The sequence below is a fragment of the Budorcas taxicolor genome, chromosome 4 (genome assembly GCF_023091745.1).
Source record: "Budorcas taxicolor isolate Tak-1 chromosome 4, Takin1.1, whole genome shotgun sequence".
NCBI classification, from domain to species: Eukaryota; Metazoa; Chordata; class Mammalia; order Artiodactyla; family Bovidae; genus Budorcas; species Budorcas taxicolor.
Genome location: NC_068913.1, coordinates 115,670,448 through 116,247,073, shown reverse-complemented (window position 1 = coordinate 116,247,073; position 576,626 = coordinate 115,670,448). Strand labels below are relative to the sequence as shown.

General features: G+C 48.6%; 4 protein-coding genes and 1 non-coding gene across 6 annotated transcripts; 3 read left to right on the top strand and 2 right to left on the bottom strand.

Annotated features, from left to right (window-relative positions):
* Positions 1–3,674: 3,674 nt before the first annotated feature.
* GALNT11 (polypeptide N-acetylgalactosaminyltransferase 11) lies at positions 3,675–58,088 on the bottom strand. Of its 2 annotated transcripts, none has more exons than XM_052638895.1 (12): positions 57,916–58,088; positions 29,720–30,046; positions 25,032–25,155; positions 23,476–23,642; positions 20,757–20,882; positions 18,416–18,665; positions 10,504–10,621; positions 9,127–9,279; positions 8,540–8,758; positions 7,202–7,306; positions 4,393–4,530; positions 3,675–4,167 (listed from the first exon to the last, which is right to left on the bottom strand). In XM_052638895.1, the coding sequence occupies exons 2-12, from the start codon at positions 30,006–30,008 to the stop codon at positions 4,036–4,038; spliced, it is 1,821 nt and encodes a 606-aa protein (XP_052494855.1). In that variant the 5' UTR covers positions 30,009–30,046; positions 57,916–58,088; the 3' UTR covers positions 3,675–4,035. The 2 variants fall into 2 exon arrangements, with proteins under 2 accessions (XP_052494855.1, XP_052494856.1); XM_052638896.1 differs by lacking the exon at positions 57,916–58,088 and adding an exon at positions 34,532–34,629.
* Positions 58,089–64,810: 6,722 nt separating this feature from the next.
* GALNTL5 (polypeptide N-acetylgalactosaminyltransferase like 5) lies at positions 64,811–116,063 on the bottom strand. Its single transcript, XM_052639086.1, has 8 exons — positions 115,802–116,063; positions 108,474–108,594; positions 99,531–99,697; positions 94,370–94,492; positions 82,473–82,722; positions 79,989–80,106; positions 68,276–68,425; positions 64,811–64,966 (listed from the first exon to the last, which is right to left on the bottom strand). Exons 1-8 carry the CDS (start codon positions 116,061–116,063, stop codon positions 64,811–64,813), a joined length of 1,347 nt encoding a protein of 448 aa, XP_052495046.1.
* Positions 116,064–182,705: 66,642 nt separating this feature from the next.
* Positions 182,706–491,059, top strand: PRKAG2 (protein kinase AMP-activated non-catalytic subunit gamma 2). The gene is made up of 17 exons (XM_052638377.1): positions 182,706–182,819; positions 277,968–278,039; positions 284,929–285,208; positions 339,127–339,132; positions 380,464–380,675; positions 429,802–429,871; positions 450,027–450,130; positions 464,488–464,569; positions 465,603–465,661; positions 473,524–473,569; positions 475,268–475,322; positions 476,675–476,801; positions 479,506–479,671; positions 480,175–480,212; positions 481,637–481,783; positions 484,847–484,940; positions 489,885–491,059. The coding sequence occupies exons 1-17, from the start codon at positions 182,706–182,708 to the stop codon at positions 489,914–489,916; spliced, it is 1,704 nt and encodes a 567-aa protein (XP_052494337.1). The 3' UTR covers positions 489,917–491,059.
* TRNAC-GCA (transfer RNA cysteine (anticodon GCA)) lies at positions 185,951–186,022 on the top strand. The gene has a single exon. It is a non-coding gene; the product is annotated as a tRNA-Cys (tRNA).
* A 33,189-nt stretch (positions 491,060–524,248) lies between the features above and the next one.
* RHEB (Ras homolog, mTORC1 binding) lies at positions 524,249–576,209 on the top strand. Its single transcript, XM_052638640.1, has 8 exons — positions 524,249–524,399; positions 556,184–556,255; positions 562,499–562,566; positions 568,802–568,884; positions 569,518–569,574; positions 569,683–569,730; positions 570,397–570,478; positions 575,727–576,209. Exons 1-8 carry the CDS (start codon positions 524,348–524,350, stop codon positions 575,817–575,819), a joined length of 555 nt encoding a protein of 184 aa, XP_052494600.1. The 5' UTR covers positions 524,249–524,347; the 3' UTR covers positions 575,820–576,209.
* Positions 576,210–576,626: the final 417 nt, after the last annotated feature.

Here is a 576,626-nt window from a genome sequence, read left to right as displayed (position 1 = left end):
TTTATTTAGGTTTTCTTTAATTTCTCTTAGCAATGTTTTTTGTATTTCTTACTGAACAAATCTTAAAATTATTTTCATCTTTTTGATGTTGTAAATTAGTTACAATCCCCTGAACCGTCTGTTGCTATAATGTGCTCAGTTGCTTCAGTTGTGTCTGACTCTTTGTGACCCCGTGGACTGTAGCCCGCCAGGCTCCTCTGTCCATGGGATTCTCCAGGCAGGAGTACTGGGGTGGGTTGCCATTTCCTCCTCCAGGGGATCTTCCCGACCCAGGGTTCGAACCCAGGTCTGCCTTCATCTCCTGCACTGCAGGCGGCTTCTTTACCCTCTGAGCCGCCTGGGAGGCTATATAGAGGCACAGTTCACTTTTTCAGTGTGTTTGTGTTTTATATTTTCGGCTGCGCAGCTTGTGGACATAGTTCTCTGACTAGGAGTTGAACTTGGGCCCTTGGCAGCCAGAGTCCCAGCCACCGGACCACCAGAGTTCCCACAATGCATTTCTGTGTTGATATCGTGTGGTCCAGATAAACTCTTCGGGTGTCTTTGTTGCAGCCGATACACCCACCCTGACACGTCATTCTCACCCCACGTCCATAGCTGACGTGCCACTTCACGCTTGGTTTTACTGATTCTGTGGGCTCTGACTGCTGTATGCTGATGTGTGTCCACCTACGTGACAGGCTCATACACAGTAGTAGTTGCCCTGCCTGAAGAATCCTCTGGGCCCTGCCCGTATCTTTCTCCCCACATCTTATCCCTGGCATCAAGTGATTCATTACTGTCTCCATGGTTCTCCCTTTTCCAGAACGTCATGGAGTTGGAATCATATAGTATGTAGACTGTGCAGATGGCTTCTTTCTCTGAGTAACACACATGAAAGGTTCTCCAGGTTTTTTGTGGCTTGGTAGCTCATTTCTTTTTGGCACTAAATATTCCATTGTCTAGATGTAGCAGTTTACCCGTTCACCTATAGAAGGACATCACAGTTGCTTCCATATTTTGGCAATTACAAATGAAGCTGCTGTAAACATCTCATGTGCAGGCTTTTGATCCGTATATGTTTAGTTTTGCAAGAAACCTCCAAACTGTCTTCCAAAGTGGCCATACCCTTTTGCATTCCCAGCAGCAGTGAATGAGAGAGTTCCCATTGCTTATCTGTTTTTAACATCTGCAGAATCTCTAGTCAGGTTGCCACTCAGTATTGGTGTTGGTAGTTTCTTAATAGACAATTTATCAGTAATCTTAATCCAGCTTTGGTTTCATTAACTTTTTGTTGTTTTCTCTTTTCATGTCTGTCTAGTATGTCTTCTTTGCTTTTCTAACTTTTTCTACTTTAAGGTGGAAGCCTGTAATTTTAAACCTTTATCCTTTTCTAATACAGCTCAGTTCTATAAACTTGCCACGTAGTGAGTCAGCTACATCCTATAGTCTTTGATACGTTGTGTTTTCATTTTCAGGCAGCAGAAAATAGCCTTTTGGTTTCTTTGGGGACCCACAGAGTATTGGGAAATACGTTCTTGGTTGATCTTCCAGGTACCCACCCATCTATCTGGCTCGTGGATCTTAGTTCCCTGACCAGGGACTGACCCCTCAGCAGTGAAAACATGGAGTCCTGACCACCGGACAGCCAGGGAATCCCCCAGGTATCTTTATGACTGATTTCTATTAGTTGTTACTGATTGCTACTGTAATTTGCATGAATTGAATTTATATAAATTTTTTTATTTCTTTAATGTCCTGGAATGTGGTCTCTGTCAGTAAATATTTCATGTGCACTTGAAAAGGATGAGTATTCTTTGTCAGGCTGGTTAACAGTGTTGTTCGTTTCAGTTTTCTTTATCCTCCTGTTCCGTCCGCTTGTTTGGTGACATAGTTGAAGTTGTGTTATCAGGTTTATAGATGCTTGAGATTATAAAGGGGTATTATCTCCAGGGGTAGTCTTTGCTCTGAAATCTCCTTTGTCTAATATTAATTTAGCTACTCTAGATATCTTCCAATGGGTGTTCAACATTTATATATTTCCCCATCCTTTCATTTTTAACACTTGTGTCATTTTCTTTGAGTTTCTTACAGGCAGCGTATAGTTGGGTCTTACATTTTTATCCTTCTAACTGGGGACACTTGGACCCATTCACATAGCTAGTGCCAGCCTGTTGGTGGGCAGAGCAAGGTCCTCAAGTCTGCTTCTAGGGCCCAGGGGTCCCAGAGCTGGTATCAGATTGCTAGTGGCTGGTCCGCAGGCTGCAGGGCTGTGGTTTTCTCTTGGCCGGTGGATGAGGCTCGTTGTGAAGCTCAAGCGGGTCTGCTGCCTGTGTGCTGTGTGTGGGGCCAAGCCCTGGGGGTGTGAAGGCACCCTGTCTTAGGTGAGTGGGTGCCTGATTAGATGTCTGGTCTGAGATGTGCCTGCAGGTTGCTGGGCCAGCAGGAGAATTCCAAATTGGTGTTCACCAGCACACCCAGGATAGAACAAGCTCCCAGAAATGGATGCACCAGGGTCTGTTGGGGGGACAGGATGCCTCCTGCCTCTTTGGGAACTCTGCAAGACCTAGTAGATAGGTCTGTCTGCCCCAGGCTCCTTTGCAATTAACTGCTTCTGCCCTGGGTCCCAGAGGGTGTGCAATGGTGTGAGCGTCTTCCCGGGTGAATTCTCTACTTCCGCTGGCTCTCTGTGACTCCTGGAAGTAAACTGGACTTGTCTTCCTGGTGCAAGACCCCAGGGCTGGAGCGCAGTGTGGGGTTTGGACCCCCCCCCCCCCCCATTGTAATTACTCTCCTGTCAGTGGGTCACACACCTGGGGGATGGGACTGAACTAGGCAGCGACTCCACCCTCCTACCTGTCTTGTCGTGTGGATGGAGAGGATCTTTTCTGATAGCTTCTGGTCTTTTTCATCAACGGTTTTTCTGCAAATAGTTGTAATTTTGGTGTGCCCGTGAGAGGAGGCAAGCTTAGGGTCTTTCTGCTTCGCCATCCTGACCACTGTCCTCTTAGCTGCTCCAAGATGTCATGGGAGCTGGACTTGGTTTCCAAGACTTTGGTGAGGCCACAAAGGCATAATCTGGGCTCAGGAGGACCCGTTTATATCTAATTAAATTACATATATAATTATTGATTCTGATTTTGAAGTTAACTGTTTGTTTAGTATGTGTGTGTACATGTATTATCTTGTAACGTGTTTCAAATGTGGTACTTCCACTTTGCTTTTTGCTTCAACATAAGAAAAATTCCCCATGAGATTATCACCTCTCAGATGCACCTTTAGTGAAAAAACTCACTTTATATTTGGATATGTATAGTATATACAGATGATTCCTAAATCCATACCTCTGAGATATATCTTCTGAAATCCTACCTCCTATTTTAACAACTCTACCTGGGTGTTTTCACAGGCAACTTTGAGGCTGAAGGTATGTGAATTTGAATACTTACATAGTTCAAGCTAATAAACAAACACCCCTGACGTCACTTAGGGCTGTGACCTACACCACTTATTGGTCCACTAGCCAAACCTCAGTGAACTTCTTACCGTGTATCACACACACACAGCAGAGGCTCCAATACAAGACGAGAGAGAGAGCAGACACAGAATCCTGGGGTAAAGACTCGAAAGGGTCCTTTAATGTAAATATGGGTAGTACCATATTCATCAAAATAATTTATAATATTAACTGCCTCTTAAATATCTTATAAATGAATGCCTTCTGAAGTTAAAAGTAATGTGGATTCAGTATATTTAAAATTATTCAGAACATGGTAGTAGAAATTTAAAAATTAACCATCACCTATGAAATCTAAGAAGGGAAATCACGACAAGTTCCTGATTAAATAAATCTGAACAGACACATTGATCTCCTAGGCTTTATCCTTCTACACAAACCTGACTCTCGAGTTAACGCTGCATTCTGGTTTCCTACCATAAGGAGGAAATTCCTGACCAGCAGTCCAGAAATGACTTCAGCCTCTTGGGGAAGCACACTTCTTCAGCTCCGTGGTGAGGAGGAGCGTGCCAGTCACCATTCCGGCCACAGCATCCACCTTAAGGTTCCAAACGCCACTGCTGTGAGGGGGAGCCGTCACAGATGGCCATGGCAACAGAGCCTCTGCGACTCAGCGGATCGACTCCTCGGAGGCACTGGCCCACTGTTACCTGGTACAGCCGGTTATTCCTCTGGAAATAAAGTGGAGAAAAAACACCATCAATTACTTGTCTTAAAAAAACTTACTGCCAGAAATATGGTAAAGAGGAGGCAAAAATCTCAACGGGATGTGGAACAGAAGATGACTGACTTATGGGCTGCTGCACACTCAGAACCACCGTCTGCAAGCTAGACTAGGACCCCTCAGCCCTGTCCCTCTCCTCACACCTCCCATCACCACCACGCAAGTTCCTCACCCCAAAGGTCCACTGCTGGGATCCTCCAGACCCATGGCACTTCATGAGTCGGGGGGGGTCAGATGAGCGAGTTTCTGACATATCCAGGCAAAGGAGATTATTTAAGACCAACTCATGTTCTTCATTATAAATCCAAACCTAAGGAAGAAAAAAAAAATGTTAAAACCTCAAATTTTGCTTTAGGTTCTGAAATTCCGATTGCATGACCCTTCGCACATTTCGTGCGGCAGTGGACTGACTTGACTGACTGAAGATCTCATTTCCCACCGCTTTAACTCTCTGCCTGTGTAAGGACAGCAGGAGCCCAGCGAGGCTGCTGGTTTGCCCTGTGCACGCAGAAGACTCGGGGCTGTTATTACGAGTTCCACATTCCTCATCACGTCGGCCTAGAATATTATACTCTAATCCCAGGCCCAGTTTCACTGATGTCTTTATGGTCTCCCAGTCTTTTCAAGAAAAACAGGCCTGATGTGGCTGAAATGGACAAGTGCGATGAATAATTCTTCTCCAACATGCAGCATCGGTAAATCTAAAAGGAAAGCATCTTCTCCTATCCTCTTGACTATTGCTGCTTTGTCATATGGGTCCAAGGCATGTGTGCTGAGTCTGTTAACATGGGGAGAGGGCTCCCCATCACTGCTGTGATAGAACATCGCCTATGTTGTCTGACAAATGAGCCATGGGCCCACGTGTGGCTGATGAGAACTGGAAATGGACTGTTAAAATGTATTTCATTTTAATTAGTTTAAATTTCAACAGTCACATGGCTAGGGTGTCTTAAGTACATTCTGTGCAGTTACAACATAGTATGGATAGGAGAATCACTCCATCTCCTCAAACGTCCTAACATTTTCCTGGAATGAGTTTCGGTCATCTCATCCTCACTACAATTTACCACTTCCCTATCCACAATGCGGACAGCTCTTGCACCCAGATCTGGCACAAAATCCTTTTCCAACCGTGTTTTCCAGTGTGTGAGTGTGCATGGACTCTAGAAATGCCGTTATGAAATTGCATGCTTTGAAATCTATCCCCAAAAGGCCCAGGTGTTCTTTCCATTCCTGAATGACCCTGTCCACCACTCAGAATCACTGAAAGGACACATACAGTGTGAGAATAAATTATGGGAATGACATGAATTGAAATTCTGTTGTGGTTCCCTCTGAACTACTAAAAATGAGGAAAACTCAGTTCCACAGAAAACTCGAAAGAAGGTGTACTTCCTTTGCCATTTAAATAAATCCATATAGCTTTCAATTTATACACTTCAAATTCGTTCTGTATAACTGAGAAGAATGCTCTAAAAATGCTGCAGGAGACAGCAAACTAATGGTCTCTAAAGTCATCCCCACCTAAGCAGCTAGCTTCAGCAAGCAGTGTCTGACATCTCTAAAGTCATCCCCACCTAAACAGTTAGCTTCAGCAAGCAGTGTCTGACATCTCTAAAATCATCCCAACCTAAACAGTTAGCTTCAGCAAGCAGTGTCTGAGAAAGTCTGACAGCCCCGTGTAAATCAAGGAAGTCACAGCATATGCTAAAAGACTCAAGTGTAAGACACGACACCATACAGCTCCTAGAAGAGAACATAGGCAACACATTCTGACCTTTTAATTGCACCAGTGTTTCCTTAGGTCAGCCTTCCAAAATAAAAGAAAGAAAAGCAAGCATAAATGGGACCCACCCAAACTTACAAGGTTTCTACACAACAAAGGAAACCATAAGCGAGATGAATCGACAGCCTACATGTGGACCGGGAGAAAATATTCACAAACGATGCAACCGATGACTTAATTTCCAAAACAGTTAATACAGCTTAACAGCAGCGACAAGCCATCCAATCAAAAAATGGGCAGGAGACTCTAAAGAAGACATACAGATGACCAACAGGCACAGGGGAAGACACTCAACATTGCTAATTACTAGAAAAAAATGCAAGTCAAAACTGCACTGAGCTACTACCTCACAATGGTCAGAAAGGCCATCATTAAAAAGCCTACAAATCACGTGCTGGAGAGGGTCTGGAGCAAAGGGAACTCTCCTGTACTGTTGCTGGGAAAGTAAACTGGTGCAGCGACTGGGAAACAGTATGGAGGGTCCTCAAGAAGCTAAGCAGAGTCGCCACGTGACTCAGCAGCCCCACTCCTGGGCACGCATCTAGACAGACGAACTCAGAGCCGTGCACCCCTGTGCTCACAGCAGCACTGCTCACAATAGCCAAGACGTGACCAAGCCAAATGCCCATCAACAAAGGACGGGCAAGGACGGTGTGGCGCCTGATAACAGGGCACTGCTACCCAGCCCTAAGAGTGGAACAGCGCCATCTGCAGCAACACGCACGGGCCTAGAGATTATCCTACCAAGTGAAGTCAGTCAGAGAAAAATACCGCACGATGCCACTTACGTAGAATCGATGATGTGACAGTAATGAACTGGTCTGTGAAGCAGAAGCACATCACAGAGAACACACTTGTTGCCAGGTGGGGAGAGGGATGGACTAAGAATTAGGGATTAACAGATACAAACTATTAAGGTACAGCATGGTCCTACCGTGTAGCACAGGAACCATATTCAACATCCTGTGATAAACCCTAATGGAGAAGAACATGAAAACCTGTATGTATAATATATATGTATTCTTCTTTCCTGTATGGTAGAAATTAACATCATAAATCAACTATGCCTCATTAAAAATAAACCCAAACTATAGAAGGAAAGCCAGACTAAAACCCTGATGTCTGTTGCCCCGCCCCACCCTCAAGCGTGACTGCAGGCACTTCCTTGAAGGACCCCCCCGCGGGCACTGCTCACCTGGTTTGGGTCACTGTAGTCACACGCCTTCAGCACTACGAGGCCTCCCTTCTCACTCGGGCGGCCCTGGGCCACCAGACACTTGTTGGTCTGAAGGTGACAGAGCTGTAAAAGAAGAGATTGCTCCTAACGTGGTACGTATGGACGGACAGAGAAGAAACATGAAAATACTATTTCAAAGGTGTGGATTTGCAACGTCCTAGGAAGAGAAGGATTTTTTATTACTGAATTCTGCCTTCAGCACATAGGATCATCCCAGCAGACTTCAAGGTTATGGGCAATTCTAACAACACATGCAGGTGGTGTCAAGTAGAAATTCCACCTAAAGATACAAGATTGCTCGCCTGCTCCAGGGGAGGAAGGAAATCAGATTCACCATCTCTGCACTAAAGAACTTGAAGATGGCACTGAGAACCAGACACAGGAAGTGGAAGCAGCCAGCACCTAGTTAGATCAGCACGCACGCCTGCGTGGAGATAAACACAGACTGTACACGCCACAGGAACTGCCAAGATGGTTTACATCAGCGTGTCTCGTCCAGGCAGAGTGATCAGTGCTTGCTTAGTTGCTCAGCCGTGTTCAACTCTTTGCAACCCTATGGACTGTAGCCCACCAGGCTCCTCTGTCCATGGGATTCTCCAGACAAGAATACTGGAGTGGGTTGCCATACCCTTCTCCAGGGGATCTTCCTGACCTAGGGATCGAACCAGGGTCCTCCCTCATTGCAGGCAGATTCTTTACCAGCTGACCTAGCAGGGAAGCCCAAAGTGATCAGTTTGAATGTTAAATGTGATTACATATGCAAGGCAATAACAACAGGGATTTCAACTATACGGTATGCACCCATTTTTACTTAAAGGGAAAGTACATAGTAATAAACTTTTATAAGGTAGAGAGAACAAAATAGGAGAAAGCTCCAGGCTTCATTCCAGCCACTGAAGAGCTGTCGACACTGAGAGAGCCCAGGGCACGGGGCGTGCAGTCTGCCGTCACACCACACCGGGACCCGAGCCACCAGTTTTCACTTCCCGTCTGCAGCGGCCCCATTTCTCCTTTCAGTTTCCTTTCTGGGCTCTGCCAAATGAATTTTACACTCACGTATGATGTCTTTATTTGTGTCTTCACATTTATAGCCTCTTGGAAGCTAGCACATAGCTGAGAGAATGTGCTGTGTTTTCTCTAACACTGGCAGGTAAGGGATCTTAATATAAACATCAAAGATACTAAGTATACCTGAAAAGCAAGCTAAGGCTATCCTTAAATATTCTATGAAGTATACAATGTCGTTTATTTTATTAGACACCATTTACTGAAACACTGATACAATCACTTTCTTACCCTTCCGCGCTGAAGGACTTTGGGGCGTTTTGGCCCCCTGTTGATAAAAATGGGTTGCTGGGGTTTGACATTGGGCCCAGATATCTGCATCTCCGGGTAAATGTTATCCAAATACCATTTAAATGATTTACAATCCAGCTTCTTCCTTAATTCAACACGCTCACTGATGTTTCCATAATTTCTGGTTCTCAGATCAGGTCTTAAGGAAAAATACTGCTCCTGAATTTAAAAAAAAAGAAGAGTAAGTGAATGGGTTTTTTGGTCACCTCAGTAACGTCATTAGAGAGGAAACACTGAAAGCTGTGTGTGGCAGGAGAGGAAGCAGGGGCTGAAACGGAGCCCGGGCAGCAGCAGAGGAGGAGCCTGGCTCTGCAGGAGTCGTACGAGCTCAGAGAGGGGAGCGGGCGTCCTCCAGCACCGGCTCATGACCTCTCACAGACGAGACACTTGGCAAAGTTACAAAGGAGTCACAATAAAAAAAACTGAGTGAAAGCCTGGGTGAAGAGAAGAGAGACCGGAGCGAAGCAGCCGGCGCCCCGTCCCCAGGGTGAGCGGCTGTCTGCAGCCTTCCCGAGGCTGGGCCTCACCTTGTATTCATCCAGCCACACGTGCGCCAGCCGCAGGGAGTTGTGCGTCATGGTGTCCTGGCCCTCGGGGGACCCATAGGGCCGCCTTTTCCGGAAAATGTGTCCAACTCTAGAGCAAGGGATGATGAACAGCTTACCCCCACACATCCAGATCTGGTCAGAAGCAGAACACGTGTTAATAGTGCCCACGGTACTGCGGGGTCAACACACGGCTTTCCTGACATTAATCTCTATTAAACAGGTGTCTGAGACCCTGCAAGGGGTCTTAGCAGAATAAAGTCAGAGTACGTATTTTAAAATTATCTGTCTTTAAACCCTAAAAACACTGTGACATTCTTTTACTCTCCTGTGTCTAAAACTGTCTTCCCAGACATGAGGTTTTGACAGATCAAGGAAGCGGACCTTCAGGACTTAGGGACAGAGAATGCTAGTCAATCCTCTAATCTCAGTTTCACACGTACTTTCTCGTAAATACACACATTTTTAGAAAAACATGATTTTATAAAAAATACAGAGTGAAGAGTCAGAAGATCTTAGTTCTGGTCTAAATTTTGCCCTTGACTGAGTCACTTTAGTTATTTTAATTTTTATGAGATTCAGTTACCTTATCTACAAAGTAAGACTAGTAGTATCTATTACAACTCGCAAATTGTAAAGATTACGTAAGAAAAACTGGGATCAATACACCTGCAAAGATACAAAACGACATAGACAAGGTATAATGGTGTCTGAACGGGGGTCCTGAGACACGCCAGGAGATGGGAGCGAGAGCGAGAGATCCGCGTTCTGTCCCTTGCCCTGTCCGCCTTTTCCAAAGCTCGGGTCCTAAGCACGAGCACAGCTCCCTGAGCCACAGACCCCACCCACGACCGTCATCTTTCCAGCCTCAGCAATGAGCGAAGAGCTTCTGAAAGGCGAATTTCCTCTGCAGGTTGGAGGAATCTGTGTACAAAGGATTCAGCAGTCTATGCAGGGGTGAGTATAATTGATCATGTCAACTGGGCTGCTCCTGCAAGTAAGCGGGAGCTACTAATAAGATTCTCCAGGAGACAGGTGTAAACAAGGGTGATCTCGGGCAGTCGGGAAAATATGATGAGCAGAACTGTATATATACCCTAGGCCATCAAATAAGATTAATGGACAAAGGGAAAACAAAACTCGAGTCAATGCACACAAAGGCCTCTAACTTTATACCCCCTATCACTTTAAAATTCTTGTAAACATAAGGCTTCTCAGAGGCTTTTGCTATATTGAATGGTATTATCTACATCATAAATTATGGTGAAATAGTTAAGATAGAGAATTTACAGAAAACATGGGCTCACAGATGAAAATTACATTTCACTGTAGTTAATTAACACACACAAAAAAATTTACCCGAAATGATATTTCTAAATTTTCTCCTCCCCAGATATCCATGCCACTGTCATACTGTCCAAGTTCATTGAAATAGTTTCTGTTCATGGCGAACAACCCTCCAGCCATTGTAGGTGACCTAGAAAAGGAAGACAGTTACTGTACCAATGCTACAGCCAGTCACCTACTTGTTCCTTTAAAAAATTCGGTGCAGTTTTAGAACATCACTAATAAAAACTCATGTCACCAACTCAATGTACATGAGTTTGAGCCAGCTCCCGGAGATGGTGAAGGACAGGGAAGCCTGGGGGGGTGCAGTCCACGGGGTCACAGTCGGACACAACTGAGTGACTGAAAAACAAGAGAAACGAGATTACTCTGAAATGTCTAATTCATGAGGGAAGAGCTGGGCTTCCTAATTAAGTTCTCTAGATCGTGAGAGCTGGCAAGTGAAGGCTACTTTTCTAAGCTTCACAAGTCCTTTCTTTCTTCACTTATGACTATGGTTGCCAGAAATCCACCTGAACTGTTTTAACTTCTGTTGATAGCCCAGAGCCCCTGGAATAAAAACTGGGCTCCAGGGCCTGACAAGGAGAGACCAGACAACGCCACACTCTGACTCGGACGCATGTGGTAGACCAGCGGTCTCGAGCAGACGCTTCACTAAGTGGGGCATTTTCAGCGGTCACAGCTCAGGGGGAGGGGTGCTGCTAAATATCCTGAGATGCACAAGAGAGCCCCCCCCCTCCCCCCCCCAAGAAGAACCATCTGGCCCTGAAGGTCAATCCTGCCACAGCAGAGAAACCCTGTGTTTGTGAGAATCTGATGCAGACTGGCGCCCACAGCGACTCCAGGCTGGATTTCAGTCACCTCACTTCCTGGAACTCGGCACCAGGAGTCCCGGAGTCTGGACCTGAGTTACTTCTCAGAGACGCGATATTCTCTGCAGGAGAAAACACTGCCCCTGTATGGATGTGTCTCTATCATTTTTCATATACAGTGTCTGCCGTTAGAAATAAACAAGCAAACTAACAAAGAACCAGGCAATCAAGAAGATAAATCACACGGAAGTAAAAAAGAGAAACCATCTAAAACAGAAACACATGGGCAGGGGTTTCAGGTAACAGAGTCCTGTCAGGCAGAGACCAGCAACTGCTCAATACGTGCAAGCATAAAAGACAAGACTGAGAATCTGGCAGATGATTAGATGCTATCAATAAACCAAATTTATGCATATCTGAAAAACAATTTCAGAAAAGTAAGCAGCCGATGAAAAGAGATTGCCCTAAAAAGAAACAAAAATAAGACAGTTGTTGACATCTCACCAGAAACAGTAGAAGCCAGAAAGTTCTTGAACAATACCTTCAAAGCCCCAAGAATGCATCTGCCAATCTAGAACTGGATATCAAGTAAAATTATCTTGCAAAATAATGATGAAACAAAGACATTTTCAGAAAAGGAGTAATCTCACCTGAAGTTTGGGCAAAAACACACACTAAAATGTGTCCTTTAGTCAGAATGGAAATAAATCCTAGGGGGAAGCTCGCAGATGCAGAAAGGATAAAAGGGAACTATATGCTGCTGCTGAGTCGCTCCAGTCGTGTCCGACTCTGTGCGACCCCCTAGACGGCAGCCCACCAGGCTCCCCCGTCCCTGGGATTCTCCAGGCAAGAACACTGGAGTGGGCTGCCATTTCCTTCTCCAATGTATGAAAGTCAAAAGTGAGAGTGAAGTCAGTCATGTCCGACTCCTAGCGACCCCATGGACTGCAGCCCACCAGGCTCCTCCGTCCATGGGACTTTCCAGGCAAGAGTACTGGAGTGGGGACTATATAGCTAAACCTAAATAAATAACACCTGCATAAAAAGTGGCTTGTGGGGTTAAACATACACACCCATGTTCAACACAACCAGAGACGGGTAACCAGGGTAGGAGGAACATTCTTGCTCTGTCTGGAGAAAGTGCCAATTTATATTACACTTTGATAAGTCAAGGATGAAGGTCATATTCTCTAAGGTACTCACTAAGAACAGAGCGTGAGAATGTATACAATGCCTAATAATGGGTGGCCGTTGGGAACAGAATAATAAATCGGAACTCAGACCAAAAGGGCAGAGAGAAAAGAATACAGAACAGGTAGAAAGCAAAGAGTACCACTGTAATCATACACACAAAAATATACGTGATACTACTGAATGGAATCAAGCCCAATGAAAACAAAGTTTCCCACACTGGTTTAGAAACAAAAGTAACTATATCTGCTTCCTGGAACACATAAACATAAGACCATGGGAAGACTGACCACAGAAAGGAAGAGAAGTTGTCTAATTAAATACTAACCGAAACAAAGCTGGGACAGGCATATTAAGGCATATTAATGTCAAGACTATAAAGTGAAAGTTCCACTATTCTACAAGTATACAGTGCAAGACAATTCATGATGATACATCGTTTTCATTCACCAGAAGATACAATAATTCTAAATTGTCACGCATCTATTAACATGGCCTCAAAATCTATGAAGAAAATATATAAAGAACCACCAGGAGAAACACACACACAACTATAATGGGAAGTTAGTACACCGTTTTAAACAACTGATAGAACATATGAATTTTTTAGAAAGAGTATTTTTACAATAAACTTGACCCAACAGATGCTGAATCCCATCTTGACAGCTGCAGAAAATACAGATTCTGACCACAGTGTAAGCTAGGATTAAAAACGACGACTACAAAATGTCTACATGCCTGTAAAATAATAAATGTTCTGCCAAACAAACTACAGGTCATAAAAAACACGGGAAGGAAGACATTTCTAAATAAATGACAATTTAAAATGATATGTCATAATTGGTGGGGTGCAGCTAAGGCTATGATTAGAAGGAAACTTACAATCTTTATATATATATATATATATACATATGAGAAATAAGGCTAAAAATTTAAAAAATCTAAACATACAACTCAAGAAGTTAGCAACCTCACTATCTTGAGAGTGAAAGAGCTTATCCTTACCATTCAGAGAAGGGTGTCATGTGACGCTGTCAAAAGTCAGAACAAAAAACAAATCTTTTTTTTAAGTATCAAAAAGAACCAATACAGAAACAAAACCACCACACTGCAACAGGAAGAGATAGGGAGCACCTGGAGTGATGTAAAATGCACCGAGTCTTCCTTTTCCCGGCAGAGCGGGCCTGAAGTTGGTGTGATGTTGGAAAGAGGACTGCACATACCATTTACAGTTCAGGAAGTAAACAGAAGACCAGAAAATAAAACCGGTTAAAAGGAACTGCCTCTGGGGGGCAGGACTGAGAAAGGGGGCAGGGGCAGAGCTGGTCACTTCTCATCCTAAATTGTTCTACACTGTGATGTGTTACTGTGAATACATGTTTTCGATTAAAAATGATATAAAAAATTAAACACACACACACCGGTGAAGATGATGAAGAAAGTGACCGCTGCACTGAAACGAAGACAGAATACGGAGAGGAGTCTGGGGAGCCTCCTCCTCGCCCTGGCGAAGGAGCGCTCACAGAGGGTCGGCCCTTGCCTGCCTCCAGTCCCAGAACGGGAGGGCGCAGGCGGGGACACACACAGTGCCCACGGGCAGCCCTGCTCTCCGGAGAGGCGCTCGTTACCGGACTCCCATCTGCAGGGCCGGGAGGAGAGGTGGGCAGAGCACCACACTGAATGCCCTGGCAGGAAGAAGGGCTGCCAGCCTGTGGAGACACAAGAGCACTGAGAGCTCGGGGTGGGGGTGGGGGGGTCTCCACGGGCTTCCCAGAAAACTGCCACAAAGTCTAAGAGCAGAGGACACCCCACCCTGCCAGCAACTCAGCTCAGCAACCTGAGCTGGCCGGGCCTCCAGCAGCCTCCCCTCCAAGCCGGCTTTGGCTCAAAGGAAGCTGGCAAGTACCCGAAGGCCAGCTGAGGAGCCAGTGGCATTACAGTGGGAGGTGTGGGCAAAGTGTTCTCGACTACACGCGAAGACAGGCATGCCTATGACTGGGCAGCTTCACTCCTGCAAACCAGAAGCCATGAAGCAGAATGCTGACAACAGCTCTGACAAAATTCAATACCCATTTATGATAAAATTCTCCAGAAAGGAGGCACAGAAGGAACCTACCGCAACATAATAAAGGCATAGCAAACATTATTCTCAGTGGCGAAAAACAAAGTATTTAAGACCAGGTACAGGACAAGGGCGCCCACTCGCCACTATTATTCAACATAGCTTTGGAAGTCCTAGCCACGGCAATCAGAGAAGAAAAAGAAATAAAAGGAATCCTGATTGGAAAAGAAGAAGTAAAATTCTCAGTCTGCAGATGACATGATACTACACATAGAAAACTCTAAAGATTCCACCAGAAAATTATTAGAGCTAATCAATGAATATTGTAAAGTCACAGGATACAAAATCAATACACAGAAATCCCTGCATTATTACATACTAACAATGAAAAATTAGAGAAGTTAAGGAAACAATCCCATTCACCACTGCAACAAAAAGAAAAAAACAGCTAGGGATAAACCTACTTAGACAAGTATATATAGTTTTCTGTATACAGTTCATACAATATACAAGTTTAAACTATTTAGAAGTATATAGTTACAGAAAGCTATAGAACATTGATGAAAGAAACCAAAGACAACAAACAGCTGAAGAAATATACCATGTTCTTGGATTGGAATAATCAGTATTGTGAAAATGACTATACTACCCAAAGCAGTCTACACAGTCAATGCGACTTCTATCAAACTCACCATGGTATTTGTCACAGAACTATTAATAATAGAACAAAAAATTTCACAATTTGTATGGAAACACAAAAGACCCCAAACAGCCAAAGCAATCTTGAGGGAAAAAACAGATCTGGAGGAATCAACCTCCCTGACTTCAGACTACACTACAAAGCTACAGTCACCAAGACAGTATGGTATCTGCACAAAAACAGAAGTATAGCTCAATGGAACAAGACAGAAAGCTCAGAGATAAACCCACGCACCTATGGGCACCTTATCTTTGACAGAGGAGGCAAGAACAATGAAGAAAAGACAGCCTCTTCAATAAGTGGGGCTAGGAAACCTGGACAGCTACACGTAAAAGAATGAAACTAGAACACTTCTAACACCAGACACGAAAGTAAACTAAAAGTGGATTAAAGGCTTAAATGTAAAGTGAAAGTGAAGTCGCTCAGTCATGTCCGACTCTTTGGGACCCCATGGACTGTAGCCAACCAGGCTCCTCCATCCTTGGGATTTTCCAGGCAGTACTGGAGTGCGTTGCCACTTAAGCCAGAAACTATAAAGCTCTTAGAGGAAAACATATGCAGTACAGCTTTGACATAAATGACAGCCAGATCCTCTTTGACCCACCTCCTAGAGTAATGGAAATAAAAACAAAAACAAACAAATGGGGTCTAATTAAACTGAAAAGCTTTTACACAGCAAAGGAAACAAGTAAAAGACAAGCCTCAGTGAAAGGGGAAAAAAGACAACCCTCAGAATGGGAGAAAATAATTGCAAATGAAACAACTGACAAAAGATTAATCTCCAAAATATACAAGCAGCTCGTAACAGCTCAGTATCAGAAAAAGAGCCTAATCAAATAATGCGCAGAAGACCTAAACAGACATTTCTCCAAAGACATACAGATGGCCACTAAATGGAAAGATGCTCAACATCACTAATTATTAGAGAAATGCACATCAAAACTGCAATGAAGTATCACTTCACACCAGTCAGAACGGCCATCATCCAAAAAGCTACAAACAATAAATACTGGGGAGTGTTGAGAAAAGGGAACCATCCTACACTATTGGTAGGAATGTAAACTGATACAGCCATTACGGAGAATGGTATGGCGATTCCTTAAAACACTAGCAATAAATCTACCATATGACCCAGCAATCCCACTCCTGGGCATATACCCTGAGAAAGCTACGACTCTAAAAGACACATGGACCCCAGTGTTCACTGCAGCACTATCCACAATAGCCAGGACAGTGGAAGCAGCCGAGACGCCCATCCACAGACGGGTGGACGGGTGAAGGAGATGGGGTGCACACATACACTGGACCATCACAGCCACGGAAAGAACGGAGCTGAGTCAGTTCCAGTGGCGGATGAAGCTGGAGCCTCTATACAGAGTGAAGTAAGTCAGAAAAGCAAATAGACATCAAAATACACACAAACACATTTATCTACATACAGTGTATATATATATATATATATATATATAGTGGAGGACAGAGGAGCCTACTGTGATGCTGTCCATGGGGTCACAAAGAGCTGGACATGACTTAGTGCCTGAACAACAACATGGAATCAAGAACAATGGTACTGATGGACCCAAGTGCAGGAAAGGAACTGGGGATGCGGTGTAGAGAACGGACTTGCAGATACAGCGGGGCAGGAGAGCGTGAAACGAATGAAGACAGTAGCGTCGACAGGTACTCCATCACGTGTGAAACAGACAGCTGGTGAGAAGCTGCTGCAGGACGCGGCGAGCGCAGCCTGGCACTCTGATGACGTAGAGGGGTGGGACGGGAGGGGGGAGGGTGGATACGTGGATAATGATGGCTGAGCTGCATTGTTGTATGGCAGAAACCAACACAACACTGGAAAGCAACTGTCCTCCAATTAAAAAAAACATTAAAAAGAATGCTGATGACAGTGTGTATGAGGTGGGGAAAAAAAAAAACAATTGAAAACAACCCAACTGCCCCACCAACAGTAACTGGATGTTATGTTAATAGTTATAAAAAGCAATGAAAATGATTCAACTACAGCCATGTAACGCAGCACAGAGGCTTCTACAGCAATGTGACTAAAAGCAAGATGAGCCACAGCTTCATTTTCCTGAAGTCTGAGAGCAGGGAAAACTGCGCTAAATTACCCTGTTTAGTCACACGTCGGTGGTGAAACTAGAGGAGAGCAAGGAAACAGGAGGGTCAGGGCAGTGACGCCTCTGCGGACCAGGCCAGGGGCTGTGGCCAGGAGGAGGTACAGAGGGCATGACCCGGGCGGGAGTTTCACAGGTGTTCATATTATAATCACTTATTATATTGTAGGCATATATATTCACACACACAGATGTGTACTTTTTTACATATGCTATTTTTTACAATAAAAACTTCTTTAAAGAAAGAACAGACCCAAGAACTTAAAAAAGTATAAATACAGATAAACATGAGATTGACATGAGAAATTTAGAAAAAAAATAAGGAGAAATAACATATAGGAGCAAATTTATAATATTCGAGAATACCGATGAAAACTGAAAATAATTCACAGACTATGACTCTGTGGGGCGTCTCTTGTGGCTCAGGCGGTAAAGAATCTGCCTGCAATGCAGGAGACCTGGCTTCGATTCCTGGGTGGGGAAGATCGCCTGGAGAGGAAAGTGGCACCCACTCCAGTATCCTTGCCTGGAGAAGCCCATGGACAGAGGAGCCTGGCGGGTACAGTCCACGGGGTCGCAGGAGTCAGACACGCTGGAGGGACTAACCCACCACCATGGCTTTGTGTACTGCTGGTGGGAGTCCATCCTAAAACCCTAACTGTAGTTACGTACTGAACGCTCTTCACAGCACCACCCACACCAGCAAAGAACTGGAGGTGTGTTACGACCGACGCAGTGACCATGGGGTCTGGTGAAAACAACTCAACACAGGGGGTCCCTCCAGGCGGTCCGACACAATTACCCCAGGATATTGTTGACTTCTGCCTTTCTCACTGAGATATAAATCCTGAGAGCATGGACAATTTCTTATCCATAAATCTTTCCTTAGGTCTTGGCAGAGTACATAAAATTCAGCAAGCACTAAGAAATTTGTCATGGACAAACAAGCCAACACTTGTGCTTTCTGCAAAGCTTTGAGCGTGTTTTCTCTCCGGGGAACTTTTCCAACACACAGGAGAAAGCTTACTTTATGGGTGCAGTTGCTCCCTCCGGTCCCCCGAGCTCGGAAAGCGGGACGAGGTCCCACTTGAAGTGCAGCCCCCAGTTGAAGCCGCCCCGCACCACCGGGGACGAGCTGTAGGCCAGCGTGTCGGCGCTGATGATGTCGATCACCGGGCACACGACGGCCCGCCGGTCCTCCCGGATGGCGGCCAGCAAGGGCTGCAGCCACAGCACGTTCACCTCACAGTGGCTGTCCAGGAACACCAGGACTTCTCCTGCGGAGGCAAGCCACAGAGGCCTGGGGTCAGTGCCACTCGCAATTCAAGAGTGGCCCCCAGCTCCAGAGAGAACACCTGTGCAGCCGGGAAAGCTGACCGCCACCCTTCCAGCCCCAGCTACCAAATCAGTCCTGGGAGTCCGTTAGGCGGGAAATCCTGCTTCAAGGGTGCTGCCACGACTGAAGAACATACACAGACCATAAAAGCAAGTCTTGAGAAAAGTTACAGACAATTAATATTCTCCTCCGTAAAAAAACAAAAGAAGACTCTGACTCTCACAGAACAGTCCAGCTCTCTGACAGACAGGTATGGAGCAGCGCAACAGGAGTGGTCAGCGGTGTCTGTCTTTATTACAGTTATTATTATAATGGATATGTCTGTGAATTTACTATGCAACAGGTCCCTGCCTCAGCAAACCGAGGCTAGAGACCGTAGCTCACTTTCGCTGGTGACTCAAACATGACCTGTTACTGATTATTTCGACAACACAGGATTCTCAGGAGTGAGGGGCATGCAGCCACCGCGTGGCTCCCTGCTCCCGTGGATCCACCCCTCGACAGCCACGTGACCATCTCGCCCTCCATTTCCCACACTTCCTTTCTAATTCCCTCAGTCTCATGGGCTACAGGATACACTTTTCTTCTTGTCAATAAAATAAAAATCGTGAAGATTTTCCACATGCATTTTTAACTCTGCTTGATAAACATGAGCAGGAGTGAGGGTTTCTTTGATAACTGAATGGTTATTCCTGAACACCTGAGAAACTTAGAATCTCGTCATCAGACAGCATTATTATTCCAAAGCTTATCTGTGAAATAAATGTACTGATATAGATTTTACATGGATTTCATAAAGCAACCAAAGCATCCTATTTCAATTAACAGCAGCAAAACCTCCGGCAAGAAAGTCCTCCAGTATGACGGTGACTTGGCCGTGTCCTTCAGCGCCTGTGAACGACCTTCACGAGGTCACCAGGCGTCATTTAATACAGAAAGGCAAACTGTTCAACCTCTTATCAAAGTTCGTTTGAGGGGAAAATTTACTAATAGGTTTTAATTCGAAAAATATTACTTTTTCTATAAAAGTCAGTTTAACTAAATGAAGGAAGATAATACATGGTCACACTGAACCTGAGACCGATTTCCCCAAAACTTATTTTTTTTTGGACAGATCCCAAACTACATTTGAACAAGGACCAAGACGACAAAAAGAAAAAACTAGATGATGACTGTTGCCTGAAAAAGAAAAGCTTGCCGTAACAATGTACTGGGAAAGTGCACTGTTCTGACACGACCTTGCCGTGCCCCACAAACACCCTAGTTTCCTATCTGGTGCCTTCTGTAAGTCAAAACAGCCAAATCAGAGTCTTTCTTTGACTAGAACTCTACAGAAGAAAAACCGTAAGCCTTGAATTCAACCTGTGTGTGACTGTGGACTGGATGGAGGGGAGCTCCGTCTCATTTTTTGTTAACTGCTTCTGTTCACTGCAGGTGTAAGACAAAGGAGGGAAGAAGGAAGACTGTACAAATGAAGTCACAAATAAATCCCGCAAATGGGACAGGGGGTGTTCAGGAGGGCTGGCGGCAGACAGCAGCACTAGCCACCATGAACCCCAGTGACCCGTCATCCTGAGGAGGGCAGTGTATGGGAAGGCAGATTTTCTCACCATGAGGGGATGCCCCACCAAGGTTTCAGAATTCCAAAGTCATCTTCATAATTTTTTTTTTGGAGGCGGGGGCCATATTTCCAGGTACTACATGAAATATTAGATACCTAATATTTTTAAACAAATTCATTTAACTTAAATAAATGTATTTTAAAAAGGAAAAGCTTTTATCCAGATCATAAATGAAAATTACCGGCACCAACCTTCCATAGAGATAAACAAATCTGAACCGATACGACGGAGCTGAAGAGAAGCAGGGAAGCGCACCAGTAAGGACCCCAGGCCTTTCCCAAACCGCACGAGCCTCATCTCTCCTGCCGCCACTGCCCAGCAAGACCCCACCTGCCACAGGCCGCCGCGGGGTCGCGAGCGCAGGAGGACTGGGCTCTCATCTCCCAGGAAGAGCCAGCGGGAGGTTCTACCTGTTGCATGGGCTGCTCCAATCATTCTTCCTCGAATCAAGCCCTCGCGCTTTGGATTTCTTATCACTTTGATTTTTCCAGGGAGGTATTTTTGGATGTATTCATCTAGTTCTCCTTTCAAATCATCTGAAAATTGAAGAGGGTTCAGACCACATGAGACGCAAGCACAGGTAATGTTAAATACTCTAGAGCTGAGTCTGCTGCTCGCAACAAACATTCAAGCAAGCATTACAGAACCTTCTGCTTTACTGTAAAAGGAGAGCATAGCTTATCCTGAAAGGAAGAAAAAGGGAGAGAATGAGGAGTAAGAGTTGGAATACTAGCCTAAAGGAGTAGTTACTTTACTTACAGACTTTTTGTATTTCCATGGCAACTAGCTCAACACTTTGCATAAAGAATGTTTAAAATGAGTATTTTGAGTGAATGAATGTTCAGCTGACTACATACAAATCAGACTTAAAGAAGAAACTGATATGTAAATGCCTTTTTCAAAGTAAAGTCATACTCCATTTCAGAATAGTTGAGAAATAACTTCTTTGCCCTACCAAGAATTATACAGTATCAGCAGTAAATACATTCTTATACTAATTTATAATTTAGCATATTCCATGGGCACTATTTTTTATAAATTCTAGCTCATTTACCCTTAAATTTCATAACTTCAGAGATCAAACAAGATCTAATAAGTAATTCTTTCCATAGTTAGCATATAAACCATTGTAACTGATCACGAGTTTTCTCTTTTAGAAAAAAATACCCACAGAATGAAAGACAAATCACAGGCTGACGTAAAAAAATTAATTCAACACCATAAATTCCAGGATTATATTCCTTAGCCAATCTTCTACTTGGTCCAGACTCAAATTCTTAGGTTTTTTTTTAATCATTTATTTTTTAATTAATTTTTCCCTGTTTCTCCTATGAGGTTTCAACGTTTACCAAGGTTTGAGAATTTTACTCTCGTTGATCTCAACATACATTTACTCATTTGGTATACTTAAGTATACTGGCATACCAGTTCTGTTGTTGACATATAAGGAATGCTTAGTAAAGACTCAAGTTGTGAAAACACATATAACTGGCATATAATTTATCAGTGTGTCTCTGCAGCTTACTGTTAATGAAAAGAGCAGAAAGCTTGAATGGCGGTGGTTTCGTCACTCAGTCGTGTCCAGTTCTTTTGCACTCCCATAGACTGTAGCTCACCAGGCTCCTCTGTCCGTGGGATTTTCCAGGCAACAATACTGAAGTGGGTTGCCATTCCCTTCTCCAGAGGATCTTCCTGACCCAGGGATAGAACCTGAGTCTCCTGCACTGGCAGGTCAATTCCTTGGGTCTAATTTCAACTCTACCAGGTAACATCTTGAGCAAATTACTATTTCCTCCTCTGTAAAATGGGAATATCACCTCTCACAAGGTTGAGGACTGCCCTCCATCCTGCTGTGTACACGAAATCACTCTTAGGAAGAGTCTATGCTGAATTAAAGAAAGGTAAGAAGCATATTAAAAAGAAGAGACATTACTTTGCCAACAAAGGTCCATCTAGTCAAGGCTATGGTTTTTCCAGTGGTCATGTATGGATGTGAGAGTTGGACTGTGAAGAAGGCTGAGCACTGAAGAATTGATGCTTTTGAACTGTGGTATTGGGGAAGACTCTTGAGAGTCCCTTGGACTGCAAGGAGATCCAACCAGTCCATTCTGAAGGAGATCAGCCCTGGGTGTTCTTTGGAAGGAATGATGCTAAAGCTGAAGCTCCAGTACTTTGGCCACCTCATGAGAAGAGTTGACTCACTGGAAAAGTCCCTGATGCTGGGAGGGATTGGGGGCAGGAGGAGAAGGGGACGACTGAGGATGAGATGGCTGGATAGCATCACCAACTCGATGGACGTGAGTCTGAGTGAACTCCGGGAGTTGGTGATGGACAGGGAGGCCTGGCATGCTGCGATTCATGGGGTCGCAAAGAGTCGGACACGACTGAACTGAACGGAAAGAAGTATGTGCTGAAGCATAAAGTACCAGCATTCAGAGGCCATCTAAGGGCCATCACAATGCCATCCACTTTATCTGGAGGCAGCTGACGTTGACAGACTGACAAGGTGAATCTAAGCCAAAGCATTTTGCCAAGTTAAAGCTAATCCTAAAAGGTCACATACTGTGTGATTTTGTTTATATTATATAACAGCCCAATGACAATACCATAGAGATGGAAACAAAATCACAGAGATGAGGGTTGCCAGGAATTAACGATGTGTGGGGAGAAAGGTGCGTGTGAACACAGTGTGGTAGCAGGTAGGAGATTCTTTGGGGTGATGGAGTAGTTGTCTGCACCTTGATTACAGTGGTGGCTACAGAAATATGCTCACGGGTTCAATACTGTGTTTCTATGACGACGCGACCAATGGCAGAAACTGGGTGGAGGGGCAGGGCCCTTTGTAACTCTCTGTAAATCTGTGATTATTCCAAAATAAAAATACTACTTTAAAAAGGTAAGCCAAGGGGAAAATTCAAGAGCCTAATCTGGGTAGCATAGTTTGAAAACATTACACAGATAATGCGGTTTCTTGGAAATCACGCTCTAACCGGGCGTGCGATTGTGGCTGGCTCTGTTGCAAGTGCTTGCATGAGGGCCCTCTGATCTTTCTGGGACTGAACGGCCGATGGGCATCACTACGGTGAACCAAAGCAGAGATCCCACACTGCCAGCTACAGTATTCCTCACCGAAGTCACTGTCATCGTCCACGAGGATAATTTCATGAAGAAGCTGGGCTGGCGTGCGGTCCAGGACACTGTGCACCGTCCGGAGCAAGGCAGACAAAGCTTCATTGTAGAAACAAATAACAACGCTAGCAACTGGCAGATCCGCCGGGTAAGACTTGTCTTTACATCTGTAAAGACGAATATCAGAAAATGCTGACATTTCAAAAAGCTCGAATGTTTTAGGTTATCATTCACTGAACATTAACTGCTCCCTTGTTGAGCCTCTTCTTTACATCATTAACAATTTTTATTAAAAAGCGGCTAAGGAATTAATGTGCTTCTTATTCAAGAGTTTTATAATTGTTAATAATTTCTGCCTCCATTTCCTGCTACTCTGATTATTTTTAAGTCAATTCAAATTTTTAAAACTTGAATTTTTTCTTCTTTGGTACAGACGTTACACAAAAATGTGTTTTTACTGAAATCACTGCAAGTTTTTAATGCAGCACTCAACAGCTGATGTTCAGTTTCTTCTCAATGAAGTTTCAACAGGAAATATGAATATCTGTATTTGAAATTTTTAATTTTTGCTCAATCATATAAAAAGATTTGAGTAAACTATGACATATATCAGGTTAATGGATGAGGTTCCACGTAAGCAACTCTTTGATTTAAAAAAGGTTAGGTGGCTTTAAGTGACCACAATAAAAAAAAAACAAAACCATCACTGACGTAGAAAATAAAATCTGGAGCCCCACGCTCTCCTGCGCAGCACACAATGCCTTACAACTGGGGCCTACCTACTTTCAGCCTCTTGCCGCCTTTCACCAGGCGAACAGAACTGTCTCAGTCCCTTTGACAAATGGTGTATCTCCTGCCTCAGCCTGTTCCCAGTCAGGGGACAACCTTGGGGCACAGCACTGCCCAGTCGTCCCTCTGACGCCGTCCCTGGTCGCTCTGGTGTGGGGGCCCTGGCTCACCCGTCCCTATCGCAGCCTTCATCCTTGTGCTACTGTAGTGACTCACTTCCTTATCAACCTGCCCCGACGGATGCTAAGCCCTGTGAACCGAGGGGCTGTGTCTTATTTTATTTCCAGGGCCTGACAGTGTCCAGCAAACAGAAGGTGCTGACACAGATCTGTAGAGTGAATGACTGACTGACTGTATGAAAAAAAAGCCTTCAAAAATACAAAAAGAATGAAAACAGAAAAGTGAGATCATGAGTAGAATTCTTCACTGACGTGAATTCCTTTTTGTTATGAATCCACTAAACAAACATTTAAAATAAACATATGCTCAGAAGGTTACTTAATTATATGCAATTAGTACCTCCCTCCTTTTCCCCATTATTTTACATTTCAAAAGAAACACAGCAAGCTCTAGAACCCTGTCAGTACAATCTCAGACCATGTGGCTTCAAGCACAGTAAGAGTGGAAATAAATCTGTCTTAAATTTTCTAGTATCCTGAATGACGAAGCCTAATTGCAGATTATTAACACCACCCCCATGACTTATTATACCGCACTAAAAGCGCTGTGTTATTACAATGGCGAGCAGAAACTAAGAAGGAACGTACGCTGCATTCCTTGTATCTGGCACGTCTCTGTGGTAGCCCAAGCGGTTACTGATAAGCATATTGAAGGCATGTTTCTGATACCCCAAGTCTCTCAACTCCTGATCACGTTCATTAAAAATCATACCTGCAAAAGAATGAAGTCACAGTCAGTGAATTAAATCTGGAAATGAATGCTACAATTCCTGTTATGATCTCAAGAACATCTTGGGGATTTCCATAGTGGTGCAGTGGGTAAGAATCCGCCTGCCAATGCAGGCAACACGGGTTCAACCCCTGGTCCAGGAAGATCCCACATGCCTCGGAGCAACTAAGCTGTGCTCCAAAGCACGAGCGTGCACTCCAGAGCTCGTGAGCCCCAGCTACTGAGCACACGTGCTGCAACCTGAAGCCCAGGTGCCTAGGCCTGTGCTCCGCAGCAAGAGGGGCCATCGCCATGAGACGCCCACTCCCCACAACGAGGAGTAGCGCCTGCTCACCACAGCTAGAGGGGGCCCAGCAAAGCGGCAGTGCAGCCCGAAAAGCGAACGAGCACCAGAATCTAAAGAGAGAGAGTCGTGGCTTTAACTTCTTATAAATAGGTGACAGCCATGTTTCTCAAACCTAGTTTGTCTCCATTTTCAAAAAACTATATCAAGGTTTAAGTCAAATTTTCCTCAGTTTAGCTCAGAAAGCAAGCGTACCTTAACCTCATTAGCCATAATTTAAGAATATTTTCAAGGAAAAAAAAAAAACTTACCTATGACCAAGAGAAAAAGACACAATGAGGATTTATACCATAAAAACAACAGATTACAGAACCCCATATGGATCTCAACAACCCCCAATTAACTGGGCAAGGGGGTTTTTTGGTTCTGTTTTCTAGAAAAATTTTTCTACCCCAAGTTTTTATATGGACTCTTCCCCTAGAAAATTATACTGATAACCCTTTCTGTAAAAAGTCTCCAGTTCCAGACTTTAATCAATTTCAGAGTCAAGAAGGTCCACCACAGAGCTAATCAAAATCACTTTAACACCTTTGCTCTCACACTGTCAGAAATCTCACCTTTACCTAGAACAGTAAGCTTCCTTTCACTTTCTCTTCCCCACATCAAACATTTAGCCTCTCCTCACAGAATGACTCCCCTGTAATAGCATTTCCTGAAGTTGAGTCATGGAAAACTAATTCCACTGGACATTCAGTTCAGTTCAGTTGCTCAGTCGTGTCCGACTCTTTGCGACCCCAGGAACCGCAGCATGCCAGGCCTCCCTGTCCATCACCAACTCCCAGAGTTCACTCAGACTCACGTCCACCGAGTTGGTGATGCCATCCAGCCATCTCATCCTCGGTCGTCCCCTTCTCCTCCTGCCCCCAACCCCTCCCAGCATCAGAATCTTTTCCAATGAGTCAACTCTTCTCATGAGGTGGCCAAAGTACTGGAGTTTCAGCTTCAGCATCATTCCTTCCAAAGAAATCCCAGGGCTGATCTCCTTCAGAATGGACTGGTTGGATCTCCTTGCAGTCCAAGGGACTCGCAAGAGTCTTCTCCAACACCACAGTTCAAAAGCATCAATTCTTTGGCGCTCAGCCTTCTTCACAGTCCAACTCTCACATCCATTCGTGACCACTGGAAAAGACCATAGCCTTGACTAGATGGACCTTAGTCGGCAAAGTAATGTCTCTGCTTTTGAATATGCTATCTAGGTTGGTCATAACTTTTCTTCCAAGGAGTAAGCATCTTTTAATTTCATGGCTGCGGTCACCATCTGCAGTGATTTTGGAGCCCCCCAAAATAAAGTCTGACACTGTTTCCCCATCTATTTTCCATGAAGTGATGGGACCGGACGCCATAATCATCGTTTTCTGAATGTTGAGCTTTAAGCCAACTTTTTCACTCTCCTCTTTCACTTTCAAGAGGCTCTTTAGTTCCTCTTCCCTTTCTGCCATAAGGGTGGTGTCATCTGCATATCTGAGGTTAATGATATTTTTCCTGGCAATCTTGATTCCAGCTTGTGCTTCCTCCAGCTCAGCGTTTCTCATGATGTACTCTCCATATAAGTTAAATAAGCGGGGTGACAATATACAGCCTTGATGTACTCCTTTTCCTATTTGGAACCAGTCTGTTGTTCCAGGTCCAGTTCTAACTGTTGCTTCCTGACCTGCATACAGGTTTCTCAAGAGGCAGGTCAGGTGGTCTGGTATTCCCATCTTTTGAAGAATTTTCCACAGTTTATAGTGATCCACAGAACCAAAGGCTTTGGCATCGTCAGTAAAGCAGAAATAGATGTTTTTCTGGAACTCTCTTGCTTTTTCGATGATCCAGAGGATGTTGGCAATTTGATCTCTGGTTCCTCTGCCTTTTCTAAAACCAGCTTGAACATCTGCAAGTTCACGTTCATGTATTGCTGAAGCCTGGCTTGGAGAATTTTGAGCATTACTTTATTAGTAGAAGTTAAAAAGAAGAAAAAGATTTCACGGCCAAATACTCAGGAAAACATTGGATTTTAAAAGTCAAGTAAGGGAGTTCCCTGGTGGTCCAGGGGTTAGGACTGAGCACATTCACTGCCACTTTTTTTTTGTATGGGCAAATAATAACAGGAAAAAATTAAAGTCGAGTAGACTTTTGTTCTTAAGAATGCTGTTTTACAGATACACAGGTGTGAGGGGATGAAATACAGAATGCAGTGTTTTCCCAATTCATTATTTGATCTATCCCAAAGATGTTTTTCTAGGGTTTTATGGTCTTTGATCCACTCTGAGTTAATTTAATACCATATGAGGTAAGGGTTCAACCTCATTCCTTTGCATGGGGATATCTAATTGGCCCAGCACCATTTGCTGAAAAGACCATCCTTTCCACATCAGCTGCTCTAAGCACCCCTTTCTGAAAACCAGCTGCCCACACATGTTACTTGTTCTTGGGCGTTACCATAGATGCTACTTGACCGCAGACGTCGGAGGGTATATTTTTGGATTCTCAGTCTATCCTGAGATGTACCTATCTTTCCTTAACAGTATCACACTGTTAGGAAGTTCTGAAATAAACAAGTGTGTGTTCTCCAACTCTGTTCTTTTTCAAGACTTCAGAGCACCCTGCAATTCCTTATCAACTTTAGACTCGGCTAGTTCATCTTTTCAACAAAGGCCATTGGGATTTTGATAAGGTTTACATTCAATGTGAGCTGCTTTGGGTGGCACTGACATTTTCACAGTATTAAGCATTCCATCCACGAACCTAGGACGTCTTTCTATTTATTTAGGTCTATTTTTATTTCTTTCTGTTGTGTGCAGCACAACTGTTGTACAAATCTTATACCTCCTTGGCTGGGTTTATTCTTAAGTACTTCTTTCTGATTCCACTGTAAATGAGATTATTCTCTTAATTTTACTTTTGGGCTGTTCATCACTAATGTCCAGAAATACAACTAGCTTTTGTGTGTGGATCTTATACCCTGCGACTTTGCTGAATTCATTTATTAGCTCTAATTGTTTTGTGATCTTTAGGATCTTTTATAAAGAATTTAGTGTTTCAGATGGGTAATTTGAGTTTGTCACTTCAAATATCTACAATTCTATGATATTCAAAGGCAAAGTCCATTAAAATGGCAAACCCAATGTTACAACTTTATAAAAATTTTATAAAAATTACTATAAACAAAAAATCAGAAAAATTTCCATTAATGCTTTAAAAAAGGTCCCAATGGCTGTTTGAAAATAAATAGAAGGTATATTTTATGAAAAATAAAGTAAAAGCTTCCTTTTCCTCATATAATTTTCAATACTTTTGACCTCCTGTATTAGGAAATGATTAAATTCTAGAAACTGATGAAATCTGTTTTTACATTTCCTTTATATTCTGTGAATCTTTCAATCTCCCACTATATGCTTTTACTCTTAAATTAATTATTTGATTCTTCAATGAAGATCAAAGTTCTTAAGTTTTAAAGACAACCAAAATGGCTCATATATCCCTTAAAATAAAATTTGCTGAAACCAGGACTCTAGAACTGCACTGTTCAGTCTTGCTTCCAAACTGAACAGAATGTAATTTTTGAGGAATAAAAAAACTCCTATATTTAATAAACATATTCTAGCACCTTAATAATTCTTCTAAGTAGACATCTTTTTAGATATAAGTAGTCCCAAGGCCACAGCACCCCACTCGAGTACTCTTGCCTGGAAAATCCCATGGATGGAGGAGCCTGGTGGGCTGCAGTCCATGGGGTCACACAGAGTCAGACATGACTGAACTGACTTAGCAGTAGCAGTAGCAGTCTCAATTCTAAACACAGTGGTTTATGTCCTGTCTTAACTTTGCCTTTCAAAATATGTTAAAATAGTCACTTTTAAACCACTGCTTTCCCTTATTAAATAATGCTAGCAATTAAAATCTTCCCCCATAGGTTCCATTTTCTTTCCAACCACTTAATTTTTCTTCCTTTCTGCCCTCTCCTCCTCCCTCCAATTCTGGACCTCATAGTTTCTCCGAAGTCTTCATAAAATATTGAAGTCAGGACTGAACAAAATAGAATATAACTCCCTACTGTGTCTGCAAAAATCACAGGACCCCAGCTAGTTCACGAACAAAATACATCAGTACAGAAAAAAGTCACATGTCTGGTCCTCTGAACAATACGTGATTTAAAGAATATTTGCACTTCCCACGATGAAATACTTCGACACATTGCTAGCAAGTATCAGGTACACTCACCCAATTCAGAAGAGAATTTCACGTTGCCTCTTTCTGGATCTTCAGCATGATTATCTATCATATCATCAATTTTGTTCGCTTTGAACTGTGATTCTAGACTTGGCCCTCGAGTGAAACGGGGATAAAATTTTTTGGGGAATGGTCCGTGGGGCCCAGACCCCTTGATGGGCACATTCTTAAGTGGCTGAGTCACTTCACTGAAGTTGAAATAAATAAAAAGCAAAAGCGTCCAGGCTGCAGATGTAAAAAGGCATCCATAGCAGAAATATCGAACTGTGACACTTCCCATTATAGACCTAGCATTGCTGAAGGGCCATTTTCAAGTTCCTAAAAGAGAAGGATAAATATGTTAGACACTTTAAGACACTGAAAAAATCAGACGCCAATTTTATATTCACTGTTTCCCAAACTCCCAAGTAACACTTCTGAACAATTTACTTAGGACCCCATGTGCGTCATTAACAAAGAGTCAAATGTAAGAAGATACAGGGATAGCACTGAATAAAAAAATTAAGGAATTCAACAATTAAAACCACAGACCAGTTGTGTTAGTGCTGAGAAAACCAACAGCAGCAACAGAGTTGACTTATTCACCTGCCCAGGTTAATGGATACCTACTTCTTCACCTTTGATCTGGACCACTTTCACTTTGCTCGTATTTTTGAGGTTCTAACTTTTCATAAGTAAAACGGAAGTACTACACAAATCATGGCAGCACATCTAAGGTCCCCTCTAACTGTCAAATTCTGAGACTACATCTTTTAATCCAAGGACATTAAAATCTGTTATTATAAATAAGCAACTTTTAAAAAGTGTACCCTTCCAATCAAAGATTAAACCTGCCCTAATGCCCACTCTAGATTCAACAGTTTCATTTCAAATTTACTGAAAGAGTTCAAATAATCCCATTTTCCCTCTCCTTACGATGTCCTATAAACAATAGGGCACCGAACAGCAATGTTTTCCTAAGCTTCTTGTAATATCGGGTCTTCATGGAGTCTTCACACAGCCCCCTCAGGAACTGTTTGTAAAGAGCCCACTGCACATATAAAATCGTTTCACTGAGCGTGAGAGCAGAGAAACACTATTTAAGTCATGTACAAACAGAAGAAATCTACAAAGCAATACTACTTATACATTGCTAACTTCTATAGTATAAAATAATTTTTTTCAAAAATTATCATGCCCCCCAAACCAGGACAAAGCAAATCAGCATCAGTAAGCTCCAACTCAAAAATTAAGCTGTTTTGTACAATGTTATGCCAAAAGCCCAAAAGACAGCAAATGGTTCAATTTCTTAACTATCTGCCAACCAAAACCTATTAGTTCTTTCACCACATGTCAATTCAAAAGCTTGAAAGACAAAAGAAAACACCCGTACCCAAACAATCAAAAACATCCCACAACAGTAACACCAGTGGGAAACGACCACCGCACAAAAGGAGAGTCAGATATACCACAGTGCTGCCAGGTCAGCCACAGCACTGTTTAAGCTAGAGACGGGCACAGAAAAAGGTCTTTATTTGCAAGTGGAAGAAAACTTTCTCTAAGCAAAGTGAATGGAGCCATTAAGACAAAGGAAAATATTAAAGTTACAAATTTGTAACTTTGCAACAAAATGTTGCAGACAATACTGAGTAGAAGCATTTAGGTGAAACATTCAGTTGAGTTAGTCCGGTCAGTCACTCAGTCCACTCACTCAGCCATGTCTGACTCTTGACTCTGACCCCATGGACTGCAGCCTCCCTGTCCATCACCAATACCCAGAGCTTGCTCAAACTCATGTGCATCGAGTCAGTGATGCCATCCAACCATCTCATCCTCTGTCATCTCCTCCTCCTGCCCTCTATCTTTCCCAGCATCAGGGTCTTTTCCAATGAGTCAGTTCTTCACATCAGGTGGCCAAAGTATTAGAATTTCAGCTTCAGTATCAGTCCTTCCAATGAATATTCAGGACAGGGACTCACAAGAGTCTTCTCCACCACCACAGTTCAAAAGCATCAATTCTTTGGGCTCAGCTTTCTTTGTAGTCCAACTCTCACATCCATATATGACTACCGGAAAAACCATAGCCTTGACTAGACAGCCCTTTGTTGGCAAAGTACTGTCTCTGCTTTTTAATATTCTGTCTAGGTTGTTCATAATGAGAGAGTCAATTCCTAGGCAGGTTGATAAGAAGTCCAGGATCCCTGAGGAGGAGAAAAGAGTCTGGTGCTCTGGAAGTGGAGATAAGTGTCTAGAATTCTCAAGGAGGAAAAGACAAACATGGTTTGTTTGTTTGTTTGTTTTTTCTCTCTCTCTCTACATTCCTTAGTCACAGTCACAGAAAACTAAAAAGAAACTTTTTTTCTCTAAGCCTGGAACACAACAAACAACTATACTAAGGATTATATAAAAACAATGTATCCTGCTTGAGGACAGTTTCTTCTTCCTGAAAACCTTCTGGCTAATCCTGTTATCTTAAAATGTAAACTGTGGGTCTAGTAAGATCTTTACAATCTTGAGACATTCTTTTGACTTATTGTAGTAACTAATTAAAACAGTATATAAATCCCTTGCTAAGACTAGTGAGGTGGGCATTCTCCATCCCCTTCTGAGGTCTCTGTCAGAACCTTTCTCTGTCCCTTTTCGTACTTTAATAAAACTCTGCTACACAAAAGCGCTTGAGTGATCAAGCCTGGTCCTGAAACTAAATCTTTGGAGATCAAGAATCTGACACCGTTCACCATAAGCTGTCAATAGCTTTTCTTCCAAGGAGCAAGCGTCTTTTAATTTCATGGCTGCAGTCACCAGCTGCAGTGATTTTGGAGCCCCCCAAAATAAAGTCTGTCACTGTTTACCCATCTATTTGCCATGAGGTGATGGGATCGGATGCCATGATCTTCGTTTGCTGAAGTAGAGTTTTAAGCCAACTTATTCACTCTCCTCTCACTTTCATAGAGGATCTCTAGTTCTTCGTTTTCTGCTCTGCACATCTGAGCTTATTGGTATTTCTCCCGGCAGTCTTGATTCCAGCTTGTGCACCATCCAGCTCAGCATTTCACATGATGTACTTGCATAGATGTTAGATAAGCAGGGTGACAGTATACAATCTTGACGTACTCCTTTCCCAATTTGGAACCAGTCCATTGTTCCATGATAAATTCTAACTGTTGCTTCTTGACCTGCACACAGATTTCTCAGGAGGCAGGTAACTGGTCTGGTGGTATTCTCATCTCTTGAAGAATTTTCCACAGTTTGTTGTGATCCAGGAAGTCAAAGCCTTTGGCGTAGTTAATAAAAAGCAAAAGTAGATATTTTTCTGGAACTCTCTTGCTTGTTCTATGATCCAATGGATGTTGGCAATTTGATCTCTGGTTCCTCTGCCTTTTCTAAATCCAGCTTGAACATCTGGAATTTCTCAGTTCACATACTCTTGAAGCCTCACTTGGAGAATTTTGAGCATTACTTTGCTAGCCTGTGAGATGAGTGCAACTGTGTGGTATAGTCTGAGCATTCTTTGGCATCACCTTTCTTTGGGACTGGAATAAAAACTGACTTTTTTAATATAAATTTATTTATTTTAATTGGAGGCTAATTACTTTACAATATTGTATTGGTTTTGCCATACATCAACATGAATCCGCCACGGGTGTACACGTGTTCCCCATCCTGAACCCTCCTCCCATCCCTCTGGGTCATCCCAGTGCACCAGCCCCGAGCATCCTGTATCATGCATTGCACCTGGACTGGCAATTCGTTTCACATATGATATTATACATGTGAAAACTGACTTTTCCAGTCCTCTGAACACAGCTGAGTTTTCCAAATGTGCCGACATACTGAGTGCAGCACTTTCATAGCTTCATCTTTTAGGATCTGAAACAGCTCAGCTGGAACTCCATCACCTTCACTAGCTTTGTTCCTAGTGATGCTTCCTAACGCCCACTTGACTTTGCATTCCAGGATGTCTGGCTCTGGATGAGTGATCAGATCATCATAATTATCTGGGTCATGAAGATCTTTTTTGTACAGTTCTTCTGTGTATTCCTGCCACCTCTTCTTAATATCTTCTGCTTCTGTTAGGTCCACACCATTTCTGTCCTTTATTGTGCCCATCTTTGTATGAAATACTCCCTTGGTATCTCTAATTTTCTTGAAGAGAGCTCCAGTCTTTCCCATTCTATTGTTTTCCTCTATTTCTTTGCACTGATCACTGAGGAAGGCTTTCTTATCTCTCCTTGCTGTTCTCTGGAACTCTGCATTCAGCTGGGTATATCTTTCCTTTTCTCCTTTGCCTTCAGCTTCTCTTCTTTTCTCAGCTATTTGTAAGGCCTCCTCAGACAGCCATTTTGACTTTTGGCATTTGTTTTTCTTGGGGATGGTCTTACCACTGCCTCCTGGACAATGTCACGAACCTCTGTCCACAGTTCTTCAGTGAAACATCAGATTTTAACTAAAACAGGCGTTATAACTTCCTAAAATATTTGCTTGGAGATAGGGAAAAAACAAGCAAATAATAACAAAAATAAAAGCACTAATTCTTCAAAAGGCCATGAAATTCTTTAGTTTAAGACTTAACCTCATGGGACTTCCCTGGTGGTCCAATGGCTAAGAATCAGCGTGTCATTGCAGGGGACATGGGTTCGATCCCTGGTCCAGAAACTAAGATCCCTCATGCCATGAAGCAACTAAGCCCATGTATGACAACTACCCACATGCCTTAGAGCCTGTACTCTGCAACAAGAGAAGTCACTGTACAGCCACACAGAGCCTGTGTCCCCCAACAAAGACCTAGCACGGCCAAAAAATAAATAGTAATAAAAAGACGACCTGTACAGGCTGCTCTGATTCCATAAAGAACTGTGAGTAAGAAGCCAATCTCTTCTTCAACTGTGTTCAGTTCAGTTCAGCTCAGTCGCTCAGTCGTGTCCGACTCTTTGCGACCCCACGAACTGAAGCACACCAGGCCTCCCTGTCCATCACCAAATGAGTCAACTCTCACATCCATACTTCAACTGTGTAAGGAGATTTATATTTAGATTGTTTTCCTCAAACCACTCCAGGCCTTCCCACTTCAACCTTGGCCTCCCTGACAGGGAACACAGAAGGGAGCCACACATAAGGGGCCAGGAGAGGAAGCCAGCCAACATTTCCAATCACAGAGAAGCCAGAGCGTGCTGATCAAGGGCTCTGCCATTAAGCAGCTCAGGACAACAAGGGAAGGTTAGGGTTCAACAAATGTTAACTTTTTCTTCATTAGATCTAATTTTAAAAGATAATATGAAAGGTATTTGTGACCCTCTGTTCCTTACGATGACCTAAAAGTCCCTATGTTACTCTGACTGTTATCTCCCACTATTTTCCCCTCATTCCTTTCATCCTAGATACAGTCTCCTTAGTTCAGTTCAGTCGCTCAGTCGTGTCCGACTCTTTGCGACCCCAGGAATCGCAGCACGCCAGGCCTCCCTGTCCATCACCAACTCCCGGAGTTCACTCAGACTCACGTCCATCGAGTCGGTGATGCCATCCAGCCATCTCATCCTCGGTCATCCCCTTCTGCTCCTGCCCCAAATCCCTCCCAGCATCAGAGTCTTTTCCAATGAGTCAACTCTTCGCATGAGGTGGCCAAAGTACTGGAGTTTCAGCTTTACCATCATTCCCTCCAAAGAAATCCCAGGGCTGATCTCCTTCAGAATGGACTGGTTGGATCTCCTTGCAGTCCAAGGGACTCTCAAGAGTCTTCTCCAACACCACAGTTCAAAAGCATCAATTCTTCAGTGCTCAGCTTTCTTCACAGTCCAACTCTCACATCCATACATGACCACAGGAAAACCATAGCCTTGACGAGACGGACCTTAGTCGGCTAAGTAATGTCTCTGCTCTTGAATATGCTATCTAGGTTGGTCATAACTTTTCTTCAAAGGAGGAAGTGTCTTTTAATTTCATGGCTGCAGTCACCATCTGCAGTGATTTTGGAGCCCCCCAAAATAAAGTCTGACACTGTTTCCACTGTTTCCCCATCTATTTCCCATGAAGTGATGGGACCGGATGCCATGATCTTCGTTTTCTGAATGTTGAGCTTTAAGCCAACTTCTTCACTCTCCTCTTTCACTTTCATCAAGAGGCTCCTTAGCTCCTCTTCACTTTCTGCCATAAGGGTGGTGTCATCTGCATATCTGAGGTTATTGATATTTCTCCCAGCAATCTTGATTCCACCTTGTGTTTCTTCCAGTCCAGCGTTTCTCATGATGTACTCTCCATATAAGTTAAATAAGCGGGGTGACAATACACAGCCTTGACGTACTCCTTTTCCTATTTGGAACCAGTCTGTTGTTCCATGTCCAGTTCTAACTGTTGCTTCCTGACCTGCATACAGATTTCTCAAGAGGCAGGTCAGGTGGTCTGGTATTCCCATCTCTTGAAGAACTTTCCACAGTTTATTGTGATCCACACAGTCAAAGGCTTTGGCATAGTCAGTAAAGCAGAAATAGATGTTTTTCTGAAACTCTCTTGCTTTTTCCATGATCCAGAGGATGTTGACAATTTGATCTCTGGTTTCTCTGCCTTTTCTAAAACCAGCTTGAACATCAGGAAGTTCACGGTTCACATATTGCTGAAGCCTGGCTTGGAGAATTTTGAGCATTACTTTACTAGCGTGTGAGATGAGTGCAATTGTGTGGTAGTTTGAGCATTCTTTGGCATTGCCTTTCTTTGGGATTGGAATGAAAACTGACCTTTTCCAGTCCTGTGGCCACTGCTGCGTTTTCCAAATTTGCTGGCATATTGAGTGCAGCACTTTCACAGCACCATCTTTCAGGATTTGAAACAGCTCAACTGGAATTCCATCACCTCCACTAGCTTTGTTCGTAGTGATGCTTTTTAAGGCCCACTTGACTTCACATTCCAGGATGTCTGGCTCTAAATGTGTGATCACACCATCGTGATTATCTGGGTCGTGAAGATCCTTTTTGTACAGTTCTTCCGTGTATTCTTGCCACCTCTTCTTAATATCTTCTGCTTCTGTTGGGTCCATACCATTTCTGCCCTTTATCGAGCCCATCTTCGCATGAAATGTTCCACTGTATCTCTAATTTTCTTGAAGAGATCTCTAGTCTTTCCCATTCTGTTCTTTTCCTCTATTTCTTTGCATTGATCGCTGAAGAAGGCTTTCTTATCTCTTCTTGCTATTCTTTGGAACTCTGCATTCAGATGTTTATATCTTTCGTTTTCTCCTTTGCTTTTTGCTTCTCTTCTTTTCACAGCTATTTGTAAGGCCTCCCCAGACAGCCATTTTGCTTTTTTGCATTTCTTTTCCATGGGGATGGTCTTGATCCCTGTTTCCTATACAGTGCCACGAACCTCATTCCATAGTTCATCAGGCACTCTATCTATCAGATCTAGGCCCTTAAATCTATTTCTCACTTCCACTGTATAATCATAAGGGATTTGATTTAGGTCATAGCTGAATGGTCTAGCCATTTTCCCTACTTTCTTCAATTTAAGTCTCAATTTGACAATAAGGAATTCATGATCTGAGCCACAGTCAGCTTCTGGCCTTGTTTTTGCTGACTGTATAGAGCTTCTCCATCTTTGGCTGCAAAGAATATAATCAATCTCACTTTGGTGTTGATCATCTGGTGATGTCCATGTGTAGAGTCTTCTCTTGTGTTGTTGGAAGAGGGTGTTTGCTATGACCAGTGCATTTTCTTGGCAAAACTCTATTAGTCTTTGCCCTGCTTCATTCCGCATTTCAAGGCCAAATTCGCCTGTTACTCCAGGTGTTTCTTGACTTCCTACTTTTGCATTCCTGTCCCCTAGAATGAAAATGTGGAAGGGATCATGCATGGGTTCTTCCCTCTGCCTGGAACACTTTCCATCCCAGCCCAGGTGGTGCGAGTGGTAAAGAACCCACCTGCCAATGCAGAAGATGTAAGACACGTGCTCAGTCTCCGGGTCGGGAAGGTCCCCTGGAGGAGGGCTGGGCAACCCACTCCAGTATTCTTGCCTAGAGAATCCCATGGACAGAGGAGCCTGGTGGGCTATAGTCCATGGGGTCGCAAAGAGTCAGACAAGATGAGCGACTTAGCACACAGCTTCACCTCTATTAAATCTTTGCTCAATTATTACCTTCTTAACAAAGTTCTGTCTAGACAAGCAGGTTCAAAACTGCAACTCAACCACCAAACACTAGCCCTTCCCATCCTCCCTACTGGATACAACTTACCACCTTCTTACATACATTAATTTCTTATTCATTATGTTACTTATTGTCTGTCTGCTCCCTGTTAGAATGTATGCGTCATCAGAGCAAGAGTTTTTGTTTGTTCTGTTTCTTGCAGTATCCCCTGAGCTTATAACAAAAGCTAACACAGCAAACATTTAATAAATATTTGTTGACATTAATGAAAAAATTTCTGGGGAAGACTCTTGAGAGTCCCTTGGACATCAAGGAGATCAAACCAGTCAATCCTAAAGGAAATCAATCCTTAATATTCATTGGAAGGACTGAAGCTGAAACTCCAATACTCTGGCCACCTGATGTGAAGAACTGACTCACTGGAAAAGACCCTGATGCTGGGAAAGATTGAAGGCAAGAGGAGAAGGAGGCAACAAAGGATGAGAAGATTAGATAGCATCAACAACTCAATGGACATGAGTTTGAACAAACTGAGAGATACTGAAGGACAGGGAAGCCTGGCGTGCTACAGTCCATGGGGTTGCAAAGAGTCGGACACAACTTAGCGACTGAACCACAACAAATGAAAAAATTACCATAATGTGGTTATCGTGTGCTTGCAAAATGCTGGGATTTCCAAACAAATATACTCTCCTGCTTGAGCCAAGCAGTACCTTAATGCTATGCATGGAGATCTTATCTCAACCTTATTTCAACAACAGTATGGGCCTCCCAGGTGGCTCAGAGGTAAAGAATCCTCCTGCCAATGCAGGTTCAATCCTTGGATGGAGAAGATCCCCTGGAGGGGAAATGGCAACCCGCTCCAGTATTCTTCCATGCAAAATCCCATGGACAGAGGAACCTGGTGGGCTACAGTCCATGCAGACACGACTGAGCAACTGAGCATGACAACTAGGCAGGACAACCGTATTTATTATTGAAATGGTATTTATTATTGGAAATGGTTCCCAAAAAACCCCACCGGACTCCCACTGTCCAATTTCACAAATGAAATTAAGCTCTCTGCTATAAAAAGAGGGGCTACTTTCCACTTTGTTCACTGCATGATTTTCGGCTGCCTCTTGGCTGCCAGCACCTGAGGACAAAATGAAAAAAGTTTTCTCCTCACCCATAAGGTTTGACCCACTCCATCAAGATTTTTCACATAATACCCCCAGCTCACCCTCTCCACAAGAGCACATCAAGATTCCTTGGTCTAAACTACAAAATGTATTAACTCTCAACAATTTTATGGGTAAATAGAATTTTTCAAGCTATATTATGGTAACTTTTTAGAGAAACTTTTTATGTAGTGAATCATTATACTAAATTGAGGAACCTATAAAAATGAGAGGAATTGACAAAACCTGGTCTTTTTTTTTTTTTTTTTACTTTACAGAACCTGGTCATTTTTTAAAAATATAATTCCAAATCTTCAGAAGCAAAACATTTCAGGAGTCTTTTAAACAGGTCAAGAAGTTAACACCCAAATATAAAGAAAGTGGAAACCAATCAGATGCCTGTTATAAATAAAATAACAAGTCCTTAACTGCTTAAGAAATTAAAACATCCAGACAAAATCAAAAGGCTGAAAACTTAATCTATGCTAACAAATAATGAATCCAGCATCTACATGATAAAAAGTTTTTTGCTTCATACTATCTGCCATTCCTTCTATATAGCCATGGCCTCAATATCCGAGGCTTGAAAGCTTTTAAAAGGAGGGTCAAAACAAACATTTAAGGTTAGTTAATGCAAAACAACTCATGACCAAATACTTTCAATCATAAACCTGAATAGTTAATAAAGCAAAAACTTCAGCAGTTAGATACCAAGGTAATATATTCTTCAAAATGTAAATGAATAAAAGGCTATGCTGAGCTTAGTCACCCAGTAGTGTCTGACTCTGTGACCCCATGGACTGTAGCCCGCCAGGCTCCTCTGTCCCTGAGGATTCTCCAGGCAAGAATACTGGAGTGGGCTGCCATGCCCTCCTCCAGGGGATCTTCCCCACCCAGGGATCAAACCCAGGTCTCGCGCAATGCAGACAGATTCTTTACCATCTGAGCCACCAGGGAAGCCCAAATAAAGGGCTAACCACCTGCGACGTGAATTTTCAGTAGACAAGATGGTGTGGTTTCATGCTCCTCTAGTCACGGTCTGGGAGCTGACAGAGAACAGGTGGCTAGTAAGCTGAGAGTCGGTTTTGCCAGGATGGCAGAGAGGAAGAACAGGGAAAGGTATGTGCAATGTGCTGATTAGAACGACAGGCCACAGATTTAAGCCAGACAAGGAGCGGTGAGAGGGTCAGGAAGAATGAAGCAGGATGAAAAAACGCAGATGGGCCAATGAGCCCTGATGTAGCTGAATGGCCATTGGAGTTAGGTTACCAGAGAGAGTGATCTGAAAAGATGCATGTTGTGGTTGGAAAATGAGAGGCTAACACTCAGATTCTGGAGAGGTACAGTGAATCAGAGAAGAAATCCTTTCCAGACACACAAACTGGAGACAGCCCAATGAACAATTTGCCTATAGTATAAGCATTGCTATACTTACTGTAAGCAACCCCCTGAAGACACAAGCATTTCCGCCTTTTCAAACTCATTACGGTTAGCACAGCATCTACGGTGAACGACTAAGGTGCATTCACGTTCCAAAAGAAGTTACAGGACATTGTTTAGGTTGTGCGCAATGGAAAGAGTACAATAATGTAAGCAGGGCTAAACAGTTTCCATAGACAGCTTCATTAGACGTCATCATTTTTTTACTGAACTATAACTGGGGTATGTTTATACCTTACAAAGTGATCACCACGCCAAGTTCAGTGATCATCTGTCACCACAGAGTTATTACATGATCACTGACTAGTATTTCTTATGCTGTACATAACTGGAAGTTTATACCTCTTAATCTCCTTATCTATTTCATGCATCCCCCACCCTCATCCCCTCCGGCAATTACCCGTTTGTTTTCTGTCTCTAGGAGTCTTTTCTCTTTTGCTATCTTTGCTTTGTTTCTTAGATTCCATATGAGTGATTTACTTCACTATTAGTGAAATATAATACCTTCTAGGTCCATCCCTGTTGTCACAAATGGCACAATTTAAGACGATACTAAAATCATTCCACTAATTTTCCATTCATAGCCTACTAAATGTACTGAACGATCTAACATTTTTCTTCTGAAAATCATTAAATAATTCTAGAGAAAAGGCTAACACTGTAAGAGTTTACAGTGGAATCATGTAAGAGTTTACTGGAATCATGTAAGAGTTTTATATGCCAGACACCACTCAAGGTGCTAGGGATTGATACTTTAAGTTTTGCTATTATGTTAAAAAAAAATCAGAAAATAATAGGTTGGTGCAAAAGTACTTGTGATTTTGCACCGCTGAACTGTGCTGTTTGATACTGGAATACAGCCTTAAATAAATATGGTTATGTTATACATCATTTTAATGTGCACTTATCGCTTTGTTTTTTTGCTAATCACTTATTACTCGCTGTTTATTTTATATATTTATTTTAGAGTACGAAAATGATGCTAGACAAAAACCAAATTCACGTGATTTTCTTACTTGAATTCAAAATGGGCTGTAAAGCAGCAGAGAGAACATGCAACATCAACAATGCATTTGGCCCAGGAACTGCTAATGAACATGCAGTGCGGTGGTGGTTCGGGAAGTTCTGCAAAGGAGACGAGAGCCTGGAGGAGAAGATGAGGAGCGCGATGGCCAGCCATCTGAAGTTGACAGCGACCAACTGAGAGGATCATCAGAGCTGACCCTCTTAAAACTACACGAGAAGCTGCCGAATTTGGCATCTGAAGCACACTGCAACGGTGACAAAGCTCAGTACACATGAGCTGACAGCAAATTTAAAAAACTGTCATTTTGAAGTGTCGTCTTCTCTCATGCTACACAACAACAAACCATTTCTCGAATGGACTGTGAGATGAGATAAAAAGTGGAATTTCTATGACAATCTGCGATGACCAACTCAGTGGTTGGATCAAGAAGCTCCAAAGCACTTCCCAAAGCCAAACTTGCACCAAAAAAGGTCCTGGCCACTGTCTGGTGGTCTGCTGCCTTCTGGTCCACTACAGCTTTCTGAATCCCAGTGAAACCATTACATCTGAGAAGCACGCTCAGCAAATCGATGAGAGGCACTGAAAACTGCAAGGCCTGCAGCCTGCACTGGTCAACAGCAAGGGCCCAATTCTTCTCCATGACGATGCCTAACTGCATGTAGCACAACCAATGCCTCAAAATTTGAACAGATTGGGCTACGAAGCTTTGCCTCATCCATCATATTCACCTGATCTCTCACCAATGGACTACCACTTCCTCAAGCCCCAGGACAACTTTTTTCTAGGAAAACCCTTCCACAACCAGCAGGAGGCAGAGAATGCTTTCCAACGGTTTGCTGAATCTCAAAGCGTGGATTTTTACACTACAGGCATAAAGTTACTTCTCATTAGCAAAAATGTGATTATGATGGTTCGTGTTTTGATTAATAAAGACACGTTTGAGCCTAGTTATAATGACTTAAAATTCATGGTCCAAAACCGCAATTATGTTTGGCCCAAAACATGTGCTGCGAAGCTGGAGCTGGGGTACTGAATTAAGAATGCTGAATGCGGGGCCCAAGCCAACCACATGGAGGCCGCATGGAGCTCCTCTCAGCATCCCCGCTCTCACTATAGAGAAGTGAAACCCACCGGGTTGTGTGACTGAAGGCACTCTTTCAGTATACCCTCACAAAGGATGGCGCTCAGGTGTCAACTACAGCTGGGCACTCGCCATCTCACGCTACAAGGCTTAAATCATGTGCTGCTGCAGCTGCTGGTTTTCAGCACCCTCTGAAAGGAGCTCAGGGTAGAAAGCAGGAAAGGAAGCATGCCGTGCTAGGTAGGGGAAAAGCCAGCAAGACAGGCCTTCAGGCGGTTGAGACATCTTCAGGAGCCGGTTTTATGAGCCAGACCCTGTACCTCCTCATATCTAGAAGAGCACTCAAATTCCTCATGGTGACAACGGTCTCGTGACTAGCAGAACGCTTCACCTGACTAGCAGAAACCTTCTGGAAAAATATGTGCTCGACTGCACGTATGCCCCCATCACTAAAGTCACACATACACTGTCCTGCCCCGCTGCCTCTCTGGCACAGTGTCTCAGAGCTCTCGGAGGTGCTGTCTCCCAGGCTGCAGTCCTCATTTTGCCCCAGATGAAACTTAACTCGCGATTCTTGCATTGTGCTTTTTTTTTAAGTTGACATATGAGACGTATTATTACTTATGGATCCCAGAATCGGCGGCGGGGTGGCGGGAGGGGCATTTCTCTGTCTGAGGACATCAGCAGGAGAGAGGGCAGGGTAGCAAGCGCCTCTGACTGACTGGGGTGGTTGTGACTTTCTGCCTGCTTAATGCTAAGCAGCTATTTTAAACGATGCCCTGGGAAAAGCAAAGTGGCAAAGTGCGAGCATCCTGACCAGGAGTTATTATCATGTAAAAGGCCCAGACAGCAACTCAGAAAAACAAAGTTGTTTTCCCCAAAAGTTGTCTTTCTCATCAAAATGTAGATGAACAAGAAGTTAAAAATTTTAAAAACCCTGAAGTCTATCAATGTTTTGCTGCAAATTCTACTGGTTATTTTTAATCTTCCTACTCTAGCCACAAAACATTATATTGCTATTTGTAATTAATGAAAAATAGATGTAATAGATTCAAGTTAGTAGCACTATGGATAATACTCTATCTACTTTTCTTCATTTAAAAAGAAATATGAAGAGTATGTATTTCTTTAATAATAACGGTAAAAATTTTCTTAGGAAAAAACTTCCTAATTTAAAAACAAGAACCAATTTGGAGAGGATTAAATATTTTAAGGCTTCAAATGAAATATATGGCCTTTTAACTTCAGAAGCAAAGAGATTTTAGCATCCTTAAAGGAAGAAATATTTTAAATCCATTAATTTGTCAAAAATTTGACAATAAAATTTGGACACTGAACAAATATTCTAAAAGCCATGATTTGAAAAATTACGTTTTCTCTATAAATCATTATGTAGTCTGAAATTAACATGCCTCTTTCAATAGCCATCTTTGTTTTTTAACTATGAGACCAATGACGCAATTCTGTTTAATCAAGCAGGACAGCCCTCAAAGTTTCTTTCAGCACCAAATAATTATCATAACGTTTATCTCTAAATGTTAAGTATTTACCTTTCAGTAGTTTCCAGCTGTTTTCTCATCAGTATATATTCCAAAGGGTCAAACAGTAAACATTTTGTAGCTTTTTCCATGAGAGAGAGTCATATTTTGCCTCAGCTAGAGTCAGTACTGACTTATAACAGTGCCTTTCCTACATCCCCTGTAAAATCACCAAGTGATGACAACACAAAAATACACTGTTCTTTCCCATTGCTTGTCTACTCTGAAGGCTAGAAAGAAATGTATTTCATAATTACAATTAAGGCGATTATTGAACTAGGAAAGGTTCAGAGCAAATGCCAGACATCACGAGCTCTATGGGAATAATCCTTTGACCTTTTGATATTTATGAATGTCCTCTCTATAAGAAAATCAAGGAGCAGAAACCCATGTAAGTGTCTATATATGATATCTCAAATGCAGAGGAAAACCACATGGTAATGTTGATTGGATGGAGAGAAAAGCAAATTTAAACACTAAAGAAAACCAAAAGGATAGAAAATATGACAAATTACTTAAAATTACCAAGTTTAGGACACCTGCTTTGTCAATGAATAAGGGCTGATAGAAGCTAATGAGGCTAACCATTGTTCTTTAATACTCTCTCCCATCAAATGCTCCAGTAAGGAGCAGCTCTCCCTAGGTTAAGACCTACGGAAGACAGGAAGAAGACAGTGACCACAGGCTCAAAAGGGCCTGCACAGCCAACATCTACTTCATGGAATCATTCATTACTCTCAAGGTCTTTCTAACTCTGTATTCTATTATACATGCTAAAGCTTCTTTATTACAATGGTCATACTCTACCTCATTTCTGACGCCATGGATCTGGTCAAGATTGCCAGGCATCCTCAAGAAATGCCCTAACTGCAGCTGACATTTGGTCTTTTCTTCAGTCCCAGCAGAAACAGCTCATATCATGTCAGCACAGGGATTTAAACTCAAATGTAGTCAGAAGCCAAGCAGATTATGAAGAGGAAAGAGAGAGAAAATAAGTGTGGTTCTAAGTGTCAGGGCTCGTCCCCCAGCTAAAGCAATTCAAATTCAAAACTCCAAAAGCTGCTGAGCTGCTGACCAGCCTCCAGATTGCAACTTTCTCTTTTTTTTTTTTTGGCTGCATCAAATGGCTTGTGGGATCACTTCCCAGACCAAAGACTGAACCCAGGCCACAACAGTGAAAGCACCAAGTCCTAACCATGAGACCACACAGGGTACACCCCAGATTGCAGCTTCTCATGGAGGTGCATAAAATGAACAGTACATAAACACAACCCCCAGAACCACAAGAACTATTGCTGCTTGTTCCCTTTCTGCCCATAAGAAGGAAGATTAAGTCAAAAGTATATCAGATAAAGATGAAATGAATGAAAAAGAAAAAAGAATCGTTGTTAGAAAAAAGTGTTCCGAGATATCCACACAGAGAATACCTACAAGCATACACACATCCATGGTCAGCACGGTCTCTGCAGCCAGCTTTGCCCCAGGGTCCAAAGACAGACTAGTGGAGCTGACAATCCCTAAACTATGGCTACTGACAGTTTTATTCTGCAAGCGTGTCAAGAGTCTCTAGTGGTGTACAGCGCTGACAGAGTGGTTAATGTACATTAGTCAAGTGTGCAAAGATGAACAAAAAACAGAACAGATAATATTCCAGGGTGTAAGACAGACAGGAAGAGAACAATGAATCTTATCTTTTCCCCTCTTAGTTTTAGAGAAATTAAGTAACTTGCTCTAAGGATACACAGCTAGTAAGGGGAAAAACTAGATTTGAATCCCAGTGACCTTATGTCTTTCGTTGCTTTGTAACCATCTGGTAAATAGGAAACCAGTGATTCTCAATTTGCCATTCCTTAAAAAAAAAAAAAATAGAAGTCATCCAGTGATTTTCTTTTTTTAACATAAACTTACATTTCCCACAAGGGTCAAGGTATCAGTAACTCTCCTCCCAAACAAGATGTTCGTTCACCTCTCTGGATTTCTATCATCTCCTAAAATTGGAACCCAGTAATTCTTTACTATTTTTAAATTCTCCGGCTTTTCAGAAGCATCAACTGTCTTGAATGAAGCTACCCAGAGTGCCATTACCAGAAGCACAAGGCCAGGGTTATGTTCTAAACTGTTGCCTTTTGTATTTCAAAGGGAACAGGCTAGGCACTGCTAAAAATAGACATGAGAAAACCATACTGTGACAGAATATTGGGTTTTTTTCAGAAACTCATTTCTGAATGCATTCTACCACCTCAGGAGGTCTAGAAAGCAAATGAATCTAAGTGGCCAACAGCCAGTTTCAGTCCTAGTTGCTCCTGTGACTTAGGCCGCAGGAAATCGATACAGCGGACAGCGTCACCTGCACATCCTCTGGAGCCTCACCATCCTGCACGGGGTTGACTTCCACGCGCCAGCGCCGCATCTCCAGCCTCTGGAGTCCATCTGCCCACCTGCGGGCGGGCCCACACTCTGGGGGAATGGGCCCTCCTAAGCGGCAGCCCCCACAGCGGGCTGCTAGAAGCCGCAGCCCCTCAGAGCCAGAGTGACTGCCCCCCGCATTCTCCACCGGTCCCTGTTCCCAGCACGACTCGGTTCTCACTGCCCACAGTGGCAACTGGCTTCACAACACATCCCTGACTACCTGGCTTTCCTGCCCTCACTTCCTCATTCCCCAGCTGGTGTGTCCTGGATTATTCACCATGTGGATCTGAACTTGTATCTCAGGATTTGCTTCAGGGGGCTTTCCAGATGGTGGTAGTAGTTTAGCCTCTTAAGTCTTGTCCAACTCTTGTGATCCCGTGGACTGTAGCCCGTCAGGCTCCTCTGTCCATGGGATTCTCCAGGCAAGAATACTGGAGTGGGTGGCCATTCCCTTCTCCAGGGGATCTTCCCAGCCCAAGGATCAAACAAGTCTCCTGCACTGAGAAGATGGAGCACCGCAACCAAGGGTAGCCCCTACTCACCACTACTGGAGAAACCCAGAGCAAAAGCAGTGAAGGCCCAGCAGCCAACAACTAAATAAAATTATTTAAGAAGTTCTTCCGAACAGTTGCAAGATATTTTTCCAACTAGCAAAAAAAAAACTCAAAGTGACAAGCTTTTCCAAGGAAATCAAAAGCTCAAAGACAATGTAGCTTGAAACAACTGTTAATTAGCAGGTAAATATGAAGAATCAAATGCAGCCAACACAAGCAACTCTCAGATCCAACACTGCAGTCTTGAACCTATGCATCTGGTTCAATCAAGATGGTAACAAGTCATAATATCTAAGTTAAAAAGCATGCTTTCAGCTCCTATATGAAAAAAAAGGGCTTATAAGCCATCTCTGTACAAAAATAAACCGAAAATCAATGACTTTTGAACCCGTCAGAGAACAAAGGTTACAGGACAAACTACCGCTGAAAACCTGGAGACACACAGCTGAGATCTGCTTACCTGGAGCAGTAGCTGCACCATAAACTGGCCTGAAAGGGAGAGACTAGGAGAATGCAGTGTGCAGCAGGGAGGGGCCGCACCTCGGAGGGCTTTACCTCCAGGAATCCCACCACAGTGTATGTGCAGGCCCCAGACTGATCCCCTCAAGACTAAGGCAGGGAAGGAGAAGAATAATCACTGCAAAACACTAGCCCAGAGTCTAACACAGGCATATCCTCCAGGGACAAAAGACACCAGAGCTTTCTCTAGATTAAGAAAGACATTCCTCCAGCCCCTCCTAGCCCTCCAGTCAAACCTGAGGGGGGAAAGTGTTAGTCATTCAGTTCAGTTCAGTTGCTCAGTCCTGTCCGACTCTGTGACCCCATGAATCACAGCACGCCAGGCCTCCCTGTCCATCACCAACTCCCGGAGTTCACTCAGACTCACGTCCATCGAGTCCATGATGCCATCCAGCCATCTCATCCTCTGTGGTCCCCTTCTCCTCCTGCCCCCAACCCCTCCCAGCATCAGAGTCTTTTCCAATGAGTCAACTCTTCGCACGACGTGGCCAAAGTACTGGAGTTTCAGCTTTAGCATCATTCCTTCCAAAGAACACCCAGGGCTGATCTCCTTCAGAATGGACTGGTTGGATCTCCTTGCAGTCCAAAGGACTCTCAAGAGTCTTCTCCAACACCACAGTGCAAAAGCATCAATTCTTCAGTGCTCAGCTTTCTTCACAGTCCAACTCTCACATCCATACATGACCACAAGAAAAACCAGAGCCTTGACTAGACGGACCTTAGTCGGCAAAGTAATGTCTCTGCTCTTGAATATACTATCTAGGTTGGTCATAACTTTTCTTCCAAGGAGGAAGTGTCTTTTAATTTCATGGCTGCAGTCACCATCTGCAGTGATTTTGGAGCCCAAAAAAATAAAGTCTGACACTGTTTCCACTGTTTCCCCATCTATTTCCCATGAAGTGATGGGACCAGATGCCATGATCTCCGTTTTCTGGATGTTGAGCTTTAAGCCAACTTTTTCACTCTCCTCTTTCACTTTCATCAAGAGGCTTTTTAGCTCCTCTTCACTTTCTGCCATAACGATGGTGTCATCTGCATATCTGAGGTTACTGATATTTCTCCCGGCAATCTTGATTCCAGCTTGTGTTGCTTCCAGTCCAGCGTTTCTCATGATGTACTCTGCATAGAAGTTAAATAAGCAGGGTGACAATATACAGCCTTGACGTACTCCTTTTCCTATTTGGAACCAGTCTGTTCCATGTCCAGTTCTAACTGTTGCTTCCTGACCTGCATACAGATGTCTCAAGAGGCAGGTCAGGTGGTCTGGTATTCCCATCTCTTTCAGAATTTTCCACAGTTTATTGTGATCCACACAGTCAAAGGCTTTGGCATAGTCAATAAAGCAGAAATAGATGTTTTTCTGGAACTCTCTTGCTTTTTCGATGATCCAGCGGATGCTGGCAATTTGATCTCTGGTTCCTCCGCTTTTTCTAAAACCAGCTTGAACATCAGGAAGTTCACGGTTCACGTATTGCTGAAGCCTGGCTTGGAGAATTTTCAGCATACTTTACTAGCATGTGAGACGAGTGCAATTGTGCAGTAGTTTGAGCATTCTTTGGCATTGCCTTTCTTTGGGATTGGAATGAAAACTGACCTTTTCCAGTCCTGTGGCCACTGCTGAGTTTTCCAAATTTGCTGGCATACTGAGTGCAGCACTTTCACAGCATCATCTTTTAGGATTTAAAATAACTCAACTGGAATTCCATCACCTCCACTAGCTTTTTGTAGTGATGCTTTCTAAGGCCCACTTGACTTCACATTCCAGGATGTCCGGCTCTAGATGTGTGATCACACCATCGTGGTTATCTGGGTGGTGAAGATCTTTTTTGTATAGTTCTGTGTATTCTCGCCAGCTCTTCTTAATATCTTCTGCTTCTGTTAGGTCCAGACCATTTCTGTCCTTTATCGAGCCCATCTTTGCATGAAATGTTCCCTTGGTATCTCTAATTTTCTTGAAGAGATCTCTAGTCTTTCCCATTCTGTTTTATTCTCTGTTGTATTCTCTATTTCTTTGCAATGATCTCTGAGGAAGGCTTTCTTATCTCTCCTTGCTATTCAGTCCTGTCCAGTTCTTTGTGACCCCATGGACTGTAGCCCACTAGGCTCCTTTGTCCATGGGATTCTCCAGGCAAGAACACGAGGGGATTCCCTTTAACAGGGGATCTTCCTTTAACAGGGGATCTTCCTGACCCAGGGATCAATCCTAGGTCTCCTGCACTGCAGGCAGATTCTTAACCATCTGAGCCACCACGGGAAGAAGTAACCAACAAAGGTGAAGGCTTCTATAAAACAAACTGGAAACTGCAGCTAGGGGCGGGAGTCGGTGGCAGGGAGGAGCAAAGCTACAGTAACAGAGAACACCTGTGAAGGTCACAGACACAGGCTGAGATTTGATGGGAAGATTACAGAATTCTTACCCTTGCTCACACTTCACCGTAACACCAGCAGGGCCCCAAACAGAATGCTAGTGTGCTGCAGCTGATGCAGGTTTCCCAGGGGGCACTCTGCCAATGCAGGTAGATGTTAAGAGGCACGGGTTTGATCCCTGGGTCAGGCAGATCCCCTGGAGGTGGGGCAAGGCAACCCACTCCAGTATTCTTGCCTGGAGAATCCAATAGACAGAGGAGCCTAGTGGGATACAGTCCATGGCGTTGCAAAAGTAGGACATGATTAAAGTGACTTAGCACTCAGAGCTGACACAGACTCTCTCTGGGGAACAGTGCTTACACGAACAGGGCACTAGAAGAATCCGAAGCCTCTGGAACCTGTAACTACTGCAAACGCTAAACACTGCCAAACCTCTATTAGTTCCCATTACCTGATACAAGACAACAGCCTTTCAAAAACAACAGCAAAATGCAAAGCTGAATAAAAGAGCAAACAGACACCGAAACAAAGCAATCATTAGAACCAGAATTGGATGACACAGATTTGGGGACTGGCAGCCAAGGAATTTAAAATATCTGTCATTAATATGTTAAGGGCTCTAATGGAAAAAGACAACATGCAAGAATAGGAGGATGATGGAAACAGTGAGAAAGAATCAAAAGGAAACGCTAAACACCAACAGCACTGCAAAAGCTATGAGGAACGCCTTCCGTGGGCGCATCAGAGACTCCACACAGCCAGGGAAAGCAGCAGTGAGCTGGAACACAGGTCAACAGACACTCTGCAAACTTAAATGCAAAGAGAAAAAAAGAACGAAATAAACAATATCCAAAAACTGTGCGGCAATTTCAGAAAGTATAACACATACACATTACTGGAATATCAGAAGGAAAAAAGGAAGCAGAAAAAATATTTGAAATAATAATAGCCAAGAACTTTCCAAAATTAACAACAGACCCTAGGAAGCTGAGAGTACAACCAAACACATTAAGTACCCTAAAAAAAAACCACCTCATTTAGGTATATCATATTCAGACAATCGAAGGACAAACACAAAATCTTGAAAGAAGCTACAGGGAGGGAAGAACATTTTATCTACAGAGGAAAGAGAATTACAGTGGACTTCTCATCATGCAAGCAAGAGCAGAGTAAAATATTTAAAGTATGAAACCCCATTACCACCTCAGAATTCTACATTCATTGATATTATTATTCAAAATGAAGGAGAAATAAAGGCTTTATCATTAAAAAAAAAACTGACAAACTCATCACAAGCAGCCCTGTCCTGCCAAAAAATGGAAAAAAAAATCTTCAAGCAGAAGACAAATGATACAGGTCAGAAACCTGGATCTACATAAAGAAAATAAGAGCATCAGAGAAGGGATAAATATACTGAAAATAAAATCCTTTACTTTTCTTATTCTTATCTGACCTAAAAGACAAGCAGAACAAGGGCAGAACAAAGTAACAGAACAAGGACATTCCCACTGGCTCAGCAGTAAAGAATCTGCCTGCAATGCAGGAGACATGGGTTCAATTCCTGGGTCAGGAAGATCCCCTGGAGGAGGAAATGGCAGCTCACTCCAGTATTCTTGCCTGGGAAATCCCAAGGACAGAGGAGACTGGTAGGCTACAGTCCATGGGGGTTGCAAAAACAGTCGGGCACGACTGAAGGACTGAACAACCACACAGCAACTGGGTGATCACAGCACACTGGTAAGTGAATGGCAGCAAGGCCACAGGGCTGGGTGGGAGAAACCTATACACACACCAAGCAATATTATTATTGTTGTTTAGTTGCTAACTCGTGTCTGACTCTTTTATGAACCCGTGGACTGTAGCCCACCAGGCTCCTCTGTCCACTGGATTTTCCAGGCATGAATACTGGAGCGTGTGGCCATTTCCTCCTCCAGGGGATCTTCTCAACCCAGGAATCAAAACCACGTCTCCTGTGTTGGCAGGAAGATTCTTCACCACTGAGACACCAGAATTACATTACTTTAAGGCAAGATTCAGGGGTTAGTTTAAAATGTATATTGTAAACTCTAGGGCAATCACCAAAAAAATTTTTTAAGAAATATAATGACATGCTATGTGGTAGGCACAATAATGGTCCCTCAGAAATATGGTTTTTCCAGTAGTCATGTATGGATGTGAGAGTTGGACCATAAAGAGGGCTGAGAGACGAAGAATTGATGCTTTAGAACTGTGGTGTTAGAGAAGACTCTGGACAGTCCCTTGGACAGCAAGGAGATCAAACCAGTCAATCCTAAAGGAAATCAACCCTGAATATTCATTGAAAGGACTGATGCTCCAATATTTTGGCCACCTGATTCGAAGAGCTGACTCACTGGAAAAGACCCTGATGCTGGGAAAGACTGAAGGCAGGAGAAGGGGGCAACAAAGGATGAGATGGTTGGATGGCATCACTGACTCAATGGACATGAGTTTGAGCAAGCTCCGGGAGATAGTGAAGGACAGGGAAGCCTGGTGTGCTGCAGTCCATGGGGCCGCAAAAAGTCAGGACTTAGTAACTAACAAAAACAACAAAAAGTAAAAGGATGGAAAGCTATATACCATGCCAACAGTAACCAAAAGAAAGCTAAAGTAACCACATTAACTTCAGACAGAGCAGATTTCATTGGATAATTAGGGATTAAAGGCACGCCAGGCCTCCCTGTCCATCACCAACTCCCAGAGTTTACTCAAACTCATGGCCATTGAGTCAGTGATGCCATCCAACCATCTCATCCTCCGTCATCCCCTTCTCCTCCTGCCTTTAATCTTTCCCAGCATCAGGGTCTTTTCAAATGAGTCAGTTCTTCGCATTAGGTGGCCAAAGTTTTAGTTTCAACTTGAACATCAGTCCTTCCAATGAATATTCCAGACAGATTTCCTTTAGGATAGACCTGGGTGTGGCATAAGCCCTCTTGGAGGAGGTCGCCATTAACCCCACCACAGAGCTGCCAGAACTTACACGGGACTGGGAAACAGACTCCTGGAGGGCACAACAGAACCTTGTGCACCAGGACCCAGGAGAAAGAGCAGTGTACCCACAAAAGACTGACCCAGACTTGCCTGGGAGTGTCCAGGAGTCTCCGGTGGAGGCGTGGGTCAGCAGTGGCCTGCTGCAGGGTTGGGGGCAGTGAGTGCAGCAGTGCATCATGGGACCTTTTGGAGGAGGTCGCCATGATCTTCATCACCTCCACCAGTTTCAGTTCAGCCGCTCAGTTGTGTCCGACTCTTTGAGACCGATGAATCATAGCACGCCAGACCTCCCTGTCCATCACCAACTCCTGGAGTCCACCCAAACTCTTGTCCACCATAGTCTGACCCCAGGTAAATAGCAGGTAGGGAACACAGCTCCACCCATCAACAGAAAATTGGAGTAAAGATTTACTGAGCACGGCCCCGCCCATCAGAACAAGACCCAGTCCCCCTCAGTCAGTCTCTCCCACCAGGAGGCTTCCATAAGCCTCTTATCCTTCTCCATCAGAGGGCAGACAGACTAAAAACCACAGTCCCAGAAAACTAACCAATCTGATCACACTGACCACAGCCTTGTCTAACTCAATGAAACTGTGAGCCATGCTGTGTAGAGCCACCCAAGATGCACGGGTCATGATGGAGAGTTCTGACAAAATGTGGCCCACTGGAGAAGGGAATGGCAAATCACTTCAGTATTCTTGCCTTGAGAACCCTATGAACAGTCCATATATGTACACATGTATTCTCCTGCTTATCAGCTGAGAAGGTCTAGAAGAATAACACCCCCATGACAAGAAGCATACCTAGTGCCCAAATCTTGGTTTCTAACAGAATTTTCCAATAAAATGAACCAAAGCTCCTTGAAGAAATGACTGACTCTTGGACTGGGAAAGGAAATATGTAAGATAAGCCTCAAGTACCTTGTAGTGCCATAAAGTAAGAAAATGACACACAAAAAAAGCAGGAAAAAAGAAATCCCAGAATGATGGGGATATGTTAAAGGAACTGATGGAACGAAATGTAAGAGCTTACAAAGGCCATACCTAAAACAATTCAAGCCACAAAATAAAGTGGTACTGCATTATAGCTCAAAGTAAAGATAACTATCCATGAGTCCATAATGACAAAGATAACATTTAAAAAACTGATCATTAATAACTTATGTACAATCACTTTTCTTAATGTCTGAAATTTTGCAAAGTAAAACTTTTATATGTCTTTATACATATATATGTGTGTATTGATATATATATATATATATATCTTACCCAACAACCAAATGCTCCTTTGACTCTGTATGTAAGTTGGTTTCCAGGGGTTATAATGTGCTTACATGATTAAGTCCTCAAATAATTCTTGTCCATGGAATCACAGGACACAGATTCTAGTAGTCTATCCTTATGGGTTGTGTATTCGTATCTATTAACTGTCTTCTCCTCACTTCTGCTTCCTCCAGGAAGATTCACTGGAGACCAACTTTACAAACCAGCCTGCAGAAACAGAATGTCCACATGGAAATGCCTGTTGCAGGTGATGTACAGACACAGAGTAGCAGAAGGGTGAACTGCCCCACTGAAGTTGGGCTCCTGGCTCCAAGTCCACTCTCTACACTCCAGTGGGTCTCAGCCAGAGCCCAAGATATTAGGCAATGTCTGGGGAAACTCAGCACCACCGGAGTCTTTTGGTAATGTCTGGAAACGCTTTTGGTTGCCATGACCAGGGACCCTGCTAACACCTGGTAGGGAGAGGCCAGGGATGTTGCTAAATCCCCTACAATACACAGAACAGCCCCAAACAACGAAAAATTATCTGGCTCAAAATGTCCACAGTGCCAAGTTTGAGAAACTCTATTCTGTAACACTGGGGCTGGGACTCTACATGTAACATTTTTCGAACCCTTGAACAAGAAGGCAGGTAGAAATGCCAGCCTCCCAGGCAGTTGGAAAATCCACTTATACGGTAGGCCCTCCATATCTTCAGTACCTCTGTACTTCAGGGTTCAACCAGTTGCAGATTTTGCTGTACCGTAGTATTTACTGTTGAAAAAAAGTCTGCAAATTAACGGACCTGTGCATACAGTTCAAATCTGTATTGTTCAAGGATCAGCTATACTGATGAATGAAACAACTTGGATGAACAGGGAAACACATATGAAAAAGTCTTCAGTCTCAATAATTACTACAGACATGCAAATAAAAATAAGATACTATTTTCCAACTCTTGAAAAGTTAGTGTTAGTTGCTCAGTGGTGCCCGATTCTTTGTGACCCCATGGGCCCTCCAGATTCCTCTGTCCATGTAATTCTCCAGGCAAGAATACTGGAGTGTGTTGCCATTCCATCTTCTCCAGGTTTTCCCCACCCAGAGATCCAACTTTCGGTCTCCTACACTGCAGGCAGAATTTTCACCGTCTGAGCCACCAGGAAAGCCCTTAAAAACCTTTATACCCTTATGGCCAATAATCATACTTTCTCTAAGAATAAAAATCCTAAAGAAATAATAAATCGGGTGAAAAACTAGGCATTTCCTAAAGCAAACTCCAAAAAATGCTACAATACAGATATAAAACACAGTATATAGAAACAAGCAGAAAGGACAAATTAAATTTGTATATTAAAAAAAAAAACTTAAAGGAAATGCCTTACAGAACTTAAGATTTGACTTTAAAGATTAAGACTTCAATGGCCCAAAAGCTAAAATATCTCAAGCAGAAAGCTGAAGTCTTAAACAAACTGCAACATGTATTTGTTTTCCATTTTTCAAACAGAATAGTAAGTAGGTCTGTTGGTTACAAGGAATACACACATCTGGTTAAGGTTAGTGGAAATGACTAATTCTATGAGGACAGGCTGGGGCTATGACCCTGAGGGTGAGAATTAACTCATTCTACAAGCAAAATGAAGCTAACTAGGGTTTTTAAGCAAAGGTACCTTAGGAAGAAAATCCTAGGAGCAATGTATAAAATGATTTGGGACAGAGGGAAATAAAATCTAGAACCAGGGAGCCAGTTAGAAAAGAAAAATTCCAAAAAGAGGCACGGTTTGCAATAGAGCTGTGAAAGTGAGTGGCAAGGAGAATCAGAGGCGGCACTGCCTGCACTTGTCAGCTTGACCAGATATAGGACCCTGCGGGAGAAAGGAGGACGAAAAGCAACACTCAGTTAAGTCTGTGAGGAGCACTTCCAAACGCAGGGTGTGCGGCTCCAATCCCTGTGGAACTAAGGTTCCACATGCCTCATGGCCAAAAACCCCAAACAGAGAACAATATTGTAACAAATTTAATGAAACTTTTTAAATGGAGGGGAAGAGTTCTTTAAAAATAAAACAAAAACAAGTCAAAAAACACACAGATTTACCATATGACCTAGCAATTCCACGCCAAGGTATGTATATCCCAAAGAATCAAAAACAGAGACTCATACAGACACCTGTAAACACATGTTCACAGCAGCGTTATTCACAGTAGGCAAAAAATGGCAGCAACCTAGTGTCCATCAATGGATAAACAAATTGTTATACAGCCGCTCGGCCATATGTATGTATGTATCCAGCCATACAAAGGAACGAAGTCTGAGATACACTACAGCGTGGATGAACCTTGAAAACTGTCGAGAAATAAGCTGAAAAGGGCAACTATTGTATGATTTCAATTCTGTGAGGCACCTAGAACAAACAAATTCAGAGGCAGAAGGGACTGGGGGAGGGGAAGAGGGGAGTTACTGGACTTTGTGTTTAGAGTAAAAAACTTTTGGAAATAGTGGTTATGGTGACACAATATTGTGAATGTACTTAATACCTGAGTTGTATACTTTAAAAACGGTTAGAACAATAAACTTCAAGTTATGTGTACTTTACCACAATAAAAGACTAAAAAAGAAAAGTGAAGATAGAACTCGAATTGCAAAGAACAGCGCAGAACTGTCAAGAGAAGGCAGGAAAAGCGTGGACTATTTCATGACGTTTAACTTGAAAACCTCAGCTGATATATACTGAGGGTAGAGAGGTTTTCTGGTTTCGATTTTTTGTCAAGGCAGAGTAGAACTTAACATATGGTATTTATCTAGGTAATAGCAAAGAACTGGAAGGAGTTACAGGGGCGGGGGGGCGGGGGAGGTCTAGCTTGTTATTTCGAGGGACAAAACGACCACCACAATATTTTATTGGTATTTTATTGGTGCATGGCAGCGTGAGAAGCATTTCAAAGTTATAATTTCATCTTATATTTGGAAAACCAACCAACCGATTGCTTTCCTAACACAGAGTAAAAAGGCCCGCAGGACGAAATATCTTCGATGAGAAAAATACACGAAGCTCTTCCATCACGAGCGTATTCAAATTCCTTAAAGGGTGAAATCAACCCGAGATGGAGGAGGGTCGGGGCTCGATATTTCTGTATTCAAACCACACGTATGTTAACAGCCTGGCCAACTGTGCAAGGAAGCCAATTTCTTCAACAAGTGCACTTCAAAGAAACAGAAAAGGCAAACTTCAGATGTTCACCCACCGAATGCCCTGCGAGGACCCGGTCAAAGCCTGAGTGGCACCACCCAACCATGAAGAAAGCAAAATTGTTTTTCTTCAAAAATCCTTCAAGGAACGGTCGCACACTGCCCGAATACTGTGGAAACCGAGGGCTGGGCCCCAGGGCGTGCGCTCCTCGAGGCGCTCCGGTGTCTAGACGTTTGCAATTTCCCGCAGTCGTTTCGGGGGCACCGCGTTTCCTCAGACGCGCCGGCGGGGCCGGGGGTGGCTCCCCGCGCCGCCCGCCGCCCCCACAGGGCCCGGCGTCTCCTCAGGCCACCCCCGGCCGCACGCCGGGTCTGCGGCCCCAGACCCCGCGGAGGCAGGCGGCGGCCGAGGCGGAGGAAGCCCCCGGAGCTCGTCCCCTCGGGGCAGCCGGGGCCGCGGCCGCTCGCGCTGAGGACACGGACGGAGGCCGCGCGGCTTCACACGCCGCCGGGCCGCCGCTACTCACCCCGACGCCGTCAGCGCAGCACCCCTGCCTCTCGGGACTCGGGCTGGGACATCCTCCCTCCCGCCGCGGCCCGGCTCCGAGCCGCATTCGCCGCCGCAGCGGGCGGAGCCGCCTGGCAGGAAACGCAGCCCCGGGCACACAGGGGCTTCTCTGCCCCCCGCCCCAACCCCGGGCTCAACCCGCGCCCGCGCCGCAGCCTCGGCCGGAGCGCGCGCCCGCGAGCGCCACGTGACCAGCGGGCCGCGGCCCCCGCGCTGACGTCACCGCCCGCGGCGGGCGCGCCGCGGCCCCGCCCCTGCTGGTGAGCTGGGCGGGGTCAGTTCTGCGGGCTGCGGGTTCCTAGCTCTCGCATACATGGGCTCATCAAGGACAGGTGTCTTAAACATATTAAAAGATGTGCGGTCCCCCACACATGTTATGATGGGTTAAAAATGTCAAGGCTGGGCAGAAGCTTGGGTTAAAATATCAGGAGCTGGTGACGAGAGCAGAAAAGTAGAGCACACCAGCAAGGCACATGGGGAGGCGGGCGGGGAGCTTACTAAAAACGCTGACTCCAGCCACAGAGCGGGGACCCAGGGGTGTTGCAGTCCTCAAGCCATCACGTTGCGGTGAGTCCTGCCGCAGCCCCCAGCCACCTCGCCACGCCCGAACTGTGCACTCCGCCGATGGGAAGCAATAGGATTCTGGCTCTGGTTTTGGCTAGGCTGCATATCAGAGGAATGATCTCAATCAGCCCAGACCCTTGCCTCTTCCCCTGCATAGAAAAGCACTAAATCCCTTTCCTTGCAATATCTGATTTTCTTTAACCTTTTAAGTTCCCACTATCTGACCTTTGTTGCAGAAATTCTTATCTATCCTGGCTCCTCCCTTACTTCCTCAGAGCAGTCCCTCAGAGCTATCTGAGAGACTGCATTCCAGGCTTAAGTCCTTGGTTTTGTCCACTGAATAAACCGCAATACTCAACGTGTAGGTTATGCTTTTTTTTTTTCAGTCAACAGGCCCCACGCCAGACCAACTTAGTAATTAAAATATGCATTTTACCGAGATCTCCAGGTGATTTATGTATAAAAAGTTTGAGATCAGTGTCCCAGGGTACAGGCAGTGCGGGAGACCTGCCAGTGACCTCAGCTCTTGATGGTATTTAAATATTTGTCCTTCTGATGGGTCTGGAGCAGATCTGTTTCTAGCTCTTACTTCAGATGGGTTCATCCTGTCCCATCAAGTTAACATGCAACCATACCATTCCAGAAGTTCAAGTTTTCGTTAACTTCAACAGGTGGTGGTTTTGTTGTTAAGTCATGTACGACTCTTGTGAGCCCATGGGCTGTAGCCCACGCCAGGCTCCTTTGTCCGTGGGATTCTCCACGCAAGAATACTGCAGTAGTTTGCCATTTCCTTCTCCAGGGGATCTTCCCAACCCAGTGATCGAACCCAGGTTTCATGCATTGCAGGCAGATTCTTTACCAACTGAGCTACAGGGAAGCTCCAATTTTTTACCATTAGAATGACATGAAAATACTTTTTACAGTATGGCATTTAAACCCAGGGTCTTTGAGGCTGGGTGAATTAAGCTAGTATATTGGTTGTGTTCATTTGTCCGTATAGTTGCCAGAGGAAATACAGGAGGCCTAAAATTTAAATTTCAGTTAAAAGAAAACAATTCATTGGTATATCCCAAGGAATACATGGGACGTACTTATGCTATTATTATTGTTTATCCAAAATTCAAATTCACCTGGGCATCCTGCACTTTTCTTTTTCTTTTTGCTGTGCAGCCTGGGCTTCCCTGGTGGCTGAGAGGTTAAAGCGTCTGCCTGCAATGCGGGAGACCTGGGTTTGATCCCTGGGTTGGGAAGATCCCCTGGAGAAGGACTGGAGAAGAAAATGGCAACCCATTCCAGTATTCTTGCCTGGAGAATCCCATGGAGGGAGGAGCCTGATGGGCTACAGCCCACAGGGTCCAAAAGAGTCAACTTCACTCACTCATGTATCTTAGGTCCCTGACCAGGAACAGAACCCCTGTACCCCTCACAGTGGGAACCCAGAGTTTTACCCACTGGACCATTGGGGAAGTCCCTATCTTGTACTTTTATTTGCTAAATCTGGCAATGCTAACCCTGGAGAAGTTCTAACATTAGTTTTCTGGTTTATGAAATGGCAATAACTACAGGAACTATTTAATAGCTTATAAAGTTGTATGGATGAAATGAGATAATCTATGCAGAGTACTTACCAAGGGGCATGAAACACAGTGAGCGCTCAGTAAGTGTTGGCTCTTTTTTTATTTCATATCTCTCTGTCTTAGGTGAATTCCTGGAAGTATGCTTTTCTTACAGAATTCTCTGGCTAATTTAAGGCTTAGGAAATGGCTACCCACTCCAGTATTCTGGCCTGGATAATTCCATGGACAGAGGAGCCTGGCAGGCTACAGTCCACGGGGTCACAGAAAGTCAGACACAACCGAGCGACTTTCACTGAACTTTTGGTCATACCCAAAACAGTTCCGTGACAAGCACTGTGCAGGTGAGCAGATTCTTCTCAACTACCTCCAGAATACGAATCAAATTTTAAAATTTCTATACAAAAACCCAAATTGCCACCTACGGGCAAGTATGGATTTCCTTTCAATCACACCAAACACTAGGATGTTGATTCTGATTTGTTTTCTCTTCCAGAGTCAGCTGAAATAATATTCAAGAGGAAACTGTTTAGGCAACCTTCTACATCATTTCTAAGACTCATTCATGTTATCTAGTACCTGAACTAAATTGCATTAAAAAACTGAGACAATGTTAGGCCCATGGCTCTAAAAAGAACATTTCCCCACCTTGGTTCAATGTTGGTATTTACAACAGCTTTCTTTATGCTTACCAAACAAGAAGCTTCTCTGAATTTATACTACAATTCTCTTTTTGCCTTTGGCTGCATAACTTTTATTTTGTATATTACCCTAACTTTAATAGATTCATCAATTTATTACAGTTGATTTTTTATTACTTTCTAGAAGCAGCTAGAAGGCAATGGTACCCCACTCTAGTACTCTTGCCTAGAAAATCCCATGGATGGAGGAGCCTGGTAGGCTGCAGTCCATGGGGTCACTAAGAGTCGGACACGACTGAGTGACTTCACATTCAATTTTCACTTTCATGCATTGAAGAAGGAAATGGCAACCCACTCCGGTATTCTTGCCTGGAGAATCTCAGGGACCTGGGAGCCTGGTGGGCTGCCGTCTATGGGGTCGCACAGAGTTGCACACGACTGAAGCGACTTAGCAGCAGCAGCAGAAGCAGCTAAGGTATAAATATGTGCCAAGAATATAATAATAATGTGGCTATTGCTTTGTTCTGCCAGATTGACTTGTAAAAGCTCAATCAAGTTACCCTAACCACCTATAACAAACATGTGTGCTGTGCGCGCTCAGTCATCTCGCGTTGCGACCCCATGGATTGTAGCCCCCCAGGCTCCTCTGCCCATAGAATTTTCCAGGCAAGAATTCTGGAGTGGGCCGCCATTACCTACCCAGGGGATCTTCCTGACCCAGGAATTGAATCTGCATCTCCTGCATCAGTTCAGTTCAGTCGCTCAGTCGTTTCCGACTCCTTGCGACCCCATGAATCGCAGCACGTCAGGCCTCCCTGTCCATCACCAGCTCCCGGAGTTCACTCAGTCTCACGTCTATCAAGTCCGTGATGCCATCCAGCCATCTCATCCTCTGTCATCCCCTTCTCTTCCTGCCGTCAATCCCTCCTAGCATCAGAGTCTTTTCCAATGAGTCAACTCTTTGCATGAGGAGGCCAAAGTACTGGAGCTTCAGCTTTAGCATCATTCCTTCCAAAGAAATCCCAGGGCTGATCTCCTTCAGAATGGACTGGTTGGATCTCCTTGCAGTCCAGGGGACTCTCAGGAGTCTTCTCCAACACCACAGTTCAAAAGCATCAATTCTTCGGCGCTCAGCCTTCTTCACAGTCCAACTCTCACATCCATACATGACCACAAGAAAAACCAGAGCCTTGACTAGACGGACCTTAGTCAGCAAAGTAATGTCTCTGCTCTTGAATATGCTATCTAGGTTGGTCATAACTTTTTTTCCAGGAGTAAGCGTCTTTTAATTTCATGGCTGCAATCACCATCTGCAGTGATTTTGGAGCCCCCCAAAATAAAGTCTGACACTGTTTCCACTGTTTCCCCATCTATTTCCCATGAAGTGATGGGACCAGATGCCATGATCTTCGTTTTCTGAATGTTGAGCTTTAAGCCAACTTTTTCACTCTCCTCTTTCACTTTCCTCAAGAGGCTTTTTAGCTCCTCTTCACTTTCTGCCATAAGGGTGGTGTCATCTGCATATCTGAGATTATTGATATTTCTCCTGGCAATCTTGATTCCAGCTTGTGTTTCTTCCAGTCCAGCGTTTCTCATGATGTACTCTGCACATAAGTTAAATAAGCAGGGTGACAATATACAGCCTTGACGTACTCCTTTTCCTATTTGGAACCAGTCTGTTCCATGTCCAGTTTTAACTGTTGCTTCCTGACCTGCATACAGATTTCTCAAGAGGCAGGTCAGGTGGTCTGGTATTCCCATCTCTTTCAGAATTTTCCACAATTTATTGTGATCCACACAGTCAAAGGCTTTGGCATAGTCAATAAAGCAGAAACAGATGTTTTTCTGGAACTCTCTTGCTTTTTCGATGATCCAGAGGATGTTGGCAATTTGATCTCTGGTTCCTCTGCCTTTTCTAAAACCAGCTTGAATGTCAGGGAGTTCACGGTTCACATATTGCTGAAGCCTGGCTTGGAGAAATTTGAGCATTACTTTACTAGCATGTGAGATGAGTGCAATTGTGCGGTAGCTTGAGCATTCTTTGGCATTGCCTTTCTTTGGGATTGGAATGAAAACTGACCTTTTCCAGTCCTGTGACCACTGCTGAGTTTTCCAAATTTGCTGGCATATTGAGTGCGGCACCTTCACAGCATCATCTTTCAGGATTTGAAATAGCTCAACTGGAATTCCATCACCTCCACTAGCTTTGTTGGTAGTGATGCTTTCTAAGGCCCACTTGACTTCACATTCCAAGATGTCTGGCTCTAGATTAGTGATCACATCATCGTGATTATCTGGGTCGTGAAGATCTTTTTTGTACAGTTCTTCCGTGTATTCTTGCCAGCTCTTCTTAATATCTTCTGCTTCTGTTAGGTCCATACCATTTCTGTCCTTTATCAAGCCCATCTTTGCATGAAGTGTTCCCTTGGTATCTCTCATTTTCTTGAAGAGGTCTCTAGTCTTTCCCATTCTGTTCTTTTCCTCTATTTCTTTGCATTGATCACTGAAGAAGGCTTTCTTATCTCTTCTTGCTCTTCTTTGACATCAGCAGGTGGATTCCTTACCACTAGCACCACCTGGGAAGCCCTGTACCATATGGGCACAGGTTTTCCCCATCTCTTTCTAGCGATAGATTTTATAGAGTATTTTGCCAAACACCATGGATTTAAAGACATTATAAACTGGTTCTTTTTTTTTTTACATTGTATATATTATTTTAAAGAACACAAGCTCCATGAAGGGACAGATGTTTACCTGCTCCATTGTCCGCTATGTCCCAGCACCTAGACACACACCTGGCCTGAGCTGACGTTCAGTTGCTGATAGAATGAGCTTAAATAGATGAGTTGTTTCCTGTTATATAAAACTATATTTTCTCCAGCAGAAGCTATGTTTACTGATTCTAAGTCTCCTCCTTTCTACTCCTTTCAGTGTGTTCCTGCCCTCACTTTCTCATTCTCTTTGTTTTTGAATTAAATATATTTTCACTTTTCTAGCTGTTTCACCGTGGTAAATGCTACCGCCATTCCCCTAGCCTGACCTAAGTACTTTAATACACCTGGGAGTGTGTCCCCCCGGGATAGATATGGAAGCTCGTTACTTCTTCCCCAATCCCAGCTAAACAGTTCTCAAGTCACGTCAAACAGATTATCAACAAGGTGTGCAGGCCAAGAAGTATCAGGAGAGCTATAGGCCAGAGCTGTAAGGAGGGAAGAGGCAGGAAAAAGGCAAAATCAGAAGCAAGGAAGAGGGAACATCTCCGATTAACTGAAGGGCTGACAGGAACAAATGGGGAGGCTGGGCTGGAGAGCTGGGTCATCCAGGCAAGTGGCTGGACATTAAACACTCAGGAAATCAATCAAGCAAGGCATCAGGGTCAGAAGCTGCACCAGCAGCGAGAAAGGAGCTCAGTACAGTTGAGCCAAAGTTAGTTTGGACCAATCAAGGCTCTCTGAGAGTGTCTTTCTGGGGAGGTCACTGGCCCCGGTCACCTATCTGTGGTAGGAATTGAGTTGACCAAGAGTGGAGCAATCCTTATGGCCTATCAGGGCGAAGCAGGCTTGGCAAATGTGCTGTGTTCAGTCATGTCTGACTCTTTGTGGCCCCATGGACTGTAGGCCCCCAGGCTCTTCTGTCCATGGAATTTTCCAGGCAAGAATAATGGAGTGGGTTGCCATTTCCTACGATCTTCCCTACCCAGGGACTGAACCTGCATCTCTTGAGTCTCCTGCGTTGGCAGGTGGGTTCTTTACCAGTACTGTCATCTGGGGCTTGGCAAATAATTGGAAATGATACACTGTATCTCAATCAATTTTGATAGCCTAAATTGTGTGACAACATGCATTTCCAATGTTCAAGGTCTTGCCGCCCCATAAATTTAGGGGCAGAAGAGAAACAAAGTACCCAGAGCCATCATTAAAGGAAGGAAAAAAGGCAATTCTGGTGTCAACCATTCTGGTTGTATTTATTATTGTATTTCACATAATTTCATAATGGTCCAAACTTGTCCCCTCTCTATGTTGAAGGGCTAGGGGACTTTTTAACCCTTTATTAATGAAAACGACTGGTGTTCCTTTCATGAGATTGTCTCAGATGCCTCCAATTCTGGGAAGATAGTATCCAAATACCACTGAAATGACTTGCAACCCAATCGTTTCCTTAACTCAACACGCTCACTAATGTTTCCATAGGCAGCAGACTTCAGAGCGGGTCTTCGTAGAAAAAACTCTTCCTAAATGGAAAGAGTCATTTCATGAAACCAAACAAATCTTAGTCATATCTAACAGAGCAGTGTCTAATTTTATCATCTAACAGAGCAGTATATATTTTCATCATTTGAACTAAAATAAAACAATCAACAATAAACCTTTTCCTCTGTGTGGGGCGGGCAGACACACACATGAGACCTGGGACTCACTCAGCCCCAGCTGTTCACAGGATGCGCTGTGACCACCGTGAGGAAAGCAGGGTAGAGGGACGAGGAAGTCTAGGTCCTGCTTCTCAAAAGCCCAGAATCATAGCTACCTATGGCAGCGTTCCCCCTTTCTTCTGATCTCCCCAAACCCCTCGCTCCCCAGCCCCCATCAACACTTCCGTGGTTTCAGAAACAGAGGGTGGTGCAGTGGCTAAGAGAACCCTGACTCTAGGGCAGGGCATCCTGGCGCCAGTCTCTCCCTCCGCCACAGTGTAGGTGACAGCGTAGACACTGAAGGACAGTTTGGACATTCATCAAGATTTAAGCAGGCACTTAATTCATGGCCCATGAGTCTATGTTTTCAGATTTAGTCAAGATATATCTCTACAAATGTGCAAAAAGACATGGGAAAAGGATGTTCATTTCAGCAGAGTTAAGGAATAACAAAACGCTGAGATGACCAGAATGTTATCTATGGGGCCTGTTTATTAATGGGATCAGTTTTAGGAAATCTGTTCAAAGGAGATGTTTATAAGAATGACATGTTTATATGTTCTGACTTTAAGACTTTGAAAGTATGTTTTTAAATTATATACATAAATGGAAAATTCTAAAACAAAATACTGATGCTCAAATCTAGTTATGTAAAAGGATATACACTCCTGTGTACGTGCACGTAACAGAAACTAGAGAGTAAGTTAGTGACGACTTCTGAGGGCTATAACTATGGGCTTCAGAAGCTTTTCACTTCATACTTCTTAATACTGTAAGACTTTAAAAAATGCAGATGCTTCACCTTTTAAAAAATAATTTTCAAATATCAGGAAATACAGTAAGCATACAAAAGAAGCACATCAAACATAAATGTGCACCTTAATGAATTATCAAAAGATCAACCTGAACAAACTTGGCTAGGCCAAGACATAGAACAAACCAGTACCTCAGAAGCCACTTGCCTTTTCCTTCATGATCATAATTCTTCCTCTAAGTTTGACTGATTATGACTTCCTCATAATCAGGAGTGCTATCCTGATTATGTGTTCATTTCTTTGCTTGTATTTCTAGCACTGACATCTAATTATTCGTGCATAAATGCTATGGTTTGCTATTGTGGTTTCAACTTTATAGAAACGGGACAATACAGTATGTATGCTGTTGTGTTTGGCTTTTGTTCACCGTCTTGAAGACTTAGCTATACTGCTGTGTGTGCATCTAAAGTTGGTTAATTCTCATTGCTACACAGAAGTATATCGATTAAACATATCATATTTACCCTATTTCATTCCCCTCCTGATAAGCATTAGCGTTGTATTCCGTTTTGGCTAACACAGTCAGTGCTGTTTATAAACATTCCTGTTCATCTGTTCTGGTGCACAGAAGCACCCATTCTGTAGTGTCTACACAGGATGGACTTGCTAGATCACGGGATATTCATTATCTTTTATTATTTTACTCAATAGTGCCAAACTGTTGCCCAAAAGGCGTTTGTAACAATTAACACTCCCACCCACAACGTCTGAGACTGCCTATGCTTGCCCACACATGATCCTGTCAGGCTTCAAAAATGTTTCACCCCTCCGGGTAGCTATGTAAAAATATCTCATTGAGGTTTTAATTCATATTTCCCTGCTTATTAAAGAATGTGAAGTATTATTACTTTTATAATTTAAAATAATAAAGAAATATTAGATGAAGACCAGGGTATATACTATCACAGAGAGAGTCTTCCATATTTCTACCCGTGTATCTGCAATGAGGTCTTGTGGCTACTGTCCACATCAGTTTGAACTTTCAAATTAAAACGAAGCTGTATCTATATGCTCTCTATATGCACATTCTAAAGGTCCTGGCAAGAGGCTGAAAGCATGGGGAGTGCACGCATGAAGGGGCCTGGCTTTGATGTAAAAACCTTTGACCGGGAAGGAAAAGAGGTAGCAAAGACCCTCATGTGTGGTGCTTCAACCGCATCGCCTGGGACTTGGTAGCGAGTCGAGGAAGAGAATCTAAAGACGTATGCACGGGAATGGGGACAGAGAGGTGTCTGCTGCAGAGGGGCAGTCTTGGGAGTGGAAAATAGACCTGGGGAAGAAAAAAAAGACTTCGTGTGTTGGCCGATTCACTTCTGAGAAACCTGAGTTTCCCTAGAGATTAAAGCAATGAATAAGGTGCAAGTGGAGTGGGTTACTCCTTGGAAGAAAAGTTATGACCAACCTAGATAGTATATTCAAAAGCAGAGACATTACTTTGCCGACTAAGGTCCGTCTGGTCAAGGCTATGGTTTTTCCTGTGGTCATGTATGGATGTGAGAGTTGGACTGTGAAGAAGGCTGAGCGCCGAAGAATTGATGCTTTTGAACTGTGGTGTTGGAGAAGACTCTTGAGAGTCCCTTGCACTGCAAGGAGATCCAACCAGTCCATTCTGGAGGAGATCAACCCTGGGATTTCTTTGGAAGGAATGACACTAAAGCTGAAACTCCAGTACTTTGGCCACCTCATGCGAAGAGTTGACTCACCGGAAAAGACTCTGATGCTGGGAGGGACTGGGGGCAGGAGGAGAAGGGGACGACCGAGGATGAGATGGCTGGATGGCATCACAGACTCGATGCACATGAGTCTGAGTGAACTTCGGGAGCTGGTGATGGACAGGGAGGCGTGGCGTGCTGCGATTCATGGGGTCGCAAAGAGTCGGACACGACTGAGCGGCTGAACTGAACTGAACTGAACTGTAGTGGGTTAGAAGGAACTAATCGAGCATAGAGTGTGAAAATGAGTGGGTGAGGAACTGAAAGGGCACTTCTGTGCTGAGTTGCTTCAGTCGTGCCTGACTCTTTGCAATCCTATGGACTGTTGCCCCCCAGGCTCCTCTGTCCATGGGATTCTCCAGGCAAGAATACTGGAGTGGGTGGCCGTGCCCTCCTCCAGGGGGTCTTCCCCACCCGGGGATGGAACCCTTGTCTCTTATGTCAACCTGCTTTGGCAGGCAGGTTCTTTGCCACTCACACCACTTGGACCCTAATTTAAGGAAAAGCACAAAATTTGGTATCTGGAAGGCAGTAGAAGGCTTCTTCAGAGCTAGTCCCTCTCTGTTCCCTGACTCATCTTCCCAAACCAGGGATGTGTCCTTCACCTTGTATTCATCCAGCCAAATGTGTGCCAGTCTGAGATTGTTATATTCCACGACTTTCATAATTTCAGAGTGGTTTGTCATGTGTTGCCTATTGATGTGTCCAACTCGAGAGCAGGGGATTACATAGAGCTGGCCTCCACACATCCAGATCTGTAGACGTAAGGAAAACAGAAAACACAGTAATGATTAGTGTCTGTTTGCTAAAAGGCAACTGCTGAATTAAAACAGAAACAGCAGCAGCCATCATTAAGTATCTTATTTCATTTAACCCTCACAGCAACCTTATACTGTGATCATCCCCGTTCTACAGATGAAGAAACTAATACCTACATTAGTCAAGAAGTTTGCCCAGTAATATAGTGGCAGAGCACAAATTTCAAACTCAAATCTGGCCCCAGAGTCATGGCTCTGAATACTAAGCGGTCCTGCCTTGCCCGTACATGACCAGTTCTGATGCTGATCATAGGAAGACTGACAAGATACTTTGTCTTAGGCTATTCTCAAACAATATGCTGAAAGTAACATTTCCTGAGACTATTGAGTACTACTGGCTGTTGGGTTCAGTCGCTCAGTCGTGTCCAACTCTTTGCAACCCCATGGACTGCAGCCCGCCAGGCTCCTCTGTCCATGGGATTTCTCCAGGCAAGAATAGTGGATTGGGTTGGCTGTTAGTAGGTAACAAAAGAAACATTGATCATGGGTGACTTCAGTTATCCCTCTTTTTTTGTACTTAAAGCACTTTATAATGCTTATTTTTAATAACTTTTTTTACTACACACAAAAAGTATGACCATAGGAAAAACAAGTGTAGAAAAGCAAACAGGAAAAAAGTCACCTTTTAAAGACTTCATCAGTCAATACTAATCTAAACTGTTGTTTGGTTGCTAAGTTGTGTCCCACTCTTTTGCAACTCCATAAACTGTAGCCCACCAGGCTCCTGTGTTCATGGGACTTACAAGGCAAGAATACTGGAGTGGTTGCCATTTCCTTCTCTAGGGGATCTTCCCGACCCAGGGGTTGAACTCATGCCTTCTGCACTGGTAGGGGAATTCTTTACCACTGAGCCACCAGGGGAACCGCCTAATAATCCAAGTGTGTATGCATATATACATAGATACACAACAGTAAGATAACCTGCTTTTTTAATTTAATGTTTTGCAAAGTTATTTTTAAAGTCTTGTATTATTTGGAATAATACAAGAATATTGGATTGTTGGTAGTTTTAATTTTTTTGATTATTATAGATAATACCACAAAGAATGTGCTTGTAATATAAACCTCAGGTAGAGTATACTTACACAACTCTTCCATTTAATTCAGTGACTCGTACATGGTTCCTAGATCAGCAGCATCCGCATCAGTGGGGAACTCACAAATGTAAATCCCTGGGCCTACCCAGACCTACTGACCCGGGAATGCTGGGTCTGGGGGCCCAGTATTTCCGCACTTCAATCAGTTCTTTAGGTGATTCTGATGCATTTTAAAGTGTGAGAACCACTGTTCTAATTAATCAAGGTCATCCATCCCAGATTTATAGGTGTTTTCTTAGGAAATCCACCTAATCATTTAAAATAAGACTCATTAAAACAATATTCAAAAGTATTATGGTGAAAATATCAGACAGTCAGAAAGGATCATGTTAAAGAAAAGGGGAAAGCAGAACTTCTGGCATAAGACCTAATGGCTGGTACAACAAACTTCCAGGGTTCTTTAGAAATACCGGAAATATCCAACCAGTCCCTCCTAAAGGGGATCAGTCCTGGGTGTTCTTTGGAAGGACTGATGTTGAAGCTGAAGTTCCAATGCTTTGGCCACCTCATGCGAAGAGATGACTCATTGGAAAAGACTCTGATGCTGGGAGGGATTGGGGGCAGGAGGAGAAGGGAATGACAGAGGATGAGATGGCTGGATGGCATCACTGACTCGATGGACGTGAGTTTGAGTGAACTCCGGGAGTTGGTGATGGACAGGGAGGCCTGGTGTGCTGTGGTTCATGGGGTCGCAAAGAGTCGGACACGACTGAGCGACTGAACTGAACTGATCCCCATAAAATGTCTACAAAAATACACATTGACTTCCTTCTCCAGAATGCATGCCACAGTATCTTCACCTGGCTCGCTCAGTTGGTAGAACATGAGACTCTTAGGTGAATCACAAGGGATTTCCCTGATGGTCTAGTGGTTGAAAATCCAGCTTGCAGTGGGGAGAACATGTGTTCAATCCCTGGTCAGGGAATTAAGATCCCACATGCTGTGGGGCCATTAAGCCCACACCCCCACACCAAAACTACTGAGTCTGCTCACCACAGGGAGGATCCTACATGCCACAGCTGAGACTCAATGCAACCAAACAAATAAAATTAATTTTAAAAAAATAATAGAATAAAATGAATGACACAGTAGAAAATCCCTTAGACCAGAAGTCCAAAAATTTAGGTTCTTTTTCATCTTTGCTACATGCTGATGACCAGACATACCCTCTCTGAATCTCTTTCTCACCTGCAGTTGAGAACTAAATAGTTGATCATTTAAGCTACTGCTTGGGGGTGCTTTGCTATGCAGCAAAAGCAACCTGATACCAGTCACCTGCAATGTTTTAATCTCTTTTTCAAGAGATCTTAAGGAAATTTGGAAAAATCAGTAATATCCTTTTAATCATTAGGATGAATACAGAAGTATTTAGTATTGTTGGTGCAGTCTTCTATGTGTGAAATGTTTCTTATCAAAAAAGAAATCTGGCTAAGAGCATAGAATAGAAACCAAAAGTCAAGTAACCAAAGTGATCAAGGGGGAGTGAAAGTAAAACGTATATTAAAAGACTTTCTCAAAAAATCAAATTGAGGATGCAATCGCAATTTAGCCCCATTTTCACGGGACCCATGCAGTTGCTCCCTTCCTCTTGATTCATCCTCAAAGGGACACGATCCATCTGGACATGCCTTTTCTGCTGCTCATTGTCCATGTAGGAGACAGTCAGCTTTCTTTCTCAGATATACTGCTGGAAGTAGTCTCTCCAGCTCCCAGTATTACCATTATTATTGGAGGAGGAAGAGGATGGTGAGGAGGGAGAATGTCCCATCAAGAGTGAGTATAGTGGGACTTCTCTGGTGGTCCAGAGGCTAAGACTCCACGCTCCCAAAGCAGGGCGTCTGAGTTCGGTCCCTGGTCCAGGAACTAGACCCCACATGCCACAACTCAGAGTTCACAAGCCACAACTAAAGATCCCACGTGCTGCAATTAAGACCTGGTGCAGCCAAACAGATAGATTAATAATAAAAAAAAGACCATAAAAAAAGAGTTAGTATAGTTTAATACTTCAGAGTCCAAACTCTGAGGCCACTCCATGTGGTTCAAATCCCCCATGAGCCGTGTGATCTGGGGCACGTTACCGAAGTTACTCAATCCATTTGTGTCTCAGTTTCCTCATCTGTAAAGCGAGGATAACAACAGTACCGGTCTTACTACTGAGCCTGCGCACTTCAGAGCCCGCCTGCCACAGCTAGAGAGCTTGTGTGGCAAAACTAGAGAGCCTAGGCCCCTAGAAAGATCGTGCACTGAAAAGAGAGATCCCATGGAAAGCAGCAAAGGCCCTGCGTGCAGCAACTAAGATCCAACACAGCCAAATAAGTAAAAAAAAAAAAAAGAAAAAAGTACCTGCCTCATGGGATTGTTACGAACATCAGACAATCTGACGCTTGTAAAGTGCGTAGGGTTTGTGTTTTGTAAAATGAGAGTGTCTCTGCTGTAGTGAAGTGTGGTAGATCACAAGCATGGCCACACATGCTTTTCATTCCTACCTGCACATCTAACTGCTGTGTAACTCTGTACTCCATTCATCAGGAAATGAGTTTTATTTTTCCATCTCTTGAAACTGGTCTTGGCCTTGTGACTTGCTTTGCCCAACAGGACATTAACAAAGGTGATGCTTGAAAAGTGTGTGCAGCACTTTGGGATCTGCTGCCCTTGGGAACCTGGTGACCACTTCACAGTGAATGAACCTCACTAGCCTGCCTAACCACGAGAGACAAACAGTCTGGTCATCTCCACTGCCCCAACACTGGACACTGGCCAATGTCCAGACATGTAGGTGAGGCCATCCCATGCTAGCCAGCACCAGCTGACCCTCCAGATGAACACAGATGTGTAAGCAGTACCAGTAAAATCAACCCTCCTGGCTGTGACTGAAAGAACCACTTTAGCAACACAACTTTTGAGGAGTAACAGTTGATTATTGTTTCAAGCCACTGTATTTTTGGGACAGTTTGTTACACAGCAAAAACTAACTGATACACTAAGGAAGTAAATGGGACCTCTTATCCCCTTAGCTGTGCTCATTCCAGAAACTTGGTGTGATTGATGAAAATACTGTTCTGCAAACACTGTCTCACTCTCCACCCCTCACCAAGGAGCAGAGTACATTGCTCTGACACACTGACCTTGGGCTTGTCCGTTTGGCATGCTTTGGCCCATGGAACGTGAGCAGACACAGTGCCTCTGGAGACTTTAGATAGGCTGTGTGAGTTGCCCTGACTTTCGCCTTCCTACTGTCAACATAAGAACATGCCCAGGGTTGCTAGTAGAATGACCAGCAAAGCTGAGCAGACTCAGAGACCAGCCCTGCCAGTGTAAATGCCCAGGCAGAGCCATGCTGGCCGACCCACAGACATCTGAAAGAAGAAAGTAGATGCTTCTTGTTCTGAATTGCCTGGTTTTGAGCTGGTCTATAACAAGCATCATCATGGCATTAGCTGACTGGTAACTGGGCTGTCCTTGACACCCCTTTCTCTCAGCACCCACCTAGCTGGTCAGCATACCTATGGGACATTCTTATGATGGTAACGTGTAGGCAACTGGTCACAGAAGCTTATGACTCAGGAGAAGGAACCGGGAAGGGGCAAGAATTGGTATCACTTGCATCTATTAGTCATGCAAACATGACCTGGATAAGGTTATGGAGCAGGTGGAGCGAGCAGAGAGGGACACGGGGAAACCCCTACAGGGTGGCAATTCTGAGCAGTAACTGATCTGAGCAGGGGGCTGGGTGCTGAGCAGGTTGCCTGATCCTCATAGTGTAGACCCTGGAGAACCTGCTTCAGCCCTTCTCTAGCACAAACCCAACGCTTGTGGTTTGCTCTCAAACTACAACCTCCGCGGGCTGCAGCAACCGTGGGCTGAATCTGAGCTGGTGTCCGGGTCTAAGGGCCCAGTCTGGAGGTGAGGCAGGTGGTTCTCCAGGTGTAGAGCAGGGCCTTGGGCCCAAGCAGTGTCCTGACCCTTTGGGGTACAATGGGATGGAGCCCTGGGGCAGGGGAGCCAGCCTGCCCCAGAGTGCAGGGCGCAGGCTGCCTGCTCTCTCAGGGAACCAGAGGTGCCGACTCGGAGCCTGATCTGAGACTTATTCCGAGGTTGGAATTGAAGCTGTAGCTCTGAGGGCACCAGCGAATCATCACTTCCCACGAGCAATGGTAACACCGAGCTTGGGGCGACTAAAGCAAGTTCAGGGCATCAGAGGCATCCAATATATGGCCAGCCTTATTGAGAAGCCTGGGCTCAATAAGGCTGGTAAAGCATCTGTCTGCAATGCGGGAGACCCGTGTTCGATCCCTGGGTTGGGAAGATCCCCTGGCGAAGGAAATGGCAATCCACCCCAGTACTCTTGCCTGGAAAATCCCATGGACAGAGGCACCTGGTAGGCTACAGTCCATGGGGTGGCAAAGAGTCGGACACAACTGAGTGACTTCACATTCATTCATTAGTGAGAAGTGACTTAGAAACTGGGTAAACCAGAGATGGGGGGTCGGCGGGGGGGCCTTAAGACCTGAAGCTGAATAGATCATACAAGCCAGGAAGGGACAGGTTTGGAGCACACTGTTTGTGAGTTCTGTGAATCTGCCAAGTTATACTACCTCTCTGTGCCTCGGTTTCTCCACTCTAAACAGGAGACGATGCGGGTACCTACCTCCCAGATTTATTGTCAGGATGAAGTGAGCTAATATCTGTAATATTTCAGAGTGGTACATGTCACACATGATAACAACTGGAAAACCAAATACATTTGTATCTTCACATCTCACCTTACATGCCACTTCTGCAGGGAAGCAACTGAAGACACTTCCCTCCCCCAAGACAAGGCCAGGTTCCCCTTCTATATGACCTCACAGTACTCTGTATTTCTCCTTCATCGCAGTGATCAGAAATACAACTAAATAACTAATCATCTCACTCTACCCCAAAGAGAATGGAAGCTTTATACCGTTCAAAACCACTTCCACATTAAGGGCTGCTGTACTTTAGCACCCAGTACAGTGCTTGGCACATAACAGTTTCTCAGTAAATATTGTTGAGTGAGTGAGTGAGTGAATGAATGAAAGGGGATTGCGTCTTCTGGATACCCAGCACGTGGCACAGCCTGATGCAAGAGCTACTCCTTAGATGATGGGTGTGTTGAACCTCGAACTTCACTTGAGCTCTCAAGAGAGTCCAAAACTGAGACGACTGTCTTTCGTTTAGTCCGAAGCTAAAATGGGATGTGGGTTTTAGCACCACACGGGTGTCAGTTACAGCCACGGAAGCCGATGCAGGCTCACTAGGAAAAGGATCAACCAGGGGATGGCACAAACACTGGCCAAGGAGAAGAGACTGCTGCAGATCCTGGGGGCCCTGGCTCGCCTTTTGACCCCTTTGGGTCCCTTTTGTTTCTGGGTCATGGGGGGGAAGGCTGAGAGGCGGAGAAGGCTGGCGTGGTGGCTGCAGGTGGCTGGCTCAGGGCATTTGGCTGGCTCAGCGGAGAGCTCTTTCCTAGCAGACAAGGAAACATTGCGCTAGGTTAACAACAGGCGCGGCTTCACAGGTGCGAAAAATGGCTCCATACCAGCCCTGAGCCCTGAAGAGCACGTGGGGTGAGGAGCGAGTGTCATCAAGAAGTGTCTTGGGAACAACCATGTTTGAGAGATACACAGAAGAATAAATTCCTGCAAAGGAGATTGAGCACAGCTGAGCAACACAAGGGGATTTTGTGTTGAACACAGCTCAATGCCTTTTTGTTGGATTTTGCTCTAAAACTCCAAGAACACTTCTGGGAAAGACTGGTCACTATAGGTAATCTGTCTGCCATTGCAGGGGCTTCCCAGGTGGCGCTGGTGGCAAAGAGCCTGCCTGCCAATGCCGGAGACATAAGAGACGCAGGTTTGATCCCTGGGTTGGAGGATCCTTTGGAGGAGGCCATGGCACCCCACTCCAGTATTCTTGCCTGGAGAATCCCATGGACAAGAAGAGCCTGGCAGGCTACAGTCCATGGGGTCACAAAGAGTCGGACACAACTGAAGTTGACTTAGCACACACGCCAGTGCAGGAGACACAAGAAATGCAGGTTCAATCGCTGGGTCAGGAAGACCTCCTGGAGGAGGAAAATGGTAACTCACTCCAGTATACTTGCCTGAAAAATTCCATGGACAAGCGGAGGCTGGTGGGCGACGGTCCATGGAGTCACAAAGGGTCAGACACGACTGTACACACACATATGCATCAATACTACAGTAACCTCAGGCACAGGGAAGACCAGAAGCCGTCCACTGGGGACACCAATAGGGAACTGGTAACAGCGCCAGAAATGGCGCCAGAGGGATGATGCTGAGGGCCTCCGGACAGTGATTCACTGCAATGAGTGAGAAATGAAGTGGATGCAGCTGTAGCTAATCCTTCCTTAGGAAAAATCAGGTTACTTGGGCAGAGGGGGCCACCAGTGTCAAGAGAGTGCCTAGCTATTTATTAATCTACATGTTTGTTTATGAAAAGTGAGACCCAAGCATCCTTGAAACAGATGAAAGCGCCATTAGGAATGAAGTTGCTGACAATATTGAAGCAAAAATTATGAGTGAACTTGAGTAATAAGTTTACCGTTATTTGCTGTCTGGAGGGAAGGTAAAACCAAGGCAAGGGATATACTCAGTTTTCAAAGATGCATCATTCACAAAATCGATTCAGTTCTGAGACACAAGGCTGTGCTTATTAAGTTACTAGGTCCTGAAAAGGGGAGATTTTTCATATGCTTCATTCTCAAAGCCCTCGGTAATAAAATGAGTAATAATCAACAAAGCAATAAAAAGTACCAAAGGCATTGAGGGTCACAAAAATAATGCCTGGATGAGAGTGGAACAAATGAGTAGGAACAAAAGCAATGAAAATAAACTTATAAGATACTGCTAAATAGGGGCTTAGAGGAAGAATCAGTTCAGTTCAGTCACTCAGTCGTGTCCGACTCTTTGCGACCCCATGAATCGCAGCATGCCAGGCCTCCCTGTCCGTCACCAACTCCCGGAGTTCACTCAGACTCACGTCCATCGAGTCGGTGATGCCATCCAGCCATCTCATCCTCTGTCATTCCCTTCTCCTCCTGCCCCCAGTCCCTCCCAGCATCAGAGTCTTTTCCAATGAGTCAACTCTTTGCATGAGGTGGCCAAAGTACTGGAGCTTCAGCTTTAGCATCATTCCTTCCAAAGAACACCCAGGACTGATCTCCTTCAGGATGGACTGGTTGGATCTCCTTGCAGTCCAAGGGACTCTCAAGAGTCTTCTCCAACACCACAGTTCAAAAGCATCAATTCTTTGGCACTCAGCTTTCTTCACAGTTCAACTCTCACATCCATACATGACCACAAGAAAAACCAGAGCCTTGACTAGACGGACCTTTGTTGGCGAAGTAATGTCTCTGCTTTTGAATATGCTATCTAGGTTGGTCATAACTTTTCTTCCAAGGAGTAAGTGTCTTAATTTCATGGCTGCAGTCACCATCTGAAGTGATTTTGGAGCCCCCCAAAATAAAGTCTGACACTGTTTCCACTGCTTCCCCATCTATTTCCCATGAAGTGATGGGACCAGATGCCATGATCTTCGTTTTCTGAATGTTGAGCTTTAAGCCAACTTTTTCACTCTCCTCTTTCACTTTCAAGAGGCTCTTTAGTTCCTCTTCACTTTCTGCCATAAGGGTGGTGTCATCTGCATATCTGAGGTTATTGATATTTCTCCCAGCAATCTTGATTCCAGCTTGTGCTTCTTCCAGCCCAGCGTTTCTCATGATGTACTCTGCATATAAGTTAAATAAGCAGGGTGACAATATACAGCCTTGACGTACTCCTTTTCCTATTTGGAACCAGAATACATTGCTCTAAATATCCCTATAGTCAAAATAAGGTATCCGAAGCATTAGAAAAGATGTCTGGGCTTGAATTTAAAAAAAATATAGAAAGTAGCCAGCCAAAAAAGAAGAGGGAGATAAAAATCTAAAGCAGAAAAAAAAAATTGGAAAAACACAAAAAGCAGATCTGATAACATCTAAGTACATGCTGAGAGAAACACAATTCAAAGTATAATCTCTGCAGGTGATCTCAGAGAATATAAAGGGTGGTTGACAAAATTAAAGTAAGAGCAACATGGCCGTCACTTATGTATCAGCTCCTATCACTATCTTAAGGGCTTTCCCCCAGTGGCTCAGCAGGTAAAGAATTCGCCTGTGGTGGAAAAGATGCAGGAGCCTTGGTTTGATCCTTGTGCCGGGAAGACCCCCTGGAGAAGGAAATGGGAGCCCGCTCCAGTATTCTTGCCTGGAGAATCCCATGGACAGAGGAGCCTGGTGGGCTACAGTCCATGGGGTCGTAAGAATTGGACACGACTGAATGACTAACACACACACACTTCTAGGGAAGCTAAAGCTCAGAGAGGATAGGAATTTTCTTATAAAGGAAGCAGTTTTCTCTACATCTGACTGTCTCTGTTAGAAAAGATGCAAAGCAGAGAAAAGTGAGGAAAAAAACTTGAAGGAAAATGATGATGAGCTGACAGCCCACATTTTTATGCACAGTTCAAAGTAATCATTGTAAAAATCTATTAGAATTCAGTCAAATGCAAAAAATGACCTATAATACACATATGATAAACGTTTGAATTGTCATACCTTAGTATCTTCTTCAGACTCTCCAGGCATATCTACTTTGTACCTTATTCTCCACCCCAATTATTTCATTAAATCTTTTTTTTTTTTTTTTTGGTCATGCCATGCACCTTGCAGGATCTTAGTTCCCTGACTAGCGATTGAACCCAGTCCTTTATCAGTGAAAGCACAGAGTCCTAACCGCAGGACCACCAGGGAATTCCCACATTAAATTGTTATACAGTTCTGAGAATAGAATTTTTATTTATTCCTATTTAACAGGTGTGGGCTTCCCTGGTGGCTCCGTGGCAAAGAATCTGTCTGCCGATGCAGGACACAGGTTCAGTTCCTGGGTTGGGAAGATCCCCTGGAGAAGAAAATGGTAACCCATTCTTGCCTGGGAAATTCCATGGACAGAGGAGCCTTGTGGGCTCTACAGTCCATGGGCTTGCAGAGTTGGATGTGACTTAGCAACTAAATAACAATTTAACAGATGAGAAACTTAGAACTAGAAAAGTGAATCACCTGCCAAGTGTCTTACAGCAAGTGAGGGATAGGGTTGGAACTCACCCTGATGTCTAGTGTTCTCGTATCATAGAATTTTTTTTAAGTTAAATCTATTATTTCTATTGGTATAATTTGTACACCACCAGAAATTCACCCTTCTAAAATATATAACTCAGTGATCTTCAGTATTTTCACAAGTTTACATAATCCTCGCCACCATTGAGTTCCGGGACATTTCACCACCCCAAATAGAAACCTGGTCCCCATCAGCAGTCACTCTCCTCCCCCCACCCCTGGCAACCGCTGATTCACGTTCTGTTCCTGTGGATGCGCTTAGTCTGGGCATTTCATCTGAATGGACTCATAAATACATGGTCATTTGTATCTGGGGCTTCCCTGAGAACTCAGCTGGTAAAGAATCCACCTACAATGCAGGAGACCTGGGTTCGATCCCTGGATTGGGAAGACCCCCTGGAAAAGGGAAAGGTTACTGACTCCATGGACCTGGAGAATTTGATGGACCGTATAGCCCCTGGGGTCACAAAGAGTTGGACACGACTGAGCGACTTTCACTCACTCACCCCATGTGCATCTGGCTTCTTCCACTTAGCAAAATGTCTTCAAGTTTCATCCATGCTGTAGCAGGTATCTCAAGATTCAAGAGTCAGGAGACAATTTAGACATCTTCTATCAAGTCCTCTTATTTTACAGATAGAAAACAGAGGCCTAACTCAGCCTATATATTTAGTGACAAGTCCTCTCCCTCCTAATCCCGTGTTTTTTCTACCATGCTACAACTACCAAGAGATTCCACAAACAGATGAAAAATATCTTATTAATTTAACATATCTGATGTTAGAAAGAAACATAGGTTAGAAAACCTGATGTTTTATGAAAGGCTTTCCATTTCTGTAAGTGAAAGTTGCTCAGTCATGTCTGACTCTTTTCGACCTCATGGACTACATACAATCCATGGGATTGTATATACTCCATGAGATTCTCCAGGCCAGAATACTCGAGTGGGTAGCTGTTCCCTGCTCCAGGGGATCTTCCCAACTCAACGATCGAACCCAGGTCTCCTGCATTGCAGGCGGACTCTTTACCAGCTGAGCCACTAGGGAAGCCCGTTTCTGTAAGGAATCCCATAAATCAATGACTTGATATAGCACCTGATGCTCATGTAGGGAAACAGCGTAGCTGCCAGAGCATATTATGTGACTTAAAGTTAGATTTTACTTTCTATGTATAAAGGTAACTATTGAAAACATAAGGTTGGAATTACCCTTAGTGAAAGTTCCAAGTTTTCTCCTCCCCACAGATTCATGCCTTTGTCGTACTGTCCAATTTCATTAAAATAATGCCTACTAATAGCAAAAATTCCTCCAGCCATTGCAGGTGACCTACAAAGGACACACAGATATTAGATTAATTCCCTATGTGCAGGCATTATGGATTTTAGCCAAAGTTATATTGAATATAGTGATAACAGTTAAAAACTAGAAAAAACCCACGTTAGCTTCAAAATTTTCCTTTGATACATTGAAGTATGTAGTCATTTAATTCTCATGACAGCACGTGACGTTTATTCCCCAGACTTACAGAGAAAGAAATAAGGTTCAGAGAGGTTACGTAACTCGTAGAAGATCACACAACTCTAGCTAAATTAAAATAGAGGCAAAGATGAAGGACCTGCCAGGTTATCGTGTTAGAAAATTGACTCATATAGTTTGTGAAACAAAGAGGGTAACATTAAAGGAGAAGTGAGCCTGCAGTCAAAGTGATTAGAAAATGTGGGAAGTGACCTGGAGAAAGTCTCTTGAGAAACAGCCTCATAAATGCAACTAGAAGCCCTAATAATGAGGTTATTCTCACATTTAGAAATACATTTTCCAAGCCTAATATCCAAGGAAAATGACCTTCTTCTCAAACTATAAAACTATAGACAGAAGCCCTTGGATAAATATTTTATATATGAATTTGGCAGACATTGACTTTTTCTGGGCTATCCACAGTGCTCGTATTCTGATCGTTGATCACATGCAACTCATTCCTGAGAATCATGTCTACATTTTAAAGCTGGACACCTGAAACCCAGGGGTATGCGGTATTCTGCACTGGGATGAGACGCTCAGTTCAGTTCAGGTCAGTCACTGTCGTGTCTGACTCTTTGTGACCTCATGAACCGCAGCACGCCCAGCCTCCCTGTCCATCACCAACTCCCGGAGTCCACCCAAACCCATGTCCATTGAATCTATGATGCCATCCAACCATCTCATCCTCTGTCCTCCCCTTCTCCTCCTGCCCTCAATCTTTCCCAGCATCAGGGTCTTTTCAAATGAGTCAGCTCTCCGCATCAGGTGGCCAAAGTATTGGAGTTTCAGCTTCAACATCAGTCCCTCCAATGAACACCCAGGACTGATCTCCTTTAGGATGGACTGGTTGCATCTCCTTGCAGTCCAAGGGACTCTCAAGAGTCTTCTCCAACACCACAGTTCAAAAGCATCAATTCTTCGGTGCTCAGCTTTCTTTATAGTCCAACTCTCACATCCATTCATGACTACTGGAAAAACCATAGCCTTGACTAGATGGACCTTTGTTGGCAAAGTAATGTTTCTGCTTTTTAATATGCTGTCTAGGTTGGTCATAACTTTCCTTCCAAGGAGTAAGTGTCTTTTAATTTCATGGCTGCAATAACCAACCACAGTGATTTTGGAGCCCAGAAAAATAAAGTCAGCCACTGTTTCCACTGTTTCCCCATCTATTTCCCATGAAGTGATAGGACCAGATGCCATGATCTTCGTTTTCTGAATGTTGAGGTTTAAGCCAACTTTTTCACTCTCCTCTTTCACTTTCATCAAGAGGCTTTTTAGTTCCTCTTCACTTTCTGCCATAAGGGTGGTGTCATCTGCATATCTGAGGTTATTGATATTTCTCCCAGCAATCTTGATTCCACCTTGTGCTTCTTCCAGCCCAGGGTTTCTCATGATGTACTCTGCATAGAAGTTAAATAAGCAGGGTGACAATACACAGCCTTGATGTACTCCTTTTCCTACTTGTAACCAGTCTGTTGTTCCATGTCCACTTCCAACTGTTGCTTCCTGACCTCCATACAGGTTTCTTAAGAGGCAGGTCGGGTGCTCTGATATTTCCATCTCTTTCAGAATTTTCCAGAGTTTATAGTGATCCACACAGCCAAAGGCTTTGGCATAGTCAGTAAAGCAGAAATAGATGTTTTTCTGGAACTCTCTTGCTTTTTCAATGATCCAGCGGATGTTGGCAATTTGATCTCTGGTTCCTCTGCCTTTTCTAAAACCAGCTTGAACATCTGGAAGTTCACGGTTCACATATTGCTCAAGCCTGGCTTGGAGAATTTTGAGCATTACTTTACTAGCATGTGAGATGAGTGCAATTGTGCGGTAGCCTGAGCATCCTTTGGCATTGCCTTTCTTTGGGATTGGAATGAAAACTGACCTTTTCCAGTCCTGTGGCCACTGCTGAGTTTCCCAAATTTGCTGACATATCGAGTGCAGCACTTTCACAGCATCATCTTTTAGGATTTGAAATAGCTCAACTGGAATTCCATCACCTCCTTTCAATTAAAGAAACAAAACCTACCACATTCTATTATTACAGACTTTTAGAAACAAGATAAACAATGAAATATTTCTCTTCATTAAGCTTGAGAAATCAAAGTAATAATCTCTGCAGGCTTCCCCCTCCTCCCAGTACCTCTATGCTATTTTTCCATTACCAGAAGAATTCTCACCGGATAGGTGTAGTGGGTCCTTCGGGTCCCTCTATCTCATAAGAGAGAACATGATCCCATTTAAATTCCAGATGCCAGTTGAAAGCTCCCCTCACAATAGGAGAAGGCTGGTATTCCAGGGTCATGTAATCAATGACATCTATCAGAGGACACACCACCATTTTGGGGTCCTTGGCAATGGCATTCAGCAAGGGTTCCAGCCAGACTTTATTCACTTCACAGTGGCTATCCAGAAACACTAGAACGTCCCCTGGGGAGGCAAAAACAGGCGAGTGTTAGCCCCTGTGTAGGAAACACCCGACAACACGAATCAAGGTTCAGTGCAACAAGTATTGATCCAACATTTATTATGAAAATAAAAGTGAAGTTGCTCAGTCGTGTCTGACTCTTTGCGACCCCATAGACTGTAGCCCACCAGGTTCCTCTGTCCATGGGATTTCCCAAGCAAGAATACTGGAGTGGGTTGCCATTTCCCTCTCCAGGGGATCTTCCCAACCCAGGGATTGAACCCGGGTCCCCCGCATTGTAGGCAGATACTTAACCGTCTGAGCCACCAGAGAAGTTTGACTATTAAGGTGCTTTCAGTGTCCCTGGGAGGAGGCAAGAAATGTATATTTGATACTGTATCAAAAATGCAGGACAGTGTGTGCCATAGATATTCAGAAGGAGCTAGTGACTGCAGGTTAGAGCTGCAATCCCTAACCTCTTTTGGTACCAGGGATCAGTTTTGTGGATTTGGGGAAGACAAAGTTCCCATAGACCAAGGGTGGGGTGAGGATGATTTCAGGACGACTCTCATAAAGAACATACAGCCTGGATCCCTCGCATGCACAGGTAACCGTTCGTGCTTCCGTGAGAATCTAACACGGCCACTGATCTGACAGGGGGAGCAGCCCAGCGATGGCGTGCAGCTGTGAATGCAGGCGAAGCTCCACTCACTCGCCCACCTCCTGCCCAGCAGCCCCGTTCCTAACAGGCCATGGACCACTACCTGTCCACGGCCCAGGGGTTGGGAACCCCTGGTCTGTTTGCTCTCTCACCCAAACACACTGCCTGTGCAAACGCTGCCATCAGAGGAGAGACTAACACAGACGCAGATGTCCTTGGTTCCGCAGCCCTTCTTCCGCCCTTTTGATTCCCTTGTGAGAAGCCAACATCAGCTCTTTTCCCCCCAGGATGTTTCTGGTTTTGCCATACGGATGTCTGAGGATGCACTGAGCCCCCCAACACAGGAAATAATTCATATCAAGTTCCTCTCACCAGGCTTTAGCAAGCAGCTTTATCCAAAAATCCTAATTCTGACAATGTGACTGAAGGTAGCTGAGTTCTCTTCAGCTCAGTTCAGTTCAGTCGCTCCGACTCTTTGCGACCCCATGGATTGCAGCACGCCAGGCCTCCCTGTCCATCACCAACACCCAGAGTTCACTCAGACTCACGTCTATCGAGTCAGTGATGCCATCCATCCATCTCATCCTCTGTCGTCCCCTTCTCCTCCTGCCCCCAATCCCTCCCAGCGTCAGAGTCTTTTCCAATGAGTCAACTCTTCGCATGAGGTGGCCAAAGTACTGGAGCTTCAGCTTTAGCATCATTCCTTCCAAAGAAATCCCAGGGCTGATCTCCTTTAGAATGGACTGGTTGGATCTCCTTGCAGTCCAAGGGACTCTCCAGAGTCTTCTCCAACACCACAGTTCAAAAGCATGAATTCTTCAGTGCTAAGCTTTATTCACAGTCCAACTCTCACATCCATACATGACCACTGGAAAAACCATAGCCTTGACCAGACGGACCTTTGTTGGCGAAGTAATGTCTCTGCTTTTGAATATGCTATCTAGGTTGGTCATAACTTTCCTTCCAAGGAGTAAGCGTCTTTTAATTTCATGGTTGCAGTCACCATCTGCAGTGATTTTGGAGTCCCAAAAAATAGTCTAACACCGTTTCCACTGTTTCCCCATCTATTTCCCGTGAAGTGATGGGACCAGATGCCATGATCTTCGTTTTCTGAATGTTGAGCTTTAAGCCAACTTTTTACTCTCCTCTTTCACTTTCATCAAGAGGCTCTTTAGTTCCTCTTCACTTTCTGCCATAAGGGTGGTGTCATCTGCATATCTGAGATTATTGATATTTCTCCCGGCAATCTTGATTCCACCTTGTGCTTCTTCCAGCCCAGGGTTTCTCATGATGTACTCTGCATAGAAGTTAAATAAGCAGGGTGACAATATACAGCCTTGACGTACTCCTTTTCCTATTTGGAACCAGTCTGTTATTTCATGTCCAGTTCTAACTGTTGCTTCCTGACCTGCATACAGATTTCTCAAGAGGCAGGTCAGGTGGTCTGGTATTCCCATCTCTTTCAGAATTTTCCACAGTTTATTGTGATCCACACAGTCAAAGGCTTTGGCATAGTCAGTAAAGCAGAAACAGATGTTTTTCTGGAACTCTCTTGCTTTTTCCATGATCCAGTGGATGTTGGCAATTTGATCTCTGGTTCCTCTGCCTTTTCTAAAACCAGCTTGAACATCTGGAAGTTCACAGTTCACATATTGCTGAAGCCTGGCTTGGAGAATTTTAAGTATTACTTAAGTATTACTTTACTAGCATGTGAGATGAGTGCAATTGTGCGGTAGCCTGAGCATCCTTTGGCATTGCCTTTCTTTGGGATTGGAATGAAAACTGACCTTTTCCAGTCCTGTGGCCACTGCTGAGCTTCCCAAATTTGCTGGCCTATTGAGTGCAGCACTTTCACAGCATCATCTTTCAGGATTTGAAAGAGCTCAACTGGAATTCCATCACCTCCACTAGCTTTGTTGGTAGTGATGCTTTCGAAGGCCCACTTGACTTCACATTCCTTACTGCTTCTCAGATATCTATTTCAAAATTTCTTTATGGTACTGTGTCAGACCTGGAAGAAGGCATGGCAATCCACCCAGTATTCTTGCCTGGAGAATCCACATGGACAGAGGAACCTGGTGGGTACAGTCCATGGGGTCAGAAAGAGTCAGACACGACTGGGCCACTGAGCACGCTGTATCAGACAACTCACTCTGGAATATAATATCTGTTATATTCATGCCTCGATCAAAACTGAGCTAAAAAGAACCCCGTTTTTAAACATACATAGCTTTTTTTCAGTCAACACTTTGCATTTTTCATTAAAATAGCTTCTATGACATTACATCACACAAACATTTAAAGAATCACACCAGCCAATTTGATAGGTGAAAAATACCATCTGGTTCTCCAAAGAAGATATGCAAATAGCCAACGAGCACATGAAAAGATGTGCGACGCCATTCATCTTGAAGGAAACGCAAGTTAGAACAGTGAGGTACCACTGCACACCAGTTCACATCTACCAGAGTTAAAACAAAAGAGAGAAAATAGGAACTGTTGGGAGGGTGTGGGAAAATCGGAACTCTCATACGTTGCTGTGTGGCGTGGGAAGTCAGTTCAGTCGTGTCCGACTCTCTGCGACCCTACGGGCCGTAGCCCACCAGGCTCCTCTGTCCATGGGATTCTCCAGGCAAGAATACTGGAGTGAGTTGCCATGCCCTCCTCCAGGGGATCTTCCTGACGCAGGGACAAACCTGCACCTCTCACGTCTCCTGTATTGGCAGGTGGGTTCTTCACTACTAATACGCCCTGGGAAGCCCAAAATGGTCCACCCACTGTGCAAAATAGCAGCTCCTCAAAAAGTTAAACAGAATTACCACGTGACCCAGAAATTCCACTCATTGGCACGTTTTAAAAAGAATTCAGGGGACTTCCCCGGCAGCCCAGTGGTTAAGACTCCACGCTTCCAATGCAAGGGGCACAGGTTTGACCCTTGGTTGAGGAACTAAGATCCCATATGCTTTGAGAACAACAACAATTAAAAAATTTAAAAAAATTCAAACATACCCGGGTATATGCATATCTATAGCAGTACTCCTTATATTATCCCAAAGATGGAAATAGCCCAAATGTCCACCAACAGATGAGTGGAGAAACAAACTGCATGTACACACCCCATGGGATATCATCCAGCCGTAAAGATGAAGTACTGGTACATGTCCACGAATCTCAAAAGCATTATGCTGGTGAAAGAGCCAGCCATAAAAGGTCTGACTTCGTTGCTATGAAGTATCCAGAATAAGTAAATCCAGAGACAGATGAAGACTGGTGGTTGCCAGGGGCTGGGAGAAGTGGAAATTAGAAAATTTCCCGATTTGTGGGTCTTGGGGTGATGAAAATATTTTTGAACTAGAGGAGGTGGTGGTTGTACAACATAGTGACTCTGCTAAATGCTATATGCCCAGATTAAGCTAACTTCTCCTTAGATTCTAAAATCACTGAAGGGCCGGAACTCCCCCAGTGGCTCAGCGGTAAAGAATCCAATGTAGGAGACACGGGTTCGATCTCTGGTCTGGGAAGACCCCGCGTGGCGCGGGGCAACTAAGCCCGGGAGCCATAACTATTGAGCCTGTGCTCTAGAGCCCTCAGGTTGAAAGTACTGAAGTCGAAGACTACTGCACTCACGTCTGCAACTTCTGAAGCCTCCACGCCCAGAGCCTGTGCTCGCAACGAGAGAAGCCACAGCGGTGAGAAGCCCGCACGTGGCAACTAGAGTGCAGCCCCCGCTGACCACAGCTAGAGACAAGCCCGCGTGCAGCAACAAAGACCCAGCACAGCCAAAATAATAAGCAGATTAAAAAGCCAAACACTGCAGGACACTAGTTCAATGGACCTGGTAAAGGATCTCTCCCATCCTTCCTCCTTAAAAGATATATCTGGGGAATGTTCAAAACTGAATTGCTCGCTGAGGTTAAAAGTCAGGAGAAATATTCATCTTCCCTGAGTGGAGGCTTGCTTTCTGCTTTTCTGTAGCAACCTTTGTTGCTGTCGTCCAGCCGCTCAGCCGTGTCTCTTTGCGACCCTGTGGACTGCAGCACACCAGGCTTGCCTGTCCTTCACTGACTCCCTGAGTTTGCTCAATTCATGTCCATTGAGTTGATGATGCCATCCAACCATCTCATCCTCTGTTGCCCCCTTCTCCTCATACCCTCAGTCTTTCCCAGCATATCCTATTTACACAACTTATCTAGGGATTGTGTTTTGCAAGCTTTGTTTTCATATTTAAAAAACAAACAAATGCTGTATCAATCTCTCTCAGTATTTTCAGTCTCTTTCTTCCCTTGCTTCACTTTATTTTCTGCTTTTCTTTAGTGTCAACATTTTTACATTTAAACATTAGCTTGTTGTTGTTCATTTGCTAAGTCATGACGGACTCTTTGTGACCCTGTGGACGGCAGCATGCCAGGCTTCCCTGTCCTTCACTGTTTAATCATAGCCCATTATATCTATTTTAAACATTCTCAATTTGGTCTCTAAAGCAATTATTTTTAAGGTATTAAATATTTTAATTTTTATTAACAATAAAAATATTATACAATAATATATTGTATTATGTTATTGCTATCTCTCTTAATTTTTTTGTTTTGGGATTGATGTTTGATAATGTGGTATGCAAAATCTACTTATGGGGGAGTTTACAGAGAATCTCTATATGCTTAAGTGTATGACCAAGTTTTATAAAATATCCAAGCGTTTCTACTTCATTCACACCATAAATCTGTTAAACATTTGGATTTTGTGAAAAAAATTCAAGTGACTCTGCTATTTGAATTTCTCATTTTTGTTCATTTGCTATTTCCATGACCAGCAATGTGGTAATACTATTCACTGCCGTGGAAATCAGAATTGGGGGGTTTGCTTCCTGAATTGTGTGACCTGGAACAGGTCTCTGGTCTATTGGGGAGATTAGTTTCTTTAACCAGAAGATAAGGGTGGTGAGTTCTAAAATCTGAGAGACTTCCCACCATGAATGGTCTGTATTTTCATTAGTTCTCCCTGTATTTCTCCTACTTTTATTTTACAGATTTTATCATTTTGAAGCATATAATTAAATATCTATGTTTTAATTTCTTATTTATCTGTTCTACTCACTGTCTGGGCTTCCCAGGTGGTGCTAAGTGGCAAAGAACCTGCCTGCCAGTGCAGGAGATGTAAGAAATAAAGGGTTGATCCCTGGGTGGGGAAGATTCCCTGGCGGAAGGCGTGGCAACCCACCCCAGTATTCTTGCCTGGAGAATCTCACGGAGAGGGGAGCCTGGTGGGCTACAGTCCATGGGGTCACAAAGAGTGGGACGTGACTAAAGCGACTTAGCGTGCACACACGGAATCACCTGCTAATAAACATTTGTTTAATACTTAATGCTTAAAAAAGAGTGCTCATAATGACTTCATTCAATCATTGCAACAACCACATTAGTTATATATTTTTGTTCTCATATCATGGATTAGGAAGCTGAGGTTCTGAGAAGTGACTTGCCCAAGATCCCGTAACCGGTAATTGGCACATACCAAATTGAAAATGAAGGCTCTGCTTCAAAACCCAGTGCTTTCTGTTCTGTCAGCCATCACCTCCCTTGGATGTTTGTGGCAGAGAGTCAGACACTGCCCTCTGTGCCACATAAGTAAACATATTAACAGGTTCTGGGAATTAGGATGACCTCAAAGGGAAGGGCATTACTCTGTCTCCCGTATGAGACAACAAACCGTCTCTCGTTCTGTGTGACGGTCACAGAGCACCACAAGTTCTCAATGGCGTGTTTGATTTTGCTAACCTGTTGCCTTTAGAATGGCAGTTGAAATCTACACCTCATCAGTGCCCTCTTGGCCACCTGCTCACCATCCAGGCCAGTTCAGTGGAAGATGCTCCATTCTCACCCCCTGATTGCCTTGTATTTATTCCCCCAAACTTCCTGCTCTGCTGTGGACTACCCTTTTACTCTTTCCACAGTTCCCTTATTTAAAGTAAATTTCTGGACTTCCTTAGTGGTCCAGGAAAGAACCTGCCTCTCAGTGCAGGGGACATGGGTTCATCCCTGGTCCGGGAAGATTCCACATGTCACTGGGCAGCTTTAGGGAAAGATGGAGGTGGTCAGGCTCTCCTGCCCCACACCTCTGGCTCTCACCCCACATCCTGTCAATGCGTGCTTTTGTAACAGCTGAGATCACTTGTAGCACCGTGTGTGTGCGTCATGATGTACCTGCTCGGCCACGGGCCATTTCTGCTCTGTAACCTCCTCCTGAAAGGCCTCTGAGGCTGTGTTACGGCTGTGACCACGGGGTCAACCATGAGAGCACACAGCGTGTCTGCTGCTGGAGCTGCTGTGCCAGTCAGGAGAGAATAAATGTGTCTGCAGTTGCTACAGCTCCTTGAGTTTTCTTCCAGCTTCCTTGCTCGCACCTTGCCTATCCTGGCTTCAGTGGACAGTGTGCACTGTGAGATTCAGCAAGACAACAACTAAGCCCCTGAGCTGCTACTACTGAGCCTGCATGTCCCGACACCCCAGAGCCTGTGCCCCACGAGAAGAGAAGCCACCGAAATGAGAAGCCCACCCCTCACAACTAGAGAATACCCCTGCTCGCCGCAACTAGAGAAAAACCCATGCACAGCAATGAGAACCCAGCACAGCCAAAAAGAAAGAAAACGCTTTTAAAAACTAAAATCCTTAAAAAAAATTAAATTTCCCTACACTAAATTCTCCTGCAGACCTCCTTGCCTGATGTAACCCTGACTCTCCCGAGAAGATGCTGTTTCTCTTACAAAGTCCCTCCTTTTCCTCCCTAACCACAAGAATCCTTGGGTTCAGGACAACACCAACGTTTCCTAGATGCTTATGGCTGCTTCCAAACCATAACATTTCTGCTCCCACGCAAAAATGTCCCCTTTCCTTTCAATTCAGGCCATCTAATTAGAGCTTCTCTTTCTCAATTTTTCTCCACTTTGCAAAACTCTAGCCTTCTAATTCTTCCTGATAGAGTTAAACCCACCCAGCAGTGGTCATTTTCCCTCCTGCCAAGGACACACCACAGGCTCATGACAGCTGTCTCCGTTTGAGGGCAACTTCGGTCATTACATAGGCAGCATCACCCACAAGGGCGAGTGGACAGGCAGCCACAAACATTACCAAGAAAACTCCGTCAGAGGCAGGATGCTAGAGAACAGGGCCGCGCTGTTTTGTACAGGGTGATTTTGACCGGCCTCTCTGATAATGTGCCACTGAACCAGAGACCTGGACAAAGTGAAGTAACAGGTCACTCAGGGGGCTGGAGAAGGAACATTCCAGGTGGAAAAATCACATGCAAAGAAAGGCTCTGAGATAGAACAGCTGGTATGTTTGAGGAGCAGCAAGAAGGTCAGTAACACGAGGGGAGAGCGAGGGGGAGGTGAGTGACGAGGGCAGGGCTTCCCTGGTGGTCCAGGGGTTGAGAGTCCGCCTGCCAATGCAGGGGACACGGGTTCAACCCCTGGTCTGGGAGGACTGCACCTGCCACAGAGCAAGCAAGCCTGTGGCCGCAGCTAGTGAAGCCCACGGGCCGAGAGACCATGCTCCGCAACAGGAGAAGCCACTGCAACAAGAAGCCTGCCAACAGCTACGAAAGAGTGCCCCCGCTCACCACGCGGCTAGTGAGAGCCCAGCGACAACAGAGACCCGTGCAGCCAAAAACAAATGAATGAAACTGAAAAACTGCAATGCAAAAAGCATTTTTTTAAAATGTAGAATATCATCAGGATCTTAGAGTAAGAACTTCTCAAACAAGACACAAAAATCATAAAAAAAAATATTGATGAATCTGATTATTTCATTATTAAGTTAAAGCTAGTGGCCGTGACTTTTTAAATGAATTTCACTTTTCTCTCCTTTTCTGCTTTTCCTTTTAGGTGGTGCCATGTGGTGCGTAGGATCTTAGTTCCCCCACCAGGGATGGAACCCATGCTCTCAGTGAGCTCAGAGTCTTAACCAGTGGGCCACGAGGGAAGTCCCAAAGCTATTAGTCCTTAAAATAAACCTCCAAAATGTACAACAGCTCCTATGCGGTCAAAATTTCTTTCTACTCATTTAGCTCTACCCTCGTCAGCCAGAAGGGAACTACAGTGTGGAGGGGGATAAACCAACTTCCTGCAAGCCTTGGTCAGGAAATGTGGCTGAAACATAGTCACGGGCCATTTCTTCTGAAAGGAAGGCAGGAAAGTCCTGCGTGGCTCTGTGCCCAGCAAGAGGAAGTGGATTTTTGGGTAAACTTCTGTTCAACTTCCCTAGTAGCTCAGATGGTAGAAAGTCTTCCTACAATGCAGGAGACCCTGGTTCAATCCCTGGGTAGGGAAGATCCCCTGGAGAAGGAAATGGCAACCCACTCCAGTATTCTTGCCTGGAAAATTCTATGGATGGAGGAGCCTGGCGGGCTTGGCGGGCTACAGTCCATGGGGTCGCAAAGAGTCAGACACGACTGAGCGACTAACACTTCTGTTCAACGCAAGACACCATCAACAAAAATGGGAAGACCAACCACAGACTGGGGAATGATATTCTCAGTGTATCTAACACAGGACTCGTATTATACAGGCACCTTCGAATCAACAACAAAAGGACAAACAACCCAATCAAAAAGCTGACATAGGATATGAATAGACCAAATTCACAGAAAAATCTATAAACAATCTACAAAAATATGAAAAAATACTCCATGTTGCTAGCAGTCAAGAAAATGCCAAGAAAATAAAGGATACAGCTTTTTGACCAAAATTTTGTCAAAGACTAGAATGACTGGGCCTCCCTGGTGGCTCAAATGGTAAAGAAGCCACCTGCAATGAGGGAGACCTGGGTTCGATCCATGGGTCGGGAAGCTTCTCCGGAGGAGGGCAACCCACTCCAGTGTTCTTGCCTGGAGAATCCCCATGGACAGAGAAGCCTGGTGAGTTACGGTCCATGGGGTCACAGAGAGTCTAACACAACTGAAGGACTAAGTGCAGCAGAAAACAACTGGTCATAAACAACCAGTGTCAGCAAGGCTCCAGGGAGAGGGCCCTCTTATACCCTGTGATGGAGCTGTTAATTGGTGCCATCTGTTTAGGACAATTTGGCAGCATCCACCAAAATTTGAAATAAGAATTCCCTTTTGCCCAGCAAGTCCACTTTTAAGAAATTATCCCATAGGTACAAGCATTCATTTCCACAAAGATGTAAGTACAAAAATTGCCAATGCAGCTTTTTTTTTTTCAGTAATTGTAAAAAGTAAAAATCAGGAAATGACAAATGGCTAAACAAATTATGGCAATCCATTATGGAATCCATATGGAATACTATACAAGGCTGCAAACAAAAACTGAGGTAACTGTCAGGCATTGTCACGGGAAAAGTTACAGAACATTAAACTGAAGTGGAAAGAGTAAGTCTCAGAATGGAGACAGTACAATTCCATTTATTTAAAAATCCTTAAATCCATGTGTGTGTCTATGTGTACACGTGTGTATATATACACATACATATGTACACACATATGCATATTAATGCATAAAATCAATGTTCTGAAAAGTCACATGCCATTCAGTTTTAGTGGTTTGTATTGAATTTTGGACAGTTAGTATGTATTATCTGGTAGATGGCTTCCCTGGTGGCTCAGACAGTAAAGAATCCACCTGTAATGCAGGAGACCTGGGTTGATCCCTGGGTCAGGAAGATCCCCTGGAGAAGGAAATTGCAACCACTCCACTTTTCTTGCCTGGAGAATCCCATGGAGAGAGGAGCCTGGCGGGCTGCAATCCATAGAGTTGGACAGGACTGAGCAATGTAGTTAAGTAAGAGAATGTCTCAGTTGATCAGGCCAAAATAGAGAAAAAAAAATAAAGACTCAGATTTTGCTTTTAGTTGGCCTTCTACTCAATAAGGAAATAGCCTTGCTAAGGAACCAAGACATTTCCTCAGATTGCCACATGGCGGGATCCTTAAACACCACCCCGCGCCTTTGGTCCTGGGTTAATTTTCTGAGAGCAACCCTCTGATCACCCGGGCTTCCAGGAAGCTCGATCATCAGGATTCCCCTCGGGACTCATTCCCTTGCTGGTGTCTCGTGTCTCACAGCTCAGGAACTGCCCTTGGCAGAGGACTGGGCTGCCGTCCCAAGGGACGCCGGAGGCCAGATGGGACCCCCGTGCTCCCGGCGGCTGAGACCTCCCTTCACAAGAAGCTGCCCCAGGAGGTCCCCCAGCTTTGGGATCTTCTGGAGTGTTCACACCAAGGCTACGCCCTCCCGGGGGCTCCCAGCCAATCACTGCGCACACTGTGTGGGCCCCCGGGAACCAGGTGAACCCGACCGGCCACAGGGGCCCCACTCAGGACTCCTCCAGTGCCCGGTCTTGGCTCAGGGGCTCCAGACTGGCCCACTCAAGCCCCTTCTGGGAGCCACGCAGCAGACCGAAGGGCTTTCGGCCTTCCCTCCTTCCTTGCCTCCTTCCACCGGGGTCAGATCAGAAGCTTCCAGCCCACATTTCGTCCTCTCCCCTTTATCCTTCGCAGACATTTCTCTGTAAGCACTCCTCCCATGTCATCCGGGCCCCTGCCTCCCAGAGGACCTGGACAGACCCCTTTCTAGCTTCCGAGGTCCCCATGGGGTCTCTGCAGCTACATCACAGCCCTGCTCTCCCTGTAAAGTCTTGCTTTCCTCACCCCTTTACCTGGTTCCCAAGACCACCTGGGGGGGCCCCTGCATGTACAACTCCATCCCAGAGTCTGTACCTGGGGGACGGTCCTGTAACGGGAGGCTGAGCTTATACCCTCTCCCCGCCCCTTCCCTGCGATGAGGATAACTTCTATTTGTCTTCTATTTGAAATAATAAAGTAACATCTTGAAGCACAATACTTTCAGAGTCAGACAAAGATTTAAGACTCATAAGGCTGAAATATATTCCCACTCTTCTGTTTATGCCATGGAGACTCGTGAGGATGGTTTCCGCATGGGCAGGAAGACCTCTGGGACACAGACGTGGGGTCCTGTCTGGAGCAAAACCTTCATACCTGAAGCATGGGATGCTCCGGTCATCCTTGCTCGAATCAGCCCCTCTCTCTTTTTGTTTCTTATTAATTTAATCTTTCCTCGAAAAAATTCCAAGTGATAGTTGAGTTTCTCTTTCAAATCATCTGGAAAAAAGAGTCAGCATTTGACAACTGCAAAGTATATTAACCAGTTTCTCAAAATTTTGATTCTTAAAAACTGCTATTCTGCAGATGTTCTAAACTCAAAAAAGAAAGTTTGATTGAATGAACGTGCACAAAATGTGAACAAAAAGAGATTCAGCATTGAAATCAACTGTGAATATTCTATGTTTCTAGTGAAATACTCCTTTCTCTCTCTCTTTTTTTTAACTTTTTGGCCACACTTTGTGGCATGTGGGCTCTTAATTCCCCGACCAAGGATTAAACCCAGGCCCTCTGGATTGGAAGCACAGAGTCCCAACCACTGGACCACCAGAGAAATCCATGAAATGCCTCTATTTTAATATATCATTATTAAAATTATAATAGGAAAAGCATAAATTATGGGGCTTTGGAGCACTCTGACTTTATTCATAACAGTTGTGCACCTAACTTGGTACTGACCCCCAGGCTGGTTATCAACCACTGAAGTCTCAGCTTTCTCGTCAGTGAGAAGGCAGAGCTAACGTAGTCCTTGCAGGAGTGCAGTGAGAAGAAGAAATGCATCACCAAGCACAGAGCCTGACACTTAACAGTCACTCAGTACTCAGATGTTAATATGATGATGATAAAGGAGGTCCTTTCCTTCTTGGAAGGAAAGCTATGACCAACCTAGACAGCATATTAAAAAGCAGAGACAGCACTTTGCCCACAAAGGTCCTTATAATCAAAGCTATGTTTTTTTTTTTTCAGTAGTCATATATAGATGTGAGAGTTGGTCCATAAAGAAGGCTGAGCACCGAAGAATTGATGCTTTTGAACTGTGGTGTTGGAGAAGACTCTTGAGAGTCCCTTGGACTGCAGGAGATCAACCAGTCAATCCTAAAGGAAATCAACCCTGAATATTCATTGCAAAGACTGATGCTGAAGCTACAGCTCCAATACTTTGGCCACCTGATGTGAAGAGCCTACTCATTGGAAAAGACCCTGATGCTGGGAAAGATTGAAGGCAAGAGGAGAAGGAGGTGGCAGAGGATGAGATGGTTGGGTGGCATCACCGATTCAATGGACGTGAATTTGAGCAAACTCTGGAAATGGTGGAAGACAGGGGAGCCTAATGTGCTGCACCCATGGGGTCAGAAAGAGGCGGACACAAGTAGGGACTGAACAACAACAAGAGGTCAGTCTCTGGTGAGATGGATACAGATGCCTCAGAGGTCAGAGAGTCTGGGGGCTGGGGACCAATAGAGGCACGTTCACTGTAGTCTTGGCAGAAGAATGAAAGAAATCTCTTTCCTTTTCTGTGAAAAGAGTGCCAGGGCCCTGCTCAGAGGTAGATTCCAGGCTGCACAGCTATACTTGAAGGGTAGAGGTAGCATCTCAGATCAGATGTCTACAAACACCCTCCAACATCCAGGACTCAGAGGAACTCTGTGTGGCAGACATGGGAGGAAACAGGCCGTTCTGGCAGCGGTCATCGCTGACATGAAGTGGAGGCTTTGAGTCGTGCAGGAGATGGCCATGCCGCGTGTGTGTAGTCAAGAGGGACCAGGACTATGAGAAAGGTGGACGGTAGCAGGTCAGCCCTGGACATGCCTCTCATGTAACTCAATGGAGGTGGTTGTCTGGGCTCCCGACCCCTGCCATCCCAATCTGAGGGACTCCATCACCAGTACCTACTGGTATGAGCCAGAAAAGACTAGCTGTAGTTCAAGAAAGTTCTCCTAGAGCCCACAGGAAATCACGGTGGATTAAAAGTGGGGGTGCATCAACCCTGAGCACCATCAGGACACAGAACACCCCATTTCCTGCATTTGCTGTGTTTGAGGTTCTGTGTGGGCCCAGGACTAAGCCCGTTGGTGGGGCGGGTGAAATGACCACCCATCGGTGGCTGTGGATCCAGGAGGAGAAGTGGAGCATCTGGTCCACCATCTCTCAGCCATCAGTGGCGAGTCCTCTGATGCCTAAAGGATATCTGGGCAGACCTCCAGGTGTGTCTCTGAACTCCTGGCACAGTTCTGGAAGGCTGGGGCCCCTGGGACTTCCTCGGTCCTCCTGGGACTGCACGTCCATGGCAGGATCTTCATCCTCTGGGTGAGACGTTAGACTTCACAGTCCAGCAAAGATCCCCCTGCCGCCTGCTCCTGGCTTTACTGGGGCCTTTTGCCCCACATGTGGCCAGATGTGTTGCTCAGTCAGATGAGGAACCTAGCCATCCTTCCGCATCCCCTCCCATGCACAAAGTCAGAGATAAACAGTACTGGACTCCTTAGACTAGGGTGGCTCCTACACAGTCCAGTTCAGCTGCTCAGCCGTGTCTGACTCTTTGCGACCCCATGGACTGCAGCATGCCAGGCCTCCCTGTCCATCACCAGCTCCCAGAGCTTACTCAAACTCATGTCCATCAAGTCGGTGATGCCATCCAACCATCTCATCCTCTGTCCTCCTCTTCTCTCCTGCCTTCCATCCTTCCCAGCATCAGGGTCTTTTCAAATGAGACAGTTCTTCGAATCAGGTGGCCAGAGTACTGGAGTTTCAGCCTCAGCATCAGTCCTTCCGATGAATATTCAGGACTGATTTTCTTTAGGATGAACTGGTTGGATCTCCTTGCAGTCCAAGGGACTCTCAACAGTCTTCTCCAACACCACAGTTCAAAAGCATCAATTCTTTGGTGCTCAGCTTTCTTTATAGTCCAACTCTCACATCCATACATGGCTACTGGAAAAACCATAGCTTTGACTAGATGGACCTTTGTTGGCAAAGTAGATGGACCTTTGTTGGCAAAGTAATGTCTCTGCTTTTTAATATGCTCTCTAGGTTGGTCATAGCTTTTCTTCCAAGAAGCAAGCATCTTTTAATGTCATGGCTGCAGTCACCATCTGAGGTGATTTTGGAGCCCAGATAAAAATAAAGTCTGACACTGTTTCCATTGTTTCCCCATCTATTTGTGCGGAAGTGATGGGACTGGATGCCATGATCTTCGTTTTCTGAATGTTGAGTTTTAAGCCAACTTCTTCACTCTCCTCTTTCACTTTCATCAAGAGGCATTTTAGTTCTTCACTTTCTGCCATAAGGGTGGTGTCATCTGCGTATCTGAGGTTATTGATATTTCTCCTGGCAATCTTGATTCCAGCTTGTGTTTCATCCAGCCCAGCATTTCGCGTGATGCACTCTGCATAGAAGTTAAATAAGCAGGGTGATAATATACAGTCTTGACATACTCCTTTCCCGATTTGGAACCAGTCTGTTGTTCCATGTCCAGTTCTAACTGTTGCTTCTTGACCTGCATACAGTGCCTGGCCAATGAGTGAAATTCCGAAATGGAGCCGACACTAGCTCGAGTCCCATTCCACGCTTTTTTTGGCTGCACGGGTCTTTCTGGCTGTGCACAGGCTTTCTCTCTTGTGGGGAGCAGGGGTCTACTCTTTACTTGCAGTGCGTGGGCTTCTCGCTGCGGTGGCTTCTCTTGTTGCAGAACGTGGCCTCTAGGCGTCCAGGCTCAGTAGTTGTGGCGCACAGGCTGGGTTGCCCTGCAGCATGTGGTATCTCCCCAGATCAGGGATCGAACCTGTGTCCCCTGCACTGGCAAGTGAATTCTTAACCGCCGAACCACAAAGGAAGTCCCCATTTCACTTTTGAGTTGGTGCAGCTCAGTTGCTTCTCGAAGGGTGAACCTCCTCTTCTTTTCTTCCCTTGTCTCTTCTTCTTCCTTCCGTTGCTCCTCCTCTTTTTCCTGTCCCAGCCCATGGTGGGTCAGATTCACAGTAGATTAGGTAAACCTTTAGGCAGTATCCAATATGCATGCATTGCTTCCATGAGAAATGGACCCCACAGGCAACCTGCAGACCCCAGAGAGCTTATCCTTCATCTGGGTCCTCCCGGCTTGCCTCAGGTTTGGAATTAAGTTGTAAAACAGACAACTGAGTTCAAATGCTAAATGGAGCTCAGAAGATTTTGTTCTAGCATTCTAGTTCTTTAAAATCAGTGAACATGAAGGAATAAACCCTTGAGTGTAGTTGGTGTGATTAGAATTCTTTAATGTAAAGCACCTGGATTGTGTCATTACCCTACATTAAGTCTTGGAATCATTCCCCATTTTCTCCAAATAAAATTCAAACAATGCCTTCATGAGGGGCTACTTTTTTCATTTCTGGTTTCATGCCCACCCCTCCCTCCTAAAACTATACTCATACATAATTTATGTAAGTCCTTTCCCAGTGAGACAGTGGTAAGGAATCCGCCTGCCAAGGCAGGAGACCTAAGAAACACAGATTTGATTCCTGGGTGGGGAAGATCTCCTGGAGAAGGAAATGGTAACCCACTCCAGTATTCTTGCCTGGAAAATTCCATGGACAGAGGAGCCTGGCAGGCAACAGTCCATGGGGCAGCAAAGAGAAGGACTTGATTGAGCGCATACACACACACATACACACACACACACACACACACACACACACACTACATAAAATAAAAAACTATTCCAAACTCACCATATTTTCTGTTGCCTCTGGGCCATTTTCTCTGCCTAAAATACCTTTTCCTTCCCCTTCATCTATGTAATCTCAACTCATCTCAGTTCAGATGTCACTTTTGAAAAAAATGCTACTTTCTTGAAGTAGAGTTGATTTACAATGTTGTGTTAATTTCTACGGCACAGAACTTTCTACTGTTAATTTCTACTGTAGTGATTCACTTATGTATATTCTTTTTTATATTTTTTTTCCTTTATGGTTTATCACCGGACAGTGAATATAGTTCCTTGTGCTACACAGTAAAAGCTTGTTGTTGATCCATCCTAGACATCACTTCTTCAACATCATCCATGACCTCTAAAGACCGGCTTACCCCTACGTTTATCTGAAGTGCGAGCCACCCCATTAGCCCAACCAGAAGGTCAGGGACCAGACTCTCACATCACCATCAGTGCTCCAAAGTGCCTGCCTTGACACCCACCAAAAATGTTTTTCGTACAAAATAACTCAAGTGCCGCAGAGATAGCCCTACTTCAAAGACGATTAGAAAGATGGTTAGCATTCTCTCTCACCAAAATCACTCATGTCGTCTACCAAAATAATTTCTTCCAGGATATACTGTGAAGTGAGGGCCATGACGCTGGACAGTGTTCGAAACAAGGCACTAAATTCTTCATTGTGGAAACAAATGATGACGCTGGCAGTCGGCAGTTTGGCTGGGTACGTTTTTTTCCGACACCTGCAGACAGAGGAAGAAAATTATTCATCTAAAAGCGTGAGATGTTTTGAGGACTCATTGAAACACTTTATTCACATTTTCCTCTTTATTCCTTTAATTGATGATTATGATGATAAGGGGACAGTACTTTTAAAACACAAAAGTTAAGATGCAAAAATTTCTTCAAGCGTCCTATGTTGTTCTAATACTGTCTAGATCACCCCGCCCTTCTTAATGCCCATCATAATTGCTTTTTCCCGAGACTCTGTTTTGATAAAATTAGTTCTACTTTGGATATAGTGTAAACATAAATTAGACCTATATTTTCATTTCTATTAGAAAATGAATTAACAAGCTTATACACATTAAAAGGTTCAAATTAACTTGATTGTCCTATCTTCAAAGAAAATCCATGTGCTATTCTTAACACTTGTATAGTCTGTTGGAACAAAGAAATGTAATAATGGATATGGTGCAATTAGATTTCTTCCAAGGATCCGGCAAAAAATGTTTTATTATTTTTTTGTGCACTTAAGGGAAATATGGACACTGAATTTTAGTAATATTAATTTTTAGCTATTAAGCATTGTTTGGATTGCTTCCTTATTGGGTTGTGTTTTGAAATATTTTGGTTGTAAATGACAATTGGAACTAGCTTAAGCTTAAGAAAGACGTACATTGAAAAGGGGACCCAAATGTCCCACAGGACCTAGTGACAGGCAGGCTCCTGGAGCATTCAAGAGCAATTCTCACTAGAGGTTTGAAAGTCACTCAGACATGCTCCATTTCTGCTCATCCTCTCTTTCTTAACGTTCATTTATCTGGGTTCACTGGGTCTTAGTCGTGGCGCGCTCGATCTTCAGTCTTCCTTGCAGCACGTGGGTTGTGCAGCTGCAGCGTTCCGGCACGCACACTCTTAGTTGTGATGTGCGGGGTCTAGTTGCCCAGGGCTGGAGGTCGGGCCCCCTGCACTGGCTTCCCAGAAACAGGTAGATCAAAAGGCCGACCCTCCGGTGAGATCACTGCCTTGTGCATGTGTGTGCTCAGTCGTGTCTGACTGTTTGTACCCCCAGGGACTGTAGTCCTCCAGGCTCTTCTGTCCAGGGGGTTTTTCAGGAAGAATACTGGAGTGGATGTCCTCTCCTACTCCAGGGGATCTTCTTGGCCCGGGGATCAAACCCATATCCTCTTGTGTCTCCTGCATTGGCACGCAGATTCTTTATCACTCCTGCCACCTGGGAAGCCTAAGATTAAGATCACTGTCTCATCAGAGTAAGTAGATGAGAGACGGGAATGGGGGAGCAAGGGTATCACCCCAAGAATGAGAGAGACGGTGAACTCAGGCTACTGGATCACAGCGCTAATATTCTATCTAGTCCAAGTTTATCATTTTGAGAAAACTACAAACTGAGCCCCTTCAGAGGAACGAGACAATGATACTGAAGGAGCCTGAATTCACATCACGTGAGTGTAAACCGCTAAGAGAAATCGAACGTGTATGGGTTTCTCCAACTGCTGAATGTTGCTGTGGTCTTTCTGTATAGAAGACCTCTCGGGCCTAAATACGTTTCTTTTCAGGGTGAAGGTAATTTGGACAAGTGCTTGGTTGTCCATGTTTAGCTGATCTTGTGCTTCGCTAACGCGATTCCCAACGGTCTAGTTAAAGCAGGACTGTTATGGGTTGACTTGTGTCCCCCTACTCCACATTCTAACCACCAGGACCCCAGAATACGACCCAATCTGGAAATGGGGTTGCTGTAATAAGCGAGAGGTCATCCGGGGGGCCCATCTAGTAAGGCTGGTGTCCTTACAAAAAGGGGACCTGAGGATACAGGGCGATGTGAAGAGACACAGGAAAAAAAGGGCCATCCCTAAGCCAAGGAGAGGGGCCTGCGCCATCCTCCCCGCAGCCCAGAAAAGAACCCACCCTGCCAACCAAGGTTTCTGACTTCCCAGCCTCCAGAGACCCGTGAGACAACAAATGGCTGCCATTGGAGCGTGCCAGTTTATGGAGGTTTATTATAGCAGCTCTACCAACCCAGCTGAAGAATGTTGCACTTTAATGTGCAGAAACACTCCTGAGCTTCTTTCCAGATGCATATTCTGATTAAGTACGTCTGGGGTCGGGCCTGGTATTCAGTGGGGCTGACACGCTTCTAGGGGCTCCCGGTGCTGCTGGTCCTCAGACCACACTCTGAATCAGAAGGGTCTAGCGGGCAAATACACGAAATGACAGTCCTCTAAGAATGTTAGAAAAAACATCTTGATAAGTGACTGATAAACTATTCTGTAAACAGTTTTTTACTTGTCTAAACTGTTAAATTGGAGAAGGCTTTGGCAACCCATTCCAGTACTTGTGCCTGGAAAATCCCATTGGCAGAGGAGCCTGGTAGGCTGCAGTCCATGGGGTCGCAAAGAGTCAGACATGACTGAGCGACTTCACTCTCACTTTTCACTTTCACGCATTGGAGAAGGAAATGGCAACCCACTCCAGTGTTCTTGCCTGGAGAATCCCAGGGACAGGGGAGCCTGGTGGGCTGCCGTTATGGGGTCGCACAGGGTTGGACACGACTGAAGCAACTTAGCAGCAGCAGCAGCTGCAGCAAACTGTTAAATTATGGCCATGGCGGGGAGGTCAGGGGGAACTTGCCTAAATCCAATCTTAAATAAAACCCACTTTTCTAAATAAGTCTTGGATCAAAGAGAAATAAACTGCAAATTATTTAGGAAGGAGTGCTATGACAAACCTAGACAGCGTATTAAAAAAGCAGACATATCACTTTGCCGACAAAGGTCCATCTAGTCAAAGCTATGGTTCTTCCAGTAATCACGTACAGATGGGAGAGCTGGACCGTAAAGAAGGCTGAGTGCCAAAGAATTGCTGCTTTTTAAACTGGTCCTGGAGAAGATTCTTGAGAGTCCCTTGGACTGCAAGGAGATCAAATCAGTCAATCCTAAAGGAAATCAACCCTGAATAGTATTAGAAGGACTGATGCTGAAGCTGCAGCTCCAATACTTTGGCCACCTGATGTGAAGAGCTGACTCATTGGAAAAGATGCTGAGAAAGACTGAAGGCAAAAGGAGAAGGGGCCAGCAAAGGATGAGATGATTAGATAGCGTCACTGACTCAATGGACATGAATTTGAGCAAACACTGGGGCGTAGGGCCTGGCGTGCTGCAGCCCACGGGGTTGCAGAGAGTTGAACCCAACTTAGTGACCAAACGACAATAACAATTTAGAGATTTGCAAGCCTGAAAACACCGCATGTTAAAACCTAATGTATAGGGCTTCCCTGGTGACTCAGTGGTGAAGAATTTGCCAGCCGTTGCAGGAGACATGGTTCTGATCCTTGGTCTGGGACAATCCCGCATGCTGGGGAGCAACAAAGCCCAGGTGCCTCCACTACTGGGCCTGTGCTGCAGAGCCGGCAAGCCGCAACCACTGGAGGCTGAGCGCCGAGGGCCGTGCTCTGCAACAAGAGAGGCCAGCACAGGGAGGAGCTCGTCCCCCACAACTAGAGAGAAGCCCGTGTTCGCCACAACTAGGGAAAGCCCACGCAGCAACAAAGACCCAGCGCAGCCAAGTATGACTCTCTAAAGAAAGAACTGTTAAAAGAAAACACTGTAATGTACATAGCTAAATCCTAGTCAGAATAAAACGAAGACTTATGAACGTATTATTATCATCTAAGGAAGAGATGAAATAAACTATTTTAACCTTATAGAAGGGCAAAAAGACCACAAAAATGCATCAAGAGAAAGAAGACACAACCCCATAAAGGCAACTGGAAACTAATGAGTTAGAAGACAAAAAAAGTAAAATTGATAAATCAAAGCAAAAGATAGCTTTCTGAAAGATGACTAATGTATATCAATTTCTACCAAGCTTTTGAAATCGAGAAGAAAAATGTACAAAAATAAGAATGAGAATGAACGCAAGGTGCCAGAAAAGGTGAAAGAGAATTACGAAAACAGGACTCGTGAACTTTAAGCCGATAGATGTGAAAGTAAGTGAAGAAGATTTTTATTAAAATAGATAGCTCTGAATAGACCCTAGAAATAGAAAGCCTGAGCAGAACAACCAATAATCTTAGAAAAAAACTAAACTTTTTCCATGTCTGCCAGCAGAAAATGGAGCAGTGATTCATACTTACCAGACAAGTTCCATTTCAAAATAAGAAATACATGATGATGATATTTCAATGACATAGAGCATAGAGATATAGAGAAAACATACAAATTCATTTTATGGAACTAGGAGAAGGCAGTGGCACCCCACTCCAGTACTCTTGCCTGGAAAATCCCATGGACAGAGAAGCCTGATAGGCTGCAGTCCGTGAGGTCGCTAGGAGTCGGACACGACTGAGTGACTTCACTTTCACTTTTCACTTCCTGCATTGGAGAAGGAAATGGCAACCCACTCCAGTGTTCTTGCCTGGAGAATCCCAGGGACTGGGGAGCCTGATGGGCTGCCGTCTATGGGGTTGCACAGAGTCGGACACGACTGAAGCGACTTAGCAGCAGCGGCAGCAGCAGTATAAATTTGATATAAAAATCTGATGACAGTAACTCAAAGAAGAAAAACAAAGCAGAGTTTCTTAAACCTGAGTCTTGCATAGGCTCAGAAGAAAAAAAACTGTCAACCCTCCAGGGCTGATTTCAGTGACTTTAATGTTTCCCAAATATGCATATGCAAACGAAAGTCAATTTCGTGTTCATAAGCTCTTGGAGGTGGTGGTGGTGGTGCATGCTCAGTCATGTCCGACTCTTTGTTATCTGTGGACTGTAGCCCTCCGGGCTCCTTTGTCCATGGAATTCTCCAGGCAAGAATCCTGGAGTGGGTTGCCATTTCCTTCTCCAGGAGATCTTTCTTACCCAGGGATTGAACTTGCATCTCTTGTGTCTCCTCCATTGCAGGTGAATTCTTTACCACTGGCACCACCTGGGGAGCCTCTTATAAGCTCTTACATAACCATAAATAAAGTTGTAAACTATTAGTAAAATACAGCTAAAATTCAGTTAAATTACAATTAAACTAATTTTACTTTTGGGTTGTGTTTTGCTGAAATGAAATTACCACATACAACCCATGTGCTTCCTGTTACAGCAAAGTTTCTTTAAATTAGACAAGTCCGTGCTTGGGTGCTAAGTCACTTCATTCATGTCCAACTCTTTGCTGCCACATGGACTGTAGCTCACCAGGCTCCTCTGTTCACGGGATTCTCCAGGCAAGAATCCTGGAGTGGGTTGCCATGCCCTCCTCCAGGGGCTCTTCTCGACCCAGGGATTGAGCCCTCATCTCTTCCACCTCCTGCACTGGCAGGCGGGTTCTTTACCACGAGCACCACCACAGAAGCCCTGACTAGCCAATGCGACTATGTATTTTATGACTGCTCACATCTCCAAGGACACAAAATTTTAAAATTTTCACAGAGAAATTGTAGACTTCTGAGGAACACTGATACAAACTAATCTAATTTATACAGGTCAAAACAATTAGACAAAATATTAGCAGATCAAATAAAACAGCATTTTAGAAAAATAGTATAACTAAGGTTAGTTTATTTCAGGAATGTAAGGATGGCTCAACATAAGTTATCAATAATTTGATGGGAGAAAGCCATAGTGATCATGCTAAGAAATTATTTGATAGAATTTAGCAGTCATTTCTGATTAGAATAAAATCCTAAGTCAAAATGAACCCACTCTCAATTGCCATAGTTTTGGCCAATCACTGAACATGCCAGAAGTGGACTTTGCTACCAAGAGAGAAATTCTGTTGCTCCTCCAGAATCCTCTGGCATTATTCTGACACACCCATGAGAAGAATTGTTTTTAAAGAAAGGGAAGGAAAATGAATGTTAATAAATAAAGGAGAAAATTTCAAGTGAAGGAACAGAAAGAAATGTCTTTAGTGTAATCAAAGGTATTTAGCAGAAGTCAATCACAAACATTAAAAAATTAATTCCTAAAAAAATAATTCCCAACTCATTCTACAAGGCCAACAACACTCTGATGATAAAACCAGACAAGGATGTTCAATAGCACTCTTTACAAACACTGATATAAAATTCCAAACAAAATTTTGGAATTTCAGCAAAATCAAATGCAATAATATATAAAAAGGATAAGGCATCATAACCAAGTAGGGGATATCCCATAAATGTAACCTCTGTTTAACATTAGAAAATCAACATAATTTACCATCTTTACAAGCTAAAGACACACACACCTCAATGCACAGAAAAGAATGTGACAAAATCCAATTTCCATCTGATGAAAGACTCTCAACAAACTAGGAACAGAAGGGAATTTCTGCCACCTGGAAAAGAGCATCTGTGAGAAGCCTAAAGATAACGTCATAGTCACTGGTGAAAAACGGAGTGTTAAGATCAAGAACACAGCAAGGCAGTCCAATATCACCCCTTCTGTTCAACACTGTACTAGAGATTTTAGCCAGTGTGATAAGTTAAGACAAAGAAAAGCATCCACACTGGAAAGGAAGAAGGAAAAGTGCAGATGTCATGATCATCTTCAGAGAAATTCCAGTGAATAAATTTTTGTGATCCTGGGCTGAAAGCAGAAACAAATTATAAAAAATATTGAACTCCATTAAAACGAAAAAACGTGTGTTTTTCAAAAAGCACTAACTATTGAGAGAATGAAAAAACAAACCGTGGACTAGGAGGAAATATTTGCAATTATATATATGATAAAGGTCTTACACTTAAATATATAAAAATTTCCCAAAACTCAATAATAAGAAAAGAAATAATCCAATTTCAAAACAGGCAAAATATTTGAAGTTTAAATTTAAAATGGGCAAACTATAAAGAAGATACACAGATAGCAAGTAAACACATAAATAGATGCACATTAGATATCAGGAAAATGCAAATTGAACCTCAGTGAGATCCCACTACACACTCATTCGACTGGCCAAAATAAAAAAGACTGTTCACACCAAGAGTTGGCAAAAAGGTGGAGGAATTGGAAACTTCATAGATTGCTATAGTGATCAAAACAGTATGGTACTGGCATGAAAAACAAACACACAGATCAATGGAACAGAGTAGAAAGTCCAGAAATAAACCCACACATATGGTCAATTAATTTACATTACAATGAGCTCAAACAAATGAGCCAAGAATATAAAATGTGGGAAAAAGTCTCTTCAATAATTGGAAAAACTGAACAGCCACATGCAAAGAAGGAAATTGGATCTCTATCTTATACCATATTCTCAAGTTAATTAGAAATGAATGAAATGAATATAAGACCTAAAACTATTAATCTCCTAGAAGAAAAGATAGGCAGTAAGCTCTTTGACATCAGTCTTGAATTTTTCTGGATATGACACCAAAAGCAAAGTAACAAAAGCAATAATAAACAAGTGGGACTGTATCAAACCAAAAAGCTTCTGCACAGCGAAGGAAACCTTCAAGGAAACAAAAAGGCAACCTACTGAACAGGGGAAAATACTTGCAAATCATATATCTGATAGGGTGTTAATATCTAACATATGTAAAGAAGTCACACAACTTAATAGCGAAAAAACAAACCAATCAGATTTGAAAATGGGCAGAGGATCGGAAGAGACATTTTTTTTCCCCAAAGAAGACATATAAATGGGCAACAGGCACATGAAAAGATGCTCAAAATCACAAATCATCAGGAAAACGTAAATCAAAACCGCAATGACATACCACGTCACACCTGTCTGAAAAAGGCTCTTATCAAACATCCAAGAAGTAACAAATGTTGGGGGGACGTGGAGAAAAGGGAATCCTTGTGCATCATTGGTGGGAATGTAAATTGGTTCAACTACTATAGAAAACCAGTATTGGAAGTTCCTCAAAAAATTAAAAATAGAACTGAGCCAGAAATTTCTCCTTTGGGTATTTATCTGAAGAAAACAAAAGCACTAACTCAAAAAGATATATGCACCCACCTTGTTCATTACAGCATTATTTACAAGAGCCAAGAGATGGAATCAACCTAAGTGTTAATGAGTGGTGAAGGGATAGAGAAAATATGATCTATATCTATCTATAAAGTTCATCCATTAAAAAGGAGGAAATCTCGCCATTTGCAAGAACATGAATGGATCTTGAGGGCATTTTGCTAAGTGAAACAAGTCAGAGAAAGACAATTACCACAAGATCTCACCTATGCGTAGAATCTACAACAAAGGAACAAGAAACAGTACCTCTCCCCCCAAAAAACAAGTTCATAGATACAAAGAACAGATTGGTGGTTGCCAGAGGCAGGTGAAGGAGACAAGAAAGCTACAAAATTCCAGCTGTAAAATAAATGTCACGGGGATGTAAGGTACAAGATGGCAACTGCAGCTGAAAACACTGTATGGCATATTTGAAAGTTACTAGAAAAGAGGATCTTAAAAGCTCTCATCACAAGGAAAAAAAAAAATTGTATTATGTATGGTGCTCCCATGCTGGGTTCAGTCCCTTCAGTCTGGTCTGACTCTTTTGGACTCTATGGACTGTAGCCCACCAGGCTCCTCTGGCCATGGAATTTTCCAGGCAAGAGTACTGGAGAGGGTTGTCGTGCCTTTCTCCAGGGGATCTTCCTGACCCAGGGATCAAACCAGTGTCTCCTGCACTGCAGGTGGGTTCTTTATCACTGAGCCACTGGGGAAGCCCCTGTGTATGGTGATCAGTGTTACTTAGACTTACTGTGGTGATCATTTTGCAATAAATACAAATATCAAATCATTATGTTGTCTATCTGAAATGAATATGTAATACGTAAAAAAAAAAAATCAGAGGGAACATACATGACATTCCTCGTATCTGGCACGCTTCTGTAGTGGCCCAAGTTTTTACTGATAATGTGATTAAATCCATATGTTGAATATCCATGAATAAGTTCTGGGATTGAATAGTTAAAATTCTCACCTGAAAGAAAAGGTGTTAAGTCACATAAGTATAGGTTTACCACCGTCACATTGATAAAGGACAATAACAAAGATATCCTGTATTCACTCCCTGTATAACATGTCAGAGTAGTTTTTGTGGAACCTAAACTATGCCCAGACAACAAGGTTAAAATCAAAGGATTCACACACATCAAAGCAGCTGCTGCTGCTAAGTCGCTTCAGTCGTGTCCGACCCTGTGCGACCCCATAGATGGCAGCCCACCAGGCTCCCCCATCCCTGAGATTCTCCAGGCAAGAACACTGGAGTACGTTGCCATTTCCTTCTCCAGTCCATAAAAGTGAAAAAGTGAAGTCGCTCAGTCATGTCTGACTCTAAGCGACCCCATGGACTGCAGCCCACCAGGCTCCGCCGTCCATGGGATTTTCCAGGCAAGAGTACTGGAGTGGGGTGCCATCGTCTTCTCCGCAGAGCCCTTAGCAAAACCTGAACAATGAGTTACCCTCAGTCATTCAGTCTTTCCCGAGAAGTATATGCTCGGCCTCCTTGGTCACATCATGATTCACAACTGTCCTGTGAAGCTATATTGACTGAGGGGTTTTAGGGAAGGTGAGAGCTAGTCCCTCTTCCAAAACTGTTTGAGAGAATACAACAAGACGGCCGAGGACAGCCAACACATCAGTGTGCGGCACTGTTAGTCACTCGGTCGAGTCTGACTCTTAGTGACCCCACAGACTGCAGTCCAACAGGCTGCTCTGTCCATGGAATTCTCCAGGCAAGAATCCTGGAGTGGGATGCCACTGCCTTCTCCAGGGGATCTTCCCAACACAGGGATGGAACCTGGGTCTTGCCCATTGCAGGAAGACTCTTTACCAACTGAGTCACCAGGGAAGCCCATTAGTCATAACAATAAATAAAGCTGGCATAAAGTGAAAGAAAGTGAAGTCGCTCAGTCATGTCTGACTCTTTGTGACCCCATGGACTGTAGCCCACCAGGCTTCTCCATCCATGGAATTTTCTAGGCAAGAGTACTGGGGTGGGTTGCCATTTCCTTCTCCAGGGGAATTTTCCATTAAAAGATAAAAAAAAAAAAAAGAAAAACTCTTAGATGGTAATAAAAACCAAAATGAAACCATAAAAGATAAATAAGATGAACTAATATGGTTAAAAGTGGAAGAATGGTCAAAGAATACAGGAGTCAAAATATTTTTTAAAGTATAGAATTCACTGGAAGGACAACCCAGAAAGTCATTTTATACTTACAATAAGTTACAATAAAGATTCAATAGTCATGAGCTTGTAGACATCAAATAATGCTGCAACAAAATGCTTAAAGAAAACACTTTAAATATATCAATATATACTGCCACAAATAAACAGAAACAGAATTTTTTAAGAACACCTGCGAATCAGAGAAAAAGTCAGAAACTGGAATGATGCAATTAGTTAAGTGTCCTTGGTAGATTTATATTGTGCTGTTTATGGGAGAATGAACTGTCTTTTCCATTGCCCGAGGAATGTTTTCCAAAACTGATATAAATTCTATGTTGCTTTTAAAGCGGGTTCCCATCAAAAAGCAGTAAACCTATTTCTTTTAGGTCCTCTTTCTTACACCTAAAAAAATCCTTGGCATGACACAGCAGACAAGCGTGGGGGTTCCCTGAAACATGAGGTAAGGGGCCAGATTGGCTAGGGGTCTCAGGACTGGAGGAAGGACACAGTGGGCTGCTGATTTCTTTGTTGCCTCCCGTAAATCCCAGACTTCAGGTCAGTGCAGTTCAGTTCAGTCGCTCAGTCGTCCCCGACTCTTTGCGACCCATGGACCGCTGCACGCCAGACCTCCCTGTCCATCACCATCTCCCAGAGTTTACTCAAACTCATGTCCACTGGGTCGGTGATGCCGGCCAACCATCTCATCCTCCGTCGTCCCCTTCTCACACAGGGCGCAGTCAGAACCTGCAAGAGGAACCACTAATAGGCGCAGGCAAAACAAGCTCCCGGCTAAGCCTGTTCCACCTAGCCCCGGGGCCAGGAAAGGGGACGAACAGAACCACGGAAAACTTCCGGCAACAGCCGCTCTAGGCCAACCGGCACCAACGGGAGAACCACAGCGCCCCCTGTGGCTCCCAGGAATACACACGCGTGCTCAGCTGCTCAACAGTATCCAACTCTCTTTGACCCCGTGGACTGCAGCCCGCCAGGCTCTTCCGTCCGTGGAATTTCCAGGCAAGAGTACTGGAGTGGGTTGCCATTTCCTTCTCCAGGGACTAATACATGATGATCCTAAATAGAAGCATGCCAAAAACCAGCCGCAAAAATACATGAAACAAAGCCCAATAGAGTTGAAAGTAGAAACAGACAAACCCACAATTATAATCCGGGTCTTCAACACCCACTCTTAACAACTGTCAGAACTACCAGCCAAAAATGCAGCAAGGATACAGAAGAACCGAACAATACAATCAGCCAACCAGATCTAATTGAGATTATATTTATATATGAAGCACTTCACCTAACAATATCAGAATACAATTTTTTTTTCAAGTATCCATAGAGCATTCACCAAGATAGACCATATCCTGGATGATAAAACAAACCTCAAAGAAACCGAAAAGAATTGAAATCAGGCTCTCCTCCTCACTAGGGAGTAGTAAATTTTGCTTCTGGAATATGTGCTGTGTTCAATCATGTCAAACTCTTTGTGACCCCATGGACTGTGGCCCACCAGGCTCCTCTGTCCTGGTACTTTTTGAGGCAAGAAGCCTGGAGTGCGTTGCCATTTCCTACTCCAGGGGATCCTCCTGACCCAGGGATTGAACCCGCGTCTTTTGTATCTCCTGTTTTGGCAGACGAATTCTTTCCCACTGTGCCACCTGGCTTATTTTATAAAAGGCACCTTTTATTTTATAATACTTCTTGAATAAAACCCTTCAAAAGAGAATAAAACTGTACAGCATGGTGACTACAGTTAACATACTCTATTATATACTGTATTGTACACTTGAAAGTTGCTGAGAGAGTAGATCTTAAAAGTTATCATCACATGAAAAAAATTTAACTATGTGTGATGATGGATGTTAATGAAATTTATTGTGGTAACTAAGTTATGACCAACCTAGACAGCATATCAAAAAGCAGAGACATTACTTTGCCAACAAAAGTCCATCTAGTCAAGGCTATGGTTTTTCCAGTAGTCATGAATGGATGTGAGAGTTGGACTGTAAAGAAAGGTGAGCACCGAAGAATGGATGCTTTTGAACTGTGGCATTGGAGAAGACTCCTGAGAGTTCCTTGGACTGCAAGGAAATACAACCAGTCCATCCTAAAGGAGATCAGTCCTGGGTGTTCATTGGAAGGACTGATGTTGAAGCTGAAACTCCAGTACTTTGGCCACCTGATGTGAAGAGCTGACTCATTTGAAAAGACCCTAATGCTGGGAAAGATTGAGGGCAGGAGGAGAAGGGGAGGACAGAGGATGAGATGGTTGGATGGCATCATCGACTTGATGCACATGGGTTTGGGTGGACTCTGGGGGTTGCTGATGGACAGGGAGGCCTGGCATGCTGCGATTCATGGGGTCGCAACGAGTCGGACACGACTGAGTGACTGAACTGAACTGAACTGTTTGGCAATATATGCGTGCATACGTGCCTGCTCAGTCCCTTCAGTCCTGTCTAATCTTTGTGACCCTATGGACTGTATGTAGCCCACCAGGCTCCTCTGTCCATGGGATTCTCCAGGTAAGAATACCGGAGTAGGTTTCATGCCCTCCTCCAGGGGATCTTCCCAACTCAGGGATAGAACCCACCTCTCTTGCATTGCAGGCGGATTCATTACTGCTAACCTCCTGGGGAAGCGCTTGTAATGTATACATATATAAAATCATCGTTGTACACTTAAAACAAGCTCAATATTATATACCAATTACATCTCAATTTTAAAAAGAATGAAAAGAGAAGGCACAGACTTGTGCAAAATATTTGCAACTCATATATCAAAGGATTTGAAACTAGCATATATAAAGTCTTAGAAATCCCAATCTTTAAAGTCTTAGAAATCAGGAGACAAACATCCCAATTTGAAAATGGACAGGGGCTTCCCTGGTGGTTCAGTGGTAAAGAATCCGCCTGCCAATGCATTAGACACAGGTTTGATCCCTGATCAGGGAAGATACCACATGGCTCCGAGCAGCTAAGCCCAAGTGCCCAGACTACTGAAGTTCCAGCTCCTAGAGCCTGAGCTCTGAGATAAAGAAGCTCACACACCACAGCTAGAGAGTGACCCCCACTCGCTTCAGCCAGAGAAAAGCCCACGTGGCCACAAGGACCCTGCACAGCCAGAAATGAATGAAAAGATGGACAGAAGACTTGGAGAAGCCCCTTATAAAAGATGATGTGTGGCCATCAACCACATGAAAAGGTGCTCAAAAACCCTTAGTCGTAGGACAACGCAAATTAAGGCTACACTGATACCTGCCATTTCTCACCCATCATAATGGCTAAACTCTAAATATCCGACCATGTAAGGTGTTGACCAATCTGGAGAAGATGGATTCTCCTCCACTGCTGAAGGGAATAGGCACTGGCACCCTTACTTTGGAACACAGTTTGTCATTTTCTTTAAAGTTGAGCATTTTGTTGTGGTTCAGTTGCTAAGTCATGTACGACTCTTTGCAACCCCACAGACTGCAGCAGCCAGGCTTCCCTGTCCTTCATTAACTCCCGGAGCTTGCTCAAACTCATGTCCATTGAGTCAATGATGCCATCCAACTATCTCAACCTCTGTCGTCCGCTTCTCTTCCTGCCTTCAATCTTTCCCAGCATCAGGGCCTTTTCCAATGAGTCAGTCCTTCACATCGGCTGGGCCAAGTATGGGAGCCCTACCTTCAGCATCAGTCCTTCCAATGACTATTCAGGACTGATATCTTTTACGATTGACTGGTTTGATCTCCTTGCAGTCCAAAGGACTCTCAAGAGTCTTCTCCAGCACCACAGTTTGAAAGCATCAGTTCTTTGTCCCCCAGCCTTCTTTATGGTCCAACTCTGACATCTGTACATGACTACTGGAAAAAGCATAGCTTTAACTATATGGACCTTTGTTGGCAAAGTGATGTCTCTGCTTTTTAATACACTGTCCAGGTTTGTCATAGTTTTTCTTCCAAGGAGCAAGTGTCTTTTAATTTCGTGGCTGTAGTCAACCGTCCGCACTGATTTTGGAGTTCAAGAAAACAAAATCTGTCGCTGCTTCTACTTTTTCCCTTTCTCTTTGCCATGAAGTGATGGGACCAGATGCCATGATCTTAGGTTTTTGACTGTTGAGTTTTAAGCCAGCTTTTTCGCTCTCCTCTTTCACCCTCATCAAGAGCCCTTTAGTCCCTCTTTGCTTTCTGCCATTGGAATGGTATCATCTGCATATCTGAGGTTGTTGATATTTCTTCTGGCAATCTTGATTCCAGCTATAAGTCATCCAGACCAGCATTTCTCATGATGTACTTTGCACATAAGTTAAATAAGTAGAGTGACAATATACAGCCTTGACATACTCCTTTCACAATTTTGAACCAGTCCGTTGTTCCGTGTCCAGTCCTAACTGTTGCTTCTTGACTTGCATACATTGAATTGCATAAGAATTTTCCACAGTTTCTTGTGATCCATACAGTCAGTCTTTAGTGTAGTCAATGAAGTATAAGTTTCTCTTGAATTCCCTTGCTTTCTCTATGATCCAATGAATGACAGGGGTTCAGATCATGACAAGACCTGGAGCTGACTGTGGCACAGATCATGAGCTCCTTATTACAAAGTTCAGGCTTAAGTTGAAGAAAGTAGGGAAAACCACTAGGCCATTCAGGTATGATCTAAATCAAGTCCCTTGTAATTATAGTGGAAGTGACAAATAGATTCCAGGGATTAGATATGGTAGAGTGCCTGAAGAACTGTGGACTGAGGTTTGTAACATTGTACAGGAGGTATTGACCAAAACCATCCCAAAGAAATGCAAGAAGGCAAAGCGGTTGTCTGAGAAGGCTTTACAAATTTAGCTGAGAAAAGAAGAGAAGTGAAAGGCAAGGGAGACAGGGAAAGATACACCCAACCGAATGCAGAGTTCCAGAGAATAGCAAGGAGAGATAAAAAAGTCTTCTTAAGTGAACAATGCAAAGAAATAGAGAACAATAGAATGGGAAAGACTAGAGATCTCGTCTAGAAAATTGGAGATACCAAGGTAACATTTCATGCAAAGATGGACACAATAAAGGACAGAAATGCTAAGGACCTAACTGAAGCAGATGAGATTAAGAAGAGGTGGCAGGAATACACAGAAAAACTATACAAAATCGGTCTTAAAGATTGGACAACCACTATCCTGTGGTCACTCACCCAGAGCCAGACAACCTGAAGTGTGAAGTCAAGTGGGCCTTAAGAAGCATTACTACGAACAAAGCTAGTGGAGGTGATGGAATTCCAGTTGAGCTATTTCAAATCCTAAAAGATGATGCTGTGAAAGTGCTGCACTCAATTTGTCAGCAAATTTGGAAAACTCAGCTGTGTTCACAGGACTGGAAAAGGTCAGTTTTCATTCCAATCCCAAAGAAGGGCAATGCCAAAGAATGCTCAAACTACTGTACAATTGCCCTTACTTCACATGCTAGCAAGGTAATGCTCAAAATCCTTCAAGCTAGGCTTCAACAGTATGGGAACTGAGAATTTCCAGATGTATAAGCCAGATTTAGAAAAAGTTAAGCATACAGCTTCCATATGAACCATCTATCCTATACCGAGGTATTTACCTAAGAGAAACAGAATATTTTTATACAAAGACTTATATGTGAATATTCATAGTGGCACTGCAGTTCATTCTAGAACAGCCACAAATACACCTCAAATACATGCTATACTTTGCTTAAAGAAAATGAGGAAGATATACACGGAGGAGGAAGAATGGGGGTGATGTTTTTACTGTACCTATTAAAATTTATTTCTTAGAAACACAGAAAGCTATCTGAAGCAAATATAGCAAATTACTTTAAAATTCTCACATTTATGAGGCAAATACATACAAGCCTGTTTGTGTTATTTTCTCTCTGTGGTTATATATATATGAACATATATGAAATACTTCGTAATTCAAAATTGCATTGCTCTAAAAAGGGCAGTCTCTTCCTCTTCCCAGTCTTCAACTTATGGTATATTTTTCCCTTACTGTGGCTAACAGGGGAAATCAAAATACTTACCTAATCTTAACAATGACTTCGGATCTGCAGGTTCATCTTCACTAGCTCTTTGCACCCTCACGTTGTAAGCTCTCGGTATGTGCACTGAGTCAGCTTTGCTTCGCAGTTTTTCTCCAAGGGACCAAATTAATGGATTTCCTTTCTCCTGGGTCTCCTCTTGCTTCTTCACATGATTGTAGTGAAGATAAATACTTAAGACGGCTATCCAGATGCCGAATGTCAAGGAGGCACAGAGTAAGCTCTGAATTATAACATTTCTCATTGTAAACCTAGCATTTTTGAAGGTCCATTTTAACAGTTCCTAAACCAGAAGGATTTACGAGAAGCTGTATTAGATATTTTCATCGTTTGAGATCATCTACTTGGCTTAAATTCAGTTTACAGTGTTTTTAAAAACAGGATCATTTTGACATCAGTGCTTATCTCCTACTTTGATAAGATAAAGTGTACCCTTAGGAAAAAACCTCTTAAAACTCCATATTCCTAAGATTTCTGCTGGGCTGTAGTTGTGCCATGCAGGATCTTCATGTCGAGTGTGGGCTGTTAGTAACAGCGTGTGGGATCTAGTTCCCTGACCAGGGATCAAACCCAGGCCCCCTGCATTGGGAGTGCGGATCCCCAGGGAAGTCCCCTTATAAGATTTTTTAAAGTCAAAATGTATAACATGCTTATAAAACACACAATATCACTTAAAGTCATTGACCCAAACTCCTGAGATAAAACTAAAGGAAAAAAATGTGAAAGAAGGGTTTTTCATCCCTATACATGCTCAGCCCATGTCGAAGTGATAGCACCGGTCTTTGTTTTTAAAAAGCAGATCTGACGCTAGTCAGACTGTTGCTTGCTGTTGCTTAGTCGCTTAGTCTGTGCGACCCCGTGGACCGTCACCCACCAGGCTCCTCTGTCCATGGGGATTCTCCAGGCAAGGATACTGGAGTGGGTTGGCATGCCCTTCTCCAGGCGATATTCCTGACCCAGGGATTGAACCCAGGTCTCCCGAATTGCCGGCAGATTCTTTACCATCTGAGCCACCAGGGAAGCCGAAGAATACTGGAGTGGGTAGCCTATCCCTTCTCCAGGAGATCTTCTCAACCCAGGAATCAAACCAAGGTCTCCTGCATTGCAGGTGGATTCTTTACCAGCTGAGCTACCAGGGAAGCCCCAATCAGACCGTTAGAAATGTATTAATGAAAACACACAACGTCCCATGGTGGAAAAAAAGTGGGCAAGGAGCAGTGTGGACCCCACTGATGGGACTGTGGAATGCTGCAGCCACTTTAAATCTTGGTCTCAAGTTCACTCCTGGCCACCGGGTCAGTAACGTGGGCCAAGTCACATCATAGCTTGGCCGGGAAAGTGCAAGACCCACCCCCAGGGAGGAGAGTCTGTTCCTGAGATCTGCAGGGCCCAGGCATCACCACCAGTGGAGTCAGGGCCTGTGTCTGGGTGGAGTCCTGAGGATGCCGGGTAAAGGGAGCGGGCGTGTAAAGCTGGATTCGGTAGTTTACTAACACAGGAGCATTCTCTCAGGACAGAGGACCTAATACCCTCACCAAGATCTTGGTCGCACAATAAAGGTTTGCTGATTGAATGAATAATCCCTTCAAAAATGAAATACTCGATTAAGGAGAGAAAAAATGAAATACTCGATTAAGGGATTTCCTTGGTGGTACAGTGGATAAGAATCTGCCTGACAATGCAGGGGACACAGGTTCAATCCTTGGTCCTGGAAGATCCCACATGCCAAGGAGCAACTCAGCCTACTAGACACAACTACTGAGCTCACATGTTGCAGCTACTGGAGCCCGTGTGCCTAAAGCCTGTGCTTTGCAACAAGAGAAACCAGCGCAATGAGACGCCTGGGCAATGCGACTAGAGGAAGCTTGCATGTAACCAACAGAGGCCCAGAGCAACCAAATAAGTTACTTACTTATAAAAAGAAGAAATATCCAATGTGTAAGAGAAGAAGATAACTCCTAATGAGGGAAAATGGGCGGGTTAAAGGAACTGGAAAGAGAATGAAGCTTATGACCTATTAAATGTCATTTTAAGAGACTTCTGTTTTGAGGTTCTCCAAAACCTGAAAGCAATTAGAGGCTTTCTCCAGGCAAGAACATTGGAGTAGGTTGCCATTTCCCAGAACAGTCTTAATAGCAACCTCTGCACAAGAGCCTTTCCCTGATGAGGGAAAGATGGAAGGCAGGAGAAAGGGATGACAGAGGATGAGATGGCTGGATGGCATCACTGACTCAACGGAAATGGGTTTGAGGAAGCTTTGGGAGGTGTTGAAAGACAGGGAAGCCTGGCGAGCTGCAGTCCATTGGGTCGCAAAGAGTTGGGCTGCGTAAGTCCATGGGGTCACAAAGAGTCAGACTCGACTGAGTGACTGAACCCCAACGAAAGGTCTTTTCCAGTGAGTCAGCTCTTCTCATCAAGTGGCCAAAGTATTGGAGCTTCAGCTTCAGCATCAGAGTCCTTCCAGTGGGTATTCAGGGTTGATTTCCTTTAGGATTGATTGGTTCTGATACTAGGAAGAGTTTTTTTTTTTTTTTTTCTATTTTGCTTTTTGAATAAGTAGTACATTCATTTTGTATAGATTTTAAGAAGTACAAAAGGTGTACCTTTGTGGTATACAATGAGAACTGGCCCTGATTTTCAAGAACCAAAGTTATTACGATGCCGAATAAGCCTCTTGGGTGGCATAACCCAGCCTGAAAAATCTGACCTTCTTAATCTTGATCCCCAGAGCCAGAGTCCTATTCAAGATTCAGAGATTTGATGCACTGTGCTCACTTTTTCTATGTGGAAGGACACCCCCTCCCCATCTTCCCACTTTTCAGCATATGGACCTCATCCACCTACCACTGAGACAAACACTGGCTGCTGTGGAGTCGATGTATTCTCCAAGCTGGGTCATAGGCAGATTTGGGCAGGACTCTATGCTCAACAAATGATCTCAAAGATGGAATTTCCTCCTGAATGGCTGACTCAGTGGCGCCTGGATTCTGAGCAAATTGCTTGATTGTTCGGGGTACCCTGCCTGCATGGCGGGGCTCAAAACACAGGCTGCCCCAGGCTGCCTCACAAAGCCCTGTGACATCATACAGGAGCTCTCCAGCCCCAGTGGCCCCTGCCTGGGAGCTCCAATCAGTGGGCAGGATCCAGGAATTCCAAAGCTAGAAGGGTCTTTCCAGATAGTCTCAGAACCCTTGCTCCTCTGCTGAGGAAATATGAAAGTCCTTGCTTTGGCCAAGACAAAATCCTAGCCTTCTCTAGGGCAAGCCTCATTTTTGGCTTTTCTGAAATAAACTTTAAAAAAATGAAAAAGCCTTCAGAACATCTCAAGAGACTTAAAGATAAGCCAAAGGGTTACTTGGCTGCCTTTTTATTTCTTATTCTATTGCTCAACTTTAGACATTAGTACATGAGTTCAGCCAAACACTTGTGAAATTTCTTGTCTCTTAAGTCTGGGTAGACCTGACCCTCCCCCGAATTCAGGAGGCTGACTCAGTGTTTTTCCTCAGACCAGACATCTGCTGGTACATGAGAGGAAAAGGGTGAGCTGAGATTTTGATACCTTTCCAGGGGCATATTGCCCCTGGACAACCAATAATGACCTTCAAGCATAACTTCGAATCTCCTTTAGACAGGCTCAAAAAAAAGGTCCTTTTATCATAATATTAAAAAGTAAGCTTTTATTTATAATCGCCCCCAACTGGAAAGGACCCAAACGTCATCAGTAGGAGAATGAACAAGCTGCGCCTCTCCATATAATGGAATGCACAGCTGCGGTGAAATGGCTGAGCCACAGAAGAGGGAGAATCCCACATACATAGCCCTGAGTGATAGGAGACAGTGGGTGCTAAGTCCCTTAGCTTGTGTCCTACTCTTTGCAGCCCTATGGACCGTAGCCCACCAGGCTCCTCTGTCCATGCAATTCTCCAGGCAAGAACACTGGAGTGGGTTGCCATGCCCTCCTCCAGGGGATCTTCCCAACCCAGGGACTGAACCCTTGTCTCTTCCATCTCTGGGCTTTCCAGGCAACACTAGAGATAAAGAACCTGCCTGCCAGTGCAGGAGACGTAAGAGATGAGCGTTCGATCCCTGGGTGGGGAAAATCCCCTGGAGAAGGAGAGGGCAACCCACTCCGGTATTCCTGTGTGTGAAATCCCACGGACAGAGGAGGCTGGCGGGCTACAGTCCATGGAGTCGCAAAGAGTTGAACACGGCTTAGTCACTAAACAACAAGTTTTTGCTTAGCCAATGGCCACCCAGAAAGAGGCTACATTCTGACCCCCTCTGGGTCCACCTGGTACTTTTCCTGGGTGGTGCTTAATCCTGGGAGTGGGTGTGAGTTCCTGGGGTGGACAGCATTCTTTCCTTGACCAGAACATCTATGCCTTTATCTGACTGACATATTCAGCTTACACTTAAGACTTAATTTGAGAAAATAAAAATTCTTCATTTAAGAAACCATCTTCAGAGTCAGTGAACAATTATATGATTCTGTTCAGTTTGAAAAATGCTGATATAATGTCTCTGAGCCTGGCTGTCTGATCTCTAAAGGGGGTGGGTAATGCTAATGGCCTACAAAGTGAAGTATTTGGAGGAGGAGTAGGCACATTGTAATTTGAAGAAAATCCACAAGAGGGGAACCTGTGAACCATCATGGAGAGCCATGGAATAACACTGAAGGACAGTCTTTCCCGGGAAACTTGTTAACGTTCTGACATGAAGTTTGGTTGAGCTGTTATCACGGGGATGATTGCTCTCGGCTTACTGCAAACTAATAGTAACTGCTGGTGGTTCCTTCCTACCATGCTTGTGAGCTCCAGGAGAGGAGGGACTATTTCTTGTTTGTCTTTGATATTTTTTTTTTTCTGGCCACACTGTGGCGCATGTGGGGTCTTAGTTCCCAGACCAGGGATTGGACCCACACCCCTCACATTGGAAGCTTAGAGTCTTAAACACTGGGCTACCAGGGAAGTCACCTCATTTTTGTGTCTTGGACTCTAGCACACAGCTAGGAGTTCTGCTGTGAATCCGAAAAACATCAGTGTGATTTGAAGTGGAAGTGAGGGGCTTCCAGGCGGTACAGTGGTAAAGAGTCCGCCTGCTGGTGCGGGAGACGCAGACTTCATCTCGGGGCCGGGAAGATATCCTGGAGAAGGAAAAGGCAACCCACTCTAGTATTCTGGCCTGAGAAATCCCAGGGACAGAGGAGGCTGGCGGGCTACAGTCCATGGGGTCGCAAGGACTCACATGACTTGGAGACAGAGCGTGCACACACAGTTTGAAGTGGAAGCCACCCACTTCTACACCTGCAGGGAAGGGATGCTAAAGAATCCAAGGTTTACAGCATTTTAAATCGACTACTGTTTTGTCAAGTCCGACTCTTGAGACCCCCTCCCCCAATCAACTATACTTCAATTAGAAATAAATTAGAGGTTGCTGTACAGCAGAAATTAAAGCAACAGTGTAAATCAACTAGACTTTAATAAAAATAATTGAAAAAAAAGAATCCAAGGTGTGAGGTGGCCCTCTTCTTTCCTGGGTTGGGAGGTGCACCCACCTGAGGAATAGTCAGGGTAAATAACACTGTATGCTTTCCTCACACCCCTCCTTTTAAAGCCGATTTAAGTAGGTCTTAAGGACTATCACCGTGGAGGGAACTTTGAGGAGAGTATCAGGAGGGTAAGCAGTAGGTAAAAATACTATAAGGGAGGGGCTTCCCTGCTGGTCCGGTGGCTAAGAGCCTGAGCTCCCGGTGCAGGGGTCCCAGCTTCAATCCTTGCTTGGGGAACTAAGTCCCACATGCCGCAACCAAGACTTGGTAGTTATTAATGCAGCCACATAAATAAATGTTGTTTAAAAAGTAGTACAGGGACCAGAGGGAGAGGAGAGGCCAAGAGTGTTTTCCCTGCTGACCTTAGTTGCTGACATCATTGTCCGCATATCATCTGATCGGATTGTGGGTTGAATTGTGTCCCTGCCTCCCATTCGTATGTTGCAGTCCTAACCCCTTGGACTTCAGAATGTGACTGTGTTTGGAGACTGGGCCTTGAGAGAGGTGAATAAAGTAAAGTGAGGTCTTGTGGGCGGGCCCTAAGAATAAGAGATTAGGACACAGGCACATCGAGAGGTGTCTTCCGTCCTTTGACTCCTGCTAAGAAAACAATGCCTCATCCACTGAGCTCTTCATGTACTTTTTTTAAAAAGGGGTTTTATTTCCACACCACACATTCTGCTTCCTGTCGACTTCCTGTAACACTAACTTTCACTTCTGGTTTGCTTTGATTGCTCTATTTTGGACATCATTTTCTTCTTAAGTAAGCAGTAACGACTCTAATAAAATAGCCCACATATTGTTGTCTTAGTAAAAACAAAAGCAAGGAAACACCCTAGCGCTTTTCTCCTTTAATTCAAGCAGATGTCCAATATGAGGCATGTCAGGCTCTGATGGTTTTTTGGATTACTTAACTCCCACTCTGACTTAAAAATAAAAGGAGGAAGTTTTATTAGAAATGCACAGAGCCACGTGCCCCAAAGGACTGGGTCAGACCTACACAGCACAGGCAGCTCTGTAGGAGCTTAGAAGCAATTCAGAGCTCCTCTGGGGGGTGAGCAGAGAACAGCTAGAACACTCACTTCCTTTTCCTCTTTTCTTCCACCTGACTTTTGTTTCTGTTCTTCTGTTAGTTCCATGCCTTCCCTATTGTAAACAGTGCTGCTATGAATATAGGGGTACATGTATACACATATATATTAATCTATTTATATATATATAACTGAACCACCTTTCCGCACACCTGAAACATTATAAGTCAACTCTACTTCAATTTTAAAAAATCTCAGATGGGAATCAACAAGCAGAAGAGGGCTACTTGGTACCCTGAATATCTGTATTAAAATCTATGGACTCTGTCAAATTCTAAGACTTTCTGCTTCAAAGGCCACCTTCAAGATAGTGAAAAGACAACCCACAGAATGGAAGAAATCATTTGCAAACTGTTTATGATCCTTCACACCCATAAGGATGGCTAGAACAAGAAAGACAGATGAGCTAGTTAATTATTAGAAAAATGCAAATCAGAACTACAAGAAGGTATCACCTCACACCAGTCAGAATGCTGCTAAGTCGCTTCAGTCGTGTCCAACTCTGTGTGACCCCATAGACAGCAGCCCACCAGGCTCCGCCGTCCCTGGGATTCTCCAGGCAAGAACACTGGAGTGGGTTACCATTTCCTTCTCCAATGCATGAAAGTGAAAAGTGAAAGTGAAGTTGCTCAATTGTGTCCGACTCTTCGAAACCCCATGGACTGCAGCCTACCTACCAGGCTCCTCTGCCCATGGGATTTTCCAGGCAAGAGTACTGGAGTGGGTTGCCATTGCCTTCTCCCCGGTCAGAATGGACATCATTAAAAAGTCTACAAATACCAAATGCTGGAGAAGGTGTGGGGAAAAAGGAACCCTCCTACACTGTTGGTGGGAATGTACATTGGTGCTGCCACTGTGGAAAACAGCATGGAGGTTCCTTAAAAAAACTAAAAGTAGAGTTGCCACATGATCCAGAAGTGCCACTTCTGGGCATATCCACAAAAGATGAGACTCTAATTCAGACAGATACATGCATCCCTTTGTTCACAATAGCACTACTCACAACAGCCAAGACGTGGAAGCAGCCCAAGTGTCCATCGACAGATGAGTGGGTAGGGAAGGGGTGGTGCCTGTAAATTAATGCAATGGAACACTGTCCAGGCGTATAAGAGAATGAAATAATGCCATTTTCAGCAACATGGATGGACCTAGAGATTATCACACTATGTGAAGTAAGTCCGACATAAACAGACATATGCTATCTCTTATATGTGGAATCTAACATACAAACAAATGAACTCATCTGTGAAACAGAAACAGATTCACAGACAGAGAGAATAGATTTGTGGCTGTATTGCTGTTGATGTTCAGGCAGTAGGTCGCGTCCAGCTGTTTGCAGCCCCATGGACTGCAGCACGCAGGCTCCTCTGTCCTCCACTGCCTCCCAGAGTTTGCTCAAACTCATGTTCCTTGAGTTAGTGATGGCATCCCACCATTTGTCCTCTGTTGCCTCCTTCTCCTGCCCTCAGTCCTTCCCTGCATCAGGGTCTTTCCCAATGAGTCAGTTCTTCACACAGGTGACCAAAGTGTTGGAGTTTCAGCTTCAGCAAAAATATGTATGGAAGACTCACATACAAATTCAGACTAATGGTTATCTTATTCTGTGTGTGTGTGCAGCAAGGGAAATACACAGCCCTCAGCTACATCTATTTTATTTTTTTAAATATCTAAAATAAATATGGGGTAAAATGGTAAGAATTGATAAAGTTGGTGTGTGGGTGCATGAATATTTTTATATTATTCTCTACACTTTTTATAAGTTTACAATATTTTGAAATAAAATTAGTGAGATGTCCTATTCAGCTCTTAGAGTTCACAGAAATCTATTCTTTATCATCTGTAAGATTCTTCACAGTATTTATTAAAAGTAGTTGGTGTGTTCTATTTCATAGATGGCCCACAAGAGGGAGACCTAGAACAATTCAGTGACTTGATGCATGTGTGTGTGTGTGTGTGTGTGTGTGTGTGTGTGTGTATGTGTGTGTTAGGCACTCAATTGTGTCCAACTCTTTGAGACCCCATGGACTGTAGCCCACTAGGATCCTCTGTTCATGGAATTCTCCAGGCAAGAATACTGGAGTGGGTAGCCATGCCCTTCTCCAGGAGATCTTTCCAACTCAGAGATCAAACCCGGGTCTCCTGCATAGCAGATTTCTTTATTCTACATTTATTTACTGTCTTTATCTGCCTACAAAGGTCCATATACTCAAAGCTATGGTTTTTCCAGGAGTCATGTATGGATGTGAGAGCTGGACCATAAAGAAGGCTGAGCCTCAAAGAATTGGTGCTTTTGAATTGTGGTGCTGGAGAAGACTCTTCAGAATTTCTTGGATTGCAAGGAGCTCAAACCAGTCCATCCTAAAGGAAACCAACTCTGAATAATCTTTGGAAGGACTGATACTAAAGCCAAACCTCCAATACTTTGGCCACATGATGCAAAGAGTGGACTCACTGAAAAAGACCCTGATGCTGGGAAAGATTGAGGGCAGGAGGAGAAGGGGAGGACCAAAGACAAGATGGTTGGATGGCATCACCGACTCAGTTGACAGGAGTCTGCGCTAATTCTGGGAGATAGTGAAGGACAGGGAAGCCTGGTGTGCTGCAGTCCATGGGGTCATGAAGAGTTCGACGTGACTTAGCCATTGAACAACAACAAAGACCAGATGTATCAATGAATATAATGACAACCGGCACCCAAGGACACATGGCCAGGACAGAACAGGGACTGTTGAGGTTCCTGTCTGCCCTCTGTCTAAGTCAGGACAGACATGTTCAGAAATCTGCAGAGCAACCAGTCATGGTTAAGGAGACACATCAGAGGATGCAGGGCTAAACCAAACGGTGTTTTAAAACTGCAATTTAAGGAGATGTCTGCAGAGTGAAGCATACATGGCAGCAAGGGGACAATGGGTTCACAGAGCGCCGGGGACATGGGGACCCATAGGGTCCTCTGCAGCCTGCAGCCGGATGCTGGGGATCTGTTCCCTGGCACAGCAGAGGAAACCAGAAACTGCTTCTGCTTAACCGGTGAACATGGAAAAAGCTGATCTAGCTAGTTCTACTGCTGCAGCTAGAAACTACAGCCAGCGATGAGCAGGGCTGTTTGTCGATGTAATTTAATTCATCATTAGGAGGACCCTTCACAGATTTAGACTGTGTGTGATGATTTGCAGGCTTTTCCATTTATATTTCTGGTATTTATTTTACTCTTTGGAAAAAAATTTTTTTAATTTTTTGTCCATGCTGTGCAGCATGTGGGATCCTAGTTTCCCAACCAGGGATCAAACACATGCCCCTTACAGTGGAAGCATGGAGTCTTAGCCACAGGACTGCCAGGGAAGTCCCTCATTTCATTCATTTTTAATCAGGTGCCCAGAGGTTTTAGTAAAAATTGTGGAGGATACATGAATTAAGAATAGTCTCTTCATCAGTATCTTTGTAAACCATTTCTTCTAGCCACTCAGTTCAGTTCAGTTCAGTCGCTCAGTCGTGTCCGACTCTTTGCGACCCCAGGAATCGCAGCACGCCAGGCCTCCCTGTCCATCACCAGCTCCCAGAGTTCACTCAGACTCACGTCCATCGAGTCAGTGATGCCATCCAGCCATCTCATCCTCGGTCATCCCCTTCTGCTCCTGCCCCCAATCCCTCCCAGCATCAGAGTCTTTTCCAGTGAGTCAACTCTTCGCATCAGGAGGCCAAAGTACTGGAGCTTCAGCTTTAGCATCAGTCCTTCCAAAGAAATCCCAGGGCTGATCTCCTTCAGAATGGTCTGGTTGGATCTCCTTGCAGTCCAAGGGACTCTCAAGAGTCTCCTCCAACACCACAGTTCAAAAGCATCAATTCCAATTTAGTATCTTCACCACTAGGGTTTCCCTGGTGGCTCAGAGGGTAAAGCATCTGTTTGCAATGCAGGAGACCCAGGTTTGATCCCTGGGTCAGGAAGATCCCCCGGAGAAGGAAATGGCAACCCACTCGAGTATTTTTGCCTGGAGAATCCCATGGATGGAGGAGTCTGGTATGCTACAACCACAGGGTAGCAAAGAGTTGGACACGACTGAGTGACTTCACTTTCACTTTCACCTCTGGGAAGGCAGGGACTCCCTAGTTACCTCAACAGCAATCTTATCTCCAGCAGCAAACCTCATGCCTGCTACATCAGTGGCACTCAAAAGATGTTTGCTAAGTTAATGCTAGAGCCAAGTGTCCATCGACAGATGGATGGATAAGTAAACTGCAGTCTATATAGAAAAGGAATCTTTTTTCAGACTCTAAAAGGAAGGTATCTCTGTTACCTGCTACAACATGGATGAACCTTGAAAGCATGAAATAAGTCAGTCACGAAAAGAAAAATACTCTGTAATTCCGCTTCCGTGTGCTAGGAGAGTCATCAAATTCGTATAGACAGGAAGAAGAATGGAGGGTGCCCAGGCGATGGTTGTGGGAGGGAAGAAGGAATGGGGAGTTAGGAGTCTACTGGGGACAGAGTTTCAGTTTAGGGAAAGGAAAAAGCTCTGGAGATGATGGTGGTGATGGCTGCATACCATGACTGTGAATCTGCTCAACACTATGGAACGGTACGGCTTCTCTGATGGTGCAGTGGATAAGAATCCACCCACCAAGGCAGGGGATGTGGGTTTGACCACTGGTCCTGGAAGATCTCTCATACCACGGAGCAACTAAGCCCGTGCCCACAGCTACTGAGCTTGCACTCTAGAGCTCGAAAGCCGCAACAACCAGAACTTATGCTGCTAAAGCCCACGGGCCTACAGCCTGTGCTCCGAGACAGGAGGAGCCACAGCAACGAAACAGAAACACGTGCACTGCAAGGAAGGGTAGCCCCTGCTCACCCCAGCCAGAGAAAGCCCGGCAACAGAGACCCGTGCTGCCAAAAGCAAGGGAGTTTAAACACCCAGAAAACACTGTTGAACCATACACTTAAAAATGGTCAACATGGTAAATTTCACGTTCTGTATATTTTGAAAGTGAAAGTGTTAGTCACTCAGTTGTCTCGGACTCCTTGCAACCCCATGGATTGTAGCTGGCCAGGCTCCTCTGTCCAGGGGATTCTCCAGGCAAGAATTACTGGAGTGGGTCGCCATTCCATTCCCCAGGGGATCTTCCTGACCCAGGGATCAAACCCGGGGTCTCCTGCATTGCAGGCAGATTCTTTCCTGCCTGAGCCACCAGGGAAGCCCCCATGTATATTTTCAGTTCAGTCGCTCAGTCGTGTCCGACTCTTGCAGCCCCATGGACTGCAGCATGCCAGGCCTCCCTGTCCATCACCAACTCCTGGAGTTTACTCAAACTCATGTTCATTGAGTCAGTGACACCATCCAACCATCTCATCCTCTGTCGTCCCTTCTCCTGCCTTCAATCTTTCCCAACATCAGGGTCTTTTCAAATGAGTCAGTTCTTTGCATCAGGTGGCCAAAGTATTGGAGTTTCAGCCTCAGCAACAGTCCAATGTATATTTTACCACAAGGAATGAGGAAAGAAAATCAGTGCAACAGAAACAACACTGGAGAGAGTGAAACTCCCTGTTTAGGTGGCGAGCCTCTGGGATGGTTCTAAACTCGATCAGTGGGTCAGCCTGGCTCCCACGGTGAGATCTGGGGCACATGGCCTCCTTACATGGGCACGGTACTTCCAGGGGGAGGAAGAGATGACCTGGATCTCGCCCAGGTCCCAAGCTCAGGAACCTGGGGGGAGGCATGAGAAACTGCCTCGTGAGCAGCGCTGTCGCAGGTGAGCGGGGTCACAGGTGCCACCAAGCAGCCTGAGGGGGAGAGCGGGAAGAACAGAAAGGCCTTTGTGCTGGAAGCCGCTGTGCAACAGTTTCCTTCCCGTCAGCCTCCTCGGCCAGGGCACAGAATCATGGTCGCACCTGAGGAAGGATGGGGGAAAAGGAGGAGAGAAGAAATAGAGAAAGAGAACGCTGGAGGAACAGTGAACACCTAGCATGTCTTCATCCTCACAGAGGCTGGATTCTGCCACTTGCACACCCGTGACTCAGATGTCTCCCTCCCGGGTGAGGTCCTGGATCCGAGGACTCAGAACAGAGTACTTCTTCCAAGGAAGATTATCTCAGGGAGAAATCACAGCCCTCCAGAATTCTCAGAAAATAGCTGCCACCACCCAGTTCCCTAGGAAAGGGCTTATTATTACACAATCATGTAATAAGTAGGACCAGAGAGCTGGATTTTGTCCCACAGGTCAGGCTATGCCCCTGGGAGGTGATAGAAAATACGTTTCTCTCTCGGTCTCTTGGAGAAGGAAATGGCAACCCACTCCAGTATTCTTGCCTGGAGAATCCCAGGGACAGAGGAGCCTGGTGGGCTGCCGTCTATGGGGTTGCACAGAGTCAGACACGACTGAAGCAACTTAGCAGCAGCAGCTCAGTCTCTGCCCCAGGTTCCTGGCACAGACCTCCTGAATCCTGTGGGATTCCCTGGGTGATTCAGGGAGTTTGGAATACTCAGCCCCTGCTCCCCCCACCCATTCTCCTGGGAGGGAGACCAGCTGGAAGTGGAGTTAGTGATCTATCAGGCCTCTGTGATGATGAAACCTCCATAAACCTCTGCAAAATGTAGGGTCTGGAGAGCTTCTGGGTTGGGGAATACATGGCATTTCGGTGGGGATGGCAGCTCTGCAGCCCCGTCTATAAACCTGTCCTGTGCACCTCTTCCACCTGGCTGTTCCTGACTTGTACACTTCCAACACAAATTGCTAATCTAGTAAGCAGAATGTTTTTCTGAGTTCTGTGAGCCGCTCTAGCGGAATAATTGAACTTGAGGAGGTGAGGGCGGGGCCGGGGTTATAGAACTCTCCGACGTGTGGCTGATGGGCCAGAAATGAAGCGACAGCCTAGGTGGTTGTCTGAAGTAGCAACGATCCTGTGGGACTGAGCCTTTAACCTGTGGGTTCTGACTTGATCTCCAAGTCGGTAGTGTCAGAATTGAGTTCAACGATTTCCGGTTCAAGACGGCGAAATAGAAGGACAGGGGCTCATCTCCACCTGCAGGAGCATCACAGTTGCAGCTTGCTGTTGAACAACCATTGACAGGAGGATGCTGGAACCACCAAAAAAAGATAGTGGAAGTCGCTCCCTCGTGTTTGACCCTTTGCAACCCCATGGACTATACAGTCCCTGGAATTCTCCAGGCCAGAATACTGGAGTGGATAGCCTTCCCCTCTCCAGGGGATCTTCCCAACCCAGGAATCAAACCCAGGTCTCCCACATCCAAAGACAAAGATATCCCACGTCCCAAGACAAAGAAACCTCAATGGGATGGTAGGAGGGGCACCAATCAAGATAAAATCGAATCTCATACCTGCCGGGAGGGTGGCCCACGGACTAGGGAACAAGAATACCAAAGAAGCTCTTGCGCTCTTGTGAAGGTTCCGAGCCCCACGTCAGGCTTCCCAGCCTGGGGACCCGGCAAAGGGACTGGGACTCCTCAGGGAATCTGGCCTTAAGGGATTTGGTTATAGGCCTTCCAGAGGCCTGGGAGAAACAGAGACTACAGTCTTGGGGGGCACAAACAAAATTTTGCCTTCACCAAGACCCAGAGGAGAGGAACAGGGACGCCACAGGTTGCTGAGCTAAAACCTAGTGTGCTAGTGTTGGAAGGCCTCCTGTGGAGGCGTGGGTTGGCAGGCGCTCACCACAGGGATGGGGTCACCCTGGGCATAAACCCTCTTGGAGTTCGCCACTGACCCTGCTATAGAACCATAGACTTCAGGGCTGGGCTGCCTCAGGCCAAATAACTACCACGGAGGCAGTGCAACCCCATCCATCAGCAGATAATTAGATTAAAGCTTTGCTGAGGAAGGTCCTGCCCAGAGTAAGACCCAGTTTTTCCCATCACCAGTCCCTCCCATCAGGAAGCTTACACAAGCTTCTTAGCCTCCTCCATCAGAGGCCAGACAGAAGAAGCAAGAAAAACACAGTCTCAGAGAGGCTAAAACAAAAACTATATTACAGAAAGTTAATCACGGTGAAAAAGCAGAAAGTTGTGTCTCAGATGAAGGGACAAGATAAAACCCCAGAAAAGCAATGAAATGAGGTGAAGACAGGCAACCTTCCAGAAAAAGAATTCAGAATAATAATAGTGAAGATGATCCAGGATCTTGGGAAAAGAATGGAGGCAGAGATTGAGAAGACACAAGAAATGTTCACCAAAGACCTAGAAGAACTAAAGGACAAACAAACAGATGAATAATACATTGGAAGGAATCAGTGGCACAAGAACTGAGGCAGAAAAATGCATAAATGACCTGGAGGACAGAATGGCGGAAATCAATGCCACAGGAGGGAATATAGAGAAAAGAATGAAAAGAAATGAAGGCAGCCTAAGAGACCTCTGGGACAACATTAAACACCCAACATTCGCATTATCGGCATCCCAGAAGGAGAAGGGAGAGAGAAAGGACCCTGAGAAAAATATTTGAAGAGATAATAGCTGAAAATTTCCCAAACATGGGAAAGGATAGTCAACCAAGTCCAGGGAGCACAGAGAGGCCCAGGCAGGAGAAACCCAAGGAGGAACACACCCAGACAGTAATCAAACTGACAAAAACTAAAGACAGATAAAATATTAAAAGCAACAAGGGAAAAATGACAAATAATATACCAGGGAACTCCCATCAGGCTATCAGCTGATTTCTCAACAGAAACTCTACAAGCCAGAAGGGCATGGCGTGATATATTTAAAGTGATGAAAGGGAGGAATCTATAACCAAGAATACTCTACCCAGCAAGACTCTCCAGATTTGATGGAGAAATCAAAAGCTTTTCAGACAAGCAAAAGTTAAGAGAATTTAGCACCACCAAATCAGCTTTACAACAAATGCTAAAGGAACTTCTCTAGGCAGGGAACACAAGAGAAGGAAAAGACCTACAGAAAATAAACCCAAAACAATTAAGAAAATGGCAATAGGGTCATACATATTGATAATTACCTTAAATGTAAGAGAATTAAATGCACCAACCAAAAGACAGACCGGTTGGGTGGATGAAAACATGTGGATGTGTGCACTTCCACTGATCACATCACTCTGGTTGACCCCCCAGATTGTATGCAATTACTTTATATTGTTAGGTTAATCACGTTCCCATTATGGCTTGCAATTGTAATTATCTTTTATTTTTTGTCTGGCTATTGATTGTGAAAACTGATAAACGTCTTTTACTATTGTGATTGTGTAACTACTCAATACCATTGTATTACGATTGGTCAACAGAAAAATAATAGAGTTCTGTATCACCAAAGCTAGGATCTAACAGAAAAACCTGTAATCACTTTTTAAAATCCAGATGCATATCAGAACTATCTGGAAAATTTTTGAGAAATACAAATGCCCAGGTATTGCTTTTTTCTCCAGAGCTCCAGATGTGTTTCTAATGAGCAGTCATGTTTAAAAACAACTGGACTATACGATGATCTTTTATCTAGTCTGTTTCACTTTTTCTATTTCATATTCAGCGCTCCCATTTCATTTAGTATATGTTCTCCAATTTCTCCGTCTTTTTTTTGTTCTTTCTCAAGCCTTTATCAAGTGTAGTAGAAAAATTTTTGCACACACACACATATATAATATATATATTTTAGAAAACTCATGAGTTTTTGCCTAACTAAAAAAATTATGACATTTTTATTCTACTTGTTTGACTTAGTATGAATAGAATGCCAGATTTCTAATTTAAAAATAGATAATGCAACAAGCCACAAAGGTTTACTGTATATACCACAGGGAACTATAATCAATATCTTATAATACCCTATGCTAGAAAAACAATTTCAAAAATAATATATGTATTATTCAAAAATAATATATGTATATATGTGTTTGTATAACTGAACCACCTTGCTGTGCACATGAAACACTGCAAGTCAACTATGCTTCAACAAAATATATATTTTTTTAAATAAATTAATTAATTAAAAAACAAAGAGTTGAGCTCAGGTGTAGGCCACTTTGCTGGTGTGACAGAGAACTGCTCAGCGGGACAAGCACCCCCCGCATCTGGGGTCATAAGCGCTGTGAGTGTATTATGAGTGTGGTGGGGCTCTGAGAGCAAAGGAGAGACACAGAAGGCAGGCTGAGGTTTTCTAAAACACGCCCAGAAAGAGGAGGGGGCAGTGTCTGGCTGCCTCTGGAGGATGGGCTTCCTACGGGATGTCCAGAGTCTTTACCCAAGACAGGAGCAGCAAGCAGGAGCAGCCTTAGAAAAGAGCAAGCTTCTCTCCTCCCTTAAAGGAGACAGCCTCGAATGGCCAAGTTCTAAAGGAATGGAGGCTGGTTCTCTCTCTCTGTAAGGCAGTTCACAGAAAAGAAAGCACAGACTTTCAACTAAGATAGGCAGTGCGTGTGAATCCTGGTTTCACCATTTCTTATATGGTCTTGAAAGTGAAAGTTAGTCATGTCTGACTCTTTGTGACCCCCTGGACTATACAGTCCATGGAATTCTCCAGGCCAGAATACTGGAGTAGGTAGCCTTTCCCCTCTCCAGGGGATCTTCCCAACCCAGGGATTGAACCCAGGTCCTCTGCATTGCAGGCGGATTCTTTACCAACTGAGCTATCAGGGAAGCCGAACGTGGTCTTGGGAAAGTTAATTAACCTCACTAAGACTCAGTTTTCTCCCTTCGTAAAATTAGGATAATATCACTTGGATCATGTACTGGTTGCCCTAAGAATGAAATGAGTACTAGCGGAGTGTTTCACTCACTGACTCATCTATAAGAACCCACAGTCTTCTAGGGCAATGATCTGCCTCCTAGATGTCAGTTTCTTTTCCCCTTCCTCTAAATTAGCAAGAGAGGAATTCGTTTCATTACCACCATCCTGTAGAAGACACGATAAAAAATTTTTGCATTTACATTGGTGCTCAGATTATTAAGATTATTTGGAAAAAGATATTTGTATGCATGTGTATATAAACATATGTATATATTTATATATCATATTTCATATAATATTTTAATCTGGTTTCTAAAAAGGATTTGCATCTGTTTAAGGAAAAAACAGGGCTTCACAGGTGGCGCTAGTGGTAAAGGACCTGCCTGCCGATGTAGGAGACAGAAGAGACACGCATTTGATCCCTGGGTTGGAAGGATCCCCTGGAGAAGGGAATGGCAACCCAATCCAGTATTCTTGCCTGGAGAATCCCATAGACAGAGGAGTCTGGCAGGATGCGGTCCATGGGGTCGCAAACAGTCAGAAGCAACTTAGCATTCAAGAAAAAAACAAGCGAGTTGAAAATTGTGCAGTCATTTAAATATTTTTTTTCTGCTAGTGGGAGTGCCAGTTAGTAAAATGTTTTTGAAATGCATTTTATTATATCAGGAATCTTAAACTCTTCTAATATTTTGACCATTTCTAGAAATATATCCCACATAAGTATCAGAACTTAAATGAAGATTATGTTTTACAGGCATTTATCACAGCCATTACTCACGAGAGCAAAATCTGGAAAATGTCCACATGTTTAACAATAAAAAGAGAAGGTAAATAATTTAAAATGACATAACATTAAGTGAAAAATCAGGATACACACTGTGTGCACAGTATGACTGCAACTATGTAATAATATATAGTTACTGTAGTCTGCTCAGTCCTGTCTCTTTGTGACCCCATGGACTGTACCTGCCAGGCTTCTTTGTCTATGAGATTTCCCAGGCAAGAATATTGGAGTGGGTTGCTATTTCCTTCTCCAGGGGATCTTCTCAACCCAACGATCAAACCCCCGTATCCTGTGTCTCCTGCATTGGCAGTTGGATTCTTTACTACTGAGCCACTGGGGAACCCCGATTTATAGTTACATATGTGTAGAAAGTCTCTTATATCCGTCCATCAGAGGGCAGACAGAAGGAAAACCATGTTCACAGAAAACTAACCCAAATGATAACGGACTGTGTTACCGAAAGTGGGGTCTGGCTGCTTGCCGCTCAACGGCCAATAAAGAGACAAGGTTGGTGGAAAGAGAAGCTTGCTTAATTTTAAAAGTTTTTTAAAATTTATTATTTATGCTTATTACTTTTGCTATGCATGGCCTTGCTCTAACTGCCATGAGTGCAGGCTTCTCGCTGCGGCGGCTTCTCTCGGGGCAGAATGGGCTATAGGACGCGTGGGCTTCAGTAGCTCTGTGCTGCATGGGTTTAGCAGCCCTGTGGCATGCAGCATCTTCCTGGACCAGGGAGCGAACTCGTGTCCTCTGGGTTGGCAGGTGAATTCTTAACCACAGGACAACCAGGGAAGTTCCAGTGTGCTTATTTGGGATGCTGGGAACTGGGTCGGGGGGAAGGGTGCATGCCTGTCCAAAGGCCAACTCCCCCCAGTGACAATCAGGGGGCAAGAGCTCTTATAGGCGGAGGGAGGGGGCTGTGTGCAGGAACAGCACAGGCCGCTCTGACAGTCACCTTGAAATTGATCTTTGGTGCTCTCATCCGTGTCATCTTGATCGTCTTCAGTACAGTCACACCTTCAGTGCCGGGGCCGTTTGTTCCCATCTCCTCGAGGCTAATTCTCAGGACTGGTGGCTTCTGCCACAGCTACAGTCTCGTAATTAACTTCTTCCACCTGGTGGGGGCTTCAGTATCTAAGACAGCTCACAGGACATGGCTCAGGATATTATCTACAGCCTTTGAGGAGGAAATAAAGATCCTTGACTTTGCTTAGTCTCTAAACTACTATTGTTTTGTTCCGTGTGTTTTCCTTTGTTTCTGTATTTTCTCACTTCTTGGATTAGACTTGTCCTCTGGCTAAAGTTTTTCCATAGACAAGAGGCAGGCAGAGGACATAGGCCACGGGGAAGGACCATAGCATCCTGCTCTGTTTCTTTTTTTTGTTCCCCCCAGATTCACATGTTGAAACTGAGTCTGAAATATTAGAGACTTTTCGGACACTGCTGTTATTGCTATTTAGTTGCTAAGCGGTGTCCAACTCTCTGCAACCCCATGGACCGAAGCATGCCAGGCTCCTCCACGCTCCACTCTCTCCCTGCGTTTGCTCAGATCCATGTCCATTGACTCAGTGATGCTGTCTAACCATCCCGTCCTCTGCTGCCCCCTTTTCCTTTTGCCTTCAGTCTTTCCCAGCATCAGTGTTTTTTCCCCAACAAGTCAGCTCTTTGCATCACATGGCCAAAGTACTGGAGCTTCAGCATCAGTTCTTACAACGAAGGTCTATCTGGACGTAGATTCCAATGTCATTTGGTACTAACTTTGAGAGTCCCTTGGTCTGCAAGGAGATCAAACCAGTCCATCCTAAAGGAAATCAACCCTGAATATTCATTGGAAGGACTGATGCTGAAGCTGAAACTCCAATACTTTGGCCACCTGACGTGAAGAGCTGACTCATTTGAAGAGACCCTGATGCTGGGAAAGATTGAAGGCAGGAGGAGAAGGGGAGGACAGAGGATGAGATGGTTGGATGGCATCACCGACTTCAAGGACATGAGTTTGAGCAAGCTCCGGGAGTTGGTGATGGACAGGGAAGCCTGGCGTGCTGCAGTTCATGTGGTCACAAAGAGTTGGACACGACTGAGTGACTGAACTGAACTGAACTTCATAACCACTGTGATGACATTTGGATGGGGGAGGGATGGGAGGTGACTAGGTCACAAGGGTGGAGCCTCAGGCGTGGGCTTGAAGTCCTTGTAAAGAGACCCCAGAGAACTCCCCCTCCCTCTCTGCTGCATGGGGACACGGCGAGAAGATGGCTGTCTGTGAGCCAGGAAGTGGGCTCTCACCAGACAGCAAGTCTTCCGGCCCCTCAATCAGGAGGAGCACAAGGCCTCCAGAGCTGGGTGGCGTAGGGGTCTGCGGTTGAAAAGCCCCCTCCCCTCATCTCTGCATCTGGTTAGAGTAGCTGAGGGGACTAAGACAAGGGGGTCTCTTTTCCTCTCACTTCTCCTCAAATGACCCTGGCCAGGCCAGGTCTGGCACCTCCATCATCTCGTGCGCCCAGACCTGCAGGGTTCACAGGTGGCGCTAGTGGTAAAGAACCTGTCTGCAAATGCAGGAGACATAAGAGACGCAGGTTCAATCGCTGGGTCAGGAAGATCCCTTGGAGAAGGGCATAGCAACTTACTCCAGTATCATTGCCTGGAGAAACCCATGGACAGGGGAGCCTGGCGGCTACAGTCCCTGGGGGTGCAAAGAGTCAGACATGACTGAAGTGACTTAGCAGGGGCACACCTGCACACAGGGTGTGAAAGGATTAACATCTCTGATGGAGGCAGGCATGCCTTGTGAGGCCAAGGGACAGGCTGAACAGGGCGGAGCCTCCCCCTCAGCCTTCCTGCACAGATAAAGCAACGTGCCTCTACAGAGGGCCCTGCAGAGAAGGATTGCATGTTCAACAAGAGAGGGTAGCCTTCCCAGTGGCTCAGAGCCTACAGGAAGCTCCCAGCTCCGGGACACTGGACTTATATAACCACCTCCACCGCCCTGCTCCAGTTGACAACATTTTCAGGCTGTGTGCTTTGTACAAACTATCCAGCTCTCAGGGGATTAAAGCAACCGCCGGTGTGATTCTGCGGATTGAATAGACTGGACTGGGCGTCCTCTTCCACTCAATGTCCATCAAGACTGTAGCCACCTCGGGGCTGGCCTGCACTGGAGCCTCCAGAGGCCAGTGGGTCACCTGGAGGGCGGGCAGACCTGGGGTTTGGGGTGGTTCTTCTCCAGGTCTCTGTATGTGGCCTCTTCCTGTGGGTTTGCTCATGGGCAACAGATTTCTTCCAGGATGGCCCAGAGCATCCCCGAGCTCATAGGAGAAGGAGGAGGCTCTTGGTCTCTGATGGCTGAGTGTTGGGACCGCAGCATCACTACTCGGAGGTCACAGGAGCCTCCCAGGTGTGGGATGGACGAGGCCACACGGGCATGGAACACGGGAGGGGTGGAGACCCAGGCCCAGGGAGAGGACTGTCACTTAAGCTCATAGCTGGTGAGAGCTGGTATCTTTGCCAAAATTTGAGATTCAGACTCAGGTACCCCACTAACTTCAAACCCATGTTCTCAATGCCTACTAGGCTGGTCATAACCCAGGACCTAACAGAGGAGGGGCAGGGGCTAAGCCCAGGTCCAGAGAGCTATCGGCCCCCACTCCCCCTGCACGAGGGCTCATAGCTGGTGCTGGGTCAGCCTCCACAGCAGATTTTAGTCATGCTCACAGAGCGGGAGGTCCCCCTGCTTGGGACAGATGGTGACATTTACATGTAACAGATGAAAACACCAGAGCTGCTGAAGTCTTCCTTCGCTTCCCTTCGTTCAGGGACCGTGGTCTTCAGACCAGCCCGAGGGAGGCCACGTGAGGCATCCGACATTGAGTCGGAAGACGCGGGATTTGCCAAGCTCTTCCCTGACCAGCTGCTCTAATGGGAGCGAAACACATCCACCCTCTGAGACTCTGCCCTGGTCCCTGACAGGAGGTGAGAAAGAAAAAAAAAAAGCACACAGGGTGTTCTGAAGGTTCCACAAGATGATGTGAGCGTTAACAGGGATAGACAGCCTGGATCTATCAACAGCACAGAGCTAGGCTTGACCCACCTGAGGAAATCTTATCCTGTGACTCACTGTCATATTGCAAGCTTAACGATCAAGTAAGGCAAGGGAACGGAGAAGGCGATGGTGCCCCACTCCAGTACTCTTGCCTGGAAAATCCCATGGACGGAGGAGCCTGGTGGGCTGCCGTCTATGGGGTCGCACAGAGTTGGACACGACTGAAGCGACTTAGCAGCAGTAGCAGCAGCAGAAAGGCAAGGGAAAATTTTGCTCCCAGCTTAAAATTAAGAGCTGGCAGGGCCTCAGAGTTTTTAAGCTGGGTTCAAGTTCTCATGTAGTTCAGTCGATTAGGCATCTGCCTGCAATGCAGGAGACCTGGGTTCAATTCCTGGGTTGGGAAGATCCCCTGGAGAAGGGAATGGCAACCCACTCCAGTATTCTTGCCTGGAGAATCCCATGGACAGAGGAGCCTGGCGGACTATGGTCTGTGGGATCACAAGAATCAGACAGGACTTAGCACTATCTTTCTTTCTTTTCAAATCCTCACTTGTTATATTAGGACATTGAGGAGATGAGTAGAACCCCTGCTTCTCTTACCATTTCCTTCTCTTAACATCTGACTTCTTCAAAGCTAGTCTCATTCTCATCTCAAACTGCAGTTCAGACTTTCAGAGGGGTGGTCTATTTCCATTGGCCCGTCCTCCCAAATCACTGATTGCCCCCCACTGCCCCAGGCTTGGCTGTACCTCATCTTCACACAAACGCCCTGCAACCTCACACATGCTTTCAACCACCCCTGACCGCCATCTCTGCACCCCACTTCCAAGTTTCAGAAAAAGATGTCTCTACTTTCTGGTTTTATTTTTTCACTGTCCCCGCTGTGACTTCAACCCAATCTAATCATGCTTTTGCCCGACAATTTCATTGAAGAGAGTCTTAAGTCAAGTTGCCCATTACTTCCATGTGTCCAAAGCCAAGCGATGAGGTGTGTCTCAGCAGCATGTGGTCAGCGGGGCTGGTCACTCCCTCATTCCGTGGAGCAGAGCCCCCCTTCCCGGCCTCGTGGGACCACCCTGACATGCCCTCCCCCTACCCCCGTCCCAGGAAGCCCCTTCTCCTCTCCATCCCTGCAGAGTCGAGACTCAAAGCTCTGTGCCCATCAGGTCTCCCCTCTGTCTACCCTCTGTTCCTGGGTAACCGTCCAGGGTTGAACAGCGGAAACAGGGTCTTTGGAGAGTCCCCAAGTTCAGATGAGGTCACGCTGGGGGCGGGTGGCGGGAATCCAGTGATGGGGAGGGAGACGTGTGCACAGACACACATGCAGGATGCCAGCGATGACCGGGCAGGAGCTGGCAGCAAGGCAGCTGCCGGCCAAAGAACACCCATGACACAAATGACCGACTGGAAGCTAGAAGGCGCCAGGGGGACCCTCCTCTATAGCTTACAGCGGAGCAACTTTTCTATTGTTCTGAGCCAGGCAGTTTGAGCGGCACTTTGTTCTGGAAGCCACAGGCAACCCAAGCAGTAACCCAAGCCAGTCCTGTGTCTCCACCCACCATCTCTGCTCTGATTCTGAAATATCCAACTCCAGTCCTGACCTGGGATCTGAGTCCTACACAGGACGACCTGACCATCTGCTCGGAGTCACTTCTTAGATGTCAAAAGCACACTGAACTTAACATGGCTAAAAGAGAATTACTGAATGCCCCTCAGCCTGCTCCCTAAGTGTCCCTCTACCCCACAAATGAGATCCATGCAGTTTCCCAGTCTAAACTCACAAGGTTTTCTCGTTTAACTCCACCATCTTTAATGATAAAAGATAAATACAGGTCACAGCTGTCACTCAAGTGAATCACCGTGCCACCCCTGGGCCCTCCCCCTCCCCTGGACCCTCCCCCTTCCCTGGACCCTTACCCCTCCTCTGGAGCATCATTCATCCCCTGGACCACTTCCTGCATCTCAGCTTCTGCTCTTAGCCTGCACACACAGGGCATCCCATATACAGCTGCACAGGTGATTGTTGGACAGAGAAAATCAGATTTGGCTGCTCTCAACACCTCAGATATAAGGATGATATCACTCTAATCACAGAAAGCAAAAAGGGACTAAAGAGTCTCTTGATGAAAGTGAAAGAGGAGAGTGAAAAGCTGGCTTAAAACTCAACATTTAAAAAACTAAGATCATGAAATGAAGTCCCATCACTTCATGGAAAACAGAAGTGGAAAAAGCAGAAGCAGTGACAGATTTTATTTTCATGGGCTCCAAGATTACTGTGGATGGAGACTGCAGCCATGACATTAAAAGATGCTTGCTCCTTGAAAGAAAAACTATGACAAACCTAGACAGAGTGTTAAAAAGCAGAGACATCACTTTGCTGACAAAGGTGTGTATAGTCAAAGCTATGGTTTTTCCAGTGGTCATGTATGATGTGAGAGTTGAACCATAAAGAAGGCTGAGCATTGAAGAATGGGTACTTTTGAACTATGGTGTTGGAGAAGACTCCTGAGAGTCCCTTGGACAACAAGGAGATCCAACCAGTCCATCCTAAAGGAAATCAGTCCTGAATATTCATTGGAAGGACTGATGCTGAAGCTGAAGCTCCAATACTTTGGCTATCTGATGCGAAGAGTCAACTCATTGGAAAAGACCCTGATGCTGGGAAAGACAGAGGTGGGAGGAGAAGGGGATGACAGAGGATGAGATGGTTGGATGGCATCACAGACTCAATGGCCACGAATTTGAGCAAACTCTGGGAGGTAGTGAAGGACAGGGAAGCCTGGTGTGCTACAGTTCATGGGGTTGCAAAGAGTCGGACACAACTTAGTGACTGAACAACCACCAGCCCCTAGACAGGCCTGGGTTTTGCTGGACAGAAGGTCTCCCACATCCGTTTGTTCATTGCTGGAAAAAGCCCATTTTGAACAGACACTATGGAATCAGACATACCTTTGAATATACTGCTCCATTTGAAGAACAAGAAGAAAAACTCTGCTAGTACAGTGGTTTCCCGGACTTTGACCTCCAGAGGAAGTGCTTCCTCTAAAAGTCTCCAGAACTAACCAGATAAAACCCAGGCTGTCCACAGTCAAGGGTGTGAACGCCCTGTCTGGTGGGCAGCGCGTGCAGCCTACACCTTGTCTACAGCATCAGCGACGGGGTAGAAAACAAGGGGGACCCTCTCCCATGAATGAACCCTTTCTCCTGGGTCACTTCCCAGTATTTACAGGGCTCTCAATGTGTACACAATACTTGGTTCTATTTTATTGACGGCAGCAAGGTCCTCAGCAAACACACACACTTAAAGTACAAATGTTGAATCAGGAAACCTTGGATTTATTTCCAGGTTTGCGTCTGACTTTTGTGATTTTTATTAAGGTCGTTTGATTTCTCAATGCACCTAGAGTAAAGCTTGCCCTTGCTTTTCTACACAGAGAGGTTGCAAAACCAATGAGGCTGTTTGTGAGTTGTCCCCGGTACTGACAATCACAGGATGTAGTTTCAGTCTCCTGTAAAGCATCACCAAAGATGTCAGTGTCGATGAAACCACTTTATAGAAGAGGAAACTATGGCAACCATAATGTGAATTCAGCCTGGAGAGGCCTTGGGTGCTTTCTTTTGCAGTGATGGAGAAGGCCGGGGGCGATAAATAGGACCCCAAGAGTCCTGTACTCTGCAGCGCGGCTTCAGCCGTCCACACCCACATTTTGGATACAGTCTTGACACATTCCTCTTTCTTGACCATGTCCTGCTTGTTTCTGTTTCTGTACCAGTTTCCCTTTGTCCCTTCCTTTTCACTCCACATGGTTACTCTCTTCTCTTTGCTGCATTCCAGGCCTTCTTTTTGTAAAAAAAAAAAAAAAAAAAAAATTATTTATTTGGTGAGCCAGGTCTTAGTTGCATCACGCGGGATCTTGCATTGAGGCTCTAGTTGCGGCATACTAGTGGCACGTGGGATCTTAGTTCCTCCACCAGAGATCAAGCTGGCGTCCCTTGCATCCCAAGGTGGATTCTTAACCACTGGACCACCAGGGAAGTCCCTCCTGGACTTCTAATGTCTCTGAAACAGGATACATGGAAGCAAGAGGTCCCTGCCTGCGACCATTGCTTCCATACATCCCGCCTGATACCACTAAATATTAATTTTGTAGTGATGGAGAATACTGCCTGTTGAGCTCCTCCTCCACTCTAAAACTTTCTATGGCTCCCCAGGGCTTCAAGGATAAACTCCACACTCCTGAGGGATGACGGTAACCTGGACATGAACCTGCCTTTCCTGCCTGATCCTATTTCTCCATTTTCCTATCTTTATACACCTGCTCTGCCTGTGTTTACCTCTCTCCTCTCAGTAGGCCTCCGCAGCTCCACCCAGATGGTATCCATCCAGCCTGTACTTCAAGATCCAGCCAGTAACAACCCTTCCAGCCTCTTAAGCACCCAACCCCTGCAACTCCTCTGAGAGTCAAGTAAGCACCACCTCCTGCTGTGAGCGTGTGTGTTTTCTCCCCAGGAAGATTACAGCTCTTTAAAAGGAGCCATGGTGCCTTGCATGTCATCAAACCTCAGACATACCTCTTTTGACATCTGTGTGCTCAGCCGCTCAGTTGTGTCTGACTCTTTGTGACCCCATGGGCTGTAGCCCACCAGGCTCCTCTGTCCATGGGGTTTCCCAGGCAGGAATACCGAAGTGGGTTGCCGCTTCCTTCTCCAAGGCATTTTAACAGCTGTGAAATCAGGATGCATCTTACAATCGATACATGTCACAGACATTTCTTTCTCGACGGTAAGTAAAACAATGGTCTGCCATCCAAACCACCGTGTCCTGGGTTCCATGCTTCTCCGCATCGCCTGCAGCTCCTACACGGGTCCCAGATGGTGATTTTTACGAGTCTCACTGGTTGTCTGATGAGTGGATGTATCAGTAGCTTCAGGTGAGCTGCATAGGCACAGGTTCTGGACACGTGAGAGCTACACACCGACCGCTACAAAGCACCTGTGCTTCAAACCGGAGACGCAAATGAGAGCAGAAGGGAGCAGGGATTTGGGGTTGTGGCCGCTCTGTCAGCCCCGCACGTTCATTACAGCCCTCGGACCAGGCGCCTGCCACAGAGGGAGTCACAGAAGGGCAGGGACACCTGGGGACTGTGTGAACCAGGCAGGAAAACAGATCCGATATGGCTGAGATGCTGCCTGAGAAACCCTGGGCTGGGGCTGGGCCAACGCCATGCAGATTCACGTCGGTCCAGGAGGCGGGAGGAGTATGCTGGCAAGACCCGGCAGGTGGGCGCTGAGTGCCGACCGCGCTCCACACCTCAGCGCTGGTTAGCGAAGCTCCAGCCTGGCCAGGCTAATACATGAAAGAAAGTAAAGTCGCTCAGTCGTGTCTGACTCTTTGCGACCCTGTGGACTGTAGCCCACCAGGCTCCTCTGTCCATGAGATTCTCCAGGCAAGAATACTGGAGTGGGTTGCCATTTCCTTCTCCAGGGGATCTTCCCAACCCAAGGATCGAACCCAGGTCTCCTGCATTGCAGGCAGACACTTTAACCTCTGAGCCACCAGGAAGGCAGGGCAAGTTCAAGGCCATTAGATGAATTCCTGCTGTCATGAAAGGGGACTTAGTGATCGAGGGTTTAGGAGAGACACAGGCTTCAGAAGGAAGGATCCTCTGACAGGGATGTGTGTTGGACCATCGTCTCCACAGGGGGAGGGTGCTCCGAGTCCCGCCAGGAGTCCCCAAGCCATCTGATGGAGAGCAGCTGTCCTATTGAGAGGACTTTTATTTATTTACTTCTAACTTGGACTTCCCCGGTGGCGTTAGTGGTAAAGAACCCGCCTACCGATGCTGGAGATACAAGAGATACAAGTTCAATCCCTGGGTTGGGAAGGTCCCCTGGGGAAGGGCATGCCAACTCACTTCAGTATTCATGCCTGGGGAATTCTGCAGTCCATAGTGTCTCGAAGAGTCAGACACAACTGAAGCGACTTTGGACGCACAACCTAGACAGCGTACTAAAGAGCAGAGAAATCACTTTGCTGCCAAAGATCTTATACTCAAAGCTATGGTTTTCCCAGTAGTCATCTATAGATGTGAGTTGGACCATAAAGGAGGCTGAGTATCGAAGAACTGATACTTTCAAACTGTGGTGTTGGAGAAGACTCTTGAGAATCCCTTGGACAGAAAGGAGGTCAAACCAGACAATCCTAAAGAAATCAACCCTGAATATTCATTGGAAGGACTGATGCTGAAGCTGAAACTCCAGTACTTTGGCCACTTGATGCGAAGAACTGACTCATTAGAAAAGACCCTGATGCTGGGAAAGATTGAAGGCAGGAGGAGAAGGGGACGATGAGGATAAGATGGCTGGATGGTATCACCGACTCAATGGACTTGAGTTTGAGCAAACTCCGGGAGATAATGAAGGACTGGGAAGCCCGGCATGCTGCAATTTATAGGGTTACAGAGTTGGCATTACTTAGCGACTGAACACCAACAAGTTGACTTACTCATCTGGCTGTGCTGGGTGTTAGCTGCAGCAGGATCTTTGTTGCATCAGGTGGGATCTTTCTTTGTAGCACATACTCTCTAGTTGTGTGTGGCACGTGGACTCCAGAGTGGGTGGGCTCAGTAGTCACAGTGCAAAGCGCTTAGCTGGTCCACAGCATGTGGGACCTTAGTTTCCTGACCAGGGATCGAACCTGCGTCCCCTGCATTGCAAGGCAGACTCTTAACCACTGGACCACCAGGGAAGTCTCTTAATGAGGTCTTTAGTAGGTGCTGCTAATGGTAAAAATTCCTTGTGCAATTTCCTTGAATAATAACAGCTATTATTCATGAAAGTGAAAGCGAAGTCGCTCAGCCGTATCCCACTCTTTGCAACCTCATGGACTGTAGCCCGCCAGGCTCCTCCGTCCATGGGATTTTCCAGGCAAGGATACTGGAGTGGGTTGCCATTTCCTTCTTCAGGAAATCTTCCCACCTCAGGGATTGAACTTGGGTCTCCCACATTTCGGGCAGACTCTTTACCATCTGAGCCACCAGGGAATGCCTCTATTATTCATAGTACTTTATAATTTACAGATTATTTTCACATGCAGTGTTTTCTTTCAAATCTTAAAACAATGCTTTATGTGTCTCAGCTGGTAAAGAATCCACCTGCAACGAGGGAGGCCTAGGTTCAATCCCTGGGTTGGGAAGATCCCCTAGTGAAGGGAACGGCTACCCACTCCAATATTCTGGCCTGGAGAATTCCATGGACTGTATAGTCCACAGGGTTGCAAAGGGTTGGACACGACTGAGCGACTTTCACTTTCACTTTCTGCAGTATTAGCTTTGGCGTGGGGCTCCCTAAATTCCATCCTTCAGCCATCCCCAACCTTCACCCCGAAACTGGCCCCAGCAGACTTGGAGCTCAGGATCTCCCTGGCTTCCTGCCTTCCAAGGCCCACACACCACCAAGGAGACAGACAGCAGGTCCTTACCACACCTAAATAAATAATAAAGCCAGCAGGCTGTCTTGGAAGGCAGGTGTCCCCTGGAACCAGAACGATGATGAGGGAAGCACCGTGATGGCCTGCTTCTGTGGAAGAGAAGGAGGTGCCCTGACTGTTCCCAGCTGCAAAGTCAGGTGGGCAGTGTTCCATGTGCTAGGACCAGCCAAAGAACAGCTGGGTCTACACCCCGGGTTCTGCACAGGGGCCCATCCTTTGTCCTGCTAAGGAGTGACCCTGCTAATCCTTCTAGTTAATTCAGTGGGGGAGTTCTGACGGGCTCCTTCCTCCTGCGTGCATGCTAAGTTGCTTTAGTCGTGTCCGACTCTTTGCCGGACTGTAACCTACCAGGCTCCTCTGTCCATGGCAATACTGGAGTGGGTTGCCACGCTCTTCTCCAGGGGATCTTCCCAACCCAGGACCAAACCCACATCTCTTATACCTCCTGCCTTGGCAGGCGGGTGATGGCTCAATTGGTAAAGAATCTGCCTGCAATGCAGCAGGCCCGGATTCAATCCCTCCCAGAAAAGGGAATGGCAACACACTCCACGATTCTTGCCTGGAGAATTCTATGGAGAGAGGAGCCTGGTGAGTTAACTACTGTCCATGGGGTCTCAAAGAGTCAGACACGACCGAGTGACCAACACTAGCTCAGAAAATGCATTTAGAAAGGTACAGAAAACTTTTGAATTGTGTTGGGGAAGACTCTTGAGAGTCCCCTGGACTTGCAAGGAGATCAAACCAGTTAATCCTAAAGGAAATCAACCCTGAATCTTCACTGGAAGGACTGATGCTGAAGCTGAAGCTCCAGTACTTTGGCCACCTGACACTAAAAGCTGACTCACTGGAAAAGACCCTGATGCTGGGAAAGACGGAGGGCAGGAGGAGAAGGGGGTGGCAGAGGATGAGATGGCTGGATGGCATCACTGACCCAGTGGACATGGGTTTGAGCAAACCCTCGGAGATGGTGAAGGGCAGGGAAACCTGGCGTGCTGCAGTCCACGGGATCACAAAGAGTCAGACACAACTGGGCCACTGAATAACGATAGGAAAGCACAGGTTAATTCCTCCAAATACCTCCCCTCCCTCTAAATTCATGAATGAAAACCCAACAACTATTAGAGTTTCTAGCAATCGATTAGAGAGGCACCTGATCTGGGCTTGGAAGAAGAGATGAAGGGGGAGTAGAAGCGGGATCACAGATCAGGGAGGGGGTAGGGAGGGCTTTTGGGGCCAGAGGCGGGGCTGAACTTTAGGAAGCAGAGATGAGGAGGCTGGACCGGCAGGGTGGAGCCTCAAGTGCTGGAGGTCTCTCTTTACACTGGGTGCTTTAGGTAGTGGGAAACCAAGCTAGGTTTTAAAGCTGGGAATTCCTACAGTAATAGCAGTTTTTTAAACAAAATGTAGTGGGGAAAAAATAAGGGCTCTGAAATCAGAACCAGGTTCAAATGCTGGCTTTCCCACTCGCCAGCTGTGTGACTTAGGGGAAATTGGTTAACTGCTCTGGGAATTAGGTTTTCTCGGGCTATAAAAAGGACATCTCGGGGGAGTCCCTGGGAGAAACACGTCTTTGAATATATAATACTTTTGTGTAGGTGTGTTAAATTGCTTCAGTTGTGTTCGACTTTCTGTGACCCTATGGACTACAGCCCGCCAGGGTCCTCTGTCCATGAGATTCTCTAGGCAAGAATACTGGAGTGGGTTGCAATGCCCTCCTTCAGGGAATTTCCCAACCTAAGGATTGAACTCACATCTCTTAAATCTCCTGCACTGCCAGGTGGGTTCTTTACCACTAGCTTCACCTGGGAAGCCTTGAATAAACTTTTGGATCTTCCCAAATTCCCCAGTAACAACAGGCAGAGCAACCCAATAGAAAAAAAAACAAACAAACCTGGTGGTCCAGTGGTTAAGACTTCACCTTCCAATGCAGGGGGTGCTGGGGTTCAATCCCTGGTTGAGGAGCGAAGATCCCACATGCTTCCTGGCCAAAAACAGCAAAACATAGGACAGGAGCAATATTATAACAAATTCAATAAAGACTTCAAATATGGTCCACATGAAAAAAAAAATCTTTAAAAACAGCAACAAAAACCCTTTGCCTGACATTTACCAGCTAATTAGATGCCAGAGTGTCTTCAGAAACTCCAAAACACAAGCAGGTATGACAAGCCACTGGAGCACCAAGGCCTGCACGGTGCTAGCATCCTCGTGGGCGGACGCAAAGAAGCGAGGGCATGCAACAGGATGACGGGTAGAAGCTGGCAGACCGATCTGCACACGTGGTTTGGCCCATTTCAGCAGAGAGAAAGCTTGAGGGTCCTGCAGTAAAACCTTGAAGAGTTGGATCGGCCCCACTCTGTGAACTCCTGAAACCGCTCCCCTACCCACAACCCCCCAGGCTCCCTTCCTGGACAGGAAGAAGGAGAAACAGCTTGGAGTAAAATCAAGATGGAGGCGCACAGGGCCGACAGAAGCGTAGCAGAGAGAACGTTCAGATAACCGAGGGCCAAGCCAATACATGTCCTTAGCAGGCTGCTCACTGAAAACAACAGAAGGATCTCAGTTAAGTTAAAAATAAAACAAACCCAGCTATTAGCACTAAGCCTTCTCATAAAAGTTCGGGGAAATGAATTTCGTATAAAAATCCACAGCAGAGAAATATCAAGGTTGAATCTCATACAAAGATACTGCCTAGAAAAGGAAAGGGGTAGAATAACAGCCTGTGCAAGGAAAGACATGCTCACGAAACAGGACGACTCTGCAAGGCACTCTGTTTTCTGCTGGTGCAGAACCAATCTCCACACACTGAGCAGCTTAGAACGAATGTTTTCCTGCAGTTTCTGAGGGTCACGGTCCCAAACACAAGTCAGCTAGTCCTCAGTGAGGGTCTCAGGAGGCTGGAATCAAGGTGTGGGCTGGCGCTGTGGTCTTCTCTGAGGCTCAGGTCCTTCTCTAATCCCACTGGTTGCTGGGAGGATTCAGTTCCTTGTGGTTGTAAAACTAAGACCTCCGGTGGGTAGAGGCCGCCCACTGGTCACAGCTCCAGGCCCTCTCCACCACGTGGCAGTGTGCCTTCTCAAGGCCAAGAAAGAGAGTCTCTGCAGCTTTGAATCTCTCTCCTGGATTCCCATTTAAACGGTCCCCTGATTAGGCCAGGCCCACTCAGGACTCTCTCTCTTGTTTACCTTAGAGCCGTCTGATTAGGGATCTTAATTATATCTGATAAACACTCCCACGTTTGCCAGGGAATGTAGCCTATTCATGGGGACTGTACCCCTTCCTGGTCCCAAGTCCTACCACACTCAGGGGAAAGGGGATCATGGCAAATAGATGGGGAACCTGTGGAAGCAGTGACAGACTTTATTTTCTTGGGCTCCAAAATCACTGTGGACAGTGACTGCAGCCACGAAATTAAAACGTGTTTGCTCCTTGGAAAGAAAGCTATGACCAGCCTAGACAGCATATTAAAAAGAACTAAATAGACATTTCTCCAAAGAAGACATACGGATGGCTAACAAACACATGAAAAGATGCTCAACATCACTCATTATCAGAGAAATGCAAATCAAAACCACAATGAGGTACCACTTCACACCAGTCAGAATGGCTGCGACCCAAAAATCTGCAAGCAATAAATGCTGGAGAGGGTGTGGAGAAAAGGGAACCCTCCTACACTGTTGGTGGGAATGCAAACTAGTACAGCCACTATGGAGAACAGTGTGGAGATTCCTTAAAAAATTGCAAATAGAACTCCCTTATGACCTAGCAATCCCACTGCTGGGCATACACACCGAGGAAACCAGAATTGAAAGAGACACATGTACCCCAATGTTCATCGCAGCACTGTTTATAATAGCCAGGACATGGAAACAACCTAGATGTCCATCAGCAGATGAATGGATAAGAAAGCTGTGGTACATATACACAATGGAGTATTACTCAGCCGTTAAAAAGAATCCATTTGAATCAGTTCTGATGAGATGGATGAAACTGGAGCCGATTATACAGAGTGAAGTAAGCCAGAAAGAAAAACACCAATACAGTATACTAACACATATATATGGAATTTAGAAAGATGGCAATGACGACCCTGTATGCAAGACAGGAAAAAAGACGCAGCTGTGTATAACGGACTTTTGGACTCAGAGGGAGAGGGAGAGGGTGGGATGATATGGAAGAATGGCATTCTATCATGTATACTATCATGTAAGAATTGAATCGCTAGTCTATGTCTGACGCAGGATACAGCATGCTTGGGGCTGGTGCATGGGGATGACCCACAGAGATGTTATGGGGAGGGAGGTGGGAGGGGGGTTCATGTTTGGGAACACATGTAAGAATTAAAGAGTTTAAAATTAAAAAAATAAAAAACTTAATACTAAAAAAAAAAAGAAAGAAAAAAAAAAAAGCAGAGACATTTTGCTGACAAAGGTCCGTCTAGTCGAAGCTGTGGTTTTTCCAGTAGTCATGTATGGGTGTGAGAGTTGGACCATAAAGAAGGCTGAGCACCGAAGAACTGATGCTTTTGAACTGTGGTATTGGAGAAGAGCCTGTACTTTGCAATAAGAAGTTATTACAATAAGAGGCCCGGGACCACAGCTAGAGAGCAGCTCCTGCTTGCCACATCTAGGGAAAGCCCTCACACAGCAACGAAGACTCAGAACAGCCAAAAATAAATCAATAAACAAATTTTAATAGAATAAAGAAAAAGGTAAAAAGATTAGAGATTGTGCCAAATATTGAAGGCAGAAAAAGAATATCCAACACATGGCTAATAGGAGTCCCTGAAGAAGCAAAACAGAGCAAGGGGTCAGACCAAATGGGCCTCATCTCGCCTGGAGGGGAGAACCTCCTGGATTTTCTTGAGTTGCGGCAGGTGCTCTCGAGTTACGACAGGGACCTCAGGGACCCGCTCTGGTGGCCTCAGGAAAGGCCACTCCCCATGCGAGTTGCTAGGGGCCCATAATTCAAGAAAACGTGTATAAAATAAACGTTTAAAACTATGTACTGCAAGAGAATGGAGCTTCCCTGGTGGCTCAGGTAAAGAACCTGCCTGCAATGCAGGAGACCTGGGTTCGATCCCTGGGTCGGGAAGATCCCCTGGAAGAGGGCATGGCAACCCACTCCAGTGTTCTTGCCTGGAGAATCCCATGGACAGAGGGCCCTGGTGGGCTGCAGTCCAGGGGGTCACAGAGAGTCGGACAGGACTGAGTGAGCAGCAGCAACAGCATGAGAGAGAACACCATGCACCTGAGAACAATGACCCGCAGAAATCAACACCAAAGCGTATCCTAGTGAAATTACAGACTTTCAGGAAAAAGAAAAGATAAACCTGGGGTGTCCAGAAAAAAGAGAAAGTGACTTATAAATAATACTGAATTATCGCAAGACTTTTCAATAGTGACCCTTTATAAAATGATAGTAATATATTTCAGGTATTCAACAAAAGATGGCAGCCATGGATATTATATTATATCGAGCAAAAAATACTCTTAAGGATAATGAGGACACATTCTTATCAGCATCCAGACTAACAGAGGATCTGCATCACCTGGCAGAGGTGACCCCCCAGTAAGATACCACACAGTGTCTCCTACCACCCAGAGCGAGCTCACTGCCAGTGCGCATGCAGTTCAATCCAGTTCAGTCGCTCAGTCGTGTCCGACTCTTCGTGACTGCAATGCAGCACGCCAGGCTTCCCTGTCCATCACCAACTCCCGGAGTCCACCCAAACCCATGTCCATTGAGTCGGTGATGCCATCCAACCATCCTCTGTCATCCCCTTCTCCTTCTGCCTTCAATCTTTCCCAGCATCAGGGTCTTTTCCAATGAGTTCAGCTCTTTGCATCAGGTGGCCAAAGTATTGGAGTTTCAGCTTCAGCATCAGTCCTTCCAATATTCATGACTGATCTCCTTTAGGATGGACTGGTTGGATTTCCATGCTGTCCAAGGGACTCTCAAGAGTCTTTCCCAGCACCATAGTTCAAAAGCATCAATTCTTCAGCGCTCAGCTTTCTTTATGAGCCAACTCTCACATCCTTACATGACCACTGGAAAAACCATAGCCTTGACTAGATGGAAAGGTCAGTGCACATTATAAAACGTTATTTGCGAAGATGGTCTGGGGCTATATGTAGCATGGGTTTCTCTCTGCCCTGCTTCCCACGTTCCGTTTTCCAAGAGTGGGAGCTACGTCAGGCTCAGGCGTGGGCCAAGTCTTGATTTCCCAGCAGGTGGGCACAGCCGTGGGGGAGCCCCGTATCTGCTCGCTATTCCTCAAGAACAACTGAAAGGTTAGACAGTTCCTGATCCTGCTGAGAACAAACATTTTCCCCAGCGACCTAGTGTCAACTTTGGAACATCACAAATAAGCCTGTCCCCTTCTCCATCACGTAGGTGCCCAGGTAACTGGCAGTTCCTAGATTTTTCTCTATTCACCACCTTGCTTTTGCCAAAAGAAGTGCAGTAACAACCAGACTTTTCAAAATGTAGAACAGGTGGTGAGCGGTGTTGCTAGGCAACAGAAGCCCTGCCTGGTACAACCCTCCTCCTCCCCCCCCCCCCCCTTTTCCCTTTCGTCCTGCTACAGACTAGCACTAATATAACGATGTTCTTAGGTGTTTTCCATCACTGAATTAATTCATTCCCCACCCCAGCCCTGTGAGGTAGGCACAATTACTATCATGAGACATCAGGAAATCAAGTTAAATGGTCAAGCTAAGATTCGAGCCCAGGTTTGACAAGTTTCACTCCAAAGCCTGTGTGTTTCACTACTATCCACAGCTGCCCCCAGTCCTGGTACCACTGAGATTCAGGGCTGGGCTTCAGAGAGGTGAAACAGACCAGGCCTCATGGCCCACTTGAGTCAGAAACCTAAATAGCCAGGAAAAAGGAATGCTTTTTCCATCCCAGCTACAGAAGTCCTCCACAAGGGATTAGAAAGCAAGGCAAGGGCACCACTGGCCATGTCATTTCCTTTCTCTCTGGGTGTAAATTTGCTGTTGTTTACTTGCTCTTTTCGACCCCATGGACTGTAGCCCACCAGACTCCTCCGTCCATGGGATTTCCCAGGTAAGAATACTGGAGTGGGTATTTCCATCTCAAGGAGATCTTCCCGACCCAGGGATGGAACCCACTTTTATAACTGCTCCAGTTCCCAAGGTGGGATCTGCAGTGTCTGTTGACAGAGAGAAGGATCTGGTGCCACAATTTTGAAAGCACTGGACATGGGCACCCGTGATCGCAGATGAGCAAAGCACTCGACAGTTAGCTAAATGATGGCAGCTCATTCCTCAAAGCTGTCATTGCAGGTTTCCCTGGAGCAGGCCTGAAATATTAGAGGCAATTCATGGGAAAGGATATATCTAAAAGTTCTTTGTGAAAATGTTGGTTTTGTTTTAGCAGTAGCATTTGTGGCATCTGGCCTGGGAATACCCCTGGGAGACAGTCTTTGACATATTATGGCAAAGCAAAGTGGATGGCCTGCAGTGAGGGGCGGAGACCCTCTCCAGGAAGTGTTCTGCTTCCTTTAACACAGGCCCTCCACACGGCAGATTCAGGCTTATGAAAACACAGACCCTTCTAGGAGGCAGGAACGCTGTTGTCCCAGAGCTGATAATGACTGCCCAGCAGTCCTTCCACAGATTAACTTTGGTGGAAGAGAAGCATAAGCTGCCGCCAGGGTGTCTGTTTCACCTTCTGGGATCCAGAGGGTTCCTGTCCTCTCCCTCGTTCCCAATCCCATGACCCACTTTGGAAGGAACTGGAGAAGAACTTAGCCTGTGGAAGTCGTTGAGTGACAGCAGCCGGTGTAACCTTCCTGACCTCACTGTTACAAAAACTATATGAATAATTGCCCACCATAGAAAATGTCACAGTCATCTTCTCTTACCTGATTGTTTGGGGTCTCAGGGACCTGCCTGCTTCCTACGGGCCTGTTAATGCACTGTTTTTATTTTTTACTAAAACACTGTGTAACTGGGTACCATTCCATCTGCTAAAGGAAGTTTCCTCCCCTCATCACACGTTTTGTCCTCTCAAACCACGAATGGCTCTTCTCCCATGCGTATTCTTCCGGAGGAATTTTAAAAGGACGCACCCCAATGTTCGGAAATCCTGCGAGGGGTGATGAGATTAGATTCTGCCCACAGTACTCCAGGAGGTGATGGGGGCTTTGCTATCAACACGTGGCGTCTCCCTTTCTACCAAGGGGCCACCATTCGGCGCACCTTTCTTTCTCTATTTTCGGCCGTGCGGGGTGTTTGCTGCTGCTTGAGCTTTTCTCGAGTTGCGGCGAGGGACTGGGTGGGGTCGGGGGTTACTCTCTGGTTGTCACCGTCAGATTCCTCATCGCGGCGGCTTCTCTTGTTTCAGAGGACGGGGTCTAGGGCACATGGGCTCAGCAGTTTCGGCTCCCGGCTCCAGAGCGCAGGCTCAGCAGTTTCGCCTCACGGGTTTAGCTGCTCTGCAGCACGTGGGATCTTCCCGGACCGGGGATCGAACTGGTGTCTCCTGCACTGGCCAGTAGATTCTTCACCACTGAGCCATCAGGGAAGTCCTGTACACTGATTTTTTTGTGAACCACGTCTTCCTTCCCTATAGTTTTCTAAATGGCTTCTTATTACATAAGAAAAGCATTAAGTCTTGAATACTTTCCAGCCACTCAGGTCAGGAATCGCCTTACCTGTTCTAAGCATTTTCAGTCGATTTTAATTTGTTAATCTAGGTAGGTGATTATATTATCAAACAAATTCGTGTCTCCTTTTCAACGTTTATAATTCTTAGTCGGTTTAGAATTGATTGAGAATACTTCTCTTGTTCCAAGGATTTTGTTAGGGATTTTTCATCATGTTAAGGAAAAACATAATAAAAGTAAAGTGACGCTTGATGACTCTTTTACTACCAGTTCAGTTCAGTCGCTCAGTCATGTTCGACTCTGCGACCCCATGGAGTGCAGCACGCCAGGCCTCCCTGTCCTTCACCAACTCCTGGAGTTTACTCAAACTCATGTCCATCGAGTCAGTGATGCCATCCAACCATCTCATCCTCTGTCATCCCCTTCTCCTCCTGCCCTCAATCCCTCCCAGCATCAGGGTCTTTTCCAATGAGTCACTTCTTCGCATCAGGTGGCAAAAGTATTGGAGTTTCAGCTTCAGCATCAGTCCTTCCAATGAATATTCTCCAACTCTCACATCCACACATGACTACTGGAAAAACCATAGCTTTGACTAAACGGACCTTTGTTGTCAAAGTAATGTCTCTGCTTTTTAATATGCTTTTACTACGGAAAAGAATTCTGAATAGTTGTTCAGATGAAGACTCCGTAGCCAGACTTTGGTGTCAGGTCTCACTGAGCAAGCGGAACACAAAATGCTGTGTGTCGGGAAGACAAACCCATCAACAAGTAAGAAGAACTGATGTTTAAACTTCTAGGAAATTTCAATTATTATGAAAATTTAGATTATCCCAGGTAACCCAGGACGATTCCAAGGTGGGATTAATGACTTGCTCCTCAGCCACCACTTGCCCAGCAGTCATCCTTGCCCTTCCTCTTCAAGCCCAGCCATGGGGCATGCATTCCCATGTTCCCTGGAGCGCTAGCTGGCTAATGGAAGCACTGGAGGAGAAGAGGCTGGAGGCTAGGGGAGGCCAGAGTCTTTCTCCTCCTCATTCTCTGTCTCCCGGGGTGTCCCTGGAAGAAGCTGGATGGCCTTCTTCTCTCCACAGTCATTGATCCGTCCACCTCTGATGGCCGAGCGACAGTCAGATTGCCCTGGTTTGGGGGGCTTTTGGTAGAACCACCTCAAACTGCCCCCCGCTCCTGCCATGGAAGCCCAACCCTAAGGGTGGCAGCAGGCAGGGCTGCTGCTTGAGAGTTGGAGCCACCAGGCTCCTCTGTCCATGGGATTTTCCAGGCAATAGTACTGGAGTGGATTGCCATTTCCTTCTCCAGCGGATCTTCCTGACCCAGGGATCAAACCTGGGTCTCCTGCATTGTAGACAGATGCTTTACCCTCTGAGCCACCAGGGAAGTCCTCTTACCTCAAACCGCCCCCGCCCCTCCTGCCATGGAAGCCCAACCCTAAGGGAGGCAGCAGGCAGGGTGGGCTTCCTGGGCCCTCTGGCAGTGTGGTTGCGCGAAGACCATGCTGGGTTTGAAGATCTGTATTAAATTCTCTCTGGCTGAAACTGTGCAGCGGGTGCTGACCAGGCTGGTCACCCAGGTCCACGCAGTTGCTGAGGATGTCCCCCTCCAGCCCGGGTCCCTGACATCTGCAGTCAGCTTCCTGAGTATACCTCTCCATTGTCGGTGTGTGAGTGGGCAGCCTCAAGTCCTGATGCCGGGACCACTCCTTTCCAGATCTACCTGCTTCTCTGTGCTAAGAGGACTGGGAAGAGCTGCTGTGAACCCACCCTGCCTCCTCAAGCTCCACACCCTCAGGGCGCACGACCAGCGGGCTCTAGATGGGCCTTTCCACGGAGCACCTGGGACAGGAAGAGGCCCGGGCTTTGGAGCGGGCCATGGGCTCTTCTTGTCACAGAACTCGTGTTGATGAATATGCCGATTGCTTAGGTTTTCTTGCCAGCAGCCTGACCACTATGCTGGAAGCAAAGCCAAGCCCAGTTTTAATCTGGTCATCAGTCAATTCTTTTCCATGACCCCTGACATTGCCTCTGTCTTATAGGCCGTTCCCCTTCCACTCTATTCAGCTGGAGGAAGAATAACCGCTACAGTGGTTAAGAGCTTGGTTTTAACTCCAGCTCTGCTGCTGGCTGACTGTGACCTTGGGCAAATTGCTTAGTCCCTCTCTACCTTAGTTGTCATGTACGGATGTGAGAGCTGGACCATGGAGAAGGCAGAGCACCCAAGAATTGATGCTTTTGAACTGTGGTGTTGGAGAAAACTCTTGAGAGTCCCTTGGACTGCAAGGAGAGCAAACCAGTCAATCTTGAGGGAGATGAACCCTATTCACCGGAAGTTCTGATGCTGAAGCTGAAGCTCCAATACTTTGGCCATCTCATGTGAAGAGCTGGATCATTGGAAAAGACCCTGACGCTGGGAGAGATTGAAAGCAGGAGGAGAACAGGACGACAGAGGATGAGATGGTTGGATGGCATCACCGACTCAATGGACATGAGTTTGAGCAAGCTCTGGGAGCTGGTGAAGGACAGGGAGGCCTGGCGTGCTGCAGTCCACGGGGTCCCAAGTAGTCAGAAACAATTTGGCGACTGAACAACAAAATGACAAAGTGGGATTAGCAGCAGCAGGCGCTCTTTCCCAGCTTCAAATCTCTCTCTGACGCCTCGCCAGCCACCAGGCAAAACCCAGCGCCTTGGTGTAAAGCATATGGAGCCCCCGCCCCCCTGCCCCCTGCGCCGCCCCACTGTCTGCTTCTGTGCAAGACCTTGCACACATCTGACCTCGGTTCTCAGCACAGATTTGCAAGGCAGTATTACAGCCTCTATTTACAGACGAGGAAAGCAGCTTAAGATGGTTAAGGAGCCTGTCCCCCCTACCCCGCCCCCACATGGGAGAAAGAGCCGCGTCAGCCGTGTCTGCAGGACAGAGTCCTCCCCCCTGGGCCCGCACCCTGAGGTCTCCACGTGCTCCAGTCTGAACCGAACTTGCTACGGTTTCCTGAACAGGCTGTATCCTTCCTGCTTCTTTGCCTACACACCGTTCTCTCCGGTGCATTTTGAGAATTATGAGTAACTGAATTAGGCAAAGCCAAGTGGCGTGGACTTGCAGGAGTAGGGAGAGTAGACGGGAGCAGGTGGACGCCAGGGATGGAGAGAGGAATCCAAGTTGCAGTTCGATTTCTGAGCGGGTGTGGGATTACACACCCCGTGCCCTGCCGCTCCTGAAGGGGGCGCTGTGGCTTTCTGCTTGGGAGGCAGACACCAACACCTGTGAGTCGGCATTTCAGGCTGAGGTTGAAAACGGCTTGTCTGATTGACTTAAGCCAAGCTTAGCCTGGAACGGGGGAGCAGTTTTCATGGCGATGCATAATTACCGCGGCACTACTGGAGACGGGGGCTTCCCCGAGGCCGCAGTGGTAAAGAGGTAAAGAATCCATCTGCCAGTGCAGGAGACACAGGAGACAGATTTGATCTCTGGGTCAGGAAGGTCCCCTGGAGGAGGAGATGGCAACCTGCTCCAGTCAGCTTGCCTGGAGAATCCCATGGACACAGGAGCCTGGCGGGCTGTAGTCCATGGGGTCTCAGAGAGCCAGACGCGACTGAGCGGCTGAGCACGCACGCGCTGGAAATGGGAATAAGCACCCCGACGCTGACCACCCATCTGACCGCAGATCTGCACAGCCGTCGTTTCTTCCCCGACACGACAGTCCCTCCAGGACAAGCCCATCCATGAGAAACCCCTTTAGGCTGACCAGAGTCAGAATCCTCAGTGTGTACCTCTCTCCATCTTCTTGGCTGGGGCCAAGGGGAGGAAATGGGGAGAGTGGCCTCCAAAGGCGGCCTATGACGGGGGCCTGACAACTTGCAGCAGCGCCTGGACATCCCAGGGCCCCCAACCCCTGACCCTTGGGATCGATTTCAAATCCCACTCATGGACGTTCCCGCTTCGAATCCCAACTTCCTGACGCTCCTTCGGGCTTGACTTCTCCCAGCTCTGTCCTCACCCTAGCTGAGAGTCGAGCTCTGCAGGAATAGTTGCTAAGGTCTTGCAAGTCTTACAGTTTATCCCAACTATATTATTATTTCTATTAAATTTTACCCTTCTTTCAAGGCTCAGCTTAGGTCTTCATAAAGCAATCCTATCACCAAAACTTAGAAATAATTCTTGTGGAACCTAACTGTGGTATTCCATTCCCCTTCTGATTCCCCATAGCTTTTGATCTGTATTACATTTATTCATTCAATAAACACTTATTGACCATCTAAGTGACAGTGTCCTTTTCATTATAGGGAACTGGAATGCAAAAATAGAAAGTCAAGAAACACCTGGAGTAACAGGCAAATTTGGTCTTGGAGTACAGAATGAAGCAGGGCAAAGACTAAGAGTTTCGCCAAGAGAACGCACTGGTCATAGCAAACACCCTCTTCCAACAACACAAGAGAAGACTCTACACATGGACATCACCAGATGGTCAACACCGAAATCAGATTGATTATATTCTTTGCAGCCAAAGATGGAGAAGCTCTATGCAGTCAGCAAAAACAAGACCGGGAGCTGACTGTTGCTCAGATCATGAAGTCCTTATGGCCAAATTCAGACTTAAATTGAAGAAAGTAGGGAAAACCACTAGACCATTCAGATATGACCTAAATCAAATCCCTTATGATTATACAGTGGAATTCAGAAATAGATTTAAGGGACTAAATCTGATAGACAGAGTGCCTGATGAACTGTGGACCGAGGTTCCTGACATTGTACAGGAGACAGGGATCAAGACCATCCCCAAGAAAAAGAAATGCAAAAAAGCAAAATGGCTGTCTGCGGAGGCCTTACAAATAGCTGTGAAAAGAAAAGAAGTGAAAAATAGGAGAAAAGGAAAGATATAAGCATCTGAATGCAGAGTTCCAAAGAATAGCAAGGAGAGATAAGAAAGCCTTCCTCAGTGATCAGTGTAAAGAAATAGAGGAAAACAACAGAATGAGAAAGACTAGGGATCTCGTCAAGAAAATGAGAGATACCAAGGGAACATTTCATGCAAATATGGGCACAAGAAAGGATGGAAATGGTCTGGACCTAACAGAAGCAGAAGATATTAAGAAGAGGTGGCAAGAATACACAGAAGAACTGTACAAAAAAGATCTTCATGACCCAGATAATCATGATGATGTGATCACTCACCTAGAGCCAGACATCCTGGAATGTGAAGTCACGTGGGCCTTAGAAAGCATCACTACAAACAAAGCTAGTGGAGGTGATGGAATTCCAGCTGAGCTGTTTCAAATCCTGAAAGATGATGCTATGTAAGTGCTGCACTCAATATGCCAGCAAATTTGGAAAACTCAGCAGTGGCCACAGGACTGGAAAAAGTCAGTTTTCATTCCAGTTCCAAAGAAAGGCAATGCCAAAGAATGCTCAAACTACCGCACAACTGCACTCATCTCACATGCTAGTAAAGTAATGCTCAAAATTCTCCAAGCCAGGCTTCAACAATACGTGAACTGTGAACGTTCAGATGTTCAAGCTGGATTTAGAAAATGCCAAGGAACCAGAGATCAAATTGCCAACATCCACTGGATCATTGAAAAAGCCAGAGAGTTCCAGAAAAACATCTATTTCTGCTTTATTGACTATGCCAAAGCCTTTGACTGTGTGGATCACAATAAACTATGGAAAATTCTGAAAGAGATGGGAATACCAGACCACCTGACCTGCCTCTTGAGAAACCTATATGCAGGTCAGGAAGCAACAGTTAGAACTGGACATGGAACAACAGACTGGTTCCAAATAGGAAAAGGAGTGCGTCAGGGCTGTATATTGTCACCCTGCTTATTTAACTTATATGTAGAGTACACCATGAGAAATGCTGGGCTGGATGAAACACAAGCTGGAATCAAGATTGCTGGGAGAAATATCAATAACCTCAGATATGCAGTTGACACCACCCTTATGGCAGAAAGTGAAGAGGAACTAAAAAGCCTCTTGATGAAAGTAAAAGAGGAGAGTAAAAAAGTTGGCTTAAAGCTCAACATTCAGAAAACTAAGATCATGGCATTCAGCCCTATCACTTCATGGCAAATAGATGGGGAAACAGTGGCTGACTTGTTTTTTGGGCTCCAGAATCACTGCAGATGGTGACTGCAGCCATGAAATTAAAAGACGCTTGCTCCTTGGAAGGAAAGTTATGACCAACCTAGACAGCATATTCAAAAGCAGAGACATTACTTTGCCAACAAAGGTCCGTCTAGTCAAGGCTATGGTTTTTGCAATAGTCATGTATCGATGTGAGAGTTGGACTATAAAGAAAGCTGAGCACCAAAGAATTGATGCTTTTGAACTGTGGTATTGGAGAAGACTCCTGAGAGTCACTTGGACTGCAAAGAGACCAACCAGTTCATCTTAAAGGAAATCAGTCCTGAGTGTTCATTGGAAGGACTGATGTTGAAGCTGAAACTCCAATACTTTGGCCACCTGATGAGAAGAGCTGACTCACTGGAAAAGACCCTGATGCTGGGAAAGATGGAAGGCAGGAGGAGAAGAGGAGGACAGAGGATGAGATGGTTGGATGGCATCACCAACTCAATGGATGTGAGTTTGAGTAAACTTCAGGAGTTGGTGATGGACAGGGAGGCCTGGTGTGCTGCAGTCCATAGCGTTGCAGAGAGTCAGAGACGACTGAGGGATTGAACTGAACTGAAGTGCCAGGCACTGTACTAGGCCCTGGACACGGGACAAGACAGGTGGACATCTGTTTGTATACAATAAACACAATATATATAAGTTATGCAGTGAATTAGGAGGCGACATGTGCCAAGGAGAAAAATAAGCCAAGAAGGTAGATGGGGAGTGTCCAGAAAGGGGATTTTGACGTAAAAGCAGTGGACTGGGAGGCACTCACTGGGTCCCTTGGGGTGGAGGTCCCCGCAGGAACGGGGAGAGTAGATCACTGGGACCCTGCAGGCGGAGAGCAGCCAGTGCAAAGACCGTGAGGCAGGAGGACACGTGGCCTGCTGGAGCACAGCTGGGCGCATGGCTGGCTGCACCAGGGCAAGGCGTGGACAAGGGGTGGGGGACGAGGCCAGGAGGAACGGAGGCAGGTCACTGGGGGTCCGTGGGCTTTTGCTGAGTGAGATTGGAGCCTTTGGGGGGTTTTGGCAGAGGATCACTCTGTTGTTTTGAGACTCGACCACAGGGACCGGGGGTGGAAGCAGAAAGCCGTTACCAGGTGACAGATGATCCACGCTGGAGCAGACTGGCACTGAGGGGGTGGTGAAATGCGGTGGTTCAGGCTGTGCTCTGGCGTTAGGGCCACCTGGATTTGATGATGGGATTGGCCATGTGTATGGGAAAACCAGGCAAAGACAGCTCCATTTCTGGCTTGAGTAGCAGGAAGGCTGGCAGGGCTGTGGTGAGAATGGAGGATGGTGAGAAAGAACAGCTCTGGAAGGGAGAGGAAGGGCAGAGCTTCAGCTCAGGGAGCTGTTCAGTTTGAAACCTGCATCTGTGGCCACGCAGAAGAGATGCAAGTAGGTATTTGGATCTGCACATCTGGAGTTTGGAAAGAGGTGTAGACCAGAGGCATCTACTTGTGACTCACTGGGGAACAGATGAGTTCTAAAGCCACAGGACAGGGTGAGCACACGAGGGAGTGAGAAGAGATCCCAGGACAGAGCCCTGTGCCACCAGCACAAGTAGATCAGGAGGAACCGGCAGCAGAGACTGAGGATAAATGGCCGGTGATATAGAAGGCAAGCCACGGTGTGATGTCAGCAGGGGAAGGAAGAGACGGACAGTCAGTGCTGCGGAGCTGAGTACAATCGGGCTGGGGTCCCATGTGGTCCAGCAACGCAGCAGCCCAGCGCTGCAGGGTGGTGTTTTCAGCTCCAAAGACAATTGCAGGAGGGTCTGCAAGGAGATCCAACCAGTCCATCCTAAAGAAAATCAGTCCTGAATGTTCATTGGAAGGACTGATGCTGAAGCTGAAGCTCCAATACTTTGGCCACCTGATGCAAAGAAATGACTCCTCGGAAAAGACCCTGATGCTGGGAAAGATCGAAGGCAGGAGGAGAAGGGGATGAGAGAGGATGAGATGGTTGGATGGCATCACTGACTCGAAGGACATGAGTTTTAGCAAGCTCCGAGAGTTGGTGATGGACAGGGAGGCCTGGTGTGCTGCAGTTCATGGGGTCACAAGAGTTGAACATGACTGAACTGAACTGAAGAGGAATATCAGGGGTCAAAGGAGGGACCACAGGGCTAGACAGCTCTTTGGAAGAGCTTGGTTGGAAAGGTGGATGTGGTGGGAAAGAGCAGCTATTTGTGTGTTGGTCTTGATGGTGGGATCAGCAGGGAAAGCTGGCGGGTGGGGTTGCAGGCTCCTGAGAGCTCAGGTCTCCCAATGCCTGGAGGACCCCAGACCACTGAAGTCAGAATCTTGGGGCCCCTTGTGTGTGTGTGTGTGTTTAAAGTTTGGTGATTCCAAACTGTAGCCAAGGTTAGGAACCATTGCACGAGAGAAAGAAACACTGATGCAGCCGGAAAGAGAGGGGAGCATTATTTGAGTAGAGCAGGGGGCATCTGGTGACAAGCAGGGAGTGTCTTTCATGGGGCTGGAGGGGAGTGGGCATGGTGTGCCTCTGTGAGCGTTACTGCTGGTGGGGGGCCATGGTGGGAGTTCCCTTCTGATGGGCCCTTTGCTGGAGAAACAGGTGAGAGGTTATCAGGGGAGGCGGGGAGGGGGGCCTGCTGGAGGCTTGAGGAGGGTGAAGAGAACTTGAAACATCACCCAGTGGGGTGGGAGGGAGAAGGCTCTCTGGAAGGGTCCTGTGGCCCCAGGCAGCACCTGTAAGGGTCTCTTAACTTGTGGCCAGTAATTGAAAGTTGGACCCCTCAGCCTGGAGACCCTCTTCCTGCAGTGCCACAGTCCTGGGCACCTGCTTTGGGGCCAGCGGTCCTGGTTTGAAGTCCTGGCTCTGTCACTTGGTGCTGTGTGTCCGTGACCATCTTAGTTCATCTCCCGAGTCTCCATTTCTTAATAGTGACACTATCTCCACTGAGGACCCAGGCACTCCGGGCTGAACACTCTGCTTGCTCCCACACCGTCCACCCAGCAGCCTTGCTGCTGCCCATGGGCCTCTGACTTGTCCATTCCAGCAGGAACATGGGTCCTTCCTTCCAGGGCCTTCTCTGATAGATGGGACATAACATATTAGGAGAGGGCTTCATGCTTTACCAAGGGCTGTGACATATACACCCTCCTTCAGGTCTCAGAATAATGGTCCAGGTGGGGCGGACACCACTGCCCAGATAAGCAAGCTGAGCAGGCCAGGCCCACCCTGCTGGTGGGAAGGGGTTCAAATCTAGGACTCAAACTGCCATGAGGAGGGTCGAGGCAGTGTCAGCTGACAGAGGAGGCAAGGGTGGGGGCCCCGAGGGTAGCCAGCATCTTCCTCATTGGAAAGGGGTGATGAGAGCAGAGGGCCACTGGGTCTCCCAGTTCTGACACCCCAGGATCCTGTGACAAGGATTATTCTCACACACTCAGGTCACACATCACCGGTCGGGAAAAGTCCTTGGGGCAGCACCACGCAGCCACCGGGTGTCACGAGGCAGAGCTGGTCTCCAGGAGGCCCTGCATCCCCAGCTCTCTCCGCAATCCACTGGATTTCATGGTGTGTCACGAGAACCGATAGTTCTGCGGCCGTGACTGGAGATGAGCCAAGTCTCTTCTTCAGTAAAATGGAAGCTTATGGGGATAAATGCAGCCGCTGCCACACTCCAGGCAAACCGCTTTCATTAGCATTTAAAATAGGTTCCCTGTCCCCCTTTTTTGTGCATTAAATTGCATGTGGCAAGGTCTGGAATCTAATTTTTTTTCCCCTATTGAGAATTACGAAAGGACTTGGGGAGTTTGAGACTTATTGCTGCTCAATTGCTAAGTAATGTCCAACTCTTTGCAACCCCATGGACTGCAGCACTCCAGGCCTCCCTGTCCCTTACTATCTCCTGGAGTTTACCCAAGTTCATGTCCATTGAATCAGTGATGCCATCCAACCATCTCATCCTCTGTCACCCTCTTCTTCTGCCTTCAATCTTTCCCAGCATCACGGTCTTTTTCAGTGAGTTGGCTCTTTCCATCAGCTGTCCAAAGTATTGGAGCTTCAGCTTCAGCATCAGTCCTTCCAAAGAATATTCAGGACTGATTTCCTTTAAGATTGATTGGTGTGATCTCCTTGTAGTCCAAGGGACTCTCAGGAGACTTCTCCAGCACCACAGTTTGAAAGCATCAATTCTTCAGTGCTCAGAGTTCTTTATGGTCCAACTCTCATATCCACACAAGACTACTGGAAAAACCATAGCTTTGACTACACGGGCCTTTGTTGGCAAAATGACATCTTTGGTTTTTAAAACACTGTTTAGGTTTGTCATACCTTTTCTTGCAAGAACAAAGCATTTTCTAGTTTGAGACTTGGGTGAGTTTAAATTCTGCTTGAACCCCCAATTGACTGTCTTCTTGTAGCTTTTGCTGAAGTCTGGCTGATCAGATCATAGATGATCAAGGCCTTCAGAGAGACACTTAGAACTCTTAACAGAATGTAGCAGAGCTGCTGTCCATCAAGAGTGGGGAGATGGACACAGTTGGGGTACAGACACTTTGGTCTATACAAGGCCTGCATCAAGGTATGGCCGCCCTTCCAGGCAGGCCCTGAAGACCTTGTGTTGAGGCCGGCTATGTGCTGGGCTTGGAGGTTGGAGATTGACTCCAAAAGCAGTTCAGTCAGCCTTGAAAAAATAAAACAAGTAAACCTTTCAGCAAACAAGAGGAAGCAGTAGTTGCCTAAAATCTTTGCACAGAGAAAGGTGAGATACACAGGTAAGTCCAGCAAGGCTGTTCATCGTAAATGCTGAGGGGTGTGATATGACACGCAAGAGAGGGTGTGAGCTGAGTGGCTGGGCTGCCACATGTCTCTCTGGGGACATGATCCAACCCACACAGGTGCTTATGGTCACAGAGCCCATGAGAAGAGCCCACGGTGGCCCAAGACCAGCTGCAGCATGGTGGGCTTCCAGCCACCCCACGCCCCTCCGCTTAGTCCCCTCCAGACGAGAGGCCCAGGAACCGTGGAGGAGCTGCCCCCGAAGCAGGCACAGAAAGGCGGGCTGGTGTGGTACAAAGTGGGACGCAGTGGCCGTGGAGGTGACACCCAACTCTCCTTCCAAAGGACCTGCTGTAGACGCACTCTTGATGGACATTCTGGATACCACCCCCTTTGGGGTCTGCGCTGCATTTGCCCTGAGGTCCCACTTTCCCTGGCTGTCCCCATGCAGTCACAGAAGATGCCGGGGCTGGGAGGGCCTAGAGCTGCCCCTTCCTGCCTCTCAGGTTTTCCTCTGATGGCTGACTTCTGCTTGGAGAACTCCTCACTGGTCTGTAAGAGTTTCCCAGAACCGAGTGGTCTGAGGCTTTTCCTACCCAAGCCTGCCTTCCTCAGCTCTGAGCACAGGTGTCAGACACACACTTGGTCTGAGGCTCTCCCCACCTCAGTCCCTCTATCCATCACCGTATTTTCCCCCAAACATCTCCTGCACGTCTAATCCCGGGTTGGCATCTACATCCTCAAGAATCCCCACCATCACAGACACAGTGGGAAACAGCAGCCTCTGAAATTGTACAATTAGGGAGGGAGATACACTGAGTAATCCCTGGGATGCTGGTAGTTCCACCGGAAACAGACCCCAGTTTTCACTGAAGAGGGTCACGGAGAGCAAAAGTCATGAGCTGGTGAGATATGGACAGACTGTGGCAAAGAAATTGTACTTTGACCTAAAGCAGAAATTCCACTGGATTGATTTATTTGGCTGTGCCACATGACATGCAGGATCTTAGTTCCCCGACCAGGAATTGAACCCTCGCCCCCTGCACAGAGTCTTAACCACCGAATGGCCAGGGAAGTTCCCCCCACCCCACTGGATTCTTCATGCACCACTTCCACACTAAGGATTTTGCTTGGTACTTTCACAAATATGCTATCATAAATTTATCGACATGGAGACGTTTTTGTTCTTTGCACCTAACCAATTGGCCTGAAATTATTTTTTGAAAATAGTTTCAAAATATTTCGAGCTGTGGGAAAATCATTAGAACAAATACAGATCTTCCCAATGGAGTATTATAAAAACCGTTATTTTTGTCTGTTATCTCACTCTCGAGGAAAGCAGAATAGTGGTAGAATACAAGGCGGGGTGCTTTGCCATCTCACGTGGCCCTAGGACCCGCCATTTTGTGAATCTGAATTTTAAAATAGAAAGAGATACTAGGACCCAAAGAGAACGAGGATGTGGCAAGAGTAAACCAGAGGAAAGTGGGTTCTTCTGCATCAGATCCGAGTGGTTTTCTGAACTAGCAATCTGACCCTGTATGTGAGCCCAACAACCTTGTTTTCTCCTTACTCAGTCTGTTCCCTAGCCTGGAGGTATCTGGTTACAGTGACACGGGAGTTTAACCAAAAATAAAGAGAACCAAATTATGCCCGTCAGAGCAAATGCCCAGCATATTCCTGATCATGCTGAGCTTTAGCTTCTCAATCACTGCTTTTTTTTCCTGCTCAGGTAACTTGAAAAATTACTAATGGACATCGATAATCCCGTCATTAGTATACTTTAATAGGGCTGTCTCCAATTACAAAGGGGAAAATTCTCTTCTTATAAAAGATTTATGGACTCCAATTCCATAAACACCCATCAGAGACTCTCATCTGAATCTCCAGACTAACAAGAACACCCAGGGCTTTTGCCTGAGCTGAGCCTCTGACAACGGCCCTTGGCAGCCCCCGGGCACTGTTGGGGCGTTACAGCCACCGAGAACTCCGTTCCCACAGATACTCAGAACAGGCTTGGGGATACACATGCTGGGGCTTGCAGACCCTCCTGGGAGATTCCCGGTCATGAGGGCCACCAGGGCTCCCTGACCACAGAGAGGACCATGTCAGGGGTGGCCAAGGGGCAGAGAGGTCAGGCTGTAACTGTTAGATAACGGGTACTGGTAAGAGTTATAAACACTGCTCATATAGCCTTCCTTTTCTTCTCTTCGTCCTTCCTGCCTCCATTTTCCCCCTCCTTGCCTTGTTCTAGATAGAATAATCTAGGTATTATTGTAAATAATAATAATAATCTTGTAAATATAAATAATAGTCTTGTAAAAAATACAAGATTAACTAAAAGTGAGAAGTTTCTTAGAGAGAACTCTCACCTTGCAAGAGACAAAAATCCAGGTCCATCTTAAGAAAAGACACAGGGAGAGGGAGGAGCAGCTTGTTTTGGGGACGATGGGGAGCAAGGCATTAGTGTTCTCCCCCTCCTGTGGGGATGAGAGAGTGCTATGTCCAACCTCTCAGGCCACTGCTCTTCAGTGGGGTCAGCCCCAGTTAGAATTCCAGGGAAGGGCTCTGATTGGCTGCCCAGGACCATGCCCCCAAGAGAAGGGCTTATGATTTGCTGAGCTGGTAGGCAGAGACCAGAACCCAGAGTCAGAAGGGCAGCCTCTACCAGTGCGGGAGGCAAGTCTCCGCAAAGGAGGATAAAGCAATTAATGGACGCCATGTGTGCAGGTGGGTTACAGTTTCCATGCTCTGTGCTCTGGCCAGCCGTGAAGATGACTGTCAGTCCCCAAGTCCAGAAGGAACAAATGAACCAAGGGTTCAGGAGAAAGACAACTGTTCCTGATTTTAAGACCTAACAGGACGTGTATACTGGGGGTCTAAACAGAGGTGTTTTTTATGATTCAAATGATCAGATCCCCAAGTTGGCCAGCTACACGCAGCCCCTGGCCCTCACAGAAATGAGTCCTTGCAGACACAGCTCTGGCTGGAGCAGTTCTGAGTAGAAACAGTTCTTCTCTCAGGCTCCCCCACCCTCCTTCTTGGAAGCTGAACCCCAGATAACTCTCTGACCCCCTCTTCTTCCGGGCTGCCAGTCCAAAGTCCACGACGCCTTCCAAAATCCAGTGCGATCCCTTTTTCACCTTAATAAAAATTCTGCTTTCCACCTGGTCCTTAGACAGTATCCCATTTCCAGGCCTCTAACTCATTCCCCTGTCATTCAATCTAAAAGTCACTCCAGAAAAAGACTTAGAGAATCAGTAACGCTAAGCCCACGTTTGCACCTTCTATGACATAACCTCTTTTCAGCCAGTGTTTGCTGCAGACGCTTTGTACTGTATGTAAAATGCAACGGGGATGCGAGTGGGCATCCCCTCCCGCACCTTCTCCCCCGCTGGGAGCATGAACTTATGGGCTTTCCACCCACACAGCCAGGAAGTCTGCTCCCTGGGAGACAGTGTGCACTCCTGCCTGGTGATCCCGAGGGATGGGGCTGTTCTCCAAGGACATCCCCCAAAGCCACACACCTTCTGGTGACAGGCAGGCATGGCACCTGCCCTTCTCTTGGCAGGAAAGACCACGTGTACAGGCGTTTTGTCTCTGGAAGGAGACCAGGAAACTCCTGAGCCATTCTGAAGCAAGCGCAGGAGGACCGTTCTGTGAGAAAGAGGAAGGTGGCTCCATCTCCGAGGTGTCAGGCCCCGGGACCCACGGCAACTCTGGAGCAGTGCTTTTGGGAAACGGGCTCTCCTCCAGGGTGGACATCACCTCTGAGTGTGGGCCAGATAGACCTCAGATGGCAACAAGACGGGTACCCAGGAAATGATGAACTTTTTGCAATTTTCCAGAGGAATTCAGGGAGGCAAACAGCATTGACGGTGCCACTGCCACGCGCCTGCTTTGGGGACTGACGCGGGGAAAAGAAGGGAGCTAACTTTTTTTTTTTTTTTTTTTTTGAGGCTTTACTTTTTTATTTAGGAAAAGATTGAGTCTGCAGCTATGATGGTTCAATCTAAGGCATCACTCTTTCAACAGTGGAGTCAATTTAGGCAAAACATTTTTTCTCAAGTATGAAAGGCACATTGAACAGCATTTTGATGATAAGGAAATAAAAATATAAAAATATGAAATACAAATATGTACTTTAAACTGGTCAATCTGCTCCACCATAAAAGAAATAGGATGTTTTTTCCCTTTCCTTCTTGCATCTTCCATGCCAAGTACACTCTCCCAGGCACTTCAAGATGGTTACAAAGTTGACCGAAGGCATTCCTTGGTGGTGGGGTGGTGGTGGGTACTTCCCAGGTGGTGCTAGTGGTAAAGAAGCCACCTGCCAGTGCAGAGGACCTAAGAGACACAGTTCAGTCCCTGGACTGGGAGGATCCCTGGAGGAGGAAATAGCACCCTACTCTAGTATTCCCATGGATAGAGGAGCCTGGCAGGCTACAGTCCACGGGGTCGCAAAGAGTTGGACACGACTGAGCATCTGAGCACGCACTCCGCCAGGGAGTGGTAGAGACAGGTCTGACTTCTCTCATCGCCCTTCTGTAAACAGGATTGAAAATGCCAGGAGCCACACAGAACTAATCAATAGAACAAACTAGACAAAAAGGGCACAATCCTGAATGAAAAAAGGGCAAGATAAACAAAGCCGAAACACAAACAGACTGGGAAGAAATGTTTGCAACCCACAGTTGACAAGGGGCTAATTTTTTCCACATATATTAAAAGCTCCTATATATAGATAAGACAGGCGAAGGGGCAAAGAGTAGAGACAGATGATCACAGAAAGGGAACCATAAAGGAAATACAACTGCACAAAAAGGTGTTCACCCTCATTCATAACAAGAAAGACACAGAAAAAATACAGACACTACTGTTCCCTAACAGATTGGGAAATATCGGAGCGAGAAACTACACTGTACTGGAGAGGGCCTGGGGAGACGGGCCGTGTGCATGCTGCGGGTGGAAGTGAAGAGCGGTGGGCCTCTGAGAAGGACCAATTTCCTATCTGTGGAAACGAACCAGGTGCACACGCACGCTCGGCCCCGGCAACCCCCATCTGAGAACGAGCCCTCACACCAACTGCCAAACGTGCAATAAGACGGGTGTGCGAGCATTCCAGCCCCGGAAGCAGCCTACGTTTTCATCAGGAGGGGATGGTTTAAATGCACATACCGTGATAAACCATAATCACGACAAATACGTTTTGTACTGATGCCATGCGGCCGTTCCCAAGGATGGCGCAGGGCTCTATAAGGGACGTTTTCCTGAGTTAAAAGCAGCACAGCTCTCTCCCTCCCACTTGTGGGGGGATCGTCTGCAAGAGCCGCCCTGCCACTCCCCACCTTTTGTCTCTCGGCATCCCCCACGCCACCCACACCTCAGCTCTCCCTCTGTCCAGCAGCGGCATCACTTCCTAGCCCCGAGGAAACTAGAGGCGCTCAGGAAGACCTCCCCCCGCCCTCCGGTCTCATGGTGGGCTGTCTTCTTGTCAGCACTCAGCACCCTTCCTGCCTGCCCCAGCCTTTCACTCCTGACATTTCTCCTCCTCTTTTCTGCATCCTCGATTCCCGCCCCTCCCCACTCCCGACAGTGACAGTCGTAACACTGGCAGACGAGCACGCTGTGACATCCCTCTCCTTAAGACAAGACAGGCCCTCTCCTGACCCCATTCCTCTCTCCCCACCGCCCATCTCTCTGCTCCCCGGGAAGGGAAGCTCCAGGAACAGCCTTCCACTCTGTGCCGTGTCCACTAACTGGTCCCTCTCGAACCCACTCCACGGGGCTGCAGCCCCGGCCAGCCTGAGCTCTTGTCCAGGCTGCCAGTGGCCTCTGTGTCACCAAACGCTACGGTCATCTTTTTTTTCCCTTAACTTAAAAAAAAAGTTAAGTATGGATGACTTACAACGTTGTTAGTTTCAGGGGTACAGAAAGTGATTCGGTGATACACAGAGATATATCTGGGTTCCCCCGTGGAGCGAGTGGTAAAGAACCTGCCTGTCAATGCAGGAGATGTTAAGAGAGGCTGGTTTGATCCCTGAGTCAGGAAGATTCCCCTGGAGGAGGAAATGGCAACCCTCTCCAAGATTCTTGCCTATAAAATTCCACAGACAGAGGAGCCTGTCAGGGTACAGTCCACAGGGTCGCAAAGAGTCGGACACCCCTGAAGTGACTTAGCACACACACAGACATGCATCTGTTTTTTTCAGATTCTTTTCCCATTAGGTTGTTACAGAATGTTGAGCAGAGTTCCCTGAGCTACACAGGAGGCCCTTGTTGGTGACCTATTTTATGCACAGCGGTGTGTACCCACGGTCATCTTGCATCCCCTTGTCACTCACCAAGCACTGACCGCTCCTCCCCTCCCCAGACGCTCTGTCTGGTGGTCTCTGGATCCACCTCTCCTGGTCGTCTTCCTAATTCTTGACTGCTCCCTCGTGGGCCCTTTGCTGGTTCCTCCGTATCTCCCCAAACCTCTCCCCGGGGAGGGCCACCCATGAAATCCTCACCCCTTCTCTCTGCTGTCTACACTCTTGCCTAAGTGTCTTTCTGCTTCCTGGCTTGAAATGCCAGCCTTTGGTCGATGACTTTTCAACGTGCGTCCCCAGCCAGATGTCGCCCTGGTGTTTTCCCTCCGTTTTTTCCCTGGGTTTCCTACAGGCATCTCAGACACTGCAGCTAAAACAGGCTCTCCACTTCCCAGCCCCTCCTCCCGGGAGACGGGATCGTTCCACTCGCTCAGGCCAAAAACTTCAGAGCCACAGAGCACGCTTTCTCTGCTAGACCTCACATCCAACCTGTCTGCAAATCCTGGGGATTCTGCCTCCAAAAATCTATTTGGAAGCGACAACTCACCACCCTGCCGCTCCCATCCTGGCCTGAGCCATGAATATCTCTGGTTTGAAGGTCAGTGACAGTTCCTCACTGTGCCGCCCAGGTCCCTTCTGCCGCTTGGTACGTTCATGCGACGGCCGGGCTGGTCCATCAAAACTCAGGCTCAGTCTGGTCCTTCTAGTTGGCACCATCTCGTCTCAGATACAAGTCTCCGAGCACCAGCCCGCCTGTCCTCTTTCCCACACTGGCCCCACTGCCCTCTGGAGCCCTCCTAGCATCTTCCACCCCAGATGCCCACTTCATTCACCCCCACGGCTGCCAGATTTCTGCTCAGAGGTTCAAGGTCAGAGCTGTAGCTGGGGCTGCCCAGTGGCAGCTGGACCTGGTGGAGTGGGAACCACGGAGGACAGACACACTATGCAAGACGCCACCCGAGGCAAAACAGGGGGGAAGACGAAATCCCTGGGGTCCCTCCTTCTACCCTCTACCCTCCTCCACTGCCTCCTACTGGCCGAGTCTGGCCAGACACCGGTTGGCCAAAGATCCAGGGCGTGCCCTTCCTGGAAACACAGAGGCGGGAGAGGGAACCTCTAAAAGCAGAGGCAGTGACACTCCCCACCGCCCCCACCGCCAAACACACCCCCTGGAAAAGAGCAAGTCTCCAGGCAGGCTGCAGCATCAGAAGGAAGGAGCGGTTAAAAGATACAGCGCTCTAGATGCATCGGTTCTTAAACTTGGAAAGATAAACCAGAGATTTTGGAACCACGGTTCTGTGCTATGGAGACGTAGGCACTCCTTGAAGCTCAGCTGGAAAGAGCTCCTCTTATCGGCCTCCAACCACAAGGGTCATGGACAATGTGTTGGCCTCAGGGTACAAGCCCCAGCGCCTTGGCAGTGAGCCCCGCCCGCCCCCAACCCTGTACCACATGTCAGGACCCTGGGTGCCCAGAGAAGCTGGTGCACCCACCTCCATTCGATGCTGGGAAGCCCTGGGCCATGGGTGAACGAGCTACAACCACAGGAAAAATGTTCTCTCAGGCTGGTCAAAGAACAATGAGCACTATAATTATGCTTTATTTTTTGACCTAGAGGGTAAAGGGCCATAGTGAGTGGGGAGAGGAAAAACAAGCCAGTCCTTTGGCACCAAGATGCTGCTGGGAGTGTGTGTTGCAATGATCTAACAGGAGCTGACGCAAGCCCTCAGTCGGCATGGAGTTTTACTCGGAAAATCGCTCTCTCCCATCCTCTCCCAAGACCTCATGCAACTCTTGGGAGTTATATTTTGGAACATTCTTACAAAATGCCGCTCTGACCCACAGGCACAAGAAGGGCTGTGAAAACCCCTGTGTCCTTGGGAGTCTCCCTGTCGGTCAGTCCAGAGCCCTTGGACCAAGCCTCCTGTGGGCTCTGTCTGGACACCAAAGGGGTACTTATTGATTATGGAATAAAGTGCTAAGGGACAGGGACAGGGGTAGAGGCTGGCAAGGTGGAGCATGGGTTTGCCTCTGGGTGTGGCTGGGCCCTCATAGGAGGAAAATGTCTAAGAACTGGATGATAACTGTGGATCTGCAGTGGGGTTCAGAGGTCAGCAGGTCTGAACACACCTGGAAATCCAGGCTCCAATCTGGTGCTCTCTTCCCCAAATGTGACCAAGGCTAAAAAACTGCAAATACACTTGTTCTAGAATCTTGTTGAAAAGCTGTAACTGGCACTCTCTTTCTTTTTTTAAGTGTACCTTCCAGCATCTTTTCTTTGGCCGAGCCATGCAGCATGCAGGATCTTAGTTCGCCATTCAGGGATCGAAACTGTGCCTCCGGCAGTGGGAGCTCAGATTCTTAACCACAGGACCACAAGGGAAGTCCCTGTAACTGGCATTCTGGAGGCCAGGTCTGGGCACCAGCTGCATGTCACATGAAGCGATGGTACCAGTGGTGCTGGGAAGTGTCCCCCTGTACAAGTTCACGTTCAGATTTGAACCTGCAGTATACGAGCTTTGGAGCCAGTCTAATTCCTCAAGTAATTTCATCTGCTTGGGAAATTATTACAATTGATTTGCAGTATTTAATCATGTCCGAAATAGATGGGTGAGTTAGAGGTCAGGAGGTCAGTCGTGAGCCACAGTCAGATATTAGTGGTAAACTGATGTTTTTGACCGGTGGTGCTGGAGGAGAAGACTCTAGAGAGTCCCTTGGACAGCAAGCGGATCCAACCAGTTCATCCTAAAGGAAATCAATCCTGAATATTCACTGGAAGGACTGACGCTGAAGATGAAGCTCCAATACTTTGGCCACCTGATGTGAAGAGTCAACTCATCAGAAAATATCCTGATGCTGGGAAAGATTGAGGGCAAGAGAAAAAGGGGGCAACAGAGGATGAGATGGTTAGACAGCATCACCGACTCAACGGACACAAACCTAAGCAAATTCCGGGAGACAGTGAAGGATGGGGAGCCTGGTGTGCTGCAGTCCATGGGATCGTAAAGAGGACTTAGCGACTGAACGACCACAACAAGCATTTCTCAGGATTAGTCTGTATGCTTACGGCATGTTCAAAGCTCAGTACTAAGTTGAGAACCAACGCACACAGATCTTTAGTCAACTTCTTTGGCCCAGGGAACCCAGATCCACTACGCTGATGGGAAGTAATGCCAGATCACTGGGACAAAAGTCAACAAGAAGCCGTAAAGCAGCATTGGCAGGACCCAAGATCTCATTCCCAATCAACGCTGTTTACGTGTCGATTACCTACAGTCAAGGTAGGGAGCATAATCGCTGGGGTTACCTATCCGTTTATTAAGCAAACAAACCCTTCCCCCTGCACAGCAGTGCATGGGCACACAGACCCTGCTTGTTTATCTGCCTGTGTGCAGGCACAGAGCTGGTCAAGACAGCAGGCAACTCTCCAGAGAAAAGACAGGAACAGCAAGTCTGCCCTTGGGAGAACATTGCTACATGGTCTAGCTTCATCTTAATTCACCGTACTTCTTGGCTTCCAGGATCGGCACAGCCTGATGGTCAGTACATTGCCTTACAATATTGCGTTACAGGTGAAGAGCAATCTGGAGCACAGATAATGGAGTGGCTTGCCTGGGTCCCTCCCCCCCGCCCAGAAAATCGAAAGGGACCTGGGAAAGGGCTGTCAGGAGAGGTGCCGTCCCAAGACTGCCCTGTCCTCGGGTCCTGAGCGCCTGCCTCCTCTTCTCCCCGAAGGAGAGTCACGGTTCCATCTGCACCAGGGAGTGCAATCTGTCACGGGGTCATCCAATCAGTGGCCAGGTTTAAAAGGGAAATAAAAACTGGAATGTGACTCTCAAGTCTGGCTGTCATGATTAGATAACACCCGCCCCCTTCTTGGAATCCCATCAGTGATCAGAGCATTTACACAGTCCTGATTCCAAATCTTAGGGTTTCAACTTTCCCAAGAGTTGCTTTTGCCCAGAATTGAGTCACTGGTGTCCTGGGCTACGTAGACCACCATTCTCCCCACTCCCCACAGCTCTATGTCACAGGAATAGCAGCTGATGCCTGATATCTAGTTAAGATGCTCAATCACTTGTCCAAGGTCATCCTGAAGGAGGTTCCTCAGTAGTACTCAGCCTTGTGCAAAGCTTTTAAAAAGGAGGGGCCACATTTTAAAATATCTTTTCAGAGGACACAGCAAATTAAGACCAATGGACAGAAGTTAAATGGACAGCTAAGCTAAGCTGACAGCTAGTCTCAGTTTCCTTCAGCTGTAAAATTCTGAGAAGAGTTTTCTTGGGAGATTTTAATAGAAATTAGGTAAGATAATTAATATGAACTACCTAATACAATGTCTGCTATGTAATAGGTAATCAGAAAGTCCATTCCGTCCTTCCTCCTGACAGTGGAATGTAACACCTCTGAATACAGAAATCCATCAAACACAGAAGTCCATCTGTCTACACACCCTTGATCACCAATATCCCCTTCACGTTCCAAGTTTACAGGGCAGTCTTTTTCTTTTTTTTTAAATTTATGTATTTGACTGCACCAAATACATAAATATTTGGTGTATTTGGGTCTTAGTTGCAGCATGAGAACTCTTCGCTGGGGCATGTGGGATCTAGTTCCCTGACCAGGGATTGAAGCCAGCCTCCCCGCCTCCAACATTGGGAGCGTGGAGTCTTAGCCACTGAACCCCCAGGGAAGTCCCTACAGGGCAAACTTGAAATCCATGAGTATACCACCGATGCTAAGACTTTCTAAGCTGTCAATGCTTTACCAAGATGACTCATCGTTTCCAGAGTCATTTTCATTCACATGGGATATTAATAGACCACATGGAAAAAAAAAAGCAGGGGGTGAGAGGGTGGGTAGGGAATAGTTAATCTAGAAAACTAGGCTAAGTGAAATTGAACATCTCGTAAACTCTTTATCCAGCGTGTTTTGTGCTGACTTGTACTCTGCGTATTTCATTTCTCAACTAGATCGTCGGTGTCCTCGGGGCAGCATTTACGTGATCTCTGAATGAAATGCTGCCCTGGCTGGGGAAGAGGTGGCACCATCACGGAGCCCAGTGTGATGACCTCGAGCCCTGGGGGTACATCAAATGTTCAGGGGATGTTAGTCTGGGGAGTCAGTGGTGGTACAGCAATTATACCAACACGTGTGTTAAAACAGCCTTAATAACATCCTCTCCCATACATAAAACACCTTAGTAATGGCACCTAATACTAACCAGAGAACCCAGTGAAGTTGCTCAGTCGTGTCCAACTCTTTGCGACCCCATGGACTGTAGCCGGCCAGGCTCCTCCATCCCTGGAATTTTCCAGGCAAGAGTACTGGAGTGGGTTGCCATTTCTTTCTTCAGGGGATCTTCCTGACCCAGGGATCGAACCCAGGTCTCCCGCATTACAGGCAAACACCTTACCGTCTGAGCCACCAGGGAAACCACTAGTATTAACAGGCACCATGTATCTGAAACTCTGACTGTGAGCAGCCCAGACAACTGATGCCCCCGATGGACACATGTTCAAAACATCAGCTTCCCCTGAGAAGCTCTTAAACCTTCTGTGGGGAAGGACCAGAGGTCTACTGCTTGCTCGTCTGTTTTAAATTTTCAGTTCATCACGCAATTCTTCTAAAGAGTTCAGTTAAAAAAGGGACTTCTGCAGACAGAGAGAACAGAACTTGTGGGCACAGCAGGAGAAGGAGAGGGAGGAATGGATCGCAAGAGCAGCACTGAGACATGGGCATTACCATCCGCGAAAGAGACGGCCGCGGGAATTTACTGTAGGAGGCAGGGAGCTCAAACCCGGGGCCCTGTGACAACCTAGAGGGGTGGGACGGGGTGGGAGGGGGGAGGGAGGCTCAGGAGGGAGGGGACATACGCGTACCTATGGCTGACTCATGTTGACGTATGGCAGAAACCAACATAATATTATAAAGCAATTTTTCTCCAATGAAAAAATATATTTAAAGAAGGGATTGCTAGAGCAATAAAATTAACCAAGACATATACAATACAACTGGGACAAAATACACGCCCACATTAAAGAGGCCTTAGTAATCTTCCACGGGCAATCCCACTCCTTACAGAAGAAACGAAGTGCCCTGCTCACAGCCACACCAGGGAGGGCTGGGCCAGGGAGGACTAACTCTTTCTCCTGGGACATGGAAGCTGGTCCCCTGACAGCCCATGGCCCTGGCTAACCTCTGCTTCTGACCCTTGCATCAGTCAAAAGGACAGGACCACACGAAGATGAGGCAAATGAGGCTCTGGCCCTGGGTGTGAAATTTAAGGAGGTGCCCCCAAATCAGTCATGAAGATAAACAATATTTCAATGTAGTAATTTTTTTAATAGGCAAGGCTATGCTGTGATAACCAATAATTAGCAAAATCTCAGTGACCCTATGAACTGTAGCCCACAAGGCCTCTTTTGTCCATGGAATTCTCCAGGCAAGAATACTGGAGTGAATAGCCATTCCCTTCTCTAGGGGATCTTCGCAACCCAGGGGTCGAACCTGGGTCTCCTGCATTAAAGGCAGATTCTTTACTGTGTGAACCACCAGGAAAGCCTACAACATCTCAGTGGTTTAATCCAATTGACTCAAGTCCAATGTAAGTTGGGTTGCCCTCCTCTATCTTACACGGAACACGTGGCCTCCAAGATCATGGCAGGAGGGAAAAGGGAAATGGGGGAGACATACCAACTGTTCACTGCTTGACCCAGTAGTAACACTACTAACTCCACTTATATTTCTTTGGCCAGAATTAATTACATACTCCTACCCTAACTGCTAGTGCATTAGAAAATGTAGATAATCACATCTATTATATAGATAATTATAGATATTTGGTGACCACGAAGAGCCTCTCCTTGATTTTGGGGAAAATTATATCTATGAACTTCATGTTATACCTCCCCCCAAGTCATAATTTTACATAAAGACAGGATGGATCATTAACAGTGCTCAGCTGAGCAATACTGGACTCTATGGCAAAAGGTAAAATCAGTAATGCTGCCTTTATATAAAATGTTTCTCTTTGGTTCAGCATACATTTGATTGCATTAATTCTGCAAAGGGAGTCATAGGTCAGGGTGTTCAGAAACAGCTGATGTCAGGGTCATTACAGAGAGGCTGTGGTTTGGGCATGCCACATTCAGCTACCGGCTAAAACAACTGTGCAGCCAGATGAAGGAGAGAAGGGGCTCCAGGAGGCACCCCAACACAAAGCAACCACTGTGCTCCCTCCATTCTGTGTATGATTGATAGAATTTATGATTGATTATACATTTTCACTGATTGGAAGATATATGATCAATTTATTAATTGCTTTTCAGAAGGAAAAAAAAAAAAACAACAGGTAAGGGACTTTCCGGGTCGTCCAGTGGTTAAGACACCATGTTGCAATGCAGGGTACTTGGGTTTGATCCCTGGTTGGGGAACTAAGATCCAACATGCTGTGTGGCAACTACTGAGGCCATGCGCCTCAAGCGGAGAAGCCCGCAGGCCGCAACGAAAAAAGACCCTGCCTGCCGAAACTGAGACCTGTATAGCCTCAAATAAATGATCACGAGTTTTAAAAATGACTGGTGAGCTTCTCTGACACCATCTATAAGAAACACCCGGGGACATTCCTGGTGGCAGAGTGGGTAAGAACCCACCTGCTAATGCAGGGGACACGGGTTCCATCCCTGGCTGGGGAGATGGCACACGCCCTGAAGCAACTAAGCGGGAGAGCAACAACTACTGAGCCTACACACCCACAGGGGATGCTCTGCAACAAGAGAAGCCACCACAGTGAGAAGCCCTCACACCACAACGAAGAGTGGCCCCCCAATCTGCAACTACAGAAGTGAGAGTTGGACCATAAAGAAAACGGAGTGCCGAAGAACTGATGCTCTTGAACTGTGGTGTTGGAGAAGACTCTTGAGAGTCCCCTGGACTGTGAGGAGATCCAACCAGTCCATCCTAAAGGAGATCAGTCCTGGGTGTTCACTGGAAGGACTGATGCTGAAGCTGAAGCTACAATACTTTGGCCACCTGATATGAAAAACTGACTCACTGGAAAAGACCCTGATGCTGGGAAAGACTGAAGGCAGGAAGAGAAGGGGACAACAGAGGATGAGATGGTTGGATGGCATCACCAACTTAATGGACACAAGTTTGAGTAAGCTCCGGGAGTTGACGGTGGACAGGGAAGCCTGGCATGCTGCAGTCCACGGGGTCGCAAAGAGTCAGACACGACTGAGTAACTGAACTGAACAGAAAGCCCAGGCAAAGCAACCAAGACCCAGTGCAGCCAAAAATAAAGCAAATAAAAAATTCAAAAAAAAAAAGCTCAGATTGAAAAAAAAATTATCATGTGGAACAACAACAAAAAAGTGGGGGGACTCTTCAAATGTAGGCAATACAGTAAAATGTTTTAAGATTCCCAGGCAGAAAAGTCTACGCTCCAACCAAACTCAGAGAGCAAATAAATTTTATTAATGAGTGATGGGGCGAGTCCACGGACTAGCCCAACAGGCTCCTCTGTCCATGGGATTCTTCAGGCAAGGACCCTGGCGTAGGTTGCCATGCCCTCCTCCAGGGGTCTTCCTGACCCAAGGATTGAACCTGCAGCTCCTGCATTGCAGGTGGGTGTTTTTTACCGCTGATCCACCCGGAAGCCCGGAAATGCTGGGGCATATTTACTCAAATCAACAGACAAAAGTACCTATTCTAACAATCCAGGCACAGCCCATTAACCATGACAGGCCTCAGGCAAAATGCTCAGTGTGAGAAATAACAGGGCAGCGTCCTCATTCTGAATGGATCCCTGGAGGGCCCTCCCCAAGGTTCCCTTACTTCCCTCCTGCCCCTCCTTCTCTCCTTCCAAAACCATTTCTCAGCAAATGGAGCCATTCACTTGCCTTGGCCAATTATTATCGTGACAGGGATTAAAATATTAAACTGAAGAGATGGAATTTAAATGACAACTGGAGAGTCACTCTGCGTGGGTCCGGGTGGGCTTTATACCACATCAGGTAGGCTGAAGGCCCACCCCTGTCTCTTTCTAATCAGTGTTTCCAGCGTTCAGTGGAATAAGGCAGTCATCTTCCTGAGTCTCCGGAAATCCTCCCCCTCCTCCCAGCCAGCCAGTCAGTCAGAACAAGGTCAAAGCGAGAAACTCCACACCTGATGGTCAAGTGGCTTTTGGACCCAGGTGCGGTTCGCTCCACATTGCAACCTTCTGTCCAGAAAGCTCCCCAGGTGACGCTAGTGGTAAAGAACCCGCTTCCCAGTACCGGAGATACTAAAGACGCGAGTTCGATCCCTGGGTGGGGAAGATGCCCTGGAGAAGGGAAAGGCAACCCACTCCTGTATTCTTGATTGGAGTGTCCCATGGACAGAGGAGCCTGGGAGGCTTCAGTCCATGAGGTCACAAGGAGTTAGACACGACTGAAACCACGTAGCAGCGGCCGCAGTCCAGAAAGCACGGCTCTGGGACGGGAGGGTCTTCGGCGCCCTCGGTCCACTCTCGACTGGAGAGCCGGGAGGGGAAGGAACCCTCCAGAACCTCTGAACCAGGCACCACCCTGACTGTGGGGGATTTCACACACACGGAGGAACTCGGACTGGAGAGGGAAGCAGGGAAGATAGGCTGGACGAAGGTGTCTTGCGGCCGGGTGGGCGGCACCGCCTGGGGGGCGTCCCTGAAGCGGGCTCACCTTCCTCCCCGCGAGAGACCTCTGCGACCCTCCGCACCTAGACAGGGGGGAAGGCCATCTCCTCACAGCCCCCAGGGCGTCCCCAAAGCGACCTGCGTCCTCACATCACTGATGGCCGGGGAGCAGGAGAGCTGACGTCCGCGTTCAAGGCGCTCGAGTGACTTTGGGGGGCCACCCTGTTCTCAGAGCCGCGAGCGGCAGGGCAGGCGACTCTCTACCGAGGACTCGCCCCCCTTCCAGCCGGGGTGGGGGAAGGGTCTGGGTCGCACCTTGGCTGGGGTGGGAGGGGTCACCCCGCCACCCTCAGAGAACGCCCGGCCGGCGCGGGGCCACGCGCGGAGCTGAGACTGCGGCAGCACGTGGGGGCCTCGCCCTGGGTTTGGAGCCCTCGGCCGCCACCATTTCCTCCGCCGTCTTAGCAACCCCGCGTGCCCCGCGGCGCCTGCCTGCGCACTCCGCGTCCTACCGTTACCGCGGGTCCCTTGGTGAACCTGAAAACAGCCAGGTGGGGTGGGGTACGGGGCGGCGGGTGGTGGCGGTGAAAATCCGCACTCCGCCCGCGACCCCGGGTCGCGCCTGCCGGGTGCGATCTCAGCGCGCACGCCGGCGGGCAGGGCCCCGGGGCCGCGGTTTTCCAGACGCACCTGCGGGTCAACGCGCATCCCACCAAAATTCCCGCGCTTCCGCCGCCGCGAGGTCTGCGGGACGCGGGGCGCGCGTGCGTGTTTCAGCGTGTGTGTGGCGGGGGGGGGGGGGGGAGTCATATTTATGACCGACATTGGGTGGAGGGTCTCCTGGCGTCTGACACCTGTCTCGGAGCTGGTCCCGTGCCGCCGCGGCCGCAGGGGAGCGCAGCCCCCCGGGCGACAGCGCGCGGCGGCGAGGGGAGCGCGCGGCACGCTGTGCACTTCCTGTTCGAGGCGCGCCGCCGTCCACCTCCCCGCGCCGCCCGCCAGCGTCCGGGCCAGGCCCGGCCTTTCGCTTAGCCCCGGGCCCCGGCGCCCTGGAGCGGCGGCGGGGGGACGGGGCGGCCGCCGCGGCCTCCGCTCCCCGCGAGGCTCCCGCGCGCTCTTCGGCCCGCCGCCAGCAGCCGCGCTCGCCGCCGCGCCTCGGTCCAATTGCGCAGAGTCTCCGCGTTTGCACCTCCTCTTCCCCTCCTCCTCCTCCTCCCTCCCTCGCCCAGAAAGGAGGACGGACCTCGCTCCAGGCTGCGGGCTGGTTTATTCTGCGGCCGAGGCTCACGTTAATACACACAGCGTCTCGTTCTTGCCAGATCTTCCGCTCAGACGCAGGCAATAGGAGGGCTGCTTCTCAAAGTGTTTAACTGCACCTGCCTGTCCGATTACCTCTGGGAATCGGGGAGTGGCGGGGAGCCGGGAGGCTGGGAAATGTTGCCTCGCCTTGCCAAAGGAAGAAAACTTTGCTACCCGGAGGGAGCCCGCTGCCACGCGTAGCCCCGAACCAGGACGGCCTCGGGCTTTGGTTCTTCCTCGGACGATCCCGTAGGAGGAAGCGGACACGTGAACCCGGCGCTCCCGCCGACCGCCACCAGCGGCGGGCCCGAGGTCCCTGCCCCACCTCCCTCCCGCGGAAGTCCCCACGCGGTGTCTTCAGGCGGGAGGGGACAGTAAACAGCGCCCGCGGCCGACGGCAGGGGCCGGGCACGGGGAAGGAGAGGACCGAATTCCAGGACCGGGTCACCCGGAATTAACTTCGGCTTAAAGTTATGGGAAGCGCGGCCATGGACACCAAGAAGAAGAAAGATGTTTGCAGCCCCAGCGGGAGCGGCGGCAAGAAAAACAGCAGCCAGAAGCGGCGTTCGCTGCGGGTGCACATTCCGGTGAGTCCGGCCCCGCGGGGCCTCCAGCTCGCCGCCCTCCGCGGCACTCCGAGCCGGCGCGGAAGCGGTTAACGCGGGCCGCCCCGCCGCCGTGCGCGCCCCTCCTGCCATTCCGGGGACTGCTGGCGGCCCTGGGCCGAGCTGCGCCGCCCGACCCGGGCTCTGTCTCCCGCCCCGCCCGCGTGCCGCCGGGGCCCGGCGACCCACCGTCTGCGGCGGGGCGGGCTGGGCGTAGCCCGGGATCCCGCCCGGTGCGGGTGCGGGGGGCGGTGCGTAGGCTTGTTTTTGTTGAAGGAGGACCGTGTGGACTGCGCTCCGGGGAGGTGGAGCAGCGCGCCGCGGCTGGGGACGGACGGGAGGGGCGGTGGGTGGGGACAGCGGGGGATGGGGGCGGCAGCTGTGTGTAGCTGCGCCCTCAAACGGAACCCCCCTGCTCCCCAGCACCCCACTCCTCAGCTTTCCTCGGGTGTCTCTGGGTCCGGGGCGGGAGGCTCCTCTGCAGCCGGCCCCTGGGCCTGACCCTGGGAGCACGTTTCAGGCCATCTGAGGGCTCCGGACCCCCTAAGGCGTGCAGGGCCCTCGCGAACTTCAGCCCTGGCCACGCCGGCCGCTGGGCCGGACTTTGGCGACATCGATCGGTCTGCAGCTTGACTTTGTCCAGCTGGAGGGCGTGGTGGGCAGGGGTCGTGCGTCCACCCTGCAGTTTGCCTGCCCGTGGCCCCCCCGCAGCCTTCCTTAGCCACTCTGTGGGTGGCTGGAGGGGGGGTTGGTCTGATGCTGAGCCCTACAGCCCTTACCTGCACCCGAAGGAAGCCCCCAGCTGGGTCACGCCCCCAGCCTTCACTAACCGAGTACACGTGTGTCCAGACACACACGCAAGAGAACTCCGTGGAGAATGTAATTTTGATGATGGGTGACCGGTCTTGGGCACAGATGCCGATGGTCCCACCCGCCCAGAGCTGCCTCTGACCTCACCTTGTTACAGACACCTCCTGGAAGCTAATCCTTCCTGACAGCCGGCAGCTGGGGGCTGGGGTGGGGGGGGCGGCTGGCTGGCCAAGCATTTTCTGCTGTGAACTCTATTAGAGTTCACTCCGATGTTTATTGACTGCGCTTCCTTCTCAGTTCTCTGTGCAAACACTGGCCAGGAAGGTCAGGTACGGGAGGAGCCCCAGACATCTGATGGGTACTTCAGGGAGCAGCCCCAAGGTGGGACAGGTGGCCAGCCCTCCCTGGCAAGGGAGAGCTCAGGGAGCAGGTGGCTGGGTCCGAGCTTGCAGTGTGACCACCAGGGTGGTGACCCAAGCTTGCGGGAATAAGCATGCCTTTGAATAAATAAACATCCTATTTGAAAATGAGATAGTCCTGTTTACATTCCTAACGTGAGCTATTTTGAGCTATATTTGTAAATGAAAAGTTAGACACCAGTCGCCAAGCCTCCCTCTGGTAGTTTCACTTGACTGAGCCATTTAACCACTCAGCTTCTCCTGTTTGTCAAACAGATAATAACTCTGCTTTGTCCCCCTTTCAAGTCTGTTGATAGAAAAATAAATCATGGGAAAGCTCGTACCAATGCAAACTGTTATATGAATGTATGGCTATTACGCTTACATCAGAGCATCTACTTTAAAAGAGAGAGAAAAGAAAATGACACTGTCTAGTGCCCAGGCCATATCCTATTCAGGGTGATAAGTGAGACTGGTCTCAAATGGGAACACGTGTGTGGAGCACGCTCCGGAGAGGTGGAGGGCAAAAGCCAGAACCCGGAAAAGGACCGAGCGGCCAAGGTGTGAGGGCAGAAAAGCCACGATGTAGTTGAAATCTTCTCACCAGCCCCCCTGCTGCTGGTGATGACTTTGGCTGCTTTAGACATCATTCTTGGCCCGACGCAGCCCTTACAGAAAGTACCGTTCACTCAGTTATTCCACAACACGTGTGCTGCGCTGCTTGATGGTGAGATCCAGGGGGAAAGGAGAGGGCCTCTGTCTCTGCTCTCACAGGGCCTGCATTTACTGTGTGTTTGGGGGCAGGGGGAACCAAGAGGGTGTTGTCACTAACCAACTAGTCATTACCTGTGGGTCCCTGTGCTGGGCTGGGTGAGAGTTACATGCTAGCTGGGAAAGTGTGGCATTCAGACAGATGTTTGCAGACAACCCGAGGGTACAGGTTGACCGGTGCAGGCCGTACCTGCTTTCAGAGGGGAAAGAAGGGAGAGATGGCAGGGCATGGACATGTTCAGAGAGACACTGCACCCAAAGGTGGTAGGCAGGACTGAGACGTGTCAGGGGCATGGCGGGGGATCACTCCTGCCAGGGAACCAGCTTGAGACCCTCTCTGGAGCCGGAGAGTGTGAGGCTGTTTCCAGACCCAGTGAAGGGCCCCTTTTCATGGACGAAAGGGTTTGAGAAATCAGGGTAATCGGAAATACATCAAGGTCAGATCAAGGAGAGCCTTGAATCGGGCTTACAAGATTTAGCAAATAGAAATACTAAGTGCCCAGTTAAATTAGAATTTTAAACAATGAACAATTTCTTAGTATATGAATGTGCCAGGCACCATTTGGGATAAATTACACTAAAAGAAAAACCGTCCTTTGTTACCCAAAATCCCACTTTAACTGGCCTCCTGTCTCTTCTCTGGGAGTCCTTCCTGAGAGTTGGGCCCAGGAATGAGAATGCCCCCCGGAGCCCTTGGGAAGCTGCAGCAGATGCGATGGGTGTCCTTCCTGTTGTGCCCAGAGCCCACCCAGGGCTCCCTGCATCCTTGCTGGACAGCTCCGCTCCACACCACAGCTGCTCACTGTGTCTCTGCTCCTCAAGGCAGCCTCTTGAATAGTGGCAGCTTCCTCAGCCTGAGTACAGGCTGGAGTGGGAGTTCCAGGGTTGGGATTATGCCCGAAAGGGGCAGCCCTCACCAAGGAGGAATGCAGGTGGGGGGAAAGGTTCTACCATGGGTTCTGTGGAGGCCTCCGAGGATCCCAGCAGGACCCAGCCCCAGTGGCCCAGAGTGGTGGACCAGTCATTCACACCCTCTTTCTGTCTGGCCTGACTTCCTTGCCTGCTCCCTGGGATGAACTACTGAATCCAAGTCGTTGTCTCACTGTTTTTAGGGGGAATTTCAAGTCAGAGGCTTCCCTGGTGGCTCAGACGGTAAAGCGTCTGCCTGCAATGCAGGAGACCCAGGTTCGATTCCTGGGTCGGGAAGATCCCCTGGAGAAGGAGATGGGAACCCACTCCAATACTCTTGCCTGAAAAATTCCACGGACAGAGGAGCCTGGCTGGGTACAGGCCATGGGGTCGCAAAGAGCTGGACACGACTGAGCAACTTCACTTTCACTTTAAGAAGCAATTAAAAGTGATGACAACAGCACTTCGTGGCGTAGAGCTGTAGAGACTGGGCTGGTGTCAAGGGAAGTGATCAAATGCTTGGGTAAAAAACCCGGAGACCAGCATTTGAGGGCTTGAACTGTAGTGATGATGAGAGAAAACGGACGGAGGCAAGATGCAACATGGTCAGCTGTGGTGTCTGACGGATGGCAAGGGATTGACCTGGCCTTAGGACTGCAGGACGTTTGGTGTCCGGAGGCGGTTCTTGGGGGAGGATTGTGAGTCTGTCACAGCCCGGGTGGACTTGAGCAGTGGATCGAAGGGCATCACTTCTGCCTCCTCCCCCAACAGCTGGTGGACATCAGTGCTCATTTCGCAGGACACTCGGGATTCTAAAGAGCGGCTCCCTGAAGATACTGTGGCTCGGGCAGTCCAGGGGTGGGCTCATTTGGTGGCGACCAGTGACACTTACCATGATGAAGCCTTCTGGGACCCCTTGTGTCCAAAGCAGCTGGTCTTTTTTATCTGAAATGAACACGACTGGACTCGGTCTCCAGCCCCACGTCTGATGCATAAACGGAACTATGGCCAAGGGTGTTGGGGGAGATCATCGCAAGCCTCCGTCCTAGGCCCTTTAATCTAGATCTTTCTTCTTAATTTTTCACTTTGTAGTATTTTTTTTTTTTGGCTGCACTGGGTCTTCGTTGCTGCACTCAGGCTTTCTCTGGTTATGGTCAGTGGGGGCTTGTCGGGGAGCACCGACTCTCGGGTGCGTGAGCGCAGTCGTTGCAGCTCGTGGGCTCAGTAGCTGTGGCTCCCAGGGTTAGTTGCTCTGAGGCATGTGGGTTCTTCCTGACTCAGGTATTGAACCCGTGTCCCCTGCATTGGCAGGTGGATTCTTAACTACTGGACCACCAGGGAAGTCTTTTAATCTAGATCCTTAACCACCTTTTACCCTGCCCTCCTACCAGCAGCACAGCACCTGCTGTGCCCTGAGATACCAGAAAAGAGGAATCAACTTTAGGGGATATACTAAGGGCTTAGGTGACAGTGGGTAGTGGAGACCCACAGTTACTAACTAAAGTCATTCATTAACTGGATTCTACTGAAGGGAGAATGGCCCTTGGGCCTGATGGAGGGTGTCACCTTGCTTGGTTTCAGGCTCGGGGTGGGTCACCTTTGGGAGACACCCTCTTAGATCTTGTCCGGGGAAAGAGAGGAGGGAGAGCAGAGGAACGCCTGCCTGCAGGCTCCTCTGAGGCTGCCCTAGGCCTTTAAAAGTAGCAAGACAAGTGCACCGTTCAGAGTCGTCGTGCGCTGGCACCTCGCCTGGGTTCTCGTTCCTCCGCCTTCATCCCTAATGGAAGGCAGAGCAGTCATCCAGGTGGTGGGAATGCTTTTAGAAAAGAGCTCATTAGAAGCCTAGCTATGCCTGGCGACCTGCCAGAACCCTCTGCCTGAGCAGCCATTGCTGGGAGTTAGCATGTGCTTTCCGCCTTTCTGTCCGAGAAAAAGAATGTGCCCTGTTAGTGTGCAGTCTTACTGTAAGTGGTGACCGCTGGCTGTCTCTTTGACCATCTTGTGGGACTCTGGGACTGTTCACAAGCCAATGATGGGGCAGGAGGTCGGGGGGGAAGGGAGGACTTTGGAGAGAAGGACCCACGTGGGGGCCCGTGGGGACATGGAGGCAGCTGGGGGAGGTCAGCCTCGGTCCGAGGCAGTGGCCCGATATTTACTGCTGCCAGAGTGCCCAGCCCCGGCGTCTCCTGGGAGAGGGGCAGCAGAAATCCTTGTCAGTCCCCGGAGACAGCCTAGAAATAGAGCCAGGAGCAGCTGGCTGGCCTCAGAGGTCATGGAGACCCAGTGTGGCTTGGGCCGGTTGTTGGGGACGTCTTTGCTTGTGATGTCTCCAGAGGGAAGCCTCACGTTGCCTGAAGCCCCGTGCCCTTCACCCTGTAGATGGGCCTGGGACCAGTAGCCTCCCTCCAGCCAGATCCACTCTGCTGGGCAGGGCGTGAAGGAGGGGGCCCCACCCGGGACAGGGAGCTGCCTTCTGCCCCCGCAGGACCGCTCACTGCCCACCCCACCACTGGAACTTCCTGGACTAAAGCCTCAGTGAAGGGAAAGCGGGTGCCATGAGGCAAGGTGTGGGTGTGTGTGGCATCTTTGGCCTTGACCTTGGTCGACGTGTACCACCTTGAGCAAGATGGGTTAAGGTTTAAGACAGTGTTTTTCAAAGTGCAGCTCACGGACCAGCCTAAGTTGATCCACCCAGCGTTTGCTTAAAATGTACAATCCTAGGTCTCAGTCCAGAACTGCTGAATCAGCATCTCTAGGGTGTGGGACCTGTGGTTCTTTGTTTTTGAGAAGTTTTCTGGGTGACTCTCAGGCCTCCAGGGATTTAACGAAGAATTGCTTTCCAACTTCCTCAGTGTGTGGGCTCTGACTCTTTGTGTGTGCTCCATCGTGTCTGACTTTTTTGCGATCCCGTGAACTGTAGCCAGACTCCTCTGTCCATGGGATTTCCTAGGCAAGAGTCCTGGGGTAGCTTGCCATTTTCTTCTCCAGGCGAGTCTTCCTGACCCAGGGGTTGAACGTCTCCTGCATCTCCTGCACTTGGCGGGCAGATTCTTTACCACTTGAGCCACCGGGGAAGCCCCCTGCCCCTGTGTTATTCTTTCTATCAGTCTGTCCATCGCCCCATCTAAGTATCTGTGTCTCTCTCCATCCTCTCTCTAGCATCTGCGCTCTTCCACCTGCCGTTGAGAAGAGAGACTCTTGGCTGCTGATGGTAGAACAAAGGCAGAGTGGCTCTGGCTCCCAGATAAAGATGAGTGTCCAGACAGGCCCCCAGCCTGTGTAACCGGTGGTGGTCCAGCCCCTTAGACCTCAGTGCACTGTTGCTTGACTCCGCCCTTCAGTGGCTTGATGCATTTTGGGCGCCCTGAACACAGGCTCTTATAGGGCCCAGAGCGTGATACAGGGACGGGAGGAGGCAGAGGAGCCAATAATGGAGTCCCCGGAACTGTTCTGTGGCTCCGGGGTTTATGAACGAGGCCTGGATGTCTCTCTGCAGCTCGCAGGGTATGAGCTGGACTGACTGCGGGGTGGGCTTCATGTAGTACGTTGGCTGAATGCACAGTTAAGCACAGTCCAGCTCTGGGCCTGTGGGGGGGGACAGGTAGGCAGAGAATCGATATAGGGGTACCCTTCCTTGAAGATTCCGCCCTGCAGACTATGCACAGACCTCCGTGATCCGGCTCACCTAGTGACCTAAGCTGAGCATGAAACACGTGGATTTGTAGAATCGCACATCCAGTGACTCACAGGCTGGATTCCCTGTCTCATCTTCTTGTCCCCACTTTACAGCTTGTCCCCAGCTGAGAACAGGGCATCCCCCACCCCATGGTTGGTGACCCTATCGTCAAATCTAGCCTCTGCTGCCCTGGGCCCACTCTTTCCTAGCACCTGTCTGTGGAGGATTCAAGATCCTTGTGTAAACTGGGCTCTGAACACTGCCTCGTGGCCTCATGATAAATGCGATCACTGATATCCTGGGTCATTATTGCACCAAAAGGACATCACTAGTGCCGAGGTTCCAGCAGCAGCAGCAGCCCCGCACATGTGTGTTCAATGTTGTCTTTCCACACATCATAAACTTGATCCTGTTCTCAGCGCTTCACCGGTATCTTTCCCTGCCTGTTTCCTCCTCCAGTAAAAATCTAGCGAAGCTGTCTTCTGTTACTGATCTGCCCCCAGGGGTTTCCCTTTTGACCCAAGTCTGACTCCAGAAAAACTGGAAGCACGTCTTAACTTGCTAAGGGCTTTTCACCTGCTCAGACTTCATTTTCTTTAACTTCAGCGCATCAGCTTGTGTCTTCTGAAACCATCCAGACACGTAAATGTGCTCTTTGATGATGCTGTTTCTTTTTTTTGGTTTTTTGATGTTCATTAATTTGGCTGCCTCGAATCTTTGTTGCGGCACGTGGGATCTCAGTTACAGCAGGCAGGGTCTTTTGATGTGGGGCACAGACTCCAGTTGTGGCCCGGGGCTTCAGTCATTGTCATCTCTTGGGCTTAGTTGCCCCGAGGCACGTGGGATCCTCCTTCCCTGAGCAGGGATCAAACACGCGACCCCTGAGTTGAAAGGCAGATTCTTAAACCACTCGGCCACTAGAGAAGCCCAGGTGGTGCTGTTTCTTGACTGCTTTTCTTCTACTTTTCCCGTCTTGATATATTCAGCTCACTGCCAGCAATGTCTGTTTCTGGGCACTATTTCACTATTATGGGGTTACTCAGGTCACCCAATAGGCCACAGACCCTGGAAGAGCTGGGTTAGAATCTGGCTTTCCTTCCCCATTCTCCCCTACCCACTACCCCTGCTCTGACCCAGAACAGTGGGTATCATCACACGTGAATGCCTGTGACTCCCACCTCTTTCCAGACGGTGGCCAAGCCCATCTTGATATCCCCGGACAGCAAACCAAATGTCAGCCTGTGGTCAAAGGCTTTAAGATAAGGGACAGACAGTGGCCGATGCAGTGCTGAGCACCCGAGGTGAAGAAGTCCTTCATTTGCATGGTCAGTCAACCGTGACCTTGCTGTTAGATGGCGGGGGAGTAACAGGGGAGAGAGAGCCCGGCGTCGGAACGGTTAACCCCAATCTCACTCATCTCTTTCTTCCTCTGCCTGCTTTGAAAATGATTTGATCCGCATCCTTCCCTTCCTGTTGACAGGAAGCCCTTCTCTGCCAGCTCACGGCTTGTCACACACCTATCAGATATCATCTGGGCTTTGGGGCCTCGTGCCAGAGCCTCTGTGTGTTGATATACTCTGACCTGGCAGCGAAGTCACTGATGAATGGACAACAAAGACCACTTTGCTCTGGGTCACCCCAGGGGTCCAGCCTTTTTTCCAGGCGGCTGAGGCCAGGTCCTAGCTGTGGGAGCCATGCAGCCCTGCCCACCTTCTGCGGGGACCCGGCGGGGCCTCAGTGCAGAGCTGGGCAGGTGGCCCTGGGGTCCTCTCTGGTGCTGGGGGCGGGGGACAGGAGGAAGGATATGACAGGGCTGGAATTTTAGGATGAGGGGCCAGCTTCTCATTTTGAAGGAAATGGGGAGCTAGGTTGCTGGGAGCGTGTTTACAGCTGGGCTCCTGTAGAGCTGGAACGGGGAAACCCGTGAGCCCATTTCTGTCTGTTTCACAGGTCCCGTGTTAGGCGTTGAGGATACAGAGCTGAATGGGATCATGGCTGACTTGTGTCTCCCGAAAGATGCTGTAATCCTAACCTCTGGTAGTGGTGACTGTGACCTGATTTGGAAGTAGGGTCTCTGCAAATGGAATGGCCAAGTTAAGCTGAGATCAGTACGACTGGTGTCCTTATAAAAAAGAGGGAAACGTGGATACAGAGGGGCTTGCCCAGGTGGTGCTAGTGGTCAAGCAGGAGACATAAGAGAGGCAGGTTCGACCCCTGGGTCGGGAAGATCCCCTGGAGAAGGAAATGGCAACCCACTCCAGCATTCTTGCCTGGGATAATCCTGTGGACGGAGGAGCCTGGTGGGCTACGGTCCATAGGGTCGCAAGGAGTCGGACTTACACATGGATACATGGACACAGAAGGAAGATCATGGGAAGACAAGGCAGGGGTTACAGAGGTGCTGTCATAAGCCAAGGATCCCTGGGGCTACCAGGGACTGAAGGAGCAAGGGAGGGCCCTCCCCTGGGGTTCCGAGGGGGTGTGGCCCTGCCCACACCTTGATTTCAGGCTCTGGCCTCCGGAACTGAGAGAGAATTTCTGTAGTTTTAAATGCACATTGTTTGGGGATTTCTCTGGTGGTCCAGTGGTTGAGTTTGCCTTCCAGTACAGGGGTGTGGGTTCCATCCCTGGTCGGAGAGGTAAGCTCCCACAAGCCTCATGGCTGAAAAACCAAAACATAAAACAAACAGTATTGTAATAAATTCAGTAAAGACTTAAAAAGTGGTCCACATCCAAAAAAAAAGCAGCTTTTTAAAAAAAAGTTAAATAGGCTTTAAAAAAGATACCCACCGTTTGTTTGTGGTGCATTATGGCACCCTAGGGCCTCACCCAGCAGGGTCCCTGCCTTCACAGCACTGTTGGGGTCAGTGGTCATTGTGTGGTCATCCCCAGACAGTCTTGTCCACAGGAGATTGTATAATGAGCACCCCGAGGCGCTTTCTTCCTCCTAGCAATTCAGATGGTCCTCGATGGGTAGTTCTATTTGTTATCAATGTTACTGACAATCAGATACCCTCTGGGACGACACGTTGTCATCAGATTTAGCAATACTGATGGAGCACTTGCCCAGGATGCCAAGCGTGTGCTTGTGTATAAGCTGACTCTGTTCATCCCTGAAATAACCCCGTGAAATACTATAATCATCATTATCAGTGTTATTATCCTTATCACAGAGAAAGCAGATGAGGCTGTCCACAGCACCCACCTGTTCTAGTACAACCTGCCAAGAAAGCTGTGTTGTGTTTAACTTGAGTTTTTGACGTCCCTGCTTTGCCCTGCCCCCGCCCCACGCTGATGCCCATGAGTGGTCCAGGCAGCCTGGGGTGGGAGGCAAGACTGCCAGGCAGGACAGACACCAGCCCCAGGATGGGCACAGGGAAAATGAAAGATCTGGTCCGCCTTCCGTGGGTTTGCCCTTGGGGTTGACCAGGTGTTTATTTGCTCCGTTTTACAGAAGGGCTTTGAAGCCTGTGATTTACCCATCTCATCTCGAAAATAAATAACCTGCCATTTATAATTTCATAGATCTCATTTTGTAGTTCTTTTTCATTTTGTCTTTTTCTTTGAAATAAGAACTGAATATTAGGATAAACAGCAAAGCAGGAATCAAGACATTCTGTGCTGGGCGTTCTGTCGAACGGCTGCCGGGCTTCTTACCGAGTTACCAAACATTTACCAAAAGCCCTCTGTGTGCCAGGCACTGGGCAGGGCTAAGAGTAAAACTATAACCAGGACGGGCTCACCCCCACCTCACAGGCTTAGCGCCTACATGGGGTGCTCTGGGCACAAGTCCCCACACAGGTTCACGTTCGCTACCAAATACCCCAAATCACAGTGGCTTAAAACAGCAAACATTTATCCTTCTCAAACATATATAAATATAATAATAATGTATGCAATAATCTTAATCTTATTACTATATATTTATATACTATATGTTGTACAGATATAATTACATAATGTGAAAAGTGAAAGTGAAAGTCGCTCAGTCGTGGCCAACTCTTTGTGACCCCATGGACTATACAGTCCGTGGAATTCTCCAGGACAGAATACTGGAGTGGGTAGCCTTTCCCTTCTCCAGGGGATCTCTGCAACCCAGGGATCAAACCCAGGTCTCCCACATTGCAGGTGGATTCTTTACCAGCTGAGGTACCAGGAAAGCCCAATTACATAATTGAATTATAATTATGTGTAATATAGAATAACATATTGCACATATCATACATTATAACAGTAACTTAATTAAATATTACTTTATAATATACTTATTACTATATTAAGATCTTAAAGTGTTAGTTGCTCAATCTTGTCCAACTCTTTGTGACCCCCATGGACTGTCTTCCGCCAGGCTCCTCTGTCCATGGAATTGTCCGGGCAAGAATACTGGAGTAGGTTGCCATTTCCTCCTCCAGGGGATCTTCCCGACCCAGGGATTGAACTCAACTCTCCTGCATGGCAGGCAGATTTTTTTAATTGCATGAGCCACCAGGGAAGCCCAAGATCTTTAAACAGGTTGATGTGTAATAGTATTATTGTTTAATACCATCTTATTAACTGTACGATTGCTAGATAGTATTAACGATATTCTGTGTCATACATACTACTAAGAGGATTGCAGTCTAGGGTCTGCACATGGCTTGGGCGCCAGGATCATATGGAAACTGCTTCATCCTGAGGACAAGTGAGCACTCAGGGGCTGTGAGTGAGGGTGAGGAGCCAGGTCCTCTGGAGGCTGGTATTTGATAGCCGCCCCCCACCCCCAACCTGCTTTCCTCACTAAGGAGAGGTGAGCCTCTGGGGAGCTGCTTTGCCCTTGGGGAGAGGCCAGTGCCAGGAGAGCGGAGAGGTAGCTTTTCGCCACTCTTCTTTGCTCATTAGGTGTATTTTGAGATTTCTGAAATGACCTTGGAGCTCAGGTAATAGAATATTCTCGGCTCCAAGACAGAGGGAAATGCCTGGGCGGCAGTATCCACCTGGGTTAGAGGGGGAGCCGGGTGGGGAGACTACCCCACCAGGCATGGAAGTGGTCCGGAGCCTGCGTGGTGACCCCGGAGTAGAGAGGACAGATCGCTGCTGCAGAGCACGGAGGAGGCAGGCCCCAGGGTCCCATGATGGGCCGCGGTGGCAAAGCAGGCAGCGAAACTCGGGTTTTCTCCTGGAGGAATGTCAGGAAGAGAGGAAGCCCTCCAGGCAGCTGGGCACTCATGGCACAGGTGAGGGTGGGGGTGCTTCTGGGGAGCCCGGTCCCAACTGCCTGGCCTGCGTGGAGCTCTGCAGGGGTGTCTGCACCTTGGGGTAGACAGAAAATGTTTTCAAAGCAGCTCTGTTTTGTGCTGGCTCGAGTCGGGGCTGCGGGCAGGGGTGAGCGACCGTAGAACCCTTTCAGCGCAGACCCAGGCCCCAGGCTTGCGCTGCTGTCTGCTCTCCTTCTCTGGACGTGGTGACCTCAGTTTTCAGGGAAGGCTGAGAGCACAGCTGGGTGTGTGGGGACTGCATTTATGACGGTAATAAAAGATGAAGAAAGAAGGAAGAAAGAAAGCGCCAACTCATGTCCAACTCTCGCGATCGCATGAACTGTAGCCTGCCAGGCTCCTCCGTCCATGGGATTCTCCAGGCCAGAATACTGGAGTGGGTTGCCATTTCCTTCTCCAGGGGACCCTCCCGACCCAGAAATTGAACCCAGGTCTCCCGCGTGGCAGGCAGATGCTTTATTGACTGAGCTACGTGGGAAGCTCCAGTAGAATACGAGTTTAAGTCAAATGGAGGTGTCCGTGGTGGTCCAGTGGTAAAGAATCCACCTGCCAACGCAGGGGACCACGGGTTCGATCCCTGGTCCGGAAAGATTCCACATGCCACGGAGCAACTAAGCCTGTGCACCGCAGCCACTGAGCCTGCGCCCTAGAGTCCGGGAGCCCTAGCCGCTGACGTCCACGCCCTGGAACCCGTGCTCTGCAGTGAGAAGCCCATGCGTTGCAGTGAAGAGCAGCCCCCCACTTTCTGCAAGTAGAGAAAGCCCGGGCGCTGCAGTGAAAATCCAGCACAGCCAGAAATAAAATAATAAACCTTTATAAAAGTGAAATGGACATTTTGGGTTATGTTCCTTGTTGAATGGTGAGCTACCTCTCAGTGATGTCTGTGACCTTCACCTAAAAATTGTCCTCAGCCAGCGCACCTCTGCTGCTTCTCGCTTTGGTCCTTCCATGGCAGGGGAAGGAAAGAAAGCCGATGGGGCAGAGGGAGAAGCTGGACGCTGGAGCCGTCACAGCGGGCTTCAGCTGAGCCCCCTGGGATGGGAGTGGCCCTTCAGGGTGGTCCAGGATCGGGGCCACGTTGGGGCCAGACCCTTGTCTCCTTAGCTGGACCACGTGCTCCTTTGAGAGCGGCGCGCACTTGCGCCTTCGTCTCCCAGCCCCAAGGAAACACCTCGCACAGGGACACCTCTTCCTTGATGTTGGTGATGAGAAACTGCAGATGCCAAACAGCGAAGCCAGAAGACTGCTGGGAGTGGGTGGTGGGCGCAGATACGAGCTCGGCAAGCTCCTCCTGGGGGTCGGGACACCCCCTGGGGGCTCCCGGAGTCTCTCCCACCTCCCCCCGCCGCCCCCAGAGGAGTCGCTGGCCCCAGAGGGTGTGTGCTCCCCTGGGTTGGACTGCGAGAGCCTCGGAGAAGGTGCTGAGCAGCTGGCCTGCTGGGGTGAACGTGTGTCTGTCCTCATCCCCTTGGGCACCCGGCGCTGAGGCTCACCCGGGGATTTTGTGCTTCGATTCCAGAGTGTGTGGAGGGCCTTGTCGGGGGGCTGGGTGCCCCCAGCTCATCCCCGGGTGAGGTGGGATCAGGGGTCTGTGGCCGTGGCCTTGGGTGCCGTTGGGCCCCTCTCGGGTGAAGTCTGTCTGTGCTTCTGCCTGTCACCTCCACTGTTGCAGGCGTGGGCTGGAACCCACTGTGGGAAGGAGGGGAGGAGGCATGCTGGCAATAGAGCCCGGGGGCGGGGGCGGGGTGAGAGGGCTGGGGCTGGGACGAGGAGCCAGGGGGGCGCAGGCAGGAGGTGGAATAGGGGAGGAGAGTGGGTTTCTGCAAGTTCTGGTTATGCTCTGTCACAGAGAAGGAAGGTGAGATGCTTTTTCAGCTTGTTTTTGTTGTGGTTGTTTTTTAAAATTTTTATCAGAGTATGTTGTCTTAGTCCCTCAGTTCAGTCGCTCAGTCACGTCCTACTCTTTGCCACCCCGTGGACTGCAGCACGCCAGGCCTCCCTGTCCATCACCAACTCCCGGAGTTTACCCAAACTCATGTCCATTGAGTCGGTGATGCCATCCAACCATCTCATCCTCTGTCGTCCCCTTCTCCTCCCACCTTCAATCTTTGTCCCTGCTGTATAGCAAAGTAAATCAACTATATGTATACATATATCCCCTCTGTTTTTGGATTTCCTTCCCATTTAGGTCATCACAGAGCATTGATTGAGTTTCCTGAGCTACCCAGTAGGTTCTCATTAGTTACCTACTTTTTATGTCAGGTCAGTTCAGTTCAGTTCAGTCGCTCAGTCGTGTTCAACTCTTTTCAACCCCGTGAATCGCAGCACGCCAGGCCTCCCTGTCCATCACCAACTCCTGGAGCTTACTCAAACTCATGTCCATCGAGTCGGTGATGCCATCCAACCATCTCATCCTCTGTCGTCCCCTTCTCCTCCTGCCTTCAATCTTTTCCCAGCATCAGGGTCTTTTCCAAGGAGTCAGCTCTTCACATCAGGTGGCCAGAGTACTGGAGTTTCCGTTTCAGCATCAGTCCTTCCAGTGAATAGTTTATGTAGCAGTGTGTATATGTCAATCCCAGTCTCCCACCTCATCCCACCCCCCTTTCCCCTCTTGGTCTCCGTGTGTTTGTTCTCTACGTCTGTGTCTGTCTTTCTGCTTTGCAGATAGCCTCCTCGGTCATACAGAGTGAATTAAGTCAGAAAGAGAAAAGCAAATATCGTAGAGTAATGCATATATGTGGAACCTAGAAAAGTGGCTCAGATGAGCCTGTTGGCCCGTTTTTCTGCCTCCTGGTTCCACGGGCCTCTCCTAGAGCTGCTGGGCGTGCCAGCCTCTGCCTCTTGCCTCCCTCTTGAGGCTGGGGTCTCCTCCCAGGCTGTGCGTTGATAGCTCTTCTTTAGGGAGGGGTGAAAGCATCTGATGGGGGAGATGGAGCCTCCTCAGGGGCTGGCAGGGCCCTCCAGGGGCTAGCATCCTGTGATTTTGTGATGCCTGGGGACACTGCAGGTGCCTGACCACCGACTGCCCCTCCCAGCCCTCAATGCCAGCAGCAGGGCTGGGGCCCACGGTGGGAAAAGTCTTGGGCCACGTGACAGACGGGGACGTTCCAGCCCCGACCCCGACATGGAGAGTCCTGTAAGCCCAGAGTCCCTTCTGCTACACGAGACGGCCGCTGTCTAATCAGGCATGTCACTCACACGTGCTGACCCCTGGACCAAGGAGGGGGTGTTCATGCATTCCTGGCGGGTCAGCCCACTGTCCTCACCCAGAGCCGAGGGGGCTCGGACCCCCAGGAGCCCAGAGGTTGCTTCACCAGGTGGCATCTTTCTCCCGCGATCTGAGACGGAGTCTGCCAGCGGGAGGCTGGCACCTCTCACAGATCCGCGCAGCAAAAGGTCGACAGCGTGGTCCCTGAACAAGAGGGGGTCATGGGTTTGGGGACGTGGGTCCACTGAGCTGGTTAGTGGCTGAGCCAGTGTGGCAGAGGAGAAGTGCCAAGTGTCACAGACCCTCAGCTTCTGCCTGAGCGAGGCCAGCTCCGGGCTGGCCACCCTTCTGGGCACGAAGCTGGGGTGCCCCCGGGGTCACCCGCTTCCTGTCCCAGGGCCTCGCCCCGCGAGCCCTGCCAGCAGCTCGAGCGAAGATCCGGAGGAGGGCTTGGCTCCACCTTCAAGGTCAAGGTCGCAGTTCGTTTCCCCTTGTTTTCTTTTCCTTGTCTCTGAGGGGAGCCAGTGGCTTCACACCCGCTCCACATGCAGCCCTTCCCAGGGAGTGGCTGGAGGCCTGGATGGCGGTGGTCTTGGTCTTGCTAGGGGGCCCCCCTCGCCCACCCTCCAATTCAGCTCAGTTCAGGACCAGCTTTGTCCCCGGGTCCCGAGTGAGCGCTCGCTGGTGCCAAGGGAAGTCTGTGCAGAGGTGAAGCAACCCTGCCCCCCTGCAGCGTCCTCCTGACCCTGCTGTAAGCCTCGGGGTCGGCTTTTCCCGAATCTGTTCCGTGACCGACGTGAGACGCTGGCCAGCGTCTGGCCCCTCCTCAGAGCACGCCAGTTCCCTGAGCTTTCTGAGGCCTGTCGCTCGACTGTGTCCCACTCTTTGCGACCCCACGGACTGCAGCACGCCAGGCTTCCCTGTCCATCACAATCTCCCGGAGCTTGCTCAAACTCATGTCCATCAAGTCGGCGATGCCATCCAACCATCTCATCCTCTGTCATCCCCTTCTCCTCCTGCCTTCAATCTTTCCCAGCATCAGGGTCTTTTCTAATGCGTCGACTCTTTGCATCAGGTGGCCAAAGTATTGGAGCTTCAGCTTCAGCATCAGTCCTTCCATTGAGTATCCAGGGTTGATTTCCTCAGCTTCTGAAAACTCCCCTGGACTGGCAGGGGCCAGCAGGGAGAAGGGGGCATTGGATCTGCCGTTTGTGTCCCAGTCTTGCAGGAAGAGGGGTCCTTGAGGGAGATGGAGGCTGGGCTCCTCTCGCACTCCCTCAGGTTCCTCGGGGGGAATTTCTGTTCCATTAGCTGTTTCTCAAAGCACCCAGAGTGTCCCCTACCACAACACTCCCTAAACAGCATTCTGGCTTCTACCAACACACCTTTGGTTTTGTAGGTCAAAGCAAACCCATCTCACCTTTAGAAAACTCTGAAGTCGCAGGACTTCCAGCAGCATCCAAAAGGAATTACAACATCGCCTTGCCTCCAGTCGGTGTTGTTGTGGTCCAGGAGCACCGAGGAGGCAGGACTTTGGTGTCTCTTATCTCCGCTTTCCTCCACACTCACAGGAAAGGAAAGGGCAGAAGAGGAGGGGAGGGGTCACTTAGAATCTGAGTTGGGAGAGACGTGGCTTTTTCAGTGTCCCCCGAGGACCACCTGGTCCAGTCCTGAGAAAGTATCATTAGAATACCTAGACTTTGAAACAGCAGGAGGCACCCGGGCACACGCCCACACAACTGTTGCACCATCCCCATCTTTCTTGAAGCTACAAGCAAGCGTCAGCTTCAACCGCCTGTTCCCCATGTGTCCTGTGTTGGGCTCCTGGGTGAGCGGACTCGGGTGGAGGTGTGCACTGGGGGTGTTGATCACACACAGGGGAGCTTTGGGGTCGACTCCTGGGGAGGGAAGGAGGCAGGGTGAGACAGGGGAGGGGCAGAGGTGTCCCTCAGTCCGCACCCGCAGCTGGTGCTGGGCCGGTCAGTCATGCACCCGATGAGGGCGGTGGGCCTTGGGCAAGGCAGACCTTGAAAGAAGTCCTGCCAGCAGCCGGGAACGAGCCCCTCACCCCTGAAGAGGGGCCCCGGAGGAGCACCCAGCACACCAGACCCTCCTTGGAACGGCCACGGGGCCACCTGCTGCACTTCATCTCTTCCATCCCTTCTGGCCCAGGGACGAGAAACAGAGGTTGGGGTGGTTCTGAAGGTGGAAGAAGGTGCCGTGCCTGCCTCCACGGCCCCATGGAGGTGGCACCTGGTCCACGTGATGCTCAAGGTCAGCCTGGACGGGGAAGGAACAGTGGCTCATACAGACAGCCGATGGTCACTTAGGTAGCCTGCCGGGGCGTCCCACCTGTGAGGCGAGGCTGCTGATGTCCCCATTCTCCAGGTGGGGAAATCTTTGCAGCAGGGACTAGCCTCCCAAGCCCAGGCCATCTGGCACCCGAGTCCCCAGGCTGAACGGCCATGCCCCACAGCCAGCTGACGCCGGGAGCCAAAGCAGGCCCTGAGGACTTGGACGGCAGGGACGGGGGTGTTTACCTCCAGCCTCTGACAGGTGGATCGTGGACACACAAGTCTTGACCACAGCTGCCCCGTGACGGGCGGACCCCCAGCGTGGAGCTCTGGGGACCTCGGTGGTCTGCAAGGAGCCAGCAATGAGAGAAGGATCCTGAATGTCACCGGGCAAGGGAGATGACTTTTCCCTCCTCTGAGTCCTCCTGTGGACGTGCCTGTGACACCCCTCTGCCCAGGCCAGGCCCTGCCTTTCTTACCCTTACAGCCTCTGCTTCTGACCTCCCCTCATCCTCAGCACACGCTCTTTCACAGCCATCATCAGTCTTTGGCTCATTGAGACTTGCTGGGGCTTTGGGTTTTTTTTTTGCCCCCCCCCCCCCGCCCCCCGGGGCTTCCCAGGTGGCGCTAGTTGTAAAGAGCCTGCCTGCCAATGCAAGAGACACAAGAGACATAGGTTCGATCCCTGGGTCGGGAAGATCCCCTGGAGGAGGGCATGGCAACCCACTCCAGTATTCTTGCCTGGAGAATCCCATGGACAGAGGACCCTGGCGGGCTACAGCCCACAGGGTTGCAAAGAGTCAGACACGACTGAAGCATGCACGCACTCATGCAGTGTTTTTTTTCCTAATGTTCTTTTCCAAAAATTCTACTGGTGATTGTCTTTGGATCCCCTAAGAAACCACCTTTCACGAAAGCTGAAGAAAGTGGACCGATGCTCAAGAGCCTTGGCTGCAAAAGTGAGTTTCCCTTGTTTTTTCCCTTTTTCTTGTTTTGTCTCCTCTGTTGCATCTGTTTTTTGCGCCTTGTTTTCTTCGGACTCCCTGCCTCCTGTCTTTCCTCATCCTTTTGTTTCTTTAGATCTGGATTTCACCAGGCTTGAAAAACCTGCTGCCTGACCTAATTCCCTTCCCTGCAGTCGCCGCCCCAGCCGAGAGGCACCAACCGTGTCCCTGCGGGGACGCTGTCCCTCGTGTGTCTTGTTCTCAGACCATTAGGTCACCTTGGGATGGCGTTGTGACGTATACGCTTCCCCAGACAGTGTGTGAGGTGCTCTGCGCCATGACAGTCTCGGTCACGTGCTTTGTCATTTAACTCTTCGTCCGCTCTGCCTGGTTCGAGTGATTGCACCCATTTTCACAGCTGGGAAGGCTGAGGCTCAGATAGGCTGAGCAACTTGCACCAAAGGATGTGGCTGGTGAGGAGGGCAAGGCCAGTGTTTGAAGCAGGCGGAGTTGAATCCCAAATCCATGCTCTTTCTCCTGCAGACTTTTCTTGATCGTGCTCCGAGTCCTTATGAGGTGGAGCAAAGACAGACATACCCTCCCAGAAGCAGCCTAAAGCTCCCCGGCAGATGGACGCACCTGTCCGCCATGCGTGCTCCGAGGACCTGGCCTTGAAATGATGGTGACAAGGAGCTGAGGTTCTGCGACCTCGGTTTCCCACCAGGAGCCTCCTGGCGTCCCTGAACCTAAGTTGCTTTGTTTGTCAAATAGCACCTGAGGCTGGTGAGAGAATTAAATGACCTCAGAGGGCCTGGGGCGTTGCAAACTGAAATGAATCAGTTATTCTGACGTCGTCCTCTCCCTCCTCTGGCTCAGTGTTGGAGAAGCCCTGAGAACAGGCCGGGGGCCGGGCTTGCAGGCCGGGGGGACTGAGCTGGGGGTACAGCTCACGCCAGGCCCGCCCCACTCGTGGCGGCTGGTTTTCCTTCTTGTGTTATTCCTTTCGTCCGACTGCTGGCAGCATCCTTTCGGTAGTGAAGGCACGGTGTGAGTCAGTATCCCTGGAACCTGATACATTCTATTTAAGCAAGCGGACAAGTCTTCTGGGCCCATCTGCTGGGTGGGGGCGTGGGCTGGGCCCGTTCCCAGTCCCCTTCCTTCTGCCTCCAGCCTCTCCCTCCCTCGTCCTGCTCCCGCCCTGATGGCGCAGCCCACGTGCGCCTGGCCATCCTGCTGTTTCCTTGGCGAGCGCATCCGCACCGTGGGCAGTGGTGTGGATGGTGGTGTGTGTGGGTGGTGGGTGTGGACAGAGGTGTGTGTCGATGGTGGTGTGTGTGGGTGGTGGGGTGTGGACAGTGGGGTCTGGACAGATTCTGCTGTGGTTTGGGGGCCGGAAGCCTTGTGGTTTTGCAGAAGAGCCTGGATTGGAAGCGAGACAGTCTTGGTTTGAGTCGCATTCATCCCATCTCATGTTTTTGTTTTAATGAAGCAACATGTGGAATTTTAGCTCCCTGACCAGGGATGGAACCTGTGGGGTGTGGACAGTGGGGTGAGGGCAGTGGGTGTGGACGGTGAGGTGTGGACGGTGAGGTGTGGACAGTGGAGTGTGGACGGTGGGTGTAGATGGTGGGGTGTAGACAGTGGGGTGTGGATGCTGGGGTGTGGATCGTCGGGTGTGGATTATGAGTGTGGACGGCGGGGCGTGGACTGTGAGGTGTGGATATGGTGGGGTGTGGACAGTGGAGTGTGGACGGTGAGTGTGTAGATGGTGGGGTGTGGATGCTGGGGTGTGGATGCTGGGGTGTGGACCGTGGGCTGTGGATGCTGGGTGTGGACCGTGGGGTGTGGATTATGAATGTGGACGGCGGGGCGTGGACCGTGAGGTGTGGACGCTGGGGTGTGGACGGTGAGTGTGTAGATGGTGGGGTGTGGACTGTGGGGTGTGGATTATGAATGTGGACGGCGGGGCGTGGACCGTGAGGCGTGGACCATGAGGTGTGGACAGTGGAGTGTGGACGGTGGGTGTAGATGGTGGGGTGTAGACAGTGGGGTGTGGATGCTGGGGTGTGGATCGTCGGGTGTGGATTATGAGTGTGGACGGCGGGGCGTGGACTGTGAGGTGTGGATATGGTGGGGTGTGGACAGTGGAGTGTGGACGGTGAGTGTGTAGATGGTGGGGTGTGGATGCTGGGTGTGGACCATGGGGTGTGGATTATGAATGTGGACGGCGGGGCGTGGACCGTGAGGCGTGGACCGTGAGGTGTGGATGTTGGGGTGTGGACGGTGAGTGTGTAGATGGTGGGCATGTGGACATTGGGGTGTGGACAGCAGTGTGTGGGGGTGGTGAGGTGTGGATTATGAGTGTGGACGGCAGGGTGTTAACCGTGGGTGGCCTGGTGTTAACTGCCACCCACATGGGTGGCGGCCTCCGTCTGGGGGGAACAGAGTCCTGCGGCCATCACGATCTGGCAGAGAGGCCTTGTCCTGCTGGGACCCTGTCCTTTCTTGCTGAGAGCCCCGTGCATCCCTGGGCTCCATTGTCTCCTGGGCTCTTGGCTGTCCCTTGAGGCAGTGGTTTGGGAACCACAGGTGGCGGGGCAGGGGGACAGACAGTCCTTTTGTACCAAGAGCAGGAGAAAGGGCTCTGGGCGCTGGGAGCTGAGAGAGCTCAGCTGTGCAACCTGAGCCAGGGTCCCCTAACTCCCGCGGGCGGGTCTCACTCCACCTGGAATCACACGTCCGGTCCACGCAGCCCGGGGGCTCACGCAGCCCGGGGGCTCACGCGTTGGGGGCTCCACCTTCATCCTCCACTGACCGAGGCTGGATCCCCCTGCCTGACCCTTGCAGGACTGGCACGTGGCCCTGCCTCCGAAGGCCCCCAGGAGAGAGTCCGGGGTGGGCAAGGGGCCCAGGCGTGGGGGGCAGGGCTGCGCTTCGGGCTTCCTGGGTGCTGCTGGTGGAGGTCGAGGACCACCCCCCCGCCCCCCGCCCAGCCTTACCACCAGCCACCCGGGAGCATGTGTGCTGGGCCTGGGCCTGGCTTCTGCTGTGGTCTGGGGGCTGGCAGCATCGTGGTGTTGTGGGAGAGCCTGGATTGGGAGTGGGACTGTCTTGGTGTGAGTCACACTCGTCCCTTCTCGTGTTTTCCTTTTGACGGAGCCAAGTGTGGAGTTTTTAGCTCCCTGAACCGGGACTGAACCTGTGTCCCTTGCAGTGGACGCTCGGAATCTTAACCCCGGGACCCCCGGAGCCATCCCATCCTCTCTCATTTCTGTATCCTGTTTCCTCTGTGGTAAAAGCAGATGATAACATTAGGTTAAGGTGGAGAAAATAGCCAGTCTTTTACCCTGCCTTTTTTTAACCAAGAAAATGATCGTTTTGCGGAAGTCACCCTAACGTATGACCTGTCCACTGTATAAAATTGTTGAAATTTCCATGTGAAAAATGTATCAAAGAACCGGTTTTAAACGGCTGGTTTCAGAACTGAATTCTTTTCTTGGCAAACCCCATCATTTTGATTTTTTCTCCCTGTTGCTGAAGCAGAGGGTTTCTCTTCCTCTTTCTGCAGCCTGGCCACAGCCTCTTTTTCTCCTTCGCCAAGATGCAGGGTCCGGGCCCAGTGCATGGCAGGCCGGGGCCCTTGTCGGCCTTGGGATGGTCGTCACCTGTTTTTGAGAAGCTGGAGAGAAGAGGTTGTCATGCCCGCATCTCCTGGTGTAAGCTCTGCAGACATGAAGGGCCGACTCCGGAGACGCTCGGTGCTTGGGGAGCCCTTGGAGGCGGCTGCTCCCCCACCTCTGAAGGGTGGAATTCAGTCTAGTTCAGAGTTGGAACAAGTGGTCCAGAGCCCCTGCCTTCCCGGGCCTCTCTCCTCACATTGCATGCCTCCTGGCCGTGATGGATGCTACATGGGGTCCTGAGCTGGAGACCGGGGACCAGCCTGGTGTCCTAGCTTCCTGGGCATGGGGGTCAGGATCTGAGCCGTTTCTCCAATGGCTGATGGCCGAGTGCCTCTCCTGCGCCTGTCCCCATTCTCCTACAAGGCAGGAGCGCTTCTAAGTCATCACAGGGGAGGCCTCGGTCTCCAGGTTGGTGTGTGCACTCCTGGGACACAGTCTTGATCCTCAGCCTGGCTCGGGGCTCCGTGCCATCCCATCGCCTATGATGGAGCGCTCCCCCGCACCCTGGGGGCCGCAGTAGAGGAGGGGGTCCAACCACTGCTACACCCCCAGGGGCTCCAGTCCCCCACCCGTGCCTTTCAGGAGACTTTGCTTAGTCTGCACAGCCCCTCACAGTCTGCAGGCTTCATGTGGGTGCCTGGAGTCTGGGCCATCCGTCCACTCCCCTCCGGGGACAGTTGCTTAGAAGGAGGGGAGGTCCAGGAGACCGATGAGGCCCTTTTCCATCTGGGCCCACGTGGGGCTGAGTGGGAGGCTCCTCTGAGCTGCCTCGTGGTTGTGCCTGCACCCCCCGACCCGCTGCGGGAGAGGGGAGGCTGACCTCTGGCCAGGGCGGATGCAGAGGGGGGCGCGGCCCCAGGTCCCCCATGTACACATCCTTGGGGGAGCTGAGGGGTTCCGGGGTAGAGGCGGCAGATCGGAGTTGCACTCGGTTCATGGAAGAGAACCAGGCAGAGCAAGACGTTTGGATGTGAGCGGGGTGGGGAGCGACCAGTGAGCGGAGGACTTCCCATCCTTTTTTTCCAGAAGCATCCGCACCTGCTAGTGTTTGCCCTGGAGCTCTCAGCGTCCACAGCCCGGCGCTCCAAGCTGTTTCCTCTAGGGCTCCGCAGGACGCCAAGGGTTAATGGTTAATGGCTTGAGAGAGTGATGATGAAACCAAAAGCCTGTAATTTTTGCTGAACAGGGGAATAGGGAAATTTCCATTTGTAGCCGACTCCGCAGAGAAACATAACATCAACTTCAGAGAAAAAAAAAAAAACCAACAACACAACTTGCCCACAGCTGAGCTGTGTGATGGCCCGTCCTGGAGCCGGGCGGGGCGGGACCAAGGCGGGGAGCGGCTGCCATTGGCGGAGGCCGCTGCCGGCCAGGGGCGTGGCGAGCAGCTTCCAGAAAAGGGGAAGCCTCTTGGCCAAAGCAGAAGCGACTTGTTTGCCGAGGCTCCGAGCTCGCCGACCTCAAACAGTGGTGGGGGAAACTCGTTCTTAGCAAAATGCATGCCTGAGCGCTTTGACTGCAGGAAAAGTCACTCGGGCTCCGGAAAGCTGTGGGCTGGCCTTTCACAGGAAGAGGCACCGTGTATTGTCATCACCGAGCCGAACTCTGGCGTTTGCTACGTTTCTGTTTCTTTGCTTTGCCTGTGTGTGTTTTCAGTGTTTTCCAGCAAGGCCATTAGAAACCTGTCAGATGACAGTTGTCTCGGTGGGGGAGGTGGGTGGGTGAGGGTGGTGAGGAGATCTCAGACGCATACGTGCAGGGAAGATAAAGTGTTTGACAGAATGCCTGGCTCTTGTCCCTGGAGGGACCTGAACTGATCTGGCCCTTTCTGGCTTCTTGGGAAGCATGTGGAGGTCACACCCTTTGGGAGGCTGAGCACCTGGCCTGAGGTTGAACAGCGGTGGCTCCCCAGGGATTCTGTAAGGGTGTCAGTGACCTTGAGGGGCAGGGTCAGGCCTTACCACACATCCTCCCTGTTCTCAGCACCAAAGAAGACAGTGACTCAAATTGATGGTCTCTCTGTGCTTTGCCAGAGAAGGCATTGGCAACCCATTCCAGTACTCTTGCTTGGAAAATCCCATGGATGGAGGGGCCTGGTGGGCTGCAGTCCATGGGGTCACTAAGAGTCCAACATGACTGAGCAACTTCGCTTTCACTTTTCACTTTCATGCATTGGAGAAGGCAATGGCACCCCACTCCAGTGCTCTTGCCTGGAGAATCTCAGGGACGGGGGAGCCTGGTGGGCTGCCGTCTATGGGGTTGCACAGAGTCGGACACGACTGAAGCGACTTAGCAGCAGCAGCAGCTGTGCTTCCCTGGGCTTCCCTGGTGGCTCAGTGGTAAAGAATCCACCTGCCAATGCAGGAGATACGGGTTCGATTCCTGAGTCAGGACAATCCCCTGGAGGAGGGCATGGCAAGCCCGCCCAGTATTCTTGCCTGGAGGATCCCATGGACAGAGGAGCCTGGCGGGCTAGTCCATGGGGGTTAGAGAAGAGTTGAACATGACTGAGCAACTTCACTTTCACTTTTCACTTTCATGCATTGGAGAAGGCAATGGCACCCCATTCCAGTACTCTTGCCTGGAGAACCCCATGGACAGAGGAGCCTGGTGGGCTAGTCCACGGGGTTAGAGAAGAGTTGAACATGACTGAGCCACTGACAACAATCACGGTGCTTCGCGGGCCGATAACCAGGCAAGGTGGATGACAGGGCCGGGGTGAAAGGGGCTCTTCAGGGGCAGGACACAGGATGCTGGGGTGGGGGAAGGAGCACAAGACATCTTAAGGGTCTTGGAATCTGACTACCCAAGTTCAAGTCCAGGCTCAGGAGGCCTTTGCTGAGTGCCATACTCGGCAAGACAGTCACTTCCAAGCTTCAGCTTGCTGCCTCCAGGTGGAGGGGTGTCCACTTTAGGCTATCTGAGCTCAGGACAAGTGACCTTTGGCCCTGGATTCCTTCTTCCGTTTCCATGATGAAGTAATACTGTATTTCCTAATCATGTCTTCATGATTTAAATAAATGGGTGCATTTGGTCCGTTCTTCCAGGACAGGCTTTCTGATGGTGACGCGGGTTCTCAGCCTCACTGGCACAGCCTCCCACCAACCCCAGGACCTGCCCTCTGCTCTCCAGAGCCTGGGTTCCCAGTGCCGGCTACCTTGTGGCCCAGCGATGCCCCTCTCTGAGACGGCCACACTGTCCTCTGGGAAACAGCGGGGTGCTGGGGGGTGGGCCTGGAGCAGGTCCCCCAGACCAGAACACACAATAGTAGGTATTAGGGGCTGAAGCCCATGTCCCCCAAGCATGTCCACGTCCTCACTGCCTGTGAATGGGGCCTCGTTTGGAAATAGTTGTTGCAGGTGGCATCAGTTGTGACGAGCTGAGCAGAGGGAGCCCCTGTTCCAAGATGACTGGTGTCCTTACGAGAAGAGGGGAGAGACGCCCGTGGAGGGGAGGCCCCGTGAAGATAGAGGCAGAGGCTGGACTGCTGCGGCCACAAGCCAAGGATGCTGGCAAGGCCGGAAGCTGGAAGAGGGAAGGAAGGACTGTCCCCCAACCCAGGTTTTGGGGGAGCTCTTTGTTGTTGAGTCGTGTCTGACTCTCTGAGACCCTGTGGACTGAAGCCCACCAGGCTCCTCTGTCCCTGGGATTCTCCAGGCAAGAACACTGGAGTGGGTTGCCATTTCCTTCTCCAATGCATGAAAGTGAAAAGTGAAAGTGTTAGTTGCTCAGTCGTGTTGGACTCTTTGCGACCCCATGGACTGTAGCCCACCAGGCTCCTCTGTCCATGGGATTCTCCAGGCAAGAACACTGGACTGTGTTTGCCATTTCCTCCTCCAGCGGATCTTCCTGACCCAGGGATGGAACCCACATGTCCTGCATTGCAGGCAGATACTTTATCACCGAGCCACCTGTGGGACCTGGGGGTGGCATATCCCTGCCGACACCTTGACTGTGGACTTGCAGCCTCCAGAACTGGGAGGACACATTTCTGTTCCTTGAAGCCACCCCGTTTGTGGTGCTTCCTTAGTGCGGCCCCGGAAGGTGAAGCAACAAGGCTTGCTGCTCTCCGCTCATCTGAACAGAGACCTGGAGAAACTGAGGCTCGGGGCCCAGACCACGGCCTCCCCCACCAGGCTTCACAAATCCTGAGATCACTTGGATTCTTGTGGACAGGAGGGGACGAGTTCAAGGAAAATGGTGCATTGCCAAGTGCCCACATGGCGAGCGCTGGGCAGCCAGGAAATGTCCCCAGGAAAGCCCATCCCTGCACAGCTCCGCTCCAGGCCTGGGAGCGGAGACTAGGCCTGCCCATCCCCTCAACGCAGGTGTATCACCTGTCTCCATCACGGATCCCACAGAGCTTCCTAAACAGTAATTAATTGTCATCCAGAACTCCCCCTAAAGAGCTGCTGGGAAGAGGGCCCGTGGGAGCAGGGCACACGGGCCCTGGGCCTGCCTGGACCAGCCATGTGCAGCCGAGGACTCCTGCCCCGCCTCACCTGCCCGCAGGTGAAGATCAAATGGGATGAGGGGTGCAGGATGAATTCAGACTGACCCTTAAAGTCATTTCTAGATCTCGTTTTTAGATGAAAAAAAAAAGGAAGGTGTTTTTCCAAGCTTTCGTCCGGGCAGCCAGCGCGTGGCAGATGTGTCCTTGGCCTCGGCTCCGCAGTGGGGGTGGGAGTCCAGGGCCGTGGGCTGCAGCAGGTGGTCAGCACTGGATCGAGGAGGGCAGCCCTGGCCGGCCTGGGGTGCGAGTGCTCCGCCGCAGCCCATCTTCGCCTCTCTGAGATGCTCACCTGCACCTCCTCGTCGCGTGCCCTGGGACCCAGAGGAAGGAAGCGTTGTGTGGGATGGGGTGGGGCTAGAGAACCTTTGAAACAGCATCCGGGTGCCCAGGGACATCCCCGATGGTAAAGTATCTGCCTCGAATGCGGAGATCCAGGTTTGATCCCTGGGTCAGGAAGATCCCCTGGAGAAGCGAATGGCAACCCACTCCAATATTCTTGACATGGATGGAGGAGCCTGGCGGGCTACAGTCCCTGGGGTCGCAAAGAGTTGGACACGACCTTGCGGCTTGGCTTGCTTTCTCTTTCCCAGTGCCCAGGATGGGGAGAGCCCGGCCAGCCCTCCCAGAGCACTCGGCACTCGGCTGCTGGCGTTGACTGACCTCGTCACTTTGGGAGGAGACGGGGTCTGCGTCGTTAGGAGATGATCGGGCTGGGCCCAGGGGTAGGGAAGGGAGGGGGCCGGTGGAGGCAGAGCCTGAGCAGAGCCCCCTCCACGGGGCCAAAGGGGCCGAACAGGACCGGCCCCTCCCCCACAGAGGCGGGGGGAGCACCCAGAGGCCACAGTCCCCATGAGGATGTGGCTCAGAAACAGGAACAGAGCTGACACGCGGAGGGAAGGTTGCCGAGGACAGACTCACCTAATCCGTGTCTCACCCGGCCGGCCCCTTGCCCTGGCCAGGTAGCTCCAGCTGCCCTTAGCCAGAGGGGGAGCCCCAGGGGCTCGGGGCTCCCATGGATGCCTCTCCAGGAGGAGTGTTCCCGCTAGCCCCAGCTCGGTCAACTGCCTGGTACAGCTGGCATTCCCTGTGGGATGCTGCTATGTGCCCAGCGTGACACCAGACACCCAGGGCCCCCAGCTCAGGGCCCCAGCCTTCCTGCAAGGTCCCTGCGGTTTCCTTTTCCATAACCATTTCAACCCACTTTTTTCCTCGAAGGCATCCCCACCCTGAGCACGGGCTGTGTACCCAGCCGTCCCCTCCCCAACCTTTTACCCCCGTGGCCGCCCACTTTTGCTGTTATGCGCCTTGGTGATTTTGCTGAGAACAATTTTGTTTTTCTGTTGGAGTATGGTTGATTTATAATGTGATGAAAGTTCAGGCGTACAGCAAGGTGATTCAGCCATACACACATGCATGCTTTTTAGATTCTCTTCCCATAGAGGTCATCACAGAGCAAGGAGCCGAGTTCCTTGTGCTACACAGTTCCGTTCAGTCCAGTCTCTCAGTCGTGTCCGACTCTTTGCGACCCCATGGACTGCAGCACGCCAGGCCTCCCTGTCCCTCACCAACTCCCGGAGCTTGCTCAAACTCATGTCCATCAAGTCAGTGGCGCCACCCAGCCACCTCGCCCTCTGTGGTCCTGGTCTCCCCCATCCTGTGCTGCTCAGCAGGCCCTCGTTAGTTGTCTATTGTATCACATACAGTACTGTGTGTGTCTCAGTCCTTATCTCCCAGTTTATTCTTCACACCCGCTCCTTTAACCCGGTAACCATAATTTTTCCCCCACACCTGTGCCTGTGTTCCTGTTTTGTGAGTCTCTAGGTCCATCCACGGTGCTGCAGGGGTCTCATTTCATTGTTTTTATGGCCGAGTGGTATTCCATCAAATATACGTACCCCATCTTCTTCATCCATTTTTTTGTTGATGGACACTTAGGTTGCTTCTATGTCTTGGTTATTGTGAATAGCGCTGCTATGAACACTGGGGTGCCTGTATCTTTTAAAATTATGTTTTTCTTCGGATATATGCCCAGGAGGGGGATTGCTGGTTCATACTGAATGAAGTTATACAGACAAAGACGAATGCCATATGATACCACTTATATGTGGAATCTAAAAAAAATGGTACAAGTGGACTTATTTACAAAACAGAAATAGAATCGCAAATGCCAAGAACAATTAAATAAGCAGCTAAGGACTCACCTTTGTGTCATTAAAACACAAAGACCCTTGAAAACCAACTGGCTCCAGTTCCCAGCTGTGGGCCTCCGTGGGCCCTCCTCATTCAACGACCAGGCTTCACACACCAGTCCTGGAAACATCTTAGGAGCAGAGTTGGGAAAAGTGTGAATGTATAAAGTGCATCAGAACATACTGTTTATTGATACCTGTGGTGATTATAAGAGTAGGATTTATTTTGCAAAGTTAACTAGGAGAATGCTCACTTAGTTACACATACAACCCCCACATGTACATATACAGGCATGTGCACACACGTGTGCTACCATACATGGGCTGAAAGGCCACCTCCCTCCAGTGTCCTGAGTTACTCACCTCTCAGGGAATGAGAGGCAGCTTTGCAGAAAAGGCGTGTTCAAAACTGCAGCAATTTGCACCTGTGCGATTTTTACCCCTGCCAACACAGGAGACACAAGAGGTGCGAGTTTGATCCCTGGATTGGGAAGAGCTCCCGGAGAAGGAAGCGGCAACCCCCTCCAGTGTTCATGCCTGGAGAATTACATGGGGAGAGGAGCCTGGCGGGCTACAGTCTGTGGGGCCACAAAAAGTTGGGCATGACCAAGCACACACATATACCCACCAGTGGTTTGTGACCTACATCTGTTTGTAACAGAAAGACTCCAAGACTGGCAGAAATGGAAAACCATCATGGCAGAAACCGATCTGTAAGCGCGGGAGACCGGTGCCCATCAGGGCGGCACCTGACGTCATCTCGTGGGCATCCCTGCCCTGTGCCTGAGCTGGGGGCCTGTCTCCAGAGACCCCGCTGGCCCTCTGACCAGAGGACAGCTCTCCTCTTTGTTCTGGTGGCCACACGCGTGGCTCTTAGGAGAACCTAGCCCCTGAGTGAAGGGACAGGGTCCTGATCTGAGACGTCAGGGTGCTGCTGGTGGTTCCGAGGAGACAAGCTCAGGGCCCCTGCCACTGGGGCTTTGGAAGGACTCTGACCTCTTAGATGAGCCCTTTTGCCCATCACTGTGTTTTGGTGAGTGCCTCCCCACTGTACCCGCCTCCCTCCCCCGACCTTGGTGACTGGTGGATTGGCCCCCTCCTAGAGCTTGAGCCTCACAATAAGGGAAGCCACCGCAATGAGAAGCTCACGCACTGCCATGAAAAGGAGCCGCTGGTTGCAGCAACTGAAGAAAGCCCATGCACAGTAATGAGGACCCAGTGCAGCCAAAAGGAAAGAAATATTTTAAATCAATTATTTATTTCTGGCTGCCTCGCCCAGCTTGTGGGCTTTTACTTCCCCGACCAGGGGTTGAACCCATACCCTCGGCAGTGAAAGTGCAGGGTCCTAACCCCTGGACCACCAGGAACTTCTCCAACAGTTAGTTATCATGGATTTACCCGCTGCCAGGGACCCTGTTTTCAATGCTCTGGCAGTCAGTGAACAGAACTGTCAGAAACCCCTTAATCAGGAGCTCCCATTCTAGTACAGAAATATAAATCATAGGTAACAAAAACTCGTGCATTTCCAGCTGTAGACCATGGCCTACAATAGAAAAATAATAGCAGCAGCAACAAGAATAACTTACTTAGTGCTTACTTGGCGCCAGGCACTGTAGTATTTTCTCTTCTGTCCTGTTTCATCTTTAAAAAACTGGTGGGTTGTGGCTCACTGTAAATATGATGTAACTTTGTGATCCACTGATACAGACGCCCCTGGGCTGGCCTTTGGAAGCCCCTGAACTCTGGCAGCCTCACCTAGTTGGAGGGCTTCTCTCTGTCATCCGACCTGCCTCTCTGGCCACAGCCCGCGTCTCCTTCAAGTCACAGCTCGTCTCTGATTTCTAGTTATCGATGGCACAGAACAACAGGCAGGGGAGCTGGAGAGGTGTTCAGAGGTGAGATGTTAACTTTGTGCCATCTCCCCATCTTACAGAGAAGTAAACTGAGGCCCAGAGGTCACCGGGAGGCTCTTGGGTTGCTTCCTGAACTCCCAGACCCGCTCTTCTCCCCACCGCCCCCATCCCACCCCTGGGCATGTCCATCCTACAGAGTGTAATTCTTTGGGGAGACCTGGGGAAATGGAGGGGTTGATTTCTGTGCTCAGTCTTCCCTGACCTCCCTCTACCAGCACCCCGCCCCCCGACATCCCCCAACTTTACAGACCCCAGCAACAGTCAGAGGTCCAGGTTCAGGCCTCGGAATCTGAGTTGTTGAGAAGTTTCCCAGTGATCGTGTCCACGGCCAGACGTGGGGTCAAGGCCTCAGGTTGGAGTGCCCCGGTGGTCACTGCCGCCCCTCCACTGGCTCTCCATGGCTACTGTGAGCCTCCTGGGGTTCCTGTCCTCTCCTCGGGATGTCCGGCCCAGCTCTGAGAGCACCCGCGTCTTTGATCCTGGCCTGACAGACGGAGATGTGGCCAGGTGAATTTCCATCTGCTTCTAACCCTGTAGGCTTCCGTCCAGGTGTTTGAATTGGGTCCAGGTCTTCCTGACCTTGACTCCGCTGTCTCCCAGTGAATTTGTTTGTTTGTTTGGTAATAAGTGGTTTCAAGTTCCAGCGTCAGCTTTCTTGGGAGGCCCCACCCCAGTGTGGCTGGAGACAGGCTGCATGATCCCAGGTCTGGAAGAAGGAGACTCTATTCCCTCTCTGTGGATGCACACCAGCGAGATAGCAAACTCTGCCCCAGAAATATTAGTTTTTTGATGACATAATTTAATAAACTTTTGGGGACATGACAACAGGGCCACACAGTTGAAAAACATAGCAACAGCTCAGTCCCCAGATCACTCAGCCTCTGACGACTTCCAGACCATGGTCCCTAGGAATAGCAGGCACCCCGATTCTTCTCAGAAACCCCAGAACTCGAGTGAGGGCCCTGCACAGCCTCTGCTGCCACATAGCAACAAGCAGGCGTCTCTCTGGAGGATAGCAGCCCCCCCATGCTCCGTGACATGCAAGTGTGACAGCGTTCCAGCCAGGGGCGTGGGTCCAGGCGCCCCTCTCTTGGCAGGAGGCAGCGTCTCGCTTACACCCCTGTGCCCTGGTTGAAGGAATACATACAGTAGGTGATGCATTTGGTAAACTGCAAAGCAGGGTTGAAACACAAGGCATGGGTAAGGTATGAAGAAACCTTTTGGAATTGCAAGTGCTGTTATTCTTACACATAACGGACACTGGGGTAGACTTTGCTGAATGAGAAGTGAGAACTAGAAGGTTCGTGGACAATCCTCATTCTCTGGGGAAACTGAGGCCCCGAGAGCTAGGGCAGGGGTCATGCCCAGGGCTGCAGATGGGGCACCTTGGCTGCAAACCAGGGTGAGAACTACCCCCTGCCCATGGCTCCTGCCTCCAGAGGTGTCCTTTGGGTTCTTCTTTCTTTATATTCTCTTTATATTTTCTTTCTCGTCTCTGGTCTGACTCACGCATGAAAAAAAGTCATGACATGTTTGATTCTTTTTAAAAAACAACTTTTTCTAGGTAGATTTTGGTCCTGGGAGCGCTGGGTGGGGCTCAAGCACAACCTGTCCCGCTCCTGGAGGTTTAGGGAATGACCTGATTAATGCGTCTGGCGGCTGCAAAGCTACGGACTTGGCGCTCTTAGAAACACTCTTTTCTTAGTGACCTTGCCTCCAATTAAGTCAAGTGGGACATGTCCAGGGACTGTGCCTGCCCAAGACCAGGGAGACAGCCTACAACTGCTCAGGCCCAGTGTGTGGTGGGGACAGAGTGGGGCTGGTGGGGCTGAGCCTGGCAGAGCGGCTGTGCCCAAGTCCAGGGACCCCGGTGCTGTTTGGCCAAGGAAACTGTGCTGGTTGGGGGTCCGGGGTGCCTTGGCCCTGCCAACCCAGCCCTGGAACACCTTGGAGGCAGAGCTGGACTCCAGCCTGTCCTATGGGTCTGCAGTCAGCGTGTCATGATGATTGTTTCTAGAAGTAGAGGAACACCTTGGCAGAGAGAGGCAGGCAGGTGAAGTTCAGGTTCTAGTGTCTCCTACCACTCATAACCCGCCACCACTAATTAGCCCAGGCTTTCAGAGTCCATCCCGAATTACCATCCTAGTCGTGCCCTCGCCAGCATCTCTCCTGTCTCCACTTTGCCAGGAGATGCACCGTTAGTGCATATTATGTGCTGTGGCGGGGAGGTGGAGGAGAGAACAAGAGCTCCGTTCCTGGGGAAGTCTCCCATTGATCAGCTTTACAGCTTTAGCAACCCCTTCCCCCACCCCGACCCCACGCGTCTAGCCCAGAAGAAAAATGCCTCTCTGCCCTGTCCCTCGAGGTGGGGGCCTTCTGAAGACGGGAGAATCAAGGGACGTTAGCTACAAATAGCTTGCTACATTCAGTTCAGTTCATTCGCTCAGTTGTATCCGACTTTGCAGCCCCATGGACTGCAGCATGCCGGGCCTCCCTGTCCATCACCAACTCCCGGAGTTTACTCAAACTCATGCCCATGGAGTCAGTGATGCCATCCAGCCATTTCATCCTCTGTTGTCCCCTTCTCCTCCTGCCCTCAATCCCTCCCAGCATCAGTGTCTTTTCCATTGAGTCAGTTCTTCGCATCAGGTGGCCAAAGTATTGGAGTTTCAGCTTCAACATCAGTCCTTCCAATGAACATTCAGGACTGATCTCCTTTAGGATGGACTGGTTGGATCTCCTTGCAGTCCAAGGGACTCTCAAGAGTCTTCTCCAACACCGCAGTTCAAAAGCATCAGTTCTTTGGTGCTCAGCTTTCTTCACAGTCCAACTCTCACATCCATACATGACCACTGGAAAAGCCATAGCCTTGACTAGATGGACCTTTGTTGGCAAAGTAATGTCTCTGCTTTTGAATATGCTGTCTAGGTTGGTCATAACTTTTCTTCCAAGGAGCAAGCATCTTTTAATTTAGTAGCTTCATACATTAGCAGCATCTTAAAGGGAAACAATCAAGGTGTTAGCGCTTCCTAGTTCACGGCCAACAGGGTGGAAAAAAGAACAGCATTTAGCTCTTCCCAGAACCCTTCTCAACTCTCCTCTCTCTTCCCTTCTCCCAAGTTTGCAGTTGCCCCTCTTTCCAAAATGGCTCCCGTTGTTAAAAAAAAAATCATTAGATGCTTTCTGTGTGTGTGAATTCCGCGTGGACTGTTTCCATGTGGCTATTATCCATGTCTCCGTGTCAGCCGTGAGCATTGCAGATGCTCTGGGAAGCCTGGCTGCGGGTACCAAGAGCACATTGGGAGCCCCTTCTGGGTACCATCAACCCCTCGCTCCCGGAAGCTGCCTTGTTTTCCTCACCTTTTTCTTCCATAATGATATCTTCCTGCCCACTTTGTTCCTTTCCCCCCATCACCCTGGAATTGGCTCCCACAAGGAACTGGAGGCCATTTAGAAACATTTGTGATACTGTTTGAAAAAATTCAACTCTCTCCTCCATTAAAAAAGCAATTCACATCTCAGCCCCAGTTGGAAGGAGCATGGACCCTCCTGGAACTGTGGGAGGGGAGTGGAGAGGGCTGACCTGAGGCCCCGACCAGCCCTTACGGCGTGTCGTCCGTCTGTCTGTTTATTGCTGTCGTTCGGTCGCTCAGTCGTGTCCTGCTGTTTGCCACCCCGTGGAATGCAGCACACCGGGCTTCCCTGTCCATCACCAACTCCCGGAGCCTGCTCAAACTCGTGTCCATTGAGTCGGGGATGCCGTCCCACCGTCTCCTCCTCTGTCATCGCCTTCTCCTCCTGCCCTCAATCTTTCCCAGCAGTGTTGCAATGAACATTGGCATGCATGTATCTTTTGGAATTTTGGGTTTCTCCAGGTATCGATGCCCCGGAGTGGGATTACTGGACCATATGGCAGCTCCGTGTTCAGTGTTTTGAGGAACGTCATACTGTTTTCCATAGTGGCTGTGCTAATTTACATTCCCACCAACAGTGTAGGGAAGCTTCCCTTTTCTCCACACTCTCTTCAACATTTATTATTTGTAGAAGTTTTGACGATGGCCATGCTGACCAGTGTGCGGTAACACCTCATTGTAGTTTTGATTTGCATTTCTCTAATAATGAGTGATGCTGAGCATCTTTTCATGTGTTTGTTAGCCATCTGTATGTCTTCTTTGGAGAAATGTCTGTTTAGGTCTTCCACATATTTTTTGATGTTGTTTGTTTTATATTGAACTGCATGAGCTGTTTGTATATTTTGGAGATTAATCTCTTGTCAGTTGCTTCATGTGCAAATATTTTCTCTCATTCTGAGGGTTGTCTTCCCATTTTGTTTATGGTTTCCTTTTACTACAAACCTACAGGAATAAAGACAATATGGTATTAGCACAAAAACAGAAAAATAGATCAATGGGACAGGATAGAAAGTTAGGAGATAAACCCACACACCTATGCCCACATGATCTGTGACAAAGGAGGCAAAAATGTACAATAGCGAGAAAGTCTCTTCAATAAGTGGTGCTGGGAAAACTAGACATCTACGTGTAAGAGAATGAAATTGGAACACTCCCTAACACCTACACCAATATAAACTCAAAATGGATTGAAGACCTAACCATCAGGCCAGATACCATAAAACTCTTAGGGGAAAACACAGGCAGAACATTCTTTGACATAAATTACGGCAAGATGTTTTTTGACCCACCGCCTGGAGTAATGAAAATAAAAACAGAAATAAACATAATTAAACATAAAAGCTTTTGTGCAGCAAAGGAGATCATATTTATTTTTGAAAGGACTCTTTCACTCCTGAACCAAAAGTCCTATGTAATTATGAGGTATTGTGGCTGCTGCTGTTGCCAACGGAAGGATCTGGAATTAAATCTATTTTAGCTCCTCTTGTTAGAGTCAGGACGGCCTGATCTCAGGATGTACATGAAGTGCTGTTTTTAACATTTTACAGGCAAGACTTGGGCACTCCAACTAGGGCTGCAGATTTAGAACTAAGTTATTATGATATTAAGTGTCTCTCAGGAAGACAAAGAAGCATGAGAAACTTTCTGAGAGCTGCTGTTCCGGGTTGAATTGAACCATCTGGGGTGTTGGATCCCTGGCCCCCAGCACCTCAGAACTTAGCCTTGTTTGGAAATACGGTCTTTGAGGATGGGATCAGTCAAGGTGAGGTCATGGTGGAGCAGGGCGGGCCCCTAATCCGATATGAGTGTGTCCTTATGAAAGGGGAGATTTGGTCGCCCTGGTGGGTGCTGTGAGGATGGAAGCAGAGATGGGGGTGATGTGTCTGTAAGCCAAGGACCAGGAAAATTGGAGCAGCCTCCAGAGGCTAGGAGGAGGCCCGGACCAGCTCCTCCCTGAGTCTCAGAAGGAAGTGACCCTGCTGACACCTTAGTACTGGGTTCCTGCCTTTAGAGCTGGGACAGCTGTGTTTCTGCTGTTTGAAGCCACCATCACAGTCAGTTCTAGAATATTTTCAACTCCTTGCTTAGAAACCCATTATGTATGTATATATATTTGCTCAGTCGCTCAGTCGTGTCTGACTCTTTGCCTGGTGGACTATAGCCCACCAGGCTCCTCTGTCCATGGATTTCCCAGGCAAGAATATTGGAGTGGGTTGCCATTTCCTCCTGCAGGGGATTTTCCTGACCCAGGGATCAAACACACATCTCTTGTGTCTCCTGGATTGGCGGGCGGATTCTTTACCACTAGCGCCACAGACAGGCCTCGGGGCCTTTGCATGTGCAGTCTCTCTGCTGGAAAACTCATTCCTGAAGGAATCCACACGATGAACTAAGGAACAGATCCAGTCTCTGACTGTAAGGGAAGGAAAATTCTCTCCTTGCTGCTTCCACAATCACAGCTCGTCTCCCTGAACACCTTCATTTTGGTTTCCTGTTTCTCCTTTGCCCTCTGCCTGACAAGGGCTGTGGCTGGCCTGTTCATTCAGGGCCTCCTTGAGTAGCTCCAGGGTCCTCAGCTGGATGGGCGGTGTGTGGACCGCTCTTATCTTGAGCTTGACTGAGCTGTGCACTGGGGGTGGTTATGGGCGAGCACACACAGAGGACACGGCTTCCACGGTGAAGAGCCCTGGGGCAGGCATCCTCCAGTGTGCTCGAGTGCCCAGAAATGTGCTTCTGTTTAGGTGTCCCCAGGTTTCCCTCCGGGAGGGGCGCTCTGATCTGCATGGCCCACAGCAGCGGATGGGAATGCCTGTCTCTCTTAGGCCTGTTGACGCTGTGTGGGTGTGCGTCTTCACTTTTGCCAGTCTGGAAGGTGAGAGATGGTCTCAGCGTTGTTGCTGGTGTTGTAGTTTGGTTGGCCTTAGGAGACCTTCTCTCTCCCTCTTAAAAAAAGCTTTATTGAGATACAACAAAAATTCACCCATTTAAAGTGCACAATTCACAGAGTTGTGCAACTACCACAGTCAATTCTAAAATATTCTCATTTCCCCCAAGAGAAACCCCTTACCCTTCATCTCTTCTCTGTACCCGCCTCCCTGCCCCCTACCCCAAGCCCTGAGCAACTCTGTCTCTGTAGATTTTTCTTTTCTGGACTTTCACATAAATGGAAGCATAGAACACGTGGTCTCTTGTGACTGGTTTCTTTCCCTTACAGTAATGTTTCTGAGCTTCATCCGTGTTCTATTACAGTTGTCCCTCGGTTTCTCTGGGGGGACTAGTTGCAGGACCCCCTTCCAGTACCAGAATCTTTGGATGCTCAAGTCCCTTGTATGAAATGGCATGGTGTTTGCATCCAACCGATGCTCATCTTCTTGGATACTAGAGATGATACTTATGGTACCTAATACGATGTAAATGCAATGTAAATGAAGGTGCAAATTCAGGTTTTGCTTTTTGGAACTTGAATTTTTTTTCAAATAATTTTGAGCCGCCACTGGTTTGATTTGTGAGTGTGTAACTGGTGGATGGGGAGGGCCAGCTGTATTTGTCTGTATTGCTTTCCTTTTATGGCTGATCAGTATTCCAGTGTGTGGATGATTGTACATCATTCTGTTTATCCCTCCATCAGTCGAAGGACATTTGAGTTGTTTCCAGCTTTCGGCCGTTAGGGATGTTGCTGCCATAAACATTCACGTTTAAGTTTCTGTGTGGCTGTGTTCAGTTGCTCAGTCCCGTCCGACTCTTTGCGACCTGCAGCACGCCAGGCTTCCCTGTCCTTCACCATCTCCTGGAGTTTGCTCAAATTCATCTCCATTGAGTCAGTGATGCCATCCAACCATCTCATCCTCTGCTATCCCCTTCTCCTCTTGCCCTCAATCTTTCCCAACATCAGGGTCTTTTCCAGTGAGTCAGCTCTTTGTATAAAGTGGCCAAAGTATTGAAGCTTCAGCATCTGTCCTTCCAATGAATATTCTGTGTGGACTTACATTTTCATTTCTCTTGGATTTATACCCAGGGATGGAATTGCTGTTCATTTAGTCACTGTGGGCTTACCATCCTATATCCCCACCAGCAGTGTGTGAGGCTTGCAACTTCTCCACATCCTCACCAACACTTGTTAGTGTCTGTCTGTCCATCCTAGTGGGTGAGAAGAGATATCTTATTGTAGCTTTAACTTGCATTCCTTTAATGCAAGGAGATCCAACCAGTCCATTCTGAAGGAGATCAACCCTGGGATTTCTTTGGAAGGAATGATGCTGAAGCTGAAACTCCAGGACTTTGGCCACCTCATGCAAAGAGTTGACTCATTGGAAAAGACTCTGATGCTGGGAGGGATTGGGGGCAGTAGGAGAAGGGGACGACCGAGGATGAGATGGCTGGATGGCATCACGGACTCGATGGACATGAGTCTGAGTGAACTCCGGGAGATGGTGATGAACAGGGAGGCCTGGCGTGCTGCAATTCATGGGGTCGCAAAGAGTCGGACACGACTGAGCGACTGAACTGAACTGAACTGAACTGAAAGACTAGTGTTAAGCATCTTGTCATATGTTATTTAGACATTTGTAAATCTTCCTTGGAGAAATGTCGATTCATATCCTTCGCCTTTTTAAAGTTGGGATGTCTGTTTATTATTGAATTTAAGAGTTCTTCATATATTCAGGATACAAGTCTCTTATCAGATTTACGATTTGCAAATATTTTCTTCCATTCTGTAGGTTGTCTCTTCACTTTTTTAGTGATTTTTTTTTGAAGCAGGCAAGTTTTTAATTTTGATGAAGTCCAATTCTGTTTTTTCTTTTGTTACCTATACTTTTGATATCTTATCTAAGAATCCTCAGAACACATCAGAACACCCCAGGTGACTTATATATTGGTAGTTTCGTATTAATATTTTAATTAAGTAAAATAATCTCCCTCCTGAAGGGAGGGAGAAAGAGATGAGATAAGGCCATTGTCAGATGTAAGTTTCCTAGTTCAGTTCAGTCACTCAGTCGTGTCTGACTCTTTGTGACCCCATGAATCGCAGCATGCCAGGCCTCCCTGTCCATCACCAACTCCTGGAGTTCACTCAAACTCATGTCCATCGAGTCGGTGATGCCATCCAGCCATCTCATCCTCTGTCGTCCCCTTCTCCTCCTGCCCCCAATCCCTCCCAGCATCAGGGTTGTTTCCAATGAGTCAACTCTTCGCATGAGGTAGCCAAAGTACTGGAGTTTCAGCTTTAACATCATTCCTTCCAAAGAACACTCAGGACTGATCTCCTTTAGGATGGACTGGTTGGACTTCCTTGCAGTCCAAGGGACTCTCAAGAGTCTTCTCCAGCACCACAGTTCAAAAGCATCAATTCTTCGGCGCTCAGCCTTCTTCACAGTCCAACTCTCACATCCATACATGACCACTAGAAAAACCGTAGCCTCTGCAGAAATTCCTCTTTCCCTCATATTTTCTTTCCTGTATTTTTTAGCATTGTTTCCTCAGAGAGATGGGCTTTTTGGGTCACCTTTTTTTTTTTTTTCATACATTAAACTAGATGAGATGGTTGGATGGCATCACCGACTTGATGGACATGAGTTTGAGCAAACTCCGGGAGACAGTGAAGGACAGGGAAGCCTGGCGTGCTGCAGTCCATGGGATGACAAAGAGTCAGATATGACCGAGCGACTGAACACAAGCTCATTCTTTCAGCAAGCCTTTGCTTAGCATTTCCTGTATATCGGGATCTGGATTAGATGCATCAAGTATCAGCGCCACCTTCCGAGACTTCCACCCACACTTGTCCGGGACTTGATGTTCACCCCAGTGCCTGATCGAGACCCTTGAGATGCAGGTCTTCCTCACAAAAGTGTGGAGACCGTGGATGCGGGCTTGCACTCATTCCCGGCTCAGGCCTCCTCCTGGGCAGCAGGTGCTGGTGGCTCCTTGTTGAATGCGTTGATGATGCCCAGAGCCCTGGGATCCACTGAGATCCCGCCTCTGTTCCAACGTGAGCTTGAATCCTCGACTCACGTCAACCCGCATTGTTACTGCTGCATTTTCTGGGCAGCATGCCCGGAGAGGGAAGAGGGGTGAGGAAGGTCCGTCACATCTGTTGCAGATCTGGAACCCAGCACAGCCCGAGGCACATCTGAGGAACCGCCGCACTGACCTTGTCTGTCTTGGGGTCCCCAGGAACCCCCTGGACACAGGGCCAAGCAGGGGCTGGCGTGACAGCTGCTCTGGAAGAGGTGACAGCCATCCAGGTTCTACTAAGTCCCTCTCAAGACGTTTCTCTTGGATTGTGTGCTCAGAAAAGCTGAGCTTCTATCTAGGAACTGGTTTCTTTTCTATGTAAAATGAACAATCTGTAACCCATTGTGGTTTATTTTTCTCGGTCTACAGCAGTGATTCTCAGCCTTGGCTGCTCCTTAGACTCACCCATTGTTGTTGTTTAACTGCTAAGTCGTGTCCAACTTTTTGCGACCCCACGGACTGTAACCCTCCAGGCTCCTCTGCTCTGTCCATGGGATTCTCCAGGCAAGAATACTGGAGGGGGTTGCCATTTCCTTCTCCAGGGGATCTCCAGCATTGCAGGTGGATTCTTTACTGTCTGAGCTACCAGGGAAGTCCCGGGACATTTAAAACTCCCAGGACCCAGCTGCAGTCGTTTAAATCCATTAAATTAGAAACTCTGAGAGTGGACATTGGGGTTTTGTTGTTTTTTAATTCCCCAGGTGACATGCATCTGAGGTTGAGAGCTAGTGGCTACAGGACGTTTGGAACCAAAAGTCCTACTTTCCTTTAGTTTGCTCCTGCACACCTGCTTTCTCTATTTCTCTGGCGTTAGTTTTCCATCTTGGGTTGTTTCTCATCCTGATGTCTCTTGGCCAGTGGACAAGGAAGGTGGCCTTTGACTGAAATATGGCCTTTCCTGACTGTGGACTCTGCCAAGATGCACATTTGTGATGTTAGGAAAACACTCTGCTAAATGAATGGATGAGTGAATACAGTAATTAAAAAGCAGGAGACTAAATGGAGTTGCAGTGAGGTTTTATCTCCAAAGTGGCATTTTATGAAAAGCAGGTTTGATTAGAGGAAGAGGTGCATGGAGAAAATTTAAGAACATTCACGTTATGAAAACCCTCAAGGGGCTTTTAGATATCCGCGGTATACTCGGGGATGTGACGACTCCTGGTATTTATGTTTAATTTCATCTTAAAAGTCTTATTTTCACTTATATCAGTTACTTTTTCTTTAAAAAATCACCATTTTTTCTTTGAAGTTGAACTGCTTGTTCTTTATTTTTTTTAATGTCTTTTCCTTGTGGGCCTTTTTTATTTTATTTTTTGTCTCTACCGGATTTGTTACAACGTTGCTTCTGTTCTATGTTTTGGTTTTCTGGCCTGAGGTATGTGTGATCTTAGCTCCCTGACGAGGGATTGAACCTACACCTCCTGCAAGTAAGGTGAAGTCTTAACCCCTGGATAAACACAAATCACTGGCTTTCTTCTTATTCAGTGATTGTTGTTGTTCAGTCATGTTGGACTCTTTGAGACCCCATGAACTGTAGCACACCAGGCTTCCCTGTCCTTCACTATCTCACAGAGTTTGCTCAAACTCCTGTCCATTGAGTCAGTGTTGCCATCAAACCATCTCATCCTCTGTTGTCCCCTTCTCCTCCTGCCCTGAATCTTTCCCAGCATCAGGGTCTTTTCCAATGAGTTGGCTCTTATCAAGTGGCTAAAGTACTGGCACTTCACCTTCAGCATCAGTCCTTCCAGATCTCCTTTAGGATGGACTGGTTGGATCTCCTTGCAGTCCAAGGGACTCTCAAGAGTCTTCTCCAACACCACAGTTCAAAAGCATCAATTCTTCAGCGCTCGGCCTTCTTTATAGTCCAACTGTCACACTGATACATGACTGCTGGAAAAATCATAGCCTTGACTAGACGAACCTTTATTGGCCAAGTAATGTCTCTGCTTTTTAATACACTGTGTAGGTTGGTCATAGCTTTTCTTCCAAGGAACACGTGTCTTTTAATTTCATGGCTGCAGTCACTATCCACAGTGATTTTGGAGCCTAAGAAAATAAAGTCTGTCACTGTTTCCATCGTTTCCCCATCTATTTGCCATAAAGTGATGGGACCGGATGCTAGGATCTTAGTTTTTTTTTGAAAGTTGTTTTAAGCCAGCTTTTTCACTTTCCTCTTTCACCTTCATCAAGAGGCTCTTTAATTCCTCTTTGTTTTCTGCTATAAGGGTGGTGTCATTTACGTATTGAAGGTGATTGATATTTCTCCTGGCAATCCTGATTCCAGCTTGGGCTTCATCCAGCCCAGCATTTCTCATGATGTACTCTGCATAGAAGTTAAATAAGCAGGGTGACAATATGCAGCCTTGATGTACTCCTTTCCCAGCTGGGAACCAGTTCATTGTTCCATGTCTGGTTGCTTCCTGACCTGCATCCAGGTTTCTCAGGAGCCAGGTCAGGTGGTCTGGTATTCCCATCTCTTGAAGCATTTTCCACAGTTTGTTGTGATCCACACAGTCAAAGGCTTTAGCCTAGTCAATAAAGCAGAAGTAGATGTTTTTCTGGAATTCTCTTGCTTTTCCGGTGGGGTAAATTTTTACATTAGAAAGGAAACAGAAAGAGAGGAAGGGAAAGTGGGAGGGGATTTCCTTAGCTACCAAACGGCCGGGAAATGGAAAGAGGCAATGGGCGAAACGAGTGGATCTGGGAGAGGGGAGAGACAGAGGGGAGGGCGTGGATGGGTGTGGAGCCGAAGCCAGGGCGGTGGATGCAGCAAGGTGCACAGGACCTCGCAGGGCGGAGGAGGAAGGCGCAGGGCAGCAGGAGAGCTCACCTGCCTTTTAGGGCGGCCAGCCGGCCTGATTTGCCTGGGACCGAGGGGTTTCTAGAGACATGGGACTATCTCTTTTAAAACCAGGACAGTTCTTCTGGGCAAACCAGTCTTGGTTTGCCCAAACCAAGAGCACCTACTGGTTGCCTGATTACTCGTTTTTGTTTGGTGGCATTGGGGACAGGAAGGGGCAGTGCAGGAAGTGTGACCTGGCTTCTACTGACATGGATTTGAAGCTCCAGTGTCTACAGTTCTGGGCATACCTTTACCTAATGCATTGGTTCTCCGAGAAGGATGCACCAGACAAAACTGTAGTGGGGAGTGTGGGGTATGAAGGAATGGGGCTCTGGAGGAAACCCACAGAGAGAGCGGGGCGGGAAGTGTCCTGTTCTGAGGTAGCAGGCTTAGGCCTTTATTTATTTATTTGTTATTTATATTTTCTGTTTTTTTGGCTGTGCTGCATGGCCTGCAGAATCTTAGTTTCCCAACCGGGGATCGAACCCATGCCTCCCACAGTGGAAACACAGAATCTTAACCACTGGACCACCAGGGAAGTCTCAGCTCTTGGGCCTTTTAGATGAACATTCTGTCTCGAACGTGTTTTCCCCCTAGACCAGGCCTTGCTTGAAGGGTGGACTTCGCTTTTTCTCTTTGTGTCCTCCTCACCTGTGTGCCTGGTACACTAGTGCCCAGTGCGTCCTTGTTGAGTTCAACCCAGCCAAGTGAAGGTCTGACATTGACATTAAGGATTATGCTGCTGCTGCTGCTAAGTCACTTCAGTTGTGTCCGACTCTGCGCGACCCCATAGACGGCAGCCCATCAGGCTCCCCAGTCCCTGGGATTCTCCAGGCAAGAACACTGGAGTGGGTTGCCATTTCCTTCTCCAGTGCATGAAAGTGAAAAGCGAAAGTGAAGTTGCTCAGTCGTGTCTGACTCTTTGTGACCCCATGGACTGCAGCCTACCAGGCTCCTCCGTCCATGGGATTTTCCAGGCAAGAGTATTGGAGTGGGTTGCCATTTCCTTCTCCAATGCATGAAAGTGAAAAGTGAAAGTGAAATAGCTCAGTAGTGTCCGACTCTTCGCAACCCCATGGACTGCAGCCTACCAGGATCCTCCATCCATGGGATTTTCCAGGCAAGAGTACTGGAGTGGGGTGCCATCGCCTTCTCCGTTAAGGGTTATGAGTAGTTACAAAAGGATCGGTGTAACCTTACTTAGGATATCATTGAGGGGCTTCCCTGGTGGCTCAGTGGTAAAGAATCTGCCTACCAACGCAGAAGACATGGGTTCAATCCTTGGTCCAGGAAGATCCCGCATGCTATGGAGCAACTAAGCCCTGTGCCACAGCTACTGAGTCTGTGCTCTGGAGCCCAGGACCCGCAACTGCTGAAGCCCGCACTCCCTAGAGTCCTCGCTCTGCAACAAGAAAAGCCACCACAATTGAAACCCTGGCACCACAACCAGAGAGTAGTCCTTGGAAAAATCCTGAGCAGCCACGAAGGCCCCACACAGCCGAAAAGTGAATGATTGTTAAAAAGGTGTCATTGAGGATACAACAAAGTATTAGCACGTGGAGAATAGCATGAAACGAATTTGTTGAAGAAAACCAAAGCAGCATTGTTGTGTTTGGGTTCAGGGCTCGCTCTCAGAGGACCCCTCAGTCCAAGCGGATTCAGATAGCACAGCAGGGCCCGCAAGCCACACGAACCACTTGAAAGTACAGTCATTTCTACTGAGGTTTTATAGGGAGCGAGAGTAGACGCAGAAAAATAGAGTGTGTCGGCCGAATACCCTGGAGTGACACATGACTCCAGCCCCAGCCGTGAGCAACGGCAGACGCGCGTTTCTCTCCCATCTCTGCGTCCAGCAGGGGCAGCCGTGGCTTCCAGTTTGTTCTGGGAACCCAGGCAGAAGACGCGGTTCCTGTCTGAGTCCTTGTCATCAGAGGGATGAGGGGCTGTCAGAACTCAGGACAGCTCCTGCAGCTTCCCTGGGGAGGGGCACGGCAGGATTTCTGGGAAAGGCAAGCTGCGTAGCTGGCCTGCTGTCCCTGGTGGGGGCTGCACAGGAAGGCGGCTGTGATGTTGGCGCGGTCCGGTCACAGTTTCGAAAACACTGGCCATGCGTTATGCGTTAGCACTCTCTGCCCTGGGATTCTGGTCCTCTGATGTCACGCGCTTGTCTGCGATCTGTTTCACACACGTGACGCAACACAACCAGTATAACCCAAGCACATGTGTACCTTCTTAGAATGTGGATGTCGGGATTCAGGCACAGTGACACACAGCGGGAAGGCAGCTAGGACACAGTGTAGCCTGTATTGGGCGCTTTGGCCCTAGCCTGTTAACAAAGCTTCCAGCTCAGAAGTTTTCTCAGTCTTAGAATACTGTAAGGATTCGGGATTGAGGGCCGTTTGCTGCCCTGCCCATGAATAACCAAACTCTAAGGGACTGTTGCTCTGTTGTTGCTGTCCAGTTGCTCAGTGGCGTCCGACTCTTTGTGACCCCACGGACTGCCACACGCCAGACTCCTCTGTCCTCCACTGTCTCCAGGAGTTTGCGCACATTCACGCCCATTGAGTCGGTGATGACGTCCAACCATCTCATCTCATCCTCTGCCACTTAGTTTGCATTCAGTCAAGTGATTGCCGTTTAGTTTGCATTAAATCAACACTGGGTTCCTTCTTACAAGGAAGACTCAGATTTATGATTTCATATTTCCTTTCTTGGGGACTTTGTATTTGTGGCTAGGAGGGCCCCTGAGCAGTCGTCTTCTCCGTGTGCTTGTTTGCCCATCTGATTCAGCGGTTCTAGAGGGGCCCTGGGCAGCCATGTTGTGAGAAGGTGCCCCTTGGTACCCCCATGTGCCCTCTGGGGTAGCAGCTGTTAGACCAGTGACTTAGCTGGGGGTGGGCTGCAGCTCCCACCCACAGGGGAAGGGGTCTCCGGGCTCAACCTGGGGGCGGGGAGGGGGCCGGACCACAGCATCAGGCTGAGGAAGGCTTGAGACCCAGACGGAGGGTGTCATTTCTTCCCAGCCCCTCCCCAGCCTTGCGTGTGGCTGAGGCATGAAGTTTCTGGGGAGACAAGGCCTGTGATGGTCTGGAGGCTGAGGCTCCGTCGCCTTGGACTCTGCTTTCCTATCTACGTGGAGGGGTCTGTGTCCACCACGCACCTGGCACAGGGCGGGGAGGCGATCGCAGACAGAGGCCAGACTGGGCTTCGTGGTTCATGTCACAGAGCCTGCAAGGGCGGCCCCTGCTCTGGCTGCCCGCCCCGTTCCCGCAGCACCCACGTGTCGTTTGGGTGTCCACATCCTGGTCACTGAGCCTGATGATGACATTGGGCCCCCGATATGTGACCTCCCTCCTCATGAGCAGGGCCATCGGGCGGTGGGGAGACTGCCATGGGTTCAGGTCTCACGGCAGCTTGCGGTTGGGTCCCCAGCCCTACATCACAGGGAGTGGACGGTGAGCTGGGTGGTCAGGACCTCGAGGGTGGTGGTTGGGCTCCTTCCTAGAGAAGGTGGAAGATGAGAAGTCTCTGGAAACGAGAGCAGCTTTAGAAGCTAAGTGTGAGGCAGGAGACAGAAGATTCCGACCAAAGCTGTCATTGTTTGTGCTGTTTAATTCACAGAACCCAGCATTAGGCTTCTTCATGTGGAGCCTTTTTCATCAACTACGAGAAAGAGCAGCACTTTGGGGAATTCTGTGAAAGGGTCCCCCCTCCAGGACTTACCTGCCCCCGTATCCCCGACTCCACCTCTGTATAAAATGATGCATCGCCACCCACTCCAGTATTCTTGCCTGTAGAATCCCCGTGGACAGAGGAGCTTGAAGGGCTTCGGTCCACGGGTCACAAAGGGTCGGACACGACTGAGCGACTAAGAACTTAGTAAGTGGTGACTCGTCTTCAAGGCATGAGACGTGGATGGACGGTAAAGCCAGTGGTGCCAGGCCCGTACACGTGTGGTCACTGAGTCATCCCTTGGCTCTGAGGCTGCAATTGTGTCTTTATAAAGGAAGGGACTCTGGGCCAGGTTAAGTAGGAGGTTAAATAACTCACTTAAGGTCACAGAACCAGGGAGTGGGGAACAGATCCGAACTCCGATCCTGAGGCCAGTGGGTCCCCACGCCTCCCCTCCCCTCCCCACCCCCTCTTCCATCCATCCTCCTGACCCCACAGTATAGTGCTGACCTGTTTAAATAGCCGAGTTATATTCTGTTTGAGAAGATAAGGAATTCAGTCAGAAGAGGCCACAGGGTGAATAGTTCCGTTTATAAGAAGTGTTTAGGGATTTCCCCGGTGGTCCAGTGGTTAAGACTCTCCGCTCCCGATGGAGAGTGTTCAGTCCCTGGTCAGGAAACTGGGTCCTGCATGCTGCAACTAAAAAAAGAAAAGAAAAGATACTGAACACGGTGACGAAGATCACACGTGCCACAACTAAGACTTGGCACAGCCAAATAAAAAGGAGGGGTGGCACTTAGGTGCCCAGTAATTGACTATTTAAAATAAAGACGTGTTCACAGGTGGCAAGTCCACAGATGCCCAACGTACATCCGTGGTTGCCGTGGGCTGGGGGAGGAGAGGCGTATGGGGAGTGACCCCTAGTAGACACGAGGCTTCTTTTGGGGGTGATGAAAATGCTTTAAGATTCATTGTGGTGGTGGTTACACAGGTGTGTGAAACACTCAAGACCATTTATTGTGCACGTAATTGGGTGAGTTGTATGCTATGTGAATTCTATCTCAATAAAGCTGTGGAAAAATGAAAGAGCAGGTGGGTGAGTGCCCTGCCGTAACGAAGCATCACAAACTGGGGGCTTGGAACTGCAGACATGTACTGTCTCCCAGATCTGGGGTGGGAAGTCTGAAATCAGGGCGTGGGCCAGCCATGCTGGGGGACCTCAGTCCTAGTTCATGGCTGGTCGTCTTCCCTCTTTACACGTCTGTGTGCTGGCACGCTCAGTCGCTTCAGTCGTGCCCAGCTCTTCTGCAGCCCCATGGACTGTAGCCCGCCTGGCTCCTCTGTCCATGGGGATTCTCCAGGCAGGAATACTGGAGTGGGTAGCCATGCCCTCCTCCAGGGGATCTTCCTGACCCAAGGGTCGAACCTGCAGCTCCTGCAGCTCCTGCGTTGCAGGTGGACTCTTTTTCGCTGAGCCACCGAGGAAGCCACTGCACGTCTGCACCTGTGTTCAAACCTCCCTGCTCGTAAGGGCACCATCACAGTGAGCTCAGGCCCATCCCAGTGCTCGCACTTTGACTTGATTGCTTCTGTAAGGCCCTATTTCCTAATAAGGTCCTGGAGGCCAGGGCTCCCACACATCTTCAAGGAGTATGAGACTCACTTCCATATGATGCATTCTGAGAGACTTCTTTCCAGTTCAGTTCAGTTCAGTCGCTCAGTCGTGTCCAACTCTTTGCGACCCCATGGACTGCAGCACGCCAGGCCTCCCTGTCCATCACCAGCTCCCTGAGTTTACTCAGACTCATGTCCATCGAGTTGATGATGCCATCCAACCATCTCAGCCTCTGTCATCCCCTTCTACCCCCACCTTCAGTCTTTCCCAGCATCGGGGTCTTTTCAAATGAGTCAACTCTTTGCATCAGGTGGCCAAAGGATTGGAGTTTCAGCTTCAACATCAGTCCTTCCAATGAACACCCAGGACTGATCTCCCTTAGGATGGACTGGTTGGATCTCCTTGCAGTCCAGGGGACTCTCAAGTGTCTTCTCCCAACACCACAGTGCAAAAGCATCAATTCTTCAGTGCTCAGCTTTCTTTATAGTCCAACTTTCACATCCATACATGACTACTGGAAAAACCATAGCCTTGACTAGATGGGCCTTTGTTGGCAAAGTGATCTCTTCTTTTTAATATGCTCTCTAGGTTGATCATAACTTTCCTTCCAAGGGGTAGTTCAGTTCAGTTCATTTCAGTCACTCAGTCATGTCTGACTCTTTGCGACCCCATGAATCGCAGCACGTCAGGCCACCCTGTCCATCACCAATTCCTGGAGTTCACTCAGACTCACGTCCATCGAGTCCGTGATGCCATCAAACCATCTTATCCTCGGTCGTCCCCTTCTCCTCCTGCCCCCAATCCCTCCCAGCATCAGAGTCTTTTCCAATGAGTCAACTCTTCACATGAGGTGGCCAAAGTACTGGAGTTTCAGCTTTAGCATCATTCCTTCCAAAGAAATCCCAGGGCTAATCTCCTTCAAAATGGATTGGTTGGATCTCCTTGCAGTCCAAGGGACTCTCCAGAGTCTTCTCCAACACCACAGTTCAAAAGCATCAATTCTTCGGTGCTCAGCCTTCTTCACAGTCCAAATCTCACATCCATACATGACTACTGGAAAAACCATAGCCTTGACTAGACAGACCTTAGTCGACAAAGTAATCTCTCTGCTTTTGAATATGCTATCCAGGTTGGTCATAACTTTTCTTTTGAGGAGTAGGCGTCTTTTAATTTCATGGCTGCAGTCAGCATCTGCAGTGATTTTGGAGCCCCCCAAAATAAAGTCTGACACTGTTTCCACTGTTTCCCCATCTATTTCCCATGAAGTGATGGGACCAGAGGCCATGATCTTCGTTTTCTGAATGTTGAGCTTTAAGCCAACTTTTTCACTCTCCACTTTCACTTTCATCAAGAGGCTTTTTAGTTCCTCTTCACTTTCTGCCATAAGGGTGGTGTCATCTGCATATCTCAGGTTATTGATATTTCTCCCAGCGATCTTGATTCCAGCTTGTGTTCCTTCCAGTCCAGCGTTTCTTATGATGTACTCTGCATATAAGTTAAATAAGAAGGGTGACAATATACAGCCTTGACGTACTCCTTTTCCTATTTGGAACCAGTCTGTTGTTTCATGTCCAGTTCTAACTGTTGCTTCCTGACCTGCATACAGATTTCTCAAGAGGCAGGTCAGGTGGTCTGATATTTCCATCTCTTTCAGAATTTTCCACAGTTTATTGTGATCCACACAGTCAAAGGCTTTGGCATAGTCAATAAAGCAGAAATAGATGTTTTTCTGGAACTCTCTTGCTTTTTCCATGATCCAGCGGATGTTGGCAATTTGATCTCTGGTTCCTCTGCCTTTTCTAAAAGCAGCTTGAACATCAGGAAGTTCATGGTTCACGTATTGCTGAAGCCTGGCTTGGAGAATTTTGAGCATTACTTTACTAGCATGTGAGATAAGTGCAATTGTGCAGTAGTTTGAGCATTCTTTGGCATTGCCTTTCTTTGGGATTGGAATGAAAACTGACCTTTTCCAGTCCTGTGGCCACTGCTGAGTTTTCCAAATTTGCTGGCATATGGAGTGTAGCACTTTCACAGCATCGTCTTTTAAGATTTGCAATAGCTCAACTGGAATTCCATCACCTCCACTAGCTTTGTTCGTAGTGATGCTTTCTAAGGCCCACTTGACTTCACATTCTAGGATATCTGGCTCTAGATGAGTGATCACACCTTCGTGATTATCTGGGTCATGAAGATCTTTTTTGTACAGTTCTTCTGTGTATTCTTGCCACCTCTTCTTAATATCTTCTGCTTCTGTTAGGTCCAGACCATTTCTGTCCTTTATCGAGCCCATCTTTGCATGAAATGTTCCCTTGGTATCTCTAATTTTCTTGAAGAGATCTCTAGTCTTTCTCTTTTCTGTTCTTTTCCTCTATTTCTTTGCAGTGATCACCGAAGAAGGCTTTCTTATCTCTCCTTGCTATTCTTTGGAACTCTGCATTCAGATGCTTATATCTTTCCTTTTCGCCTTTGCTTTTCACCTCATCTTTTCACAGCTATTTGTAAGGCCTCCCCAGACAGCCATTTTGCTTTTTTGCATTTGTTTTCCATGGGGATGGTCTTGATCCCTGTCTCCTGTACAGTGTCACGGACCTCATTCCATAGTTCACCAGGCACTCTATCTATCAGATCTAGGCCCTTAAATCTATTTCTCACTTCCACTGTATAATCATAAGGGATTTGATTTAGGTCATACCTGAATGGTCTAGCGGTTTTCCCTACTTTCTTCAATTTGAGTCTGAATTTGGTAATAAGGAGTTCATGATCTGAGCCTCAGTCAGCTCCCGGTCTTGTTTTTGTTGGCTATATAGAGCTTCTCCATCTTTGGCTGCAAAGAATATAATCAGTCTGATTTCAGTGTTGACCATTTGGTGATGTCATGTGTAGAGTCTTCTCTTGTGTTGTTGGAAGAGGGTGTTTGCTATCACCAGTGCATTTTCTTGGCAAAACTCTATTGGTCTTTGCCCTACTTCATTCCACATTCCAAGGCCAAATTTGCCTGTTACTCCAGGTGTTTCTTGACTTCCTACTTTTGCATTCCAGTCCCCTATAATGAAAAGGACATCTTTTTTGGGTGTTAGTTCTAAAAGGTCTTGTAGGTCTTCATAGAACCGTTCAACTTCAGCTTCTTCAGCATTACTGGCTAGGGCATAGGCTTGGATTACTGTGATATTGAATGGTTTGCCTTGGAAATGAACAGAGATCATTCTGTCATTTTTGAGATTGCATCCAAGTACTGCATTTCAGACTCTTTTGTTGATCATGATGGCTACTCCATTTCTTCTGAGGGATTCCTGCCCGCAGTAGTAGATATAATGGTCATCTGAGTTAAATTCACCCATTCCAGTCCATTTTAGTTTGCTGATTCCTAGAATGTCAGCGTTCACTCTTGCCATCTCCTGTTTGACCACTTCCAATTTGCCTTGATTCATGGACCTGACATTCCAGGTTCCTATGCAGTATTGCTCTTTACAGCATTGGACCTTGCTTCTATCACCAGTCACATCCACAGCTGGGTATTGTTTTTGCTTTGGCTCCATCCCTTCATTCTTTCTAGAGTTATTTCTCCACTGATCTCCAGTAGCGTGTTGGGCACCTACTGACCTGGGGAGTTCCTCTTTCAGTATCCTATCATTTTGCCTTTTCATACTGTTCATGGGGTTCTTAAGGCAAGAATGCTGAAGTGGTTTGCCATTCCCTTCTCCAGTGGACCACATTCCATCAGACCTCTCCACCATGACCCGCCCATCTTGGGTGGCCCCACAGGGCATGGCTTAGTTTCATTGAGTAAGACAAGGCTGTGGTCCTAGTGTGATTAGATTGACTAGTTTTCTGTGAGTATGGTTTCAGTGTGTCTGCCCATGATGCCCTCTTGCAACACCTACCATCTTGCTTGGGTTTCTGTTACCTTGTACATGGGGTATCTCTTCATGGCTGCTCCAGCAACGCGCAGCTGCTGCCCCTTACCTTGGACGAGGGGTATCTCCTCACCACTGCCCTTCCTGACCTTCAATGTGGCATAGCTCCTCTAGGCCCTCCTGTGCCCACGCAGCCACTGCTCCTTGGACGTGGGGTTGCTCCTCCCACCCGCTGCCCCTGGCCTTGGGCGCAGGGTAGCTCCTCTTGGCTGTTCCTGCGCCATCACAGCCTGGCACTCTCGGCTGCTGCCCCTGACCTCAGACGTCGGGTAGCTCCTCTTGGCCGCCACCCTTCGGGCATGGGGTCCTCCCGGCTTCTGCCCCTGACCTCAGACGTTGGGTAGCTCCTCTCGGCTGCGCTTAGTGCGCTGGTCGCAGCCGCCCTCCAAGGGATAAGCATCTTTTAATTTCATGGCTGCAGTCACCATCTGCAGAGGTTTTGGAGCCCCCCAAAAATAAAGTCTGACACTGTTTCCACTGTTTCTCCATCTATTTGCCATGAAGTGATGGGACTGGATACCATGATCTTTGTTTCTGAATGCTGAGCTCTAAGTCAACTTTTTCACTCTCCTCATTCACTTTCATCAAGAGGCTCTTTAGTTCTTCTTCACTTTCTGCCGTAAGGGTGGTGTCATCTGACTTCTTTTAAAAGTGTTAAATGTGTTCTAAGTTTCAGCTCAAGTTTTAGTGTTTATTCCATTTTTAGCAAAATTAATTGACAGGGAATCTTTGTAGCCAACAAATCTGGGTACACGAACCTTCCTGTTCCTACATCTTTCTAGGGACGCCTGCAGGCAGGGACTCGGGGGCGGGGAGATGTAGGATAGCAGCATCTGGTTTAAAAGGATGAGGAAGGACACAGGGAGATGAGCCCAGCTTGTCTAAGGGAAGGCGTGCTTGAGGACCACAATGACAGAGGGCGGCCTAGACAAAAAAAAAAATGTTTTGTGCCCAAGGTGATTTGTGTCGGTTTCAATTAAATTGGGAAGACGGGGGCCTGTTTAGCACCAGCCTGGCCTTCCACCACCACCCGAGAAGCCCAGACCATCTGTTCGGCAGTGCCTTTGAGACAGTTTGAGGTCACAGGCATCCAGAACTGGAGCACCTGCCTGAGTCTAGCCAAGCTCAGCCTGTCAGCCTCTTGACTGTGGATGAGCCAAGTCTGCCTTCTGGCTTCAATGGAAGAGCTAGTTTCTGGAGCCTTCCAGAGCCTTCCAGAGCCTTGGCAGCATGTCAGGGACCAAGACATGTTAGTTGCTCAATTATGTCCTACTCTTTGCAACCCTATGGACTGTAGCCCGCCAGGGCCCTCTGTCCATGGAGATTCTCCAGGCAAGAATACTGGAGTGGGTTGCCGTTTCCTCCTCCAGTCCAGGGACCAAAGAGGGAGCCTGACCAAATGCCAGGACCCTCCAGGGCCTCTGTTCACTTGCTACTTCTTAGCTCTCAGCCTCAACCTTGCTCCTTGCATGATCTTCTTCTGGTACGACTTTCTTCCAAAGCAGCCACTTCCTTCTGGACACTACTGTGGTGGCCACTGTCTACACTGCATGAGGTACTGCAGTGACCCTCAGTCTGCTTATTCCTGGTCTCCATGACCTTCCTCCCAGCCAGGACTGAAGTCCATGAGGTTGGGGAATCTTGTCTTCTAATGTCTTGGGTCCCAGAAACTCAGCCTGAGGCTGACATGTGTTTGAGGGTCCCCTGGATACTCGTTGTGAGGAGGGAGGGCCTCTGACAGATGGAGCTACAGCTGTGGTGGACGGTGGAGACCCCCTGCAGATGGAGGGCCCTTCGCAAGCCCATCCTGTGTGTTTAACTGCAGAGTGAGAGAGGAACACGGGGGCTTCCTTAGTGCCACGCTGCTCCCGTGAAGGTGAGCACTCTGACCTCCCGGATGGCAGGCCCCCCGCGTCTCAGATCTGAGGAGCTTCCTCCTCGGTCGGCAGTGACCTGGATGAAACATTCAGGTGCAGACTTGCTGTGTTCAGAATCACGTGGACTCCTCTGGAGCCTCGGGCTCGGGATGTAGGTGGGAGGAGCCTGGGAGGGAGAGTCTCTGTGGCCAGCGGGGGTGGAGGCGGGCTCCGAGAAGACCCTGTGAGCCCAAGAGGCCCGTGTTGGCTGTGATGGGCAGACGCCTGAGCCTATGTCGCTGTTTACCCCCCAGTCCAGCTGTGCTCCTCTCACGTGCCTCGTCCGTGCTGGCTGCCAGCAGGAATGGCGAATCCTTCCCTGTCCACCCTGCCCTCTGCACCTTGCACACCTGGGCTTGTCTGGACTGAAGTTAGGGGAGAGGCCATTGCGGGGCTTTGTGAACAGACTCAGTGTTTCAGCAGGCGGGGCTGACATCCTCCTCGGCAGGTGCGGGGGGTCAAAGTCCAGAGCACTCGAGTCCTAGGCCTGGGCCTCTGGGCACCCAGCCACGTGGTCTCGGGCAAGTCACTGCCCAGTGGGAGCATGCGATTTGGAGCTTGCATGCTGTGTGCGTGTGGTAGTCTCTCAGTCATGTCTGACTCTGCAACTCCGTGAACTGTGTCCCTCCAGGCTCCTCTGTCCATGGAATTCTCCAGGCAAGAATACTGGAGTGGGTTGCCATGTCCTTCTCCAGGGGATCTTCCTGACCCAGGAATTGAACCTGGGTGTCCTGTTTTGCAGGCAGATTCTTTACCGTCTGAGCCACCAGGGAAGCCCAGAGCTTGCACACGTTATTAGTTATTTGATGGTGGTGACTCCGTGATCTGGCAGGTGACATGCTCCAGACACAAGCACTGTAACGTGTGTGTGTGTGTGGTCAGTGCATTTCCTTGGAGGAGGAACTCAAGCACCCTGCTCCACGTTCATGGCTCAGGGGAGCTTGTGACAGGGAAGCATGTCCCCCTGTGGGGCTCCAGGGGTGAGTCTCTAAAGACCTTCGAGAGTCCAGGATGAGGCTGTGAAAGATGGAGAAACTGTTACCCGTTGGGGTTGGGGTTGGTTTCTTTCTGGTTCCTCTCCATTAAGATCAGGGCATGAGATCCCGCTGATTCCAAATGTCTTTGCAGTTCAGGAGTTCTGGAACTGCTGGTTCTACCTGGATGGAGGTATTGAGGGAGTGGCTGAGTGGCAGAGGGCTCTGAGCCAATTTGACTGCTTAGGAAACACCTGGGGACTTTGATAAATAGTGGAGGTGGGTAGGGCCATGTGTTCCCCCACCGCCTCCATCCTGGCAGCCTCAGTGCTGGGTGATACGTTACCATGAGAGGAAATCTTGGATCCAAGTTTGCTAAACCCTTACAGATGGTTAGGAACAACCTACTGTAGCTCAGAGGCAGTCCGGCTGCCCTTCAGAAGATTCACTCTGAGCAGAACTCAGAGGTGTCCTTGTGGCGGGACTGGCCGACCTAACAGCAGAGTTCAAGCATCCAAGGCTCAGGATGTGGGCATCGTGGCCTCGAGGGCTGCAGTGGGTATGGGTGGGGGTGCTGGCTGGATTCTCTGACAGCTTTTCTCCAGGCTGCTGTAGCCCGTGCCGGCCTCCTGAGCCAGCACTTGCCTTGACACCACTCATTTTGCCAGTGAGAAGGAGCCTTAACCCTCCTTGAGCTGATTAAGGCATCTTCTGCCATAGATGTCAGTAAAGATGTTCCAGGTCCCAAGTGGCCCTCTTCATGTTGATTCCTAATTGGGATATTTTATTTTATTTTTTTTTTTGAAGTAGAATTTATTCACAGTGTTTCAGATGTGCAACAGAGTTGTTGTTGTTCAGTCGCTAAGTCATGTACAACTCTTTGTGACCCCGTGGGCTATATAACCCACCAGGTCCCTCTGCCAGTGGGATTTCCCAGGCAAGAATACTGCAGTAGGTTGCCATTTCTTTCTCCAACAAAGTGATTCAGATATATATAGATATAGATAGATATATGTATTCTTTTTCAAATTCTTTCCATTATAGGTTATTACAAGATAACTGAGTATATTATAGTTCCCTGTGCTATACAGTAGGTCCTTCTTGTTTATCTATTGTGTATATAGTAGTTTTTATCTGTTCATCCCAAAGTCTCAATTTATCCCTCCTCCTGTTCCCCCTTTGGTAACCAGTAAGTTTGTGTTCTGTGTCTGTAGGTCTATTTCTGTTTTGTAAAGAAGTCTATTTCTACTATTTTTTTTTAAAGATTCCACCTATAAATGATATATATTTGTCTTTCTCTGTCTGACTTACTTCACTTCGTAGAATAATCTCTAGGTGCATCCCTTGTAGTTGCAAGTAGCATTATTTCATTCTTTTCATGGCTGAGTAATTCCACTGCATATATATACTGAATCTTCTTTATCCTTTCATCTGGCGATGGACATTTAAGTTATCGCCATGTCTCGGCTATTGTAAATAGTGCTGCAATGAACACTGGGGTGCATGTATATTTTCAAATTAGAGCTTTCATCTTTTCTAGATACATGCCCGGAAGTGGTATTGCTGGATCATATGGTAGCTCTAGTTTTTTGAGAAACCTCCTTGCTGTTCTCCATGATGGCTTCACCAGTTGACATTCCCACTAACAGGGTGGGGGGCTTCCCCGGTGGCTGTCGGGAAGACCCCCTGGAGGAGGGCATGGCAACCCACTCCAGTACTCCTGCCAGGAGAATTCCATGGACAGAGGAGCTGGGGGGCTACAGCCCATAGGGTTGCAAAGAGTCGGACACACCTGAGTGACTTAGCACAAATGCAGCAGTGTGGAGGAGTTCCCTTTCCTCCACACCTTCCCCGGCATTTACTATCTGTAGACATTTTGATGATGGTCAGTCTGATTGGAGTGAGATGGTGCCTCACTGCAGTTTTGACTTGCTTTTCTCAAATGATTAGCGATGTTGAGCATCTTTTCATGTACCTCTTGGCCATCTGTATGTCTTCTTTAGAGAAATATCTCTTTAGGTCTTCTGCCATTTTTAGGTCGGCCAACTGGGAAGCCACCAAACTGCCCTAACGTATTGCATAGTGAGTAGATGCAGGAGCGCTGGCCACAAGCTGTGTGTAGAAAAGGGATTCCAAAGTCAGATGTCACAGCACTCACATCCCTGCTTGATCTAGAACATCTCAGATGTCGTTGCCAGTGGGTGGCCAAGCCAATCCCAAGCCATCACCACGCCAGGCCAGTGGATGGCCAAGCCAGTCCCAAGCCATCACCATGCCAGGCCAGTGGATGCCCAAGCCAACGCCAAGCCATCACCATGCCATGCCAGTGGATGGCCAAGCCAACGCCAAGCCATCACCACGCCAGGCCAGTGGATGCCCAAGCTAATGCATTGTAACACCATGCTATGCCAGTGGATGGCCCAGCCAACACCATGCCTTGCCCCCTCTTCTGGCCCCGCAGCTTCCGAGTGAAATACAAGTGCGGTTAGTGCAGCCAGGAACCGGGCCCTTGGCCAAGGCTGGACCTATTTTTCTCTTTAAGCATTTTGACTGATGGGTTGGCTCTTGGCTGTGCCGGGTCTGTGTGGCTGCACAGGCTTTCTCTGCTCACGGTCATCGGGGCTGCTCTTCACGCGGCGCACAGGCCTCTCCTCGCAGTGGCGTCACCTGCTGTGGGGTGCAAGCGCTTAGGCGCGCGGCTTCAGCAGTTGTGGTCGGCCTTGGCTGCCCCGCGGCATGTGAGATCTTCCTGGAGCAGGGATCGAACTGGTGTCCTCTGCACTGGCTGAGGGCGTGACACGCAGGCTCAGAGCCAGGCAGATCTGGACTTGGGGCTGTGGGTCCCTTTGCTGTTAGGGCAGGGGTTGCCCTCCTGCAGTGGCGCCCGGTCACAGGCCTGAGTTTGCACGCAGCGTCTTGAGTTTCAGACTCACGGCCCGAGATGGAGTGGGGCGCGGCAAAGGGCTTGTGTTAGATTACGGAACGCTCAGACTCTAACCCTGGTCTGTCTCGTCGGGGCTGGGTGGGGGCATACTGACTCGTGTGTGACGTGTGTTTCTAGTCTCCTGTGTCCCTTACACAGTGAGGCGATGCTGTGCCTGGTTTGCTATTCTCCGGCCTCATCGCTTACATTGCTTGCTTCTCGGTGGTTTTCTAACAGCACCATGTGGCCCTGTCAGAGCAGCCTGGACAAGACCCCCTTCCTCTTCTTGTGCACTCACGTGCCATCTGGGCCTCCTCTTTGCTGCAGACTCGCTTTGTGCAGAAACCTTTTTTTTTTTTTGCAGTTCAGATTTTCTTTGGGACGAACCCCTCAAATGGGAATTACCGACTTTGAGAGTGCAAGGCCATTCCGCTTATTTTTAATTACACATGTCATAGACCTGTGCCACAGAAATGCCAGAAGATTCAAATGGCCAAAAGTAAACAGATCAAAACGGGCTGGGATGTGAACCTGTCAGGACTGGGGGGGAAATACAGCAGTCACTGAGTCCCGGTGTTGCCACTGGTCTGTCTGTAACCTTGGCATCTCAGCCTCCCTGAACTGCAGTGTCCTTATTCGTACAATAGGTAGTGTTTTACCCAGTTACCCCTTGTTCAGGTTGAGATAGCTAGCCCTTGAGAAATCAGTCCCAGGAGACAGGCCAGGTCATAACCTACAGATGCCGGTGAAGCCTGTGGGGGGCTGGTGGGCCTGGCCCAGCACCCTGGAGACAGTGGGTTTGTCTGGTAGGTGATACGGAACTTGTGTTTTGGGGGGGTTGCTTTCTTTTGGTTTTGGTTTGTCCTTTTGGATCTGGTGAGGGTGCTGAGAGTAAAGTTTGGAAAGAAGTGTTTAGGGAGATTGATTTGAGGGCAGTGAATCGTGAGGTAGGGGATGGGAGACAGACAAGAATATTCCGGAGACCAGCAGTGGGACTGACTACAGTCTTCCTGGGTCTTCTGGCCTTGCTAACACGGTCCCTTGGGGCTCCTCCTTCCAGAACGCTGACCTCCACCCTCCCAGGAGAGTAGGTGGAAAACCTCAGAGCCTGAAGAAGTGTGAAGGGTCAGTGGAGATTTTGGAAGCGAGAATAAACGCAGGTGAAGACGTTGGCCACGTCTGTTTCGGCAACTTGGCGGCCAGAGCAGAGTGGCCTGTGCTTCTCCATCTCTAAAGAATATTCCAGGTTCCTGAGACTCGGGCTGGCTGGTGATCAGAACTGCAGAGAGTCACCCGCGCCCTGTAAGTCATTCTCAGGCGCTTGCCTCCAAACGTTGCAAACCTTTGGACATTTTTGGATGGGGTAGCCCATTTCCCTGCCATCGCCAGCGATTCCAAGCAAAGCTAATTAGGCGTTCTTGCCTCAAGCTTGTTTGTATGCTTTGGAATAAAGCACACAGAAAATAAAACAAGGCCAGCTCACCCAGCGAGGCTAGTTCCAGAACCAGCTGGAGAAAATATTGTGATTGGCTGGGTCTCCCGGGGACCCCTCGTCCCTGTGCCTGGGGAGGGGTGGCCGCAGGGCTGGCTCTGAAGTGACTGAAATGGCACCAGCTTTTTGCTAAACGGCGAGTTTACACTGCCCTCTGGTTCCAGAAAAAAAAAAAAAATCCCTCCCACCCCAAGCCGATGCTTATTTTTGTCCAAATGCTTGCTCGCCGGTTACCCCCCAGCAGCCCTTGGAGACAGTTTTCTCAGAGGAACGGGGCCTGGGCTGTGGTCGCAGAGTGTCCATGCTCAGGTCTGAGACGGCCTGGATGTCCTTCAGGTGACACCAGTGTGACCGCCATCAGGCAGAAGGCTAGTATACTTGTGATTCCTGGAAACAGGAGCTCCCACGGCATACAGGGGAAGCAAGGGGTGGGTGAGGAGGCAGGAGGAGCCTGGGGAGAATGTGGGCAGGAGCCTCCCCAGTGGTTTCTGTGGGAAGGAGCAGGCGGGGCAGGTGAGCAGGCAAAGGGTTGGTGAGTTTGAATCATTTCAGCTCTGGCGGGGGCCAGCGGGGACCTCTGGGTCCAGCGGCCGCCCCCTTGTTGTCTGGTAGAGGTGAGGGGTGTGGGCTTGGCCTCTTGCAGGTTTTGACATGATAAAGGGGAGCGGTTTGCTGACTCTAGGGATGGGTGGAGCCCTGGGAGGGCCATTCCCTCCAGGGTCAGCGGGGCCCCAGACGTCAGAGCATCAGAATGACAGGGAAGCAGGTAGACTGAGTTGATGCCCAGCAGGGACCACGTGGCCTGCAGGATGTGGCTTTGCAGCTGATCTGGTCAGGGCTGAGGCTCTGGGGTTTCCAGTGGGAATTCCACTCGCAGGGCCTTTGGGAAGGGCCTCCACTCTAGGTAGGGGAAGGAATGTTTGGTTCCGCCTGGAGGTGTTTCATCGACTAAGAGGCTCCTCAGGAACAGAGGGAGGATTCAGCATCCGTCTACTTGCCAGAGAGAAATAAAACTGGCATTGTACGTATCCGGAGGGCAGGGCCCCCAGGGGCCCAGGTTCCTGGAGCCATGGTGGTTACCCCCCACCCGCCTTGAAGGGAGATGAGAACCCTGCAGGGGCTGCGCTGGGAGCCGACTGGGAGCTCAGGGCCACCGACTGCAGCCTCCATCGCAGTCTGCCCCACCTCCCTCCGACCGGCTTCCTGTCTTTTTAAAAGATCTGGCTGAGTCTTCCCTCCCGCTCCCTGGACCAGGGTAGTGAGGAGTCGCCTCTCTGCCCGCCACCCCACCCCCACCTCCATGCGGTGGTCATGACAGTTTGCTGCAGTCCCGTCAATGGGGGCACCTGCCCCGCGCCGCCTGTGCCGTGAGCCGCACCGCGGGCTCCAGCCATCACGCCCGCCGCCCGCGCGGCTCCGGGCACTGGGGACACACCCAGCCCGCTCGGTCCCCATCTGTCGCAGATGTGCGTCCAGCGGAACCCTAGAAATCGCCCGCGCTGAGGGGGCTGGGGAGCCCCCTTCTCTGTCTGCCTCTCTCTCGGGGAACCTTGGGAGCCAGCGAGGCGGCAGGATTTTTTTTTCCCGAGCTGGGGGCGCTGTCTCCCCCATCGCTTGTCAGCCGGCGCGTCTCCCGCCGCCGCCGCCGCCGATGAGCGCCCGGGAAGGCGAGATCTCCTGGACCGCTCGGGGCTGAGTAAGCAGACCTCCGCAGGAGCCGGCTGTCTGAGTGCGTGCTGGTCATTGCGGTGCCTGGGTGTGCGGCTTTTGCTCTCTCGTGATGCTTTGTCTCCTCTGTATGCAAGACGGATGCCGATTCTCGCTTTGTTCCTGGGGAGCCTCTTACTCAATTAAACACCTCCAGGCCGAACCAAATGTTCCCTCCCCTACCTGGAGCTGTGTGTTCCCTCCTTACATAACTTTTTCTTGGAGGTTCAGAGAATAACTCGTGAAGGTGGCGTGTGTGTGTGTGTGTGTGTGTGTGTGTGTGTTGCGGGGTGGGGGGGGAGGGGGGAGGCGAATTCATCTCTTCCTCCTCTGAGTTCGGTCCCTCCTCCCCAACCCACCTGAGTGCGGCGTCTGCCCCTACCCTCACTCCCCTCCCACCCACCTTAAATCTCCCTGGTTGAAATCTCAGCAGGGTCTGACTTCCCTCCCTGCCCTGAATCATCATTTATTGAATCTGCCCCAAAGGGAAAAAGGGTCCGGGATGCTCGGGGACTCCGGGGCACCGCCCCGTGGTCCCTGGGAAGGCTCTTGACCACATAACTGGTGTCGTCGGTCTCCTGCCAGTGGAAGGTGAGCTGTGAAAACAGTACTTGTTGCTTTTAACTTCTGGGAAAGACTCTGAAGAAACGGAAAATAGGAGGTGAGGGGGGTGACCAGGAAGGGGAGGAAGAGAGGGTGGACAGTGTCCTCACCCTGGTCCGAGCTAAGACTGGTCTGTTCTCTGCATGAAGGAGAAGGGGGGAGGCTGAGAACCCGAAGCCTGGACGGCTGAGCGAGTCTGCAAGCCGCCAAGTGGCGCTCTGGGCTGGAAAGGGCTGGGTCCGGAGACATAGCCAGCTGGCCGGGACCTCCGCTCGTACTGAGGTACACTGCTTTGAGCTCGCCGCTGCTGTTTTGGTTTGGGGGTTCCCCTGCCCCCACCACAAGCCCCTTCCATAAGGCAGGGGCTGCATGAGTTATGTGTGGACAGAACTTGAACTTAGGGTCAGTGATGGCTGGTGACTGGAGAGATGGGTGGGGTGGGGTGGGGTGGGGGGTGAAATAGAAAGAAGCTTGAGCCCTTGCTTCTGCGTTTAGTCGAGTGGGGAGAATAGTAGGCTTAGGAGATGACTGGCGACTCCGGGGCTCTGGGGAGTCAAGCCCCAGGTCTCGGTCGAGTCTCGGTGATGAGAGACAGGGCTGAGGGGTGGTCTGCACAGTTGGGAGAGTGACTCGGTAGGTGCCCCCTGGGCCCAGGGGGTGGGTACAAGGGCTGCAGACAGAAGGGTTCGGCCTGGAGGCTTCTGTCTGAGGGCAGGGGAGACCCTGGAACATAAGTGGAGAGGACACTCAGGTGCTGGTAGATGTGACCAGGTGAGAGACTTGCAGGAGCGGAGGGAAGGGATGGCGGGTCAGTGCAGGACGCCTTCTGGGAATGGGAGAGATGTGGGCAGTGAGCTTGAACCAGCCTCCATGGGCTCCGTCCAGCCCCCCTTCAGCAGCCTAGGAGGCATCGTAACCCGGATCCTCAGGACCCACCCCCCTCCCCCCGCCCCCCGCCGACCATTGACCTCTCCAACTGCTTCCTCAGTTCATGTCCAAATGGCCAAGGGCTCCATCAGTCTGAGGGGTGGGGGGAGTGCTCTGTTTTTGTTTTCTGTTTTTTACCCAATATTAGGCCTATGAAACAAGTTATTTAGCTCCTTTTTATAGAAGAGGAAAGGAAAGGTTAAAAGATTAAATTCGTGCAGGGAAGATAATTGAAAGTCTAGGATGTTTAAGGTTCTTAATCTTCTCATCTGAAGTCACAAGGGTGGAACTGGGAAGAGAAACCAGGTATCCTGAGGCTCGCCTCTGTCTTTATTGAGGAGTTGGGGGAGGGGGAGAGGGAGGGGGTCTGGGAGACTGAGGCTGGGTGAGGGGGACCTCATCACAGGCTGTGGGCTCCTCTTCAAGGCTGGTCTCCAGTCTGATATTAAAAGACACTTTAGTGAGACAACCACTTAAGTCCTGCATGACAGGCACTGGCCGTTCCGAAATGAGTAAGGCATGTGGTCGTGACATCATCAGTTCATGGTGCTGGGCAGCCAGGGAGCCCTGGAATGGGGGTGCGAATTTGGGGTTCTCACTTCAGCTCAGCTGTTTTAGTTTTCTGGAGCAAACACACTTTTTAAAATTGAGATATAATGGACATACAATGTTATATTAGTTTCAGGTGCACAGCACAATGATTCAGTTATTTGTCTGTGATATGAAGTGATCATCACGGTAAGTCTAGTTAACATCCATCACCACTCATAGTTGCAAGAAGTTGTTTTTCTTATGATGAGAAATGTCAAGATCTACTCTTAGCAACTTTCAAATATGCAGTGCAGTATTACTCATGTAGAGGCTCCGTTGTTAGCTATTGGAATCCTTCTTGGATTTTTCCAGTCCCTCATTGCTCCCCTTCTAACGACAGACCTTCTTCTTCCTTTAATAGTCTTCCAGTCTCTCCTCCCACCAGACACTCATCCCCTCCTGGGAAGCCCCTTAACACCCCCTCATACTGTGCCCATGGGCTAGTATACATTAATGCCTATACTTTTTGTTTTTTTGCCTTATTTTGTGTTAAGCTGTGTTCATATAGTTCTCCTATAGGTTGACTTAATTGATAACTCCCTTTGGTCAGCTGGAGATTTTATTAGAAGGATTGTCTTCATCAGTCAGTTCAGTTCAGTTGCTTAGTTGTGTCCGACTCTTTGCAACCCCACGGACTGTAGCAGGCCAGGCCTCCCTATCCATCACCAACTCCCAGAGTTTACTCAAACTCATGCCCAGTGAGTTGGTGATGTCGTCCAACCATCTCATCCTCTGTCGTCCCCTTCTCCTCCAGCCCTCAATCTTTCCCAGCATCAGGGTCTTTTCAAATGAGTCAGTTCTTCACGTCAGGTGGCCAAAGTATTGGAGTTTCAGCATCAGTCCCTCCAGTGAACACCCAGGACTGGTCTCCTTTAGGATGGACTGGTTGTCTTCATATCACCTCTTAAACTGCTAATAGCTGTTTACATTTCGGGAAGTGTTTATTGACTATGTATTAGATGAGAGAGATGGGAATACCAGACCACCTGACCTGCCTCTTGAGAAACCTATATGAAAGTCAGGAAGCAACAGTTAGAACTGGACATGGAACAACAGACTGGTTTCAAATAGGAAAAGGAGTACGTCAAGGCTGTATATTGTCACCCTGCTTATTTAACTTATATGCAGAGTACATCATGAGAAACCCTGGGCTGAAAGAAGCACAAGCTGGAATCAAGATTGCCAGGAGAAATATCAATAACCTCAGATATGCAGATGACACCACCCTTATGGCAGAAAGTGAAGAGGAGCTAAAAAGCCTCTTGATGAAAGTGAAAGAGGAGAGTGAAAAAGTTGGCTTAAAGCTCAACATTCAGAAAACTAAGATCATGGCATCTGGTCCCATCACTTCATGGGAAATAGATGGGGAAACAGTGTCGGATTTTATTTTTGGGGGCTCCAAAATCACTGCAGATGGTGATTGTAGCCAGGAAATTAAAAGATGCTTGGAAGGAAAGTTATGAGCAACCTAAACAGCATATTAAACAGCAGAGACATTACTTTGCCAACAAAGGTCCGTCTGGTCAAGGCTATGGTTTTTCCAGTGGTCATGTATGGATGTGAGAGTTGGACTGTGAAGAAAGCTGAGCACCGAAGAATTGATGCTTTTGAACTGTGGTGCTGGAGAAGACTCTTGAGAGTCCCTTGGACTGCAAGGAGGTCCAACCAGTCCATCCTAAAGGAGACCAGTCCTGGGTGTTCATTGGAAGGACTGATGCTGAGGCTGAAACTCCAATATTTTGGCCACCTCATGAGAAGAGTTGACTCATTGGAAAAGACCCTGATGCGGGGAGGGGTTGGGGGCAGGAGGAGAAAGGGACGACCGAGGATGAGATGGCTGGATGGCATCACCGGCTTAATGCACATAAGTTTGGGTGAACTCTGGGAGATGGTGATGGACAGGGAGGCCTGGCGTGCTGCAGTCCATGGGGTCGCAAAGAGTCGGACACGACTCAGCAACTGAACTGAACTGAACTGATTAGGTGCCAGGAACCGTGTTTGACATTTTCTTGGATATATGTGATATTAAATCTCATGACAATTTTGGCCTCATTTTACCCATGAGGAAACTGGAGCTCTGTGAACTTGAATCATTTACTGAGGTTGAATGGCTAGTACGTGGCAAAGCAAGGTCAAACTCAGGCTCTCTGACTCCAGAGTTGCCGCCTCCTCCTTCCGGTGCTATGTGGGCCCTGTCTCCCACTATGGGGTCCTATCTTGGCTCCCATCATGGGCATGACTTAGCAAGAAACTGAGGCAGGACCTACAGGCCAAGGACTTGCTGGAGGAGCCAGCTGCCCCTCCTCCTTCAGCCCTGTGTCTGCCTGGACCAGACTTCTTTCCCATGAACAACTTAAGGCCCCGCAGCCCTCCAGGAGAGGATACTGGAATGAGTTGCCATTTCCTTTTCGAGGGGATCTTCCCCGCCCAGGGATTGAACCCACATCTCTTAGGTCTCCTGCACTGGCAGGTGGGTTCTTTACCACCCGCACCATCTGGGAAGCCCAGGCAGGTAATAACGCTCAATAAGCAGCAGGCCCCTCCCTCTAGGTGGGAGTCAGTCGTGGGTGTCCCGGCTGAGCCTGGCAGAACCTCTCCACGAGAGACCTAGAAATGACCTGGTTTTCTGAGTTCTCTGGGTCTTTTCAGTCTGGTTTTTCATCAGGAAATTGAGGCTGGAGGGCTCTGAGTTCTGTTGTGTTCACGCAGTTCCCCTGCGACTCCCGTCCAGCCCCTTCTCCATCTGTCATTGGTGACAGGGACGCCCAGGCCCTCCCCCTCCCTTCCTGTCCCACGAGGACAGTTGACGCCCTCGGGTGGGTCATCTGGATGTTCGTGCGGCACCCCTGAGGGTCACAGTGGCCTGGTTTTCCTTGAATCTTAATTCCTTCCTTGGGTTCCTTTGGCATCTTTCATCCTAAGATACAGCCCAGTGGGAGGTGGGGAGAAGGCAGGAGAAAAGCAAACCCCGACCTGGCTTTCTGTTCAGATTTTACTCCGCGGGCGAGGTGTGTGCTGGCATTTCACTCTCTCGTGTCTGCTTCTCAGGGCGTCTGCCATCTGCCTGTGATCATGGCTCCAGCTCCTTAGAGCCTTGCTGGGCGGGTCCCAGAAATAAGAGAACAGAGACCCGGGCAGGAGTCCGCAGGCAGCACCTGGAAGGTTAGCGGTCCAGGCCACCCAGGGCCAGGGAATTGGGGGTCAGCGCTGGCCCCCAGCTGGCTCTTCCTTCTCTTCTGGGCCCAGGGCTCCCAGAACAGGGTCTTACCGGCTTGAGAACCAGACACGGAATCAGGGCAACTCAGCAGACTCGTACCCCACACAGCCTACATCCTTCTGGACAGACAGCTGTGTTGACTCAGTCATGTTCAGAGTCACGTTTTCACGACTGGAAGGAAACTTGGGGCTGACGCTTATGGGCATTTGGGGTGTTCTGAGACGCCCACTGTGGAAGGAGGAACAGGGTGGGCTGTGCTCGGGAAAGGGTCATAAAGAAACAGACGGAATGTTCTCCTGACTTAGGGTGTGGCGTGCGTGTGTGCGTGCGTGCTAAGTCACTTCAGTCATCTCTCTTTGCGACCCCGTGGGCTGTAGCCCACCAAGCTCCTGTGTCCATGGGGTTCTCCAGGCAAGAATACTGGAGTGGGTTGCATGTCCTCCTCCAGGAGATCTTCCCCACCCAGGGATCGAACCTGCATCTTCTGCAGCTCCTGCCTTGCAGGCTGGTTCTTTACCTCTGAGCCACCAGGGAAGCCTGGGGACGGTGCACGACCCTCTAAATAACTGGGACCAACAAACGGACTTTTCCACGAACCATATTGGGTATGAGACTCCCTCAGGAGGGGAAAAGGAGGGCAGAACATGAGGGGCGATGCAGCAAGGCCAAAGGCTCCCTTCCACACCGAAGCGGGTCTGGCTCTGGGACGGGTTGCTGAGGCTTGGGCTGTTGGAAGTGGAGGCTCCTTTGCTTTACAGAAACCGTGGGCTTCTGTCAGGTAAATCCTGCCCACCTGTTCTTCTCAAAGATGGGAGATGTGGGAAGACATTTCTAGAAATACTTTCACCAGTAAGGATCAGAAGGGTGATTCCTCCTTATCCAAAAATCAACTATGATTCTTTAACTGCCGTTGACTTAGTACCAAACCCTTTCCTGGCTCAGTGGTAAAGAATCCACCTGCCAGTGCAGGAGCTGCAGGTTCAGCCCCTGGTTGGGGAGGGTCCCTTGGAGAAGGAAATGGCAACCCACTCCAGTATTCTTGCCTGGAGAATCCCATGGACAGAGGAGCCTGGTGGGCTACAGTCCATGGGGTCACAAAGAATTGGACACGACTTAGTGGCTAAACCACAACATCAGCAACATCAAACCCTTTCCTACCCAGCTTTGGCAGGAAACATGCGGTTCTCCAAGGTGAGTTTCTGAATAATGGAAACTCCTTCCCAAATAGAGCACTTGACCAGCCAGGTGAGCCCTCCTGTGTCAGAGTCAGGGCTGAGCTGGGGAAGGGGGGTCTGGAGGTGCCCTTGGAGGGGTGTCTTCATTTTACCAGCAAGCAGGACAGATGTGCTTTGATGGCTGGGAAGATGAACATGGGAGGGAAACTTCTAGAACCTGATGCTGGGGAGAGACCTCCACTGGGGGTGAGGGGCAGGCAGCGGGGAAGGGTGAGGGATAGGAGGCAGACAGGGCTGGGCTGACGGCCGGGAGTGCCAGGGGCTTCCTGATACTACACAGACTTGAGGCTGGGTACAGGCAGGAAGGGGCCAGACAGGGCTGGGGGTTCAGGGGTTTTGAGTGAGCTTTCTGCTCGGATTCCCTGAGCCCCTTGGCCCCTAGTGGGGCTTGGCCCTTCCCGCAGGCCCTGGCCAGGCGTCTCCCCAGCACGCTGCTTGGAGCTCGCTGCAGACATCTGTCACCACCCACTCGCTCTGAGTCATCCACACTTATCTGCTTAAAGCACAGAGCCTTGAAATGCGCTTTCCATGGGGGCCTTTCAGCACAGATCCAGGGAAGAAGGAGAGTCCTAGGGAAGGGGGGAGGGACGTGGGTTAGGGGTCCCAAGAGCCCCTCACTGCTTTCCTTCCGTGGGATGGTGTCCGGTCGCCTCTCCCGGCCCCTCGTGGTCTCTCTAGCGGCCCTCCCCGAAGGACCCGCTCCCCTTCCAGGCTGGCTGCCCGCACAGGGGCCGCTGGGCCTGCCTGGGGTGCTGTCAACTCCACTCCCACCCCTGGGAGAGGCTCTGAGAGAGGCTTCATGGGGCTGGGAGAGGAAGGGGGTGACAGCTGCTGCTTGGTCTGTTTCTCCTCCTCACCTCGTCCCACCTTCACTTCCAGACCCCCAGATTTCAGCCAGAACCCCGAGTGTTTCTCCAAGCGTGCCCCGCCTCCTGCATGGGGTCTCTTGGGGGCTGGCCCCGCCTGCTGAATGGAGGTTCCCCGCAGTGTCGTCTGTGCCCTGAGGACCAGCTTTGCAGAAGAGGAATCTGGGTGCATGAATTGGAATCAGCCTTTCTCCCTCCTGCTCATTTATCTAAAAAAAAAAAAAAAAAAGAAGAAGAAGAAGATTCTAGATATTGCCCAAAGTCCAGCCTGGCAGCAAGCCTAGCAGTTCCCTGCCCCTTCCCCCAACTCCCACCCCCATCAGCCTTCTCTTATTTCACTCAGGGAGAAAGATAAGGAAATCACTGTGGAAGTGCCAGAGCACAAACAGACAAACAAAAGCAAAAGGCCACAGTATTTTCCACTGATTCTAAATGCCTGCGGACTCTGGTTAATCCAGGGTCCCGTCTGAGCTGCCGGCCATGCCTCCGCTGGATCCCAACTGTCAAAAACTGGCGGCTGGCGACGCGCCTTGAGCAGTGACACCAACCTGACATGGCCCAGGCGCTGACCCCAGAGGTCCTTCTGGGCCTCCGTGACCGCCACTCTGACAAAATCTGGAATCCAGTGAGTGGAGATGTCAGGTGGAGATAAGCTGGCTGTGGGCTTCGCTCTTCACCACGTTTAAATAGCTGCGTGTTCTTGGTGCCCGGTGATCCCTACACTTCCTACTTGGCAGGCGGGGAAGGTGTCCTTTAAGGAGGAGGGGGAGTGGGGAGTCATGGCCTCAGTCCCAGAGAGCCGCTGAGCACCCCTCCCCCACTCCTAGGGCTCCCCAGCTAGCCTCACTCAAGCACTTTTCCTGTCTGTCTGTCTCCATCCCATTCAGATTTCTCTCTCTTATCTCCTAGGCCTTCAGGGTTTCCTGCTGAGATTTGTTGTTGTTGTTCAGTTGCTGAGTTGTGTCTGGTCCATGAACTGCAGCATGCCAGGCTCCTTTATCCTCCACTGTCTCTCGGAGCTTGCTCAAATTCATGTGCATTGAGTCGATGATGTCATCCAACCATCTCATCCTCTGTCGTCCCCTGTCGTCCCCTTCCTCTCTTCCTCTCAATCTTTCCCAGCATCAGGGTCTTTTCCAGTGAATCGGGTCTTCCCATCAGGTGGCCAAAGTGTTGGCGCTTCATTATCAGTCCTTCCAGTGACTATTCAGGGTTGATTTCCTTTAGGATTGACTGGTTTGATCTCCTTGCAGTTCAAGGAATTCTCAAAAGTCTTCTCCAACACCACAATTCGAATGCATCAGTTCTTTATGCTCAGCCTTCTTTATGGTCCAGCTCTCACATCCATAGGTGACTCCTGAAAAACCTAGAGATTAGCTAATCTGAGATTATTAGCTAATCCAATAACCTACCAACACAGAGAAGGGAGTAGTTAAGTGAGTTATCTCTCCTGGTTGTTTAAATGCAACCTGAAAAGAAAAAAAAATAAACAAATAAATGCAACCTGGACCCAGATAGGGCTTCCCTGGTGACTCAGACAGTAAAGCGTCTGTCTACAATGTGGGAGACCGGGGTCCAATCCCTGGGTTTGGAAGATCCTCTGGACAAGGAAATGGCAATCCACTCCAGTACTATCGCCTGGAAAATCCCATGGATAGAGGAGCCTGGTAGGCTACAGTCCATGGGGTCGCAAAGAGTCGGACACGACTGAGCGATTTCACTTTCACTTTCATTGGACCCAGATAAGGGTCAGTTTTCTCTAATTTCACTGTTTGAGATCCACAGTTAGGATCCAGCTGAGGCATAGCCAGCAGCTCAGGCAGGACCCTGGATTAAGCAGAGTCCCCAGGCATTTAGAATTAGTGAAAAATACTATGGGTTTTTGTTTGTTTGTTTTCTGGCACTTTCACAATGATCTCCTTATCTTTCTCTCTGAGTGAAATTAGGGAAAACTCATCTTTGAAGCACCTGTTTAGGTTTGGGACGTCTCATGCTTGGGGATTTACCCTTGGGAGAAATGGGCTCTTGGTGTCCAAGGGCTCTTTCCCCCGGCTTTGTTTGTAGCTGCTGTGTGTTTGAGCTGGGTTCTGGAAGGTGGAACGCTGGCCTTTCAGGTCCCAGGTAAGGGAAGAAGGGACAGCCGCACCCTCTCTGATTTGTGTAACCAGGTCTGATTTGTGTAACCAGGTCTGATTTGTGTAACCAGGTGCTTTGGCATCAGGAGGGCCATTGCAATCGGAGACTTCCTGCTGGAAATAATGTAACTGGTCTCTGACACAGAGCACAGTGCTTCCTGGAAGCTCTACTGCCACTGCTTGGAAACGCATATTCCGTATTCCAGGCTTGGCAACGCGGACACCTTACCTAGGTTCTGTTGATTGCTTGTCTTGCTTTTTCTCCCCTGTGGTATAGGCATGGCTGGTGGTTGACCGGTCACTTTTTGACCAGCTTTCATGATCTGTGGTTTACATACAGTGAAAGTCGCCAACTTTAAGTATACAACCAGGTTGGGGGGAGGGGGGTCAGTATGCAGTCACGTGACTACCGGTGCACTTGTGCTACAGGACAATTCCATCAACCCTCAAAGGTCCTTCGGGTCCCTCTGCAACCTGCCCCCTCCCACCCCCACCTTGAGACTGAGGGTGGTTCTGTGTCTTCCCCACGAATGCCTTACCTGTGTTTGCAGAGCCACCCCCGACACACAGGGGCTACTTAATGGATCTAAATGGATAAACACATCAGTGGCTCTAACGTATATTTAATACCCTCCCCTGAGACTCCTTCTGGTTCCTCCGCTTCACCCTCAGTTCTGAAAGACGGTCTAACAGGCTTTTGTTAATAAATAATTTCTGCATTTAGTCATTCCTCATCTCAGCCTTCTGATCAGCATTAGATAATCAGTGCTCCCAGAGCTGCTGAAATTCCAGCTAAAGGTAGAGACACGCTGTTCTCGCGGCTTGTGCCGTCAGGGGCAAGTGTGCGACTCCCTTCCCACTCTCCAGAAGACTGGATGCACTGCAGCAGCATGCGTGGCCGCTTTTCGTCAGCTCCCATCCTAGACCGGAAGTCACCGACCTACCTCACCCCCCACTTTCCTGAGTCTGGGGATTTTGGGGTCGTAAAGAGGAAGCTAGCACTTGAGCAATTTAGAGGCATACCCAGAGAGCATCCCCAAAGACTGCTTCAGTTTACAGGGACTTTCAGTTTCCCTAATTCGTCACCAAGGGGCCAGAGCCCCTTCATCGTGCTTTGCTGAATTCTCCTTTGTCCTGTAAGTTCAGGATGGATCTTGCCGTTGTAAGGGGGCCATTGAATCTGTCCTTTTCCCATAACCGAAGCTGTGAGAAAGACGATTCCATGGTCTACCCTGTGGGTTCAATGTTAAAAACATTTTGCCCCTATTACCTATTATATTACCTATTCAGTTCAGTTCAGTCGCTCAGTCGTGTCCGACTCTTTGTGACCCCATGAATTGCAGCACGCCAGGCCTCCCTGTCCATCACCAACTCCTGGAGTTCACTCAGACTCACGTTCATGAGTTGGTGATGCCATCCAGCCATCTCATCCTCAGTCGTCCCCTTCTTCTCCTGCCCCCAATCCCTCCCAGCATCAGTCTTTTCCAATGAGTCAACTCTTTGCATGAGGTGGCCAAAGTACTGGAGCTTCAGCTTTAGCATCATTCCTCCCAAAGAAATCCCAGGGCTGATCTCCTTCAGAATGGACTGGTTGGATCTCCTTGCAGTCCAAGGGACTCTCAAGAGTCTTCTCCAACACCACAGTTCAAAACCATCAATTCTTCAGCGCTCAGCCTTCTTCACAGTCCAACTTTCTTATATGGGTAACATTACCTATTATATGGGTAAATATAATAGCATTTACCCATAAAATCAGTCATTCATTTTAGAGTAATAGCTAACAGTTTCCAAGCGATTGTCATGCATCATTATAATCTTTTTATTGTTTTGTTGTTTAGTAGCTCAGTCATGTTGATTCTTTCGTGACCCCATGGACTGCACCCCACCAGGCTCCTCTGTCCATAGGATTTTCCAGGCAAGGATACTGGAGTGGGTTGCCATCTCTCCTCCTGGGGATCTTCCCAACCCAGGAACCAACCCCATGTCTCCTGCACTGGCAGGTGGATTCTTTACCACTGCACCACCTGGGAAGCCCCGTAATCCTTTTCTATGTTAATCCAAATGTATTGTGTTTGCCTATTTATGAGTTTGAGTAGGCTCCGGGAGTTGGTGATGGACAGGGAAGCCTGGCGTGCTGCAGTCCATGGGGTCACAAAGAGTTAGACACGACCAAGCAACTGAACTGAACTGATTTATATGCTAACTCATAATCTCACAGGAACCCCATGACTCCCATTTTAGAGATTAGAAAACTGAGAAACTAACTGTCGCAAGATTACATAGTTTTCTGGTTATCTGTTGCTATTTCATAAACCGCCCTGATTCTTAAGGCTGTGGTCTGGGATCGCCCAGGTCCCGGGGCCACCTCATCAGCCCAGCAGTTCTCCTTTGGGGTTCCTCAAACATTTTCAATCCAGTGGCCCCTGGGGCAGAGTTCTCAAGGTTTCTTCACTGCCCCATCTGGTGCCTGGGCCGGTTTCACATTCCTTTCTCCACGCTGCCTCTCCACGTGGCTAGTTCGAACTTCCCCAGAGCACAGTGGTCTCGGCGCAGTGGGGCTTATAACACGGCAGCTGGCTTCCCTCAGGGAAGAGTCCAGGGGATCCAGGGATAAACTTCTTATCACCTAACTCAGAAGCCTAACTGACCCAAGTTGTTCTTCTGTGCTTCCATGTTGCACCAGAAATTGTGTGTACTTAGTCACTCAGTTGTGTCTGACTCTTGGACCCCATAGACTGTAAGCTGCCAGGCTCCTCTGTCCATAGGATTCTGTAGGCAAGAATACTGGAGTGGGTAACCTATCCCTTCTCCAGCGGATCTTCCCAGCCCAAGAATCAAACCGGGGTCTCCTGCACTGCGGGCAGATTCTTTACCAACTGAGTTATCAGGGAAGCCCCAAATAGATGCAAATAGAATGGGTGCAAATGTAGGTTACTCAGATGCAACTTTTCACTGATCCAGCAAAAGTTCAGTGGCCTGAGAGCCTTGGCTGTTGGTGATGAGGTTGTGGGGCAAACAGATGCTGTCCTACACCCCAGTTAGGAGAGCGGAATGGCCCAGCCCTAAGGAGGCCTGTAATGATTTCTGTCAGGAATCAGTGATGCAGTACCCTTTGAGCAGCGGTTATGTGAACCTAGAACCATGAAGAATGTACAGTTTTCCTTGCAGCAGCCTGTGATGTCGACAGGGCCTGGTGAAACTAGAGCGTCCCATGCAGACAGACACACCACAGATACCAGAAAACCCTGCCTGCTGACGTTGAAAGATCCCTAGACAGATACAGGGATGGACAGGGTGTGGAGCAGAATATATAATATGCCAGGGAGCCCCTTGTTTTAGAAAGGGGAACTAGGTATTTGTACCTGCATGAAGAAACCCCGACTGGGTGTGCAGCTGAAAGTGGTCCCTGTGAACGCATGCTATGGATGGGGACAAGGGTGGAAGAGCCCAGCTTTTCAAGACTGTATCACTTTGTTCTGACTCTTCAATCACTGTAATGAGTTTTTTAAATCTATACACAAAGAATCAGTTGGATAACATTGCTGTTGCCCTCAGAGTGCTCACAACCTTGACAGAAAGTTTGTCCCAACAGATGAACAGTCGGTTTTTTCTTTTTTTTTATACTTTTTATCTTGGAGTATAGTTGCGTAATTTCAGGTGTACAACCAAGTGATTCAGAAAAGATACATGTGTCTTTTTCAAATTTCTTTTCCCAGTTAGGTTGTTATGTAACATTGAGCCGAGTTCCCTGGGCAGTCCTTGTTGATTATCCATTTTAAGTATAGCAATGTGTGCGTGTCGGTTGAGTGTATTGATTTTACAACCTTTTCTTTTTTTTAAATAATTTTGTTTGTTTACTTACGGCTGTGCTGGGTCTTCCCTGCTGCCGTGGGCATCCTCTAGTTGTGGTCGGCGGGGACTCTGTCTAGCTGTGGTCCTCTTGGTGCAGAGCACGGGCTCTGTGGCGTGCGGGCTTCAGTAGTTGCAATTCCCGGGCTCTAGAGCGTAGACTCAGTAGCTGGGGCCCACGGGCTTAGCTGCTCTGCAGCATGTAGGATTTTCCGGACCAGGGATCAAACCTGTGTCTCTTGCAGTGACAGGCAGTTTCTCTACCCCTGAGCCACCAGGGAAGCCTGAGTGGGTGGATTTTAAATGCAGTGGGCTGAGAGGTCATTTCCAGCGGACTGGACGCCAAGGCCTTGTGAATCTATCAGACCCGCGTTCGTTCTAAAGGAGGAAGAGGCGATGACTGGGTAGAGAAGGCCGGATCAGCCCCAGCTGGACAGCCTGATGTACCTCTCAAACCCCGGGGTGGAGGAGGCAGGCCAGCCTGCTGGGCCTGGCGGTGGCTCCCTGAACTCCAGTGTGAGAACCGCTGCCTTACAGTTGTATTCCCATCGAAGTATTTGTAATTGCAAATTGTCACCCACCTCCTGTCATTCCTACAGGAGCAGCAGGGAGCCTGCAGTCTAGCTGAGGGTCTGCCCAGGGCTCTGCCAAGAGGCCCGTGGTCATCAGTCCCCGTCGGGACGGGAGCTGGAGCGGTCACTTCACCCTGCGTCCACAGCTCTGAGTCCTTCCTAAATGCCGGGGGCCAGGTGCGTGGCACACACCCAGACTCGGGCCCCTGAGGCCAAGGGGATCTTGGGCAGCGAAGATAAACGAGGCGAGAGAAACCTGGAGAAGGAACTGCTAGCTGAGGTCAGGAAGCAGGAGGGCGGGAGGAAGGTGTGCAGACCCACGTCCCCTCTCCCAGGCCAAGCCGGCTGTGGGGTGCTGGCTTCCTGACTGCTATTTTTTAAAGATGATTTGTGTATAATAACCTTGAAGGGGTCGTGGGCCTGGTTGGAGGTGGGGGAAGGAGAGAGGGGTCCCAGGCCATGTGCAGGCCGCAGAGTAACCAGGAGGAAGCGGATGGAAGTCTGGGCGGTGGCCTCAGTGGCCTGGACACCAGGCGATGAACATGACACCTGTTTCCCCAGGCCGGAGGGGCCACAGAAGGTTTCAGCCAGCAAGGTGCCTGCTCGGGGCTGCTCCTTTCCTGAGGCCAGGCATGCCGCAGGAGAGGACCAGCCCACACGATCTTCCAACTGTGTCCTTTGAACCACGAAAGTGGGACTGCGTGGAAACCAAGAGGGGACCACACAGAGCCTCTGAAAGCCCCTCTGGCTGCTCTGGGTACCCGCCCCCCACCGACCTGTGGGACTTCTCACTCTTTGTGGACCTGCCCAGGGATGGACCGATCAGTTTACAGTAGATCTTTGGGAAGCATCAGCTCCCCACCGTCGTCCTGGAAGGTCAGAGTCTACTTACTTTGGGCCCAAAGACCTGGGACGTGAAGACCTTGTTTTGCAAGCAGAGGGAGGTGTCCACAAAAACTTGTAGGTACAAAAGGCAGAGATACGTCCAGAGGCTTCCAGAACCAAGTGACGAAGAGTGAAAATGGAAGGGCTGGTGATGCCCAGAGACACGCAATCCCAAGGGGTCCTCTGGCTTGAGGAACCTGACCCAGAATCTTCCGTGCCTTTCTCAGTGAGAAGTAAAGATCCCAAACCGTCTAGCGGGGACCAGGGGACAGCCGGATCCCGGCCCCCTGGGTGGCCTGGGGACACATTGCAACACACGAGGACACGCTGGGGCCAGGCCTCCCGAAGAGACCGTGGCTTCTAACCCAGTTCCTAGATGTGGGAAGCAGGCTGTTTTTACCCCCTCCGTTGTTGAAAAAGCAAAGCTGCAAACAACCCCTGTGTTTTGTACCTGACTCCCCGCCGTGGAGGCAGCTGATCTAGAAGTTTCTGCTCCTCTGGTGACTTTGGCCTCACACCCAGCATTTTTCTTCCCTCCCCTCCTTACATAACAAGCCCCCCTCTTGAACAGAGTGGGTTTGTTGGCAGCAGAAACAGAAACCCCAGCAAATCCCTTGCTTGGCTCCATTAGCACCGTGGTCTGTATCCTTGAGTCCCAGGAACCACTAGCTACTCAATGCCCACAGGGTCTCCAGCCCAGCCCTGGGATTTGTACCCCTCACTCCCTGCTCCAGACATCCCAAGGATGCCACCAGCTTCCATCTGGAGCCTGATGGCCAGAGCCCTCGCTCCAGGGTCCACATGGCCGGCTTGGCCTGAGAGAGGGATGTGGGTGTGCACACCTTCCTGCCGCCCTCCTGCTTCCTGACCTCAGCTGGCAGTTCCTTCTCCAGGTTTCTCTTGCCTCTGTTTATCTTCTCTGCCCGAGATCCCTCGGGCTCAGGGCCCTGAGCCTGGGCGTGTGCCAGGTACCTGGCCCCCAGCATTCAGGAAGGACTCAGAGCTGTGGACATGGGATGAAGTGACCGCTCCAGCTCCCATCCCGACGTGGACCAATGACCACGGGCCTCTTGGCAGAGCCCCGGGCAGACCCTCAGCTAGACTGCAGGCTCCCTGCTGCTCCTGCAGGAATGGCAGGAGGTGGGAGATCAAGGCCCAGGGTAATGTGTGGTGGGTTGGCAGGCAGAAATGAGGACATTTCTGCCTGTTCGCTGCCATTAACTTTTTTTTAATTAATAGACTTTTGGGGGGCAGTTTTAAAGTTACAGAACAATTGAGAAGTTCAGAGAGCTCTGTGGACCCCCTTCCCCTCCCTGCCAGCATCCCCTGTTATTAATATTAGTGGTGCATTTGTTACAGTTGATGAGCCTTTGTTAATAGACTATTATTAACTGAACTGGAGAAGGGGATGGTAACCCACTCCAATAATCTTGCCTGGAAAATCCCGCAGACAGAGGAGCCTGGACGGCTATAGTCCATGGGGTTGCAAAGAGTTGGACATGACTGAGCGCACTGGTTTTGTACATTTTATGAGTTTTGATGAATCTGTAGTGACATGGGTTTCCCTGGAGGCTTAGCTGGTAAAGAATCCGCCTGCAGTGCGGGAGACCTGGATTCCATCTCCGGGTTCGGAAGATCCTCTGGAGAAGGGAACAGCTACCCACTCCAGGATTCTGGTCTGGAGAATCCCATGGACTGTATAGTACATGGGGTAGCAAAGAGTCAGACACGACTGAGCGAGGGTTCAGGTGCGAACACGTCCTATCTCGGAGGAAGAAACTGAGGCCAGCGGTGGGAAGTGCCTTTCCAATCAGCACGGCTGGTTGGAACCGAAATCTCTACCCGGGCCTTCCTCAGAGAGGGCGTGGGCTCAGTTCAGCTGCTTTTTTTTTTTTTTTTTAAACAACAGGAGCTCAATTAGTAAAAAGGACCAATAAACACATTTTATGAAAGAGCTAGCTCCTTGGCCATTCTGACTGTTGTCATTAACCTGCCGTGTGTCGGGACTTCCTGGTCGTCCAGCAGCCCAGCCTCCGAGCTCCCCCGAGTAGGGGCCCCAGGTTCGATCCCTGGCCGGGGAACTAGATCCCACAGGCTGCCACTAGGAGTCTGTATGCTGCAACTGCAGACCCCACATGCTGCAATAAAGATCAAAAACCCTGAGTGCTGACGCTGAGAGCCGGTGCAGCCAAATAAATAAATAAGCACCCCCCCAGAACCTGCCCGTTGGCCCAAGGTAGGGTCCTCGGACTCTCTGTGGCCACTGGGCTCCATGTGTCCCCAGTGCCCACAGTTCCACCTGAGAACGCTGGTTTCCCACATGGGGCAGCAGGGGGTGTGCCTGGCACATGCTCAAGGGGGCCGTGGCAGGGCCTGCCCCGGAAGGAAGGTGAAATGGGAAGACATGCTCTGTGGGGCCCGCTGGTGTCCACGTGCCTGCTGTACTAGGCTCTGATGCCCACACCTGGAGCCCTTCTCTGCAGAGCGCCCACCAGCCTTCCGTCGGCGGGAGGACGCCAAGGTTTTGGTGGTTCCTGAAAGTTCCAGGAACAGCTGCTCACCCCAATGGCCGTGACCACAAGTGAGGAGGGAATCCCAGATAGTGGTAAATTCACACGAAGCCAACGGTGACAAAGGACAGCTTGGAACAGGAGCTTGGTTGCTGGATGCCCGGTTGCCCAGAGAGGTTAAGTTAGAGGAGGAAAGCGGAAAGTGAAAGTGTTACTGGTTCAGTCCTGTCTGGCTCGTGACCCCGCCAGACCACTCTGTCCATGGGATTCCCCGTGGACAAGGCAAGAACACTGGAGTGGGTGGCCATTCCCTTCTCCAGAGGATCTTCCTGACCCAGGGATCAAACCCGGGTCTCCTGCATTGCAGGCGGATTCTTTACCACCTGAGGACCTAGGAAGTCGAATCAGAGAATCGACCTGTGTAATAATTATAACTGACACTTACCGTGTGTGCAGAACAGCCACGCCTGTGCCAGGGGGCTCTGTCTGCATGGGGACTCTGCGGGACAGCTGGTACCGTTTTATGTGATGGGAACATACGCTGGAAGGTGAAAGTTCAGCTGGAGAGCATGGTGTGATAGAGAACTCGGCTCAAAGTTGCGCGACCAGGAGGCTGGGTCGTGACTCTACCACGTGGCTTTGAGTAACCCACTCAGCGCTCCCTGGACACCTGTTTCCCCACCTGTAGTGGAAGGGGCCTGATGGGGAAGATTTCTGACCTTGTCCAACAGCAGCGTCCTATGACTGCATTATTTTCTTGGTTTAGTTTTTTTCTTTTAGTAGCTTTAGACCCTCAGGAGACCTGAGGGTCTGCAGCAGGCCTGGGTCAGGAGGGCACAGGTGCTGACGGATACCACTCTGGAAGGGCTTGGTGGGGGGTTGCCCCCGGGGCTGTAACTGCTGTTCTGGGTCCAGGGTAGCCCGAGGGTGCTGGGGTTGGCAGGACCCACGGTGGGTCAGAGCAGCAGTGCCCGCTGCTCAGGGCACCAGGGTAGGGATGGATGGGGCTGGATGAAAGGGGAGGTAGGGAGGTGCCTGCCGCCCATGCCCATCGCCAGATGTGGTTCTCTGTCTCTGTGCTTTGTGCATATTTCTGGGCACAAAGTACAGAGAGAGGCCAGAGGGCTTCAGCCAGGACAGAGGGGGCCAGATGGTGCCACCTTTGAGCATGCTCATGATTCCTAGGAGGACAGGGCTCGGCCACTCCCTGAACTCTGCCCACGCTGCTTCAGAGCTCATGCAGCACCCAGTCGTTCAGACATATTTGGTCCACAGTTCAGTAAGACGTGTGTTTTATCCAGTGTTCACGTGTGCTTTGTATGAATAATTGAAGCAAAAATTTTAACAATAAGATGCACTCTTTATTTTGTTCTGGTTTATATTTTGGCGGTCGTATCATCCACTAAATTGATGTCATGATCCACTGATGGATTGGGACTATTTGTTAGAAAACTGGCTAAATGCTTCTGGAGTGGTCAGTTCCGCTCTGGCTGAAGGTGAGCGTGAACAAATAAAAACTCCCTGCTTGTTATGCTTACTTAGTACGCAAGGATGCTTACTTGCAGTTTTTCTCTCTTTTTTTTGAGTCTCTGGTGTTTGCTGCTTCCTGCGAACTCCTTGTTCTTTTCAGTGTATAGCATGGGGTCATGTGGCAGGTGGGGAGACACAGATAGGAGTGGAAGAACCCTTGGGCACCTGTAGAAATGATCAGGAAGAATCTTTTGATAAACGGTATTTTTATGAATACAGACGTTGGATGTTCTCAAGATTCTGAGCTTAAAAACTGCGCGGACTTTGGCTCCTGGGCCAAGCCCCGGAGCCACACTGGGTAGGTGGCTGAGAGCAGAAATTAGGTCTCTAAACCCTAACTCTTGTGTAAGAGCCCCCTGCATGGGGGAGGATGTGTTTCAGAGCCACCAGCAGCGCTGTGACCTTATAAACACATTCCCTGAGTGCACAGTTATTCTCATCCGAATTTTCCATCTTGGGCTTCCCTGGTGACTCAGCTGGTAAAGAATCCTCCTGCAATGCGGGAGACCTGGGTTTGATCCTGGGTTGGGAAGATCCACTGGAGGAGGGAAAGGCTACCCACACCAGTCTTCTTGGGCTTCCCTAGTGGCTCAGCTGGTAAAGAATCCTCTTGCAATGCGGGAGACCTGGGTTCGATCCTGGGTTGGGAAAATCTCCTGGAGAAGGGAAAGGCTACCCACTCCAGTACTCTGGCCTGGAGAATTCCATGGACTGTCTAGTCCATGGGGTCACAAAGAGTCAGACATGACTGAGTGACTTAAAGAAAAAAAAAGGTTGGTCTTGAAGCACAGACCAAAGCTGGGTGATTTTTCTCCCCTACGGTGTCCACGCTGCCCATGGAGTGCAGGCAGGTGGATGGGAACGTGGCCGTCAGGGACACAGACCCAGAAGCATCTCCCCTTTCCCTCGTGGTTGCTATTTTCCTTCCTGGAGAAGACTTAAGTTGTGGGGGGCCTGATGACCCGAGTCACTCAATTGGCCTTGCAGGGGGTGGCACCCACAGAGGGTTCAACGTTCAAGGCTACCACAGTCTCGGTTGATGATTTGGCATTTTATTTGTGTGTAAAGAAACCCTCCCCAGAAACCCAGCACCAGCCTTTGCAGACCCTGTCTTAAGGTTTGTCCTAGTAAAATCATGGAAATTAGAGTTGAAAACAGCCCTTGAAATTACAGGCCATCTGTCCTCTGAGAGGAGGATTCCCAGCTGGCTCAGTGGTAAAGAACCCGCCTGCCAGTGCAGGAGACACAGGAGATACAGCTGCCATCCCTGGGTTGGGAAGATCCCCTGGAGCAGGGAATGGCAACCCACTCCAGTATTCTTGCCTGGAGAATCCCATGGACAGAGGAGCCTGGCGGGATCTAGTCCATGGGGTCACAAAGAGTCAGACACAAGTGAAGTGACTTAGCACACACACAGTGACCCTGATGCTGGGAACGATTGAGGGCAGGAGGAGAAGGGGATGACAGAGCATGAGATGGTTGGATGGCATCACCGACTCAGTAGACATGAGTTTGAGCAAGCTCTGGGAGCTAGTGAAGGATAGAGGAGCCTGGCATGCTGCAGTCCATGGGGCTGCAAAGAGTCGGACACGACTTAGTGGCTGTGTGACAACAGTAGTGTGTATCTCTTAATCCTAAATTCCTAATTTATCCCTCCTCCGCTTTCTCCTTTGGGAACCGTAGGTTTGTTTTCTATGCCTGTGAATCTGCTTTGTAAATAAGTTCATTTGTATCATTGTTTTGATTCCACATGTAAGTGGATATCATACGATATTTGCCTTTGAGTTACTCCCCTTAGTATAACCTCTAAGTCCATCTGTGTAGCTGCAAATGGCATTATTTCATTGTATGTATATGCGCCACGTCTTTATCCTCTCATCTGTCGATGGACATTTAGATTGCTTCTGTGTCTTGACAGCTGTAAACAGTGCTGCAATGAACATTGGGGTGCATGTATCTGTTTTGTCTTTTCTAGATATGTATCCAGGAGTGGAATTGTTGGATTATATGGTAATTCTATTTTTAGTTTTTTAAGGACCCTCCAGAAGGCAATGGCACCCCACTCCAGCACTCTTGCCTGGAAAATCCCAAGGACGGAGGAGCCTGGTGGGCTGCAGTCCATGGGGTCGCCAAGAGTCGGACACGACTGAGCGACTTCACTTTCACTTTTCACTTTCATGCATTGGAGAAGGAAATGGCAACCCACTCCAGTGTTCTTGCCTGGAGAATCCCAGGGATGGCAGAGCCTGGTGGGCTGCCGTCTATGGGGTCGCACAGAGTCGACTGAAGCGACTTACCAGCAGCAGTGTTTTCCAGGGCTTCCCTGATAGCTCAGTGGTAAAGAATCTACCTGCAATGAGGGAGACCCCGGTTTGATTCCTGGGTTGGGAATATCTGCTGGAGAAGGGATAGGCTACGCACTCCAGTCTTCTTGGGTTTCCCTTGTGGCTCAGCTGGTATAGAATCCGCCTGTAATGTAGGAGACCTGGGTTCAATCCCTGGGTTGGGAAGATCCCCTGGAGAAGGGAAAGGCTACCCACTCCAGTGTTCTGGCCTGGCGAATTCCATGGACTGTGTAGTCCATGGGGTCGCAGAGTTGGACATGACTGAATGACTTTCACCAGTGTTTTCCACAGTGGCTGACCAACAATATCGGAGGGTTCCCTTCTCTCCACACCCTCTCCAGCGGTTATTTGTAGCCTTTTTGCTGATGACCATTCTGACCAGCATGAGGTGGTACATCATTGTAGTTTCAGGACCCTCTGTGACATCATCCGATCTGGTCTTCACAGCACTACCCAGTGATATAGAAGGCCCTGCAGCCTCATTTTACAGATTGAAAAATGAAGGCCCTTGGAGGCTAAAATGATCGCTACACACCAGAAGTTACGGGTAAACTGAAGGGAGAGTGGGGGACTCTTGACCGCTCCGGTCTAGGGCTTCTGAAGCTCCTTGGTGTGGAGAAGAGAGTTTGGTGTCTGCTGCTGCTGTGGAGCTGGAGACAGCAGGGGGCAGGGGTGGGGGTAACTCCCTTGAAGTTGCGGGTCAGGCGGCAGATTTCTGCCTTTCTCATGTCTCCAGGCTTCTTTCTTGGGAGGAAGGCCGCTGCTGCTCCTGCTAAGTCGCTTCAATCATGTCTGACTCTTTGCAACCCCATGGACTGTATCCCACCAGGTTCCTCTGTCCACGGGATTCTCCAGGCAAGAATACTGGAGTGGGTTGCCATTTCTTCCTCCTCCAGGGGATTTTCCCCACCCAGAGATCGAACCCGTGTCTCCCGCGGCTCCTGCATTGCAGGTAGATTCTTTACCAACAAGCCACCAGGAAGCCCTGCCCGCTGTGGGGCCAAAACACGCTCCCTTCCCTTGGCAGGCATCATGTGGACACAAAGACCCAGGGCAGGGGGGAAGGCCCCAGGCAGCTGCATGAGTCTGTGGGGACCACAGGTGAGGGCAGGAAGGAGAGTGTCTGCAGGAGGGAAAGATGGTGGCTTTCTTTTCTGTTTCACATCAGGAGGTCTCTCAGACTGCAGTCAGAAGCCTTGATATCCTCTGTGGAAAATAAAGAGTTCTGGAACTTCTCCCAGAGTCAGATTTAGGCTTTCCCCCTCATTTGACCTCTGATCTGCCCTTGTTAGGGTTGGGGTTAGGGTTAGATGCTGAAGCTGAAACTCCAGTACTTTGGCCACTTGATGCAAAGAGCCGACTCATTGGAAAAGACCCTGATGCTGGGAAAGATTGAAGGCGGGAGGAGAAGGGGATGACAGAGGATGAGATGGTTGGATGGCATCACCGATCTGACAGACATGAGTTTGAGCCAGCTCCGGGAGCTGGCGATGGACAGGGAAGCCTGGAGTGCTGCAGTCCATGGGGTCACAAAGAGTAGGACACGACTGAGTGACTGAACTGAACTACCCTTGTTGCCAAGTTCCGGCGTTTCAGGATTTGCTCCTTGTTTTCTGATAGTTATGTGACTGTTCCCAGAGGCTGCGTGACCCTGGCTCTGGTCACCACCCCTGCATTAGCACCAAGAGATGCCCGTTTGGTGGACCGAGGGATGGAGCAAAGTTAGTCCTTATGGAGACGCATCTCTGGAGCCTCCCACCTGAGGGGCTCACCAAGGCCTTCATCACAGCCGCGACAGCTCGGGTGCAGATGAGGCTGGTGGTGTGAGCACTGCCTCTGTGTGGGTGACACGGGGTTGGGGGGACAGGCTGGGTAGGGGGCGGGGTACCCGTGGTTCTGGGGATGCCACTCAAGCTTTCCAGAGTTATGCTGAACGTCTGCTGGGATGCCCCTGACGTCGGCACTAATAACCCTGATGCTAAAGATTGAGCAACCTGAGAAATGACTGGAGAAAGTAGAGGGCTAGTACTCAGGAAGCAGATAGAGTTAGAGCCTACATAAGGTTAGCAGCCAGAGCCTGGCGTGGAGGGGGGTTTGCAGGAGAATGAAAGTGATGGAGGCATCCTACTCTTTGCGACCCCATGGACTGCAGCCCGCCAGGCTCCTCTGTCCGTGGGATTCTCCAGGCCAGAATACTGGAGTGGGTAGCCATTCCCTTCTCCAGGGGATCTTCCCGACCTGGGCTTGAATCCGGGTCTCCTGCATTGCAGGCAGGCTCTTGACTGCTGAGCCACCAGGCAGTAGGTCCATGTATATATATGGCTGAGTCCCTTTGCTGTCCTCCTGAAATGATCACAACATTGTTAATTGGCTATACGCCAATATAAAATAAAAAGTTCTAAAAAAGATCAAAGCCAGAAATGCATCTGGATTGTAACCCATTCAGCTATGAAGCATCACTGGGGAAGCAAGGGGCACCCCCTCAATACCCACCCCACACACCAAGTCAGCTATGAACCATCACTGGGGAAGCAAGGGGCACCCCCTCAGTCCCCCCCCACACACACCAAGTCAGCTATGAACCATCACTGGGGAAGCAAGGGGCACCCCCTCAATACACCCCCCACACACACTGAGTCTGGGGACCCTGCCCTGAGCTGAGAGGGCAGTGGAGAATGTCCGGTAATTTGAGAAAAGAAGAAAATTATCTTGACGACAAGTCCTGGAAGATGAGGAGCATTTTATTCTCAATCTAGCAGTAGTCCCTTAAAACGCTTCTGATCCCACCAGCTGTTTAGCTCAACAGATACGAGCAGAACATGTCAGCGCTAACAGGCATCTTCTGAAATTATCTCGTTAAACCCTTCATTTGGGAGCTGGAAGACCGGGTTCAGGCGTGCCCAAAATCCCCAGATAGTAAACCACAGGACAGGGCTGGAGCCCCCGAGCTCCACCTCTGTGAACAGGTCGCGCTGTTACGTGCCCGAGGGGTGCGGGCTTGTCGAGCCCACGCAGCCCCCGGGACCCGCTGTCCGCCTGGGTAGCATCAGATGCCAGTGACGCGCTGTGGTTTCTGGTCTGCTCAGCAGGGAAGGAACATGGGACCGTCCTCCACGTGTGCCTTCCCCGGGAGGGGTCAAACCACTGGAAACTGCACGGGAATGTTCGCTGATGACCCTGATGTTTCAGACCCCTGGTTGGCCCTCAGGTGCAGGCCGCGGCCCCTGACCTTGGCGGCCTTTCTGTTTGTCCTGTATGTGCACTTTTATCGGGGCTCTTTCCGGGGGAGCCCAGCTGCAACAACAAAGGAGTTTTGTAAGACAAAGCGTCAGAAATGCTGAAAGGGCAGAACTGCGTCTGATCGATAACACGCCTGCTGTCAAGGCTCTGAGACATCAGATGGTTGTAAACAGTATGGAGGAAGGTTGAGATAAGTGGCTGGGGGGGTGGGCGAGCTGTAAATGAGACCCCAAACTATACAAAACGGGGTGATTGCATCTGGTGGCAGGACGCTTGATACTTTTCAGTCCTTGGCAACATCGGCATGAATTCCTTTTTAAAAATCTGCTATTGACGTACACTTGATTTACAGTGTTGTGTTAGGTGCATTGCTTTATTTTTTTTTTATACAAAATTTTTTATTATGACCTCTGTTCTGGATAAAGATTGTATAAATTCCCATTAGATTAAGACGTAGTAGACCTTGAAGAGGCAATATCACACCCTGCCTTGGGAGTGAACCGTGAACTGTACCAAGTCTCCTCCATCCTTGCTCTTCCCCTAGACCTCACTGTGCACGGAAGAGCCCTGTGTCTTTGTCACTGAAGAGCCCTGGGTACCTTCTGATACCCAGTTGTTTTTGTCACTGGAGCTGAGTCATCGCAAGGAGGTGGGAGGGCGTACTCGGTAGAGCTCTGAGCTGGGAGCTGGTGGACCTGGTTTATAGAGCCTGTTTGCTGTGGTGCACTTGTCTGCCTGGGGCAAATGGCTTCGCCTTTCTGACCCCTTAGTATCTTCATCTGTAGACTGGCGTGAAACCACTTGCCTTTTCTACTTGTCTGGGCTGCTCTGAAGACCATATGAGGCAAAGACTCAAAGTTTTTGAGGACATGAAAACAAATGAAAGTGTTAGTCGCTCAGTCATGTCCAACTCTTTTTGACCCTGTGGACTGTAGCCCGCCAGGCTCCTCTGTCCGTGGTATCTTCCAGGCAGGAATACTGGAGTGGGTTGCCATTTCCTCCTCCAGGAGATCTTCCCGACCCAGGGATCGAACCTGGGGACATACCAGTGGCAAATCAATGACAACCCTGCTGCTGAGATCTTTGACTTTCGCCTGAAATTCTGAAGAGGGGCAGAATTAATAAATAAGCTACTTTTCAGGTCAGCTCGCATCGTGGGAATTTTCTCAAACCTGCGGCCTTCCTCTCTTGTCCTGTGGCTTCCGTGACAGGTGACTTTATCAGCCCGAATCCTGAAAATGCACTTTCCCCAGGGACCCTGCTGGTCCTCTCCAGAGCACGTGGTCAGGGTCTGAAATACGTGTGCAGCCGGGGACCGTCCCCAAGGACAGAGCCGTCTCTTGGTAGCTCAGGGAACTGGCCACCCAGTGCCCAGGGAGGGTCTGAGCGCCTGCCAATGAGGAGAAGAAATTCAGAGATGGCCAGGGGTGGCTACAGCAGTGAGACCCAGAGCTCCAGTAGGCGTTTAAACATTTAGAAGCCCCAGGCAAGCTCCCGGCACCTGGCCTTCTGGAACTTCACCTGAGCTAAGCGAGCAGGTCCCACTCATGCACCGGCCAGCAGGCTTGTGGTCACAGCTGCAGATTTTCCCACACCAGTCTCTGAGGCGTACCCTGTTTCCTGGTAAGCTGGGGGAGGTGAGATTAGAATCGTGGAATGTGGGGTGAGGGAGCCTTCCAGCAAAGCCTGCCACGGGTGCCAAGAGGCTTAGCTACGGGGATGCTTGACCGAGCGAAACACCCTGCGTGCTGCTGTGGTCGCTCTGCGAGCCTCTCCTGAGCTCACTCTGGGGCAGGACGGGTGATGCCCAGCCCGGGGTGGGGATGATACCCTGTCCCGGCCTCAGCTGTCTCAAGACCGTCTTGTCCCAAGTCACTCCACCGCCGGGGCCTCGGTCACTGGCACGTGACGGTTCCCTGAGGAATAGATGGGCATGTGCCCGCCGGGCGTCTGGGGACAGCCGGGCTGAACGAATGTCCCAGAGTGATGATTATTGGAAACCGCAGAGGAATGTACTCATTAAAGGGGGAGGTAAGCGCCCACACCTGGTTCCTCTTCCTCCCCTGTGAGCTGTGACCATGAGGCCCACCAGCCGGCTGGCCCCTTGGCACAGGCCAGGCAAGCCCCCACGCGTGCTGCCCAGGCAGGGGTCCTCCGTCCGGGAGCTGATTCAAAGACGCCTGCCCACCTGCTGCACAGGGCAAACGCAGGGCACGGAATCGCAAGGTGAAGACTCAGCCCTGGCCCTGGACTGGCCCTCAGTCCGGTGAGACACAGACTGATAGATGGTCGTAATACAGCGCCATAAGTCCTGTCGTGAGGTCTGGGGGACAGATAAGAGGAATGGATTCTCCCTGAGGGTGGGTCCTGGCCAGGCCAGAGATGGCGGCTGCATCGGGCTTTGCAGGCTAGTAGGAGTTCACCCTATGAAAACCAGGATCAGGGCTGGGGTCTGAGGGTGGGTGGCCAGGAGGAAAAGGCTTGGAGCTTCAGATGTGGTTGTCAGCTCCACGCTAGAGGCTGGCTGCCGGGGCCCAGGTGACACGGGGTCTGTTGTCCCAGGAAGGGGGTTGGCCATTGGTGAATGGTGACCTTCAGCTGCCACCTTGGAGGAGTTGAGATGGCACTCCGAAGTGTCCATACATACACAGCCTGTTTAAAACACCATAAAGAGCCTGTCTGGGTGCCTGATGAAAAGAGGCAGGGTATAGAGTGCATCAGAAATCAGGCTGTGGAGGTTAGCAAGTCCCGCCAGGCCTGGATTAGAGGCTGTGGGGCCTGGCAAAGGCTCCTGATGGTGAATCACCCATGGGAAGCCGGTGGCTCTTGCCTGGGCGGAATCACCGTGAAGCCTGCCCTGCACCGCAGACCAGTCGGACTCACCTGTGCGGTGGGACCCAGGTTCCAAAGGTGACTCAAACATGCAGCCCGCTTGAGACGCTGAAATGAACCACCCCAGAGCAGGCTGAGTCTGGAATCTGCCTATGTTATTAGAGACCGCCAGCATGTCACAGTGGACTCGCTGTGGGAGCCATTGGCTTGGCCATAGTGGAGTGGAGGCCCTGAGGCTTTAGGGGAGGGGCCCGCATTATGAGGCCACAGTTTTAGGAATCACTGTTCTAGCAGAGGTTTGCAGATGGCTTGAAACTAGCTAAGTTGAAAGATTTGTTGGAGAACAAATAGGAAACCCAAAGGAGGGCTGGGCAAAAGGAGGTGAAGACCTGGACCCCTCAGCAGAGCCTGGGAAGGGTAGGAGGGGTTAAAAAAGCAAGGGTTCTGTGCTTAGTTGCTCAGTCATGTCCGACTCTTTGTGACCCCATGGACTGTAGCCCACTAGGCTCCTCTGTCCGTAGAGATTCTCCAGGTCAGACTACTGTAGTGGGTTGCCATGCCCTCCTCCAGGGGATCTTCTCAATCCAGGGATCAAACCCAGGTCTCCTGCATTGCAGGTAGATTCTTTACTGTCTGAGTCACCAGGGAAGCCCAAGAATACTAGAGTGGGTAGCCTATCCCTTCTCCAGGGGATCCTCCCAACCCAGGAATCAAACTGGGTCTCCTGCATTGCAGGCAGATTCCTTACCAGCTGAGCTATCAGGGAAACCCCAAAACTGAGGGTAGGTCACAGAAAACTACAGAACGTTGCTGAAAGAAATCAGAGAAAATGAATAAATGGAGAGACATCCCACGTCCATTAATTGGTAGACTTAATATTGTTAAGATGTCAGTATTACCCGAAGTCATCTACACATTCAGTGTCATCCCTATCAGAATCCCTACTTCAGATATAGAAAAGCCATCCTTAAATTTATATGAACTCTCAAGGGACCCCAAGAAGCCAAACTATCTTGAGAAAAAGAAAGGAGCAGAATTAGAGGTCTCACATTTCCTGATCTCAGAACTTATTACAAAGCTACAATCATCAGAACAGTGTGGTACGGGCATAAAGACAGACTGATGGAATAGAATAGAGTCCAGAAAGAAACCCTGCCGTATGTATACAGCCATATGATTTTCAACAGGAGTGCCAAGGCCATTGGCTTCCCGGGTGACACAGTGGTAAAGAATCCACCTGCCAATGCAGGAGACACGAGAGATTTGCAGGTTGGATTCCTGCGTCAGGAAGATCCCCTGGAGGAGGAAGTGGCAGCCCACTCCAGTATCCTTCGCCTGGAAAATTCCATGGGCAGAGGAGCCTAGAAGGCTACAGTCCATGGGGTCAGAAAGAGTCAGACACAAGTGAGTACGCATGTGACCGCATGCACGCTAAGACCATCCACTGGAGAAAAAATAATCTTTTCAGTACATGGTGCTGGGAAAATTAGATATCGACATGCGAGATAAAGTTGGGCTTTTACCTTACACCATATACAAAAATTGTGGTAGTTTCCCCTTATCCACCCCACTCCAGTACTCTTGCCTGGAAAATCCCATGGACGGAGGAGCCTGGTGGGCTGCAGTCCATGGGGTCACACAGAGTCGGACACAACTTAAGCGACTTAGCAGCAGCAGGAGCAGCAGCCCCTTATCCACAGGGACTATGTTCGAGACTGGCAGTGGGTACCTAAAACCACAGGTAGTGCTGAGCCCTGTGTGTACATGGTGCTGGGAAAATTAGATATCAACATGTGAGATAAAGTTGGGCTCTCACCTTACACCATATACAAAAATTATGGTAGTTTCCCCTTATCCGCAGGGGCTGTGTTCCAAGACTGGCAGTGGCTGAGGTCGTGCTGAGCCCTGTGTGTACTCTGCTCTTCCTGTACATACATAGCTACGGCAAAATTTAAAATGCGAAGTAGGCACAGTAAGAGAATATCCAGACTGCCAGCATCACGCCTTTAGCACCTCAGGACCATTATTAAGTATAAAAAGCGTCGCTTGAACACAAGCACCAACACCAACAGTTGAGCTGATAACCAAGACGGCTACTGAGTGCTGGGTGGGTGAGTTGCATGTGTGCAGTGAGGGTATGCGGCAGACAAAGGGGTGAGTCACGTCCCGGTCAGGATGGAGCAGGATGGTGCAAGGTTTCATCAGCTTATTCATAGTGGCATGAGATTCAAAATATGGGAATTGCTTATTTCTGGAATTTTCCATTAAATGTTTCTAGACCCCTGCTGCTGCTGCTAAGGTGCTTCAGTCGTGTCCGACTCTGTGCGACCCCATAGACGGCAGCCCACCAGGCTCCCCCATCCCTGGGATTCTCTAAGCAAGAACACTGGAGTGGGTTCCCATTTCCGTCTCCAGTGCATGAAAGTGAAAAGTCAAAGTGAAGTTGCTCAGTCGTGCCCGACTCTTAGCAACCACATGGACTGCAGCCTACCAGGCTCCTCCATCCATGGGATTTTCCAGGCAAGAGTACTGGAGTGGGGTGCCATTGCCTTCTCCTTCTAGACCCCAGTTAACCTCAACTAACTGAAACCTTAGAAGGTGAAACTGCTGATATGGGGGGAGGAGCTTCTGTAACTCAGAGTGGATCAATGACTTAAATATAGGAGCTAAAGCTATAAAACTCTTAAGAAATGGAGAGAGAAATGGAAACCCACTCCAGGATTCTTGCTGGGAAATTCCTTAGACAGAGGTGCCTGGCAGGCTATAGTCCACGGGGTCGCAAAGAGTCGGACATGACTTAGCAACTAAATAAGAAGATGCTAAAAATATTTTCAGGAGTAAAGGATATTTTCTTACCTCCATTGTTGCTTTAAAAGTAACATTTTAAAAAGATGAAACTAGTATGCCCAAACACTGTAAATAAAAGACAAACTAAAATTTATTATATACCTAGGGCTTCTCTGGGAAACAAACATTATATCTTGGCTTCTAATGTAAAATTGTTCATTTTATCAAATATGATTTGACTTTGGTTGGCCTTTTATAGTTTACACAAAACAAAGTTGATTTTCCTCAGTTCTGTGATTTTGATATTTCCCACATTGAGCAAATAAAAAAGTTTGAATTTATTAAAAAAAAACAACAAACCTCTTAGGAAAGAACATAGAGGAAAAGCTTCCTCTATGACATTGGATTTGGTGATTTCTTGGACATGACACCAAAGTGAAAGTGTTAGTTGCTCAGCCGTATCCAACTCTTTGTGACCCCGTGGACTGTCATCCACTAGGCTCCTCTGTCCATGGAATTCTCCAGACAAGGATACTGGAGTGGATTGCCATTTCCTCCTCCAGGGGATCTTCCTGACCCAGGGATCAAACCCAGGTCATGACGCCCAAAGCCCAGGCAGCAAAGTGAAAATAGAAAAATTGTGCTACATCAGAATTAGAAACTTCTGTGCAACAAAGAACACAGTCGACAGAGTGAAAAGACACCGACAGAAGGAGAAGTGCTCACAGATCATACATCTGATAAAAAGTTCATATCTAGATGATGTAAAGAACTATCAACTCGACCAGCCAGCAGCCTGGTGTAAAAATGGCCGAAGGACTTCTTGAATAGAAGAGAAAATGCACAGATGGCCAAGTATGGAAAGGATGCTCAACACCAATAATCATTGCTGCTGCTGCTAAGTCGCTTCAGTTGTGTCTGACTCTGTGCAACCCCGTAGACGGCAGCCCACCAGGCTCCCCCGTCCCTGGGATTCTCCAGGCAAGAATACTGGAGTGGGTTTCCATTTCCTTCTCCAACACATGAAAGTGAAAAGTGAAAGTGAAAGTGAAGTCGTACCCAACTCTTAGCGACCCCATGGACTGCAGCCCACCAGGCTCCTCCATCTGTGGGAGTTTCCAGGCAAGAGTACTGGAGTGGGGTGCCATTGGAAATGCAAATCAAATCCTCATTGAGATACCGTCTCACACCCATTAGGATGGCTAAAACAGCAACAACTAAAACAAAGCAGAAAACAGCAAGTGTCCAGTGAGGATGTGGAGAAACTGGCACCCTCGTGCACTCTTGGTGGGGGTATAAAATGGTGCGGCTGCTATGGAAAAAGTACAGGGGTTCCTCAGGAGTATTAAAAATAGAATTACTGTATAGTCCAGCAACTCCACATCTGAGTCTATACCCAAAAGAACGGAAAGCAGGGTTGCAGAGATACCTGTACACCTGCTGTATTAGTTTGCCAGGGCTGCCATAACACCGAGTCACAGACCGGGTGGCGTAGATAGCAGAAATTTATTTTCTGACAGTTCTCGAGGCTTAGAAGTCCAGGGTTAAGGTTTCAGCAGGGTGAGTGACTTCTGAGACCTCTCTCATTGGGGCTCATAGATGGCCATTCTCTCCGTGTGTTCATATGGTCTTCCTTCTGGGCCTATCCTAATGGTCTCTTCCTCTATGGACACAATCATACTGGATTGAGGTCTTATGGAGGGCCCACCCGTGTAGCTTCATATTGTCATAATTCAAAGACTCTATAAGTACAGTCACATTCTGGGGTATTGGGATAGTGTAACTTCAAACCTATTCATTTTGAGGGGCACATAGTTCAATCCATGGTACCTGTGTTCATAGCAGCATTAGTCACGGTAGCCAAAAGGTGGAACCAACCCACTTCAGTCACTCAGTCGTGTTCGACTCTTTGCGACCCCATGGACTACAGCACGCCAGGCTTCCCTGTCCATCACCAACTCCTGGAGCTTACTCAAACTCATGTCCATCAAGTCAGGGAAGCCATCCAACCATCTCCTCTGTCATCCCCTTCTCCTCCTGCCTTCAATCTTTCCTAGCATCAAGGTCTTTTCCAATTCCTTAATAAATGACTAGATAACCAGAATGTGGTCTATCCATACAGTGGAACATTCAGTTCAGTTCAGTCACTCAGTTGTGTCCAACTCTTTGTGACCCCATGGACCGCAGCACACCAGGCCTCCCTGTCCATTGCCAATTCCTGGAGTTTACCCAAACTCATGTCCACTGAGTCACAGATGCCATCCAGCCATCTCATCCTCTGTTGTCACCTTCTCCTCCTGCCCTCAATCTTTCCCAGCATCAGGGTCTTTTCCAGTGAGTCAGCTTTTTGCATCAGGTGGCCAAAGTACTGGAGCTTCAGCATCAGTCCTTCCAGTGAATATTCAGGGTTGATTTCCTTTCGGATGGACTGGTTGGATCTTCTTGCAGTCCAAGGGACTCTCAAGAGTCTTCTCCAACACCACAGTTCAAAAGCATCAATTCTTCAGCGCTCAGCTTTCTTTATAGTTCAACTCTCACATCCATACGTGACCACTGGAAAAACCATAGCCTTGACTAGACAGACCTGTGTTGGCAAAGTAACATCTCTGCTTTTTAATATGCTGTCTAAGTTGGTCATAACTTTCTTTCCAAGGAGCAAGTGTCTGTTACTTTCATGGCTGCAGTCACAATGTAACGTTACTCAGCCTTTAAAAGGAAGGGAATTTTGCCACATGCTACAGCATGAATGAAGCTGAGGACATGATGTGAAGGGAAATAAGCCAGGAACAAGAAAGACAAATACTGCACGATTCCCCTTCTAGGAGGTCCCCAGAGCTGTCACATTTATAGAGGCAGAAAGTAGAATGTGGGGGAAGGGTTGGCAGAGAGGCACAGTTGTCGAATGCCTGTGGAGTTTCGCTTTGCAGAAAGGAAAGGGCCTTGGAGGCTGTTTGCACAGCAGTGTGAAGGTGCTCAAGTCCACTGAGTTGAAATGACTAAGATGGTAAATCTTGGGGTTGTTGTTGTTTAGTTGCGAAGTCGTGTCCAACTCTTCCAACCCTATGGACTGTAGCCCGCCAGGCTCCTCCAACCATGGTATTTTCCAGGCAAGAATACTGGAGTGGTTTGCCATTTCCTTCTCTAGGGGATCTTCCCAGCCCAGCAATCCAAGCCACATCTCCCGCATTGGCAGGTGGATTCTTTACTACTGAGCTGCGAGGGAAGCCCACATCTTATGTTACACGTATTTTACTGCAGTTAACAAGAATAAAAAAAAAAAAGAAGGTTCGGGATGCAAGCAGTTTCTCCTGGTAGAAGGCTGCCCAGGTGGGGTTTCTGCCTCAAGTGGAGGTGTCCACCAGGCAGGAGACAGGAGACGGTGAGGGTCTCATCATTTCAGACACGATGAGTCTGTGCAGTCTACCACCCCCCACCCCCACCCCCACCCCACCCCACCCCACCCCGCCTCACCGCAAGGCCATCTCTCTGGGCCATGATGTCATCAGGCTTTTCTGAGTGCTTTGCCCTAGTGGCCAGCCGCCAACACACAGCTCTGTCCTCTTCCCAGGAGGACACACATCCTCGGGCCATGTTCTTGCCAGGAGATGGTGTCCGGCCCATCGGCCACTCCCCAGAGCGCCCGGTGGGCTCTCCCTTCCCTCCCCAGCCTTCCTCCTTCACTCTCTCCCTCCTGCCCTGCAGTCCAGGTGCCTTCTTCCTGCTCCTTCCCTGGGGGGTCAAGAGGAAAGGTGGAGAGCAGGTGGGATCCCCGAGGGGGGCCCAGGGCGGGTGTCTCCACTGCCTCCTTCCACCTTCTTGGCCGTCCGCTCCCTCCCTGGTGGCTGGCATTCGAGGAGGACTCAGCAAGGGGCTGGGGATACACTCGGAGACCCACGTGCAGCCCCAGACGTGGCCAGGTGGGCCCCCGAGGGTCCTGGTCACTGACCACGTGCCCTCTTTCCGTCCTAGGACCTGAGTTCCTTTGCCATGCCGCTCCTGGATGGAGACCTGGAGAGTTCAGAAAAGCCTCCGTCTCGTAAGGTAAGGCTCCCTTCCTCCCAGCTTCTCCCAGCTCACCAGAGGTGCCACGGAGGCCAGACTCGCTCAGCTCAAGCCCGAGACAGACTTCTCCGCCCTGTGCCCCTGGCTGCAGCTGAGCCCACCCTCACCCTCCAGGCTGCACCCCTTTTTCTTCTCTCCCCTCGGGGCTCCTCCCTGGTCCCTGGATGCCCCAAAGCGGGCAGAGGTGATGCTGAAGAGCTCGCGTTGATCTCAGCTCCCTGGGTGCCTGAGATGCTCACAGGCAAAGAGAAGAGATTGAAAACCAGGGAGCCTGGGTGTCTCTCCCGGATGAGACAGGAGTCCCTCCTCCTGCCCCGCCCCCTCCTTCCCTTCCCCCACTCCCGCCTCCAGCCCTCAAGTTCTTCTCTCCCTTCCGTTTCGTCTTTTCTTTTCCTCTCATTCACCCACCTTCTCCCCTCTCCCACGGGTCCGTTTTTCCTGCTCAAGGTTGGTGGAGGGCCGGCAGCCCGAGGCGTGCGTGTCCTGGGATGGGTGGAGTGGCCGTGGCAGGAATGGGGAGGTCGAGGCAGCCTGCGGTGGGGGTGAGTGCAGGGCGGAGGGCTGGCGGGAGGCCCAGCGGTCGTGCCCAGCAGGGAGCGCTGCAGGCCATGTCTTGAGAGCAGAGAGTGATCGACAGACTTTCCCCCAGTCCTCGGGCTGCCTCACAGCTGGGCTGGGTCCAGTCTGGGTTGCCTGGTGCTCAGCCCAGTGTGTGCAATGCTGCGTCCAGACCCCCTGCTCTGGGACTGGCGGGGCAGGCCATGCAAGGGAGTGTCCCAGCAGGACAGGTCCTGCACCTCCCAGCTCATCTCTGCATCTTTGTGCCCTGTGACTGAGATCCCCGTCTCCTCAGGGAATTGAACACTTTCCGTGGCTGCCAAGCTGAACGTGGATGGGACCCTGGGTGGCCTCCTCCTCCTCCACGATCTAGAGGCCACGGCTGAGCTCCCCTTTCTGGGAGCTCTGGGCTCAAGAGCCAAGGGCCCAGGCTCCCAAGCATCAGTTGAGATGGGAGTCTGTCCGCTCTCCCCACTAGTCCCCAGTCCTGGTTCCCCTGCCCCCAGAAGGGGCAGCCCTTTGTCACAAAAGACATCTCAGGATACAAGGGCTTCTGGTCACCTCGCCCCCACACAGCTCTCCCAGGCCGGCATCGAGAGGAAGATCAGTGCCTTCGATGTCCCCGGATCATTCAAGAGCGCTGCGGTCACTCCAGGTTGGCCACGGTGGCCGGGGCCTGGGGGAATCTGTGGAATGCCAGGCAGTCCTCCACCCCCCACACGCCCAACGAGTGACCACAGGTTTTTCCTGTCTGTGCCCCTTGATCCTGGGACAAGGAGCCTGGACCCTCTGTTCATCTTTCCTGGCAGCTTCCCTGAGGTGTGACCTGGGACAGGACCTTCTCTGTGAACCTGTCTCCCCGTCAGCAAACCCGGGCTCATGACAGTGCTCACCTCCCTTGTGAGGATGAAACGAGCTCGTCCGTAGAGCAGACACAGATGGGCAGCTGCTCAAGGGCGGTCTGGGAACACAGCTGTGACTCAGGACACCCCCAGTCTGGAGCGTTGTGGAGGGGAGCACCCACGTCCTGTTCATCTGAGCCGTGGGGAGCATTGCACTCAGCCAGGCCCTAGACTCCACTCAGGCACTCCTGTCCATCACTGGCCACGCGTACCACCCCTCTGGCTCCTCTGCTGAGAACACCCGCCCCCTTTCTGTCTGGAGTACACGGCGGCTCCGGCTGGGACACTCCACCATCAGCTTGCTGGATGTGGCCCTTGCCTGCCAGGCCTGACCTCCCTACCTCTCTGGCCTGAGTCAGACTCCAGGGGAGGGTGTTCCTGGCCTACAGATCCTCCCTTTGAGGTTTTGTTTCACTCAGCTCCCCTTTTTCTGGCGCCCCTTGCCTGTGACCTCCTTTATCCTCGCCTGTTTCCCACAAGCTCCCAAGAGGCCCCCGCCAGTCGGCTGTCAGTCACCACCAGGCCAGCCCCGCCCACCCTTCACCTTCACCCCTGCACCTCTCTTCTCCCTTCCCCTTTGTCCTTGGGATGCAGCTGAGACCTGAGAGTCGGGAGGCTAGACCCTGCCCCACGGCGCCCCCTGCAGCCGTGGACAGAGGTGGGCCTGGCAGCCTTACCCACTGTGCCCTGAGTTCCCATCCATAGCTCTGAGGAGCCAGCAGGCACTGGCGTGGCTCTGGGCCCTTTGTTCATCCAAACCCAAGGAAATGTGCCATTGCGTTGGCAAAGTACCATATTAGCTGCGTCCTGCTTGAAGGCATGGGCCCTGTCCCTGGGGCTCCTACCCCTACCCATCCTGCAGAAAGCAGACCCAGAGGCCAGCTCTGTGCCCACCTTCTCGAGGTCATGGCTTGAGACCAGTCCTTACGCTTCCTGTGGACAAGGCTGAGCTGTGGCCACCATTTTTGGCCGTGTTTGGGGGACAGTCTGCTCTCTAGGGGCCCCTCCTCAAGCTGACAGCTGAAGCCTGGTTCCATCAGCCTGGAATTCTGAGCATAGGATGGAATCCCAGTCTGGAGAATCTTCGGGCTCCACTTGCCCTTCAGATAGGGTTCAAGCCGGCACCCCGGGCCCTGTGAGACCGACCATCCAGCGGCAGCTGGCTCCGCTTTCCCCTGTGAGCTGTCCGTGGTGGCCCAAGTGAGTGGCTGTTTGTCTGTCCTCCCAGCTCCACCTCCTCTTTCCCTGGCCCTGGGACGTCTCTGCCCCTCGGCCTGTCCACGGCCTGTCAGCTCTCAGTGCCTTCTCTGGTTTGGGGCCCCGTGACCCACAGTGTCCCTTTTTGCAGACTCTTCCCCGTCTGGCTCACTCTCAGGCCAGCCTCATCTTCCCTGCCATTCTCCACGGCCTCACGGGGACCCCAACCTTCCCCACGTCTTGTTCTCTGCGTGGAAAGAACGTCAGCCTTGCTCAGCCATCCCTCCTCCCCAGGCCGAGCTCACTGTGCAGCGTGGAGGGGACATCCGCGGGGTTAACATGACTCCCTGCCTCTGTCCTCACACTTGACCTTGACTCCTTTTCTGTTTCACGTTGCCAGGCTGCTCCGGGGAGGTATGTGGTGCAAGAGTCAAGGCCGTGGGCCTGATGTCCCACCCACAACTGACCAGCTTTGTGGCCTTCACTGTGTCCCCAGTTGGTGCCTTCTCAGAGCTCTGGGGTCAGGGATACCCGGAGAGTGATGGTGACTGGCCACCAGCATGTCGGCCCTAAATGACTGTGCTAGCCCCGTGCTGCAGAGCCTCCGTGGTGTCCCCTCTAAGGAGGCTTAGGTTCTCACACCCCACATGGATTGACTGAGTGAAAGTCACTCAGTCGTGTCTGACTCTTTGCGCCCCATGGACTGTATAGTCCATGGAATTCTCCAGGCCAGAATCGTGGAGTGGGTAGCCGTTCCCTTCTCCAGGGGATCTTCCCAACCCAGGAATCAAACCCAGGTCTCCCACATTGCAGGTGGATTCTTTACCAGCTGAGCCACCAGGGAAGCCCAAGAATACTGGAGTGGGTAGCCTATCCCTTCTCCAGCGGATCTTTCCAACCCAGGAATTGAACCCAGGTCCTCTGCACTGCAGGTGGATTCTTTACCAGCTGAGCCACCAGGGAAGCCCAAGAATACTGGAGTGGGTAGCCTATCCCTTCTCCAGCGGATCTTTCCAACCCAGGAATTGAACCCAGGTCCTCTGCACTGCAGGTGGATTCTTTACCAGCTGAGCCACCAGGGAAGCCCAAGAATACTGGAGTGGGTAGCCTTTCCCTTCTCCAGCGGATCTTTCCAACCCAGGAATCGAACCCAGGTCCTCTGCACTGCAGGCGGATTCTTTACCAGCTGAGCTATCAGGGAAGCCGCGCCCCCCACGTGGAGCCTCTCCCTAAACCAGCCCTGCCTCCCTGACTCTCCACACCTAACCGAGGATCTATTGGGGCCAAATTCATGGCAGTAAGAGCTGAGTGAAGAGGCCGAGGCACATACCATGGGTCGGGACCTGAGGCGGTGCCAGGTGCCCGGTCGTCCCCTGGCCCTGCAGGGCGGCCTGCTGCCCCCAGTGTACACACGAGGACGCTGACACTAGGTCGCTGGTCACTGCTGGAAGCCGAGCCGGCGTTCAGCTCCTGTGTCTGTGTCCAGAATCCTTGCTCATACCATCCTGCTGTGGGGTGACCCTCCATCCCTGGGCCCATGGTTGTGACCGCCCCTAGCCCATGTCCACAGATACATGCCGCCCACCGCTTGGAAAGCTGCTCCGTGTGAATTATCCATGGGATTCAGAAGAGCTTCGGAACGCCTGAGCCCGTAGGTCAGTGGATAGTGGCTGAACCCAACACTTTAGAGACCTTTGTGCTTCCTGTATCACATGTTTGGAAAAAGAAACCCTTGAACTCAAGCAGAGCTAGAGTCCCATGGTTCGGGTGTAGCTCGGCCTCTGCCTCCGAAGCCCACTGGGCATAAGATTCTGCACTGCCCCCCATGGCCACACTGGTCCTTTATCGCAGGGCAGAGGGTCTCAGGAAGAAGGGGGCGTGTGGTTGAGAGTCCCCACAAGGGCATCTCTTCCTTTAAGGGACCATAAGCCCAGCTGAAGCTCCAGTGCTCTGGCCACCTGATGGGAAGAGCCAACTCATTGGAAAAGACCCTGATGCTGGGAAAGATTGAGAGCAGGGGGAGAAGGGGACGACAGAGGATGAGATGGTTGGATGGCATCACCGACATGATGGATGTCAGTTTGAGCAAGCTCCAGGAGATGGTGAAGGGAAGGCTGGCATGCTGCAGTTCATGGGGTCGCGGAGAAGCAGACATGGCTTAGCGACTGAACATCAAGTGCAGACGGCATATTAAAAAGCAGAGCCATCACTTTGCCAATACAGGTCCGTCTAGTCAAGGCTATGGTTTTTCCAGTGGTCATGTGTGGATGTGAGAGTTGGACCATAAAGAAAGCTGAGCGCTGAAGAATTGATGCTTTTGAACTGTGGTGTTGGAGAAGACTCTTGAGAGTCCCTTGGACTGCAAGGAGATGCAACCAGTCCATCCTAAAGGAGATCAGCCCTGGGTGTTCATTGGAGGGACTGATGTTGAAGCTGAAACTCCAACACTTTGGCCACCTGATGCAGAGAGCTGACTCATTTGAAAAGACCCTGATGCTGGGAAAGATTGAGGGCAGGAGAAGGGGAGGACAGAGGATGAGATGGTTGGATGGCATCATCGACTCGATGCACATGGGTTTGGGTGGACTCCGGGAGTTGGTGATGGACAGGGAGGCCTGGCGTGCTGCAGTCCATAGGGTTGCCGAGAAGCTGACTCACCTGAGCGACTGAACATCAAGCCCAGCTCAGGGCGCCCTCTAGTGGTGGAAGAGCTCACAGGGTCCCGGGACCGGACAGGCACCCCAGGTGGCCAGAGACACAGAGGCTGCTCCCTTACCTCCCTTCTCAGCGCACCTGGGGTCACCTGCCTTGCAGAGCCCGGGGTCTCAGCCTGCTGGCCGACTCCCGCCAGGCTTCGTCCTTGCCCCAGCACCCAGTGGACAAGTGGTTTTCCTTTCCTGCTGCAGAGCTGGGTGGCCCAGGGCCCTCTGGCTCCTGTGTTGCAGGCTTCCCCAGGGGATGACAGCCAGTCGTGTGCAAAGGTGATTCCTGTTGGTCAGGTCTGGCTGGTGCCCCTTCAGACAGCCCTGAGGGGCGAGGCGGGCCCCTCATTCCACCCAGGAGGAGACCCAGGCTTAGGGAGTCTCAGTAACGCCCCCGGTGGTTCAGCAAGGGGTGAGCAGGTCAAGCCCAGGCGCTCAGACGCAAATGAAGTGAAGTGAAGTCACTCAGTTGTGTCTGATTCTTTGCAACCCCATGGACCATACAGTGCATGGAATTCTCCAGGCCAGAATACTGGAGTGGATAGCCTTTCCCTTCTCCAGGGGATCTTCCGAATCCAGGGACCGAATCCAGGTCTCCCGCTTTGCAGGCGGATTCTTAACTGGCTGAGCCACTAGGCAAGCCCAAGAAGACTGGAGTGCGTAGCCTATCCCTTCTCCAGGGGCTCTTCCTGACCCAGGAATCAAACTGGGGTCTCCTGCATTGCAGGCGGATTCTTTACCAACTGAGCTATGAGGGAAGCCATTGAGATGTGAATACCGGTTCCTAAACCCACCAGCAGGGCACCTTAGAAATCCCTCCAGTCTATGAGTTGCGTGCACTGGCTTGAAGACGGAGTCAAGCACTTTTTCAAACCCTAACTGGTGGCGATTTCAAGTCATGACCCAAGTGAGCCTCAGAGGTTTTCAGCCTCATTAACTTTTTTCCCTAACCCTTGTGGTCACTCCAACGTGGACGCTGCTTGGAGATGAAACCTTCGTCCCTTCCCACACCAGGACCCCAGGACGGAGCCCCGGGCCCCCAGACTCTCAGGTCCTGGGGGTCTGTGCTCCCTCCTTCGAGGAAGGGCAACATTATTGCAGGGCGGTCAGACCTCAAGGACAGATGCATGTTCTTGAGAAGTGAAGACCAGGAGATGGGGCTGCAGACAGGCCAGAGGGGAAGAGGCCAGCTTTCGAGGCTTTGTGGTTGCCTTGGCTGTCCTCCCCGCCTCCCGGAAGCCCCCTTGCAGAGAGCTGGATGGAGGCTGGGGTTGGGGGGTGGACGGGGTGGTGCGGCCCAGCCTGTGGATGGGTTGTCTTTGCTCCCATCCTGCACACCCTCTCAGGCCGCCCCTTGTCTGTGTGAGAGCCTGGTGGGGCTGTTTCTCAGTTGGGGTGCCATGGACCCCCAAGCTGGGTGGCAGGGGACAGCGGAGGAGGGCAGGTCCACACAGGTCGCCATCTGGGCTCCAAGGGACCTCACCTGTCTGTCTGTCTTTCTGTCTGCAGGTGGACAGCCCCTTCGGCTCGGGCAGCCCCTCCAAAGGCTTCTTCACCAGAGGCCCCCAGCCCCGGCCCTCCAGCCCCGTGTCTGCCCCCGTGCGCCCCAAGACCAGCCCCGGCTCCCCCAAAACCGTGTTCCCGTTCTCCTACCAGGAGTCCCCACCGCGCTCCCCACGCCGCATGAGCTTCAGTGGGATCTTCCGCTCCTCCTCCAAAGACTCCTCCCCCAGCTCCAACCCGTCCACCTCGCCGGGGGGCATCCGCTTCTTCTCTCGCTCCAGAAAAAGTAAGGCATTGATGCTTTTGTTCCAGGTGGGTGCAGGGCTGCGGGGGGAGCCGCTCTCGGCCTCGGGGGACGCTGCCGCTGGCCGGTGGCTGTAGCGATGGTGCTGAGTGCACGCGTCTGGGTCCGTCCCCCAAGAAAAATTGAGCTCTGGAAAAACGGGTTTCCACCAGGGCCCCTTTCTTCCTGCGCTAACCCATTGGTCGTGGTTTGCGGGGGTTAATGCAAACATCGCCATCCGATAGGGCTGAAAGGACAGCCATGTGGAATGCTGGAAGTCAGGAGTGGTGTGAAGCTAAGATTCGGCCCGGTACCCTGCTGTGGTCTGCCCCAGGGTGGACCACAAGCCAGAGGGATTTGAGTCTTTGGGACTCAAATTTGGGACCACATTTGAGGGATTTGAGGCTTACTTGTTTCTGGCACATCCTGACTTTGTTCTGGGTCCTGGGTAGCTGGGGTTCGTCTGTTAAGAGAAACAGGGGCAGGAAACGTGTGTTTGAGAGAGAGTTCTTTAGGCTCATGAGAATTTGTGATCTAAGGATAAACTGTTCTCCACTGAGCGCCGTTGATCGTAACTGGAAATATTATGGCAAGCCATAAAGCTGTCGTTCTTGTTTAGTTGCCAAGTCGCATCAGACTCCTTGTGATCCCCGTGGACTGGAGCCCGCCAGGCGCCTCTGTCCCTGGGATTCTCCAGGCAGGAATATTGGAGTGGGTTGCCGTGCCCTCCTCCGGGGGGTCATCCTGACCCAGAGGCTGAACCCGTGTCTCCTGCGTCGGCAGGCGGGTTCCTTACCGCGGAGCCCCAGGGAAGCTCAAACCATAAAGCAGACGGTTTCTTTTCGCCTCTCCTGTTTCTCAGTGCGTCTCCCTACTCGTCGCGCCTCTCTCTGATGACAGAGGAAGTTCTTGTTCAGGAAGACGGTGCTTTGGGAAACACGCTTGCCCCGGGCGTCGGGTCTGGAGTGGTCCTCCTTTGTCTCTGGTTGTATCTGCAGGAGGGCCTGTAGGTCGGAGCTGTACGCTGTCCGCCGGGCCAGCACCAGTGTTCAGCCTCTGTGACTTACGAGGGAGGGTGGGGGACTCTGCTTTTGGTGGTTTGGGGTGTTGCTCCTAGCACCCCTCAAGTCCTCCTCGTGATGACTGAACTCACGTGCAAGTGTACAGATGTCCTGTGACGAGGGGGTCCTCAGGCAGATGACGCGGGCCACGTGCGGTTGGGAACTTCCATGTGAGGCCAGAGGGGCAGGTGTGTCCCAGCCCTGGTGCCCCAGCGCCCCAGAGCACATCCCCCGTTTCCTCTACCGGGATCCTAAAACCCTCAACTACTTCCCTCACACACCAGCTCTCGGAGGAGGGTGGTCAGACCAGACCTCACCAGATGTCCTGTTTCTCGCATCGGGCCTGGGTTGGCTACAACAGAATGAGGTTGTGTTAATTTCGTGGGGGCAGCCATGACGAAGTAGCCCAAACCGGGTGGCTTAAACAACAGGAATTTATTCTCTCCCGGCTCCAGAGGCCAGACGTCAGAACCAAGCTCTCAGCGGGGCTGTGGTCCCGCTGAAGGGGCTGGGGAAGAGTCTGGCTTTTCTCTCAGCTCCTGGTGTTGCTGGCCGCCCTTGGTGTTTCTCGGCCCGTGGAGGCAATGCTCGGCGTCTGCCTCCATCGCCGTGGGCGTGTGGCCTGCTCCCGCCGTGTGTCTGTACGTATCCACGGGCCGCTTCCCTTCTGAGGACCACAGTTGCTTAGCGTGAAGGGCCGCCGACCCCAGGATGACCTCCTCCGAATCCCTTACATCTGCTGTGACCTTGTTTCCACTTAAGTTCCCTTTTTGAGTTTCCTGGAAAAGACATGAATTTGGCGGGGGGAGGGGGTAGGGATACCTGGCGGCTCAGACAGTAAAGAATCCACCTGCAGTGCAGGAGACGTGGGTTCGATCCCTGGGCTGGGAAGATCCCCTGGAGGAGGAAAAGGCAACCCCCTCCAGTATTCTTGCCTGGAGAATCCCATGGACAGAGGAGCCTGGCGGGCTACAGTCCACGGGGTCGCAAAGAGTCGGACACGACTGAGCGACTAACACACACGCACAGCCGTCCCACCCAGTGCACCAGTGACATCAGAAAAGCCAGGACCTACAGTTCACGACACTGGCTGGGGAGTGGAGGACTGACCTGTGGGCATAGGATGGTCACCCTGTTAAGACCAGGGTCACTTCTGAAGGCAGAAGGCTGCAGCCAGGATGCAGTCTGAGAGGTCTGGGGGAGCCTGCAGGTGGCCTATGAGTCCTGGAGGCTTGCCCGACCTTCAGCTCCTGGTGCCAGGAGTCCGTGCTGCCCATTTCTGGCCAGTGAGTTTGAAGGCCATTCAGTGTGCTTAGCTAGAAAACGTGCATGCCTGGTGCTAAGCTGTTTCAATCGTGTCCAGTTCTTTGCAACCCCATAGACTGTCACCTGCCAGGCTCCTCCATCCATGAGATTCTCCCAGCAAGAATACTGGAGTGGGTTGCCATTTCCTTCTCCAGGGGATCTTCCCAGCCCAGGGATCGAACCCAGGAGTGGCCGGGGCTGCTGGTAAAAAGACGCTCATTAATTAGGTTGGGTTGGGGCTCAGCTTTCTTAGAGAAGCTCTCTCGGGGGTGGGGGCGGTGGGTGTTCAGACCAGGGACGGTAGCCCGTGCTGTTGCCCTTGAAGCACGGAGCCCACGTCCTTGACCTTCCCCAGCTGGAAACCAGCCGTGCCCAGCCTGCTGATGAAGCGTGAAGGCCCTGGTCTGTATACAGGCAGCGCGTGTCCTGCCTCATGGGGCCCTCCCCTCGGGCCCTGGCCCCCGGGTTTCCCATCGCGTGTGGTGTGAGGCTTGCGTGGGGGGCACACAATCTGTCTACTGTTCCTCCTGCTTGAGTCTACACCCACGTCAAAGTGCCTGGACTATACATCGCTCCCACTGCCCCGGAACTGATTCCGTAACCCTGAACTTGAGAGGAATGCCCTTGGCCTGTGTGAAGGGTCTTATAAGCGGCAGCCCGTGGAACGTGCTGTGAAAAGATGTCGCCGGGATGCTTTGTCACACGAGACCCCTGGGAGAAATTTCCCGTCTCGGTACCAAGAATAGCTGTACTTCTGAGCAACTGGATGGCTTTTGTGTGTCATAGACTGTGATGGTGTAACAACCCCATTTCCCATCTGCATTGTCTGCTGGGAATATTGGAACCAACTCTGTACCTAGGGTGTTAAGAGCATTTCTAGCCTGGTTTCTGAATCCATTTTTGGCCCCCCATCCTTTTACTTCCCGCCCCACAACTCACTTTTTAAAAAAATAAAAACAAAGAAGACAGTTTGATGGAAGGAGTTGGGTGTATTTACAGAATTCAAAGAGGAGCTGAATGCTCGCGACTCAGGAAGGGAAGGAGCCAGGCTGGTTCTGGCAGGCTCAGTGGCCAGAATTCACGGAGATGCAGAGAATCCCTAGTCTTTGCATCTCTCCACCAGCCACTCCAAATGCCTCATCCTAGGATATCTGATCAGCCCAGCTGGGATCTCTGAACCAATGGGGTCCTGTTGAGGGGGCAGCTGGGAGGCAGGGTCAAACAGCTAAAGCACAGTGACCAGGAGCCTGCCCTAGAGATGGGCGGAAAGTTCCAGGAGGAGAGGCCCAGTTGGCAGCCAGGACGCACCCACACCACTCTCTGCATCCACTGCCCGGCCTGTGTGCACACGCAACCTCCCACGTCCACGAAGATGCCCTCATCGAGCTCGGTCCAGTCACTCCACACGCGGCGGTCAGCATTCCCCTGCTTCCCCGATCCTGTCTGAGCGTCACCTCTAAGGATGTGGGTGTGATGGACCAAGCCCTCCGCCTCGGCCTGATGAGACGCCCGTTTCTCCTCCAGTGCTGTCTGCACCCTGTCCTTCCCATCCTGTGACTTCCGGGGGAGAGTTAAGATTCCCCACATTAAGAACTGCAGCAGACTTCCTCTGTTCTCTTTCTCTATCGTCTGCTGACACAGGATCAAAAGGTGCCGCAGATTCCCCAGGTGACCCTCAAGTGTGGCAAACATCGTTGTCTGTTATTCGGAGAAAGGGGGAAGACAGAAATCCTGCAGAGCCATTTTCAAAGGGAAAGAGAGGAAAAGGATTCAGAGCCATTAAGAGCGAGAGAAGATGGCAGGGGTTTCTCTGGGGGTCCAGTGGCTGGGACCCTGTGGGTCCCATGTGGGGGGCCCAGATTCAATCCCCTGGGCGGGGAGCTAGATCGCACGTGCAGCAACTAAGACCCAGTGTAGTCACACAAGTAAATAAAATATATCTTTCTAAAGAGAGAGAGAGGAAATGCAGAGGCTACAGTTCCGAGCGCTCGTCTGCTGCTGGGAGCAGCGAGGACCTCGGTTGGCTGGCGCTCTCTCCCCGGGAGAAGAGCCAGCCCTTTGCTCTGCAAGGACCCTACCCCTTGGAGGGGCTTCTTGAATGCTGTGGCTGTAGCCTTCCCCTGGGCTCCTGGCCCAGTGGCGTGTTGATCCCAGACGTGTCCTGGAGACCCTGGGGTTTTCATCACACTCGTCCTAGCCGCACAGTTAACTAGCAGTAAGCCTAATTCCCTTGGAGGATCAGGGTCAGCCATCCCAAGCAAAGCAATAACCCACTTTTGGGCTCTTCCTCTAAAAACAGACAACAGCCCGGGACAAAATCCAGCTTGAAACTTTTCTTCATTCTTGTACTTTAATCACTGAGATACAGGCACGCCCTTGCTTCTCTCCCCTGTGGCTGTTTGCACTTGGAACGCAGATTCAAGCTGTTGTCTCTGAACCACATGCCCCACAGGGTAGAACACGTTTACATCTCATCTTCAAGTGAAAGTGTCTTCAAGTGAAAGTCGCTCCGTCATGTCCGACTCTTTTGAACCCATGGGCTATACAGTCCATGGAACTCTCCAGGCCAGAATACTGGAGTGGGTAGCCTTTCCCTTCTCCAGGGGATCTTCCCAACCCAGGGATCAAACCCAGGTCTCCCACATTGCAGGTGGATTCTTTACCAGCTTAGCCACCAGGGAAGCCCCACATCTTTTTTTTTTTTTAAGCCCCACATCTTGTCTAGTTCCCAAGGAGTCTTACATGGCCATGAGACGGTAGAAGCTTCCAGAAAATAGCGAAGCTTATCTCCAAAAGGACAACAAAGATTTCCTGCAGTTTGGCTGAGGATGGCCTTGCTTTTGAAGGTAAGGAAAGGGAAATGCGTGTCCATCTGTTTGTGAACTGCAAATAATAAGATGAAAGTCTTAAAAAAAAAACAAAAGTCTGGCTTGGTCAGCAAGGCAGGACCTCAAGAAGGACTGAATCTCATGTTACTCAACTTCGCTCCCTAATCATTGATAGTAATTATCCTTGTCTACTGGGCTTGTTCTCAGTGCATTGTACGTGAGCGCTGGGTTTTGTTCCGACATGTGCATATTTGTTTATTTTACTCATTTGCTTGTTAATACTTCACTGATACGTTAGGTGCATCATAAAACACACACCAAAACCTTAATTGGAGACTTCGGTGTCCCAGGTGTCAACATTCAGGGTTCACTTTCTGGATGTGTAGACAGGAAAAGCAAGATTCTCTGGATTGGGCACTGTAGAGGGTTTTCTCCGGAGAAGGCAATGGCACCCCACTCCAGTACTCTTGCCTGGAAAATCCCATGGATGGGGGAGCCTGGTGGGCTACAGTCCACGGGGTCGCACAGAGTCGGACATGACTGAAGCGACTTAGCAGCAGCAGCAGCGAATTTTCTCGGTTTGCTTTCTCTGTCTTCTGTTGGCCAAAACCTAACAGCATTTCCACATCAGACAGTTCCTCCTAGTTCAACACACGGCAAACACACAGAATCCAGGACAGGACCTGCAGTGGCGCAGAACACGTCGACGGCCTCAGGCTCCCGGGGGACCAAATGACAAGGCTCCAGGGTGGAATTGGTCATAAACGGGGCACGAAAGGAGGGAACAGCAGAGAAAGGACAGGAGGAAGTTCCAGGCAGGCTGCAGGGAGGAGACAGAAAGCAGCTTTCCTGGGCTGCAGTAGAGATGCTGAGCTCTGAGAGCAGAGCAGAGGTGAGAAGGGCAGGCGACCCACGTGGGGCGACCTGGGAAAGACCTACACTGGGTCTACGCTGGGAAAGACCGAAGGCCAAAGGAGAAGCGGGCAGCAGAGGAAGAGACGGTTAGATAGCATCACTAACCAAAGGGACATCAGTCTGAGCAAACTCCAGGAGATAGCCAGGGGCAGGGAAGCCTGGTGTACTGCAGTTCATGGGTTGCAAAGAGTCGGACACAACTTCGCAACTAAACAACAACAACATGTCACCATTAAAAAAAATAATAATAACTTTAGGTTGACCACAGGACAACGAACAACCCTTACAGGCCTCCATAAAGGGAGTACGGACAAAACTGATGCTTGGAGAATATTATTAGGACCGCTTGTGCAGAGAGTGAGAGGGGCTTGTGAGGAAATGAGGCCGCCGCCCTAGTCCAGGGCGGCTTGGGACCCAGACGCGGGGCTCGGAGCAGCGGGAGGGATGGTAGGGACAGAGAGGGATGGAAAAAGGACTAACGGTGGGAATCTCCTGGCAGTCCAGTGGTTAAGACTCTGCCTTCCAATGCAGGGCGTGTGGGTTCGGTCCCTGGTCCGAGAGCTAAGATCCCACGTTCCTCATGGCCGAAACACATAAAATAGGAGCAGTACTGTAACAGATCCAATGAAGACGTAAAAAAAGGAAAATAAATAATGGGGTGTAGAAAGGATAGGGGAGTAAGAAAGAGGGAAATGAAAGGGTGAGAGAACCCAAACCTGTGAGTTCTCGCCACTCAGAGCTTGTCCGGTGATGGTAGTTGTTGGTACCGACGATCCGAGACCAGCGGCTCCTTGTCCAGGGCTCCCCAGAGCCTCCTTTTCAGGGCCTCTCTCAGCTTGGGGCTGCCACACCAAGAAGCCGGAGTGTAGACAGATGCCCGCGTAGGTCAGCACCTCCTGGAGCCTGGCGACGCTCCGAACAGCCACGGCCAGGAAATACGACGCGTAGAAGATGATGAGGAAGAAGGCAAGCGACTGCCGGGCCACGGCGTGAGCCCTGGAGCTGAGGCCACGCAGCGAGAACATGAGCGAGAACGTGGACGCCAGGAGCGGGAGGAGCGGAACCGACCCCCGGAGAACCACGTGGGGCAGAACAAAGAATAGATAGACGGTCTGTAGCCTCTCAGCCACGGTGTGGTTTCCATGGGAACCCTGGGTGGCAACCATCTGCCTGAGAACCGAAGGCCTCGTGGCGGATAAGATGACCTATGAACCAGACAGGATCAGGGCACCCAGCAGAAGCCAGGGCACCTTGTTTCAGAACCCTCTGTTTCAGCCAGAAGAAGACAGGGTACAAGAAGGAGGCGATCTTGGCACAGTGGAAGACTGAAAGTCAGGCGGTCAGCCAGGAATTGAGGCTGTTGAAGCTCCAGGAGATTTCGAAAGAACTTTTGAAACTAACACCAAAGGAATTTGAGAGGTTGTTATGGAGGGCCGCCCTGTGGGAAAGACCCTGATGCTGGGAAAGATTGAAGGCAGGAGGAGAAGGGGACGACAGAGGATGAGATGGCTGGATGGCATCAGTGACTCTATGGACATGAGTTTGGGTAAACCCTGGGAGTTGGTGATGGACAGGGAGGCCTGGCGTGCTGCAGTCCTTGGCATCAGATACGAGTGAGCGACTGAACTGAACTGAACCCCATACAGAAAGAACCAGGAGGCGGCCAGGCAGGCCACGATTGTGTCGCCTGTGGGCAGTGCCTGGCATCGCACAAGTTCCCGGCTCAGCACTGTAACTATGAAGCCATCCTGCAGCGTGGCGGCCAGCGACTCCAGGACAAAGCTGACCTTGAAGATGGGCGTGGGGGAGGGCAGCATCTTCTCCAGGCGCTGGGACTCACCCACAGGGAGACACAGCCTCCCTGGTCAGGCCACGCTGTTGAGACTACAGACCCCAAGGCACTTCCCTGGGATTCAGGCAGACAACGCAGCAAACGCCCCCCCCCCCACCCCCACCGGTCCTCCAGGAGCTGAGAAGGGGACCTCTGTGACTTCTCTGAGCATACAAATCCCCCCCAGCTCAATGACGCCCTGTGTCTGTTTGCATAACCTGTATTTGCCTGCTCTTCATCAGAGCCAGATGTAGGGAAATGTGGCAGGAGAGAGGCCCTGGGGTGATTGGAAATACCCCTATGTTGCCCTTTACTTCTCACCACGCTCGCTCTTTCCTAGTATTAGCCACTCAGGTGTGTCTGACACTTTGCGACCCCATGGACTGTAGCCCACCAGGCTCCTCTGTCCATGGAATTCTCCAAGCAAGAAGACTGTAGTGGGTTGCCATTTCCCTTCTCCAGGGGATCTTCCAGACCCAAGGACCGAACCCAGGTGTCCTGGATTGCAGACAGATTCTTAATCATTTGAGCCACCAGGGAAATCCATTTCTTTGCTAACTTTTTTCTTAAAAGTTCCCCAGGGATGGTGGCCGGGCAGGGAGGCAGCCGTGTGTGCAGCGGGGGGGGCCTGGGGGTGGCCGATGGGAAGGAGGACCAGGCCTGACCCCCACCCTGGGGCCCTCGGCTGCCGCAAGACGGGGAGTGGGGGAGCTAGGCTGTGTGCAAAGTCTGGGCCATCTACGCTTCCTTTCACTTCTGAAAGTCTTCTTTGAGACTGGCCTTCAGAGCCACGTTCGATTTTTTAATATTCTTGGTGATGGGCCGTCTTTGCCTTTGGAAGATGGATTTCCTTTTTGTAAAGAGATCTTTTGGGGCCAGTAATGTTTGGGGTCAGAAGTTGAGATGAAGCTGCACTGATAGAAACCCACAGGCGTGCTGTTGGGTAGGGACAGGACACAGGCTCACCGCGGGGCGTGAGGCTGGGGCTACACCCTCGGCTCTGCTCGCGGCTTTGGCTGCAGCAGCTGCTCATTCCTTCTCCACCCTGGGTGCTCAACGGCGTCCTTCTAACATGACTTCACCATCCAGACGGTGAGGTCCAGGCAGTTAATGCCTTTCCTGCTTTGACTCCTAGTGGAGGGTGGAGGGTAAGGCACTTGGTTGCTGTTCAGTCGCTCAGTCGTGTCCGACTCTGCAGCCCCATGGACTGCAGCATGCCGGGCTTCCCTGTCCTTCACCATCTCCCGGAGCTTGCTCAAACTCATGTCCATTGAGTCTGTGATGCCATCCAGTCATCTCATCCTCTGTCAACCCCTTCTCCTCCTGCCTTCAGTCTTTCCCAGCAACGGCGTCTTTTCCAGTGAGTCGGCTCTTTGCATCAGGTGGCGAAAAGATTATAGCTTCAGCTTCAGCATCAGTCCTTCCAATGAGTATTCAGGGTGGCTTTCCTTTAGAACTGATTGGTTTGATCTCCTTGCTGTCCAAGTGACTCTCAAGAGTCTTCTTCAACACCACAGTTTGAAAGCATCAATTCTTCGGTGCTCAGCCTTCTTTATGGTCCATCTCTAATATGACTACTGAAAAAACCATGGCTTTGACTGTACTATGTATGCAAAGTTAGCTGATGAGAACCCGCTGTATAACACAGGGCGCTCTGCTCAGCGCTCTGCTGTGACGCAGATAGATATACACATACATGTAGACGTGTGCACAGATGTATACTCGCGGCTGATTCACTCTGCTGTGTCACAGCAGAAACTAACACAACACTGGAAAGCAATTAAACTCCAATTTAAAAAAAATTGACTTCAGACACTGTTAGGTGGATTATAAAGACAGAGTTTTATTTAACCCTTGTAGTAACTGTTGTAGGTTGGTGTCCTCTTAACAAAGATACATTGAGGTCCTAACCCCCAGTATTTCTGATTGTAATCTTACCTGGGAATCAAGTCACTTACCTGGGAATCAGGTCACTTACCTGGAAATCAGATCACTTACCTCTAAATCAAGTCAGTTACTTGAGAATCAAGTCACTTACCTGGGAATCAAGTCACTTACTTGGGAAATCAAGTCACTTACCTGGAAATTAAGTCACTTACCTGGGAATCAAGTCACTTACGTGAGAATCAAGTCATTTACCTGGAAATCAAGTCACTGCAGGTGTACTTAGCTGAGGGAGAGCCGTACAGGAGTCGGGAAGACGGTGATGGGAAGACAGACACACGGGGAGGATGCTGCGTGACAACGGAGGTGGGGACTGGAGTGATGTGTCTCCAGGCCAAGGGCTGCCAGCAACCACGGAAGCCAGAAGAGTAAGGAAGGGGCAGAGCCCTGCGGACCCCGCAATTTCTGTCTTCTAGCCTCTGGACTGTGAGGGAACCCTCTTCTGACGACCTGGTTTGGGGCGCTCTGGTGCAGGCAGCCGCAGGAAGCCGATGCAGGGACCAGCCGTGGGCAAGTGATGAGGGTCAGCAGACTGGAGGCTGAGCTCTGTGAATCAAAGCCGGCCCCTGATCTCTGCGTCACGAGACCACCGTCCGTGAGGGCAGGGCTGTGGGGCTCAGACAACCCCCACGTGAGTCAAGGTCGGCCTGATCTCTGCGTCACGAGACCACCGTCCGTGAGGGCAGGGCTGTGGGGCTCAGACGACCCCCACCTTCTCCGGACCTGCTCTCTAGCTCCTGGTGACTTGCGCACAGACTCCTTGGTGATTTTCGAGAGAGCAGTTTGGGTGGCGGGGAAGGAAAGGAAGCTGCTAGGAGCCGAGGACTGAAGACACTGACCTCGTTTCACCGCATTTGGGCCTGAAGGGTAGTCCAGCTCAGGGTAGGGTCTCTGTGTTCACCCACAGTCCCTGGGGGCTCTGGCCCCTCGCTGAGGCCGAATTGGGACCATGCGATGGGGTTTCCATCAGGGGCTGACAGTTTCGGGCAGATGGGAGGTCTTCCATCTGCAGTGCAGGGCTGGAGGCGCAGAAGGTGGAGGTGATGGGGCTGCAGGAGGTAAGAAGCTGGATCTGTGTCCCCTCACCACGTCTTGCCCCAAACCACCCCACCCCACCTCCTCAAGTGTCCTGTTTCCCCTCTTAGCATGGGGAGCAGGGTGGGTGGGGGGGGGGGTGGAATATGGTCAGGCCCACCACCTTGCTTGTATGAGACTGTGATGTGAGCAGGAGAGAAACCCTTCTGAGGTCACACTGCCAAGAACCCCGGGCCCCGATCCTGCTGTGGCATCAAGTGAGGCCACCCTGACCCGGGTGGGGGGACGGAAGCAGATGGGCGCTAAGGGCTGGCTTGTTGGCTTCACGACAGGAGAGACCTGGGTGCACGTCTAGGCGGAGCAGAGGTGCTCAGGCCTGTGAGATGGGCCTCCGTGCTTGAATTGTAGAGGATCTGATAATCCAGTGAGGACATGCTGGCTTCCACGTCCCTGGCCTCAGGGTGAACCAACGGGATGTAAGTGGAACCCTGAAAGGGATCAAAGCAAAGGCGCCTCCTCCCCGCCCACAGAGAGGGATGTCTGCCGGCTGATCCCGCGGACATCTCCCCTCTTCCCCCATGGTGAGAGGCCATGGCTTCCAGCACACCTCGGCGTCTAGGGACCATGGCGGACAGAGAGGGGCCGCCGGGGGGCAAGGTCATGGAGCTGGGTATTTTAGATAATAGATATCCTGGTAGTTTAATCTCTTTTACGTTGTGTGTTTGTTTCGGTTATGATGTCATTGAAGCGCCCTAACTAAGCTGCACATCTCCTTGGTGGCAGAGGTGACATTTGTCCAGATGGCAATTGAGGCAAAACTGGAATATTCCAGACCCAGGGCTGGGTGGGGATGGGGGCGGATTGGCGCTCAGACAAACTTGAATCCCTCACCCACCCACCCTGCTCCCCGTGCTAAGAGGGGAAACGGGACACTTGAGGAGGAGGTGGGGGCGGGGTGGTTTGGGGCAAGACGTGGTGAGGGATGAATACTGCTAAGTGACCACGGCTGGGCCGGAGGAGGGGCCGAGTGCAGGTTAGCAAAAAGCCTCGTTATCCGTGCCAGCACCCTCCCTACCCCACCCACGAGTCTTTTTCCTCCAAAACTCTCCCTTGACCCACTAAGCTAGCAAGCTCATCAGGCCGCCTTTGGGCGATGTCTTAGATCTGAGTTCTGCCTTCTGTAAATTCACTTTTTCTAGGTTTTCTCTGTCCCGTTCCTTCCACATGGTTAGTTTGGTTTTTTTAATCATCTTTTAATGGATACAAATGGACTTCTTTTTGGTGTATTTGTTTGCTTACGGCTTCCTGGGTCTTTGTTGCTGCGCCCGGGGTTTCTCCCTAGCTTTCTGCACTCCCCAGGGGTGGTGTGTGGACGTCTCGTTGTGACGGCTTTTCCTGTTGCAGACCAGCTCTGGGTGTCGGGGCTTCTGCTGCGGTGGCTTGTGGGCTCGGCTGCCCCGAGGTAGGTGGGAACTTCCCTGACTAGTTGAACCGGTGTCCCCTGCATTGGGAGGCAGATTCTTAACCACTGGACCACCAGGGAAGTCCTGCCTTCTTTTTTATTCTTTTTCAAGTTTGCCTTTGAAAAGCTTCGATGACTTGAGGCTCTGATGGGGTGGCTGTCCCCGCTCCTGCAGATTCCCCTGGGGGCAGCCCGTCCACCAGGAAGCACAGAGCAGAGGAAGAAGGTCCGCGTTAAATCTCTTCCACATTCGAGACAAGACAGGGTGAATGTGTATCCGCCTTCCACCTTTCTCTCCTGAATGCCTCTTGGAATCTGATTTCCCACAGAAAAATGGGGCGGGGGGCAGCTCTGGGTCCCAGGGCCAGGGGTAGGCCTGGGAACGGCCCTGCAGGCCTGCAAAACTCCGGGGCTTTTCCGGCTTCGTGTCTGAGTGACCGCTAGAGGGGGATAGAACCCCGTGTGTGAAACCAGGGGATGCAGCTGGACCTGAGGTTCCTGCCTGGGTTTCCCTGAGCTTAGTCACTGTCCTGTCTGATTCTCTGCGACCCCGTGGACTGCAGCCCACCAGGCTTCCCTGTCCATGGGGATTCTCCAGGCAAGAATCCTGGAGTGGGTTGCCATGCCCTCCTCCAGGGGATCTTCCCCACCCAGGGATCAAACCCAGGTCTCCTGCACTGGCAGGTGAATTCTTTACCGTCTGAGCCAGTCCCAGACAGAAAAAAAAAGTGGATGTTACAGAGCAGGAAGCGGATCTCACCCCTGACCAGGCTGACCCGGCCGACCTGGCCTTTTACAGGGGAGCAGTCTCACACTGAATATTCGTTCGGTGCTTATCTGATGAGAGCTTGCTGAGATCCTGGGCACCGGGGTCAGTGCACAGGTGAGGCAGACGCTGAGAGAACTGTTGCTCCAAGAGTGAAACACGGGCAGAGGGATGGCTCTTTCATGCAGGACCTTCAGGAAAGCTGAGACGGGGGCATCTGAGCACAGGCGGGACGGAGCCAGGTGTGGCCGGGCAGGTGCATGAGGCAGGTGTGTGGGGCAGGTGGGGTGGGGACAAGGCGTGCCTGGCCGTGGGGACAGCGGTGGAAGTGTCCAGAAGCTGGGGCAGCCTCTGAGCCTGCTGGGAGCAGGAAGTGTGGCTGGAACCATGTGGGGAGGGACAGGGAGGGGCGGTCAGGGGTTGGGGTTGCAGGCCAGCCCAGGACCCCATGGAGTGGTCCAGGGGGGTGTTGTGGAGGAATGACTTGCTCCATGGAGGGGTTCATCTGGCTGCTGTGCAGAGAGAGATGGTGAACGCAGAGGCGGGGGCTCAGCCAGGCCTGCCGATATAGACCTGGATGTCAATGACCACCTCCTCTGAGACCTCCTCCCACCTGGCCTTCTCCAGAAAGCCTCGCCTGACTGTTCTCGCCTGGAGTGGTCTGCCAGGCTCTCAGATAAAACTTAAGTTATATCTTAACTTTCCCCAACATCCTCAGGCTCAGACTAACTCTGGGGGAAGGTTCTGGCAAAGGTAGTCCCAACTACGATGTGCATCATGGGCGTTCAAGGCTGCGTCCTCTGGGGGTCGCTGGCACATTTAGCGTATAAATGACATGGGGGTGTAGCATCACAGCCAGGGGCAGGGGCGTCCCTGGCGGCCCAGTGGCTAGGGCTTCCCCGGCAGGGACACAGGTTCCCTCCCGGGTCAGGGAGTTAAGATCCCATGTGCTTCCTTGCAGCCAAAAGGAAATGAAAGTTAATAGTGATTCCAAAAAGCAAAAACAAAACAGATGTGACAGATGCTTTTCTTGGAAGCAGTGGGCTTCCCAGAACCCACGATTGATCGAGCTATGTCAGCTGCTGGGGTGAGACTGGAGTGCTTTTGCTAGCTGCCCCCCTCCCCCTCACTGCGCAAGAAATGGCATCGTGTCCCAGCTGGGCAGCTGTCCACCCTGAGGGACCACGGCTGACAGAAGTCGGCCCCACTGGGCACTGGGACACTTATCTTTGTCCCGTGCTGTGCTGTGCTAAGTCGTTCAGTCGTGTCCGACTCTGTGCCCCCGTGGACACACCAGACTCCTCTGTCCATGGAACTCTCCAGGCAAGAATCCTGAAGGGGTTGCCATGCTCTCCTCCGCGGGATCTTCCTGACCCAGGGATCCAGACCTGGGTCTCCTGCATTGGAAGGTGGGTTCTTCACCACTATGCCACCTGGGAAGCCCCGCTAGAGCAAAGGTGTTGAAAGCCGCAGACTTGGACAGCCACCCACTCTGATGACCCCGAGGGCTTCTCTCAGTCCCAACTGCAGGGTCTGTAGGACAGACAGGCCAAGGGGACCCCAGGACCCAGGGACTGCTGCAGCCCAGTGGGGAAGCGGGAAGCCTGGGGTGTTCAACAAGGCCGCGGAGCATCGTCACAACCCTGGTCTGAAGCTGCTTTGTTGCGGCTCTCAGTCAGAAATACATTTTATATCGTAACCCAGCACAGTCACGTGGATAGCTAAAAGCCATATCTCATGAAACAATATGTACCCTGGCCTCTGTGCGCTGTTGTTGACTCGACCCTCGTTGGGTTGGTGGCAGCTGCATGTTGTCTCTGACCCACACGGCGGGGTGCCCGAGGGGGCAGGCGTGGGGCTGCGCTTGCACTTTGGGAAATGCCACCCTAGATGGTCATAAACAGCAGGACGGGCGTGGGTCACCTGCCCGCAGATCGAGGAGGCTGGCTGGGAACTTCGGGGCCCAGAGAACCGGAGGGGTTGGAAGGAAGCGCTGAGGGCTTTGCCGGAGATGCCAGATGCTGGAGGTTTGAACTTGTTTCTCAGGACCAGCTCACAGCCATGACCCTGAATACATTTACTTTTCTGTTCCTAGTTAAAATATTAATGTTCTATTGTGGGTGACTGTGATTCTGGGTTATTTACATTTCGCTTCTTTAAACCCCCGCTCCTGGTGTGTGGGTCTGATCAAAGGATGTAAGGAGAGCCCTTTGAAATGCGAATGAGCTTCCCAGGAGGTTTATTGAACTTGTGAACCTTGTGTCCTTTCTCGCTCCTCTCCATGTTGGATCACAGACTGCTCTTTTCTCTCCCTGCAACTGGAGTTTATTTTTCAAATAAAAGTCTGTTTTCCCATAAAATGCCAAGAGTTTTGTACTGTGTGTGGAGGAACGAACTTGGGCTTTTACGCTTTTAGTTTGGAGCCTCTGAGTCATCGATTCACATGCCAGGGCTCGGGGCCTGTGTGCCCTCTTCTAGAGTAGGGTCAGACATGGGGGATTTCATCCCTGGTACTTGGGTCTGGACATCAAGGCCTCAGAACCTCCATGCCAACACCAGTCCTCTCTTGGAGAGGCTATTTCAGTGACCAGCAGGTTGGAACTGCTCTATCAACCTGGCTTTGATGACACCATCAAGTTTTTACTTAAAGAAAGTTGGTTTGAGTGGGACGCTTAAAACTTGTTAACACAAAACACAGTTCTTTATGGAGGTTTCTTAATTAAATCCTTTTTAAAAAGGCCTATCATATTTATCCAAAATCATCGCAGATGGTGACTGCAGCCATGAAATTAAGATGCTTACTCCTTGGGAGAAAAGTTATGACCAACCTAGACAGCATATTAAAAAGCAGAGACTTTACTTTGCCAACAAAGGTCCATCTAGTCAAAGCTATGGTTTTTCCAGTAGTCATGTATAGATATGAGAGTTGAACTATAAAGAAAGCTGAGAGCCAAAGAATTGGTGCTTTTGAACTGTGGTGTTGGATAGGACTCTTGAGAGTCCCTTGGACTGCAAGGAGATCTAACTAGTCCATCCTAAAGGAAATCAGTCCTGAATATTCATTGGAAGGACGGATGTTGAAGCTGAAAGTCCAATACTTTGGCCACCTGATGCTGACTCATTGGAAAAGACCCTGATGCTGGGAAAGATTGAAGGCTGGAGGAGAAGGGGACGACAGAGAATGAGATGGCTGGATGGCATCACCGACTCAATGGATATGAGTTTGGGTAAACTCCAGGAGTTGGTGATGGACAGGGAGGCCTGGCGTGCTGCAGTCCACAGGGTCGCAAAGAGTTGGACACGACTGAGTGGCTGAACTGAACTGAGTCGGTAAACTCTTCCTATAAAAGGGAAGTGAAAGTTGTTCAGTCCTGTCTGACTCTTTGCGACCCCATGGACTGTAGTCCTCTGTCCAGGCTCCTCTGTCCATGGAATTCTCCAGGCAAAAATTACTGGAGGGGGTAGCTTTTCCCTTCAAGGGGGCTCTTCCCCACCCAGGGATCGAACCCTGGTCTCCCACATTGCAGGCCGATTCTTTACCATCTGAGCCACAAGGGAAGCCCCTTGCTATAACGGCCAGATAGGAAATGTTTTAGGGCTTGTGGATCACCAGGTGTCTGCTGCCATGACTCAGCCACAGACAAAATGTAAGCTGTGTCCCAGTGAATCCCTATTTGCAGAAGCAGGCGGTTAGCAGGGTTGGCCCCTGTTTTAATGGATGGTGGCCATCTCGGCGTCCCCTTTTCGACCCCTCAGTGCCTCCCCGATCCGCTCGAGTGAAAATTTGGTCTTGCTGCGCCCTCCACGCTCTGGCCCTGGGCTGGCTCTGACCGCAGCCTGTACTGCTCACCTGGCCTCCTGCCCGCTGGGTCCTCAAAGGTGCCTGGCTGTCAAGGACCAGCCCCTCAGCCCCCTCTGGGCAGCTCTGAGGGTTGTCCCCGCTCCGAGCTTTCTGGGTGGGGGCCCTGGCTGGGTCTTTGTGGCCTCTGCACTTCGCCCTGGCCCAGTCCTCCTCCTCCTGTTGTGGATGTTGATCCTGAGAGCGTCCCTAAAGCACACCCTGCTGCTGTCCATCTCAGGTGTTGCCCCGCCCTCCGCTCTCGCCCTGTGTCCCACTCGACAGTGGCCGGCGGGGGAAAGACAGGGCAGCCTGGATGCGGAGATGAAGAGGTGCATGGGGCTGGAGGCAGGATCCAGGCTCGGGGTGAGGCTGTACGTGAACTGGGAGAGGAGGCAGGCCCCGGGGCTGCCTGCGGCCACTGGTCCCCACGGCCCTGGCCCCGCTGGTTGGTTGCGATCTGGAGTCACACGAGTCCTACCCTGCGCCCGGCTGAGGGAGATCCTCCCTGCTGCGTCCCAGGGCTCAGGGCCCCATCTTCGGTCCACTGCCCAGGCGGGAGCCCTCTGGATCGGGGCAGCTGCTGAGGTCTGGATCCCGTGGCTCTGCAGACTTCAGAAAAAAACGTGACTCATCCTGCCTGCCCGCAAAGAAAGGAAAAGTATGTGTGGCATCCGAGTTTCCTGAAAATTTCAGCCAGCGCATGGCAGAGCTATGTGGCCGGGCACCCGCGTGGTCCCCGGAGAGAGCGCCCTCTGCTGGCCACCACGCAGAGAAACGCGGACCAGCCCGTTTGGGTCGGGCTGCAGGGAGCGGCCATCAATACTGTCATCTGGGAGAAGCTACGCGACAAAAATCTCCTTTCCCTCGGCAAACTGTAGAGCTCTCTGGGTCTCTCAGCGCTGCTCCGCGATGATTCTGTACCACGCGACACAATAAAAGGAGATGCCATCAAACCCTGGATTTTTTTTTTTTTTAGATAACATTTCTTTAAAATTTTTTATTTCGGCTGCACCAGGCAACATGCAAGTTCTTAGTTCCCCAACCAGGGATGGAGCCAGTCCTCCTTGAACTGGGAGCATGGAGTCTCAACCACTGGACCACCAGGGAGGTCCCTGCATTCTTGCTCTGACCGCTTCTTTTTAAAAAAAAAAAAAAAATTAGTCTGTGTATTTATTTTTGGCCGTGCTGGGTCTTCCTTGCCGTGAGGGTTTTTTCTCTGATTGAGGCAGGCAGGGGCTGCTCGCCAGTTGCGGTGTGCGGGCTTCTCACTGTGGTGGCTTCTGTTGTTGGGGAGCACAGATCGGGGATCAGGGATTGAGCCCATGTTCCCTGGTGGCTCAGCTGGTAAAGAATCCACCTGCAATGCGGGAGACCTGGGTACCCACTCAAGGATTTTGGCCTAAAGAATTCTATGGACCATGCAGTCCATGGGGTCGCAAAGGGTCGGACACTACGGAGAGATTTTCGCTTCACTTTCCTGCATTAGCTGGCGAATTCTTTACCGCTGAGCCACCAGGGCAGCCCATCTCTGACTATTGCTTAATTTCTCTTTAAAAAAATCACGTTTTATTTTGAAAATCTCAAGCTTATATAAAAGTTACAAGAACAGTAGAAAGCGTTCTCCCACCCCTTTCATCTAGATGCCCCAGGGTTAACGTTTTGTGACCACATTTGCTTATATCTGCTCCCACCTCTCAATAAAATATGTATTTGTGTGTGTCTGTATGAAATCTGAACCGTCAAGAGGAAGCTGCAGTTACAATGTCCCCAGCCCCTAAATACTTCGTCTCTTAAAAACAGGGACGTTCTTCCAATTGCAGTTTAATTATCAAAACCAGGAAATTAACATTGATACAACTGTCTTTGCTAAGCTGCAGACTGTATTCTCGGTTCACAGATTGTCTCGGTGACGTTTTCAGAAGAGGAAGCCCATGTCACACCCTGTGTTTGGGTGTCCCTTCTCCTCCGTCCCTCTCGATTTGCTGCCCCCAATCTTTTTTCTTTGTGACATTTTTCAAGACCACACACAGACTGTCCTTCTCTCTGGTTTGTCTGACATCTTTCCCTCTGGTTTGTCTGACGTCCTTCACTGTGGTTTGTCTGACGTTTCCTCGGGATTCAGTTCAGGTTGACTGGTTGGGCATGAGGCCACGTGTCCAGTGTCCTGTGCTGGCCTCACTGCGGGGAGCGTGGGATGTCATGATGACCTCTTCTGGGTGACACTGACCGATCACTTGGTTAGAGGAGGTGTCCACCCCAATTAAGAAAGTTACTCCTTTCCCCTTCGTAAGCAATAAAGATTTCAAGGGGAACTCCTTTAGAATTACGTAAATATTTTCTTTCTCATCCAGCTTTCAATTGCTGATTTTAGCATCAGTCGTTTATTCTGCCTGAATTATTACTGCAGTGGTGGGTGGGGTATTTTCTTACATGGTCGTTAATTCTACGTTGATTGGTTGGAATTCCTACGAAGGAAGAAATTTCCCTTATGTTTGTAGGCACGGATGTGATCACGGGCTCGAGCTTTAGTCAACAGGTTTCAGTTGCCCTTGTCATATTCTGATGTTCAAATTGTCCCGTTGGCCAGCGGGAGCCCCTTCGGGCTGGCCCCTGTGTCCTGGGTCTGTCCCCCACAGCACACGCTTGTTGTTCAGTCACTAAGTTGTGTCTGTGCACACACTTCTTATTTTCTGATGCAACAAAACTATCCAGCCGTACCTGAACTCTCCCTGCTCCAGTCCTGGAATCAGCCATTTCTCCAGACAGCCCTTGTTATTTTCAGGCGGTGAATCAGTTCAGTTCAGTTCAGTTCAGTCGCTCAGTCGTGTCCGACTCTTTGCGACCCCATGAATCACAGCACGCCAGGCCTCCCTGTCCATCACCATCTCCCGGAGTTCACTCAAACTCACGTCCATCGAGTCGGTGATGCCATCCAGCCATCTCATCCTCTGTCGTCCCCTTTTTCTCCTGCCCCCAATCCCTCCCAGCATGGTGAACAGCATTAGAAATAAGGGACGAAGTATGTTTTTTGCAACTGAGCTATCACAGCTTCTAGGCCTTCTCAGCAGACATGCCGGCAATATGCTTAATTTAGGAGAGTGGTTAGATAAGATTAAAAAGGTGCATCCACACGGTATAGTATTATATAGCTGTAAAAATACATAAACGTGGTATCTTTGAGCTGATACAGCAAGAAACATGAATAGAAGATTCTCAAGAGACATGAAGATGGCCCTTCAACAGCACTTAGACATCAGTAGGAAACCTTTCCCTAAACCCAGGTTGTATTGGGTTGTCCAGAAATTCTTTAAGGGATGACACTGAGCACCTTTTCACGTACATGTCTTCTTTGGAAAAATGTCTATCGTTTTTAACTGGGTTGTCTTTTTGTTACAGGAAAACCTGAAGGAGGTTTTTTACCAACCCAATAGAATTTACCGGTATTTTTTTCTAGTATCTACTGTAGTTGAACTCTTTTGTTCTAGAACTTTTTCATCACGCCAGCAGAAACCTCGTATCAATAACCATTGCTCCACACTCACCCTCCACTCAGCTCCTGGCCACACTGATCTGCTTTTTGTCTCTGGATTTGCCTGATCTGGAACTTTCATTTAAATGGAATCATACAAAATACGGCCTTCTGTGTCTGGCTTCTCTCGCTGAGCATATTGTTTTGAAGATTTGTCCATGGTGGAGTGTGTGTCAGTACTTCATTCCTTTTCATGAATAATATTCATGAAACTGAATAATATTCCTTCATCTGGACAGACCGTGTTCTGCCTATCCATTCCTGCATTGGTAGACACCTGGGTGGTTTCCTCCTTTTGGCTGGTGTAACTAGTACGGCTATAAACATTCATGCGTACGTTTTGTTTAGACACCTGTTTTCAGTTCTTTTGCGTGGATACCTAGGAGTGGAATTTCTGGGTCATTTGATTATCCTGTTTAATGTGGTGAGGAATGATGTGACTGTTTTCCACTGTGGCCACCCCATTTTACATTCTCACCAGCAACGGGTGAGGGTTTTCACTTCTCCACATCCCCTCCAACACTTGCCACTTTCCATCTGTTGTTGTTATTAGTACTATTGCCTTCCTAGTCGATTGGAAGTGGCATCTCGTTGTGGTTTTGATTTGCTGTTCTTTAATGACATTGACTATCTTTTCATGTGCATGTCTTCTTTGGGAAAATGTCTTATCATTTTTATCTGGGTTGTCTTTTTTGTTGTTGAATTGTAGGAGTTCTTTATATATTCTGGATACTAGACACTTATCAGATATATGATTTGGAGATATTTTCTTCTTTTCTGTGGGTTTTTTCACTCTCTTAATAGTGTCCTTTGATGTGCATAAAAATGTCTTAGTATTTATTTACTTGACTACATTGTGTACGCGGGATCTCTTATTTATTGATTTGGCTGCACTGGGTCTTATTTCCCACACGCGGGGTCTCTAGATGCGGCCTGGGGACTCTTAGTTGTGACACATGGGATCTAGCTCCCTGAGCAGGGATGAAACCTAGGCCCCTGCATTGGGATTGCGGAGTCATAGCCACTGGACCACCAAGAAGTCCTGAAAATTTTTTAATTTCGATGACAGCAAGCTTTTGATGACCAGAATTACTTAGCGTGCTGCTCCTTGGTGCCTGGCCCCTAGAGACCCTCAGACCTGTTGGCGTGAAGAATGGGGAGCAGGGCCCCGGGAGGTGGCTGCCCCTGACCGCGGGTCGCTGATTCCAGGAATGAGCCTCTCCAGGGAGAATGAGAGGCCAGGCCAGGCCGGTGGACGAGGGCATCGTCGCAGGGTCCCTCACCTCATCAAGAAAGGCTGGCTGAGAGTCTGACGGTCCCTTAAAGCCTTGAGTGAAGGGAGAGAAAAAACAGCAAGCTCTCTGGAGCATCCGTGTCTGAGTTTCGTCTTCCGACCCTCAGGAAGTTTTCCTGCTTGACCGCAGGGAGTCCGGTTTCCTCCGAGTATTTCTGTTTGGTGGTGAGGGCTGGAAGGCCTCCTTCTCTTCCCATGCCGTCCTCCTCACCCTCTGATGCCAGAGGACCCCCAGCCAGCCCCAGGTCCCTAAAGGCCAGGAACCTGGGCTCTAGAACCCTGGTGAATGGCAAGGTCTCTCAGGTTGTCCCCAAAGACAGGTCGGGCTAAAATGAGAGCCAATGGCCCAGGAGAGGTGCTGGTTCCAACAGTGTCCCTCATCTTTTTCTGATAAAACAATTGCCTTAAAAGGTGCTTTGCTGATTTTTTCTTTTCTGCTGAAGACATGAATCGCCGTTTATTCGATTTTTTTGTTGTTTTTCTCTTGTTTTCTCTTCTTTACATTTTACTCTTCAGTGAAGTAGTTCAACTGCATGGTTTTCAAAACAATAAAAAAATCAAGGAATGCAAAATGATCAGTATGGGAAGGTCCCAGCCCCACTCCTCCAAAACCTCATAAAGGACCTCTTTAAATTATGTCCATCTTCAACTATTGTACCGTTTATTGGTGGCAGACCTTGCATGTGGTCTTATCACAGTGGGGGATGAATACTCTCTTCCCCACGTCTTCCTCAATTTCCCTCTGTTCTTCTTTTTTTGTTTTTTCAATTAATCAATCTTTACTTTTTATCACCTCGTCAGGAATCTTTTTAGGCATTTTTAATCACCCTCTTATAATTTTAATAAGACAGATATACTACATATTACTTATGTGTTGCATGAGACTGTGCTTTGCATATAAAAAGAGGCTGTCCCCCTGCGCCTAAGCCAGTTTTCACCCTCTTAGAGACAATATTGCCCCCAAGGAGAATGATGTGATTTGAGGTGAGAAATGTCAGTGATTATGGCAAGATCTGATTCACTGGGGGTAAGGCCCATCTGAATCAACAAACGATCTAAATTATAGGATTTTTAAAATATTTGGTCAACCTAGCGAAATGAACCAGCCATGGAAATGAACTTCCTAGACATCAGAAACGTAAACCTTTGAGCACCCAAACCTGCATTTTCAAGTGTTTGGTGCCTCAGACACTTTGCAGTTTTCTTATTCGAAAGATACTAAATAGCATCTCACTCTTTATTGATGACTTGGGGTCCTGACCAGATTCCCTGGGATGGATGCATCCCGCTGCCCCTGAGGTGTGAAGACTGTGTGTAGACTTACGGACTGAAGGACTTTTTTTGGGTAAATTTTGGCCATGCTGCACGGCACGTGGGATCTCAGTTCCCTGACCAGGGATTGAACCTGCACCCCTGCATTGCAAGCGGAGTCTTAACTGCAGGGGGACGAAGGAAGGGCTGAACTTCCGGCCACCCTGCCCCCGGCCCTTCCTTCCATGTTCCTGCTGCATGCTTTGTGGTGGAGTTTTGCCTTGAACAGCACCCAGGCTCTCCCCGATCGAAACTCGCGGCTAAGAAACTGGGATTCTTTGTGCATGTTGTTTGAAACGAGTAAATGATCAGGAGGAAAGTCCCTTGGCTCCGCATTCGAGAAATGCAGTGCCTTTGGCTCGTGAGCGGGGGTTCTGTCCGAGTACCTCTGACTCAGTTCAGCTGGAAGAGGAACTGCAGACATGTGGTACTCTCAGTTCAAGTTCAAGTGCCCCACACTGTCCCCCATGCAGAGCCCCTGCCCCAGCTGCCGCCGAGTGAGGTGGCCTTGGAGACGGGCTCTCCAGGTGATACCCTGTGAGGCGCATGACAGCCCTCTGGGTTGGGTTAAGGTCCTGACGATGCCGTTTGGTGTTTAAAATGCTTGGGGGCTGACAGGGTATTTTTCCTACTTTAAAACCCTGTGACATGGGCTCAGGCTGTATTGTGATTTTTTTTTTCTTATGGGAGAAATGAGGGAGAAGAAACAGCGGCTCAGAACTGACGCCGGTAATTGTGTTGCTGCGGTGTCTGACTCAAGTCTTATGAACCTTTCTGTGTATCATCTTGTTGGGGAATATATGTCACGATTCAGAAGGGACAGCTCAAAGCAAACCTCCCCCCAGGCCTCGTATTCTGAGCTAGTGGTTTCCAGCTGAAGGAAGTGCCGAAGCAGGAGGGGTTTTCCTACATGCTCAAGTTGCTTCAGTCATGTCCCACTCTTTGTGGCCCCCTGGACTGTAGCCCGGCAGGCTCCTCTGTCCTTGGGATTCCCCAGGCAAGGACACTGGAGTGGGTAGCCATGCCTTCCTGCAGGGGATCTTCCCGACCCAGAGATCGCACCTGCCTCTCTTGTGTCTTGTTTCCTGCATTGGCTGAAGACAGATTCTTTACCACGGTGACACTTTTCAAATTTCTCCTGAAAGCCCTGGATTCCAGAAAATGGAGAGGGTGCCTAGTTGCCTGGGAGACGAGGGGCCAGGTGGACCACAGTCTGGCTTTCTGCCGAGCCTGTGCGTTCATGGGTCTTCACCCTTGCACAAGGGTTTGACACATTCCGGTAGCCCTCTGACCTCCCTAAGACATAACTTAGAGGAAGAAGTAAACACAAAAGCCAGACGCTCGACCTCTAGACCCTATGGAATCTAGTGTTTGCAAGCCTTGCTCTGTGACCTTGAGTCCGGGGTTCACCCTGGGGCCAATTTGAAACCTGGAGTCAGAGCAAATCGCATCAGCTCTTGTCTTTGGTGCCATCAGAGCCTTTGGCCTGATGAGAGACCCCCGGGGAACTACAGGGCCCATGAGAAGGGATTTCAGTGAAGCACACACTGGGTCCTTCCATGGGGCATTAGATTTTAAGAACACCCAGGGACTCCCTACTGTTGGGGTGCTGTACTTTGGCGTGCTGAAAATCATGACTGCCATTGGTGTTTGCTTTTTTCTGTCCTTTTCGGTATTTGTTTAAATCAAGCTACCCCCGATGTCACTGGGCTTAGATGCCACTGGCGTGACTTGAACTATTCCAAGTTGAGGTGGTTTGTCTTTGCCAGAAAAATCACCCTCTTGTCGCTCCGAGCGGAGGAGCCGAGAGGTGTATGTGACGGTAGGCGTGCTGGGCGACACGTGGGCGCCCGGGTCAGGGCGGGGACGGTCGCCTGGGAGCCTCGGCCTCACAAACAGCTCTGGGGACGAGGAAAGGAAGCCCCGGAGAGGTGACACAGTCTCACTCAGAGTCAAGTGCTGCGGTGACCTTTAGAACTTTCCATGAAATCCGACACTGTATTTTGCAACCAGCCGAGAGCGCCAGCAACTCTGTGCTCCGGGCGTGCGGCCCGCGTGCAGCCCGCCCGCCGCTCCGAGGGTCCCCCCCACCCCCGCCCCCGCCCCAGAGCCTCTTACATAACTGGGATTTGGTTTGGCCCGCGGCCTCTGAGGGGTCCAGTGCTTTTCAGGTACCGTCACGTGACCCACAAAGCTTCCGGGTGCATTGGCAGTGGGTCTGTCTTCCTTTCCTTTTCCAACATGGAACCCAGAAGAGGCAGCCTGGCAGGGCGGGGGGTGGGGGGTGGGGGTCCCTACCATGAGATGAGAGTGAAAGAGTGAAGCCGCTCACTCACGTCCGACTCTGCGACCCCATGGACTATACAGCCCATGGAATTCTCCAGGCCAGAATACTGGAGTGGGTAGCCTTTCCCTTCTCCAGGGGATCTTCCCAACCCAGGGGATCGAACCCAGGTCTCGGGGGGGGGGGGGGGGCACGGGGGGGCAAACCGGCAGGGTGCCAGTCCAGCTGAGCCGCTGGTCCCCGGAGGGGGATCTCGGGCAAACTTTCGCTTCTCTGAACCTCCGCGTGTTTTGCTTCTTAAACCGAGTCGTGAGGGCTGGCCTCCCTGCCTCACAGCGTGGCCGAGGAGAACTTTGGGAAGGCCCTGGTCTACACGAGGTGCGCCTGCCTGGCGGCAGCCCTCCTCAGCCCTGCAGGCCTGGACCAGGGGCCCAAGGTGAGGGTGTGTCTGGACACGGGGGTGACAAGCAGGACAGGTCTGCACGGGGTCTCAGCCCCCCAACCCAGCTTCTCATCCGGGCCTCCGGCAACCATCTCGGTGAAACGGAGTAAACGGGCTCTGCCCAGGTGTCGGCTGCTGACCCGGGAGGCCCATTCCTGCAGCACAGGGGACAGAGGCCAAACCAGGAGGCAGCTCTGCCCAGTAAAAGGGTCCACCCTGGGCTTCCTGCCGGAGCCCCGGCAGGACTTGTCAACTGGCCGTGTGGACACTGTGGTGGATGTTCAGCATCCTTTGGCCCCTCCGCTTGCCCATCCCCAGCGTGTGCAGCAGAAGGCCCTGACTGCAGAGACAGTGGCCGTGGAGTCAGGCCCACTGTCCCCAGCCCCATCAGAAGGCCAGGCCAGCCAGGCTCCCCGAGGAGCAGTCCGCCCTCCCCTGGATTCCCAGCTGTCATGCAATAATAACAGTAAGGAGAAATGAGAAATGTTCAAGGCCTGAACCTCCCTCGGCGGTGGAGCCTGCTCTGAGTGCCGAGTGGTGTGCTGCCCTCCTGGAGTTCACTCAAACTCACGTCCATCGAGTCGGTGATGCCGTCCAACCATCTCATCCCCGGTCACCCACTTCTCCTGCCCCCAATCTTCCCCACCATCAGTGTTATTTCCAATGAGTCAGTTCTTCACATCAGGTGGCCGAAGTATTGGAGCTTCAGCTTCAGCAACAGTCCTTCCAGTGAACACCTAGGACTGATCCCCTTTAGGATGGACTGGTTGGATCTCTTTGCAGTCCAAGGGACTCTGAAGAGTCTTGTCCAGCCCCACAGTTTGAAAACTGCCCTCATACATGGTCCTAGTCCAGGCTTCTGGGTATAGCACCAGCCAAAAGAGTGATTTGTATAATATGCTCCAGAAATACATTTTAAACACACTTTTCGGGACTTCCCTGGTGACCCAGTGGTTAAGATCGACACTTCTGCTGCAGGAAGAGTGGGTTCTGTCCCTGGTCAGGAAACAAAGGTATCCAAGTGCCGCGCAGTGGGGCCAAACGAAATAAACACAGTTCCATCTTGGAAGCCACTGGTTCCTTCCTTTTCAGCCCTTCCCTTTAAAAAATCCCCCAAGTGTGGAAAGCATTCCATGAGGAGGTATTCTTGCCGGCTGAATCACGATCTCGTGAAGGGGCTTCACCTCTTGTTCATTTGGGACCATCAGCTGCGGAAACCGTGACAAAGGGGTGTTTGGTCTTCCTGACAGTGGCCACTGCTCCCAGCCCCGAGGTCAGATGTCCTGAAGGACGTGTCCTCGTCACTCCACGTGCAGCCTGGCTGTCGCCTCATCTCAGTTGTGCAAAAGTGTTGTCCCAAGTTAAGGAATTTCAGGCAAATGCAAATCGAACAGGGAGACACAGTGGTAAGAGAGCCGATTGTAAAATGTCTGGGAATGCTGCGAGCCCGTCCGTGCCCATCGGTGCCCTGAAATGGACCAAGGCGGGAGGTTTGCACCACAGCAGGTGGCAGCCCCTACGGCTTAGTCCTCCCTGCCCCCCACCCCACCCCAGTCCCCCCTGAGCCCCCCACCCCACCCCAGCATTTCCCACAGGCCCTGCATCTCCACCCTGGAAGTCCAGTGTCTCCGCAGCCTTCTTCTCTGCTCCTGGGTGAAGCTGGCCCTGGGAAGAGCATTTTGAGTGAGACCAAAGGCACATGTCAGTGGAGTCCGGGGCTCGCTGGGGCCTTGTATCCATAGTCAAGGTCGTCGCGTCTGGCATCATTTGTTTTGTTGTTGTTATTGGCCGCTCAGTTGTGTCTGACTCCTTGCGACCCCATGGACTGCAGCACACCAGGCTTCCCAATCCTTCCTCATCTCCCGGGCTTGTCTTAGAGCTGCATTTAACCCTGCTCCCCAGCTCCGTCCATCCAGAGCTCCCCAGGGTCCGTCCTGTGGGACAGAGAACTGCTCTGGGCCTCAAACGACTTTTTGCTCCATCAGGCCAGATCTACTGTGTCTTTTCAGAATATTCTGTAGCCATCTCAGTAACAGAACCGTGACCCTGAAGGACCCAGGGGTTCTTTCCTCCACCCTGCCTGCACTGCACATCCTGGCTCTCCTCTCCGAAGGCATCAAACGTTCCTACTGGACAAATCCAGAGGGCATGGGGCCCAGAGCTGGGCAGCGGCAGTGGGCTCTGGCGCTGCAGAGACTTGCTCAACTTTACGTATTTATTTTGTTTGTTGGAGTATAATCGCTTTATAGTGTTGTGTTAGTTTCTGCTGCACAGCAAAGTGAATCAGCTCTGTGTATACACGTATCTTCCCTTTTTCGGATTTCCTTCCCATTTAGGTCACCACAGAGCGCTGAGTAGAGTTCCCTGTGCTTACGGTAGTTTCTCATTAGTCATCTATTTTATGTTGCTGTTCGGTCGCTCAGTCGTGTCCGACTCTGAGACCCCATGGACCGCGGCACGCCAGGCTCCTCTGTCCTTCACCAGCTCCCGGAGTTTGCTCAAACTCATGTCCATTGAGTTGGCGATGCCATCCAACCATCTCATCCTCTGCCGCCCCTTCTCCTCCTGCCTTCAGTCTTTCCCAGCATCAGGGTCTTTTCCAATGAGTCAGTTCTTTGCAACAGGTGGGCAAAGTATTGGAGCTTCAGCATCAGTCCTCCCAATGAATATTCAGGACTGATCTCCTTTAGGATGGACTGGTTGGATCTCCTTGCAGTCCAAGGGACTCTCAAGAGTCTTCTCCAACACCACAGCTCAAAAGCATCATTTCTTTGGCACTCAGCTTTCTCTATTATTGATAGTGTATATATGTCCATCACAATCTCCCAGTCCATTCCACGCCCCCTTGCCCCCTTGGTACCCATACGTTTGTTCTCTATATCTGTGTCTCTATTTCTGCTTTGCAAATAAGTTCATCTCTACCATTTTTCTCGATTCCACATGTATCTGTTAATATACAATATGTGTTTTTCTGACTTCACTCTGTATGAGAGTCTCTAGGTCCATCCACGTCTCTGTAGACAGCACAGTAAGAGTTATTCAGCTTTAAGTAAAATGGTGTTAGTAACACTTGCCCCATAGGTTTCTGGGAATGATGAAATAAATTCATATTCAGCACTCCAACTGACATATGGTAGGTACTCCCCAAACAGTATTTATTATCTTACTAATTAAAATATAATTCTTAGGGGATAGGAATGTCTTTGAATTTTTCGTAGCTCTAATCCCCTCCATTAACATCTGTCCTGCTCGTTTGGTAGAGGTTTAATAACTACTTGGTGAGTGAACGGCTGTATAAGCTGTGTACAGAGCCACTGGATGCGCCCGGGTTGCTGTTGATTTCCCACACGAATTTAAACTCATTGTTCCCTTTTAGTCGCTAAACTCTGAAGTGTTTTCTTCTTCTACATAGTCTCTCATATAGTATAAGAATCTTGCATTGGTTTAGACAAAGCCTGTCATTTTTCTTTTAATCAAATATGGCTCTTTCTTACTAGAATTCTTGTTTAGCAATCTTTTCTAAGGAAGCTCTGCTTTGTTTCATTTTTAAACCAGAAGAACATTTCCATTTTTTTTAAGTGCCAAATTGATTTTTTAATTTTTCAAAATATTTATTTATTTGTTTGGCTGCACAGGGTCTTACTTACAACAATGGGATCTTTAGTTGAGGCATATGGGATCTTTAGTTGAGGCATATGGGGTCCAGTTTCCTGACCAGGGATAGAACCTGAGCCCCCTGCATAGGGAGTGCAGAGTCTCAGCCACTGGACCACCAGGGAAGTCCCTGAATTGATACTTTTAAAAAGTGAAAGTTGCTCAGTCATGTCCAACTCTGCAACCCCATGGACTATACAGTCCATGGAATTCTCCAGGCCAGAATACTGGAGTGGGTAGCCTTTCCCATCTCCAGGGGATCTTCCCAACCCAGGGATTGAACCCAGGTCTCCCGTTATGCAGGCGGATTCTTTACCAGCTGAGCTACCAGGGAAAAGTTAGATTTCCTCTTTTAAAAAGAGAAAATCTAAATATGAAACTCTGAAACCTACCTTCTTAGACTTTTTCAGAGCTTAAGTTTGGGCTACCGTATTTAACACAGATAACAACCCACTAGCGCACTGGAGAACCCAAGTGGAGGTGGGTTTTGCGACTTGTTCCATGATTTGTAGGTTCCTCCATAGGTGCAACAGGGGCCTGGCCTCTCCTCTCTTGTGCAGACCCGCCAGCCCTCAAGGCCAACTCAAGCTCTGCTTTCCAAGCAGGGTCATGTGATTGCCCTTCTCTGTCTATCCTTTTGTGCTGATGACACTGTCCATTCTGGCCACTGGCCATTGAGCACATTTTGATGTTTCATGCAGTTAGTATTATAGTTTTTCTTAGTCTCTCCAAGTCGTTTTCACATAGCTTGAGGGCAAAACCTAATTCCTCTGTCCCTTCGATGCATCCTGCTACAAAGATTTGATCACTGGATCTCCGTCCCTCTAAGCAGAAAGAAAAGGCAGGGCAAAGAGCCATTAAATGTTCAGACTTCTGGAAGGAGATGGATTCCTAACATGAGCAGATCTCACCTTGGTTTGAGGAGGAAACTGGGACCAGGGACAAGGAGTGACTTTCTCAAGGTCACAAAGCTAATTAGTGGCAGGTCCCTGCTGTCTAGTGATGGTATCAGCAAAAGGAATTGAACATTTTCCCCTCTCTTTTTAAAAGTTTTATTTTTAGTTGCAAAACACATGCACACTAGAAGTTTTTTGTTTTTATTAGGTCAGGGGTTTGGTTTAGGGGTCAAGGAAGTTGGAATTCTAACCAGTGGTTACAGGACTTGGAGCAAATCATACCCCCTTTTGGAGCCTCGGTTTCCCCTTCGGTCATGGGCGGGGGTTGGATCACATCTCTGAAGTCCCCTTGGGTTCTCTCATTCTGCAGTTCTTAGCCAGTCCCTGGTTCAAACCGACATGAGTCAAGACCCTCCTGGTGAGTCCCTGGGGACCCTGTGTCCCCTCCTCAGAGGCAGTCACTGCTTCTTTCATCTCAGGGAGCCGCGAGCTCGGATTCAGTGACTTCCAGCCCCGGGGACCTGCAGCTTCTTCAGCGAGAAGCAGCCGGAGCCTGCTGACCCCAAGGAGCCCTGGAACACATGAATCAAAATAGTTGTGTGATGTCACGTCATGATGGGAATGCGCTCTGGCCAGCCGGTGCCAGGAATTGTCTGGACTGGGTGGTTTCCTTTTACAGTCTTTTTAAAGGGACCTCCGCAGACCCACACATGACCGACTGGCGTTGCCCTCCTCCCGTTGCCTAGCTCGTCTTCCCTCCCTTTTTTTTTTTTTTTTCATTTTCAGGAGGAAAAAGCCCTGAGTGCCTGAGTGTGTGGCTGACCTTAACTATATAAACAGACCTGCCTGGGCTTCCGGGGCAGCTTCTTGCCTACTTAAGGGCAGCGGCTGCTCCAGCTTTGCCGCGGCCCCGGCGGGAGGGTGCAGAGGTGAGGACCACCCGGCCTGTCCAGCGGCTGCTGGCCCCCCGGGCGACCCCTCCGGCGTTGGCTGGGGGACCCCAGGCTGTGTCCGGCACGCGCAGGTGGCGTCTCTGAGCTCTGGGGCTCCACGCCTGCCAGCCCATGCAGCACCCCTCCTGGCCCCTGGCCGCCCGGGGCTGACGCTGTCCCCTGCAAGTCCTGGCATGCACACCCGGCCCAGCTCCCACGGTGCCCCCAGCTCCCCATGAAGCGGTTTGGCAGCCTCAGGGGCAACAGAAAGCGCAAGGACCCAAGCCGGAGCACCGGGAGGCGGCAGTCGGAGCCCCATGGCCTTTGTGGTAGGACGCTTCCCTTTGCCCAGCCCTCTGCTGGTCCCAGGGCCAGTGTGTGTGTGTGCGTGTGTGAGTGTATGTGTGTGTGCGCGTGTGCTCGTGCACAGCCTCCCAGGTGACAGCTGTGTGCAGATATGGCTGTCAGGCAGAGGGGACAGATGCGGATGTGTGTCCTTACGGACAGTCCTGCCCCTCGCTGTGCCGGACGGCCCAGCAGTGCTTTCCCCCAGGCTGTTTTCTCTAACTGGCCCTGATGAGGTTGAGTGATCAATGGGACTGGCGTTCATTTCGGCAAAAGCAGCAGCCTGGGGACAAGTAAGAATGGACCGGAGCTGTTGTTGGCAGCTATGAAGTACGAGATGTGTGTGTGCAGAGAAAACTAGCGCCGGAGATCACAGAGGATGCCTTTATCTCATCCCCTTGGGCCCACAGCTGTGTCATCGGGTGGTCAAGGGTTAACACGGGAGGGAAGGGTTAACGCCTGCCTTGATTTTTGTCCTGGGGCTGGGGGTGGGGTGGGGGGGAGAAGCTTGCTGTGTGATCTCCCTGGCTTCTGGGACCTTCTTGCAGCCTCTCTGGGTACAGGGGGTCGGGACCAGTGTGCTTGGTTCGTGGGGTGAACCATCTGCAGTTCAGTACTTCAGTGACCTGCGGGTGTGAGGGAGGCACCCTTTCTGGCTGGAGTCAGGCAGGTGGATTTCAAGGCAGCCAGGGCTTCCCAGGGGCCTGGCTAAGCCTGCCCACTTCCTAAGAATTGGGAGTTTGCCTGCCCTGAAGGCTGCTGCTTGCAGAACACGGGCATTCCTGAACACTTACCCCTAAGACAGAATAGCAGCCTCCTCACACAGCCCAGTGGTAGCAAAGAGGGGGAAGCTGACAGGTGCACTAAACTGCGCTCCTTGGGTATAAGGCCACATGGTAAGTGGCCAAAAATAATCGTTTTGTGTAGTAAGGAAATGACTTTGGCAAAACATTTTGGCAGTACATGGAAACTGGAATTTAGGCATGCGTGCGTGTTCAGTCTCTTCAGCCGTGTCCGACTCTGTGTGGCCCCGTGGACTGCAGCCCACCAGGCTCCTCTGTCCGTGGGATTCTCCAGGCAAGAATGCTGGAGTGGGCTGCCTTGCCCTCCTCCAGGGGATCTTCCCAAACCAGGGATCCAAGTCGGGTCTGTCAGCACCTCCTGCACTGCAGGCAGACTCTTTACCGACAGAGCCGACTGGGAAGCCTAGAATACAGGCATGCCTCGTTTCCTTGCATTTCTCTCTCTCTTTTTTTGCAGATTGAAGGTTTGTGGCTCCCCTGTGTTGTCAGATGATGACTAGCCTTATATTTTAGCAGTGAAGCATTTTAATTAAGGGATGTACATTGTTTTCTAGACATAATGCTGTTGCGCACTTAGTAGACTACATTATTGTATGGTCATTACTCATATATGCACTTGGAAACTGAGAAATCCGTGTGGCTCCCTTCACCATTCCGATATTCACTTTTGCAATGGGCTGGAAACTGAACCTGCAGTATCTCCAAGGCAGTGCCTGTAGTAAGAAAAGAAAAAGGTAAACAGAAAACCTGCCGACATCGCTTGCTACACCCAGTTTAGCCAGTTACTTCCGGAAGCTTCTAATGGACCCAGTGTGCCACTGATAACCCCGGGGGTTATGAGCAAAGGAGACAGCAGCTCTGAAATGCAGGGAGCTTTCAGTCTTGTGAAGGAATCAGAGCGGTGTCTGATTGCACCGTGTGCAAAGGTGAATTGCTGGAGGAGAGCAGTGCCTGGCCTGACACGGCGGGGGAGGAGGTGGGGGATGACAGGCGGCAGGGGAGGAGGTGGGGGATGACAGGCAGCAGGGGAGGAGGTGGGGGATGACAGGCGGCAGGGGAGGAGGTGGGGGATGACAGGCGGCAGGGGAGGAGGTGGGGGATGACAGGCACTCTGGACTTCATTGCTGTTGTTCAGTCGCTCAGTCGTGTCCAGCTCCTTACGACCCCATGTAGCACGCCACGCCTCCCTGTCCATCACCAACTCCCGGAGCTTACTCAAACTCATGTCCGTCTAGTTGGTGATGCCATCCAACCATCTCATCCTCTGTCACCCGCTTTCTCCCCCTGCCTTCAATCCTTCCCAGCATCAGGGTCTTTCCAGTGAGTCGGCTCTTCAAATTAGGTGGCCAAAGTACTGGAGCTTCAGCTTCAGGCTAAATTAGACGTGGTTTTAAAAGAAGACTCTTCTTTTAAATAATAAAGTAATAAACATTCATTTACTATAGAGCTAAGTCTAAACCTGTTATTTCACTAAAAGTCTGGTTTTGCTAATGAGCATGGGTGGGCCCATTAGGAAAAAAAAAGCCTGTTCTTTGCCAGACAGTGGTTTCTCCCTTGTGTTTTAAATCTGTCATCCTGTCGGTTCTGCTTCCGAAATCAAAAATAACATTTGCATGTTGACCAGGCTTTACAAGAGCTCACATGCAAATGCCGGCTCTGATTGCAGGGTCAGGAAAATCAGAGTATCTTCTAGATCCTTCCTCTGGGATTTGGGATACAGCCCATGTATCCAGTTTTCCTTTTGTCAGAGTCCCAGTGTGAGAGCTGTTGAGCAAGGGCAGGCAGGCAGCAGGTGCTGGCCCCTCAATCATGTGTGGTGTGGATACATCAGATGCAAAAAAAAAAACCAGAGTGTGCACTGAGCATCCTCCCAGCTCCCTGCCTGCCACCTACCCCTTCCCCAAGACCAGACTGAACCACTTCTATCTGAAATCATCCCAACTGCCTATTCAGTGACCTCCGGGCTTCTTAGGGACAAGGACCACGTCCCCAAGGAAGCTTTCCATCCATCTTCCAACCCTGACACCTTGAAGCATCCCAGGTTCTCCCTAGAGAATTGCTGGTTATGGGGATTGAAATGGGGCCCCTCCACTGTCACTCCTGGTTCTCCAGCAGCACTGTTTCTGGACTTTGCCTTCTTTTAATTCCCTTCCAGCTGATCCCTTTCCTCCCTATGGTTATTCTTATGTGGGTGCTCAGCGGTGTCCGACTGCAGCCGACCCCATGGACTGTGTCTGTCCATGGAATTCTCCAGGCAAGAATCCTGGAGTGAGTTGTCATTTCCTCCCCCAGGGGATTTTCCAGACCCAGGGATTGAACCCATATCTCCAACCCGCGTCTCCTGTGTCTCGGATTCTTTACCTGCTGGGCCACTGGCGAAACCCTGGAGCTTAAGAATTTCAGAGAAGTCTTCTCTGTTCTTTTAAGAAAGCTTCCAGGAGGGTTGGGAGGATGTCTGCCTTTCACCCACCCTCTGTCTTCCCCAGATCAAGTGAACACAGGTGGTCAGCGCGATTCTGTGTGTTCTTGGGCGCTTCTGTGGCCCCATCAGTCTTTTCCGGGAACCACTCACTGTATCCTCTGTTCCGTTTCAAGGTGATGTCGTTCGTCACACACATGCGTCTTCCTTGTTACACACAGTTGCGCGTGCACACATAGCCGTCCCTGTGGCCTCCTTTTTCCTTCTCATTTCAGCTGTGCTGGGTCTCTGTGAGGCACGTGGGCTGTTGTGCAAGCGTGGGCTTAGTTGTCCCGCAACCTATGGGATCTCAGTTTCCTGACCAGGGGATCGAACCCACGTCCCCCTGCATTAGAAGGCAGATTTCTTAACCGCTAGACCACCAGGGAAGTCCCCTCCTAGGCTCTTGAGCAGCCAGAACAACCACAAGAGGGAAATGAAGGCCTGGCAGATCAGCGGTTACTTAATCCATGTATGTTTGCCCCTGGCCGGCATGTTTGTTTGGAAGCCTGTGGCTCTGGTTGAAGTTTTAAACACTTCAAGCCTGGTAACAAAATGCCCTGGAAAGTTCTGATCCACAAGAAGCTTGCCCCTTTTGGCCCAGAGCTTAGGGCCCGCCCAGCCTCCCACTCCCCTACAAAGCTCAGTCGGCACCTCCCGCTGCAGGTGTCGTACTCTGTAGGCAAACACGATGATGGTTTGGACTTAAGCCTTGAGTTTCGGCCTCTTTGGTCAGCAGAGACCCAGATGATGTGGACAAAGAGCGTGTAGCAATAGTAGTAAAAGTGTAAAAGGCGGATTAGGGCAGGATTTTGCTCAGTAGTTCAGAGAACTGACTGTCGCAACTTTTCTACCCTCTGTAGTGAGAGGCGAGTGATTCAACACAAGCTACCTGGAGCCTTAAGAGGCCCCTTCTGAGGGCCAGCATTAGAGCCAGGAAGCCTCTGGGTGCATCAGGAGGCTGTGTCCCCACGCAGCTGGGGTCCAGGGGACACCGGAGACCAGAGCCCCCGACAAGTTTTGTTTTGCACTGAGCCTCCTCCTCCTGTTAGCCCTCCTTGTGATGAATGTGCAACCACTTCTGGAACGAAACTCCCAAGTTCCTCCTGCCCAGGTTCACGCATCACCCGAACGCTGCCTGGCCCAGTCTCTCATCCCCTGTAATGCCAGCGGAGCCTGCAGCGGGCTGTGCCACTGCGGGGACCGTGGGTCATCTTTGCCTCAGCAGCGGGCACGGCTGTTGTCCTGACTCCCCCCAGTATCCTCCCCACCCCGGGACCCTCTGCTCCCTGCCCAGCCCCTTGTTATCTCCGTGGTGCTTCTGGGTGGCTGCCTGCCCACCCAGCTTCCGGTGTCCAGACTGGGGTGGCCTTCGGAGAGCCCAGTATTCATTCGGTCACCCATTCGAATATATGTATTTAGTTATTTATGATGGAACATTTCAAGCATCCAGAGAAGGGGAGAGAATGGAGGAACGGTGTCCATATTCAGGCTCAGTAGTGAGAAGCGCTCTGCCAGTCCCGTGGACAGAGGAGCCTGGCGGGCTACAGTCCACGGGGTGGCAAAGAGTCAGGATGACTAGCGATGAACACTTCCACTTTTGCTTCACTTTCTGCCAGTCCCACCAGTGTCTGAGCTGCTCAGTGCCAACACTGGGGGTACAGGCACCAGGGCGCCCTCCCAGGGCAAGCCACTGAGATGGTTCTTTAAACTGTGGTAAAATAGACAGGGCTTAGGTAGCATCACCAACTCAACGGACGTGAGTTTGAGCCTAACTCTGGGAGATAGTGGAGGACAGAGGAACCTGGTGGGCTACAGTCCCCAGGGTCACAAAGGGTCGGACACAACTTAGCGACCCAACCAGTACAGCAAAATAGATGGGACGTAAGACTTACCACCTTACCCATTTTTACCCATACTCTTCACTGGACTTAAGCTCATTCACACTGTTGAGCAGACCATCGCCCCCGGCATCTCCAGAACTTCCCAGCATGTCCAACTAGACCTCTGTCCCTTTTAACAGCTGGCCGCTCTGTCTGCCCCCCAGTGCTGGCACTCCCCCAGCTTCTCCTCCCGGCCTCTCTCCAGTGACCGCTCCGGGTGCCTCACGAGCGGAATCACACGGCGCTCCTCCCTTGTGACAGCCGAGCGAGTTTTCCTTTGTGATGCCAGGCCGTGGGGAGCACTGTGGGGGAAAGGGCAGGACCAAGGGTCAGAAAAGGAGGCGCCGTGTGGACCCTGAAGCAGGTCCTTCCAGACAGATGGAAGGCCCAGGCCCTGGGGAGGGTGAGCCTTGGGTCCAGGAGCACCGAGGGGCCAGTGTGACTGGACTGCAGGAAGCAGGCCAAAGCCCTTAGGCGGGGGGCCCAGCAGGAGTGAGGACAGAGGCAGGTGAGGGGCGAGGGGGCGTGAGATGAAGCCCCAGGGGTCTTGAGCCAGCACTGCTGGGCTCTGGAGGCTGGGGTCTTGCCCAAGGCCATGGAACGGTAAGGGCAGAGCTGGGGTTATGAGCCTATGTCCCCAGCCCTCTGCAGGCCCGGTGCCCACCCGGAGCGGCTGGCCCTGGCTCCCAGCCTCTCTGTCGAACCTGCGCCCACACAGGAGACCGCAGAGAGCCTGCAGCTCGTCTGCAAGGGGAAGGGGTCGGGGATTCGGACTCTATAATGTCTGGGGGAGGCGTGTGGGATTTGGGATCGGTCAGAGGGGGCTGGCTCACCGCCTCCCGCCCATCCTCCGCACCTCAAACCCCGCTGGGGGGCTCATCTTCCTTTGCCCAGTTTCCCTCCGTGTGGCCGTCACCACGCTGCGTGGCAGCCCTGGCCCAGCATCCAAGGATGACAGGTGGAAGGAAGGGCCCAGGCAAGGGGCTTCCCGGGGAAATCCTTGTTAAGCACTTCCACCTTCATCTGCCCCCAACGGCCACCCTGGATCACCGGCCAGTGGGCCAGTCACCAGCTGACAGGCGGGCACAAGCGGCAGGGCTGTGTGTGTTCTCACTGCACGCCTGCTTCCCAGCGGTGCCCCCTCCAGGGGTGGAGGTGAGGATGGAGGGGACAGCAGCAGCTGGCCTTCACTCTCAGTGCCCCTTCCTTTCCCAGCTCCCAAGGGGGCAGACTAGGAACATTCTAGAAACATGGCCCAAGTGATGATGGAGACAGTGAAGTGAGGGCTCGCGGGCTGCCTGGAGGAGGCATGGCTCCGGGGAGTCCTGCTTCTGGGCAGAGCCTTGACACCGGACATGGTGAGTCTGTGACTCCAGGACTGAGGGTGTGTGTGAAGACAGTGGGACCCGATTGCAGAGCCTGGTGGAGGGAATAGAGGAATAAGGGAGAAAGAAGTAAGGTGGGAGGGGGTGGACCTCACAAAGCAACCCCGCTCGGTGATGGAGACGCCTCGGGGCTGGAAAGCCTGGCCGGGGTCAGACACCTGCTGCTCTGTCCCCCAGACCCTCCCGCTGGGACTTGGTCCAGGGTAAGTCTAAGGGCCCAGGGGGCTCGGCACCCAAGAGAGCAGCATCTGGGGCTTCCAGCATCCAGAGCAGATTGAGAACCTGGGACACTTAAAGAGACGGTGATTTCTGTCCTCAGCTTATTCTGTTGTGGTTCTTCAGTCGCTGAGTCGTGGCCGATTCTTTGCAACCCCAAGGACTGCAGCGCACCAGGCTTCCCTGTCCTTCAGTATCTCCTGGAGTTTGCTCAAACTCATCCCTATTGAATCAGTGATGCTGTCCAACAATTTCATCCTCTGTCATCCCCTTCTCCTCCTGCCCTCAATCTTCCCCAGCATCAGGGTCTTTTCCGATGAGTCAGCTCTTCACATCAGGTGGTCAAAGTATTGGAATTTCAGCCTCAGCATCTGTCCTTCCAATGAATATTCAGGGTTGATTTCCTTTAGGATTGACTGGTTGGATCTCCTTTCAGTCCAAGGGACTCTCAAGAGTCTTCTCCAGCATGACAGTTCAAAAGCATCAATTCTTCAGTATTCAGCTTTCTTTATGGTTCAACTCTCATATCTGTACATGACTACTGGAAAAACCATAGCTTTGACTATATGGACCTTTGTTGGCAAAGTGATATCTTTGCTTTTTAATATGTTGTCTAGGTTTGTCATAGCTTTCCTTTCAAGGAGCAAGCATCTTTTAATTTCAAGGCTGCAGTCACTGTCTGTAGTGATTTTGGAGCCCAAGAAAATAAAATCTGTCACTGCTCCCACTGTTTTCCTCAACTCTTAGTTTGCCTTTAATGATCGAGAAGGAAAACACACGTGGTCCAGACCCTGTCGAGACCCCGAGCACTAGGATGCCTCTGGGGCTGCTGCTGCCCTTGGCCCTGGACTGCTGGCCTCCAGAGGTGTCCTGACCGTGGCGGTGGTCAGGGTGTAATCCCCAGGAGGGAGTGTGTCCCCTCCCAGGGAGGCCCCAGCTCAGACCTGTGTGTGCCCCGTGGAGTCTGGGGTGATTGGTGTCCCCAGAGCTGTGCGGGGAGGTGTGGTGTGGTCCTCCAGCAAACCCAGGCCGGAAGCAGGGACGCGGCACCCACCTGGGGCTCCAGGGCCAAGGGCACTGCTGAGACAGACACGTGGAGGGCTCAGAGGGCGTTTCGGTGACTCAGATGACTACAAGGCTTCGCCGAAAGAGGAAGCACAAACCAGCTAATACTAGTGGCTTCACAGATGCACAGCAGATGAATGATAAAGCTGCCAGGGCTCAGCCTCGCCTGCGTTCAGCTGTCCTGCCGCTTTCATGTCCGTAATCCAAATCCCTGGGCTTTGCTGCTTGGCTCAGTGGTGAAGAATCCACCTGCCAACGCAGGAGATACGGGTTCGATTCCTGATCCAGGAAGATCCCACGTGCGGCGGAGCAGCTAAGCCCGTGGGCCACAGCTACTGAGCCTGTCTTCTGGAGCCTGGGAGCCGTCACTACTGAAGCCTGAGCGCCCTGGAGCCTCTGCTCCAAAACAAGAGAAGCCGCCGCAGTGAGAAGCCCAAGCATCAAAGAATAGGCCCCGCTCACCGCCACTAGAGAAAAGCCCACAGCAGCAAAGACCCAGCACAGCCAAAAACAGAGAAAGAAAGGATTTGTTTAAGGTTCCAGATGCCCCCAACCCAAGCCCCTGCCTCCTAGAGACGCTCGGCTCTGCGGGGAGACGAGGCTGAGAGAAGGAGGACAAGCCCCTGCCCGCTGAGCTCCGAGCCCCAGGCCTCAGGCCTCGGGTCGGTTGCTTCCTTCCTCTGCGCTCGCACCTGGGAAATCAGTCAAGTGCGCAGGTGCTTCTGCCAGGGCTTCTGAGAAAGGCCCCGTTAGTCAGAATCAACTGCACGTTTGTCCTTGCAGCTTTCCTGTTGACAGAAGATTCCGTCTGTGCGGATATGGGGAGTCCTTATGTCTGCCAGTGGAGAGCAAGGAAAGAAACACACCTAGCATAGACAGTGGGGAGCTGTGTTTTTATTTTTTGTTAATTAACTAGTCTACCTTTGGCTGCTCTGGGTCTTGGTTGCTGCCCACGGGCTTCCTCTAGTTGTAATGAGCAGGGGCCACTCTGGTCGTGGTGCCGGGCTTCTCACTGTGGCGTCTTCTCTTGTTGCAGAGCACGGGCTCCAGGGCGCTGGGCTCAGTACTTGTGGCAAGTGGGCTTCGTTGCCCCTTGGCGTGTGGAATCTTCCCGGATCAGGGATTGAACCCATGTCCCCTGCCTTGGCAGGCGGATTCTTAACCACTGGACCACCAGGGAAGTCCCAAGACGATGGGGAGGTGTATGTTAAAATGTCGGTTTCATTGTTATTCTGGTGCCGTGACGCTGACAGGTCAGGAGTGGATGCCACAGAAAGGCCGTTGGTCACTCCCAGTTCCCAAGAGGAGGGGGCACAACCTCCCCCCACCCACGCCCTGCAGGACCGCGCGGGGAAGCTCCAGGGTCAGTGGAGGGTGTAGAAGAAGCCAGCGGAAAGGGTGGGCGGGAGCCTTCATTGTGGTTTCCGCGGGAGAGACAAGGCCAGGCAGAGCAAGCAGGGTTGGGGTGGCCTAGCTGAATCATTTCAGCAGGCGCTGGGGTCTGGGGGCTGTCTGTAGTCTGGGACTTGCCCCTGGGATGATCAGGCAAGGGGTAGTGCCTTCTAGAGCATAAGGACCAGCTGCAGGAGGGTGCCTCCCAGTGGGACTGTGGATTGGCATGTTTGCATATGAAAGACAGGCTCCCTGCAAGGGAGGGGCGGGCTAACCCCGGGCGGGGCAGGCCTCCCCAGTCAGCCAGACGCCAGAGCCAGACCATAGAAAACACAGAAAATAAGGAGATCTAGTCAATGCAGGATGCTGCTACCCCCGTAGTTCTCTCTTGTTCTCTTTGCCCAAGCTTCGAAATGTTTCTGACTTCACTGGGGGAAGACCTGCCTGCCCTGAGACTCCAGCCTCCAGCTCAGAGGGGAGGAGGGGCTGGTGTCCCCAGGTCCAAATGCCCCGGACTCCTAGTCTGACACACCCAGCAGTTCAGGGCCCCGAGGAATAGGGTGAAGGGCTGTCTGTGCCTGGCAGGTCTCCTTCGGGTCTTGCATCCCATCTTCAGGCCTCAGAAAATGCCCGTGAGTGACTGCAGACCAGCTTACGGGTGCCACCTATTCCTCCCTACCCCCCCACCACCGCCACGCTGGTCATCAGGGCTGGCCCATCAAATGACCACGTGCCCACCCTTAGTGTGGCTGATGGACGCACAGCAAGTGGGTTCTGAACACACACGCTGCCAGGGATGCTCTGTGGTCACTTCCGCGTAGAGTCTGGGAGTTCCTAATCGTGGTTGTGTTTCTGGATGAAAGTGACAGGGAGGTGTGGCCAGGCTGGCACAAGGGTGCGCTGGGGACTCAGCATCACCTGTGAGCTCTGGGAGGCCCGCAAGTCGCCCCATGTGGGGGTTGCCCTGGAGCAGAGCTCCACTCACAATCTGACGCCCCGCCCAGGGTCTGCCCCCTCCCAACCCTGCTCTGTGTGTCCTCTCTGCCTGGTTCTGCAACCACCTGGGCCTCAGACATGAGCATCAGACTCTTGGAGCTCCCACCTCCTGCTCTGTGTCTGTGGCTCTCTCTGACGTTAAGGTTGAATCCACCAAACATGTCTATTAAGCTCCTACCTTAGGGTGTGGGTGTAGCTGCTGGGGACCGTGGGGAACAGGATAGGTGCTGAGCAAACATGCGTCCATAGTAATTAAAGTGCATAGTGAAATATTAAAGAGTAAGCTGAGATGTCAGGAGGATGAATTTCGGTGTTCAGGAAGGCTGCTGTGGACAAGAATAGGCTCTAAAGTGTTAGATCGCAGCCAGTAGGGAGGGGAAGGGAGGGAAAAGGGGGACAGAAGGGATCCAGGTGGGAGAAGCAGCATGCAAAGGTCCAGGGCAGGTCTGGTCTGGCACGTGAAGCACCCCAAAGGGGTTCCCAGTGCCCAGTGGGACTCGGGGGGTCTCCAACACCTTGAAGGCCATCTTCAGCAGGTACTCAGCCCAGCATCGCTCTCAGACGTCTGGGAAAGTGGTGGCCGTCACTGCCGGCTGACCACTCTGCTTCTGACGTCCCTGCTGAGCTCAGTGTGGCCATCGCTGAGGCAGGCCCACCTTTGCAGAATCTACCTGACTAGTGACAGTTATTCAGTGAGCTATATGGGCAAGTGTTGTTTTCATTTAGAAAGACTCTTAAAAAGGGGGAGAACGGGGGACTTCCCTGGCTGTCCAATGGTTAAGATTCTTAGGTTCCACTGAAGGGGGCGAAGGTTTGATTCCCTGGTCAGAGAGCTAAGATCTCGCATGCTGCAAGGTAGGGCAAAAAAAAAAAAGGAAGGAGGAGAAGTAAATCCCCTTAGGTTCCTTTTACCTGCCCCCTGCCATGAATGTAGATGTGAGGGTTGGAGCTCCGCAGCCATTTTGGATCATAAGGTGACTGCTTGAAGATGCAAGGAATGAGGTTAGTGGAAAATAAAGATAGAAGCCTGGGTTAACACTGTGAAGCTGCCATACTAGCTATCGACCGCCTGTCTTTCAGACATCTTCTTTATGTGAAACAAGAATAAACCTCTTTCTGGCTGAAGCCACTGCTATTTTGGATTTTGCTGTTAAATAAGGACAAACTTAACAGAAACTGACACAGCCTAAGATGGAACTTGATCCATCCAGGCCTTTGGTAGCTACTTAAGACCAAGCAGGAGATCTGTGTGGATGTGGCTCCTTCAGACCCAAGATCCCGAGGCCCAGGTGGGTGAGGGCTGCCGAGACCAGGAAGAGGACGAGTCTCTAAGGTCATCCCATGGACCTCTGTCCAGCTCCATTTTCCCCAGAGCTGTGTGTTCACTGCACTGCAAGAACACTCTGTGTAAGGAAACTCTGATATTCTAAATTTAGACTAAAAAAATTAGGCCTGTGGGTGCTTTATACAAATGGGCCATTTCTTTAAATTGCTGTGTCCCTTTCTGTGGACATATTTCATATTTTAAAATATGACTTCGTTTGAGACGACCCCACTGCAGACAGAGAGAGATGAGCCATTGCGTCTATGAAGGTGTAAAGGCAAATTCACACCCAGCTTTTGGGCCACCGTGGCGAGCTTGAGAGTAGCCGTGAAGTCTGGACTCTGTACTAACATGGCTCATTAAAAGAAAATTATTACAGTTAACCAGACAATGGCACCCCACTCCAATACTCTTGCCTGGAAAATCCCATGGATGGAGGAGCCTGGTGGGCTGCAGTCCATGAGGTCGCCAAGAGTCGGACACGACTGAGTGACTTCACTTTCACTTTTCATTTTCATACATTAGAGAAGGAAATGGCACCCCACTCCAGTGTTCTTGCCTGAAGAATCCCAGGGACGTGGGAGCCGGGTGGGCTGCCGTCTGTGGGGTCGCACAGAGTCGGACACGATTGAAGTGACTTAGCACAGACTTAAAAAAAAAAATATATATATATATATATTCATTTATTTATTTATTTTTGGCTGTGCTGAATCTTTGTTGCGGTGGGCTTTTCTCTAGTTGTGCTGAGCAGAGGCCGCCTCTCGCCGCGGTTGTGGGGGCTTCTCACTGCAGGGGCTTCTCTTGTTGGAGAGCACAGGCCCGCAGGCTTCAGCAGTTGCAGCACACGGCTTCATTATCTGTGCACGGGCTTCGTTGCTCCGCGGCATGTGGAATCATCCCAGACCAGGGGTCGAACCCATGTCCCTTACATTCGCAAGCAGATTTTTACCCACTAGGGAAATCCAACCCTAAACTTTAAAAAATCAGAATACAGTCTGCAGTCAGCACTGTATATGTTCAGGGTGGACAGCACACACCATGAAATTACCACAGTGAGTTTAATGAACACCCGTCAAACCGCAACATGAGTCAGCCATAGGTATACATGTATCCCCTCCCTCTTGAACCTCCCTCCCATCTCCCTCCATGTCCCACCCCTCTAGGTTGATACAGAGCCCCTGTTTGAATTTCCTGAAATGAATTATATTTTTCTCATACCTTTGTGACCATCTTCATCCAGCTCTCCTCCCTGATTTTCCACCCCCACCTCTGGTAAGCACCACTCTGATCTCTTTTTCTATGAGCTTGTTTGTTGGTTTGGTTGCTGTTTTTTAAGTATTTGTTTATCATTTATTTATTTGACACCTTGAGTCTTAGTTGAGGCGTCTGGGATCTAGTTCCCTGACCAGGGACTGAACCCAGGCACCCTGCGTTGGGAGAGTGGAGCCTTGGCCTCTGGACCACCAGGGAAGTCCTTGATTCTTTGGTTTTGTTGTTGTCCAGTTGCTCAGTCACATCTGACTCCTGGCGACCCCACGGACCTTGGTTGGCAAAGTAATGTCTCTGCTTTTTAATACGCTGTCTAGGTTTGTCATCGCGTTTCTTGCAAGGAGCAAGCGTCTTTTGGTTTTGGTTTGGAAGTATAATTGCCTACAGCGCTGTGTTAAGCCCGATGTAGAGATTCACCGTTTCTGTACATTTTTAAGTGAACCCCCCAGGCCAATCTGGCCTTGGCCTTCCTTGCACTGCTGTGTCTCTGGGGCCCATCAGTGGGTAAGACAGACACCCACAAGTTAACCCATCTGATAAGTGTTATTTATTGTACGTGTATCAGACTGCTCTGAGAACGATGTGAAGATGCCAGAGGAGGCTCAGCGGCTTGCACGTAGGCAGAGGTGAGGGACACTTGCCTGGAGAGGGGCCCTCAGGACGGGCACTGGGGCTAAACACTCAGGGGCTTGGGTGTGAGCGGGGGGTGGAGGTGTCTGCTCTGGACACAGGGGTGATACTGGATTGGTGGAGACCGGGGTGAGGGGTCTTGCCTAGTCAAGGAAACGCCTAGAAAGAGAAGATGGGGCCAGACTTTAGAAAAACCTACAATGCCAGGCTGGAGGGCGAGCTGGGAACAGAGGCCCCTGGGAGGGAGTGTGAGCAGGGGCGTCGTGTCGTGCATGGGGTGGGGGGCTCGGGGAAGGAGCTGGTGAGCTGAGACTCCACTGAGGGGAGCTTGTCCCTAGAGCGTACAGCCCTCTGGGACCTCGGCTGCAGCTCCCCAGGGGCTGCAGGGGTGTTGAGCCCTGAAGCAGCACCCCCCATGCCCCCATGAGCAGCCCCGTGGCTCTGAGCCTGGCCTCTTGCAGGTGGGTGTCTCCTGGTGCCAGCTGGGTGCAGACCCTGGTCGCCCGCCTGGGTGCAGACCCTGGTCGCCCGCCTGGAGAACTGGACCTGAACAGCGTCTAGGGGAGAGCAGAAGGCCACGTGGGAAGGGGCTGCCCTGGCCTGGGGGGCTAGGACGTCCCCGTTGTGAACTATCTGTGTTGGTGTCCCTTGCGTGGCTGCCTTCACATTTCATGTTCAATCACCCTGTTAGGGCAGGAGGTGGAGCCCAGGGAGAGATGGGCGCCTGGCGTCTCAGCCTCCTCCAGGCATCACGCCCCTCATGGGGCCTCCAGCTGCTGACTGTGTGGGGGGACCACACCCTCCCTGCTCCCCTGCAGGGCCAGCAGAGCATCCCCTTCTTCTCCACCCCCCAAGGCTGTCCCCCGCCGCCGGCTGTGACTCCTGGGGGCAACTGAGTCCAGAGTCCCCTCTGTCCTCCCTGCGTCTCATTCCTGGGTGACTCAGCTGCTGACGGAACAGCCAAAGCGGATCAACAGAAGTGGCTGAGCCTCGGGGTGGCCTCTGAGCAGCTGTGGAGAGGGGGGGAAGCACCGTGCCTTCAGTCTGGTGCCGGTGGACCGAGCACCCCGGGGTGTGCTGAGCCTGGGGGGTTACCCTCCCCTCTGCAGTCCTTCCAGGGTCTCCCTTCTGCAGGATCACCCCCAGCGGGGCCCCAGGGGTGGGCGTGCAGCACTTGGGAGTCCACCCGTCCTGATACATACACTCAAATCCCTCCAGCTCCAGAGCCTTTCACACCACCTTGTTGATTCTGGACTAACAGTGCAGCAACCTTGTAAAACCTTGTTCATGTAAATTTTGCTACGTGTATGCCTGCTCAGTCATGTCCAACTCTTTGCAACCCCGTGGACTGCAGCCTGCCAGGCTCCTCTGTCTGTGGGATTCTCCAGGCAAGAATACTGGATTGGGTTGCCATGCACTCCTCCAGGGAATCTTCCCCACCCAGGGATCGAACCTGGTCTCTTGCATCTCTTGCGCTGGCAGGCGGGTCCTTTACCAGCTACCGCAGACGCTTGCAGAATTGTGTCCATCGTAGGTGGTGAATTTGCACAGTCTGCACGTACTCGTGTAACTGACGTTCAGACTAAGAGACAGAACATCACCAGCCCCCCAGAAGCTTCTCCCAGGTCCCGTGGGCACGCCCCACCCCCAAGACGAGCCTTGTCCGGCTTTGACCTTCATGTGATGGGTCCGCACAGGGTTTATCTCTGTCTGGCTTCTTTCACCTGACCGCCAGCGGTGCGGCCCCGCCCACAGTGTGGCTGAAGTTCATTCATTCGTTGCTGGGTCACTGCTCCGTCCTCTGTGTAGACCACGCCCCCTCCACCCCCACCTGCGGGCTGCAGACTCTGGTCTCCATCCTCCGCATAGACCACGCCCCCTGCACCCCGACCTGACCTGCGGGCGGGCGGACCCTGGTCTCCAGTCTGGGGCTCTGATAGTTCCCGCTGCTGCTGTGCCCCTTCTTGTTCGTCTTCCCGCCTTTCCGGTGGACACGCAGCAGGTCTGCGGTAGGAGAGCGCACGTGCCGCCTGGTGCACCCAGCCTCCTCTGCCCATCGCCCAGCTCCACACCCAGGCAGGTGTTCTCCTCACCTGGTAACTGAGCTGTAGCATCCCCGGGGTCCCCTGAAGGCTAGTTCCCGCACTCTGATCCACTCCCCCACCAGCGGGGACTCAGGTCCAGCTTGCTGACTGCAGGGCAGGCCGGGACCCGGTGGATCGGGAGGAGCTGCGGTCTCTGAGGCCCCTTTCTTCCTGGGGCTCAGCGTTCGGGGTTTATTTATGACTGGGAACTGTAGCAGGACCTGGCTTGTAACCACCAGCTGTCGCTATGGCAACTCTTCACTTACACCACTAAAAATAGATCCTCTTCATCCCTGGGACAGAAAAAAAAAAAAATCAAAGAAAATCAAAGTAGGGGAGGGCCTGTTTGCTCAGCTGCAGGCCCCCAGACGGATTTTGAGGTGCAGCGATGTAGCTCTTGGGGTCTCTTTAACTGCCCACCTAAGAGCCAAAAGGGCTGGGGATCGGGGGAGTGGCAGGTCCACCCTGCTGGGCTTCTCCAGCTGGTGGGGACACTGGCGTTGCCCCTGCCCTGACCTTGTCTGTCTTATCCTTTATAGGCTGAACCACAGAAGTTAATCCATAATTATAAAGTCATTTCTCTTGGGCTTTATTCGGTATCTTAATCTTTAATCTCAATTCTTCTGGGATTGTAAATATTTTTCAGGGTCAAGGACTTAATTAGTAGGGTGGTATGAGAACTTGAAATCCTGTCCTATGAGAAACAGTTGAAAGAACTGGACATGTTGGCATGGGCAGAGGGACCTTGGGAGGACCAGGTGGGAACAATCTTCAGGTGTTTGTCCTGGTGTCGAGGGACTTCCTTGTTCCTCTCATGCCCCAGGAAGGCAGAACTCAGCTCCACGGACAGAGAAATATTTCCCCCCCTGAAAAGATGTATCTTTCTTTCTATTGCATTTTTTAAAATCATGAAAGTGAAAGGACTGTTCCAAACGTTTCTGACCTGGGGAAAGCCTCCATAATGACAAGCCTGCACAGCACGCAAGGAGCTTTGTGTATCTCTAAGGCCGAAGACTGGTTCCAAATAGGAAAAGGAGTGCATCAAGGCTGTATATTGTCCCCCTGCTTTTTAACTTATATGCAGAGTACATCATGAGAAACGCTGAGCTGGAAGAAGCACAAGCTGGAATCAAGATTGCCGGGAGAAATATCAATAACCTCAGATATGCAGATGACACCACCCTTATGGCAGAAAGTGAAGAGGGACTAAAAATCCTCTTGATGAGAGTGAAAGAGGAGAGTGAAAAAGTTGGCCTAAAGCTCAACATTCAGAAAATGAAGATCATGGCATCTGGTCCCATCAACTCCATGGGAAATAGATGGGGAAACAGTGGAAACAGTGTCAGACTTTATTTTTTGGGGCTCCAAAATCACTGCAGATGGTGATTGCAGCCATGAAATTAAAAGACGCTTACTCCTTGGAAGAAAAGTTATAACCAATCGAGATAGCATATTGAAAAGCAGAGACATTACTTTGCCAACAAAGGTCCGTCTAGTCAAGGCTATGGTTTTTCCTGTGGTCATGTATGGATGTGAGAGTTGGACTGTGAAGAAGGCTGAGCGCCGAAGAATTGATGCTTTTGAACTGTGGTGTTGGAGAAGACTCTTGAGAGTCCCTTGGACTGCAAGGAGATCCAACCAGTCCATTCTGAAGGAGATCAGCCCTGGGATTTCTTTGGAAGGAATGATGCTAAAGCTGAAACTCCAATACTTTGGCCACCTCATGCGAAGAGTTGACACATTGGAAAAGACCCTGATGCTGGGAGGGGTTGGGGGCAGGAGGAGAAGGGGACAACAGAGGATGAGATGGCTGGATGGCATCACGGACTCGATGGACGTGAGTCTGAGTGAACTCCGCGAGTTGGTGATGGACAGGGAAGCCTGGAGTGCTGCGATTCATGGGGTCGCAAAGAGTCGGACACGACTGAGCGACTGAACTGAAGGGTCACAAGGCTCTGGGGGTGGAGGGGGTGCTGCTCTGGGCGGGGGTACCCAGTGTGGACAGGGAGGGGCCCAAGTCAGCTGCACTCCGTCAGCCTGCTGGGGTGGCCGTCTTCAAAGGGGGCTGTGGACACTCAGGGTGTCTTCCAGGGCTCCCTGCCCTGCACACCGTTGGCACTCAGCCGGGTGCGTCATTACCACTGGGAGCATTCCAGCCGAGGGTGAGATTTCACACGGGATGGGAGGTTTATGGAGACGCTGAGGTCCTAGCTACACGATTCTGGTGGGAGCGGAGCATAGATGTGGGTGAGAATGAGAGATCAGCTGGAAACGTGGAGTGGTGGTGCAGACGGTAACCCCCAGTGCACGGGCTGAGGCCAGGCAGGGGCACTCGGGAGCCTGGGCTTGGGCCACGCTGGGGAGACCCTCCCCCAACTCTGCTCCAGTGGAGCCCTGACTGCCTGGGAGCCACAGACGATGGCAGGCGGTGGTACAGCCACTCCTTTCTCCTCAGTCTTTGATTGTAGTCAAGATAACATAAAATGCACCATCTTAACCACCTTTAAGCATCTGGTACAGTGGAATTCAGCACTTTCACACTGACGCGCGACCAACACCACCCTCCCTCCAGAACCTTGTCACCTTGCAAAACGGAAACTTTGTCCCCAGTTAAACAACAGCTCCCATCTCCTGCCCCACCTCCATTCTGTTTTCTGTCTTCATGAATTTGACTCTTCTTGGAACCTTGTGTGGCCTTCCCCTGTGGCACTAATGGTAAAGAATTGGCTTGTGACGTAGGAGACTCAGGACGCAGGGTCAGGCCCTGGGTGGGGAAGATCCCCTGGAGGAGGGCATGGCAACCCACTCCGGTATTCTTGCCTGGAGAATCCCGTGGACAGAGGAGCCTGGCGGGCTGCAGTCCCTGGGGTCACAGAGTCAGACATGGCTGATCAAGCACAAGCTCAGTATCCTCATACAGCGTTTGTACTCTCGTGACTGGTGGAATAGTGTGCATCAGAGCACCCTTCATTTTTTACGACTGAGTAGTAGTCCATTGTATGTAACTGCTGCACTCGCTGACCCATTCATCTGCTGTGAACGTGGTCTCTCCCCGCCTTGATGGCTAGCCCCCTGAGACACTGATGGGATGCTGCCCTCCCCCTGGACGAGCTCACTTCACGTGCTGGTGGGCCTTCCTGGGCCTGCACATGGGCCCACGCCAAGAGGGCCCCGTGCCTCCCCTGATGGGCAATGAGCAGGTACTGCTGGGAATCAGCCCCCAGCTGACTTTAGGGGCAGCCCCTGCCATGTGATCCAGGGAGAGTGAGCGCCCCCAACACCCCTCATCTGACTTTCTCAAGGTACCAGATTTGGTCCCTTAGGGCTCAAATGGTAAAGAATCTGCCTGTAATGCAGGAGACATTGAATCCAACCCGGGTTCGATCCCTGGGTCAGGAAGATCCCCTGGAGAAGGAAATGGCAACCCACTCCAGTATTCTTGCCTGGTGAATCCCATAAACAGAGGAGCCTGACGGGCTACAGTCCATGAGGTCGCAAAGAGTCGGACACGACTGAGGGACTAAATTTCACTTTTTGCTTTGGCCCCAGCATTGCCCTCTGTCCCACGGACCCTCCCAGAGGCTCTGCCTTGTCAGCCTGGGCACTTTGGCACCAGTACCCATGCAGGAGTTGGCTTACTACAACGAGCGATAGTGATGGGTGAGGACTGGTTATTTGGGCGAGGAGCTGTGCAGCGGTTGGGAATGCTGGGCCGGGGAGCTGGTTTGAGGGCACAGGGCTGTTAGAAAAGATGGCAGAGAGGGCCCAAGAAGCCGGGAGGACTTCCAGGCCTTGGAGACCTGCCTGGTATTGTCACAGGAGAGTGCAAACCAGCTCAGCCTTCTGAGGGGTCTAGAGGGTTTGCCTGGGCCCAGGGAGGGGCTTGGAGTCACCTCTTCCCCAGGTATGATGTCCTCAGGGGCAGGACAGAGCTGACACACCGTGGAAATCCTCAGTCCCGGGCTTAAGAGGAGGAGTGGGAAGACCTCCAAGGCCAGAAAGGTCAACCATATATTTGGTTGGATTGGCTGAACTGTGGTCATTATAGAGGAAGGTCACCGAAGGCTCAGGGAGATTGGAAGGTTTGCCTAGATTCTCAGGGAAGACCTGCTCGCGCGCTCTCTCTCTCTCTCTCTCTCTCTCTCTCTCTCTCTCTCTCTCTCTCTCTCTCCCTTCCTCCCTCTCTCTCTCTCTCTCTCACACACACACACACACACACACACACACACACACACACACACACACACACACACGGGAGGGTCCAGAGGACACGCCTTTCATCAGAGGACACGCCTTTCAGCAGGACCATGACAGATTCTATGTAACACCTGCTCTCTCTCTCTGTCTCTCTCACACACAGACACACACACACAGGAGGGTCCAGAGGACACGCCTTTCAGCAGGACCATGGCACACGGTTTGTAAGGGAAGGCCCACCGCTTTGACATGCTCTGCGGCCGCTCTCCGGGAGATCAGAGTTTACGGGGGACCCGCAGCCACTGCTCTGGAAATCCTGAATGCATTGCCGGTCACGGGACCCCGGGCAGCAGGGCCACGTGGCAACACTGAAGCCCCAAAGACAAGGTGGGCATGGTGACCGTAGAGACAACGGGGTCAAGGGCAGTGAAAACAGTCCGACTCTGGCAGACCCATGGCTGGTTGATCTTGGCGGTCCTAGAAGTGAGACTGATGGGGGCCTCAATCTTACTTGAAAATAAATGACCGGTGAGCTCCAGGTCCAGTGAACAACAGTCTAGCTTGAATCATAAAAAACAGAGCATCGTGGCCTCCTCAGTTAATCCCGAGGCTTGAGCCAGTTTTAACAGACCCAGAGCCAAAAAGGTAGCCTACTGTCCTTTCCCCGGCCTTCCCCGAAGCTGCCTGTGGCTTCTTACCAGGGCGAGTGCGCTGGCAAAAAGGTGAGAATTAGACTCTTCAGAGGTGAGTGGACATTGACTCTGAGCTGATGCGAACCCCAGGAGACCCAGAGCGTTGCTGTGTCCCACCCGGCCCCGGCAGGAGCTTAGGGGAGGAGGAGGGCCTGGTGACTCCAGCAGAGAATTTCTGCCGCTCCCTCGTGGAGGGTGAAAACCTTTCCCCTCAGCAGGCCTCAGTTTCCCCATTTCTGGAGGTGGAGACCTGGGAGAGGTGGGAAGGGAGGCTGTGGGGCTGGGGCTGCTGGAAGCTCAGAAGCAGGAGCTGTTGGAAGGTTCAGAGGCATTTGGGGAAGTGAGGAATGTTCTGTAATCAGAACCAGCGGCCTGCATCTATCTAATCAGCGTGGGTGTGTGTTAGCAGCACATCCAGAATAAGAACGTGCCCGTGACGGGCCAGCCCAGGGGCGGTCCTGGTGTTGAGCTGCTAGCTGACGGGGGACCCGAGGTGCCCGTTCTCCGTCCCCCACCCTCGCTGGCACAGAACCCCGAGAGCATCTGTCTGTCCCCGCCAGAACCTTGCTGGTTTCAAGAGGACAGATGGAATGCCTCTGCCCCCACCCACTTCCTACCTGTCATTCATTTATGAGTCCCCAAGAGGGGCCGCTGGGAGGGAGAGCCTGCAAGTGACTGACAATAGATGCCCGTCCCGGGCAGGTGTGATGCCCAGGGCAGGAAAGGGACCCTGGTGTTTGGGGGAGGAAGAGACGGGTCCGTGCAGGCAGGAGAAGCAACAGTTTTCAAGCAGTCCTACCACTTTGATGGCCCCGCCAAGCGCAGTCCTTTAGGCCCCACCAGCCACAGGTAGGGAGCAGCATTTAGCTTTGCTCAGAGAGGACTCATGCCAAGAACAGTCTCGTGGGCCCCTGGCCAAGATGCACAGCCTTTGTGCTGTGCCCACAGGAAACTGAAAGTGTTAATTTTTCAGTCGTTTCCGACTCTTTGCAACCCCATGGACTGTAGCCCTGCAGGCTCCTCTGTCCATGGGATTCTCCAGGCTCCTCTGTCCATGGGATTCTCCAGGCAAGAATACTGGAGTGGGTTGCCATTTCCTCCTCCAGGGGATCTTCTTGACCCAGGGATAGAACCCAGATCTCCTGCATTTTGGGTATGTTAATAGATCTCAGGGCAGAAGGAATCTAAAAGGCCTTCATCCCAGCCTCCGACTTTCTAGTAGGTGCAAGATCAGTGCACCTGGTTTACAAATGAGGCACCTGGAGCTCAGATTATTTGCCCAAACACCAAGCAACTACATATGCCGGAGTCCCCAGAATAGTTTCAGTCTCTAGAAGAATATTGTTTTGTTTAATACGTATGCAGCTGAATAGTTAATACGTGTGCAAGTTTCGTTGCTGTTCAGTCGCTGTCATGTCTGACTCTTTGTGACCCTCTGGACTGAAGTACACCAAACTGCTCTGTGCTCCACTATCTCCCGGAGCTTGCTCAAACCCGTGTCCACTGAGTCGGTGATGCCATCCAACCATCTCATCCTCTGCTGCCCCCTGCTCCTCCTGCCTTCAATCTTTCCCAGCATCAGGGCCTTTTCCAATGAGTCGGCTCCTTGCATCAGGTAGCCAAAGTACTGGAGCTTCAGCATCAGTCCTTCCAATGAAAATTCAGGGTTGATTTCCTTTAGGATTGACTGGTTTGATCTCCTTGCAGTCCAAGGGACTCTCAAGAGTCTTCTCCAGCACCACAGTTCGAAAGCATCAATTCTTCGGTACTGAGCCTTATTCAGAAAGCACAAAGGCATATGGTAAAAAAAGTAACCATTCTTCCACCCTGAACCCAGTCCCTCTGCCCAGAGCCAACAGTTGCTTCATGCCCTTCAGAGACAGTCTATGCATTGTTGAGTTTTTGTGTTTTTGTTTCATTTCTACACCTTGGTTTTAACCCCTAGGCAGCTCACACTGGCAGTCCTTCCTGGTGGCCCATCAGGAGATGCCCTGTTTGTTTCCATGGTTGTGGAGTGCTCTGTTATGTCCTGAACTGGTCCTCCATCAATGGAGCCGTTCTCAATCCTTTGCAGTAAAAAAGCCTTGCAACAGATATTGTCATAGGTACTTCTCGTGCGTGTGTGTAAATGTATCTGTGATAGAAACTCCTAGGTGTGGGAGTTTCTTCCCTGGTGGTCCAGCAGTTAAGACTCCAAGCTTCCACTGCAGGGGGCTGCAGGTTCGATTCCCTGGTCGGGGAGTCAAGATCTCACATGCTGCCAAAAAAAAAGAGAAAGAAATGCCTAGGAGTTTGTTGGGTCAAGAGTGCATGGATTCCTACTGTGAGAGCTCTTGCTGAATTGCCCTGCGTGGAGGTTGTACCGCGTATGCTCTGCAAGCCCTCCTTCTCCCGACATCCTCCGCACACGCGGAGATGAGTGCTCCTTGACCTTTGTCGTGGTGGTAGTTTCAGAACTGAGCTGTGATAGAGAACCTTGGTGCTGGGACGGGGCAGATGTGACTCAGGGCCAACCCCTCTCCGGGATCATGAGTGTTTCCGGGTGTCACAGCAGAGTTGCCCCTCCCCGTCCTGTGACAGCTCCTAGGACTACTGCCGTATTTCCACACGTGTTGCCCCCACAGATCCTCCCAGCACCCCGCCCCCTTCCCCCCACAAAGGAGGTGGTCCAGGGATTCCATGTCTTGACTTTGACCTGAAACATTGCGGTCCTGGAAACACCGTGAGCTGAAGGCGGCGCCTCCGATGTCAAGGGCAGACGCAGGAGGCTACCCACGGGCCCGTCAACAGTCTGCCACCTGCAGGAAACTTTGCTGCTCCGCCTCCCATTGTGGGTGGCCTGGGATCTTCCCAAAGGCATGGAAGCCTGCTAGAAAACTACAATCCAGCCTCAGGGGCTCAACCCTCCTCTCCAACCTCCAGCATTTTTAACCTGGGCTGTTGGCCGCCTCAAATGCCCTACCCTCCTCTGCGTGCCTGGGGGTTCAGGGACACCCCCACAGGGGATGCTGCCTGAGTCCAACCCAGCCCCCCACTTTGGGACTTTTCCTGGCCCCCGCTCCCGGAAGCCATGCCCCCCCACACTCCACATTCCTCCCGGCCACCTATGGTGCTCCTGAGTGAGGGCTTCCTCTAAGGTGTCCTCACTCGTGTCCTCCTCTGAGCCCCCTACTCACCTGCTGGATCCTTGTCCCCCTCTCTTTAGCCCTGAGGCCCTTGGGCGATTGTTCATGGAGTAAATAAACAAGGGCTCCTTCTGCTCCAGGACTACGTCCTGCTGTGGATCCCAGGTCCCCGTCCTCCTGCTTGGGCTCAAGGAACTTGGAGGACTCTGGAGATTTGAAAGTTTCCTATCTGTTCTGTGAAATGTTGGTCCTGCATCAACACCATCCCCTTTGGTTACATCCTTCATCTCAAGGTCCCCCGAGACCTCGAGCCACTCAGCCCCACCCTGGCCTCCCTGCCACTTGTCCCCACTGGGCAATTGATGCCCATTTCAGTGGTTTTATGTGCATGAATCTTCCTTAACTTATGATGGTGTATGTTCCAATAAACACACCAAAGGTCAAAGTGCATTTAATACTCCTAACCTTCCACACCTCACAGCTTAGCCCAGCTCACCCTACATGTGCTCAGAGCATTCACAGTAGCCAACAGGTGGGCAGAATCCTCTGACACAGAACCTATTTTGTAATACAGTGTTGAATATCTCATGAAATGTATTGGATGCTATACTGAAAAGGAAAAGCAGAATGGCCCTCTGGGTCCAGAAGGGTCCTCCATGTATCATGCTTTCACCTGTTGACCGAGGGGGCTGACTGGGAGCTGCGCTGCCCAGCATCATGAGAGAGGGTCGGACCACACAGCACTGTCCAGGAAAAGGGCAAAATTCAGAACTTGAAGTACAGTTTCTACTGCGTGTGTATCACTTTCACACCAGCATGAAGTCAAAAAATCGTGAATCGAACCAGCGTTAAGTCGGGGATCATCTGTATTCATGGCTATGTATCCAGCACTGCTGGCCGTTTTAGAACGTTTTTCATCCACGCAAAGAAAGCTTGGGCGCCTTAGCCAGCACCCCGCCCCGCAGCGCTCAGCACCACACACCTTACTTCCCATCTCCATGGATTCGCCTCTTCTGGTCATTTCGTGTAAATGGAACCATTCTCCACGTGGCCTCGGCGACTGCCTTCTTTCACACACTTTTCGCACTTCTTCACTCTTTCCCCACAGCCAACCTCTAAGGCAGGGCTGGTCAAGGCTGGGCATAACCAGCCAACGTCCGCCGAATTTAGCTCCCCAGGAGAAGGAGGGGCTCCAGGGAAACCAGAGTTTTCTGCAAGAGCGAAGTGAGAGTTCTCAAGAGCAAAGTGAGAAGGTCCGGTCACATCACTTCATGGCAAATAGATGGGGAAACAGGGGAAACAGTGGCAGACTTTATTTTGGGGGGCTGCAGATGGTGACTGCAGCCATGAAATTAAAAGACACGTACTCCTTGAAAGGAAAGTTATGACCAACCTAGACAGCATATTAAAAAGCAGAGACATTATTTTCCAACAATGGTCCGTCTAGTCAAGGCTATGGTTTTTCCAGTAGTCAAGTATGGATGTCAAAGTTGGACTATAAAGAAAGCTGAGCGCCAAAGAATTGATGCTTTTGAACTGTGGTGTTGGAGAAGACTCTTGAGAGTCCCTTGGACTGCAAGGAGATCCAACCAGTCCATCCTAAAGGAAATCAGTCCTGAGTGTTCATTGGAGGGACTGATGCTGAGGCTGAAACTCCAATACTTTGGCCACCTGATGCAAAGAGCTGACTCATTTGGAAGGACCCTGATGCTGGGAAAGATCGAGGGCAGGAGGAGACGGGGATGACAGAGGATGAGATGGTTGGATGTCACCACTGACTCAATGGACATGAGCTTAGGTAAACTCAGGGAGTTGGTGATGGACAGGGAGGCCTGGCGTGCTGCGTTCCATGGGGTTGCAAAAAGTTGGACGTGACTGAACTGAACTGAAAGTGAGGAGACCTCTCTGCCCTGCTGTCTCAGTTGGGTCTGAGTCCACGCTGGTTATACCAGAATCTAGGGATCCAAAAGATAACCAGCTAGTAAAAATAGGTATTCAAAGTTGCCTGTGCTTCAGCCGCTAGGCCTGACCATAGGAGGCGTGCCAGCAGGGTTTTGTAACGTGGGTGATATTAACAGGCAGCATACACAGCGGCCAGCTCTCCATCAAGCGCTCCTGCCAGCGCTTGAGGAATTCTGTGAGGGCGACAGGTGGGCATGCGTAGTCAAAAGGCGATGCGGGGAGGAAGAGGCAGCCTGAGAGCCAGGCCTTGAAGGGGCAGCAGGACCAGTCGGCAGAGGAGGGGAAGACTTCATGGCCCCGCCATGTGTGGTGTTTCTGCATGGTTGCCATGGAGACCAGGGAGCCAGGGGCCCCAGAGGAGCAGTCGGGCCAGACCACATCTATGAGTGCAACTGAAGCAGACACAGTTGCTTTTCAGTGAGTGATGATGGGCCACCAGCCTGTGGCTGGGAATACTTCACATTCATCCACCCCCAGACAAACTCAGCTTGTTCTTGGATCTTAGAGGTGCCCTCCCCGCTGTGCCCAGGCCCGCCAGGGCAGATCGATGTGGATGCCCACTTCTGGCCACATGCCCTGGAGTGTGCAGCATGGTGGTAGCACCACTTCTGCCGGCACTGGTGGTCTCCCTGGGCCCCCGGACAGGAGGGAGTGCCCTTGGGAGCCAGGTACAAGGTCATCTCCAGCTGCGTGGCCACACGACATCACTCTGCTTGCCCCTGGTGCCAGCCCTGGCTTCAGCTGGTGCTCAGTCCTAAATGGGAAGCCTACCCTGAAAGAGATGAGAGGGTGGAGGGGGCAGGAAGGGGGCATTTCTGAGCCGTGGAGGCGGCGGGGAGGGGGCCAATCAGAGAGATGCCAGCTCTGCAGGGCAGGGGCTGATTGGGTGTGAGGTGGGGGCAGGGCTGAATCTGGGGCTCCATTCCTGTGCCCAGTGGGGTCGAGGCTGAGGCCTGGGGAGGCAGGAGGCCCAGGAGGGGGACTAGGAGTGGGCGGACACCAAGGAGCCAGGACCAGGGGCAGCGAGGGCCCTGAACTGTGGGCACACAGGGACACAGGCCCCCTTGGCTGCCACCCATGCCCGGGACACTGGGCCCTTCCAGATGCTGTGTGAGCTGTTTGTTCTCCGGCTGGTATGTTTCCAACTGTGTCTCTTTAATGATTGGATCCTGTGATGAGAACAATAAAAACCCAATACCACTTCTCTTACTCTGGAAGACAGGGACCAAGAAGACGTGGGGCAGGCTTTTCATTCGAAAGGCGACCTCAGCAAGCAGGGAGGGAGGGGGGCAGGGGGCAGAGAAAGGAGGGGCTCACAAGAGCATCACCGTGGTCTCCAGGTGGGCTTGGAAGACGACCCTGGCGGTGTCACCCCCCATGCTTCAGGGCTGGGCTCAGCTGTGGACTGAGCCGCGCTGGTGGCTTCAGGGGCCCTGTCTGCCTGGGAGACTGTCCACGACAGCTGCTCTGGAGTCAGAGGTGGCCCAGTGGGGGGACACCTGCGTCCACACGCCCCCCTCACCAGGAGAGGCAGCCTGGGGGCCCTCCTCGTCCTCTTCAGCCAGTCTCTGTCCCCCTTCTGTCACTGCTGTCCCCCTCTGGACCGGGTTCCTGGATCTTTCTTACCAGCGCACATTTTCTAGAGCAGGACCCAGCTTTGCTTTAAGAACGGACACTGAATACTTGACTTGAGCATGTCAGGTCTGTTCTGAGTTATCTGTTTTAGGAAAATTGCTTTCCACAAATTGCAGAAAGAACCCAATTTGTATCACACACACACACATGACTGCAGAAAGAACCCAGTTTGTGTCACACACACATAGTTTGGGCTCACTCTGAAGGCCCGCAGCATCCATCAGATAGAACCTCCCGCTTTGGGTCTCGGGGCCTGTTAGCAGCAGAAAGCCTACTCCGCCTGCTTGAACAGCAGCAACGCTTATCTCAGGACAGGAAGGCCTGGGTGCGGCCGTGTTCTTTCTGTGTCCCCTTGGTTGGCGGCTACCTTTCCTGGAGGTCACCGGTGCTGCCAGCAGCTGTGTCGCTGACCTGGGAGGAGGGAAAGGAGAAAAGGGGGGACCCCCCCACCCCCTACCTGGGCATGAGGCCCGGCCTCAGCCACCCTCACCCTGGACCAGGAGGAGTTGCCAGGCCCTCCCCGACTCCCAGTCAGTCAGCCAAGCCGGCCATCCTGGGTAGGTGTTCTGGAGCCCAGAGAGTCAGGGGAAGGGTCAGGGGGGTAGGCAGTGGTTCCTACGTGGCCGTCGGGCAGAGCAAGTCCAGCCAGCCAGGAGCACTCTGAGCCATGGCCCAGGCTGATGCCGTGACCCCCTCCTGGAAGTCATCCCAAGTATGCCAACTGTGTCACAGGCGAGGTGGAGGGCCCCCAGGAGGCCCGTGAAGCCACCCCCGCCGCTTCCGGGTGGAGACAACGTGGAGCCCCAGGGCCCTGGAGGGCCTGGTCTCCAGGACATGGGTAATGGCGCGGACAGCAGACAGAAACCGGCAGGGAAGCGGGGGCCTTGACGTAGTCGAGGAGCAGATAGAATTTAGCATGCCAGGGAGGCCTCGGGTGACCTTCTGGGAAGGATAAATCGAGGGAGCGGGAGCCGGCCAAGAGCCGGGGGTGGTTCATAGGACTGACCTGGGGGCAAGGGGCGGGGACATGGGGTAGCAAGAGCCCCAGAGGGCTGCCTGGTTCCGAGGAGGCTCGGAGCAGAGGGACGGGTGCTGCCGAGTTGAGTCCCGTGTCCCATCCTGCGGGATCAGACCTCCCTCTGCACCTGTTGCGGCCCTGGAGCAGCTGGCGGGAGCTGCAAGGGCTCGGCCTCTGTGTGGAGTGGGGTCCATGGTCCCTGGCAGGAGGCTTGAGCCCCGCATCCTCCTGCCTGTGGTGACAGCCTGTAGGGGAAGCTGGGCCCCGGCTGAGCCTGCAGATGGGGTGCGGAGCCCTCTCCGGGCTGGGGAACTCTGCCGTCTGGCACTGACTCCTCTCTCGAAGACACCCGTGGGCAGGGGCGATGTTCTGGGCATCTCCGTACCCCCCGTTTCCCAAGTTCAGGGCCTTCTGCTTAATAGGCCGTGCGGTCCCTGTGCCTGGAGACAGCAGGAGTCCCCTGTGGATGAGAAACCCCTTGGTCACCCGGTGGGCTGGGAGCTCAGAAGGCGGAGGGGAACAGGGCAGCCCTTTCAGACTCTAGCAGCCGATGCAGAAAAGAGACAGGACGAGAGTTCTTAAACAGAGGGGGTGGGGGAGGGGATGCAGGCCTGTGCTCGCCTCAGTGGGCGAGAACTGGAGAATCCCACTGGGACATCAGCTTTGGACTCCGTGCGAGGGGGTCCCGTTGGGCCTGGCATCAGTTGGCCTTCCTACCAGCCGGCTAGAAATGAGATCTCCCTTGTTGAAATGGACCCCAGAATGTGTTAAAGGGTATTGAGGGACTCCTCTGGCAGTCCAGTGATTAAGACGCCACACTTTCAACACGGGGAGGGGGAGTGCATATTTGATCTCTGGCCAGGGAACTAAGATTCCACATGCCACGAGGCTAAAAATAAAATAAGGTATTGAGTAGTTCACAGAATCCCCAGCATGCAAAGAACAAGGCTAGATCTCCCCAAGAAGTGCCCAGAGTCCAGAGCGGGGACACTGGACTCCCACACAGACCTGAACACAGTGGTGTGCCAGGCCCTGGGCACACCACTGGTGAGGACTGAATTGTGTCCTTCCCCACCCGCCCCTCCAAGTTCATGTGTTAAAGCCCTAACCTTTAATGGAGTGATATTTGAAGACAGGGCTTCCCAGGTGGCTCAGTGGTAAAGAATCTGCCTGCTAATACAGGAGATGGGGTTCAATCCCTGGGTCGGGAAGATCTCCTGGGGAAGGAAATGGCAACCCACTGCAGTATTCTTGCCTGGAAAATCCCACGGACAGAGGAGCCTGGTGGGCTACAGTCCACGGGGTTACAAAGCATCAGACACGACTTAGTGTCTCTTGAAGTCACTCAGTTGTGTCCAACTCTGAAATGTGTCCATTCATAGAAACTATCAAGAGCTAAGGTTTTCTCATCTGCGAGGCACAGATAACAGGTACATATGTGGATCAGCGTGTGTACATCAGCGCTCTACCAGCTGGGCGGCAGGGGGACCCAGTCCCTTAGCTGCAGAGGAATTGCAAGAATGATACAAAACAGGACTGGAGCCCCGCCACCCTCCCCACAGACCGTGGGTGGAAGAGCGTTTGTGCCCTTGCATGAACATTTTCCCTCCATTCTCTTCTGTTGGAGTTTCTCCAAAAAAGTTTCTTCTTACTAAATTAGAGTAAGGTATTATTTCTGTCTCCCTGCAGGTGATTCAGGTCACTTTGAGTGGAGTTATGGGTGCTCCCAAATTCTTGAGCCATATAATCACAGTCTCTTGGTGAGCGCCCATCGGTGGTTGATTACACCTTCTCTTTATGTTTTTCAAAACTTAACTTTATAAGGGCAACCTCGTTCCTTCTCCTGTTTCCCCAGATTCTTATGGGGCAAGTCACTGCTGCTCTAGCTTCCTGCCAACACTTATTTCTAGAAAAGGTTACAGTTGCTGAAGGCGTAGCTACTGTCCTTCCTGCTACCCACCCCCGGGTCACTATATGCCCTTACGTGCCCTATAGACACTCACATCTTTGAATCAGTTGTTTGCCTCAGGTCTACATGTTTTCTGTTTTTCCTTAGGGAAATTAAGACCACTGGCTTATAGAACCTTAGGGCTTCCCTGGTAGCTCAGCTGGTAAAGAATTCGCCTGCAATGCAGGAGACCCTGGTTCACTTCTTGGGTTGGGAAAATCCCCTGGAGAAGGGATAGACTACCCACTCCAGTATTCTTGGGTTTCCCTGGTGGCTCAGCTGGTAAAGAATCTGCCTGCAATGCAGGAGACCCGGGTTCGATCCCTGGGTTGGAAAGATCCCCGGAGAAGGCAAAGGCTACCCACTCCAGGATTCTGGCCTGGAGAATTCCATGGACTGTATTGTCCGTGGGGTCACAGAGAGTCAGACATGACTGAGCTTATTAATCCCTAAACAAATAAAATAAGTAAATGTTAGTCACTCAGTCGTGTGTATAACTCTTTGAGACCCCATGGACTGTATCCCACCAGGCATCTCTGTCCATGGAGTTCTCCAGGCAAGAATACTCAAGTGGGCTGCCATTTCCTTCTCCAGGGAATCTTCCTGACCCTGGGAAGGAACCCCCGTCTCCTGCATTGCAGGCGGATTCTCTACCATCTGAGCCCCCTGCCTTGCAAAATGACTTTCTGTGGAGCCACATTGCAGGCTTGGGTATGTCTAAGCTTCAGTGTCCACATTGCCCCTACTGGGAGCCGGGTCCCCCCGCCTGCCTTTGTAACCGGTATGTGCAGGTCTGGGCTGCGTTCAGGTCGTGCTTGGTGGGCTCTGGTGTTTTGACCCCTGAACTGGTGAGACCAGGGTTGGTGAGTTCAGTCACCATCTGACAAGGGAGGCTTGCTCTCACCAGCCCCTGCTTCTCTAATGAGCGCCCTGGGTCACAAATGGGGCTGGAATGACCGGGCGTTCTTACCAGACCAAGGTCTCTATCCGTTGCCTTGGCAAACGTACTCAATGTGTCCAACAGTAAACATTTCCACTTGTATTCCCCTTTGATCTCTGAGTTAAAGGACAAGAGAACCTTGGGTTTGGTGCCACGTCTGACCACTGGGGGTTAATATCAACCTGCTTGGGTACTGTTTGTCTCTCTGTTGGTCAGTGGCCCTAAACAGAATCATATGGCTCTATGTTCGTACCAAGAGGTGGCTGGGTTCAGATGAAGCCTCTCTCTTGGAAGCCCTTACAAAATCTCTCCTGGAAGCCCTTACAAAATCTCCAGCTTGGTCTCCATTTTTCTTGGGGCTTCGAAACCAAACAGAAGTGAAGGATGTTAATAATAGCATTACATGTTTAATGAGCATTTACTGTGTGTCAGGCACTTTTCTTACACTGTTTTATTTATTCCTCACAACACCACCGTCTTATCTATGTTCAGAGGGAGACATGAGCTGAGAAATGAGAGGCTTGTTCAAGTTACCCAGCTGGTGAATGGCAGAGCAAGGACCAAGGCCAGGGTTCTGTCCCCACACTTGATAAACCCTTCCCTGTCGACAAACATCCTCTAGGGGATGGATGGGGAAACTACAGATTCTTGGATTTGACCCCCTTCAGTGGTGATATACTTGGTCTGGAGTAGGGTCTGGGAGTTTGCCGCCTTTAAATTTTTTATTTATTTATTTTTAGCCGAGCTGGGTCTTGGTTGCCGCGTGGGCTTTCCTCTGGTTGCGGCGAGCGAAGGCTGCTGTCTAGCTTCGGTGCACGGGCTCGCCATTGCGAGGGCTTCTCTCTTGGGGAGCACAGGCTTTAGCACACACAGGCTTCAGTAGTTGCGGCTTCCGGGCTCTAGAGCACAGGCTCGGTACTGGTGAGGCACTGGCTTAGTCGCTCCGAGGCATGTGGGATCTTCCCGGATCAGAGATTGGACCCGTAGCTCCTGCCTTGGCAGGCAGATTCTTAACCACTGAGCCACCAGAGAAGCCCAGGGGTTTGCATTTTTTGACAAGACTTCTAAGTGATTCCAATGTGGGCGTGAGAGTGACGGCACTCATGTACCATCCTCATGAGTTGATAGTTGCGGACAGTGGCTGATGGGAAAATGGAACGTCAGGACTCATGTGTTTAAATTCTTCCTCACCAAAAGGTAAAGAAACAATACTTCAGTACACACATGCAGGAGACAGGCACTGTGGACTTTTAAAAAAAGACCTGCTGATTCACAGCCTGGCTTGCAAGCCAGGGGTGTGTCCTGGAGACCAGCATTAAAGGCTCCAGGCTGCCTCGGTAGAGGGATCAGGGCAAAAGACAGCAAAGTCCACAGTTCCCTCCACTCCCAGGAGAGGGTTAGGGCCTGTAGATTTGCCAGCCAGCCTGTCTGGTTTCTGAACTGTCAGGTTCAGAACTCTTTCTCCACTGACCACCCTCCCCACTCCCCCACGCTCCCCACCCCCCACCCCAACCCTCTTGAGACTTTTGCATTTGAGTCTTCAACACGTTCTATTATCCTGCCTTGATTTAATTATCCAGCCACAGAAAGAAGAAACTGGAAAGCTCTTCAGCTCCACAGGAAGTTTCCCCCAGCAGAGTGAAGAGTGTTTGCAGAGGGCGCACCCAGAGTCAAGCCGCCTGCGCCCCTCCTCCAAGGCGAGAACGCAGGAAGGCCCCATGAATACAACTTGCTTCGGTTGCTGGGAATCCGCTGAAAATACCCTGTACGCAAATGAGTGATGGGACATGTAAATGCAGGCGGAACGAATTTGCAGGGCTAGAGCGTTTTTCTCCTCTGAATCATCAAACTGTACGGAAATTGCCGCAGAAGATGAAAGATTGAGGAGGAGAACGTTGTCGCGTCTGCCATTGGCAGTCGAACCCCAGCTAAGCGTGTGGTTGACTCTAGTTTTAAACAGTCACTGTAAAGCCCGTTTCTAAGGCTTCCCAGATGGCACTGGTGGTAAAGAACCTCCCTGCCAATTCAGGAGACACAGAAGATGCCGATTCGATCCCTGGGTAGAGAAGATCCCCTGGAGAGGGAAATGGCAACCCACTCCAGTATCCTTGCCTGGAGAATCCCCTTAGACAGAGGAGCCTGGTAGGCTACAGTCCATCGGGTCGCAAAGAGGCAGACACGACTGAGCAACTCCACACACACATGAGCCCCTTTTGGGGATAGGAGCCTGATTTTCCCCAGGGCTCCCTCCTACAGCCGGCAGCCCTAGGAACCATCTCCCGTCAGGCCAGCAGCTGTGGATGAAGCCGGGTCCCAGGTAGCTGCCCACCCTGGTCTTCCTAGCTGCCCGTCACCTGAGAGACAGCCGAGCCCCTGGGTGAGGCTGAACGTCACCCTGGGGTGCAGCATCAGGAAGCCTCAAGGCTGCTGCCAGCCCTGGGTCCCTTGGGGAAAGTGGGGATCCTGGGGGCAGGGGGCACCAGACCCAGCCAGTGGCTCTCACTCCACCAACACGTGGCCTGCGTTCCAAGTTCAGAGTCACCACCTGGGTGAGGCAAGGAAGAGTCCTCAGATGGGAAGATTTCTAGAATGCAGACGAGAATCCACAGACAGGCCAGCTGCTCTCATGAAAACTGTGTGTGATGTTTTCATCTCCTCTCAGGCACCTCAACAAGTAGTCTTCCATTTCCGTTTCAACATTTCTTGTGATGGGTGGTTTGTTCATTTAACAAAGATTTATTAACTGTCTGCAGTTGTTTACCCTCCCTGTGCCTCAGTTTCCTCATCTATAAAACGGGTATAACTAGCTCATCAGTTTTGGGGATTCAATGAATTGCTTTAAAGTATTTAAGGTTGCTCCACTGACTATCAATGCAGATATCTTCTGGAGTGCCTATGCTAACATGCTCAATAATTACTGACTGGGAAACGTTTTAAATATCTGTATTTGTTATTTATTTATTTGACTGCATCAGGGCTTAGTTGTGGCATGCAGGAGCTAGCTCCTTGACCAGGGATTGAACCCTGGCCTCCTGCACTGGGAGCAAAGAGTGTTAGCCACTGCACCACCAGGGAAATCCCACTAAGTAGGAAATGGGTGTTAAAATACCATTATTATTTTTATTCTCTGGCTTGGGTTCATCCTTCTAGCCTCATGACTGCTCTTTGGGGCTCCAAGGTAAGCACTCGTCCTCCCCACCCCCACACACACACACATTCATTGTCACTTGTCCTGGTCCCCAGGGCCCAGAACTGAGTGTCTCTTGCCTACCGGGCTCGGCTCAGAGCAGAGGAGTGCTGTTTGCAGATCTCCTGCGGGGCCCTGGGATGAATCGGTGCCCAAGACTCTGATGGCTGCCCTGGTGGCTCACGCGGAACTTGAGCACCTGACATCACCAAGAAGGTCCCAGAGATGTGGTTCTGAGCCATCGCTCTTCCGCACTTGTCCAGTCACTTTTTCATGCCCAGTTTCCTGGTAGAGTTTCCCACAGTATTCAGACATTTCACCTCTCTTCTGCTCACCGCCAGCGTTTCCTGGATAATTCTGATGGTGTTGTTTAGTCACTTAGTCACTGAGTCATGTCTGAATCCTTTTGTGACCCCGTGGACTGTATGTAGCCTGCCGGGCTCCTCTGTCCATGAAATTTCCTAGGCAAGAATACTGGTGCGTGCATGCTAAGTCGCTTCAGTTGTGTCGGACTCTGCGATCTTATGGATCATAACCTGCCAGGCTTCTCTGTCCATGGGATTCTCTAGGCATGAATACTGGAGTGGGTTGCCATGCTCTCCTCCAGGGAATCTTCCTGACCCGGGGATCAAACTTGTGTCTCTAACGTCTCCTGCATTGGCAGGCTGTTTCTTTACCACTGAGCCACCAGGAAAGCCCAGTCTTGGTGTAAAGAGAGGGACATGCATCCAGTGGGAAGAGGGTCTTCTCACAAACTGTTCAGAGGCAGAAATGTGACCCCTGTGCTCCCATACCTGGCCTGGGTTCCTCACCTGGCTAACTCAGTACCTTAAAATCTGTCATTGCAAATGCGCTCCCCTGCTGAAAAGAGATGATCACAGATTGAAAACATTTATGCCCCTCAGAAGATAATTCTCTTCCCCAATTTCTGTTTGCTCAACTCTCCTTAGTGGCAGACAAGGCTCAGATCGACACAGGAGGACCCAGAAGCTATGAAATGCCTCCCTGAGCAGTTTTGCCAAGGGTGAGCCTGGCTCCCAGCAGTTAGTAGAACTCTGAGTACATTAATTAGGCCTCACTGAGCCCTGCTAAAAAAAGCAAGAATAAGAACATTGGTCCTACTTTCCCTTCACAATATTGAATAGTAGTTGGCTCCATGGAGAGTGGATAGAAAAACAAAACAACTCCAATTGAGTTTGGGGCCAGGTAGTCCTGGGTCCAGGCCAGCTCTGCCCAGTGACCTTGAGTAAGCAGTGCCGTCTCTCCCCACTGTGATTTCTCAACTTTACAACACAGGGAACACCGCGCCCGTGACAGGTGATGGCCAGGGTCCCTCCTGGGGCGTGTTCACGGTGCCTTGCCAAGGTCGGAGCTCTGCACGTTGCTCCTCCACGCCCTTACCCCACCCTTTCAGGGCGTGATGAGAGTGTCCTGACTTAGTATGCCCCTGCTGGCTCTTCCCGTGCGCGGAGTCCTGAGCTGCCTGGTGCAGGATGTGGGGGCTTATTAATAGATCTCCAGCAAGGGGGCTGGGCCTGTGTCTGCTGCACTGGGAGCGCAGAGTCTTGGTTGCTGGACCCCCAGGGAAGTCCTGGCCTTGTCCAGCCTGGCTCCTGGGCAGGGGCTTGGTCCTCTGTGTGCCCTGTGTTTCCCAGTGTGGGGCGGGGGCGGGGTATGCGGAAGCCTCTTCCAGAGCCTGACCCATCCCTTGGGCTCCCGGGGGCAGACTGGCGCGATAGGGTGGGGCAATGGAGGGATGTGCTTGTTCTGGTCACTTCTTAGCATCCCCTCCACCGGGCAGAGAACAACTGGCCTTGGCGTGTCTACTGCAGCCTGCAGAGGCAGCAGCCCCACCCTCCTTCCACCTCCGCCTCCCTCACCCCCCTCCATCTCCCCGTACCCCTCTGCCTTCCTCACCCCCGCTCTGTTCTCCCTCACCAGCCCCCCCACCCCATCGCCTCCTCTGTCCCCCCTCCCCCACCCCCGTACCTCTCTCCCTTCCACTCCCCCACTTCCCCTCCCCCTCCCCTCCCCCACTTCCCCTCCCCCTCCCCTGCTCCCCTCCCCCTCCTGCAGCCTTGGGGATCCTTGGGAAGCTGGTATGTGGGCCAGGGAGGGGGCGTGAGTGAGTCTCAGAAAGTCAGTCAGTGGTTCCAGGAAGCAGCGGGGCTTTTCCAGCCACTGGTCTGCAGGAGGGACCCAGGACACGTGGCGGCCGCAGCACCCCTGCTATACCCACCCCTCCCCCGGGCTGCCTGCTGACCACCACCCAGGGTTGGCCCATCAAGGTTGAGTGGACATGCCGTTACCGCCCGGACAAAGCCCCTCCAGTCTGGGGAGCGTCCGAGAGAGGGGGCTGGGTATCAGGGACACGACCCTGTTGTTACCCAGCCTGTGCTGTGACTCCCACTGAGCGTTCTGGGTGACTGAATGGCCCTGGCCACTCCCAGAGTGGCTCCTTGTGAGATGGGGTGACTGGGGGCGGGGGCTCCCGGCTGCCGGTGGGGAGGGGCCCCTCTGGGCATCCTGGGCGGAGGCAGGGCTGGCCTGAGGCCCCACCCTGCCGGGAGGTGGACACCTCGGGGGTGCACTCAGTGCCTGTCCCTTGCTCTCCCAGCTGAGAGGCCGAGAGGCCTCAGGGTCCAGTCTGAGCAGCGGAAGCAATGGCCAGAGCGTGAGTTGGCGGCCGTCCGCGGGAGCGTGGGCTTGAGCTGCTGTTGCTGCCACAGCTAGAGCCCAGGCCGGGCAGGTCCGCGTCTTTCTTGTGAAGGCATTCCCTGGGAGCAAGTGGGGAAGGCTCTGGCCAGTGGCATTATGGGCCTGCAGTTCGCCTTCCAGGGTGGGTCTTAGGGAAGCACATGTTGGGCTGCGGCACATGCTCTGGCCCCCGTCATCCCCGTGGTGGCTTCCTGGACTTGTCTTCACCGTCCACCACTGACCCTGTGGGACAGATGCTCTGGCCCTTTCAGAACCAGCTTCATGGCCTGAGGAGACTAGCGAAGGGGGCATTTTGAGAATCTCACTGGTTAAAAGCAATGGGCTTCTCAGGTGTCTCAGTGGTAAAGAATCCACCTACCAGGGCAGGAGATGTGGGTTCAGTCCCTGGGTGGGGGAGATCCCCTGGAGAAAGGAATGGCTACCCACTCCAGGATTCTTGCCTGGAGAGTCCCATGGACAGAGGAGCCTGGCGGGCTGCAGTCCAGGGGGTCACAAAGAGTCGGACGTGACTGAGCAGGCACACACTGGTCAAACGCAGGGCGAGGTGGGAGCCTGACTTCTGGTCCAGGGCTGTGAACAGCTTTTCCAGCCCCCTCACCTCCGACTAAGAAGGCTTGGTGTCTCCTTCGGTGCCTGAGGACCAGGAACAGGAGAGGCCAGGGACTCGGAGCCTGGACGGGGGGCCAGACAGCATAGGTTGGCTGCGGCTCTGAATACCCCCTACTTGGACCCTCAGGGAAGCCATGAGACCCCCCCTCCACCCTGCCACGCCCTGTTTCCTCATTTCTCAGGGGCCACAAAGCCTCCCTCAAGGGGTGTGGTGAGAATAAATCAAATTAAATCTGTTTGCAGATTGCCCCAAACAATGCCTGGTACACGAGCCGCTGAATACAAGGCTGGGGAGTTATGCTTTCTCGTCAAAGAACTGAAGCTAACCCTTAGAGGACACCATTCTAACAGCATCTTTCTAGAACATGCATCCCTAACCGTCTAGGCAGGAACATCCCCTTCTCACTGTAATAAACCTGGGTTTTTTTTGGGGGGGGGGTGGAGTGGCTTACTGGGTCTTTGCTGGGGTTCAAGAGTTAACGGCATGCAGGATTAATCGGCCCATGGCATGTAGGATCTTATTTCCCTGACCAGGGATTGAACCCACGTCTCCTGCACTGGTAGGCTGTGTCAACTTAAAACATTATCACATCCTAAAAGTTGAGAGTTATGTTTTATTCAGTGGGAAGTTTTAGGACTTCAAGCCCAGGAGAGAGCATCTCAAATCACCCTGAGAGAACTGCTCTGAGGAGGCTAGGGGAGGAGTCAGGTTATATAGAAGTTTTGCAGCGAGGGGCAGGCCGTCTGAACATCACAACAGTATTGTTAACTAAAGGAAGTCAGATATCCCAAGTTAAGCTAGCACTTTGCTCTGTGTGGGAAAGTTCAAGAATCTGGGCTCGCTGAGGTCATGCCTTTCATATGTATATCAGCTACCCTGGACAGGATCCCATAGCTTTTTGTGCCCTGAACTCCCTTGCAGGCCCCTGTAGGGAGTGGCTGCAGCCTGCTGCTGCCTGGTCACTTCCCGAGTGCCCTTGGGGCTGACGAGCTCACCTCGGTGGTGGCGGTGGCGGTGGTTTAGTCGTGTCCAACTCTTGCAACCCCGTGGACAGAGGAGCCTGACGGGCTACAGTCCAAGGAATTCTCCAGGCAAGAATACTGGAGTGGGTTGCCATTTCCTTCTCCGAGCTCACATTGGAGGGCGGCAACTGCTGATGACTGTGGCATCCTTGTTTACTATCGTATCACGGCAGGAAATATTCCATTTCTGTAAAGCGGATTCTCAACCACTGGACCGCAGGCAAGCCCCTATAACGAACCTTCTTCTCATGCCTCAGCAGCACCGCGGTGAGTGGCCGTGGCCGAGCCTGCTCCTGGCCTGGGTCTCCTGCGGGCAGCTCCCCTCCAACCTCCCTGGGCCCCTCTGGTTTCTGCCCCTCATACACCACAGCCAGGACACCAGCTGGAACAGGCCAGGAGGCAGCCAGTATCAAGAGCAAACCCACCGAGGATGCGGCTGCACCGGGCACTCTGTGGCATCGTAGCCTGCCGTCATGGCTGTGGTTGCAGAAAGGCAGGGAGCCCAGGGTGTGGCTGCCAGGGAGGCTGCTAAGTCACACCCTGTCCCTGGGCCCCTACTGATGGCCTGGGTCGCTCTCAGTGGAGTTTGCTCTGTCGGTTGTGTCCCTGGGGGTCATCAGGTAGGCCAGACTTGGCTTGACTGGGCCTTGGTGGCTGGAAGTTGCCGGTTGGCAGGGACTCCCATGGCCGGATCCAAACTCATTTGGGCTGGTTTTCCCTGTGATGGGGAGCTGCAGTATTCACCAGCACTGGGTGATTGCTTTGGAATCTCATCTTCCTCCAGGGAAGATGCCGTCTGTGTCTGACCTACTGACAAGGTGGTTCCTCGGACCTTGTTTCATCTTTACCTTCATCAGTAGGGCTCAGGAGACCCAGACTGTAGGCTTGAAGTTCTATCCTCAGTGACACTGATCTTGGGAATTAGGGGGTGAAGACCTGGGCTTCTCAAGTGGCGCCAGTGGTAAAGAGCCCGTGTGCTAATGCAGGAGATGTAAGAGACGAAGGTCCGATCCCCGGGTTGGGGAGATCCCCTGGAGAAGGGCATGGCAGCCCACTCCAGCATTCTTGCCTGGAGAATCCCACGGACAGAGAAGCCTGGTGGGCTACAGTCCATAGGGTCTCAAAGAGTCAGACCTGACTGAAGCGACTTGGCATGCATGCGTGCTTCCTGAACCTGGTGTGTGGAAGTATCTAGTGAAGAGGCAATAGGGGAGGCGGTGTGTGAGGCCAGCCCAGTCCTGACACCCCTGTGGGCCTGGTGCTGACTTAGAGTGTGCCCTAGGGGAGCAGGCAGACCCTCAGCTCTTGCTGTCATTCTAGACCCGCCCCAGAGCCTGCGCACCCAGAGCCCAAAATTCACTCGGATCCTCAGAAGCTCCAGGAGGACCTCAGAAAGCTGATCTTCTGGTCCATGGGACTGTTTTCTCTCTGGGTCGTTGTAAAAATCGACTGTACCGACTCTCACGTCGCCTGTCTCTGTGAAGTGCCCGCTTCCCTTCCTGTTGCCCGCAGCTGCTCTGTTGGCCGGGCACAGCTGCGTCCCATGGCCCCTTACATAAGATCAGGAGCTGGCCTGGCGGGCGCACATGCCTGCTAAGTCAGGCTCCCAGATAGGCCGAGCTTAGGGGTCACGGACAACTCCCCCACCCTACCGCCATCCCTCCTGGGCAGGGACACCCTGCCTCACCGGCAGGCACAGCACGAGAAAGCCGCAGAGCAACCTCTGGTGCATTCACAAGAGCTCATTAGGTCCCTCTGTGTATCAGCTCAGCAGCCCCCTACCACCTGTCTCCCTAAGGAGTGTCTGCCGCAGACAGCTTGGCTATGGCAGGAACTGCACCCAACGGTCCCCAGGGCCTGTGCCCCATGATGGACGGTCCCCAGGGCCAGCGCCCTGTGAGGGATGGTGCTGGCGGACGATGCCACTGTGTTCAGTCTGCTGGATTAATCCTGCAGGGCTCAGTGCCGGACAGCCAACTTTCCCGGCAGGATCAACTTTGGATTCTTGTTCATCTCCGTGCGTGCGTGCGTGTGTTTTACGACCAGGGTGAGCAAAGGGAACAAATGCAATAATCCTTTGTTTTCTTGGTGTTACTTAAAAGGAAGTGGGCTCTTCTCTTATCAGCGGGAATGAAAAGGGAACCTGCCATGATACCCGAGGGGACTCTGATACCCGAGCTTGATAACAGAGCATTTCATCATGTGTTTCAAGACGCCCAGGCCTCTGGTCAGGGCGGCCAAAAGTTCAGCCCAATCGCTTTTACATCTTATCAGAACCTTGAGAAAGCCTCATTCGCCTGCTCCTCATCAGGCGTTTGGCGTTTGGCTGTCAGTTCACCTGTGTATCTGACAGGAGATAGTGGCTGATACTCAAAAAAAAAAATAAAGCTCTCATTCAGCTCAGGGTTTTCTGTTTCCCTGCGGCTGAGGCTGCCAGGGGAGGCCTGTTGAGCACTAACTTTTGGGGACACGCTCCACCCGCTGGGTCTGAAGTTTGGGATTGTCAGACTTGAGTTCAAAAGCTGGTCTCCACCATGTCCCAGCCCTACTTCTGCCGTGCTTTCCTGCCCGCCAACATCTCTCTCTCTCTCTAGCTCTGTGTCTCTCCTTCTCTCTCTGTCTCTCTCCTCTCTTTTTCTCTCTCTGTCTCTCTCTCTCTCTGTCTCTCTCCTTCTCTCTCTGTCTCTCTCTCTCCAAGTCTTGGCACCCCTGCATACAGAGAGATAACTTCCTCCCTCACAGGTGGTGCTGGGCTCCCTCAGAGGCGACATGTAGCCCAGCACGTTGCCGAAGTTCCACAAAGGCTCCAATGCTAGTCTCCTCCTCATTTCTCTCCGGGGAGATTAATGCGTGTGAATAGAAACCTCAGATTAATGCGAAGGCAAGCAGAACCCCCAGTGAACGTGCGCGTCTTTCGTGAGCACGTGTACGCTGTTCAGATGATGTTATTCGTAATCATCCCAACATAGAGACTCCGTGGGTGCCCACAGCAGTCAGGATGCTGAAGGCGCTGCAGTGAGTTCAAGGATGGAGCATTCTGCGGCCACGTGCAGCGAGTGTGGTGCACACATTGCACAAACAAGGTGAGGAAGAGGAGCCTGGTGTTGAAGAACATGGACGCAACAAGCAGCTCTCCTGGATGATGTTCGAATCAATATGGGGATCGCCTTCTGAGGTGGGGGGCACCTCTGCGGGGCTCCTGGGAGTCAGTACCATTCTGCACCTTGCCTGAGAGCTGCCTCACTTTGTGCCAATTCGTCCAGTCATTTGCTCAAAACTGGTGCGTTTTTCTCTATTGTTGCTCAGTCACCACGTCATGTCCGACTCTTTGCAACCCCATGGACTGCAGCACGCCAGGCTTCCCTGTCCTTCACTGTCTCCCAGAGTTTGCTCAAATTCATGTCCGTTGAGTCAGTGATGCCCTCCGACCATCTCATCCTCTGTCATCCCTTTCTCCTCCTGCCCTCAATCTTTCCCAGCATCAGAGTCTTTTCCCATGAGTCGGCTTTTCGCATCAGGTGGCCAGGGTATTGGAGCTTCAGCGTCAGTCCTTTTCTGTATTCAGTTCAGTTCAGTCGCTCAGTTGTGTCCGACTCTTTGCGACTCCATGAATCGCAGCACGCCAGGCCTCCCTGTTCATCACCATCTCCCAGAGTTCACTCAGACTCACGTCCATTGAGTCCGTGATGCCATCCAGCCATCTCATCCTCAGTCGTCCCCTTCTCCTCCTGCCCCCAATCCCTCCCAGCATCAGAGTTTTTTCCAATGAGTCAACTCTTCTCATGAGGTGGCCAAAGTACTGGAGTTTCAGCTTCAGCATCATTCCTTCCAAAGAAATCCCAGGGCTGATCTCCTTCAGAATGGACTGGTTGGATCTCCTTGCAGTCCAAGGGACTCTCAAGAGTCTTCTCCAACACCACAGTTCAAAAGCATCAATTCTTCAGAGCTCAGCCTTCTTCACCGTCCAACTCTCACATCCATACATGACCACAGGAAAAACCATAGCCTTGACCAGATGGACCTTCGTCGGCAAAGTAATGTCTCTGCTTTTGAATATGCTATCTAGGTTGGTCATAACTTTTCTTCCAAGGAGTAGGTGTCTTTTAATTTCATGGCTGCAGTCACCATCTGCAGTGATTTTGGAGCCCAGAAAAATAAAGTCTGACACTGTTTCCACTGTTTCCCCATCTATTTCCCATGAAGTGATGGGACCGGATGCCATGATCTTTGTTTTCTGAATGTTGAGCTTTAGGCCAACTTTTTCACTCTCCTCTTTCACTTTCATCAAGAGGCTTTTTAGCTCCTCTTCACTTTCTGCCATAAGGGTGGTGTTATCTGCATATCTGAGGTTATTGATATTTCTCCTGGTAATCTTGATTTCAGCTTGCGTTTCTTCCAGTCCAGCGTTTCTCATGATGTACTTTGCATATAAGTTAAATAAGCAGGGTGACAATATACAGCCTTGACGTACTCCTTTTCCTATTTGGAACCAGTCTGTTGTTCCATGTCCAGTTCTAACTGTTGCTTCCTGACCTGCATACAGATTTCTCAAGAGGCAGGTCAGGTGGTCTGGTATTCCCATCTCTTTCAGAATTTTCCAGTTTATTGTGATCCACACAGTCAAAGGCTTTGGCATAGTCAATAAAGCAGAAATAGATGTTTTTCTGGAACTCTCTTGCTTTTTCCATGATCCAGCGGATGTTGGCAATTTGATCTCTGGTTCCTCCAATAAAGCATTTCTCAAACCACAAGCAGCAAGATGCTGGGGGAGGAGGGACACTATCGAGTTCATTTCATTGATAAAACAGACAGAAGAGAGTGGGGGAGCTGTAGAAACTTGGGGTCCGACCCCGGAGCAGAATTGCTGCTGTCCAGGAAGGAGATGCGAGTGGGGTCGGGGCAATGCTGATTCATGTAAGTTTCAAACTCACCAGAAGAGCAGGCGGGAGAGCTCTGTGAATAGACTTTCTTGCTGAGAGCAGCTGCAGAGCGTTATTCATGATGGCAGAAAGAGCCATCTTTTCCCTTCCCCTCTGTGCCTCTGGGCCCTGCTGACGAGTGGGTCAGAGAACTCAAAATGGTGTTAAAGCAGGATGAGTGGCTGGAAGGGAGGGTAGGGTGGGCGGGGTCTTTCTGCCTGGTGTTCCTTTCCTTCATTTCCCTTTCTCTTTCTCTTTGGGCGAAGTGGTGTGTGCTGCCCTGAAAGGAGAGGTGAGCGGTGCTCAGAATGTATGAAAGCTCGGAGGCCGCTTTGTGCTTTTGACAACTGGGCCTCAACCTTACTCTGTCCCAGTTCTCCAGCCTCTGGCCTTGGGGGGCTCACCAGCAGCCCTAAACTTGGGCTCCCAGGATACCTCTGGTCTCTGGTCCTCGCCTCCTTGGCATCTTCCTACTCCCCTGGTCACGCCCCTCAGGCCTTCGCGTGATCGTCTTTCCTTCATTCTGGTGTCTTATCCTGGGCTTCCCTGCTGGCTCAGCTGGTAAAGAACCTGCCTGCAGTGCGGGAACCTGGCTTCCATCCCTGGGTCGGGAAGATCCCCGGGAGAAGGGAAAGGCTACCCCCTCCAGTATTCTTGGGCTTCCCTGCTGGCTCAGCTGGTAAAGAATCTGCCTGCAATGTGGGAACCTGGGTTCCATCCCTGGGTTGGGAAGAACCCCTGGAGAAGGGAAAGGCTACCCATTCCAGTCTTCTGGCCTGGAGAATTCCATGGACTGTATAGTCCATGGGATTGCAAAGAGTCAGACATGACTGAGCAACTTTGGCTTCACTCACTGTCTTATTTATCTGTTTGGCTGCGCTGGGTCTTGGTTGCGGCACGCACACTCTTAGCTGTGGTGTGTGGTCTCTAGTTCCCCAACCCAGGGATCAAACCTGGGCCCTCCCGCATTGGGAGCTCAGAGTCTCAGCCACTGAACCTCCAGGGAAGTCCCGCATGCTGCCATCTTATTAGCCAATGATGTGGATATTTTAACGCGGGGTTCTTGGGACTGTGAATTCTCCATCCTAAGGACTATGTTACTAGGTGATTGATGAACTTGAGAGTTGCATTTGTCTGGGCCCAGAGTGGATATGATGTGCCCTTGGCAGCCTTACTTGCAGATGAGGAGAGACAGCAAACCTACAGGAGAGATAAGTTATTAATAGATGGGGGTGACTCCCTCCGTTTTGAAGGACTTTTTGACTTTTCCTGAAAATCGAACCATTGATCTTTGCTTCTGTCTTAAAAAGGCATGCAGTGGAACAGCACTGTCCAGTAGATCTGTGGGTAGAGACGAAAGTGTCCCGCTATCTGTGCTGTCCAGTGTGATAGCCACCAGCCACGCGTGGCCTGGGAGCACCAGCAATATGGACGGGGTTGCTGTAACAAGACTGCCAACCAGGCGGCTTAAAGCAATAGACGTTTCTCTCTCAGTTCTGGAGGCTGGAAGTCTAAAATCGACGTGTCAGAAGGTGGGCTCCTTCTCATGGGCTCTGCAGGAGACTCAGTCCCAGGTCTGCCCCTGGCCGCTGGCATCGTTGCTGCCCCATGGCTTGTGGCTGCCTCCCTCCCGCCTCTGTCTCCCTCCTCACGTGGCCTTCTCCCCACGTGTCTGTGACCAGAGTTTCCTCTTGGCTTCCCGTGGCTCAGATGGTAAAGAATCTGCCTGCAGTGTAAGAGACTGGGGTTCTATCCCTGGGTTAGAAAGATCCCCTGGAGGAGGGCACGGCAACCCACTCCAGTATTCTTGCCTGGAGAATCCCATGGACAGAGGAACCTGGCGGGCTACAGTCCATGGGGTCGCAAAGAGTCGGACACGGCCGAGCGACTTCACTTCTAATGACCTCGTGTTAACTTGACTATCTCTGTAAAGACCATAGTGTGCAATGTGCTTAGTCGTTTGTGACAGACGGTGGCAGCAGGCCACAGTCCCCCTCCACAAGCCTGTTCCTTCCTTACCCCACCTCCCCCAATGGATCTAACCCTAATCATTCTCAAAGACCAGCCTCATCCAAGAATCAACCCCACCACCACCACCACCGCCATGCCTACAGGTCTTTGCTCTGCTGTGTACCAGGCTCCTTATCTTACTTTCATTTATTTGTGAACACCCTCTGTTTTCCCAAAAAGGGTTTATGCACACTTCATCATGTGCTTCCTTGCACTGGGCCTTAATGGGCTCATACATTTCTGTCTCCTCAGCCTGTTCCATTATATGAAGCACAGGATCTCTGGTTCATACCTTTTTATCCCTGTCCAAACACTTCACTCCCCGATGGCTCAGCCAGTAAAGAATCTGCTTGCAGTGCAAGACACAAAGGAGGTATAGATTCAGTACCTGGGTCAGGAAGATCCCCTGGATGAGGAAATGGCAACCCACTCCAGCATTCTTGCCTGGAGAATTCCGTGGACAGAGGAGCCTGGCAGCCTACTTACAGTCCACAGGGCTAAGCACCCAGGCAAACACTGTGCAGCCAGTGACCAGTAAATGCTTATCATCTCATCAATTGATTATTTCAAAGCAAGAACACTCTGAAAGGGGCCCTTTGCCTTGTCTTAAGTGAAAAGTAAACATCTCCAGCAGGATGGGGAAAGCTCTTTATACCAGTCTCCTCCATGATAAAGGCTGCAAAAGAAATGTTGCTGGCTCGGGAACATTTCTACTCTAGGGAATCAAAGGTACCAGGCTCACCGCGGTAACCCTAGCACCTCCCTCTTGCAGGGGGTTGAGACTGTACCCTTGACCGCATCCACCCAGGCCAATCTCCCTCACATCTGTTGGGAGATCAGCCAGCAGCAGCCTCACCCAAAGGACGAAGGCAGCCTTTGTGGAGGAGGGGGGCACCCAGGCAGAAACTCTGCCCAGAGATCTTAACTGCTCCTGAGCCCTCGTGACAACTGTTCATGTGGCTTCTCAGGCATGTCCTACTAACATGAGGGTGAACTTTTTACAGTTGACACCTCAGCCATCAAGGGGGGACAGTTCCACCCGAGCGGGAAAAGGAGATCAAGGTCAGAGGTAAAGGGGTGGCCTTGAACATCCCCAGGGTGTCTCGGGGTGTTGCTCAGGGTTGCTGGGAAGGCTGCTGGCTTGCCAGCTGTCTCCTTCTAACTGAAACTCTTGTTGCTGTTCAGTCACTCAGTCATGCCCGACTCTTTGTGACCCCACGGACTGCTACACACCAGGCTTCACCATCTCCCGGAGTTTGCTGAAACTCGTGTCCATTGAGTCAGTGATGCCATCCAACCATCTCATCCTCTGTTGTCCCCTTCTCCTCCCGCCTCCAATCTTTCCCAGCATCAGGGTCTTTTCCAATGAGCCAGCTGTTCGCATCAGGTGGCCAAAGTATTAGAGTTTCAGCTTCAGCATCAGTCCTTCCAATGAACACTCAGGACTGATTTCCTTTAGGATGGACTGGTTGGACCTCCTTGCAGTCCAAGGGACTCTGAAGAGTCTTCTCCAGCACCACAGTTCAAAAGCATCAATTCTTCGGCACTCAGCCTTCTGTATGGTCCAACTCTTGTATCCGTACATGACTACTGGAAAAGCCATAGATTTGACTGTATGGACCTTTGTCAGCAAAGGTGATGTGTCTGCTTTTTAACTGAAACTCTACCAATGACCATTTAAGCTTGGTCGTCATTGCACTGGAGTGAGTTTTCACAGGGACATATGCTGCATCTCTGGGTGCCCTGGGACAGGGAGGAGGCCAAGGTCCAGATGTCCATAGGCTCTCAGCTCAGAGATGAGGGCCTGGGGACAGGAATCTGCTCAGGTTCACCTGGACCCTTTGCACTGCCCCAGCCCCTCTATTCTGGGGCCCTTGGCCCTTTGTGTGAAGAAGGTAGGGAGGTCAGGCAGAGAGCAGGTCCCGTTTGGTGCCATTTCAGTAGCTCTGATGTTCCCATCTGTCAGGACTGACACCTGCCTTGGCCTCGTCTACCCCCGGGTCCATTCCTTGCTTTGCTGCGCCCGTGGGAGCGGTGCTCCCTGGTGGGAGGCATCCCATCCAGACGTTCAGGTGTGATCTGCCCATTTCCCTGATGGATAAACTGAGGCTTAGATTACGCGGGCGCAGCCCCGTGGGTGACAGAGCTAGAGTGTGTGCTGAGGTTCCCGTAGAAGGAATTGAAAGAGGGCAGGAGCCGTGTTTCCCACCAGGATGTTTGAAGCCCCCGGCACAGGGGCCAGCTGGACTCCAGTGAACACATGTGTGAGTGAACCCACAGAACCACCCACGCCACCCACGCCCGCCGGGGAAGGCATGTCCTCTCTGGGAGTCTCCCAGATGATCCACGCCGGGCCTCTGCCTCATCCTCCCAGGAAAGTTAGTGGGTGTTTCCTGGAGTGGCGTTCTCGGGGTGGGGGGAGGAAAGGGAGGTGGGGGACCCCCAGAGGGGACAAGCTTAGCGAGTGCGGTCACATTGGAGGGAGCGGGTTGAGCCGGCACACGGGGGGAAGCAGGTGACCAGTGCTCGAATTTACACAACACGGAGTCACCGGACTGTGCTCAGCTGTGGGCTCCGTGCCTGGGGGACACACCCCCCTCCCGCCCTCCCCGGGTTATGTCACCGTGGCTGCCTCCCCGGGTGTCATGTAAATGTCACATTACCCTTGGCAGGGCCACCCAGATAGCACATCGGAAACTTGGCTGCGGGAGGCCAGGGCTGTCTGACGCCGCTCTGGCCTCCCTCCCACTGCCAGCCTGGTGACCCGTTCTGGGTCCTGTGACCACAGCCCTCCCCACCCCACACACACCCAGAGCCCTGGAGGAAGGGACAGGCCCTGGCATGGGCTAATAATGCAGACGGATTCTGACCGGGATGGACAGCTGGGACATCCCCACGGTGTCTTTGGGAGCCGCGTGCACGTCACACGCCCCGAGTCCCTGTTCTGGGCCCTCATGTCCCATGTGCAGGGGCGCGTGGAAGCCGGGCTGTTGGTTCCAAGCGAGCTGCTGACTCCACGGAAAAGGGCTGTCAGAGACCCAGGAGGGAAAGCAGGGCAATAGCAACACTAGGGAGGGGGCGGATTTTAAAGGAAAGCAGGGTGTGGCCTGGCCATGCCCTGGGACACCATGTGTGCTGTGTCCTCAGTCGCGTCCTACTCTTTGCTATCGCACCGACCATAGCCCCCCAGGCTCCCCTGTCCATGAGATTCTCCAGGCAAGAATCCTGGAGTGGGTTGCCATCTCCTTCTCTGCCCTAGAATATTATTCAGCCTTGAAAAGGAATACAATTCTGACACCTGCTGTGACAAGGAGGGACCTTGAGAGCGTTACGCGTGGGACAAGGAGCCGGCAGGAAAGGGCAAACGCTAGACGACCCCACGTGCACGAGGGCCCAGAGGAGACAGATTCATAGACCCAGAAAGTGGGCGGTGGGGGGGCGGCTGGGGGGAGGGAAGCAGGAGACGGTGTCTTGCGGGGATAGAGTCTCAGCTTTGGGAGATGAACAGGTCAGGAGCCTGGGTGGCAATGAGGGCTGTCCAACAGTGTGGGTGTCTTAACCCCGCCGAGCTGAACGATTCAAAAGGGTTTGGATGGCAGACTTTCTGTGTTGTGTATTTTACCACAATTAAATTGTTTTTTTTTAGAAAAGTTCTGATCAACAGGTTAGCTTTTTCAGAAAGTTCTCCTAACGTATCTGTCATCTGTCCGTGAGCATTCGTGTACTTGGCACTTAGGTTTCTAAACAAAGCAAAACCGCAGTCTCTACAAATGGAAGACAGAGAAAAGCGAGCCCCGATGGGATGGGGACACACGGCCCCTCTGCGGGCCTGGAGGGTCTGTGTGGATGGAGCCGGCGAGGGGGCAGCTGGAGGGAGACCTGGGTCTGGGAGGAAAGGTGCGCGTTCTCACTCCCGCAGCAGTGGCTCTGGGCCTGCAGCCACCTGGCAAGCGGGCCTCCCCTGGCCCGTCTGCTCCAGACCCCTGTGCAGTCCTAGGAGAGCCCCGGGCCTCCTGCCCTGACCCTGGACTTTCCTGGGACTCAGTCCTGCCTGGTGCCCCATGAAGAGACATGGCTTGCGGGTCTGCGACGCAGCCTTGGATGAGGCTCATGTCCGCCCGGGGGGCATGGAGTGTGAGGCCTGCCTCTCCCAGCGGCTCTGTGGGCATCTCCTCCCCTTTCATGGCCTGGCCTTCCCAGTGGCCTGGAGGGCGTGGACTGACTTGCAGGGGGCTCCAGGGCCAAGGCCTGGCTCTTTCCCTGCTCAGCAGTAGTGGCTCCAGCCTGTCTCCTGAGATGACCTTCAGGGCAGAGGGATGGGATTCCAGCTGCTGTTTTTAGTTGAGCAGGTCTTGGGCCCCCGGCTGGGGTGGTGCTTCTGTGGGAATGCTTAGGGGTACCCCTCAGAGCCCACCCGTGGCCTGCAGGGCCTGTGGGAAATGGCCCCGTTAGCCCAGGCCAAACTGCTGTTGTTGAGTCGCTCAGTCGTGTCCGACTCTTTGCGACCCCATGGACTGTAGCCCCCAGGCTCCTCTGTCCATGGGGATTCTCCAGGCAAGAGCACTGGAGTGAGTTGCCATTTCCTTCTCCAGGGGATCTTCCGGACCCGGGGATCGAACCGTGTCTCTTGGTTTGGTCTACAGGTTCTTTACCGCTGAGTCACGCCAATTCACGTTCGAGCACTTTTGTGAACCATCAGGTTTGTTGACTTGGAGTTGACATACAGTAAAATTCACCCTTTCTGGTGTACAGTTCTGAGTTTTGTCAAACATATACAATTATATAATCACCACCATCCATAAAGAGAGGTGCCCCCAGTGGCTCAAGTGGTAAAGAACCTGCCTGCAGTGCAGGAGACACAGGAGATGCAGGCTTTATTCCTGGGTCAGGAATATCCCCTGGAGGAGGAAACGGCAATCCACGCCAGTATTCTTGCCTGGGAAATCCCATGGACAGAAGAGCCTGGCGGGCTACAGTCCATGGGGTCACAAAGAATCGGACACGACTGAAGCGACTAAGCATAGCCGATTAACAATGTTGTAATCGTTTTAGGTGGACAGCAAAGGGGTTCAGCCATACATAATACATGTATCCCTTCTCCCCTAAACTTCACTCCCACCCAGGCTGCCACGTAACATTGAGCAGAGTTCCCTGTGCTATACAGTAGGTCCTTGTTGGTTACCCATATTAAACACAGTAGTGTGTACATGTCCATCCCAGACTCCCTAACTATCCTTATCCTCATCCATTCCCCCGGCAACATAAGTTCATTCTCTAAGTCTTACCAGTATCTTCGTAGAAGCTTTAAGTTTTAAATTTTGATGAATCCAATGAATTCATTTGTTCTTACATGGACTGTGCTTGTTGAGCATTTTGTTGAACAAGGCAGGGGTGACACATGGGTCCTGCGAGTATTTATTGAGGAGGGACTATGTGCCGGGTACCCTGCACGCGGGGGGCTGGACGACAAATAAGACTCACTACCGCTCCCACTTAGTGGAGGAGATGGAATCTGTAAAGCTGTAACTGCAGCTTCCTATAACTATATAAGGGTCTTCCCTAGTAGCTCAGTTGGTAAAGAATCCCCCTGCAATGCAGGAGACCCTGGTTTGATCGCTGGGTTGGGAAGATCTGCTGGAGAAGGGGTAGGCTACCCACTCCAGTATTCTTCAGCTTCCCTGGTGGCTCAGCTGGTAAAGAATCTGCCTGCAATGCGAGAGACCTCTACTCTCTGTGGCCTCCTCCTTGTCGCGAGTGTCAGAATTGTGCTCCCGCCAGCCTGCAGCAGGTTGGCCTCGATGGACAGGGATGGCATCTCTCAGGGGAAAACAGCTGGAGAAAGGGGAGCCTGAGGCATCAAAGAGATTGATGGGGCAGGTCCAGCGTGTGGAAGAGGGGGGCCCGAGAGCCCCCCAGGGTCCGGCTGAACTCGGTAGGGGGCCCCGCACACAGGGCTGCCCTCTCCCGTCTGTAAAACAAGCTCTGACAGTGGTGGGTATCGTAGGGCAGACGTAGAAGGCGAGGAATGCTAGGCTCCCTGGAAAAGCCAGCCCCTCTCCTAGCAGGCTCTGGTGGGGTTGTGCCCTCTCTTCTGAAAGCACAGAGGAAGTTGAAGAGTGATGCTGTGACCTTTTACTGCAGCCTGAACTCCCAGAGCTGTTCCCGAGCTGTTGTTGTCTGAGGCTCTGGGTTGTCTTTCTTTATCTATGTGTTTTTTTACGTATTTATTTGGCTGCACCAGGTCTTAGTGGCAGCACGCGGGACCTTTTAGTTGCGTCAGTTGGGATCTCGTTCCCCGACCAGGGATCGAACCAGGGCCCTTGCGTTGGGAGCTCAGAGTCTCAGCCACTGTACCTGCAGGGACGCCCCTGGGGTGTCTTTAGAAGGACGCAGCGGGACGTGTGTTTCCATCTGAGATGCCTGGTTTCCTTCTAGCAGCAGCTTTCTTTCCTCTTCTCTTCCTCCTCCGTGGAGAGCCCCCCGCCCCCTTAGTTAATCCCTGGCCAGGGAGGGGAGTGGGATGCTCTCCGCCTCTCACTCCGGGAGGTGCATGAGGAGGGCAGGGAGCTCAGACCAGCTCCATAGACACAGTGCGGGTGGCAGAGGCTCAGCCTGGGTGCCCGCCCGGCCCGAGGCCACCCTGGCCTGGCACACCCGCCGGCCAGCCTGAGCGGCACCTCACACCCCAAAGGCCCGGCAGGCGGCATCACGTGATGTGTTGAGTCAACAGAGTCGCAGGAGAGCCCTGCTTGGAGTCCTGTGGCCGCGGCCGCCGCCAGCACCCTGGGGAGGGGAGGGGATGCCCCCACTGGCCGGCAGCCACCTGGCCTGCCAGGCGCCCAGCAGAGGGAGGCCAGAGCTGGCGTCACACCCCCCACTAACCCACTCCAGGCCAGGCCCCCGCCTCCTCCGCCTGCTGTGCTGGGCGAGGTTTTCCAGAGAGTTGGTTTGTGAACTGCTCCTGGGCCCACCAGCTACCCAACAGCCTGGCAGGCCAGCACACTCTGGGTGCGTCGAGGGCTGCACGTCTGGACACGACCACAGGCCCCCTGGGGAGGGGATGGGGGCTCGGTGCCCTTCCTAGACCCCACAGCCCACTCCACACCGAGTCCAGCATGTGGAAGAAGGGATCAGATTCTGGCTGAACAGCCCGGGATCCACCAAAAATGGGGCAGCCAAGCGCAGCACAAGGGGCCACGTTCCACGAGCCCTGGGGTCCTGGAGTCCACGCCGGTGTGGGGGAGGGGTGCTGGCATCAAGCGTCCTCAGTGGTTCCTACAGACAGATTGCAGAAAGTACAGGAATAACTCAAGGTACAGTTTCAGATTTTATAGAGTCTGCCCTGGGAGCTTCCACGTGAGTGGCAGGTTTCCCCATTAGCTGGAATAATAAACAAGTGATGGACGATGGACAATCAGGAATTCCGAGGAGGGGCTGGAGGCAGGGCAGGGGACGCCTTGGGGGGTCGGTGTCCCAGGCTCAGAGAGGGGAGGCCTGGCTTGGGGTCCCCGGTCGGCACGGGGTGGGGGGTACCTGCAGGCAGAGGCTCTGCTGGTGGAGACCTCTCTTGGAGAGGCTACTTCCAGGGCGGGAGGTCTTGCCCCTCCCTATACAGTAGGGTGGTCCCGGTTCACAGGGCCAATGCCAAGTGTGCCCCCGTACCAGATCCACCGATTTCCATCACAGCCAGGTCTGCCGGTACCAGGCAGGCTGGCTTTGCCAGGACAATCTGCATGCACGAGGCTGTTATACACAGGCAACTCTGCCAGGTCAAGGTTACAAGCCTTGTCTGAACTGACATAGAAATCTGGTCCTGACCTAAGGCCACACCTGAGCAGGACGGGGCCCTAGGAGGGCTCCTGCCCAGAAATATTCTGGGCCCACCTGTGCCTAGTGTCACAAAGCCTTGCCCCCACCCCCGGGCACCTTGGCACCAGCCGGCGAGTAGGAAACCCCATGGCCTCCTGCCGAGTTAGTGTCCTTCCCTTGCGTGCTCTCAGGACGTGACAGTCACCAGACCAACCCTCCTCCTCTTCCTCTCCCAAACCCGAGTCAGGGCCATCCACTCCACTCTCCACCCTGTGCAGCCTTTGGGGGCGTGTGGCATGGAAGGGGGTACCCCCGTACCCCCCACTCCCACCTCTGAGTCCACGTACCTGCCAGGCCCCCCATGGGACCACCTGCTCCTTCTTCTCACCCACACAGATGGGCCCCTCCCCGGACACTCATGCTGGTGAGTGGCAGCCTGAACCTCTCACAGCTCAGGGAAGGTGCCCCCTGGGGGTCTGAAGACCCCTGTCAATGACATGCCTGGCCCAGCTTGTGACCCAGCCATGGGCCCTGGGCCTCCCCATCACCTCCCAGGGCCTGCCTCTCCTCCACTGTCAAAGGAGGTCATGGCACGTGTGTCCACTCAGGTCATCACGGCCGTGTCCCCTTGGCCCTGATTTCCCCTGTCTCATTCAGCAGAATTCATCTGTGTGGTAGGAGGATGCCAGCTACGTTTGTGATCCCACAAAGATCGTCATCAGAGGGCACTGGGGTAGCTATTCAACCTTTCTCCTATGTTGTCAAATCCTCAGTAAACTGGTTTTCAGAAACCGTCTTATATGGAAACTGGATTGCTGTAGAATCGCTCCCTCCCTCTTTTTTTTTTTTGCTAGTATGTATTTATTTTGGCCACGCTGGATCTTCGTTGCTGTGCAGGCTTTTTCTAGTTGCAGAGACCCAGGGCTGCTCTCTGGTTGCAGAATGTGGGCGTCTCATCTCAGTGGCATCTCTTGTTGCACAGCACCGGCTCTAGGGGGGTCAGGCTTCAGGGGTTGTGGCTCCCGGGCTCTAGAGCTCAGGCCCAGTAGTTGTAGCTCACGGACTTAGCTGCTCCCCGGCATGTGGGATCTTCGCGCACCAGGGATGGAACCTGTGTCTCCTGCACTGGCAGGCAGATTCTTTCCCACTGAGCCCCCAGGGAAGCCCTAGAATGTCTCTCTCTTACAAAGCAGCTGAGGGTTTTTTGTTTTCTTTCACCTCCCTTCTGGGAGAATTGCCTTTGAGCTTCAGCATCAAAAGGCACATAGACTCTTATCTTATTGCTATAGTGAAGTTGCTGGGGGGGCCATGAAGCAGAACACAGGCCTCCAGAGGAGCTTGAAGAGGACACAGCTCCTCTAAAGGCAGACAGATGCCTGAGGTCAGATCACCCTGCTGAGGCCAAGCCAGAACCACCTTTGTGAGTGCCCACGCCCTCCCCCGCCACTGTTTCTATTTTGTTTTCTTTTGCCGGTTCACCCATGCCAAAAGTCAACACGCCAGAGCCAACCACTTAAAAACCAGGTCCAGAATCCTGTCGGGTGTACAAGCCCCTGTGAAACTGCAGCTTTTCCTGCTTTCCTCCTAGGAGAATAAGAACCTTAGAAAATGTCCTAAAAGAGTTGGTTTTCTGAAAGAATTTTTCACCTACTGCTTTATCATCAAAAATGATAAATGGACTCCAGAACAACTTGGGTCTCCAACAGACTTTGAATAGTTTTTGTTATAAAAGATTATAAAACAGGCTCTTCGCGTCTATAAGCAAAACTTGCAGCCCCAAACCTTATTCCAAATTAATATATGAATTGAGAGGAAGCTCAGGCAGGGCCAGAGCCAAAGCCATCAGGTATAAAGTTATCCAGGGCCATTTCTAGAGAGAGTGTGTTAGTCACTCAGTCATGTCCAACTCTTTGTGATCCCACAGACTGTAGTCTGCCAGGCTCCTCTGTCTGTGGGATTCTCCAGGGGATCTTCCATACCCAGGGATCAAAGCTGCGTCTTCTGTGTTGCAGGCAGAGTCTTTACCATCTGAGCCACCAGGGAAAAGAATCCAGAAACTCTTGTCTTCGGCTGCAGGAGGAGTGATCTCCATCGGAGGTCAAGCAGGGAGCCTGGAAGAGAGGAAGCGAGCTTGCTGTCGAGGAAGGGGGCTGTGAAAGAGAGGGCTGAGCCTGCTGCCACGTGGCCACCAAGAATGGGAACTAGAGTTACTTTAGAAGTCTCTTATCTGTAAAATGAGGAAGCTGGTTTGAATGAATGGTTCAAAACTTGTCTGGCCACCTGAATCACCTGGGGAACGTCAGAAATGCAGGTTCCCAAGCTCCACCTTGGACCGTGGTAAAGACCACGCCTCCCAGTGAAGATGTGGGTTCGATCCCTGGGTCAGGAAGATCCCCTGGAGAAGGGAATGGCAACCCACTCCAGTTTTCTTGCCTGGAGAATCCCATGGACAAAGGAGCCTGGCGGGTTACAGGCCACCGGGTTGCAGAGAGTCGGACACGACTGAGTGGCTGAACACACAGGCTTCACCTCGGACGCCCTCAACAGAATCTTTAGGCTCTGGGATGGAGTATTCTGCAAGCTGCTGGGTGATCCTGCTCAGTCCGGTTTGAGAACTGTGGGCTGAAACCATCTCAACTGGCCAGGTGACTCAGACGCGCTGCCCCAGGGTGTTGGGTCAAACTCTGGGGATGGAGACCGAGGACTGCCCAGACCAAGGGTTTTGAGAAAAGCCTTCCCATGGGAAAGGGAGGCAGAAAGGTATCCAGAGTTCAGTGAGAAAGTTATGGGGACTCTTCATGGGTATTCTGCCTAGAGCCTGAGAACAGGTCACCGCCAGGCTGGGACAAACCAGGACCACACACATGCTGGGGCCGGGAGTGGGGGGTGCCTGATCCATCCTCCTGAGCAAAGAGAAGCACCTGCTTCTTCTTCTTTTTTAAAATATGTATTTATTTTGCTGCGGCACCAGATCTTAGAGCCTTAGTTATTGCACACAGGATCTTCCATCTGCAGTCGTGGCGCGAAGGATCTCTAGCTGTGATGTGCGAACTCTGGTTGCAGCACGTGGGCTCTAGTTCCCTGACCAGGAATGGAACCCAGGCCCCCTGCATTGGCCCCACAGAGTCTTAGCCACGGGACCACCAAGGAAGTCCCAAGAGCACCTGCTTCTGCAGAGGGAGACCCCAGCCCACTGAGGCCAGAGAGTCTGGTTTCCCCTCACGGAGCGTTCAAGCCCCAGAAAGTCCAGCTGCCACTGGAAAGGCCATAGATGATCCCTTGAAGTCAAGAAGGACTGAGGACTCTCCCATCAAGGCTCAGACCTCAGGTTGGCCTGTGCCCAGAATGCACTGGGGTCTCATGTTTGGGCCCAGGTTTCCTAATGACCCAGCTTCGTGTTTTGACACGGAGCTCACACACCTTTGTGTTTCCAGGCTCCCGTGGGTTACCCTGGGAGACCTTGCAGGGACGAGAAAGGTGAGATTGCCTTTCCTTCCAGAGTCCCCACCTCAAGGTATACCCCTACCCCTGTAGCTATCCTGCCCTGTTGAGTCAGTTGGTGGCTCTGGGCTATATTTCACCCCATCAGGCACTGGCCATCCTGGACAGCCAGAGTGGAGGCCTGTGATCGGGGATTTGCAGAAGCAGGACAGATACCCACACGCGGGCCTCGGCGCCTCTACCTGGACTGTGAATGCTTGTCTGGAGGGTTGCAGGCTTGCCTCCCAGCAGGACCTGGCTCAGGGTGGCCCCTCCCCTCCATCCCCGCCGGATCCTCTCCGTGCCTGAGTGGTAGATGCTTGGACTGAGGCTGGTGAGGCCTAGAGCAGGACCTGCGGACAAGCTCCAGGGAACTGGCTCTGCTTCTGTGGCCCTTCTGCTTCTGGTGTCTCATGGACGTCAGCCCTGGGTGTGGGGAGTACCCTGATGGATGTGTGTGCCCTGTACGTGAGGACCACTCCCCACAGGGGAGACCGGACCCTGGCCTGTGCTCAGCTTGCTTGTCTTCTTTCCATTACCCTGGGCCTTCTGTCCCCTCTGATGTCCTTATCCGTGGCCTGGCTCCTTAGCCACAGGGGTCCCTGCAGCTCCCTGGCCGGGGCTACTGGTTTGACACATATTGACCGTGTCTTCATCCCCCCATGACCCTCATCACCATCCTCCACCCGTCCTAAGTCAGGAACAACTGGACTTCCCTGGCGGTCCAATGGTAAAGAATCTGCCCACCAGTGCAAGGCACGTGGGTTCGATCCCTGGCCCAGGAAGATCCCCATGTTCTAGTTAAGCCCTTGAGCCGCAACTCGAGAAGCCACTGCAACAGGAAGCCCGTGTTGTGCAACAGAGTCGTCCTGGTTGCCACAGCTGAGAAAACCCACACAGCAACGAAAACCCAGCCCCGCCAACAACAAATAAATACAGGAAAATCGTATTATGATAACTGAATAAAGTTTTTTTTTTAATGTCAGGAAGAACTAACTTTATTGTTGTTATTCCTCATCTCTGTGATGACTCGTTAGTTATTTTAAAGGCCACGTGATAGCAAACCGCCATGCAGGGTAAATTGAAAATTTGTGCTTCTCACCCCAGGCTCTTGGGACGGTGGGCAGCAAGGACATTTAAGATCAGGAAGAAAATGAATTTTTTCATTTTTGTATTGTATGTTTCTGGGTATTTCAGACCATATGCATGAAGAAGATTGGTGCTGCCCTGGGGAAGGGGACACCACATGTCAGGGGCAGGCTCCCACCCCCACCCCACCCCCCCACTCCCCTGCTGCACACCACACAGCCATCTGGTCAACCTGGCTTTTTTTCTTTTTTAACCAAGCAGGGGGTTGGCTAGTGGTGAAACTAGGCCTAGACTCAAGGCTCCGAAACCCAGTGCTCTCCTCTGCACCCTTCTGCTGCTCTTGTTCATTACCTTCCAGCGGCCCCGCCGTTCTCCTCTCTCCCCTCCCCTCCAGGCGCAGCTCCGGCCAGCGTGGCCCGGCCCCTTGAAGTCACCAGCTCGTGGCTCCCTGGTGTCTGGTGTGGCTGCCAGGCGTCGCCTCTGTTCACTCACTGGGCCTATTCACTGGCCCTGGCTGCGGCCCCGGGAGGCGCGGGGGGCATTGTTAAGTCTCGGAGGTGGCGGCAGTGCTGACAAAGTCCTCAGGGGCCGGGGGAGGGCGGGAGCGCCCTCCGGAAGAGCAGAACGGGGGAGCCTGCCCGGGCTTCTCGGTCATGTCGCCTCAGCCCTGTCCCGGCGGGGCCCCTTCGAAAGCCGCCTCACCTGGGGGCAGATCCGGTTCCTTCTCGAGTCGCGCCCTTCCCGGTGTTTCGTGGGGCCTCCCGCCCCTCCAGCCTCCTCTCTGAGCTCCCCCTGCTCTGGGCTTACGGGCACTTGGCTCTTGGCGCTCGCCGCGTGGTGCTGTTGCTGTGCATTTGGGTTTGAGTCCTGTTCCGTTTCCTCCAACCAGACCGGAAGGTGGGACTTGTCCGCTGCACCTTGACCTGGCCCAGAGCCGCTGGCCGTTCAGACACCGGCCGCTCCTGGGAGCCTGAGCTTGGCAGTTTATCTTATGATTAAGAAAATAAATCGGTCTGTTTGATGGTAATGGAGGATTTCTTTATGAATGGTGACGCCAATATTCAAAAAAGGGGATAAAATGGTAGGCATATCATTCTTACCCGCTCCCCCCTTCCTTCCATTAGGCAGTTTTCCCCTCACTGGTGAAAGTGTTAGTTGCTCAGGTGTGTCCAATTCTTTGTGACCCCATGGACTGTAGCCCGCCAGGCTCCTCTGTCCATGGGATTCTCCAAGCAAGAATACTGGAGTGGGTTGCCATTTCCTCCTCCAGGGGATCTTCCCGACCCGGGGATGGTAACCAGGTCTCCTGCATTATAGGTGGATCCTCTACCATCTGAGCCACCAGGGAAAGGGGCATAAATGTGATCGGAAGACCCCTCTCTGTTGAAATTCTCTCTGCTCTTTCTGGCTGGCATGGAAGAGAAACCCTCTTTGAAGATGCCCATCCCCACCCCACAAGGCTGCCCCGCTCCCCTCTGACAGCAACCCCACCTTCCCTCCAGGCACTCAAGCTTCCCAAGCTCCCCCTCCTCTTAGCCTCTGAAACCCCGCTTTCTGGAAGGGTGAGTCACGCACCCAAAAGTGCGAGTCTAAGCCTTTGTGTCCTTTCTCTGGGTGATTTCCCAGCGTCACTGTGGCAGAATGGGCCTCTGCCACCCACTCACACCAGTGAGTGATTTCTCTAGTCCCCACTCTCTTCACCTGGGAAGTAGGGTCGCGCACCCGCCCCCTCTCTCTTGGGGATGGGGGCAAAGGAAGCAAGAGTGTACCCCAGCACTTTGTGACTGGTAAGATGGTATCGTAAGACTCTACCCTGAGAGGAGTGTCAGGCTGCAGTGCAGAGAGGGGGCATGTTTTGGGTTCTAGCAGAGTTCTTGCCCTGTGTCCTAAGCCAAACACGTTCCTAACCCACACATCACATCACCTGTCCCCCGAGGCTCCCCCTCCCGGCTCTGAAGCCCAGGTATCATCCTGTATCCCCCACAGGACTCACCTCCTCTGGGAAGGGAGGAGAGCCCGCAGGAAGGCCAGGTGGAAGGTGGACGAACCTCTTGACATTAGAAAGAGTTCCATGAGAGGAGCTTTCTTGAGGGCCATAGAGTTCCCTTCAGTTCCCCTGTTTCCACCTCCGTATAGCAAATCCACCATCTCCTCCTCAGCGCAGGCGGCTCTGCACAACTGTGTCCTCTGAACGTCCCTCTTGTCCTCCATGGGGACCCAGTCACACTTGTCCCCGTGCTCATGGGATGAGCCCCAGGAGACACAGAAGCCGCCATCTGGGCTTTAAGGAGTGCTTTCTAATACCTTACACTTGAGAAGGGAACACGCTGTCTCAAAGAATTAGCCAGGAGTTCCGCCAGCTCTGAAAGTCCCCCTGCAGCAGAGGAGGGGGCTTATTCTGAGGACTGGATAAGCCCAGTCCAGTCTAAGCGGGACAGCATCTCGTGCAGAGAAGGGGAAGTGGGGGACGTTGGGGGAGGCTGGAGGGAGCGGCCCTGCCCTCCCTCCTTTCCATGGAGAACCCCTGTCAGTTCTCCAGCACACACCCCAGAGTGCAGGGAACACCCCAGAGAGACAGAGGAAGGGCCTTGCGTCCAGGGCCCCCGGCCAGAGTGTAAAGCAGGGACCATGACACTTCTCACTGGACCACCGTGGCCCCGGCAGCCGGTCTGTTCCAGGCCACTGTGCGGCCATCGCTGCAGCCAGTGAAGGACACGCCACCACCCTTGGGGCCCAAGGGCATCCACACAGGACAGCACAGGGGCTTCCTTCTCCCGGTCGGTCCACCTGGACCCAGCCTCACTCCTGCCGGGCTGTGGGTATCACTCACAATCCGCCCCCTCCTGCCCTGTCTGCCCTGCAGAGCTGCTGGACTCAAATCTCTCTCTCCTCAGGGTCCCCACTCTCCACCCTCCCCTCCCCACCCCCCCAACCCCTCCTCCAAGTGGGCCTTGCTTCTAAAACCTTTGGTGTGCACCTTTTTTCAAAAGAGCTTGGGGTCTTGCTCCTAGGGGCCTTTCACATCATAAGCCTGGAGACCTTCAAGGGCACGGTGACAGCAGTCTACCTCCTGCTTTCCCTGGAACTCCTCCCTGCTCACCCTGGGGGCTGAGATCTCTGCTTGGTGTGGTGGCTCCTGGGATAATGGGGTCCCTGGAAAAAGACCTGGTTACTCCCAGTGCTCCCATCTAGGAAATATGGGAGGGAAGGTGCCAGCCCAGCTTGAGCCTTGGCCCCACCCCCTTCTGTCTCCCTGCCTTTTGGGGGGGGGACACTGACCACACACCTGCCCCCCGCCCGGACCAGCGCTGGGCAGACGATGAGTTGGGGCAGGGAGAAGAAACATGCATGCTTCCCAGGTGGCCTGCCTGCCAGTGCAGGAGACACGATTCGATCCCTGGGTTGGGAAGATCCCCTGGAGAAGGAAACGGCAATCTACTCTCCCGTTCTTGCCTGGAGAATCCTATGGACAGAGGAGCCTGGCAGACTGCAGTCCACGAGGTCACAAAGAGCTGGACATGACTGAGCAACTGAGCACACACAAGACAGTCACCTGTTTTCGTCTGGTTTGGTTTGGCCTGAAGCAGCCTGTTGTTCACTGGTAGGCCTGGTGCAGACGAGATGGGCTGAGGCTCATAGGGCTGCAGAGTCAGGAGCGGGGAATGGGATGAATCGGGAGGTAGTCTGGGGGGTGAGGATGGAAGCAGAAGAAGGAGCACCAGTGCACAGGGCTGGCGAGCGGAGGAGTCTGGACGGGGCACAGGGCAGCACAGGGTAGGCGCGTGGCTTGTAGGATGATCAGTCTTTGTCAAGGTCAAAGGGAGCAAGACGGTGGCCCTGGGTCCATGCTCACTGACATCTTTGGCTTGCATGCCTATTGTATTTTTAAATAATTTAAAAATTGTATTCAGTTACCTATAAACGTGAGAGACCAGACCCAAATCCAGAGTCCACCTGTCTTGGAAACAAATCAGTATCAGGCAGCATTATTGTGTTGTTTCCTAGAGCTTCCGTAACAAAGTAGCCCAAACTAGGTAGCGCAAATCCACAGGAGTTTATTCTCTGGTAATTCCACAGGCTGGAAGTCTGAACCAAGGTGTCAGCAGCACCACACCCCCTCTGAGACTGAATAGCCTCCCACTTTGCCGCCTCTAGCTTCCTTTTTCCAGTATTATTGAGAAATAATTGATGTGCGTCACTGTATATGTTTAAGGCATACAGCATGGTACTTTGAATTGCTCGTATTGTGAAATGATGATCACAGTGGGTGAGCTAACATCCCTCATCTCTACAGAAACAAGGAAAAGAAATGAATAGGAAGAACTTTCTCCTTGTGATGAGAGAGCTCTCAGGAGTTAACTGTCCTGTGTGTCATACAGCAGTGTTAACTACAGCCATCATTTTGTACATTGCATCCCCGGGAGTTAGTTATCTGATCATTGGAAATTTGGACCTTTGGACCACCCTCCTCCAGTCTTCTGGCTTCTGATGGTTGCCGGCAGTGCTTGGCATTCCTTGGCTCATCGAGACCTCACCCCAGTGTCTGCCTCCGTCATTACGTGGCCTTCTCCTGTGTGTGTATCTGTGTCTTCTCCCCTTATAAGGACACTACACGTGGGGTTAAGAGTCCAGCCTGTTTCAGTATAATCTCAGCTCGATTCTGTCTGCAAAGATCTATTTCCAAATAAGGTCACATTCACAGGCACTGGGGGTTCGGACTTTAACTTATCTGTTTGGGGGGCTCCATTCAGCCATAACCATGATCAGGCATAATCAGGCAGGTGTGAGTGACAATCACCTGCCTTAGACAGGCCTCCAGGATTGCACAAAGCCTGTGGACTGTGCAGCCTCTCACTCTGGGCAGATTCATGCCCGGGTCTCCTGCCAGTTCTTTGTCCCCCGCATCCCACCCACTTCTTCCTGGTTCCAGTCCCATCCAGGTCTTCACTCCGCAAGGTGCTTCCTTCCCAACGCCACCCCAGCGATCATCTTCACAGTGATTCTAGCTCTTGCACACCCACAGTGGCAGTTTTGAAGTGAAGTCGCTCAGTCCTGTCCGACTCTTTGCGACCCCATGGACTGTAGCCTACCAGGCTTCTCTGTCCATGGGATTCTCCAGGCAAGAGTACTGGAGTGGGTTACCATTTCCTTCTCCAGGGGATCTTCCCAACCCAGGGATCGAACTCGGGTCTCCCGCATTGGAGGCAGATGCTTTAACCTCTGAGCCGGTTTTCGCAGCACACATTTTGACAATAACAGCGTGTCTGGTCTGGTCCTTGGTGTAGTCATGTGACTTCTGACCTTCGTCTCTGCTGGATATGAACTTCCTTATGTCTTATCCCAAGGACTATGGGATCCACTCCACACACTCTCGACACCATGCTTTGTAGGGGAGGGAGGGGAGATCCAATAGTCTTGGACTAAATATGAAAATCATATCCGACAAGTGTGCATAAGTCTTATCACCCGACAACTTCTGAATTGTCCCTGTCATAGCAAGGGGGACTCTGCCCACGACTCAGGTTGGGTGGGGCAGGGATTTCTAGACACAACCAGTTCTAAGGGATTAGAAGTAGTTTACGCAAGCTTGTCCCCAGCATTCAGAATTGAATCATTTAGATTCTTGCCGTGTGAGACTCCCAGCACTCGCAGCTGGGAGCCCTTTTCTCCATGTCAGCAAATCGCTCACACCCTTTGTGGTCCCTCCTCCACCCCAGGCCTCTCTTCCTCTCCGTCGACACCCACCCAAGTGGCCAAGCAGCACACGTTCCCTCTCGAGTCCTACAAGCACGAGCCTGAGCGACTGGAAAATCGCATCGATGCCTCCTCTTCGCCTCCGGACACAGGCCAGAGGTTCAGCCCGTCCTCCTTCCAGAGTGCAGCCAGGCCTCCGTCAGCATCTCCGACACATCCTTCTCCCTCCAAATCTGTAAGTCTGGGCCTCCTCCTGGGGGCCAGGCCACCGGGCGTGGGAGGGAGGGCAGAGTCTGGATATAGCTGAAGCTAAGGCTGGGCACTCCTGACACCTTGGGTGTATTTTATCATAAATCACAGACTAAGAACAAAAGTGGCAAGAGAACAGGTGTTGCTGTTGTTGTTCAGCTGCTAAGTCGTGTTTGACCCTTTGTGACCCCCTGGGCTGTGGCACACCAGGCTTCCCTGTCCTTCACCGTCTCCCGGAGCTTGCTCAGACTTGTCCATTGAGTCACTGATGCCATCCAACCATCTCATCCTCCGTCGTCCCCTTCTCCTTCTGCCTTCAGTCTTTCTTAGCATCAGGGTCTTTTCCAGTGAGTCGGCTCATTGCATCAGGTAACCAAGGTATTGGAGCTTCAGCTTCAGCATCAGTCCTTCCCATGAACATTCAGGGTTGATTTCCTTTAGGATACACTGGTTTGATTTCCTTGCAGTCCAAAGGAATCTCATAAGAGCAAAATGGGCAAGTGGAAATCAAATGGACAGTAGCTTCTGGAACATGGCCAGGAAAATTTTTTCTCTCTTAGCTTCTTTTTAAAAATCAGTTATTAAAAGCTTTATTTGAATTTGTTATGATTGGGATACTAAAGTAAAAATTCATAGGCAAAGCAAAAAAATATTGTTTTTTTAATAGAAATTTTATTCTAGCTTTTTAAGATTTAGAGTCTGACATCATTGACTTGGGAAACGGTCTCAGTATGACCCCTTTAAACATAGATAGGTATATCCTTGGCTATACCAGGTCTTCGTTGCGGGATGTGGGATCTAGTTTCCTGGCCAGGGATTGAACCCAGGCCGCCTGCGTTGGGAGTACGGAGTCTTAGCCACTGAACTGCTGAACCACCAGGGAAGTCCCTGGGTTTTTTTTTTAAGATTTATTTATTTATTTTGGGTGTGCTGGGTCTTTGTTGCTGCACGTGGCTTTCTCTCGTTGCCGTGAGGAGAGGCTGCTCTTTGTCGCGCTGTGTAGGCTCCTCGCCGCGGTGACTTCTCTTGTTGTGGCGTGTGATCTCTAGAGCATGGGCTCTGTAGGTGAAGTTCACAGGCTTTAGTTGCCCCGAGGCACGTGGGATCTTCCTGGACCGGGGATTGAACCCATGTCCTCTGCATCGGCAGGCATGTTCTTAACTGCTGGACCACCAAAGAAGCCTGACTTTTAAAAAAATATTTATTTATTTGGCTGCCCCGAGTCTTAGTTGCAGCATATAGAATCTAGTTTCCTGACCAGGAATTGAACCCAGCCCCCCAACATTGGGAGCACAGGGTCTTAGCCACTGGACCACCAGGGAAATCCCAGGACAACCTCTTTATAACTTAATTACCCCTGCAAAGACCCAATTTCCAAACAAGGTGGCATTCATGGGTGTTAGTGGTCAGGACCTCACAAAGCTTCTGGGAGGACACCATCTAACCATAACACTTGCTGCCTTTGGGAAGAAAGATGTGTTAGTCTGGCAGAGAACCTACCATGAATCTTCTTGTTTGTCCAATGATTACTTTATTAGATGTAAACTTAGCAGAGTATTGTTTTAAGTGCTGAGGGATAAAATGTAAGGTATTGCCTCTGCCCTCTGGGGCTTACAGTCTTACTGGGAACAGAATAACACTCAAATAAAGTCACTGCAGATGGTGACTGCAGCCATGAAATTAAAAGACGCTTACTCCTTGGAAGAAAAGTTATGACCAACCTAGATAGCATATTGAAAAGCAGAGACATTACTTTGCCAACTAAGGTCTGTCTAGTCAAGGCTATGGATTTTCCTGTGGTCATGTATGGATGTGAGAGTTGGACTGTGAAGAAGGCTGAGCCCTAAAGAATTGACGCGTTTGAACTGTGGTGTTGGAGAAGACTCTTGAGAGTCCCTTGGACTGCAAGGAGATCCAACCAGACCATTCTGAAGGAGATCAGCCCTGGGATTTCTTTGGAAAGAATGATGCTAAAGCTGAAACTCCAGTACTTTGGCCACCTCATGAGAAGAGTTGACTCATTGGAAAAGAGTCTGATGCTGGGAGGGATTGGGGGCAGGGGGAGAAGGGGACGACCCAGGATAAGATGGCTGGATGGCATCACTGACTCGATGGACGTGAGTCTGAGTGAACTCCGGGAGTTGGTTGATGGACAGGGAGGCCTGGCGTGCTGTGATTCCTGGGGTCACAAAGAGTCGGACACGACTGAGCGACTGAACTGAACTGAACTAAAGCAGTTAAATCAAAGTGGAAGGTAGGTTGGGTGGGGATCAGGGAGGAAACAAATAGTCCACACTGCAGGGGGGGTGGGACGGGGAAAATACTGGTGTCTGATGAGGGTAAGGAAGGAAGACTCGGGTGACTGTAGGGCTCAGATCAGCAGGAGAGGTGGAGATAGGACCTTCTGGTGGTGGGGCAGGGTGGCGCTGTCTGGGAGTTCCTGGTGATCTGGTAGAGATTAGAGACAGGAAGACCAGGAGGCCCCTTAGCACTCAGGGCCCAGGAGGAAGGTCATCCATGTTCCTGCGTGTGAATGAGAAGAGATCTTGAGGTTTCTGCTGTCCGGCGCATTTAGCACAGAGACTTGGTCATAGAGATACTAGAACAAATGTGTCCAAAAAAAGGGATCATGAGGCAACTGAAGGTTATCAAAAGCAGGGAGCTGCTACTCCCCTTGGGGTGGAGGGATGAGAGGGGACCCCATGAGGTGGCAGGTGGGACCAGTGTGTCTGCCTGGCAGGAAGGAGCTGGGGCCGCAGAGGAGGAGCAGCCACTGGCCTGAGCTGCCGTTGGAGGCAGAGGGATAGGAAGCCTGACATCTCCCCAGCTTCCTGCCCTCCACCATGTGCCCAGCCTGCCGAGAGGCCAGCGGGCCCAGAGACCTGAGAGGGAGCTGGCAGGGGACCGGAGAAGGGAGCCGAGAAGGGAGTGACCGGCAGAGAGGCCGGGATGGAGGAAGTCTATTCAAAGCATCGGCTTCTTCTCCCGGACCCGGGATGACTGACAGGACAGCCCCATGGGAGAAGAGACGCTGGTTTGAATCGGACGTGGTATTTGGGCTTTAGATCATTTGAAGTGATGGTGCAGATGCGGACACGGGGTTTTTCCACGATTTCAGAAGTTCTGTGCATAGACCGAGCCCACAGCCTTCCCCACCTTGAATGAGAGAGCATTCAGAGGACGTTCTGCTTTCAGTACCCCTTCCCCGACCCCTGATTGTGAGTAGACAGTGATATTCTTTTTATTTTTAACCTTTCTTTTTTATTTTTTAAATTATGAAAATATGAAAACATTTACAGAAAACTTGGTAAATACATAACAAAGTTACATATAGTTTCACAATATATTACAATTGTTTGTTAAGTAGATAAATGAAGATGTTTAGTTGCAGTTTAATATCAAACTCTCAGAAATTAATAGAATGAATGTACAAAGAAGTAACAGGGCTTCCGAGGTGGCTCAGATGGCAAAGAGTCTGTCTGCAATGCAGGAGACCCGGGTTCAGTGCCTGGGTTGGGTAGATCCCCTGGAGAAGGGAATGGCCACCCACCCCAGTGTTCTTGCCTGGGAAATCCCATGGACAGAGGAGCCTAGTAATGACTCTTTTAGACCCCATGGACTAGACAGTCCATGGAATTCTCCAGGCCAGTATCCTGGAGTGGGTAGCCTTTCCCTTCTCCAGGGGATCTTCCCAACCCAGGAATCGAACTGGGGTCTCCCGCATTGCAGGCAGATTCTTTACCAGCTGAGCCACAAGGGAAGCCCAAAGAATACTGGAGTGGGTAGCCTATCCCTTCTCTAGCGGATCTTCTCGACCCAGGAATCGAACCAGGGTCTCCTGCATTGCAGGCAGATTCTTTACTGACTGAGCTATGAGGGAAGCCCCGTATGTATATTTTACCACATTAAAAAAAAAAAAAAGATCTAGTCAACAGTACAATGTTTATAAAGTTTGAGCTTCAGAAATTCAGGGTGATCACCCGAGATTCCCCACTTATGTTTTGAAATGGTATGTTTCAGATTGGAAGACAGTGTTCCACTGGCTATGAACATTAAACAGGAGCCTTAATCATGTGTAAGTTTTATCACCCAAGGCCTCCAGGGGCTCCTTCAAGCATACTGGTCACAACCCTGCAGCTGTGTTTGGCCCTGGTCTCTGCTTTCAGCAGCCTTTGGCAGGAGGGCTGGTGATGGATTCGGGTTCATCTAAGTGTTTCTTTATAATTGGATTATGTTGAATGTCCTCATGTGCAAAATTCCTTAAGAACTTGGCTGATTTCATGCATTTGGTTACCGGCAGAATCTTCAGAGAGGAATGTGAGTTGCTTCAAGGCTTCTATCTTCTTGAAAGTATTTAGATATAATTTATCTCTGCCTTTTGGGATAAAAAGATGCTTACTGTAAACATCAACCATGAAGATCACTTTTATAAACTTTGTTCCCATGAATTTTATTCTAAAATTATAAAGGGGATGAGGGCAATGAATTCGTCTTTGTAGAAGTACTCATATAATCGTTTATTTACTCAGCAAATATTTTTTAAGCAACTGTTGGGTGCCAGACACTGGGCTCAGGAAGGTTGATGGGTTGACAAGTGTGTGAGTGGCTCTCATAAGGCAGAGATGGTATTCTCTCATCTATTGCTAAGTCACTTCAATTGTGTCCGACTCTGTGTGACCCCATAGACGGCAGCCCACCAGGCTCCCCCGTCCGTGGGATTTTCCAGGCAAGAGGACTGGAGTGGGGTGCCATTGCCTTCTCCACTTCATCTATTAGCAGCACTTTATGCTTGGGAGGGATTTGATAAATAGCTCGGAACTCACTGAACAAAGGTTTTCCCTGGTAGCTCAGCTGGTAAAGCATCTGCCTGCAATACAGGAGACCTGAGTTCTATCCATGAGTTGGGAAGATGCCCTGGAGAAGGGATAGGCTACCCACTCCAGTATTCTTGGGCTTCCCTGGTGGCTCAGCTGGTACAGAATCCGCCTGCAATGCAGGAGACCTGGGTTCGATCCCTGGGTTGGAAAGATCCCCTGGAGAAGGGGACAGCTACCCACTCCACTATTCTGGCCTGGAGAATTCCATGGACAGAGGAGCCTGGTGGGCTATAGTCCGTGGGGTCACAAAGAGTCAGACATGATTCAGTGACTTTCACTGAACAAAAGGAAGGTGCTTTTCTCTATCTGAGGTGGTGGAGTTGTTTAGTCTCTCCATCATGTCCAACTTTTTGTGACCTCATGGACTGTGACCCTCCAGGCTCCTCTGTCCATGGGACTTCCCAGGCAGGAATACTGGAGCAGGTTGCCGGTTCCTTCTCCAGGGGATCTTCTCAACCCAGGGATCAAACCCATGCCTCCTGCATTGCAGGTGAATTCTTTACCACTGAGCCACCTGGGAGGCCCAACTTGGGGAGGGGGTATAGACAGCTAAATAGTTATAAGAGCATTTGATAGAAACTGTGCATGGGAGAAAATTCCTAGTCCCGTCTTAGGGAGCGGAAAAGCCAATCCCAGAGGAAGAAAGTGGAAACTTTTTTCAGCAGCAGAGAGCAATAATCAACTCTGCATCTTAGGATGATCCCTGTGGTTGGGTGTGGAAATGAGACCAGATGTGGGTACAGCAGGAGTTCAGATGAGATGCCATGTGAAATGATCTGGGCCTGGTGGCAGCTGACAGTGGAAAGAAGGGGAAAGGGACTGGTGTTAAAATGTAAAGAGCTATTTAAGAGGTCAGGTTGAAATGGATTTGTTATGCAGCGATTGATTAGTTGAGTGGACAAAAGAGAAGAATCAAGGATGGGTGCAAAGATTTTGCCTTGGGAAACTGGATGGATGGTGGTTGCATTTTCTGGGATAAAGAACAGAGGAGGAGGCAGGCTGTGTGCAGGTGTGTATGTGTGTATAAGTGCACACACGTGTGTGTTAGCTGGTGGTGGTAGTACAACAAGGTCCCCAGGGGATAATTAAATGAAGGTGTCCAAAGGGCCACTGGATATGTGACTCTGGAGCTAGAAATTAAGATTTTTGCTTATTTGTTTTTATTTATTTATTTGTTGGCTGTACCACACAGCTTGCAAGATCTCAGTTCCCCGACCAGGGATTGAACCTGGGCCTTAGCAGTGAAAGCCCTAAGCATTAGGCAATCAGGGAACTCCCCTGGAAATTAAGATTTTTTTAATCATCAGAATGTAAATGGTAAACCTCACCATGATAGTAGATGAAATAATCCAGAGAGATGTATCGTAAGTGAGAAGAGAGCCAGAAAAACGTGGGTATTTGAAGGACAAACAAAGGAAAGGATTCTGAATTACCTGGAAAACAGACAGAAAACCAGGCAAACGCAGCATCACAGAAGCACAAGGACTGTGTTTTGTGGTGTATCACACATTTGGAGGGCATGGTCAGTGACGTTCCTGGCCGTGGGATGTAAGGACTGAGGTCATCGGTAACCTTGGCAGGAGTACTTCCAATGGCAAGGTCAGGAGCGGAAGCCATGTGATGTGGGTGAACAATTAAGAGCTGAAGACATGGAGGCCTTAGTGTAGAAAACTCTTTCCAGAATCCTGGCTTTGAAGGGGAGGATATGGGGCTGCAGCTGGAACAATGAAGGTGATGGTCTATTCCCATAAAGGGGAATAGATTTAAACACCAACAGGGAAAGAGTTAGTAGGAAGTCAGCAGTTAAAGATAGGAGGGACTTCCCTGGTGGTCCAGTGGTTAAGACTTGCCAATGCAGGAGGCATGGGTTCGATTCCTGGTCAGAGGACTAAGATGTCACACACCAAGCATGGCAAAAAAAGAAGAAGGGGAAAAGCAAGCATGCCGTCTGTGCTTGTAAAGGAAACAGGTGAATTTTCTTAGGAGGCGGGAGCACGTGATGGGGGTATTTGTCTTGAACCGAAGGAAGAATCGGGAATCCCTGGTGGCTCAGTGGTAAAGAACCCACCTGCCAGTGCAGGAAACACAGGTTCGATCCCTGGGTCTGGAAGATCCCCTGGAGGAGGGCATGGCAACCCACTTCAGTATTCTTGCCTGGAAAATCCCATAGACAGAGGAGCCTGGTGGGCCACAGTCCGTGAGGTCGCAAAGAGTCAAACACGACTTAGCGACTAAATCATTCAACAAAGGAAGAAATGTCTTTTAGGGGGTTGAAAGTTTGATATGCAGGTGTTAAAGTGATCAGTACTTATCCAATTTCCTTTCTATGGTCACTCCATGCACCCCCTGTTTTCTTCTATGGAATTTCACCCTTGACTTGTGTCTTGAATCAGAGTGCCTAGAAGCAGAGCCTGAGATGGGGCTTCAGGTGCAAACATGTTTATTCATTACGGAGAGCTCTCGGAAGAAAAATCTAAGGAGTCAGGAAAGCAAGGAGCAAAGCAAGGGTGTGGCTTCAGATGAGGTTGAGCCTCAGCCGTTCAAGAGGGGAGCTCTGCAGTATAAACTGCCCCAGGAGGTGCTCTGCCTTGGGGCGAGGAAGCTGGGCTTTTATATCTTCTTTTTTTTAATATTTATTTTTATTTGGCTGCTTCAGGTCTTAGTTGTGGAACATGGGATCTTAAGTTGCAGCATGTGGGGTCTAGTTCCCTGAACAGGGATTGAACCTAGGCCCTTTTCCCTGGGAGTGTGGAGTCTTAGCCACTGGACCACCAGGGAAGTCCCTGGGCTCTTATTATCTTTCTATGGAATAGTTGCCATCAGCTCTGGGATGCCCTGCATGAAGAAAATGCACCTGCCAGCTGGGATAGCGCTTACAGGGCAGTCCTGTAAGGAGGTTGCAGGTTTGGGCCATTAGCAGCAGCCCCCTGCCGCAGCCCGGAGTCCCAGCCTGCCAGTGACAAGGACCCAAGGACACCTGATGCAGCCTGGAGCCTCTGATCCCTCCTCTCCCGCCTGCTCGATTCCCATAGCCAGCAAGGTTGGGTCCTGCGTCAGTCTTCCCACCGCTGCATAACAAACCTCCCCCACACTTAAGACAACAGCCATTGATTTAGCTCACCATCCTGTGGGTCAGCAGTTTGGGCCGGGCATTCTTCTGGCCCCGACTGTGCTTACTCACCCATCTGTGGTCACTTAGCAGGTCACTTGGGGACTGGCCGGACCAGAGTGGCCTTGGCCAGAACAGCTTGTGTCTGTTCCATGCGGTCTCCTCCTGCAGTCGGGTACACTGGGCGTGCTCTCGTGACGTGATGGGGCTCCCCACAACAGGGAGGTCCATCCAAGGCTTCTTGAGGCCGGACTCAGAATCGGGGCTCTGTAGCCCCTCCCATCCTGGGGTAGAACCTATGTGCTCTCCCCTTGGGTCTGGGCCTGTGGATTCCTTTGGCCGACAGAACACGTCAGAAGTGACCATCGCATGGCAGGGGGCTTGGACACAGGGTGCGAGCCAGTTCTGAAATCTACCTTCTTTCTTATCCCTTGATTCCAGCAGCTGGGTCTGCAAGTGAACATGTGACATGCTTGAGTTTAGAGGCTCATGTATCTATTTTAAGGAGTCTAATTTAGATGCTATACCTCCCTGAGAGTAACTTCCTGTTAAGCAGACTGCTGCAGTTTGTGTTCCTGGAGAAACAGAGACTCTACAGTAGAGATTCCTGTGCAGGATGTTTATCGGGCTGTCCTCTTAGGATCGACACCTGTGGGAGGGAGGAGAGAGGAGGGATGGGCAGAGAGAGAAGCTACAATGCGGTGCCATCTCAACACAGTCCTCCCCAGACCTTGGGGAGCACCTCCCAGTGACCCCAAGTTGGATGAAGAAGCCAGGCCTTTACACCCTCATCACCGGTCATTAGATGGCAGCTGTCCTGGAAGAGGCTCGACCCCAGGCAAGGCAGCCCTCTCCAGCCAAGGGCTGTCCTTGCTGAGAGTTGAGGGTCACCCGTTGGCAGGTTCCCAGCATCCAGGGGAAAATCCTTCATTGTTGCAAGGGGGCCAGAGTGGTAGAGTTGCTGCTGCTGCTGCTAAGTTGCTTCAGTTGTGTCCAACTCTGTGCGACCCCATAGACGGCAGCCCACCAGGTTCCCCCATCCCTGGGATTCTCCAGGCAAGAACACTGGAGTGGGTTGCCATTTCCTTCTCCAATGCATGAAAGTGAAAAATGAAAGTGAAGTCACTCAGTCGTGTCCGACCCTCAGTGACCTCATGGACTGCAGCCTACCAGGCTCCTCCATCCGTGGGATTCTCCAGGCAAGAGTACTGGAGTGGGGTGCCATCGCCTTCTCCAGTGGTAGAGTTGACCCTCGAGTAACACAGGTTTGAACTGCATGGGTCCACTTGGCTGCAGATTGTTGCTGATAGTAAATCCTGAAGTACTGCCTGACCCGAGGTTGGTTGAATCCAATCCTGTGGTTGATGCATGACCACAGATACAGAGGAACCGTGTATAGTGAGAGCTGACAGTAAGTTACACTGGGTTTCCCACCACGTGAAGGCTCAGCACCCCTAACCCTCAACTGTGCGTCACAGCCTCTAGTACGTGGACTTATTCTCTATTTTTCCAGTTTATTTTTACATTCCTTACATAATTTATTTATTTATGGTTGTGCTGGGTTTTCATTGCTGGGCACGGGCTGCCTTCCTGCAGCAAGCAGGGGCTACTCTTCCTTGTGGTGCGGGCTTCTCACCACAATGGTCTCCCCTGTTGCAGATCACAGGCTCACTGACTGTGGCCCACAGGCTCAGCTGTGCATGGCGTGCGGAACCTTCCTGGGCCAGAGATCGAGCCCACATCCCCTGCCCTAGCAGGTGAATTCCTATCCATTGCACCACCAGGGAAGTCCCTATTTTTCCAGTTTATGATACCTGAATTCTGACAGATGAAAGTTGGTGCTGTCATATCTCTCCTTATGATATAGTTAGTATGTAACTAAACTGAAGGAAAGGGTTCAGGATGACTGGTTGGGACTGAATGAAAGAGATTTCCTTAGGCCCAGAGGGAAAGGGACTAAAGGCTCCAGCTGATAACCATCACCAGTAACCATCACCAGCAGCAGGCGTGAGCCACCATGGAAGGGGATATCCAGCCCCGGCCAGGCCTTCAGGTGAGACCACAGCCCCAGCCCATGCCTGCACCAGGACCACCCACTGAGCTGCTCTTGAGCTGGTGACCCACAGAAACCATCAGACATCACGTATCAGTCTGCTAGGGCTGCCGTAGCAAAATATCACCGACTGGGTGACTTAAACTACGGACATTTATTTCTCTGGTTCTGGAGGCTGGAAGTCCAAGTTCAGGGCAGGTTTGGTTTCTCCTGACGGCTCACTCCTTGGATACAGATGACTGCTGTCTTGCTGGGTCCTCACCTGGCCTCTCCTGCATACACGCACATCCCTGGTGTCTCTTCCTTCTTACAGAAACCCCAGTCCTATTGGATCAGGGGCCCACCCTTACAACATCATTTGACCTTAATTACTTCTTTAAAAGTCCTATCTCCAAATAAAAGCCCGTTGAGGGTTAGGGGTTCAACATATGAACAGGGGAGCAGGGGGAAACAATTCAGTCCATAACATATTAAAATATTATTGTTGTTTTAAGCCACTGAGTTTTGGGGTGATTTGTTACATATCAAAAGATAACTAATGCTTATTTGATCATGTTTGTGGGAAGGAAACAACTCAGTAGATTCAGAAAAGATAATAAACTCAGGAACTTTGGGTTCTTTTTAAAAACTGGTCATCTCCCCACAAATTACTCACCAAGGTTCCTTGTTTTTCTAGTGTGACTATTTGGAAAGAAACTGCTAACCAGTTTTCAAGATTGCTATTTGGAATAATTAGCCCCTTTTTAAAAATAGACAGCCCTTTAAACATATGAAACAGTCTCAGATCCCTTGGCATCAAGGAGTAAAGATTTTCTATGTTACTACTTTGTTTTACATTTCTGTCTGCCTTGTAAAATAGCAAGTTATAACCTAATAAGGTCTTGACGTTAAGACTGTCTGCCCAGGAATGGTAAACTAACAGTTTCATCATCTGTTACTCAACAACAGATTAGATAATTTAAAAATAGTTTGAAAAAATTCACATTGGGTCAAGGAGTAGGAGCTGCAGAGAGACCTGCTTCCCGATGGGGCTGGTTATCATGAGAGCTGGAGCTCGGACAAGTGCTGCCTGTGTGTTGAAGAGGCAGGCAGAGGACATCTCTTCTCCCAGCTGTCAGGAAAAGGTATCATAACTGGCATTGCTCCTGGGTTCCTGCCCTGTTGGCATCGTGACTGGATGAGCGGAAAGAAGGCAGGGCCAGAATAAGAGAGACGTACTTGGCTGAGAGCTTGGTGCATTTCCTGAGCTGTGGCCTGAGTCTGTGGGATCCTCATTTACTCTGTCCCCCCCAGGGTAGCTGCAAGGAGAAGGGGATGACAGAGGACAGGATGGTTGGATGGCAGCACCGACTCAACGGACGTAAGTTTGAGCAAACTGCAGGAGATACTGAAGGACAAAGAAGCCTAGCGTGCTGCAGTCCATGGGGTCATAAAGAGTCAGACACGACTGAGCAACTGAACAGCTAGGGTAGCTGAGCCCCAAGGAGAAGATGGTGGATCTTTTTACCTCAACATTTTTTAAAAATGTTTATTTATTTATTTATCTGCCTCGGGTCTTAGTTGCAGCACATGGAAACTTCACTGCGTCTTGCGGGGTCTTTCCTTGTGGTGCACGGACATGGAAACTTCACTGCGTCGTGCGGGGTCTTTCCTTGTGGTGCACGGACTCTCTAGTTGCGGCGAGTGGGCTCAGGAGTCATGCTGCTCTGGCTTAGTGGCTCCATGGCCTGTGGGATCCCAGTTCTCCAATCAGGGATCGAACCCATGTCTCCTGCATTGCAAGGCAAATTCTTAACCACTGGACCACCAGGGAAGTCCCTCAGCACTCTTTTTTTTTACAGCTTGATAAATGCCCTGCCTGTGTCACCTCCCCAGGGACCCAAGAAGGAACTCATTCCTTCACCAGTTATATCCTAAGACCTTACCATGTGCCTGGCACTGAGCACTCAGAGATGGCTGAGATAATTCCTGCTCTTGAGACTCTCCCAGCAAGAAGTAAGTCCTGCAGAATCAGGACCCTGAGCGAAAGCACCGAGGGGCACCTTCCATGTCTTCACTCTTGGGTCACAACCTAGCAGATGGTGGATTGGCTTTGAAAGACTCACAGGTCCCACAACCATGCACGCGGCAGTGTTGTAGTCCCAGAGACACAAGTGTGGGGTAAAAAATGTAAATTTCCAGTGGTGGATTATTAGACTGTGTTGGCTGATGGAGCCAACCCTTCTCATGGTTTAATCTGCCATCAAGACAGCGGCCACCTTAGGTTGCACCCCGGGGGAGCAACCCTGCCTTCAACCTGGCAGGGCAATGGTGAAAATGTTGGGATGTTCACTGGAGTTTATCACAGGGATCTGTACCTGTACCCAGGGCAGAGTCCATCACGGTCATCTTTTTCCCTCACACGGGCTGGTGCAAGGAGCGTCACCTGAATAACAGACTGGACATATCTCTGCTGAAGAAAGGATCTCCCGTCACCGATTTTGCGAAGCCGGGGGCAGACGCCAGCTTGCAGAGGGGGCAGAAGCCAGCTTGCAGAGGGGGCAGAAGCCAGCTTGCAGAGGGGGGCAGAAGCCAGCTTGCAGAGGGTGGCTGAGTGGGTGTGAGACGACAGAGGACGGACAGAGAATGTGGGCCTCTTGGTCAGGAAGTTTAGCGTGAAGAGGCGTCGTGGACAAGGACTGTGACTGGAGGGGCCGTCTAGAAGGGCATTTCTTTTAAACGACAGGTGTGTCTTGAGCATGGACCTACGCTGGTGAAAGGAGTTACAAGTTGCTGAATCTTCAAGGCTTCTCTCCCCATGCTTCTGTTCTAGAGGAACATAGGGCTTACCTCACAGGATTGTAATGAAGATTAACCAAGATAATCTGGGTAAAGTGACCCAAAGGCTCCTGAGCTAGCCTTGACTTGAACTGAACTGAACCAAGGCAACTGGGTTCCAAAACCCACATTCTTACTGTCTTATCACTAAGAAGTCTCAGAATTTGCAGCCTTGTCCACCACACACTGACTCAGCATCTTAGCCCACATCCCTAACTCAGGAGTTGGCACCCTCTGGCCCATGGGCCAAACCTGTTCTTGTCATGAACGTTTTATTAGTATGTGACCATATTTATTCATTTACGCATATTCTCTGCTGTTGTCATCAACAGCAGAGGTGAGTAATTGCAGTGGAGACTGGGTGGCCTGCAAAATATTTACTTCCTGGCCTTTTTTCGGGAAAAATAAAAGCCAGCTTCTGACTAATCTGTGCCAGAGGTTCCCTTTGCTGCCACACAGTTTTTGCTAAGACATCCCATGCAGAGTGGCAGAATGAGGCTGGTCTCCAGAAAGGCAAGAGACAGGCCGTGGAGCTTTGCCCCCACCAGATGCGTGCGGTATGTCCCTCTGAGGAGAGTGGGTGGGTTAATCACCAGTTCCACCCGTAAGAGGCCCGGAAATTAGAGTGGTCGAAAAGATGGCAAACCAGTAAATAGTCCTGTAGAGCTAGGACTGAAGGGCTCACGTTTTCCTGCCCCTCAGATCACTATAACATGATGTGATCTGCTTTTGGACTGAACTGGGGATATTTGGAATAATGTGAGCTAAAGATGGAAGGGCCCTTATTCTTCCCCTTAACCTCCTTGAGTTAAGAAATGATCAAATTTGATGCAAGCAGCACAGGTGAGCATCATCGACTTTTCTTTTTTATGATTTTATTTTTTGGCGGCACGTGGGATCTTAGTTCTCTGACCAGGCATCGAACCCGCACCCCCTGCCTTGGAGGCAGAGTCTCAGCCGCTGGACGGCCAGGGAAGTCCCGAGCACCATAAACTTCTCATTGGCCACCCTGGCAGTGGTTTTCAGAGGAGCGTGTTGGTCAGATTTGCATTTTAATAGAATGATTCCAGTGATGAGCTGGAGGTTGGATTTCATGGGAGAAAGACAAAGTAGGCTGACCCGTCAAGAAAGTCCTACAAGAGTTCAGTGAGAGATGGCAAAGCACTGAATTAAGGCCACAGGAGTGGAAATCTGGAGGAAGGGATTAATTATAAAAGAATCTAAGAGATACATGGCATGTGGAAAGAGGGGTCTAGGGTGACTCCACGTTTTGGCATGAAAGGATGGATGGCTATGTCGTCAAATTAGGAAGGGGAAATAGATGTGGGGATGAAGGACAAGTTCCATCTGGGTCACTCTCTCTTTGATTCTTTTGGAACATCAAATAGAGTTATCAGGGGCCTGGATATAGAGTCTGCGGTGGAGAAGGAGAGGTTAGAAAAATGATCCTCTTTGTTCACTTTATTCGCCATTTATTAAGTCAAAGGACTCAAGACTCTGAACACCTTTACCTGTGTAACTGCTGGTGCCAGGAAGAAAACATGGACTCTTCACCAGCACAGTTGTACAACAATGCATTTTAAGGGCTGAGCATTCAATGGTGGAAAAACTACTCTACCTAATCATGCATTCTCAACGGGCTTGTCTTGATTTGCATTTAGATGGGAATTCCTTTAGCTCAGAACCAAGACTATCCCTAACTCACAATATTTAGAAAAGCATTAACTTTAGCTGGTAAAAGTACCCTTGGTACAACAGTAACACAAACCATAACACCAGTATTAATAGTGTGCCTTTAATGACTCAGTAGAAATTGGCTGCTGGAATGGTGGAAAGGTTTAGCACAAGCCTTCCTTGGCATCTCTCTGAGAACGGAGTGCCTGCCCAGTTAATGAATGACACCTAAATTCTGCAGCAGGCCTAGAGTAAACCTGCTTCAAGGGTGTGTGTGGTTTTTTTTGGCCGCTCCACGTGCATGGTGTGTGGGATCTTAGCTTCCTGACTAGGGATTGAGCCCAGACCCCCTGCAGTGGAAGCACAGAATCTTAACCACTGGACCGTCAGGGAAGTCCCTCCACTGTTTTCCATGAGGCTTCGCATGGAACTCTAAACCAGTGTTGTTTTGAGTCTGGAGTAAGAATAATATCTGCTCATCTTGAGCATGATGAAATCAGAGGATATTTTATTCAGAAAACGGGAAATTGAAGCAAGTAGTTCAATAAAAAGCCCTCCGAGGAACCACAGAGGGTAAGGTTCAAATATGATTTCTACATCTGGTCCAATGCTTTCCTCTCCACATGGTGTCTCAAAAGCAAGTTTAAAGCCCATTGCTTGTGATGTTTTCGTTCGCAAATTGGTAAGACTATTCAGTGATCTTGGTTTGGCCTGATTAAGCCATTCCATGCACTATCTTTGCTTTTAATTTTAAAAATTAGATGCATCTGGAGAATTACTCTCTTAAAATACCATTCCTCTAAGAAGAAGCGTTCTGGAAATTGTTGTATAACAAGATAAATGTACTTGACAGTACAAACTGTGAACTTAGAAATGGTTAAGGTAAATTTTATGTGTATTTTACCACAATTAGGATAATTTTGTATAAAATCATTCCTCTAATGATATAAAGAGAAGCATGAAGAGAACAAAAGCTTCCCGTAGTCCTACCACTTTGAGACAGTTAAATGGTGGCGCAGCAGTCTTTGCTTGCAAGTGTTATTTCTTTACTCCTAGATATAAAAATAGACTGTGTAGCAACTTAGCTTTTCACTTCATATTATATTAATATTAATTAAAATTATGGTCAGACCCCTGTCTTCGGTTGACATAGTTTGGTTGTTAGGATAATGACATTTTAAAAAGTCTCCTGCTTGTAAAACTTGGTGGTTACACAACATTTGTTGTTGTTGTCCAGTTGCTAAGTCACATCTGACTCTTTGCAACCCCATGGACTGCAGCACGCCAGGCTTCCCTGTCCTTCACTATCTCCCAGAGTTTGCTCAGATTCATGTCCATTGAGTCGGTGATGCCACCCAGCCATCTCACGCTCTGTCGTCCCTTGGTCCTCCTGCCTTCAGTCTTTCCCAGCATCAGGGTCTTTTCCAGTGGGTCGGCTCTTCGCATCAGGTGGCCAAAGTACTGGAGCTTCAGCTTCAGCATCAGTCCTTCCAATCAATATTCAGGGTTGATTTCCTTTGGGATGGACTGGTTTGATTTCCTTGGTACCCAAGGGACTCTCAAGAGTCTTCTCCAGAACCACAGTTTGAAAGCATCAATTCCTCAGCACTCAGCCTTCTTTATGGTGCACCCCTCACATCCGTGCATGACTACTGGTGCCCAGCATTAGCACACTTTATATTATTTGAATTATGAAGCACACTGCTGGGTCTGGTACAGTAAACAGCAAATGTCACAGACAGCCTGGAGCATGTGTATAACACACCAAAGCCCTCAGACAGAGACTATATTGATATTTGTATACAAAATAGTGCAATGTCAGTAAGTTACTAGTGATTAGACTTTTTTAAGACACTGAGTGCATGCGTGCTCACTCAGTCGTGTCTGACTCTTTGGTGACCCCATGGACTGTAGCCCGCCAGGCTCCTCTGTCCCTGGGATTTCCCAGGCGAGAATACTGGAGTGGGTTGCCATTTCCTTCTCCAGGGAATCTTCCCGACCCAGGGATCAAACCCAGGTCTCTTGCATCTCCTGTGTTGGCAGGCAGATTCTTTACCACTGTGCCGCCTGGGAAGCCCAAAACACTGAGTATGTATATAGAATACTTCAGTGTCTGGAGGTCAGAAGAGTTTCGAGCTGTTTGCCTGCCTGAGACTCAGCAGCTAGTTTGAGGGTCAGGAGATCAGGGGGATGAAAGGAACACGTTTCTGCCTTAAGAGCTGTCCTCATTCTATGTTCCTGAGTCTGGCCTTCCACGTTTGTTACGTCTAGCAATGAAGACTGGTTTTGGGGATCCCCAAATACCAGTTCATGTGTTTGTTACCCACACTTCATGGCCCTAGAATTGGATCACAATATCAATATGGTTTATCTTTTCAGGATGTAAGAATGAATTGCAGAGATAATTTCTCACTGGTTATGTTTAACGTGGTAGAACATAGCTGGTGGAAAATGTCTGCTTTTCCTAGGAGGCCCCTCCATGAGGCTGTATGCAGCACACCGAGCTGAAATAATCTAGGAAATGGTCTTCAAACTAGAGACCTGGTTTTAGTGGTTCAAGATCTTGTGCTGGGGGAAGGATGGGGGGAAGGGATGGTTAGAGAGTTTGAGATGGACAGGTACACACTGCTATATTTAAAATGGATAACCAACAAGGACCTGCTGTGCAGCACAGGGAACTCTGCTCAATGTTAAGTGGCGGCCTGAATGGAAAAGGAGTTTGGGGGAGAATGGATACATGCGTGCGTGTGTATAGCTGAGCCCCTTTGCTGTGCACCTGAAACTGTTACAACATTGTTAATCGGCTATACCCCAATCCAAAAGAAAAAGTATTTTTAAAAGACCCTGTACTCTTAGGCAGTCAGGACATGGTTCCACAGATGGGACTGTGTTCTCACTCTGCCTGTCCACTCGTTCATCTCACAAATGGGCGATTAAAGAAAATGTCTGTTTCCGACTTGGCCTAAACCATCGAGTGCATTCAGCTGTGTGCCTTAGATCTGAAAACACGGTCAGTGACCGTGCAGGGACCCCTGTGTTAAGGTATCCGAGTGATGCGAGAGGAAAGCCTTAACGTCAGCACAAATCCTCGTCCCCTGCCTTTTAATAAGGTGGTGAGAGCAAACATAAAGGCTTTTAGAGGCAGCAGCCGCAGGACTTAGCGTGTAGTCAGCATTTAGCTTGTCGGCCTGACTTAAATGGAAGGGTGTACACACCACAGCCTCCCCTGAACAAAGCAAAACCAGTTCAAATTTATTTTTCTGAGAAACAGAGGGGGGAGGCAGCAAGAGCAGTAGAGCAGGGACAATCCTGCCTGAACAAAACAAACACAAATCATGAAAGAAGGTCTGTTCGGAACAAAATTAAAGGGAAAGAGCCTGCTTTAAATAAACCACTAAGACCAGCGCGAGAAGATCAACTTGTGCCGATATTTATAAATATGTTTGGCTGAGCTCATACAATCAGGTCAGATTTTATTTCCATTCAAACAGCACTGGAGGGACTTCCCTGGTGGTCCAGTGGCTAAAGAATCCCCCTTCTGATGCAGCAGACACGGGTTCCATCCGCCACAACGCCCGAGCCTGGGCACCACGAGAGAGTCCTTGTATCACAACAAAAGATCCTGCATGATGCAACAGAGATCTCTTGTGCTATAACTAAGATCTGAGACAGCCAAATAAATAAATATTTTTAAAAAAAAAGAAAAAAGCACCGTAACAGGTTGGCTTGGACCCAGGTTGCTTGCTGGGTCACCAAGTCCCTTCACTACTTGAGCCAAAAGTCAAGCAGAGCCTTCATGCAGTTCATTGTGGAACCAGGAATTCTTTAACCATCCATCCCTTCTCGTTCTCTTCCCCTCCAGTCTTACTGAATTAAATTCTGATTGACTTAGATCAGCAGCACCCATTAGGAGATTCTGTGTCTTATTTCCAGCTTGGTCCTTTAATATAGAAGGGCAGCAGTCAAAGTAATATAAACCAGCTCCTTATTCGTCTACACCAGAAAAGACATTGATGGAATGATCAGAGCAATGTTCTAGATGTTTAGTGATGCTAGCTGTAGGTTTGTTAAAAAGCATCTTTCTCAGGGAATTCCCTGGAGGTCCAGTGGACTCTGCACTCTCACTGCCCAGGTTTGATCCTTGATTGGGAAACTAAAATCCCACAAGCTGAGTGGTATGGCCAAAAATATTTTTAAATAAAAATAAATTTAAAAAAAAAAATCACATGTTCCTCATTGATGCTCTCCAAGACATTGGCATGCCTTTACTCAGATCCTTATAAATGGGTCTCTCTTTCAAAGATTTCTGCTCAGCTAAATATATTGTTGGCCTAAGGATACTTGCATAAGAAATAAACTTTTTCTCATTGACATGTATTAATAGCATATTTTGTGTTGTCCTCTGTTTTAATTTTTTTAGTTTTTTTTTTTTTAATATTGATATATTTGGCTGTACCAGGCCTTGGTTGGGGCATGCGTGCTCTTTTAACCGCAGCATGTGGGGTCTTCAGCTGCAGCATGTGGGATCTAGTTCCCTGACCAAGGGTTGAACCTGGGGCCCCCTGCACTGGGACCACACAGTCTTAGCCACCAGACCACCAGAGAAGGCCCTGTCCTCTGTTTAAAACTGCTAGTTAGTTCCAGTCTTTCTTGATTCATCAGACAACACATCGTTTATATTTCTCTGTGGTCATGCTAAACAATGATGTACTTATCATTTTTTAAACTTAACCACAAAAATGAAGCACAAGAGAGTACTACCAAGATTATAGGTTTAGCCTGAGTTTTCAGTCATTATAGTTTATTCACTGAAAAAAAAAAAATCCCAGGATTTAAAAAGCATGTAATCATTGGCAGGTTGCTGTTAACCAGATTTATAAAGTTGGATTTGTCTGTTGGACCATATCACAGAGAACCAGCGGGCTGTATTTTCATCAAATATGGGTAATATGTTGAGATGGTCTGATGACGTGAAGTGTAGGTTGTATGGGGATGTGGTAGTCATTCCTCAAGTTCTTATTAAATGCTGGTGTCAATGCCTTATATGTAGTTAACATGCATATTCCTTGCAGCCCTCTGAGGTAGGTAGGTACAGTTATGAGTCCCATTTTAGAGATGGGGACACTGAGGCACTGATGGGTACATGGTTGTGGGACCCACGCAGTGACACAGGAAAGAGTCGCTCAGTTGTGTCCAGCTCTTTGTGACCCCATAAACAGAAGCCTGCCCAGCTCCTCTGTCCTTGGGATTCTCCAGGCAAGAATACTGGAGTGTGTTGCCATGCCCTTCTCCAGGGGGTCTCCCCACCCAGGGATCGAACCCAGGTCTCCTGCGCTGCAGGCCGATTCTCTGCCGTCTGAGCCCCTGGGACACGGGGCCCTTGCTCAGAAGGGCCCACTCCCGGTGCAGCGCTCTGCAGTGTCACCTTGAAATGCTCGATTCCAGTTGTGCCCTGGGCCGGGCAAACAGTGCAGCCAGTGCTGGAGTTTAACCCATGTTCACATGCGAGAGCCAGGCTTAGGCTCCAGAGTCCGCTCCGGAACTTACCCTCCTGGCTCAGGCTAGCCCGCCTCTCAGGGGACGTTGTGTCTGGCAGACGCTGTCTGGGTGTCTTCTCCACTCTGCACCCCAGCAGTTCTCCGTGGAGCATGTGAGGGCACAGCCATGGGGAGTGAGGGCTTCCAGATGGCGAACGCCTCCCGGGAGGAATCAGCGGGTTGTCTTATCCTCACGGGGCTGATTCCTTCCCGTGGCAAGTCAAGGGTGCACCGAGATGGGGCCTCCAGCTTTGAGCCCTTGATGAGCATAAAACTACAGCTGTTCTTTTCCAAAGAAAGCCCCAGGACACAGCACATAAGGAGAGAAATAAAACATCATGGCCTGCTCACCTGTTTCCTGAGTAATGCCTACAATTTGGGTGGCTCTCCTGAGGTTAAATGTGGGAACAATTTCCTTTTCAAGAGTGGATCAACAGCAGTAACACAGCCCGTGTCTCTGAGCTCCCCCGCCCACCACCACCACCACTGATTTTTCTCAGTTCTCTGTCTATCAGACCAAGGGCAGGGAGAGTTTGGGGGAGAAGCAGTGAGGCACAGCGGGCACCCCCTTCACGCTGCAGATCCGGGAGTGGGTTCCTCTTGGTTCACCTGTGGATCATCCTTCGCTTGGAAACCTAAGATGCTGTGTGTGCCCTCGTGTTCTCGGTGGCAGTCATAGTGGAGCCGTCCTTTCCTCTGCCCTCTCCCAAGCCCGTGTCACCGTGTCTGCAAAGAGCCTTTCCCAGCACCTAGAAGGCACGAGCTTTGACGGATCAAGTTTAGGGAAGGAAGAACTGGGCAAAAAGGTTCTGAGCTGCTGGGGATAATGAAGCTTTTTTTAAAAAATTGTGTAAATTATTGTTTCAGTTCAGTTCAGTTCAGTCACTCAGTCATGTCCGACTCTTTGCAACCCCATGAATCACAGCACGCCAGGCCTCCCTGTCCATCACCATCTATTAAAAAAAACTTTGAACGGTATTTAGGACCACTGAAGGAGAGCAATGCTAATAAAAACTTAATTTTCAACTGGCATGCTTCTTTTACATATATAATTTTTATTGGAGTATAGTTGCCTTACAATGTTGTGTTAGTTTTTGCTGAACAGTGTAGTGGATCAGTTATAGGCATACATATATCCCCTCTTGTTTAGGTTTCCTTCCCATTCAGGCCACCACAGAGCATTGAGCCGAGTTCCCTGTGCCATACAGTAGGTTCTCATTAGTCGTCTATTTTATATACAGTATCAATAGTGTATATATGTCCACTCCAGTCTCCCAGTTCATTCCATCAGCCCCCTTTCCCCTCGTGGTGTCCATACTTAGTTCTCTATGTCTGTGTCTCTATGTCTGGTTTGCAGAAATCTGTGCCACTTTTCTAGAGTCATAAACTGAACAGTATACGAAGACCAAGCCACCCAGGCACCAAAGAGGCTCTGGCAAAGGCCTCGATAAGTAAGCTTGCAACTCCCTGAAGCTCTTGAATGACATTTACAGCCAAGCTGCTCGTCTTTTGTGACCCACTCCGCTTTCCTTTATTGGCTTTCTTTCACTTCCATAAAGCCTTCATGGTGGTGTTTAAAGCCTTCTTCTGATGAATCCTCCTAGTTTTAATTATCACCCTTCTTGAAAAACTTACCTTCAGCTGAAACAGGGGGCCTGGGGACTCTGGCTAAAAGACTCAGGGACCTCTGAAGGCAAGGGTGTGAATTTGTTTGAAAGTTACCATACAGACATGTCCAGTTGTCACCCTCACGAGAAGATAAGTCTGCTTTCTGAATGCCTGCCCAGGAGTACAGGCTCTGAAAACAGAAATTATGTAAAAGCCTATACACAGACTGGTGAGCTCCCCCCAAGCCCCCAACCTAGCTCTTGAGAGCATGCCTATTAGATATGAATCCAAGGAAAACCAGACTTGGAGGAAACTCTCAGCTGTGAAAGAGAAAGACAAAAAGCAAACAGAATAAAAGGAACTTGGACAAAGCAATTAAAGGGAGGAAAAGGTACTACGGCCATGAAGCAAGATCAGGATGCTATAAAAAAAAAAGGAGGGGTTGTATTCCATGATCAAGAGTCCTAGGAAAATAAAAATATGCAGATAGATATGCATGGATATTGATATGGGCTTCCTTGGTGGTCAGATGGTAAAGACTCTGCCTACAGTGCAGGAGACCCAGGTTTGATACCTGCACTGGAAGATAAAGTTGAGCACATCTCCCCGAAAGTAGACGAAAGGCAGACATGAAAAATTATTTTATAAAAAAGAAAACGAGAGCATCTGTCCAGGAGGTTCAACCTCTAAACACTCGCCCGGAGAGGAAGAACCAGGGAGATCGGAAGAGAATCAGAGGAGAAAAAGGTCCTCGCCCATGAGGAAAGAGCCCTACTTTCCAGACTAATGCCCAATACAAAAAGAAACAAAACAGAAGGGGGAAAGGAGGGAAAAGAAAGAAGACCTACACCAAGACACAGCATCATGAAATTTCAGAAACAACAGGGAGGAAGACAGGGTAAACCTTCCAGAGATGAGGTGCAACAAAGTTTCAGTTCAGTTCAGTCGCTCAGTCATGTCCGACTCTTTGCCACCCCATGGACTGCAGCACGCCAAGCTTCCCTGTCCATCACCAACTCCTGGAGCTTGCTCAAACTCATGTCCATTGAGTCAGTGATGCCATCCAGCCATCTCATCCTCTGTCGTCCTCTTCTCCTCCCGCCTTCAGTCTTCCCCAGCATCAGGGTCTTTCCCAGTGAATCAGTTCTTCGCATCAAGTGGCCGAAGTATTGGGAGTTTCAGCTTCAGCATCAGTCCTTCCAGCGAAAAGGAGAACAAAATTTAGTTAAAAAAAAACTGGAATCGTGACTCAGAATGGTTTTAGACTTCAGAACAGCAGAAGCTAGCAGGCAATGGGGTGGTACTTTCAAACTGGAGGTGAAATGATTGCAAATTTGGTAATTTGGCAGGGCATCCAGTTGGAAGCCATCATTAGACATCCAGGTTCCCCTGGAATTGCCTCCCCATGTACCTTTCCTCAGAAAGATACTGCAGCATCTGGTCCCTCATACGTGCGTGCGTGTGCAGTTGTTCAGTCACCTCTGACTCTGCAACCGCATGGACTGTAGCCCGCCAGGCTCCTCTGTCCATGGGATTAACTAGGCAAGAGTACTGGAGTGGGTAGCCATTTCCTACTCCAGGGGATCTATCATCCTTATCAGGTGTAAATTAAGACCCAGACATCAGGAAAGATGCCCAGGCTGATGGGGAAGGGAAGTTGCCACGGGACCACCATGTGGAGATTTTGACAGGGACCTAGAGAGCGTGGGAAGATGCCTCCAAGAAAAGAGCAAAACCCACAGATCACCTAAACGTGTCTGATCACATTAGTAGCCTGAGGTTACGGAGCCTGGTCATATTGGTGGGTGAGAGTAGCTAAATTATGCATGTTCTGTTAATTATCCAGAACTCTTTTTGTAACGACCATTTTGAAACTGAACGTGATTCAAACTATAGCAGTCAACACTAAAATAGCTAAAAATGCTTTACAGTATAAATATACGTATATGTTGAAAAGCTGGAGAAGGAACTCGCAGCCCACTCCAGTATTCTTGCCTGGAAAATCCCATGGACAGAGGAACCTGGCTGGCTACAATCCATGGGATCTCAAAGAGTTGGACATAACTGAGCGACTAACACACACGTGTTAAAAAGCATTTAGGCAAAAACGTATCATTTTTTTTTCTACAAGCAAATTTCATGGTAATTTGTAACATTAAAAAATGATAGGGACTTCCTTGGTGATCCAGCAGTTAAAGAATCTGCCTAGCAATGCAGGGGGCATGGGTTTGATCCCTAGTCGGGGAACTAAGATCCCATATGTTTCAGAGCAGCCAAGCCAGTATACCATGACTATGAGACCGTGTGGTCTGGAGCCTGCGTGTCACAAGTAGAGAGTCTGTGCACCACGAAAGAGCCTGCATGATGCTGCGAATTTCCCACGTGCCCGCAGCTAAGCTCCAACACAGCCAAGTAAATAAACAAATTAATATCTTTTGAAAAAAGAATTTTAAAAACGATGAATGACATGACTGGGAAAAAGAGAACAGGTCGTCTTGGTTTACAAAAGGGAATATAAATTTGGAGGGTTTTTTTTTTTTTTTGCTTTTTAAATTGAAATATAGTTGATTTACTATATTAGTTTCGGGTATACAATGTAGTGATTCAGTATTTTTCAGTTTATACTCCATTAAATGTTATTACAAGATAATGACTATAATTCCCTGTGCTATACAATAAAGAATCCACCTGCAGTGTGAGAAACTCGGGTTCAGCCCTGAGTCAGGCAGATCAGGAGGAGAAAATGGAAACCCACTCCAGAAATGCCTACCCCCAAAATTCAAGGTCATTAACCCCAGAGGGGAGAAGGCGATGGCACCCCACTCCAGTACTCTTGCCTAGAAAATCCGATGGACGGCGGAGCCTGGTAGGCTGCAGTCCATGGAGTCGTGAAGAGTCGGACACGACTGAGCAACTTCCCTTTCACTTTTCACTTTCTCGCATTGGAGAAGGAAATGGCAACCCACTCCAGTGTTCTTGCCTGGAGAATCCCAGGGATGGGGGAGCCTGGTGGGCTGCTGTCTGTGGCGTCGCACAGAGTCGGACACGACTGAAGCGACTTAGCAGCAGCAACCCCAGAGGAGAGGATGAAAGGATGTTTTAACTTGTGCAAGTTGGTGAGTTGTTTCTGAGCTTTTGGGTTTTGCTCCCTTGCAGTTCAGCCGTTTTCAACCTTGTTGGTCTCAGGACCCCTTTATACTCATGATTATTGAGGACCCCAAGGGTTTATTTTTCATGAGCTTCATCTGCTGATTCTTACCATATTAAAAATTAAAGCTGAGCAATTTTAGTTATTAATTTACCAAAAAAAGATCAATAGTAAACTCGTTACGTATTATCATAAATTTTTGTTAATTTTAAAAATAATTTTATTTCTTTCTTTGTGGCTGTGCTGGGTCTTCATTGCTGCGCAGGCTTTTCTGTTGCTGCACTGAGCAGGGGCTACTGTGCAGCTGCAGTACGCAGGCTTGTGGTTGGGGTGGCTTCTCTTGTTGCAGAGCGCGGGCCCTGGAGTGCGCAGGCTTCAGCAGTTGCTGCAGGTGGGCTCAGGAGCTGCGGCTCCCAGGCTCTACAGCACAGGCTATTCATAGTTCTGGAGCATGGACTTAGTTGCTCTGCAGCACGTGGAATCATCCCAGATCAGGGGTCGAACCCATGTCTCCTGCATTGGCAAGTGGATTCTCTACCACTGAGCCAGCAGGGAAGCCCCTCATAAATACATTTTTAATAAAAAAAAAATAGAAGGTGGCTTTGCTTTACCTTATTGTGAATCTGTAATGTCTGGTTCAGAGACAGCGGGAGTCCCATACCTGCTTCTGCATCCGTGCTACTGCCATGTATTGTTTTGGTGGAAGTACACAGGAAAAATCCAGCCTCACACAGATTTATAGTCGGAAAAGAGAGGAGCATATTTTTCTTTCTTTAATTATTTGGCTGCTCCGGGTCTTAGTTGTGGCACGCAAACTCGTACTGGTGGCATGTGGGATCACTTCCTGACCCGGGAGCGAACCCAGTCCCCTGCATTGGGAGAACAGAGTGTTAGCCCTGGACCAGCGGGGACGTCTGAGAGGAGGAAACTGTGAGTAGTCTTCTTGACAAGTAGTCATTTCTTAAAAGTTAGTTACAATGTGAAATCGGAAACCATATTAATGAATTTTCATCGTCTATTTCATAGAATCTGTTCTATCACATTAAAATCTGCCCTTCTGTCTTGCACCTTGAGTGAATCTTTAACCCATGAATGATTTTGTAACATCATTCGTTGGTCATTTGGAAAATATCAGGTCAATGATTTATGCAGATCATCCAAATGTTGGCATGTTTCACTCCACAATACCCCAAAAAGCAAAATCACATTTGTTAATGACACCACCCGTCTTCCCCAGAGTGGTGAGAAGCTGTCAAGCTGATTGTAGCAGATATAGCTTCTCCAGAATGCCCATTTTTCACCTGATAACTCAAATGTGTCTTCGGCAACAAGTCCCGTCAGTTGTTTTCCTTGAAGCGACAGACTCACCTCGTTCGGTTTGGACAAAACATCTTCCAGACACCCAAGTCTGAGAAATCACGGTTTTTCGGGTTTTCAGTGTTTTATTTTAAAAGGCAGCTCAGTCCCACAAGAGCCTTTGCTCGAGAGCACTACCATATGCAGCGTGTGACAGAAGTGTTCTGTGTGTACTTCTTGTTTCATCACTCAGAATACCAAGAAGACATGTACTCAAGGGTCGAGAGTTCATCAGAATACACTTTGCTGCATCAGCAAGGACGTTCTAAGGAGAAAAGGCTTTTGCCCTGGAGTGGAAGTTGGGTTAACTTTGCTACTGCCTTGCTGTGGGCTCGGGGGCTAGGGTCTCCCGGTGACTGACGGGAGGGGGCACACAGAGATAGCGGAAAACCACACGATACCCCAGGGTTACCGTGAGACGGTGTGTCCTTGCAGGCTCTCCGAAAAGACTGCTTGACCCTCAGGAGTCCTCTGACCACACTTTAAGACGGTTGTAGGCTCTGCTGTAATCCACGGGTCCCTAGGATGGCTAAATGACAGACTGCTGAGCCTCAGAGGGTTTATGAGCATAACCTCATCCCCAATTCTGGTCCCAATCTTAACACACAAACCATCCCCTAGAGAGAATGTTCTCTCAACCACCCACTGCCCAGCAGGAAAATAGTGAACCATTACCACTCTTAAGTTCTTGATGTTCAGGGAAAAAGTAGAAGTACCAAGTAGTCATTATTCTTTACTAGTGTCTGTCTGTCTGTCTGTCTGCATTTCCTCCCAGATATGCAGATCTAGCTACCTGAATATACCTTTGAAAAGCACCAGCCAGCATCTCAAGGCAGTTTGGTGTGCACTAGGTTTTCTGTGGGCTTCCCTGGGGGCTCAGATGGTAGAGAATCCTCCTGCAATGCGAGACCCGGGTTCAGTCTCTGGGTTGGGAAGACCCCTTGGAGGAGGGAATGGCAGCCCATTCCAGGATTCTTGCCTGGAGAATCTCATGGACAGAGGAGCCTGGTGGCTACAGTCCACGGGGTCGCAAAGAGTCGGACACAACTGAGTGACTAACACTTCCAATTTTACTTTCCTTTTAGGGTTTCTGTATTACTTTTACTGTATTACTTTCAACTTAGAAATGAATGAGTTGAAAGCATTTTCCCCCTAGTTCTTCCCAACACTGTGCACGTTTCTCTTAGGTGGAAGGAAATTTGACCGTTGTTCAATTCAGTTCAGTTCAGTCGCTCAGTCGTGTCCAACTCCTTGCGACCCCATGGACTGCAGCATGCCAGGCCTCCCTGTCCATCACCAACTCCCGGAGTTTACTCAAACTCATGTTCATTGAGTTGGTCATGCCATCCAACCGTTTCATCCTCTGTCGTCCCCTTCTCCTCTCGCCTTCAATCTTTCCCAGCATCAGGGTCTTTCCAAATGAGTCAGTTCTTTACATCTGGTGGCCAAAGTATGGAGTTTCAGCTTCAACATCAGTCCTTGTAATGAACCCCCAGGACTGATCTCCCTTAGGATGGACTGGTTGGATCTGCTTGCAGTCCAAGGGACTCTCAAGAGTCTTCAACACCACAGTTCAAAAGCATCAATTCTTCGGCACTCAGCTTTCTTTATAGTCCAACTCTCACATCCATACATGACCACTGGAAAAACCATAACTTTAACTAAGTGGACCTTTGTTGGCAAAGTAATGTCTCTGCTTTTTAATATGCTGTCTAGCATAACTTTCCTTCCAAGGAGTAAGCGTCTTTTAATTTCATGGCTGCAGTCACCATCTGCAGTGATTTTGGAGCCCCCAAAATAAAATCTGCCACTGTTTCCATTGTTTCCCCATCTATTTCCCATGAAGTGATGGGACCAGATGCCATGATCTTAGTTTCATGAATGTTGAGTTTTAAACCAGCTTTTTCACTCTCCTCTTTCACTTTCATCAAGAGGCTCTTTAGTTCTTCGCTTTCTGCCATAAGGGTGGTGTCATCTGCATATCTGAGGTTATTGATATTTCTCCCAGCAGTCTTGATTCCAGCTTGTGTTTCTTCCAGTCCAGCGTTTCTCATGATGTACTTTGCATAGAAGTTAAATAAGCAGAGTGACAATATACAGCCTTGACGTACTCCTTTTCCTATTTGGAACAAGTCTGTTGTTCTATGTCCCATTATAACTGTTGCTTCCTGACCTGCATATAGGTTTCTCAAGAGGCAGGTTAGGTGGTCTGGTATTCCCATCTCTTTCAGAGTTTTCCAGAGTTTATTGTGATCCACACAGTCAAAGGCTGTGGCATAGTCAATAAAACAGAAGTAGATGTTTTTCTGTAACTCTTTTGCTTTTTTGATGATCTAAAAAAGCAGTGTTGGCAATTTGATCTCTGGTTCCTTTGCCTTTTCTAAATATAGCTTGAACATCTGGAAGTTCATGGTTCACATACTGTGAACTGGCTTGGAGAATTCTGAGCATCACTTTATTAGCATATGAGATGAGTGCAATTGTGTGGTAGTTTGAGCATTCTTTGGCATTGCCTTTCTTTGGGATTGGAATGAAAACTGACCTTTTCCAGTCCTGTGGCCACTGCTGAGTTTTCCATATTTGCTGGCATATTGAGTACAGCACTTTCACAGCATCGTCTTTCAGGATTTGAAATAGCTCAACTGGAATTCCATCACCTCCACTAGCTTTGTTTGTAGTGATGCTTTCTAAGGCCCACTTGACTTCTTATTCCAGGATGTCTGGCTCTAGGTGAGTGATCACACCATCGTGATTATCTGGGTCATGAAGATCTTTTTTGTATAGTTCTTCTGAGTATTCTTGCCACCTCTTCTTAATATCTTCTGCTTCTGCTCTGTCCATACCATTTCTGTCCTTTATCGAGCCCATCTTGGCATGAAATGTTCCCTTGGTATCTTTAATTTTCTTGAAGAGATCTCTAGTCTTTCCCATTCTGTTGTTTTCCTCTATTTCTTTGCATTGATCACTGAGGAAGGCTTTCTTATCTCTCCTTGCTATTCTTTGGAACTCTGCATTCAAATGGGTATATATTTTCCTGTTCTCCTTTGCCTTTCACTTCTCTTCTTTTCATAGCTATTTGTAAGGCCTCCTCAGGTAGCCATTTTGCCTTTTTACATATCTTTTTGGGGGGTATGGTCTTGATCACTGCCTCCTGTACAATGTCATGAACCTTCATCCATAGTTCTTTAGGCATTCTGTATATCAGATCTAATCCCTTGAATCTATTTGTCACTTCTACTGTGTAATCATAAGGGATTTGATTTAGGTCATACCTGAATGGTCCAGTGGTTTTCCCTGCTTTCTTCTTCAGTCTGAATTTGGCAATCAGGAGTTCATGATCTGAGCAACAGTCAGCTCCCAGTCTTGATTTTGCTGACTGTATAGAGCTTCCCCATCATTGTTAGTGACAAGCTTAACATTCCCTGTAACTACTCTCCCATCCATATGACTGAATCTTTCAAACAAGAGGTGCCAGAAGGTATAAGCATCTTTTTTCATTATCTAGTCTATGGCCTTGCATGCATACATGTCAAGTCACTTCAGTCATGTCTGACTCTGTGTGACCCTATGGACCATAGCCCACCAGGCCCCCCATCCATGGGATTCTCCAGGCAAGAATACTGGAGTGAGTTGCCATGCCTTCCTCCAGGGGATCTTCCCTACCCAGGGATCGAACCCTCATCTCCTACGTCTCCTGCATTGGCAGGCAGGTTCTTTATCACTAGTGCCACCTGGAAACTATGGTAGAAAACCTTGGCCCATTACTCACATAGATATAGATAATTAAGACAGAGTTCTTGAAATGATAACTACTCTCACCAACCTGCAATGCAAAGTGATATTTCTATAGTATTTCATTTTAAACTAATGTAGTCCTGACACCTTAAACTGCCTTCACAAGTCATGAATGGGTCATAGTTTACCATTTTAAAAACTCTAGTTTAGACTTGCATCCTTATCTCACATTCAATAATATTGAAAAAGAGAGGAAAAAGAAAAAAAAAAAAGGCTTGCATTCTCACCACCTGCTTTGGCCTGTTCCAGGTGGAGTAGATGTACTTGTGGGGCTGTTCCCAGGGGCTGCTTCTTTTTGATACTTCGGATTCCTCATATCACTTCAGTAAGAGGACCTCATCTCCCCCACTGAAAGTCTCCTCCCTTTGCGCTGTGAACACCAGCCCTGGGTCTCTGGCTCTCGGTACCAACTCCTTGTCCCCCTGGACCAGTTTTCCCAAAGTGCAGGGTGGGGCACTGAGTTATGCCAGAAGAGTTCAGGGCAGTGTGAGAGTGAACAGTTTTCACAGCAATATATTTGTGAATTGCGGGGGAGGGGTGGGAAATGCCGAGAATATCCAAACTTATGGCTTCATGGAATTTTGGCTAGTTTTTTTTTTTAAGTCAGTTTAAATAATTGTCCAGTGGTTAAGATGCTTCCAGTGCAGGGAGTTCAGGTTTGAACCCTGGTCCGGGTACTAAGAGGCTACATGCCACACAGCCAAGCATAAATAAATAAATGTATAGTTTGTATGGGGACACAACAGAAATCACAAAAGAGTGCTTTGGGGCACACAGCTGATGAATTAAGCCACCCACTCCTCCTTCCCTGCAGAGCCACATACCCACAGCTACCCTACTCACATCCTGAAAGGCACTTCTTGGCCAGGCAATCAACATCTGAGGTTTAACAGCTTCATCCCAGCATTTTCCCTGCTTCTTACCTCAAATAGGCTCATCCTCCCAATTTCCCCTGATATTCTAGTCTCTTTTCTATTTATTCCCTATCCACTGAAATACCAAGCCCAAACTATTTTTATCTCTGTTTTACTCCTCAGACTTGCTGAATTTCTTCATTGTACAGACATCTGAAATTTTCCTGCTGGTTCCCCACCCCTCCCCTATCCAACCCTCTCCACTCCACGCAGATATTAAAATCTTTTCATAGCACCAAGAACAGTTTGAGGAGATTGACATTTACTCCTTAGAGCCTACATTTGATATCTGATTCCACCCCTTAGCTTCTCATGGTCTCTACTGATCTTTCTTTAACTTCTCTGCAAGGTCACCCCACCCTCTACAAAGACCTCCTATACAGTACAGGGAACTATGCACCATGTCTTGTAATAACTTATAATAGAAAAGAATCTAAAGAAGAACTTGTGTGTGTGTGTGTGTGTGTGTGTGTGTGTGTGTACAACTAAATCACTTTGCTGTATACCTGAAACTGACCCCAGATTGTAAATCATCTGTGAAAGTGAAAGTGTTAGTTGCTCAATTGTGTCCGACTCTTTGCGACCCTGTGGACTGTAGCCTGCCAGGCTCCTCTGTCCACGGATTCTCCAGGCAAGAATACTGGAGTGCGTTGCCATGCCCTTTTCCAGGGGATCTTCCCAGCCCAGGGAGCGAACCCAGGTCTCCTGCATTGTAGGCGGATTCTTTACCATCTGAGCAACAGCGAACCCCCTGATAAAAAGGTAAAACACTCTACTCCACTAAATACCGTTGGCCTGCTGTGTCCTGCAGGTGTCTTTTCCTTCAGGGCGCCTGTGCTCTGCTGCAGCCATTCGCTGAGATGCTCTCCTTTCCCTGCTTCCATCAACATCCACCTCAATGCATCTCTTTAGGGTCTTCCCTGGTGACCCAGTGGCTAAGGTTCCAAGTTTCCAATGCAGGGTGCCTGGGTTCGACCCCTAGTTGGGAAAGTAAGGTAGATCTTAGATCCCACATGCCGCATGGCGTGCCCCCTCCCAAATAGCGTCTCTTTAGGAAGACTGCCTCTCAAGTATTTCCTTCCTTCTTAGTATTTGCGTCGACCAAGCAATTGCTAAAGTTTTCTTTTAAGTACTCTGTAAGGTTTTTACACTGTTACATATGCAGAAATGTACAGAGGACAATTAGATATAATCTTTACTGAATTAGAATATCATCTCCTGAGGGCAGGGAGGGCCTGTATCTAATGTAATAACCAAACCAAATATCACCTAGAATGTTTTGGCTGCAAAGGAACAGAATATTCCAACTCACACTGAGTTGGAGGGCAAAGACGTCTATTGCCTCGTGTTACGGATCCAGAGGTAAGACAGGCCCCAGGCAAGGTGGGACACAGGCCAGCTCAGTGATGTTGCCAAGGCCTGAAGCACTTTCTCCCAGCACTGGCTTCCTCTGAAGACTGGTCCTCAATAGCAGTCAGGGTTCCAGGCTGTCTGTGGCAGGAAGAGGGGTGGGTGGGGACGTGAGCAGCTGCATGTGGGCCCTGGCCTCTCCAACCTTAAGTCCTTTCCTTTAGCCCGGGATTGAGTCACCGTCATGACTCGTATACGGAAAGGGTACACTGCAACAAAATCAGTGGGGTGTTCTGGAAAGGAAGGTGGTAGGAGACGAATGGATGCCAAGCAGGCAGCCAGCAGTATCCACTACAGTTTAGTACAACCTGCCACACACTGAGGGCTACACGTTGCCAACAATTGAGGCTATGCTGGGGAATACACACACATACACATAGATCCACATATATCTTCATGCATGTCATTACATATGTAATGCTTCAGTCTTACACGTATACATGTATAGGTTACATACATAATGTCATGCAGAATAACAGAAATGTCTTTTTTGAATAAAGAAACATAAGATGATATATTTAGGTAAGAATCAGAGTGTATGAATAATACACTTTACAAATAAAAACAGTTTACAATGTTCTGCTGTACGGCAAAGTCATTCACTTATATATACATATACACCCCTTCTCGCATTCTTTCCCACTATGGTTTATCACAGGATACTGAATAGAGTTCCATGTGCTATCCGTGGACCTTGTTGTTTCTCCATGCTATGTATAGTAGTTGGCATCTGTTAGTCCCAAACGCCCAGTCCTTCCCTCCCTCCTCTCCCCTCCCCCTGGAAACCGCAGTCTGTTCTCTATGCGTATGAGTCTATTTCTGTTTCATAGACAGGTTCATTTGCGTCATATTTCAGATTTCATATACAAGTGATCGCCATATGATATTTATCTTTCTCTGACTTATTCACTTCGTATGATAGTCTCTAGGTCCATCCATGTTTGCAGCAAATGGCAGTGTTTCATTCTTTCTTTTGGCTGAGAAGTGCATGCATGCATGCTCAGTCACTTCAGTCGTGTCCGACGCTTCGTGACTCCATGAACTGTAGCCTCTCAAGCTCCTCTGTCCATGACATTCTCCAGGCAAGAATAGTGGAATGGGTTGCCATGCCTTCCTCCGGGGATCTTCCCAACCCAGGGATCAAACCCATGTCTCCAGCATCTCCTGCATTGCAGTCAGATTCTTCACCACTGAGCCGCTGAGGAAGCCCATGACTGAGAAGTATTCCATGGTGTATATATACGTGTGTGTGTGTGTGTGTGTGTGTGTGTGTGTGTGTGTGTACTACATCTTCATCCTTTCGTATGTTGATGGGCATTTATATTGTTTCCATGTCTTGGCTACTGTGATGTGGTTAACTGATTTTAGATAAAGGTGCTAAGGCAGTTCAGTGGGGAAAATAAAGTCTTTTCAGTAAGCCTTGTGGAACACCTGGAGATCAGCATGGGAAAAAAGAATTTTAACCTTACCGCACATCATAATACACAATTAAACTAAAACAGATCATTGACCTAATGTCAAAGTCAAAATGTAAAGTTTCAAAAAAAAGATGTAAAGTCTCTAGGAGGAAACACTAGAGAAAATTGTCACGGTGTTGGAGGAGGCAAAGATTTCTTAAATAGGACATGAAAAGCATGAATCATAAAAGGATGGATTGGATCTCATCAAAATTTAAAATTTTGCTCTTTGAAAAATATGGTAGGAAGATGAAAACACAAGCCACAGAATGGAATGAAATGTTCACAATACATGTATCTGACAAAGAACTTGAATCCTAACTATATTTTTAAAAACTTGTTGCATCATCTGTTGGTGCATAACAAATTAGCACCGATTAATCAGTTTAAAGCATGTATTTATGCTCTCACACTTACTGTGGGTCAGAAGTTCAGGCGCAGCTTAGTTGGGTCAACTGCCTCCAGGTCTTTTATGAAACTTCAGTCAAGACGGCAGCCAGGGCTGAGGTGTCATCTGAAGGCTTGCTGGGGAAGGAGCGAGTCTACTAGTACAAGAGAAGCCACAGTCTTATGTAGCCTAATCGTGGAAGTGATAGCCCATCACCTTGCTATGTTCTATGAGAAGCAAGCCACGAGGTCCAGTTCACACTCAAGGGGAAGAAGGACCAGGGTCTTTCCAACAGTTCCAGAAACATTAAGCACTGTGTCATGTGTTATCTTTTTATCTATTCTCAAGAGTCTCCTGTTTTCACTCTTAGTAAATAAGCTTGTAAAATCATATAATTGAACCAGCTTTAAACTATAATTATGCCATTATTTTTTATTATCTGAGTGAAATTATTGAGGCAGGTATTGCATGAACAGTCATTATATAATTAAACAGATGTACTATGCAAAAAAGTGTCTCTATGCCACATTCATACAACCCAACATGGACCCAAAAAATCCAATTTAAAAAATGGGCAAAAGATTTGTATAGTCACTTCACAAAAGAAGATCTATGAATGCCCAATAAACAAGATATAAGTAGTCCTCAAGGAAATGCTGGAGAAGGCAATGGCACCCCACTCCAGTACTCTTGCCTGGAAAATCCCATGGACAGAGGAGCCTGGTAGGCTGCAGTCCATGGGGTCGCGAAGAGTCGGACACGACTGAGCGACTCCACTTTCACTTCTCACTTTCATGCACTGGAGAAGGAAATGGCAACCCACTCCAGTATTCTTGCCTGGAGAATCCCAGGGATGGGGGAGCCTGGTGGGCTGCCGTCTATGGGGTTGCACAGAGTCGGACACGACTGAAGCGACTTAGCAGCAGCAGCAAGGAAATGCAAATTAAAACCACAATGTAAGAAACCATTATACACCCACTAGAATAACTAAAAATAAAAAAATATTTTAAGGCTAACCATTTGCCCAGTCATTCTACTGTTTGCTGTTAGTTTAAGGGACATGAAAATGTGTCCACACAAAGACTTGACCTTGTATCTTCGTAGCATTTTTATTCACAATGGTCAAAATTTAGAAATTTCCCAAATGTCCATCAAACAAGTGAATGGTGATGCAAAATATGGCACATCCGTACATACAACGGAATACTACTCAGCAGTAAAAAAAAACCAAACTACTGATACACTGAACAGTGTGAATGAATCTCAGAATCATCATGCTAAGTGAAATAAGCCAGGCACAAAACAGTGTGTACTGTATGATTCCATGTATATCATATTCTAGAAAATACCCATCGTAACAAAAAGTAGGTTACTAGTTGCCTGAAACTATGGACAAAAATAGGGGTGAACCACAAAGGACCACAAGGAAGCTTTGGTGGGGGGTAATCAAAATGTGTTGTGTCTTGATTGTAGTACTAGTTTCAAGTTGAGACAGTTGTAAATGGGTGCAGTTTACCATAGGTAAAATATATCACAGTAAAAAAGAGATGTACAAATCTTTCTCCAGAGGTTGACACACTGAGGTTCTACACTCGTATTTAGTTGGCTCTGTGTCCCCAGTTCATCCTCATCAGCTACATAGCACCAGAGAGAGTGAAAAAAGAGCACAGAATCCCCCCGGGGTCAAGCAGAGAGGACGTGGCAGGGCAGGAACAGGTCCGCTTAACTCCCTTTCGGTCCCTTAACACACACCAAGATGGAACCAAAATGGAAGCAGTCGCAGTCACTTCTGTAGCTCTCCAGCAGTTTCTGGCCAGAGCTTCCATAAAAAGGGGATACAACGAGCTGGAAAAATGATTAACAGTAGTCTGTTCTCAGAAGGGTTAATAGTTGTAGGGGAGAGAGTAGAGAACAGTGAAGAAAGACTTTATATCATTTGAGGGACTGCTTTATGAGAGGAATATAAATTTCTATTTGTTTTGAAATAGAGATTTCAAAGTTTATGGCTTGATGCAGTAAGAACTGAAAGGTTAATTAAACTGGCTGAGCAATACTTATTTTTTTAATTTGCTAATTATGGGATACTATGGGATAATAAGAGTTGTCAACGTAATAGAAGGTGTTTAGTTCCCCAGTAAGTCCTGTTAAACACAAACTTGATAAGATTTCAATTAGCCAAAAAAAAAGAAATAATTTCTCTGTGAAGAAAGAAATACATATTCTAGACCCTGAGTAAAGAGTTCCACAGATCCAGAATTTGAAGAGTAAACAGATTTAACCTATATATGTTTAGGGTTCTTACTTCATATCTTTGATGTGAATTTCTCATCACACCAGATATTTAACTGACTCACCTTTTGTGGTTCTTGGCACATAGCAGATGGTAAATACTTGCTGAATGACTATCTTCAAAATCTTAGCATTGTCTGTTTTTTGGAAGTTAGAAGAAAATTTAACAGAAGCCAGACAAAAAGGATTTTGTTTTTGTTTTTGCTTAGTCCCTTTTCTTCATCTCTTATCTTTTTTTTGTTGTTAAATATTTACTTTTATTTATTTATTTGGCTGCACCAGGTCTTAGTTGTACCATACGGGGTCTTCATGGCAACATTCGGGGTCTAGTTTCCTGACCATGGTTCCAGCCTGGGCCCTCTGTATTGAGACTGCAGAGTCTTAGCCGCTGGACCACCAGGAAGTCCCTCTTCATCTTTTATTTAATGATACCTCTTTTGAAACAGTTTTGAGCTGACTTGTTGAACTGTAGAAATTGGTTACCATACTCTCCGAAACGATTCTGTGGAATAAATGCTCTTTAAAGGAAATCATAAGTAAATGTTAGGAAGGAACTAACTTTATACTATCTGAAATTGTTATTTAGAAAACTGTCAAAAGGAACAAAACCTTTCTCCCAAATATAATGATTAAAATTGATCAGAAGGATTAATAGTTATGGTGTTAAATATCTTATATTTTAAGATATAAGTAATTTCAATTTGTATTAGTTTTTATTTTATATATCAGTTTTTATTTTTTATTTGCTGTATCAGTTTTTATATTTATTTTATAAGTAAATATCTTATATTTTAAGTTGTAAATAATTTGAGTTTTTACTCAGTTTTTAAAAGTGAAGTAGTTTCAGTTTTTATCAAATTTCTATAGCGCTTTAAAAAATCAATTGTTCTTACTCAACAGAAACTAAAATTGTAGAGCGATGGTAAGAGCTGGCAGAGCTCTCCAGTTCAGTTCAGTTCAGTCGCTCTGTCGTCTCTGACTCTTTGAGACCCCATGAATCGCCGCACGCCAGGCCTCCCTGTTCATCACCATCTCCCAGAGTTCACTCAGACTCGTGTCCATCGAGTCCGTGATGCCATCCAGCCATCTCATCCTCGGTCGTCCCCTTTTCCTCCTGTCCCCAATCCCTCTTCCAATGAGTCAACTCTTCTCATGAGGTGGCCAAAGTACTGGAGTTTCAGCTTTAGCATCATTCCTTCCAAAGAAATCCCAGGGTTGATCTCCTTCAGAATGGACTGGTTGGATCTCCTTGCAGTCCAAGGGACTCTCAAGAGTCTTCTCCAACACCACAGTTCAAAAGCATCAATTCTTCGGTGCTCAGCCTTCTTCACAGTCCAACTCTCACATCCATACATGACCACAGGAAAAACCAGAGCCTTGACTAGATGGACCTTAGTCAGCAAAGTAATGTCTCAGCTCTTGAATATGCTATCTAGGTTGGTCATAATTTTTCTTCCAAGGAGTAAGCGTCTTTTAATTTCATGGCTGCAGTCACCATCTGCAGTGATTTTGGAGCCCAAAAAAATAAAGTCTGACGCTGTTTCCACTGTTTCCCCATCTATTTCCCATGAAGTGATGGGACCGGATGCCATGATCTTTGTTTTCTGAATGTTGAGCTTTAAGCCAACTTTTTCACTCTCCTCTTTCACTTTCATCAAGAGGCTTTTTAGTTCCTCTTCACTTTCTGCCAGAAGGGTGGTGTCATCTGCATATCTGAGGTGATTGATATTTCTCCTGGCAATCTTGATTCCAGCTTGTGTTTCTTCCAGTCCAGCGTTTCTCATGATGTACTCTGCATATAAGTTAAATAAGCAGGGTGACAATATACAGCCTTGACGTACTCCTTTTCCTATTCGGAACCAGTCTGTTGTTCCATGTCCAGTTCTAACTGTTGCTTCCTGACCTGCATACAGGTTTCTCAAGAGGCAGGTCAGGTGGTCTGGTATTCCCATCTCTTTCAGAATTTTCCGCAGTTTATTGTGATTCACACAGTCAAAGGCGGCATCCAAACCAGGACCCGCTGTCCGCAACCTCTAGTCCTCAGACAGAGTCTATTAAAATAAAAATGCTGCTCCTGTTTCTTAGCACAGTCACTTTCTTTTCCTCAAAATACCAGCTCCGATGCTCAAGAGGAAGTGGGTGTAATTATTTCGGAACAGAAATGAGGTCCAAGAGAAGCAAGAGTGAGTGCAAGTAAATCACCTCTGAGCCCATTTATGCTGTTAAAATCATCTGCTCACCCACTGTGTTTTCAATTGATTTGCTAATAACGAACAATTCATTTCACCGAAGTATTTTTGCAATGCCTACTATGTCAGGCACAGGCGATATAATCTAACAGGGTGATTTTTTCCCCTTCAAAGAGTTTATGGAATTTAGGGGAGGACAGAAAAGTGAATCCCAGTCTCACACTATGTGCCTTATAGAAGCCTGTGGGTTCAGAGAAGTAATTTACCAGGTAAGCTGTTAGAAGAGGTCAAGAATCAAGAAGAAAGACTTCTTGGTGAAACCTGAGCCACTTTCTTAAGACTCATTCTTTTTTTTTTTTTTTCAATAGGCAAACCTTAAATTTATTTTAGATTGCTTTTTTTCAAAGAAAAATTCCTAATGGAAATTTTCTTAAATTAAGATCCCAGAGGAAAAAAGAACCAAATGATAAAACCTCTGAGGAGTATGAGGGTTGATATATATATATGATATACATATATGTATATATTTTGGCCCTGCCCCACACCTTGCTCAGTCATGTCCAATGGCAACCCACTCCAGTGTTCTTGCCTGGAGAATCCCAGGGATGGCGGAGCCTGGTTGGCTGCCATCTATGTGGTCGCACAGAGTCAGACATGACTGAAGCAACTTAGCAGTAGCAGCAGCAGGTACACCTTGCAGGGTCTTATTAGTTCCCCAACAAGGGCTCAAACCCTGGGCCCAGGTAGTGAAAGCACAGAGTCTCCTAAGCACTAGACCACTGTTGTCATTTTTTAATATTTATTTATTTGACTGCACTGGGATCTTAGTTGCAGCATGTGGGATCTAGTTCCCTGACCAGGGATTGAACCCCAGCCCTCTGCTTTGGGAATATGGAGTCTTAGCCACTGCACCACCAGGGAAGATCCCAAAAGTATATACTTTTAGCATCTTTTTTTTTTTCCTGGACTAGTTCTTAATGTGACTAAAAAGTTTTTCTCATCGTCAAGACTCATAAAGGAGTGACCAGGAACTAGCCCAGTGGCAAAAGTAGGAAAGGGGGCCAGAAGATTCAAGCCTCAGGGCTCCAGTGTAGGGGACGCAGAGGAGCTTGGCCAGAGAAGGTGAAGAAGTAAAATGACCAGGTCCTGCTCAGGGCTGGGGATTTGCACGACATCCCTAAAAGGTCCTGAGAGTCACTGGGTGGTTCTAAAGAGAGTTACAAGAACAAGTCCGTGTTCAAAAGGAGGCCTGGCTCCAGGGTCGGGAGTGGACTAGAAAAGGATCAGATGGGAGAAACCAGAGCTGTTCCAACAACCAGGCTCGCTAAGGAGCGTGATGGAGTCAGACACCTGGGACCACCTCCAAGGATGCTGAGACAGAGTGAGAGGACCCAGGGACCGTCTGAGATGGATGAGTTTGAACTGCCTGTAGAAGATTAAAATGCAGGTGACCAGGAGGCGGTCTGGAGCTCAGGAGAACTGAGGGCTTGTGGCTGAGGCTTGAAGGCCAGCAGCACAGGAGTGGGGGAGAGGCCTGGCTAGAGAGCGCAGAGTGGGAAGTAGAAGGGGGTGCACGCGCATCTCCTGCCCACACTGTTGGGAGCTTCCCATCCCCCCTTTGCCTCCACATGGAGGACGTCTTTGCAGAAAAGCAGAGCTCATGGAAGACAGCAGGGGAGAAACATCGCAGCTGCTAAATTATTCAAGAGCTCCTTATCCAGTATTTAAGGTTGATTGATTTCTTGCAGTAGCTATTTAGGATTTTTTTTCAAGGCAAAGTGAACTCACATCCGACCTCACTGCATACAGGAAAGCTTTTTTGGCCGTTGTTTTATGATTAAGTTTCCAGGCTGGCGTTTGCCCTTCCGACAATCATTCAAAACACTGGGCGCAGTTATGCAAGACAGTCCTTAATAACTTAGCATTTTGCAGCAACTAAAAAGTCACACTTGTGAGGGCCCCATGTTTCTCAGGCGTTCTTTCAGTAAAGTTCACCTCTGCTCCCTCCCATCGCACTGAAGTCCAGTAAGCCCAGACTGGCCGCAGAAGTGGATGGTGTAACGTAGAAACACCACAGATCCACACGAGGTCTAGGGAGGGAAACCCGACACCTCTCAAGGATGAGAGGCGCCAGGTATGGGGTCGCATCAGTCCAAGCCCCTTTACTTTGCATGCACAACATGGCCCAAGCCCTCCCTCTCTGCTCTGGCTTCCCTGCCAGCCTGAAATAGCTAAAATTAAGTCTGGCGTGTAAGTCTGTTGAGACTTTAAGAAAACATCACCATGGAAAGGGCAGCCGACGACCACCAATTCAGATGATCTGTCCGAACCCATCCATCACTCATTTCAGCCTGTCGACAAGTCCGTGCACATCTGGAAAGCGCCTCGGGCCTTCACGTCCCTGACATGGACCTTGTGTGTCATAAAACAGAGCCATCTGCCTCCTTCTGGTATCCTCTGACTACATGCCCTTCGAAGGAAGAAAGCGTGAGATGTCTTACAAAGTGAGAAAAATAACCTGTGAAAATAAATTCAGCCTCACTCGCGTATGCGATAGAGACATTTCTATTTTCGTCTACTCCTGTACCCCCACTATCAAGCGCAGTAAAAGTAGGAGACTCACATTAATTTGTCTCCACTCCTGATTTGTCTCCATTCTCCACACATGTCAACAGTCATAGGCACGGGACTTTTGGGTCTGAGGACCAGTTTTGCAGAGTTCACAGCATCCAGAAATGCGTACTCCCTCTGGCTACACAGTTCTGCCTCCCAGTAAAGAATTCGTCAGGATTACAGGGAAATTGCTGACGCTCCTACTGAATATCAATGAGGGATTTTTTTTTGTGTGTGTGAAGTATGCCAAACTGACTGCAGGAAATTGAAATGTAGACTTTTCCAAAATTAGGATGATTAACATCTCCACTAGGTATCACCAAACTTTTTAAAATTAAACTTATTTTGAGATCATTGTGGATTCACGTGCAGTTGTAACAGATAATACAGAGATCCTGCGTGCCCTTCACCTAGTGTCCCCCAGTGTAACTTCTTGAAAAAACTACAGGACAGGAGAAATCGGACCTTCGTACATTCCTGATGAAAACGTGAAAAGGTGCAGTCACTGTGGAAAACGGTTTGGTGGTTTCTCAAAATGTTAAATGTAGAGTTGCCACGTGACCCAGAAAGTCCATTCCTGGATCTACACCTAACAGAAATGAACACGTATATCCACACAAACCATGGTACATGAGTGTCTATAGAAGCAACATTCATATTATCACCCAAATATCCAGCAACTGATGAATGGATAAATAAAATGTAGTCTATCCATTCGATGGAATACGATTCAGCAATATAAAGAGATTAAGTGTTGATAAATTTTACAACATGGATGAACCTTGACTGCATTATGCTGAGTGGAAGAAGTCAGAGACAAAAGACTACGTATTATATGATTCCCTTTATGGGAAATGGAATAGGCTAATCTATAGAGTCAGAAAAGAGATTAGTGGTTGCCTAGGACTGGGCGTGGAGGTTAATGAGGTTACAGACAGTGATGGGTACAGGGTTTGCCTTTGGGATAATGAAAGTGTTGTAAACAGAGATGGTTGCACAACCCTGTGCGTGTACTGAATCATATTTTATGGTACGTGAATCATAGCTCAATAAGATTTTTATAACATTTTCTTCCTTTTATACTTATTTATTCATTTAAGTTTTGGTTGCGCTGGGTTTTTGTTGCTGCGCAGGCACTTTCTCTAGTTGTGGCAAGCAGGGGCTACCCTCCACTGTGCTGCTTGGGCTTCTCATGGCAGTGGCATCTCTTGTTGTGGAGCACAGGCTGTAAGCACGTGGGCTCAGTAGTTGCGACTTGCTGGCTCTAGGGTGCTCGGGCTTCCGTAGTTTCACACAGCACGTGGGCTCAGTAATTTGGGCTTGAGAACTTAGTTGCTGCTCCCCGCCATGTGGAATCTTCCTGAACCAGGGATCAAACCCATGTGCCCTGTATTGGCAGGCAGATTCTTATCCACTGTACCACCAGGGAAGTCCTCAACAAAGATTTTTTTCTAAATGAACCCCAATTATCATTTCCTCCACACAATTAAATCAGCTTGGCTTGACTTGTGGGGGAAAATACAGTATGATATCACAAGCAGACCTCAGATATGCAGATAACACCACACTTATGGCAGGAAGTGAAGAACTAAAGAGCCTCTTGAAAGTGAAAGAGGAGAGTGAAAAAGTTGGCTTAAAGCTCAACATTCAAAAAACAAAGATCATGGCATCCGGTCCCATCACTTCATGGCAAATAGATGGAGAAACAGTGGAAACAGTGGCAGACTTTATTTTGGGGGGGCCCCAAAATCACTGCAGATGGAATAACAAGACTGCAGCCATGAGATAACAAGACACTCCTTGGAAGAAAAGTTATGACCAACCTAGACAGCATATTAAAAAGCAAAGACATTACCTTGGCAACAAAGGTCCGTCTAGTCAAGGCTATGGTTTCTCCAGTAGTCATGTATGGATGTGAGAGTTGGACTATAAACAAAGCTGAGCGTCGAAGAATTGATGCTTTTGAACTGTGGTGTTGGAGAAGACTCTTGAGAGTCCCTTGGACCGCAAGGAGATCCAACCAGTCCATCCTAAGGAAATCAGTCCTGAATATTCACTGGAAGGACTGATGTTGAAGCTGAAATTCTAATACTTTGGCCACCTGATGCAAAGAGCTGACTCACTTGAAAAAAACCCGATGCTGGGAAATATTGGAGGCAGGAGGAGAAGGGGACGACAGAGGATGAGATGCCTGGATGGCATCACCAACTCAATGGACAGGAGTTTGAGTAAACTCCGGGAGTTGGTAATGGGCAGAGAGGCCTGGCATGCTGCAGTCGATGGGGTTGCAAAGAGTCGGACATGACTGAGCAACTGAACTGACTGACTGATCGCAAGCAGGATATTGACTTTGATACAGTTAAGAATCAGAACAGTTCTATCATCACTTTTATGGTCAAGGTACCTCTGTTCCCCTACCCCCATCCCTGTCCCCTGACCCCTAGCATTTACTAATCTGTTCTCCATTTCTGTCATTTTGTCATTTCAAGAACATTATACAAATGGAATCATACAGTATATAACCTTTGAAAGTGAAAGTGAAGTCTCTCAGTCATGTCCGACTCTTTGCCACCCCATGTACTGTAGCCTACCACGCTCCTCCGTCCGTGGGATTTTCCAGGCAAGAGTACTGGAGTGGGTTGCCATTTCCTTCTCCAGAGGATCTTCCCGACCCAGGGATCAAACCTGGGTCTCCTGCGTTGTAGGCAGATGCTTTTACCATTTGAGCCACCAGGGAAGCCTTAAAGGACTGGCTTTTTTTCATTGAGATACTTGCCTGGACATTCATGCAAGTGGTTGTATGTATCAATAGTTGATTGCTTTTTATTGCTAAGTAGTACTCCAACCAGTCCATTCTAAAGGAGATCAGTCCTGGGTGTTCTTTGGAAGGGCTGATGCTAAAGCTGAAACTCCAGTACTTTGGCCACCTCATGCGAAGAGTTAACTCATTGGAAAAGAGTCTGATGCTGGGAGGGATTGGGGGCAGGAGGAGAAGGGGACAACCGAGGATGAGATGGCTGGATGGCATCACCGACTCGATGGACGTGAGTTTAAGTGAACTCCGGGAGTTGGTGATGGACAGGGAGGCCTGGTGTGCTGCAATTCATGGGGTCGCAAAGAGTCGGACACGACTGAGCAACTGAACTGAACTGAGTACTCCACTGTATAAATGTAACGTTGTATCACATCTGTTATTTTCAGTTTTGGCTGTGACAAATGATGCTGTTGTGAACATGCATACATAGGTTTTTGTGTAAACATGTTTTGTTTCCCCCAGGATAAATGCCGAAGAATGCCATTGATATATCTATCATATGACATTGGGAGGTTATTTCCTTAAGGAACTGAGAAATTGTTTCCCAGAGTGGTATAATTTTGAATCCCCACAGCAACGAAGAAGAGATTCTGTTTCTCTGAATCCTCACTGACATACGGTGTGACCACCATCCCTGGTGGCTCAGACGGTAAAGCGTCTGTCCACAATGTGGGAGACCCGGGTTCAATCCCTGGGTTGGGAAGATCCCCTAGTGAAGGAAATGGCAATCTGGGACTATTGCCTGGAAAATCCCATGGACAGAGGAGCCTGGTAGGCTACAGTCCATGGGGTCGCAAAGAGTCGGACATGACTGAGCGACCTCACTATATATACTATACACTAACAGAGTGAACTCTGGAAGATGGTGATGGACAGGGAGGCCTGGCATGCTGTGATTCATGGGGTCGCAAAGAGTGGGACACGACTGAGCGACTGAACTGAACTGAACAGGTGTGAGGTGATAGCGTATTGTGGTTTTGATTAGCATTTCCATAATGCTGGGAGGGATTGGGGGCAGGAGGAGAAGGGGACGATCGAGGATGAGATGGCTGGATGGCATCATGGACTTGATGGACGTGAGTCTGAGTGAACTCCGGGAGATGGTGATAAACAGGGAGGCGTGGCGTGCTGCGATTCATGGGGTCGCAAAGAGTCGGACACGGCTGAGCGACTGAACTGAACTGAACTGAACTAATGTCTAATGTGCTGGCCTTACTTTCACGTGCTTATTTGCCATCTATACATCTTTTTCAGTGAAATGTCTCTGTATCTTTTGCCCATGTTCTGACTGTTTTCTTTTTCTGCTATTGAATTTTGAGAGTTCTCTACATAATCCAAATACTAGTCATTTGTTGGCTTTGTGGTCTGCAAATCTTTTTCTCCCACTCTGTAGCTTGTCTTTTTATCCTCTCAACAGGCTCTGTCACAGGGCAAACATTTTAAACTTTAATGAGGTCCAATTCATTAATTTTTTATTTTACGGCTCATGCTTTTGATGTCGGATCTAACTCTTTGTTTATCAATAGGTCCCAAAGGCTTTCTCCTATTTTTTCTCTATAAGTTTCATAGTATTACATATTTATAAGTCCTTGATCCAATTTTAGCTCATTTTTGTATAGGTGTGAGGCTTACATTAGGGTTTTTTGCCTGTTGATGTCCAGCATCATTTTCTTTGCACCTTTATCATACATCGATTTGTAGTATTTATGTGGATCTATTTCTGGATTCTCTACTTGTTTCTACTGATCATTGTGTCTATCTCCCTGCCAAAACCACACAGTCTTGATTACTGTAGCACTGTAGTAAGCTTTATTTTTTGTACTAATAATTATCTTTATCTGTTTGGCTGCACCGGGTCTTTGCTGCACACGTGGGCTCTCTGATCTCTGCTGTGGCATGTGAGATCTTCAGTTGTGGCATGCAAACTCAGTTGCAGCATGTAGGGCCTAGCTCCCTGACCAGGGATTGAACCTGGAACCCCCTGGATTGGAAGCTAAGAGTCTTAGCCACTGGACCACTAGGGAAGACCCTGTAATAATCTTTAATATCCATAGAGTGACTCTTCCCACTTCATTCTTCTTTTTCAGGCCTGTTTTAGCTTTCCCTTTCCGTGTAAATTTTAGAAGCCTGTCTTGTCTATGAAAAACCTGGTTGGGATTTTGATGGGCATTGCATTCAACCTAGAGATCGGTCTGGAGGGAGAAATGATGTCTTTACTATGCTGAGTTTTCCAATCCATGAACACGAAGTACCTCTCTACTTATTTTAGTATTCTTTCATCCACACATTGTAATTTTCAGCATACAGATCTTGTGACATGTTCTCTCAAGTGAATACCTAAGTATTTAATTTTCTTTGTGGTGATCGTAAATAATGTTGGTTTTTCTTTTAATATTTATTTTTTGGCTGTGCTGGGTCCTAGCTGTGGCACAAGGGATCTTCAGTCTCCAATGTGGCAACATGGGGAGTGTTTAGTTGTGACATGTGAACTCTGAGTTGTGGCCTGTGGGATCTAGTTCCCTGACCTGGGATCTAGTTCTGCCTGCATTGGGAGTGCAGAGTCTTAGCTACGGGGCCGCCAGGGAAGTCCCAATAATATTATTTTTAATACCAGTTTCCCCATGTTCATTGTCAGCATACACAAATATGACTGACTCTTATGTATTGATCTTGTATCCTGTAACCTTGCTGAACTTTTTAGTTCCAGTTTTGGTGTTTTGGCTGTTTTGTGGGAGGTTTTTAAATTAGTAGATTCCTTGGGACTTTCTATGCCAACAATGATATCATCTGCAAGTAGGGATGGTTTTATTTCTTCCTTTCCAACTTGTATTTTATTTTTTCTTGCCTTATTGTAGTGGCTGGAACTTCCGATTCTGTTGAAAAAGAGCAGTGGGAAAGCAGACATCCTTGTCTTATTCTGAACTTAGAGAGGAAGCATTCAGTCTTTTGCTGTAACGCATGACACAGCGAAGGGTTTTTACCACCTCATACAAAATTATTTTTATTTTCTCCCCCCCCACCCCCCCCGCCATTTTTTAAGGCAAAGATTAAGACTAATAAGAGATTGGTAGGACATAGGGGGATCCAGTGGTTAAGACATCATGCTTCCAATGCAGGGGGTATAGGTTCAATTCCTGGTCAGGGAACTAAGATCCCACATGCTACAGGGTGTGGCAAAAAAAAAAAAAAAAACACACAAATAAAAAAAAGACTTAAATTGGCCCAACTGAGATGACAGAGCAAAAAGAAGGCATAAAGATGTGAGTACTTCCTCCTCCAGGCTAGGCTTGCAATAATGACAGAACCAAGTTCCTTGGGGGGGCTGGGGGTGGAGCCTTAATCAGCATGGGCGAGCTAATCTCTTTATCACGGTGCTTGCACTCTGCAGTGAGCTAAGGGCCCTGCACCTGGGGTAGTCATTGCCTATAACACAGGAGAGGGGTGCCTGTCGCCTATCTGGCTACCCTGCTCTTCCAGGAAGCTCTCGGCTGCCAGGCCTTGCCGACTGCCAACCTGAGCTGGCGATCGGAGAGTCTCAGATACCCAGATCCAGGTAAGAGAAGTGGCCAGAGCCAGATTTAGAATTGTATGTACTTTTTGGCACTGGCTCCCCAAAGAAGAGAACGAGCTATGAAGAGAGGAAGCAAGAGTTTCTCGGCCGGGTAAAAGTCAGCAACACAGTGCATCTACAATACGTGTATTTCAGGGAACAAAAATTTTAATAGGGGAAAAAGGGATGGGCTTTTTTGTTGTCTCCGACTCCTCGCGACCCCACGGACTGCATGCAGGACGCCGGGCTAAAATTTAAACCAAGCAAGCACGCCCTCATTCACACCGCCCTCCGCCCCCGTCTGCGATGCCGTCTCCCCTGGGGTCTTGCAGCCTCCATCCCCCTCTCCCGGGCACGTCGCCGTGCCCGCCGCACCTCTACCTGGCTCCGCACCCCTCGGGCCCCACCCCCGGCCGGCCGAGACACCTGCACAGGTTAAACCTGCGGGGACGCGCTTCCGTGGGTGGCGGGGGGAAGATGAGCGGGTGTGAGCGAGGCGGGGAGAGGACGGGCAGAGGATGAGAAGACCGGCCTCCGCGAAAGGCGGGTCGGCGGCCCCGGCGGCCGGAGGGGGACGCCCCCGCCGCCCTGGCGCGGACCAGCCCCGGCTCCCCGGGGTCCTCTTCCCACGGTTCCCTCTCGCCGGTCGGTACCAAAGCGCGGGGCCCGGAGGGGGCGGGGAGCCGGAGCAGGCCGTTCCACTCGGGATGCGGGGGCGGCAGGTCAGGCCGCGGCCGGCCTGGAACGGAGAGGGGGGAATGGGCCGCGCCGCCGGTTCCCGGCCGGGCCCCGCGAGCTGGGCCGCGCCGTGCCACCACCGACCCACCACGGTCCTGCCAGCCGCGTGGGAGGCCGCCTCCTCGCGGCGATCCGGCGCCGAGCGAGGCCGGAGCGCCAGGCGGGGCAGCAGAGCCCACCCCCGGCCCCGCCCCCACCCACCCACCCACTCCCGCCAGCCCAGGCCCCGCCCCCGCGGCCCCGCCCCCGCGCCCCCGCCGCAGTACCGCCGTCCTGCGGCCCCCCGCGTCCCACCCCCGCCCCCTGCCTCGCCCCCGCCCCCGCCCCCGCCCCTGCGGTCTAGGCTGCGGACTCCGCGGCTCCAGCCCCCGCGGCTCCGGCCCCGCCCCTTGCACCCCAGCCCCGCCCCGCGCCCCGCCGCCATACCGCGGCCCGGCCCCGCCCTTGGCCCCGCCCCGTGCGGCCCGCCCCCGCTGCCGTACCGCGGCCCTGCGGCCCCCGCGTCCGGGCCTCACGGCCCGGCCCCGCCCCTGCGGCCCCGCCTCCGCGGTACCGCGGCCCGGCGGCCGGGCCCAGCCCCGGGCCCCGCCTCTGCGGCTCCGGCCCCGCCCCCCGCGGCCCCGCCGCCGTACCGCGGCCCTGCGGCCCCCCGCGGCCCCGCCGCGCCCCAGTCTCCCCGCACCCCCGCCCTCCGCCCCCGCGCGCCCCCGCCCGCGCGGCCGGGGACGAGCGCCGCCGAGCGCATGCTGATCCGTGTCGTCCTCCTCCTCCTCAGGCGGCGCTGGCGGCGGCCCCGGGACCCGCGGAAGCCGGCATGCTGGAGAAATTCGAGTTGGAAGAAGAAGGTGAGTGCCCCCCAACCCCCCCGCCCACCACCGCCTGGCGCTGGATCGCGCCTCCTCCGGGGGCCGAGAGAGCCCGGGTCGCGAGGACAGCCGGGTCTCCGCCCCGGAGGCCGCGGGTCCCCGCCGCCCACCGCCCGTCCAGCCGCGGCGGGGGCCAGTGAGGGAGACGCGGGGCCGACGGAGCGCGTCTGCGGCGGCCGCGGTGCCTCTCGGAGGCGTAATCGAGCTGGCTCCAAGGGGAGCCCGCAGCCCGGCCCTCGGCACGGATGGTCGGTCCTTTTGTCCTTACGAGCTGGACTCGGCTGAGAGCAAGGTGACATGCAGTCGTGATTGTTTGTAATGCCACGGTACGTGAGGAAGTCGCCCCCAAATTATGTGTATGGTCCGTACCTTTAAATAACACACACGGCTTCCCTATCTGTACTTGTGAAAATACCACCAGCAGGGTGTGTCTTCTTGTCTTAATAGGGAAAGTTCAATAGGAAAACCGGAGGCGGCTCAGCGAATGGGGTCTGAGTTCAGGTGACCCTGTCATTCCATCGTTTCTGTCGCCTTTTCTCTCACTTTTTCATCTTCCTGGCCCCTTTTCCCCTTTCTTCTTCTTACTTGGATGTTATTTCGAAGCTGTGAAAATGTGAGGGGATGGATTTTTTTTTTCCTTTGGCAATAATGAATGTTTAACATGGAATATGGTTAGTTCTTACCTGAATCTTATTTTGAAACTGAAAATTTGAAGGGGATGCTCTTGTTCTTTGGTAAAATTAGTTTTTAAAATGGAATATGATGAGCTCAGAGTTGCAAAAGAACTTTGTATAGGATGTTGGACAATTTGAGGAATGTAAAAGACCTCCACCCTGCCTTATGTTCTTCCATTATTCATTTAGTGACTTCTCTTTTTTTTCCAAGAGTAAGCTCTGGGAACAAAGCATGTGCCATGTGGATGCTGTGCCTTGTGCCAACTTTAACACTTCCGTTCATTTACAGTCAGGCAATTACTTAAATAAGCATGCTCAGCCAATATGAGAACGTTCAGTCGACAGTATTAGGCCAGGGCCTAATTTTTTAGGCCTACGTTTTTTTTTACCTTTTAGAGTTCCGGCATTTCACAGTCCTGTTAGCCAGAAGGTAATGTATTCATAGTAATTATCATCAAAAGTCTGCAGCCATATTTACTATTAACAAGCAGTTACATGATACATTTCAGAATTTTACTGGGACTTAATTTTCATTCTGTCTTACTGAAAAATAGTCCAGTGTCTTAAGTCAAATCCACCTCAGTATTCCTCAGTTTTATTGCATTGCAGGTCCAATTTTGGGCATTGTCCAAAGGCCCCCCCCCCCCTTCCATTAAGATTTTGAATGTCGAAATCATAAGAGTTTTCTTTGTCCCTGACTTTAGTAACTGGGAATCCATTACGTTTTCATCATTTTGTAATTTACATGGGGGCAAAAGGAAAGGAGAGTAGATGCTATTAGAGAGGTGCTTATAGTTAGGGGCTTCCCAGGTGGTTCGCTGGTAAAGAACCTGCCTGCCAATACAGGATATCTGGGTTCAATCTCTGAGTTGGGATGATCCTCTGGAGGAGGAAATGGCAACCCACTCCAGTATTCTTGCTGAGATAATCCCACAGACAGAGGAGCCTGGTGTGCTGCAGTCCATAGGGGTCTCAAAGAGATTGATCACCTGAGCACACACACACCCCCACATAGTTATTGTTAAGAGCACAGGCCCAGCTTCAGATCCATATCTTAACTTACTAAGCTGTGTGACCTTGGGCAAGTTACTTAACTTCCCTGTATCTTAGTTTTCCCATTCATAAGGAGCTAATATCAGAGTGTTTTGATGATTAAATGAGATAGTCCATATAATGCTATTTAGTACACTGTAAATCCACAGTAAGCACTGTGTAAATGTACCTGTTAATTTTCAGCACCATTTACTATTGTACTGAACTCATGGACTTTGTAAGTTTTTATCAATGAATCTTTCTTAGAGATTCTTCTCAACACAGGTTAGGTTTTTTTCCCTTACTTGAGATTTATTAGTTATGTTACATTTTGCAAAGCAGATATATAAGCCTTTTCTCTTCAGCATTGTTTCTGCCAATGGAGTGAATGTAAAATGTTAAACCTAAGCATCTAAGGAAAGGAATTTCCCATTTTCACCCATCTGCTTTTATCTATATTGCTGTCACTACTTTAAAGCATGCTGAACCCCACAAATAACCCTGTCAAACTTTTCTGGATTCTTAAGGAGGCAAAATGTTAAATAGCAGTTTCTTGGAAGCTGTCAGCCAAGCTGGAAGGGATAGTGTTGGCGTGCTAGTCTCAAATGCTGCTTTGTTTCTTTTGAACTTCAGATTGCTTATTCATCCAAAATACAGAAAAATTGGATATCAAGCAGAATCTTACGTTTATATGGGGGAACAGTGAGTCCTAACAGACATCACACCTTTAAGTATCCTGTGAGCTGACTTGTTAGCAGCCTACATAATACATGGCTGTTGAGTAGATCCTCATTTCATCTTCCAGCTCCCTTCTTATTCACCTAATGTCCTCCTTCGTGCATTGTGATCTGGAGGCTTTGCTTAGATGGAGATACTTTTGGGATACAGCGAGACACTTGATTACTAGTGTTTTTGTTACCAGGTGTTTTTCTCTTTCCTAATAGATTATAACAGATACTCTGTTAGAAACAAAATTGGCAGCATTAGTGAAGCTGGAGTCATCTCTTAAAACATTCTTTGCTTCTGGGAAAAAAGAACAAATTGGACCTCAGTCTCCCCTGTGTTGTTGTTCAGGTCCTCCTTTGCCTGGGTTCTGACCCCAGCTGCCCACCCATTTCTTACTCTCATGCCCTGACAGAGGGACCTTTCCAGAGCATGAATTGACAGCACCATTCCTTTACAGGAAAAATCTTTACCACTTTTCTGTGTCTATATATAGAATACACGCAGACTTTTCATCTGCAGCCTCCCCGCCTCTTCCCAGCCATGCACACGAGAGACTAGAGAGCTTGCTTTCTGTGCATGAGAGAGCTTATCAGAAGGCAGATTCGAGTTCTCTGCTTCAGGGAGTAGGGGGTGGGCCTGGGAGTCTGCATTTCTGCCAAGCTCCCAAGTGCAGCTGTTGCTGCCTCACACATGGAGTCATCAGGCCGTAGAACCAGCCTCAGCAATCTCGTTCTGTCAAAAACTAGATGGTCTCCGTCTTGGTCACAACTCCTCAGCCCGCCTGGACCACCGCAGAGCAGCAACGCGGTCCCACTGGCAGGGCTGGCGTTCCAGCCAAACTTTGTTTACAGAAAGAGGCCAGGTTGGGCCCACCAGCAGAGTTGGCCAGCCCCCTGTTCTGTGACTCCTCTCGGTCCCAGTGACTCAGGGTTTGCATCCTTTGGAGGGTGAGGCCTTCTCTTGCTATGTCCTCCAGCTGCCAGTGTTACCACTGTGTACATCCTGTCTCATGCTGCCACCATCACAGCTCAGCCCAGGTCTCACCCTCTCAGAGTCCCTCCCAGAGCCCTTCTGTGCGTGCGTGCTTAGTCACTCAGTTGTGTCCCAACCCTTTGCAACCCCATGGACTATAACCCACCAGGCTCTTCTGTCCATGGGATTCTCCAGGCAGGAGTATTGGAGAGGGTAGCCATTCGCTTCTCCAGGGGATATTCCCAGCCCAGGGAAATCGAACCCAGGTCTCCTGCATTGCAGGCGGATTCTTCGCTGTCTGAGCCACCAGGGAAAACCAGAGCCCTTCTGTACTTCTCCACAATCCCGCCTCCCCTTCCCAGCTCATGACACAGTGGTGCACCGTCGGTGCTCAGCAGTATTCTGGTGACTACACCCAGGGTTTATGGTTCCTTTATGGGAGCAATGGGAGGATGGGATGATTCAGGATCTGCAAAGTGCTGAGAGCGGTGCTTAGCGCTCAGCAGTTACATTATGTGTTCGCTTTTCAAATGTTTTATTGCATCAGTCATACCTGTTTGTTTTTATCAAGGTTAACTGTCTAGAACTTATTTAACAAGACCAAGCACCGCCATAAGCACCTGAACACAGCCCTCGAATGCTTTCTCCAGTAAATGATGTCGTTGTTCAGTGGCTCAGTTGTGTCCAACTCTTTGCGACCCCATGGACTGCAACACACCAGGCTTCCCTGTCCTTCACCATCTCCCAGAGCTTGCCCAAACTCATGTCCGTTGAGTCGGTGATGCCATCCAACCATCCCATCCTCTGTCATCTCCTCCTCCTGCCTTCAATCTTTCCCATCTTCGGGGTCTTTTCCAATGAATCAGCTCTTCGAATCAGGTGGCCAGAGTATTGGAGCTTCAGCTTCAGCAGCAGTCCTTCCAATGAATATTCAGGGTTGAGATTATCCATGATTAACAAACCTATGATTCTGGCACCGTGTCAAGAATGTTACAGCCCCTGGAAACTATCTGTGTTATCTCCTCGCCCTCTTCTCACCGTTCCAGCTGTCGCGGCCTCTCCAGTTATTTCAGGCTTTGAGTAGCTCACCATGTGGGTTCGTCCCACCGTCTCACTTGTGTCCACTCACCTCTCCCCTGTTCCCTTACTGTCTGCTGCTTCCTTCGCAGTCCTCTCTCTGAGCTATTCTTTCTTCACCTGCAAGGAATTCCTCAAAGGATAGTCTTTTCAGGACTTGCCTCCAAACTCATTTTCCTAGCAAGACTGATCAACATAGTCTGCACGGTGAAAACTAGTTAAGAAGTGGACGGGAAAGTAAAAGCGAGAGGGAAAGTACTATTTTTCAGTCAGGAGTCTGCTAACCTGAGGCCCCATTCTGTAATGAGGCAGCTGTGGTCTTGGATGATCCTAGTCTCTCCAGGTGTCGTTTGTCTTGTTGTTATTGTCGCTGCTGTGGGTTTTCTCTGTAGAATGAAGCCCAGCACTTGGCAAACATGTGCTCTTCCTTCTAGCCTGAAAATATGACCTAGAACGACCAGCAGCTACTCTACAGAAACCAGAAATGTACATTCAGTCAAACTCGCTCATTCTCAACGGAGGATGTTGCTGTGATGAGGATGTTGCTGTGATGTGAGCCGAGATTGGTTCTTGTTGGGGGACAGAAAAATCTTAGATACCATAGTGGTTTCTGGCTCTCCAAAGGGCCCCTGAATGGATATACAGTGTATTTGCAGTATTCAAGTTTCATGGGGGTAGGACAGTAAAGGGGAGGGGCGCCTGTGGATAACGAGAAACACTGCTCTTTCTTAGGAAGAACGTCCTCCTGTGCGTTTATATCCCCTCATCACTTAGCCTTGATAGCAGATCGACCAGGAGGCTCGGCTGTGTCCACTTGGTTCGCTGACTGGTGTGAAGGGTGCTGACCTCTGGTGGTGACAGGCCGATGATCACAGCTCGGTCACTGGCCAATCGCCTCGTAGTATTGGAAGGCTCTGATGACCTGCCATCCAGACTCTGCCCTTCCCTACTGAGACTGCAACTTACCTTCCACAAGAGAGTGACTGTGTCTTGATTATAAAAATAGTTACAGCTGTATGAAATATTCACAGTGAAACATTTTCTTTCCTGGCTGGCCCCATATTTGAAAGTTTGCCATATTTAATAGATTTAGGTGTACATTTTAAAGTCTCTGAAGTCAGGCTATAACTTCACATTTGATGGTATCTTAGATTTGATGAGGTAGAAGAGCAGAGGTTTTGTTATCTGAAATGTTAAGACCCCCCCCCCCAATCCTTTAAACAAGAGGGGAGTTCACAGCAGGGTTTGGGGATCTGAAAGCAGGACCGGCCACTGGGCTTCACAAGTAACCGAGGAGTCACAGGAGCCGAGGTGGGGCTGAGTCATCTCCGGATGAAAGGATCGCCATGACCTTCCCTCTCAGGACTGGCTCTGTCTGCTCCGTGGTGGGCGCCTGGCAGCCCCAGCCAATAGCTGGCCGGAGTCCAGGCGGTGAGTCAGACCGTGTGCTCGCTGGCCGGTGGCTCCATCCTACAGCTCTGCAGTGGGGGCGGAAGAACCCTTGTGAAGTTGTCATACCAGGACCCCGGGGACTTTCCATCTTACCTGTGAAATGAAAAGTGGAAGAACCTTTGTGTCCTTTTTCTGGTTTATAGTAACTGGTGTATACTAAGTATATTAAGACACTGTTGTAAATCTTTTACGTTGATCTCATCTAATCCTCAGAGCAACTCTATGAGTTAAATATTTTTATCATCCCTGTTTTATAGAGGGGGACATTAAGAGGGTTGAGAGGTTAAGTAAGATACCTCAGGGGATGTATCTGAGAAGGTGGGGTCACCAGGTTTCAAACATGGTCGTTAGGCTCACTGCACGGGCTCCGAGCCAGCCTGCATTCCCAACAGGACGTAGTCCCTTATCCAGAAACCCACTTTCCACGCCCTCACCTCCCATCCCTTCTTCAGCCCCTTTCCACCTCTCCACCCGAGCTCCCCAAGGTGATCCTTTGTGGTTCCGTTCTGCAAACTCCAGCGGACACTTAGTCCTCTTCTCATTTTGAGCTCTTAGTAGCCGTCCCCAGAGACAACCTCTGCCCCCTTCTCCCACGGAACACTCCGGGTGCACTCCTCGTCCCTGTCTCCTCAGTGGTTCTCCTCTTTTTCCTTTTTTGGTTCTGTTCTGTTTTGTAGTAGCAGGTGGAGTGAGGTCTGACTCACGCAGACATTAGATACGGGACCCGGCTCTGCCCCAAACCCCCCTTGTCTTCTCCTCCTGTCCTCTCCCCTAGACAGTCCTACTCACTCCCAGGGCTGTAATTACCCCCTGCCTGTTGCCCAGTGTTCTAATCCCGTGTATTTAATTACAGGATGCTTTAATAACCGATGACGCTTCCGCAGTTATCTCCAGCCACATCTCTTCTGAGTATCCGGTTGCCTATTGGATGTCTCCACCTGAGGCACCAGCACCTCTCTCACCCATCCTCCCGCTCCCCTCTTCTGTTTTCTCCTCCAGCCTGATTCAGTAAATGGGCACCGTGTCCCCCTGGTTTTTTGCTTTGTATTTTAACAAGAATGATGTTGAGCCCTGCCTCTCTCACCCCCACATCCAAGCGGTCTGTCCTCTCCCCGTCACCTCTTGAATCCCTCCCGTATGTCACTTGGCCATCGTCACCTCTCTGCTGACTGTTAAACAGCCTGATCACCCAGCATCCACTCTGGCCCCCTTCAGTCAACTCCACATGCTGCAGTTAGCAATACTTTCTGAAAACATGTGTCTGATGGCATCATTTCCACGCTTAAAAGCCTTCTCCGGCTTCCTCTGCCTTTAGGCAGGACTCCAGTCTTCTCCCGGTGTTCTCTGCCCTTCCATTCTGCCTGCCGCACCTCACACCACCCTTCTCCAGGCCTCCTGCACGTTCCTCAGCTTTGTTCTCTGCGCCTTCTGGACTTCAGGTGGGCTGTCCCCACTCCCTGGATGGTTCTTCCCTGTCCTCTGAGCCACCCGCTGGCTTTCTTCAGGTCTCAGCCTAAATGTCACTCCCTCAGGAAGAGCAACTTTCCAGAATCCCCAGACCAGCCTTCACACCTTATGTCATGACCCCACCTGGTTGACGGGGCTGTTCAGGAGAAATGTGTTTGTTCACGTTTCCTTGCCGTTGTAAGCCCTGTGAGGACAGGGCTGAAAACTTGCTATTTGCCAGGTCTCAGAGATACCATGATAAACAAGACCTCGTTTCAGTAAATAGTTGTCACATACGTGAACTCATAGTTTTGGGAGCTTTAACTTTTACTCTGGCACGTGGGCTCAGTGTACTTCAGTGGTTAATGTTATTTCTTACGCGGATATAAAGGCATTTCTATTAAAGGCAGTGAGGAAGCCCCCTTGCCAAGTTGATGTGTGCTAATCTAAGAGCAGTGACAAGGCTGAGGTGAGATGACCTGGGTGTACCTCCCAGGTGTGCCGAGACTCCCGCTCCTGAACGAGATCAGGGTGGACTCTGTCCGGAACAGCTTCAGAGGCAGTCATGGAAACGTGATGACTTACTCACATAAGCTGGTGTCCCAGGAGAAAGTCTCTTAGATCTTTCTTTTGTGGCTGTGACTGCACTTGTGCTGATGTTAGGGGAGAAGTCCAGCTTCACTCAGATGCTCAAAGGAGAAAGTCCTTTGGTTCAGTGCAGTTCAGTCGCTCAGTCGTGTCTGACTCTGCAACCCCATGAATTGCAGCACGCCAGGCCTCCCTGTCCATCACCAACTCCCGGAGTTCACTTAAACTCACGTCCATCGAGTCAGTGATGCCATCCAACCATCTCATCCTCTGTTGTCCCCTTCTCCTCCTGCCCCCAATCCCTCCCAGCATCAGTCTTTTCCAGTGAGTCAACTCTTCGCATGCGGTGGCCAAAGTACTGGAGTTTCAGCTTTAGCATCTATTTGGGAAAGTTTTGGTCAAATTTTAGTCACATCTTAAATCTTTTCACTTGCTCTCTCTGTCCCAGTTAAAGCTGTTTCCTGTGTATCTGAATTTACGTCACATCACTGAGGTTCTGAACTTTGTAGTACCTCATTCATGTTATTTTAGGTTATACTTTGGTCATTTGTTTTTTTGTAAGTTGTTGTTCAGTTTCTCAGTTGTGTCCGACTCTTTGAAACCTCATGGACTGCAGCACGCTAGGCTTCCCAGTCCTTCACTATCTCCCAGAGCTTGTTCAAACTTGGTGGAGCTTGTCCATCAAGTTGGTGATGCCATCCAACCAACTCATCCTCTGTCATCCCCTTCTCCTCCTGCTCTCAATCTTTCCCAGCTTCAGGGTCTTTTCTAATGAGTCAGCTCTTTGCATCAGATGGACAAAGCATTGGAGCTTCAGCATCAGTCCTTCTAATGAATAGTCAGGGTTGATTTCCTTTCGTATTGATTGGTTTGATCTCCTTGCTTTCCAAGGGACTCTCAAGAGTCTTCTCCAACACCACAGTTCGAATGCATCAAGTTGCTACCAGTAGATTGTGTTTCATAGACCACGTATTGTGGAATGTGTACTTGTTTCAGTAAGATCTCAGCAAGACAGACGTCACTTCGTTTGGCTCTTCCTTTCACAATGACTCCTTGAGCTTTGATGCTTACGCATGTGGCCTGTCCCCTCCCCCTTTAAGTTGCATGTGTAATTAGTGCCAAGTAATCAAGAGCATGAGTCAGACCCAGGTTGGAGTCCCACTTCTTCAACTTAAAAGCTGTGAGACCTTAGGCAAGTTATTTCAATCTTCAGTTTCTCTTTGTGAAGCAGGAAGTAGTCATAGCACTCAGCTAAATAGGATTATCCGTGCATTAAATAACCTGAATGTAATGGTACCTTCCCTGTTGTATCGTCTCCACAAATATACTATGGTGATGCCCTTGGAAAGGACCAGAAAGGCAAACAAGCCAAAAGGTAGAATCAGGCCACCATCAGTGCTTCATCCGGTGACTGCGGCTGGCCCAGCGATGGCTTCAGGGTCAGACGTCTCTGCGTGTGACAATCATATGAGTACCGTCCAGTCAGCAGCACCTGTGACCTATCCCATCCCTCAGAATCACTCTGCAGGAAAGATGGTGTCCTCCCCATTTTACAAACGAAGAGATCCAGGCGGAGGGGATGAAGGAACTTGCGGAGCCTCCCGAAGAATGTGATGGCAGTTCTGGCACAGATCTGCTCTAGGCGTGCCCCGTTCGTTCTTCTACACAGACTCCAGCCGCCACCCGGAGTTCCTGTAGCCCCCGCAGGAGAGGCACGTGCTCTCTGACGTACCAACGTACCTGACATACTGACGTGCCTGACGTACTGACGTACTGACGTACGTACCATCGGTACGTCAATACCTGACGTACTGACATACCGGACGTATTGACGTGCCTGACGTACAAACATACGGACTGATGTATCTGACGTACTGACGTACACGTCGTACTGATGTACCCAGGCCTGTGGGCTCAGCAGGGAACCGTTTGTCCTCCCTGCCTGACTCTGCAAATCACTTCTCGGCTTTGGGGTGACATCATGACTCTGGGCAGCACTCCTGCGTGCTGTAGAAGGATGCTGTGCTGTGTTAGAGGCGGCCAAAGGACCCATTGTGTCGCTAAACCCCAGAGACGCGCACACGTTTACAGGCGTGTTGAAGCGCTGATAACTGGAATATGTCAAGGCGCGTCCGAACCGCATTCTAATCCAGATGTCAAACAGAAGAGCACGCTGATCGGGACAGGGTGACAAGCCTGTCTGAGCCGTACCTGACCGGTTCACTGCGCTGGGTCCCACATTGTGGTTCAAGGTGGTTTGTTGAATATGTTCATGTCTTTCTCCTCCCCGACCCAGAAATGCTAGCGAAATGTCAACAATCCATGAAATCGAATACAAAAAATAGCCTTACTCAACAAAAGCTAAAGCTTAATTCTTGGGAAAAGACCAATAAAATGGGGTAAACCTGTGTCAAGTCTGTTCAAGAAAAAAAAAAAAATGAAAATACCCGGTGTTAGAAATAAGGACTAATAATAAATGTAGAGATTTAGAAAATCACATTGAAAGAAATCTGAATATATCAAATTATATCAATACATTCAAGAATCTTTTCAGTCACTTTTGAGTACGTTTCACCAGTTTGTAGTTTCCTGATCGATTATCCCTTTCATCAATCACCATAAAAGAAGTTAAAAGGTAATCAATTGAGTTATACTCTTCAAATGGGTGAACTGTATGGTTGTGAAAGATTTTTTGTTTGTTTCCAGTAATTAAACGGTCTTACCGTTCCTATGGACAGAGGAGCCTGGTGGGCTGCAGTCCATGGGGTCCATGGGGTCACTAAGAGTCGGACACGACTGAGTGACTTCACTTTCACTTTTCACTTTCATGCATTGGAGAAGGAAATGGCAACTCACTCCAGTTTTCTTACCTGGAGAATCCCAGGGACAGGGGAGCCTGGTGGGCTGCCGTCTGTGGGGTTGCACAGAGTCGGACACTAGTGAAGCGACTTAGCAGCAGCACCCTTCCTCTGCCCCTGCAGAAGAGGCCTGGGGTTCAGCCTGTTGATGGGTGAATTCTGTAAAAGCCTCAAAGAACCACTAAGGCCACAGTCACTTTAATTATTTTAGGGCTCAGGAAAGGACAGCAGGGACCATGCTCCTTCTGTGGAGCTCGCTTGATCTGAACATCAGAACCGGTCGGTAGCACACAAAGAAGAAAACAAACGATTCCCCTGGTATTTAAAGTATGGGCAGAGCTCCCACAAAAACATCGGCAGAGTGAGCCATGCAGTCTGTGGTGACCAAACAAGGTCTTGTCCTACAAATGCAAGATTGCAGTTTATTAGGAAGTCCACCAAGGAATTAATGTCAGCAGATAAAAGGAGAGAAACCTCTGCTCATCTCAGTAGATACTGTAATGGCAGCTGATAAAACTCAACCTATGTTGCATTAACAAAATCCTAAAGAAATAAGCTAGAGAAAGCAGGAAACTCCTTCGGGTTGCAGGAGCTGGCTGGGGCAGCCCCAGGTGGTTTGTGGCATCACCTCTGTGATCAAGGGGTTCCTTAATCTCCTGGCCGGCTGCTGCTGGGGGCTGGACCCTTGCGCGCCAACCTCGGTCCTCACTGTTGCTTCAGCTCAGAAGTTGGGCTCTGTTTCCTGAGAAAGAAGAAACGTTGGCTGTGGTAGATGTTTGAGCCATGTAGTTCTGAGAATTTTCAAGTGGATGGGAATCAGTCGTTTCAAGGTCACAGCCTTGTCTGTTTGTGACATTCTTTAGGCATTTATTGCAACTAACCTTTAAATTTTATTTTCTTTTATTATGTATTGTATGTTTGTTTATATTACTGTTTATTTGTTGCAACTAACTAATTCGGGAAACTTGGTGCCTTCACTTACATACGCTTTTCCTACTTTTAGTAACGCTTTGTCCCCTTGTCTGGAAGAGCATCTGTATCTCTGTCTTCAGTGCACCCTTTTGCCCCCAGCACACACGAAGCCAAGCGAATACAGCATGGAAAGGAACAAAAACTAACACACTTCATTTATTCTGCTACCTTTATACGTCCTATAAAATTACGTTTAAACTTTGACTTTGTTGATATCCATGTATCTAAGCACTTTAGGGAAATGTCCCCAAGAGTTTACTCTTTTCCATATACTTTTAACTTTAATATTTCCCTTTCTGCTTATTCTTGCTGAACTATTTTAAATTGTTTTTGCTTTATTTCTCGCTCAGCTATTTTAAATGATTTTTGCTTATTTCTTGCTCAACTATTTTAAATGATGTTCTAAAAAGAAAAGATAGGACTTCCCTGTAGCTCAAACGGTAAAGAATCTGCCTGTGATGTAGGAGACCAGGGTTTGATCCCTGGGTTGGGAAGTTCCTCTGGAGAAGAGAATGGCAATCCATTCCAGTATTTTTGTCTGGAGAATTCCATTGACAGAGAAGCCTGGTGGGCTGAAGTCCATAAGGTTGCAAAAAGTCAGACACAACTGAGCGACTAACACACACAAAAAGAAGATACTGTATGAATATGGTAAACTTATATTTCCGAGTGTGGAATAAAGTATAAAGGACAGATGTTAAAATGACTGACCTATTGATAGTCCTTTTTCTTCGTGAAATTACAATGAAAGATCTTACATTAAGTTAAAATTAATAGGAATTGGAAATTAGCAGTCAGTTTTTTTAATTTGGGGGGTTTTTTAGTGCTGTTTGGGCGATGTGTAAATTTTGTTTTAAAGTGCTTCTAATCCTACACCCTTGGGGCTTCCCTGGTGGCTCAGACGGTAAAGAATCTGCAATGCAGGAGACCCAGGTTCAGTCCCTGGGTTGGAAGATCCCCTGAAGAAGGGAACAGCAACCCACTCCAGTATTCTTGCCTGGGAAATTCCATGGACAGAGGAGCCTGGCAGGCTACAGTCCGTGGGGTCACAAAGAGTCAGACACGACTGAAGTGAACTTGCATCCTTACAGCCTCGGCTCTTGAAGATGGGGGTTGGATCCTAACTGTGACCCCTGCCTTTCCCTGATGTGTCTGTCAGTCCCATACCAGTTAGCAGCTGTGCACTTGTCCTGACACACTTGAAGAACTAGCTGCCTCTGAAGCTGCCATCCGCTGCAGATGTCTAACTTTGGTACAAGACGCATCACGACTGCACAAGGGCGTTACTCGCAAAGCCCCAGTGGGGGCATTGGCGGTGGAGGGGGTGCTTGTGGCTTGAGGGCCTTTGAGGAAGGCGCACTGGGCCTGTGAACTGAACGAGGAAGGCGGAGGAGGCTCCCAAGGCCGCCATGACAGTGCTGCACACCCGGTGGCTGAGAACAGGGGCCTTTCACCTCCCGCAGTCAGGAGGCCAGATACCTGAGAGCAGGAGTCAGCAGGGCCAGCGCCTCCTGGAGGCTCCAGGAGGCTCCGCCGCAAGCCTCCCTCCTCCCTGCTTCTAGTCTCTGCTCGCCCTCCTTGCCGCCTGGCAGTGCCACTCTGACCTCCACCTCCACCCAGCATGGTCTCCTCCTCTGTGTCTGCGTCCTCTCTCCTGTGAGGACATGGGTGGTTGGATTTAGGGTACAACCTAGTAATCCACGGTGGTGGTGGTATCATTGTTGTTCAGTCACTCACTCATGTCCGACTCTTTGCGACCCTGTGGACTGCAGTACACCAGGCTTCCCTGTCTTGCACCATCTCCCAGAGTTTGCTCTAATTCATATCCATTGAGTCAGTGATGCCATCCAACCATCTCATCCTCTGTTGTCCCCTTCTCCTCCTGCCCTCAATCTTTCCCAGCATCAGGATCTTTTCTAGTGAGTCAGCTCTTTGCATCAGGTGGCCAAAGGAAGTTTCAGCTTCAGCATCAGTCCTTCCAGTGAACGTTCAGGACTGATTTCCTTTAGGATTGACTGGTTGGATCTTCTTGCAGTCCAAGGGACTCTCAAAAGTCTTGTCCAACACCACAGTTCAAAAGCATCAATTCTTCGGTGCTCAGCTTTCTTTGTAGTCCACCTCTCACATCCATACATGATTACTAGAAAAACCATAGCTCTCACTAGACGGACCTTTGTCAGCAAAGTGATAATCTGCTTTTGAATATGTTGTCGAGATTTGTCATAGCCTTGGCCTCATCTCAAGATGCTTACCTTAAGTACACCTGCAGAGAGCCTTGTTTCCAGAAAGGTCTTTTTCTGTCATTCCGGATGAACACCATTCAGAAAGGCAGGTAGGATTGCAGTGGCCCCTACCTGAGGCAGTGCACTGGGCATTGCCTTGAGGCAGGCACAAGGCAGGTCCCAGAGCTGAGAAACTGCCTTTGAAAGGAAGTGTGGATGGGATCCTAGGGTGTGAAATTCCTGGGAGACGTACCTGGCGGCTGAGTGCCTGTGCTGAGAAGTGAGGACGCGTCACGGGTGTTGTGTAATCAGATCTGCTTTCAGGGAGGGACCCACTGGTCCGTGTGTAGAATTGTTCCCGTGTTAGCTTAGATGTCGCAGTTTCTAGATTGTTCTGCTAACTGTCATAGGTAAACAGTTCAACATATACTTTTCCTAGGCGGCCGTAGTCTTCAGTCGCTCCCGTGGACAACGGCCTTGGGTTAGCGTGTGATAGAATATGTAATGTCCATCCATCCACGATGGGCAGCTTTCACAGACCACAACATGGGTGCCAGTGAGACACCCTTTGGTTACACTCTTCCCTGGGGACCTTGTGATGCTGTCTTAGCCCGGGCTACCTGTTGAGTAATGAGAGCTTGAACTGGCCTTCTCAGGAATTTTAGTAACGTATTCCAAACAGCCTCTTGTGGTTGAATGGTTTGGGGGGGGTTGGTTGTTTTTTTCTTTCTCTTTGGTGTAACTCCAGTTGACTCTTTATTTCCTGTTTCAGTACATTTGTTCCTTCAGGTAGGATTGGAGACTTCATCATCATGGAAATAAAATAAACAGTACCCTATTCAGAAAGTTCTGCCAGAGGTGGAGAAGCAGTGACGTTTCGTAGTATTATACTTTATTCTCCTAACTTTAAAGGCTAACGCTTTTGTTAGCAATATTATTACATAATTAGTAATCTAGCCTTTGTAACAAACCAAAATTCAATTTACTATTGTCTGTTTTACATATTTAACGTTTTGCTTTGTTTGGTCAAGGTTTTTACATTACTAAACAAATGTTACAGGCCTGCCTCAAAACCCAGAAGTTCAGGCTAAGCATGAGAAGAACATCAGCCGGAGAGCCTCATCCTAAGTACCTTCCCAGCGGCCCTCAGGATTACCAGGGCCGGCAGGTCAGGGTCTGGGGAGACTAAGAAGACAGGGCTGCCTGTGAGGTGCTGGCCCAGAGGGGTGACAGTTCAGGCCGATGAATAATTGAGACAGACGCACCCCACTGATGTGAGACGTTAGTGATTGAAGGCACACCGCCCACCACCAGGGAATTGAGGAGCCCCTCTCACAGCGAGACCCCGAGGGCCCAGCTCCCCACATCCCGCTGGCATGGGGGCTGCAGCTGTGAACAGGGACACCCTGGGGAGGCTGACAGGGAGTCACTGCCCCGGTGGGCTCTGGGAATGTGGGCCGTCCCCCAGGCAGCCCCATCCTCAGGAGGGACCCTGCCACTCCGAGCACCAGTCCTAACAAGGGGTTGGATTGTGACTCAGAGAATGAGAGAGATACAGTGTGTCCACACTGAGGTTAAAGTGTGAGTTTTTAATCATGCGTAAGTCGTCACTGTGATTCGTCGGTCGTGACAAACACGCCAGCGCATCCTTTAGGGGAATGTTATCTCACAAGATTGCTGTTATTCAGTCACTCAGTCCTGTCTGACTCTTTGCAGCCCCGTGGACTGCAGCACACCAGGCTCCGTTGTCCTTCACCATCTCCCGGAGCTTGCTCAAACTCATGTCCATTAAGTCGGTGATGCCATCCAACCATCTCATCCTCTGTCTTCACCTTCTCCTGCCCTCAATCTTTCCCAGCATCAGGGGCTTTTCCAGTGAGTCGGCTTTTTGCATCACGTGGCTAAAGTACTAGAGCTTCAGCATCAGTCCTTCCAATGAATATTCAGGATTGGTTTCCTTTAGGGTGGACTGGTTGGATCTCCTTGCAGTCCAAGGGACTCTCAAGAGTCTTCTCCAACACCACAGTTCAAAAGCATCAATTCTTCAGTGCTCAGCTTTCTTTATGGTCCAACTCTCACATCTATACATGACCACAGGAAAAACCATAGCTTTGACTAGGTGGACCTCAGATGATCCCTGTAGGGGAAACCCAATGTGGAGAATACAAGGAGCTTCTGTGTCTTCACAGCTTTACTATAAATCTAAAGTTATTCAAAATAAAATGTTTATTTAAATATTTTTTTAAATCAGACGAATTAAGATGGTACCCCAAAATATGTTTAGCACACAAAATTCACAGTTTTGGGAGCTGACGCCGTGGGTAACTCCCCTGCATCCAAGTTCTCTTATCTGAACACCTCTACCTGAGGGTATTCTTTGGCAGCTGGACTTGTGGGTTTGAGGCAGGTCACCCCAGGGTGACCCCTAACCAAAGTGGGCAGGGTGGTCCTGATGAGGAGGCATGCACAGCCTCTCCGGGGTCCCCAGCAGCTGTGACTGCATGGAGCTGTGACCTGCCAACTAGAGCTCCCCCTTTTTTTAAATTATTTTATTTTTTAAAAATACTTATTATTTATTGATTTGGCTGCACCAGGACTTCATTGTAGCATGCAGGATTTTCTGTCTCTGTTGCTGCCTGAGAACTCTTAGTTGCAGCAGGTGGGATCTAGTTTCCCGATCGGGGATCAAACCTCGGCCCCCTGCATTTGGGAGCGTGGAGTATTAGCCACTGGACCACCAGGAAGGTCACTAGAGCTCTTTTTTTTTTTTTTAATTAATTAGTTTACTTGTTTTAATTGGAGGCTAATTACTTTACAATATTGTAGTGGTTTCTGCTATACACTGACTTGAATCAGCCATGGGAGTACCTGTGTCCCCATCCTGAACCCTCCCTCCCACCTCTCTCCCCGTCCCATCCCTCAGGGTCATCCCAGTGCACCAGCCCTGAGCACCCTGTCTCATGCATCGAACCTGGACTGGGGATGTTTCACATGTGACAGTGTACATGTTTCAGTGCCATTCTCTCACATCACCCCACCCTCGCCTTCTCCCGCAGAGTCCAAAAGTCTGTTCTTTACTTCTGTGTCTCTTTTGCTGTCTCACATATAGGGTCATCATTACCATCTTTCTAAATTCCGTATGTATGTGTTAATATCCTGTATTGGTGTTTTTCTTTCTGACTCTTTCCTTTCATCTCGCTTCCCCTGGTCTCACAGGTCAGCTGTGGGAGAACCCACACTAAGACCATCTGCAATAAATAGGTATTGATGGACTTGATTAACATAGTAAATGGGTAAGATTCCGACCATTCAAAGAAATTAGCATCCAGGAAGAGAAAGACTACCGGAGCCTTGCGGATCACACCTGGCTCGCCCAGTGAGCAGCCGTGGAAGGTGCAGAGTGGACACAGCCTGCCCTTCCTGACTCGGGGTCGCTTCCGCCTTCAGCCTCGTTCGGTCCAGCACCTCACCCGTCAGGGGACGCACATCCCGGAGCCCTCGCTGCCCCCGCCACCTCACATGCTGGGAGGACACCGCAAGTGTCTGCACAGCGGGTTGGCCAAGCAGACAGCAGCTCCTCGACACGGATTGAAATCCCACTCCTGTCACTTCCTAACTTTCTGAGTCCACCCCAGTTGCTGAGTCGGCTCACCCGTAGAGCAAATCCAGGCACACCCTTCGAGCTTGTCACATAAATTGCATGGGGTCACTTCCTGTAATACCTGGGATTGCAGCACAGAAACAAGCACTCAGGCAGTCAGTGCTCTTGTGGAGAGGATGGCATTTGAAATGGGGCAAGGAAGTGGAGAGCAGGACGTTTCCATTACGACAGGAGGAACGACTGCCAGAACGTGAGATTAAGGACTGCAGGGAGCTTGGCAGACAGCTGTGTGCCTGGACAGAACAGGAAACAGGCAAGCAGGGTCACGGAGGAGCCAAGCCCGGAAGCCTGAATGCCAGCCAGGGTCAGCTGACTTTATTCCACGAGCAGGAGGGGAGATGTGGAAAAAGGCGGCTGTGCCAGAGGTGGTGGGAAAGATGGGAGTTTGAATTCCAAGTTACAGTGCCCCAAAGAGAGGTCAGAATTGGAAATAGAGGTTTGGGAGTAGTTCACTAAACAGCTTTATCATGAAATTGGCAAACCAACCAGCATGGACTCTCTTCATCACAGTCGGAAATGGAATAACGGGCTTCTTGACACAGTCAAGGAAGTTGGTTCCTGTCGTGACGTTTTACACTTTTAACTCTCATCTCGCTAATTCTCTTGTCTGTAATCGCTTAGTCATGTCCGATGCTTTTGTGACCCCATGGACTGTAGACCACCAGGCTCCTCTGTCCATGGAATTTCCCAGGTGAGAATACTGAAGAGAGGTGCCATTTCCTTCTCCAGGGGATCTTCCCGACCCAGGGATCAAACCCATGTCTCCTGCATTGGCAGGGGGGTTCTTTACTGTTGAGCCATGAGGGAAGCTCCATCTTGCTAATTAGTATGTATAATAAAGTGAGATGTTGGGCTGAATGAACTACAAGCTGAAGTCAGGATTGCTGGGAGAAATATCAACAGCCTCAGATAGGCAGATGACACCACCTTAAGGTAGAAATCGAAGAGGAACTGAAGAGCATCTTGATGAAGGTGAAAGAGGAGAGTGAAAAAGCTGGCTTAACACTCAACATTCAAAAAACTAAGATGGCATCCAGTCCCAACATTTCATGGCAAATAAATGGGGGGGAAAATGGAAACATTGACAGATTTTATTCTCTTGGGCTCCAAAATCACTACAAAATCACTATGGATGGTGACTGCAACCATGAAATTAAAAGATGCTTGCTTCCTGGAAGAAAAGCTGTGACAGACCCAGACAGCGTATTAAAAAGCAGAAACATCACTTTGCCAACAAAGCGCCATCTAGTCAAAGCTGTATTTTTTCCAGTAGTCATGTACAGATGTGAGAGTTGGACCATAAAGAAGGCTGAGCACCGAAGAATTGATGCTTTTGAACTGTGGCACTGGAGAAGACACTTGAGAATCCCTTGGACAGTAAGGAGATCCAACCAGTCCATCCAAAGGAAATCAGTCCTGAACATTCATTGGAAGGAATGACGCTAAAGCTGAAGCTCCAATATTTTGGCCATCTGATGGCAAAGAACTGACTCATTGGAAAAGACCCTGATGCTGGGAAAGATTAAAGACAGGAGGAGAAGGGGACAACAGAGGATGAGATGGTTGGATGGCATTATTGACTCAATGGACATGAATTTGAGCAAGCTCTGGGAGAGAGTGAAGGACAGTGAAGCCTGGTGTGCTGCAGTCCGTGGGGTCACAAAGAGTCAGACACGACTTAGCTACCAAACAACAATAATAAAGCAGGTTTTTTTCTCCCTGGATATTTTATCCAGGTAATCTAAATCTTCCCCAAAGGTAGAGGTTGGTGTGGGCTGAGCAGTGTGGAGGTGTGTCCTATGAGTGGACCAGGAGATAGGAGTGAGGTCCTTGCAGGCAGGGCACTGGGCCAGCAGCTAGCCACAGCCACAGCCTTGCAATCCAGCACCTTCTCATTCCTTTTGCCAGTTGTCCATTAACTTCTACAAGAATTGAAATAACAGAGATGATGTTACACAGACTTGTTCATGCAGTTACTGTTTCCAGGTCTCCTTAAGTAGATCCTTATTTCCATTTCATGTTTATATAAATGATGCCTGTAACATTTTCAAGTTTCCAGTTGTTCCTTGCTAGTATGTAGAAATACAGTACATGTGTTTTTTTGTTTTGTTTTTTCACTTTGCTCTCTGTGACCTGCTAAACTTTTTGTTTTTTTTTTCTTTAGATCTGTGAGCTTTCTGTAATTCTTTGGTATTTTCTATGTAGAAAATCATATAGTCCACCAAATACAGTTTTGCTTTTTCTTTTTCGGCCCAGAGGCTTCATTTCTTCCTTTGCCTTCTTGCATCAGCAAGGACAGCTAGTGGCAGGTGCTTCTCGCTCTTACAGGGAAAAACATTTCTTATTTTCCATTAAATGAGTTAGCAATAGGTTTTCCATGCATATTCTTACTCTGATAGAGGAAGTTCTTGTTTACTTACCACTGATACTAGCCTTGTTATTCCTTTTCAGCAGAAGACTCAGAAAGCGGCGTTTACATGCGATTCATGAGGTCTCACAAGTGTTACGACATCGTTCCGACCAGCTCCAAGCTTGTCGTCTTTGACACCACATTACAAGTGAGTGAGCCCGTGTCCCTGAGTTCGGGCTGTGTTATTTCGGTGGCTGTTCTCAGGTAATTTGGGCCCAGTCCTTTCTGCATGTGCTGAGGTTTACCGTCTGAATTCTCAGGCATCACAGCTGTCTTCTAAGGAATGCACTGTTTAACAGATAAGGAAGCTCATTATTTAGAGTTTACTCATATTCTAGAATTTGAGAACTTGGTCCACAGACCCAGGGAGTCATGGGGTGGAATCTGAACTCAGGTCTCCCTGACGTGTGTCCATCCCGTTCCCTCCTCGGCACATCCTGATGCCCTGTGTTAGTTATTTACCAGAATAAAGTTGAAAAAACTTCAGTTACAAAGAAAAAAATTACTCAGGTGGATAATCTCTTAAGAGAAAACTATTGGTCTCTTTCAGCAGAAGATTTGAACCCGATTATTATGGTATTAAAATTGTGCTTACTGCAACTCGTTTTACACCAGTGTGACTTACAATTGTATGTGAAAAGTGCCAGATAACACATTCAATATACTCCAGTTACATCCAGTGTAATAAGATATGTGTGCATACATATGTATTCCTGTGTGCATGTAAATTTATGCGTAAATCTTTACCAAGATGATTACATTTGCTTGGGTTCCCCAGAAGTAGCCGTCAAGGCAGGAATTCACGGGCTGTTGGCACTTTATGAGGGCATCATCCCCCTGGGGAGCCCCCGAGGGGACTGGGGGAGAGCGGGGAGGGGCTGAGGGCCTCCAGGGGCAGCTCTCAGGTGAAGACCACCACTCCTTCCCTCGGTGGGACTCCAGCGGGCGAGCGTGTTCACTCCGGGTCCTCGGCTCCTCGTCCAGCGGGGTCCTGGGAGCCCTGCCCAGCCCTCTGGCCTGTGGGCCCCCCGGGACACCCTGCGGCTCTTCCCCCAGGACGCCTGGGCTCTAGGGGACCACTCTGTCTGCATTTGTCCTCAGTGCCCAGAATTCTCAGGAATGTGAAAATCGCTTTGTCCTTAATTTTATTTTCCAATTGTTTCTGATTTTTGGGTAAATTGACCTGATACCCTGTGACTTTGGCAAATTCACCTGGGCCCAGGCACCCTTCAAGGCCCCTTCTCCAGCTCTTGATTCCTTGACTCAAGGAAGACAGAGCGGTATCCAGAGGCAGGATCTTAGGGAAGCAGACAGTAACTTCAGGAAACCTTCTCTACCCCTAAAACTACAGACTGCAGTAGTGAAGTACCTGGAAATTCCGAATTCCCCAAATAAGTAGATCACCCCGTCTTACCCAAAGACATCTGCCAAAGGCCTGACTGGAGGTTTTCCAGCAACAGAAAAGCAAGTGATCCCAGGTTTCATTCTTACTCAGCTTTTCCCTCGTCGTGAAATGGACTCTTTTCTGAATGTAGCATTTAGCCAGGGCGAGTGATACGTGAAAAATGTGATGCTTTATGGATCTTCAGAGGTCACTAATCCAGTGACTGTCACCCCCCCTGATTAATAGAAGCTGCCTGAGCCTCATCCCATGAAAGTCATGAATCCTGTGGGCTCCATGCTTCCAAGGAGCTAAAACAGGTTGCCATGGAAATGGGGGTGACACGTCGGCACTGGTGACAGCAAAGTTAATTATGTGTCTGAAAGGCTAAGCAGACCGTTGTCTAGACACAGCCTGTAGGGTGACCGTGGACACGTCCCGAGAGCAAGGGAAGCAGGCTGGGGGGCTGCAGTGTGTCCATCCCCAGGACCACATCCTCTTCTCGAGGTGGCAGCCGGGACAGCGCCCGGTGTGCCGGTGGTAGGGCAACACGGAGCCGTTGAGACGGGTAGAAGTTTGTCCAGAATGTGTTTCAGTTAAAAAAAAAAAGAAATGTATTCCACTCAAGTCACTCTGAGGGTGTCAAAGACATTGCTGGTCTGGGGAGCCGGGATCAGCCGTCCACATGTGAACTGAAAACGGGGGTCGCAGAAAACAAGCGACTAGAGAGGCCTGAGGAGGGCAGGGGGGACGGCCCCGCCCCGGTGCCTGCGCCCCCGGCCTCTGAGCCTGCGGGCCTCCTGCGGCTTGGGCTGTGACGCCCCCGTGTGTCGTGTCCGCGGACACGCAGCGCCTGTCTCCTGGTGCCCTGGAAGCCAAGTGCACGTCCCAGACTCCTGCTTCTCGGGCTGACTGGTTCTCCCTCGAGGTCAGCAGTCGTCACAAGCCCCTGACGGTGGTGTGACTAAGGTGGGGGCGCTGCCTGGCTCCCCGCTACTCCCTGGAGGGCAGGAGCCTGCCTTAGATGGTTCCACATCTGGAGATGCTGACAGCCCAGTACTCGGGCTAGACAGGCCCGATGCACCCTCTCGGGGTGGGCTCTGGGCTTGCACGGTCCCTCGGCCTTCAGCTGAGTTATTCTTCCCCTACCAGGCCCTGTAGGAAGTCAGGAGCCATTTCTCAAAAGGAAAATAATGACCTGCAGAAGAAAGTGTGGGGTTTTTTTTGAAATCTTTTTCCCGCCCCAAACCAGTGACTCACTTGTTGGTGCCCGGTGGGCCATTCATCCAGCGGCCCCAGCTCTGCCTCTAGGGGTTGCAGGCCCAGGTGGACAAGGGGCCCACCCTGCTGCAGAGCCATGCCCTGCTCTGGGCCCTCAAGACCGCTGTCGCTGGTCACTCAGTGCACAGGTCAGAGCAGCACTCAGATGGGGGCGTATTCTTCCGAAGGCCCAAGAGGTGGCGGGGAGCAGGAGGCAGGCAGAGTCTCAGGGGGTGGGGGGGGGGGGGTCTCTGACGCTCCAGGCTGCTGCCCACCCCCCGACCCTGGTCCCTCTGGCTTGCGGACATCACTCTGAGACATCTGTAAAGCGTTGCTCCTCCTTGCCCGTCAGAGCAGGCAGCCCGATGTCATCGATGTCACCGTGCGCGACATGAGGCCTGGGGGGCCGGTCAGCATCTCTGTGGACAGTGGAGTCAGAGAGCATGGGAGTGGGCTGTGTTCGCCAAGGCGGCCTGTACCTCGGGGGCCGAGTACCTCGGTCCAGAGAGAACGCGCTTGCAGGTGGAGCTGCAGGGTCCAAGATGCTCGGCTGGAGTTGCAGGAATCCAGCCGCATGGGCAGGTTCCCGCCGGAGTGTGACGGTCAGCACCTCCATCTCTGTGCTTCCCCAGGGACACCGTGCTGCCCCTGGCTCGCCACCCTGTGGTTTCGAGGGGCATCCTGCCCAACCATAGCATCCCATGCGCTGTGTGTCCGAGAGCCAGAGTAGGGACCCCAGTGCTCCATTCGGGAACTCAGGGGTAGCCGGTACGGCCTGCAGACCCCTGAGCTCCGGGGCTTGGCCTTGGCTGAGACTCCGTCTGTCCCCTGGCAGACCATTTGCCCCACTTGACTGCAGCCGCAGTGGTGTTGGGAGCACTCGGAAGTGGCGTCTGTTCAAGGCCAGTGCCTGGTGAGCCTGGAAGCTCTGTGCTCAGCCATCCTGGAGAAGCAGCAGTCCCGGCTGAGGCACCGTCCTCAGGGGACCCTGACCGAGTTTGGGACTCGGGTCTGGAAATGGTGGGAGGATGGGACTGCACGTTGATGACTAAGGCGGGGTTTCAGACCCTGGGCCGAGAGTTTTTCTGGCTGTGTGGATCAAGGAACATTTCAGAGGCCGGGCATCTGCCTCATTCCCAGGGATGCTGTAACTGGTCAGCCATTGCCAAGGGCCCGTGGATCGGACAGAACACTCACCCAAGCCGGGCACCTGCTGCCCCGTCCTTGGCAGCTCAGTGTAGCCCTGCCCTTCCCCGGAGGACCCTCACCCCACGCACATCAGCGAGGTCCACACGGGTGCGCCCCCTGTGGAGCGCCACCAGCACGCAGCTGCTCAGGGTGGAGCGTCCCCGCGCGCAGACCCAGGGAGGGTCTGGTGGGGAAGGGGGCTAGGGACTGGGCGCACAGGCACACGTGCCGAAATCTCCATAAGCCCGTGGGTTCACTCTTCCTCCTCAGAGCACCAGAGTTCTGGCATCTCAGCATTCCGCAATGGCCTACATTCAAGGCCGTCAACTCAGAAGGCTTTTGAGCCTTCCCAGCGGCTGCCCTAGATGTCACGTCCATGCTGTCGGTAACTCCACCAAATCCCATGTTGTCTAGAAGCAGTTCCCACGCTCAGTTTCCAGGTTTCTGCAGATACGAAGTGGCGAAGCCCTGTCCCTGTCCCCAAGTGTGAGGCCCTCACTGGGGCAGGCTGGAGCCTAACTCAGGTCTCGGGGCGGCAGGGGGTGGCTGCGGTTGTCTGGGGAATGAGTGACCCCATGTGTGCAGGGCCTCCACCCAGGAAAACTTGTCCCTTGGCCTCCAAGCCAAGACAGGCGGTTCTGACACCAGCCCTGTCGCTGTGCTGGGTTCTGGGGTTGAGCCAAGTCAGCGCCTCGGGTTTCACATCCAAGACGCGGGGAGGCAGTGACCCCTGGGATGGTGACGCTCCGTCCCCTGTGTGAGGGCCCCATCCCCAGCCTGGCAGGGCTCTGCCCACACCAGAATCCACGTTCCTTTCGCCGCAGTGACTGCATCTCTGGCCCCGGCTCTCCTCTGGCAACTGCAGGCTGGGGCAGGGACACCTGTCACGGGGAACCCTGGTTCCTTCTCAGTGCTCCCTGCCCAGGGCCACGGGGTCTGGGCCCCACTGACCCAGAGCTCAGCACTGTGTTCAGGCCCCAAGACATGAGCCCAGTCCCAAACTCTCAGTCCCAAAAACCCTCCTGGGTGCATTTCTGATCCACTGGGGTCTGGTCAGGACACAGAAACCACAGCAGTCATTGAATAGAAAGGTAACATATATTGGTATAATTGGATGTAAGTTACCTGGGTAACTGACAGGGTAAATGCTGACCTCTAAACTGTCCTTCTTGATGAGGTGAGAGAGGAGAGTGAAAAGCCTGGCTTAAAACTCAGCACTTAAAAAACAAAGATCATGGCATCAAGTTCCATCATTTCATGGCAAATAGATGAGGAAAAAGTGGAAACAGTAACAGACTTTATTTTCAGGGGCTCTGAAATCACTGCAGACAGTGACTGTAGCCACAAAATTAAAAGACGCCTGCTCTTTGGAAGAAAAGCTATGACAAACCTAGACAGCGTATTAAAAAACAGAGACATCACTTTGCCAGCAAAGGTCCATCTAGTCAAAGCTATGGTTTTTCCAGTATTCATGTACAGATGTGAGAGTTGGACCATAAAGAAGGCTGAGCACCAAAGAATTGATGCTTTCGAACTGTGGTGCAGGAGAAGACTCTTGAGAGTCCCTTGGGGAACAAAGAGATCAAACCAGTCCATCCTAAAGGAAATCAACCCTGAGTATTCATTGGAAGAACTGATGCTGAAGCTCCAGTACTCTGGCCACCTGATGTGAAGAGGTGACTCGTTGGAAAAGACCCTGATGCTGGGAAAGATTGAGGGCAGGAAGAGAAGGGGGCGACAGAGGATGAGATGGTTGGACGGCATCTCCGACTCAGTGGACATGGGTTTGAACAGATTCCGGGAGATGGTGAAGGACAGGGAAGCCTGGTGTCCTGCAGTCCCTGGGGTCGCAGAGTCGGACACAACTTAAGGACTGAACAACAGCAACACCAGGAAAGCCCCACTTGCTACTTTAGAGACAGGAAAGATAAGGGTTCAGCCTGTTCCCAAAATTCACGTTTCAGGGGCTAATAAAGAGAAAGAGAGACGTTGCAGCTCATTTTGTGCTTTTTCATCGTCAAGGACAAAGATCTTAAAGATGGAAGAAGTGCAATCAATGGTGATTAGAAGAAGCTAAGTCCAGGGTAGGTGTGGAGACTGTAGGAGGTTGCCTGTTTGCTTCCTGGCCCCAACTTGTGCAGTGGTGTCGGAGGAATTGTGGAGACCAGGTGAGCAGGTCTGAGGCCTGAGGCCCGAGGCCAGAGGTAAGAGGAAAAACAAGATTCCTGGAAAAACAGCGGGGGACGCAGTGTCCATCCCAGGTAAGGTGTTTGAATGAAGCATTAACAAAAGTAGTAGTCTCTAGAAACCTGTCATGGCCTGACCCCAGAAAGTGAGGGCGAGAAACCTGATTTCCTCTTTGGATCATTCGTAGCTGTGGTAATACCGTGAAGGAAAGGCCAGTCTGGGGGCTGACAGAGCCTGGCGCAGCATCCTGATGGATAAGATACAGAAGCGTATTTAGGCAGCTCAGCGAATTAATGGCTCATCGTGGACAGAGGATGAGAGGGTTGGATGTCATCACTGACTCAAAGGACATGAGTTTGAGCAAGCTCCGGGAGTTGGTGATGGACAGGGAGGCCTGGCGTGCTGCAGTCCATGGGGTCGCAAAGAGTCGGACACGACTGAGCGACTCAGCTGAACTGATGGACCTTAAAAGAACGTCAGTGAAATCTCGGTCTCCCTTGAGCGAGGCTCCTGGTGGTTTTGGATTCCTCTCAGGGACCAGGCCACCTGTCACTCCAGCTAGCCCTGCCTCCTGCAGGCTCGGTGGGCAACACCCTGCCTCAGGAACTAGCGGGGGACGAGCAGCTGGGTAAGCGCCCCTGCCTCTCCCCCTCCAGGAGGACAGTCCTCAGAAGACCCCAGGGGAATCAAGCCCCGTCAGGCGGGCTCGACCACCCACCCCCCTCTTCCCTGCAGGCCTGTGTCACTCCTACTCCTGGGTCATCTTCTCAGATAAGCCACGGGCGGGCCAGGCTCTGCTTTCTGGGGTAATCTAGCTAAGAAATTGCTGGATGCCTTAAGGTTCTTTCCCTCTAAGCCCATCAGCATTTGGAGCAGTACCTTGAATATTGATTTTATTGGCGGCATCATCTACTTAACAGATGATTTGAAGCCGAGAGAGAGAAAATAATAACCAAGATCCAGAAGGATTCCTCAATAAGCTGAATGATCCCTGGGTCTAATTAGTAAGTCCCTGCTGTCCAGAACAATGAGAATTAGAGCGTATCGGTATTCCAGAAAAGACTTAAGACTCACATCGTTCAGAGGTGGTGCAAAAAGGCTTGCATACGAACAGCGGTCTCTGTTCCTCCTCGCCCCCTCATCGTATTCCCAGAAACAGCAGTTCAGCTGTTGGGCCTGGCAGTCACTGCCCCCTTAGCTCGAGTCATTCATTTTAAGGCACTTTTCTTCTGCCTAACTTGGCACCTAGGTGCTTTGTTTCTCATGTGGCTTCCTTCCTCCCCTCCTGCCGGCCCCCCCGCCCCCATTAACCATATCTCAGGGGGTGTTTTCATGCATCTGACTGTCTCATGTTGTACCGCAGTGACATTTCCTATTTGTTCAGTTCAGTGTTATTCCTGGAGCTCGGAATCCTTCCATTTTTAATTTTCTTTGATCATCTAAGGCTTTTCCCACCATCTGACCTCTCAGTAGGATGTCCTGTGCAGTCAGGCGGGGCCCGCAGGCTTGCAGCCTCTTGCAGACCCACCCCTGCTGCTTCTGCGTCTCCTCCTCGGTCGTCACCATCACCCGAGACCCTTACTGCTTCACGCCGTCAGTGCCTCCACCCTCTCCTGATAACCTGAATGCAGGCTCTTCTGTGCTCTTGATTTATTCCCTCTGTTTTGGTGGAGCACTTTTCCCCAGAGCTTCCTGCCTCAGTCCACTAGGGCTGTGTGACAAAAGCCTGCAGACCGGCGGGCTTCATTTCTCCCAGCTCCAAGTCCTCTTGGCTGGTGAGGCCTGTCTTCCTGGCTTGCGGGCAGTTGCCTAGGGAGCAAGACCAATCTAAGTCTTTCTCATGAGGACAGTGGTCCCACCCTGGTGACCTCCTCTAACCCTGTTCAGCTCCATCATACTGGGGGTTGCTGTTGTTCAGCAACCCCATCCGACTCTTTGAGACCCCGTGGACTGTAGCCCTCCAGGCTTCTCTGTCCATAGGATTCTCCAGGCAAGAACACTGGAGTGGGCTGTCGTTCCCTTCTCCAGGGGGTCTTCCCAACCCAGGGATTGAATCTGTGTCTCTTATATTGGCAGGTGGATTCTTTACCAGGTGGCTCAGACAGTAAAGTTTCTGCCTGCAGTGCGGGAGACCCGGGTTTGATCCCCGGGTCGGGAAGATCTACTGGAGAAAGAAATGGCAACCCACTCCACTATTCTTGCCTGGAAAATCCCATGGACAGAGGAGCCTGGTAGGCTACAGTCCATGGGGTCACAAAGAGTCGGACACGACTGAGAGACTTCACTTTCACTTTCTTTACCACTGAGCCACCAGGGAATCCAGGTCATGTTGGGGTTCAGTTCAGTCACTCAGTTGTGTCCGATTCTTTGTGACCCCATGAACTGCAGCACGCCAGGCCTCCCTGTCCATCACCAACTCCCGGAGTTTACTCAAACTCATGTCCATTGAGTCAGTGATGCCATCCAACCATCTCATCCTCTGTCATCCCCTTCTCCTGGCCTCAACCTTTCCCAGCATCAGGATCTTTTCAAATAAGTCATATTGGGGTTAGGAGGATTCAAACCTTGGTACACTTCCCAAGAAAAGATACATGAGAAAGCAGTTACTTGAAAAGTTAAACGTTGGTTGCACTCAATCTGTAGACTGTACAGAATTCCATAATGTGTATTTCGAATGTTGAAGCCTTTGTTCCACTACTTCTAGCTGACAGTGTTGCTGAAGAGAAAGCTGTAGTGTTTTTTCCTTCTTTAATCTCCGTCTTTGATGTGTGATTTCTTTTCCCCCTCTGACGCTTTAGAGGTTTGCTCCGTACCTCCGGGGCGCCTCAGTTCTGTTCCTCGTGCCTGGTTGTAGGGTTTTCCTCTTGCGAGCCGGCACCCAGTGGGCCTTGGGGCCTGACCTGTCACTCGGTCTGAGTTCCTCGTGCTGTTTCTCCCGAAGTCATCTTCCTGCTCTTTCCTTTCTTCTGGAACTTCAGCCAGGAGCTCGTGGCCCCTGAACTGCTCTTTAGCATTCTTCTTGCGTCCCCTTTTTGTTCTGTTTTCTTCACCGCCTAAAGCTCGTGCAGCGTCGGTGTTCAGGGCTGTGCCGAGTGGCGCAGTTACACAGAGAGCACCCACGGCTGGAGGAGCACGCTGTTCACGCAGGGCTTCCGCCTGGTGGGTCTCACTCAGGAGTCGGGCCAGCTGTCTTTTCCATTGGAAGCGCCCAAGTGTTCATCTTTGTGCATTTTATTTCTGATGCAGTTTCTCCGGAAAAAGTCCTCTGATGGTGGATGCGGTTATGATCTGATTTGAAACAATCTCCCTGCTTGTTTTCAGAGCTGCCCCCGCCTCCCCCGGGCATTCGGAGCCTCCATTCGTGGGCTTCCCTCCATACCTGACTCTCCCTCCCCACGCCTGACTCTGTCCCCCATGCCTGTTAAAATACAAAATTTTTAAACTTATCCGTTTAAGTAAATTGCTCATCAGGTGAAAAGAAAGAAAATTTTCAAAGGTACTCAGGGACCCTGACGTTTTTCCCTGAAGACTGGAACTCGATTGTGCCCGTCTGCTTTCATCCTGTCTCTGTTTGGTAATTGGTGACACCCTGTGCCTTCTGTAGTTGTGAAGTTTTCTAAGTACAGTTTCAAAGGACTTCGCACATGTGATGCTAAGGAAGCAGGTTTAGAAGGTCCCCTGATGGTGCAGAAACTGCAGCCAAGCCAGAGGAGGGATAGGCAGGGCTGTTGACTGGCGACACCGACACGCACCCCCCTTGGGCTGAGAGCGTGTCCTGTCCACTCCAGGGGGTGCTGTCCCGTCTCTGGAGGGGCGACTTGTGGCCCCCTCCCTCCATGACATGTCGACATGTCAACAGTCTATGTGGCTGAAGTTAAGACAATAAATCTTTCTCTGCTTCTGGTCTGGTTTGTAGAGACTGGAAAATTAAAGGCTTTTTTCCTTTTTAACTCTTACTGCTGAACATCTTCAGAGCAAGTCTGGTTCGTGCAGTCACTTGTGGGAACTCCCTGGTGGCCTAGTGGTCAGGACTCCAGGCTTTCACTGCCAAAGGTCCAGGTTCAGTCTCTGGTAGGGGAACTGAGATTCTGCAAGCCACATGGCATGGCCAAAACAAAAAAAAGTCCACGCAGTTGTGAGGAAAACGTTGTCTGTTAGCCTCTTGTGTGGCTGAGAATGTCGGGGCTCAGAGAGGGCGGAGGGCCTGAGCCAAGGAAAAGCTAAGGTCAGCCTGGTTGGTCCTGCAGCTTCGCCCCTCTGAAGGCCGTGGGAGACGTCTCTGCTTCACTCTCAGCATTTTTCTCAGCATCTGGCTTCCCGGGTGGCTCAGCTGGTAAAGAGTCCACCTAGAATGCAGGAGACCCAGGTTCGATCCCTGGGTCGGGAAGATCTGCTGGAGAAGGGATAGGCTACCCACTCCAGTATTCTTGTGTTTCCCCTCTTCCCTGGTGGCTCAGCTGGTAATGCCTGCAATGTGGGAGACCTGGGTTCAATCCCTGGGTTGGGAAGATCCTCTGGAGAAGGGAAAGGCTACCCACTCCAGTATCCTGGCCTGGAGAATCCCATGGACAGAGAAGCTGGCGGGCTACAGTCCATTGGGTCGCAGAGTCGGACAGGACTGAACGACTGACACCTAATTAATAGCTTGCAAGTAGCAGGTCAGGCAGAGAAGTTATTGTGGAAAAGCAAGATGTTTTCCTGTTTCTGGAGGGACAGTCACCGTCTTCAGTCTTCAGAGTCAGACCCTGCTTCTGCTGGTGTGCCCATCTGTGCACGTGTTGCTTCTTTGAAAGTGAACATCCTTTTCCCCTCTGGTCGATTCAATTTTCTCTTTGCCTTTGATTTCTAGCATCTTACCTGTGATGCGCTGGGTGCGGTTTTCTTTGTGTTTCCTGCCCTCGTTTTATTTGACTCTTTATGATAGATTACAGTTTTCTATTGAAATTCACTTATTTGAAGATGATTGGAAAAATGCGTTTGGAAAAACTTCCAGAAAGATTATGGAGCTCAGTCCATACCTTTTCTCTCAATAGCTGTAGCCCCTTGAATCCGGCCTGTGTGGTGCCTGCCAGCGCTTTCCCATCAGGGTTTGCATACGGTCTGTCCAACTCGTGTAGTTGTCTTCAGCTATTTCACCGTGGCCAAAGCAGAACTTTCACGGCTGTGGTCGCTCAGGCTTACATGAATGACCCTCGTGAATCATTTTTACACTGGTTTTTCTGTGCTAAATCTCTTTTATTTTGGAGAAAACAATGAGCAGTTTGTGGTTTTAAAAGTGCCCCCACTCCTGCCTACTCCAGCCAGTTAGAAAAACAAGCTAAGCAGATATTTAATGTGTTTCAGAATCTATTTGTCCGTGACTTTCCCCGTATCCTTTGATGATATTTTCTAGGCCCACCATCAAGGATTCCCAGATTCCCATGGTCCAGATAGAAACAGACCATTCACCCTCGCTCACCACCCCTGGATGGCGTTTAGTTCCACACACTGTGAATGTTTTGTGATCCTTGATACAAGCTGTGGTTCGAAAACCATCTTAGCAGTTTGTGGATGCCGTTCAGTTCCCGCCTGACCCTCATGCCCTTGGACTGGCTCTTCTCATCGCCTCTCCCCAGTCCCCTGCCCATTTGTCCAGCAGGTTGATGGAGTCCCCGCTGTTCTGAGGACAGTGCCAGGCTCGGCCAGGACAAGTGTGGGAAACGGCCAATGGGAGTCCCCCTCAGCTCCAGCCGTCCTTCGGCTCCTATTCTGATGAGCCAGGCACCTCCATCAGTCACTCTTGTTCCGTAAATAAAGGCAGAAACCAGTGCCGACCCATTACTCTTCCTCTGACATGAAGCTTTCAGTTCCTGTAATCCTCCCATTTGTTTTCGCTGTTATGTTAACAAGGGGTTTGGGAATATAGTGGGTGAGAAAAGAGCCTTTTTCTTTCTTGGTTATAAACATAACTATAACACAGAATTAAAAAAATTTTTAAGAGATACACTTCACTGCTTCAACTCCTTAGTATAGAAGTTTACATTTTTTTGCTTCTCTTTGATCTTTTCTGTTTAAATACATGTTCTATGTAATTATAATGCATAATGTTATAGTCTGCATTTTCACTGCCATAAATCCTCCCTGCCCCCCCTACTTCAACACAGTCTTCACAGTTACACGGTTTGGTACTTTTTTTTCTCATTGGTATGCCAGTATTTAACAAGTTTGCGGGAGGCAGATCTTTTTTCAGTTTTCTGTAGTAGAAATAATGCCACACTGAACATCATCGATTCAAAAATCCTACTCCTGAAATTTTTGTGTAACTAATTCGACAGAGAAAAAACTGGTACACAAACAGTATTTTTGTGATTCTTGATACAAGCTGTGGGTCAGAAACTATTCTAACAATTCGTGATGCCACCGGTGGTTTTACAGCCACGCCTGTATTAGGTGTTGCAACTTAAAAATATTGGCTTATTTAGCAGCTATAAATGATAGTTTTAATTTGCTTGAACTTTCATTTCTTTGATAATCAGTAAAATTGAGCCATTTTCCAGATGCCCTTTGCTCTCTATATTTAGAGGTCATTGTCATCACTGAGCTTAGTAAGTCATCACCTCCACCGCCTTCTTTCCCTGCCATGGTATCTGGGAGGGTGTTTGTCCTGGGGGCTCAGAGAGATTCTGCATGTGAACTACTCTGAACAAAACCCAACCCACGACGGGCATATGGTGGTGGGTGTCTATCTCAGAAATGTATAAAAGTACGTGTATATTATGTCCTTCATTCCTTCTCTTTCTCACCCTCAGGGGAATGAAGGAGTTATGCTTGATGCTTTGTTATTAAACATATGAAAAACAGATTTTCATTTCAAGTACTTTGATACAACTTCAGTGTTTTCAAATGAACTGATAACCACCTATAAAAGGGATTAAACTCTGAAGTTTAATTCTTTTATGCGGTGTTAATTATATGAAGTCTGTATGTAGCCAAGACACTTTAGATACAAGAAAAAAAATTTTGAGGTTAATTGCATTGTTTGTTTCAAAAAATAATCTCCAATCCCTGTATACCTTGCAATATAATACAGAAGCATATTGCTTATATTAATACATTCAGTTATTTTTAACTTATCAAATTACAAAACTCAGTGTTGAAGATAACTGGTAAAATTAGGTTGAATATTTTAATAGGTTGATGCAAACATAAATAGCATTTTCAGTCTATGAATTTTAAATCATTATAAGTGGGCTCAAACACATCTTTATTAATCAAATAGGAACCATTACAATGGACACATTTTTGCCAGTGAGAAGTTTATTTGTGTAGCATAACAACCCATGCTTTGGGATTTGACAAACTCCAGGAAAGCATTTTCTGCCTCCTGCTGATTGAAGAATTGTTTTCCCTGCAAAAAGTTGTTGAGATGCTTGAAGAAGTAGTAATCAGTTGGCGAGAGGTCGGTGAATATGTGGTTTGAGACAAAACTTCGTAGCCCAATTCCTTCAACTTTTGAGGTGTTGGCTGTGTGACATCAGTCGGACTTTGTCGTGGAGAAGAATTGGGCCCTTTCTGTTGACCAGTGCCGGCTGCGGGCCTTGCCGCTTTCAGTGCCTCTCATCGATCTGCTGAGCGTGCTTCTCAGAGGTAATGGTTTCTCCAGGATTCAGAAAGCTTAGTGGACCAGACGGGCAGCAGACCACCAGGCAGTGACCGTGACCTTTTTGGTGCACGTTGGGCTTTGGGATGTGCTTTGGCTGCTCGGTTTAGTCACTGAGCTGGTCACCGCCGGTTGTCGTATGCAATCCACTGTTCGTCGCACATCACAGTCCAGTCGAGAAATGGTTCATTGTTGTTGCGTAGAACAGGAGAAGATGACGCTTCAGAACGACGATTTTTCTGATTTTGGGTTAGCACGTGAGGCACCCACTTAGGGAGCCTTTCACCTTTCCAGTTTGTGTCAAATGCTGCATGACCACAGGATGGCCAGCACTGAGTTCTTTGGTAGCTTCTCGCGTAGTTGTAAGAGGGTCAGCTTTGAGGATTGCTCTAATTGGTCCTTGTCACCTTCCGACGGGCGGCCACTGTGCTCCTCATCCTCAAGGCTCTCGCCTCCTTTGCAAAACTTCTTGAACCACCATTGCGCTGTGCGTTCATCAGCAGTTCCTGGGCAAATGTTGTGTTTGTCTTGTGAGTTGTCTCCGCTACTTTACAACCTGTTTTGAACTCAAGAAATTGCTAGAACTGGCTTTTTGTCTAACATTATTTCCATAGTCTAAAATAAACAAAAATACACAGCAAGTGATAAGTCATTAGCAAAAAAACATAAAGCGAGAAAGGCACATTAAAATGATGTATAACATAACCACATTTAAGAATGGATTCCAATATCAAATGGCAAATTTCAACAATGCAAAACCACAGTTACTTTTGCACCAACCTAATAGCTGAAGGTGCTTTTCTCCCTGCATATGTATGACTAAAAATGTGTGTTGTTTCTCTTGTCTTAGGTTAAAAAGGCCTTCTTTGCCTTAGTCGCCAATGGTGTTCGAGCAGCACCTCTGTGGGAGAGTAAAAAACAAAGTTTTGTAGGTAAGCAGTGCGAGCCTGGGGAGAAATCTGAACACCTGAGGTGCTGGAATCCAGCTCGTAAAACATGACCAAGTTAGAAACCCCGTTACTTTTTATATCCTGTGAGGTGGGGCTGCTAGTAAATTCAAAACATTTATGAACCTTATTGGGTTTCTTTTCATCTAGCACCTTTTGGCTCCAAAGCTTCCTCCGGGCCTTTCCCGGTCCCGAGAGCCCCAGGAACCCAGGGTCCCCGGCCTGAGGCCTGCCCTCTGCTGGTCGGCAACTCTGCTAGGTTCCCACTGCAGGGCACCCCCGTTTCCTCCTGGGTGAACGTCTTTCTGACACAGCAGATGAAATGATGGAAACATGGTTGATGCCTTTGCTACATCATTGTTACGCTATTAGAAATACCGAGGACTCCCAGTATCTAGGCTCCATAATATGTCCCCTTAGGAATCGGGGTGGACTGTGGGTATTGCCCCTTCTCAGCAGGCACTGCATCAGCTTGAGATGACTCCCTGTGTCCGCCTCCCCTCGGGCTGCAGCTTCATCAGGGAAGCGGTCCTTGTCTTCATCCATGTAGTCCTGGTGTCTGGCACACAGTGGGCCCTTCATAAATTGTGCCTGAGGAAGCCATCGTTTTTAGCAGGATTCTCAGAAAACCATCCACGTGCCACCAAAAGTGTCATGTCTCTAGAGCTTATGGTATACTTGATCTTAAAGTATCCGAAATTATTTGCGTGCAGATGCAAGTCTTTCATGAAGTTTTTGTAACATTCAGAAAGTTTTCTCTCAGTGAATTGCCAAATATTGTGATTAATTCCATTAAATACTGTTATGCTTTAACTTTAGTTAAATTTGTATCTCTTAGTTTGGGGTAGATAATTAACAGGTTAATAGTTTTAAATGATATATTAAGCTGTGCTAGTCATCATTATAGTATAATTTAGAAGGTTTTCTAGTAAATAAATATTTCAGGTTTGCTTATCACCTGAAATTTTCCTTGAGTGCTTTTATAGTTTTATATTTAATATGTAATTCTTTCTTCCAGGAATGCTAACAATTACAGATTTCATTAATATACTACATAGATACTATAAATCACCCATGGTAAGTGCCAGAAATCCTTATGTCAAGTAAGTGGAACTGTGTATGTCTATCCATGTATTTCGTGTGTGTGTGTGTTTTAAGATTTTGTGTGTACTGGGCTAGCAGTGCTGGTGGTTGATCTTTCCAAATACACACACACACACACACACACACGGCTTCCCAGATAGCTCAGTACACACACACATACACACATGGCTTCCTAGATAGCTCAGTTGATAAAGAATCCGCCTGCAGTGAAGGAGACCCCAGTTCAAGTCCTGGCTTAGGAAGATCTGCTGGAGAAGGGAAAGGCTACCCACTTCAGTATTCTTGGGTTTCCCTTGTGGCTCAGCTGGTAAAGAATTCCGCCTGCAATGTGGGAGACCTGGGTTCGATCCCTGGGTTGGGAAGATCCCCTGGAGAAGGGAAAGCAACCCCCTCCAGTATTCTGGTCTGAAGAATCCCATGGACTGTACAGTCCTTGAGGTGCCAAAGAGTGGGATACAACTGAGCGACTTTCACTTTCACATATATATGCAGGAAACTTCAGTGTAAATTAGTCTGATATTTGAAGCTTGAAGAAAGTAATCTCAGGAAACAAAAAAAAATGGCCTTTTTATTCAGCTTTCAGAAATCCTCAGATTAGTGGGATTCTGTGTACTTATTTATTGCCTGTATGCTAAGTCACTTCAGTCGCGTCCGACTCTTCGCAATCCCATGGAGTGTAGCCCACCAGTCTCCTCTGTCCATGGAATTCTCCAGGCAAGAATACTGGAGTGGATTGCCATGCCCTCTTCTGGGGGGTCTTCCTGATCCAGGGATCAGGGAACCCTGAACCGGTTCTTCACCATCTGAGCCACCGGGGAAGCCCCCGCTTATTGCCTAGATGGTCTGTTGTTTGTTTAGTTGCTCAGTAGGGTCCAACTCTCTTGTCACCCCACGGACTGTAGCCCGCCAGACTCCCCCGTTCACTGCATTTTCCAGGCAAGGATACCGGAGTAGTTGCCATTTCCTTTTCCATTCCCGACCCAGGGACTGAACCCTGAGTCTCCTGCACTGGCAGGCAGATTCTTTCCCAGTGAGTCACCAGGAAAGCCCCTACTGTAAATGTGACTGAATTTGTGCTTTTAATGGCATTGTGGGCATGCTAGAGCGTTGAGATCTGCCTGGACGCATAAAGGAAGGAGGCCACTCGTGCGTCTTTGGACTGGATGGCTGTGCCCCGTGAAGCCTCGAAGTAGATGACCTGACACGGGGTTTACCTTCCGGGCCTGTGGAGGTTCATGCAGCTTCTTGCAGTTACCCCCGAAATGCTATAACAAGGACTTATACAGACACTGTGATTTTAATGAAGTAAAAACTAAAGTTGGAGAAATCCACTCTTGACATCTTTCTACTGGCTGATTCTAGCGACAGAACTCCCTGGTGCAGCCCTGTCCCATAACAGCGTAGTTGGAAACCCACGTGTGGCCTTAATCTAACCCTGTGATTTCCGAGATTCTACCGGCTTGTTTGGTGTTTGTTGTTTTTCTTGCTTTCTTTCCTTGGCTGAGCCCTCCAGTACAGTGCTGACATCATGAAAGCAGGCCTTACTGCCTCGCGTGCCCTCCTGGAGGGAAAGTGTTCAGCATTTCCCGGTCACTTTTGGCGTCAGCTGTGGTTCTTTCAGAGATGCCCTTTGTCACGTTGAGGATGTGGCTCCGTTTTCAGGTTTTCCAAAAGTGTTTCTCGTGAACGGATGTGGAATTGCGTCAGGTGCATTCTGCAGCTGTTGAGATTATCATATTCTTTTTCTCCATTAGACACCGTTTCTTCAAGTATTTTTCTGTCTCCTCCCCCACTTTCTACGATGCTGGTTCCTCAGCTGACACTGTCCTGTTTTGTAGCATTTTTCCCAGTATTTCCTCTCTGGGCTTCGTTTCAGATATATTTTATTTCTATGTCTTCATTTCCACAGCTCCTTTCCTCCACGATATCTTACCTACTATTTTTTTTTTCCTTTCAGATAGTATGTTTTCTGTCCTAGGAGTTCCATTTGGATCTTTTTTATATTTTCCATTTCTCTCCCTATAATGTTTATATTTTCCTTTAAATCCTTGAACATATGTCAGTTGTTATATATCTGATATATATGTATCATTTCCATCATCTCTCTTCTGGGTCTGATTCTGGTGACAGGTTTTTCTCTTATCATGGGTCACATTTCTGCTTCTTACAAATTAATAATTCCTAATGAATACTGAATACTATATACCATATATTATAATATTGGGAATATTATAATTATAACATTATGTGGTTGAATATCTGTTTTGTCTTCCTTTAAAGAGTATTGGACTTTGGGCACACAATTAAATTACTTGAAGATCCTTCATTAAAAGCAATTTTGTTGAGATATAATTTGCTTCCCTGGTGGCTCAGACGGTAGAGCATCTGCCTGCAACCCGGGTTCGATTCCTGGGTCCGGAACATCCCCTGGAGAAAGAAATGGCAATCCACTCCAGCACTTTTGCCTGGAAAATCCCATGGACGGAGGAGCCTGATAGGCTACAGTCCATGGGGTCGCAAAGAGTTGGACACGACTGAGCGACTTCACTTGCACTTCACTATAATTTGTGTCTCTCATATTTTACCCATTTAGAGTATGCAGTCCAGTGGTTTTTTAGTATATCACAGAGCTGTGCAGTCATCACTACAGTCAATTTTAGAACATTCTCATTACCCCAAAAGAAACTTCATACCTCTTAGCTGTGACATGCCACCAGTCCACCATTACCTCCAAGTCTAGGCAACCACAGAGCTACTTTGTAGATTAGCCTATACTGGACACCTCATATAAATGGAATCACACAGTATGCGGTCCTTTGTGACCGACTTCTTTCACATAACATAATGTTTTCAAGATTCCTCCATGTTGTAGCATATATCAGTACTGCATTTCTTTTTGTTGCCAAATAATATTCCATTTTATGGCTGTATCACATTTTACTTATCCATTCATCAGTTGATAGACATTTAAATGGTTTCCACATTTCAGCTATTAAGAATACCACTGCTATGAACAGTCACATACAGGTTTTTATGTGGATATCTGTTTTCGTTTCCCTTGGGTATAGACCTCAGTTCAGTTCAGTTCAGTTCAATCGCTCAGTCGTGTCCGATTCTTTGCAACCCTATGGACTGCAGCACGCCATGCTTCCCTGTCCATCACCAACTCCCAGAGCTTGCTCAAACTCATGTCCATCGAGTTGGTGATGCCATCTAACTGTCTTATTCTCTGTCATCCCTTCTCCTCCTGCCTTCAATCTTTCCCAACATCAGGGTCTTTTTCAGTGAGTCAGTTCTTCCCATCAGGTGGCCAAATATTGGAGTTTCAGCTTCAGCATCAGTCCTTCCAATGAATTTTCAGGACTGATTTCCTTTAGAATGGGCTGGTTGGATCTCCTTGCAGTGCAAGGGACTCTCAAGAGTCTTCTCTAACACCACAGTTCAAAAGCATCAATTCTTTGGTGCTCAGCTTTCTTTATGGTCCAACTCTCACATCTATATGTGACTACTGGAAAAACCGTAGCTTTGACTAGACAGACCTTTGTTGGCAAAGTAACATCTCTGCTTTTTAATATGCTGTCTAGGTTGGTCATAACTTTTCTTCCAGGGAGCAAGCGTCTTGTAATTGCGTGGCTACAGCCACCATCTTCAGTGATGTTGGAGCCCCAAAAAGGGTATAGACCTAGGAGCAGAATTTCTGGGTCACACTGTAACCTGTGTTTAGCTATTTTGCACAGTGGCTGCAGCACTGTACCTTCCCACCAGCAGTGTGTAGTGTAACCATTTCTGCACACCCCTGCTGACACCTGTGACTGTCTCTCTCTCGGATGACAGCCATTCTAGTGTGTGTGAGTTGATACCCAGTTGTTACTTTGAGTTCTACCTCCCTGATGGCTAATCATGTTGAGTATCTTTTCAAGGACTGCTTTTAAGCTTTGTCAGAGTGTTAATCATTACTCTGGCTGGTTTAGCTCTACTAATACTTCAGGGAGCTCCATGGATGTCCCTGGTTGTTCGGCAAGGACTTTCCAATCTGTGGTCGGAAGGCAAATGTCCTTCAGGGTACGTCTGCCTGGCTCACATAGCATCATCCCGTGCATGCCTGTTTAGCGTTCAGTCAGAAACTCAAGGAGCTCTGTGCAGCCTTCTTTTTCTGGATCCCCAACCCTGCTTTGTCTAATGGTGTGTCCTGCACCACTTGGCTCATTCTGTCTAGACTTTGATTTCTGTCTCCTCAGCTCAGTGTGACGTCATGCTCTGCTAGGGGTCAGCTGCCCGCATCAAGGTCATGATGCCTCTAAAGCAGGACATTGCGGTCACAGAGCTGTTTGCCTCCTTTCTCTCGGGGATGACCAACCTGCCTCGCCTGTTGTCTCATGTCTGAAAGCAGCTCCACATACTTTTTTTCCCATTTCTGGTCATTTGTACCAGGAGACTAAGTGTGATCCCATCTATTGCATCAGGGCCATCAGAGCTCTGTGACTGTTTCAAGCATACCTTTTTGCAGTGTGTGTTGTCTTGTGGGTGCTGTATGCATTTCAGAATCAATTTTAACTTCCCACAGTCCATTTAGAGTTTATATTGGTGTTATGTAGAAAGTATACTTCCATTTAATCAGCCCCTCACATTTCTATTTTAAACAAGATGAATAAAAGGGAAAAAAATCATTTTTTTATATTTACCCACATAGGTACCATTTTCTATTCTTTTCTGTGGATCTGAGTCACCATCTGTTTTTATTGCATTTGAAGGACACCCACCAGCATTTTTGTGGTCCACATCAGTGACAAATTATCTCAGTTTTTGTTTGTCCAACAGTGTCATTATTTCATCTGTTTTTTTTTTATCTTAATTTTGAAAGGACAGCTTTGCTGTTTTATAGAGATTGAGTTAACTGATTTTGCTTGTTTTCTTTAGCTCTTTGAGGATATGGTTTTGTTGTCCTTTGCCCCCCAGTGCTTTTGATAAGAAGTCAGTGGAAATGGCTGTCCTTGTCTCCTCTTTGTAAGGCACCAGTTCTTCCTGACTCGAGGCTCTCTCTTTAACTTTAGATTTCAGCTGTTGACTGCAATGTGTCTTTGTATTCAGCCTGTTCTGGGTATGTTGAGTTTCCATGATCTTCTAAGTTGCTTTTCTACCTGTTTTGGGGGCTGCTCTTTCTTAAAAAAAAAAAATTTTTTTTTAAATCTCATTCTTTCTCTCCTCTCCTTCTGGGGCTTGGATTCCTTGTATGCTAGACCACTTGATGCTATCCCATAGGTCTCAGTCTTTAGCACCAGGGATCTTCAGATAATGTCTGTTGATCCATCTTAAACTACTAATTCTACCTGGGGTGACCTCCAATCTTCCTATCAAACCTTATTTCTCCTGGATGCTTCTTTTCAGTGAGATGGGGCCTGTGACTGTGAACGATTTTGTGGCTTCTCTGGAAGATTTTCCAGGCTGATTTTTCACCAACTGGAAACGGCAATTTTAAATGGTCATTTTTCTGTCTGTTATAGAAAGAACTGTGCCTGACGGGAGAGCCATGGCAGCTAGTTTTCCTATTAACCACTGTATTTACACAAGGGGAGGTACCAGATAGCCTTTTTTTAAAGCCCAGTTTTGTTCTCAAGCAGCTCGCTGGCTTCTTCCCCACTGTCCCCAGAGCCGGCCGGGGTGTTGCTGACGCCGGGCAACCGGCGTCCCGCTTGCTTCTCCTCTCCTGCCCACCTGTCCACTCAGTTCCCCCTCTCTCTTCCTCCCCCGAAATCCCCTGCTCTCCTCCCCTCGTGGCTGCTTTTTTTTTGGAGATCCGAATCCATGCCCTCCATGGGCACTCTTCTTCAGGCACTTGGTCCTTGCCGTTTGACACTGTGGTCTTCCAGAACCCTCCTCAGGCACCCGCTCCACCATGGTGAGCTCCCTGTTGTCCCCCTGGAGTGGATGAATCCCCATTTCAGCACCCCCCAGGAATTACTCAAGCGGCACTTTTCATGTTGTGTTCTGATTCTGCCAAGGGCATGGCCTCTCAGCTGGGAGTGACTTTCCTCCCCCGGGGACGTTACGTCTCCTGGCTGGGGAAAGGGTGGGCTGGTTCAACTGGGGTGGTGTGGGCAGAGGCCGAGGATGCTACGGAGCACAGTTCACAGGACGTCCCAAAGCGTCCACTGTGCCAGGGGCAAGAGGCACTGTCGTCAGGGTATCTGAGGTTCTTGTTAGGTCGTTTTTAGAGGTAGCGACTGTGTCTTACGAGTGTTTATATCTTATACACTATACACACCTTCCCATCGTGCTGGAGCCAACTGCCCCTGGTTCATAATAGACCTCCATGTTAGCCAAGCATGTCCACACTGATGACTGCAGCTAGAGCCCCGAGGGGTTATGCAGGCAGACAGCAGGGAGGCCCCTCCTCTGCTGGGCTCAGGCTCCACCTCAGAACCGCCTGAGACAGACCAGGATATTCTGCTTTCAACTGTGAAAGCCAGAGGCTCATCTTCCTCGTTTAGGAAGCTGACTCCTTCCTCATCCTCCTCTGTGTCCTGGATGCTATCATTCAGTCACCTAGCGTCAACATCAGGAGGTGGGGGAGGGGGGGGCTTCTTATTTATCCATCTGTCTCTATCTCCCCTCCTTCATTCTTCTCTAAACCTTTTTATTCTTCTCCCAGTGGCCCCCTCTGTCCCCACAGTCACCATTTCGAGATCTGACCTCCCTGACACTTGGTCTTGTTGCATCTGACCCTGGTGCTGTCTCGTGGGCCCAATGTTTAAACCATCAGTGCTGCCCTGGCCCCTCCTCCCCAACACGGAGCCCGCCCCGGGTTGTCAGTCCCCTACCCCCCAGCTCCGGGGTGGCAGGGGCGGGCCCCACCCCATCCATCTCCTTTCTGTGTTTCGGAAACGTGGAGAAGTCCTTTTCTTCTCCGGACCCTTACCTGGGTTTGTCTTTTGGGTTGATGTGAAGTCCACCTGGCAGGCAGAGCCTACCTGAAATCTGCCTCCTGAAGGTCTCCAGGTCTGACCTCTGACCTCTGACCTCTGCTCATCCTTGCATCCCCACGATAAGCCTTGTAGAGTCTGCTTCCCCCGCTGGTCAGTGGCGGCTCTGCACAGGACTGTGTCAGTGTTGCCAGGCGGGGTTGGGAGCTCACAAAGAGGCCAGGCGTTCCTGCAGCAGGGCTCCAGAAGCCCCCCTGGGTAGCAAGCGCTGCAGGAGGCGGGGAGGCCCTGTGCCCCAGGCTCCCTCACGTAGACCTCACAGAAGCTAGTGTGGACGGCCTTCCACCCCGTTGTTTAGGGAGGGACTCACATTCAGAGACGTTAAGTTCTTTGACCAAAAGCAGCAGCCAAGATTCAGTGATGCGTGTGCTGACGACTCCAGGTGACTGGCTGCTATCGAACCCTCTCTCCCTTTGCGAAGATGCCCGCCTGGTCCAGGCATAACCTGATCCAGCAACTTAATTAGCACAGTTTAACCAACTTCCCTTTCTAAACTAGAGAGGCTAAAAATCTTATATTTCCTACGAAGGAGTGTGTGTTTATCTATGTTTTAAATTTGTAGTTAGTATAAGTTGTATACTAACTGTATTGTAAAGTTTTTAATTTTAAAGTATATCACAAATTTTCAAATTACTAATATCATGTTAGTTCATGTTTTAAATTTATACATTTGTCTTCAAAGAAATGTAGAGCACACTTTATGTCTCTCATTTATATTTCTACGTTTCTGAACTACCTCACTTGTTTCCATCTGTTGAATTATGGGACTCAGCAGTAGTTATGAAATAGTAATTTCTTTTTTTCCTTGTCTTGTATATGTTAACATTTGCAAATAAAAATTTTCCTTATTTCTAGGTACAGATTTATGAATTAGAGGAACATAAGATTGAAACATGGAGGGGTAAGCAATATTGAGTGTTAAAAAAATCTTTTTAATAACAGGAAAAAAATGTTCTACTCATATGTAAAATGTTTTAATTTCACAGGTCCTCTTCTTTCCACTTTATAATCTACTATGTTAATTAAAACCTTCTTTTCTACCTTAATTTTGACACTACTGTATGCCTTATAACTATAATTGTTACCCATTCTCTTCGGTACACATGTACAGGGAACCTGCAGCAGGTCTTTCTATGAGCCTGGGGTGTAGATGAATAAGGAGCAATGCCCGAGTCTCCGCCCTTCAGTGGGGCCACCATTCACCACTGAGTATTACCTCCCAAATCTTTGTCTTTGGATAGAAAATGCACAAAAGGAATGCCTGAAATTAACTAAAACAAGGATCTGTTCCTACTTAAATTCGACCATTATTTCTTTGCAGATTATGTAGAAACATGGAACAAATGAACCTTAAACTAGATGATTTGATGATTTGAATTAAATCACAAGAAAATAACTTTAAGATTGCATTCTTTTGCAACATTGGATCTCACTCTCTTTGTGTATAATCACAATACCCTTTTCTGAAATGGAGCCATTTTTAAAATTGTAATTTCAGGGCCGTGAAATTGTTGTCTTTAATGAGACCTGTCTTGCTGGGTTTGGTACGGCAAGGGCAAAGGAGCAGTCAGCAGGAATAGCATGGCGAGGAGCCGGGGTGGGCATCATTAAGGAGGGATCCTTTGTAGGTTTTCAGGGAGGCGTGTGGATAGAAACAGAGGGACCCGCTGAAGGTAGTTTTTTAATTTAAATCTGAAATTTAGCTTTGTACTTCCCATTATCTGCTTGGCTTGAAAAGCAGCCTTTAGACTGGCTGCAAAATCTGAACATCTGTTAGAATTCTCTAAAGGGCTGGGCCTCTTTTAATCCTGTATGAAAGTTTCATTGAGTGATATATTTGATTTATGGTGGCTTTATCACGCCAAACCCAAGTAAGTCAACATGGAATCCACATATTAGCCTATTATGCAGTGAATATATATTTTAATACCAAAACAGATACATCTTAATAAATTCTACTGTTTAAGTTATGTTAGACCAAGGTTTAAGTATATTTATGCTTTGTATATTACATGGCACTTGGTAGTAATAATAATGTCAAGATTTTCTTGAATGCCTTCTCTGTAGAAACCTCAGTAAAGCAAATGAATTACAGTTTATCTTTACAAAGATGATTTCTACATACTAGAAAGATCCCCAGATACAGTAGATCTGAGCTTTGGTCTAGAAAATAAAACCTAGTAACATTTAAAGAACAAAGTTTGTTACAGCTTTTATCTTTTAAGTTATAAAAATTAGTTTTAGAGGATATCATACGAAGCTTCATTTCTTGAGGGTGATCATGACTTGGTAATATTCCAGTGACCTCTGCTGGTATTGCTCTTCTGCTAGATTTCTTGACTTTTCTGGTTTTTACAATATCTATGGTGACATGGGTTTTAAATACTTTTCTACAAAGGCACCATCTGAAAAACAGTGTGGAACTTGTTTAAAATAACCATAACTATCATTAACACAATAGTTTTCAGTAAGTTAATTCAGTTTGGGTTTTTAATCCTTCTAATCATTATCTGTAAATGGAAGGCTCTTTTAACTATTAAGTTAAAATTACAAATAGCAACTATGTTACTAATTACATATTTTCTCTCTATAAATACAGAGCTTTATTTACAAGAAACATTTAAGCCTTTAGTGAATATATCTCCAGATGCAAGGTAAACATGTCAAGTTTTTCTCCTTTGAAAACATTCATTTATTCAGATTCATCCGTTTTGTGACCATGGGTGACAGGTTATTTTTGTCTACATGGGGGCCAGCCTTCAGTATTAAATTTGGTAAACTTAAAAAGACAGTGGAAATCACCGCCACTGTCGGTCCACAGGGTTGGTGATGGACTAGAAGGTGGTCGTACTAAGCAGCTCAGGAATCCAGATCGCCTGCAGAAGCCAAGTGTGGGAGCTGTTTAGTTCTTAGAGCTGCCTACCCCTGAGCTGTCCGCCGAGCCTCGCAGACCAGCCTTTGGAGGGTGTTGTGCCCAGGAATGTGCGTTACGCAGCTCCCCCAGGGGTTCTGACGGGCACTGAAGCTGAGCAGTCAGCCTCCTCAGGCACTGGCCCAGAGGTGGTCAGAGGCAGGGCTGCCCTCAGCCGTCCCGCTGGACGTCCCACTGTTCCGGATCCAGGAGCTTCCCAAAATTAAAGACAAACATCAAACCACAGATCCAGGAAGTTGGCCACACGTGTGGAACCAACCAGGCTTCCTAGAAATGGCTCCGAGACATCTCTACATTCGTATAAAAGCAATTCGTAAAACTAGTGCTCCAGTGAGAAAAGGGTGGGCTTCCCTGGCGGCTCAGATGGTAAAGAACCTGCCTGCTGATGCAGGCCACCCAGGTTTGATCCCTAGGTTGGGAAGATCCCCTGGAGAAGGGAATGGCAACCCACTCCAGTATTCTTGGAGAATCCCCATGGACAGAGGAGCCTGGCAGGCTATGGTCCATGGGGTTGAAAAGAGTAGGACACGACTGAGCACGCACGCGCGCGCGCACACACACACACACACACACACACACACACACACACAATGAGAAAAGGTGGAATATTGATTTTTATTTCCAAGACCTAAAAAAGCAGCTCCACCCAGCACCCCCTCCTTGTCTGCAGTCACACGAGAGGCCAGAGCAGGAAGTGGCCAGTGAGTGAAGTCAGGGCAGCCTTGCCAAGCCCACCACAGCGCCCTCTGTTGCCAGAGTTGTCTATTAGCCTCCCTCGGGGTTAGCGTCTGTCATTTCTCGAAAGCATCAACCCTGCTGTTAAAAAAAACCTGCTTTCCTAGAGGTTTGTGGTTTACATTTGGATTTGAGGTTTTATATTAACACCCGATTGTGGAAGATCAAAAATTTTGCTGAAGTCTGCAGTCTAAAACTTTTCCAGAACACTTTAATGTCTGTCAACCTCTTAGTAATTGTTACTGAAAGGCATTGAAGATGCGTTGAAAGCAGGGGTGGTCCACAGGTTTCTGCTTCTTCTTTAAAGCCTCCTAACAACTGTAATGGCTTTTCCCGCAGCCTCTTCGATGCTGTGCACTCGTTGATCAAAAATAAAATCCACAGATTGCCAGTTATTGACCCCATCAGTGGGAATGCACTTTATATACTTACCCACAAAAGAATCCTCAAGTTCCTCCAGCTTTTTGTAAGTAGTTTTTAGTGTTTCTAAAGACGTAGTTGCATCTGCTTTAACTAATTTACTTCAAGTAAATTGGCTCCCTGTTACCCTCATAGAAGAAATTTGTTAGCTTTGAGGTCTCCATTTCTAAACTTCCGTTTCTCATCTCACTGCTATTTGAATTGCACATTCTCAAAGTTGATTCCAATTAAAAAGCAATCCCCTTTTAGCGCAAGTATCAAAATAGTAAAAACACTTGGAGTTCTCTATTTAAATAAGAATATTTTTATCGCCTGAAATGAGGGGACATAAAGCAATTTGCAGGTCAGTCTAATTAAGGAACTGCTATACAAGATAGCGAGCCAGATTGCCTTATGAAGCTTTATTGGTATCATGGTTTTGGAAATATATTCAAAAAGTCCTGTCCCCTGGATTATCTTATTATTATAAGTGCAGCGAAAAACCCAAAGCAAATAAAATTTTGACCAAGAGAATACCATGTTGGTCCAAATGAGGGCTATATTTTCTGTAGGCTTTTTCAACTGTGTTTGAAATAAGATGGCTTCATAATCAGCAAAAACATAGAACCTCTCTGCTTTGCAGTGTTAAAAAGAGGCTCAGAGGACCAGAGTGTTTACAGAAGGGCTTTAATCTTTTTTTCCCCTCTAATTAACATGCACTGAAATTGAGGTTATAAGTAATTGGTCAACTGGAACCAGTAGGCAGCCTCATTCCTGGTTCAGAAGAGATCATATAAAGAATCATTCTTTAAAAGAAGGTAAAATCTGCATGAGGTTAGCTTTGCTGTCTTCCCTCCAGCTTCAGATAAGGAAGTAGTATAGCATCTGGTGTGACATGCAAGAGCTCAGCTGCTGCTCCTGGGACCTGCCTGCCCCCCACAAACCCCTTGCCAGACAGCAGCATGGAGAGTTTAGTTAAGACTGGGAGAAATGCCTTGTCCATCAGACCAGCCCTGTGTTCTAGTAAGTTTGTGTAAGTGCAACCCTCTTGATGCTTAAATGCATAGAAAAAGTAGGAAGGAGAAGAGTTAATTTACCAAAAAAAAAGCATGAAGTTTGGTAGAGACAGTCCAGGGAAGAACTACAGAGTCACGGATTCTGATGGTCAGACTCCCCGTCCGCTGCGGGCTGGATGCAGTCCCCGAGCTCCGGCAGGACCCCGGCAGAGGGTGGGCCAGCCCCTTCGCCCTTGTCCCCCTTAAAGTCATCATTTAAAAAGAATACGAATCATGAGCGCCAAACACCATTAAGCACTGACGCTGTGTCAGGCACTTCACATAAGCCTGATCCCCCCCACCACCCTTCTCAGGTAGGTGTTTTTACTCATCTGATTCGTAAGTGATACAGTTCAGCGAGGTGGTGTGGCTTTGCCACAGTAGCCCTCACTGCCCCTGGCCCCCTCGGGAGGCAGCTCAGGTCCTAGCCCTCAGGGCGCCTGGCTCACAGACCCGGACCCCGGGTGGTGGAGCTCCAGCCTGCTTCCACAGCCGCGCTGTTGAGGAAGAGCCACCCACAGCTGGAGACAGGCCTTGGGCCATTTTTCGCTTCTATACAAAGGAGAGGAGGTTGCCTTTGCCGGTCCTGCTTTCTGTTTGGGCCAATGTGATCATTACAATCATGCTGTTAGAATGTCCAGCTAGGAATTTCCAGATAAAAAATGAAGAATTCTGAAGCCTGATTTTTACTGAATTGAAAGCACTCTCTCAGAAGCAGAACTATTGCCCCTGGAGACGTTTGCCCGTTAGCCCGAGTGGACAGTGTGGATCAGGGGTTAGTGATCCTGCATCGAGATGGGCTAGGTGACCTAATAGGCCTTTCTTTTTTTTTCTCTAAATTTCTAGGATTCTCATGATTTGAATATTGATGAACTCTTTGACTTGAACATTTTGTTTCTTCTAATTGTTCATCTTTTCCTGATAATTATAAGGTACACCAGGAGGACGGAATCAACTGTGCCCTTTATAAAAGGTGGATTTTTGAAACCATAGAACCTTGTTTTGTTTTAGTCAAACGTGACCCTAGGCTTCTCTCTTCTGACTTCTCCCTCCTCCTCTAAAACAGCCCGTGAAAAGAAAAGTTAACTTTTAAATGTTCTAATTCTGTTTGGTTGGCTTGTTCTTGTTCCTCGTAGACAAAAATTGGAGTCCTCCAAAGGAGAATTCGGGATGTTAGAGGTGGGATGGGGTGAGAACTGGCTTAGCCGCTCAGCTAGCCACCATCCAACACTTCGGGTTTGGAAGCGTGTGGCTTCTTAGTAACTGTTACTTAAAGAGGACAGCAGAACCACGAATTTAACAGGATTAATTTTAAAAGATTCTTGGTGGCTGATGGGCCTTAATATCCAAACAGAGCTGTTGTTCCCTTCTGTCCACTTTCCCAGTGAATGAAGCGCAGGAGAAAATGGTAGTGCTCTGCAGCGCTTTACTAAGTACTTAAGCAGAAGCTTAGACATACAGGCTGTGAACAAAAGACACAGTTCTTATATGTGACATTTTCATATTAATTTACTAAGTACTTAAGCAGAAGCTTAGACATCCAGGCTGTTTTGAACAAAAGACACAGTCCTTATATGTAACATTTTCATATTCAGATTTCCGGTAGATTTCTAGAAAAGACTAATTTGTTGCACATAGTTTTTCATCAAGTGTGGACATGTGAACATTAACAAGGAGTGTCTCGGCTCTTGAGCGTCGTATTATCTTCCTGTCTAGATGTCTGATATGCCAAAGCCTGCCTTCATGAAGCAGAACCTGGACGCACTTGGAATCGGGACCTACCATAACATCGCCTTCATACACCCGGACACTCCCATCATTAAAGCCTTGAATGTTTTCGTGGAAAGACGAGTGTCGGCCTTGCCTGTGGTGGACGAGTCAGGTCTGTGTGCCAAGCCATACTTGTTATCTCCTTAGGGTGGAGTGTGTGTGTCAGCCGCTCAGTCGTGTCTGACTCTTTGAGACCCCATGGGCTGTAGCCCACCAGGCTCCTCTGTCCATAGAATTCTCCAGGCAAGAATACTGGAGTGGGGTGCCGTCTCCTCCTTCATGGGATCTTCCTGACCCACAGATCGAACCTGGGTCTCCTGCATTGCAGGCAGATTCTTTACTGTTTGAGCCACTAGGGAAGCCCCGCTTAGGGTAAAATTATTGTTAAATGACCTGGCGTATCAGATACATGGGGAAAAGGAAAACTTAGACCAGGGAGCACTCAGGGTAATAAGAATCATATTTTCCATGAAGATATGATTTCATATCTGTTTTTAAACAGACAAGTTTATTTTGTTTAGCAGTATTTAATTCCCAGTGATTATCTAGTTAAGATTGATATTAAATGCTGTTTCTTGTTTTAAGACTTTTTCTAACATATATTTTTATTTTTAGGAAAAGTTGTAGATATTTATTCCAAATTTGATGTAATTGTAAGTATTTTTAATATTGTTAAACCTGTCATCTAGAATGCCTGTGATGCATATTCATTACTCTGGTTTTGTGATTTTTCCTAACTTAATAATTCTTGGCTTATTTGAGGATGAGGATCCTATCAGAGAATTCCATAGACTCCCCCATAATAACTGTACTTTTATTGGTATTTTGTTCATAGATTTAGCAGTGAACAACACACTAGCAGCATCTTATAATTCTTTGTTTTTCAGATCAGTCATGGCTTATCCGTTACTGTAGCGTGTGTGTGTATTAAGGGGTCGTGTTTCTGTGTGGGAGATAGTGATTCATTCTGCTGACAGGCATGGGCCTGGTACACACGTGGCTCCCTGGGCACACATAGCCCACTACTTGCTGACTGGCAACAGCTGTTCTAAAGAGGACAGGGAACCTATTACATAGCGTTATATAAAGATCTTCTTTACTCCCTGGTTTAAATGTACTAGATGGATTTTGGTGCTACACCCCTCCACTTGGTGCTTCTCTTCCCCACCCCACTCATTTAAATGCATTTCCTTAGAGTTTTACATTAATTCTAAGAAAGGGAACTGAAACTCTGATAGCCCCAAACATGCACATCTTTTTTTTTTGCCACAATATTGACTGCAGCATTTAAGTATTCTTTTGTAGCTGTCTCAAACCCCTATGTTTCATCCTATTCTGTTTAACATAATAGACACCTTAAAACAGGCTTACTGGAATCTGGTTGGGTGGGACCCCTATAAGCTTAATCAGAGCCTTGAGATCCATTCACATCTATAGGACTTCCTCCACGAGTACTTGGTCCTGACGGCTCCCCACCCCCAAGCCTTCCTAGCAGAAACCTTCTTCCCCAGCCTTGGGGACTTCTCACCCTTGGCAAATGTTAGTCCACCTCTCAAAAGACTTTATACATCAAAGAACAACCCTGTAGAGTAAGAGGGAGAGGGATAAATTAGAATTTGGGATTAGCAGATACAAATTACCGTAGAAAATAGATGAAGAATATCCTGCTGTAGAGCAGAGGGAGCTATATTTAAGATCTGGTAATAACCGATATGAAAAAATACACACATATGACTAATTCACTTTTCTGTAGACCAAAGAGTAACACTACCTTGTAAATCAACTATGTTTCAATTAAAAAAAAGAAAAGAACCCTATTGGGTAAGAATGTGGGAATCTTCCATAGGTCACACAGTCAGAATTGAACACAGTTGCTTCATAATAAAGGTATACCTTGCAAGCTTTACTGTTGATAAGACAATGAAATAACAGTACTCAAGGCATGTGTTAAGCCAGTACCATGGTACTAAATTAAGATAAACATTAATGTTTTTAAAAAATCAGGTTGCTCTGAACGTACTCTGGTCATTAACGTGAATGGAAACAAAGGATGTAATTCACTGCTCCTTGATTACAGAACCTTGCTGCTGAAAAGACGTACAACAACCTAGACATCACAGTGACCCAGGCCCTGCAGCACCGGTCGCAGTATTTCGAGGGTGTAGTGAAGTGCAGCAAGCTGGAGATACTAGAGACCATCGTAGACAGAATCGTGAGAGCGGAGGTGAGGCGGCTGCGCGCGCACACACACACACACACACACACACACACACACGTCCCTCCCCCTCCCTCCCTCCGTCCCTCCACCGACACTAACTAGGAAGCAGGGCCCCAGGAATCCCAGTCACAGGAGCAGCCCCTGAGGCAGCCTTCCAGTCCAGTCGCACGGCAGTCTCCTGCTGTAGAGCGTATCGTGTGTCTTGGCACTTAGTAGGTCATCTGTGATGTCTTGCCACCTAGTAGGTCCTCTGTGAATGGCCACTGAATTCAGTTTATAAGGCCTGATGTCATAGCCGAATCAAATAAATGGGTAGGCTACTTTCATGGTTTTAAAACTTAAGAAAACAGAAGTCCCAAGAGCTTTAAGTTTCCTTAGGGTGTTAGTGAATTTAAAGCTATAGATGTAATTATATGGTTTTAACAAAGTCAGTCGGTAAAACTGTGTTCTGATCTTTTACTAAGTTAGAGTAATTGTCTTCCCATCAGTGTGTCTTTTCCTGATTTAAACCGTAAATGGTCAGTCCATCTCCTGACCTTCAGCCTCATGTCCCCTTTTATTTTACTGCCTATAAGTTTTTTTTAATATACTGTGCGTAACACTCTAAATAAAAGACGTGCAGGATCACCCCCATAGTGTATCGAATGCTTTAAACCCATCCTCAGATAATTTCTTTCCTTTCTTGTTAGGGATAGGAAATTACCCTCTTTATCAATCTTTAGGACTGAAGCATCGATATGACTGTGTTCCTCCTAACGCCTAACCGGGCAAAAGCCATTCATAAGTCTGCTCTGATTTTTATTTAAATGCAAGGACTCAGGCCAAAAAGAAAAGTGCCTGAGTATTTTTAGGCTCATGGCGGGTGACCTTGGCCTGCTTTCTGAATCTTACCTGTGAAGTGGTGTGGAGTCTGGAGCCCCTGCCCAGCAGCCAGTGGTGCCCAGGTCCACTGGCCCTGCCCGTGTCACGCGTGTGAAGACCCCCAGTGCCCTGTCCTCGGGGCTGACGCCCAGCTGCAACCACCAGGCTTTTACCCTGTTTCCCTAGCCTTAACACAAAGGCTTTCCTTTTTCTACTTGAACTTAATACCCATTACTAGTTTTCCGAAGGGCTTTAAGTGGCTTAGGAATACATCTAAGCTTTCTATTGTTTTTTTTATGTGCCTTTTGAAGATCATAAGAAATCCCTGTATAATTGTAAGGACCAAGGACCACATCCATCCATTATAAAGGATGGACTCCTTTACAATGATTAAGGGTCATGTTAAAGGAGGATGCTATTGATATGGAAAAACAATATATTGCCAGGAGAAGCCAATATAAAGTGTCATCCTTTGTGTGAAAGTGACTCGCACATGCAAAGCAGAGTCTAGAAAGACTTGCACCCCAGTATTGACATGGCTGTTTCCGGGGACGTGAGGACGTGGGGAGTGCCAACACTCATGCGTGTTCCCACGCCCCTGTTTGAGTGTGTGTTACTGTCACATGAAAGAAGAAAGTGATTGGCTTGTCCTGGAAGTTCATCAGGTGAGCAACACAAATTTCACTGTACTATGAAATAGGTCATTGAGGAAAATAAAGACGTAATTAAAGTTTTCTCAAGTTGCCCATCTTGACTTTTTTCCTCATTAATTATTTTCCACCAAATATGTTGAAGCTGAAAACTGGGGACAAAGACCAGTTTTTAGCTTCAACACATTTTTGTTAGGAGAAGGGTATACATCAGCGATGCATGTGTCAGCTGTGATTTGGCTTATTTATATGACGAATATCACACTAGCTTTTAGAAGAGGAACATCTGTACGTTTAGACTAATCAACAAATAAAATACTTTTGGTGCCACTAATTCTAAGTGAAATGGTTTCCCCTTGACCTTTAGTAGTTCAAAAGAGAGTCATTTATCATTATTAAATATTAACAATCAACTGTGTCTAGTATAGAATATAAAGCATTCTCTGACCCTAGCTGTCAAGCATCAATTTATGATCACAGTTAATAGATAACTATTATATCACAGGATGATTGAAGAACCTAAGTTGTTCTAGAGGAGCTTTTAAAAGAAATGTACAATTAGCATGATTAAGATGACAGAGTAATTTCCTTTTTAACCTAAAAGCAAGCTATGATGTCAGAAGCGTTACCAACACAGTATCATTCAAGACAGACTTTGAAAAGGATTCCCCTCCTCCCTCCCATCTCTTTCCTGTGCGCGCCACCCCCTGATTGTGCACCAGCCAGAGTTTCCATGGTCAGGATGGGGAAGAGAATCTCCAAGCTGACCACCGGCATGTGGTTGCCTCAGGCCTGAATCCTAAAGCGCGTACATCAGAGAAGCTCTATGCTCTCTCTCTCTTTCCTAAGGACACCTTGTTACAGTAATACCTCAAACCCTGTCCACTTATAAAAGGCTTTCAAGTAGAAAACAGGACATAAATGTAATTTATTTCACTGTATTATAGTTGATTATCCTCTGTTATTCTTAATATATGAACTTCATAGAGAAAAGAGAAAAAATAATCTAAGCATAGTGACCTTTTAGTTTTGCTGTTTATTTGGACTTCTCTCCCATGTAAAACAGTTATCTGATAGTTATTAGAAACCAAAGTACAATGGTAAAAAAACCTAAACCGTTCAAGAGATTATAGCTACATGAAATAGCTACTATTACACTTCCTGTTTTGAGTTGTATCTTTCATATATTAATATTTTGAAAATAGAAAACCAAGCCAGACATAGCCAGCCAATGTTTCTTGTGTGCATGGGGCTAAGTTGCTTCAGTCATGTCCAGCTCTTTGCAATGCTTTGGACTGTAGCCCTCCAGGCTCCTCTGTCCATGGGGATTCCCCAGGCAAGAATACTGAAGTGGGTTGCCATGTCCACCTCCAGGGGATCTTCCCGGACCCAGGGATCAAACCCAGGTCTCCTGCGTTGCAGGAGATTCTTTACCATCTGAGCCACTAGTTGTTGTTATTCACTGTATAGTACCTGAAAGATTTTCTTTCTAAGGTTCATTTTAAAAGTTGACTTATTTCAGCTTCCCACGTGGGGCCTCCCCTCCTCTCGTTTGCAGGTCCATCGGCTGGTGGTCGTCAATGAAGCTGATAGCATCGTGGGAATCATTTCCCTGTCCGATATTCTGCAGGCCCTGATACTCACCCCCGCAGGTATAAATGCTAGTGTCTGACCTTCGCTGTAAGTACATGGCAGGGGGTGGGGGTGAGCAGTAAGCCCTTCCCTAGCACCTGCCAGCCACAGCCTTCTCTACAGTACTTCATCAGGCATTTTCATTTTTGTTGTGGTTTTGAAGTTTCACTGTCCTACTTGAGAGAGAAAAGTTTATAGAAAGTATTCTGACCTAAGAGCATCCTATCAACACCCAGAGTGCTTCAGTAATCAAGGACTCATTGCCGTGTTCATCATAACCTTTTCCTTTAAAAAGAGCTCCACAGTTTCACTTTGTTTTCAGGGCTGCTAACTGGAAATCAGGAAGGAAATTCTTTGGGATCTATCTATTAAAACCATCCTTGGGTTCAAGCAGCCCTGGGTTGGGAAGAACACCTGGAGAAGAAAATGGCAACCCACTCCAGTATCGTTGCCTGGAGAATCCCATGGACAGAGGAGCCTGGCAGGCTACAGTCCACAGGGGCACAAAGAATTGAACACAAATGAGTGACTAACACTTTCACTTTCACCCTTCCAAAAGAACTTAGTAGTAGTGAGTATATAAAACAAATGAGCTGCACAAACTTTTCCATTAATAGTGTATTAATAGTTATTTTGGAGAAGGCTGTGGCACCCCACTCCAGTACTCTTGCCTGGAAAATCCCATGGATGGAGGAGCCTGGTGGGCTGCGGTCCATGGGGTCGCTAAGAGTCGGACACGACTGAGCGACTTCACTTTCACGTTTCACTTTAATGCATTGGAGAAGGAAATGGCAGCCCACTCCAGTGTTCTTGCCTGGAGAATCCCAGGGACGGGGGAGCCTGATGGGCTGCCGTCTATGGGGTCCCACAGAGTCGGACACGACTGAAGCGACTTAGCAGCAGCAATAGTTATTTACATTAACTGCCAAATGACATTTGGTGACTAAACTCATTTTCTCCCAGATTCACTCTAACAAACCCTCAGGTCACAATCAGGGAGCCTGCAAGACTTGGGAGGGGTCTTCAGAAGAGAGAAGCTGGTGTTTCTGCCATGCCACATGTTTACTAGATGGGTCCTAAAACAACCACCCCCCCCCACCCGCCCCCCTGCCCATCTACTGTACTAAGCATTTACAGACAGCCCAGCCTCAGGCCTCACAGATCAAGGCCAAGGCCTGAGAGTAAATGATGTGCCCTTTGAACTCTTCCAAGTTAAACATTAAAATTTGCGTTTGCTGGGGTATTGATTTTTCTTTAGTTCAGATATTAATCAGACTAGCTACGACTAGTATTTACAGTTGGCCTGTAAGCTGAAGATACCCGCCCTAAAGGAACCCCCACCACCAGTGGGAAGCAGACCCCACTAAGCCAGGAGGGCGGGGGGCAGGGGCGTGGCCCTGGAGGGTGGGGACATGGCCCCGGGGAGGAGGGGCTCTCAGAGCTGCAGCAGCACCCGGCCGGTGTCGGAGAAGTCCAGGGGCCCAGCCTACGTATGCTGAGTCAGAACCCCTCGAGATGGGGCTTGCCGAAGTCATTTTCAAATCTCAGACATTAGAAAACTTCGTTTTAAAGACAAGTTTGAGTACAGCATTAGAGGTCAACGTCTGCACACACCATGAGCAATCAGCCTATAAGTCCACCCACCATCATGCAGCTGACCCCTCCCCCATGTCAGCCCCCGTCCCCCTCCTTCTGGAAACCAGTCCTCTCTTCTCCATGGGTTTTTGTTGTTGTTTCATTAGTTTTGACTCAGGGTTTTTTAAGATTCCACATATGAATGAAATCATATGGTATTTATCTTTTCCTATCATACTCCATGCTGAAGTAAGTGAACAATCCGTCCACGTTGTCAAAAATGGCAGGATTTCATTTTTTTTATGGCTCATGATAATCTCTATAGTCATGAAATGAGAAAAGAACTAAAAGAGTGTGAGATCGTCCATAGCATTACTTACAGTAACCTAAAACTGGGAATAACCCAGACATCTTTGAGCGCAAGAATGGACAGACTGCATTCTGTCCGTTGAGAGAATGGATGGATGATGAACGCACAGTTGTATCTGACAGTGGACGAACCTCATAGACAAACCATAAAGTGAGGAAGCAGGACCAGTGTGGAGAGTGTGGTTCCACTGGTGTACAGCTGACCCTTAAGCAATATGAGTCCACTTCTACGTGGAGTTTTTTCAGTAGTGAAGACTGCAGTCCCACGTGGCCCATGGCTGGTTGAATCCACAGAGGCAGAACCAAGGATGCAAGGTGTGATCATGGGTACAGAGGCCAAGCTGTATGCAGTGCCCTGGCTCCATATGTTCATGGATCAGCTCTACAGCCCCTCCATGCACATTAGGGAAAGGACTCTCCTCCACTCAGGCTCATCCCCACAGCCACGTCACTTGGCACCTTGAGAAAAAGACACCCCTTTTCTAGCTGGCTGGCCCTGGGCCAAGGCACACAGCTTGCCGGGCAGAGTCAGGCCAAATGTCAGCTCCCCTCTGTCCCCGAGGCCAAGATTCTTGGTGCATCACAAATTCACAGTAAGCAATTCTTTATCCTCTCTGTGCCTTGGTATCACAAACCAAAAGAATGAGAATGTTCATCTGGGCTAGTTTAAATTTCCGTCCAGATTGGATTTTTTCAGAAATTCTAAGTCACTGATGCAAGTCAGTGTTAATGAGAATGCAAGGAGGAAACCTGGGCCACAGCTGGATTTGAAATGTATGTTAACACAGAAATAGCATTATGACGGAGAAGGCAATGGCACCCCACTCCACTACTCTTGCCTAGAAAATCCCATGGACGGAGAACCCTGGTGGGCTGCAGTTCATGGGGTCACTAAGAGTCGGACACGGCTGAGCGACTTCCCTTTCACTTTTCACTTTCATGCATTGGAGAAGGAAACGGCAACCCACTCCAGTGTTCTTGCCTGGAGAATCCCAGGGACGGGGGAGCCTGGTGGGCTGCCGTCTATGGGGTCGCACAGAGTCGGACACGACTGAAGTGACTTAGCAGCAGCATTATGAAGACAGGGACAGTCAAATCAAGAGTTCTTTCTAGTACAGTGGATGTGCTGCTGCTGCTGCTGCTGAGTCGCTTCAGTCGTGTCCGACTCTGTGCGACCCCATAGACGGCAGCCCACCAGGTTCCCCCGTCGCTGGGATTCTCCAGGCAAGAACACTGGAGTGGGTTGCCGTTTCCTTCTCCAATGCATGAAAGTGAAAAGTGAAAGGGAGGTCGCTCAGTCGTGTCCAACTCTTAGCGACCCCATGGACTGCAGCCTCCCAGGCTCCTCCATCCATGGGATTTTCCAGGCAAGAGTACTGGAGTGGGGTGCCACTGCCTTCTCCGAAGTGGATGTAACACTGTTTATTTAAGGACGTGCCCTGTGCTCCCAGTATCTGGATTATCCATGAGCCTTGGGGGCAGAGCTCTCTTGGAATGAAGGGAGCACCTCCTTCAGACCAGACAGTGTGGTGGGAGTGTCAGACCAGAGGTCCCACCTGGGCAACCAAGCCTGCTCTCTGCCCGCTCTCCCCTGGAGCTGTGAGAGTATAGGCCAGTTCGCGGCTCCCCTCTGCAGCCTCCGCCCCTTCTATAGAATGAGCAGCTGACAGGCCTCCTGTCCCTGCCGAGATCTGTACCCTGATTGAAACCGCACAGCGAGGCCCCACGCCCAGGATGAGCAGGGTAGGTGTTTATGGGATAATGAGTAAGAGATGCTTTTGAAATCATCCACTATTATGTGAATAAAAGGGCAGTTCAGTTCAGTCGCCCAGTCGTGTCCAACTCTGCCACCGCATGGACCACAGCACGCCAGGCCTCCCTGTCCATCACCAACTCCCAGAGCTTGCTCAGACTCATGTCCATCAAGTTGGTGATGCCATCCAACCATCTCATCCTCTGTCAGCCCCTTCTCCTCCTGCCTTCCATCTTTCCCAGCGTCAGGGTCTTTTCCAATGAGACAGTTCTTCGCATCAGGTGGCCGAATTATTCAATTTCAGCTTCAGCATCAGTCCTTCCAATGAACATTCAGGACTGATTTTCTTTAGGATGGACTGGTTGGATCTCCTTGCAGTCCAAGGGACTCTCAAGAGTCTTCTCCAACACCACAATTCAAAAGCATCAGTTCTTCGGCACTCTGCTTTCTTTATGGTCCAACTCTCACATGCATACATGACCACTGGGAAAACCATAGCTTTGACTAGACGGACCTTTGTCGGCATAATAATGTCTCTGCTTTTACCAGTAGTTATTCTTTTCACTGGATAATGGACACAATTCCCCATTAAGGATACTGATTTGAGTTTCAGCTCTAGTTCATTGCCCGGCTTATCTCGGATGTTTCAAGTGAACTTAAGTATCTACACACGCAACCAGTGAGTCAACAGCTCAATGGCAGTAGCTACAATCTTTTAACCCCTTATTTTTATAGATTGTTAATCTCTTTCAAAGTGAACTGTCTTCTAGTGTCTGATGAGAAAACAGAGAAGCTGTTGTAATAAAAAAGAAAAAAAAGCAGCTCCCCACTCCCAACCCATTTAGAAATATCCTGGCCAGATGAGAGTAGGTGTTAGGTGCCGGTACTGTAAACATGTTACAACGCTTTTTTTTTTCCACCTTTTTTGTAAGTGTATATAACGGAAGTACTTTGCACCTTCACTAAAACTTAAATGTACATTTCTTTAAAAAATTTTTTAGCAGCAAAACCCTCTTCTTTTCAAATTAAACCTTGCACAGTTAGAGTTACAATATGCAGTATGGAACAAAGGCATGCCGCAGCAATGTCAGGGGCGGAGGGCAGTGGAACCTGGATCCACCTGCTTATCACCCACGACTCGTGAGGCTCTGCAGGTGAGGGTAGGAGCCACGGGGTGGAGAATCACCTCTGTGCTCACCTAGGACCGGTGCGATGGCAACATATTTTTACATTTGCTTTGAAACTTCTATTTCCCGTCTCCTGGCAGGTGCCAAACAGAAGCAAACAGAAGCCGAGTGACCCCCCGTGAGCGGAGGAGCCTTCGCAGGAGAACTTGAACAAAGATGCTGGGTCACGCTTTGCCTCATGAACACGGACCGCGATGAACACAGCAAAGGTGGCTGAGAACGTGTGGCATCAGGGTTTAGCGATGGTTTTTTTTTTCCCCAGTGATGTTGACATGAAGCATAAAAAGAGAAAGCTTGTATGTGTTTGAAGATTTCAAGCTTGCATTAAAAGACTGTTCTCAGACCGTCGTCTGAAAGATTTCAAATGCTGTATGTCATTAAAGTGCACTGTGTCCTGCGTTTTTATTCTTTTTCATGTTAAAGAAGTCACTGGTATCTTAACAGGCAGCATGACATAAGGCAAGTTTGTGGCCTATTGAGAACTAGTGCCTTATGTGGGAACAGCGGCCCGTCATCACCGCTGCCCGTGGCTGCCAGAGCGCGTCCTGGCGAAGCAGCACTGCTGAGTGAGCGTCTCTGAACCTTTACCAAATCAGTTTGTTTTCATTCAGTTTGTTGACTAGCTGTAATCTGAATATAAATAATTTACTTTATAAAATTTTAATGATGGTCTTACGTTTAAGTGTTCCCTTCTGAACCACAGTGTAAAACAAGGCTGACTTACAGCAGCTTTATTTATTTTTTACTTTCATGCAGTTTTTTTACACATCTTTTTGGTGGGTAAATTTCACCATACCCATGAATAAACCATTGGTTGCTACTTTAAAAGGGCAGATTTCTCGTCATTTCACTTAGGGTCTGGAAAGGATAAGACTTCTCAGAGAGCCACTGTTGGGTTTTAAAAGCTGACGTTTCTAACAGCCTGTGTGGGAACCTGCTCTGCAGGGCTGCAAACAAAGTGCCCGGAAGATGTCTATTTTTTTTCTTGTGTTTTGACATGAAAATCATGATGTCTGTATGACTGCTGATGCGATTGTTTTGTAAATTTTACTGTGGCATATACAATGTTGTCATATGGTTGAGGAGAAACAAAATGTTTCCTAGTATAAGTGCTCTGAAAATGTTGACACTGTGTGTGTGTGTGTGTGTGTGTGTGTGTGTGTGTGTGTACACACACGAGTATAGTTTGGTTTTTTGTTTTGGGGTTGTTTTTTTTTTCAGATTGAAAACTTAAAATAAATCTTACTATCTGCCATCTTGTTAAAGAAGTTCTTTAAAATACTTTGTATTTCAGCACACGTTAATTAAAATCCTACATGCAATTGCCCACTTAGATCTTTCTCCCCAAATAAAGGAGAACATGCATTCTCCTATCCTTTTTTTAAATCAACAGGAAATAAAACCTTAATGATTTGATTCATAAACTTTATCTCTCTCCATTATTAAATAAAACATTTCATTTAAAATTTCCATGCATATTTTATCATGCTAGGGGTCAATTTTTTCATCTAATAGGCCAAATATGAAAGAGATTTTGCATGTTTTCCCCATAGAAACAGTAGTGTTTGTGATTTAGGCTAATGGTAAATCTTGGAGAACAATCAAATATCAGAGAAAGTTAAAAAAAACTACCTGGTAATAAACCTGACCAAGGAGGTGGGAGGCTTATACACTATGAACTATAAAACACTGATAAAGGAAATTAAAGATGATTCAAAAAATGGAAATATATCCCATGCTCTTAGACTAGAAGAATTGACATTGTTAAAATGGCCATGTTACCCAAAGCAGTCTATAGATTTAATGCAACCCCTGTCAAGTTACTCATGACATTTTTTTTTACTAGAACAAATATTTTACTAGAACTAAAATAATACTTAAATTTATGGAAACATGAAAGACCCAGAGTTGCCAAAGCAATACCAAGGGAAAACCAAAGCTAGAGGCATAACCCTCCTAGACTTCAGACTCTACTACAAAGCTACAGTAATCAGAATAGTCTGGTATTGGCAAAAAAAAAAAAAAAAAAAAAAAGACATAAATCAGTGGAAGAGAGTAGAGAGTCCAGTAATAAATCCACACACAGTCTTCAACCGAGGAGGCAAGAATATACAACGGAGAAAAGACAGTCTCTTTAAGAAGTGGTAGGGAAAGCTGGACAGCTGCATGTAAATCAATGAAGTTCAAACACACCACACAATACGCAAAAATAAACTCAAAATGACTTAAATACAAGACATGACACCATAAAACTAGAACATGGGCAAAGCATTCTCTGACATAAATAGTACCAATTTTTTTTTTTAGGTCAGTCTCTCAAGACACAAAAATAAATAAATAAAGGGGACCTAGTAGAACATACAAGCTTTTGCATACCAAAGGGAACCATAAATGAAAAGTCTATGGACTGGTAGAAAATATTTGCCAACAATGTGATCAACAAAGGCCTAATTTCCAAAATAAACAAACAGCTCATATAATTCAATAACAATCAAAAAATGGGCAGACAACCTAAGCAGACATTTCTCCAAAGAGGACGTACAGATGGCTTGAAAAGATGCTAACCATCACTAATTATTAGAGGAATGCAAATCAAGACTACGATGAGGTATTGCCTCACCCAAGTCAGAATGGCCATCATCCAAAAGTACAAAAAATGCCTGAGACGGTGTAGAGAAAAAGGAACTCACACTGTCAGTGGGGATGCAAGTGGTGCAGGCACTATGGAGAACGGTATGGAGGAGCAGTAACGAAAAATAGGGTTGCCATATGATCTTGCAATCGCATCCTGGGCATATAGCCAGAAACTCTAATTAGAAAAGACGCATGTGTCCCAGTGTTCATAGCAGCACTATTTCAATAGCCAAGACACTGGAAGCAGCGTAAACATCCATCAACAGATGAATGGGTAAAGAAGATGTGGTACAGCAGAACATCACTCAGTCAAAAAAAATGAAATTACGCTATTTGCAGCAGCATGGATGAACCTAGAGATTATCATAAATCAGACGGACGGACAAATAATAGCATGATACCACTCATATGTGGGATCTTTTAAAAAAGATACGAATGAACTTATTTACAAAACAGAAACAGACTCACAGAAAATAAGTGCATGGTTACCAAAAGGTAAGGGGTGGGGGTGGAATTAGGAGTTGGGGATTAACAGATACACTACTATATATAAAATAGATAAACAACAAGGACCTACTGTATAGCACAGGGAACTATATCCAGTATCTTGTAAGAACCTACAATGCAAAAAAACCTAAACCAAGTATAGGTATGTATGTGTGTATAGACATATATATATATATATATATATATATATATATATATAACTGAATTTCTTTGCTGTATACCTAAAACTAACATTATTAACTATACTTCAACTGGGGCTTCCCCAGTGGCCCAGACGGTAAAGCATCTGCCCGAAATGCAGGAGACCCAGGTTCGATGCCTGGGTCAGGAAGATTCCCTGGAGAAGGCAATGGCAATCCACTCCAGTGCTCTTGCCTGGAAAATCCCATGGACAGAGGAGCCTGGTAGGCTACAGTCCATAGGGTTACAAAGAGTCGGACACAACTGAGCGACTTCACTTTCACTTTTTCATACTTCAATTAAAAAAGGAAAACACTTGGAGAAAGGGAAAAAGTCACAAAGCTGCCAGAACAGTTTTGAAACAAAGTGTGCATCCTCGGTCCAGCCTTGCTCGTGCAGCACAGGCACGTGTGCGCAGACGGCACACAGTGTGAAGGAGGCATGCTCTGCGTCCTCTGCTTCAGAAGACAGTTTGGGTTCTTAAAAGAACCATGCCTCTTCCCACGAGGCACACTCATGTCCTGCAGCTCTCTGACCCACCCCCGAGTGCACTTTTTCTGAGGGTTTTGAGTTGTATAGTCGGGGCCAAGCACATCAGGGTGTGGAGCCTGAGGAAGCAGCCCCGTCTAGTGGTCAGGCTACAAGTAACCAAGTTCCATTATCCTTCGGTTTCCATCTAAGTGTTATTTGTTCCCAGCAAATGACCAAGTAAACATGGATTACAGTAAACATGTTTCTGGGTGCCCTTCTAGAAACGAGGAAAAGTGGCACTTGAAGGATTCCGAGGGGAAACATCTTAACAATTTGAGAGATGGAGCTCACCTTGGAAACCTTTGTACCAAGAGGCTGACAGCACCTCCAGAGACTGGTATGAACAAAGGTGACTAAGGTGAAAGCAAGAGCATGTCGGAAACGCCGCGTCTGTTCCAGAAACAGAGGGCATCTGTTCTACTTTGTCTTCTAATCTCTAAGAAAAACTTACAGATGTGTTGAGCTGATAACATTTCTCATGACTGTCTTAGAGAGACATCTTTGCATGAACAGACAGTCCACTTAGACCACTGGTTCTCAATCCAGAGAGATTTCCATTCTGGAAGACATCTGGCAGAGGGCAGATGTTTTAGCTGTCACCACTGGGAGTAGAGAGAGGGGCTGCGTGTCACAAAACACACCTCACTGCACACGACAGCCCCCATGACAAAGAGTATCTAGCCCAAGATGTCTGTGGTATTGAAGCTAGAAACTCTGCCCTAAAAAATCAGTATTTTCTTGGTATTTTGATGATATTTGTTACTTCCTAACTGAATCCACCTGTCTTTGGAAGAAAAACCCAGCAGGTAGCCTTTCTGGGAGAGGAGACAACCAAAATAATACACAGGTGAATTCCATGGGTCCACATGACCCTCATCACAATTTCCTTCTGAAGCATTTTCACCAAAAAAGTGAATGTTGCTTGCATAATATCAAGCGCTCTAAAGGGGAAAGTGTTACCCATAGGGAAATGCTTGGAAAGTCAATTGTGCTCAGTTATCTTATTTTCATAAAGAAATGTAGAACAGGCTCCAAAATTGTTTTTCACGTAAAAAATTTTACATGTGAAAATGTTAAAAAAAAATTTTTTTTCACCTGTAAAGCTGACAGAATAAGTTCATGTGTGGAGTACAGTTGAAGCAACTTCACCTGAAATTCCATCTCAGTGTGTGTGAGTCACACCATCTCACTTCTTGGACTAAACGCGCTGCATAGAACAATCACTCAGCTCTCAAAGCAAACTGAGGTTCCTACCTGCAGGGAGAAAATCAGACGCCCAGTTCTCTCTAGACATCTCTGCGCCAGAAGGGGGCCGACCTCCACACCTCACAGGTCAGAACCTGAAAACTCACTGAGACGCCAGGACTGACCTTAATTCTGTAGCTCCCTCCCTGGAACACCTGCATCCCCATCGCCAGGTTTCCTTGGTGACCAGAGCCCCAAGGATGCCTGGTTCTGGCACACTGAAGACAAAGGCCTGGGGTCAGGGTCATTCCTACCCGCCAAGGTCCTACCCACTCAAGCATCCTGCCCCTCCCACTTCTCCCCGGCCTTCAGGACGGCAGAGAACCTGGGCCAGCGCTCCTGGGGGCCCAGAACTCATTGGCCACAGGCCGGGGGAAGGGGCCTTGCTCATTCCAGTGACCCACTGGTCCTGGGAGCACGTGAAAGAGAAATGCATTCCACCATCCGGGGGCAAAGCCGCCCCCTCCCAGCTGGGGCCTATTCCCTCCGCCTCCTCCTGGCTCCAGGGCCCAGGGTCCAACACCCAAGGCCTCGGTCTCCCGCATCCACACACCTGAGGCTCTGGCCACCCTCTCAACTCACTGCCCGTGTCCAGGCTGCCCGATTCGTGGGCTCAGTGGCTGGGGATGGGAGATACAGGGCCTCCCTGCAGGGAGCGGCACCCCCCACCCCCAGTCACCGCCTGGACACCCCCACCCACACCCCGACCATTGCGCGAAGACACACTGGAAACCTCTCGCCTCCCATTCCATCCCTCAAAGACGTGACACAACGGCAGCGTTCCTGACAGCTTCCGGGTGCAGTCAGGTCCATAAATTGGAAAAGGTGACCATTCCAACATTCATCCATCACAGTGATCACGCTGCTATCTTCACCCAAACCTCTGATCACCTCATTTCACTGATCAGAAACCATCAGGCCCCTACCCCAACCCCCCACAGCCTGCGGGATCCAGCCGGGCCTCCTCAGTGGGGATGGGGCCCCACCCACACCTGTCCACCTGGAGACGGTCAGCTCTCTCCAGGCTCTCACCAAACGCTGCCTCCTCCGTGAAGCCTCCCAGGACTTTCCGTGCCCACGAACAGCCACCTCCTGCCTCCCTGCCTCACTTGACTCAGGATACACTGAGCGCTTGGTGTCTAAGTTTCTGCAGTGTCCTGCCTCCTTTCCAGAAAGCAGGGAGCAGGCTTGGGCCCACCTGAGGTCCACAGGCTGCTATAAAAATCCCTCAGGGCTCCTAGCCCGGTTCCCCTCTGCAGAGTCACTGAGAGGGATGAATACACGTGTGCACAGGGCTAGGGGGAAGGGCACTCCCAAAAGCTCAGCTCAGTTCAGTTCAGCTGCTCAGTCGTGTCTGACTCTTTGTGACCCCATGAATCGCAGCACGCCACGCCTCCCGGTCCATCAACAACTCCCAGAGTTCACTCAGACTCACGTCCATTGAGTCCGTGATGCCATCCAGTCATCTCATCGTCTGTCGTCCCCTTCTCCTCCTGCCCCCAGTCCCTCCCAGCATCAGAGTTTTTTCCAATGAGTCAACTCTCCACATGAGGTGGCCAAAGTCCTGGAGTTTCAGCTTTAGCATCAGTCCTTCCAAAGAACACCCAGGGTTGATCTCCTTCAGAATGGACTGGTTGGATCTCCTTGCAGTCCAAGGGACCCTCAAGAGTCTTCTCCAACACCACAGTTCAAAAGCATCAATTCTTTGGCACTCAGCCTTCTTCACAGTCCAGCTCTCACATCCATACATGACCACAGGAAAAACCATAGCCTTGACTAGGCGGACCTTAGTCGGCGAAGTATATCTCTGCTTTTCAATATACTATCTAGGTTGGTCATAACTTTTCTTCCAAGGAGTAAGTGTCTTTTAATTTCATGGCTGCAATCACCATCTGCAGTGATTTTGGAGCCCCCCAAAATAAAGTCTGACACTGTTTCCACTGTTTCCCCATCTATTTTCCATGAAGTGATGGGACCAGATGCCATGATCTTCATTTTCTGAATGTTGAGATTTAGGCCAACTTTTTCACTCTCCACTTTCACTTTCATTAAGAGGCTTTTTAGTTCCTCTTCACTTTCTGCCATAAGGGTGATGTCATCTGCATATCTGAGGTTATTGATATTTCTCCCGGCAGTCTTGATTCCAGCTTGTGTTTCTTCCAGTCCAGCGTTTCTCATGATGTACTCTGCATAGAAGTTAAATAAGCAGGGTGACAATATACAGCCTTGACGTACTCCTTTTCCTATTTGGAACCAGTCTGTTGTTCCATGTCCAGTTCTAACTGTTGCTTCCTGACCTGCATACAGATTTCTCAAGAGGCAGGTCAGGTGGTCTGGTATTCCCATCTTTTAAGCTCAAGGACTATGTAAAGTCAGGTGCAGATGCTATCACGGTCGCCTGGGTCCCTGGGAAGGTAACAATACCCTATTTGTCTCTCTGATCGCTTATCCTGGCGAGTCACTGGCACCTAGGAGGTGCTTCCTGAATGTTCCTCCGACGTTTGATGAATGGTTGGTAAAGGCCAATACTCCACTAGGATCATGGGCTGGCTCACAAGAGCTCTTCCCTCTAAACTGCGGGTTTCCTTGGTAAAGTTAGAGAGATACCACAGAAGATGGAGCACCATCCACACAGTCAGAGGCAGCCTCTCCTCTGCCTTGACAGTGAAAGGCAGTTTCAGTCGCTAAGGCGGTTAAGTCGCTAAGTCATGTCCAGCTCCTTGAGACCCCAGGGACTGTAGCCCCCCAGGCTCCTCTGTCCATGGGATTCTCCAGGCAAGAATATTGGAGTGAGTTGCCATTTCCTTCTCAGGAAATGAGTGAGTTGCCTTGGCTCAGTCGTGTCTGACTCTTTGCAACCCCATGGACAATATAGTCCATGGAATTCTCCAGGCCAAGATACTGGAGTGGGTTGCCGTTTCCTTCTCCAGGGGATCTTTCCGACCCAGAGATCAAACCTGGGTCTCCCGCATTGCAGGCGGATTCTTTACCAGCTGAGCCACCAGGGAAGCCCCTCCTCTCCCTTGCTGCTGCTGCTGCTGCTAAGTCGCTTCAGTCGTGTCCGACTGTGGGACCCCATAGACGGCAGCCCACCAGGCTCCCCTTAAGCTGCAGCATTTGAGGGCCGACATGGGCTTCCCTGGTAGCTCAGATGGTAAAGTGTCTGCCTGCAATGCAGGAGACCTGGGTTTGATCCCTGGGTCAGGAAGGATCCCCTGGAGAAGGAAATGGCAACCTACTCCAGTACTCTTGCCTGGAAAATTCCATGGATGGAGGCGCCTGGTAGGATCCATGGGACTGCAAAGAGTCGGACACAACTGAGCAACTTCACATGGAGAAGAAAATGGCAACTCACTCCAATATTCTTGCCTGGAGAATCCCATGGACAGCGGAGCCTGGGGGGCTACAGTCCCTGGGGTCTCAAGGAGCTGGACATGACTTAGCGACTAAACCGCCACCACCACTGTGGGGGTTCCAGAAGAAGCTGTGGAAGGAAGGATCCTGAGGATAAGGGCCTTCCTCCCTTTCCATCACAAAGGGCACTTCCTTATCAGAAGGGCGGATGCGGGTGCTCCTGGACCCCCAGACAGCATCCAAGGTCAGAGGAGAGGGCTGCCCTCCTGGGACAGGGTATCAGAGGGCACAGCAGTCAGGGGAAGGGAACACAATGGACCCAAGTGAGGGAGAATGAGGAAAGGACACCAACACCCACTCAGAGAGGAAAATGGGACTGTCCTCAGGAGCTGGGAGTGGATGGAACAGACCAGAAGAAGGTGAGTTTAGAGCCAGCGCCTCTCCCCTCCAGAGGAGGTGCAGAGGATCCAGTGAGCTTGCTCCTGACCCCCTGATAAACCGGGAGCGGCCACTTGGTGATATTTTGAGAATTCGAGGCACCATCTTTCTTTGCCCCTTTTCTTCCTGGCCAGCTCAATTTCCAGAAACCAAAAGGTACTGTTAAAGGAACAGCCCCAGATGAGTCCCAGTCGGAAGTGTGGAGTGGAAGGAGGGACACGGCAGCAGGGCGGTTTGCAGGTTTCCAGGAAGCCGGCCTGGAAAGAGGGCCATGTCATCCCTGGAACTTTGCAGAGCCACGGTGAAGAGGAGAGGAGTTTAGTCCTGATCGACAGAGCTGCAGTATTAATTCATTTACTTGGCAACAGCTGAGCTGGGCACAGAGCACTTGCCTGGGCCACACGAGTGACCAGCATCCTTCTGGTCCGCTCCATCCACTCCCAGCTCCCGAGGACAGTCTCGTTTTCCTGTCTGAGTGGGTGCTGGCGTCCTTTCCTCATTCTCCTTCACTAGGGTCCATTGTGTTCCCTGCTCCTCACCCGCTGTGCCCTCCAGTACCCTGTCCCGTGAGGGCAACAAATCCCTTGGGCCCTCCTGGGGGGTGGGGGGTGGTGAAAGAGAGCAGCATTAGGAAGGGTCTTAGGGTTCTGGTTCCAGCTGCTTTCTCTCCCTGGAACCCCCACTCCAGATTCCAGCTCAGCCACAGCTTCAGTCTTGCTGACATCTCACCCTCTTTGGCGAGGGTTTTGACCTGTTTTGACCACATTCTATTAACAGTTATGACCAATACAAATAATAACACAAAGCACATCAGTGGGAGGAGAGCCAGCAAGGAGCTCACGTGTTTCTCCTAAGAGCACAGTCCCCACACACCATCGGGAGCTGGTCTGCATCAGCACAGAAAAGTTCACGGGCCCAAGTTCATATGGCTTCAAATTCGAGGATTTTGAGGTTGGATAACAGTCCTGTCTAGTTCCGAAGCCCATGCCCTGAAAGCTGGTTCTCAACGGCTGTTGTGGGGGGAAAAGCTACATCCTCCAGGAGGGTCTGCAGAAGTCCTCACCCTCAGGACCTGCAAATAGGACCTCACTGGGAAGCAGGGTCTTTGCAGATGTCACCGAGCAGAGTAGGGCAGCCCCTAATCCTATCCTATGGCTGGTGACGTCATGAGACAAGGAGAGGGACACAGAGACAGACACGCGGACAGGCCAGGACAGGTGACAGCAGACTGATGCACGTGACAGCTAGTTTAGTTCAGTTCAGTCGCTCAGTCGTGTCTGACTCTTTGCGACCCCATGAATCGCAGCACGCCAGGCCTCCCTGTTCATCACCAACTCCCGGAGTTCACTCAGACTCACGTCCATCGAGTCAATGATGCCATCCAGCCATCTCATCCTCTGTTGTCCCCTTCTCCTCCTGCCCCCAATTTCTCCCAGCATCAGAGTCTTTTCCAATGAGTCAGCTCTTTGCATGAGGTGGCCAAAGTACTGGAGTTTCAGCTTTAGCATCATTCCTTCCAAAGAAATCCCAGGGCTGATCTCCTTCAGTATGGACTGGCTGGATCTCCTTGCAGTCCAAGGGACTCTCAAGAGTCTTCTCCAACACCACAGTTCAAAAGCATCAATTCTTCGGCACTCAGCCTTCTTCTCAGTCCAACTCTCACATCCATACATGACCACAGGAAAAACCATAGCCTTGACTAGACGGATCTTAGTCGGCAAAGTAATGTCTCTGCTTTTGAACATACTATCTAGGTTGGTCATAACTTTTCTTCCAAGGAGTAAGCGTCTTTTAATTTCATGGCTGCAGTCACCATCTGCAGTGGTTTTGGAGCCCAAAAAAATTAAGTCTGACACTGTTTCCACTGTTTCCCCATCTATTTCCCATGAAGTGATGGGACCAGATGCCATGATCTTCGTTTTCTGAATGTTGAGCTTTAGGCCAGCTTTTTCACTCTCCACTTTCACTTTCATCAAGAGGCTCTTAGTTCCTCTTCACTTTCTGCCATAAGGGTGGTGTCATCTGCGTATCTGAGGTGATTGATATTTCTCCTGGCAATTTTGATTCCAGCTTGTGCTTCTTCCAGTCCAGTGTTTCTCATGATGTACTTTGCATAGAAGTTAAATAAGCAGGGTGACAATATACAGCCTTGACGCACTCCTTTTCCTATTTGGAGCCAGTCTGTTGTTCCATGTCCAGTTCTAACTGTTGCTTCCTGGGCTGCATACAGATTTCTCAAGAAGCAGGTTAGGTGGTCTCCCATCTCTTTCAGAATTTTCCACAGTTTATTGTGATCCACATAGTCAAAGGCTTTGGCATAGTCAAGAAAGCAGAAATAGATGTTTTTCTGGAATTCTCTTGCTTTTTCCATGATCCAGCGGATGTTGGCAATTTGATCTCTGGTTCCTCTGCCTTTTCTAAAACCAGCTTGAACATCAGGGAGTTCATGGTTTATGTATTACTGAAGCCTGGCTTGGAGAATTTTGAGCATTACTTTACTAGCATGTGAGATGAGTGCAATTGTGCGGTAGTTTGAGCATTCTTTGGCATTGCCTTTCTTTGGAATTGGAAAGAAAACTGACCTTTTCCAGTCCTGTGCGACAGCTAGGTGCTTAGTTATGTGTTTGAAATGTTCCGTACTAGTTGTTCTTAAAACTTCACAAACGTTTTACAAAGTTAAAGTTATCTTTCCTTTTAAAGTAGTTTTATCTTAACCTAGACATATTAAAAATTACAGTAAGTGATAGGATATATATAGCTGAGAATTAAAAAAGCAGACAAAGCAGACCCTTGCAATTTTTCAGTGACACAGATTCATTTGACTTCCCGGTACTTCGACATGCCTTCATTAGAAGCAGACTATGCATGCTGCTTCGTGTTATTAGTACATTCAAAGTTGTCACTCAAAAGTAACCATGTTATTGATTCCAGACAACTTAACACAACGTGATGAATAATTTAGGTTTGTTCATTATACGCGTGCACTTGAAAGTTCTATTTATTATGCTATAAATTCGTTGATCCCAATGATCTTTTTTGAAATAGCTTTTAAGAAGCAGAAACAGTTTTTAAAAGAGAACAGAACGAACTTTCCTCTATTATTTGCAAATTGTTTTGGAGAAGAATGCTCCCACCTCTGTTTGTGAAACAGAAATGAAGGTGTAAGAACGTGGGGAGCACACCTTGCAAGGAAGTGAAATGATGGGAAATGGCCACCCTGCCCCACCCCCAAGCTCATCAGCCACCTCCAGCCCTCCTCATGGTCTGTGATCATTTTCAGGTGGGGGGTCACTGATGGGGGAAGCAACCCTCCTCCTCCCCCAGCCCCGTGCTAGAGCCCTGTGAGCCCCCCAGGGGGGGCTAGCCCACAGCCTCGCAGCCCCCATGGTCTGACCCTTCTGATTCCCTGCCCTCCTGGTCCAGCCTAGATCCCACCCAGATACCACCAACCCGACGCCCCTCTCCTCCTGAAAGACTCCAGCCCTGGATGGCCACACGCACTGCGTTGGCTGGCCTCACCCATCACTTCTTCATTTGCTTAGATTTCCATCCCCTGTCATTAATTCAGCTCCCAAACTCTCAGCAAGAAGGACTCGTCTCTTCTCACGGAGTTCAGAAACATGCCATAACCCATCTGTTTCCTTGTCCTTAGGGCCAGCTCTCCTCGGCTGGCCATCCTCCTGCTCAGACTGGACCAGTGACTTTTCTAGGCCCACTGTCTGCCCAGATGCCTGTCGGTGGTATTAGTTCTTCCCCAAACCAACATCTTTCTTTGTTGGTAATATTTAATTTTTGCTTTGTATATTGTAATTCCAGCTCTTTATTTTTCCTTCCTTCTGATTTCCTTGAGTTTATTGTGTCCTTATTCTAAGTTCTTATCCTAAACTCATTAATATTCAGCCTTTTTTGCTGTTCTAATGTAAGCATTTAAGGGTAAAATTTTCCCTTTTATGGCTCCCATAAGCCTTGATTTTAGCGTTTTTTGTAGCCCTTTTATTATCATTCAGTTTAAATATTTTCTAATTTCCTTTTTTATTTCTTTTTGACCCATGACTTATATAGAAGTCTGTTCCCTGTTTCCCAAATGAGTGGGGTTCTCTCTGTTTTTGTTGCTGACTTCCAACTTAACTGCACTGTGAGCAAAGCATATGGCCAAGGAGAGAAATTCTAGAACATCTGTTGGCTTGTTTTATGACACAAGACACAGCTTCATAAGTGGCTTGAGTGTATTTCTTTTCGTTTGTTGAGCGTAGTGTCTGATAGATGGGCATTATACAAGTTTGTTAATTCTGCTCCTCAAATCTTTCCTCTCAAAAAAACACCTTTCCTCTCCTGATTTTTAAAAACTATTTTACCTACCAACTACTGAAAGGTATTAAAATATTCCTATATGATTTCTTTCTCTCCTTGTAGTTTTGTCAAGTTTTGCTTAATATATTTTGCATGAATAAAATGTTATTGCTTATATAAGTTTGGAATCATGATATGTTTCTAGGAATTTAAACCTTTTATAATTATTTAGAGACTCTCCATTCACAGTAATGGTTTTGCTTTAAAACCTAATTTTTTTTTAAATCAATACAGCTTCACAAGTTCTCATTTGGTCAATGTTTGGTGTATCCTTTGCAACATTTGCTTTCAATTTTGTGTATGTTCTAGATGTTTCTCTTGCAATCACCACATGGATAGATTTTTTCAAAATCCATTCTGTCAATTTTTGTCTTCAGAACATTTTATATCCATTTGTTGTAATTACTGATATATTTGTATTTGGCTTTATTTTATGTTTTCTATTAGCATGGCCTTATTTTATGTGTATTTTTTCCCTTTTTTTTTTTCATTCCACTCCATTTCTTACCCCATTTTCTCCTTCTACTATTTGGAATTTTTGCATATTTCAGCACTATCTCAAATAGGTAGGGACTTTTTAAGACATCTAATTATCATACGATTATCTCAACTGAACATAATTAACAAAATCCCTTACTATCACATAATACCCTCTGTTCTCAAACATTCCCAAAGCAACATACATTTAGTGTGTTCAAATCAAGATGTAAACAAGATCCATATATTGGAGTTGGCTAATTTCTCTCTCTGCTTTTTTAATCTGTGTGTGCATGTTAAGTCGCTTCAGTCGTGTCCAGCTCTTTGAGACACTATGGACTGTGGTCTGCCAGGCTCCTCTGTCCATGGGATCCTCCAGGCAAGAATACTGGAGTGGGTTGCCATGCCCTCCTCCAGGGGATCCTCCTGACCCAGGAATTGAACCTGTGTCTCCTGCATTGCAGGAGGATTCTTTACCCACTTGAACTACCTGGGAAGCTGGTTTCAATCTGTAAGAGTTTCTCTACCCACCTCCCTTTCTCCAGGTCACTTGGTTATTGAAGGAATCAGGAAGCTTATCCCACAGATTTCTGCACACTCTGGATTGCTAATGCTTCACAGGGCATCACTTAGTATGTTCCTCTAACCTGACTTGGGGCTTCTTCAGTCTCAGGTTTAATTTTTTAGCAAACACATTTCATAGATAGGACTTGTACTTTCTATTACAAGACAATCAGACATTGTATGTTTCCTGACATGATGCAATTCATCATACAAGTCAGAAAGCAAACACCACTCAGAAATAATAGTGTCAAAAAGCCTCAGAAATATTACACGGATGCTCCAGTCTGGCATAAATACAAAAAATTCACATTCCAGAATTTTTAGTCTTATTTTAGACCATCCATTTTTATCTTCCATTTATTTGAAAATAATTAGAATCATATTAATGGGGCTTCCCTGGTGGCTCAGTGGTGAAGAATCCACCTTCCAGTGCAGGAGACATGGGTTTGATCCCTGATCAGGGAAGACCCCACATGGTGTGGAGCAACTAAGCCTGTGAGCCACAACTATCATGCCTGTGCTCTAGAGCCAGGGAGCCGCAACTACTGAGTCCGCGTGCCACAACTCCTGAAGCCTGCACGCCCTAGGGCCCGTGCTCCAAAACAAGAGAAGCACTGCAAACACGTACCGCAATTAGAGTCGCCCCTGCTCACCACTAGGGGAAAGCCCCTACAGCAACAAAGACCCAGTGCAGCCCAAACATCAATAAATAAAATTATTTTTTAATAAAGAATCACATTTAAAAAGAAATGTTTCTTTTGTGAGAAAGGATAAAAATGTTCCTGTGTTTTCTGTGAAAGAGAAAAGTACGACCACATAATGCTAAGACTTACCAGTCCGTCTTATCAAAGGTCCGCCTAGTCAAAGCTATGGTTTTTCCAGGAGTCATCTATGGATGTGACAGTTGGACCATAAAGAAAGCTGAGCACCAAAGAATTGATGGTTTTGAACTGTAATGTTTGAGAAGACTCTTGAGAGTCCCTTGGACTGTAAGGACATCCTACCAGTCCATCCTAAAGGAGATCAGTCCTGAATATACATTGGAAGGACTGATGCTGAAGCTGAAACTCCAATACTTTGGCCACCTGATGCAAAGAACTGACTCATTGGAAAAGACCCTGATGCTGGGAAAGATTGAAGGCAGGAGGAGAAGGGGATGACAGAGGATGAGATAGTTGGATGGTATTGCCGACTCGATGGACATGAGTTTGAGCAAGCTCCAGGCGTTGGTGATGGACAGGGAGGCCTGGCATGCTGCAGGGTCCATGGGGTCGCAAAGAGTCGGACACAACTGAGCAACTGAACTGAACTGATCAGTCCAGCAGCTAGCATAAACTTCTACTTTTTGCTCTTTGGAGGTAGGAAAATTTAAACATTTTAAAAGATGACGATTTTATAATAATACATATATTTTATTACAGTTTGGTAAAATGGGTTTTAAGTGCCATTTTGAACAATGCACACTATTAAAGAAATATCAAGTTTTGCCCTTGAATTTTGTCCAATATATGTTGAAAATTTGGGTGGCTTAAGGAATTTTTTTCAGCTATATTGAATAGAATCAGCTTACCTATCATACTGCTTTGGCTATTTACAGTTTTTTTCTTTCCAGTTAATGAGACAGCTGAGAGATGAGTATCGAGAGCAGTTGAAAAGAGTTCTGTTCTGATAAACTGGTTTTCAAAGCTGGTTTTTACATATATTCTTTCCAATCAATGCTCTCTTTGCTTTGCTCTCATGAAACTCTCCCTCAAAATGGATCTATATTGACAACAACCCAGGGACAGAAGGAAATAAATGAAAGTTGTCATTCTCTCCACCCCTTTCTACTTTATTCCTGAATATCTCAACTGGGGCTGAAACACCTCCCTTCTGACTCCAGGCTTCAACCTTAACATAAATGCGTCTAAGAAGGAAGAATATAGGAAACCCCAGGGGCTTGTGCTGTTTCCATTAGTCACTCAAGGAGTTCTTCCCTTTTTCTGGCGGCCTTTGGTTGTACGGATTTATCCAGTGATGGTGAGTAATCCTGACTGCCTCCACTATTTACCCAATTTACAAAAATTACTTAATGGGGAAGGGAAATCACAAGTGAAAAAACAACTGCAAGGTAAAATTGCAAAGTGACAATTGTCATAATTTGCTGAATGAAATTCTACTTACACAATCTGAAACTTGAAAAGTCACAGGTTAACCATAATTTCTAAGATAAGCCCTCCACTTTTCCAGAATTTATGTACCCCAGCCCCCTGATATTTTTCAAGACCGCATTCCCTGATATTTTTCAAGGACTGAAAAGACATATTTTTCAAGAGCCGGCCCCTCTGCCCCTCCCTCTGTGAGTATTATGATTAAATACTGACAACAGGCAACTCTGTTCCAAGTTCACTCAAGGACACGAGAGCTCCTGAGAACCAGTCAGTTAGGAAGCAAAGGACTTGCCTTGCGTCCTGGGCTCCTCAGAAAAGCTCCAGGCAGGCTGATCACCTTGGTGACAGGTTCCACAGACAGGAGAGACGGAGGGAGGCCTCCACCCCACACAGCCGGCTCTGGGAGACAGCGCCGCTCCTCTCTGACTGAGTGGGACCCTGAGGGGCCTTCCTGGGGCAGGCCGCCCCCATCCCCTCTGATGGAACACCTCTCTGAAGGACTGGCCTAACACGTGATACACATCTCCTAGGTTGTCCCACAGGTGTGAAAACCTCACCAAATGAAGACGTTAACTACTTGAGGACCAGGAGCACCCAGCTCCCAGGTCTGTGGAGCCCAAGGACTGACCCTGTTAACCCTTGCGACACCACCCTGCGTGACCTCCCCGTCAGCCAGTCAGAGGTTTGTGCAAGAGCTGATCCCAGACTATAAGACCCTCCTTCTGCACTAGGCTTTTATTTTTTATTTTTTAATTATTTAGTTGGCTGCACCAGGCCTGAGTTGCAGCATGCAAGACCTTCTGTAGCTGCAGCCTGCAGAAATGCAGACTGTGAACTCTTCCTTGCAGCATGTGGGGTCTAGTTCCCTGACCAGAGATCGAACCTGAGCTCCCTACATTAGGAGTTTCAGTCCTAACTGCTGGACCACCAGGGAAGTCCCTCACTTGGCTTTTTTTTATATATATAAATTTATTTATTTTAATTGGAGGTTAATTACTTTACAATATCATATTGGTTTTGCCATATATCAACATGAATCCGCCACAGGTATACACATATTCCCCATCCTGAACCCCCCTCCCTCCTCTCTCCCCGTACCAGCCCTCTGGGTCATCTCAGTGCACCAGCCCAAAGCATCCAGCATCATGCATCGAACCTGAACTGGCTATTCATTTCATATATGATATTATACATGTTTCAGTGCCATTCTCCCAAATCATCCCACCCTCGCCCTCTCTCATAGAGTCCAAAAGACTGTTCTATACATCTGTGTCTCTTTTGCTGTCTCGCATACAGGGTTATCATTACCATCATTCTAAATTCCATATATATGTGTTAGTATACTGTATTGGTGTTTTTCTTTCTGGCTTGCTTCACTCTGTATAATAGGCTCCAGTTTCATCCACCTCATTAGAACTGATTCAAATGTTTTCTTTTTAATGGCTGAGTAATACTCCATTGTGTATATGTACCACAGCTTTCTTATCCATTCATCTGCCAATGGACATCTAGGTTGCTTCCATGCCCTGGCTATTATAAACAGTGCTGAGATGAACCTTGGGGTACACGTGTCTCTTTCAATTCTGGTTTCCTCAATGTGTATGCCCAGCAGTGGGATTGCTGGGTCATAAGGCAGTTCCTATTTCCAGTTTTTTAAGGAATCTCCACACTGTTCTCCAAAGTGGCTGTACTAGTTTGCCTTCCCACCAACAGTGTAAGAGGGTTCCCTTTTCTCCACACCCTCTCCAGCATTTATTGCTTGTAGACTTTTGGATCGCAGCCATTCTGACTGGCGTCCTCACTTGGCTTTAAAATAAAAAAAATGCTTTGCTGAAAGCTTTCGGGGAGCTTCGGGCTTTTTAGAGCGTGAGCCGCCCGTCTCCTTGCCTGGCCCTACAGTAAACCTATCTCTGCTCCAGCCTGCAATGCTTTGGTGTGTTTGTTCTCACACTCGGGTTCCGCTGCCCCCCAGGTTGCACCCTTTCTGCCTGCGGCACCCGTCTCTGCTGCAGGATCTTCAGCGGCTTATGGCTCCTGTTTCCCTGTGTCTTTCAGCTTCTACCCTGCTTCCAACTTGACACATCTTACATGCAAGCCCTGAGCAGCTGGGACCGCTGAGCCAATCACACAGTACAGTTCACCCTTCGAGCCGGGCTCTGAGCAGGCCACCCTTGGCTCACGTGCTTGTCCTGATCCAGCCACTGCAGGATCAAAACCGTCCCGTCACAGACCATGCCACCCTGTGAAGGAAGAAACCCTCCAGCAGGGCCCTGCGGCCGTGAAAAGCCTTCCAAGGTCTCCCCAGAAAGCAGCTGTGGAATTAAACCGGTGAGCATCCTGGCTGGCCTGCTCAGGAGAGTTGAAAATAAAACTGTCCGTTCAGACTCGATGTTCTAATGTAATGACTTTGATCTAATATTAGTTTAAGTTACTAATGAGTTCCTACATTTCAGCAAATGCTGAGACAAAGCTATACTCCAAATCAGGATGGGCTATTTCAGTTCAGAATTTAGGTGCAGTTAGGTGAAGTTCTGTACGATACACTGTTGTTCAACCGGGGCACAACGCTTATTCCCAAAATTCTCCTGTTGGAATGTTTTTATTGTTTAGTATATGGTATACTAAATGACACATTTGCTTGAACTCTTGACAGCTGGCTAATTTTATGCTTGCATTAATCTTAAAAATTGTAATTCTCATGGAAGGAAATTCACAGCCAAATTTTCTTACACACCATTCAAGCTTCTTTCTTATCGGCACATCACCTTTTTACATTATTTATTTTTTAGCATCCAACCCATTTTGTAAGCTTCCTCTCTGACCCTGACCTTGGTCATGTTCACCATCCCACTAACAATGGAAACTTCTGAACCAAGCCTGGCGCTGCCCAGTTCAGGGAAGACCTCTGTCTAGCACGCTCCAGTCAGATCTCTCTTCCTCCAGCCAAGTGCTGCCTCTAAGGCTTTTCACTGGTTTGTCTCCAGCTGGCTGTTCCCCTCTCCTCTTAACTACTGTAGCTGGTTTTCTTTTCTTCCCAGCCACCATCTTCAAGGTCAAGCAAAAGAGCCCTCCCCACTTTAGAAGTTCTGGGACGGGAACCTTTTCAGCTCATGGAAGCATCTGATACTCCTTTCATGTTTGTTTTGGTTGACTCGCTTTAATTTCAAAAGACTTTGTAGCTAATCTCTCCTCCATCAAAATCAAAGGAAAGTTGGCTTTCCTTGGAGATGAAATCTTTAACAAAAACCACATTAAAGAACAAGTAACACGATATGAACTGATACTATGAAAGAATTCAGAGAAAAGTAGATATCATAGAATAATTTCAAAACCAGACTACGAGGAAAGTTTATATTCAATGCCATCTCATATACTGTATGAGAGAATACACACTGAAGACAGAACCAAGTATTCAATCCAGTCCCAAAAGAGAAAAGAAGGAATGCAAAGTAGAGGGACAAGAAGACAGGCGAAGCCTCCCCAAGCGTTAGTTGGGGAGCCTCACCCAGCCTGTCAGTGGGCTCTGGAGGCACACGGCGGTTGCGTGGCTTGCCAGATTTTATGAGGCAGAGCAGGCGTTCAAACCCTGGGGTATTTACTCAAAACAGAAGTCCTTGCCTTGTTGATAGGCCATTTCTGGAATAAAACTGGCATACCAATTTTGTTTTTTAAAGATGATTTCAGATACAAACATCTCTTGCTAAGGTAGGAGAGTCGGAACCAACTGTATCTTGTCCTCAAGCAAATAAACACCACACTTAATGGTGAAAGGTGCACTGCTTACTCCCCGAGGTCAAGGACGAGACAAGGGTATCTGCTCTCACCACTTCTATTCAGGATCATAGTGCAATAAGACAAGAAAATTATATAAAGCATCCAAAATGAAAAGCAACCAGTAAAAACTGTATGATCATCAACACAGAAAAGCTAATGGACTTCTACAAAAAGATCTACTAAAACCAGTGAGTTTAGCAATGTTTTTGGATAAGAGATCAGTAGTCAAAAGTCAATTGTATTTCTGTATACAAGCAACAGGCAATCAAAAATAGAAAAATTTAAATCCCATCTACGTGGGCCCAGTCACTTAGTCACGTCTGCCTCTTCGCAACCCCGTGGACTGTAGCCTTCCAAGCTGCTCTGTCCATGGAATTTTCCAGGCAAGAATATTGGAGTGGGTTCCATGTGCTCCTCCAGGGGATCTTCCAGATCCAGGGATCAAACCCACATCTCTTGCTTCTCCTACATTGGCAGGCGGGTTCTTTACCACTAGTGCCACCTGGGAAGCCCCCAGTAGGGATGTTCAGTTCAGTTCAGTTCAGTTCAGTTGCTCAGTCGTGTCTGACTCTTTGAGACCCCATGAACCACAGCACGCCAGGCCTCCCTGTCCATCACCAACTCCCGGAGTTCACTCAGACTCACGTCCATCGAGTCAGTGATGCCATCCAGCTATCTCATCCTCTATCGTCCCCTTCTCCTCCTGCCCCCAATCCCTCCCAGCATTAGAGTCTTTTCCAATGAGTCAACTCTTTGCATGAGGTGGCCAAAGTACTGGAGCTCCAGCTTTAGCATCATTCCTTCCAAAGAAATCCCAGGGCTGATCTCCTTCAGAATGGACTGGTTGGATCTCCTTGCAGTCCAAAGGACTCTCAAGAGTCTTCTCCAACACCACAGCTCAAAAGCATCAATTCTTCGGCACTCAGCCTTCTTCACAGTCCAACTCTCACATCCATACATGACCACAGGAAAAACCATAGCCTTGACTAGACGGACCTTAGTCGGCAAAGTAATGTCTCTGCTTTAGAATATGCTATCTAGGTTGGTCATAACTTTTCTTCCAAGGAGTAAGCGTCTTTTAATTTCATGGTTGCAATCACCATTTGCAGTGATCTTGGAGCCCCCAAAAATAAAGTCTGACACTGTTTTCACTGTTTCCCCATCTGTTTCCCATGAAGTGATGGGACCAGATGCCATGATCTTCGTTTTCTGAATGTTGAGCTTTAGGCCAACTTTTTCACTCTCCACTTTCACTTTCATCAAGAGGCTTTTTAGTTCCTCTTCACTTTCTGCCATAAGGGTGGTGTCATCTGCATATCTGAGGTTACTGATATTTCTCCCAGCAGTCTTGATTCCAGCTTGTGTTTCTTCCAGTCCAGCGTTTCTCATGATGTACTCTGCATATAAGTTAAATAAGCGGGGTGACAATATACAGCCTTGACATACTCCTTTTCCTATTTGGAACCAGTCTGTTGTTCCATGTCCAGTTCTAACTGTTGCTTCCTGACCTGCATACAGATTTCTCAAGAGGCAGGTCAGGTGGTCTGGTATTCCCATCTCTCTCAGAATCTTCCACAGTATATTGTGATCCACACAGTCAAAGGCTCTGGCATATGAAGGTTTTAAAAGCTCGATGAGTTAATGCCCATAAAATGCTTAGGCCACAGTCTAACATGTAGTATCTTAAGTACTACCTGTGTGCATGCTCAGTTGTGTCTGACTCTTTGCAACCCTATGGACTACAGTAGCCTGCTAGGATCCTCTGTCCACGGGATTCTCCAGACAAGAATACTGGAGTGGATTGCCATTTCCTACTCCAAATCCCATTTATAACAGCATCAAAATATGAAATACTTAGAATAAATCTGATAAAAGATATATATAGCCCATACATTGAAAAGTACTAAATACTGCTGAGAAATGAATGAAGACTCAAACAAGGGGAGTGATACACTTTGCTGATGGGTCAGAAGACTCAATATTGCTAAAATGTAAGTCCTCCCAAAATTGATTATGGATTCAAAATAATGCAAATCAAAATTCCAGCAGGCTTTTTTGTAGAAATTGACAAACTGAATCTGAAATGCACATGAAAAGACAAAGATCTTAGATCAGTCACAACAACGTTGAAAAATAAGAACAAGGTTAGAGGGATAAAACTACCGTATATCAAGATTCATTTCATCCATAATGGCCACTCAGTTCAGTTCAGTTCAGTCGCTCAGTCGTGTCCGACTCTTTGCGACCCCGTGAATCGCAGCACGCCACGCCTCCTTGTCCATCACCAAATCCCCGTGTTCACTCAGACTCATGTCCACCAAGTCCATGATGCCATCCAGCCATCTCATCCTTGGTTGTCCCCTTCTCCTCTTGCCCCCAATCCCTCCCAGCATCAGAGTCTTTTCCAATGAGTCAACTCTTTGGATGAGGTGGCCAAAGTACTGGAGTTTCAGCTTTAGCATCATTCCTTCCAAAGAAATCCCAGGGCTGATCTCCTTCAGTATGGACTGGCTGGATCTCCTTGCAGTCCAAGGGACTCTCAAGAGTCTTCTCCAATACCACAGTTCAAAAGCATCAATTCTTCGGCACTCAGCCTTCTTCACAGTCCAACTCTCACATCCATACATGACCACAGGAAAAACCATAGCCTTGACTAGACGGACCTTAGTCGGCAAAGTAACGTCTCTGCTTTTGAGAACCCCATGAACAGTATAATGGCCACTATAAAATATAAATTAGTAGATGTGAAAAGAAACAAACCAAAAAATGACCTATAATCAAGAGAAAAGTCACTCAATAAAAGCAGACCTGTGGGACTTCACTGTGGCACAGTGGATAAGAACCCACCTTGCCATGCAGGGGACATGGGCTCGATCCTGGTCCTGGACGATTCCATATGCCTCAGACCAACTAAGCCCATGCACCACAACTACTGAGCCTGCGGTCTAGAGCCCTGGAGCTGCAGCTACTGAGCCAAGGGCTGCAGCTACTAAGGCCAGTATACCTAAGGCCTGTCCTCCACAACAAGAGAAGCCACCGCAATGAGAAGTCCGCACAGTACAATGAAGAGCAGCCCCTGCTCACCGCGACTAGAGAAAGCCCATGCAAAGCAATGAAGACCCAGTACAGCCAAAAATGCATAATTGTTTTTAAAACAGCAGACCTATGGCAAACAGATAGGGAAACAGTGGAAAGAGTGTCAGACTTTATTTTTGGGGGGGGCTCCAAAATCACTGCAGATGGTGACTGCAGCCATGAAATTAAAAGACGATTACTCCTTGGAAGGAAAGTTATGACCAACCGAGACAGCATATTAAAAAGCAGAGACATTACTTTGCCAACAAACGTCCTTCTAGTCAAGGCTATGGTTTTTCCAGTAGTCATGTATGGATGTGAGACTTGGACCATAAAGAAAGCTGAGTGCTTTTGAACTGTGTGTTGGAGAAGACTCTTGAGAGTCTCTTGGACTGCAAGGAGATCCAACCAGTCCATCCTAAAGGAGATCAGTCCTGAGTGTTCATTGGAAGGACTGGTGTTGAAGCTGAAACTCCAATACTTTGGCCATCTGATGCGAAGAGCTGACTCATTGGAAAAGACCCTGATGCTGGGGAAGATTGAAGGCGGGAGGAGAAGGGGACGACAGAGAATGAGATGGCTGGATGGCATCACCGACTCAATGGACATGAGTTTGGGTGGACTCCAGGAGATGATGACGGACAGGGAGGTCTGGCGTGCTGCTGTCCATGGGGTGGCCAAGAGTTGGATATGACTGAGTGACTGAACTGAACTGAACTGATGAATGATTCAGATATTAATTAGCAAAGATTTAAAAATAACTGTGATAAGTATGTTAAAGAACCTACAGAAAACAGGTATATGTTGGGGAGAGATAGGAGAACTTCAGAACAGAGGTGGAAATTATAAAAGGATCAAATGGAAATCCTAGAACTGAAGAATATGTTACCCCCAATATTTTAAATTATTAAATTAAAAATCAGAAAAAAAATAGAGAAAAGAACAAACAGAGGCTTAGTGACTGGTAGAAAACTATCAAATTGCTTAATACGTGTGAAACTGGAGTCCCAGAATAAGAGAAGAGAGTGCATAGGGCAAGAAAATACTTGAAACGTTGGCTGGGAAGTTTTCCAAATCGGATCAGAAATAGTAACTCACAAATCTAAGAAGCTGAGTAAACCTTAAACAGCATTAAAGCGGAGAAAATTACACACAAACATATCACAGTGAAACTCTAAACACCAAAAATAAAGACAAAATCTAAAAAGGAGATGGGTAGCGAGGAACATAGGACATAAAGGAATTAACAAGATGATAGCTGATTTCTCAACAGAAAAAAATGGAGGCTAGCAGAAACTGGAACATCTTTAAATAGTAAAACACACACAGAGACACATAGGCACATACCACTGTCTACCTAAAATTGTCTATCAACCAAAACAACACAAAACTTTCAAAAACGTAGAGGGACAAAATAACATGTGGGAGATCCTTGTAATGATGGGATAGCTCTGTGTTTTGATTGTGGTTTCAGTTACACAAATCCACAAATGCAATAAAATTGAACAGAACCACACACACACACACACACACGTCCACGCACATGTAAAGTTGGTGCACTCTTGAGTTCTGTGGATTGTACAATTTTAATTTCCTGGTTTTGATATCATGCTACATTTATGTAGGATTTACCGTCAGGAGAGCAGTACATAGGACATCTCTGTACTACTTTTTTCAGTTCACTTCAGTTGCTCAGTTGTGTCCAACTCTTTGGAAACCCATGGACTGTAGCACGCCAGGCCTCTCTGTCCATCATCAATTCCTGCAGCTACTCAAACTCATGAACATCGTGTCAGTGATGCCATCCAACCATCTCCTCCTCTGTCGTCCCCTTCTCCTCCCGCTTTCAATCTTTCCCAGCATCAGGGTCTTTTCCAATGAGTCAGTTTTTTTAATCAGGTGACCAAAATATTGGAGTTTCAGCTTCAGCATCAGTCCTTCCAATGAACATTTAGGACTCATTTCCTTTAGGATGGACTGGTTGGATCTCCTTGCAGTCCAAGGGATTCTCAAGAGTCTTCAACACCACCACAGTTCAAAAGCATCAATTCTTCGGCACTCAGCCTTCTTTATGGTCCAACTCTCACATCCATACATGCTGCTGCTGCTGCTGCTGCTACTAGTCACTTCAGTCGTGTCCAACTCTGTGCGACCCCATAGACGGCAGCCCACCAGGCTCCCCCATCCCTGGGATCCTCCAGGCAAGAATGCTGGAGTGGGTTGCCATTTCCTTTTCCAATGCGTGAAAGTGAAAAGTGAAAGTGAAGTCACTCAGTTGTGTCTGACTCCTAGCAACCTCATGGACTGCAGCCCACCAGGCTCCTCTGTCCATGGGATTCTCCAGGCAAGAGTACTGGAGTGGGTTGCCATTGCCTTCTCCCATCCATACATGACTACTGGAAAAACCATAGCTTTGACTAGATGGACCTTTATCAGCAAAGTAACGTTTCTACTTTTTAATATGCTGTCTAGGTTGGTCATAGCTTTTCTTCCAAGGAGCAAGCATCTTTTTATTTCATGGCTGCAGTCACCATTTGCAGTGATTTTGGAGCCCCCCAAAATAAAGCATCTCACTGTTTCCATTGTTTCCCCGTATATTTGCCGTGAAGTGGTGGGACCAGATGGCATGACCTTCGTTTTCTGAATACTGAGTTTTAAGCCAACTTTTTCACTCTCCTCTTTCACTTTCATCAAGAAGCTCTTTAGTTCTTCGCTTTCTGCCATAAGGCTGGTTTTATCTGCATATCTGAGGTTATTGATATTTCTCCCGGTAATCCTGATTCCAGCTTGTGCTTCATCCAGCCCAGCATTTTGCATGATGTACTCTGCATGTAAGTTAAGTAAGCTGTTAATAATCATTTCCAAATAAAAAGTTAAAGAGAGACTGCCCTGGTGGTGCAGTGGGTAAGAATCCGCCTGCCAATCCAGAGGCCATGGGTTTGATCCTGGTCTGGAGAGATACCACATGCTGTGGAGCAACTAAAGCTGCGAGTGCCATCTACTGAGCCTGGGCGCCGCAAGTACCAATGCCTCCCGCCTAGTCAGTGCTCTGCAACCAGAACCACGGCAATGAGAAACGCGGCCCCACTCGCCGCAGAGAAAGCTCTCGAAAAGCAGTGAAGACCCCGGCAGCCAAAAAGTTATTTAATTAAAAATAGGAAAAGAATCCATTTTTTTAAAGTTAAAAGAAATAAAGACAATTTTCAGATAAATGAATGCTGGATTTGTTGCCAGGAGACTACGAGAAATGCTAAAAGAAATTCTTCAGGCAGGAGGCAACTAGGGAAAAGCTTAACTTGACTCGCCAGTCCCTGAGGGCTGCACACAGTGACCCCCTTCCAAAGAGTACAGCATGGAGAGGGAGCAAGAGGACCTCACCTGTGTGGAGGCCGACAGTCGCCACCCCAGACAGGCGATCCAGGACAGCATCCACAGTGGCAGGTCACGTGGGGACGATCCACCTTCCATGAGATGAAAATGGCACTTCGCCTCTGTGGTCTTCCTCCCAAAACCCGCACACCCTGTTCACGTCTGAGACAAACATCAGCCAAATCCCAACTGAGGAACAAGCTACAAAATCATGCCTGAAAGCATACCTCGTACTTTCAAGGTCATCAAAAACAAGAAGAGTCTGAGAAGTGCTCACGTCCAAGGGGAGCCTAAGGAGGCATGACGGGGTGAACTGGGAAAAGTGCATTAGGGTACAACTGGGAAATCTGAATAATGTATGAAATTAAGTAAGAATTAACTAACCTGTATTGATCATTGTAACGAACAGTACCACACTAACGTGGGCTATTGATAATGGGGGAGAGGGAGGAGACCAAGCCCAGGGTATGTGGGAATCCTCACATTACCTTCCCAAACTAAAAGATAGTTTATTATTTTTTTAAAAAAAGACAAGATATAGTAACCAATTGCATCATATGAACTTTATTTAGACTCCGATTTAAACAAACTGTGAAAGAAAATGATAATGGCATTAAGAGACATTGGAATAGTCTGGCTGTTTGGTGGGACTAAGGATTCCTTAATGGGCTTCGTTTTTCAGAGCAAAAACAGCATTGTTTTTTTTTCTTAAAGAGTCATCTTTTAGGGACTTACTTGGTGGTCCAGTGGTTTGAACTCTGCACTTTCACTGTGGGCCTGGATTCAGTCCCCGGTGGAGGAACTAAGATCTCACACACACACACAAAGTCATCTGTCAGAGAAAATACTGAAATAAATGAATTTGAAATGGTATGACATGTAGGATTTACTTCAAAATAATCCACGCGGGTGGAAAATAGTTGGCAGGAAATGGGAGTGTCCACGACTCGGTAAATATGGAATGAAGCAGGGGATGGGTGGTCTGGGGTTCATCACACTAATCTCTCTACTTTTATACATGCTTGAAATTTTCCAAAGGGGGAAAAAAGTTGCAGAAATATTTGTAAAATCTGCCTGTTTTGGATGCTCAGTTTTTTAACATCTCACTATTTGTTAAGGGATATTTACTACTTTATTAGCTAATATCAAGGTGTAATTACGCTGTCATCATTAACAATAGTGGATATGAATTCGTATTTTTAATGCTCTTGTCAATTTTTGTGTGTATTTAGCCGCTAAGTCATGTCTAACCATTTGCGACCTCATGGACTATAGCCCACCAGGCTACTCTGTCCATGGGATTTCCCAGGCAGGAATACTGAAGTGGGTTTCCATTTCCTTCTCCAAGGGAAGTTCCCAACCCAGGGATCGAACCTAGGTCTCCTGCATTGGCAGGCAGATTCTTTACCGCTGAGTCACCAGGGAAGCCCCTTGTCAACTTTTACCTTTTTGGAAAAACGTTTGGTCATTTTTTTGTAAGATATGATTAGATTACCATGTTTACCTTTAACACAGTTGGCAGAGAGCCCACACAAGGAAGAAGTGCAGCCTGTTATTTTTCTTAGTGTATACTTACATTGCATTTTTATTCTCATCAATTCATGGGCTTTTTGAATGGAAAACTTTTATTTTTTTAGGTATTTATTTTAGTTGGAGGCTAATTACTTTACCATATTGTAGTGGTTTTTGCCATAAATTGACATGAATCAGCCATGGGTGTACATGTGTTCTCCTTCTTGAACCCCCTCCCTCCTACCTCCCCATCCCATCCCTCTGGGTCATCCCAGCGCACCAGCCCTGAGCACCCTGTCTCATGCATCGAACCTGGACTGGTGATCTGTTTCATATATGATAATATACATGTTTCAATGCTTTTCTCTCAGATCATCCCACTCTCACCTTCTCTCAGAGTCCAAAAGACTCTTCTATACATCTGTGTCTCTTTTGCTATCTCACATATAGGGTTATCATTACCATCTTTCTAAATTCCATATATGTGTTAGTATACTGTATTGGCAGAGAAGGCAATAGCAGCCCATTCCAGTGTTCTTGTCTGGAAAATCCCATGGACAGAGGAGCCTGGTAGGCTGCAGTCCATGGGATCACTAGGAGTCGGACACGACTGAGCGACTTCACTTTCCCTTTTCATTTTCACGCATTGGAGAAGGAAATGGCAACCCACTCCAGTATTCTTGCCAGGAGAATCCCAGGGACGAGGGAGCCTGTTGGGCTGCCGTCTATGGGGTCGCACAGAGTCAGACAGGACTGAAGCGACTTAGCAGCAGCAGCAGCATACTGTATTGGTGTTTTTCTTTCTGGCTTACTTCACTCTGTATAATAGTCTCCAGTTTCATCCACCTCATTAGAACTGATTCAAATGTATTCTTTTTAATGGCTGAATAATATTCCATTATGTATATGTACCACAGCTTTCTTAACCATTCATCTGCCGATGGACATCTAGGTTGCTTCCATGTCCTGGCTATTATAAACAGTGCTTCGATGAACACTGGGGTACACATGTCTCTTTCAATTCTGGTTTTCTTGGTGTGTATGCCCAGCAGTGGGATTGCTGGGTCATATGGCAGTTCTATTTCCAGTTTTTTAAGGAATCTCCACACTGTTCTCCATAGTGGCTGTACAAGTTTGCATTCCCACGAACAGTGTAAGAGAATTAGAAAACTTTTAAGACCTATGACCATTCTGTGAGATTCAGTTTAGCAGAACTGAGGTAATACGTTCTGTAATTCCTCAGAACCAGACATGTGAAAAGGAATCCATTACAATGTTCTATATACACTGAACAGTGAGGGCCACACTGACGGCCCCTCCCCATTGTGGAAACCCCACTAGGACACCTCTCATCCCAGTCACAACACGTGGCCATGAGTATGCCATGGTCAATCCATATACTACATAGGTTTTTTGGTTTTTTGTCCAGTCACTAAGTCATGTCCCCATGGACTACAGCGCACCAGGGTCCCCTGTCCTTCTCTATCTCCTGGAGTTTGCTCAGATTCATGTCCACTAAGTCAATGATGCTATTTAACCATCTCATCTCTGTCACCCCCTTCTCCTCCTGCCCTCAATCTTGCCCAGCATCTGTCCTTCCAATGAATATTCAGGGTTGTTTCCTTTAGGATTGACTGGTTGGATCTCCTTGCAGTCCAAGGGTCTCTCAAGAGTCTTCTCCAGCAAAATTTGAAACCATCAGTTCTTCCATGCTCAATTATTTTATTTATAAATAAAAACTTTTTTTTTTTAATCTACAAGAAGTTCTTTTTTCTTCCCTGCACAATAATGTTAGAAACGCTCCAGGTCCCAACACACTGGATAAAGCCCAACACTGAGAACACTTCACACAGGAGGAGGAACCAATGGTGAATGGTCCCTCAAACCATAATTATAACTTTCAGTGGCTTATAAGCACTGTGACTAAATTCCACATCTAAGGCACATGTGAAGAGCATACATAGTCATAATCAAAGCCTTGCTGGCCAAGCCATCACGTTTTATTGCAAGGACCTGGCCTGCTGTTCTCCTGGGGCTTCCCTGGGTACTGCTGTGCCAGCTCTTAGGAGCATGGTATTCCCCTTCAGTCATCGTGCCCGATGACCACACATGGACCCTCAGGACTTGCTCTGCAGGGCAGCTAGCACCCCTTAAGGAAACACTCCCAGGAGGTGCACACTGGCTTGGGGTGTTGGGAAGAAGGTCAGTTTCATCCACAGCCTGGCAGAAACTAGAGTCAAACTTGAAATGAAAGTCTACTGACAACTTGAAGACTGGTGATGGGTTCTTTTTTCAGGGCTGCTGTTAACAAAGTACTGTAAACTGAGGCTTCTGTTCTCACATCTCTGATGTCCAGAGGTATAAACGTCCCCCAACTTCAGAGGGAAGCAGGGCTCCCTGCCTCTGAAGTCTCCAGGGAGGGGCATCGCTCCAGCCTCTGCCTCCATCATCACATCGGTGGGTGGGTATGTCTGAGTGTGTGTCTCTCGTCTTCTCTCCTGAGGAAACCAGTCATGTTGCATTAGGGCACCCCTCCTCCAGTCTGCTGCTGCTAAGTTGCTTCAGTGGTGTCTGACTGCCACCCAATGGACTGTAGCCCACCAGAGTTCCTCCGTCCATGGGATTCTCCAGGTAAGAATAGTGGAGTGGGTTGCCATTTCCTGCTCCAGGGGATCTTCCCCACCCAGGGATCACACCTGTGTCTCCTGCGGCTCCTGCACTGCAGGTGGATACTTTACCACTGAGCATCATGGAAGCCCACTCCAGTTTGACCTCATCTTAACTAATTATATCATCAACAGCTCTATCTCCAAATAAGATTACATTTTGAGAGGGTTAGGACTTTGACATATCTTTGTGGGGGACACATTCTGAGACAGGCTGGGACCTTGGACCCTCTCCTGCAGTGCTCGCACCTGGACAGATGTCCTCTCCCACTCCTTGGGCAACAGAACACAGAGAAACTACAAGGGACTAGAGATAGTTGCATATTGAAAAGCAGAGACATTACTTTGCCAACAAAGGTCCGCCTAGTCAAGGCTATGGTTTTTCCAGCAGTCATGTATGGATGTGAGAGTTGGACTGTGAAGAAAGCTGAGCACCAAAGAACTGATGCTTTTGAACTGTGGTGCTGGAGAAGACTCTTGAGAGTCCCTTGGACAGCAAGGAGATCCAACCAGTCCATCCTAAAGGAAATCAGTCCTGAATAGTCATTGGAAGGACTGATGCTGAATCTGAAGCTCCAATACTTTAGCCACCTGATTCGAAGAACCGACTCATTTGAAAAGACCCTGTTGCTGGGAAAGATTGGAGGTGGAAGAAGGGGACCACAAGAGAATGAGATGGTTGGATGGTGTCACCAACTCAATCGACACGAGTTTGAATAAATTCCGGGAGTTGGTGATGGACAGGGGGGCCTGGCATGCTGCAGTCCGTGGGGTCTCAGAGAGTCAGACGCGACTGAGCGGCTGAACTGAACTGAAAGACAGCTGCACACGTGCACTGTAGGGGAGAATTATCAACAGTAAGAGACAAGAAGGCCAAAACCCAATGGTTGCTTCTGAGTGTCAGGAGGAGAAAAGGGTGATCCCTGCACCCAACATCACCAGTGGGATGGGCAGACCACTAAGCCACCCCTCCCTGCTAAGCAAGAGCACTTGTTGCTTTCTCTCTCTCCTTCCTGCTGCAGCATGAGCCCCAATAAGGCCCTGCCTGCATTTCCCACCTGGTCTCTTATCCTACATGGTCTGGCAGCAGTCAGGTATTTCTACGTGAATTTATACATCAATCCCAAATATTTCAGGTCATCTGAGTCATTTCTTAAACCAGGGAAATTCTCCCCATTCTGGAATAAAGGAATCTTCAGAACTCCGGGGTCTGGCCTGAATGGGCTTTAACACAACTGGAATATTTCACGAATGAATTTGTCATTTACAACTGCACTTCTCGGTCTGGACTCCTAAGTCTGGACTTCTCGGGCTACGGCGGTGCTTCCAAACTTTTGGGGGCAACACACAGAAAGAAATACATATTACAATGGAATGCAGGACACAATACATATATACATAGCACATATAAATATATATACATACACAACAAAAGTGTCATGAAACAATACTCACCCTTACTATGCAAGGAACTATTTTCTATTCTGTTCTTCTATAAAAAACAAAACAAAACAAACAAACAAACAAAAAAAAACCACTAAGCTGATTTCACAACCTACTGGGGAGTCTGGTACCATTAGTTCAAAATTCTGTAGTGGGTACTGGCTCAATTGCATCGCACTCTGTGACTCCATGGACAGTAGCCTGCCAGGCTCTTCCGTCCACGGAATTTCCCAGGGAAAAATACTGGAGTGGGTTGACATCTCCTACTCCAGGGACCTTCCTGACCCAGGGACAGAACCCGGTGTCTCTTGCCTCAACAGGCAGATTCTTTACCACTACGCCACCTGGAAAAAATACTGAAGGAGACGGATCCAATTCACAGGACAAAAATTATACATTTCCCCGTGGAGTCCATTTTAAGGCCTGAATTGTTTTAAGTATTTCAACTAATTACAGGGTGGAATGCAAAAATCAATTAACAAAAAAGACAACCTGAAAGGTTTTCTCATGTCCAGCTGGTGGCCTGGGGCTTCAACTGTAACACACCTCCCTCCAGGACCTGAATGTGCATGAGTCCTCTCCAGTGAGCAGGGAGCAGTGGAAGGATTCTGCCCCAGCGTCAGTGTTCTAAACCCAACACCGCGACAGTCCTAGGGACTGTCACCTCTAAATCTTCCTAACCCAAGAATCCTGCCCTTGCCGCTGTTTCCTGGGGGCTTCTCCTCGGTGCTCACTGGGCGAGGCCATGACCAGAGAGCGGTGGTCCCACTTAACCAGGCAGGTCAACACTGCCAGACAGCCCGAGGACGACAGAGGGACTTCAGTACGAGTAGCAGGTATCTGCTTCTTCAGCAACCTCCATGGACAAGAATACCTAGCATGATAGAAAGCTCTGATCGCATCCTGTTTTCTTGGGCCCGGTTTTCACCTTCTTGGCGCATGATCCAGGCCTCCCGAGCTGGCGTCCCTCCCTGCTACTCCCAGACACCCTTCACCAGCACCACTGAAAACGGGGTTGTCAGGGCACCTCTGGAGGGAAATACAGCAGCGTCCCTTCAGCGGAGGTCAGCCCACGCCAGAGCGCCGGCTCTCCGGTCTTAAATCCCCCTGGAAGGACGGTTCTGGAGAGTTCTCAGCCAACAACGGCGGGTGTTTTAAGTCTGCCTTACTCAATTAGCCATGCAGGCGTTGACAGTTAAACCTGCGTCGACCCGGCGCTGTTCCTTTCCTGTGAGGTGTGTGGGATCCGCAAACGCCAGCGTTAAGACCGGAACTGAGGAGATGCATGAGAACTGAGGAGAACGCTTTTTTCATGAAACACGTTCACATTTTCAATGAACGCATACTCCATTCTTCCCATGGTCCTTCACCCATGGCTGATGCTTCGTCATCACCTACATCCTCCAACCTAGACTCACGAAAGCCAATGCAGCAATTTTAAAACAAAAATAAAACACACACAAGGAAGATATCAGCCAACCAACAGCCCAGCAAGGCACCCGCCACCCGCCTCGTGCCTTTTAAGGGCTCAGCGGGCGCGCGTTCAAGGACCGCTCAGCGGCCCACCAATCACCGCACCTCCCACGCGTTGCCCCGCCCCCTCCCCGCGATCTAACCAATCCCTGGGGAGATAGCTTCTCTCCGCCCCTCCCACCCGCCTCCAGCCCCTCCGAAGCTCGAAGCCTCCAAACTTCACCCGCGCCCAGCCGCGCGCTCGTAGTCGGCGTTTATTTTTAGCTGCCGGGCCAAGCAGCCCCCGCCTCCGGGCCCGCCTCTTCACCGCCCGCCCCCCCAATGGGAGAAGGAGTTTCCGTCGCGTCAGCGCGCGGGCGGATGGGAACTGTCCAATCAGCGCTCGGGGAGCGCTGGCGTCATTAAAAAGCGGCGGAAGACAGTGGGCGGGTCATGACGCAGCGAGTTTTAGTCGTGACTTTTCCAGGGGCATCTCGGCGTCCCCTCTTTTTCTCTTTAAAGTAAAACACCTCCCGACGCACACCCCGTGCGTTTGGGGGAAGGGGCCGCGGCCGCGGGAGGGCGGTGCTGACGCGAGCCGCCTGCGGCGTCGCGCGGTCACGTGGGCGTGTTTGGGGGCGGGGCCGCGCGGCGGTTCCGGGCGGTTGGGCGCGCGAGCGAGGAGCTGAGGCAGCCGCGCCCGCCCGCCCCGCCCCGCCCCTGGATGCCGCTGTGCCCCGGCGCGGCCGCCGCCGATCGCAGCGCAGGAGCCGCCGCCGCCGCGGTTGATGTGGTTGACCCGGGGCTGAGGAGGCCGCCAAGATGCCGCAGTCCAAGTCCCGGAAGATCGCGATCCTGGGCTACCGGTCTGTGGGTGAGTGGCGGGCGCCGTGCGGCCTCCTCGCTCCCCGGGCCCCGAGCCTCGCCCGGGGCCCGGCCAAGTTTGGGGCCGGCGCGGCCATGTGGCGGCCGCGCGTTTCGTAACCGGCCGCCCGCCGTCGCCGCCACCTCCATCTTGGAGCGGAGGCCGGCGGCGCGGCCGGGCCCGCGGGGCAGCGCGGGGGACGCGTGTGGGAGGCCGCGGGCGAACGGGCGCTCGGGTCGGGTCGGGCCGGGCCGGGTTGGCCGCCGCGCCGCCCGCCGCAGGGCCCTCCACAGCCCCGGAGTAGCACCTGTCCCCCCTCCCCGCGGGGAGCAGTCCGTGATTGTTGCTGGTGGCCTTTTCCACCCCAAATTAAAGCCCGTGGGGCTTCAACAAAGGACGTGGCTCCTTAGCCGTAATTTTTCTGTCTTGTGAAGTTTGAACATTTTAAAGCAAACCCGGGAGCTCAGAGGACGTTGGCTGCTGAGGGCCCATTTCCTAGGAAGAAACTCGAAAGACCCCCCCCCCGCGCCCCGGCCCCAACCTCCCGCTTCGGAAGCCTCCCGAGATGCTACCAGCCACCGAAGTAGGAGGGCGCAGAAAGGGAAATTTCTGGCCTCTTGATGTCCTGTTTTTTCCTTTGGGGAGGAAAAAATAAGGTCAGATACTTGTAACCAGAATGTCGAAGTAATTCAAAAGTACCCTTCCCCACGCCCCGCCAAAGGTTGACATATATTTGAAACTGAGAGTGGCAGTCGCTTTTTCCACCCCTAACAGAGGTGGTCTGGGGTGGGAGGTGGTGGACGGGATGCCAGAAAACGAGGGAGAAAACAGAACCGTTGAACTTAACCATGCTTCAGGGTGAGGTTTTTATTGTCTTTGACAACCGGAAGTCTGGAAAAATTACTTTTTCTGTGTTGTTTTTAAGAAGTAGCTGTCCAAGGAAAAGGGCGCACTTGACCACAGTGGGGTGGGGGTGGCGAGGGCAGGGGTTCGGAGTCTGTGGTGACTGCAGAAGGAGGTGACACGAACTGCCCTGGGAAAGCTGGTAACTGCCTGCTCATTGGCCGAACTCCCCGACTTCTCTTTCCCTTCTGCTGCTTCACCCCCATTTTCCACGGTCGGTGCCAGGGTCTGTGCTCTTTGACCAAGATCAGCTGCGGCGTGCTTACTCATCCTTTTATTACCTCTCTTTGTCAGAGTGCTGGGGGGGTGGGGTATCAAAATGAGAGGGTGAGAGACTCTTGTGTACAGATAAGGGGCGCCAGGAGCCCTGGGGGTAACTCCTGTGAGATGCGATGATCGTGGGGGGAGGGGGAGGAGAGGTGACAGTCTTAACAACTGCAGCCGTCAAGTCTCCGGGCGTCAGATGGAGGCTTTTCAAGTCTCTTAACAGCCCCGAATGCACATATGGAATCACTGTGTCCCACCTTTATTGACAGTCTGTGTCTCAGAGCCTTTGCTTCTCTGTTCTCTTTTTCTCCTCTGCATTGTGAAGAGTGGGACTCGGACATATCCTGTCTCTTGAATGAGTTCTATCTCCTCAGAGTGCCCATAGTTAAAGGTACCAGTGTCTGAATAATCAAGTTACAGGTGACATGAATTACCTGGGCTGCCTGCTTTCAACTGGAGAGAATGTCCCAAACATCCTGGTTTATTCACCCCTTGAAATTCTTGAGATGGTGATTCCAGTCGCCAGTAATCTAGTCTACCATTTTATCACTGTTTGTTAAAGAAGTTCTTTAGGTCCAGTTGAAACCAATTTTGTCTTACCTGCCTTCTAATGCCATCCTCTTGAAGACCCAGAAGTGACACGTCCCCTGTTTGCCTTCACTTCACGTTTATTTTAAGCCACTGCTCACCAAATGCTACTGTGCTGGATCAGCCTCCAGGGGCACCCAGAGCAGGTCCAGTCCCTGTTTCCTGTGCCTTCCTGTTGCTAAAGCCTGCTCCATTGTCTCCGTGTTTATTTTCATACGTGGTGATGATTAAAATGTGTTTTGCACAGGTTCAGTGACTACCAGTCTTTGCATTTGATTTTACAGTTGTTTACCTTTGTTAGGAACCAGGACTTTTTGTAGTTTGTGGGCTTTTTTTGCTTTGCCAGCATCAGAAACGGAGATAGTTCCCTGATTCCACATCCTAGTCACTCTTCAGAGAATAACTCAGACTTCCGAGTTCACTGACCTGTCTGCTTGCCAATGATGCTAGGGTAGAGAAATCTGAGTACCTGTGTTCCTAGGTTGTGTTACTGTGATGCTAAACTGTAGTGTCATATTGACTGGTGGGAAAAGATGGTGGGAAAAGCCTAAGCCTGAAACTGCATCTTTCTTAGAATATTCTCTTGACTAAATATCATATGCCAGTTTAATTTGTAAAATACTTGTCATTGTGAGTTTATTTTAAAAGTTTGGGCTCCCCTGGTGGCTCAGAGGTTAAAGTGTCTGCCTGCAATGCGGGAGACCCAGGTTCAATCCCTGCGTCGGGAAGATCCCCTGGAGAAGGAAATAGCAACCCACTCCAGGATTCTGCCTGAAGAATCCCATGGACAGAGAGGCCTGGTGGGCTACAGTCCATGGGGTCGCAAAGAGCCGGACATGACGGTTTGCCTTCAGATGAAACTACGAAGTGCAATGACTGTTTCACTATTTGGTGTTCAAATTTTGTACTTTTAAAAACACTGGAAAAACTTAACAGTGAGAAAAACAGAATTCTCAGATAATTTATACAACTTTTTTTTTTGTGTCCTGAAGCACCTTTCCTGTTATTTACAGTGTTAAGCTTTTAAGGACACGTCACCTGTAGTGCAGGCTGGCGTGCAGGGAGTGCTTTGTATGAATTGTTTTGGTGGGAGCCAAATGTGCCAGCTCCCTGAGGTCCATTGTTCTAATACAAATGAGTAGTCCCGTGATAGGAGGTAACTGAATGAGTCGTCCTGTGATAGGAGGTAACTAAACTTAATCTGGCTAAAGTTATAGTGTCAGGTTAACAACTATCTTCAAATAAAATATGGCATATTTTTCGCTGGAATGTTACACAGAGAGGTTTGATAATCGAGTTTACCATTAGACCACAACAATCAAAAGATTGTCATATATTATTCTCGGAGGTTAACAAACAGGATGGGATCAAAGGAATATGAAAGATCTTAAGAGAGAACATGAAAAAATTCTATGGTGTGGTAAAAGGCATTTCAGTAAAAGTATCTCAAATTATTACCCTCCTTGTCAAAATGTTTTAGGTAGTAAAGAACATGCATCCTTTGATTTGGCTACTTCATAGGGAAAGATATCATTAACTTTGTTCCCAATAGAATACCATCCAATTGTATGCTGATTTAGTGTATATTTTTAAATTACCATATCCTTTTCTAACACATGGCATTGAGGACTTATAAAGTTAGAGATTATTTGCCATGTATAAAATGTGTTAGTATGTGAAATTATATGTTCACGTGCTTCATAACATTGCGAAGTTGTGTACTTGTGGGTGGGGATAGTCCTGTGGTGACCACCTTGTGCTGAAGCTTGAAATTAATTTTACTTTCAGTGCCATTCGTTGTTCTGTACAAGAAATATTCAGAGCTTGCATTTGTAATTGTGACTTTCCAGCGCTTAATACAATATTCGTAGACTTTTTCTTTTTTTGGCTGCGCAGGGTCTTTGTCGTTCTGTGTGTGTTTTCTCTAGTTGCAGTGAGCAGGGGCTTCTCTTGGTGTGGACCACAGACTCTAGGTGCTTGGGCTTCAGCAGTTGTGACTTGCGGACGTAGTTGCCCCGTGGCATGTGGAGTCTTCCCCCGCTAGGGATTGAACCTGTGTCCCCTGCGTTGGCCAGGTTGATTCTTACCTCTGTACTACCAGGGAAGCCCCTAGGTTTCTTTTTTCTAAGTAGAGTTGATGTATCATATTTATATAAGTTACAGGTGTACAGTAGAGTGGCTCACAATTTTAAAGGCTATTCTCTGTTTACAGTTGCTATGAAATATTGCCTGTATATTCCTCCTGTTGTACAATGTATTGAGCTTCTTTTGCACATGATAGTTTGCACCTCTTAATCTCCTGCTGCTGTATTGCCTCTCCCTACTTCTAAGCATTAGTTCTGTAAATCTGTGAATCTGCTTTTTTTGTTATATCTAATGTTAATGTGATGTCCCTGCGAGTTACAGCAATCCATGTCTCCCTTTATCCCCCCAGAAGAAACGCTGTACTCAGCAGCAGTCCCCTCCCATCCTCTCCTCACCTCACGCCCTGGCATCACTAATCTTTCTGTTTCTACAGATTTACCTATTCTGGACATTTCATATAAATGGAATCACCTATACATGGCCTTGCATGCCTAGCATTTTTCATTTAACATAAATATTTCCCAGGTTCATCCGTGTTGAAGCAGGTATCAGTAATTCATTCCTTTTGGTTGCCAAATAATCCGTTATTTGAATATACCACATTCTGTTTATACGTTCATTAACTGATGGGCATGTGGGCTGTTTCTACATTTAGGCTAATATAGATAATGCTGTTAGGAGCATTCCTGTTACATATTTTTTGTATGTGAAATTTTTGCGTAGACATGTTTTCCCTTCTTTTGGGAATAGGTCTAGGAGTATAATTGTAATTGCTGGGTCATGTGGTAATTGTACGTTTAAAGTTTTGAAGAACTATCAAACTGTTTTTCAGCCAGTTTACATTCCAGCTAACAATTGAAATCTGTTTCAGTTTCTCCACATCCTCACCAACACTTCTAATCATCTATCTTTTTCTTTAATTTTTATATGTTTATTATCTTAGTTTTTAAAAAAATTTTATTGAAGTATAATTGACTCACAGGGCTTCCCTGGTGGCTTGCAATGCAGGAGACGTGGATTCAGTCCCTGTGTGGGGAAGATCCCCTGGAGAAGGGAATGCCAGCCCACTCCAGGATTCTTGCCTGGAGACTCGCATGGACAGAGCAGCCTGAAGGGCTACAGTCTGTGGGGTCACGCAGAGTCGGACACGACTGGGCGACTTCACTTCTTTCACTTTTCATAGTTGACTTACAATGTTGTGTTTCTGGTGTACAGCATACGTTGAGTTATACATATCTATATATCCATATTCTTTTCCACTGTGTTTTATTACAGGCTCTTGAATATAGGTCCTCGTGCTATATAGTGTGTGTGTGCGCTCTGTTGTGTCCGACTCTTTGACCCCGTGGACCATAGCCCCCCAGGCTCCTCTGTCCATGAGACTTTCAAGGCAAGAATACTGGAGGGGTTTGCCGTTTCCTTCTCCAGAAGTGCTATACAGTGGGAACTGGAGTATTTTATATTCAATATATAATTGTACCTGCTAATCCCAAACTCATGACTTAGCCCTTCCCCCACATACGCTTACCCCTTTTTAATGGTAAGTTTGTCTGTGAGTGTTTCTGTTTCATAAATAACTTCATTTGTGTCATATTTAAGATTCCACATATAGTGATATCCTAGAGTATTTGTATTTCTTTGTCTGGCTTAACTTCACTTAGTATGATAATCTGTAGGTCCATCCGTGTTGCTGCAAATGCTATTGTTTCATTCTTTTATGGCTGAGTAATTTTTCACTGTATATGTGTATCACAACTTCCTCATTCATCTGTCAGTGGACGTTTAGATTGCTTCCATGTTTTCACTGTTGTAAATAGTGCTGCTGTGAACGTTGGAGTGCATGTATCTTTTTGAATTAGAGTTTTTGTCTTTGGGGGTGTATGCCCAGGAGTGCGATTGCAGGATCCTATGGCAGCCCTAGTGCTAGTTTTTTTAAGGAACCTCCATGCTTTTTTCCATAGTAGTTGCACCAGCTTACATTCCTACCAACAGTGTAGGGAGCTTTCGTTTTCTCCACACCTTCTCTAGCATTTGTTATTTGTAGATTTGATGTCCATTCTGACGGGTATGGATGATACCTCATTGTAAATTTGATGTGCTCTTCTCTAATAATTAACTAAATGCAGAGTTCCAGAGAATAGCAAGGTGAGATAAGAAAGCCTTCTTAATGCAAAGAAATAGAGGAAAACAACAGAATGGGAAAGACGAGATCTCTTCGAGAAAATTGGAGATACCAAGGGAACATTTGATGCAAAAATAAAGAACAGAAACATCAAGGACCTAACAGAGGCAGAAAAGATTAAGAAGAGGTAGCAAGAATACACAGAACAACTGTACAAAAAAGGCCTTGATGACCTGGATAACTATGATGGTGTGGTCACTCGCCCAGAGCCAGACATCCTGGAATGTGAAGTCAAGTGGGCCTTAGGAAGCATCACTACAAACAAAGCTAGTGGAGGTGATGAAATTCCCGCTGAGTTATTTCAACTCCTAAAAGATGGTGCTGTTAAAGTGCCAGCAAATTTGGAAAACTCAGCAGTGGCCATAGGATTGGAAAAGGTCAAATTTCATTCCAATCCCAAAGAAGAGCAATCCAAAGAATGTTCAAACTACCCTACAGTTGTGCTCATTTCACATGGTAGCAAGGTAATGCTCAGAATCCTTCAAGCTAGGCTTCAGCATTATGTGGACCAAGAACTTCCAGATGTTGAAGCTGGGTTTGGAAAAGGTAGAGGAACCATTGCCAACATCCGTTGGAGCGTAGAGAAAAACAAGGGGATTCCAGAAAAACATCTGTTTCGTTGACTATGCCCCATGAACATGAATTTGAGCAAACTCTGGGAGATAGTGGAGGACGGGAAAGCTCGGTGTGCTGCAGTCCGTGGGGTTGCAAAGAGTCGGACACTTCTGGTGACTGAACACTAATGAGCTCATCCATCTTTCTTGTACTAGCCATCCTTATGAGTTTGTGAAGGGTCATATACAATGTGCAAATAATTTCTTCCATTCTGTGGGTTCTTTTCATGTTCTTGAAGGTGGCCTTTGAAGCAAAAAGTTCTCAATTTTGATAAAGTCCATTTTATTTATATTTTTATTTTGTCACTTGTACTTTTGGTATCATTTTAGAAACCATTGCCTAGTTCAAAAATATAGATTTACTAATATGTTCTCTTCTAAATGTTTTAAATTTTTATCTCTTATATTTGGGTCTGTTATCTATTCAGAGCTAAATTTTGTGGTGGGAAATAGGAGTAAAACTTGATTCTTTTGTATGTAGATAGCAAATTGTGCCACAACCTTTGTTAAAAGACTGTTCTTTCTTCATTGGATTGTCTAGACGTCCTTGTCAAAAACCAAGTGATTCATCTCAAAATGGAAGTACGTACTGTTTGCAATGGAGAAGAAAGCCCCTCCCCTTCATCCCTCTTCCCTCTGAAAAAAGAGTTACAAGGTGGTAATAGAAACTCACTTCACATTAAATAGTAAATTACAAAAAAGAAAAACCCCAGTGATCGTAAATATATGGTTTTTTTCTGGACTGTTCCTTTGATCTGTGTGTTGGTCCTTGAGCCAGTATCATACTATTTTGATTACTGTTTTTTCATGGTAAGTTTCAAAATAGGGAAGTGTGAACCCTCTAACTTAATCCTTTTTCAAGATTAACTTCTCTGAGTCCCTTGTATTGCCATAGGAATTTTAGGACTGGCTTATCAATTTCTGCAAAAAAAAAAAAAAAGGCAAGTGGGATTTTGTTTTACAAATTTGCAAGTGTCAACGCCTGGTTTAAAAAACACTTGAATTCTCTTATCTACTTCTGAGTTCCTTCCATTGCAACATATAACTGTATATAAAGTATATAAGGGAAATCCAACCTGCCAGATAGGTAGTTGGGAAACAGAGGAATATTTTAATACTGTCACATTAAATTACTAATACAATACTTTTTTGAGTGATTGTGGCTGTTCTCTGATACTCAGGCTTCCCAGGTGGCACGGTGGTAATGAATTCTCCTGCCAATGTGCGAGACACGGGTTCAATCCCTGAGTCGAGTAGATCCCCTGGAGTAGGAAATGGCAACCTGCCTGGAGAGTTCCATGGACTGAGGAGCCTGGTGGGCTTGTGACCCCATGGACTGCAGTACACCAGGCTTCTGTGTTCTTCACCATCTCCCAGAGCTTGCTCAAGCTCATTTCCATTAAGTCAGTGGTGCCATCCAGCCGTCTCATCCTCTGTTGTCCCCTTCTCCTGCTGCCTTCAGTCTTTCCCAGCATCAAGGTCTTTCCCAGTGAGTCAGCTCTTCAAATCAGGTGACGAGAGTATTGGAGCTTCAGCTTCGATATCAATCCTTCCAATGAATCTTCAGCATGGGTTTCCTTTAGGATTGACTGGTAGGATCTCCTTGCAATCTAAAGGGCTCTCAAGAGTCTTCTGCAGCCCCACAGTTCAAAAGCGTCAGTGCTTTGGCTTTCAGCCTTCTTTATGGTCTAACTCTCACACCCATACATGACCACTGGAAAAACCATAGCTTTGACTAGACAGACCTTTGTAGGCAAAGTAGCGTCTCTGCTTTTTAATGTGCTGTCTAGGTTGGTCACAGCTTTTCTTCCCAGGAGCAAGCGTCTTTTAATTTCATGACTGCAGTCAGCATCTGCAGTGATTTGGAGCCCAAGAAAATAAAGTCTCTCTCTGTTTCCATTGTTTCCCCATCTATTTGCCATAAAGTGATGGGACCAGATGCCATGATCTTAGTTTTTTGAATGTTGAGTTTTAAGCCAGCTTTTTTCACTCTCCTTTTACTTTCATCAAGAGGCTCTTTAGTTCCTCTTCGCTTTCTGCCATGAGGGTGGTGTCATCTGCATAAGTTAAGTTAAGTCGCTTAGTCGTGTCTGACTCTTTGCGACCCCATGGACTGTAGCCCACCAGGCTCCTCCATCCATGAGATTCTCCAGGCAAGAATACTGGAGTGGGTTGTCATTTCCTTCTCCAGGGGATCTTCCTGACCCAGGGATCGAACCCAGGTCTCCCATATTAGAGGCAGACGCTTTTAACCTCTGAGCCACCAGGGAGTCATCTGCATATCTGAGGTTATTGATATTTTTCCCAGCAATCTTGATTCCAGCTTGTACTTCATCCAGCCTGGCATTTCTCATGATGTACTCTGCATAGAAGTTAAATAAGCAGGGTGACAATATACAGCTTTGACATACTCCTTTTCTGATTTGGAACCAGTCTGTTGTTCCACGTCTGATTCTAACTGTTGCTTCTTGACCTGTACACAGATTTCCCAGGAGGCAGGTAAGGTGGTCTGGTATTCCCCTCTCTTTAAGAATTTTCCACAGTTTTGATCCACACGTCAAAGGCTTTGGGATAGTCAATAAAGCAGAAGTAGATGTTTTTCTGGAATTCTCCTTTTCCATGATCTAGCAGATGTTGGCAGTTTGATCTCTGGTTCCTCTGCCTTTTCTAAATCCATCTTGAACATCTGGAAGGTCTCAGTTCACATACTGTTGACGACTGGCTTGGAGAATTTTGAGCATTATTTTGGTAGCGTGTGAGATGAGCTCAGTTAGTTGTACAGTAGTTTGAACATTCTTTGGCATTGCCTTTCTTTGGGATTGGATTGAAAACTGACCATTTCCAGTCCTGTGGCCACTGCTGAGTTTTCCAAATTTGCTGGCATGTTGAGAGTAGCGCTTCAACAGCATCGTCTTTCAGGATGTGGAATAGCTCAGCTGGAATTCCATCACCTCCACTAGTTTTGTTCGTAGTGATGCTTGCTAAGGTCCATTTGACTTCGCACTCGAAGATGTCTGGCTCTAGGTGAGTGATCACACCATCATGGTTATCTGGGTCATTAAGATCTAGTCAGTTGGAAATACTGGCTCACTCTTCTGCAGATCTTGCCACATTTCAACATATTCAGTATACAACTATTTCTTTAAATGGCATCTTGTAACATCAGCACCCATCTTCTCAGAAAAATTAAATATTGGGAAGTAGTTAAGGTCACCCTGAGTGATGCAGATTTTCCAGAATTCCTCTTGAAAGTTGAAGTTTGATCACTGGCAAAATGCTACCAGTTTTTCTTGAAATGAGAGTCTCATTTCTTTCATTTCTAAGAAGTCTGCCAGAGACCCGCATCTGGAACAGCAATAGCTTGTTGGTCGTTCTTACAGGTGAAAATGGCATTCCGCGATAAAGCTGTCTGTTTCAGACCACTTCCCACACCCTCACACGAGTGCTTTTTCCCCAGGTGATGCCATGCTTGAGTGTGTAGCAGCCACACTATATGCAAACATCCCATTCTGTGTGCAGAATATTCAAAAGACATGGATTTAAAGGTCAGGATTTAATACAATTAATTATTTTTACTGCTTCCTCAAGGACACTGTTGAGTAAAAGTGGCCTTTTTTTGTTTTCTCCTTTTTTACTGTGCATGCACAGTAGTGAAGGATATGTGACTGTCCTTTACAGTTTGTGACCAGTGTCTTGATTTGTGCTAAGGGGCACCAAGCTAGCAGGTTTACCACCATTGGTTTTGCACCATTAATGCACACAAAAGCATAGTGGAAAAGGCCAATTATACAGTGAGTCCTCTACATAGGAACAGGGTCCATTCTGAGAGCACATTCTTGCGTGCGTGTGAACGTCTCTCAGTCATGTCTGACTCTTTGCAACCCCATGGACTGTGGCCCGCCAGGCTCTTCTGTCCATGGAATTCTCCAGGCCAGAATGCTGGAGGGCGTAGCCGTCCCCTTCTCTAGGGGATCTTCCTGACCCAGGAATTGAACCAGGGTCTCCTGCGTTGCAAGCGAATTCTTTACCAGCTGAGCTGTCAGGGAAGCCCCTTAAGTCTATTCTTAAGTCCAGTTTTTTTCTTAAGTCCAACAGAGTTAGCCTAGGTGCCCAGCTGACACAGTTGGCTATACAGTACTGCTCTGTACTAGGTTTATAATGTTCGTCACACAAATAATACATAAAAAATAAAGCATTTTTACTCTTCAGTACCTTGAAAAGTACGGTAGTAACAGAAGTAAGTACAGTACGACAGCTGGCATTCAGGGGCATGTTCTCATCTTTGAAAGTTTGTATGTAGGGGACTTACTGTGAAATAGTTTGACTTATGAGCCCCCTGAGGGTATCTCCGGGGACCCCCAGCGTTGTGCAGACTGCACTCGGAGAGCCATGGTGCACAGGATCCGGCTAGACTGCTGCTCGCTCCTGTTCAGGGGGCTGCGGTGACCAGTCTTAGAGGATCCTTCCAGAAGAGGCCCTGCAGCATCGGAGGAGACCAGGCTGGTGAGCCGGGAAAGAGCTTGGCATGCTGAGAAGGAAGGATGTGGGGGTGGCTGGGCTTCGCAAAGTGGGAGGGGGAAGCAGGGTTGGAAAGGTAGGCAGGAGCTGGCTATGCAGGGAGCTGGAGGGCAGCTTTCCTGTGTGGTACACAGTGAATTACTGAAGCCTGGGGAGAGTTAGGGTGTCTGAATGCCAGTTGACTTGGCCTCTCATGGTTGTGCAGTTAGGGTGAATGCTTGGTTTTCAACCTGATACCAATGAAGCTCCCAAAAGAGTAATAAGAATTGCCATGGTGGCAGCACCGCCAGGACCTATATGCTAATTACGTGATTTTCAAGTCCAAACACCAGCAACTTTATCACAGAATATGAAATGGCATCTGCGCCTGTGACTATGAAGTCAGAAAGGTGCAACATTTCCCTTAGCTTGGGCCTGGAAGAGAGCTAATAACTCTAATACTGTCCACGAGAGGATTGTACTTGTTCACTTGAATAAATCAGAACTGACCTGGGACGTGATTGTGCAAGATAAAGCATTATGAAATCTTTAGTGCTCACAGTTGAGAGAACCTTTATTCTTAGTTCTAATTTATTTTGAAGTACCAAATTAAATCTTAGAGATCTGTCTTAAACTGATAACTGTCAGAATGCAGACTGTTAAGTACCTTTGACATGAATTGCTGATTGATTTAGAAATATAATTTAATATTTGAAACACAAAGGTCCCAGAATGCTATTTTAGTGTTTTAATAGTTTTAAATATATATTGGGCTTCTGACGAAAGAGAGTTCTACCTAGGGCATCAGAATTTGAAGTCTGAATTGGTGTTGGTTTAGAACAGAAACGCTGAAGATCTTGTACTGTGCTTTGTAGGCGAGTGAGAGCAGGGCAGTCTAAGGATATCAGTATAATTAACTCCTCTGTGTCCTTGGTTGGTTGGTGTCCTGGCCATGATAGAATTGAGTTCCCCCTTACCTCCCTGCTCCCCTCCCCCGTATTTCCTTTTGTTGTGCTTTCATGCTTGCAGAAAGACTCCTCCAGGACTTTTGAAACAGAAATAAATATTTTAACAAGCCGTGTTACGATCCTACTTTTTGCAAGATTCAAAGTTGAATGTTAGCTCCATGATGGCATAGTGAATAATTTGTGAACATGGAGATGAAAATACTGGCTTTTATAGTTCATGGAGTTTTAGGACATGAAAATGCTTTTCTTGGACTAGTATGTCTTGAGTATAAATGCATCTGGGCAGTATTTTGCACGTTCTCAAATCTAAATCACTTTCAGAATTTAAAGAGAAGATATTATAAATACAGGTTCTTTTTAGTCTTGTTCATGATTTAAGTGAGTGAATAAACAACGTAGCTGGCAAAATTCAGCCATGGTGGCTGAATTCAAGATGGAGGAAGATTCAAAATGACCTTGCCAGACTGGACGTGTGTGCTAAGTCGCTTCGGTCATGTGTGACTCCTTGTGACCCCATGGACTTCAGCCTGCCAGGCTTCTCAATCCATGGGATTCTCCAGGCAAGAATACTGGAGTGGGTTGCCGTTTCCTCCCCCGGGGGGGTCTTCCTGACCCAGGATTGAACCCACATCTCTTAGGTCTCCAGCATGGCAGTCAGGTTCTTTACCACGGGTGCCACCTGGCTCTCCATGGCAGGAATGGAAGTGGGAAAGCTCTGGGATTTCTGATCCATCTGTGAGACCCCCTGTAGCCCACCAGGCTCCTGTGTCCGTGGGGATTCTCCAGGCAAGAATACTGGAATGGGTTGCCATTTGCTCCTCCAGGAGATATTCCCAAGCCAGGGATCGAACCCACGTCTCCCACATTGCAGCAGATTCTTGATCGTCTGAGCCACCAGGGAAGTAAGCCCTCTAATCCATCTGCTGACGAGAAATTAGAAGTGAGTATGACCCTGAGTACCCTCAGGAGCAGGAGCGCCTCACTGCAGAGGAGAGCCGTGTAAGAGTTTAGAGCAGAGCATCCCTGGGGTGGCTGCTGAAGGAAAGGTTAAGTCGTGTGTTAACATTTCAGAAGAAATTTGTGCGCATCCAGGCTGAGAGACCTGGATTCATTTTCTGAGCAGTTCAGGTCACCGGTTCTCATCATGAACTCGTGAGACCTAACATTTAGTTGTTCTCGGTTCTGGTGCCCACTTCGAGTGGTGGTCCTTAAACTTGAACTTCAGGAGTTTTGCCTGAGAACATGTGAACATTTTCTGGGGAAAGAGTCCAGGGTTTTATCAGCTCCCCAGAGCACTTCAGTCCCCAAAAGATGGAACCGCTGAAATGACTGGCTGACGAGGACAGTGTGTGGGTTAAGTGCACCACGTTATCCAAGTGCTCATTAAATGTTGGAGTCAACTGTGTCCCTTCCACGGGCCAGGCACTGTGTTCTGAGTCGCCAGGGCTGGGGAAGCCCTGGCCTCTGCTGCCGAGGAACTTCAGTCTAGCGAGGGAGCCGCAGCAGACAGATGGATCACTGCCGCTAATGATCGTTGGCTGGTGTTCTTGAAACATTTACTGGTATGGGATGCCTTAACCTCCAGGAGGTAGCTCAGGAATGAGGACCTAATTGGTGTTAAGACACGGATCGATGCAAATGTTTAAAGAACTTTTGAAGAAATAATCTATATCAATAACCATTTGTGCTGATTGATAAATAGGCTCTATTTCATGTCTTGATTCATTTTCCTAACTTTTTTGTTATTACTAGTTTTAATCAGTCTTAAGCTCCATGTGTTTGTTATATGATTGTGTTATAATTTAGGAATGTCGCTCGTTTGCTTTTCTCCAGCTCTTTCCCACCATGACCCCCAACCTTCTCCCCGGTTTTGGCCCCAGATCTAGCAAAATTCATTCTTCATTGTTGCCAGACATTTAATTGACTGCAGTTTTTTGGTTCTGTTCCTTTGCTTTCCAACTTGGCTTTATCTGTAAATCATTCCATATAGATGAATATCCTGTTGTTGAAATCTTTAGGGAAGCAGTTCCTGGCGTATTTTAGCAGCACTTTGCTTCTTTTTAGTTCAGTAGCCCTGACAGGTAAACAAGATTATTCATTTATGCAACTCAGATCTTCATGTTACAGTATTAAATGCAAGCGTATTTCTTTCCGTTTCCTCAGAGGCATGTGTCTGGTAGCGTGTATGCTCTGTGTGCTCAGGCGTGTCCGACTCTGCGACCCCAGGGACTGTAGCCCTCCAGGCCCCTCTGTCCCTGGGATGCTCCAGGCAAGGATCCTGGAGTGGGTGCCATTTTCTTCTCCAGGGATCTTCCCAACCCAGGAATCAAACCCACGTCTCTTCTGTCTTCTGCACTGACAGGCGGATTCTTTAGCATCAGCTTCTCTTGACAATAGTAAGCACCCAGTGAGCGTTTGAATGAGTAATCATTTTACGAACCAGTCTTACTTATTCTCTTTGTTGTGATCACTGCACCTTAATTTTTTTCTCTCCTAACACCTATTTTTTGAAAATTATTAAGGAAGTGTGAGAAAGAATAAGGTGATGTCAGTCCTGTTTGATTCATAGGAACAAGTGAGATAATGTGAAGATGTTTTGTAAACTCTTTAACATGGTGTCTCACTTGTAGCTTCTGGTGAACAATTAAAATCTGGGTTATCTGCATCACATGCCCTCACGTGACCCTGTGTGTGCTGGAGATGTGGGGATGAGTGTGCCTGTTAGACTCCAGGGAGCACTTGTATAGAACACACCGGAACTCCTTAGACATCCTTTTTAAAATGAGAATGGTGATGTCGGGCTTTGTATTTTTCAAAAGGCTTCCTTGGTGACCCTGATATGTATACATCTCACCCTGCCCCCTCAAAAAAGCAACAATAACCAATGCTACTATTGACAGAACTACACTTTTTTTCCCCCACTAAAATGGGTGTGTACTTTAATAAGCATGTAATTGATATTGTGTGAGGAACACATTGTTAAACAAGCCTTCACACAGTTCATTGTTATTCTAGCCCTTTTAATAGCCATGATACATTCACTCAGGTTGCCATCTCCATTTGCAACCACAGCTGGTTCTGCAGTCTTTCTCTGCCGTTTGCAGACCTGGTCCCCTTATCCCTGTCAGAGAAGCCCCTTCCTGGTACTTCGTCACGTCTTGGCCCTGCAGCACTTGTGGCCAGCAGGGCGCTGCAGAGATGAACATGGGCCAGTGCGAGGCTTCAAGCCATAAAGTAGGCAGCTTCCAGTAGTTTCGGGGGAGACGCTCAGGAGAGGACACGTGGGGAGGGAGAAGCTCGTCCAGCCCTCCCTCTGAGTCGCCCACAGCCACCCACCCGCTGAGGAGCCAGCCAAGCCCTTGTAGAATCCAGAGCAAGTGAAATGGATGTTGGTTTCAGCCACCAAGTTTTGAGGTGTTTGTTGTGCAGTGAGTGATAACTGAAACTAATTTTCTGCAGGTGTGTGTGTGTGTTTATTTATTGATAATTTTTCATGTGAGTTTGAGAATTTAGCTTCAGTAACTATTACTGTATATAATTTTCTTAGCCAAGTTAATATATTAGAGATAATTATTAGAATGTTGGCCAGGATTAAATGAATATCTAGAATATATGGTTAGATAATAAGTCCTCAATAACTGTCATTATTATTACATACCTCTAGATATTCAACATGTATTTTCATTTAATCCTCACAACCATCTCTAAAATAGGTACCATTATTATCTCTGTTTTACAGAGATGAAACAGACCAGGAGAACTGCCTCCTGTCACTTACCTAATAGTCACCGTCCTATCCTGCTTGGTGAAAAAGAGTCAATGTATTGTCTTCCATTTGTTATACATTTTTAAAAATCAGGTTTTGTCTTTCTCTGTCTGACTTCAGTTAGCATAATATCCTCCAAGACAAATACTCTATGATGTATCACTTACATGTGGATTCTTAAAAAATACAACGAAGTAGTAAGTATAACAAAAAAGAAGCCACTCATAGATACAGAGAACAAACTAGTGGTTGCCAGTGGGGAGAGGGAAGTGGGGGGGCCAAGATAGAGGTGGGAGATTAAGAGGTACAAACTAGTAGGTATGAAATGGAAAATATAGTCAGTATTTTATAGTAACTGTAAATGGAGCATTATTTAAAATAGTGAATCACTGTATTATAAATCTCTACCTTCTGTAATATTATATACACCAACTATACATCAATAAAAAAGAAGCTAAATTTTGTTGAGGTTTAATTTATGTATCATAAAGTATCCATTTTAAGTGTAAAGTTAGGTGCTTTGGGCTTTGGTAGATTTATTCACCTGTGTAAAGCCGCTGCTGCAGTCAGAATAAGAACCATTTTCGTCATCCCCCATAGTTCCCTCATACCTCACGCCACTCCCTGGCAAGTGGTGATCTGCTTTCCATTACTCTCAGTTTTTCTTGTTCTGAAATTCACTTAACTAGAATCATGCAATGAATGCTCTTTGTCTGACTTCTTTGAATGAGTATCATGTTTCTGAGAGCCATTCATGTGGTTTCATGTGTAAGCTGCTTCTTCCTGCCAAGTAGTAGTCTGTTGTGTGGACACACCTTGATCTGTTTCTCCAGTCATCTGTTGTCTCCAGTCTTTGACTGCTAAGAATAAAGCTTTGATAAGCGTTCGTTGTGTCTTTGTCAACATGCAGTCACTTCTCTTTGGTGATTATCTTGGACTGAGGTTAGGGCCACATATGTGTTGAGTTTATAGTTTTCTGAGCAACTACCAGTTTCAGCTGCTGTTTTACACGCCCGCCAGCGACAGATGAGACCTGTCCTCATTGCTGCTCACTGTCGTCAACTCTTTTAACTTTGGTCATCCTGATGTGGTTTTGTTGTTAGGCCATGGAAATTTGAATTTCCCAATGACTACTGACTTTGAACATCTTCTCATATACCTCGTGGTTGTTTGTATGTCGTCTTTTGTGAAACGTCTGTTCAAGTGTTTTGCTTTTGTTACTGGGTTCTTTTTATTGAGTTACATATTCTGAACAAAGTCCTTTTTCATATATATATATAATATTTTCTCCTGGTCCATGGCTTCCTTTTCATTTTCTTGTATTTCAAAGAACAGAAATTTGTAATTTTGATAAAGTCCAGTTGATCAGTTTGGTTGTTTATGGTTTAGTCACTTTTTTAAAATCACATGAGGAGTCTTGGCCTACCTGAAGATCATATTTTCTCATTTTCTTATGTTTACTTCTAGAAATTTAATAGTTTTAGCTGAAAAGTGTGGGTCTATGATTCATTTCTAGCTAATTTTTGTGCATAAGGGGAGGCTTAGAATTCTTTTTTAAACTTGAAGTACAGTTACATGCAGTAAAATTTGTCCATTTGGGTGTGTGACCGTGTTAGCAAACACAGTTACGTAGCCGCATGACATGGAACAGTTTTCTCTCAGTCCCCAGAAGGCCCGTATGCCCCTCATAGTCAGCCCTTGCCCCCCGTGTTTGCTGTCCCTGTAGCTTTGTCTTTTCCAGAATGTGATATAAACGGAACCCATTTGAGGTTTATCCGTGTTGTTGTGTCTGTCGGTCATTTAATCCTTCTCTATTGCTGAGTCGTGTTCCTTTGTGTGAATTTCATATAATTGTTTATCCAGTCACCTGTTGAAGGACTTTTGGTGCATTTCCACTTGGGGCAGTTATGAGCAAAGCCGTTAGTGGGTAATGCTTGCAAGTTTTTGCGTGACCTTTTTCATTTATCTTGGATAAATGGCTTAAGAATGGGACTGTTGGGTCATCTTATAAATGTACGTTTTATTTTTTAAAAACTTTTTAAACTGTACCATTTTAACTGTACGTTTTGCATCCCCTCCAAACAGATCAGTTGCTCCACATCCTCTCCAGTACTGGCATTGTCAGTATTTTTTATGGTAGGCGTTTTTAATTAGACATTTCAATCACTGGTTATATTTGCATTTTCCTAATGAAAAATGATAAGCATCTTTTCTTGAGCTCACTTCCCATTTGAACATTTTCTTTGTTAAAGTGTTCAAATCTGTTGTTCATCCACTTAATTGGGCTATTTGTTTTCTCACTGTTAAATCGTGAGGGTTTATTACATACCCTGACTCATGCCCTTTGTCAAATAGTATGTTTTGCACCTGTTTTCTCCAGGTCTGTGGCTTGTCTTTTTCACTCCCTTAACAAGATTTATCACTGACCATTTTTCATTTTGATGAAGTCCACTATATCCTTTTTTATTTATGGAGTACACTTTTGAAATCTTGACTCAGAGTCACAAGGATTTTTCTCCTATGCTTTCTTCTGGAAGTTTCATAGTTCAGGTGTTACAGGTTGGTCTGTGATCTGTTTTCTCATCCTAGATTTGATATGAGGTGCGGCGGGTTCTTTCTGTTTTAATATTGATACCGGTTGTGGCAGCACACTTCTTTGGAAAAGGTTCTTCTCCCTTGAGTTTTCTTGTACCTTTAGCCAAAATCAGCTCATCATTTATGCATCTGGGTTCATTTCCAGGGCCTTCATTTTGTTCCATTCATCTGTGTATTGTCTTTATGCCAGCCAATACCACACTGAAGTTTTTGTTTACCTTACAGATGAATTTTCCCTTTCCCTCCCTTTTTTTTCTTGGTTTTTAATAAATACTTACTTTGAAGCAGATTAAAATCTGCATTTTTCGTTTCTAGTCCATTTTTCAGAATTTCATCCTGACCTTCCTGGTCTTTCATCTTCTCATATCCCTCTTATGACTGGAAATTCTCTGGTTTTGTTTTGTTTTGTTTTAAAATAGGATTAAGTGGAAAACCTTTCGTGGTTCCTTTTTTTAAGGGAAAAAAAAAGCAACAACACTCTGCAGTCCTATGGAGGGTGTGTGTGTACTTTTCACGTGGGTGCTTTTCTCTCCAGGATCCTTGTAGGTGGCAATCAGGGTTATCGCACTGACATCTTTTTTAGATTGTCAGAGTCTTACTGTGGTGGTCGTAATTTGGGAAAAGCTTTATTGACTTTGGAATGCTGTACTGGGATTTAGTAATCATTTATAAGTGATTACTGTAATCACCTATGCTTTGTCTTTGTGATTTCAAGTAGTCATCACACACGTGAGAACTTAGGGCACAGCAGCGTCCTGGGGTTCACACGATCATCTGAATTCGAATCCTGAGCCTTAACCCACAAGTGCTCTTCCTACTGTTTGCTTGGTGCCAGGATGTACTGTGCTTTTCAGTTTCTAGTGCACTCATCAACCCCTGCCCCCGAGACTGGTTAAGAGACGATGTTTCTTAGAGTAAGAGGAGTCCTGGAAGTGGGAAGAGATGATTACGCAGTGGTGAGTGCTTTTTGCCCTGAAGATATAACCACAGTTATTCCACTACTTCCTTGAAATATATTTTATGTGAAATAGAAATGTATTTCAAAAGATGTTACCTAGGGTATTTTTTAACAAGGGGTTTGTGAAAAAGTTTTTTTCATAATCACTTTATTGTGTTTAACCTGTTATTTTCGTAAGTTTTTTGTCTTTTAATTTTATTTACTTATTTCGGCTGTGCTGGGTCTGCATTGCAGCATGGGCTTTCTCTAGCTGCAGCGGGGGCTTCCCACGCACTGGCTTCTCTTGTTGCAGAGCGCAGGCTCTAGGCGAGCAGGTTCCGTAGTTGTGGCGCCTGGGCTTAGTTCCTCCACAGCCTGTGGGGTCTTCCTGGATCAGAGGTCAAACCTGTGTCTTCTACATTGGCAGGAGGATTCTTCACCCCTGGGCCACCAGGGAAGCCCCCTTTTCATAAGTTTTTAAAAGTAGAAGTGATGCCTTGGATGATCTCTGGAAACTCTTGGCATATTTTTGTTACAGTCTTTGGAGTCTTTATAAGATTAATCTCGTCTATTCCAATTGCTCTGATCGCTGTTTTTTCTTAGCAGTGAGGGTTTTGTGTGGTTAGGAATTTGGGATTGCAGGTTGGTTTTAGAGTTGGTCTCCTCTTGCTTCCCCTGCCATCCATCTTTACCACTCCTTTCTTCGGGGTTCTTTCATGAGCCTTCATCTGGCCCCTGTCCAAGACCCTCTTGTGAGGTGCTTGTTTGGTTCCTGGTTCAGTTCAGTTCAGTCACTCAGTCGTGTCCAACTCTTTGCCACTCCATGGACTGCAGCATGCCAGGCTTTCCTGTCCTTCACCAACTCCCAGAGCTTGCTCAAACTCATGTCCATTGCATCAGTGATGCCACCCAACCGCCTTATCCTCAGTCATCCTCTTCTCCTCCCCCCTTCAATCTTTCCCAGCATCAGGGTCTTTTCCGATGAGTTAGTTCTTCACATCAGGTGGCCAAAGCATTGGAATTTCAGCTGTGATGTCAGTCCTTCCAGTGAATATTCAGGACTAGTTTTCTTTAGGATGGACTGGTTTGATCTCCTTGCCGTCCAAGGGACTCTCAAGAGTCTTCTCCAACACCACACTTCAAAAGCATCAATTCTTCGACACTCAGCTTTCTTTATAGTCCGGCGCTCATATCCATACATGACTACTGGAAAAACCATAGCTTTGACTAGGCAGACCTTTATCGGCAAAGTAATGTCTCTGCTTTTCATATGCTGTCTAGGTTGACCATAGCTTTTCTTCCAAGGAGCAAGTGTGTTTTAATTTCATGGCTGCAGCCACCATCTGCAGTGATTTTGGAGCCCAAGCAAATGAAGTCTGCCACTGGTTCCTGGTAGGGAATCTGTGACTGTGTCCTGTCCTGTCCCTTTTGCCACCCCCATCCCAAACAGACAGAAATATGGACCCGCCACTCCCTGCTTGGTGGGCAGCTTTCTTTTAAGTTTCTGGCTCTGGGGTCTTCTGAGGATCATTCAAGACAGTAACTAGAAGGCATCCTGATGTTTGTTTCTTTTACAAAGACCTAAGTCCCTTGAGAAATTCTACTTCCAGGTTATGTCAGTTACAAGTGGGTGTAGAGTCAAGTGATGAGTAATGTTTCTTAAAGCAGAGAAGACTGCTATCACTCTAAAATTCAAATTTATCAAATAGAAGAGGAGTGATCTGAGTGATCTTCAAAAGAAGATACTTAAATTTTCACTTCTAACTGCAGTAATATTGTAATCAGTTAGGATGATTTTGACTGCAAAGTAATTTATCTTGTGCTAGCTTCAAGAATAAGAAAAGGGTGCATGTTCATACTAGGTTGCTTCAGTTGTATCTGCCTCTTTGCAACAGACTGTAGCCTGGTTTAGGCTCCTCTGTCCATGGGATTCTCCAGGTAAGAATACTGGAGTGGGTTGCTCTGCCCTCCTCCAGGGTTTCTTCCTGACCCAGGGATCGAACCTACATTACTTATGTCCCCTGCCTTGACAGGTGGGTTCTTCACCACTAGCGCCACCTGGGAAGTCCAAGGAAAGGGTATTTGTTCTTGTAAATGGAAGACTGGAGGTTGAGTGAGTGGGCCGTCAACTCAAGAACGGAGTTTGTTCCATCTCTTTCTGCCATCCTTGACCTTGATCCAGTGGTTCTCAAACTTGTGGCCCACTAAAATCACTCGGAGAGCTTTTAAAAATCCCCACCCCAACTGCAGCTTTACTAATTTAATGAGAATTGCTTGGGAGTGAGGTCCTGCCAATAGTTTTTGGAATTCCCTACGTAATTCTGGATTGCAGCTAAGTTTGAGAACCAGAGTTCTAAACTTCAGAGCTTGGTTTGGAGATCAGGAATGGCTTCCCTGGTGGCTCAGAGGTTAAAGCGTCTGCCTCCAATGTGGGAGACCTGGGTTCGATCCCTGGGTCGGGAAGATTCCCTGGAGAAGGAAATGGCAACCCACTCCAGTATTCTTGCCTGGAGAATCTCATGGAGGGAGGAGCCTGGTAGGCTGCAGTCCATGGGATTGCAAAGAGTCAGACACGACTGGGCGACTTCATTTTCACTTTTTCACTTTTGGAGATCAGTATCACCAGGGAGCTTGGTAGAAATGGAAAATCCCACACCCCACCCCAGATCAACTAGATTAACAATCTACACTTTAACATGGTCCCTGGGAGAACTCCTTGTTCTTCAGCATTAGGGAAACCCTCCTGATTTTCAAACTTCAAACAAGCTGGAATCCCTGGAGGAGTTAGAAAAATACTGACACGTGGGCCCACCCCAGGAGACTCTGATTCATGGGGGTCCTGATGTGTTCCTTATATCCTGGGTTTAGTTGTTGCATCCCACAGGATTCAGGCATTCATTTGTCCCCTGTTATTTCCTGTAAGTTGGCAGTTACATCTAACAGTTGGGTTAGATTTAAGTGGTTTCTTTTTCTTTTTCCTTCCCCAACCTTCTTAAAATTGCTTCCAGGTTAAAGGTCTCTGTTTGCATCAGGAGACCCATAATATCTGGTTATTTCTCTTTTTGTGGCGTTAATAGCTGCTCCTTATTGTTGCTTAGATCCATTCATTCATTAGTTTAAAAAATCATGGTAATTGTTGATTTTATCCTTTTGTTTACAAGGAACAGATGCATATTTTCTCTAAATATACTGCATTTATTGTGCTTATCTTTTTTTTTTTTTTTTTAATATACTCCTCACTGTTAGAACTTACATGCCAGAGAAAGGTTTCTGTCTGTTTGGTGATAGATCCCAGTGCCTGCAAACACGCCTGGAACGTGTGTGCTCTATGCTCAGCCCTGTCCGACTCTTAAAGCCCGCCAAGAGCTGCTTAATAGATATTTGAGTAGATTAATGAATTAACCCATAGTCAGGGCTTTGAAAACTTGGGCTTCAGAGTAGAATGAAATGTTATCAAGCTTGACATCGTAGAAAATACAACTGTTTGGATGCAGAACTGGGAGGGGGAAAGGTGCTTGGACAGGTTGAGGGGCGCACCTCATTTTACAGAGTGGCTAGCCCAGCGCTTCTGTCTCTAACTCCTGAAACTGGAAGTCAAGGTTTCAATGCCAGTTGTTGCTGCTGGTCGCTCAGTTGTGTTCGACTCTTTGCGACCCCCATGGACTGCAGCACGCCAGGCTCCTCTGTCCTCCACGATCTCCTGGAGTTTACTCAAACGCATGTCCATTGAGTCGGTGATGTCATCCAACCATCTCATTCTCTGTTTCCCCCTTCTCCTCCCACCTTCAATCTTTCCCAACATCAGAGTCTCTTTCCGTTGATTCGGCTCTTCACATCAGATGGCCAAAGTGTTGGAGCTTCACCTTCAGCATCAATCCTTCCAGTGAATATTCAGGGTTGGTTTCCTTTAGGATTGACTGGTTTGCTCTCCTTTCAGTCCAAGGGATCCTCAGGAGTCTTCTCCAGCACCACAGTATGGAAGCTGGGGTAATGTCACCATTTAGCTCTGGGGAGTGGGCGGGGAGAACAGAGCACCTGCAGCTGGGTAGCCGTGCAGCCTCTGGTCCCTGCAGAGATAGACATCCAGAAGTCCCAGCGTGGTGGCTCAGGCCAGGGGTTTCTTGGGATTGTTCTGAGTTGTAGGCTTCACTGTTCCTTGATTTCTTTTGTAAAATGAAAGCACTGCTTCTCTTCTTCATTGCTTCCATAGCTTTAGCCTCTGTTTTCCTGACTTTTAACTAAAAGCTCCTGACACCAGAGGCTGCACACTTTTTGTCAGGTATTGTGGTCATGGAGGACACAGCGGCCACACGCGTCCCCACGGCTGCGTTTCCCTTGGGCTAGCGGGTGGAGCTTTAAGTCACAGGTCCGTTCATGTCTCGCGACTCCTCTCCGGTCCAGCAGGCAGCACCCAACAGCTGCAGCGCCCAGCCAGGGCTCTCTCCAGCCCTGAGAACAGAAGGGGAACGTGAGATAGAATATACTGCCTGAGGTTTTTAAACAGACTTAGTAAGTATTCCAGAGGTGTGTGAAAACCAGATGGATTGGAGAGGGAGAAACGAAGAGGGAGTTCAGAAGTGTCTCAGGGAGACGGCGAGGCGGTGACCAGGAGAAGGTGGGGTCTGGAGCCAGGGGCTGGCACTGTGGGAAGGAGGGTGTGCTGAGCGCACACGTTAGCCTCCAGGCAACGGCGTGGAGAGGGCTGGGCAGGTGAGCTGCTCACTCTGGGGTGAATGGAAGACCCGGGCTCGCGGCTGTGACTTTGAAGGCTCAGCTTCAGCTGGTAATCAGGGTTGTATGCTAGTTCCCGGCCCAGTATGCTGCTGCTAAGTCATTTCAGTCGTGTCCGACTCTGTGCAACCCCATTGACGGCAACCACCAGGCTCCCCCGTCCCTGGGATTCTCCAGGCAAGAACACTGGCGTGGGTTGCCATTTCCTTCTCCAATGCGTGAAAGTGAAAAGTGAAAGGGAAATCGCTGAGTCGTATCCGACTCTTAGCGACCCCATGGACTGCAGCCTTCCAGGCTCCTCCATCCATAGGATTTTCCAGGCAAGAGTACTGGAGTGGGGTGCCATTGTACTTCTGATCTGAGCTGCTTGGAGGAACTGGAGGATTGGGGAAGACCCTTCAGGCTGCAGGAGGTAGTTGATTTGGAATGGTCGGATTTGAACTTGTGGCGGAGGGGGGGGGGGGTGTTGGGTGTTGGGTATTAAACTTCGGGCTGCAGCAAATGAGTTGGGGGGGTGGTTGTTAATATTCCCATCTGGGACTTAACTGCCTGGTGGTCCACTAGTGAAGAATCCACCTTTCAATGCAGGGGATTCAGGTCTGATCTCTAGTCGGGGAGCTAAGTAAGACCGCACATGGCGCGGGGCAGCTAAGCCCCCAAGGCCACAACCAGGATTCCACTTGCAACAACCTGATGCAGCTAAAAATAAATATATTTAAAAAAATAAACTCTTATCCAGGAGGTTTGGATGGGCTCAAGAATTTGCATTTGTAATAAATTACTCTGTGATGCTGCCAGAACCACACTTGACTGCTTTGCTAGGGAAGGGACACCCCTAGAAAGGATTCCTAAAGAGGGGACTGGGGGAGGGGTCGCAGCTGGAGACTTGCCAGCCAACACAGCTACAGCTGAGCTCAGCAGGCTCAGGAAAAGGCCAAAGATTAGATTGAGATCAGAGGGTTTATCAGCAAGCCCAGAGAAAGGAAATCAGCGGGTTCTGATAAAAGAGCATTGCATCTTAGCGCATAGTGATTTATCCTGGGGCTTAAACCATAGGGAAGGAGGTGAGCCGTGGTAGAGATTGGAGATTCAAGAGAATCAGAGAGTCATGTGCCTCTAACTTTTTTTCAACCTGTAGTAAGAAACACATTTTACCCCAGTCATAAGCGTTTATGTAACTGTTAAGTTTCTTGGCGACTTTATTATTTGCAGTCCACTCCGGTGTGCCTGTTTCTTTAAAAACAGTGCTGGTCATAGCTCTGTTGAGTATATTGATTTCATGATCTAGTGAAGTAATGACCCCTAATTGGACAACATTGCTTCCAGAGATGGGCTGGATTAGGTGATGGGAGTCAGAAGGTGAGGGCGCTGGGAAGTGCAGATGTTGGAGGTGGAGTTATCTGGGTGTTTTGTGGTTTGGAGATGGTTATTGGTAGCAGGACCAGTGAGTTTGGACAGCTCATATGCATGGTCATCAAAGTCCTGTGTGCTAAGTTTAAGGACTCGGGGAAAATGAAAGCAGTTCTTGGCATGGGTTGTGTCCCAGATCCATGACTTTGGTCCTGATGGACCCTTCTTCCCAAGGACTTGACAGCCTAGCAGATTGAAACCTACTCCTCCTCATTTTATCCCTGCTCTTTAGGGTCAGGGAAGGGATAGGGAGTGATACATAAGTGTTTTTCTTTTTGGAGAATAAACATGAAAAGTCATTCAAAACTAATCTGAAAGCTACTAAAACATTTGTATAAATAGTGCCCATTTTGTAACAGTCTTGAAGTGCGAGACTCAGTTAACAGCCTTGAAGGTTTGTCTTCTGTTGTGAAAATACTGGGTGAAAAAATTTAGTATGCTGAATCACCATTGCAAAATACATATAAATATGGCAATGCTATTTTTGATCTGGTAAAAAAGTTCAGAAGAAACTTTTTGAAAATAATTTTTATGATTTTTAAAACTGAGGTGGTTCTTAGTTTGGAGGGAGGCTATTTGGAAGATAGTTGTGGGGCACTGAAATATGTTATTTTCAAACCTATTTTAAAGATAGTACTGTTATAAAGTGAATGATTTATGTCTCTATTGGTAAACCCTCATCTCTTCACGCGCTGCTTTTCCTTTTCTCTCAGATCACTCCTGTATTGTTTTCATACAACGTCTCTCCAAAGAGTTGATCTGGAGTTGAGATTCTCTTCAGATTTGAAACTTAATGCACCTTCTGAGAGCATGACCATTGTTGAACCATCTTCAGGAAATAACTAGTGTTTCAGAATCCAGATTGGATTAGGGCAAAAGCCAAAGTCAGTGTGTGAACTTACTATGAGGCCAGACTTTGAAAGGTGCTCAAGTAAAGAGCACAATTTGCAATAGGTTAGCAAAGACTCCTGTAGCTGCTGCAGGCAGACTGCATGTGGACTTGACCAGGGAGCTGAATGGCCAGTTTGGAGGAGGAGGTTGGTGAGGGCACCTCTCAAAGCCAGGAGTGACTAGAACCAGGACTGAGAGCACTGTGAGTACTGGCGTTTGCTTACTGAGAACAGGTATCGTTTAGTGCTGACTTGTAAAGATTTTAGCCCTGGTTAGCTTATAGTTCTACTTTGGAATGGAAACAGTAGACCACTGTGTCAGGTCTGCAAATAGAACCTTCCTGTTCCTTCTTAAGTATTTAATGATCTCCCCTTAGGGGGAGAGTCCAAGGATGAAAGACCCTAAGGAGACCTAGCTTTTCCTCAGTCCCACTTCTGCTCATTCTGAGTGGAGTCCAGCTTGCTCCCTGGGGAGCTGGGGTTTCAGCTCTCGCGCCCCAATTGCTCCCGAAGAGGAGAGCTTGGCGTCAGCCTGCCGGTGGCCTGAGCTGAACTGCGTTGTCTGCTTTTGTCAGAGTAGTTACTTGTGTTTTCCAGTTAAATGTCCGTTAAGCCTGTCAAGTACCTTAGGCCCTTTATAAAGATGTGAATAGGGAACTCTCACCGGATATGTGCCAGTAATCATCATTTTTCAGTGTGGTCTGCTGGTTGTCTGTACCTGTGATTTTGCACTTAATCTCATGCTGTCTTGTTTACTGTGTGTAAAAGAAGTGAAGACGTGTTAGTTGCTCAGTCATGTCCAGCTCTTTGCGACCCCATGGACCGAGGCCGCCAGGCTCCTCTGTCCCTGGGATTCTCCAGGCAGGAATTCTGGAGTGGGTGGCCATTGCCTTCTCCAGGGGATCTTCCTGACCCAGGGACTGAACCCGGGTCTCCTACATCGCAGGCAGATGCTCTACTGCATGAGCCACCAGGGAAGCCCTCATGGTGTGTGACCTTCCAGTTTGGTCGTCACTTCGCAAATTGACTCAATAATTTATGAGGCTGTTTCCCCTCACCCCCCACCCCCCACCCCTGCAAGTAACGCTATTGAGACTTCTCTGGTGCCAACCCACTGTGGTTTGTTACTATCTAATCCAGTGTTTCCTACTGATTTCCCTCTTTGGGGAAGCTTAACACGTATAGCATAGCATACCTTCTTTCTTTCACTGGTTTTAATCTAATTCTACTTTGAAAAAGTTATAAACATCATTTTTAATTCCTTTTTAAAAAATTCTTCAAAACTTTTCAGCCTTGCTGACTTATAAAAGAGGTGTATGTTTGTTTATTTTCCTTCTTGATGCTTTCATTGCATAAAAGAGTTTTGTTATATTTTGAGCTAAATGTTCCTTAAGGGGTTAGTATCTCACCTGACGTAGGCCAGGTGTTACCATCTCCCTCATCAAAATTTTCTCAAAGTCAGAACATTTCCTCCATGGACGTACTCTTCCCTCTTAAAATACACAGTTGCAAATGAGCTAAGGCTGGGTTGTGTGTGTGTCCCTTTAGGAAAAATAAGCATACAGGCATGCAGGGCAGTGGGCACACCGCGGTGCCAGTGCAGCATGGTCCCTTCTGCCCGCAGTGCGCCTGGAGAGGGTGGCATTGCCAGGTGACCTCTGCAGCTATGTGTCGCCGGCAGGCTGGCGCTCGGGCACCAACACAGACTAGACACCTGTTTCTTACTAGGTTGCTGCAAACATAATTGCAATTTCGGATGGTGAATATTAAATCATTACAACTAGGCTCAAACACGTCTTTATTAATCAAAATGGGAACCATTACAATCAACACATTTTCACCAATGAGAGCTAAGTTTGTTTATTCCTGTGGTGTGAAAACCTGTTCTCCGGGATTCGATGAACTCATGGAAAGCATTTTCTGCCTCCTGCTGGTTGTGGAAGCGTTTTCCCTGCAGAAAGTTCTCAAGATACTTGAAGAAGTGGTAGTCTGTTGGCGAGAGGTCAAGTGAGTATGGCAGATGAGGCAAAACTTTAGCCCAACTTGTTCAGCTTTTTGAGGTGTTTGGTTGTGCAGTCGGGCGTCGTCATGGAGAAGAATTGGGCCCTTTCTGTTGACCAGTGCCGGCTGCGGGCCTTGCAGCTTTCAGTGCCTCTCATCGATTTGCTGAGCGTGCTTCTCAGATGTAATGATTCGCCGGGATTCAGAAAGCTGTAGTGGACCAGACAGGCAGCAGACCACCAGGCAGTGACCGTGACCTTTTTTGGTGCAAGTTTGGCTTTGGGACGTGCTTCAGAACTTCTCAGTCCAACCACTGAGCTGGTCACTGCCGGTTGTCGTATAAAATCCACTTTTCATCACACATCACAACCCAATAGAGAAATGGCTCGTTTGTTGTTGCGTAGACTTAAGACAACACTTTAAAATGACAATTTTTTGAATTTTGGTCTGCTCGTGTGGCACCCGCTTACTGAGCTTTTTCACCTTTCCAATTTGTTTCGAATGCCAAATGACCATAGAATGGTCAGCATTGAGTTCTTCAGGAATTTCTCATGTACTTGTAAGAGGATCAGTTTCAAGGATTGCTCGGCACTGGTCCTTGTCACCTTCTGGTTGCTGGCGACTGTGCTCCTTGTCTTCCAGGCTCTCGTCTCTCATTTGCGAAACTTCTTGAACCACCACTGCACTATACGTTCGTTAGCAGTTCCTAGCCCAGATGCATTGTTGATGGTGCAAGTTGTCGCCATTGCTTTATGACCCATTTTGAACTAGAATAAGAAACTGCTTGAATTTGCTTTTTGTCTAACATCATTTCCCTAGTCTAAAATAAATATGAAATAAACAGCACATAATAAGTCATTAGTAAAAAAGCATAAAGCAAGAAACACACATTAAAATGATGTATAACATAACCATATTTATTCCAATATCAGATGGAAAATTCCAGCAGTGCAGAACCGCAGTTACTTTTGGACTAACATGTTGACCTGTTTCCTAGTCATGTATATGAATTGACATCTTTTGTGGTCTGAGTGTGAGCGTGCCCATCAAAGGTCTGAGCACATGTGTTTACAGTGTGTCAGGCACTGTGCTTGTCTTGGTAGACTGATTAGTGAAAGAAGATCCTTTCAGACAACTTTTCAGCAGGAAGAAGAAAGAAAACAAGACCACTATGAGAGAGTGACTGGCAGGGAGTGGGTGCACCTCCGGTTGGGCGGTCTTAGAGAGGGATGTTTGAACTCAGGCCACAAAAACAATAAAAGTGTGTACATTCAGAGATGGGGGTGGGCGGCTGGGACAAAGGCATGAAGGCACCAGAACTTGGTGAACATGGAAGGATCTGACTGGAGCTTGGGGGTGGATATGAAGATGGAAGGATACGACCGAGCTTCCCTGGTGGCTCAGATAGAGAACGTCTGCCTGAACCACAGGAGACCCAGGTTCTGTCCCTGAGTCGGGAAGATCCCCTGGAGAAGGAAATGGCAACCCACTCCAGGACTCTTGCCTGGAAAATCCCATGGATGGAGGAACCTGGTAGGCTACAGTCCACAGGGTCGCAAAGAGTCAGACACGACTAAGTGACTTCACTCACTTGGGGGTGAGGGTGGGCGCAGCAGATGAGATAGGGATCCCTGGTGGACAGAGCCTGGGACCGTGGGCTGTGGTTCGGAGGTGGGGCTTATTCTGATGGCAGTGAGGGTTTTAAGCAAGACAGTAACACTTAATTTTCAGAAGCTCTTGTAGACTGCTTTGTAGAGAACAATTTCCGTTTTTAGGCATCCTAAAGATGCTCTGAACTGTGCTTACTGCACATGCGTCCAGAGAGGCCTGCCAGCTTGGGGGCTTTTCTCGTCATCTCCCACAGCCCCGACTTTGAAGCGCGTGTGTTTATTAGTTGGAGCGTGTGGGGACTGCCTTTGGTGTGTAAGTCTGAGCCCCACCTCTCTTCTCTGTGGTCTGGAGGGAGGTGGGCCCCACAAGTGTGAAACTAGTCTTATCAGACTGCTCTCCTTGGCCCTCCCTGCATGTACTTTGAGGTAGAAGTTCCATGAGATAACGGCAGGCCCGTAAGATGGGTGTTTAATAATGCTCTAAGAATGTAAGAGAAGGAAGGGTTTGGGGTGAAATTAGGGAGGGACCACTTCCTGTTTCCTGCTGATAAAATCAGTCTGCCCTCCATATTCGCAGTTGCTACATCCAGGGGTTCAGCCAACCTCGGATGGAAAATATTGGGTTGGGTTGGACGAATTCCAGAAAGTTCCACAAAGCAGAACTTGAATCTGTTACACACTGACAACTATTTACATGGTATTTGCTTTCTATTATTGGGTATTATAAGTGATCTGGAGGTGTCCGTTGTCTTCTCGTATTCTCTTCCATTCTAGTCTGTTACAGGGTATCGGGTATAATTCCCTGTGCTGTACAGTGGGACCTTATTGTTCAGAGTTTATCTCTGCTAGTCCCAGACTCCTCATAGATCCCCGCCCCACCTTCCCCCTTTGGTAACCATACGTTTGTTTTCTGTGTCGGTGAGTCTATTTCTGTTTTGCAAGTTCATTGATACTCTACCAGCTTTACATGAGGGACTTAGAGTTTTGGTGTCTGAGCGGAGTCCTGGAGCCAGTCCCCTGGGACTCAGCAGGACGGCTGCAATGTGGCCTTGCCCTCTTTCTTCACAGGGTCCCTGTTCTCAAGCCCCCCAGGAGAAATTGACTGACAGCAGAGGGGGAGAGAGCTGAAGGCTGGCTCTTGTTTCGTTAAAGTAGACTTTTATCGCATATTTTCAGATATTGTGTATGTGTGTTTGTCGCTCAGTCATGTCCAATTCCCATTGACTGTAGCCCACCAGGCTACTCTGTCCATGGGATTCTCTAGGCAAGAATACTGGAATGGGTTGCCATTCCCTTCTCCAGGAGATCTTCCTGACCCAGGGATCGAACCCAGGTCTCCTGCATTGCAGGCAGATTATTTACTGGGGAAGCCCCTGTTCAGATTATCCTCTTTAAAAGCTATGCTTGATAACACTTATAACATCCATAAATTAAAGAACTCAAAGAAACTAATCATGCTGTTTTAATTTTATGTTCGTAATTAATAAACAGATTTCAGGGACACCAGAGGAAATTAGCTTAGACCTTATTTAAAGGTTTGTTTACTTTTAAAAACTGTGTGATATGCTTATTGGTGTGTACTGTTTGTTAGTATCACAGACATGTTTAATTCATAGTAGCTTCATTGCTTAAATTCCTATTGTATATATGAAATATATTTCTTCTTAGACTATTTTTGGTAAAATAGTAAAATTATTTTTTTTTACCTTAATATACCGATACATACTGATCTGTTGCTCTCTTTTATAGGGAAATCCTCGTTGACGATTCAGTTTGTTGAAGGCCAATTTGTTGACTCCTACGATCCAACCATAGAAAATAGTAAGTATTGTTTTCAGGGATTTATAAGCTGAGAAGCCTGCTTTTTGCTTATCAGCAGCCACTGTGTATTCCTGGAGGCTTTGATTGCAAAGAGTATTCAGTTAAACCTATAGATCTCCAGCTGGGGGCCCAGAAAAACTTCCACAGCTTTACCCGTTTCACACGGAATGAATCTTACTTCACACTGAATGAATGATGTCCAGATGCCATTGTCTCGACGTTGTTACTCATTCCCACAGGATGCAGTTCCACACTGGAACCTCCTGTTAGAGACGCTGCTGTATGGAAAGAGAGTATGCGGTCTTCTTTCCCCATCTCAGCGGTAGCCGTTTCTAGCGATTCCAGGCTTGAAAGGATGAAAACACTCCAGCTCCTTTGTACCTTACTTTTGTAGACGCTCTAGTCCCCACAGCCCCTTCCAGCTCTAAAGACTTGAGAGGAGGCCGTGGAGAGCGGGCTGTTTCAGGATTGGAGCGAGCCCTTGCAGTGTTTTCTGAAAAGTCGTATCCAGAGCTCGTTGGCGTTTCAGGCCATGTGCAGAAAAAAGCCCCCAAGACCAGAACCAGCCTCAGCCTTTACTTTGTCCAGTATCAATTTATGATTTCAGAATCTTCCTGAAGGATTCTAGGCCCATGGCCCAAGCCTAGATCGCGGGAACAGGGAAGAGAACCCGGAATGCTTCCATCCTGGGAAGCGGGTGTTTTGGACGCTGGTCTTATTTCAGGCTGTCTTAGAACCCTAGGCCCAAGACTTGAGGTTCTTGACACCATGACTTACCTAGAATCTCCCGAGGAGCTTACAGATTTAAAGCTGAGATTGTCAAAGTCTGATTGACATGTTAGACTGAAGCTGACTTAACAGCCAGGTTCATGACTCTTAACAGCTGGATTTGAAGACTTCTCCTGCCAAAAAAGAGGCTCATGATGGATTTGACACACAGTGGCCTGCATGTCAGAAAGGCCTCACTGTCTTTTTGTATGACTTATGAGCAAAGAATGATTTTTACGTTTTTTAATATTTGAAAAAGTCAAAAGAAAAAGAATGCCGGTGACATGTGAGTGTTGCGTGAAATTCAGATTTCAGGATCCATCAAGTTTTATCGGAACATGGCCCTGCCAAGACGCTGTGCTCCACTGTCTCTGGCCGTCTCAGCTCTACGGTTGCAGAGCTGTTGAGTGGCTGCCTCAGAGACCATCTGGCCTGAAGAGCCTGAAATAGTTACTGTCTGGCCCCTTTCAGACAGAGTTTGCCAGCCCCTGGCTTAAAATACTCAACTGTCCTTTACGTCCCAGCATGCTGGTGGCAGGGAAGGAAGCCTGTAGGTTGCTGAGCTAACTCTGGGCAGATCCGAGTTTGAGGTAACCCCTGCCAGTCTCGGGAAGGAGGTATCCTGACTCCATCCTGTGTTGATGTGTTTAGCTGGCATCAACTAGTGTGCCAATGTGAGGAGCAGATTCATCTGAATGTTACATGCACAAGCTTGGTTGCCTCAGCGTCAGAATAAGGACAGAATAACCCATGACCTTGCCCTTAATATTTGCTATACGTAACAATTTCGAAGTTTGTGTCCTTAAAGAGCTAAGGCTCATTGGGGAATTTTATCTATAGAAGACAGTTTTCATGGCAAGCTCTGCCCTAAAAGTGGTTCTACTAATTGTGTAGCTTTGTGCCATTTAAAATTGAATTGGAAGGAAAGTCATGTTGTATATAAATACATTTTCTTTGTATGTAAGTAATGGACCTGATGAAAGTGGGACTTTCTTACCTTGATGCTATCTCAAAACCAAAATATAATCCTACCTTGAAGGCTGTCAGCATCATCTTTAATCACATTTTTAATATTTTCCTAACACTTAGTATTCAGTAATAAAGATTGAATTCTCAGTATTTATTAAATTTTTTGGCAAGAGCAGAAATGATTGTCCGAGTATGAGTCCCTTTAAAGTTCATGAGGTGGGACCTCCCTGGTGGTCCAGTGGCTAAGAGTTCTCCTGCCAGCACAGGGGACGCAGATTGGATCCTTCGTCCGGGAAGATTTCACATGCCACAGAGCGACTGCTGAGCCCTTGCTCCAGAGCCCACGCTCCGCAACAAAGGAAGCCAAGCACCGCAGCCAGAGAGGAGCTCCTGCTCACCACAGCTAGAGAAAGCCCATGCAGCGGTGAAGACCCAGCACAGCCAAAAACAAATAATAAAAAAAAAAATTTTAAGTTTATGAGGCATATACAGACATCACGTTCCGTATATGAGGCTTCTGACCAAGTAACACAGTGAGAAACCCTCCACCCTTTCCCCCACAATGTAGCGGAAGAAAATTGCTCAGAGAAACCAAGGAACGAACAAGAAAATGGTTGTCATAAACGTGTTGGTAGCATCATAAACGAATGTGTGGTTTTACGGTTTTAAAAAACACTACTCTAAATCTGGGAATCGCTATACCTAACTTTATAATCTAGTCCAAGTTGTTGCTAGCAGACATTCAGTAGTAACACATCTCTGAAGTATGACTGCAAAAGCAAAAATTCTGGGACTCGGTCATCTTTTAACAGGGGTTTAAGAGAATAGCATCAATAAAACCATGGTAATATTTTCTAGTTTGAGGAAATTTCTAGACCTGCTCTGCCAATGTGCTTTCTTATATACTGTAGTGTTACTCCCACAACTCAATTCAAACTAGATTGATGTGATGAAATGTGACGGTGATGTTGGTTCAGTTGCTCAGTCGTGTCTGACTCTTTGGGACCCCCTGGGCTGCAGCACGCCAGGCATCCACGTCTTTCACTGTCTCCCGGAGTTTGCTCAAACTCGTGTCCGTTGAGTCGGTGATGCCATTTGACCATCTTGTCCTCTGTTGTCGCCTTCTCCTGCCTTCAATCTTCACCAGCATCAGGGTCTTTTCAATGAGTCAGTTCTTTGCATCAGGTGGCCAAAGTATTGGAGTTTCAACTTCAGCATCAGTCCTTCCAGTGAATATTCAGGACTGATTTCCTTTAGGATGGACTGGTTGGATCTCCTTGCAGTCCAAGGGACTCTCAAGAGTCTTCTCCAACACCACACTTCAAAAGCGTCAATTCTTCAGCACTGAGCTTTCGTTATAGTCCAACTCTCACATCCATACATGACTACTGGCAAAACCATAGCTTTGACTAGATGGACCTTTGTCGGCAAAGTAATGTCTCTGCTGTGTAGGTTGGTCATAGCTTTCCTTCCAAGGAGCAAGCATCTTTTAATTTCATGGCTGCTGTCACACCTCAATTGAAACTAAATTGATATGATGAAATCTCACAGTGGTAGTTTATAATTTAAAGGAAAAATAGCAGCGGTTCGCAGTTTCTGCCATCTGGAAGTAGCACTGTTAGTGAATTAGTACAGCTCCTCACCAGAAGTTGGGAAATTCTCCTTAGGCGTTGTACTGCATCACCACGCTTTGCATGGTGGGTAACTTGTCCAGCAGGCTATGAATTAGGAATTCTCAGCACACATTAGTAACACAGATCTTATTTTGTGAGTACCTCATTTTAGAAACCTTTATTAATATGCTGCTTATTTGCTTATTAGGTTTAACTTAGCTCATAAGCCTCTGTTCGTCTTGCTTGCGGCAGTTTCAGGGTTTGAGGTTGAAAATTGGAGGAATTTCTCTAGTGATTGGAAAAGGGAGGGAGAGAGGAGAGCCCAAGGTCAGGCTCGCAGGAGCCAGCCGCCTTTCCCTTCTACACTGGGAGGTTGTGTTGAGTGTCTTTCCGGGCTGTGGAACCCACAGGCGTGCCTCTCGTTGCACTTCCCTTTTTTCTGTAGTAACAAGAAGAGGCAGTGTTCCTGCGGCAGATGGAAGGTCTTCAGTTTGATTTCACTGCTGTGTGTAGGAGGGTTTACATCCTCTTCCTAGGCAAGGAAATGCTAAAACGCTTATTAATATCTTGTTTCTTTTCTGTCTCTCCCCTCACTGGCCAATACGTCCCCTGTTCGTTGGTTAAATCTCATTTCTTTCTGACCCGGCCTCGCAGTGCCCCCGACGCTCAGACCTTTGCTCTCTGGTGACCCTGTCTCTCCTCTCAGCTCATCTGTTTTCTTTAGCTGCCCCCGTTGCCCCTTGGATATTTCCTGGGCTTTCGCGCTGAACATAACTAAACCCAGCCACACCACCGCGCTCCCACCGCTGCTCCTGCAGGCCTTGCCTCTGCAGATAGCTGGTGACTCGGGCCTCAAGTCGCTCAGCCCAGAAGCTCAGGAGTCATCCTGATCTGCAGTCTCGCACACCTGCTTCCAGTCTGTGAGAAAACCCTCTTTCTGTCCCTGTGCACTGCATCCAGAATCTGCCGTTTCTCAGCCCTCCAGTCCAGGCCCCCATCCTTCTTAGATCATGATAGTCTAGATGGCGTCTCCCTGTATCCCTCATCCATTTTTGTCCATCTCACTACTCATGGCATAGCCAGAGTGATCTTTTCTTTAAATACAGATCGCACCAGGTTACTCACCACGTCCTAGCGTGATCGTTAACTTGCCCCTCTGTCCACCCCCCCACCCTCACTGTTCTCGCAGTCTCCGTGGCTTAGTCTTTCTCACTTTTCCCTGACTTTGTTACTTTTTCACTTGCAGTTTCAGCTCTGCCTGGATGCTTCTCATAGGGAAGCTAATTGACTGTGTGTCTGTCTCTCCATCTGCTTATCCTCCCTTTCCTGGGGTGTCAGCTCACCGAGGTCAGAGACTGCAGTATCTTGAACACTTGGAACAGTGCTGGCAGTGATCACCGGTCCCCAGGAAAGAGTTCATGAATGATGAGTGTTCTGTCTCAGTGATCTTTTCCAGGTTTCCTGCTCACCAGCGTCCCTGACAGAGCTTCCATCGAGTCTCAGATGCGCTTCTGGTCTCACCTGACTGAGTGTGATGGGGAGGGGGGCAGGTCTTCACACTGCACGCCACGACTGCCCCCGGCTGACAGGGATCAGGAGCACAGTCAGTCCGAAGTGCGCCCCAAATTCAAGGTTACAGCGTGGGGGAGGAGTACAGTAGCGTTTTTCTCTTAGAAGTGATGAAAGCAGTTTATCTTGGGTACTCCCTGTCTTGATGTATTCTGATTCAGTTTTCATCCAGTGTGACGATTTCACTGAAGTGATGGTTTTCAGGAAGAGCGCAGGGATGATGAAGTGGGGCAGCTGGCTCGGGCGGCCTGCTCTGCAATTCTCGCTTCCCTGGTTCTAGCCTCGCCCTGGTCGCGTCAGAAAAGCTTGGTGCTAGGACGCATCTCTTCGATTATCGCTTGTCGTGGGGGCCAGCCTTTCTCTCCTGGGCGAGTTCATCATTGACGCAAGATCTCTCCTTGTCACGGCTGTCTCTCGGGGTTTTCATCAGTCGCTTTTTGCTGTCTCTTTTGTCTGTGGAACAAAGTGGCAGGAGTGGGTCCTCTCTCAGCGGCACAAGGGGTGGATTCTGTTGGCCGCTCCGGTCAGGTGGGGGGCTAGAGCCAGGAGATTGAGGACTCAGGCTGAGTCAAGATGCTGGGCCTGGGGTGTGCAGAAGAAATCTGTTCCATTTATTTACCAGGGGCTCAGATGGTTATTTACCAGGGGTTCATATCCTATTACTATTAATAGTTCTTTCCTCTTTCATCTCTATTTGTCTGCTGTCTTTCTGCTTAGAATTATGAACTTTCCCTAAGTGATTTGAGTCTGATTCCCACCCTCTCCCCTGATAGGGAAAAGTAGTTGTGACAAATTGCTTCCAGCCTTAAGCCAAGTCGAGTGGTGACTTCACAAAGAACACCTATTCTGTGCCGTTCTATTTCTCGATAAAGTTGTTCAATTTTTTATGCACTGGAAGTTCTTTGCACTTCAGTTAATATTAGCTCTTTGTGTTCTGACACCAGACTTGCTGTAAATTAATGAAAAGTCGTGTGCTTTGGGCTCATTCTAGACCTCAGGCTTTATATGCTGCAGTTATCACAAGAGGGCCGTCCATAGAGCACTCACTCTGCTTTGTGTAAGATAGAAGCGTTGTCTGCTCTCAGTTTCTTTGAAGATAGTTCAAGGTTTGCCTGACGTTGGTTTTAGTAAGTCGTCACTGCTTAGTTCAATAATGGAAGGAGGGAAGGGTCTGTTAAACTCAGACATTCTTTTTTGTTTCCTGGGATCATTTTATGAGATTATTAAGGACTCTGCTTAATTGGATGTCATTGTTCAAGCTTTCAGTGATCGAAAGTTTGTTTTTTTCTAGCTAACAAATATTTTAATTCCTTTTTCACTGTAGCTTTCACAAAATTGATCACAGTAAATGGACAGGAGTATCATCTTCAACTTGTGGACACAGCTGGGCAGGTAAGTGTCAGAATCCCATACAGCGTGTCCGGCGTCCTGGCCTGCTGCTGATTCGCAAGCACAAGGACGATGCCAAGAGAGCCCCTGTGACTTTGTGTGTCTGGACATCAGTAGGCTGTCTGCTTTATCTTCTGAAAGAGACTTACGGAAGTTTTTTCAAATAATTAGCTTGTTTTTCTACTTCATAATTTGTTTTGAATATATTCATGATGACATTGTAAAGGTTTATATTTATTACAGGATAGTTTTCTATTTTCTAAACATTGATTCCATATCAGAGGATCACATCAGTGCTTTTCCTCCCTTTGAAATACGTCTCCTTCTACATTAAGAACAAAAGTAGATCTTTTGCAGGGGAAAAGGCATGGGAAAGGTGTAGGGCAGAAACAAGCTGATTGTATGGATTTATTATATGATTACAAGATTAGAGTGTCAGTTTTCTTTGCTAGACAGTAATTGCCAAAGGTAAGTAACCCCTCCCCACAAAAGATATTCACAGGTTAACGTGACAGTGAAGGTGGAGAGTGGGTTGCCAGCACCAGTGGTGAAGAATCCACTTGCCAGTGCAGGAGACACAAGGGATGGGAGTTGGGTCCCTGGGTCAGGAGGATCCCCTGGAGGAGGGTGTGGCAGCCCGCTCCAGTATTCCTGCCTGGAGAATCCCCTGGGCAGAGGATTCAGGTGGGCTACAGTCCGTGGGGTTGTGAAGAGTTGGGCATAACTGAAGCGACTTAGCATGTATGCAAAGGATAAAGGAAATGAAGAGAACTTCAGAGGAACAGAGAGAACCCTTTGACAGCTCATCTTCCCCATTACATGTCACCCAGTCCCACTTTGATTAAAAACCACTTTGTTCAGCTGAATTTATGACTGTTGCCTGAAGGCTGGGACCTGTAAAGATGCTGGGATGCCACCTTGTGTCTTAGAATCAACAGACGATCAGACTGGCAGGCAGGTGAGAGTCAGGTAGACTGGTTTGCCATGTTAAATGGAGGGTTTTTTTCTGGAACCTGGGAAAACAGATAGACCTAGAAGGATGCAGCCTGCCTTCTGAGTTTAGAATGAATTCCCTCTGCTTTGTATTTTGAAGTGAACGAAGAAGGAAAGTGTAAACCCGGCTCCCCCCACCCACCACCACCACCACCACCACCACCCCACAGTGAAGCAAGAGAATAGCTGTATTGAGTCATTTTGGCAGTGCAGGGAATCCTGGAGTTTCCTTTCTGGAAGCTTCAGATACAGCAAATGTGTGTGTCCCAGAGCTGTAACACGCAACTTGTTCACTCAACGTCCGTGACCTCATGGGGTTTTCTTAGAGTGGAGCCATCCTAGGCTTTCAGTCAATGGGGTCCCTGCCCATTGCAGAGTGGGAGTCTACTGGAACAAGAGAAACAACAGAAATCTTGACCAGCGACTGGCCTCATAGACAACTGACCTCATAGATGACTGATCACATAGCTTAGAAACCAGCGAAGAAGAGCCCCTGGCATAGGACCTTATTCTGAGTGTGTTCTATGAGGTTTTGTTTTGCTCTAAAGCATAAACGTACACTTTGCCATTAACTGTTTTAATGACGGAGTGATACAAAGAATGACCCCGAAAGGACCAGAACACTCAGGAACTGTCCGGTGTGAGTGTGATAGGAGCGTGGGCTAAGTCCTGAGCCCTGCTGTCTCGCTCCTTTGGGTTTTGTTACCACCGGCTCAGAATATTTAGAGAATTTCTGCACAGGATATTCCCAGATTAGGTGCTTTGAATAATTTGTTCTCATTGCAGCTAATAGTTCCCAAAGGCTGTATTCACACTTGGGAGACCATTAAAGGCTGTGCTGTGTGTATATAACATTCAGGATGGTACAGCCGGGGCAGTATTTCTTGTGCCACGGTCCCACCCTCGTTCTGTAGAAACTGGATGACATGGCACTTAAATTTACCGCTGCAAGAGCTGTTTTTAAATTGGATTCCTATGGGCTGGGTCTGGGGTTAAGACTGTGGTAGCAAGGAAGAATGATTAAAGGGCAGTGTCCTTCAATTAAAAAGCAGTCTGTAATAAATTTGTTCACTCACGCATTTGAGGAGTAAAATTACATATAATCAATTACTGTATAGCAGTATTCAGAAAACTAAGATGATGGCATCTGGTCCCATCACTTCATGGGAAATAGATGGGGAAACAGTGGAAACAGTGTCAGACTTTATTTTTTTGGGCTCCAAAATCACTGCAGATGGTGATTGCAGCCATGAAATTAAAAGACGTTTACTCCTTAGAAGGAAAGTTATGACCAACCTAGATAGCATATTGAAAAGCAGAGACATTACTTTGCCAACAAAGGTCCGTCTAGTCAAGGCTATGGTTTTTCCAGTGGTCATGTATGGATGTGAGAGTTGGACTGTGAAGAAAGCTGAGCGCTGAAGAATTGATGCTTTTGAACTGTGGTGTTGGAGAAGATTCTTGAGAGTCCCTTGGACTGCAAGGAGATACAACCAGTCCATCCTAAAGGAGATCAGTCCTGGGTGTTCTTCGGAAGGACTGATGCTGAGGCTGAAACTCCAATACTTTGGCCACCTGATGCAAAGAGTTGATTCATTGGAAAAGACCCTGATGCTGGGAGGGATTGGGGGCAGGGGGAGAAGGGGACGACAGAGGATGAGATGGCTGGATGGCATCACCGATTCGATGGACATGAGTTTGAGTAAACTCCAGGAGTTGGTGATGAACAGGGAGGCGTGGCATGCTGCAGTTCGTGGGGTCACAAAGAGTCAGACATGACTGAGCAGCTGAACTGAACTGAACTAAATATTTGATAGCAAGTACTGTTTATTTAGTAGTTTATTTTATGCAGCTGATTTAATTGCCCAGCTAGGGATGCTGATGAACATAGTAAATACAAGTTGGTTATTTTTAGTTTGCATGAAAGATTTTGTTTTGGTGTAATTTAAGTAAACTCATGACAAGTGAGTCAGAGACAGTCAATTTTAATGTCAAATTCCCCCCACCTTTTTTGTTGTCTTTTAGTGGCTCAGAGGTTAAAGCGTCTGCCTCCAATGCGGGAGACCCAGGTTCGATCCCTGGGTTGGGAAGATCCCCTGGAGAAGGAAATGGCAACCCACTCCAGTATTCTTGCCTGGAGAATCTCATGGACTGAGGAGCCTGGTGGGCTGCAGTCCACGGGGTCACAAAGAGTCGGACACGACTGAGTGACTTTACTTACTTACTTAAGGTCATCTAGAAATAATAGTACATGTACATGTTAATAGAAATAAAATAATGCGAAAGGGTAAATAGTCAAATCTTTCTACTGTAACTGTCTTAGCTTCCTTTGCCAGCAGTAACCCATTGTAAGTTTTTAGTAAATGTTTCCAAGCTTTTTTATACATGAACATGCAAATACATTTCAAGTTTTTTCTTTTATTTTCTACACAAAAAGTAATGTGTTTTGGTATCTCCATCTTGGAGATTATTTTGTATCGGTGCAGACGGCCTGCCATGCCCTGCCCTGCCCCGCCCCACTGGGACTGTGTAATAGCCCATTGTTTGGATATATCATTTGTTTAGTCAGTAAGTCCTGTCCGACTCTCTGTGACCCCGTGAACTGGAGCCCACCAGGCTCCTCTGTCCGTGGGATTTCCCAGGCGAAGAACACTGGAGTGGGCTGTCGTTTCCTTCTCCGGGGAGCTTCTGACCCAGGCACTGAATCCACGCCTCCTGCACTGGCAGGCAGGGGTTCGACACCAAGCTGCCAGACGCCCAGGATGCGCCATAGTTTAACTATTGATCAGCAATTAGGTTGTCTGCGGTCCGGCCACCACCAGCAGTGCCGCAGTCAATATCTTGTGTTGTTTTAGAAAGATGGTTATATCTGGCACATATATAGATTTCCTGGGTGGGGGGCTACTGGACCCCACAGGGTCACCTGGTTGGCAGCAGTCAACAGGACTGCCTGTTTCCCTGGAGCCTCACCAACACGATGTGTGGCCAGTTTTTTTTTCTATTTGCCAGTCTGCTGGGTGTCATTTTAATTATCTTTCTTAATAAGGAATTTGATCTTATTTTCCTGTGTTTGAGGACATTTTTATTTCCGTTCTGTGAATTATCTTGTCTGTTCACATACCTCACCCTTGTCTTTTGGCAGGATGGTCTTTGCTTGCTGATTTTTAATATGTGAAGAAAATTAGCATTTAGTATATGAGCTGAGCTTTGAGGTTTTGTTTTCAGTCTTCCTTTTGTTTGAAAGACTTTTAGCCATGAAGAACTTCTTCATTTTCATATAGTTGAGTTGATTAATCCCTTTTTAACCAAGACTGTTGTTTGTTTGTTTTTAACCCTCCCATCCACTGTGTACACACTGTCAGTTTTCGTCTGCAAGTCTTTCATTCCTCTGGAATACACTTTGCTAAGGTGTGAGTTAAGAGATCCAAGTTAGTTGTTTACCTCCAGGTGGCTCTGCATTTGTTCACTATACATTTAGCTGAGGGTTACCTTTCATCCGTACTGATTTGAAATGCCAGCTTCTGATTTTATATGCCTGCTTCCTGGGTCTGTTTGGGTCTTTGCAGACTTCCCAGTCTGCTCCATTCATGAGGTAGTCCTGCTCTGTTTTAATCTCTGGCTTTCTGGTTTCCACCCACCTGCTGTTCAGTTGGTATTTTTTCTCAGGAAGTACACTTTTCATCAGGAGTATGTTACATTCGTGTATAATTTGGGATTAATTAATAGATATCCTTACGAGTCTGCATATTTGTGCTGAAGTCTGTGGCACACTCTTCGGTTGATTAAGTCTTTCTATCTTTCCGGACTATTTTAAGATTTTCTTCGGCTGGACCATGTGTTACGCTTCTATTTTCTTAGGTTTTATTCCTAGGAATTTTGTCGTCTTTGGTCACTGTTAAAGCTGAGGGTCTTTTTCCTCCGTTTCACTTTCTTACTAGTTTTTTCACACTGTGCCTCCTGAGTATGATGAAATTTTTAACTTTGAGTCTACTGCCGCTGAACTCTCGACTAAAAGTATTTGAAATTTTGTTTTAATCTGGGTAGAAAGATCTGTCAGTCCATTTATAATTTGGTTTTCAGCATCAACACTAAAGTGAATTAAATTTGGTCGTAATTGTACTAATAATTAATGGTTTTACTTTGCATATGTAATAAGCTTTGTAATGTTGAAATGCTATTATCTGATCAGGGTCATTGTCATAACCACACTGGAATTGCACAGTTAACAGAGACAGTTACTTGATGTGAGGATGGCTTGGTGTGATTTTCCTACAGTAGAGCTTGGGATGGGGTGATATAGTAACAGCTGTATTTCAGCTGAAGCAGGAAATGTTTGTACCAGACAGTGGCACTCTTGAATCCTGCATTGATGTTAGACACTTTCGTGTGCTTTAAACAATTCTGTACGCAAAGCACCAGGCTTCTTCATAAAGCTTATAAAACTGGTCCTAACAGGCAGTGGCATACGGTGTGCCTTTAATTCCTAAAGTTGCTCAGTAAATAGCACATTCGATCCTAGAAAGTCTGAGTATGCTGACTTGAGTCTGGCGTTTTGTTTCCTCAGTCATCCTCTTTTTTTCAAGTGCTGGTAGCAACCCACTGATGACCCCTGGACTGGGCTCAGGCCATTGTGACTCATGTGAGGGAGATAGCTGAAAATACACATTGATGGGGTAAACTAGAGCACACGGGAATTTTTCTGCGAGGCCTAAGGGACTCTGGGCTTTACGTCCTTAGAAATGTGGTGGTGCTTGTCCTTGACACAGGGTCACAGAACCAGTCTTTTCATTCCTTCTGTCTCTCTCACAAACTGCAAGACGTTAGCCGTCCCTAGAAAGTCTTAGACTAACTAGCCTGAGCCATTTATCAGTATTGGCTTAAAGCATGTTACTGCCCCCAAACCAGCCTTAAATCTTGGGTGTGTAAAAGCTATGTTTCTCAAATAATAATCTGCTTTCTGTTTGCTTTGATTTCTTCGATCGCTTGTTACCCTAGATAAAAACGTTGTTGTTGTTTAGTTGCCTAGTCGTGTCTGGCTCTCTTGTGACTCCATGGACAGTAGCCTGCCAGGCCCCTCCCAGGCAAGAACACTGGAGTGGGTAGCCATTTCCTCCTCCGGGGGATCTTCCTGACCCAGCGTTCGAACCCAGGGCTCCTGCGTTGCAGGCAGACGCTTTACCACGGAGCCTCCAGGGAAGCCCCACGTGAAGCCTTCACTCAAATGTAATTGTTTTTTCTTCCACAGGATGAATATTCCATCTTTCCTCAGACATACTCCATAGATATTAATGGTTATATTCTTGTGTATTCTGTTACATCAATCAAAAGGTAAGGCCTACTTCTCCTTGCTTGAGTTTATTTGCCGTGCTTAGGTGACATTAATCCTCCTGAGGGATTATGCTGGAATTGGCAGTAGTAACAATCAGACTTTAATGGTTTTTAGTGGTTGTCTGGTGGAACAAACAGGTTGTTAAGGGAAAAAATTATCCCATTAGATATTCTGTTGCACCAGTGGAATAAAAAACTATGTCTTACCTCAGACTGCCCAGAATAGTGAATGAACATGAACTGAGCTTTCCTGCTAATTCAAATGGGAAATACTTAATTGATTTGTTTTTCTCTGTTTTTACCTTATTAGTGTGGAGCATAGGCTGATTGCTAAGGAACGTTCTACAAATGTTTTATTCACAGATTAAATCAGCCCAGTTGTAAACGTTCCAATTTAAGTATCTCGCCTATTCCACCTTGAATATTCTCAGTAAGGGCTACTGCGTGTTGAATACATACACATGTGAAAAAGAGTGCTAGGAAAAAATAAAGGAATTCCTTGTGTTCAGTTTACTTTATATTAAAATGGTGAGTCTGTGACATTTTCTCTTGTTACCAATATAAATACCAATAAAACCATTTTAGAATGTCACCACTAAATAGGTGTCTGATTCCATGCTTTTTGTTTTATAGTTTTGAAGTGATCAAAGTTATCCATGGCAAATTATTGGATATGGTGGGGAAAGTACAGTAAGTAGCAATAGTTTATCTCTTATTTTCGATATACTAGGATCATCGGAACAATCAAATCGGGCACTGACTAGTGTACTTTGGCTTTTTTTCCCCTTGTGTTAACAGAATACCTATTATGTTGGTTGGGAATAAGAAAGACCTACATATGGAAAGGTATGTAGCTTCTAAATACTGCTATATAAAATGATGTAGTCACTGAGGTTCTGTTTTTAATTGTTCTTAAAGCCAGAATATTTTTAGCTGTAGCATTTCTGTTTTCAGAAGTGTGGCGATGACTGATAACAGAAACAAAACTGCAGTAAAACATCTCACCCATCGTGGAAAATGTTTCCTCTTAAAAAGAGGGCACACGCTGTAGAAAATTATCTTAGATGCTTTTGCCATTTTGCACAAAGCAGACTAAAAAGACAGTGGTAGTGCTGGTTTAGTCCAGACAGTTTTCTGAGCACCAGGCTGAGGACCCTGTTCCTGGGGAGCTCAGCATCGGAGGAAGACCCGGATGGGAAAACGCGGCCCGCGGGCAGCAGGGGGCCACTGTGGGCCCTTTCAGAATGGCCCGTCTCAGGGGGGCTTACAGCCGAGCTGCTGAGAAAGGAGTCGACTGTTGAGGAGGCTGGAGTCCTGTTCTCCGAACCATAGGGGATTTGCAGGAGTGGGCGGCCCCCGTCAGGCAGTGTCCGCTCTGCCCCAGCTCAGGGTGGCCGAGAGACTCTGCGTGCACTCTGGATGAGACTGAGCTGACTGCCTCGTCAGTGAGTTACACACACCTTACGTGGTAAAGAGCAAACTACTTCAATTAGAATTTTCTGTTTCTGTTAGGGTGATCAGTTATGAAGAAGGGAAAGCGTTAGCAGAGTCTTGGAACGCAGCGTTTTTGGAATCATCTGCAAAAGAAAATCAGGTACGTGGTTTTTAAAACTCACGTTGCCTGTGTCCCCTCAGTCGTGACGTGTGTGTTGCTGAGTCGGTGTGCCACTGCCATCGTCATCACTCCTGCTCAGTCCTCCTCCTCCCACCATCTCGAGTGCCCAGCTCTGGGTTGCTTTAGGAAGATGAAAGGCTGTTGGTATTTTAATTCAGTCAGTGTTATGATGGGACCTAGAATGTTTGTATGATAAATAGAAATTAAGTAATGTAAAGGCAATACTTCCTCCGCGAACACGTAGTCTTATTTTGTTTCATGCTGAAGGCTGGTACAGAACTAAGTCCAGGCGTAGAAGAGAAACAAGAATGATTTGAAGTCACTTTGGCAGTTTTGTTCTTGTACCTGCCCCCTTTTTCTGTTGGGTAAAACTGAGTGAGATGTACGTGTTGTTTTGATACATAGAAACCAGTGAGAACCATTGCGCAAGCTGCTTCACTAGCGTCAGCCCTGCGGGTAGAGGCTCCTTTTCAGGCCTGTGAGGAGGGGTGTCAGTCCTCTGTCAGCAGGCTTCCCGTGTCCCCTTTTTCCTCTTCCTTCCTTGAGACCCAGAGCGGCCCAGCTTGCCTCCCGCCTCCACATTCTCACCAGTGTTTCTATTCGCTGCCGATCAGATGATGTCACTCACCTAAAAACTGTCAGTGGGTTGCCCGTCGTCTGTCAAACAAGCCCCAGAGCGCCCAGCGTGTGATGAGCGCAGGGTGTGAATCACACTTTTCCAGTTTCTTCTTCCACTGCATCCTGCGCTTGGCAGGCCCACCAAGCCCCTCCCACTCCCCTCAACACCATGGCGCGTGCAGATGCCTCCCCTGTGCGCTCACGGTTCTCTAACATGATTAGCTGCATACTTAAAGTCTTTTCAACACGTTATCTTGTCTGACCCTCAGGTAAAATGAATTGGCTTGCATTTTTGTGAGAAAACTACAGTTTGGGAGTGGGGGGTAGGGCTTGTGGTCGAGGACAGTGGGCTGTCCTTCCCCAGCTCCGCCCCCTTTCCCCACCAAGACCCCTGCCCTTGGAGACGGTACTCGAATCCCACCTCCTCCTTGGCCCTCAGGAGTCCTCCGGCCAAAATTAGTTTCTTCTCTCTTATCCCCTTTGTTTCATCCTGAGACTCAAGGACAGGATCACTGAGCTCCGTGTTCTCCATAATTTGTACGTACAGTGGTTCTGTTTCTAGTGGTGCCTGGTCAACCCAGGGGTCCCCTGACAGGCAGATCTGTCTGTCCCTGTGTCAGCAGGCGAGGGAGCTTAAATCTGTGCGGCTGCCTCCTGGATTGTAGATAGCAAGACTTTTATCTGCAGTCGTTTAGTTCCTGAGTGCAGACCCTGGGGGCTCAGATGGTAGAGAATCTGCCTGCAATCCAGGAGCCCCCGTTCAATCCGTGGGTTGGAAAGAGCCCCTGGAGAAGGGAATGGCAACCTACTCCAGTACTCTTGCCTAGAGAATTCAGTGGACAGAGGAGCCTGGCGACTACAGTCCGCAGAGTCGGACACAACTGAGCAACTAACACACACGCACACAGTGAGAATTCAGATAGTAAGAGCTGAGAGACCTGTGTTGTCTCTAATTGTATTAAACCAAACATTGGGTGTCTTATGTACCCTTCAGATCATCTGGTCGATCTGTCTCATTTTAGAAGTGAGGCATTTAAGACCCAAGAGGTGAATAACCTTTTATGATCACTCTGTACTTCAGATGGTGTAAAAACCTGGACTGAATTTTAAGTTTAACCTAAATCTGATCCTCTACCGTGCTTTCTGATAGATGAGAAGAGAAGGCCTGTGCCTGACCCAAAGTGTAGTAGAGATGATAGTGTTCTCAAGGGAGAGATGGAGACTGTTCTGTATTTAAATGTCTCTGTGAACCTGGTCTAAAATGGCTAGTATGAAAGCCATTTCCAATCAGTTGGAGAGATTGGAGTATGTTTTGGAAATGATTGTCTTAGGAGTGGTGATGGTGTTGGGATTAGGAAGAAACTACATCCTTATTCCTAGAAAACGCAAACCAGAGTATTTAGGGGCCAGGTTTCCTAATGCCTGTAGCCTAGTTTCAGATGGAATAGATGGGGAGACGGGTGGAGGGGGAGCAAGCAAACACAGCGCAGACGCTGACACTTGGTGAGCTCGGAGCAGAGCCCAGCGGTTACTATACGGCTGACCCCATTTTCCTATGTGCTTGAAAATTTACGTTATAAAGATTTGAAGGTGGTCAGAAAGTATAAACTACAGGTTATAAAATAAAGAAGTCTTGGGGATAGGATATACAGCACGGTGACTATGCAGTATATTTGAAAACTGCCAAGAAAAGAGTGGATCCTAAAAGTTCTCATCACAAGAAGAAACAAATTGTGACGGTGAACCAGACTTAGTGCAGTGATCCTTTCACAATACGTACTTAGATCGAGTCGTTACGTTGTACACCTGGAATACATGTTTTGTGACAGCTGTATCTCAGTTTAAACATGTTTCGGGGTGAGGAGTGCAGTTGAATGGCCCTACACTTTCTTTGGTCTGTTTACTGACTTCCCTCTGTTTTGGTTCTCTTTGGGGGAAATCTGAGGATCCAAGAGCAGTTACCCTTTTCGACTGACGGTTACACAGGCGTCAGCAGCTGCTCCCTCTTCCTGTGGGTGCCCGTGGTCCCTGTGCTGTGTGTGCGTGTTGCTCTGGACGTGTCTGGCGGCTCCTGTATTACTCTTTGCAGCAGCCTCAAAGGTGTAGACACGGCATGGACCCTGCCTTCATGTAATCAAGAGGAATTGCCTGGTGAACCTCAGGCCAGTGTATCTTCGGAGAGTGACCTAAGGTTGTGGTCACTGAGAGTGGCCTAGTTGGCTTAGGGTTTGTTACTGAGCTACGTTTTGGTCTGAGGACACAGGCCTGTCCTGTCTGGTTTATGTTATACTTTAGTATAGCTTAAAGGTTCTTCAGTACAGTTCTGGATAGATTTACTCTGTGACCTTTCAGTTTCATTTAGAAGACAGTAGACTGCTTTTTCGGTATCCGAAGGAAAGATGGAATTGTGCTCAAGGCTTAAAGTTAAAATGAAAAAATTCCAACTGCTGTGATTCTTTAAAAGTTCTAATAAATTTAGCAAATGTATCTGATATCAACCAAAACTCTTAAAAGAAGATAAGGGTGCAGTATGGTGGCCTCAAACATCCCAGACAAGTTCAAGGGTCAGATGACCCAACTCAACCATTGCCTTGGTTGCTTGAGCATCTTCATCAGATCAACAAACGCCTTATCAGACGTGAAACAATCCGTTAAGGCAGAAAGATTCTTGCAGCCCAGTTAGGTACATACCGTGATGGTATGTGTACCCTTGGAAAGCCGCGGTCCTCACAGCTGTATGGACACTTCTCAGCCCTCGGTCATGGCTCCAGGGACCTCTTCTCATCTTGTCGTCAAATCTGCTCCCTGTCAGGTGGAAGGAACCGAGTCCCTCTGACCTCCGTACATGAGAGGTATAGGTGATTCTGGTCCACACAGGTGCTCCATACTGGGATGCTTACTACTCTTGGTCTGTGTGTAGGAAGAGAGAGACTCTAGTAAGAGATGCCTCATCAGTAGTCACATGATTAGAGGCCAGTCTGTGTAAACTGCTTGAATTTTTTATTGATAAATTTTCAAGTGTACCTTGGTACTAACCAAAAATCCATTGTTTTAAAATAAACTGTCCTCAGTGGAATTGAGTCAGATTTGTTGATAACAGAATGCACAGTGGTTTATAAAAAAATTATCAAGTCAGTGCGAATACTGCACTTTGGCTGTTACTGAACTATAAGATGTGTTTGCAGTTTTGGCTTATTTTCTGTGGAGGCCTTCACAACTGTATTCCAGCAGTCTGATGAAAGAGAATGCACTTTGGCAGAGTCAGACCACACAGGTAATCAAGAGTGCTAAGATTTGTCTGGAAAGCCAGATTCCAGGCACACTGTACTCTTTGTAAGAGTTTGGCATGCATCTTTCCACACATTTTTCTGTGCGTTTTTCTTAGAATGAAGTAAATACCAACGTGCCTGCTTAGTCATGGCAAAGGAGGGGAATGGATAATGCGGAAAGAGGGGTGCTTGCTGAAGCCTTGGCCTCGGTTAGACAAGACCATTGGGCCGGGGGCTGGCTGGGGCTCGCCTAGGGCTGCCTCCGTCGTTCCATCCTAGGAAAGCGCGAGCCAGAGTGGATGAGCCCAGACTCAGGGGCGTGGTCACTAGTGCACAAAGTAGGCAGAGTTCGCCTACGGGTGCTGCTTCGTGTAGAACGCAGTCATCAGCTGAGGGTGAGAACAGGGCAGAGCTTCAGAGGCCCCAGTGGAAGGAGGAGGCGTGACCCCTTCATCCCGGTGGGTGACTGGACCGGGGAAGTGTGGGTGGGCGCTGGGACTCGGGGCCCTGGGGGCGTGTCCCCCGGCTGCGTCCACCGTGTGGGTACAGGATGGCAGGGCGGGGAGCGGAAGGACAGAGACTGCCTGGGGCCTGCGCCGGCCCGGGAGAGAGGGCAGGCAAGTGTGGTTGGATCGAGGAGGCGGGCCGAGGGGTGCTGGCCGGCAGGATACTGAGCGGAATTGAAAGTCAGGATGGGGGCTGGTGCCTGGTAATGACAGGATGTAGGTGCTACCCTGTGAGGCTTTTGAAAATGGGTGTTTCAGGATTATCACAGTCACTGCCCCGAAAGGACAGGGACTGGTGTCTGCCCCGAGGGACAGGGGCTCCTCCTCCTGAACGGCCGGGCCCTGGAGGCACCGTCAGGAGGCAGGAGGCTCGAGGGACAGCCTCAGAGTCAGAGCTGAGGGGTTTAAGGAGGTGGGAGGGGAAAGGGTGTGAAGGGCGGGGTGCGGTGCGAGGCAGGAGGAGCCCCTGCCCTGCTCCAGTCCAGAACCCCGGGGGTGAGGGGGTGCAGAGACTGGGCCCCAAGGTCAGAGGGGAGTGGGCCAGAGCCCAGGGATGACGGCTCCTCCGGCTTCCTGTGGTGACGGATGAAAACAGGGGTCTCCGGGGGAGGTGGAAGCCCTGGTTCCTGCAGCACTGAGGCACCTCCAGCCGGGGGCCCCCACACCTGACCTCCAAGCGTAGGACTGGGCAGTGGGCCTCCTCCCGTCCGGCCAGCAGAAACCGCATTCGTTGTCGTGTTTCAGTCGCTGAGTCCTGTCTGACTCTTTGCAACCCCATGTTGGTCACGGCTCCACTTTAAAACTAACGCCAATTGGTTTTCTCTCTGTTTTCAGACTGCTGTTGATGTTTTTAGAAGGATAATTTTGGAGGCAGAAAAAATCGATGGGGCCGCTTCACAAGGAAAGTCTTCCTGCTCGGTGATGTGATTCTCCTGCAGAACCGGGGACGCTGGGGCCCAGTCCAGCCTGAGGAAGCCAACTGACCGTCATCATTTACGATAAACTGCTTCGTTTCTCTTCTGTTAACCTGAAAGATTTCATTTGGGTCAGAGATTCTCCCCCACCCCCTCCTTTCAGATTATGTTCAACTCTGACTCTGTCCAAATGAGTTCACTTCCATTTTCAAATTTTGAGCAATCATATTTTCAATTTATATATTGTATTTCTTAATATTATGACCAAGAATTTTATCGCATTAATTTTTCAGTGTAGTTTGTTGTTTAAAATAATGTAATCATTCAAATGATACATATTGTTACACTACTATTAACTAGGCTTCAATATATCAGTGTTTATTTCATTGTGTTAAATGTATACTTGTAAATAAAATAGCTGCAAACCTTAATCTTTGTGCTCCTCAGTGTGGCTAGTAAAGAAGAAAGCTGTCCTCCTAAGGGCACCTCTCTCAGCCTCCCAGGAGGCAGGCTCTGGGTTGGATTGCAAGGAGCCGCTGGGGGCTATGGCCACAGACAGAGGCAAGCGGTCCACCTGGCGGCCGTGGGCAGTGGGGTAGAGTGCCCGAATTTGGGTGGGGTGGGGTCTCTAATTGACTGGAGTTGAATGGCCTTGGGGGAGATCTGTGAGGGGAGTTGTTCTCCAGTAATGACTGTGTCCCCCATACCCGCCAAAGGCCCCCTTCTTGGGTAGAGTGTTTCTCGCAGGTGGGACCACAGGCTTCCTGAGGGCCTTCTGGGCTCCCTCTGGCTTGTCTCTCAGGTACTTGAAGGAGATGTA

What these genes read in the sequence shown, in the direction of transcription:
- RHEB (XM_052638640.1), top strand. Translation starts at nt 524,348, where the DNA reads ATGCCGCAGTCCAAGTCCCGGAAGATCGCGATCCTGGGCTACCGGTCT. An exon ending in TCTGTTACATCAATCAAAAG is followed by an intron (nt 568,885 to 569,517) that starts GTAAGGCCTACT and finishes TTTGTTTTATAG; the next exon opens with TTTTGAAGTGATCAAAGTTA. An exon ending in AAAGACCTACATATGGAAAG is followed by an intron (nt 569,731 to 570,396) that starts GTATGTAGCTTC and finishes TGTTTCTGTTAG; the next exon opens with GGTGATCAGTTATGAAGAAG.
- PRKAG2 (XM_052638377.1), top strand. Translation starts at nt 182,706, where the DNA reads ATGGGAAGCGCGGCCATGGACACCAAGAAGAAGAAAGATGTTTGCAGC. An exon ending in TCTTTGACACCACATTACAA is followed by an intron (nt 450,131 to 464,487) that starts GTGAGTGAGCCC and finishes CTCTTGTCTTAG; the next exon opens with GTTAAAAAGGCCTTCTTTGC. An exon ending in TAAAAAACAAAGTTTTGTAG is followed by an intron (nt 464,570 to 465,602) that starts GTAAGCAGTGCG and finishes TCTTTCTTCCAG; the next exon opens with GAATGCTAACAATTACAGAT.
- GALNT11 (XM_052638895.1), bottom strand. Translation starts at nt 30,008, where the DNA reads ATGGGAAGTGTCACAGTTCGATATTTCTGCTATGGATGCCTTTTTACA. An exon ending in CCAGATACAAGGAATGCAGC is followed by an intron (nt 23,643 to 25,031) that starts GTACGTTCCTTC and finishes TCGTCTTTACAG; the next exon opens with ATGTAAAGACAAGTCTTACC. An exon ending in GGAGCAACTGCACCCATAAA is followed by an intron (nt 10,622 to 18,415) that starts GTAAGCTTTCTC and finishes TTCCTTTTCTAG; the next exon opens with GTCACCTACAATGGCTGGAG.
- GALNTL5 (XM_052639086.1), bottom strand. Translation starts at nt 116,063, where the DNA reads ATGAGAAATGTTATAATTCAGAGCTTACTCTGTGCCTCCTTGACATTC. An exon ending in CGGAGCATCCCATGCTTCAG is followed by an intron (nt 82,723 to 94,369) that starts GTATGAAGGTTT and finishes TTGCCTCCCCAG; the next exon opens with GGGACGTTCTAGTGTTTCTG. An exon ending in ACTTGGAACTTTCACTAAGG is followed by an intron (nt 68,426 to 79,988) that starts GTAATTCCAACC and finishes TTACGTCTACAG; the next exon opens with ATCTGGATGTGTGGAGGCCA.